This window comes from Bactrocera oleae, chromosome 4, assembly GCF_042242935.1.
Source record: "Bactrocera oleae isolate idBacOlea1 chromosome 4, idBacOlea1, whole genome shotgun sequence".
NCBI classification, from domain to species: Eukaryota; Metazoa; Arthropoda; class Insecta; order Diptera; family Tephritidae; genus Bactrocera; species Bactrocera oleae.
Genome location: NC_091538.1, coordinates 20,370,424 through 20,925,230, shown reverse-complemented (window position 1 = coordinate 20,925,230; position 554,807 = coordinate 20,370,424). Strand labels below are relative to the sequence as shown.

General features: G+C 35.2%; 9 protein-coding genes, 1 long non-coding RNA gene and 1 pseudogene across 14 annotated transcripts; 6 read left to right on the top strand and 5 right to left on the bottom strand.

Annotated features, from left to right (window-relative positions):
* Positions 1-24,060: 24,060 nt before the first annotated feature.
* Positions 24,061-26,300, top strand: LOC138857136 (uncharacterized; annotated as a pseudogene).
* An 86,806-nt stretch (positions 26,301-113,106) lies between these two features.
* On the bottom strand, positions 113,107-346,767 carry Fili (Fish-lips). The gene is made up of 6 exons (XM_014230280.3): positions 345,960-346,767; positions 344,808-345,536; positions 164,537-164,615; positions 140,461-141,527; positions 136,343-136,503; positions 113,107-115,112 (listed from the first exon to the last, which is right to left on the bottom strand). Exons 4-6 carry the CDS (start codon positions 141,412-141,414, stop codon positions 113,963-113,965), a joined length of 2,265 nt encoding a protein of 754 aa, XP_014085755.2. The 5' UTR covers positions 141,415-141,527; positions 164,537-164,615; positions 344,808-345,536; positions 345,960-346,767; the 3' UTR covers positions 113,107-113,962.
* LOC106614514 (uncharacterized) lies at positions 192,028-193,005 on the top strand. The gene is made up of 2 exons (XM_014230296.3): positions 192,028-192,135; positions 192,198-193,005. The coding sequence occupies exons 1-2, from the start codon at positions 192,076-192,078 to the stop codon at positions 192,699-192,701; spliced, it is 564 nt and encodes a 187-aa protein (XP_014085771.1). The 5' UTR covers positions 192,028-192,075; the 3' UTR covers positions 192,702-193,005.
* Positions 193,980-194,772, top strand: LOC106614516 (uncharacterized). Its single transcript, XM_014230298.3, has 2 exons — positions 193,980-194,085; positions 194,152-194,772. Exons 1-2 carry the CDS (start codon positions 194,026-194,028, stop codon positions 194,653-194,655), a joined length of 564 nt encoding a protein of 187 aa, XP_014085773.1. The 5' UTR covers positions 193,980-194,025; the 3' UTR covers positions 194,656-194,772.
* Positions 195,202-196,005, top strand: LOC138855619 (uncharacterized). The gene is made up of 2 exons (XM_014230299.3): positions 195,202-195,335; positions 195,404-196,005. Exons 1-2 carry the CDS (start codon positions 195,276-195,278, stop codon positions 195,905-195,907), a joined length of 564 nt encoding a protein of 187 aa, XP_014085774.2. The 5' UTR covers positions 195,202-195,275; the 3' UTR covers positions 195,908-196,005.
* Positions 277,358-282,325, top strand: LOC118682140 (uncharacterized). 3 transcript variants are annotated; one of them, XR_011395875.1, is made up of 5 exons: positions 277,358-277,923; positions 277,988-278,211; positions 279,058-279,140; positions 279,346-279,574; positions 281,985-282,325. It is a non-coding gene; the product is annotated as an uncharacterized lncRNA (long non-coding RNA). The 3 variants fall into 3 exon arrangements; XR_011395874.1 differs by having other exon boundaries at positions 279,058-279,241; XR_004977815.2 differs by having other exon boundaries at positions 279,058-279,241; positions 279,329-279,574.
* Positions 279,746-281,666, bottom strand: LOC106614503 (cytochrome P450 6a2). Its single transcript, XM_014230286.3, has 2 exons — positions 280,299-281,666; positions 279,746-280,237 (listed from the first exon to the last, which is right to left on the bottom strand). The coding sequence occupies exons 1-2, from the start codon at positions 281,392-281,394 to the stop codon at positions 279,813-279,815; spliced, it is 1,521 nt and encodes a 506-aa protein (XP_014085761.2). The 5' UTR covers positions 281,395-281,666; the 3' UTR covers positions 279,746-279,812.
* A 41,066-nt stretch (positions 346,768-387,833) lies between the features above and the next one.
* LOC138857028 (uncharacterized) lies at positions 387,834-396,721 on the top strand. Of its 3 annotated transcripts, none has more exons than XM_070108399.1 (2): positions 387,834-388,140; positions 395,796-396,721. In XM_070108399.1, exon 2 carries the CDS (start codon positions 395,802-395,804, stop codon positions 396,420-396,422), a length of 621 nt encoding a protein of 206 aa, XP_069964500.1. In that variant the 5' UTR covers positions 387,834-388,140; positions 395,796-395,801; the 3' UTR covers positions 396,423-396,721. The 3 variants fall into 3 exon arrangements, with proteins under 3 accessions (XP_069964500.1, XP_069964501.1, XP_069964499.1); XM_070108400.1 differs by lacking the exon at positions 387,834-388,140 and adding an exon at positions 388,378-388,760; XM_070108398.1 differs by lacking the exon at positions 387,834-388,140 and having other exon boundaries at positions 393,669-396,721.
* A 66,670-nt stretch (positions 396,722-463,391) lies between these two features.
* On the bottom strand, positions 463,392-465,111 carry LOC106614495 (trypsin-1-like). The gene is made up of 2 exons (XM_014230278.3): positions 464,294-465,111; positions 463,392-464,240 (listed from the first exon to the last, which is right to left on the bottom strand). Exons 1-2 carry the CDS (start codon positions 464,969-464,971, stop codon positions 463,779-463,781), a joined length of 1,140 nt encoding a protein of 379 aa, XP_014085753.1. The 5' UTR covers positions 464,972-465,111; the 3' UTR covers positions 463,392-463,778.
* A 333-nt stretch (positions 465,112-465,444) lies between these two features.
* Positions 465,445-467,998, bottom strand: LOC106614507 (trypsin-1). The gene is made up of 2 exons (XM_014230289.3): positions 466,918-467,998; positions 465,445-465,975 (listed from the first exon to the last, which is right to left on the bottom strand). The coding sequence occupies exons 1-2, from the start codon at positions 467,815-467,817 to the stop codon at positions 465,649-465,651; spliced, it is 1,227 nt and encodes a 408-aa protein (XP_014085764.2). The 5' UTR covers positions 467,818-467,998; the 3' UTR covers positions 465,445-465,648.
* Positions 467,999-515,434: 47,436 nt separating this feature from the next.
* On the bottom strand, positions 515,435-517,970 carry Loxl2 (Lysyl oxidase-like 2). The gene is made up of 5 exons (XM_036369201.2): positions 517,867-517,970; positions 517,576-517,792; positions 516,069-517,005; positions 515,856-516,013; positions 515,435-515,789 (listed from the first exon to the last, which is right to left on the bottom strand). Exons 2-5 carry the CDS (start codon positions 517,784-517,786, stop codon positions 515,572-515,574), a joined length of 1,524 nt encoding a protein of 507 aa, XP_036225094.2. The 5' UTR covers positions 517,787-517,792; positions 517,867-517,970; the 3' UTR covers positions 515,435-515,571.
* Between the last annotated feature and the right edge of the window lie 36,837 nt (positions 517,971-554,807).

The window sequence follows — 554,807 nt, the reverse complement described above, 5'->3', positions numbered from 1 at the left end:
AGTGTTCTATTAAATAAGCCTTCACACTACTTGTTAGTGAGTTGATATTTGTTGTTTTTTAAACAGTTTTTTTTTGTTCATGTGCAAAGAGATAGTGGAAGGCGACAATTCTAAGCGAACCTTAGAGTTCCTAAATTGGATATAACAGACTTTCCAGCATTCGCTGAGTTTTTCATATTTTATTCAATAATAAATTTTCATGAAGAAGATATATGTATTGACCACGTAACAAGAAAAAACGCTACCTTCGGATGCAAGGAAGCTTTAATGACCTTCACTGGTTCCTTTCTTATTGCATAAAAGGGTATAAAAACATCTTTTTCTTTATTTTAATCAGTCCGATTGAACGGCAGCTAGATTTAATAGTGGTTCTATATCAGCGGTTCCGGTAAATGAGTAGGTTATTAGGAAGAAAATGAGAACGGTAGTGTGCAAAATTTCAGATCGCTATCGCAAAAATGGAAAGACTATTTCGCGTATATAAAGACGGACAGCCAGACGAACATGGCTAAATCCACTCAGTACGCCACGCTGATCATTTATATATATACTTTATTTGGTCTCCGACGTTTCTTTCTGGCCGTTACAAACTTCGTGACAATTCGTATTGTGAATACTCGTTCCTTATTAACTTAACTGCCATCTCGTTTCATTTGAGATCACAAGCCCTTTTTCAGTCTTGTGTTAATTTAGATTTTGGTGCATATCGAATGAAGAGCTTGACGCTAGAAAATACCCTTTGTATCTTAGTGAATGTATTTTGGATCAGAGAAAGAAGAGTACGTTTCCTTGAACGAATTTTTTGTGAATTTATTGGTCATTTTGTTTATTCGAGATCAAAACTCTATTTTCTCTCTTGTTTGGTGAATATCAATACTAGACATAAATATTAGATCGCGTTAAACACCCAGTCCTTTTTTTCTTCCATCCTGGATCTCTGCGTTCACTAATGTATATCCATATACAAGGATCAAAGAAAGGACGGTATTTTTTAAGTTAACGGTCAGAATTTATTTATTTTGAAGATCATGTCAAAACAATTAATTCTTGAAAGTTTAATGCGATCTTGGTTTTGGGACTGACAGCAAAAAGCATTAAAGTAAAAAGTTTAAGGATTTTACAGAGAGATTGTGGTCGTCAACAAAAATTTCTATGTCGAAGGCAACCAGTTGAATAATTTTCAAATATGCCTGTTCAATTCCATTAATAATTTCTTGCCTGAACGGCATACTACGGCTATAAACTCACAAAAATAATACAGTATTAAATGCTGCTCTTCTTAAGCTCTACAATTTAATTAACACCAAACATTAAACGCAAATGAGAGTGATGGTCTATCAGCTGCAGTTTAATAACTGTCCAATAGCTACGGAGCGCTTGACGATCCATGGGCCATTTAATTGAGGAAAATGCACAAATGTACATACACCCATGTATGCCATTCGAAAATCGAAGGACAACGAAGCTCCGTTGGCTTTCGAATTGAAGTGACAGTGCACATGTGATGAGCTCATTTACCTTTGCGTATATAGTCATTAAGTGTCGGAGCTTTAGCTGCCACGGATGGTTCCGCTGCTGCTGCACTTAGCATTTATGCACTTTGCCAAGCACATATGCTTCCTTGTACTCCTCACCCGTCCTGTTGCTGGCCTTTGAAAAGGTTTTTCATTTGCTCGCTGGTTTTCCCACACGCTTTTCACTATCAATGGCGAGTTAATAAAGCTTTTATTATGATGGTCATTGCCAATACATGGATATACTCATTTGGTAGTAATGGATAGTAAAGAAAAAATGCAAAAAAATCGAAATAAATAAGATATCTAGAGTAGATACGAAAATATATCGAAATAAAAGCGAAAATAAACACATTTCCTTAAAAAACACACAGCAAGGAGGAAAATGAAAATTGGCTCAGCGCACAAAGCAAAAGTGCCGGTGAAGAGCAAAACCAAAAAAAGTAATAAAAGTAAAAATAAAAACATTTTCAATTTTCGAACTCTGCCGATATACCAGCAAGAAAATTTCGAGCGAGGAAGGGAGGAACATCTAAGGAACCGAAAAATGTAAATAAGTCAGGCCTCTGCATATTTGGCTCATTTCAAGGATAAATAAAGGTAGAGATGCTGTAGCACTAGGTAAAATATACTTTAATTCGAAGCGGGAGGCAAAGTACAATACTTGATATTTGCAACTTACCCATATCCCATTAAAGCTTTTGGATAGCTTAAAACGCTTGACTTAAAAGTTACCTTGATTCCTTACTTTAATTGACATCTATGTTATGGATGTTCCCACGCCCATACTTATAATCAGAATTTGTTTTGTTGCACATTCAAACTTTTGTCGGGTTAGGACGTCTCCTTTAATCCCTTATTAATTGCGGATTTCCTGTGTCAAGTGGGAAAAATGAACCCTGTTGAGCTCGAAGCATATGATTTTCGGGCTTCTTGGGGACTAACTTACCTCCGAATTTTCCGATTTCGCTTGATCTTGAAATACATAATTCATTGACTATTTAAGAAAATTGTGGAACGTAGATATGTCTGGGAACATAATCTAGCGGTCGCAAAGATCGTGCTCCAATATTGAAAGCAACCGTACATTCAAATCGATTATCCTGCAAGGTCATGTACTCATATACCACACTTTCATCGTACTTATTCGTATGCTGGGTAATTGTATCTGTGCACTTTTTCATTTGCAGCATCGGGTTTTTCTACGATTTCCCACTATGTGCCTGTGTATACAGGTGTCTCAGTGGTGTGTGCAACCGATTATTATCCTTAACGTAGTTTACGTGTAAATGCACACACCGACAGTTACCTCAGCTCATGACCATTTCATTTACCAGTGAGCTTATTTAAATGCAAATTTAAATGAAATTGTAATCAGTTTAAAGTAGGCGGAGCCGAAAGCATGAGGAGAAGAGTGAAAGTGATGAGCACATCATGGCACTGTGGCTTGTTTACGGTCAACACTGTTGAAATGAAAATCATTTCGTGGTTCCATAGTCAGTTGCACTCTGGGAAGGCTTTATTGAAATTCCTACTTCTGAGAGACCAATCGCTTATTGAGGGACTTATACTTTTCTTAATATAGTATTAAAGCTTCTCGTATTAAACCTTTCCAAGAGTGGTTTCCTAAAGTCTCAATCAAAAAATCGTTAATCTGGATCGATCCCCGTGTTCATTATTGAAGGACACAAGTCTTTTAAGGGGGAATAGGGTTAGTTCGTGTGAGAAAAGGAACATTTTTGTGATTATTTTTTTAATGCAACAGCTAAAATCTATTTATTAAAGCGAGTGATACATGATGGTATGACATTTGAAGAATATTGCGTAACATGTTTGTGGAGAGATATTAAATATGGCAATAATAGCGGCAATTACTCTGATATATCTGAAAAAAAGTTGAATGGCGGTGATACTTAGAACTCGGTGCTGGATCATCCGAAATCAAAAAAACATTATTATATAGTTTGATACTCGCTTTGGTAACATTGGTTGGTTTTTCAAAATTTAAATTTTTCAAATTTTGGGAACCCTTTAAATGGTTATATAAAAGGAAATACTCGTATTTGGTATTTTTTCAGCGTTACGTCGTAAATTATATAAAGAAAAAGTGTTCAAAACTTCAAAATAATCGATGCAGTAGTTGTAAAGTTATGAGTGGCAGCGTCTTTGAAAACGTGAGTTGTGGGAAAAACGCTTTAAAGTTTTGCAATCTGATTTAAAACCTTCAGAAAACAGATATAAAAATAGCCATAACTTCGTCAATTTTGCTCCGATTGACCTGCAATTTAAACACAATATTTGATGTTATGCCTTCATTCAAAATAAAATAAAAATCGGAAAAAAGTTTAAAACCCTATTCCCTCCTAATGAGAGATTAAATTAAGGAAGTATTGCTTATTGGACAAGTCTCTGTTCTAGTTGTTTTTTATGACTCATTTGTTATTTTAGATGTATAAAACATTTTGTAAATCGAATATTGCTAAATTGAAAATCCTTGGCTTACTTTAAAAGTCAAATCATATTTACACCAACCCAATTAGTGTTACAACTTACAGTGTTTGGTCATACGTTTCAGCTTTTGCGATTATTTTGTTATTCATTTGTCAGAGGCAAATCTATTTCTATCACCTTGATCATAAAAATGTGGACTAACTATAGTGGGAACAGCTAGTATGAAGGTTTTCTGCCTTGAGTTTTGGCGACAAGCTTCTCATTTCGGAAATGTAGCTGCTATCAAGATCATTCAATTGTCATAGAAACATTTTTATATTGGTTTCCTGTACGAAATTTGAACGGGATAAGATCCTTTGTTGAATATAAATCTGAATTATTTTAATCACAAAGACCCACTTGCCGTGGGGACTGCTTGGCGAGCATTTATCATTTTGTGAACATGTATTTATAATAGAGAAAAAACTTTCAAGAATATTTTCAAAACAAAACGATATTATAAACTTATTGCTTTTCCTCACCACCTCTGAGCTTGCAATATAGGAGCGTTACCGATCTTTTTTGGGTGTTCGGTTCCCCAGGAGGCCTATATTCATCCATCTGATATATATAATATACAGTTCTAGTAACAAATATAGCTCAAAAGATATAAATATAAAATCTGGTATGTAAATCAGGCTCATGAATATTAATTACATGAACAATATAAGTTGAAATTTTTAACTTGATTGAAACAAAAACGAAAATAATTCTATAAAAATCAGGTACAATTCAATTGTATTCATGAACAAATATAAGTGAAAACAATCTACTTGTATTAATTTTAACAAAAACAAAAATAATAGAATAGAAAATGAGAAACAATTCAGGAAAAACAATAATAATGAGCAAAACAATGTATCAATTAATAAATAATATTTACAAAATATTCTAAATTACCCACAGCGATATACTTATTAAATGTAAATTTAATCTTTAGGAATCTTAGTAATAGAAAACTATTTGAATACGGTATAAAAACATTCTTAAATTTTTAAATTTTAAAACAAAACACGGCAACACCATGTAGCAGATTTGAGTCAATTGGAAGTTTTAATAGTAGAATATTAGTTGGCAACCCGTACCAAGTGTGATTTTGGTAGTACATTTTTTGGGGCAACCCGTACCAAGTGGGCCATTTTTGCGTGTGTATTAGTGAAAATCTTAGGATTGGTTACTTGTAGATTTGTACAATGCTCTGAAGATTCTTTTAGTCCATGGTCCTTGCTCACGGCAATGTCTTCAAAATTGCTATTTTTACTACAGCATATTTACTCCCGTATGCACAAAAGACCCGCTTCACTGTTAATGTTCAATAGAGTTTGCACTACATGTCTTTATCAGCGCGCGCCCGTTAAAGCAAAATCAATGAGCGGTCGCGGTCAGCAAGGCCTTTGACGGCCCACAAAAGGGAAAGGCAGTGGCGCAGCGCAACAATGAATTGCTAGCTGCTTGTCAAATGGAAAATGCAAGGAGTATGCCCCCCCACAGGAGTATGCCCCCACACAATTACCGTAAATACTATACACATATGTATGTACATGTATATAACAGACATAAATCGACAGGACCATAAATGGATACATTTTCACTGCTCTCGTTGAGTCGCTTATTTTAAGCCGAAAATCGAACTGAGTTGATATGCTTTTGTGGCGGTTTAATATAATATGTGACGACAACAACACACGCACATGCACGCATAAACACATTTAGTGCTGGCAGCTGAGCGGCATGCATTTTATGCAGACCAAATAGTTACTGCCGCATATAAACACAATACTAGAGTAAGGATGTGTGTGTGAGTATGTGGCAATATAAGCTAAGTGAAATGAATGTCCTTGGAAGCCGGCATACATACACATACAACGCTCTTAACCTCTGTGCCTCCATATGCAATCGCTGAGGCGGACTGCGCTTCGAAATATACATATGTACGTATGTATGTGTGCTCATAATATCTGCTATAAACGACAGGAAATATAAGAGAAATGCACTTAATTAAACGCACAGCAACAATATTTTAACATGTGTGTGCAAAATATTTACGAAAATTACAAGAGATTGTACAAACAACAGAAAGTGCGCCTTATATGCCCGTCATCTCTTTATCTACTTGCGCTTTATTCTTATGTACATATGTATGTATCTGATATTTAAAGTGAAAATATTGTACAAAAATAAAGTAGCATTTACAATTGTTGCTTCCTCTGCAACTAAAGTTGCACAATTCATTAGCTCTATGTGTATATAGAAATACAGTGGCGGACAGAAAAACATGTACAGCTATTACTTTCTGTCCTAAATGTCTCGATGTCAGAGACGAATACAGTTTTCTCATCAATATGATTGTTTAAACCTCGGATTTATAAAATTTTACTTTAATCAACTACGTTCAGGAGAAGAAACACTTCTAATGAAAGAGGATGGAAACAATAAAAAAAAGAAAACAATGGGGTTTCTATTTCGGTGTATACGTTATATAAAGAAGTATAGTTATGAGCCAGATTAGGTATACAGTTTTTTGAGCTTGGAAATAAAAACATTAAAGTAATACTCGTACGTTAGTGAACGGAAATTTTGCTGAAAATTCAGAGGAGGTTATTTGGAAGAATCTAAAGGAAAAATCTCAAGTTAAAGGTATTCGAAGAAAAAATATTTATTTTCTGATGAATTAAGTAAGATGGAAGCTTATCTCTGACAGTGCTACTGCTGAGCTTATCTTCTCTATACAGCACTAATATAAAAGAAGCGTTGTACCAAATTTCTCAGCAAACTGTATACAACGAAGTTAAAAATATCGATTTAATTAAATACGGTAGACAGCTCTCTAGATGACTTCCACGCATTCGATTGAAAGAGGAATAAAACTATATTATATATTCCCTAGATTTTTTGTGATTTACAAACAAAGCTACCTGTTGTTTAACCAATGGGCTTCAGGAAGTCGGCGATATTATCTCGTGTCTTTAAATTTTTTTCTGCCAAGAAACTCCAGCCCTTATAAACCTTCATGTTTCAATAATTAAGTATATATATTTAATCCATCTGGACTTTTGATATAGTCATGATTTAAATATACGATTTCCTACTATCATTTCATAATTTATCGTACTTATATTAGCGACAAGAGCTGTCCACATTGATCTTTCATCCACAGAAAGTGCTTTTATCTGGCGAAAATTATCTCTTCGGCGGATATTGAAGTAAAGCCCATTACCGTTGCACCACCAGCTCTTTCACTATTGTTTATTTGTTATTTTTATTTTAAATTAATGCCGTTGTAATTTCCAGTTTTTTAACCACTCTTTCCTTTTAGTTTTTACCTTTCTCATATATCTATATATTTATTATTGTAATACTCTTTCTGTTGCTTTTCGGGTGTTTTCGTGGCACTTATATGTAATTGTTCATCATTCAACTTGTGTGCTCTTGTTGGTTCTATAGACTTAAGTATGTAAATTGCTGCACCCTGTGTGTGCCCCTACCTCAACAGCCTTTCATATTGTAGCAGAGAACGTATATCGTTCTCTGGTACAATAGCTTAAGAGGTAGTCGGAATATTCATAATATGAATTGCGTTATTCTCGAAACTATGTATTTTGAACTTAATTTAGCTAAGATATCTTACATATTGACCGATGTATACGATATATAGATATAAGGAGTAAAGTCAATCGCATGTTGGAATATCCTACTATTAGTTATATGGGAGGAGTTTTCACCCGATTTTATCCATTTGAGGCACAAAGATACATATAAAAATTCATTAAGATATCTCACATACTTGTATTGGCCGATATATGCGGTATTAAGTCAGTCGGAAGTACGAAAATTTTTCTACTAGTTATATGGGAACTAAGGGAACTACTGATCCGATTCAATCCGTTTCTGACATACAGACATACTATTATCATAAAAAGATTCTCTCCGAACTTCTTATAGATTGAGCGATATTTTCGATAAAAGTTCGTAATAGGAACTGGGGTTCACATATGCGGTACGCAGAGGCATGAATAAATTTGGTTCGATTTGGACAATTTTTGATGCTTAACTGGCACACTTGAAGGGCACTATTCTATCGAAGTAACATCCCGTTATATTCATTGGTGCTTGATTTGTATATTAGAAATTGAAAGAACATGTTATAACTATAATGTAGGAATGTCAGAATATTGTTACATACTGAACTTGGTTAACAAAACCGTTATATGGGGAGTGGGCGGGGTTATAATCCGAATTCTCTATACTCTGTATATTTCTATTATACTCTGCAGCAACATATTGCAAGACCATACAAAGTTGAAATTTTTTATGTTTCTGACTACACCTATTAATGCAATCTGCTCTGTTTAAAGAATCTATATTTGGAATTAGTGTAAATATAGTTTCAATGATACCTCGTTTTGTTTTTAAAAAGACTCACATAAATGAACTCCAACCTTGAAAAAGGAGATTGTTCATACCAAATGAACACATCCCTGCATTGTTCTCCTAACCAGAGAACGTATATCATAGAGAAGGTTCAATTGCGGACCAGCGTGTGAATTGTCAAAACCTAACAAGATTTTATTAGTGAATTTCACCAAATCTGGCTCGGAAGGAGAAATTTTTCTCATTTAACATTCAAAATGCTCAATTCTGCTATTTTGCGCTCCGCAGGGGTAAAATTCTGGTGAAATCAGCTTATAATTTGCTTGTGGTGAAATCAGAGAACGTATATCATAGAGAAGGTTCAATTGCGGACCAGCGTGTGAATTGTCAAAACCTAACAAGATTTTATTAGTGAATTTCACCAAATCTGGCTCGGAAGGAGACATTTTAACAGTAGAGAGTCAACAGAGCTGAGAATTCAATGAAAATTATTCTCAGAGACTTGCTTTGATATTACAGCTGCATGTTAGCCTTTTGGCTTATATTCTTATACGTTTATATGCAATCATATTTATGGATATGAATATCATTTTGCGAATTTTTATGAATGCATGCAAAACTGATAAGATCTATTAAATTATGGAATTTCGAAATAATATGTATAGTCAATTTGGGCATTTAATAATTTTATTTAGTTTTTACCTAATATACATTCATACTTAATAGTTTATATTATATTATAATAATAGAGATTAAATTTATTACAATATATGTATGTATATACATCTTTTATCATATTAATCTTATATAGTCATATGTATGTACGTATGTATTTGAATGTACGCATTCAGAAATTCAAATCATGATTTTATCACTTATCAATACACTATATGTGCGCGCATTGATTTATATGTACACGCATATATGTATGTATACATAAAATTGCCGAACAAATAATGCATACACAAACCAACATACATACATATGTATATGCGTACACATGTTAATATGTCACCCGCAAAAACTACAAACATTGTTCTACAAAAACAACAATCGTCACGGTCAGCAAGGCCTTTGACGGCCCACAAAAGGGAAAGGCAGTGGCGCAGCGCAACAATGAATTGCTAGCTGCTTGTCAAATGGAAAATGCAAGGAGTATGCCCCCCCACAGGAGTATGCCCCCACACAATTACCGTAAATACTATACACATATGTATGTACATGTATATAACAGACATAAATCGACAGGACCATAAATGGATACATTTTCACTGCTCTCGTTGAGTCGCTTATTTTAAGCCGAAAATCGAACTGAGTTGATATGCTTTTGTGGCGGTTTAATATAATATGTGACGACAACAACACACGCACATGCACGCATAAACACATTTAGTGCTGGCAGCTGAGCGGCATGCATTTTATGCAGACCAAATAGTTACTGCCGCATATAAACACAATACTAGAGTAAGGATGTGTGTGTGAGTATGTGGCAATATAAGCTAAGTGAAATGAATGTCCTTGGAAGCCGGCATACATACACATACAACGCTCTTAACCTCTGTGCCTCCATATGCAATCGCTGAGGCGGACTGCGCTTCGAAATATACATATGTACGTATGTATGTGTGCTCATAATATCTGCTATAAACGACAGGAAATATAAGAGAAATGCACTTAATTAAACGCACAGCAACAATATTTTAACATGTGTGTGCAAAATATTTACGAAAATTACAAGAGATTGTACAAACAACAGAAAGTGCGCCTTATATGCCCGTCATCTCTTTATCTACTTGCGCTTTATTCTTATGTACATATGTATGTATCTGATATTTAAAGTGAAAATATTGTACAAAAATAAAGTAGCATTTACAATTGTTGCTTCCTCTGCAACTAAAGTTGCACAATTCATTAGCTCTATGTGTATATAGAAATACAGTGGCGGACAGAAAAACATGTACAGCTATTACTTTCTGTCCTAAATGTCTCGATGTCAGAGACGAATACAGTTTTCTCATCAATATGATTGTTTAAACCTCGGATTTATAAAATTTTACTTTAATCAACTACGTTCAGGAGAAGAAACACTTCTAATGAAAGAGGATGGAAACAATAAAAAAAAGAAAACAATGGGGTTTCTATTTCGGTGTATACGTTATATAAAGAAGTATAGTTATGAGCCAGATTAGGTATACAGTTTTTTGAGCTTGGAAATAAAAACATTAAAGTAATACTCGTACGTTAGTGAACGGAAATTTTGCTGAAAATTCAGAGGAGGTTATTTGGAAGAATCTAAAGGAAAAATCTCAAGTTAAAGGTATTCGAAGAAAAAATATTTATTTTCTGATGAATTAAGTAAGATGGAAGCTTATCTCTGACAGTGCTACTGCTGAGCTTATCTTCTCTATACAGCACTAATATAAAAGAAGCGTTGTACCAAATTTCTCAGCAAACTGTATACAACGAAGTTAAAAATATCGATTTAATTAAATACGGTAGACAGCTCTCTAGATGACTTCCACGCATTCGATTGAAAGAGGAATAAAACTATATTATATATTCCCTAGATTTTTTGTGATTTACAAACAAAGCTACCTGTTGTTTAACCAATGGGCTTCAGGAAGTCGGCGATATTATCTCGTGTCTTTAAATTTTTTTCTGCCAAGAAACTCCAGCCCTTATAAACCTTCATGTTTCAATAATTAAGTATATATATTTAATCCATCTGGACTTTTGATATAGTCATGATTTAAATATACGATTTCCTACTATCATTTCATAATTTATCGTACTTATATTAGCGACAAGAGCTGTCCACATTGATCTTTCATCCACAGAAAGTGCTTTTATCTGGCGAAAATTATCTCTTCGGCGGATATTGAAGTAAAGCCCATTACCGTTGCACCACCAGCTCTTTCACTATTGTTTATTTGTTATTTTTATTTTAAATTAATGCCGTTGTAATTTCCAGTTTTTTAACCACTCTTTCCTTTTAGTTTTTACCTTTCTCATATATCTATATATTTATTATTGTAATACTCTTTCTGTTGCTTTTCGGGTGTTTTCGTGGCACTTATATGTAATTGTTCATCATTCAACTTGTGTGCTCTTGTTGGTTCTATAGACTTAAGTATGTAAATTGCTGCACCCTGTGTGTGCCCCTACCTCAACAGCCTTTCATATTGTAGCAGAGAACGTATATCGTTCTCTGGTACAATAGCTTAAGAGGTAGTCGGAATATTCATAATATGAATTGCGTTATTCTCGAAACTATGTATTTTGAACTTAATTTAGCTAAGATATCTTACATATTGACCGATGTATACGATATATAGATATAAGGAGTAAAGTCAATCGCATGTTGGAATATCCTACTATTAGTTATATGGGAGGAGTTTTCACCCGATTTTATCCATTTGAGGCACAAAGATACATATAAAAATTCATTAAGATATCTCACATACTTGTATTGGCCGATATATGCGGTATTAAGTCAGTCGGAAGTACGAAAATTTTTCTACTAGTTATATGGGAACTAAGGGAACTACTGATCCGATTCAATCCGTTTCTGACATACAGACATACTATTATCATAAAAAGATTCTCTCCGAACTTCTTACAGATTGAGCGATATTTTCGATAAAAGTTCGTAATAGGAACTGGGGTTCACATATGCGGTACGCAGAGGCATGAATAAATTTGGTTCGATTTGGACAATTTTTGATGCTTAACTGGCACACTTGAAGGGCACTATTCTATCGAAGTAACATCCCGTTATATTCATTGGTGCTTGATTTGTATATTAGAAATTGAAAGAACATGTTATAACTATAATGTAGGAATGTCAGAATATTGTTACATACTGAACTTGGTTAACAAAACCGTTATATGGGGAGTGGGCGGGGTTATAATCCGAATTCTCTATACTCTGTATATTTCTATTATACTCTGCAGCAACATATTGCAAGACCATACAAAGTTGAAATTTTTTATGTTTCTGACTACACCTATTAATGCAATCTGCTCTGTTTAAAGAATCTATATTTGGAATTAGTGTAAATATAGTTTCAATGATACCTCGTTTTGTTTTTAAAAAGACTCACATAAATGAACTCCAACCTTGAAAAAGGAGATTGTTCATACCAAATGAACACATCCCTGCATTGTTCTCCTAACCAGAGAACGTATATCATAGAGAAGGTTCAATTGCGGACCAGCGTGTGAATTGTCAAAACCTAACAAGATTTTATTAGTGAATTTCACCAAATCTGGCTCGGAAGGAGAAATTTTTCTCATTTAACATTCAAAATGCTCAATTCTGCTATTTTGCGCTCCGCAGGGGTAAAATTCTGGTGAAATCAGCTTATAATTTGCTTGTGGTGAAATCAGAGAACGTATATCATAGAGAAGGTTCAATTGCGGACCAGCGTGTGAATTGTCAAAACCTAACAAGATTTTATTAGTGAATTTCACCAAATCTGGCTCGGAAGGAGACATTTTAACAGTAGAGAGTCAACAGAGCTGAGAATTCAATGAAAATTATTCTCAGAGACTTGCTTTGATATTACAGCTGCATGTTAGCCTTTTGGCTTATATTCTTATACGTTTATATGCAATCATATTTATGGATATGAATATCATTTTGCGAATTTTTATGAATGCATGCAAAACTGATAAGATCTATTAAATTATGGAATTTCGAAATAATATGTATAGTCAATTTGGGCATTTAATAATTTTATTTAGTTTTTACCTAATATACATTCATACTTAATAGTTTATATTATATTATAATAATAGAGATTAAATTTATTACAATATATGTATGTATATACATCTTTTATCATATTAATCTTATATAGTCATATGTATGTACGTATGTATTTGAATGTACGCATTCAGAAATTCAAATCATGATTTTATCACTTATCAATACACTATATGTGCGCGCATTGATTTATATGTACACGCATATATGTATGTATACATAAAATTGCCGAACAAATAATGCATACACAAACCAACATACATACATATGTATATGCGTACACATGTTAATATGTCACCCGCAAAAACTACAAACATTGTTCTACAAAAACAACAATCGTCACAAGTTTATAGTAAAATATTCAACAACAACATTTTCATTCATGAACGCAGGCGTACTTTTAACAAGCAACCTCGCTTCATTCATAAAAACAGATACCCTCACATCTCCCCGAGCATGCTTTTGTCTACAAGCGTCTTTTCACGACGATGGCAAAAGCTAAAAATCATAAATTGAACAAATTTCTGATATTCCCTCTGGAAGGGAAAAGTTGCAACCACGCACGCCCACAAAACACAGAAAAAATTGACAAAACTGGCAACAAAGCTTTTGTCGATTTAAAATATTTTACAATTTAAATTTACAATTTGAAAATATTTTTCCGTGTCTCATAAAAATCTGCGTCAATATGTATGCATGCTCATATATAAACATACATATTTACGATGAGTTGTGGGCAAAGCTGTTAGAGCGGCAAGGGAAGCGGTGACAATCGGCGGCCGTTCGTTAATATTTTTTCGGCACAGCTCGGATTTTCTACCAACAACACAATGTTGTGACGCTTTGTCGTCGCGTCAGTCCTTCGACACAGTGACTCTTTGACAAGAAAACAAAAAACGTGAGCTTCGGCCATTGGATGTCCGTGGCAACGGAGATTTCCCATGAAACAATGAATGTACATATTTACACACATACGTTGCATATAGACAAATTAACAATTATAATGGGTACTTTCATATTTGTTTACATGCACACATAATTATACATATACTTACATATATATGTATAAGAATATTTGCGACCGCTTGGTCTTTTCTTATGGGGTTATGTCAAGCAAGAGGAGTACAAAATCAAACCCAGAAATCTGACTGAACTGAAGCAGTCCATTAAATAGATATTTGAGGCAATCCCGACTTGAACCCTCCAGCCCGCATTAATTTGCTAATTAGGTGTCGCATATGCGTGGCCAAGCATGGAGGAATAATTAATTGTATAAAATAAAATTAAAATTTTCTATACAATACAACAAAAATTGATAAAAAAGAAACTTAATACGGTTAATTTTTGTAGCACGATTCGTGAGCCGCCCTGTATATGCAGAATATCTTAAAATTATATGCAAAGTCGTTTGCGCATTGTAAATATACGAATTTGTAAGCGTACATTTCTTAACATTAATTTAGCATTATTTTTCTCATTTAACATTCAAAATGCTCAATTCTGCTATTTTGCGCTCCGCAGGGGTAAAATTCTGGTGAAATCAGCTTATAATTTGCTTGTGGTGAAATGCACTAATGTTGGCGAGTAACCCTCCGTCAAGAGGAACATTTTGACTATCGGCACACCATGAACCAGAGAACTTAAAACAATGAGAAGGTGCAAATTGAATTTTGTATGATGCTCGATTGGTTGGCTGAAAATTTGAGATCAAGGAGTTCACCACTTTCTGTATAGTTTTGCTGTTATTTAACAGAAATGAGAATTTTTAACAACGTTCTCTGACAAAATACGTATCTACCAATATAAAGAGAAAAATGAAATGAAATGAATGAGAAAACAAGAAATACAAATGCCATTTCACATATGCATGATTATTTTTTGCCATATAAACGATTTTTATGATGAAAATTTGATAAATTATTATTTTTTTGCACAAATGCTACATTGAAAAAATGTGAAAGATTATGCAAAAAATGATATTTTACTATTTTCATAATTTTCTAATTTCAATTTTTACAGAATTAATAATTTATGTATGTACATCAATATGTTATATTATATAATATAATAATATATTATCAATTATCAATAAATACATGTGAGCGCACTGCTCTATACGTAAGTTATATGTACAAATATGCATATGACCGCCCAAAATAAGTAATGCATACACAAATCTACATACATTTAAGCGTACAAATGTAAGTACGTCAGCCAATAGGCAAAATACAAACATTGTTGTACAAAAACAACAATTGTCTCAAATAGCATCAGCACCAGAAATCAATATGGCACACCAACAACATTTTCATTCATGAACGCTGGCGCACAAGCAATAAGCTAAGTCGTTTCATTCATAAAAGCAAACGCCTTACACATCTCCCCGAGCATGCGTTTGCCTACAAGCGTCTTTTCGCGACGATGGCAAAAGCTAAAAATCATAAATTGAACAAATTTCTGATATTCCCTCTAGAAGAGAAAAGTGACAACCCTGCAAACACAGAAATCAATGACAAAAGTGGCAACAAAGCTTTTGTCGATTTAAAATATTTCACAATTCTAAAATATTTTTCCGTGGCTCGCAAAAATCTTCGTCAATATGTATGCATGCTCATATAAATACATACATACCTACAATGATTTGTTGGCAAAGCTGTTAGAGCGGCAAGGGAAGCGATGACAATCGGCGAGCGTTCGGTTAGTTTTCGGCACTTCTCGGATTTTCTACCAACAACACAATGTTGTGACGCTTTGTCGTCGCGTCAGTCCTTCGACAGATAGACTCTTTGACATAAAAGCAAAAAATGTGTCAACGGAGATTTCACATGAAGAATTGAGTGTACATATATATATACAAATACATACAAATGTGCAAACGACATAAGATATGTATGTCATAATATATGAAAGTACATATTTACGTACATAATTACTTTTACACATGCATTTGAAAAGAAAAATTGAAGCATGAATGTGAAATGCCGACGGCAAAACACAATTCTGTACTTTTGTGACTTCATAATTGTGTCAAGTAAATGAATGATTTTAAGAAATATATTATATCAAAATATTTTTAAATTATTATTAATAACTCACAATAAAGTAAAAATGAATTAACATAAAATAATTTAAAAAATAATAAATAATAGTTCAATAAAAGGAATATGTTTCAAATAGCATATCAATATTCCCAGTTTGGCATACATATTATATTCTCTTCATTATTCGCCGTTTGGTTATGTTAAGAGAGCGTATGTTTACAGATTCACCGCTGTTATAAAAGCGAAAAATGTTATTTGTTTCTCGTGCATCTGTGGTGAACTCCTTGATAAATTCCTACAAATTGTTCGCTGTCGAACCTGCACCTTCTCATTGTTTTAAGTTCTCTGCATGAACCTTCTCTATGATATACGTTCTCTGGTGAAATGCACTAATGTTGGCGAGTAACCCTCCGTCAAGAGGAACATTTTGACAATCGGCACACCATGAACCTTCTCTATGATATACTTTCTCTGGAGCAAATAACAGCGGACGGACACAAAAAGGCGCGAAAATAAGATCGCCCCAGCAACACAACAACAACAACAGCAGCACCACTTAGGAATCTACGCGGGATTATCAGGTTATAATTAAATATATAATTAAGTTATCTTATTTAAATCTAATCTATAAATAATACATAAATTGGATTGTACATATAACATTTAATTAACCCACACAAATTATCATATTTCTACCCTATATACTAAAAGTAATTAAAGTTACATTTTGTCGAAATTAAATTAACATTTTATTTTATTTGGCACACCGGCAAACTCAACGTCGAGTACCCCGACATTTTGGTCCTTCGAGCCGGATCCGTTCCCGATAAAATAAAACCCACCCAATTAATCAGCGCTTATATATTACACATTCAACCACCCAATCAACCACCGTTTGGATCATCAAAAATAATATATTCGCCCACCCAATCAACCATAAACTTGAATCAGATCAGCAACAAGGATTACATACGTGGAAAAAATTGTGAGTACATAAACCCAAATTTTTAAAAAATATAATATATCAGTGCAATACGGAATAAAAGTGCAAAGTGAAAACAAATATATAATAAAATAAATCTTGTGCTTAACAAATATTAAGTGCAAAGTATTTGCGAATTTATTATTGCCATATTCCGTTTAGCACATTACTCATAATACATACATAAGTACGTACTTACAATATATAATATATATTTTTTGAGAGCCAAGTAGCGTTACTCTTGGTACCAATTCGTATATACACTTAACATATATAATATATATTCAAATTTCTCATAAGTACGTACTTACAATATAATATACAATTTTTGAGAGCCAAGCAGCGTTAGTGCCGTTTCACATTGGGACGCAAAAGAGTCTCATACCAGTTTATTGTGGGTGAGGGGACGACGAGGAAAGACGAAGGGACCGTGCCACTCGTGTTCGGGTGGCACGCTTTGTGTTCTTGTTCGTAACAGCTCGCTGCTACCCTTTTCAGCATTCCTTTTCACTTTCAAATCCTTTGAATGGTTGCAAGAGCGCTCGGTTTCAAATGAATTCGATCGCAAATTTGAGTTCTGTTATCTATATTTTGTAAGTAATTGAGCATTTTGAATGTTAAATGAGAAAAATAATGCTAAATTAATGTTAAGAAATGTACGCTTACAAATTCGTATATTTACAATGCGCAAACGACTTTGCATATAATTTTAAGATATTCTGCATATACAGGGCGGCTCACGAATCGTGCTACAAAAATTAACCGTATTAAGTTTCTTTTTTATCAATTTTTGTTGTATTGTATAGAAAATTTTAATTTTATTTTATACAATTAATTATTCCTCCATGCTTGGCCACGCATATGCGACACCTAATTAGCAAATTAATGCGGGCTGGAGGGTTCAAGTCGGGATTGCCTCAAATATCTATTTAATGGACTGCTTCAGTTCAGTCAGATTTCTGGGTTTGATTTTGTACTCCTCTTGCTTGACATAACCCCATAAGAAAAGACCAAGCGGTCGCAAATATTCTTATACATATATATGTAAGTATATGTATAATTATGTGTGCATGTAAACAAATATGAAAGTACCCATTATAATTGTTAATTTGTCTATATGCAACGTATGTGTGTAAATATGTACATTCATTGTTTCATGGGAAATCTCCGTTGCCACGGACATCCAATGGCCGAAGCTCACGTTTTTTGTTTTCTTGTCAAAGAGTCACTGTGTCGAAGGACTGACGCGACGACAAAGCGTCACAACATTGTGTTGTTGGTAGAAAATCCGAGCTGTGCCGAAAAAATATTAACGAACGGCCGCCGATTGTCACCGCTTCCCTTGCCGCTCTAACAGCTTTGCCCACAACTCATCGTAAATATGTATGTTTATATATGAGCATGCATACATATTGACGCAGATTTTTATGAGACACGGAAAAATATTTTCAAATTGTAAATTTAAATTGTAAAATATTTTAAATCGACAAAAGCTTTGTTGCCAGTTTTGTCAATTTTTTCTGTGTTTTGTGGGCGTGCGTGGTTGCAACTTTTCCCTTCCAGAGGGAATATCAGAAATTTGTTCAATTTATGATTTTTAGCTTTTGCCATCGTCGTGAAAAGACGCTTGTAGACAAAAGCATGCTCGGGGAGATGTGAGGGTATCTGTTTTTATGAATGAAGCGAGGTTGCTTGTTAAAAGTACGCCTGCGTTCATGAATGAAAATGTTGTTGTTGAATATTTTACTATAAACTTGTGACGATTGTTGTTTTTGTAGAACAATGTTTGTAGTTTTTGCGGGTGACATATTAACATGTGTACGCATATACATATGTATGTATGTTGGTTTGTGTATGCATTATTTGTTCGGCAATTTTATGTATACATACATATATGCGTGTACATATAAATCAATGCGCGCACATATAGTGTATTGATAAGTGATAAAATCATGATTTGAATTTCTGAATGCGTACATTCAAATACATACGTACATACATATGACTATATAAGATTAATATGATAAAAGATGTATATACATACATATATTGTAATAAATTTAATCTCTATTATTATAATATAATATAAACTATTAAGTATGAATGTATATTAGGTAAAAACTAAATAAAATTATTAAATGCCCAAATTGACTATACATATTATTTCGAAATTCCATAATTTAACTATATCTTATCAGTTTTGCATGCATTCATAAAAATTCGCAAAATGATATTCATATCCATAAATATGATTGCATATAAACGTATAAGAATATAAGCCAAAAGGCTAACATGCAGCTGTAATATCAAAGCAAGTCTCTGAGAATAATTTTCATTGAATTCTCAGCTCTGTTGACTCTCTACGTTAAAATTTCTCCTTCCGAGCCAGATTTGGTGAAATTCACTAATAAAATCTTGTTAGGTTTTGACAATTCACACGCTGGTCCGCAATTGAACCTTCTCTATGATATACGTTCTCTGGTAATATGCAAATACGTATGCATAGAATAATAGAAATATTATGACAAATTGTAAATAAGGAGAAAATTAAGATATAGATTATGGAGTAAAGAAATTATGAATTTTTAATACGGAGTAAAGAAATTATGAGTTTTTAATACTTAAAGATTAGGAAATTTCTATTATAAATTTGGCCTTGAAAATATTAGTAGCGGATATTCAATACATTCTTGTGGATTAGGGAATTCCCGTCTTTAGTATTTTTTTGAAACTATTTAGCGGGTAGGTACTTGTATTATGCATATTGTTCTACCATATTCATGGTAATTCATTGCAAGCAAAATGTGTGACCATCATCTCAACATACAAATGAAATACGCAGCACGCAGTGTTGCGCGGTGTTGCGCAGTCGAACCGCACAAATATTTACGAAGATTTTGTGAAAAGGAATGCAGAAAAACTAGACTCAAGTTGCTGGACTCTTTTTGACCGTGTGAATGCCCAGAGCTTCAGATGAAAACACATCGCGGGACATAGGATCTTCAATTCATCTACCCCCTTGTGACACGGACATATTTTATGGCGACTTCGTAACCTGGCCCTCATTCAGAGACATGTTTACGGCCATATATGTAAATAATCACAAAATTAGTAACGTGGAGAGACTGTTTCACCTAATTCAAAAAACCCGAGGAGAAGCAATAGTGAAAAACGCACCATTAACAAATGATGGTTTCTTGATGGCATGGAGGGACCTGGTATCGCAATACGAAAACAAACGAGTTCAAGTCAACGCGCAATTAAAAATTTTGTTTAATTTACCCCAAGCAAACCAGGAAAGTGGAAGCGCTATTAAACACCTTCAGAGGACCGTCAACAATTGTCTTACAAATCTTCATAATGTATACATAGACACGACTAGTTGGGACCCAATCTTAATCTTCTTATGTGGATTGAAATTGCCTAAAACTTTACTTCATCAATTTGAGGATACCCTAGAAGACAACTCCGAAATACCATCATGGAAAACTTTCGACGCATTTCTCACCCATAGATACAAATCTTTGGAAGCAGTAGGAAATCTAACTGACCCCGTTCCAGTTACCCAACCCGACAGTGGGCCTTATAGAAAAGGAAAAGACATGAAATTTAATACCTTTCACGCGAACGTCTCTGGAACTTCGAAATTGAGTTTTCCACACGCAAGTGAAAACCCTGTAAGAAACAGCATCATCTCAAGAAAACCCCAAGACATTGAGAGTTGTAAGTTATGTAGAACCCAACATTCCATTCGAGAATGCCCAAAGTTTTTACAAATGAATGTTGAGACCCGAATAAACGTAATAAAAAATAATGGTTACTGTTTTAATTGCCTTGCATTATCGCATAGTTTCAAGGATTGCAAGAGCAAATACTCATGCAGAATATGTAGAAAGAAACATAACACTCTTCTGCATAGGGATGCCCCATATCGCTCCCAAACCCTCCCGCAAGGATCAAGAGCCTCGAACCCGCCTCTTGACTCTACCAATAGTAGTACCTCCCAAACCCATAATCCCAATACAAATCCGCAAGCCTACACAACCCTCTTACAGTCCACTGAAAATAAAACTCAAGACCCACACAACTCAAGTAGGAAGCAGGTTTTGCTAGGTACTGCCATAGTGCAAGTTTCTTACAAAGGGCAATTATATACAGCTCGAGCACTAATCGACTCTGGGTCAGAAGCTACGTTCATTTCCGAGAAGTTCCATAGAAAATTGGACATACCCACATTCAAGAAAAACGCACAAGTGACCGGATTGAACAACACAGTCTCCGCAACAGCTACCAAAACTTGCGAACTCACCCTTCGTTCACCAACAAAAAGGGAATTTAAAATAACAACCCACGCGTTTATCTTAAAAACTTTAACCGATAACTTACCCACTCACTCACTTGATAGAATAATTTCTAATAAAGAATTCGGTTTTAGTTTAGCTGACCCTCACTTCTATAAACCCAGACCTGTCGACATCCTTATCGGAAGTGATCTGTACCCACAAATAATTCTCAGTGGCGTATAGAGAAATGTACTCGGGTCATTACTAGCCCAAGAAACAGAATTCGGTTGGATTCTTTCCGGACCCACACCTGAAAAACCCATCTCACCCTCAATATTGTCATTTTTCAATAAGACGACCCCAGACAAGTTGCTCACACAATTTTGGGAAGTCGAAGAAGTTCCGAAAAAGCCTCTACCCTCAACTTTGGATATACTGTGTGAGCAACATTATCAAAAAACAACCCGAAGACACTCAACTGGGCGCTACGTGGTAACATTACCCTTTAAAACCCCAGAAAAAATAGACTTGGGCAACTCAAGACATATAGCTTTAGCTCAGTTTCTAAGAAATGAAAAATCCCTATCTAGAAAACCTGAAATAAAAACAGAATACGACAAGGCCATCAACGAGTACCTGGAACTCGGTCATATGACAAAAATAGAATATGACCCCGCAGAGAATACGAAAACATATTATCTACCACATCACGCAGTCATCAAACCCGATCGCTTAACGACCCAACTACGAGTGGTATTCAACGCATCATGCCCCACCTCAAATAGAAACAACCTCAACGATGTATTACACACTGGACCTATTCTGCAAGCAGACCTGGTAATCCTAGTGGTAAAATGGCGTATGTTTCGAATCGTATTCAATGCAGATATTCAAAAAATGTATCGTCAAATACTTGTTGAAAGCAAACACACTCCATTTCAAAGAATCTTATTTAGAAGATCGCCTAACGACCCCATAGAAGATTTTGAACTACAAACTGTTACGTTTGGTATTAACTGTGCCCCATATTTAGCTATCCGTACCCTCCTCAAATTAGCGGATGATGTACAAGGAACCCACCCACTGGCAGCAGAGATACTTCGCAACGGAATGTACGTCGATGATGTACTTGCAGGAGCACATGACGTAGCAACTGCGAAGATGGCACGAGATGAACTTACTTCATCTTTGGAGTCCGCAGGATTTGCTCTACGCAAATGGACCTCAAATGACCCAAAAGTCTTATCTGGCATCTCACAAGAACACCTGTTGGATACCAATTTACTCAGTTTACCGGAATCCAATAGCACAAAAACACTGGGGATCAGATGGAATGCAAAAAAAGATACATTCTTTTTTCTCATCAACCCTATTCACGATAAGACATCGTTTACTAAAAGAGAAGTATTATCGATTATAGCAAAATTGTTCGACCCAGCTGGTTGGCTCAGTCCCGTTGTAGTCACAGCCAAAATAATAATGCAACAAATATGGCTCGATAAATCCGATTGGGATGAAAGTTTAAAACCCTTAACTCTCCATCGCTGGAAAACCTTCATAAAGGATTACGAAACCCTAAATCTGATTGAAATTCCTCGGTGGACCCACTTCTCAACATCCGCGATCATCAATTTCCACGGATTCTCTGACGCATCAGAAAAAGCTTACGCAGCAAATCTATACATCAGTGTTTCTACAAATACAAACACCTGGACAACTCTTTTGATATCCAAGACTCGTGTATCCCCAATAAAAAGTATATCTTTACCAAGGCTAGAACTTTGCGGAGCGGTTCTTCTGGCAAATCTAGTGGATGCGACCCTACCCCAATTAAACATTACTCAGTACCGCACTCACCTTTGGACGGATTCTACAATTGTCCTTTCTTGGTTAAGCAAACCCCCATGCTCATGGACAACCTTTGTATCCCATCGAGTTGCCACAATTGCAGAAAAAGTTGGAACCGAAAACTGGCGTCACATCGAAAGCCAGGACAATCCAGCAGATCTGGGTAGTCGCGGATGCACACCTCTGGAGATGGTTACCAATGACCTCTGGTGGCACGGACCCCAATGGTTAAAACTCGACCCGAAACATTGGCCAATTACCCGAAAATCAATCGATACAACACTGGTACTGCGGCCAATCAAGACTTTCGTCAACACAACACAAGAGGATATACTGGATAGATTTTCATCACTACCCAAAGCCATTCGAGTCATAGCATATTTATTCAGATTCTGCTCGAATGCGTCACCCAACAGATCACAACAGCCATCCACAACGTTGGAAATAACTCCAGACGAGTTCAAAACTACCCGTACGAAGACAATGACCTCTGGTGGCACGGACCCCAATGGTTAAAACTCGACCCGAAACATTGGCCAATTACCCGAAAATCAATCGATACAACACTGGAACTGCGGCCAATCAAGACTTTTGTCAACACAACACAAGAGGATATACTGGATAGATTTTCATCACTACCCAAAGCCATTCGAGTCATAGCATATTTATTCAGATTCTGCTCGAATGCGTCACCCAACAGATCACAACAGCCATCCACAACGTTGGAAATAACTCCAGACGAGTTCAAAACTACCCGTACGAAGTTAATTATTTTAACCCAAAGAAAGCACTTCCAGGAGGAGTATGAAGCTTTAACTCAAAAAACCAGCATACACAGAAATAGTACAATTTTGACCCTAAACCCTTTAATCGATCCCAAAGGAATAATGCGAGTCAATGGCCGATTGAGCAATTCAGCCGCACTATCATATAACGAGCGTCATCCGATTATACTACCCTATAGCAGTCGATTAACAAAACTACTCACCCAATTTACCCACTCAATTACCCTACATGGTGGCAACCAGCTAGTTTTACGACTCATGCGTACGGAATTTTGGATACCGAAGCTTAAAACGCTCATCAAGTCCATTATCCATCAGTGCAAAACTTGCGTCTTACACAAGAAGAGAGAAACTACTCAAATCATGGCAGCTCTTCCAGCGGAACGTACCACCCTAACCCGCCCATTCGCAGCAACAGGAATGGACTTCGCCGGTCCCTATGACATAAAAAATTACACCGGCAGAGCGTGCTTGATCACAAAAGGTTATGTATGCGTATTTGTTTGTTTTGCAACCAAAGCAATACACCTGGAGGCAGCAAGCGATCTCACCACCCAAGCATTCATGGCCGCATTCGCACGATTTTTTTCCAGGCGCGGATGTCCCGCCGATCTTTATTCTGACAATGGCACTAATTTCGTGGGAGCCTCTAAACTCTTAATCAAAGATCGACGAGAATTCATAAAATTACTAAAAACACAAGTAACAACAAGTGAAGCACACCAAAACATCAACTGGCACTTTAATCCTCCAGGAGCTCCACACATGGGTGGACTCTGGGAAGCAGGAGTGAAAAGTTTAAAGAGCCACTTAAAAAAGGTGTCTCAGATCCAAAAATTCACTTTCGAAGAATTATCTACCCTTCTAACCCGAATCGAAAGCTGCTTGAATTCTCGACCTTTAAGCCCACTAAGTGAAGACCCCAGGAATATAGAACCTTTAACTCCAGGCCATTTCTTAATAGGTACCCCTTTATTAACCCCAGCAGAACCCAACTTAGAAGATACACAACTAAGCATCGCACATAGATGGCAAAAGTTAAAGATACTCCATCAACACTTCTGCAAACGATGGAAAGAAGAATATCTAAAAGAACTCCACAAACGGTATAAGTGGAAATACCCTCAACGCAATATAGAGATCAATGATATGGTAGTTATACGCCAAGAAACTCTATCCCCAAATGAATGGAAACTTGGTCGCATCGAAAAAACCTATCTCGGTGCAGACAATAAGACCAGAGTAGTTGACATACGTACTTCTCAGGGAACAATTACCCGCCCAATAACCAAAATAGTCACCTTACCAAATAACTAATCTCATTTCTTTATAGTGACATGGCTCCTCAAAATAGCAACAAATCTATCTGCAGCCGACAGAGTAGCCCAGCCTTCACCATACGTTCACTCAGCGTCACCCGAAGCATCACCCACTCTCCGACAATGGGACCCTGGCTAGACGCTTACATCGCTTTAAAGCGACCCTCTCCCCCATTCGAGAAGAAAGAGGAAGTACCCACCGCACGGCCTGACGAACTATCACCCATTCATCAAAACGCATACATAAACACGTCGCCTGTGGATTGTGTAAAAAGGATCACCGATTAGTGACATGTTCAAAATTTACAAAAATGAACATTCACGAAAAGTTTGACGCAGTAACTAAGTATAAGTACTGCGTCAACTGCTTGGCCAGATCGCACTCAACACAAAGATGCACAAGCTCAAAACGATGCAACATGTGTAACGGGGAGCACCATTCAACTCTACATGGACACCCCAGGTTGTTCTGCAAAGAGAAAACCAAACCAACAAAGAGCGACGAACGACTGCACAAAGATCAAGAGATTCCAACACTACTGGCCAAGCCGACCCTTATACCCACTGCCATGATAAAAATAAAACACGATGGCAAATGGAATAAAATACGTGCCATAATTAACCCGACCCTACAATCGTGATATAGGTGGCGAAATCGTTAAGAGATTCGACCACTTAGTCCTAGCCGACCCTATGTTCCACAAGGATGACAAAATCATGATGGAACTGGGAGCAGACATCTACCCAAGGATAATGAAACCCGGAATATTCAACCCAGACAACAGCACCGTGATCGCACAAAACACCGCACTCGGTTGGACTCTAACCGGTGCTTGTGCGATTTAAACCCTAAGTAACCACTCAACCCATCGTAAAACAATATTCATTAACCCAAAGCGAAATAGATCTAATAACTTTTTTATTCGCAGACCATGCAAGGCGGCCGGGATGTTCATACCAAATGAACACATCCCTGCATTGTTCTCCTAACAGAGAACGTATATCCAGAGAACTTAAAACAATGAGAAGGTGCAGGTTCGACAGCGAACAATTTGTAGGAATTTATCAAGGAGTTCACCACAGATGCACGAGAAACAAATAACATTTTTCGCTTTTATAACAGCGGTGAATCTGTAAACATACGCTCTCTTAACATAACCAAACGGCGAATAATGAAGAGAATATAATATGTATGCCAAACTGGGAATATTGATATGCTATTTGAAACATATTCCTTTTATTGAACTATTATTTATTATTTTTTAAATTATTTTATGTTAATTCATTTTTACTTTATTGTGAGTTATTAATAATAATTTAAAAATATTTTGATATAATATATTTCTTAAAATCATTCATTTACTTGACACAATTATGAAGTCACAAAAGTACAGAATTGTGTTTTGCCGTCGGCATTTCACATTCATGCTTCAATTTTTCTTTTCAAATGCATGTGTAAAAGTAATTATGTACGTAAATATGTACTTTCATATATTATGACATACATATCTTATGTCGTTTGCACATTTGTATGTATTTGTATATATATATGTACACTCAATTCTTCATGTGAAATCTCCGTTGACACATTTTTTGCTTTTATGTCAAAGAGTCTATCTGTCGAAGGACTGACGCGACGACAAAGCGTCACAACATTGTGTTGTTGGTAGAAAATCCGAGAAGTGCCGAAAACTAACCGAACGCTCGCCGATTGTCATCGCTTCCCTTGCCGCTCTAACAGCTTTGCCAACAAATCATTGTAGGTATGTATGTATTTATATGAGCATGCATACATATTGACGAAGATTTTTGCGAGCCACGGAAAAATATTTTAGAATTGTGAAATATTTTAAATCGACAAAAGCTTTGTTGCCACTTTTGTCATTGATTTCTGTGTTTGCAGGGTTGTCACTTTTCTCTTCTAGAGGGAATATCAGAAATTTGTTCAATTTATGATTTTTAGCTTTTGCCATCGTCGCGAAAAGACGCTTGTAGGCAAACGCATGCTCGGGGAGATGTGTAAGGCGTTTGCTTTTATGAATGAAACGACTTAGCTTATTGCTTGTGCGCCAGCGTTCATGAATGAAAATGTTGTTGGTGTGCCATATTGATTTCTGGTGCTGATGCTATTTGAGACAATTGTTGTTTTTGTACAACAATGTTTGTATTTTGCCTATTGGCTGACGTACTTACATTTGTACGCTTAAATGTATGTAGATTTGTGTATGCATTACTTATTTTGGGCGGTCATATGCATATTTGTACATATAACTTACGTATAGAGCAGTGCGCTCACATGTATTTATTGATAATTGATAATATATTATTATATTATATAATATAACATATTGATGTACATACATAAATTATTAATTCTGTAAAAATTGAAATTAGAAAATTATGAAAATAGTAAAATATCATTTTTTGCATAATCTTTCACATTTTTTCAATGTAGCATTTGTGCAAAAAAATAATAATTTATCAAATTTTCATCATAAAAATCGTTTATATGGCAAAAAATAATCATGCATATGTGAAATGGCATTTGTATTTCTTGTTTTCTCATTCATTTCATTTCATTTTTCTCTTTATATTGGTAGATACGTATTTTGTCAGAGAACGTTGTTAAAAATTCTCATTTCTGTTAAATAACAGCAAAACTATACAGAAAGTGGTGAACTCCTTGATCTCAAATTTTCAGCCAACCAATCGAGCATCATACAAAATTCAATTTGCACCTTCTCATTGTTTTAAGTTCTCTGGCCAAACATAGCCCAAAACCAGAGAGGCCAGAGAACTTAAAACAATGAGAAGGTGCAGGTTCGACAGCGAACAATTTGTAGGAATTTATCAAGGAGTTCACCACAGATGCACGAGAAACAAATAACATTTTTCGCTTTTATAACAGCGGTGAATCTGTAAACATACGCTCTCTTAACATAACCAAACGGCGAATAATGAAGAGAATATAATATGTATGCCAAACTGGGAATATTGATATGCTATTTGAAACATATTCCTTTTATTGAACTATTATTTATTATTTTTTAAATTATTTTATGTTAATTCATTTTTACTTTATTGTGAGTTATTAATAATAATTTAAAAATATTTTGATATAATATATTTCTTAAAATCATTCATTTACTTGACACAATTATGAAGTCACAAAAGTACAGAATTGTGTTTTGCCGTCGGCATTTCACATTCATGCTTCAATTTTTCTTTTCAAATGCATGTGTAAAAGTAATTATGTACGTAAATATGTACTTTCATATATTATGACATACATATCTTATGTCGTTTGCACATTTGTATGTATTTGTATATATATATGTACACTCAATTCTTCATGTGAAATCTCCGTTGACACATTTTTTGCTTTTATGTCAAAGAGTCTATCTGTCGAAGGACTGACGCGACGACAAAGCGTCACAACATTGTGTTGTTGGTAGAAAATCCGAGAAGTGCCGAAAACTAACCGAACGCTCGCCGATTGTCATCGCTTCCCTTGCCGCTCTAACAGCTTTGCCAACAAATCATTGTAGGTATGTATGTATTTATATGAGCATGCATACATATTGACGAAGATTTTTGCGAGCCACGGAAAAATATTTTAGAATTGTGAAATATTTTAAATCGACAAAAGCTTTGTTGCCACTTTTGTCATTGATTTCTGTGTTTGCAGGGTTGTCACTTTTCTCTTCTAGAGGGAATATCAGAAATTTGTTCAATTTATGATTTTTAGCTTTTGCCATCGTCGCGAAAAGACGCTTGTAGGCAAACGCATGCTCGGGGAGATGTGTAAGGCGTTTGCTTTTATGAATGAAACGACTTAGCTTATTGCTTGTGCGCCAGCGTTCATGAATGAAAATGTTGTTGGTGTGCCATATTGATTTCTGGTGCTGATGCTATTTGAGACAATTGTTGTTTTTGTACAACAATGTTTGTATTTTGCCTATTGGCTGACGTACTTACATTTGTACGCTTAAATGTATGTAGATTTGTGTATGCATTACTTATTTTGGGCGGTCATATGCATATTTGTACATATAACTTACGTATAGAGCAGTGCGCTCACATGTATTTATTGATAATTGATAATATATTATTATATTATATAATATAACATATTGATGTACATACATAAATTATTAATTCTGTAAAAATTGAAATTAGAAAATTATGAAAATAGTAAAATATCATTTTTTGCATAATCTTTCACATTTTTTCAATGTAGCATTTGTGCAAAAAAATAATAATTTATCAAATTTTCATCATAAAAATCGTTTATATGGCAAAAAATAATCATGCATATGTGAAATGGCATTTGTATTTCTTGTTTTCTCATTCATTTCATTTCATTTTTCTCTTTATATTGGTAGATACGTATTTTGTCAGAGAACGTTGTTAAAAATTCTCATTTCTGTTAAATAACAGCAAAACTATACAGAAAGTGGTGAACTCCTTGATCTCAAATTTTCAGCCAACCAATCGAGCATCATACAAAATTCAATTTGCACCTTCTCATTGTTTTAAGTTCTCTGGTATATCATAGAGAAGGTTCAATCAGAGAACTTAAAACAATGAGAAGGTGCAAATTGAATTTTGTATGATGCTCGATTGGTTGGCTGAAAATTTGAGATCAAGGAGTTCACCACTTTCTGTATAGTTTTGCTGTTATTTAACAGAAATGAGAATTTTTAACAACGTTCTCTGACAAAATACGTATCTACCAATATAAAGAGAAAAATGAAATGAAATGAATGAGAAAACAAGAAATACAAATGCCATTTCACATATGCATGATTATTTTTTGCCATATAAACGATTTTTATGATGAAAATTTGATAAATTATTATTTTTTTGCACAAATGCTACATTGAAAAAATGTGAAAGATTATGCAAAAAATGATATTTTACTATTTTCATAATTTTCTAATTTCAATTTTTACAGAATTAATAATTTATGTATGTACATCAATATGTTATATTATATAATATAATAATATATTATCAATTATCAATAAATACATGTGAGCGCACTGCTCTATACGTAAGTTATATGTACAAATATGCATATGACCGCCCAAAATAAGTAATGCATACACAAATCTACATACATTTAAGCGTACAAATGTAAGTACGTCAGCCAATAGGCAAAATACAAACATTGTTGTACAAAAACAACAATTGTCTCAAATAGCATCAGCACCAGAAATCAATATGGCACACCAACAACATTTTCATTCATGAACGCTGGCGCACAAGCAATAAGCTAAGTCGTTTCATTCATAAAAGCAAACGCCTTACACATCTCCCCGAGCATGCGTTTGCCTACAAGCGTCTTTTCGCGACGATGGCAAAAGCTAAAAATCATAAATTGAACAAATTTCTGATATTCCCTCTAGAAGAGAAAAGTGACAACCCTGCAAACACAGAAATCAATGACAAAAGTGGCAACAAAGCTTTTGTCGATTTAAAATATTTCACAATTCTAAAATATTTTTCCGTGGCTCGCAAAAATCTTCGTCAATATGTATGCATGCTCATATAAATACATACATACCTACAATGATTTGTTGGCAAAGCTGTTAGAGCGGCAAGGGAAGCGATGACAATCGGCGAGCGTTCGGTTAGTTTTCGGCACTTCTCGGATTTTCTACCAACAACACAATGTTGTGACGCTTTGTCGTCGCGTCAGTCCTTCGACAGATAGACTCTTTGACATAAAAGCAAAAAATGTGTCAACGGAGATTTCACATGAAGAATTGAGTGTACATATATATATACAAATACATACAAATGTGCAAACGACATAAGATATGTATGTCATAATATATGAAAGTACATATTTACGTACATAATTACTTTTACACATGCATTTGAAAAGAAAAATTGAAGCATGAATGTGAAATGCCGACGGCAAAACACAATTCTGTACTTTTGTGACTTCATAATTGTGTCAAGTAAATGAATGATTTTAAGAAATATATTATATCAAAATATTTTTAAATTATTATTAATAACTCACAATAAAGTAAAAATGAATTAACATAAAATAATTTAAAAAATAATAAATAATAGTTCAATAAAAGGAATATGTTTCAAATAGCATATCAATATTCCCAGTTTGGCATACATATTATATTCTCTTCATTATTCGCCGTTTGGTTATGTTAAGAGAGCGTATGTTTACAGATTCACCGCTGTTATAAAAGCGAAAAATGTTATTTGTTTCTCGTGCATCTGTGGTGAACTCCTTGATAAATTCCTACAAATTGTTCGCTGTCGAACCTGCACCTTCTCATTGTTTTAAGTTCTCTGGTTCAATTGCGGACCAGCGTGTGAATTGTCAAAACCTAACAAGATTTTATTAGTGAATTTCACCAAATCTGGCTCGGAAGGAGAAATTTTAACAGTAGAGAGTCAACAGAGCTGAGAATTCAATGAAAATTATTCTCAGAGACTTGCTTTGATATTACAGCTGCATGTTAGCCTTTTGGCTTATATTCTTATACGTTTATATGCAATCATATTTATGGATATGAATATCATTTTGCGAATTTTTATGAATGCATGCAAAACTGATAAGATCTATTAAATTATGGAATTTCGAAATAATATGTATAGTCAATTTGGGCATTTAATAATTTTATTTAGTTTTTACATAATATACATTCATACTTAATAGTTTATATTATATTATAATAATAGAGATTAAATTTATTACAATATATGTATGTATATACATCTTTTATCATATTAATCTTATATAGTCATATGTATGTACGTATGTATTTGAATGTACGCATTCAGAAATTCAAATCATGATTTTATCACTTATCAATACACTATATGTGCGCGCATTGATTTATATGTACACGCATATATGTATGTATACATAAAATTGCCGAACAAATAATGCATACACAAACCAACATACATACATATGTATATGCGTACACATGTTAATATGTCACCCGCAAAAACTACAAACATTGTTCTACAAAAACAACAATCGTCACAAGTTTATAGTAAAATATTCAACAACAACATTTTCATTCATGAACGCAGGCGTACTTTTAACAAGCAACCTCGCTTCATTCATAAAAACAGATACCCTCACATCTCCCCGAGCATGCTTTTGTCTACAAGCGTCTTTTCACGACGATGGCAAAAGCTAAAAATCATAAATTGAACAAATTTCTGATATTCCCTCTGGAAGGGAAAAGTTGCAACCACGCACGCCCACAAAACACAGAAAAAATTGACAAAACTGGCAACAAAGCTTTTGTCGATTTAAAATATTTTACAATTTAAATTTACAATTTGAAAATATTTTTCCGTGTCTCATAAAAATCTGCGTCAATATGTATGCATGCTCATATATAAACATACATATTTACGATGAGTTGTGGGCAAAGCTGTTAGAGCGGCAAGGGAAGCGGTGACAATCGGCGGCCGTTCGTTAATATTTTTTCGGCACAGCTCGGATTTTCTACCAACAACACAATGTTGTGACGCTTTGTCGTCGCGTCAGTCCTTCGACACAGTGACTCTTTGACAAGAAAACAAAAAACGTGAGCTTCGGCCATTGGATGTCCGTGGCAACGGAGATTTCCCATGAAACAATGAATGTACATATTTACACACATACGTTGCATATAGACAAATTAACAATTATAATGGGTACTTTCATATTTGTTTACATGCACACATAATTATACATATACTTACATATATATGTATAAGAATATTTGCGACCGCTTGGTCTTTTCTTATGGGGTTATGTCAAGCAAGAGGAGTACAAAATCAAACCCAGAAATCTGACTGAACTGAAGCAGTCCATTAAATAGATATTTGAGGCAATCCCGACTTGAACCCTCCAGCCCGCATTAATTTGCTAATTAGGTGTCGCATATGCGTGGCCAAGCATGGAGGAATAATTAATTGTATAAAATAAAATTAAAATTTTCTATACAATACAACAAAAATTGATAAAAAAGAAACTTAATACGGTTAATTTTTGTAGCACGATTCGTGAGCCGCCCTGTATATGCAGAATATCTTAAAATTATATGCAAAGTCGTTTGCGCATTGTAAATATACGAATTTGTAAGCGTACATTTCTTAACATTAATTTAGCATTATTTTTCTCATTTAACATTCAAAATGCTCAATTCTGCTATTTTGCGCTCCGCAGGGGTAAAATTCTGGTGAAATCAGCTTATAATTTGCTTGTGGTGAAATGCACTAATGTTGGCGAGTAACCCTCCGTCAAGAGGAACATTTTGACAATCGGCACACCATGAACCAGAGAACTTAAAACAATGAGAAGGTGCAGGTTCGACAGCGAACAATTTGTAGGAATTTATCAAGGAGTTCACCACAGATGCACGAGAAACAAATAACATTTTTCGCTTTTATAACAGCGGTGAATCTGTAAACATACGCTCTCTTAACATAACCAAACGGCGAATAATGAAGAGAATATAATATGTATGCCAAACTGGGAATATTGATATGCTATTTGAAACATATTCCTTTTATTGAACTATTATTTATTATTTTTTAAATTATTTTATGTTAATTCATTTTTACTTTATTGTGAGTTATTAATAATAATTTAAAAATATTTTGATATAATATATTTCTTAAAATCATTCATTTACTTGACACAATTATGAAGTCACAAAAGTACAGAATTGTGTTTTGCCGTCGGCATTTCACATTCATGCTTCAATTTTTCTTTTCAAATGCATGTGTAAAAGTAATTATGTACGTAAATATGTACTTTCATATATTATGACATACATATCTTATGTCGTTTGCACATTTGTATGTATTTGTATATATATATGTACACTCAATTCTTCATGTGAAATCTCCGTTGACACATTTTTTGCTTTTATGTCAAAGAGTCTATCTGTCGAAGGACTGACGCGACGACAAAGCGTCACAACATTGTGTTGTTGGTAGAAAATCCGAGAAGTGCCGAAAACTAACCGAACGCTCGCCGATTGTCATCGCTTCCCTTGCCGCTCTAACAGCTTTGCCAACAAATCATTGTAGGTATGTATGTATTTATATGAGCATGCATACATATTGACGAAGATTTTTGCGAGCCACGGAAAAATATTTTAGAATTGTGAAATATTTTAAATCGACAAAAGCTTTGTTGCCACTTTTGTCATTGATTTCTGTGTTTGCAGGGTTGTCACTTTTCTCTTCTAGAGGGAATATCAGAAATTTGTTCAATTTATGATTTTTAGCTTTTGCCATCGTCGCGAAAAGACGCTTGTAGGCAAACGCATGCTCGGGGAGATGTGTAAGGCGTTTGCTTTTATGAATGAAACGACTTAGCTTATTGCTTGTGCGCCAGCGTTCATGAATGAAAATGTTGTTGGTGTGCCATATTGATTTCTGGTGCTGATGCTATTTGAGACAATTGTTGTTTTTGTACAACAATGTTTGTATTTTGCCTATTGGCTGACGTACTTACATTTGTACGCTTAAATGTATGTAGATTTGTGTATGCATTACTTATTTTGGGCGGTCATATGCATATTTGTACATATAACTTACGTATAGAGCAGTGCGCTCACATGTATTTATTGATAATTGATAATATATTATTATATTATATAATATAACATATTGATGTACATACATAAATTATTAATTCTGTAAAAATTGAAATTAGAAAATTATGAAAATAGTAAAATATCATTTTTTGCATAATCTTTCACATTTTTTCAATGTAGCATTTGTGCAAAAAAATAATAATTTATCAAATTTTCATCATAAAAATCGTTTATATGGCAAAAAATAATCATGCATATGTGAAATGGCATTTGTATTTCTTGTTTTCTCATTCATTTCATTTCATTTTTCTCTTTATATTGGTAGATACGTATTTTGTCAGAGAACGTTGTTAAAAATTCTCATTTCTGTTAAATAACAGCAAAACTATACAGAAAGTGGTGAACTCCTTGATCTCAAATTTTCAGCCAACCAATCGAGCATCATACAAAATTCAATTTGCACCTTCTCATTGTTTTAAGTTCTCTGACATTACTTAGCGGCACTTTTTACAATGAAAGGATTCATGAAAGCTTAATTGAATTTATTAATGTTTTAATATATCTATATATCACTTAACATTACCTTTATGCTTAAGTGCACATTAACGGCTTTCTCGCTTTGTCACATACTGTGAATACAAACACTTCTAATGCGTTGAGCATTGAAACTGATACTAAATTTGTGACACTAATTTTCAAAAGCTCTAAACGTAAATATTTCAGACTTTCGTTTTTTCAATAGTTTTTTTTACCATCCGGTTGATAGTTGAGAAGTTTTGCAGCTGTCACAATAATTACCAACTTGAGTTTTTGTAATATTCATAACTCATTGTGTAAATATCTGGAGATAATCTGAATTAAAGTCACGTATGTTAAAAGTAAGCGAGGTTAGTAAATGACAAGCCAGATGATAATCGGAATATGAAGTACGTGTATATAAATTTATATATACTTAATTGTACCTACTGCATTAGCAATTTGATATTTTATAAAGCCGCATTTGTTGCATGCACTACATTTGGCTCGTAGTCTCATTTTAACTCATATACATACTTCAAGCCTATTGCGTTTTTCAAAGGATCAAAGTGCTCTCGACCTTGACCATTAGCTTGCCAACTACCATTACTATATGTACTAAAATAATATTTCTTTAAATATTTTGTGAAAATGTAAACGAAAATGTAGGTATATCTTTGGGATATGTACCTATGTAGTCGTATGTTTGTAATATACTCAAACAATTTATCTATATTTGTTGCTTTTACGATAGTTCTGGCATTTGCGGCCTTTTCAAGTTGTTGTGCGCGTCTAAAAGCCACAGCCGCTCTAAAAAGCACTTATGTCGCAAGGATATGCTCGAGCAAAGTCACAAGCATCCACACTTGATTTCCAGTAATGGTTTGATGGCGTGGGTAAAAAAGCGAAACCATTTTGAATGAAAGTTTTTCTGCGGAAAATAAATAAATATGAAATAAAACTTAGTGTAAATAAAATATTTATTATGTCTAAAATAAACATTCGACTAAGTATCAGTCCATATAACGAATAATGTCACAACTTGTCCGAATCTTTCGTAATCGTATATTTTTCGAGTTCTGAAATAAGATTTATCCAATTTTTAAGAAGATTCTTCGAATGACGTAACTGCAGGAAAGAACCCTGTACGCAACGATGAAATGATTATATTATATAATATTGGAGATTTATAATTAAGGATGTTGACGACCCCCATAGGATATAGAAATTAATGAAAAAATCTTCGTCCTCGCGATGAAATTTTAAGGTCTTTAACGACTCATAACGCTTTGCTTTAACAAATGCTATAATAGAGGTGGATTGCTGAGGAGCTTTGGCTAGTGTCGACATAGTATTTTTTTTGGATAGTTATAAAAGTCTTTCAGCTCTGGTCTGTGTATAAAATGTAGGGTGGGCCAAAAAAACTTAAAATCGTACGTATTGATGAAAGAAAATCTTTATTATTGTAGGGAATTTAACGATCTACAAGTATAACAAAAAATGTTTTTGGCTAAGGCTACTCGTTTAAAATTTATTCGAGGTTAAAGTCAAATTATAAATCGAGATAATTAATAAGATTATTTTTACTATTTGTTATATTTTCATAACATAATGCCACAAACTCGTAATATATTCAATATATACATATATCATACTTTGGGTTCCTCGACGAAGAATTTTGGCTATCAAAATATTGGTAAACCTCCGTTAAACACATGACATCTGGTAACTCTACCTATATATGTATTAAGAAGCATGAATATTCTCTATTTGTGCTATACTTTCGACTGTCTATTAGGCAGTAAAAATTAGCTGCTCTCTGGTTGACGCTAGTGGCGCCGACGCTTAGCAACTTTCACGATTTAGTGGCGACAAAACTTTTGCGCCTTTTTATTGCTATTTTACCACTTTTTATGGCCCATTTTTTTCTCAGTTTTATACTCTCGCAACATGTTGCCATAAAGTATAAGCACTTTTTCACCTAATGATTGTTTGTAACACCTAAATCTAATCGAGATATATATATATATACATATATATCTATATAATTGATCAGCAGACAACTGGAAATCCGGATGACTGTCTGTCTGTACAAGCAATATCCTGATTAAAAATTGAGTTATTCTAATAAAACTTGGTACATGTATCCTCGGCATACGAGAGAGGTTGGTATTGCAGGTGGGAGGGATCAGATCACTCCTCATGTAATGCCGTTAAGCGAAAACCTAAAATATAATAATTAAGACATAAATTAAGATACAAAACTGCGATTTCCCACTAAAGTAACTTTCACTTTACAATATACAAATCGAGCACTAATGGAAATATTTGGATAAGACTTTGCCTAAATAAATCCTTTAAGGTGTACCATCTCTTGTATTAAATTTATCCAAATTAGATTATAATTTTAAAAGTTGCCCGATGCCGAGTACGTGGAAGATATCGGTCAACCTGTGAGGTAAATTATTGCAATTATGATACTTTTTATGGTCCAAATCAGGGGAATAAATCCCCTAGCTCTCATATAACGAATATAAGAATTTTAAACTTCCGGTGAGTTTTATACCGTATATTTGAGTCAATATGTAAGGTATCTTAGCAGAATTAAGATTCGTATGGATATACCTAAGTTTAAAGTAAAAAATATGCAAAATCGGTCCCCAAATTACCCGAGCTACCATAAAATACATATAATTATTTTAGTTTTTATAGCATATTTTTTCCGAATATGTTGATCCGTGTATGAGGTATCTTCATATAATTGCATTTAAAAATTGTTCGAGTATACTCGAGTTATGGTGAAAGTTAGCCTGATTTTAAACCGCATAGGCTGGTCAAAACGTATGACATTTTAATTTTAATGAAATTTAGTGGAAGAGTTTTCTTAAAAATAATGTGGTTTAGCCCTTAATCTGAATATAATTAGTCTAGACTTTGGTCTTAATCTCATATCCCTAAAACAACGTTTCGCGTTGTTGTGAATTTTTACGCAACATTATTTAATATACAATCTGGGCAATACCAGAAAGTATTTCCCCGACTTTGATCCTTGCAAATTCGGCGAGTAGAAAAAGTTTGGTTATATCCGAACTTAGCCTATCCTTGCCTGTTTTTTATTTATTTTTTTTAGAAATTTCTCTTATTTCTTTACTTTTTACACGCTCGTTTACGCGCTTGTTTGTTTACTGTCTTGCAATTTTATTGCTTTTTTCATTTCGTCAGCCAGCAGAACGGATCAGCAAAAATGTGGGTAAGCTGGGCTAGCACACAACGCCGAATATAGTTGAGTGGATAGTGCAAAGCATATAAGTACGCAAGGCAGTGTTGTGAGAGTCTGGCGCATTTTCAAGTGTTTTTCTTTCATTTTCCGCCTTGTTTTTTCGAAGGGCAGTAGTGAGCACAATTTTGTATGTATGGCATATTATTTGCAACAAGGCCACACAATCTTAACCATCCCTTACAAACTCGGCCCTGTCTGCTGCCACTTTGCCGAACCACTTCAGCTTGCTTGTAGCCTTCAGTCGATCAACCTGTACCCACTTACAGCCAGCTAGGAGCTTAAAGTAGCCACACAACATTTCCGCCATTTTTTGATGTTTATATTTGCAATTCGGTTCGCTTTATGTTACTTCGCTTCTTTGGTTCTCACTTTCGAATTTGTCAAGTGTTTTCATTTCGTTTTCACCAAAAAAAAAATAAGAAAAATAGAAATGTCAATTTTATCTTTTCAAGTATTTCAACCGGATTGCTGGAAAAAGTGCAGCGCGAAAGTGTAAGGCAAAACATCATCACTAGCCACTTAGGAACGCTTGTTGACAATATTTATTTTTTATCAGTTTGTTGCCACTTTTATCACCACTTTTATTGCGGTTGGTGATTTTATTATTGGTGTTTTTTCTCTCAATATCACCCTCGAACTTTGTGCTTGCCACAGAGCAACTAGGTTTTTGATGCTTTTACTGATTTTTGACTGATGTATGCGCTAATATCTATTTCGTACTTGTCTAAAGATATATTAGAGTCGCCTTAGAATCAATCACATGTTATTGGGAGAAAGCAAGCACATAACTTAAAAATAAAAAATGAAAGTAAACGGCACAATTAAGACTCATTATTATAAAATATATTACTTTCTCTTTCAAAAAAACTATTATCAAACAAAAAGAGACAGAACCATCTAAGCAAGCTGAAATCAAAATGTAAACCATAGCTCAACATATATGAAAAACACTTCACTAAATTTCATTAAGTGTGTTGAAAATTAGAATGTTTGAAGAAGTCGGACAATATTTTATGTTATGCCGAACAGCGAAAATACATATATTTGCCATTAAGAAAATTGTCGGAAAATTTGGTTTTTACTTTTCGTCAAAGTACAACATAGTTAAATTTGTTCGATTAGGCCATAAATTAACAACCACCTGCTTCTATTGTACAATATCATCAAAAGGATAGTTTGAAAAGTCTAGGAGCTATATTTTTGTTCTCTTACATCCTCATTAAGCTTCCAAGAAACTGGGCTAAAGTACAATAAATTATAGTTTAATAACTTTGATGAGAAATCTGAACTGAAAAGAGAGTGAATCCACTTTTTTAAGTTAGGAGCATTGTCTTTGGAACTTTGAGTTGTTCTCAGCTTACTGATTGTAAAACAAAGTGAACTAGGCTTAATTCTAGTTACATAATCTTATTGAATCAATCAATTAGAAACAAAGTAACGAAGAATGATTTAAGCTGAGAATATTAACAAGTTTCCTCCATTTCCAGGTAGAACTAAGAAATTGATAGATGCTTGAGTCAGAAACTTCAAGCAGTGTTCTTTCTTGCCTAACAGCTTTTAAGTTGACTTTAATGCAACAAATAACTGATTACTGTTTGGGTTTAAGGCAGTTCAAAGGAGTAGTTTCAACAACTGTGATATTACTTGTATTTTCGCTTAGAAGAGAACAGCAATCCTTATGTCAAAACATGTTCAGTGTCACCATCGACTGTTTCAATAAAATTGATATATCCTTATCATTTCCATCGAGTAAATGCGGTTGCCAAAAAACAAGCCAATTACTTGGCAATCGCACTTGGCAGAGTTCTCTACTGGAGGTAAGAAATATACGAGTCGGCCGACTGTGCTTATGATCATAATCTGCTTATCGGCGTAGAACGACGAAAGGGTGCAGAAATAATCGAAACACACCAAGCGCAAGTTCAGGGTAAATTCAACGCCATGAAGCAACAAAGCCCGTCGATATATATAAAATATACGCTAGCTCTCCAAACAGCCACAAGTGTTCTAAATGTCTATTAATTTTATAACTGGCCAACAATTAAAAACATTTTCTGTGAATCTAAATAGTTACCCAGAACTAAACCATAAACTACGTAACATTATCTTACGTAACATGGGATCTTATACAGCGAAGGAAGAAAGCGTAAGTTGAATTAATTGCAGCTAGAGCAAGAAATGAAAAAGCGCAGGGGCAGTCTACGAGTATCTGTAGCTCCTTAGATAAGAAAGTCAAAAAAGTAGGCCAAGCAAGCTCCTCGATCCTTACGCGGCGTTCCAAAGTTAAAATATTCAACTCGAATGTTAAGTCTACACATCTATACGGGTGCGAAGCATGGAATCTTACACCCTTTGATATCCAAAAGCTGCAAGTTGTCATAAATCGATGCTTCGCAATATTTGCCACAATTTCTGGCCCGTCGTGTCTTTAACACAGACTTATTGCCGCGCACAAATCAAACACCTCTATATCCCGAAATTCTCAAAAGAAAATGGGGCTGGCTCGGGCATATGCTGAGGCGAGATCAAGACACAATCACCCGTAACGCTATCGACTGAAATGCACAAGGCAGTTGACATAAAGGCTGACCCGCTCTAACCTGTTGAAGGAATTTGGACATCGAAATGTCTAAGGACCAAAACGGTTGGAGTTAAATCAAGAGCCTAGCACAAAACCGAAATAAATGCAAGAGTCTTATTGCGGCCCTTTGCTTCCCCGCGGACGCATAGGATATAATACTTATATATCGGCTGTGTCAGCGCGAAAAATGAGACATTTTCTACAAGACTTTTATTATATATTTATATTACTAAGTAAAATATCAAAAAGTTAACAGCAATAACATTATGAAAATGATTTATTTCCGGTTTAAATTATTTCAACTTCCTCTCTACAACACCCGCGTTCCTTTACAGTCCACCCGCAATTTGTCTAAAAGCTTAGCACACCCACTCACACAAAGCAGCCGTTTGTTCAAGAGAAATTACAATAAAACAGCTTCGTTTGCCCGAATTTCGCTGGCAAACAATAGCTCTAACGACAATTACGCTCGTTATGCGAAGTTGATGATGTCGACTTGCCACCGAAATGAATAAAATGCATTTTTAATAAACACTTCAAGTGCTTGCCGACTGCACCAAGCACTGCAAGCACAAAAGAAAGTTCTTAAGTGTATGTGAGTGTGCGTGCTCACATGTGTGTATTAAGAGTCAACCCTTTATAACAGTAAACCAGTTCTGCAGTGGCAACAACAACAACACTAGCAATTATGGCAGTGACAATGAATCGGCGGCAATATTTGACGTAACATTGTCTTTGTTGTTGTGACTGCTGCATTGCATAAAGTCGTCGCTGTGTGTTGCTATTGTTGTTTTTATCACTTTTGTTAGCAACAAGTCGCGCATAATGAAGACTCTTGTGCTTTGCGAAAAATGCAATGAGTACTTATGAGAAATGATGGGGCGATCTGTCGCATTTCCCGTTATTTTTAGCGTAATGGTGATACATTCTTTTTTACTGATGTTGTTCACGTGTTTGTACTTTAAAAAATTGCATATGCTCATATATACATATAAAACACGCTTGCATTTATAAACATTGAAGTGGGTACAGTCACGCTGAGTTCCTATGATTCACTTGTGAGTTCCAGCAACTCCTCAGTACGGCTTCCGCGTGGTCATTTTGATTGACTTTTACATTGATACTTAAAGCTTTTTCATTCCTTTCAATTGTAAAGGACTCAGCATCGAAACTTCTGTGAACTAGTTAGACACTACCCAGAAAAACAACTAGCGGTTAAATCGTTTGTTAATTACCAGAAAGCGCTTTTTTTGTATCTGAGGGTTTCTTAAGGTCGAATTGAAAAACTACCCGAACCTCTTGAATACGTGTGATCCTTTGTACCTTCCTCACTCATAGCGCTAGTGCATTCATGTATTTTTAATTACCCTATCCTGTTGATGTTCTTTGAAAGCTAGAAAATTGTGTTTAAAAACGTTTTCTTTGTCTAAGCCTCTGCTGCTAACATCCTAAATAATTTTTACGAAATCCCTGCTCAATGCCTGTTTACGTTAGACGGCGGTCGTGTAATTGCATACTTTTAAGGAAATTAACATGTGAGAGTGTCATGTGAAGTGCTTTTGGGCGTAGAATGCTACTGATGTGAAGTGATGTGTTAATGTCATGCTTTGAATACTCGAAAATAAGAATGAAAATGGAGTTTTAAAAGCGCAAGAAAGCTTTACGAATAAAAAATTTAAAATGCACTGCAGAAAATAAATAAAAATTTGCAGTACTCCACTCCGTTGAAGTATTTTGCTGCCACTGCAATGCACGTAGAAGAGCAATAATTCTCTCAACAAAAGCGCCACCACTTTCGCATAACTCACACTCAACCTGATGGTTTTAATTTCACTTTCGAGCTGGTAGTAAAATACAAAAGGAAGGCGGCAAACAATCCTCGTGATGATAACAGCCCCTCACACCATATATGAGAGCAGAGCACATATGAATACATTATATTATAACGACTTGTTTCTGAGTACTTGCATATTACTTACAACAAAGAAGATAAAACACTCGCACAAAATTAATATGTTGCCATTATGAACTCGTTATTGGAAGCGCAACAAAAGCGAAACGCTTCATAGCGGACGCAAAGTGCGGGAGAGAGTGCTGTAACTCATCTACTCAAGTAATTTCTTTTGCGTTCATGCATTTACTCATTTATGAAGCAATTCATAAAACAGGCCACTAACATTGTATATATGTATATATACACCTCTGAACTGCCGCAAAGCACAAATTACTTTATTTCGCTTCGCCCCTAAATGTGTGCAATGAAATCCCATACGCACATTAATTTCAGTCTGGACGAAGACTGTAGCGCACACTAGTGGGGTATTCCACTCATATTAATCTAAATTGTTTTACAAGCCAGCAGAGTAATACAGTTTCTTTAAGGAAAGAGAAAGGTCATAAAATCATCGGTCACATTAGTTGTGGCAAGTGGGTGAAACTGTGTAGAAACTATAATAACAACAAGAACAAGATACAAATTGCAATGCGTTGTCGAGAAATAAAACTCTACAGAAATTGGCACAAAGTAATAAAAGTCCACTTAGACTTTGCTGGCTGCGGCTAAATAAGGATACTCCTATTTTTCACTATTTGGCCAAAGTGATAAAGATAGATGTTTGTTGCTGTGGGACTTGGTAGCAAAAATATTAAATGTATTTTGTTGGTATTCAAAAAAAATAATAAATATATTTGCGCGTGATTGGGAATATCCCTACCATATGCCTCGATTAAATCGCACACTCATGTCACAATTGCACTAACTACTTGAACAATTTATAAACTGTTATGTTATTAGCCTGGTAAACTTTTTGTTTTCAGCAGTATTCAAGTATTGAAAGAAGTCATGAGTTAAGTTGGTTAAAGTAGTTAGCATTGAGGTCGATGGGCAACTTTTTCGCCTGCGTTAATTCTAGAGTTCGTAAATGAATGATATTTTTCCTAGATTTGTTTCAAAAGCAATATTTTACTGCTGTTCTGACTGCTAATATATCCAAAATAGCCTTCTGATTAATAAGTGAAGGAGGCCTATTAATAGCGAAAACTTTTTTTGACTTTCTGAGAACATTATTTTTAAAAAATTATATATTTTTATTTTTTGAATATCTTTAAAAATACGATACAAAATTTTGAATGAATATTTCATATAGTTTTGAATTATAGGCTTATAAAGTGTAGCCATTCAGCTCAATCAGCTGTATTAGCTTATTTTTAACGATTTTTTTTCGAAACAGTATTTTCCGAATTTGTAGCAGTGATTACTTGGAGGCAAATGATCCGAACACTATTAAATTTTTCTGCATATTCGGATACTCGCATATAACTCCGATTTTACGTAAATAATATTACGATAAGATTCTGTAAGAAATATTTTGAAAATATAATACTTACAATATAATTTTGAATGGAGCTGATTAAGGTGCACAGCTCGATAACTTAAGTAAATATCACTTTTTACATAACATCTTGTATGTGTCATACTTGAGGCATTGTTTTATTTAAAAAAAAAAAAGAGTTTTGTTTAATTAAAAAAAAAATGGATTCATCCAAAAAAATCCGAATCTCAGCGAACCTCGCTGTATTTTATAACACGACTTGGACGGTTGGAAAAGTTTATGCGTAAACAAGTAAGGAAGGGCTAAGTTCGGATGTAACCGAACATTTTATACTCTCGCAAAGTCAAATGGTATACTCGTTTGAGATTTCTTTGTGGATTGACTGATATTTTCGGTAGAAGGTCAACTATAGGCACTGGGGTCCATATATTTAGTACTTAGGGGTTTGAACAGTTTTGGTTCGATTTCGACAATTTTTGGCCGCAAGGTGGTACTTTAATTGCATTATTCACGCAAAGTTTTACCCCGATATAATCATTGTTACCTGATTTGCATAGTGGAAAGTAAAAGAATCAGATGGAATTGAAAATGGTGTTACATGGGAAGTAAGCGTGATTGTAGTTCGATTTCACCCATTTTCGCACTATGACATAGAAACATGAAAAGAACGTTATGCACCGAGTTTGGTTGAAATCGGTTTGGCAGATCTCAAGATATGGGTTTTCACCTAAAAGTGGGCTGTGCCACGCCCACTGACTAATTTTGAACGCGGTTCCTATAAAGTCATCTTATACCATCTCAGAGGTAAAATTTAATGTCTCTGGCGTGTTTAATGCTTGATTCATCGCGCTTTTAGTAGTTTTTAACAGTACCGTTATATAGGGAGTGGGCGGAGTTGCCACCCGATTTCAACTATTTTCACACCGTCAATAGAAGTGCTAAAAAAATTTGCTTCCAGTTAATTTTGTTATTATAGCATTAGCGGTTTAGGAGATATGCACATTAAACCTATTAGAGGCGGGACCATGCCCACTTTTTAAAAAAAAATTTTAACTGCAGATGCCCCTCCCTAATGTGATCCTGTGTACCAAATAACAGTCTTGTATCTTATTGCGGAGCTTAGTTATGGCAAGTTATTTGTTTTTGATTAATGGCGTTTTGTGGGCGTGGCAGTGGTCCGATTACGCCCATCTGCAATACCAACCGTCTCACGGTACCAAGAAACATGTCTACCAAGTTTCATAAAGATATCTCAATTTTTACTCAAGTTAGAGCTTGCACGGACGGACGGACGGACAGACGGACGGACGGACAGACAGTCACCCGGATTTCAACTCGTCTCTTCATCCTGATCATTTATATATATATAACCCTATATCTAACTCGATTAGTTTTAGGTGATACAAACAACCGTTAGGTGAACAAAACTATTATACTCTGTAGCAACAGGTTGCGAGAGTATAAAAAGTTTAAAGATTACACAAAAATAATTTTCAATAGGATAAATGAGTCAATAAAATAACAAAATGGAAGAAAAAACGGGAAGCAATTATGAGTCCAAAGTACAAATAAGCTTCGCATATCGCTGAAGTATTGCAGCAAACAATAACAAATAGTAAGTAAACCGTAAATCATAACAAAAGTAGCAACTCAAAGCGGTTATAAATAGCAAAAAATATGTAGTATGAAAAGTCAAAAAATATAGAAATAAATAACACAAAAGTTGCTTTTGCTCCATTAGTACAAAGGACGAAATAGTCCGAGCAAAGTTGAGGAACAGCAAAGAGTTGACGCAATAAAGGAACAGAGGTGTGGTAAAACCAAAGCAAAAAGGTTGATAGATAACGTGGAGATTCGTTTGACACACAATTGAGAATTGCGGCTGGTACTTGTGGATATTGAGTAAAGTTTAGTGAGTGAGTAATAGCAAGGGTGTTCATATGAAATTTTTGCTAGGCAAATTCCCAAGCGTACGTTGTTCTGCTAAATGTGAATATGAAAAAATGTAAATGCTATTTTTGTGTATTACTTGATGTATTGTTAGCAATTTTTCTCATAGCGAGGTAGAGTGAGCGAATGGTGGGGAGCGTGAACTCCATATGAATCTCGAGAGTAATAAAAAGATGGCCAAAAGCAAAGCGATCATACAAAAATACAAAACTTTATATGTGAATGAACGCTGTACACACCACTTTAAGGCATACATTTTGGGCGTAAAAGTAATTAAAACTTAGGCGGGGAAAATAAATACACATTTGGGATCACAAAAAATACCAAATTACCTATAAATATCTCCTAGCACTAGCTTTCTAAAAGTTTTAAATATATCATTACTGCATTTGTTTTTCATTGTTACCACCAGTCGGTTGCAACGCCCACAAAAGTTCGCAATAATGGAGAGTTTTCTATAACAATTCATTGCGGAATTAGCATACATATTATACCTTCTGCGTTGGGGTCACATATGTGGAAATGGCGCTTATAAATTCTATATACTAATAAAAATTTAAATGAAATAAAAGCAATGAGGTTGGAGAAACGCTTCGCCTACTTATAAAAATGCTATGTATTTCGCGTAAGTTAAGCAAATTTAAGTAGTAAGGGTAAAGAAGCCAAAAAAATCCAGTAGACTTTCACTTGTCGCAGTCTGCTAATATCAAGGGTTTTAAGTAACGAAAACAAAATGAAAATAGTCTTCGCTTTCAGCACACTCTCGGTGGCAAAGGTAGTAAGTAGTGTCGGATACGCCAATTGTGTTTTTGACATTTTTATGGGCTGAAAAAGTTTTATTTTCTGAAGGTCTCTGGCACAATGTTTCTCCAGGCTTTTGTTGAGATCCACTCTTTCTGCACACCCTTCATGGACTAGAGAAGGGCAGCTTAAAATACTAAATAAGGTCACTATAAATATTATTAAGACATTTACGCGGAAAGCCTGCAATTTGCATGTGGGTTTGGCTATGAAGTGCCGCTGTGTTAGGTGGTGATTAACTGATATACAGTGCGCCGCAAAAGTTTGCTAATACATAAAAACATTTTGGTATTCGGGAGCTAGTTAGAAGGGTTAGTTAGATATTGTTCGATAGTCTTCGGCATAATGAAGAGGTATTTTGTATAGCCAAGAATTTTCATAATTAATTCCAGAGGTACACATTTGATGCTCCATAGAAGAGTTTGCGTTGGATTTGCGTAATGTAAAATCGCTGACTTAGTGAGTGATATCTGATTTTCCATCGGTCCAGGGGTCACCAAAAAATTTAACTCCGGAGCCATATGACAACAACATCAATATAAATTACAACAACATAGTTCCCATTATGACGAAAATTATATCGAATTAAAACTATAGCTTTGCTGGACTACTGCTTGTTGCGATCATATTTCGTATTGCTCTTAAAAATACTGTGTTTCATGTAAAAGATGTTTCGGAACCAAATAGAGCGACTTGAAGTTGTTGGGAGCCAAACGAAATCAAGTGAGCTATGTCGTCAACACTCTTTATCTAGTTACTAAATAATGCTTTAATGCAATTTCTTATATTTTATGCGGGCTAACATCGAGCTGTCTGAAGTCCAAATGGGTTTGCCAAACTTTGATCAATAATCTACAATCCTAATCTATAATTATATGATGTTACATCGAATTTCCGAAACATAATCGTAATAGTTATAATAAGCAAGATCATAATTTATTATAAAAATCTCATTTTATAATCTATAAAGCCCTGTGTGCTCACCCATAACCCATACTTTGTATTCTACTAGCTTTATAACATACAAGTTGCCTGATTTAATTTTTTAATTAATATATAATCTGTATCCACAATATACAATATTATTTATATTCATGAACCGATAATCCACTACTTATTAACTATAATATGCAAATTATTTATTTTTTATCGATCGTTTCATATCATATCCATAAGCTAATCTATACTCTATCTAAAATCAATAACATTTTGTGTACTGGCTGTTATCAATATAAGTATACGATAATTAAGAACCTACAAGCGATAATACATATATACATACATATTTCTAAATTATAATCTAATATACAATACAAGCCTTATCGATTATATACTCCAGGGTTGCAAATAATGCAGTAAAACAAAATGGAATAATGGCATTTGAATACTCTTGCAATATGTTGCTCCAGAGTATAATAGCTCTGTTCTCCTAACGGTTGTCTGAGTGACTGTCTGTCTGTCCGTCTGTCGAACGCCATTTACTCGAAAACCTATAAATTGCGATAACTAAGTCGAAAATTAAGATATAAAACCGTAATTTGGTACAACGAATCGCAATAACGAGGGGCACCTGTGGTTTGAAAATTTTTAAAAATGAGCGGCCACGCCCTCTAATGGATTTAATGTATATATCTCCCAAGTTATTTAAGCTATATCCCTCAAATTTGCACAGTTCATATCATTTTGACACTTCTTGCGACAGCATCGAATGATAACCACGCTCACTTCCCATATAACGGTTTTGTTAAAAATTACTAAAACTGCGATAAATCAATAAAGAAATGCATCTGAGACATGAAAATTTACATCCGAGACGACAAAAACGGGCTTTAAAGGAGCAATGGGCTTGGCGCCGCTCACATTCGAACCTACTCTACCAGTCTTAACCAAATAGGGTACATAATATTATTTTGACATTCCTATGTCACAGTGCCAAAATTAGCGAAATCGGACAGTAACCACGCCTACTTCCTATCCATCCATGTTTTTTGATAATAATATATCCTTGTGTCGAAAATGGGTTGAATCGCATTAATACTTCCCTTAGCTACCATATACCTAATACAAAGATTTTCGAACTTCCAATTGACTTTATAGCGCATGTATCGGCCAATGTGCTAGTTATTTTAATGAAATTGAAAAAGCGTGATTTTCTAATAACAGTGTGTAGTTGTGCCGATAATGGCTAAAATCGGGCGAAACCTTGCCTTAGCCCCCAAATAACTTACATTCACGATTTTAAAACGTCCGGCTGACTTTACTCCGTTTATATGTTTTTTAAATATTTATAAAATTGCTTGAAAATAAGTTCTCAAGTATACCTGAGCAATGCCTAAAATTAGTGTAATCAGCCCTTCTATTTCCATGCCTCCAATGATTTTCGTATAATTTTCGCTGATGGTAAGCAAAATATAGTATTAAAACTAAGTGAGTTTATGATTTGCAAAATAAGTTCATATGATACCAAATTTAATTATAGTTCAGTCAACATTTCATGGAATAATGAAGCTTAACCTTTTCGGTATATTTTTTTATATAAAGTTTTGCCAACACCTGAAGGTATTTCCCCGGCTTTGATTCTTGCAAGTTGCAAGTTAATTTTTAATTAAAAATTTAAATTTGAATTTCAACATCGAAGTTTCATAATAAAAAAGAATAAAATTTTTTTTAAATTTTTAATCAATGATGTTAAATTTTCACTTTTTTATTCCGATTTTTGAATTAAAAACGCACAGAGTTTCTCGTTTGACCAACATTTAAATTCTCCTTTTCTGTTGAATCTTTCATCAACATCTATTTGTAAGTATCTATTATTTACCCATTAAATTTTATCTATCATCTTCGTGTATATCTCATTTATTGCACTCACTGTTGAATTCAATTATTTGGAAACGCTGTTACGTACAAGGGTTACTGCCACTGGCAATTGTCAATTGCAAACGGAAGTACCAGACAGCGCGTCAGTCACTTCCGGCTGTCGCAGCTGATCTGTCGGGTCGTCCGCCTGCGTCTTATAAGCTGGAAATATTCGACTTCGCCATACAGAGGCCGATCGAGAAGTTGGCGTGGCAGTCTTTTCACGAGTGCCACACCCACAAATTGGCGGGTTTCATATGTAAATCACTTGCTATTTCCACACACATTCACACACAAGAACCTTCCATTACTTCGCTCGCAGCTTTTTAACACAATTTTCGGAAAAATTCGCTGCTGCAGCGAAAGCTCCTTTAAATTGACAATATAGCCAATACATAACTGCGGCGGACAAAGGAGAGCGAGCGAGCATGTAGAGGCATCTGTGTGTGTATGTTCGACTGTGGCGCACGCCTCTCCTTGGCTTATAACTTGTCCCATTATTGTTTTACACATAAGTAGAAATTGTTAAAAATAATGTCAAGTGCTGTACGATTACATTAAATGGCAACATATGCTGCGATTTTATTTTAGCATTTTGTTTTTGTAATATTTACTGCCCTAGACTTGGCTTTACTATTTCCCCCCAAAAACGCTTTGTTGTTGTAAGCGAGCAAAGAGGGGGTGAGTCTCAGCTTTCGGTAGCGAGGCGGATATTTGCATATTGCAGATATTTTCCAGTTGATAGTCGAGACGAGCCAGTAGTTGTTGTTGATGCTATTACTGTTACTGTTGGCGCTGGTTATTTGGGGGCGTTTTATGTGCTGGCACTTACGCTAAGGATACTGCATTGTAACACATGACACACAAATTGATTTACATATGCACTAGTGTGGTGCCCGATGGTTGTTGTGTATGTATGTGTGCAACTGCAAGTTGGACACATTTGTGCTTTCTTTTGCCGAAATTAATTCACAAATATGCGTTACAAATCCTTAAATGACATTTCAACTGCCAAATTGTAGCTTTTAGAAACGAGCGAAAATTGAATTGAAATTTAATTTAAAAAATCTTTTCGAAATTGGCATTTGGTAGCTTTTATTCGGCACTTGTTTATTGCTTTGTTATTTATGTGTCAATAAATTTGTGCACTTTTTATTTATAACATTTAGAGAAAAATAACTAAAAAACCATGCTGCTTTCATTAACGTTTAGGGGTTTCTTCTAATGCTGACAACCCTCTTCAGCCTTAAAGTTTAAAGTCTTCACTTCCACAGCAAAATTATGTTTCCAATTTTTTACGTCTAAGGAAATTATATACCAAATATATAAAAAACTGGATCCTGGATACGTATTTTCGAATTAAATTTTCAACACCGACAGCTCCCATGCGTCATTCGTAGCTGTATTTTATATTTTTAGGATATAAACCTTAAATACCATATACCTATAACTAGCATTTGACTATGGAAGTTTTGTTCATTGGTGATATGAAAGTGCTATGAAAATGACACAAAACGCAAATATATATAAAATTTTGCACAACTCTGTTATATATTCAATGTAGAGACTTTAAACTTACATTGGCTCGAAAGTCCCGGGCCATTTTCAGTTAGTACTAACATTCAAAAAACAGCTGTTTCATTAGTTTGCGAGTTATTGTGCTAAGGACAACGCTACTTTTGTTACTTTAAAAACAATGGATGGTAAACCAATTCTTGTCTTAATTTTACACAGCTTCTTGATGCGAAAAAATGCCGTTCAAGCGAAGCAATGGCTTGAAAAGTGTTATGGGGATTCCACAATAAATCAGAATACTATCAGAAACCACAATAAATTTCGGCTTGCTGACTTCAAGTGTGGTCGTAGAGCCACTAATGATACAAAACACAGTGGGCGTCCAAATGAGGGTGTAACACCAGAAAACATAAAAAAAATCTTTAAAATCGTTTTGAAAGATCGGTAAGTGAAGTTGCGTAATATAACTGACATCGTAAGGATTTAAAAAGAATGTGTTGGATTTATATTGCATGAGCATTTGTCCATGAGAAAGCCCTGTTCAAAGTGGGTGCCATGTTTTCTGACTAATGACCAAACACAGCAACGTGTTAATGATTTTGAGCAGTGTTTGGCCATTTTAAACGTAACAAACCGAAATTTTTGCGTCGATATGTGACAATACATGAAACCTGGATCTATCACTTCACTCCGGAATCAAAACGATCGTCATCTGAGTGGACAGCAGCTGGTGAACTTCGTCCAAAGTGCCCGAAAGCACAACAATCAGCTGGAAAGGTTATGGCCGCGGAATTTTGGGATATGAAAGATGTACAAGGTGCGTTCCAAAGTAAACAGGACTTTATAAAAAAAGGCCGAGCAAATGGTTTTATCGGCAAAATCAATTAATTTTGTTCAAAGTAGTCTCCTTCTGCTTTAATACAGTTTTTTGCAGGGTCCAAAAGCATGTCGAACGAGTGTTTTAGCTCGTTGCCCGGTATGGCCGCCAGTATGCCGGTGCAAGCCTTTTGAATGGCCTCCACGTCTGCATAACGCTTTCCTTTCATCGGCAAATGCATTTTTGCGAAAAGATAGAAGTCGCACGGTGCCATATCGGGTGAATACGGGGAGTGGTTGTTGTCAAAATGTGATTTTTGGTCAAATAATCGGCCACAAGCGTCGATCGATGAGACGGCGCATTATCGTGCAACAAACGCCAACTTCCTTCTTCGCGATATTCGGGCCGAACACGTCGAATACGGCGCATCAAACGCTTCAAAGCTCCAAGGTAGAATACCGCATTAACGTTTTGGCCGGGTGGAACAAATTTTTTCTGAACAATACCCTTGGAATCATAAAAAGAAATCAGCATTGTCTTCAGTTTTGTCTTCTCTAGGCGCGATGTTTATGGTTTCGGCTCATTTTTCATTTATGTCCTCACGACCATTTTGAAGACGTTGAAACCACTCGTGCACTCTGCTACGGGATAGGTAATCATCGCCATAAACTTGTTTCATCAACTAAAACGTTTCGGTAAAAGTTTTACCAATTTTAAAACAAAATTTAATGTTGGCTCTTTGTTCGAAGCTCATTTTCGCACCGATGGCAAAAACATACTAACACTTAAAACGCAATAACTTCACTTCCAATAAATGAAATGTCATGAAATTTTTACTGGAAGTCGATAAAAGATAGCAGATTCTAACGCACTAGTCGACATATAGATGGCGCCACTAGAGTTTACTTTGTTACTGTTTACTTTGGAACGCACCTTGTAGTATTTTTCGACTACCTTGAGAAAGGAAAAGTCATCAATAGTGACGCTATTGGAACGTTTTAAGTTCGAAATTGTAAAAAAGCGACCGCATATGGTAAAGAAAAAAATATTGTTTCATCAAGACAACGCTCCGTGTCTCAAGTCAATCAAAACAATGACAAAAATGCTTGAATTGCACTTTGAATTACTGCCGCATTCATCGTATTTTCCAGATTTGGCTCCCAGCGTCTATTGGTTGTTCGCAGACCTCTCAAATTGTTTATTTATCATCATTTATCTATATTTTTATTTTGGATATGACATAAAATGGAAGCAATTATCAGCGTTTTTGAAAGTTTTTAAACATCATCTGAGTTTTTAGAAGCATATAACTCCTAATTTTCAAACAATGTTTACATTTATTCCCAATAGAGTTGTTTAAATGATAAATTATTTTGACGATTGATGCAACTTCCTTTAATGATGATTGAGCCTGAATATATGCAAGATTAAAACCTTCTCACACAAAGGCGCGAAAATATGCATATAGGTATAGAAGTTCATAAAAAGGAGGAAAGAGCTTCGTAGTCCACGGAACTTCTTTCTCCCGTTATCATGATGTTATTAGTCCGATTCAATGGAATCGTTGAATTTGAGTATACAATTTGTTTATTTAACTTCATCTATTTAAATTTAAATCATTCATATTTTAAAGTTTTTATTTCCATTTTTATACTCTCGCAACCTGTTGCTACAGAGTATATAGTTTTCTTCACCTAACGGTTGTTTGTATCGCCTAAAACTAATCGAGTTAGATATAGGGTTATGTATATATAAATGATCAGGATGAAGAGATGAGTTGAAATCCGGGTGACTGTCTGTTCGTCCGTGCAAGCTCTAACTTGAGTAAAAATTGAGATATCTTTATGAAACTTGGTAGACATGTTTCTTGGTACCGTGAGACGGTTGGTATTGCAGACGGGCGTAATCCGACCACTGCCACGTCCAAAAAACGCTATTATTCAAAAACAAATAAATTGCCACAGCCCACTTTTAGGTGAAAACCCATATCTTGAGATCTGCTTAACCAATTTCAACCAAATTCGGTACGTAACATTCTTCTCATATTTCTTTGTTATAGTGCGAAAATGGGTGAAATCGGACTACAACGACGCCTATTTCCCATATAACACCATTTTCAATTCCATCTGATTCTTTCACTTTCCAGTATGCAAATCAAGCAACAATAATTGTATCGGGATAAAACTTTGCGCGAATAATACGTTTAATGTATGCTACCTTGTGACCAAAAATTGTCTAAATCGAAACAAAAGTGTTCAAGCCCCTAAATACTAAATATATGGACCCCAGTGCCTATAGGTGACCTTCTACCGAAAATATCAGTCAATCCACAAAGAAATCGCAAACGAGTATACCATTTGACTTTGCGAGAGTATAAAATGTTCGGTTATATCCGAACTTAGCCCTTTCTTACTTGTTAAATATTGTATTTACTCACCAATAGCTGACAGTTCTATTTTTGAGCAGAAGACCTGGAAGTATACATTAGAGACCTATGCATGTTTGTTTTACACCGTGTGCGCTTTTGTTTATACAATTTTTTTGTGCTTTTTAATTTCACCACCTTTTTCTAAGAAAGAGACGCAATAGAAGTAAATCCGAGCGGTTATTAAACGCGCCATGAATATTGGCGCTACTTTATTTGTATATATGGTACATGGAAGCTGCTTTTGGTACCAAAGGCATCGAACGATTGAATGCGTCAGCGAATAAATGAAACATATACATTTTCCATTTATTTTCAACCAATTTAACATGGGTATAAAGATTGCTAGTATTGAACGAAAAGGTATTGCGTAGCAGAGGCAGACCGAAAGAAGCAAACTTCTTCTGATTACTCGCTTCTGCCCGCAGGGATCTCGCCCACCCTCTTTTAACGTAGATAATGTATAATTTTTCGGTCTGTTTGCTTTGCCTTCTGACTGATTTTGCAATATTTATGATTAGCAATTTTTATTCGTCAGTAGAGTCAAGCGTAGCGTTTGTTTGCCGTTGATGGCGGCGCATCCACCAGCCAAACGCAAACATATCGGCAGGGGCAGTGAACTTGTAAGCCATTACGATGAGTGTAGCTATTATAGCGCCTAAAAATATACTACGTAAATACGAAGTTATGCGATTAGCATGCACTTAATTTGATTAACGCGCAGGCGTCTATGAAGCATGCCCTGTCAAAAATATATACACACATACTTATCTGCATTGTGTTAACAAGTGCGCTGCTAGCTGTTTTCGGATGCTTTGTAAATAAGCAAGTCGAATCGATCATAAAATTGCTTCAATTTCAGCTTACTCTAGCAGGCAAGCAAAATAAACTGTATTTTCATGAGAAGCGTGAATAGAAAAAAAGCGATAATCTGCTGATACGTAGGATAACAATATCAACAGAGTGCAAAATAAGTCAGTGCACAAAAACAACCAACGTACAGACAACCATAGTTGATCACATAAAACAGCAAGTTGAGCGCAAACATCAATAGCTTGCACAGAAAACAGAGGGGCAAGCGGGAGAAGAACCGAATATGCCTGCAAAAGTGATGAATAAAGAAATCGAGGCAGACAAACAGCTCAGCATTGCAATCATATTGGCATTTAAATGTTGCACATATTCCATAGAGGGTACTTCAAGGCGCTGCAGCTGGCTTACTGTTGATTTTTATTTTTCACATTCGCCAACGCCTTCGCCTTTTTTCACTGTCACTACTTTTGATGCCTTTACTTCTTAATTTCTTTGCTACTGTCTGGTTTATATTCATTGCTTTGCTGCTTTCCTGTGAGTTATAATGAAGAATTGAAAATGAAGCATAGGTAGTGTTGAGCAGGTTTCAGTGGAAACAGTTGTGTTGGCAGATTGAATGAAATTGCTTTATGAACTGTAGGAAATAACAGCGTGAGTTTATTGATGATAATTATGAGCGTATGCTTAAAAAGGGTACGTTCACCTTCGATAGATTGGATAGAATTACGAGCACGATACTTAAATACTTTATTTTTAAACGGATTCGAAAACATTTGAGACTACTTCTAGGTTAGGTTAGAACAGATAAATAGGCTGATTACTCGTGAGACCACGACTAATACCATTTGGACTGCTAGAGACGCTTGTCCGTTACGATACCCTGAACTCTTAGGTATAGCTCAAAAAGACCGTGAGATATCAACAAAACGTTAAGAGCATACCCGAAAATTATTGATGCGACTAATATTAATTCCAGCCAATTCGCCGGGTTTGTAAAATAGTATTGCAACCGAGATTCTTCAACCTTCGTCTGGCGAAAGCTGCATAGGGGATGAGAAAGTGTCTAGATGTTTCCACCTGATCTTCCTATTTGCAACTTTGACAAGTTGCGTCCTCCAAAACCTTTAGCCTCAAAGAGTGAGTGCCAATGAGACAGTGTTCAGTTAGGACACCTATCATTGCGGCGATGTGAGTCTTGCTAAGAGTTAGCAGCTGAATGAACCTTATACATTCCATTCGGGGCCTTTTGCAACCCTAGAAGTGCTGGTTGATGACTAACGCCTTCTGCTTCTCGTTCCTTGCTCGTTCCCATCCTGATGGAATTTGGTTAAAGGTGCCTTACTTTCAAATTCATCGGAAAAGACCATCTGCTGCTATCTCGATGGCTAGCACTTCTCCTTGAAAGAAACCACAATGGTCTGCCAGTCTTAAACAAGAGTTGATTGAGAGCTTCCGACAGATAACTCCACCTCAAACCTCGTGTTTGTTCCGAACCGACAACTCTTGAAGGCAAATCTACAATAGTTCTGATGTACCCATGCACCAGACTTAGCAAGTATTGAAACCACCGCGGACTGTTTGAAGAGGTCATAAATAATATATATTGATTGTTGATAACTTAAATTCATACAATGAAGAATACGTTGAAGGGAAATAGCATCAAATAAGGTTTTTGAGTTCCATATTAGTATTTACTGCACTATTACGTTCTCTGCCTTTTAATGCGATGTGGGCCAAGTGTTTTAAACTTATTTTTTGTGCTGTTTTTTGTCAAATGCCAACCTCAAGAATATCAACTTATTACAGTAATTCCGACTGACCTTCGAATCACCAGAAAAAACCTAATTTATTCAAACTGTTCCTAGCTCTAATATGAATAACCAAACTATTAGTTGTTTAGTTGCTTATGTTAAATGCACGTTTTGTCACGTGATTTATGACATGTGGCGTGTATATGTCATAAATGTTCAGAAGTACTTACGTTACCTAGGCGTCTTAGAGGAAAATATGCCCCAATGGCTATGCTAAAGGAATTGTTCATCCAGAAAGACTTTGATGAAAAAATTCTTGACCGATGGTCATATTCTAACCGTAAAGAAAGCCTAAGTACTACCCCTACTCTTCTTAACTCCTATATAAGAAATCCTTTGAACACATACATGAATACTTACACTCCATAATTAAAAACATAAAATTAGCCGTTAAAGTTGTCAAATGGGAAGTCATCATTTTCAGCTGTAATATAGAGCTAGTTGTGTATATTTAGTGTTACCTTTAACTTCGGTTGGAGCGTAAGGCCAAAATAAAAGTGTTAAAGCCGTTCCCATTTTTTGCGACTTGCGATAGACAACTTCAGTTAGTACGAGAGTCTTTCAATAAAGAGCAGCTCTGCACACCTCATCAGTATTTTTGCATAATGTAGTGTACTGTCTTCACGCTGGAGTTAAAAACACTTGATACGGAAGCAAATCATCTGCTAAACGTAACATACTACAACTTTTATGCGCACTTTGGACTTAAATTTCATACCAATATGATAATACAGATTATAAAATATGTATAGACGAATGAGATTTAATAAAGTTTGTGAAGGCCCTTTAAGACGTTTTTCTTTATGTTGAGGTGTTAAAAAATGTTTGTATCAACTGAAGTTAATCAAGATATATATGGAGTTATATACAATATATATTAATGATCAGGGTGACGACGAGACGAGTTGAAACTGTGACTGTCTGTACGTCTGTCTGTCCGTGCAAGCGATAACTTTAGTAAAAATTGTGATATCTGGATGAAACTTGGTACATATGTATTATCTTTTTTAACCAAGGAGGGTTGGTATTGCAGATTGGTGTAACCGGATCACTGCCACGCCCACATAACGCCATTAAATGAAAACCTATAGAGTGTTATAAATAATAACTAAATTAAGATAGAAAACTGTAATTTGGTATAGGGGATCGCAGTAGTGAAAGGCATTTGTGGACTAAACTATTTTTAATTTTTTTTAAATAAATGGTTAAATGTGAATATATTCCAAACCACTAAAGCTATAATACCAAATTTACTCACGACAAATATTTTTAGCGCCCCTACCAGACAGTGTGAAAATGCGTAAAATCGATAAAAAGGAGGCTGAAATTATTTTATTTTAGGTGGTGTAAAAATTGAACAATGGGCATGGGACCGCCCATTTTTAGGTGAAATCCTATATCTCATTAAAGTTGGTTTGTGAGGTTACCCAATTATTACTATTGTACACTATGAAAATGGGCGAAACTGGTTGAGAATCACACCTACTTCGCATATAACAAACTTTAAAATTTCATCTAATTGTTGTGTTTAATCTTATGCCCAAAAATTGTCGCAATCGGACGATAACATTTCAAGAACCCAAACACCACATATGTGGTGTCCAGTGAACATGGCCGATGTTTTACAGAGGATATCCATCAATCGACGAAAATCTCCCGCCGAACCCCTGCCAGGGTGCCGACTGATAATATACCATAATGTCACGACGGGCTGCCAACAGTCCGCCCCTGATGTAATAGTGTTGTATCTAGCTAACGTCAGACTTCCTTCCTGGTTGGTTGCTCCTCAATAGCCCAGCATCTAGATAGGGAGTCTTACCATGGTTGGGGGTACAAAAAAGGCTGGATCAAGGTGGCATGCGAACCGTGTCGAGGATCACCCTGGCTGCGGGCCCTTAAATAGCCCAGTCTCCCACGGAGCTTACGGATACCTGGCGCCATCCGCAATAAGATATCCTTACTTGCGTGGAGGGGGCTATGCGCAATACTTTCCATTACACTCGTGGATCCAAAGTATGAGCCAAAACAACTAAACAAATATAATAAAAGATTTAAAGGAGTCCGGATATCCTGTAAAATGGACGGAGGGGTAGTTTCTCGAAGAGAGCAGCGTTTTTAACGAGTTCGAGAACAGTCAGCGCACTGACAGGAGCAAATCTTGGTTCAAGCGCAGAAAATAGCACTAGCAAGGGAGCTGAAGCTAGGGATGGCTCCAGGAAAGCAACAGCGCCTAAGGCAGCCGGTACCGAATTCTGTACCCACAGCGTGGCTGCTAAGCAGGGATATACCAAAACTGTTGCTGCTAGCAGGGCGTTTGCCAGAGAATTGGCGAGTTTTAAGGTCAAAGACACAATGAAGGAAAGGTATGCTGAAAGCGACGTGCTGGCTACCTCATGAGAAAGGTGCAGCTGCACGCGCCAACCGAGGAGGAGGTAAAAAGAGCTCCAAGAGTCCATTCACTGTGCGAGAGAGAGGGGGGGTCTGGCAAAATTTTAAACTGGAACCGCCAGCAGTGACAACCAAGCGACAGTGGATTGCTGAAAAGGCTAAGCCGTCAGCCAAAATACCGAGGACTAAGAGCGTGACGACCACAAAATCATTTGCTGATGTGGCCCGGAACCGAATTATCATTGGTATGCTGGATGAAGGAGAGGTTGGGGAGGTTTACCCCGCAACCAAGCTAGGAGTGGTGGATAGGAAGGATATCCCATCTCGGCCAAGGGCAAGAGTATGGATCCAAATAATGCAGCTCATCAGAGCCTGTAACCCGAATATGCCGACTGAGGGATGGAGATTCGTCAAGGCCTTCGAGGACCCTATAGCGGAATCTTAACTAAATAATCTATAGGACCGCTGATGAAATATAGCGGAGAGATTAACTATGGGTTCACTAAGGTGAAGGTCATGACTTACAAGTCGGACGCTGATGCAGTAGACCACTTGTCATCGGAAATGTGATGTGGAAAACACTGAGTAAGGTTAGTGTTCTTCGAAGCCTGAGCTTCCAGATCGATTCTTTAAACTATACAATGAAAGGGAGCTTCTAAGCGACTCTCAAGAAGACGCAGATAAGACATTAGTTAATGCGTATTATTCAAATTAATCTCTACCGCAGCAACTTAGCTTCTCTAGCCCTAATGATCCGCTTGGCGGCAGAACAGCCCGACTGCGTTCTCATTCAGGAACCATGGGTTAATGAAGAGCTCATTTGCGGACTGAGGACTATAATTTATACATTGAAAACTGCGAAGGTAAGGCTAGGACATGTATAAAGGCTAATAAAAAACTTAATGTTTTCATGTTACATATCTATATTAATCAAGACACCACTACAATAATCTGGGAGACGGACAGTAACAAATACCGGCTGGTGTCGTGCTATATGCCGTATGAAGAAGAGGAAGTACCATCGCAGCTGATAAAAGAGCTGCTACGAGACAGCGAAGCATCCATCATTGCTTGACAATACTTGGATATAAATCCAATACACACTGCACACAATGGGGTAGCACGGATATCAACGAAAGGAGTGAGTGGCTCTTAAACTACTTAAAAGGCACTAGGCTTTTGTTATGTAACATAGGTAATATGTAACATATGTAACAAGAAACCGGCAGGAGATATTAGGCATTCCACTTATGTCGTAAGAACTAATAAACTGGTTAACCCAATGGAGAGTTTTTGAAGAAAACTCCTCTCCGGATTACCACGACATTGAATGCAAAATTTAAGATAAAGTAGTCAGAGTAGATAATTTTAGAGCAAGAGCTAAAAAAACGTATTTCCATGATTCCGCCATTCCAACCAGAGAACAAAGAGGGTTTCTTGGACATCCTTTTAAACTCTCAGATTCTAGCCAAAAAGCATTAGAGGTGGTTTGCCCAATAGCACGTAGCAATATAATTCAGCCAAACCATCCCAAGGAGAAGAGGAGATAGCTATTATAAGCTCTTAAGGTCATATAAAAAACAAGGGAGGAAAGCAAAAACAAATTCTTGGAAATCTTTTGGTAATGATATCGAGAATACGGGTGAAGCGTCTCGATAGAGGAAAATAATTGTACAATCGGTGCTTAACATTGGATACCATCAGAAGTCCGAACACAGCTGGACGGTATTCAGGAAGAGTCTTTAGGCCTGCTAATGGATACAACCTTTCAAGGCAGCTCTGAAAACCACACGATTGAGTTACACTAGGCAGTGGAGTAGAGACAGATTCCATCCCTGAAGACATAGTGTCAGATAGTAATGTACATTGGGCGATAGGCAGTTACAGGCTTTTCAAATTACCGGGACCATGCGATTCATTCCCGACTCAGTTACAGCAGTCCCAGAGCAATATTATATCCTGATTAACAACCATTCTAAAAGCCGCATTGTAGTTATACTACAGTCCCTCGTTATGGAGGAAACTCATGGTGATATAGAAGGTGTATATACCAAAAGCGAGCATAAGCTCACATGCTAGCCCGAAGGATTTCAGACCAATTATTCTTTTCTCTTTTTTATTAAAATCGGTACACATAAGAAGCAATCTACCTAAACCCAGAAACAATTGCAGTTTCGCAGCATGCGTTTTCTAAGAAAATATCAAGAGAAACAGCACTAAGCTCAGTGGTAGATTGAAAAAAGTATAGCGTACAAGGAAATGTTTCATTTTCATCAAATAATATATAATTAAGATTTTAATAATTTATATGGTTACCGTTAGCTACCATAATAGCTTATACCTCTTGGCATGGATTCATCCAGTGAGCGAAGGGTGGAATCGGTATTTTTTTCGATTCGGCTTCAATGCACTTTCTGAGTTTTCTCAAGGAATCAAATTGACTACCACTGGAATAATCATGGCGAATGTATCCCCATAGATTTTTTATTGGCTTTAAGTCGGGGCTTATGGCCGGTCAATCCATTAATGGTATATTTCTATCTGAAAAGAAATGCTTTGTTGCAGCTGCATTTTGTATAACTATTATCCATGGTTCCTCAAAAAACATTTCCCAAAAGTCTATTAAAACATTGTCTAATAGATCAATGTAATTCACCGCATTCATGTTATGCATTATAAAACAGGGTTGCTCCATTATACCCAAAGCCCCCCATACCATGAGGGATCCTCCCAGAAAATTTCTTGAATGTCTTGATTCCAGTGGTCGTCGAATATCTTTCCAATATTTGTCGTTACCACCGGGGCCATCTAGATTAAATTTTTTTCGTCACTAAAAACCACTTTTTTCCATTCATAATCACAACAAGTGCCTTTGAGTATATTGCATCCTACAAGCTTTGTGACGAGGTAGCAACTTAGGTTGAGCGGTTTGATTAACATACTGGATGTTGGTATTTTCTTTTAAAAGTTGCTGGACCCGACGGGTGGACACTTCTAAATCTAGTTGGTGCTTAATGTTTACTGGGGAAATATTTTTATTCACTGCCAAACGCTTTATTTGCCGCTTCGACCCTTCATTAACTTTTGGCGGACGTCCACTTCTTTTTATTGTTCCATACTTTTCGGGGTTTTTTAAAAAGGAACACCGTTTTTTTACGATCTAACTAATTTGAGACAGGAAGTCAAACTTGGACACTAGGGCAAAAAAACCAACTACAGCACTTTACACGTGTAAAGGAATGGTGGGACCCAAATCAGGATGAACGCCTCGGGTAGACCATTGGCTCTAATCAGCAGTTGTAAGGCCATACTTACGGTTAATTTGTCTGGTGGCCAATAACTGCAAAGGAATACGCGGTAAGACGGATCGAAAGTATTCAAAGAGCAGCCAGTACTTGCATCAGTAGAGCTCTCAGAACAACGCCAAGCCATGCACTAAACGTAATTATACACTTACTGTCAACACACTTGTTTTGTATGTAAGCAAATGGCAGTGAAGTCAGCTCTTAGACTGAGGAAATCCTCCTTTTAGTCGCCAGTAACAAGAGAAATTCTATGATACTTTCTTCCCATTACTTCTTCTCTTCGAAATTCTATGGAATTGAATTTAAATTCGATCTCTAATATTGTCTTCTCGTTCCGAGAAGAGTGCGAAAGGGATGAGGTAGACAAGGGCACAGGAATAAGCATCGATACGCATGTTTCCAAATTAGATAACCGAGAGGGAGGTGCAAAACTAGTTACTAAGATCGCTTTCCGTGTACCAGACCACTGCCTTGACTTTTAAGTGGAGATCACAGCAATTTAAGAAAGCCTTTCTGTTCTGACAAGGAGTGTACTCACAACAAGGAAGATTTTAATATATACAGATAGTCAGATGGCTTTGATAAGTTAGTGAAAGAATGCCTTGATTTCTTAATGGATCTAGTCACTTAGGTTCCAGGACATTGTAATATCCCTGGTAACTGTGACGCAGGTGAACTCGCCAGAACAGGCACCACTCTACAGTTTGACTCCGGAGACTTTGGTCGACAAATATGTTATGAACATGGCTGAGTATCGGTGGAATTAATCTCCACCGCTCAATGCTCAACAAGCAAGCAAATGTGGCATGAATGGGTTATGGTACAAGTACTAACTGTCTATTTGGCAGACATGCCTATGACTACGAACGCTGTATAACAACTACTGTAGAAACTGTCAGTAGTTAGAAGAGAAGGAGACTAATAAACATCTTCTATCCGACTGTAAGGCTCTATATTGGAAAATAATCGCAACTATCAGTCGAGGGTTTCTTGACGACGTCTCGGAGGTTGCACATATACAACTTTTTGTACTGATAAATTTCATCAGAAGCACGGTGGTATCACAATGGCCTCCTAAAGGCCTAGGAGCGTCGTAAGACAACCATTCTACCTACCTATCTACCTATCTGTTAATCCTTAAGGTCTAGTATTGAAATTCTGGCTGAATATTTTTATGATGACATCCTGATCCTGTTTCAAAAATCGGTAAAATCGGGTAAATATCTTCCTTAGCCTCCATAAACCTAATATAAATGTTTTCGAACTTCCGGTTGACTTTACACTGCATCTATCGGTTAATATGTAAGAAATCTGGAATTCCGAAAAAATCTCTTTCTTATAATAGTGTATTTTTTTGCCTACTATCGTAAATAGTGGAAGGAATATTTCCTTCTTTAACTTAAAATATATACGAAAATCCATATGGGTTCGAAATCACTTTACCTTTCGAGAATATAAAATGTTCGGTTACACCCGAACTAGATTTTCTTCCCTTGTTATACCCTGAACAGGGTATATTAAGCTTGTCACCATGTTTGTAGCTCCTAAGAGGAAACATCGTATATATATGATATCGTATATATAATTGATCGAGCCGAGTCGATTTAGTCATGTCCGTCTGCCTGTATACGGCGATATCGGAAAGCTATAGCATATATCTGCTACACAAACTGAACGATCGGAATCAAGTGCTTCTAAGGAAAACTTTTTTTAACGATCGAAATGAAGTGCTTCTACGGAATGATTTTTCATTATATAAGATATCTTCACGAAATTTGGCATGAAGATAATCTTTTTTTCCTTATAAAGTTTTGCAAGAAAGCAAACCGTTGTTAAATGGAATGCACCTGTGAAGGGTATTATAGCTTCTGTGCAGCCGAAGTTAACGTTTTTTTGTATTTGTTTAATTTTTACTGCATGGCATATAATAATAGAAAATATAAACTTTTGTTGTTATAAAATATTACTCGCTAAGTTTTCGGTTTTATAGCATCAGTATAATATCAGTAAACTCTTTAGAAAACTATTGTGAACCCAAAGAATTTCTCCATTTTAATTTTTATAGCAAAACTTTGAACTTTTCCGTTTCTTTATATGTGTCAATATCCGCCATGGAAATAGTCTTGGGGTCATATGGTTAAGAGGATACATCTAAGCATTTTCGCGAGAAATTTCATTCGCAGAAATTTTGTAATAAAAATAATAGAGCATTTATTTTAACGAGCTTGGAAATATTTATGATGAGATTCATTGGTTTTTTAATAATTGAACATTTGGTTAGATTTCAAAAAAAAACAAATGTATGAAGAGAATTTGTATGTAATATTCTTTTTAGAGAAGTGACTGTAATATGAACTATGTAACTTTTCCATTCGTTGGTCGATGCACTCCTAACGAATAGAAATATAAATTCAGAAACAATTATTTTGCGAAAAAACATTCTTGTTTTTTTGTTTTTTTTGTAATTTTTATAGATATTCTTTTATTGAAACGTAATAAATAAGATAGAGTTTTACATTTCATTAACTTGCGACTATAAATAGAATTATACTATGAAGTAATATTTTCCAAAATGCAAAAGGTAAAACTACAAGCGCTTTTAGGAAGCTTTTTTTCAGAAACTTAATAATACAATATCAGTGGTAACCCAAATTAAACCTTTATGAAGTTTATCTATCTCAGTTTCTTTCTAGCAGCTCTAGTTTTAGTGATACACATACTTTTTGAAATATCGTTTTTCGGCTTACTTCAATTAATTTTTAACGCAAAAATTATAAAATTGCTTAAATAAACCTCTATGTCTACATTAAGAAGAACTTGTGTAAATGATCCGAATAGTTTTTGTGCAGTTTGTGGTGACTATAGGTTTAGAGAATGCCGTTCAAATGTGACTGATTCTAAATTAAGGTAGCCTTGGTTGTGGAAAAACAAAATACAATTTTTCGTTTGGGATAACAAGGAGGATATACCCCTGTTTCACGTGTTTATGGGATAGCCGAGCCAAGACAGAACACTGGACTTAAAAGGTTTGGCCTTTGAGAGTAAATTTAGTACCGGCTAGTATGAATGTGATGAATGTCCCTCAAGTAGTCAGAGACCGCATTATAAAGTTAGGTCTGATAAAGCAGATGTAAAAGCTCTAAACAATATATATAGGGGAACTAATAAAGGACCAAAATTTTACTGATTGTATGACAGATAAGAAAAAATGCATGCATGGGTTAAATTTATTAGGGTTGTATAAAATTCCTTAGAAAATAAAAACCCTCCCGACTACATTCAACACATTGAGTAGCTCATGTTGCACTTCCAGAGACTAGGATGCAACGTGAGCATCAAAATGCACTTCCCCTTGTAGAATGTTGAGATCTAAATCCAAATTGATAAATTGGTATGAGACTCTTTTCTTCAACTATGTTTTCTTTTGATAATGACCGCTGAAGTAGTTTAGAAAAAATAGGCAACGATGAGATCGGACGAGGCTTCATGTCCGCTTTTCCTAGGTTTTTGTATCATAATGGTTTCGGATACCTTCCATGACATTCTGACGTATCCGAGGTTTAGACAAGTGTTCATTATCGATGTAAGCGTTGCTAGTGTTTTGTTTAGAGTAATATAATATAATCGTTTGTAAGGAGCTCATTAAACCACTTACTTCTTTAGTGCTCGTATAGACACGTGAGGAACTGCAACTTTAAATCGTCAACGGAGTTTACAACCATTATCAGCCCTGTTATCGTACATGAGTTTACAATGCCTTTGAAACATTTCGCTCTAATGAACCCCTTGGACAATGACAGACAATTTCAGGGATCTCGCATTGTATACCATAAGTGTAAGAGTTCACGGCAGTATAATATACTCACAACTGTCCTCCTGAGCTGTGAACCATCTATGAAAAAATTCTTTGTCCGCGTGTTCTAGAGGCACTCATATGGCTCTTTCAGGTATGTATCTTACCTCAATGCTGGCCCTTTTTTGCTATGATACGTTTGCCTTGAAAAGCAGACCAAGGCAAATGTTTCTTTTGTCTCTTGATATTATACATAGTAAAAGGAAATCCCATTTTTTCAAATAAATTACTTTGGAAATCTATATCTTTCCTTGTATACGTCTAATTGGTTTATGAAATATGGTGTTAAAATATGATTTCGTACTAAGAAAATCTCTCAGACAGTGCGCCGGGACGCATACATCGACAGTGGCTCGCCAGAAGCTCCAGGAGTGTGCTTCTGTATTTACTTTATTGTTTGGACCTGGCATTAACTGATTAGTACCTGTTACTGTTTACTAGACCTCATACTTTTATGATTTTATCATGGCACCAAATCCTTGTTAGCATACTAATTAATTATTTTGTAAAAATTTGTGAATCGATAAAAGACATATATTTCAAGAAAACACATTTATGAAACTCGAAATTCCGCGAAATTTATCACAGCTTAGCTTTAAAGCATTCACTTTTACAAACAATTTATGTAAATAAATTTTGCCCACTTTTCGCAGCTTTGCGCATTTACAGGGAAGCTCGTTGCAGTACTTCGTGCGTTCGCATCAAATAAACATTATAAATTACCACAATTTTTCAAATCCTCGCTGCTTTACGCCGACAACAAAAAAGTAACAAAATAGAGCAATACAGATTCGCATGTATGTGTATGCTTGCGTGTGCGTCTGTGTTTGTGTGCGTATGCAGTTGTGCGTACACTTGCAGTGAAGTATCGCGCACGTACTTGAGAAACGCGTACGAAACGCTATGAAACTAAAGAAGCAATAAAAAATTGAGTAATACGAAAAGCATAGCATACTTTTGGGAGTAGCGCACAAAAGCACGTGTACAGCAAAAAGCGAAATGCCAAAAAAATCCAAAAACAAGCGAAGACGAAGAAGACCAAAAGTAAAATAGATAATATTATGTAAAATATATACACACGTATTTCAATGCCTATGTGTGTGCGGTACGCAGTCGCGCACGGCGTCGAGGAAACGCGCAAAAAAAAGCCATTTAGATTATATATTGCACATGTGTATTGCCGCCAACAAATGCAGACAGCAGGCAACAGACGACGCACAACAGCAATTTAGGTGCAGCCAATGGTGGGGTGGTGGTGTTGACGGTGTGCTGAGGGGTTGGTGGAGAGCGTTCTATAGTTCGTTGAGATGGTGCAAATGTGTGAGCCAATTGTGCTGCTTTAATCTCAGAGTGAGTACATTTTGTTATATTTTCTTTTATCTTTATTTGATTTTTTAGTTAAGTTAAAATCGGCTGCTTTGCGGCTACCCTTTATTTTTCGTATGTGACGGTTTCATTGCCGCCTTTTGGGTGTTGCTTGCACAGAATATGATACCAAATTTGCTTTCAATATACTTTACATGTATCGTTGAATGTAAGTTATGTCGAATTTCTTATACATACATATATGCAAACTTAAATATAAACACGTGCAAATGCGCTGATAAACAGTAGATGTGTAAACTGTGTGTACATAGAAATTTTAATAGAAATACAAGTATGTATGTAAATAAGATGTTTTTGTTAAAATTACACTTTTGTTCATATAAACATAGTTATTTATAAGGTTTTCTCTGTTTATTAAATAGTTGTAAGTATAAAATACAGAAAAAAGGTAATTCCGTTGGGTTGTTGTTGTGCTAAAATACCGACTTTGGTAAATTTTTATACCATGAATATGGCATATTAAACTTTTCACAATGTTTGTATAACCCAAAAGTGTATATATATAAATAACCAGCGTGACGTCGATTTAGCCATACGCGAACTAGTCTCTCAGTTTTTGAGATATCGGTCTGAAATTTTGTACACGTCCTTTACTCACCAAGATATTGTTGTCGGAACCGATATCAGAACTTATATCGGACCAATACAGCATATAGCTCCCATATACACTGAACGATCGGAATCAAGTGCTTGTATGAAAGCTTTGTCATTGGACGAATTAGTTTGAAGACATTTGGCATGCATTAGACTAGGATGTGTTAGTGTAGTCTCCAAAGAAATTGTTATGAGCGGATATATGGAAATAAAGATATTTTTATACTCTTTTATGCTATAAATAATACACCTGTGAAAGGTATTATAGCTTCCGTGCAACCGCATTTAACGTTGTTTCTTTTTTCTTGTTTCTATTAGCATGTGGTAGCATTAGGGATGACATGTACAAAAATGTATGAAAATTTATTAATATATATCTCCGAATCAAAATCAAAAGCATGTTGCAAAAGCTTCTAAATAAAATAAACCAGTTACCGGTAATCCTACCGACACCAATATTATAGGACTTGGTCCGTCAAAAGTCGAATTTCATTGATTTTCAGAATTGCTTAGTATGTATTTGAACTGGCAGTAAGCGATCGCTGAAACCAGTGTTTTAAAATACTAATTGCGAGCAATCAAGTAACGTGTGACGTTCATGGACCAAATAACATTTTCATCGTCATATTATATTCATATTAAATTTTCGAACTCTTGAATGCATAGGCTTAGTTTTAATACTAGCATAATTGCCGAGATAAAATTTTTTTTAATGTTCTGCATTGCCCCCATAAAAACAACCAATGAGTATTTTGGATACAAATTAGGAACAAATCAATTATATTTCCTTACCACAAAACTACTGTAGCAATTCTTAGCCTACCAGAACAAAGTTTTTAACAAAACTAATCATCCCATAGTAATTTAAAAAAATTTTTAATTCGAAAAGCTGTCTTTTTGTTGGATTTAAAACATCTTTCGAAAATTAGAATTTTTAGAGGAAGTGAAAATCGAAATATGCTCAATTATTATTAAATGTATCCAAGTTGTTCCAATTATTCAAAACCATTATCCCCCTTTCGCAAACATTTCTCTTATTATACTCTTGAAACATATTGCTACAGAGAATACAAATTTTGTGCAATATGTTTTCATTTTCCTGAAATCGATATAATTCTGTTCGCGTACTCCGGAGGTTTTTTGTTATACCGAAACAAGTCTCAAGATTAACTTTTATTGAAAATACTGTTAAAAATGATTTGTTACCAAAACCTTTTGCTTACCAACCAAACTACCAAAGACAAATGAAAGTAACGGTTGTTTTTATCATCTAACGTTTTAGATACAAATATACATTGTTATGAGTACAACACGCTCTCTCGGTTTCACTAAGATAACTCACATACTGGCCGATATACGCGGTATAAAGTAAACCGGCAGTTCGAAAAACTTTGTATTAGGTATATGGCGGCAAAGAGAAGCCTTCATCCGATTCAACCCGTTTTTGACACACAGGCATACTTTTATCATAAAAGGATTTGCTCCGAATGCCAATAACATATCTCACAGATTGACTGATATTTTCGATAAAATGTTCGCTGTAGAAACTGGGGTCCACATATTCGGTACCTGGGGGCTTGAACAGTTTTATTCCAATGTTGACAATTTTCGATCATAAGGTGGTCTAGTTTAGGTGCACTATTCCGGCAAAGTTTTATTCCGATAAATTCATTGGTGCTTGATTTGCATACTGAAAAGTGAAAAAAACAGATGGAATTAAAAATTGGTTTATATGGGAAGTTGGTGTGATTGTAGTCCTATTCCGCTGATTTTCGCACTTAGGAATGTCAATATGATATTACACGCCAATTTTGGTCGATATCGGGTGTAAATATTGATGTCTCTGGCGTGTTTATTTATTATTTGGGAGTGGACAGCGTTGGTAGGGGTGCTTAAGAAATATGTTCCTGGTAATTTTGGTTATTGTATCTTAATTGGCTTAAGAGATAGGTAAATTAAACTTATTAAAAGGCGGGGTCACGTCCAATTTAAACATTTTTTATTCCACAGGTGCCCCTCGCTGCTGCGATCTCTTGTGTCAAATTATAGTTTTATATCTTAAGTAAGTGCTCAGTTATGACACTTTATAGGTTTTTGTTTTATGGCGTTTTGTGCGCGTGGCAGTATTCCGATTACGCTCATCTACGAACTCGTCTTTCCTTTTTTGCGAAGGAACATACGAAAATATCGGTCAATTTGTGAGATATGTTATTAAAATTCAAAATTCCATTGTCAAAAATGGAACTCCCGATTGACTTTATACCACGTATATCGGCCAAAAAAACTAAGTGCGCCTAGACCTTCAAAATAAGTTAATATGATATCAAATTTTATTCTAATTCATTTACGATTTCGTCGAACAATGAAGTGGAACCCTTTCATTAAATTTTTTGGTATAAAGTTGTGACAATACCTGATAGTATCTAGGCGGCTTTGATCCTTGCAAGTTGGAAGAGTTAAAAAAGTTTCGGTTACATCCGAACTAAGCCGTTCCTTACTTCTTATTGACTTGAGTTATTAAAACAGTGGGAAGGCAAATTTGAGATCGGGATTTAAATATTCTCCCTAGTAATGTGATCAACTCATAACCGAAGATTCCACTTTGTTCGTGTGAAAATTATTTCGGAATCATGTGTGTCTAATTTAAATTTTTTTCTTTGTCCGTCCATCTGTATTTTTGAATTTTCTGTTTAGTTCTTTTATATATCAGTCAGTAGTAATATATCCCTCATGAACAGGCTACATTAAGTTAGCCACATTTTTTAATTCCCAAAAGGAAACGTCGGAGACCCTACTACTGTTTTTACACACAATGTATTAAGACTCACTGTAGGTAAACTTTTGAAAAATCCGCCGATAAAACATAGATATTCCTCTATCCTAAGTAGTAATGGGAATAGCGCCTGTGTTGATGGCAACATGTGTCTTGTTGTACTTTTTAGAATATAAATTCACTATTGATAAGTTGTTGCACACACACATGCCTCCCCGACCATGCATAATAAAGGCCGTGAGAAAAAAAGGCGTTACGCTGCTCAAGGCGAAAGGCAAGTAATGCAAAGCGGAAATAAAAGTGTTGGTTGAGGGAAATATGACAAAAAATTTAGAATGCGTATAAAATATGGAAGGATAATATAATAAAACAAAAGCAATAACAAAATATATTCGCCTAAAAAATAAAGATCATTGACGGTTTTATGTACTTCGCTTGTTTCTAAAAACAAGCAAATAATGCAACCTGCTTTTAGAAGGGTTGACTTTTCAAATTCGATTGTAAAATAAATTGCTTGACAAAGAATTAAGTGGATAAGAATGATGACACTAAGCTGAGGTGTATGAGAAATCGAATAAAGTTGGAGTAAGTTGTTGTAAGGAAAGCGAAATATATACAAATGAAAATTATATATAATTTGATCCTATGTAAATAAATGTATGTGTGCGAATATATGTATGTAAATAAATTAGGATGGATAAAAAAATGAATTTGTTTTTTCGCTTGGTACTCTGAAAAATTGGTTGATAGATGCCTCTAAGAAAGTCTATCCAAGTATGAGCTCTTAATTGTGAAGAGAACGTCCTACGCCTCCCAGTTTTATATTTTTGCTATTATGAGATAGAAGAATTCATATCTCGCTTTAAACTATTTGAAAAAGTATTTCGTTCTGTGTATTTTGTAGGAAATTGGGAAATCGAATGCTGTTCAAAAAAGGTCTCAAACGATTTTTTCGTAAATCTAACCGTTGAAACGATGTTAATAATTGAAATTTGATTATTTTAAGGCAATTTTTATTTTTATTTTGAATTTTATGACTCAATGAAAAAAAAAATTTTTAATTGCAAAGCTTGCAAAAGTCTTGAAGGAAAGGAAAAACCAAATTTTTTTAAAATAGTCAAACTTTCACTGTTAATATCTGTTAATAAGAAATAAATGGAAAGGCGGAGAACCTTCCCTTTATGTAATGTGAATGTATGCATATAACGGGTTTTTTTTCGATGTATAGAACTTTAATTACTGTTCAAGATGGCGACCGATTTAACAGCTCTCAAGTGATTTATTCTCAGTTTGGTTTGGCAATTCGTCATAAATAGACTCACGCCTGAACAACGCTTGCAAATAGTACAACATTCGCCGTGTTATTGCCGATATACCGCCACAAATGTTGGAAAAAGTCATCGAAAATTGGACGTCCAGAGACTACATCCGAGCCAGACGTGGCGGTCATATGCCAGAAATCATATTTAAAATGTAATACCACGAGATTGTCTTTCGGATAAATAAAATTCATGTCAATCGAATAATCCATCGTTGTTTTATTGCAATTTAAACTTCTATACCTCTAAAAAACACCCTTTATTATCCAAAAGCCAGCTAAAATCGAGTGCAAATTGTAAATTTCCATAATCTTCGACGTGCATGCAAATAATAACAATAAAACGCATACACATACATACATAAACGTAATAAATAAAATTACCAAAAACAACAAAACACACACTAGAAGTCAAAACAAGTTCTGCAAAATATGAGTTAAGAAAATTGTATCAGATTTCCTTGGGTGCTGGGGATGGTATTACGTATGTGTGCTGGTGAGCCAGTGCATGTTTGCATCTGTGCGTTTGAAATTTTTGAAAATTAAATTTGTTACGCATGAAAATATTATGTTAAATTTTGTGACAAGCAACATGCCATGCAAAATATTAAAGATTTATTCGATTTATAGAATTTATGGCATGCTAGATGATAGATATTGATATATTGAAAAGTGTTGATGAAAATGAATTTATAAAGTATTTGCAATAAAAGTGAATGGGTGTGCCTATAGTATATGCTTGCTTTCATAAAATTGTATAAAATGTTGACAAAAAATGTTGAAAATTAAAAGAATTTTATGTGCACGAATATGTGTCATATGTATGTATATATAAATATGTATATATGGTATATAAAGGGTGATCTAAGTAGAGGTACTTTCTTCAGTAGCCCTTTTTGACCAATACCCTGTTCTGAAGTGAAGGGTATTCCGGTGAGAGCATTCTGCATTGATCTAAACAAGTGGTAATCGGAAGATGCTATGTCTGAGCTATAAGGCGGGTGAGGTAGAACTTCCCACCCACAGTTTTCCAAATAGTTTTTAAATGGCCTCGCAACATGTGGCCGAGCGTTGTCATGATGAAAAATTATTGATTCGTGTCTGGTCGCATATTCTGGTCGTTTTTTCGGGATGGCTTTTTTCAAACGAATCAATTGTTTTCAATAGCTCATAATAGAGCACACCCTTGTGGTCCCACCAAATACATAGCATAACCTTGGCACCATGGGTATTCGGCCGGGCCTCACATACGATATCTTGCGCCTTGGGTTATCATAATGAATCCATTTTTCATCGCCAGTGACAATGCGATGCAAAAATTACTTCTTTTGGTGACGTTGAAGCAACATTTCCGACATGCAAGATCGACGTTCGACGTCTCTTGACTTTAATTCATAACGCACCCAATTTCCAAGCTTCTGGATGAATCCTAATGATTTTAATCGTCTGGAAACGGTTGCTTGATCAACTCCTAATACTTTTGCAAGTTCTTATTGCGTCTGGTATGTATTTGCCTCGAGCAATGTCTCCAATTCTTCGTCTTGAAATTTTTGGGCTGTCCGGGTCGTTCTTCGTCGTCTAAGTCGAAATTGCCACTTTTAAACCGTGCAAATCACTTTTGGCAAGTTCGTTCGGCTAAAGCATGGTCACCATAAACGTCAAATTATTGCATACCAAGTTTTTATAAAAATGTTTTGTCGTAAATTTAATTTATGTATTAAGTCTTCGTAATCAAGCTCCTCATATAATGTCTTAAACATTTTTATGGAGATAATTTTTGCAATATAACCTTTAATTTGATAACCCAGTTCTTTTTAGATTGGATGATATTGCTGTGGTCAATATGTGGTTTCAACAAGACGGTGCAACATGTCATACAGTTCGTGAAACTTTTCAATTACTGCATGAAACATTTCCAGGTCGTTTTGGTGATTAGAATTGGCCCCCTAGATTTTGTGATTTAACGCCATTACATTTCTTTTTACGGGATTCTTTAAATATAAGGAATAAATAAGGTCTATTGCAACATGCCCACAACCTCGCGTGATTGAAAGGATTAGGTTCAAGGTTGCATCAATGAAATTCAACCACATTTAGGCAAAATGGTTATAGAAAATTTCGACAAACGAGTGCGTATGTCTATGGAAAGTCGTAGAGTAAATTTGCCTGATGTGTTATTCCATATACATCTAACATTATTCTATGTACTTTATGATTCAATAAAAAAATTACAATCGAAGGACTTAAAACTGTGTTCTATTTAATTCCAATCTTACGTTATTTTTTGGACACTCTTTATTTTGAAATACATCTAATCCCTTTTTGAACAACATTTTTTTAGCTTTTCAGCTTCGACTTCAGAGCAGTGGTTTCTTATCAAAAATAATAATGACAACTTTGTCCTTACGTTTAGATGTCACGTGCTCCTCCCTCCTTCTGACTTGTCATCTACGTTAACGGTTTCTCGATAATGGTCAGACTACCTCTTCAGAAATGTACGACCCGTATTTAAATAGTTTGCAGTTTTTTAATAGTCTATTTGAGACCTCTAGGATGCTTAGTTAGAAATTCTACTTTAGATCGTTCCTTATATTGAGCACTCATGTTCTTAATTCATGGCGCGACGTGATACATTATATATGTAATTAAAATGTTGTGTAAAAAAATTTTAATATAAAGCTTTTTAAAAAGAGCCACAAGAAAAATTAAAAGAAACAGTATTTGCTCAGCCTTTCACGTTTCGCTTAGGTTTTAAGAGAAATACTGATACTGAGTACTAGCAAGAAAAGAAGCAATCCAAACTAATAACAGTAAATCTTTTACTACTCACTAACTTGCTTTACTCATTTAATAATAGTCGTAAAAAAGCAACAGAAGTGAAAGCATTAGTAAGTAAAGCCGAGATAGAGAACAGCCACAAAAATATGGTGTTGACGAAATATGAAAATTCTTTCAGAAAAATAGCCGAAAAATTAACTACGTGCGTTAGTTTAGCTGTAGTTAATGTACTCAATAGGCTGTTCGTAGAGCATTACACCGAGTCGGGCTGGTATCAGTTATCTGGAAGAAATGGAAGTTAGACTATTCGAACAAAAATATTAAAGCTCGTCTAGACTTTTGCAAAAACTATAAAAATAGGAATTACAAGAAGTTAAAGATTGGTTTGCTTAGCAAAGTTTTCAAATAATAAAATGGTCCGCACGATCCCCCGATCTCAATTCAATTGAGAATTTGTGAGAAATATTGAATAAAAAGCCAGTTAGAAAATTATTAGAGAGCTACTGAGAACAAAGACGAGTGGCACCAAATTCCAAACAATTTTATTCAAAACGCCTAAAGCATGCCTAAACGTATTAGGAGTGTCATTAAATATAAAGGAATCTGGACTAAGTACTAAAAACACACAAACAGCTAGTTTTTGCCTAACATGCAAAACTGAGAAAACGAAGTATATCTTAAGTTTCTTACTTATTATCTTTCTATATTTTAGTTTTAACAAATGAATTAGAAAATAAAAACCTTAAAATTCCATTGAATTTAGTTGCGTTTAGCTTTAAAGTACTCGGTACTGTATAACAAACAGCTGTTGTTTCGTTAATTTTTAATAATTGCAAGGTTATTGTTCGCTTAAATGAAAACGTTCAATGTGCACTGTTGCTGTAAATTGTTTGTTCATCTTATTTATCACATGCAATGTGTTGTTAAGTGTAAACTAAACTAGGGATTGGAGCAACTGCTAAGAATTGTTCAAAATAACGTCAAGGGTCTCTCTTTATAAACACGACTTCACGACTTCGAGAGACTTTAAATTTATATAGAATTCTTGCCTACATTATTGTATCGCGGAATTTGCGCCTGTAAACCAAAGAAAAGTTGTAAAACTAAAAACAAAACTGCAATCAGAGGTAGACTAGACTTGGCTGAATACATAAGTAACCCTCTAATCTAATTTAAAGTTTGAAGTTTTCAATAAAAGAATTCTTATGGCGACTTAATAAAAAGAGGAAATATCCCTAATAAACTTTTTTGAGGAAATTTTATATTGTTATTAAAAATTCACCATAGATATCGACATTGAAATATAATTATTTCATGAGCCAAAAATCATAAAACTTCTCTATTCTTATCGTCTGAGTTACCACTACTAATAAAACTGAGAAGATTTAGTTATTTTGTCATAAGACATCATTCTTTATCATATTATAAGCAAGATTGTTTCAAGATAAAACTCGTATGTTAGATTTTGTAAATCTTTATGTAATGTAGTTTAGAAAATAATTTCAGCCTAATTGTACCCTCCGTTGCATAAGATAATCTATTTACCGATTTCAACTATACGAGAGTTGATTTACTACATCTCCTGTTGAATATTATGCACACGTACAATCCTTTTACCGTTAATATGCTTTCTAAGACCGAAAGTAAGTTACTTGAAAACTATCGAGTCAAAATTATGTAACAAAAAATCCATTACGCTTGCATAGTTGTATGTATACTCTAGCTTTTGCTTTTTTAAGTGTATGCAAATCATGTATGGCAAAAGATGAATATCTGAAATGCAATAAATCTCACATAAGTGCTACTCAAAACTTTTTCCGCATTCCATTTCCTTGCTTTTCCATTTCCGGATATTTCAAATTGCTTAAATTTTTTTTGTTTACCCCTTTACATGTTTGCTTGCTAAATTGTTGTTCGAGAGTTGACTATCAACTGCTGCACGGTGGAACAGCTTTGTTATACATTTTAGCCAATATTTTTGGAACGGTATTTTTTAAATTGTATCATATAATATTTAAATAAAAATAAGTAAACTTTTTAATACAAGTTATTCATGAATTTTTACATGCTTTGCTTAACTAAAATTTTTTTCTCACTTTATCAAGCAGTACATAATTTTTCCATTTCCAAAATCTACAGGAGATGTGTCTCATTATTATATATGAATATCTAAATGGAAACCTACTAATAGCTGCAAACAAAAGTAACAACTACAAATGTAGTAGTTTTAGAGAAAAATGCACTCACTTGAAAGTTTTTTTTGTTCGCTTACTTAGCTACTCTCTTTCTATAAAAACTACAAAAAGTACTTGAAATAGTTACTTCCTTATTTTTATATTATATGAGTGTATATTCGAAAAGAAAATACAAAACTAAATTTCGTAAATTATATGTACATCCTAACAGTTGCACATGTAACATTCATTAATTTGGGAACAGTACTATACAAAATTCTAGTAGATACTATATAAAATTCTAAACGAACTATTTTATTGTTATAGCGAAACAATATTCAAAGACCCTAGTTTTATACTATCGCAACATGTTGCTACAGAGTATAATAGTTTTGTTCACCTAATGGTTGTTGGTATCACCAAAAACTAATCGCGATAGATTGGGGGTTATATATATATATAAATAATCTGGATAACGAAACGAGTTGAAATCTGGTGACTATAAACAACCGTTCAGCCGATATACATAGATTAAAAAATAAGTAAGCTCCAATAACCTGTTTTTTATAGAAGGTCCTCGTTTTAGTTTTTATATGTAAATGTAGATTGAGAGAAAAACCGAGTAACCTTTGCATTTTTTCATTTAATGTGCACTATTTCTTTCATCTTTATTGAGCATGCTATATCTATTGCACTAGCATGGTAATTAGTATTCAAATGACTACTGCATAACTAGTATTTTTTGAAACGGGCCAAATTTTTCTTACCGCTTATTACAGGGCTTAAAGTTCGGAAAGAAAAAGATATATATTTATAAATCCTTGTATATAACTTATCCACACCTCGCATTTGCACTTGCCATATTTTATTGCAGATGCAACGCGCATGCATAGCATACTTTTAGGAATACCTGCATATGTGTACTCCCATACGTGCATGCACTTGTGCGATTACACACCAGCAAAGTCACGAGCAGCAGATAAATGCTTCGTACGATAAATTGCTAGCACAATGAGTAGATGCACTTTCGCCAGCGCATTCTTCTTGCTCTTCCTCGGCGCTTTTAACTTCTTTTGTGGTGTTTTCTTCCAAAAATTTCCGGTTTTCTTGCGCATCATGAAGCAGTTATACTGCCGCTGCAACGTTTCATATTGTCTTTCAACAAAAGTTTATTACTTCTTTATGTGTTTTATTGCGCTACTTAGTGCAGAAGTATTTGTTTTTACTTTTTTAGTTTTTTCTTTTCTCGTTCATTTCCACTTTTCCGGCTGCACTTACAACAGTTTCTATTTTTGTTTTGGCGCGGAAGTTGTTGCTTTCAAGAACTTTTTTTGTCTCTAGTGCTTTCTCAAGCGTATATAATATAATATAATAAAAAACTCTTTCAAAAATAAATAAATGGAAACAAATAAAAAATATTGCTAATCGGTAGCGAGTTCTGTTCCTGGTCGCTTTTCAGCGGTTAATGTCAAACCTCCAAGACCTTTTCTTATTCAAGAATGGAATATATATTATATCTTTTCTGTACATTTCCATACATTTTCTGCCTCCTGCGGGCAGGGGTAAGAATTTGCCTGCGGTAAGGCATGCCTGTCGTAAGGGGCGACTAAAAGCCAAATGCACTATGACTGTTATTATATCTTGCCTAGAAATATCAGCATAGTTATGTTAGAAATAGTGCTATAATACTCAGCTTGAACTGATATTATAGACTTTAAATGAGATTCTAAATATAAAGACATTTTAAGTTCAAGCGACATATGTCACCAGTCATTGAGTAATGGGTAGCTCAACTGGCAGTAGCTTCGGCAACACAGTCTTACCGGAGACTCACCTCTCGTACCACGGGAAGCAGAATGCCCTTGGACTGCGGTCCAATCTGCTCATTGCGTTTGGCCCTTTGGGGAGATTCGTGGTGGCTGTGGTTTAAACCTAAATGCTAGAAGAACTGAATTTTCAGTTCAACAAAAGAAGTTGCACAAGCAACTGGGTTCCGTACCCGAAAACGGAAGAGGTTTTAGGTCGGCCTCGAATCCTACCAAGATGACCATACACACTGCCCGCTGGTAACCAAATAAATACTGGCAAATAGTTCGTATTGTTTGGGGCGCTGATCAACGCATTGTTTTGATACGCTGTGCTTTTGAGCACCGTGACGTTAGGCCGTCGACGGAAGGTACTCACGTAAATCACAACGCAAGTTGTACATTTTCATATTATAAGATAAAGATAAGGATCAAATCATGGTCTCACTTTGATATTAACACCACCAGTGTGTTTGTTGAATTTAAAAACATTTTGCAGTTAGTATGCTCACTCTGTATGAAATATAAAAATACATATAAAATTAGGAGGGTATTTCAAAAAAGTATTACATAATTGGATATTACTATGGCGTTACCACATGGTACAAATTATAATTTATTATTAACAAGTACGGAAGAGCTTAGTACGGATGAAGGACAGGACATTTTACACTCCCGAAATTTTCAAAAGTAAAGCTGTGACATAATTTCATATGTTGAAACAACTTTATATTAATGTCGAATTTGGCATCTTATGCCTTATGTATATTATAAGTCATATACTCACTTCATTTCTACATTTTGCTTCGTGTCCGAGATATTTACATATTTTAAGATCAAGATAACATAATTAAGTCAGATGATATATAAGTATACATATATGATATAAACTCAACCAAAGGTTGAGTAATATTTTAAGTTTATCAGTAAAACTAAAAAGGTTTAGAGCAAGGTCTAGACCAATTTAATTTACATTTAGTGCTCAGCCATAGTATGGTTAAAAAATCCACTTTTTATTAAAATGTCATACATTTTAACCAACTTAAAGGGTTTAAAAGTGGATGGAAAGCCAAATTAAATTTCAATCAATATATCAAATGTATTCGGGGTAGAGGATGAGAGGACTAATTGCAATAACTCTTGCAAATATTCAAGTGTACTCAGGAGCACGTTGCAAAGCAATTTTATGCAGATAACTTATGCACTGATTGAGCCGTATTCGACATTTAAAATGATAGAAAAATTAAAATCATTATATTATACATAGTATATGGAAGTTGGAGTGACATATTTCGTGGACCACATCCACACAATTTCGGAACTTAACCAATATTATACTTTTTCTTTATTTTTTGCTAAAACATTTCACATGTTGACCGATATATACGCTATGAATGAAACATATCGTTTAAAATTATTATATTATATACAATATATGGAATGTAGGTGGAATTGACTCAATTTCAACCATTTAAGGCAAATCGTAACACCGTTATTAGAGATATCTCACATATTACATATAACGGTATAAAGTTAACCAGAAGATGGAAAATCTTCATATTAGATACATCACTAGTCACTACATAGGGGCTAGGGGAAGTATGTTCTTTTATCTATTTTTAATACAAGGGTATATTATTATCAGGAAACGATTGTTTCCGAATTGCAGATTTTACCAATATTTTGGGTAAAAAATCGGCTTTGAAGTTCACAAATTCATTACCCGGGACTTTAAAATTATGGTCAGATTTCGAATATATGTTTTGACGTAAGATTACATACGTTAGTCTTACTATTTGTGAAAGGATTTATTTCAATAACTTTATTGTTGCTTGCTTTATATTATCGAAAGTAAAAGAATTATACGAAATTTAAAATTGTGATATATGGAAAGTAGGCGGAGTTGTTATTCGATTTCCGCCGCAATGTTTACGAATGTCGAGAAAATATTTTACGCACAAAATTACAGCATTTTGTGTACGTGATCCGTTTCCACCCTTCTGTAATACCAACCTTTCATGAGTTCCAAGGAACACGTATACTAGGATTCTTTAAGATATTTCTATTTTTACTAAAGTTATTTTTTGCACGGACTGACGGACGGACATACAGTCACTCGGAATTCAACTCGTTCCGTCACGTTGGTCATTTATATTAATTTAATATCTATCTCGATTAGCTTTAAGTGTTACAAACAATTGTTATGTGAACAAAACTATTTTTCTCTGTGCACCATATTGGGATGTTCAACTAAAATACTATGCATTAAGAAGTTAATCAACTAAGTTGGGCGGCTTTAGCTTTAGTATACTCCATATTCTATATAGTATCTTTAGTTCAGATATTTCACATAAATATTAAATGCTCCTATATGTCTCAATTTTGTTAATTTTCGTTCCTCTATAGAGTTAAATATCCTGCTCTAGAGTCAAACTTCCGCACCAGAACTTTTAAGCCAATTCACATATTATCTTATTTAGTATATACTTATATTTCCAATGCTAAGGAATGTAGTTTCCTGTATAATCTTTTGTCTCTACGTAAATGTAGGTATAAATAAGTGAAGCAGTGAAGTAGTATCCAGTAGAAAATCAGTGCCGGTGTAAAGCATTACGCGATGTTACTTTAATGCAGTCATCACAATTCCGCTTGATAATTACAAATATTTATCGACATAAAACTTAAAAAATTTAGTTTCTGAAATAATAAAAATAATTAAATGAAAGTAGAATATAAAATAATTAAAAAAAGTATGGAATAGCTAAGTTTGGGTGTAACCGAACATTTTTTACTCTTGCAACATGCAAAGGTCAAAGCGGGGAAAATACCTTCATGTGTTAGGAAAACTTTTTATCCAAACATCTAAACAAGCAAAAACGTTTACTTCGATTGGACCGACGCTATAATACACTTCACAAATACAAAGATTCCCTACAAGAACTTAATTCCGATCGTTCAATTTGTATGGCAGCTAAATGCTACAGAATCCGATCTATAATTTTCTTCCGTTCCGACAAATGTGAGGAAAGGACTTCTTAGTGAGGAAAGGACAATTGCAAAATTTCAGATCGATTGCTTAAAAACTAAGCTCATAGCTATTATAGCGTTCATAGCTATACGGACAGACGGAAAGACGCACAGTCAGACGGCTATGGCTAAATCAACTCAGCTCACCATGCTGATGATATAAAAGTATGTATATATTTTATAGGGTCTTCGAAGTTTCCATCTGACAAGATTAATATACCCTGTTCACTCTAAAAATATTGCGAAACAATTCAACATTCATTATTCGATGAAATTGTAAATGGATTATAATCAAATTTGGTATTTTATTAAGTTTTATTATAGGTCATAGACTCACTTAGTTTTATTACTATATTTTACTTACCGTCAGCAAAAAGTTTATTAAAATCATCTTCAAATGAGATATATGTGATATAAACTCAATTGAAGAAGCTAAATATAATATAATGGGATCGTAATTCATTATTTTAGTGATATAAATTTGTACCAATGTCCAAACCAATTTCATTCATATTCCCACAGAATTTTCAAGAAAACTTGTGCATTTAATATTTATTAAAGTATCACACATTTTGTCAAGTAGAAATTCGGAAATTATTACACAGTCTATATTGAGGACAGAGAAAGTGATGGGTTGATTGAGTTAATTTTTACATTGCTGAGGTATACTTGAGAACATATTTTCAAACCATTTTATAAATATATAACTCATCCATTGAAAATAATGATAATCAATATTTGCAGTATTAGGAGTTGGGGTAGTTCATAGACGCCCACCGTCCAATTTTGATACCGGCTATAGCCATCTTGCGCTTAAAATTAATGTCTCTGGAAGGTTGAAAGGTTGTCAAGGAAGGATGAAAATATTTGTTGTGTGTCAATTTGGGTGATATTTTTACTGGTTGGGGGATATTTACATTAAAGTTTTTAGGGGGTGAGGCCACATCCACATATTCAAGATTTTTAAACCCTCCCTAATTATATTAGTTTTGCCAACTTTGAGTTCTGTATCTTAATTTGCGGCTTAGTTGTAGCACTTAAACGTTTTCGATTAATGGCGTGTTGTGGGCGTGACAGTGGTCCGAGTACGCCCACCTACGAACTTTTTCTTTCTTTTTTATCAAGAAACATGTGTACAAAGATTCATTACGAGATCTCAATTTTTACTCAAGTCACAGCTTGCACAGAAAGACAGACGGACGGACAGACAGACATCCGGATTTCAACGCGTATCGTCATCCTGATCAGTTATAGGTATATATAAATAACCCTATATCTATCTCGATTAGTTTTAAGTGATACAAACAACCGTTAGGTGAACATAACTGTTATACTCTGTTGCAACATGTTTCAAGAGCATAAAAATATTTACATATATGTATATAGGTACTATCAATTTCATGGAAGATATTTTGTATTTTCCTAGTGGATACGTGAGTATGGGCAGTAGCCGCCAAAATGCTCTCATCTGTGTATGGAAAATCAACAACTACAGGTTAGTTGAAAAGTTACAGCACTCGAAATGAAAAAATTCTGTTTTTGGTACGAAATAAATTTTTTTGTTCAATATAATCTTTATTAACTTCAATACACTTATCTCAATTATCCTCCAATAATTTTATGCCATCCCTATAATGACTTTCCGGAAGCTCTGCAAAATACCCGTCTACGGCTGTAATAGCTTCTTCATTCGACGAAAAATGCTTTCCACGAAAGAATTGTTTCAGGTTTCTGAAAACGTAGTAGTCGCTGGGAGCCGAATCTGGTGAATACGGTGGATGCTCAAGCAATTCGTACTTTAATTCATTAAATTTTGACATCGGTAAAACACCTTTGCGAGCAGGTGCATTGTCTTGATGAAAAATGATTTTTTTGTGATCCAGCTGATCCCAAAGGCTGCAATAATATTCAGAGTTAATTGTTTTACCTTTCTGGAGATAATCAATCAACAAAATTCCTTTTGTATCCCAAAAAACTGATACCATAACCTTCTTTGCTGATCGTTGTGACTTCACCTGCTTTTCAGCGGAACAACCAGCTTCAGTCCCCTGTAAACGTTCTTTTTTCAATTTAGGATCATGGTGAGCGATCCAAGTCTCATCCATAGTTATAAAACGACGCAAGAAATCGGTTTATTTTGCTTAAAACGCTCCAAATTAAGAGATTTTTTTTGATCCAGTTTCTGCTGAATTGTTAAGGTATGTGGCATTAACTTTCGAAATAGCTTTTTCATATGAATTCTCCATGTTAAATATGAAGTACTCGTTCGTCTGAAATGCCTATGACATAATGACATTAGAAATTTCACGCTTGATCAAACTTGGATCTTCACTAACAATATTATGAACTTACTCAAGGATTTCTGGTATAGTTGCGGTTTTTGGTCGTACTTCGCGTATTCAACGATGCGTTTTGAAGGTGAGGGCTCCTTATACACTTTTAACAATTGTTCATAAATTTCCTTTGCTTTTAAACATTTCAAAAAAAAGAATCTAATCCCTGCGCGATAATCAATTTAGTCCATTTTAAAAAAATACTCTGACGTCAGCTTCAAACAAACAAAGAATTAATTGACAAAATGACTTGTAACATTGCATGTGTTTTTGCGGCAGATTTACCAACTTGAGAAAAAAAAGAAGCTAGAGCGGTAGTTCTCAACCAACCTGTATTCACTGCATGTCGGCATGTAGCTACTGACAATGATTTTGTAGCTTTTGTGTGGCACCGTCGAAATGGCTTGTTACTAAAGAGAAATAAAAACCTAGGAAGATGTACGGAGCAGTATTGAAAATGCAGCTATTTGCGTTGTCACACTTATGTATATTTCCTTATGAATAAATGAAGCATTAAAAAAAAAATGTTTTTGAATTTACAGTTTTATTTTTTGTATGTTATGTATTGGTCGGTGTATTTGTATAAGAATTGCAGATGAAGGTGAATTAATATTTTACATGGTTTTCACCTGGTACGAAATATAAAAATATATAATTTAAAATATTATGATTAAACAATAAAAAATTTGGACGGTATTTCAAAAAAGTATTAAAAAATTTAATATTACTATAGCGTTCCTACATGGTACAAATTATATAAATTTATTATTAACAAGTACGGAAGGAATAAGTACGGGTGTAACATAATATTTTATAATGTAGCAATTTTCAAAAGTAAAGCTGTGGCATAATTTCATATCTCGAAACAACTTTATATTAAACTCACTACTCCATTTCTACATTTTGCTTCGTGTCCGAGATGTTTATGTTAAAATTATTGAAAAAAACTATAAAATCCTCTAAAATTTTATCCGAAATTGTGTTTACAAATTACAAAATATTTATAGTTATTAAATTTTTAATAGTGGACAAAAGAAAACTTATCAAGGTTTTTTAAATTTCCGAATTCCTAGCTAATAAAAATACTAATAAATGTTATATATAATGAATAGATCTCAATTTAATGAATGAAGACTTTATAACTAATGCAACGCGAAAAAAGTTTAAAAAATATAAATAATTTTTTTCCATGAAATTGTCGCATTTAATTAAATTTTTTATCACTTTTCAATTTTTCAATTGGCTATCTATTAACTTTCCTGATGCTTTTTACACATGTCCTTTTCGAAGACAAATGGGCTGTTTGAATGGAATAAAATGTGTTGTTTGGCTTTTACTTCTGTCCAGTCTCGAGCCAAAAAATAAAAAAAAATCCTGACCATCATCAATTATCCGAGGAGTGTTTGCTGCCGCACGAAGTGTCTAGAAATGAGGTCAGTTTGCGGTATGGCTTAAAGCGAGAAACACTTATTTTCTTTTTAACTTAAGCCTATACAAGCTTAGTTACCAGTGCACAGCTTTCATTCTGCTGAATTCCCTCTGAATATGTGCCTCACATAACCTCTAATACAAATATCATTTATATCAATTTAAATAACGACCATTCAATGTATTTATTTCACTTTCTAACAAGTTATCCTTTTTGCTTACTCATACGCCTACCCAGCCTGTGGGCTAGTGGCTGATGAATAGTTCTATTTGCAGCTTCACTAGCATAATTTATAAGAGCTGACAAGTTGCAAGCAGTCGCATATACATCGTTACACATGTACTTGTATATACACATATATATATATCTATATATAAAACATACATATATTTATCGAACATATAACGTAGTTAATGCTATTTGCTGAAATCTAAGTAATACTATTGGAAAATATATTACTTGATCCACCCTCACCCTTTTACTTCACCCTACTCACTGGTCTTCCACTACAAGCACACACATATTATACATATGAAACTACATTCGACCCAGTGGCAGATAAGCAAACACCTCGTCGTCCAAGTGCTGAGATAGCGTTGACAGTCGTAAGCCATAAACTACCGGAAATCGGGTATAATATTAGTTAAGATGCTGTCAAAGTGGCAGTCAATGTTGGAAAACGTAAAAAATTAAAACGGACAGGGTCAGAATAGGAAAATAAATAACACTTGTAGATTATACACACACACATATATATATATTTATTTGAGTATATATGTACAAATTTCGATTGTGACCGCAAAGCCAGCGAATGCTTTCTCAACACAGCATGTTGCTCTAGTTAGCTTGCGCACACACAAACTAAAACTTGCATAAGTGTAAATGTTTGTATTTTTTCCACTAATATAATCTTCATTTGCGCTTATTCTTTGTTGCGCGCATACATAAATACAATTGTGTGCATGTGTGTATTGGTGTGCGAAGTACAAGGTTCGAATGCGAACTTCTTTTAACACAATTTGACAGCTAGCGAGTGAAGACACATCGTGTCCGGCGATAAGGTTGTTAGTAAAAGTAGCTGCTGTAAACCTCTTAAAGAATAGTAGAAATTTGCGTATAAAAGTAAATAAATATTTCAATGGCCTTAGGTTGTGGTGTAATCAAATATTCGCAAATTGTAACCGTATTGAATAGTGCAGTAAGAGAAAATTTATACATCAGGAATTTTTTAATTTAATGGAAAAAATTTATCGTCATTACATCAAAATTAATATAAATTAGTTAGTTAGAAAACACATATACATTACATAAAAGTAAAATACTACAACAAAAATACTAAGTGCTAAGAAGAGCGCAAATTCAACAAAGTACTTGTACTAACCCAAATTGCTTCCATGATGTAATGGTTAGTGATAATGCTAATCGAAGCCTACATTCACTCTTTTAATGATAGCTCCTGAGATTATTGCACATCGCTGTACTTGCGTTACCGATGAATGTACTGATATGAATTGTAATGCTGCAAAATAATTATTATTAAAATTTTTACTATATTATGAATTCCACGAGTCGGAAATATGCAAGACATCAGAGTTTCTTGAACTGTCACTGCGAGGGTTTATTCATCACTTTATTTAATAGCTTGGTGAAATCTGATTAGCTAATGTAGGATTATATTTTATGTTCAAGAATCAAATTATGGTATTTCATCTATTTGTTTGCCCTATGCATGAGATGTCAGAACTATAGGTCTAAATGTAACATATTGGTAGAAATAAGATAGCAAGGGCGAAGCGTCAGCTGTGGTAATGACAAGATTGAGACACTTACAACAGATTAGGAGTAAGTTAGTCCGTACCGTAGAGGAGACTTAAATGTCTTCTTCTCTCCCATGAAGTAATACTTTGTCCAGTGGTTCCGTGGGAGGGATTTGGGTTGGGAGTAGGTTAGGTTTAGCGGATTAAAGTTCCGCACTTCGGCTTTCGATGCTTCCCCCTACTATAAAAAAAAAAAAAAAAATAGCAAGGGCTAATAAAATATTATAAGTCAATAAAAACTGAATGAAAGGAGGATTTTACATATTTCCTGTTATAGGGTATATAGTCTCAAACAATTATTTAACTTTAGCAATTTATTATCGGAAAAAGGAAAAACAAATCGTATTTAGGAGTGTATAATAAATTTATTGTTCACATTTTTATACAAAATGGTGACTACTGGGTCAATCTTCGATATCAGTGGTTTCAAAGAGGGCGTCGTCAGTGATTTTGAGAACTTGTGCTATCTGAAACGATATAAGAAACGGTATCGACATAAGACCTGCTAGTAAAGTAGGTACCTTTTTAACTTTAAAAGTATTAATATTAATACCAGTTTATTTTTTTCAGTGTACTATTTCTCCTTAAAAGTTTCTATCGTTTTTTGACACTAAGCATTTACCAATTGGTTACCCGAAAAACCCGATGTGCTTCAGAAATGTATGCTCACCACAACGACCCAATTTCTTCTCGGAATCTTGAAATGTCCACTTAGTGTGGGTAACCACAAAAACCTTAAACCTATGCAAAGCAGCAAACTACTTAGCAGGCAAATAGACAAAAGTTGAGTGCAAATAGTGACCGGCGGTGCGGCTACAAGCAGTATCTGCATCCTATCAGTTGGTCAAAGGCTGTTAGGCTTTGGCAAACAATGCTATGGATGACCAAATAATGAGCGATGAACTGAAGAAAAGTTTGTGTGCTGTTTCTTTTCAACAGTCCAGTTATAGTCTGTTCTATTTATCTTACTTTTTGGTTTGTACTTTCTTTCCGTTCCTCCTTTTTTTATCCTGCTTAGTTAGTCTTGCTTTATCTTGTTGAACACATTTGGTGTTTTGCTTTAACATCTCGGTCATTATTCAACGGTGTGCCATTGCTTGTTGTGCGTAGTTTGGGTTGTTTGATAACCATTTGCGACCGTTGAAATCTTAGTTTTGTCTGTTTTTTGTGCAATGGAATATTGAAATCTTTTCATCTAAGTAGGTAGATGCCCAAATGTGAATAAAAAACGAATGACAATTTTTTTGTGATCTCGAGAAATGCTTGACCTTACCCTATTTTTTTTCACTACTTATCAATTGTATTCTTTTTTTTTTTGTAATTCGTTTTTGGAAGAGCACTCTTTTGTGCCAAGAGTTTTTCAAAGTATTGTACATTTTCTAATTTCTTTCACTATTCTAAAGCTTTTGAAAGCATAAGTACTGTAAATTTCCTCCGCTGTCTCTTGTTTATTTTTTGCTTGAGCGTATGTGTGCGAAGTTGGTTCATTCTTTTTCATTTCCAATTTCAATTTTTCGTTCACTCTTGTGTCCACGCAATTGCACTGTTATTTTTGCCATTATAACTGTTGAATTTCAGTCATTTTGTTCTATTATTTTTTACTGTCTCATTTGGATTACTTTCTGCTGATTTAAAATTACTTCAATTTTTTGCTTAGTTCTGCATTTTGTAAATTTTTAAAGGCGGACAAAATATGCAAATAGATCCGGCTAGACTGCAGGAAAAGGGAAAGGAAAAAATATCGAGTATAATCTGTGTAATTTCCGACTGTGAAAATGATTGAGTGATGACGCCACGCCCACTCTCCTTATAAAAGTTATGTTATAAAACTACTAAAAGTGTGGTAACTCACTAAATAAATTCTTCAGAGACATGAAAATTTACTTAACGGCTTAATGGGAGACGGTGTAAAAATTGCACTACCGATATGGCATCGCCCTTCTTTGGGTGAGATCCTATATCTCAAGAACTACTCGACCAATTTGAATCAAAGTTTGTGCATAACATTATTTTGAATTTCTTATGTCAGATCGGCGAAATCAGACTACAGCCCCGCCTACTCCCCATATATCAATATTTTGAATTCCGACAGCTATTGACGTTATTAAATAGATTTTTGCAAGCAAAGTATTGTAAAAAATGGACAATAATTTTTAAGTCACCAGATGCCGAATAAATCAATCTATGAGGCACCTTAATGAAAGTCGAATAACATTGTTTCTGGGAGCAAAATGTCGTGATGCCAAAACTGGATAACATCAGATCAATACTTCCCCATGCCCACCTAAACCTAATAGAAATAGTTTCACCTTTCTCTTTGTACCTCTTACCATATATCGATCATTATGTAAGTTATCTTAATGAAATTAATAAATAATTGCGTTCTAATAACACTGTATCTCGACAAAACAAGTTTTCTAGTTTGCTTCTATACTAAGAAGATATAATGTTTATTAGAAGTTTAGTTAAATAGGAATCACTTCCCACTAATCTCTTTATAATGTGCCTGATCGATTACTATAAACGAACTCAAAACATAATTTCAAAATTAACAAAAGGGGTCCCAATTTCAACCGATTTGATTAAAAACTGCTATAGACACTGTTTGAACTTCACACTCCTGTGATTTTCGATATCATAAATAAAAAAACTGTAACTAGTAAATAGGACTTCTGCTAGGTTGTGGTAGAAATTAGATGTAGCCATCATTTAGACAGCAGAGTACCAATTTATCGTTGTTCGTTATGTAGACTAATTAAATTGTATAGATTTTCTGATATTAATTACCGCTTATGTGTAATGGAGACTTGCAGGGTTTCCTTTGGTTTTACTTTTTTCATGTTCCAGAAAGGAGGTGTTCAAAAATTAATAAATTGTTAACATAGTATAACTCCAAAATATTTTTTGCTATTTTAACAAATTGCCACAAAAAATCAAAAAAAAAATAAGGCGAATAAAAAAAGCAAAAATGTTAACTTCGGCTTCACCGAAGCTATAATACGTTTTCACAGGTGAAGTTTTTATACTATAGAAGAATACAAAAAGTTATTATCTCGATATTTCTTACCCTGATTTTCATAGTTCAGCTCAAATGGCAGCTGTATGCTAAAGTGTTCCGATCTGAAAAACATGTTCGGAGATTGTAGCGATGTCAAATACAAAAGTTTTCCATACAAGGACAGCTATACGTAAAAAGTTGTTTGATATCGGCAGTCAAATGGAGGGACTAGTTCGCTTATACCATATACAGACATACGGACAGACATCGACTAAAATCGACTCAGCGCATCACGTTTATTATATATACGTTATAGGGTCCCCGACAATTCCTTTTGGATGTTACAAACATTGTGGCAAACTTAATTAACCCTGTTCAGGGTATAAAAAGATGAGTTTGAGAGGTAAAGGAATTGTCAGTGTTGTCATAACATACCCACCATTCCTACTCGTAAGCGACAATCAACTGCTTATCAGTGTCACATACCATATTTTTCGGTTATGTTTTGTGCGCATCGTCGTCGCTTGCGTGCTTGCTGGCCGTTGGCTATCCGTTGCTTGCTTGTTGGTTGGCGATTACCTAAATAGCCTCCCTCGACAATTAAAAGTGCTAAAGACCCTCATCAAATCGTTTGTAACAAATATTGTTTTTGTAATTCGGCTTCTTGGTGCTGAGACATCGATGAGTTACGATGCGTTTGCGCATTTATGACCTTAATGTCTTCTCTATCTCTGTTGATAGCTCTTTTTATTTGCACCTACATTCTTCTCCTTCTCATCACTCAACTCAAATGCCTACTTGTTGTGGCACACATTTATTTCTTTTTTTGTGACAAGTTGCACATTATTACAGTTATTGGCTTTGTGCTGCTGTTGCTTCCACTAACTCCCTTGAGTGCCAAGTGCCTGATTTTATGCATACTTTTGACAATTTTACGCTTTCAGGAATTACCGTGTTTGCATTTATTACATTACATGCCCATTATACCGGCTTTCCTCTTTTCCCATTCTTCGTTATGTTGGTTCTACTTTTGCTTTTGTAGCCAATAAAAATCATATCTTTATGACCTCGTATTCCCCGCTTTAATCGCCAAATTGAAAACGTCCAATAAATGAAATGGCATTGTTAATTGCTAATTTTCGCGTTAGCAAAAAAATATTTTACGATCCACAAAATACTTGTATAAATGCTGAAATGGCAGGAGAGCTGGTTATAAATGAATTCATTGATGTAGCCGAAAGGCAGGTGGCGAATGAATTATAGCTGATAGGTACTATTTATTTTTATAATTATAAGCTGTTAAAGAAAATAAGTGTCAGTTATGCCTATAAATATTTCGATATTCTTCTTTAAGATATTCTTTACATAAAAGTACCATTTATAAAGACCAGGCCACTTTTTAAAATATTTTCTTAATTGAGTCCGATTTCGACGTACTTTGTCACCAGTATATATTTTCTCACGAGACTTTTAACGAGTCTAAAGGAACCCCGTGACCTTCAAAACTGTAATTCTCCATCCATCCTGATAGTGTCGGTTTGGTTTTGATTTTCGTGCCCTGTTTTGATGAAAACACTATTGTGTCAAAAATGGCGACACAGTGGTCGAAAATTGAAGATTTAAAATTTCACGATCTTTACCTTCAATAGGACGTAACGCTCTCATCAGCAGCCTTAGCCAATCAACCATTAGGTTGTTTGAGTGTAAAGCAATTATTTCGTCGACATCAAATGGTCTCCACCGAACTGCTCTTGTTAGGCTAGTTGATTCTTCCATGAAACATTTTTACGCATCGACGTCAATAATGAGCCAGAATAAAGGATCAAATAGTTTTTGGAATGACACTGAGTGACTTTAACGGCAGTCCTTGTTTAAGTACTTCAGGCAGACCTAAAAGTTGATTACACATAACTTCAAAAATTTCGAACCTAGAAAGTAATATATCTATATATAATATATCTATATATATAATATAGATATATATATAATATATATATAATATAGATATATATACGGTTTAAAAGTGGCAACTTCGACTTAGACGACGGAGAACGACCCGGACAGCCAAACAAACTTCAAGACGAAGAATTGGAGACATTGCTCGACGCAGATGCATGCCAGACGCAAGAAGAACTTGCAAAAGTATTAGGAGTTGATCAAGCAACCGTTTCCAGACGATTAAAATCATTAGGATTCATCCAGAAGCTTGGAAATTGGGTGCCTTATGAATTAAAGCCAAGAGACGTCGAACGTCGATTCTGCATGTCGGAAATGTTGCTTCAACGCCACCAAAAGAAGTCGTTTTTGCATCGGATTGTCACTGGCGATGAAAAATGGATTCATTATGATAACCCAAAGCGCAAGAAATCGTATGTGAAGCCCGGCCAACCATCAACATCCACGGCAAAGTCGAATATCCATGCTACTAAGGTTATGCTATGTTTTTGGTGGGACCACATGGGTGTGCTCTATTATGAGCTATTGAAATCGGGTCAGATGATCAATGGGGACCTCAACCGAAAACAATTGATTTATTTGAAAAAGGCCATCGCGGAAAAACGACCAGAATATGCGACCAGACACGAATCAATAATTTTTCATCATGACAACGCTCGGCCACATGTTGCAAGGCCAGTTAAAAACTATTTGGAAAACTGTGGGTGGGAAGTTATACCTCACCCGCCTTATAGCCCAGACATAGCACTTTCCGATTACCACTTGTTCAGATCAATGCAGAATGCCCTCACCGGAGTACGCTTCTCCTCAGAACAGGGTATCAGAAATTGGATTGATTCTTTCTTCACCTCCAAGCCGGAGAAGTTCTTTTGGGATGGGATTCACAAACTGCCAGAAAGATGGGCAAACATCATAGCTTCCGATGGGCAATACTTTGAACATTAAATGTATAATAATTTTTTCACAATAAAGTCTTAATTTTCGTAAAAAAACCTCACGAATTAATGCATACACCCATATATAACTACAAATCCGAAACCATGCTTTTGAGTAAATGTATATAATATATTATTAATATAAATAATATATATTCTTCAGTGGTATTACACTCTTTCCCTAAGGTATATACCGCGTTTACTTCTAGACTAGACTGTAAATGTAAACAAACCGATAACAAAACACTTTAGGCTTAATTTTGTGTTTCTGTAGTTGAAATGTGTAGTTGAATGATGCTCTTGAAATAAAATTTGAAAAATACTACGTAAAATAGACCTTAGTGATAAAAAGTTAACTATGCACCATATGTCATATCTATGGATCTCTCCAGGTCTTCCCTCTCAACTTTTTAATAATTCACGGGGTTTGGTAAATATATTGAAAATATTGTGTGAACTGCTTTTACATTAGATTTTTGTAGGCTCCACCTCAGGCAATTATTCCGTAATTGATTACACTTTCGAAAAGTCCATAGTATATAGATTTAAAGATTTTTATGTCAACCCATTTACTCAGTTTGAAAAAGAGGAAATCAAAGTATCTGACTTTTTTGGCCAGCTCCTTCACATGAAAATTCCATTTCATATGTGTATCAAAATACATACCCAGATGTTTGCTGTATTCTACTCTTGTGAGTTCTCTGTTGCTTATATTTAGTATATAATTGACAGGTATACTATCACATTAACTGCCAAAAGTGTTGTATGTTGATTTGTCTATGTTAAGAGATAATTGATTACTTCGTAGCTATTTATTTAATATCTCCAACAGAAAAGATGGTTTAGGAATGTTTTAACTTCATTCCAATTTTTACCAGAGCAATGCACTGCAGTATCATCAGCATAGGCTACGAGAGCCATTTCCGGTAGAGTATTGAAGATGTCATTTATATACGGGATTAACAGCAGAGGACCTAATATTGTGCCTTGTGGCACACCAACTTTTACATTAGTTGTTGTACTAATACAATTATTAAATTTTACACATTGTTTCCTTTCGTAAAAGTAGTTTTTAAGTAATTGTTGAGGTATTCCTCTAATCCCAAGCCTTCAGATCTTATCTAATAGTATTTCGTGATTTACAGTATGGAATGCTTTTGCTAGGTCTAGAAAGACTGGGACAGATGGTAAATTTTTATCTATATTTTTATAAATAAAATCTGATGTAAGAGTTAAAGCATCACTGGTACCTCTATTTTTCATAAATCCAAATTGGTTCGGAGAAATTAAGCTATTTTTACTACAGAAATCATAAAATCGGATATATATTAATTTCTCAATATAATTTTTAAAATCTTACTTCTAATGCCGTTTACACCACCCGATTTATCTTTCATTTCTGTTATGATTTTTTCAATTTCAGTATAACTAGTTGGAGTAAGAAATATACTATTAGGGTTATGCTTAACATTTTTGTTTATGTCAATCGGTATTTTATCAATTTTATTAGCTAATTCAACTCCAATATTACTGAAGAAAGTTATAAACTCATCAGCAATAACCTGGTGATCGGATAGGATTTCATCATTACATACTAGATAATCCAGTACTGGCGTTACTTTAGTTTTTTACCTATTTTCGTGTTAACGTATTGCCACATTTTTTTTACTATCTTTGGATTTTTATTTTTTTTTTCTTTTTTTTATCACTCAAACTTGCACTGTTTAATTTAAATGAATCAAGAAATTACGTTAACTTCGGCATAACCCATTTCAAATTTCATGAAAATATCTCGTTAAATGAAAAAGTTCCCCATATAAGAACTTGATTCCGATCGTCCAGTTTGTATGGCAGCTCTATGCTATTATAGCAAATGCTCAGCTTCTTGAGGACAGAGGAACTTGTGAAAATTTCAGATCGATATCTCATAAACTGATTAACTAATTCGCGTATATATGTTACAGGCAGACAGACGGGCATGGCTAAATGTAGTATATATATATTATATAGATCTTTTATAATTATTTTTTATAGGTTCTTTCTGGGCATTACAAACTTCGTGGCAAACTGAATATACCATGTTCAGATTATAAATATCCATTTAATTTGTTTATAATTCAACTATTTTCATTTTATTTTGACAATGTCATTTAAATCAACAAATTTATGTTAAATAATTTATATTTTGACAAAAATGGGTGTCGACGGGGTGGCGAGAATCCAATCACGCGAAACGACTTCCGGGTGCTACCGATCGAATCGGTGACTAATCGAATAAAGTCGTAGGCATTGGATCACTATTTTATCGAGTGAAATGTACGAGCGATGATCCCATATCTTTTTTACTTGCATGTGTGGGTAGTATTGAGTGTGGGGATATGATGCGGGGTCAATTAGCCACTTATAATTCTCATAATTTCATTCCTCTCGTATTTCGACTCATGTCATAAAATATGCAGTGAAGTGTAATCCTTTGCACTTTGTAATTTTTTCAATATTCCTATTGAGATCATAATTTAAAAAAACAGGCTTCTTCTATGTTCAGCTACGTTCAGCTGTTGCGCAATGGGTGTAAATGTGGTCTCTAGTTAAGGACTAAAAACAGTCACAGGCAACAGAAGTATTTTTTGGAGTGAGACCTCACGTAAACTTCAAAATACAAAGTGTTATAATCCCAGCAGAGCTTCCCAAACAAATACAGCGCCACAGCTACGCAAAAAAAAGTAATAAATCTGCATGCTTTCTAAATAATTAACGCGTACAATGGCGGCTTTTGCTCGGACATGTTCAGACTAAGTGAAAAATTGTTGACCATTTACAATGATGACAACATACAGCGGTGTTAGGCCCATAAGAATGCATACACACAAACGGACATAGTTGGAGACAAATGTGAGGGTCTCTGTGCGCCGCACTAGCTTTGCTCTGAGTTTATTTCTCTGAGGCGCCTTTTTGCCTTGCTTGCAAACGCAAAGCGCACTAAGGACATTTTGTTATTTTTGTAATGTTGTTGTTGGTGTTATTACATTAAGCGATCTGCTGCTTTATTACCATCTTTGCAATAGGTTCTCGTTAGCTTTCCGCTTCATTGTTTTGTAATTGTTGTTTTTGTTTGTTGTTGTGTATTTTCACTGTTTATTTGTTATTGTACAAGTAGTCCACTGACCATTGTTGTCATTCTAATCCACAAACCCAGTGTATGAAATGTTGCTAAAGCTGTGCGGCAGTGGCATTGTGTTACCTTTGTTATTTTTTTTTTTCGTTAATCCCTTAATTTTCCGTCCGTGGAATTAGAAAATATGTGTCACAAAAAGAAGATCTTTTTCCCTTAGCTAATAACGGTAAATTGCTCTCTTTCATATAGGATTTGGTTCCCTTTTAGGCTTCAAATGAGTAAAGTGAGTGGCTCTTCTAAGTTATGTGGCATCTCAATTGAGGGAATGGACCTCATTGATTTACTGTCCTTTATAACAATTTTAAGTAATCTGAAATGTATTTTATTTTTGTAGGAAAATGCTTAAGAAATTTTAATATTCTTGGGTTTAATTCGGATTAAAAAAAGCTTGAAATATTCGATTTTTTTCACGAGTTGCTGAACAATGATACCAATTAATTAGAAGAAAAAAATACAGAAATACCATAAAGAAAGTAGTTTTAAAGATGATTTCTTTTCTGCGGCTGCCTCGATCGGTTTAATATGTACGAGATTTCCATTACACTTGGAATCGATTTTTGTTATTATTGTTAGCTGAGGCGGTATTCTCCATAAAAGGTCGTGTCGGGACTATAGGTATTTCATATTGCCAAGATGAATAGATGGACAAATCCAAAATAAAATAATTTTGTTTGGTTGTTTGAAAAGATAGGCGCAGTTGGGCGCCGAACTTAGGCTGTTATTAGGTCCATTGTGCCCAGAGGTGTATCCAATTATACCTGATCTAACAACTCAGTGGCTTTGGAAAGATACCTAATTTTTTTCATCCTCAACCGACAGAGGGCATTCGCAAAGGAAATGTTTCCATGTCTAATCATCTTCCCCTAATGCCCTGCATTCCGCCGAGTTCACTGTACCAATTTTCTGAAGCTGCGTCCCTTGGGGTAGGTGCTGTGGATGGTTCCCTTTCACCTAAAAGGGGAAGCTTTTTTATCTGTTCACTATCAACACTACTCCTGGTAAGCTCTGTATTGGTGGTGTTCCAAGACCTGAGGGCTACCTCTATGGTCCATTAGTTAAAGCAACCCATGAATGGGCTGAATGGTCTAGAGCAGCTTAGGGGAATTGTGTTCCTAGCTGCCCTCAACCGAGTCAACTCGTCTCTTTTTTCATTTCCTCCTACTCCTGTTCCTATATGACTGGAACCAAATAATATTTACCGTGTTTTCCACTGAGAGTCTAGTTATTGCTTCCTTTAACAAAGTATTAAGACTTAGTGTAAGCCCTATAGATTGTATTAATTGACCTTTTGCTTTCCACTACATTCTAGGGTCTAGAAGGTTTATGGACTTGCTGGTTAGAGCTGAAGCCTACTTGGCATCTTCTGTTATACCAACAATATTGGCCTGAAAGACTAAATTGGAATCAATTAATTTGAAGCTATTGTACCTTCTGCGTATAGATTACTACAGAAGAAGCCTGCTTCTGTTCCTATTTCACCCTTTAATCCGTCGTTGGAACTGTCGATCACACAACCAATGATCTAATCTTTTCTACTTTGGAATTAAAATGTTGTGTTTAGGTTCCAACGGTCTTAAATCATATTTCACTTAAATGTCTTTTGGCCGGATATCGAGGATAACCTCCAGAGGTTACCACCGTAGTCTCCAGGAAGCAGGCCTGTTGTTCCTGTTCTAGGGGTTTAGTTCGGAACTTTTTCGATATTGAGATTCGATAGCCAAGAGACCAATCGGGGTCATAAACCACACTTTGGGACAATGGCTCTTCTACAGGAGTTTCAAATTCAAAGGGCTTTGGTTGCCCTGCTTTCAATGTGTTCTCTCCAGCTTAGTTCTTTATCCACGATAACCCCGAGATATTTGACAGAGATTGAAGAGAAATAGTTCTACCCCTTAAAGAGGGGGAATTGGATTGCAAAATTTTTGGCCTTCTTGTAAAAAGACCGATTTCTTGAGACTTTCCAAATTTTTGTGGGGTGTTCTACAAGTCATGTTCTCCAACCCTGACAACAAACTTTAGTCCAATGGATTCACATCTAGACTTCTAGATGACCAATCAACTGCAGCTATGAAACAAGGAAATTGCTTTGAAGCTACTGCTAAGTGGTTTCCGCCTTGTATGCTATCGAAGAGAGTATCGCCTTACTGCTTTATCACGTCGTCTACAACAACAACAGTGTTAACTTCGTTTTTACAGAAGTGAAGAGGTGTAACGTCTTTACAGGATACTCCCCACCAAATCATTGCAGCAGCTGGATGGTGACTGTGTTAAGACCTGAGATTACAGTTTTTAGAAGGTTTTGCGCAGTTTTTGTAATTTGCATCTTGCCTAATTTGCTTCATGCGCGTTGTCAGAAGATGATCAGTTGGCCGTCGGTAAACTTTCATATGGAGATCATTTCGAATAAGCACTAACATTGACCTGGTAGATCGGGTATCTATTTCCTTTGTCATAATTTTCTGGTTTCTAAGGGGTCCTCTGCAAATGCGTTCACGAACCATTTATGGTTGATAGGTTCGAACCACGCGAGGACGTTTACTTTTATTTTTGTCATTAACTGTAGGCGTTTCGGATCGAAATATTAGGTAGGAGAGCTTATACATTTCACCTGCGCGTTTGTAAAGCGATCACCGTAATACGTTTTTCTTTCGCTCCCCACTACATTGCTAATAAGCGAAAGCAAACACTGAACTGATTACTATATATGAGTAGGCACAGCACAAAAATTATGTATAATACAAAATAACGGCACTTTCATCTGCGAATAGATCCTCACTGTATGTATTGCACACTTTGTAATAGAATTTATGGCAAGACTAAGTACATTCTCGATCGTATATGGATTGTTTATTCCGGATGACTTAACTACGCCAGCAGGTTCTGATAAATGGCAAAAGAAGCGTTAATCGATAACAGTGTATCTGTATTAGAGTTGTTGAATTCACCTTCCATGTCAATGAATATCGCCAGGGTTCTGTTTTTCTAAGGAACTTACGATTGACCCAAGTACATCATGTAGAGCTGTATCAACCGATTTACCTTTGACGTACGCGTGCTGCGTGAAGGCCAAAGGGTTGGAATTTTAAACTGATCGGCCTATAAGCTTTTAGCAGGTAGTTATTTTCCTTTACCGGTTGAGGTATTAAGATAACTTTGGCCTCCTGCCTCTCTACTGGCTGCTTCAAAAGGTTTGAAACTATTAAAAGCTTAGGTAATTATTTCTTAGGTGAACACGTGACCGTCATCTTGATTGGAGAGTATGGCAGCTTGAGAGTGTCGCGTATTAGAGTATATAATAATATTACTATTGAATCCCCCAGTTAAGTAGTCATGGTTGTATGGCTATTATTCGATAACATGTTTTTAAATTTTGCCGTTTCACTTACGCTGCCTACTTTATCACAGAACAAATGCCAAGAGTTGCATTTGTTTGTATATAATTACGCTAACAAAAAAGTTGGAAAGGAGAAGACGTGCAGAAGTGCACAACGTTATTTTTCGATATACGTGAACGGGAACACAGTAACACACACTTAACACTGCCGAATACAAAAGTACATTTCGTCGCTGTTCTGTATAAGTTGCAAACACATATATCGGATAGTTGTGTTTCGTTTACGGCGGATTTGTGGTTACGATTTTTTCCATTTTTAATTGTGTTTTGGCTTTGGGTGTTGCAAGACTGAATTCTGATGCAATTAAATTTTTAACGCCGTATAAATTTCAAGTATTGTTTGTGAAAAAGAAACACATTGAAGTGGAAATAACCTTTCGTTCCGTACAATCCATATTTGCTTGGAAAATATAATTGTCTACTTAATGCCGAAGTGTGTAAACCCGTTAAAAGTATTACAAAGTATGGCAAAAGGCGCTCGAGGACTGCCGCGGTAAAGCTATTGCATAGCATGTTTTATCAACATATGCATTTATATGATAATTATTTATTTATTTTATATGCAGTATTTTTTCTTTGATATTAATTCAAGTTTTTTCTTTGATATTAATTCAAGTAACACTTTTTGTGACCGATAATAAAACAATTTTTTTTTTCTTTTATGGAATAAATGAAAAGTTAATACTGTTTAAACTATTTTTATTATCTTACAATACATGTAGGTTATTTAGGAATTTTTATCATTGCAAAAGAATTTGGTATGACGCGAAGAAATGCGAGATTTGTTTCCAAACAATTCTTTATACAATATATTCTTCAGATTGAATGAACTCTTTCGTAATTGAAGTACCTTGTCCCACATGCTTAAACGCAACGTTGACACATCTACTAACTAGCAACCTCATGATTTTAGCAGCGATATATAAAAGGTGTTGTGGGTCAGTAGCACGCCTATCACCGACCGCAGTGGATTGTCGGTAAAGATAGTTCTTCCCCATGTTCATCCATTAAAATACTGACTGGCCTGTTATATTCACCAGGTGCTAGACTCAAAATCAAAATCAAAGTAGATATCCACGTACGATTTTTCTGCATTAAGTTGACGAAATTTCCTTTGACGTTCAGCATTTGATTTTGGTACTGTTTCGTTTTTTTACTTTTTATACTCTCGCAACTTGTTGCTACAGAGTATAATAGTTTTGTTCACCTAACGGTTGTTTGTATCACCTAAAACTAATAAAGTTAGATATAAGGTTATATATATATAAATGATCAGGATGAAGAGACGAGTTGAAATCCGGGAGACTGTCTGTCCGTCCGGCCGTGCAAGCTGTAACTTGATGACACAGGTTTCTTGGTACAGTAACACACGCCCACAAAACGCCATTAATCAAAAACAAATAAATTGCCATAACTAAGCTCCGCAATAAGATACAAGACTGTTATTTGGTAGAAAGGATCACATTAGGGAGGGGCTTCTGCAGTTAAATTTATTTTTAAAAATTGGGCGTGGTCCCGCCCCTAACAAGTTTAATGTGCATATCCTGAACCGCTAATGCTATAATAACCAGATTCACTAAGAGCAAATGCTTTTAGCATCTCTATTGACGGTGTGAAAATGGGTGAAATCGAGTGTCAAGCCCGCCCACTCCCCATATAACGGTACTGTTAAAAAATACTAAAAGCGCGATAAACCAAGCACTAAACACGCCAGAGACATTAAATTTTATATCTGGGATGGTATGAGATGACTTTATAGGAACCGCGTTCAAAATTAGTCAGTGAGCGTGGCACAGGTGAAAACCCATATCTTGGGATCTGCTTAACCAATTTCAACCAAATTCGGTGCATAACGTTCCTTTCATATTTTTATGTTATAGTGCGAAAATGGGCGAAATCGGACTACAACTACGCCTATTTTCAATGTAACACCATTTTCAATTCCATCCGATTCTTTCACTTTCCACTATGCATATCATGCAACAATGACTATATCGGGGTCAAAACTTTGCGTGAATAATACGTTTAAAGTATGCCACCTTGTGACCGAAAATTGTCTAAACTGAACCAAAACTGTTCAAGCCCCTAAGTTCTAAATATGTGTACCCCAGTGCCTATAGATAGATAGATAGTGATTGAGGTATGCACCGCGACCTATGGTCTATTGTGCCCTCCCTTAAGTCACAGCGACTCATCTAGCCCTAGCGTATTGATGAATTCCAATATACTGCTAGGCGCCAATGAGGCGATGCGATCCCTGTTTGGAAACATGGATCCCAGGGCCTTGACTCTACGTCTACTGCTACAGTCCATTAGTAGGTGTTCTGGGGTTTCCGACTCCATGTCGCAGAACCGGCAGTTTGCAGAGGAGACCAAGCCCATGTTAAATAAATGCTTGTTAAGCCTGCAATGTCCGGTGTAGAACGCGACCAGAAGTCGAAATTTGTTCCTCGGGAGATTGATTACGGTTTTAAACCGTCTTGAGAGCTTGGTGCGTGGTCCTGCGACCCCTGTGCCAATCCCCTCCGCCGTTTTCGAGCCGTCGGTGTACCACTTGATAGTACTGTTCTTTAGTAGTAGGTCCAGCGTGGAATCGTTCCATTCTGCCTTGCTACCAAGGGTGACCCTGAACTTCCTAGTGAAGCTTACTGTTTTGGTGATGCTGTCCCTTGGAAGAAGGGCCAGTGGCATTGCGTCACTTAAGGCCTTCATCTGCTGGGACGAGATTACCTTACCTTGGCCAGACCCTTCTGCTGAAATTTGAAGCAAGGTCTGTTTAACCGTCTGCTCGATCACTATATGTAGCGGTGTTAGCTCCAGCATTACTTCCAGTGCTGCAGTCGCACACGTACGCATCGCGCCCGACGCGCAGATACATGCAAGTCGTTGCAGCCTCGATAGTCGAAGTCCTACCGAGGTCTGCACTGCTTTGGAACCCCAGGCTACCGCTCCATATGTTATGATCGGTCTAACAATCATGGTATACAACCATCTGATAATCTTTGGGTTGCAGCCCCATGATTTCCCAGCAAGTCGATTGCACACCATGAGCGTTTTCGTAGCTTTGGCTGCGGTTAGGTCCACATGCTAATTCCACCGTAGAGTGGAGTCCAGCGTGAGGCCCAGGTACTTTACCGTGCTGGCCATCTCCAGCTCCGTTCCACCTAGGGATAGATTTCTGATGCCTGGCAGCACCCTACGTCTGGGAAACGGTATGATTGTAGTTTTGGAGGGGTTGATGTTTAGGCCAACCCCACTACACCATTCCTTTGCCAGCCTTAATCCCCTTTGTACAATATCGCAGAGGGTGTCTGCGAATTTACCCCTAGCTAATATAACAATGTCATCCGCATATCCCTGACAGCGGATTCCGTTGCTCGTTAGCAGCTCGAGAAGATCGTCTACAACTAGGCTCCTGTGGGCAGCCTCTTGTTGTGCCAAGGCGAATCTTCGTGTCGCCTACTGTGGTTTCGGCAATCCTGGTGCTCAGTACTGCTTCAATCCATCTGCGCACCGGCATCGCCACACCCCTTTTCTCCAGGGCCTTTGACACGCTCTCGTGTGACGTATTGTCAAAGGCACCTTCGATGTCAAGGAAGGCGCATAACAGCACCTCACCCCCGTCAAACGAACTTCGGATCTCTGATGTCAGCTGATACAGAGCAGTATTGGTTGATCTGCCTGCTCTGTAAGCATGCTGCGTCGCGTGTAGCGGTGCAGCTTTCAGCACCTTCGATCTAATTTCGTGGTCTATGATCTTTTCCATGCTTTTCAGTAGGAAGGAAGTTAGACTTATTGGTCTGAAGGATTTTGCCAACGAGTAGTCTTTCCTTCCTACTTTGGGTATGACGATCACCTTCGCAGTGCGCCAGGGTTCCGGGATATACGCCAGCGCCAGGCTATCCCTCATCAGCCGAACAAGGTGGGGCAGGAGGACCTGCCCCCCCTGTTGCATGAAGGCTGGAAGGATGCCATCCGCACCCGGAGACTTATATTTTTCGAAAGAGGCCACAGCCCACCTAATGGAGTCCGCCGTGAAGAGCTGTTTTGCGGCTGTCCAATCTAGGCGAGTTGGCTTTCGTTCGACTCTTGGTCGAATTAGGTCCTCTCGAATTGTTTCCGGGAAGTGCGCACGTAGAAGGGTCGTGGCTCTTTCTTCCGCGCTGGACGTATAGGTCCCATCCGGTCTTTTAATTGCTAGAACTGTGCCGGTCTTGCCCCTAGCCAGAGCATTATGCAGCCTTGCAGCCTCTGTCGTTGAGGAGACACTTTCACAGAAATTTCTGAAGCTCTTCTGCTTTGCTGACCTGATCTCCTTGTTGTAAGCAGTTAGGCCGCACCTATAGTTCTCCCAGTCCCCGGTACGCTTAGCCCTGTTAAATAGCTTGCGTACCGTTTTCCTTAGGTCTGAGAGCCTGCTTGACCACCAGGGACAGCTGCGGTTCTTGGTGGTCGTCTTTAGGGGGCAGCTACTGTTGTATGCTTCTATAATGGACTGATTTAGCGCAGACAATCTGCTCTCCAGTCCAGAAGCAGTGGCACTGCCGTCAAGCTGCCCCCTCCTATTGAGATTTATTTCAAGCGTATCCTTAAGGGTAGCCCAGTCCGTGTTTTTGGGGATACGCCTGGGAGGGGGTTGCCTAACCTCTACCCATAGTGCGAACCTTATGATGCGGTGATCCGACATGGAGGGTTCCGATGACACTCTCCATTGCCCGATCAGCCCTGTCATGAGCTCGTTACCAAGGGTGATGTCAAGCACCTCCCTTCTTACGCTGGTTATAAAGGTGGCTTCGCACCCCACGTTTACAATACTTAGATTACTACTTACTATAAATTCAAGTAAAGACTCACCCCGTGCATTGCAGTCCGTGCTGCCCCATTCGGTGTGATGGGCGTTGGCATCACATCCCATGACAAGGGGTAGGTTGTTCCTCCTGCAGTAATCCACGAGGCTCCCGACGGCCTCTGGGGGTGCTGTCATCGTGTCTCCCGGAAAGTAGGCCGCTGCCAGGACGAAGTCCGCTCCTTCGTTACCTTTTGCCTGCACAGCGACCAGGTCTTGTGTTAGGAACTCTGAAATACAGAAGTAATCAATATCGTTCCTAATTACTATACAGGTTCTGGGTCTCTCGCTTGAGAGATCCCAGATTACCTTGCTATTCATCATTTTGAGGCCCCTGACCTCTCCTTTGTAGATCAATGGCTCCTGGATCAGTAGAATGCCCAGACCGTCCGCTGTGAACCTGCTCGCGATGACGGCCGAGGCCGACGCCGCGTGATGCAGGTTCACCTGGGCAATTTCAATATGTGGACCCATTAGAGGATCGGTTCCGTGAGGAGCTCCTCATCTTCACCGTCCTCCGCGTTTCCACCCGCTCCGGTCCCCTGTGCGTTGCTTCCTTTCTGTCGCTTGGTGTTTGGCGGCTCCTGTGGCGTTAATTGCCCACTCTTTCGCTTTGCGGCTTGGGTGGTCGAAGGCGCTGCTCTTTCGCAACCACGCCTTGCGGCCTGAGTTGCGTTAACCGGGCGTTGGCTTCGATTACCGCTGCTCTTTTTACTGCTCGTCGCGGTATTGCCACCCTTCCGCTTCTCCGAGACAGGGGAGGCATTGTTTCCTCTCACCCTGTTGCGCGCCAACTTTTCGGCTTCCTCCGGAGTCTTCCCCTCCTGGAGGTGCCTGAGGTACCATTTAAGGCTGGCACCGCTTATGCTTCTTCTCCTGAGATCGTAATGTCCGCCAGGACTCCCATTTGGTGGTAGAGGGGGTAGTCTGCCTCCCTCTTCCGCTTTCGTTTACGAACCTCCCCGGTTGATGCCCGTTCCGAGTCGCCTGAATCCGAGCAGGTGATCCCGCTCGGGGGAGCCTCTTTGGGGTTCACTTTTTCAGCGCCGGCCGCAGTCAATTTCACCTGCTGAGCGCCGCTGCACGAGGGCATGTCGTCATCGTCCTCCCTTGCATGCTCCTCGAACAGCGCCCGCTCTTCTGGCGAAAGGGCGTCCAGGAAGCTAAACTTTTGTTTAGCCCCTGAAGCTCCCTTACCTGCACTGGCGCTGGTCTTCTTAGCCTTGTCCTTGTCCGTTTGCTGTTGTTGTTGCCCGTTTGTTTCCGTTGTTGAGTTATTTGTTTTTTGTTTTGTTGTCTCCATACTGTTTCTTACGACCTTAGGCTCGACATGGCGAGCCGTCCGGTCTGCGTTTTGTGAGGGGAACGCTAAAGTCCACCGCGCCAGAGCCCCATGACGCGGTAAGGCCACCGCTACTTCCCAATGCGGCCCGGTGTTGGGAAGGCTCCGTTAGAATACAGCCGAATTTACCTCCTGGCTGCAAATCATCCAATGGGCACGGGAGTCGCATAACACCCTGGATTAGGAGGTGGCAGCTCTTCGTTGTCGCACGCATGCGGCTTCTGACAACCCGTGTGAGAGGTGCTGGGCAGCACTTCTCGCATTGGTTGGGAGATGCCGAGAATGCCTTGCGACTTAAACCCCTGCACCACGGCAAGGTGCCTGCCATTCGCAGGAGTGCCTATAGTTGACCTTCTACCGAAAATATCAGTCAATCAAAATAAAAAAAATTAAAAGGGATTTGATACTTAAATAGGAAACATTCTACATAAGTTTCTTGTATAAAATTGTGCCAAATAGTCCCACTTTATGATTATTCAATCAAAAAATTTGAACAAAAAGAACGATATTAAGAGTGTGATCATCGAATTTCGCCTGCATTTGTGATGATAATAAAATGTACGTATGAATATGGAGTACTCACTAATTTTCTTTCACTATTTTTTCATAACTTTCTTCACTAATAATTTCACTTTGTTTATAGATATTTAAAACACTTTATGCAGAAATTTTACGCGGACTCCCCGACCAGGCTTTTCACATTTTGTTGAAATTCTTCAAGAAAATTTAAGTACTTTTGTTGAAAATTTTTATTTTCTATTGGTCAAATTTCGACCACTGGCGACATTAGTTCTATTAAATCGCTAAGCCTTGTTAAGGTTCCATTTCATCCATGGGTTTTTCTGTGGGGATACCCGCTTTTGGCACATACTATTTCAAAAGCACACATAAATAATGCATTGTGTGACTACTACTGAATCTATATCTGACGCAGAACTTATCGGGTTAGCTACTGACAGTGTGCCCATGAAGCGACTCAGTTTGGTCAAATATTTGTTCCAGTTCATTTTGGTCCTGTTCCTATACATCGGTAGCTTTAGTCCTCCGATATTAACTTTGAAGTCGATGTACCCATTTGTGGTCGGAAAGGAACATATTTGGCCCATTTAAGATTCCTGTTTCTAATATGTTTGCCTGAAAAAGATGGTATTCTGATGGAGTCTGAGAGCTATCATTTAGTGATGTGTAAAATCAGAACGTTTCTAATCATCCCTGTAGGCTAATCATTGACATTTTTCTGCATTTTTGGACTTGGAAATAAACGTCAATATATTTTCAGAGTTGTTCCTTTGAAGGAATCTGTATTGTACTTTGCCTAAGTTTACCGAGTTTAATGGCAGATACATGTTCTTATGTTGACAACTTGAATGTTATCTCTCTTCCTCTCTCTGGTTTGATATCCCTCTGTCTGAAGTTCAAACTTTCTTAAAATTAAACCCCAATGAATTACTTTGCTCCTCTGGTTTGATATCGCTCTTTCTTTTCCCCTTTCTCTGGTTTGCAAATTTTCTTAAAATTATACCCTAATTAATTCCTTTGCTCCTTTCCTTGCTTTCTTCCGAAAACGTTGATAACATTTGTTTTGCAGGTCCGATAATAAGTAATATTCAAAAAATATTATAAAATATAACTAATCTGTCATTTAATTGCGGTATGCAGCAACATTTGTGTTCTCTTCTCATCTAACCAAGTTTTAAGAGTGAAATGTAAATGACGATTTTTAATGTCAACTTTTCCTAATGTCAAATCACGAAATTTGGTGTTTAGATGCGTTATAATCTTTATAGGAGCTATGTTATTACAAGTACACTTTGCAATTGGGTATTGAATCCGAAAAATGTTATACCCTGTTGAAAAGAGAGGAAATCGAGAATGGCGTCCAAATTTTTATTCTTTTAGGCTTTACATGCTTTATTTAATAATGACGTTTGATATAAGCTCAATACTTACTATATTTATACCCTGAACAGGGTATATTAAGTTTGCCACGAAGTTTGTAACACCCAGAAGGAAACGTCGTAGACCCTATAAAATATATACATAAATGATCAGCATTATGAGCTGAGTTGATTTACCCATGTCCGTCTGTCTGTCCGTCCGTCTGTATATACACAAACTAGTCCCTCCGTTTTTAAGCTATCGACCTGAAATTTTGCACATGGCCTTTTCTCCCCAAGATGCTGCACATTTGTCGGAACGGTCAATATCGGACCACTATAGCATATAGCTGCCAATCAGAATCAAGTACTTGTATGGGAAACTTTTTTATTTGACGTAATATCTTCACGCAATTGTGCGTGGGTTATTGTCTAAGGCAATAATGCAATCCCCGAAGGAATTGTTCAGATCAGATCACTATATTATATAGCTACCTTGCAAATTAAATGATCCGAATCAAGTTCTGTGAACGGTATTATAGCTTCGGTGCAACCGAAGTTAACGTTTTTTTTTTTTTTTGTAATTTCTATCTCTGATGAGTCCATGTGTGCTCCCTATGGAACTTTTATATATGTATAAAGTGACCAAATATATTTTACCCTTTTTATTGTATTATATATGGTTGTCATATATCTCCCTTCCGCTTTTTTGTCTTTTGAATTTCGCGGCTATGTACAAAGCGCTACAGAGCTCGTATCTGGCAACACTATACATAATTTGAAAGGTCTTGACATAACCTACAAAACAACGCTATGCATGATTAGTTTGGATATTGCGTTCAACAGTTATAGACGTGTAAACATGGAGTTCACTAACGCCGAAATTCGCGCTATTTTAAAGTTTTCCTTCGTTAAAGGCAAATCCGCTAGAGAAACGTTCCGTGAGATTAATGGTGTTTTGGGGGATGGTACTCTATCACTTCGAACCACGGAGGAATGGTTTCGACGATTCAGAGCCGGTGAAAACGACACCATGGATAAGCCAGCCGGCGGAAGACCTGTGACGACAAATACCGATCAAATCATGGAATACATCGAGTTAGACCGGCATATGGCATCTCGTGACATCACCCAGGAGATGGGAGTTAGTCACCAAACCATTTTGAACCATCTGCAGAAGGCTGGATACAAAAAAAGTTTGATGTTTGGGTGCCGTATAATTTGACGCAAAAAAAACCTTCTGGACCGAATCAACGCCTGCGATATGCTGCTGAAACGAAACGAACTCGTCCCATTCTTGAAGCGGATGGTGACTGGCGACGAAAAATGGATCACATACGACAATACCAAGCGAAAACGGTCGTGGTCGAAGGCCGGTGAATCGTCCCAAACAGTGGCCAAGCCGGGATTGACGGCCAGGAAGGTTTTGCTGTGTGTTTGGTTTGGTGGGATTGGAAGGGAATCATCCACTATGAGCTGCTCCCATATGGCCAGACGCTTAATTATACCATCTACTGCGAACAACTGGACCGCTTGAAGCAGGCGATCGACCAGAAGCGTCCAGAATTGGCCAACAGGAAGGGTGTAGTGTTCCACCAGGACAACGCCAGACCACACACTTCGTTGATGACTCGTCAGAAGCTACGGGAGCTCGGATGGGAGGTTTTATCGCATCCACCATATAGCCCGGACGTAGCGCCAAGTGATTACCACCTGTTCCTGTCCATGTCGAATGCCCTTGGTGGTGTGAAGTTGAACTCAAAAGAGGCTTTTGAAAATCCGTGTCCGAATTCTTCGCAAATAAGGAGGGGGGCTTCTACGAGGAAGGTATTATGAAGTTGCCGTCTAGATGGAAACAGATCATCGAACAAAACGGCGCATATTTTAACTAAATCCGATCACTGTAACACTTTTTATGAAGCATTGAATGAAGAGCAAAAAAGCGGAAGGGAGATATATGACAACCTTATATTAATACTCCTCTCCAAATAAGAATCCCACCTTTCAATTTATTTTAATTATAAAAAAATGTATTTTATAAATTCAAAATTTTTACATGGCCAACTTATAAGCAAACTATTTACATTAATTGGAAAAATGCTTTTGACTTAAACTGAAAATCACTTAAACAATAATATATAGTTATGTGTATATAATGTTATTTAGCATTACTTTATATGATTAATTTAATTATTTATTTATATTTTATTCATTTATTTATACATTGCTAAATCGTTACTTAGTTATTATATACAGCATTTTCATTCAACTTAGTAAGCAGTATATTTTTTGGTTTTGTCAAATTTTGTTATATTGTCCATTTCATTTTATGTATGTATGTATGTTTTTTCGTTTACACGCGCACACACAAATATTTTTGCGCAGTTTATTGCCAATTGGTATACGTATTTTTAATTTGTGGTGTAACTTAATGAATACAGAATCTTCACAATTCAATATAAAACTTGTATTATTGAAATAATTTTTAAGGAATTTTTATTCATTTTTCAATGAAACTATATATACGGTAAAATAATAAATCTGATATTATATATGTAATAGTTATAAAAGTATTCATTCATTCAAAATAATTTCAGAAAGTTTGTTTAGTTTTTTGTTAGTGTAGTTTTCACTAGTCGCATTTTGGTCTATTTGTCTTAAATTTATTAAAAACTCATATGTATATTCATTCATATAAAAATAAATTTAGTAAAAAAGGTAACATCAAAGTCACCTACCACCAATGCATACACACACATTTTTTATATATTTTTATATATATATAATTTTACACGCATCTCTTAAAAAATAGTTTTTTTCTTTTGAAAATTTACACAAGGCAGTTCACTTAAAGATTCGCAGATGTTTCTACAATTAACTGAAAATCATTGTTTTCTAAATTAAATTTAAAATAGGCACACAAAATACTCTTAGTTATAAGCAATAAAAAATAATTCTAACAAAATGTGCAAAATTTTAGTTAAGAAAAATTAAATAACCTTAATTTTGGGAAATATTTTTTATTATTTAAACTCTTTTTCCAAAACATTTAAAATTAGGTCCATGGATGTATATTCTATAACTATTACTGAACGTCCTGTAGAAATTAAAAAGTTTACTTCCGCAAAATATACTTTTCCGGAATCTATTTCGTGTAGTAAAAAAATTTACTACCTTCCTCTTTCCAACCAATTATTTTATCTTTAATTTCCAATGGGTTTCATCCTGTTATGATTTTTTTTTGCTCTAAAAAAATTTCTATTCGGGTCTACAGGTTTTATATGAAAAAGTAACATAAACTCAGATGCAAACACCTATGTGGATTCCATTGCTCACTTTCTTTCGGCACACACTTCAGCTTGCCCGAAATCAGTACTGTTAATACCTTTTCTGTAAGTACTGTTTATGCAACGAGACACAATACGTCCTTCAATGAAGCAGTAACTTTAAAATAAGAATAAATTTAAATCACTTGCTCGCATAAACCCAAAATATTCATTTATGGACAAAAACTTAAACTTCTCTGTATTATATTTCTATTTGCTATGGCATGTCTGGACTTCTTAAAATTAGTAAAGAGAAGCATAGCTAAGAAAGGAAATTAACCTATACATAGGACCAGAACAAAATATTTCTAGATTCAGCAATATTAACTCAATTGGGAATAAAAGTGATATTTTAATATATAGTTAACACTTTATATTGGTTTAGGACTAAACTATATAACCAATTAGTTAACAAAGTAGGCAAATTCAATTTATATTTATAAAATAGACTTTATTCTATTCTGAAGTGCTCAAAATATCAAAAATTGAAGGAAATACAAAATTTCTTCAAATGTAGCCTACAAAACGGCGCTATAAAAAAGCACATTTTCGGGATTCACCATAGAGCTACAAAAATAGTAAGTCCATCAAATATAAAATTTTCATCTTAATTTATTTTGTTGTTCACTCATGCTGCGCTTACACCTTTTCTCTTGTCATTTACAATATTTGTGTATATTTTATGAATATCAATTAGTGTTAACATTTCTTTAATATTATTTTGTATTTCTATAATGTGATTGCATTTAATTTAACTGCATAGTTATCGAAGATTTTTATGTTTATAATTTTAGTACTTTGTTCGTGATTTACTTATTGTAATTTAGCTATTATATAATATAACACTATACGTATCCCTTGTTTCATTTAATGTTGTGTCTTGTTACGCTTATGCAAATATATATATTTATATATACTTAAACGCTTAAGGTTAACAGGAAATTAGGTGTTCGAAAATGTCGAGATATTCCGAATAATAATGTCTAATGTTTGCGGTATTGTTTTTAATGGTATATGTACGTATGTATGCTTGTGTTTATAACTTAGATGCTAACAAATGTACCCTTGTTTCGATTCATCGCTGCTATGGTACGAGTTTAGGTTCGTTTATACCATTATTGTTTTTGTTTTTATTTGCCCAATAATCGTCTTACTGCTTACACATATCAGTTTTTGCATTTAATTTAATTTCGTGTCATTAGTAGCAACTCCATTACATTCTTGCGTTTTCGTTTGCAACGCCAACTTTTGAGCCAGGCTCCGCTACTCTTCTTTTCCTCAACCTGCCCCATCACTACTTCGCCAATTTCCACGTTCTAAACTAATTTCATATAACTACTATAGTTGTTGTTGAGGCAATAACGTAGCTCGCCTTCGGCCTCTACGCCCTCGCACTCTTCGCTTGCACTGCCCTTTGTGCCGACGCCGCCGACTTGTCCGCCCGGGAGTCATACGTAGACCACATGCGGCTTAGCCGCTGTGCCACCAGTGCCAGCGCCACTCTTACCCATCAGCACCACACCATTACCGCTGTTGGTATTGCAACCATCACTGTTGGGCATAAGCGTTGCCTGCTTCGATTTGCTCAATGTTTGCATGTCTGGATAGTCGTAGTGGTCGAATTTCTCATACAAGTGCTCCGGTTCATCAGTGTAGGCATTCGCATCCTTTACTGGCGGCAACTCCCACGGCTTCAAGGCACGATACTCATTGGCGATCGCCTGCGCCGCTAGATATCGCTCCAATTCTAGTTTATCCACTTGCGCTGGCAGCGTTTGCTGATACTCATGCGGATGTAGCGGCAACATGGCATGATGTGTACCACCTTGTTGTTGTAGCGTCTGATGTGGATAGGTGAGACTGCCAACGCTCATTCCCAGTACGCCGCCGCTGCTCAGCGGTTGATGTTGCAGTATACGATCGTGCACGTTGACAATTGATTTGCCCGAACGTGTGAGCGAACGATCGTGTAGCAGTTTTCGTCGACGCTTCACGAAGCGCAAATAAAAAACAATGCTGGCGCCGATGGCGAATACAAGCAACAGCGTAAAGATCGCACACACAATGGTGACAATATGCGCGGGGCAAGTGATATCGCCCTCCGACATAGTCACTAGACGGCGGCGCGTGCGCACATTATCCTGCCAAATATCGCAACCAATGCGTTCTATGTCGAGTTGTAGATAGCCGCTACTGCTGCTGCTTACCCGTGAAGGCCTTTGTTGTGCGACATAAGCCTCCGCGGCTGCGGACGCTACATCGGCATCGGCCGTGCCTAGCGCGGCTACAGCAGCTTCCCCTTGACTGTGTGTAACATGCGCACCACTTGCGTTATTGGACTCGCCATCGAAATTTCCGGTAACCAAGCGCCATAACCAGAGTAGCGAGCAATTGCATTGCAGTGGATTATCGCCGAGATAAAGTCGCTCGAGCTGGTCGACGGGGAATTGTGCGGAATAGAGTGTTTGCAGACTGTTGCCTTGCATATATATTTCGAGCACATTGGGGTTGCCTTGGAATAGTCGCATGGGAATGTCATATAGTTGTAGGTTGTTGGTGAGATGGAGTGCTTGCAGATGTGTATTGTCGATAAAGGATCTGAAAAGAGTAAAAAAAAATCAGTAATAGCTTTACAACTTATTTCATCGCACAAATTATTTTTCTCATTTTCTATTATGTTATAATTTATCTAAGTATTATACGTGGATAACCGTTTCAAAAGGGTAAAGGGTATTGAAAAAACATTTTTCTCACACAAACAACATACACATTTATTTACCAGATAATAATTTTTTAAATTAATTATTTAATTCCCAACTAAAGTTTTAAGCACTATTGAACAACTATATCATATATCTGCAATAAAACGTACCGATCGAACGCATTTATTTGACAATATATCTTCACAAAATTTCGCAAAGCTTATTTCCCAAATCAACACTACAATATCTGAAGGGTACAGTCTCCAAAGAAATTGTTTAGATCGGACTACTGTAGCATATAGCTGTCATATAAGCTGATCGATCAAAATCAAGTTCTTGAATATAAACTTGTTTATTTGTGGAAAGTAATCGGTGCAGGGGAATTTAACATGTTTTATTGTTTTTATACTCATATTGCTACAGAGTATAATAATTTTGTTCATACAACGATTGTTTGTATCACCCAAGATTAATTGAGTTAGACATAGGGTTATGTACATAAATAAATGATCGAAATGATAAGAAGATTGGAAATTCTGGTGACTGTCTGTCCGTGCAAGCTTAGCTTGTAAATAAAATATCTTGGCGAAACTAGCTCATGTAGGGCGTAATCGGACCACCGCCATGCCCACAAAACCAATTAAACAAAAATGTATGAAGTGCCATATCACTGAATTATGATATAAAACCTTAATTTTACACAGGGCATTACATAGCAAGAGGTACCTGCGCCCTCTAAAGGTTTAATGTACATATATTCTAAGCCATTTAAGGTACCACAACCAAATTCGTTCACGACAAATCTCTTAAGCACCTCTACCGAAACGATAAAAACGTACTCCCATATAACGTTTCTACTAAATTTTACACATAGGATGATACAAGCGGACTTTATAGAAGCCGCGGTAAAAATTAGACCATGAGCGTGACATCGTCCATATATCGGTGAAAATCTAGATCTCGGGACCTACTGGACTGATATCGACCAAATTTGGGAGGTAGGTTTAGTGGTAAGGTAATAACATCCATTTCAGTGCGAAAATAAGCGAAATCTGAAGACAACCGCGCCTGCTTCCAATATATTTAAATTGCATCTGATTCTATCATTTGCCAGTATACAAATCAAGCACCAACGAATGTATTCGGATGAAACTTTGCACGAATAGTGCCTTTGAGGTAAGCCACCTTATTATAAAAAATTGTCCATATTGGACCAAAACTATTCAAAGCCCCCAACATTTTATCAAAAATATCGGTCAATCTGTGAGATATACTATAGAAATTCGAAGATAATTCCATTTCTGATAACAATATGTCTGTATGTCAAAAAAGGGTTGATATCGATCGAAAATTCCCTTAGTCCCCATATACCTAAGGGAAAGATGTTCGAACTACCGGTTGAATTTATACCGCATATATCGGCAAATAAGTAAGATACCTTAGCAAAATTGACTGAATGCATAATTTCAATGACGAAAATATGTGAAATTAGTCTACAAATTACCCAAACTGCCGTATACTACACATAATGGTTTTCGATATTCTAACAAACCGTTTGAACCTGAAGGTATTTCCCTGGATTTGATCATGGCAAGTTGCAAGAGCATGAAATTTTCTATTACACCCGAACATAACCCTTTCTCACTTGTCATACTCTTGGAACATGTTACTACAGAGATAACAGTTTTGTTCATCTAACTATATAGGCTAAAAAATATATAAATGATCTTAATGACAAGACGAGTTGAATTCCGAATGACTGTATGTCCGTCCGTCTTTCTTCTTCGATATTCCAGTATACAAATAAAGCACCAATTACAATAACAGGATTAAATCTGCGTGCAGCCACTTGTAAAACTCAAATTGCTATGCAAACTAAAGATCTAATAATTAAAACACACAATAATGGAATGAAGATGCATACATAATAAAGGTGTGACACTAAATCTGCTGCACCTTGATTGCCACCAGCAAGTATTTGTTTATATGTGTGTGTACTGTATATGTGCATTCATTGCAAAAACTTTGTTGTTCGTGTTGTTAATGGCACTCTACAAATTTTATAAAATAAAATGAGATTTTTGTAAATTCTTTATTTGCTCTTGTTGTTGCTGCTCAAAGTTTTCTTGCACAATTCGCCTCGTTTTCTTAATAACATGAGAAAATATGTTGGAAATTAATTTCAGTTGCAAGAAATGCTTCACTAGACTAAATTAATTGCCAGTGTGCATATACAGAGCACAAGTAGCGGCAGTAAAGTGTTAACGAAACGAGCAACAACAACGCAAGCAGTCGCAGTAGCAGTGGCAGTGTCAAGTGCAGCAACAGAATCATAGCGCATTGTTTCACGTATTTACAAGCACACGACCTATGTGACATGCACACACACATGCTTAAATGCATGGAATTTTGCTTCTCTGAGAAATCTCACTCTTAACTCTTTAAACTAATAAGGACATAGTAACAAATGACATTGCTGCTGCTACTTTGGCTCTATTGCAGCTAAAATTGTTGTTGCACTCCTACATTTGTTGTGTTTGTTGTTGTCCGTTGTTCGTGTCGTTGTCGTTGGCATGTTAAGATTGACGCATAAGCTAACTTGAAATTTTCTATATTTTCAATGTATTGTGTGTGTGTGTCATGGCTGCTCTGTCCTTGACAACTACAGTACCCATTCTTTGGGCTTCTGCTTATTTTATATTTGTGCGTAAGCTTGCATTTCCCTGTAGTTGTGTTAGCTGCCTGACGACATGGCGTAATGCAACAATTTCGTTGCAGTAAAGCCGAGTGGTAGCAGTTTAAAACGCTGCTGCGGAGCATGCATAGGCGATCTCACATTTATGCAGCTGCACAGTGGGTGCAAATATTGGAAAATTATGAAAAAAAAATAAAAAGGAAATACATACAAGTACATATATCAAAATAAACTCGAAGCAAGAGTAAATATTTACTTCGGCTGCACCGAAGCTATAATAACCTCCTAAGCTGCATTTCTTACAGCATAAAAGGATATAAAAAGATATTAAAAATATGTCAAAATACCGTGCCAATATGCGTGAAGATATCTTGTCAAATAAAAAATATTTCCATACCTACCATAAACACCTTGATTTTGATCCTTCAGTTTGTATGGGAGCTATATGTTAAAGTGATCTGATCTAAACATTTTCCCCAGAAGTTATACTATTGTTTTAAAGAATAATCCGTGCCACATTTCGACTAGTTGTCAAAAAATTTACCATACAAGAATTGGAATTTGAATATAAACCGCAAATAAATAAAAAAATATAATAATAATACAAAATAATAATAATAAAAAATATAATGTAATATAAAATATACAAATAGTCAATCAGAAAAAATTAAATTAAATCAAATAAATTAAACAATTAAAATTTAAATGAAAGGAAATAAATTTACCTTAGCAAAAAAAGTAAAATTAAAATTAATCAAAAATTTAAAAAAAAACTACAATTTCGATTTTTTTAATAAAATAACTAGAATAAAACCAATAAAATTAGTTTTGTTTTTATTATATGTTACTTTTGTTACTAACTATTACAATTTTTCAATTTTACATTATTTTTTAATATTATAAAATTTTGAACAGATCCTTATTGGTTTAGTAAGTAGTTTTCATGTCTATAATTTTCTACACACCGTGCAGCATATCTGTGCATTTTACAGCTAATGCAGTTGACTTGCTGCCGCTTTAAGCAACTACATACATGCACATACAAAGGGCAACTAAAATATACATGCGTAGGTAGTGCTGCTTAAAATGCGACTTTTACGCAAAGCCGCTGAATGCCAACTTTGTCACTCATACGCCACGTTGCACATTTTCATTTGGCTAAAAGAGCGCTAAGGCAATTCATTTGCGGCAGGAATAAAAGGAAAGAGTGTGTATATTTATACCTATACTTTTAATGTAACATAACTGTGCTGCTTTATACCTTTAAGCAAACGCCATACAAGTATATATAAATATATACACATTTCCTCATGGCTTCCTCGTTTACGTGCGGCGAAGCTAAATCATTTCTTGCTTGCTTTTATTACGTTAAAATATACGACTTTAAATAAATCTTCATTCATCTACAACTGTCTTCGGAGACGTTGTCATGCGACATCTCAAGGACCTAAGTGTGTATTTCGAAGTGCTCAAAGTTTAAAGCGCATGTGTTTGCATGTCAGCTCTCTTTGGTTATCCCGGCGTTGTTGGCTCGTATTGCTAAGCAGCATCGTGTGCTGTTATGCGCATATAATATGTTGGTGTGTTTGTAGTAGTATGTAGTTGCTTTTACTCAACTAACTGTCTGACCGGTTGGCTGTCTTGATGTGGCTTTACTGGTTGCCACTGCCACTTAGTTTGATGAATTGCTGCGGCATAGTTCAGGCTAAAAAGCTGTTGGCAGCAACAAGCTGCCACACTGCAGGCGCAGCACTTTTGCTTGTTGCAACATATGTATAAATCTTTATATATATGCATAAATACTTTTATTTCATACATTTCTAACGCTCACCGATGAAGTTGCAAGTTGGTTGCAGCATACGACTGAGATCAGTTGCCGGCTCGAGGGGTTCACGTTGCAAGCAGATTTGCAATTTCCTGTTGCTTAATTAAAGTGTGCAATTTTAATGCGCAGCGTTGAATGAATTGAATAAACTAAATAATAACAAACAACAACAACAAAAGGAAGACGGAAATAAGAAAAATGGTTCCCAACAAAATGCAAATCGAGCATAACGGAGAGCAGAAGAAAGCAGCTGCAAGCAGATTTTGCAAAGCAAGGGTAGGCAAATTAAATAAAAGAAATCTGCAAAGAGGCAGAGGTAATGGAACAAAGTGAGGCAGAAACGAAAATGTAAAAGCATTTGTAACAAACACAAACGTCTGTTTTAAAAAATAAAAAGGAAATAAAATAAGAAACTCATAACAAAACAAATAACAAATTAACACCGCACAATGACTGTGGCAGCCGCAAAATGCAGTACAACAAGCTAAAAAAATCTGCAGCCACAAAGCTCCAGCAACGAAATCCCGCAAAAGCACTTAATAATTGCTTTGGTTAGCAGAAGTATTCACCTTTTCGTTTGCGCTCTTACTGAAGAAACTCCAACACTGCTGTATAACCCACGTTGCATAATTTATGAACAGGTCACTTGTTGCACCCAAAATAAGTGCTAGTGCCATAGTATATAGAAGAATAAATGACTGGATAATTTAAATAATTGAAGCATTTTTAAATATTGCTTTTTTTGGTACAATTTTAAATACGAAATAAATAAATTTTCAAAGACATAATGAGCATTGCTTGACGGTTTGGTTTTCGTCAATTTTAAAATAAATTAATTAAACGAGAAAGATCGTTAACGTCGGCTGCACTGAAGTTGGAACACCCTTAACCAAGTAATTTTTTATAGCAGAATATGATACAAAAAAATCTTTATCTTTATCTTGAGTTTGATCGGTCAGTGTGTACGGCAGTTATATGCTAAGTTGTCCGTTCTAAAAAATTTGTTCGAAAATTGTAGCGACGCGCTGGATACTAATCTGTGCCGAATTTCAAGAAGAAATCTTATCAAATTAAAAAGTTTTCAATACAAGGATTTGAGCATATATCAGTTTGTATGGAAGCTATATGCTGTAAGGATCCGCTCTGAAAAATTCCTTCGAAAGTTATACCGTTGCTTTAAAAAATAATTCGTACCAAATTTCATGAATATTATTGTCAAATTAAAAACTTTTCCATAAAAGGACATGAATTTGGTCGGTCACATCGGTCAGGGTATAAGAATTGTTTTTTAAAAATAAAATAAATAAAAAACATCGAAGATTTCATACTCTTGCAATTAGTAAGGTTATGTTGTGTTAATTTTGTTAAGATATCTTACTCATAGATTAACATGTAGAGTATTAAGCCGTGCGAGATATGGGTACTACTTACCCGATTTTTCATATTTTTGGCATTATTACATGACGTTCTCTGTGTTTAGTTAGGTACTTAACATACCATCACCAATACATAAAAAGTAAAGTCAACCGGATGTTCGAAAATTCAGTTATTATTTATATAGGGCCTAGAGGAAGTCTTCAACCAGTTTAGTCAATTTTAGGCTCAAAGTTTCATCCATATATCTAAATTTTTAGGTTTTAGCTGAGGTCCACATATTCAGTACTTAAGGCTTGAATAGTTTTGGTTCGACTTAGACAATTTTTGGTCACAAGGTGGCATACTTTATACGCATTACTCACTCAAAGTTTTACCCCGATACAAACATTGTTGCTTGATTTGCATGGTGGAAAGTGAAAGAATCAGATGGAATTTAAAATGGTGTTATCGGTTAAGCAAATCCCAAGATAAGAATTTTCACCTAAAAGAAGGCGGTCCCACACCGACTGTCTAATTTTTAACGTGCTTCCTATAAAGTCATCTCATACCAACCCAGAGATAAAATTCAATGTCTCTGATATATATATATATATCACGCTATTAATAGTTTTTAACAGTACCGTTATGTGGTATGGTTGTCGATTTTGCCCGTTTTCACACTGTCGATAGAGATGTTATTATAGCGTTAGCGGTTTAGGAGATATGCACATTAAACATATTAGATGGCGACACCACGCCAACTTTTAAAAAAAAATTTAAACTGTAGATGCCCCTCCCTAATGTGATCCTGTATACCAAATAACAGTGCTGTATCTTGTTGTGGAGCTTAGTTATGACAATTTATTTGTTTTTGAGTAATGGCGTTTTGTGGGCGTGGCATTGGTCGGATTACGCCCATCTACAATACCTACCGTCTTACGGTATCAAGAAACACGTGTACCAAGTTTCATAAAGATATCTCAATTTTTACTCAAGTTACAGCTTGCACAGAAAGACAGACGGACGGACAGACAGTCACCCGAATTTCAACTCATCTCATCATCCCGATCATTTATATGTTCATAACCTTATATCTAACTCGATTAGTTTTAGGTGATACGAACAACCGTTAGGTGAACAAAACTATTATACTCTGAAGCAACATGTTGCAAAAGTAAAAAAAATATATTTCTAGATATAAACATGTGTTCAATATAAAAAAATAATAATTATTACAATTTTCAGTAAAATGTCAAATGGAAAATTCATTATTAGTTCCAATGATAGGTAGGTTAGGATAATTTTATTAAGATGTATGTAAAATGTGTACTTCAAAACAGTCACAAATTTCAAAATAAATAGTTTTAAGTAATATCCGTAAGAAGAAAGTAATGAAGATGTACAAAAAAGTAACATATGTGTTCAGCCGAACTATCCTCTATGAATCTTAATTCAGATATGTATCGTATAGAGTAGCATTGCATTATGAGTGTTTAGACAGTGTACACCATACACATGTCTATAGCCTTCATAGTTTACACTATACTTATGCTATCTTAGAATCTAAACTCAGCGCCATCTACCAGGCGCAACCCAAACTCCAATATACTACAGTTTGCCGGAATTCTATTTAAAACGATCTAACATCAACAACAGTTTATAAATAAATTAATTCATTATTAAAACTTTATCGAATACACACACAAAATTTCATCAGAATTGGTCCAGCCGTTTAGAAAGAGTTCAACTACAAACACTTGTACAGAAGATTTATATTTATAAAGATTGTTTTTACGTATGAGGGACGTTTCCGTGTTTATTTATAAATCATTTTTTTCAGGAATTGAATAGTTTATTATAACACTATTTAATTTATTCCTTACCCAACAACAATATTTGTTGCAAAAAAATAAATTTTCATATTTATTTCCCAAACAACCTGAAAAAAATATTATTAATATAATAATTACAAAGCCTTCCATCGCCTTCTACAAATCTTATATTTCTCAATACAAAAGCAAAAATGAACGATGAATGATAAATTATCAACACTTTCACTTAGTGCAAAAATGGTCAAACCAGCAAAAATACATTTTAGAACCATCGTCTAGTAAGTTATGCCATCTTAAACCAAAAAAAAAACAAATCAACGCCGCTTGTAAGTGTGTAATAGTTAAGCGCGTGTAGTAAACAAAGCAAAGGCAGTGACTACACATAAATATAAATATGCTTCAATGTATGTTTATTCATAAAGGATTTATTATTTAATACCTGCATACACTGCCGTTAGGCGCACAGCCTTTACAACAGCCCTGAACCAACCGCGGCACTTCTGTACCACTGGCCTACTCAACTACAACCGCGTCACACGCTCGCGTCCACACATAGGCACTGTTTCTGCACCGAACACCGCATCACTCATGCAAATATCCGACACGAAAGTTTGCCGTTGCATAACTGTAGGCGGCTTTAACTTTGTGTTGCAAGCACCCACATTTAGGTATACACACATTTTCATAAATATTTGTTTGATCATTTTTTGCGGTTTTACATTTTTCATTTGTTGTTGCTGCTGGGCTAGTAGTGTTGCAGCAGCAGTTTACTGCTAAATGTGGTATGCGCGCAAAGAAAATGAGGTAACAGTAATGTTGGCAAAAGTGAAAAAATATTTTTTGTTGTTGTTGCTTTGCAATATAACTGTAATAGAAATTAATTCAGGGCCAACAAATATGCGTTGGAAACTTTGCTAGCTACTTTACCGCAGTTTACTTTGACGCTTTGTTGTTGCTATTGTTGATTCGGTTGCCTTCAAAGCTTTGTGACTGCAAATTGCTGCCACGCCACTAGCGCCCCGCGTCTCTCACTTAACGCCCCCTGGTTGTTGATTATTTGTGTTTGCGTTTTGCGTTTCGAGTTTTTCGCTTTGTGCCACAAAGTTGCTTAACACCTGGCTGCGCGGCTGGCAGTCGCTCAGCATGTTGCACTTTTGTATTGCGAATTATTTTTCCATTAGTGCATTAGTGTGCTTTTAAAATTAATTACATGGAAAATTGACTTGCAGATTCTCAGTTTGTTTATGCTTGTTGTTGTTGTTTGTTTGTTTTGAATGTGGTAAAAGTTATCGAAATATCAAAAATACTTGAAACTCAAGTGCCACGCGGCGTTTCTCAAAAGTTTATTTCGGTTATAAAGTGGTAATTCGAATGGAGAATAGTCTAGATGCGTGTATGATTTGCTGCAACTATAATTCATACTATTCCCTGCTCTTTGACATTTCAGTCTTTAAATGTTTAGCCGAATAGGAATATAAAAATACGAGATTGAACGTCTCAGCGTCTTCAAATAAAATTTCAAAAATAAGAAACTTCCTGCTAACTCAGCTATTACAGGCTGTGTTTGTCAGTGACGAATAATCCAGAGAGATTTTTTCTCATATATAAATAGGCCTGGGCAGCCCTTTCTAATTAATTAGTGGGGAAATATTTTCTAGCAAACTCAAACAATTTCTGTCAGAAATGTGTAGAAGTTCACAGAAATTAATATAAGTAAATATATTAAGTATATATATAAATAATATATATATAAATACACTACAGTTATTCTTTACTAGAGAATTCTTTCAAAGAAGAGAAAACTCGCGAGTGGAATAACATTTTTGAAGAAGCACATAAAAAATTGCTACAAGGATCTAAACATATAAGAGTTGGTTTTAAATGATAATAACCCGTGTTTATGAAAATAACCATATCATCGGTAAAGCATGAGCTTGAAAAAAAATTTTCTGAAACGAACTGTGATTCAAAAAAATCATGTTCTTGAAGAACTATGCATTGCAATAACCTCACCTTTGATAAAAGGTCGTTCCTTTGAAGAACCGTTTTCCTCATATTATGAGATTATTAATTAAGCAAGTAAGCCTTGAAATCACTGAATTCTCTTAAAATTTCATCAAAGATAGTGAAAGAATGCCTTGATCACTTAGTGGAGCTAACTTCCATTTTGCGATAAACCTGCAATGGGTTCTCGTACACAGTGATATTCCTGGTAACTGTGAGCAGAGCAGGTAGCACCCTACAATTAAACTCTGGAAAAGAGGGAATATATATGCCTCTGGCTTCTTGTAGATATTTAATCGATAAGCATATAGCTAAGCCTTGGTGGGGTCAATCACTGACTTGCTCAATAAGTAGGCGTGGCAGGAATGGAATATGAGCTGCACATGCCGACTATTAAAATTTAGAAGGAATGACTTAAGAACTCTGGTAGATGTGCTAACAGGTCACTGTATAATTGACAGACAAGACAGTAGACTACGAACACTATATAATGACTATTGTAGAAGCTGTCAGTAGAGGTCAGGTAGAAGAAGAGGAGACTATAAATCTTCCATGCGAATGCAAACCTTTGTTTAAGTAAATAGTCGCAAATATCATCTAGTCTTACTTAACGATGTTTCGGAGGTTGCCCTGATAAAACTTTTTGTGCTGTTGAACTTCATCGGAAGCACGGGATATTTCAGAGAGGATATTATTGAGTGAGGACATTGTAGTTTTAAAGGCCAATGTGCGTTGTCAGACAGCCACTCTAACTACTGACCTAAGTAATATAGAAATTATTGCAAGGCAAATATATTCCTGTGAAAAATTGTGTTGTCGTTACTGTTGTAGTTGTGGTTGTAGCGGTAGTAAACATTCCCCAAATAATTTTGGGGAATTCTACCGAGTTGACAGTTGCCTTTTTTTAAAATGTGGTTCTATTAATGTATTTTTTATCGTTTTTATACCCTGAACAGGGTATATTAAGTTTGCCACGAAGTTTGTAACACCCAGAAGGAAACGTCGGAGACCCTATAAAATATATAAATAAATGATCAGCATGATGAGCTGAGTTGATCTAGCCATGTCCGTCTGTCAATATGTATACATACAAACTAGTTCCTCAGTTTTTAAGCTATCGATCTAAAATTTTGCACCTGTCCTTTTCTAATAAAGAAGCTGCTCATTTGTCGGAATGGCCGATATCGGACCACTATAGCATATAGCTGCCATACAAACTGAACAATCGGATTCAAGAGTTTGTATGGAAAACTCTTTCATTTGACGAGGTATCTTCACGAAACTTGGCATGGGTTATTATTTAAGGCAATCATCTAATCGCCAAAGAAATTGTATAGATCGAATAACTATAGACTATATAGCTTCCATATGAACTGAACGATCGGAGTAAAGTGCTTGCATGGAATATTTGTTTATTTGACGAGGTATCTTCACGATATTAGGCACGTGTTATCGCTTAAGGCAACAAATAATTTTCCTCGGAAATTGGTCAGATCAGATCACTATATCATATAGCTACCATACCACTAATTGAACGTTCGGAATCAAGTTCTTGTAAGGGGCTTTTGTATTTATGAAGGGTATTATAGCTTCGGTGCAACCGAAGTTAACGTTTTTTCTTCTTAAAGATAAAGTTTTCACATTTATCTGCCACACTATATGATTGGGGCAGTATAATTAATAATTACTACCGAAAAACGATTCAAGAAACTCCATTGAAGAAGATGTCACATCTCATTACTGCAGCTTTTAAAATCAAATTTGCCAAACTGGTTGATGCATTAAGCGATATTCACAAAGCAATTTCTTCACTTAAACGAAATATGAGCTAAAACTTAACTGAAGTGGCAAGTTAATAGGTGAAATGACGCGTCAGTGCAAATAGTTACGGTATGCAGCTAAATAAGTTCACAAACAACTACAAACACCATAGCAGACTTAAAATAAACAAAATACATAAAAGCAAGCTAAAGCAGAAGTGGAGAGCGATTGTCAAGAAAAAACGCAATTTACGCTGGTAAAAGTCGGTAAGCGAGCGGAAAAGGGTGGAAGCATATTAAAAGTCAGAAGTTGCGCGCAGCTTGGGCGAAGTCAAAGGATATGCGCATACCTGCCTGCCTGCCTGACTCACAAGCAGAAGCGATGAACGTTCAGCTAAGTGCGAGGCATAAATATTTATGCAAATGCGTTAATGGAAATCCGTTGAATGAAATATCTATGCAATTATGTTTGGATGTGTGTGTGTAGGTTAGGCGATGTGTGCTGTGTGATGCTTGTTATGTATTGTACATATACTTGCTTGTTTGATTGGATTTGTTGAGCGAAACAAAACGTGTGGCAGCATTGAAGCACACATTCATCTATGCATATATGTAACGTTGGATATGGATATGTGTATGTGTGTGTCAAGGTATAGGTTGCAAATCCCAATGGAATGGCTTAAGCCCATTACAAATATGACACCTCAAATATGGTGGCGGAGGTCGTTGCTGAGTTAGTGAGCATATCACTGTGTGTGTGTGCGTATATATATATGTAAGACAAACTTAGTATGTTGCAAGCCAGCAGCAAATAGCAGGAGGTGCGTTCATTATTCTGGGTAGTTAGCGACACAGGCATTCAGAGACATTTATTTTTCTGAGTGCCTTTGATATAACGGTTGCCAGACAATGGCGTGAGTAAGTGGCAATATACTAATAGGTGTCTCTGTGCCTGGGAAATATCAAACAGAATATGAAGTTTATTTTTATGACGCGTCAAAATTGCTCTTTGCTTTGTAGTCCGGGCTCGGTGTAGAGAACGGCCTTACGCCATTGATGTTGTTTGAGTGAAATATTCGGCGCAATTCGACGCTTGTTTGACATACCTACATACGTGTGTACATACCTATACATATGTATTATCACACTTTACTTTTTTTGTTGTATTGCCATTAATTTGGTATGGATTTTATGTGGTAATACTCAAGTGAAATGTATGCAGTTGGCTAATTGATACAAGAGATCTCATACAGAAAATATCATTATACAGACTTTCAAATTGAATAAATTAGACTCATTATAATGACTTTCTTGTTGAGTAATGCAGCCCTTTTCATTTTCTTTGTGAATAATTCATTGACACTGCATTAAGTGGTTCTTCAAAAAAAGAGGAACGATACAGAGTTAACAGTTCTTAATTGTGCTTGATTCTGCGAATAAAGTCGAGAATTAATATGTTGGAAGCGCCGTGGAAAGAGATAAAGCTACCTGATTTTGATCACTACACAGCCCTCACTCGACATACGATTTACTACTTCATACAATTTTTAATGGCTTGAAAAAGAACAAAGATTTTCGTACGACTGAAATCATACATATTACAATATATAATTTTACTTTTTCGATCTTAGAGTGTTACTAAAGCGGTATGAATTAAAACTAACTTTGTCGCTTGACAGAGTCCTTTGCAAATTAGTTGCCTCTAAATAAAGTATAGTAACTACCACCTTCTCTTGAACACAGCACCTCCCTTTGAGTATATTTTCGGACAAATTAATTATAGCTTTACCTCGTCAAGTAAATTTTATCACCTAACAGAGCTATATTTGGACACCTGCTAAGTTTATTCATATTTCAATTTAAAATCCCAGAGCGTATTGAGTTTGTTACAAAGTTTGTAACACCCAGGTGGAAACGTCAGAGTGACAATTCGATTTAGCCATGTTCGTCTGCCTGTTCATCTGTATATATGTATATACTTCATCAGTTTTTGAGATATCGATCTCATTTTGCACACGGCCTTTTCTTCCCAAGAAACTGCTTAGCACATATTTTTATTAAAATGATATTTTAATCTAAATAATACGCCTAGGCTTTTAAATCGGTGACCTTTTCGGTTTCCCTGAAACGACAATGAATGTGCACTAAATTTTAAAAGTAGTTCTCACTATATTTACATTAATGATATTTAAGCTACAACGTTCGTTTATGAAAACTTGGCTATGCAGTATAACGCACACATACACCTTAATATGGCAAGTCAGTCACGATTCTTTAAAAGTATCCTCATATACATACTCGTATTATATGGTAATTTTACTTGATGACTATTTAATGATGCCAATAAGGAAAAGATTTGCATAAAACCAGAAACACACATACATTTGAATAGTAGAGGGTTTTAAGTTTGTTAATTTGCCTACGCAAGGATCCAAGAACTTCTTACGTAAATTTATAAGTATGTATATAGTTTTATATATAAATGTGTGCGTCATACTATTGCCACCTTACATCATGTTTAGGCGTTACCCTCTATTCTGCATAAATAAAGCAATTATTTATAGTAAAAATTTGCAATGTTCGTATAAAACTAGCATATATATATTACTTACTTTGGTATGAAGGTATACAAAATTCCGTTATTATATGCACAAGTGTTTACGTAATTTAAGAGCACATTCATTTATTTACGGTGGAAGCGATGTAAATTTCGAATGTTTATTTTACTATATGGGGAGTTCAACAATATTGTCAGGCTTGCTAAAAGAAGAGAAATAGAAATTCTGTGCAATTTGCAATCCCAAATCTCGTAATACCGGAGTCAAACCTAATACAAACATTTCAAATTAAACGATTTAAATGACGATACCCTTTAAAACTATAAAGATTATTAAAAATTGTTTATCAGCCAGTTTAAATTCTAGTATCAGCTTTTGATATTACCAAACATGTTTTCTCTAGCCTTGTTGATGTCTTTCTAACTACTGGTAGAGGTTACTTAGTAATTTTATACAAATAAGTTAATAAATAGAAATAATTATTGGTACATATGTAATTAATAGCGCGTGTACAGTTAATATTCTGTATTTAAATGAAATATTTTTGGTTTCCAAATAAGAAATGCAAAGTAGATATAATTTGCAAAAGTTATCCAAAAATTATTTAATAACCTAAATGGGAAATCTGTTTTATTCCTTGAATCAATCGCCATCTGAAATATTAGTTGTTGTTCTATTTGAGCTACATTCTGTTGACTACTTTTTGGCGTTACGCATTACGTAAGTGATCTCCGCGTGTAGATATGGTATGTGTGAAACATAGGGAACCATTAGTAAGTTCAAAACGATATTAAACAACTTAAACGATGATGAACTATATTCTCTTCAGTAAAAACCATTTAAAATTTTTAGTTTACTAACTTAACAACACGCTAATATATTTTTATTGTTCCCAACAAAAAAAAACTTGAGGATGTTATGTTTTTTATTCTATTTACACAATCCCTATAATACTTTCCTTTGTAATTAAGAATTATATTTAGACTTTATTGTATTCTCAATCGAACTATGTTAGACACTCGTACTTGTATACGTATTGAAAATTTAGTACCTTTATTCATCGAAATTACAAATATTAAATCTATCGAAACTACTACTGCAGTGGAATTGAAAGATATATGCAGGTAACCAGAAGACTGGACAAAGATCACTTCAATATGAAGTAGTAGAAGCAATGAATATATATATAATAAAAATTAGAACAAACTATTTGCACAGGCGCACGGCATATTTTTTGTGGATTAAGTGAATTAGTAAGGAGTTTAGCGTATGTAAATCAAAGCAGAAGTGACTTATTCAATATACTCAGTAACCTATGTTGCAGGCACAAAACTACCACGAGCAAATTGAGCACAGCAGACGACTGCCAGTCCACCGTCGGCTACTGTGAGGAACATCGTGCATTTTGTGCATAACACCGCAAGCAAATTCAATTATCTGTGCAAATATTATGCAAATAGCAAAATCTTTGCCGCGCCCTCATGCATATACACACATACCTTCAAGCCGTGCGTAGGCGAACCAGCAAGCAGATACCTCTATACTCACACACATACTTAGACAAGTCTGCGATTTCTGCTACCGTAGCTTTGAGCACAAAATTGGAATATCAACGCGCAAATCGTCAGGCAATACAGACAACCACAAACGGTTGCGCAAAATCTGCATTACATAACAGTAATAAGAAATATACGAAGTTCTAAGTACGAGTATGTGAGGTAGAAGGTAGATGGAGGACAAAGGAACAAAACTTAGAGGGAAAATAGCGATTTTATGCTATGTGCCTACTTTTCTCAGACAGCTGTGGCCTTAGTGACTTCTAGCATCGGCAGATCGAATGCAGTATGGGGTAACAAGCGCCTAAAAGTATGCTAACAAAAGCAGCAGCAGTGCCCTTTGGTAAATACACATGCCAAGTAGCATGTGCGGCAAAAACTCTGTAGAGTAGCAATCGGATTTTGTGACTGCGTGGCAGACAATGTTGCTTGTGGCTGTTTTTGTTGTTAGATCTTATAGTATAGTGATTTTTTGGCATCCTTTTTGCATGCTACTTTACTGTTACCGATGGCCCTGTTCCTTGAAGATTTTGTGCTTTCGAAAATGGGCTGCGAACCGGAAGCGGAAATAAGCGCGCGAGCGGCATGTTAACTCGTCATGGGCCTGCCACTGCAATTGAACTGTTTTCAGTTGTTTGAGTGCGTGTGTGCGCTTACCATATATTATGTGTATGTTGATTGTGTGGCATTACATGGCGAAATTTCAAAGCATGCTTCTGTGTTTCTGTTTGTGTCTGCATTTTTCTTCGCCACTTATTCAAATTGAACGACAAAATGCTTGAAAATTGAAAATTACATGCAACTTGTAGATTGAATATCGTATATGCCGGTAGGCTATGGAAGAAGGTTAATCAATTGAATGCAGTGGTTAAGAAGTGACTCTAAAGGGAGGGTTGAAATGTAAGTAAAATAAAACAAACACAAAACGGAGATTTAAGAGACTTTAAACAGTGGAGCTTAAAGCTTGATTCATATTATGCACTAGGAAAGTGGAAAATCCTCATTCCGAACGTTAAGTATGTTTTTAATATATACTAAATAATGTAGAAAACTTTTCTTGATGCTTACTAGAATAATCTCTGATCTGATCATGACTTCGAGTCGATGTACTTTAAGACAGATAAGGCTGGTCCACGTAGACAATAAATATACATATGTATATCATTTCTTGCGAAAGTATATTATATTTCTAGATAGTGTATTTCTTCAACTACTACAGATTTGGCAATATTTTGTAGTAACGATTACTAACTTAGCCCAAATCTAGGTACGAGTAACTCAAAAAGAGACAAAGAAACCTTAATTGCAACTGAGTTGTATAAGTTTTAAGAACTTCTTAGTTCCCAGCACGGCATTGTCTTGCCATCCGTTGAGGACTATTTTTATGAGGTTTCAGTTCTTAAAATTAATGCTTTTTGTAAAATAAGGGTAAAAATAAAAATAAAGAACATATATTTTTTTCCCTTCTAGCAGCAATATATATTTGAAAGAAATCATTATTTTTAAAATGGGTTTAACGTGTACAACGCAAAAGATCATAAAAAATAGAGTTATATTCTAAAATGTCATTTATAAACACTATGTGTACAGCTATAGTCTTAAAATTGATACTTTATTTCTAAAATGTCATCAAAATGTTTTATATGTACAAAAAAAAAAAATATTACAATTTTAATACTCATAAAAACAGCCAATATTCACACTTTAAGTATATCTAAAGAAAAATATTTCTTGCATTTTCTGCATGGTTGAATAACTTTAATATTAATTTTCGTAAGCAAGACCAAAGTGTTCGTACTTTCTATCTTATTACACAACAATAAACAAGCACACATTTCAATTACCAGTGATGAAACATACCAAAAATGTCATGTAACCATTTATATGCCCATCAGTTGTTGACAGCTGACTGCAAACAATCGTAATATAACAATATTGCTTGCTGTATGGTGTAATATTACCCAAAGGATATTTAACATATCATCAGGCGCAAAGAAAAATGGAATATTCCAGCGCTAGCTAAATTCATAGACACGGAGCAAAACGCGCTGAGGCGAAAATGAACATTAAGACACATTGAACCGAGTGCGCAGAATGTCAATGTTGGCGTAGGCAAGGGCAAGGCTTTTAATATATGTATGTATTGCAGTACAGTTAGGAATATAAGGACGGTGGCTGATAAACAGCTGGCAGACGTCATGTAGACAAACGAAGAAACGAAGAACCAGCTTACTTGATGGAAGAGAAAGTGGTGGCACACCACTGTTGGTGTAATTTGTCGTGGCAAAGGCAGACAAACAATCATGCACATGACTTAATCGCAAATCAACTTGGGACGCATCAATACGCGCCACAGAAATTAGACGCAATACGATATGGCGGAGCAACGCAGCTCTAGGCGAGCAGTTGAGCGGAGAGAGAGAGATTGGCAGCTGATTGAGCAAACGGCTGATGTATCAAGGCACAGCGTGGCCTTGGTGGCGGCGTGGCAGATATCAAATCAAATGCAGTCAAGCCGCGCTTGTATGTGTGTATTTTAAAGTCGTAAACATACAATAACATTTGAAGACACTCGCCGACTTGCCGCGTCAGTCAACAGATGCATATGCACCACATTATACAGGTTGTTTAAAAAGTTGGTTAGTCTAACCTAAAAATAGCATCACTAGCTCCAAATTTTCTTTTCTCAAGTTCGTATATCTGTCATGCAAAGTTACAAGTCATTCTGTCAATTAATTCTCCGTCAGTGATTATTTGAAAGGTTTAGAAGCAAAGGAAATTTATGAACAATTGTTGGAAATATATACGGAGTCCTCACCTCAAAACGCACCGAATTTTGATCTGGTGAATTTAAACGTGGTCGTACTAGACTTAAAGACGATCTACACGAACGACGAGCAAAAACCGCAACCACAAAAATCTGTTTGGAAAGTTAGTGCCGCATATGTTAACAATTCAACAAAAACTGGATCGAAAACAAATTTCTCAGCATAATTTGGAACGTTTAGACTTGGATCTATCACCATGATCTTAAATTGAAAAAAGAACGTTTACAATGGAGTGAAGCCGGTTGTTCGGCTCTAAAGCAGGTGAATGCACAACGATCAACAAAGAAGGTTATGGTATCAGGTTTTTGCTATGCAAAAGGAATTTTTTTGATTGAATGTCTGCAGATATATAAAACAATCAACTGTAATTATTATGGCAGCCTTTTGGATCAGCTGGACCACAAAAAAATCATTTTTCATCAAGACAATGCACCTGCTGGTCTTTTAACAATTTCAAAATTCAACGAATTAAAGTACGAATTGCTTAAGCATCCACCGTATTCACCAGAAACTTGAAACAGTTCCTCCGTTGAAAGCGTTTTTCATTGTATGAAGAAGCTATTACAGCTGTAGATGGGTATTTTTCAGAGCTTCCGGAAAGTCATTATAGGGATGGCATAAAATTATTGAAGGGTAATTGGAATAAGTTTATTGCAGTTAATGAAGAATATATTGAACAAAAAAATTTATTTCGTACCAAAAACAGTATTTTTTCATTTCGAGCGCTGAAACCTTTCAATTTATTTCGTACCAAAAACACTATTTTTTTCATTCATCAGCACTGAAACATTTCAACCAACCTACAACTATATTGTATATTAAAATCGTCAGCATATGTGTGTGTGTGCTGCATTTATGTTAGTCGGCACTCGTACGATTTTTTTGAATTTTCATATGAAAATTACACCCCAGAGAAATTATTGGATTATTTGCTTGATTTGATTGCTTGATTTGTCGTTTGCAGCTACATACATAAACTAGTTCTGTTTTGTGGATTTATATAAATATATATTTTATAATATATATATAGAAAAAGTATTACTACTTCAATTATTCACTTTCTGCTCCATCCGCATGTGGCTCTGATATGTTCATTGAACAATTGTGAGTGTTTAAATGATGACAGTAACACACTAAAGCTCTGAAGACAATAAAGTGATGGACACTTATGCTCAGCACTGACAAACGACAAATTTACAGATGTCTGTTAAGTCGGTTTATGGATCAAACACAATTACAATGTGGCTCAATTTTTAAGTGCCCTTTTCTCTTTGGCGGAGCCCTATGTTAAAATATATATATTAATTATTCTTAGTTTATGCAAACACACCACATTTTTGGAGTTGATAAAAATATTTACATTTATGTATAAAATGTATGTGTAACACACACAAAGAGGAGTTGGTGTTTGATTTGCTCCGTTCATGTTATTTCTGGTAATTATTAAACCGATTTGTTGTGCAAAATTTCAGAGAAAGCGAGTTCTCTTGAGTAGTCCCATATCTTAAAAAATGTCGCCAGAAAACTGTTGCTCAAGAAATCAATGCATCTGAAATTGATTTTATAAAATGCCCAACATACTTTAAAAGTTAATCTCCCGAAATAAAAATAACCATTTATTGACTGGAGTATCCGGACCCTTTATAAGACATACCTATACTTTGCAAACAAAAAACGTTATATAGGCAGAGTATAAATTGACAAATGGCTGCTAGATACGAGTAAATGCATTCTGACAGATGTAAAATCGCAACTGTCTATTAGATTATATAAGCATTTATACGAAATTTATACACGAGCAGGAAGTACGGTTAACCCGAAAAGAGGTCAATTGAGAGCTGATGATACGGAATCCTTAACTATATAATGATCTAGTACTACTAATATTAGTCGAATGAAGCGCTGAAAGCCAAAACGTTTTTAAGCTAGGTATGGATTTATAAATTGGTTTATTCGATTAACAACGTTCTCGATAACGGGTCGTGGAGACTTATGTTAAATGTTGTAAGAAAATTTAGCTTATTTAGGTTTTAAATATAGTAGTAATGCAAACTCATTTTAACTTCTTTCGAAATCACAAACCAAATTTTAGAAAAGATCAACAAATTATTTCTCTGTTATACATTTTCATATGCGTAGAAGTATATCCAAAAATTGTCTTCAAAATCTCATCTATAGAGATTCTAAAACTATTGTCCTTGTGCGTTGTTTTCAGTGTATTTCATTCATTTGATGCGTATGCTTTTGTGCCTGAAAAAGTGTTCTTCGAGGAGTTCTTCGTCATTGCTTTAATATGAAGATCGAAATTCATCGTATTTTGGTGGAAGTGTGTGGTGAACAAAAGCCATAATTGTGCAAAAGTACGTAGGGTAAGTCAAACAGTCATTTAATTTTAAAAGCAGTCAGATGCATACATTCAAAGGTAAGTAAATTGCCATATGAATTGAAGCCAAGCCGTATATCCCAGACCTTGACCTTCTGACTACCATTTGTTCCGGTCGATGAAGAACGCCCTCACTGAGATGCGATTGACATCAGAACAGGGTATAGCTTGAGTCATTCTTGACCTCCAAGCTGACGCAGCTCCTTTAAGATGGGATCCACAAATTGCCAGAAATAAAAGCTTTGAATAATGCTATAGTACATAGTCATAAATATGGAGTATATACTTTTTATTTATCTTGTTTAAATTTATTTTATTTGGTGACTTACCTTGAATCAATACGATTGAGATGATCCAACCGATTTAAATGCAATTCACGTAAATGAAACAAGTTCATGAAAGCAACCGGGGGTAGCTGTGTAAACCGATTACCGCTCAGCGACAAATAGGTAAGATTCGATAACTTTGAGAGCTGTTGTGTAGGCACCATCTATAAAAGGGAATAAAGAAGAAAAATAATAATAAATATAAGTAGTTGTATTTTAATTTTAGCTTGATTTTACTGGCAATCGCCAGTTTATTTCTTAGAAATATTTTTATTACCACTGAAATTTTAGTGCAAGAGAGTCACATTCTCGCTTAAAATGAGCGAGTAAAAAAAAACATTTCTTCGTAATATTTGAAAATTTATATTTACAACATTTAATCATCGCATATTTCGTTATGCAAGTCTTATAACATATTTGGTGCCGTGAGCGTGCATCATAACTTTTTTTGTGCCAATCGTGATCCCTTTGAGGAATAATGAATTGGCAGAACCACTATAGGAGTCGAATGATTGATTATCACCTCGATTTCCAATAATTATTTTGCACTGCTGAACTCATGCATTCTTCAATTCGCAGTCTTCACACAAGAACTGATTGTGGTCTCGGTTTGGGGGCTGCATATTAAGCGTCAGGGTGAAGCAAAATTCGGAAAGATACACTAATGAGAGTGTAGACTCACGTGTACAAATATATATACGTATATAGAGCCATATACATATCGGTGTATATTTACATCACTGCAAATATATATAAGCAGTACAGCATTCAGCCAGCCAATCATTCTGCATATACGAGTATATACGAGCCACACATTCACACATACAGCTGAAATACTTAGTCTGAACGGCTCCTCGTGCACAGGTAAGCAATATCCCATTATTTGATTGATTGAAATGGAAATTCATGTTTGATTAGTGTGCATTGGAATGCAATAAGTAGAATCTTTGGCAAAATGTTGATGAGTATGATAATGAATGAAATATAGTGAGCGCATTTGCTATGCAAATATACTTATGATTATGCAAATAGAACTTAAAAAGCCAAGAGGTGACTGAGGAAATGCAAAAAGAGAAAATATAATAATAATACAAAAATTTAAATAACAAGATATTGGAGCAGTTGCTGATATGAAGACAGAGTTGCAAATAATGTACCAAAAAATATAAAAAAAAATTGAATTGTATTAAAAATTAAATCCCAAATAAGGGATTAAAAAATTAAGAAAAAAAGCATTGGATTGAAATAAAAAATTTTCCCAAATACGGGATAAAAAGATAACGGATTAAAAAAAAAAGTTTATAGAATTAACATTTTTTCGCGTCTGTGTACTTCGTGTTCTACTATTTTAAACTAGAGCTCGCACAGAGTCATCATTTTCAATATTCGATATAGGTATATATATTTTCGACATATTTTTTATTTTGTTAAAATTTTCACTCAATATTCTTTGAAATTAATCGTATTGGAAATTAGTAAAGTACTACGTTGTTTGAATTTATTCCTCGGTATATCCTTTTTAATAAAAAATAAATAAAATTAAAGCTTTTAAATTATAATGTTATAAAAAAAGATACTTAAAAAATATTTTGACACTTCAGTTTAATATACTTGTATTTCAAATTTATATCTATCGAATTATTCGATAAAGTATTCAAAAACACTTCCATATTTTTAATTTATAAAGCAAATTGATAATTTATAAAACTTCGAATATATATATTTAACTAGCAACTACTCGCATCCCACATCTCAACCGTGATAACGGTTCTTAATGCAATCTTCGAAAATCACTTCAACCAATTCAATTCATTTCACAAGCAAGCATAGGTATGCCACTTTGCTTGTTATTAAGTGCTGCCCATTTGAGCTGACAGGCTTAGCAATGGCATAGCACTCATAGTTGTATTAATAATAGCACGTGTAGCGCCATCGCGATAAAAGCAGTATTGTTAATGTTGTTGCTGTTGTCAGCGCTTTCAGTGGCTTGCGGTTGCATTTGAATGTGCATTTAGAGGTTATGCAATAAATATAATGTGCCCTCGATACGATATTGCTGACATTGCAACGCACTCAAGGTAGTTGTTAAGTGAAAATCGATGGTGGCCGGCAGAGATGCCAAAACTCATTTATTAATAAGGAAAATGAAGCAAATAAGATGTGGCTTGGGGTTTGCATATGGACAATAATTCTGTGGTGTTGTGAGATGAGTGTATATCTTAGAAGAAGGGAGTACAAAATCTGTGTTTGAATCTTTTTAAAAAAATTTTATGTGTAATTTGTACATATTATATTATGGTTGTTCAAAATTTTTTGTAATTGCTAATAATTGTATGAGATTTTAATTTAATTTCAGTTAAATAAGTCAATAAACTTTAAGCATGAATTTCTATAGAAACCAAAAATCTCACTCACATTTAACCGTCATTCGGCGTCTGCACTATTTTATTATTAAGGACATATGCATAATGTAAAAAAATAGGGAATGAAAAAAGAAAGTAAACCTGGTAAGTTCTTTAAGGTTATTGAACAGAAGTGGAGCAAAAAGTACGTTCAGAAATACGGGATGTAACAAAATAGAAATGAAAAAAATAAATGAAAAACGTGGGTAATGAAAAAATAAACAAAACAAATAAATAGTTAAATGAAAAGACAAAGGTGAACATCAAAAGACACGTTGCAAGAAAGGAGATGAGAACTAAAATAAAAGTGTTATTGAAATTAATTACAAACGTCGTAAAATTTGAATGAAAAACAGTAAAAATGTTTAAAAGTAAATAAAGTATATTTTTTTGAAATAAAGTACTTGTATAACATAAAAAAACTATTAAGGAATTTTTGAATAAAATGCAGTTATGCATGAATAAACAAACGAAACCAAGAAAACCTACATACTGTACCACAGCATAACACTACATATCGGAACTAGATTAAATCTGCACATGCCTCAAACAAAAAAATTAGCAAAAGTACTAAGTATTGCAACGAATAAGAGACAAGAGGTTGAAAACGATAAAAAAGTTGATCATTCGTGTAATGTATAGAACATAGAGACGAAGTGGAATGTAATAAATAAAGAAGAGGAGCTAAATAATATCCCTACGAACGTGTACTCGTATTTTCCGCAAAGACAAGGGATCTAGATGTTTCGACCTCATCTTCCTACAAATAGTTTGAGTTATCCAAAATCTTTAACTTCTCCTCGTGAGTACCAATAGAACAGTGACTACTTATAATTCCTATCAATGCGGTGAGATGAACATTGCTAAGAATAAGTAATTCAATGGACCTCTTAGGTTCGTTATGACCAGGCACCTGAACCTGTCGGATTAAGTGATAGGGGCGAATAAATCAGAATTTCGAAGCAGTGCATTTACTGGTACCTTAATTGCAATCATTCCTGCTTGAAAAATACTACAATGGTCTGGTGGCCTGAAGCAAAAAGTTAAAGGAGAGCTCTCGACAAACTTCCTTGTGGGTTTGTATTCGTATACAGAGACGAAACCACACGTAAGAAATTATTCTTTTTATACTCTTGCAACATGCTGCTACAAGGTATAATAGTTTGGTTAACCCAACGGTTGTTTGTATCACCTCAATCTAATCGGGATAGATATGGATATCGATAATTCCCTTGGTCCCCAGATACCTAATAGAAAGGTTTTCGAGCTCCGGTTGGAAATTGGCCTAACGTTCATATAAATAATCAGGATTTTCAAACAACCGAGTATCTTACTTCTTATATATTGATGATGGTCCGCGAGGTACCTTATGGAACTTAGAGAGGCCCACGAAATATCCATTCTCCCATGTACTACATATAATGATTTCCGTTATTCTAACAAACCTTATGCCGAATATGTCGGTCAGTATATGAATTATATATTTATAAAATGGCTTGAAAATATCTTCCCGAGTATAGATGAGTGATGTCAAAAGTTTGTGCAAGAAGCCCAAATCTTTTTTGTCCCCAATATACTCTATTTAGTAATTTCTGTCTTTAAAACGTTTAGCTTAAGTAACAAGTTTTCTTAAAAATGATTTGATTTAGCGCTGAATATGTAAGGAGTTGGTTTGATCCAAACTTCATATCCTTAAAGTAATGAATTTCGTTTACTTACCGTTAAATTATTATCAGCCAAATTGAGATGCTTTAACGCAGTCAGACCCTCAAAGGCGCTGAAATCCAACTCGGATATCACATTACCTCGCATTGTGAGCATCATCAACTCACGCAGTCCTTCGAAACTATCATTGCGTATATATTCCACTAGATTATCGGATAAATCTAGCGATTTGAGCGCATGCAAATGCTGCAAATTATTCGATGGCACATCCAACAGTTGATTATTCTTGAATTTCAAAATCTCGAGCGAGAACATATTGTGAAAGCAATTGTCTTCTAAACTCACAATATTGTTATTAGTCAGATCGAGTTTAATAAGCGAAGTGAGATCACTCATGGCGCTGGCATCCGCCACTTCTATGCGATTAAAACTTAAGTCGAGCACCAGCAAATTGCTTAGTCCCCTGAAGGCGTCTTTTTGTAAAGCGCTCACCGAATTGCGACTCAAATTCAATGTGCGCATATCCTTTTGAAATTCAAAATTTTTCGAACCCAGCGTATCGATGACGTTCTGTGACAAATCGAGCACTTCGAGCTTCATATAAAATGGCAGCGTAAATTCGAGATTTCGTATTTTGTTGCGCGTTAAATTGATATATTTCGTTTCAGGATTCAACTGTATGGGTACATCTTCGAGCGCTGCGTCCACGCAATAGGCTCGACTGTTCGCTTCACCGCTGAGGCACTGACATTTCGAGGGGCAGAAGGCTTGCGCTTGTGCGAGTAAACTCAGCACTGTGAGTGCGCTGAGCAGCAGCACAATTGTTGGTGTGAGCGAATACAACTTCTGTCGCGCCCAACTAGTTGTTAGTGTTATTGCTCTGTTTTGCGGTGGTTGTCTTTTATTTCGTATCTGTTTCGTTTTCGTATTTGTTGTAGGATTTGTGTTCTTTATGACTTTCGTTTTCATCCATCTCACTGGACTTGTGCAAACTGTTGGTGTGGCCATTTTATTTGTTTCTTTGCTTTGAAAGCGTTCGCTTGCCGTGTACAGTGGGCTCAGTTGTGATTTAATATTTTTTTCTATTTTCGGTGGTGCTCAGTTTAAGCGCATGCTAGGTGCTGTAAAAATATAGAGAATACAGAGATTTGAACTTGTCATAATATATAGATAATTTATAAATTTTGGGTAAAAACCAATAAAATATTTTTTTATTTGCATAAAATAATTTTAATAAAAAGTCTCTAAGTTTTGGCAGGCATATATCGTTTTATTTGAAAATATCTAATAATTTTTTTAATTTCATGGGACAGAGTCTAAATAATTAACAGAAAAAATGTATGTATTTAGTTCCCTTTAAATTCCATTTATTCTGAGTCATAAAAATTGTCTGAACAGAGTAAAGCCTGAGGATGTATTTCGTGGCCGTTGCTATAGAAAATATCAGTAAATAACACCTTTTTATGTGTTCCTTATATACTTACATTCTATCTTTAACAAAACTTACTGTTATATATTTGTACACTTATTTCACAACGGCTGTTGTATGAAACGCCACATTCATACACGAAATATCAGTATCATAACTGAACTTGTATGGAAATAGCCTGCGTGTTGAACTGATAACTGACTTCAAAGACTTCATGTTTACCTGAGTCCATATCGGAATAACATAACCAACCACATTAACCTGCCACAACGCATAAGTTACCCGATATTCCTGTAAGATTTAGGAAATTTAAGCTTATGCACTTAGCAACAGTTTTCCTCTAGCTATTTTTGACTTGTCAACTCAAAATAAAGTGATGTACAACTTTTGACTTGCACATTTTTCCCCAAACAATTTAACTCAATCGCTAGCAACAAAACTCGCTCACTTTAGCCACAATTGATTTTCGCTTTTTCGCTGCGGCAAATAAAAGTAAAATTTTGTTCGCAGGTAACAAAAATATAAAAAACGACATTTTGTTGAAGCTTTTTCAAGAGTTACAAAAAATTAAAAAAAATGTGTACATCACCAACAAAACACACGGTAAATTATTTAGCATGTATGCATACCATATTTTGGGCTTGTACTAAAGTTTTGCTCACATACACATGAACAACATACAACATGAATTGCGTATGACGGGGCGTATGAGTAATAAAAAATGGCAAACAATAAAAATGTACTGAAAATGAGCGGCAACCAAAAGTTTTTCTTGCCCTAAGGGTAAGAGGGGGTAGAGTAGTGGCAGACAACAAAAGACAAAGGTTTGAAATTTAAAGAAGGGACGAAAGCAAGGCTTATTTTGGTACTTGCACTTTGAGCAGTCAAAGTGATTAAAACCTCGAAGTTTTCACAAAAAGTTAAATTTTAACACACCAAAAGGGGCCTAGAGGGTTACTAAGTGCCTCTTCATAGGAAAGAGGTGCACGCTTTGATGTTTCTGTAATAATTGTTTAACCGTCTGATTGTGATATTTCTCTTAAGTGGCGTAAAATTTTTAATTAACACCTTTTCTGCGGCTTCTGAGAAGGTATATTTATTCAGCATATCATTTCTTTTTGATTGTGCATAAATTTTTTTTTATTTTGAGCTTTTATATAGTGCTAACTTTGCGAGTTGGGCAAAAACTTTCACTAAAACTTTTTATTGCTATGCTTTGGCATTATCTTGTTTTATTCTTTCGGAGTATTCGCCTCCTTCTCATAAACTTTATTTACTTTTACACATATCGAAAATGATCACAAGTGAATCTGTGATTACCGCTGAGTTTAGTAAAAGCTGCTGTGGGAATTTTCAAGGCAAAGATATAAAGTATAAGATAGAGTAAATATGTGTGTCAATATCGTATACTTTACATATGTGAGGTTAAGTAAAACAGTCAGACGACAAATGATAGTAAAAACTCAGTTTGCTGGCATTTTCTTGAAATTATTTATTAATTAAAAGCAAGAAACTATAAAAAAAAATTTTATTTTTTGGTTTGAAGTATGTAATTTTTTTTCCCAAAAAAGAGTTTTTATTTATTTTTGAAAAAATAATTTCTTTAAAATTAAATCAAAAAAGATTATACTAAAATATTGTTTTAAAATATTCAAATACTAACTATTATTATATATTATATTTTTTGTTGTGTTTCTTAAAAATATTGTTTTCCCTTTCTTACAGAATATGTCACTTCCCTTTAGTTCAAAATATAAAGAAAATATTATATATTTTTATTCTTTGAAATTCTGACGTGATTTATAATTAAATGTAAAAGAAAGTATCTAGTAAATATCTTTTAGTTTCAGTTAAAGAAGATATATATTTTTAAATGAATTTAATTGACTTATATGCTAAATTTCAACATCATTGTGTAAAATTTTAACACAGAGATTGATGGTATTGAACTTTTTGTTAATTAAATAAAATATTTATACACCTTGAAGTGTATGTTGTTAAACATGTTATGCATAAATTATGTTTTTTATTATTATAAAAAAATGAGTTATATTTATGTAATTTATTTTGAATAAATTTTTCTGGAAGTTCATAATGAGCCTTCATTGAGGAAATTGAACGATAAAATGTCGATTACTGCAACAATAATCGTGGTCTTTTTGTATTTAGTTGTCTTCGTAAGTTTATGAATACTTTTAGAGGAGAAATCAATATTTCCATTCGAACGAATTTTCGCAGTTAAGTTCTGTATTAGTAGAGTTGCATGCTTTTAGCCGTTTTAAAGCCACTTAATAAACACACGAACGGTGTAACCTGAACATTCATGAGATGTGAGGCAATTTGCACAAATAGCAACATTTTCACTCACACAGCCAAACACGAAAACAAAAAGTGGTAAGCTGACAGGTGCTAAGTTTAGTAAGGGTAGAGAATGGAAAGCAAAAGAAACAAGTATGGAAGGGCTAACTTCGGATGCAACCAAATATTTAATACTTTTGCAACCTGCAAGGATCAAATCCGGAGAAACCCCTTCAAATAATTAATTTTATAAATATATAACTCATATACTGACCGACATATTCAGCACAGGGTTTGTTAGAATAACGAAAATCATTATATGTGGTATAACATACGAGGGTTTAGGTAATTCGTTAACACTAAACCGTAGTATGCCCAATATTATTCGTTCACTTAATTTCATGAAGGTATTAGATCATATTGACCGATATATACGGTATAAGGCAAATCAAAAGTTTGAAAATCTTATATTTGGTATACGAAAGATAGGGATGTTATTGGACCGCTTTTATCCATTTTTGCTATTACCACAAAAAAAGATGTCTACTGTGTTCCATTAAGGTAGCTCATATACCATCACCAATATATGCGGGATAAAGTCCACCTTAACTAAAACCTTAGTTAAAAATCCTGATATTAGTTATACTACCGCTAGGACAAGTTTTCACTCGATTTTATCCATTTTATGCACTAAGTTGCATTGTTCTAAGAAAAACACGTTTTTTAATTTCATTAAGATAGTTCACATATTGACCGATATTTGCGGTATAAAGTCAGCCAGTCGGTTCGACAATTTTTCTATTAGGTATATGGGGATTAAGCGAATTATTGATCCGATTCAACCCGTTTTTGGCACACGAGTACACTAATATCAGATACAGATTCTCTTTCTATTTCTACAAGTATAATATATCTCACATACTGACCGGTATTTTCGATAATAACTTCGCAATAAGGTCCATATATTCGGTATCTGGGGGACTGAACAGTTTTGGTTCGATTTGAATAATGTTTGGTCATAATATCGCACACTTTCAGAATCAGATCGATTTAAAAATTTTGTTATATTATATGAGAAGTGGTTGTAGTCCGATGTCCTCCATTTTCACACTTCATAGTAAGAATGTCAGAGTAATGAAATTTACCGAATTTAGTAGAGACCGGTCTAGCAGTTCCCGTGATAAGGGGTTTCTCCTAAATGTGGACGGTGCCAAGCCCATAGTTTTATTGATTCCGGATCCTATAAAGCCGTCCCTTGTAAAATTTAATGTCTCTGGCGTATTAATTTCTCGCGCTTTAAGTAGTTTTAAACAGTACCGTTATGTGGGGATTGGGCGGGGTTATCATTCGGTTTTATCCATTTAAATGTGTTTAGTGGTTTAGGAGATATGTAAATTAAACCTCATAGAGAACCCCTGGCCCTTTTTTAGACCACAGGTGCCCCTTGCTACTGCGATCCCCATTGCTAAATTACAGTTATATATCTCAATTAAGGGCTTAGTTATGGCGCTTTATAGGTTTTCGTTTAATGGCGTTTTGTGGACGTGGAAGTGGTCCGATTACGCTCATATGCAAATTTGTCCTTACTTTTTTTGCAGGAAACAAAACGTGTACAAAGTTTCAGATATCTCAATTTTTACTCAAGTTAAAGCTTGCTCGAAAGACGGACGCACAGACAGACATCGGACGGATTTCAACTCGCCTCGCCATCCTGATCATTAATATATACCATATATAACCCCTTATCTATCTCGATTAGTTATAGGTGATACAAGCAACCAATAAGTGAACAAAACTATTATACTCGGTAGCAAAATGTTGCAAGAGTATAATAATAGTAAGCAAAGGGACGGAAAAAGATAAAGTAAAACATGAAAAAAGAGACCAAATGCAATAAGAAAGCAGATGTGTGGTGGAAATGCAATGCCAAGCGCAAGGTCCTTGAAGTGCGCAGAAAACACTGTGAACAAAAACAACAAAGGCATCTAATAGTGACGAAAAACAATTACAAACACACACTCAGACATCACGATTGGCAACTGAATCGAAGTGTTAGCGCAGATGCATGCACTTTTGCATTTCCTAACCACCGCTTCCGCTGTTTTTGTTTTGCGCCTTTATATTTGCCACGTGCCACACGTGCCGCGACACTTTCAATTTTCCACCAAATGTCGTTCTGTGGCGTTTGCATATCTTTCGCTGTTTTTTATTAAAAGTGCAAGCAGCTTAAATATGTAAGAAGCCCTTAAACCCCGGAGCAAACCAAAAAAGAAAGAACACGAAAATCAACAACACCTTGATGCAAGCGGTATAAAATTGCTTCGGAACAATGCCAAAAGAAAATTGCACAGCGCACTTTGATGCAAACACGGAAAATGGTGGCAAAAAGTTTTGAAGTGGCAAAAACTATCGCAGTGCCTGTTGACATTGGCTAAAATGGTGCTGAGCTGGGGGCGTTGCCGCTTAAGCTTAGCGTGATAGTGATCAAAAATTATAGGAAGAGGCAGATCGCCAAGCAGCGAAGTGAATTCGTTGAAAGTAGTATTGGCTCAATATTAGGGACGGCGTTCAATATTAAGGCCGAATGCAAATTCGGTGAGTTTTAGGGCTGTGGCCTCATTTCAATTGCAAATGCAAGCGAACATTTGCAATTTCGTGGAAAATTGGGTTTATAGCTTTCACTTTTAAATGATGACAATTCATTTTTTTTGGCTTGAATATTTTAGTTTAAAAGAAATCTAAGATTAAATTTGTTGACTAAATTGTGGTGTGATTTGCTTGATGATTTTGGAGTAGAATTGGATTGGGCTGTCGGTCGTAGCCAAGCTCCGGATATTAGCTAGCATTTATCACTTTAAGGTTTCTTATATGTTACTGCCCTTGAACTAAAAGGAAACATTTGCAACATGTTAGTTGCATCAATCTGTTGAAAAGTAGTTGAATAAAAAGCGTTAAGTTAATATGTACTTTGCTGCATAACTTAAAATTAGGAAAATGGTACAAAAAAACTCAGCGGCAGCAGTTATCTAAACTTTCTTTCTTGAAAAAAAAAATTGAGTACTGTATAGGCTTGATGTGTGTAATATTGTAAGAAGCCCTATCCGATGTTCGGAATCTGAATAAAACCGCAACATTTGCTTAAAAAACCGTTCATTTCCAGATATAAGACGATGTTCCTGGCTTCAGAGAAACATTTTTTGATAGATAATCCTTTATCTTGAGGACTGATTTTCAACTCAATGCTATTGTTTTTTTATCTTCCCCACTCGATTTGCCTAATACTTTTAGATGACGCTCGCCTATACGGGGATTATGTTTCCGAAGGTTACTACTGACCGCTATATCTACTGTCCTGTTGAAGATACACTAGCTGAACTGAATCTAATTCAAATGGTCGTTTTTTGCAGCAGAGCGGTTTTAGTAAGGATCTAAAACGGTAATCACTTTCCCATATCTTTAAGTTAGCCTTAGATAAATATATACTGGAAGAAATGCCGTGCAAAAGGAAAATAGATATAATAGAGAATATAAAATAGAATCTGTTGCAAGCTAGGTTTAGTAATATTATTGATAACAGTGCTTAAACAGAATTGGTAACGCCCAACAACTAAAATATCTCGCTGTTGTAAGTTTCGTGAAATATTGCTACGTCTTTTGTATTCTGAATATAACCTCATATAAATTTCTTGTAGTTTAAGTTAGGCTGAGTTATATTAATTAGTACTAATATCCTTAAATCTTGAAGTGTAAATATATATAAAGATTTGTGTGATAGACCCATGTCTGTGACCGATTTTCAAAAATTTTAAATCAATATATTGTAATATACAAACTAATATGTATGTATACATATGTTGCAATCTCTTCAAATAGAAAAACCTATTTGATGCTACAAAAAAATGTAAAATTTGTGAGTCTAAAGTAAAAAAATCTGTGAAATATGTACAAATTTTACTCGACACATTAAAATAAGACAAAACTAAAAGATTTGACACTATGCATGAGCTGATTATCGAAAAACTTCGTAGACATTAAAAAATGTTGCCATGGAAAACATTGCCGGAGCGAGATGAGAAGTGTACGCATTAAAAAAATAAACGCCGGGCAAGAAAAGAAAGTAAAATCACGAACCGAGCCGAAATCCACGAAGCAGCAGCCAATAGTGCACGCAGAAGCCAGTGACGGGGAGCCAGACCAAATAATTTGTACAAGCTATTCATAGAGTATGTCTGCGAGTGTGGAATGGTGCAAGGCGAAAAGTGCAACAATGACGATGCTGACAAAATGAATTCGCGCAAGTGGCAGGCAACAAAAACAAAAATATTTGAATTAAATACAATAAAAGAAAGTAAAAAAAAAATAGAAAACAACAACAATGGCAAGATTTTCATATAATAGTTCGCTATTTTCGTCTGCTGATTTGCCAGCTAACAGCAGTTTGGCTGGGTGTATAAGTGTTGCAAGTGCAATGCGTCGGGAACTTGTCGCTTGTCGCGTGAAAAGTCTGGGTAACACAGACGTCTATTGTGTCTAGTCCTTAGTTAGTTTACTACAATACATGCAACCACAAAATTGGAAAAAAAATTATTTGTTTGCATTTCGACTTGCTGTTTTGGCTGCGACCACTTTTGTTGTCATGGACCTGCTTGCAACATAAATTACTTGAATGTCGCACAGTGACAACGGTAATATTGTTGGCTGATGTTTGCCAGTGTGCGCTTATAATTATTATTGCTGTTTTAGTTGTTGCCACCGTTAAACTTGTACGCGCCGCCGTTATTGTTCGCTGATTTTATGGCGCGTGAAGCAAGAATAATAAAAAAACTATTGAACTTTTTAAAATTTGTCAGGAAAATTGCAATCACAAAGCAAGTATGTATGTATGTATGGAGTTTTATGAGTATACACATGTACTTGTAGCATGTAGTAGCTGTACGGAAGTATTTCATATCATTTCAAATGTGGCATGTAGCATGTCGTATGGAAATTGATGGATTAGGCTATTGCAAGGGCTGCAGGGTGGTCTAAAGTTTACTTCTTCATGGTAAAATATATTGCAACAATAAACAATTTCTGTATTCAGTGACTTATTAGAATTGCATAGCAAGTACAACAAACATGTTAGGTCCTTACACGACATTAGATATTATAGATAGATAAGTCTGTTTCTAAAAAGCTAGATTCTCTAAAAAACGAACCTAATATGTTCACTTTAATTTTGCATCGTTTGGATTAAACATGAAGAACACGTGGATTTACCTAGGATTTTTAATAATAATGTACAAATGCCATTTCTGTATACACCGGAGTCATATTAGATAACTTGGCTTTTATTAGTACTTTAGTAGGATTCGTTAAAATCTTTGCTTGAATAGCACCTAATTAACAAAACGGTATGCAATTTAACAAGAAAAAACGTTAACTTCGGTAGCCCCAAAGCTAGAATACCATTAACAAATACAAACGGTATCATACTCGATTTTGATTGACCAGTTTGTATGGCAGCTATATGCTATATTCGTTCGATCTAAGCAATTTCACACCATTGTCTTAGATAATAACCCATACATTATTTGGTGAAGATATCTCGTCAAATGAAAAAGTTTTCTATACAATGACTTAATTCCAGTTTTACCCTATAGTGGTCGGATATCGGCGGTTCCGACAAAATATTTTTAGTGCAAATTCTGTATAACTTAAAAAATTTCTCTACAAGAGCTCTAAGGCTTTCATTTATACAATCAACAAGTTTTGAGCTAACTTTCTGCTCCTAAATGAACATGCAATAAAAATCACTCAAATGCCACTCAGTTCCCTCGCATTCTTTCCAACGACTCATTAAATTGAAAATATTTTTAGCTCGAAAATTATATTGACTAATCATTCATGCATTTCCGTCTCAGCTGTACGTGTGTTCACTACACCGTCACATTTGTATATTTGTGTTTGGCAATTATTTGTATTTTATGACAATTCCTGGCAGCATTCTCATTTTATTAATAAGTGAATTTAAAACTGTTGGCAATTTTACTCGGCCCAGCAAAGTAATGGCCGCGCGTCCAACTCTTAAAGTTGCCACGGCCATGTCGCTTTGCTATTTTAGCGCCCACACGCCACCGCCCACGGTCGCGCGTTCGTGGTAATTTATTATGTCGCTTGCTTTTGGCATTTCTTTGCAATGTTTCCTTTTAAATTATTAACATGTTAATTCGTGCAACTTATTTAAATGGCAATTAATAAATTTTCATGCGCCGTTGCTTGCGTTGTGTGTGGCAGCATTTAATATGCTGCGTATTTATCACCTATTTTTCTCATTTTTTCTCTTGCTTTTTGTTATTCGTTTTTATTGTATTTGAGCTATTCGTTTTGAAATTTCAAATTTTTTTCCTTTTAGATTTATTGAAGTTGGTCATTTGCTCATTGTTCTATCACATTTTTTGAATTTTCAAAATATGTCCTTGATTCTATATGCTGCGTGTACGCTTTTGAAAATTATTGCGTTACAAGCGAATACGGCAGCGGTGGTAGTGACAGTTGTCATTATTTTAGTCGTTGTTGTTGCTTTGGGCTTCAGTTACATATTTTTTGTTAAAAATGTGATTAAAATATGAGAAAAAATGTCAAGCTGTTTTTTTTATTTTATTTTCTTTTGGTGAATACATAGAACTCGATCATCTTTGCATTCATAAAAAGTTTTGCTTTAGTTCTATTAATAAATTAATTTGATTAATACTTTCACATATTCATATTTCGCGTAGTAGATCAGGGTAGATAATTTTTGAAATCATAGCAGGATGTGTAGTGGGGTATTTTGTGCATTTCCTGAGGAAGTTTACCCCAGTAATGTGTATATTTTTTATATCGAAAAATTTGATTTTGAAAATTTACAACATAAAAATAAAACACTCCAAAACTTGGATATTTTAATTTTTCACATAAATTATAGGTTATGTGAAAAAAGGCTTTATACAAAAGTTATAGATTACTTATCACATTGCCACATTACCTTTTTCTATAGGACTAATAGTTTTTTAACCGGTAAACCGGTTTTGACCCGTAAAAATTCAACCACGCCCTCTCTTTCTTTTCCCGCCGATAAATTATTTTTTCTTTAAAGTTTGTTATTTTGTCTTTCGTTTTCGATGAGTTTCAAGTTATTTATCGATTCCATCATTACATCATTTTTTTTAACAAAATGAATCTATATCGATAAATATCTGTCCGCGAAATTGCGAAGGGTAAAAAAATATCTGATATTAACTCGCCAGCCTGATAACCCAGTTTGACCCAGATATTCGTGTTGTATGCTGTTTGGGAATGCAAAGTGTATACTAACAATCTGTGGCCCATAGATGAGCTCTATACCCTCATTCAATGTTTACCTACCGGATGGATCATTGGATGTTTAAAGGCGGTTTGCTAAGGAGTAACTTTCCGTAATAACTGTGCCTTCATAAACTTTTTTTGAATAGTGGCCCAAACTCACAGGTCAAGAAATTTTAATTAGAATTCCAAAACTTACTTAGATCTAGGACCTTTGTAGAAGCTTAACTGAGTCTGAGTCGGTATTGAAAGCCAAAGTGTGATGAATTTATTCCTCAAATTCCTTACCGCTCCAATATTTAACATATATTTTTATCCTTTTCAATAAATCAGCTGTTCCCGACACTGTTACAAATATGAACACCTCGAAGAACAGCAACAGCGTCTGCATCATTGTACATACTAACTTGATTAGACCTCCAAAGTTTTAAATAGTGTTCTAAGGGAATTTCAACGATTGCAAATGTATCAAATAAAGTCTGAAAGTTTACCGTACCGTTATCAATAGCTGATGGCTGGCTGAGTTGTGTTTTTTTTGTTTGGTATGAAAACCGGTAGACAGGATGAGCTTGTGATGATTGGTTTATAAATTCATACCGCTGCATATATGCAAAAAACTTCTGTTGAAGGTGCGCAGCAGATCATGAAAGATGAAACTTGCACCAACTTCAACGTATTGAGAGTATGTGTGTAAGCGATGAAACTTTTAATCGCAGCAAAGTATGCAAAAGAAAGTTAAATGCAAACTTGAGCGGGACTTGAAAGAAAATAAATATGTACCTCGAGGTATGCTTGCTGGAGAGATTAAGCAGAAAACTCAAAACAAACTCAAGTTTACTGGCATAAAGGCAGAGCAGTACAGATATGCAGTTGATAATGTAGAGGAGTTGCAGAAAAGTGGCAGCGTATGGAGCGACTAGGCTGCGAGGAAGTCTGTTAGCGACTGTTGTTGAGAAGGTTGCTTTTTACAATCCTTTAGTTTTAAATATATTTATGAGCAGGTGGTACTTTCTATAAGTTTTTACATACATTTATGTAACTATTTATATGTTAAAAGCAATAGCTTTATTACGAAATGGCGGTTATATTGATAAATATTCTTTCTCTGTGCTTAAAAACTGCTTCAGTTGCTTATCTGCAGCGAGCTTTCATGAAGTTGAAGACTTATTGAGGCTTAACTTTTTCCTACTAGATATGGGTCTTAGAATTTGACTAAACTCCACGATAGCTACATATGCAAAAATTTCGAAAAAATGTGAAGATTGAACGAAGACAATTCTGTTAGACAACTATTGTTTGTTTTAAATTCAACGGAATATAATAATCTTTTTCTTTATTTTCGTAAATCTAATTTCGGTTGAACTTTTCACGTTGAAAGCTTTATTTAAATGTGTGGTTAAATTCTTATTTTAATTATAATGCTGCCTTATAATTATTAGTATTAATTTTTTTTCTAAAATTGAATTAAAAACAAAAAAAGTTTACAGATACTACTCCCTCCGAAAATTTCAGTAATTTTTCTCAAATTTTAAGATTTTGCCAAAAATTGTTGCTTGAAATGTGCGTGCTTATGTTTATGATTTTGAAATATTTTTTACCATATTAGATGGTATTTTTTACTGCTCAAATTTAAATTTAAAACTAGAAAGCTTTTATGTCAAAGTTCATGTTTTTTAAATAATTTCTGCTTCAACTAATGTATTTTGCCACTTTCAAGCTTCCGATTTTTTCCGATAGTACAGCAATTATATATCTTTCATTTTAAAGTTCTGAGATATTTATTTTTGAAAACTTAGTTGGAGATTTAAAAATTTTAAAAATTTGCTTTCCCATCCAATCCACAAACAAACAGAATTAACAGTCTTTCACACAAAAGCTTAAAAGCTCCACAGATCACTACAGAGAGTTTAAGTAATTTAAAAAAGATTATTTGTTCTGTGAACTTCCACATCGCCATTCATACAATTTTTAGAATATTTTTCACATGTTCTATGAACTTGCCACTTAATTTTTTTTCTTTACCAAACAGAATATGTGTTTTTGGTGAGGATATTTAATAGAAAAGCACTGCGGCGCCTGCCGTTATTTTAACTGTAACTTCAGCAATATGCATTTCTTGCGCAGCTTGCTTTGGCAACTAAAATACTTGCTACGGCAAGCATAAATCTACTTAAGTTACGTACTAACAGTGGCACACAAATGTTGAAGCGAAGTGTGTTGCCAACATTTTAAATGGAACTACTGAGTAGTTGGCTGTAAAAGAGAACTCTTAAAAAACATTAAGTTAAAAACTGAGAAATTAAAAAAAAAATCCAAAACAATAACAATGGCAACACATACTTGTATAAAAAAAGCGTGCTTGCCAAGCGCGGTAGTGGAAAAATATGCGGCAAATAAGCGCTGCCACAAGCGTAGCCTGCAGTTACATATATGTTTGGGTGTGTAAAAATCTCCTATTTGCTGCCAGTTCATTTACTGCGGCCAAGATTTTATGCTCCAGGCGCAATGTAGATGTTACACGCTGATTTTACGACGGACCAACATTTATGTATATACTGCGGTTTTTAGATATATGTTTTTCTATAAGCCTGCAGGTCAGCAGTGCCATACATTAAAATGTTGAAGAAATTTATATACAAACTATAAGAAGAATTTATGAAAAATATCTGAATATATATTTAATATATGAATAATTTCTTCAGTTGCATGTTTAGCTTTAAAAGCTCTTCGCTCAAATAATACTTATAAAGTTACTCAATTTAATTTCACTTCAATATTTTTTCTCAACCATTATAAGTCTGTCAGTTCCATAGGCAAGCGTCATTTAACAAAGTAATAATTTCTTTCAAATACAAAAAAAAAATTTTTAAAAACTACACGCTTCAACTGTGCACCTCGAAACACTTCACAAAAGCCGTTGCCTCTCAAATTCATTTTTTGCCGCTCGCCGTTCGCTGTACCGGCCGTAGCTGTCAGCGCACTTGAGCCTTTCCCACCGCCATTTCACCTATTTCTTGCTCACTAGACATTCACCGCCATATTTTAGTGTTCATTCGGCCATTCTTTTTAAGTAGCTTTTACTCGTTCACGTCTCATTGATTGCTGCATTGGCGTAATTTTCCAGGGCGCGTTTTTTATGATTTTCCAATTAAAATGTAATAATTTTATTGCAGACCACGTCAGTTCAGTGCTCCACACCTGTTGGCCTCGCGCGTTTTTCTTATCATTTACTTTAAATTACGGCGCCCCGAAGTGGGTCAATATCGATTTTAGCGGGCTTTGGGTCAAGTGCAGACGGACAACTTCGATGGTGCGTTGCTTGAATGACTCCTGGCCGGTCCGGTGTAGTGGAAACGACACACCTGATTGAGTAAATTTCATTCGCGAAATTTATTGCAATCATCGATGGGATAATTGAAAATTCCGCTTGTATGAAGGCCTTTTCATTTGTTACATTTTCATTATAGAATCGATAAGAGGTATGTCTTCGATGCCAATTTTCAGTTCCGATAGCCGAAATTTCGCTAGAAACGGGGTAGCAGATAATTTAGCAAGTGCCTGGGAAAAAAAGATCAATGTCCGACTTAATTCAGTTGAATGGGTAACTCCAGAACGAAATTGTACATAACTTGCTTTAAACTACTAGTAAAAGCCCAGTTATATTCTTAGAATGTCTCTTAGAAACTCTTAGGACACGTGAACGAGGAGTCGACCACAAATAAACTGTCTGCCGCTTCGAAGAAAGACGATTAACAGTCTTCATTCCCCCAACTTTAATTACAAGAAGAATAACCTGTCAAAAGCCAATGTAGTCCCTGTCACCCTGTCACACTATTCACAATTTTGTTTGTTTCCCAGCAGATCTGAGTGTTTCAATTTAATTAGAAATGGAGCTAAACAGGATCAAACAACGCCTGGCTTGGAACTTGGGTAAAGCGTTTGTGTCTTAATTTTCCGATTTACCGTTCTAAGTAAAATATATTCAACAGCAGAAATTTTTATACCATACACATTTTTAGCCAAAAAACATTCTCTCCTCTTAACATTCCATTATTTTTACCTGTACCACTTTCTCTATTAAAACCTTCATTTAAATTTGTCTGCAAATCAACCCGTCAGTGGCCACAAAGTCGCCAGTGACGACGGCAGTCACTGTAGTTTTTACCCTTTTTTTGAAGGCAGCGCCGGTTTATAATTAGTATCCTTTTTCACATTTACTTGGCACACATTGCCTGCCTTGAAGCTAAGCAAAATTTTTACTCTCTTTGTCGAAAACAAACAAACTGCCTTTGCTCGTGCCGCCACTGCAGATAACAGTTGTGTGAGTGTTGCGGGAAAACGCGGTATCTGCCTCAGTGGGCAGTGAAAAAATACAAAAAATTTACACATTGAAAGCTATAGAATTCGTAAGAGATTGCAAAGCCTGATAACATTGAAAAAAAAGTTCACTTCGCCAGGATTTAAAATTTTTTTTTCAAAACACTGCTCCAACCTTTATAATCGACCGTGCCAAGTTAACTTTTGCCGCGCTTGTGCCTTTTGCGCTGCTTACGTCGGTTATTGGCATTCGTCGGCCAACGATATAGGGTTAAATTTGTGCCGCTCTTTCGTTTTACACTGATCTTTACTGCTTTTTTTGCCAAAAGCGTGTTAAGGCATAACTTTGTTTGGCGAATTGCTTGCAATTCTAGGCGGATTTTTATACACCCAAGCCCGTATGCATACATAATATGTGTATTTCCATATGCTCACATACATACATATATGCTAGGAATTTAATTTAGACCTAGTAACACACTAACGTGGTTAATTACTTGGAAAGTTGGCTGTAAAATTTATATAGGCAGAAGCAGAGTTGCTCTGAGCAAGGAAATCGGTCAGCTTACTGAAGCATTAAATTGTTTGCTGTTAGCGTTGTTGTGTTGCGACGAGTAGTAGACGTATTTTCAAGATGGTATTATTGTCAAGAAATTTAAATTTTATATTCTGTTAGTCTAAATATTCAGAAAAAATTATTTAAAAAGTCCATATAACATATTTTGTAAGTAGCTGTCACTTTGCGAAAAAATTTCTTTTATTGTCCTCACTACTTTGACAACGACAGCGACAAACGACAAACAAACGCAAACACTGAGTTGGTTGAAAGAATTTATCATCTAATAACGTTGACAGATGACTGATGTCCTTTCGGAATGTAGAATTTCAAGGTCCACAGTAGACCAAATATTCTCCCTTAAGCGCCGTGTAAGTTAAGCCAACGATCTAGACAAACATACTAAAGGTGAAAACATAATACGTTTAATAAAAGTACACTGATTTAAATGGCTAGGCCAAGCGTTCAACACTAAAGGTGAAGATGATGGAAGAAGACATGAAAAGGTTTGGTATAAAAATTGGAAAAAACTCGCAAGTGACTGAGATGTCTGGAGGTTATACGTGCCGCAGGCCAAAGCCCACACAGAGCTATAACGCAAAAGATGAAGACTTCGAAAATGGATAACTTTGGGAAAATTTGCTGTTTTCTTTAAATTACTGTAATAAAGATATTCTGGAGATAACTATTTCTTACTGAAAGGTTAATCAAATATTCAAAGCCTGTTTAGTTTCTATCAAATATTATCTTGAATCTCAACTGATAGTGGCTCTGTCTCCTCAATATTAGCAAGACAATTTCTTTTCTTCTACATTTTAATTTAGTAAAAAAATTACATTCATGTTTCGAAGCTCTATGCACATAAAAATCTACTTTAGATCTGCATTTACAAACATCCACTTCAACTTAGATACTTAAGCAAGCTATAGTTGCAAAATAATGGCAGGAACAGAAAGACTCGACGACATTTGAGTTTAGGGAAGGTTTATAGAAGTCTCACATCTTGGACCAGAATGTTGAATTAAAATCGGTATTAACACAGTGCGCGATCAACTCACACAACACGGGAAGTTGATAAAGGTGAGCAATGTAGGGTAAATGTACATACAGTCGGGAGCACAAATGTGTACAAGTTTGTGCATCGTGTATTTCTTTCTGCATAAGAATAGTAGTAGCAACGAAAATTGAAAAATATGTTTGCCCTTTTAGTTCATGTTCAATAAAGGCTTATCTTAAAGAATATCTCGAATTTCAACAGAACAACGACCCAAAACATACCTTCAAAATAGTGAAGTAATAAACTTTGGAAAATATGCCAAACCATGTAAAAAGTGTTTTGTGTAATAAAGGCTTATGGACTTTATATTAGAAATTATCTAAACATTTCTGTAAGTTGCAAAATTGAGTGCATGCGAGTTGTTTCAGTTTTATTTATTTTCTCCTTAGAATTTGTTATTTTCTTTCTTGTATTATTAAAAATTTTGTTTATAATTGAACAGAACAGAAAGAAAAACGATTAAGTTAAAGTTGAAAAAAAATGTATTTAATGCATTCGAGGTCTTATGCATTGGTGGATGGAGACGGTGAACAGTTATAAAAGGCAATCAGAGTTCATAATACAGTTTTTCAACAAGTTCCACATTACCACGAAGCCCAAAATTAAATTCATTAAACGCAGCAGACCTATATACCATAAGCAAAGTATGCGACTAGTAATGGTCCGGATATTTAAACTTGGAGAAAATAGGCTACTGCAAGCAAACTAAAACTGATTGTCCAGGGATATCGATTTCCACATGAAAATAATACTCATATCAAGGATTTTGAAAAAGTAGCGTTTGTTCTCGCTTTAATGTAAAATTTCATAAAGTAAAAAAAATAATTTTGGAGAATTTACGGCAAGTTGTTCAGTAAGAAAATGGTCAGTACAGGGTTAAGTAATGACTAGAACTTAACAGTGACGTGCTTTCTCAAGCATTATGGTATCCCTCAAGTATATGCTCATCAAAAAGGATTAGTTACCATACTCATATATATCAGAATCAGATATCAGAATATTTCATTAAAATATTGAATCGAGAATCATTCTTAGTTTTCGAAATTATGGAGTGTCTTATGTACTGAGCTTGTTTTACTTTCTTTTTGGAAAATATTTGTAGTCCTCAACATTTTAAAAATTCTCAAAATCATATCCAAGTTCAGCATTTCCGAAAATTTCAACAAATTTCCTCTGCTAAATGGATTTTCGAAATAATTTCCCGCACACACTTCCTGTTGACTACACGTAAATTACTCACCTCTAAGACGATTTCTTACTTTGCAGCAAACATTAAAAGGCAATAACCGAAAGTCTTTAAAATGTCATCGTTATGCAGTAAAATATTCACTTAAATTTCGCATCAAACTTTTTGATGGCATTTGGGCCACAACAATAGCAACATCACGCACACACATACACATTTGTCAGTTAACGTGTAAAAAACGACGAGGAAAGTGAACAAGAAAGTCATACTAACAAGCGACAAAATGGCAAGCATACAAAAGAGCAAATTCAGCACAGCGAGAGGAGCATACAGTAGAACACAAAAACAAAAAAAACTTGTAAGGAAGCGCTAAGTTCGGGAGTAACCGAACATTTTATATTGCCTCAAGAATCAAATACCTTCAAAAGTAGGCAAAACTTTATATTAAGGAATGTGACATACCAAAGAGACTTAAATAATATATTGGGTATATGAGAAAAAATCGACCAGTGAAACGGAAATTAGGAATAAGGGGAACCTTGGTCAGATTAACTGTTACTTTCCGTAAAATGGAATTTAAAATTGGGTTATATGGGAAGTAGGCGTGGGTGTGATCCGATTTCGCCCATTGTCCAATTTTGACACTGGCTCTTATTAGGCCCAGTCGTATCATTCTGGGTGTAAAATTTAATGTTTTCTGACGCGTTTATTTAGTGAGACAGGCACACGGACAGACAGTCACTCGGAGTTCAACTCGTCTCGTCGTGTATATAACTCCATATCTACTACAATTAATTTAAGGTGATACAAAGAAGCGTTAGGTGAACAAAATTGTTATACTCTCTGTTGCAACATGTTGCCAATGTATAAAGAAACAAACAATTAAAAAGAAGTAAATGTGCTAACTTAGAAGTGTTTTTGTTCTCTTGTTGTTGTAGCTGGCAGTCACGAAACGGAAATGTGGGTTGTTATGATGACGCAGGCAACTTTTATACGCTCGGACAACAAAAATGCGAGTAATATCAGGTGAAAGTTTAGAGGAATTACTAGTGTGGGGGTGAGAGTTACGGAATAAGCAAGTCCAGCAGCAATGGTGGGATGTATTAAGTAGTGTTAGTTAGTTAGAATGGTGATCTGAATTGTGAAAGTAGGAAAGTTGAGCATGAGTACTTTCGGGTAAACTATGCGAAGGAGAAAAAGAAAGACAGAGAGCATGAGAAAAAAAAGAGACATAGAAGGGAGGGAAAGTAAAATTTTGTTTGCAAAGCTGCGTAAATAATGGTAAGTGCGACTGTTTGAATTTTTGTAGCTTAAGCGTGAACTTTACTCTACTTTAGCACTTAGAGATTAGACGACGAATTCGCTTGACAAAATGGAAATAGCATTTTAAGCTTTTATGGTCTGAAATAGAGATTTATTTGACTTGAAATTTTAATTTTTCCACAGCAGATGAGTTTATAAAAGCGAATGAGGTTAGGAAACACAAAGTAACTTATTTTAACACAGTACACATAACCTTGGGCAAGTTGATGACACTTTCAGCTATATCAAATTCTGCGTGTCTGAAAACATTTTTCAAGCTTCTTCGATACACATAAGATCTTTCAATAAGAGGCATAAGTGGGCCTCACACAGAAGCTGCTCTGGCAGAGAAGAATCCAGCAAAATCGAAATTAATTCACAAGATTAGTAAACCATAAATACTAACGGATTTTGTGCTCTTTAATGTTTATGACCAGGGAGAAGCAGAAACTGTTTCAGAATGTGTCTGCACCGAGCCGCGAAGTTCATTCCGATGATCTAAAGATCAATATTCTTAGAAAATTAGAAAGCTTCAGTATTTTCTAAGCGGCGTATCAATAGACACAAGTTATAGAATATATTACATACCCGAGAAATTGAAGCATTTCGTGACCTTATGATGAAAAATATGGAGCTGGAACAAGTTTAAAGAAGTTTCAATAACATTTAAGCAAAGCGTAATAAAAATGAGATATATGTATGACCTCACTACTGCTAAGTTCTTAATCCAGTTTGCAAAATAATGTAACTTGTAAGGTAAACACGAGTTTACTTTTCAGGTGCAGAAGCCATAGTTCTTGGATTTTCAAAAATTTTGGTAGGAATATGTGGAAATTTGAATTTTCAATAAATAAAAAATTAATTTTTTAATAGAATTTTTGCTCACTTAAACCAAAATCCTCACAATGAGAAATTTTGCGAAGCTTATATTGCCATAATTTCATCAAAATTAAAACATACAAGTGAAAGTTGACTGCTACCCCAGGCGCCTGAGCGTGCAAAGACTCACTAACCCACTTTTAGTTGAAATTCGACAAACACTAGGAAAACACACAAACTAGCGTGGGCAGAGTGGGAACTGATGCAAAATAAATTAACCAATAGCAACAACAATAAAGCAAACTGAAACGAAAGCGACTCGTAAGGTTGCAAACAAATTCAAATGCCACTTGCTAACTCCTGGCACAAGCGCGCGACAAAAGTCATGACAAACAAATTTACAAGCACTTGTGACAATTGAGGTGGTAGCGAACGCTGGTAAAGCCATGAAGGAGTAGGGTGGGTGTGGCAGCTCACCGCTTTTAAGTGAAATACTACAAGAAAATTTAGTTTATTTCGTGTGGAAGAACAACAAAAACAAAAGCAGTAAATTACTGTGTTTCGCCGCTTTCCTATCGTGCGGCGCGCTTGGTGTTTGGCGTGTAGTGTTCGTCGCGCGCGATTTAGAATATATAGCCACAATTGAGTTAACTGTGTAATTATTTTTTTTGGTTTTGTGTTGTTGTTGTTTACCACATCAAGTGGACTGTGCAACCTTACTGCGACGACACTCACTAAAAATTGCATTTCTACATGCAAAAGTTTCAATCCGCTGCGGACATGCCATAAAATATGAACGAAGCAAAAAGCAAAATGAAATAAATTGGAAAAATAGTTTTAAAAAAATTAACAAATACACATGAGCGTTACTTTCTATGCAAGCTTAGCTTTTTCTTTTTAAATTTGGTTTACCACTTTTTGTTGTCGAAAATTTCCGAACTTTTATTCACTTTTCCTTTTTAACATAGAAATTATTAATATTCCTTTTATTTTCAACTTTTTGCCGCAAGCTTGAGAGCAAACAACTCGACTTCCATCACATATATACTTATAAATGTATTTGTGTATGTGGTTAAACCAGCGAAAGCTAACAAACTATTGCACCTCAATTTTTTTCTCAATCAACCTTGACTCAGATTTTATGGTTTGCTCCGTTGTGAAACCCTTTTTGTCGTATTCATTTAAGTAAATGGAAAATTTGTGTTGAATTTTAATGATATTTGCGAATGGTTTATTGAGTTCTAATGGCAATGTGATATCAGTGTGCAAGGTCAGTGGAAGAAGAATAAAAAGAGAACTAAAGCAATTGGAGAGTAAAAAGAGAGTCTTTGTGGAGACTAAAAAGAGGCAGAGGTAAGGACAACCAACTAAAACCAGATTGTCAGTTGAGCTTCTATTGCAAAACAGGTAACCCGTAAACGTGTGCAAAATATCAGATCGATATCTCAAAAACTTAGTATCAGTGGGGAGCCCCTCTCAGTATGATACTGAAAAAATTGTAACAAAAACTAATTTTTAATAAAACTTAAAAAAAAAACATGTAAGGAAGGGCTTAGTTCAGATGTAACCGAACATTTTCTACTCTCGCAAAGTCAAATGGTATACTCGTTTGATATTTCTTTATATATTTCAATATTTAGAAGTAGGAACTGTTGCCTGAATTATTTAGACAATTTTTTATCACAAGGTGGCGTACTTTACATACAATCATTGTTGCTTGATTTGCATAGTGGAAAGTGAAAGAATCAGAAGGAATTTAAAATGGTGTTATAATAGGCGTGGTTGTAATCCGATTTCGCCCATTTTCGCACTATAACATAGAAATATAAGAAGAAAGGCATCGATTATTGAATATTCATTTGCGAAATCGATAGCGTCAAAATCGATTAAGGTGATATCAGTAAGCGACTGCGTTTTTCCGAACACATGCTAACTTAGCGCCACGTTTTTTCTAAAGTTGCCGTGCATACTTTGATCCTTTTGGAATTGGTGAAATAATATTTTAAATTAACGTTTTGCTCCTGGTTTCTTGTGTTTCTACAATATTAAGGTTTGTATTAATAGAAAATAAATGTTTCATGACTCGTGTATTTGTATTGTATTAGTAATTTGTGTTTGTACCTAATAACCTTCTTTTAGCCCATTTGTGAGAAAATTTCATCTTCTGTAGAGAATAACTTTATTAAGTAGGGATTGGGTGGAAAAAAGAGTATAATTGTCTAAAAATATGATTCGTCCTTTATTAAAATTGTCAAAGATTAGCTGCCCTGGATTGCCAATACCATTCATGTTTAATAATATTTAACTATATATCCAAGAAATATTCAGGGTGGAATTGGCATTATTGGTAAACATTCCAACGCAAAGCTCGGGTACTACCAAAAGATGAAATACAGCTCGTCGCTTTTTTGGAAATTATGTTGTATCCGATAGAACTACTGGTGTGAGCCATGAGTTAATAAAACGACGAATTAAATAAACGACATCAAAAGCTTCCGCGAATACGCATTAGGAACCGCAAAAATTTTCATCATAAAATATTCATGGTTCTATAAGGCAAGATCAGTACACAGAATTTCGACACATGATATCATAGAAAGTGTACCACTTCCGATTGGCATGATGTCAGCAGAAGCAGTGGAAGCTAGAAATAAAGATTTGAGAAACTTCCGGCTTAATCGTTACGATAAGTCCATTAAATCGGAACCGTGCGGAGCCACGCCCACTTAAAAAAAATGTTTAACTGCATATGCCCCTCTCTAATGTGACTCTGTGTACCAAATAATAGTATTGTATCTTATTGTGAAGCATAGTTATGGCAATTTATTTGTTTTTGATTAATGGCGTTTTGTGGGCGTGGCAGTGGGCCGATCATGCCCATCTGCAATACCAACCGTCTTACAGTACCAAGAAAATGTGTACAAAGATATCTCAATTTTTACTCAAGTTACAGCTTACACAGACGTACGGACAGACGGTCACCCGGATTTCAACTCGTCTCTTCATCCTGATCATTTATATATATATAATTCGATTAGTTTTAGGTGATACCAACAACCGTTAGGTTGACAAAACTATTATACTTGTATTATGAAGCAACATGTTGCAAGAGTATAAAAAACGTTTCTAATTGCAGATTTCTTCACTAAATGAATAACTTTATGGTTGTTGGGAAAAAAATAAAAACTGAAGAGAAATGTGTACGAGAACCCAAAACAAGAAAGAGAGGGCATCGCTTGGCATGGCCAATCGAAGTTCACGTACAAGTCTTTAAAAATTAGTTATCAGTGACCTTGTACAAATCTATTATCTTTGTAGTACATAAGAAAATCACATTATGTATGAACGTTAATTATGGAAAAATATATGTTGAGATTCGCCCTTAATCCCAATATGACGCTGTACTCCCTCGAGTTTCATCGGTATATACGTTGATCCGCTTTGAAAAGTATTTGGATTGAAGTGAGAAGTGTTAGGAGCTTTCTACTCTGAGAAAAGTAGAGAGCTAATTACTGACATGACACCACTTTGAGGGACGGATTTAAAGCCTATTATTTGAAAAGATCGAAAGTATATTCAAAAAGATAGTTCCGATTAAATTTATTCGTTGCCGTAAATATAAGGAAGCAGCACTTAGGAAACATCGTCATTTTATTATTGTGAACTATTTCTAGTAAAGTTACTAAAAAATAAATTTTCATTGAATTTTCGCAAAAGCAGTCTGATATTTTGTAAGTTGGTTTCATTATTTCAAATATTATTTAGTTACGTTAAAAAAATTGTTTGAAAGGTTGTATTCATATTTTTGTTTTATTTTTCAATTCACATTAAATATAAACTTACCACAAGCTTCAAATATCTCTTGCGAAACTTAACGAATTTGTTATTAGTTTATGTCAATTAAAACTCGATGTTGGAAGTACTGTAATTTGAAAAAATAAGAGATAATTAATATTAATATAAAATTCATGAATTTATTACATAGAAAAATTGGTTAAGAAGCGAAATTTTGATAAATAATTGTAAGTGAAATAAATAAATCAAATAAACAAAAATATTCACGCCAACTGCCTACCACACATTCTAAAACGTGTCACTTACGAAAAAACAATAAAATATAACTCATGACTCCATTCAGCCATCAATAAAATCTACAAGTTTCTCCACCAACAGCTGACAAGCGTTCGTACGCCGCTCGGTGGTTAATGTCAAGCGCGTTGTCATTGCCCCAATTAGGTCGGTCGGTTAGTCAATATCATCGTTTGCCATGCCATTGAATTTAAACTGCCTTTTCCTGACTGCCAACAAATCCACACGCCTAATCATATAAGCGTCTGCAACTCATCTTATTTCCCGCCTAGCTGGACCAACACCACTTCACTGCACAATCCATGTAAGCAATTTCATTATCTCAACTTAATCTCTTTCTAATCTGTGTGTCCGACACGGTCGCGAATTTCATAATTTGATTTCTGCTCTGAGTCGCATTTTGTAAATATTTTTGTATGTACATTAGGGTGGTGCGTAAATATTATTGTTCAACATTTCAAAGAGTGATAGCAAAACGTAAGAGATCAAATATAAATTTTGATACAGATTGCCGATTGAAAAATACAAGGTAATTCAAAAGCTTCGATTAAAGACGTCAGCATTTTTGGAAACTTAATGTTAATACTGTTCTGCCAATTAGATGCCACCCTAACCTACTTATATTCAGGCACCCGTAGTAAAAGAAATATCTCTTACAGCTACGATACGCACACGTAGCAATGCGAGGAAAGCAATTTAACTCGGCAGCTCAATTCCAGTGTGCACGCCTTATCGCGGTTTCATCGGCACTTGCAGACCCATTGAGAGGCAGAGAAAGTCGCAAAAAGCCGCACTAACTTGAAGAAAACCCATAGCAAAAATTAAGTAGACGCAGCAGCAGCACCAGCCCATGGAGACCAACAAGCAGGAAGTCGAGTTCAAGCGAAATAAAGCAGACGTTACACAGTTAAAGTTGACGACCGGACGCTACAGCAAATTGGCTTTTATCGAGCGCACGAGATCAGTCGAACTACACGAAGTGGCAGCCGGTCTTGTATTTGAGATGCGAAGAGAGACGGCGGGCTGCAGCAAATACGCAGTCAGTCGCGTTGATTTTTAATGATGGGTGCGCACGACATGCTGCTCTACCGCGCGTTTTAATTTACCGTTCTCGCTGCAAATGGCTGCTGTACATGCCGGCCGGCTGCCTTGACTTTTAGGGTATGTACGGCAAATGAAATGAAATCATTACACTTTAAATCGTGCAAAAGCAGGAAGAACAAAGATGCCGTTTTGCAAAAGAGTGACGTTAAAATGAGTAAAAGTAATAAAAAAGAAAGGAGATCCGGAAACTTAGGCTGAGAAGGCTACGCAGGCGACGTACCGCGAGAAATTCGTAAGAACAAAAGACTAAAAAAAGGAAAGAGGGATGATGCGAAGCCAGCGTCGGTAGTGAGTCTGAATGAGGGAATGAGTTTTTGTATTGATTAAATTTCTGCCTTCTTGTCCTGCACTTCACTTTGCTTAGTTATTTATGGCGTGGCGCTTGCTGCATTCGTTTGACTAGACGCGCTCTGGTGTTAGCGCATATTACACTTATTTTAATTCGATTACAAGTCACACTTGAACTGATTTCTTGCCGCAACAAGGCGGCATACTTAAGTTGGATTGTTTCTGAAGATAAATCCAATAGTTCGCTGAACTATGCGACAAGAAAAAAAGTTACAAGTAGTACGTACTTTAAAGTATTTGTGGCTTCTCTTCTTATCGTTGTTGTTGGAAGTTTAAACCACAGACCTTCAAGCATCAAGTCCGTAAACTGCCATTGAGTCGTTAGTCCTGTCAGTTTGTTTGACAGCAACGTAAATAGCTTCTACGCGAACTTAAGCGCATGCAACACGCGACAAGGTTATTGCTATAAGCGCACAAATGGCAGCTAGGCTCTCCTCGGCGTAGAAGAGTGCAGCTAACATACATAGTAAATAATAGGTGTAGAAGTGGTAATGCAAGTGAATGTTGCACAATTTTATTTAAGCAGTACATGGCACATGTTCGCCGCGATTCGCGTCAACCAACTGACATTTAGTGTTGCAAGACGACGTAATAACATTGGAGTGTCAGCGAAGGAGTCTAAGTGCAGGCGGTGGACAAGTGGCAGGTGAGATATGGTAAATTTGAGACGGAGTTTAAGAAGTGGGTGGAGAGAAGAGCGTTGTTTATAGTTTGTGGAAAGAAAACAGATGTTTGAGTGGATTTTATAAATGACGTCAGATGCTGGGCTGGAACCTTAAGTGTTTTAATAAAGGTTCGGCAAGTTTTCAGCTCTTTTCACAATAATGATCAGCTTTACTGTAACCTATTTAAAACTTATTCGGAAAAAGAAAATTGTTAGAAGATAAGTAGATAAGGCGATCACCGAACGGCTGCTGCTGTTTTATTTATTAATGCCCAACTGGGCTAAAAGTCTTAACTTGGTAACATAGGTAAAATTTCCGGTTTAAGCTCCCTTTAAAATCAGAGCGTCTAAATTAGAAGACCAAAACCAATGAATAGTGTAAGAGAACAATTTAAAAGTATTTCAATTTAAGCTTTCTTCATACCACCCTGTATCTATGCACAGGCACTTAAAGTAGCGTACTTATTCGAGTGTGCCAAAAATGTGGAAGGTCGTCAGCGGCAGCATTTTGTGCGTATCAAGTCCTCAAGATGAAACACTTAAAATGCTGTCAGCATTGTTATTATACTTGAAATACACTCAACGAAACAACAACAATAACAGTGCATCGTGAAATTCGTGTGGGTTGATGATAGTTCCTGCACAACTATGAAAGCAATTAATGCTTAAGGGCTTAACAGCGAGATTTTTGGCTTAAGGGACTTTCGGTACGACTTTGAAAAGGTACAAAATGTATAAAGTGACTTGTGACAAGTGACTAGTAACTGAAGTGTTGCATAGTTTTATATTTTGGTGAGTCGTTGCGAAACATTTTAAAATTAAACTTTTCAAATCATTGTCTTTAATAATTGCTTCCTTTCTGCCTTTGCAAATCAAAGATAAAAACAAATAAAACGATGCTAGAATGAGCGGAAATGAAAGTTTATTTACTTAATTAAATTGAAACGTTAGCTTTATTTAGTAGCAAGTATAAAGAAACATATATTGTTGATTAAACTGCCTTTTGAATGAAATAATTGTCATTTAAATCAATTGCTTTTCAAGTCAAGGTGCATAATTTTTCAGTACGGTGTAGTTCAGTTCAGCTCTTTAGCTCTGTCAAGTCATACCGTTTTATGTGAGTGACTCGAAATGTCAAATATGTGAATCGTTGCAGGAGATTAGTATATATGTATAACTCGAATAGTTTAAGGGTTATAATAGATATATATGCAGTAGGGTGCTTTTTTTTTGAACTATTATTATTTTTTCGATCCAATGTTAAAATTTGTTGGAAACACCAAAAAAAAATTCCCTGAAAGTTTGAGCTCTTAATATTAATATTAAGTACTAGACCAAGGCCTGAAAAGATTTTTCATCTAAAATACACGTAAAACTTGATTTTTTTTCTTTTTAATTTTATAACCCCGTGGCCTTTGATGCAATTATCTCACCCGTCATTAGGTATTCCTCCAGTCCTAAAAGAAAAATCTTTTCGAATATTGAAGTTAAATTTAATAAAAATCATAGAGGTCTCCAGTAAGACGTTTTTTGGAGCTCTCGTTCTCAAAACGAAACTAAAGCACGTTTCACACATACGTAGTGATAAATACTCAGGGTTTCGAGAGCAGTAGCCAATATTACTAGATGTTGCGTGAATACAACTTCAAATTACACGCCAAAAGCCGGTTTTATCTTTTTCACCCGCAATTATCTATATCAGATTTATTACAGCAATATAGCAAAGGTGGAAGATATGATTATTTTTTTATTTCTATTAGACAAGCTTTCCTCGCTACTTCTTGAATATAATTCTCGTCTACTCGAAGTAGAAAATTATTAAAAACTTAGAGCGTAAATTACCTAGATCATACCAAAGTTGCGAGCCCTTGACTTCCAAAGGTTATGGTCGATAAAAATTTAATAAAATTATGCAGTCTTGCTGACGAAAGAGATAATATATCAGTGGTCGAACCCAAAATGTAAAGATTGTGTTTGCGAGATTTATCTGCAGGAAATGGCGAGTAGATAATGAGAATAAGGGAGAGGAAGGAATTAGGTAATTTAGACTGTTTGCAGCTAACAAGACTGTATATATTTATGCAGCCGGGGTCGTTAAGTCTTATATGAAGAACAAATGGAGTATCTTAACAAGTTTTGGAGATAAAAAATATGTAATATAATGACAACGCAGAGTTTGAAGAAGAAATAAACCACCGATAGAAGGGTGGAATAATATATCTTTGGTTGCTTGAATGTTGCTAGGAGTGATACAAAACACATTTTTTAATTCAATTGGCGCACCCTGTATACACACGCATCCACAACAACGCGCATGTGACCCATTTCAATAAGAAAACGCAACATTAGTTGCGGCAATAAAGTGCAGACACTCCTAACGGTAAGATATTAAATGCATTTCCTGCATTAATTTCGCGTACTCAAAACGCGAGACTTTTATCTGTAAATGTGTGTGTGTATGAACACTGTCATCATAACAAATGTTTTCACGCTGACAAACGTGGCAAGCGGCAATCAGACATTGCAATATTTTCGCTATCAACATGAAATCAGTTTAAATTAACTGTCTGTGGCAAGTTGCGTGTATTGAAAATGCTTGCTACATGTTTAACCAATTCATTGCACAAGCACACACCCACACTTGCAACAATAAGAGCAACAAGATAATGCAACAAAGCGAAATGTTGAAAAAGTGCACGAACAATTCCAATAAATTTGTATGTGAGTGGAGAGATGAATGTGCGAGTTACTTGGAAGTTGCAACATTGTCAACACGGTGGCGTCGTAATGCCACAAAATGCGGCAGTGATGAAAATTACAAAACATAAATGTAAGAAAATAGTCTGGCACCCAAGAAAGTCAATGAAAGTGCTTGCAACGCAGCAAAGAGCGTGTATGAGCACGTGCAACATGGAATCAGCCAAGAACACCAGCAGGCTTGTGTGGAACCGCCAACCGTGGCTAGCTCGCTAGCTAGGTGACTGCGTTGATTATGTGGCAAGCGCACGCTGCCTTAGGTGTGCCTACTAAATACCTCTACAAACATACACGTGTGTGTGACTATGCAACATGTGCAAAAACAGTTCCTGCCACGCACCGTCAATTACACATACAGCAATAAGCAGATATGCATTTAATGGTTTTATCTTCCCCGCTCTCCGGTAGCCGATGATGTTGCAACATTGCTACGTATGGGCCTAAGTGCATGTATAATGTGGCAGAAATAGCGCATTTAAGCGTCTACTACGCATACTTATGTTTACTTGTATATTTTTCTGCCGCTGTCTAACTATTTGTGGCAAATAACTGTACATAAATGCTATAGTGATACCGCGCTGATGGCATTGCACTTTTATAGTTGCACGCGGCGTGTAGCGGCGGCAGCAGCGCCATGCTGCTGCAAAAATGGCAGGCGCAAATAAAAAGAATTCCAGCACATCATCGTTGCATGCACATCGCTTTGGTTACTTTATTTTTCATTCACTCCTTTCCATTTGCTTGTTTTTGCATTTTCCCTTTTTATCTTTTATTTTTTCAGTATAAATGGATCCTTTAGTAGCGCTGTCGCGACTCCGGCCTTAGGGAGCTTTGGGTGTGGTGCATGAGTATGGCAAAGAGTGGATATGAACGTGCGTTGCGCGCGTATGGCAGCCGTGTTGCACATATGCATAAGTAGGGTATGTCCCCAAATGAATAGAAAGTCGTAAATGTGCGACTACAAATGCGATTATGTATAAGTGCCGTTATGTTATAAATTTTATTGTATAGAAATTTGGTTTGTGGCAAGTAGGAATGAAAGAAAAGTAAAGAAAGAAAAGTGGGATGAATTAGATATGAAAAATATTTGAAAGTCTTCGACTAGTATGAATGAAAGTCATGACGAAAAATTCGTAATGGCAGCTACAGGACTTGGAAGGAGTTATAACACAAATTCCCATATTTGAATAATCGGTTCCCGTTAGCAGATCTTGTGTTGCGGACAGACGGTTAAGATAGAGTACTTACCTAACCTTTCATAAAAGTTACTACTTACCTATAAATTTTGTTACATATTAGAGCTAAAAACAATAACTTCCGGAACTACAAATTTTAGACATCCTACGCTTACGCCCATTTATAAAATTTTAGTAACTAAAATCCACAGAATTGAAAGTTAGTACGGATATTTTACAGAAGAAAACTATAGTGAGAAAAATTGCTTTCAGGAGCTCACTAAGCACTCAATAGGGCAATTAGCAAGTTTTTTGGGATTTCCCTTCTTAACAGGATAGTAGCTTATAGTATAGTAGATGAGTGGGAATGTATCCTAAGAGCAATTTTCGTCTGATTTCTTTGACCTCTTTTAATTTCAAATATAATTATTTTTAAGCCTTATCGGAATCATAAATAAAGATCACTCGAGCTTTCTTAAAGCTCTACTTGCTGAATGAAATCAAAATATATGGGCGACATTTGGTCTTTTTAGTACTAGGGAAAGTCAGAAGATAAAGAAGATTTAATAAGAGACGAATATTGGTAATTCAATTCGCTTACCATTTTGAAGCAAAGAAAAATTATGAGCTATGATAAAGTATTGAAGATTAAACCACAATAGTTTGTGAATAAAGATATATAGACTCATAATATTATATACAATACAAATATATCATATCCAAATTTAATACAATTTCGCTAGAGTAAGAAGTATAAAAAACCTTACCTCAAAATGTTTCCATATAAACTGTAAAGCAGAACTAAACAATTTTCTGCAGTATCATGATACTTAAATAAAACTAGCCACCGCTATGTCAGCAGTCAATGGAGAGGCGACACAATCGCACACAACTCAATGATACTTCAAATCACGCAGCTATGGCACGTGTGCTCAAGTTAAAGGGGAAATGGTTATTAGCTAAGCACTGTTGCCTTACACCGCTCACGAACGCCGACAGCTTAACCAAGCTAAGCGACAAAGTGTGGCGGTTATGCTGCGTGAATTATTAGCGCCACGGCGCTGACTTACGGCACCCTAGTTGCTTATATGGCAGCCCCTACTAGCTTTTGCTGTCTTCTTCGGCAGACTTATGACTGGCATCCTCATTGCCAAGAGAATTATCGTTGACAACTTCAAATAACACAATTTACGCTCTAAATTGAAATTGTGTGTGGCATGCTTTAGCACAAGGGTCAGGTGACAATACTGGTGGAATTTATCTTATTTTTATATTGTAATATATTAATAGCATATATTCCGCTATAAACTCAACTGATTGAATCAGACGTTGGTGGAAAGCATACCAAAACATAAATAGTTTTCACCGTAAGAAGCCGGCTTTTAATTTTTTTGTTATTGTAAAATATGTTTAGATCTTTAAAAATATTTATTTTTACTTTTTTTCTTGATAATTTAGTTTTGGTTCTAGCGATAACAAAATTAAAGAAATATTTTTGGAGAATAGTAACGGGTAGACAGTGTTTGTCTATTAGAAATTGAGGTTCGTACAACCGGTTTTGTAGGAATGGCTTTATTTAACGACCACTTCACTTAGTTCAAACTTAGTTACATACTTTTTAAAAAAAGACCTTCAGTTATTCCAATCCTGATTATTTGGTATCATTTTCTTCACTTCAAATCTCTAGCTCTTATTTTCCTTATAATACTGTTGTCTGCTTGCTTGCGTAAGCTGGAGAACATTTTATTCCTTTAATTAAAAATACATCGAGTATGAGCCATGAAGCATATTTGCTGAGGTATTAAGCTCATTTGTAAATCAAAAGTTTTATTGGGTCCACTGACGACCGATTTCGGAAAGTCGAGTCAATAGCGAAAGTCGCCGGTCTTTATTGAACTAACATGCGTTATTCAATAACGTTCGATTCCTTCTATAAGATATTGCGATCGATTATAGACTTTTGGACTGAAATATATGACTATTTGACTTTAAAATCTTCGCTATATCAGCGATAATCACCCCGTATCTATCAATATTCGTAAATAACTAATTTCCATGTTGCTTCCACAATTTTCATGAAAGTTCTTTACTTTAATTACTAACATTGGCGACTTTACATGTAGATTGTTTTAAAGCTCAGTCTTTTACTTTTTTACTCTTTTCTCACATTGCTCCCTTCACGCCTTGCTACTTTGCTGACGAGCACGTTTCGTCTACATTGGAATTCAATTCAATATTTTCATTTGTTAAAACGTTTTTATAGTCTATTTAGAAATCAATTTATAGTATGCCATAAAAATGGTTGCAACTGGTCCCAGCACACCGCTGTGTACACCATGCGCTCTCACTCTCGCCGCTGCTGCCGAAGCTTCTGTGCGTGTCTTTCGATTTCTGTCGTAAATTTACTGCTCCGTCACTGTTGGTTTTATTTTTGTTTGCCTGCACAGCGATTTTATAACATTGTTAAAGTGATTTTCATGACATTTTTGATAGATTTAATTTTTGTTTGTGTGGCGTTTTTTCGGTGTGGCAGCGTGTGGCATGTAGCCTTGGTTAGTTTTTATTTGAATACTTTTTGGCATTTTCGTTTATTTGACTTTGGCACATTTCATTAGAGCCATAACACGAGTAAGCGTCTTTCTAACAGCAAACTTTTTTTTAAGACCCCTCTTTTCTGCCACAGAGCGGCGCGTAAGGTGTAAATAGTGAGAGGCGTGTGTAAAAGGTCTTGATTAGCACAACAATGTTGAGGAGTAGGCGCGCATTTTTTATTTAATGCCTACATTTTTAGCAATTGTGAGTCTGTTTGAGCATAAAAAGTTATTTTTGCTCATATGCTTAAAGAAAAGCACTAAAATTCACAATCAATATAAAACCTGAGAGTAAATGCGCGTGTCACATAAACGAAATTGAAACTGATATACCACTTTATGCGCCAAATCGCCTTTTTAGCATACCCTCTGCCAACACCCTGCTTCTACACGTATTGCCAATGTTGATATAATTGCCTTGGAGCAATAAAAATTGTAAAAAAAAATTTTTCCTTTTTTATTAAAACTGAAAGTGTAGTGAAATTTTGCCTGTAATTTCCTAGTGTCTGTTTTGCAGCATACAATGGACATCTAATATTCGTGGGATAGCAAGCCGGGAAAATGCGAAAATTTCCTTTTACAATCACGAACAAGCGTTATTACAATTGCCATAGAATTGTGCAATTTTGGAATTTTTTTCTGGTTCTCAGACTTGCGTTGACCGCAATAAGCTTGTTACTCTGTTTGGTGCGCCACAGGATTCCAATCACAGTCGAAAACTCCAATAGACATTCAGTGGTCATAGGCAATAGCCGTTTTCGACTGCTTGTAACTTAAAAAGGTTTTTATTGTTTCCCAAATAGATGCGAAGAAGCATATGTGTATGCCCGCTCAGCTTAACAGAATTTTGCTTCGAACCCAGTAATAACAATGAACATGGCTTGAGGATTTGAATAAGAAAAGAAAACCGCTGAATCAGCAGATTTGGCGGAAATGTAAGAAAATCAAGAATCGTATAAGTGTTCTATATTTCATATAAACATTTTGAAAATTTTTAAAAAAATTGTTGCTTACATTAAAGTGCACAACATAAAAACATATAAAATCAGTTTCTCTGTGCAAACTCTACGTAGAAACCAAACAATACAAAATCAGCTCTTTCTTTAGATTTAGCGTCATACTTGAGTTAGAAATGAATCCTTATAAACATTGTAAGATGTGTTGCCTACATTCAGGCGTTTTCCTAAATAAAAAAATTGTGGTATAGACTTAAGAGCGACGGCTGGTGAACAAATTTGCGATGATATTCCACGCGTATTATTAGGTAATTCGTGCTGGGAAATGGAGTTGAAACACTGTTAACGAATATTACAATGCTGTGTTTTTTTTATGAAGGCCTGAAGCTTCCTTTTCAGCGGGATTTTCTTTAGTACGGCATACTTTTTGAGGTAGAATTAGATAACTTTAATGAAGTCCGACATATATTTAAGATTATCGAAGCTCCTTCCTTTTGAAGACTGATTGTAAGTCAACAAAGTTATAGCCTTACATTAATTTATATATCCCTCAAATAATTTCACACCTGTCCTAAATAATGCTGGGTTAAATAATGATCTAACAACTGAAGCATACTACCAGACTTTTCACATATGATAGCTCAAAGTATGGCCACAAGCAATTTTATTATTAGTTCCAAAGTCCGCCTTTTGCATTTCCCAAGGATGCAGCTATACAGACGCGTACAAATGCCGCGCAGACAATAGTCGGAAAAGTTACAGCATCTCGACGATAGTATTGCCATTTGAGCTGTCAATTTTTATTGTTAGATGACCGAACTTTGTGTCTGGTTGATTTCAGCTGCTGTTTTTGCAATTTTTTCTTCCTTATAGAAACTTCTGTTTAATTTTGATTGCCTGACTTTGTAGTGTCGCAACCGCCGCTCGCGGCGGTGATTGGCCGTCGCCGCAGAACACAATTCTTCCGTTTCCGGTGCTCGGGCCACTCGTCTCGGCTGTTTGTCTTCTCTCTTGTTTGTATTGTTGTAAGTTTAAATATTTGTGCTCAGTTTGGCAATTATTTGTGGCTGCTGTTTGGTAGAGTTCGGTCCATTCACATGTGTGTTTTAGAAATGTTTTATTTTCCCATCCCTTTCTATTTGATCGAAACTTTATTAGAATTTCTTTCAGATCGTTTCCTCTGTGGCTGTTTGTTCGTTTGTCTCGCATTCATGCTTTTACCCTTGCATATTGCCGCGCATATTTTTCAAACAAACAGACTCTTCATGAGCTCTTGTTTGATTTGGTTTTGTGGTTTTGATTGGCCTCTAACCCGCCCGATGCGCTAATATTTATAAGTTTTCTTCTGTTTTGTGCTGTGTACTATTTCTAAGCATGTTTTTCAACTCTTTGCCAACCAGCTAACCGAACAGTGTGAGTGAGTACGCCAGCGGGGCCAACAACACGACTCCAGATAATTCTAAGCTTTCAGCTCATTTAATGTCCTACTCACTTTTATTGCGCTTTGGTTTTTCAGGGCGCACATTCCCGCACTATTACGACTTCACATTTTCCATCTAATTTAACGATAACGTCACAGTTGACATTTATAAATCAGCGCCTGAGAAACTCAATGGTAAATCCGATCCGTCTGCAGCGACGTGCCCATGCGGCGAAATGCTTCCTATTTATGTGTTTACAAACAGTTACAGCAATCGGTGTATGTGTGTGCCATATCGGATCGGCAAGCTGATGTTTTCAACTTATTTTTGTTGTTGTAGTTACTCCCGCCTTTATTTCAATATCAGGTTGCACACGACACGCTGAGCTTTGGCTGGAATTATGACTTTCTTCGCTTGTTTTGCGGCTGGCTTGAAAAAGCACCAACGTGTTCGACATTCGGAAGCCGCTTAAGTAACTGCCGAACCAACAACCGCAAATGGGCAACACGACGCTACAAAATTGATTTCAATGATACTAGTTTATTTTTTTATAAGTTTTATTTATTGTCCTTTATTAAGTGATTTTTGGTTTCTCTCCTTCAGTTATGATTCTGATTTACTGTAGTTAATATTGCTAGTGGCAACAGTGACTCATGTCACAATATGTACGCGTATGACACATGATACACTTGGGAATTTTTCATGCGCCTCGGTTGCACATATGTATGTGTGTCCTTATACTTATATAAACCGTTAGTGCGCTAAAGTGATGTATTACAAGAACCGGCTTTCAAGCGATATTGACTTAGTTAACTTTTTTGGTATGTCTCTGTGTAGGCGGTTGAAATGTGAGAATTCCAGGGCGGGTTTATTGAAAATATAACTGCAAATACATAAACTTACATAAGGTTTGTCAACACTCTAAGTAGATCCTGCTGACCTTCAGCTGCGATATTAAAAAATAAATTTATAAAAATCCCAAATACAATAACATGTCAGCATAACTTTCGATACGGCTCCGTTGTAGTACCAATAGCAAGGAAGTAATACAATTTTAGCATTACGCAAGTACTAAAATAGTTTTAAGTTTTTTGCAATAAAATTTTTACTTTCTTAAACTTTTGTACTAAAAAAGTAGTTTTTAATAAACATTTAGAATATTTTATTTTTAGCACTAAATGTTTCGTAAATGTACTACATACATCATATTTTAAACATCTAATACTAGAATACTTTACCTAGATATACCTTTACGGTGGGACGGACGGACGGACAGACGGACATGGCTAAATCAACTCAGCTCGCCACGGTGATCATTTATATGAATTGACAAAAAAGCTTTTCGGTGCTGTAATTGTGATAAACATTTTAAAAATATATTATTGTAGTAAACGATAAATTTTAAGAAAATATTTGGGATTGCAATTATAATTTAACTATAAATATTATACATAATCTATAAAATATGGATATAAATGATCGGTGCGACGAGCTGAGTCGATATATCCTTGTCCGTCTGCTTTTATATACGTGAACTAGTCCCTCAGGGTTTGAGATTTCGCAAACGAAATTTGGCACACGTACTTCTCTCCCAAAAAGCTGCGCATTTGTGAAAATCACCTGAATCGGTGAGATCGGAGTCAAGTTCTTGTATAGAAATTTGTTTATACCACGGACCACTATAGCATATAGCTGTTATACCGATCAAAATAAAGTTTTGATACATAGCAGTTTTTAACGCACTATTTAGAAAAGCATTATTAGATAAAACGGTTTGGTTACCTATTACCTGTTTTATATATTTCGTACTCAAGTTTCAGCAGTCAGTTTTTTTTTTAATGGAAATGCTTATTAGTATATTTTTATGAAAATAATTTCTACTAACATTTAGTAACCACTAAATTATATGATTGATTGAATATTTAGTTTTATTTACCACAAATATCATTTTAAGTTTAACAAACTACAATTTAAGTACTAAATTCCATGCACTATAATTTTAGTATTAAATATCTATTAAAATTTAGTATGTATTAAGGTGTAGACACTACACATTCAATATCATATTTTATATAAAACGCTGAACAAGAGAGGCGGTTTCAAAATTTGTTTTATAATTCACTATTTATTTGTTGATTTAATTTTTGTAAATTTATGTATATTATTATAACTTATAAAAATTTAAAGTTTTACTTAATTTAAAGAAATCTAGATAAAAGAGAGATGCATACTCACATGCCCACACATTACATTTCATCAACATATTTGAAGCATCAGAGAAAAAAAATCAGGAAGGAAGGCAGCGAAATTGAACGAGCCTGCTCAGAAAGCTTTGGAAAAAGTACATATATAAGAATGTATATATTGATACTCGTATATGGTAGGGGATTACGTGAAAGCGCTTGTGGGTGGTGAAAAGAAATTTAATATTTTTTAAGCGCAAAATTGTTGTGCTCATTGCGTTTTTCGACTGAAGCGGCGTAGTGCAAAAACGGAGGAGAGAAGTGTGTTGGGTGTTTGAAGATAGGCATTTTAGAGGAGGAGTTGCTCTTTAGGCGACGCAGACAATTTCGGCAGAAGGGCTACATGCCTTCCATGTACATTAGTGAACTGTGGCACCTGATATATATGTACTTGCATATATATATTTATATATGAATAATATATTGCTAATATGCTGTATGTATAAATGTGGAAGGCGTTGGAAAAGAAAGCTTACAAGCAAGTTTCTTGTGGCCCAATGGAAATTAATTGTCTTGCAGTTAGTCGCGGCCATGATTTTCGGGCGCTTACAGGCTGCGCAATCATCACCGCTCAATCCGATAAGTTGCCAACTGTTTGGCGGTTTGCTTTGTGCGTACTTAATTTGATGGCGCTTTTGCCGCATTGCCACAAATGCTCAAGCGCGCTGTTATTGTGCCATACAAATACCGCTGCTGGGCATTTAAGCCGGCACACACAAATTGCGTTGGCTACAAATGGACTTGCAACACACGCTCACACACAGACAGATGTATGTATACACATAAAAAGATTTTAAAGTTTTGCTCACGATTTTGCAATTTCCATCTGATTTGGCACAGCACACAAACACACACACGCGCGCGCACGCTGTGGCACATGTTAGAAAACGTAATTTGTTTGCAACATGCACCATTCGTGCCGTGAATTGCATGCCACATTGCAGAGGTTGAGAACAGCGAAATAAATGAAAGCCATTGCCACATAAAGTACCAGAACGAACGGAAAAAGAGAACAGTCGGGGCACGCAGGTGGACCAATGACCATTGCAATGAGCGTGCTGTGCCGCCTTGTGTATGTGTGTGGCGGGATGTGGCAGTGGCGGCTAAATGATTACATGCCAAGCAAAAGTGTGTAATTGCGACGCATTTGTTTGCACCACAACAACAAAAATAAAATAGCAACGCGTGCTCATAAACACATTTGTAAGTAACGGCAATGGCAACAAAATAAAAAAGGAAATAACTGAAACACAAACTTTACAATAACAAGTTAAAGAAAAATTGGCAAACATTTTGTGCCCCCAAAATGCATGGGGGAACATACCACAAGCGTACGCGCGCCACCAATTTTGGTGGCATGCATTAGAATTCCGTGGCATGTTTGTGCATATGTATCCTTATACACACAAACACATTTAAGCGTAATCGCCCAAATGCTGTTATTGAGGAAATGGTGCACTTGCTCCTTTGTGGCTCATTTGAAAAGCGACCACGCTGAAATTTAATTGATTGGGGTCGTAACGCAAACAAACGAGTACACAATTGCTAAGTGGGCTTGTGTAGTTGAAGCGCCTGACTGGCAGACTAAATACTGTGCGGTTAGAAAATATGTGGCATCGAACATAGTTACTGAACTCGGTGATGAATGCGCATCATTATGACAGAAAAGATGATGACACCACAAGCATACACATGCATATTAGTATTGGGAAATGTGCATTTAGGGTATTTGGTAGATTTCAAAGCGGGCCAGATAGTGCCGATTTGTAGAAAATTAATGTGGCCTTTTTGTGAATTTTATGAACGCTGGGAAGTTTTGGCAAGCTGAAGTAAGGTCGGCAACTTACTATTTATGAGGTTGTCATATATCTCCCTTCCGCTTTTTTGCTCTTCATTCAATGCTTTATAAAAAGTGTTACAGTGATCGGATTTAGTTAAAATATGCGCCGTTTTGTTCGATGATCTGTTTCCATCTAGACGGCAACTTCATAATACCTTCCTCGTAGAAGCCCCCCTCCTTATTTGCGAAGAATTCGGACAGCCACTTTTCACAAGCCTCTTTTGAGTTCAACTTCACACCACCAAGGGCATTCGGCATGGACAGGAACAGGTGGCAATCACTTGGCGCTACGTCCGGGCTATATGGTGGATGCGATAAAACCTCCTATCCGAGCTCCCGTAGCTTCTGACGAGTCATCAACGAAGTGTGTGGTCTGGCGTTGTCCTGGTGGAACACTACACCCTTCCTGTTGGCCAATTCTGTACGCTTCTGGTCGATCGCCTGCTTCAAGCGGTCCAGTTGTTCGCAGTAGATGGTAGAATTAAGCGTCTGGCCATATGGTAGCAGCTCATAGTGGATGATTCCCTTCCAATCCCACCAAACACACAGCAAAACCTTCCTGGCCGTCAATCCCGGCTTGGCCACTGTTTGGGACGATTCACCGGCCTTCGACCACGACCGTTTTCGCTTGATATTGTCGTATGTGATCCATTTGGCGTTGATTCGGTCTAGAAGGTTTTTTTGCGTCAAATTATGCGGCACCCAAACATCAAACTTTTTTTGTATCCAGCCTTCTGCAGATGGTTCAAAATGGTTTGGTGACTAACTCCCATCTCCTGGGCGATGTCACGAGATGCCATATGCCGGTCTAACTCGATGTATTCCATGATTTGATCGGTATTTGTCGTCACAGGTCTTCCGCCGGCTGGCTTATCCATGGTTTCGTTTTCACCGGCTCTGAATCGTCGAAACCAATCCTCCGCGGTTCGAAGTGATAGAGTACCATCCCCCAAAACACCATTAATCTCACGGAACGTTTCTCTAGCGGATTTGCCTTTAACGAAGGAAAACTTTAAAATAGCGCGAATTTCGGCGTTAGTGAACTCCATGTTTACACGTCTATAACTGTTGAATGCAATATCCAAACTAATCATGCATAGCGTTGTTTTGTAGGTTATGTCAAGACCTTTCAAATTATGTATAGTGTTGCCAGATACGAGCTCTGTAGCGCTTTGTACATAGCCGCGAAATTCAAAAGACAAAAAAGCGGAAGGGAGATATATGACAACCATATATAATGTTTGTAAATTTTCATTGGTTTTCGAATAATTAAACTGTTTTAAGTATGTACTAAAATAATACTATGAGTACTAAAAATTATTGAAAATTTAAGGCAAAAAATTTTTTTTTTAATATTTTTCGAGCAGTTAGACTCCATTAAGTATGTACTAAATGTGTATTAAAAGTTACTGAAAATTTTCCAGCAATGCAAATTTAATTTTCAATTTTTCTCAAACAATTAGACTATTTTAAGTATGTTTTAAAAGTGTACTAAATGAGTAAAAATGTTGCTGAAAATTTTCCGGTTATATAGATTGAATTTTAAATATTTTTCTAATAATAAAACTCATAAAGTATGTACTTAAATTGTACTAAATGAAAGTTACTAAACGCATTCCAGCATTTAAGGTACTTTTGTGGTTACTGATACACCAGAAAAATTTTTTAACATATTGAATAAATATGCCACACTGATAGCACTCACCAAAACATTTTATTATCTTCTTTTTTTATTCACAACCACGTTTTTTAAATTTTAAATTTAAATTAAAAACTTTTTATTTTTTAGGATCGGGTTCACAATTTTTTGTTTGATAAAAATCACTAAGACGATTTTAAAACCAAAGGGTCTTGACGGTTGGTAGCGGAGATGGCGATTTCACGATGACGTTGCGCAAAGAGGCCTTGTGGTCGCTCGTCGTCCCCTTTTTACCTCCTTCGCTGTGGTGTGTAGTGTGTCTTCCTGTGTGGTGTGATCATGGTGGTAGGGTTGGTGTGGAATGTGTGTGGGCGATGTGTTGAGTTACTCATTTAACCACATATTATTACTGAAGATAGTCTTAAATTTTACAGATATCATTGGCATAAAGCAATTTGTTTATATTTAGTACTATTCATAATCATACTATTCATACTATTCATTATATTCGCAATTTGATCTTTTTTTGGCAGATACACGCAACATTAACTGCAAACTGGGATTTCAATTAAGTATTCAGTACTAAAACCTTCTCGTTATTCTCAAAAATAAAATAAATCAATGGTGTTTTAATAACCTTTGCAATTAAATACAATAAACGCTGGCTCAGACAAATTAACGTAAAAATATACAAGAATCTAAAAAAAGGTCTAAAGTTACCAAAATTTGTAAGACAACAATTCGCGTTTTAATTAGTTTTAGTTATTTGGTGATAGTTTAAATTTTTACTTGCAAAATTTTCAAATGTAATAATGAAAGCTGGTTTCGTCAATTTAGTAAAAAAAATTTAATTAGTCACTAAAGTTTTAAAAGTTTACGAATTTTTGAGTAAGTTATCGAATACTCGAATTGCATTTCGAATTATAAAATTTTCAAAATCCGATTCCAAGGACTAAATCCTTAAGTTTATTGCTAAATTTTTACATTTCTCTAACAACACCTCTGAAACGCTGTAAAACTTTGAAAATTTTTAAGTAATTTAAAGATTTATAGCATACATTGAAGAGTTTATGCTGAATAATCAATATGAACCATTAGTAAATTAGCTGTCATTTAGAAAAATTCACTTCACCAACTTTGACACTTCATAAATTCCTTTTTCGCATTTACACACAGTGAAAATAGCTTTGCTGACAAATGGAAAACTGAAACTGCACATGAAAAAAACGCCGAAGGAGCGCTGAGTGAGTAGCGGAATGCAAAATTGCAAAGGGCTTGCAAATTTGAATGAGTTTGCTGGCGCAGCGTTGCACATATACGCCGCACTTGCAGCTGGAAACTTATAATTAAATTTAATTATAAGTTCTTGAGGCATAGGACTGAGGAGCGTAAGCACTACTCAGATCTGATAGAAAGAAACGGCATACGCTTCTTACAAAACCGCGCTGAGATTGCAAAGTGGAGTAAGACAGCAGCGTTTTTATTTAAACTTGTCCCTAGTGCCACTGCTTGCTACACATTTTAATGCAGTTTTAGTATTTTTTCTTTTGGTTTGTGTGGAATTGAAAATCCTGCCGCCAGTTGAAGGCGCCGAAATTTTCAATTTGTATAAAAGCCACACAAAAACCCGTAAATAAAAGAGGGCAAGGAACTAGTTGCAACTCCTTAACAGTTCGGCTGCACTTTTTCTGCACGTTTCGTAAGAAAACGAAAAACTAACGGCGTTAGGCGTGCGTGCCGGTGTTAGGCATATAGGAGTGTATGTGGTGAGCCACTGAAATCGAGCTGCAACCGCCGGAAAAGTGTAAGCAAAAAATGCACAAAATATTATACTTCTTCCCATCACTTACAACTCCTTTCTTCTCAAGCTTTTGCATAACTTTTTACCATTGAACCGAACATTTCCTCCTTTTACTCAGTTTGCAGTCATGCGCTTAATATCTAGCCAGTGAATTCAGAAAGGTTCCATGCACTGCACTTTGCCGCAACGACAATCGAATTGTATGACTTGTGAGCGTCACGGATAAGGGGTGACAAAAGAGGAGCATGCAATAAAAACCAGTCCATTCATATTCACTCACTAACACAGTTACAGCCGAGCACTTTACGCAAATTGCACTGCTCACTGGCATTAAAGGAGCTGCATGGCAGGGCTCGTACAAGAAATGTGTGCACTATAATGGAAACAAGTATAATCTTCAACGTAACCTTGCGAGCTTGTAAGAGCACTGTAAGATTTAGGGTAGCATTAAGGTGGTTGCTTAAAAAAGCTTCTTTTGTATTGAATTATTTGAGGAGGAAATTTTAAAGCTGGAATATTTACAAAAAAAAAAGAATCTGTTTTCCATTTTTACACAAAATTTTGATTTAAGTTAAATATTTATATTGTTTTCAAATAAAAATACAATGTTTTCTTTTCTTGATAAAAATGATGCCACATGATATGTCAACACATTATTAAGATAAGAAAATGCGATAAGATCAACATTTTTTCTAGAGAAGACAGCCTTCATTCAACTTGACATTTAATTTCAATATTTTTTCTTTTAATTTCACATATTTTTTGTAATTTTAAAATATTAATAGAAACTATAATATAGAAATTTACATAAGCTTAAAACATTAGTTAAAAAAATATTAAAAAAAAAAAAATTCGGAAGGTGTTAAAATAAGTTTATAGAAACAAAAATTATTTTTTAAAATAAACTTTAATCCTTTTTTTGAAAACAAAAGTTAATATTTTTCGTTTTTCTAAAATAAATGAAACTTGATTTCTAGTTATTTTTGCAAGTATTTTTGTTTTTGCCAATATTATTATTTTTGTTCTTTGTTAAGTTTTGATTATTTGATACCATTGTACGCTTTTGTTTCATAGTTTTTCAAAATAATTTTTTTTAAATTAATTCATACGTTTTAATTAGGTGGCATATCTTTCAGTAAAGTAAGCAGAAATTATGAAAAAACAAGCAAACACGTTAGTTTAGGTTTCACCAAAACTATATTACCCTTCACATATACAAAAGGTTCCTTAGAAGAACTTGATTTCGATCGTTAAGCTTATATGACAGCTATATACTTTAGTGATTCGAGCTAAACATTTTTCTTTGGAGATTCCATTATTGCCTTAGATAATGATTCGTTCCAAATTTCGTGAAGATATCTCGTCAAATGAAAAAGTATTTCATGCAAGCACATAATTCCGATCGTTCAGTTCGTATGGCAGCTATATGCTATAGTGGCCGATATTGGCCATTCCGACAAATGAGCAGCTTCTTGGTGAGAATAAACAAAGCAAACTTAATATACCCTGTTCAGGGTATAATTATAATTTATATTAAGGCATAAAAAATATTTTATAAATTATATATAAATATATTTTCACCTTATTTTCAAAACAAAAAACGCCGAAAAATAGAGCAAAAAAATATATAAATTTTTCGTTGTAAAAAACCGTTTTTGAGACACCATAAATGTTTATGATATGCTTTGTTGGTATTTTAAATGCCTCTAAAGCCTGCATTTACCAACATCTTTCAACATTTCGTTATTACATATTCCATGCAGCTTATACACACACATACAAACATTATATTTCACATTCAGTTCTGAGAAAAGTAGTACAAGTAAAGCACAGCAAAGCTTTTTGATTGAATTTACATAAATTCTGCGAAACAGTAGAAATCAGTTGACTGCTGCGCACCAACTCACATATACACATACGCCACACCTTTACATCACTGCAGTTCAGAGCTCTGGGTTTCACAACGTTTACCACACAACCCTTTACCACTTCACACGCACTAAGCGAAACCCCTTCTCTAGTATTCAACTCCTTGCTACACTTTCTGACAACCTGCAGCATAACTCTTAACTTTCTCCTCCACACGCTTCTTCAATTTCGTTTCCTCCTCCATTAAAACCAATACAGTGCTGTTCAATTTTCGTTCATCACCCTTATGTTCACTGGCCTTGTACTGTATTTAGCCATCGTTATCCTTGCACTCTTTGGCCACAAGAATGCCGCATTCAACCAGCAGCTAGCAGCGGCAAAACCGTTAACAATACAAAAACCAATGCAATCACCAAACACCTACTTCGTCGCTTTGCGGTTATTTTACATTTATACATCTGCACGCACACATGCATATATTATATATGGTATACATATATGGAATATTAGAAGAAAGTATATATGTATTTACATTAAGGTGTATGTTATTTCCCAAGTTCAATTTTCTTTGCGAACGCAACTTGATATTTCAGTTTTTACTCAAAAGAATCAAAAGAAGCTCCTTATTTTCATTTTAAGCCGAGCCTAAATAATTTGACTTTTTCATATATTTTACAAGTGATTTTCTGATCTTTTGCAATATTTTTTTTAGTACTATAAAAAAAAAAAAACACTTTGACTAACTTTGAAAGAAGATATTCTAATATAAAATTTTAGCGCTCTAAAAAAAGGTTCCGATGATTTTTTTCGTAAAAACATTACTTTAAAAGTTATACGCAGTTAAAATTACGCATCATATTTACAATACATATGCATTCATAAAGTACACCGTGTCGTATGAGCAGCACAAAATGTATAAATCAATTGTATCTTTTTTGTACTGTAGAAATTTTTATATTATAATATCACTTTCTCAAAATTTTACATTTACTTGCTTAATGCAAAATGTCAAAAGGTGTCCCGTTATTTAAATGAGAAAAGAAATATAATTTAGACTTGGTTTAAATTGCAAATAAAGAGCTTGTTTGCGTTGGATCCTTGTTTTAAGGCAAAAACTGAAACTTCAGAGGGAACTAGCAGAAAAAAAAACTACTTGAGAAACAAGAAACACCCTAATATACCCTACCCAATCACAACTTTATATATTTCTACTATGCTTTTTTAACTTTCTTCCCCACCTTCTTTGCAATATTATGCAACGTCTAAGGCTCGCCACACTACCAGCACCTCGAGGAGTTCGATTGCCTTTCTATTTATACAGTGGTTTATAATCTTTGTCTACATAATTTAATCGTCAAAGTTTATTTATTAAATTGATTTTGCTGTTATTCTTAGTGTTTTTTTTTAATTTTTTTGCTTTTTAAACCTTTTCTTTTGAGTGTTTCTCTTGTCAATAATATCGATTGCCTTCGAGAATTATCGTTTCAAAATTTTAATGTGAATGTGAAATTTTAAATTTTTTGTGTAAGACAAGTGGGAGGAAGTTGCATAAGTTAAATGATCGCGTATATTAATGAATAATATTATATAATAAAAACTGTATTAAGTAGATATTGAAATATTAACATTTTTTAATAGAGTAAAATAAATCCTTTTTAGCTGTTTAATTTTATTTTTATATTTATATTTTAATTGAAATAACGTTTTGATAGTAATACAATATATATTTTTAAAGATTTTGTTATGTTAACCTTGTACGATTTTTCAGATCACAAGGGCTGTAAATCTCAAATTTTATAAACTATGCATACTGAGTTTTTGACATTTTAGTATACATTATTTTATTTAAAAAAAAAAATTCTCTGACCAAAGAAATTCTCTGACGAAAGACGAACAGTTGAGTGGAGGCAGTTGAAGACAGCGGCAGCAACCACTAATGGAATTAAGTGTAAAATAAAACAAAGAGTAAATTTGTAAGTGAAATTGTAGTGAAAATAATTACTTAAGAAAACAGTAATGCATTCAACAAACTACATACATACATATATATATATACTTTTTTGGATTTAGTTAACAATATATTTTAATACAGGTTTTAATTGCATTAAGAAAAAAATTTTGTTAAAAACTGTGACAAGGTTTGGCAGTTTATGAAAAAAATGTAAGATTATATATCGGTTTATCGCTAAATTGATTATCAATGATACACTCACATGATATCCATATTGTCTCTACAAGGGAAAGAACGCCAGAATATAATGTATAAATGTATGCGTGTATACATATATATCTTCATTTCTCCAAATCGCTTAGTGAAGATTAATGATCACATCTTATTCACGGCATTCGCATTAACATATCAACTCAGTGTCATCTCAAGCCAATATAGAGCGGGAAGTTACCCGCACAACATGAATACAGATATACATAACTGCTATATATTTAAATATTACGTTGAACTGCGTATCCTGTTACGCCGCCAACCGCCATTATGTGTATAGAAAGACTCATCGCTAACTTTTCAGCCCAACTGACAAATGCTTGCGGAACGCACTTATGTTGTTTAGCAGCGCCAACAATCATCGCTCATTGCGAACGAAGTTTAGCGTCAACACCGGCAACGTTGTGAGGCAGTGCTTCTTAAGAAAATAAGTGCACAACACCATTTATCTGCCTTAATTTGGACGGCAAGTATGCACTGAAGAGAAGAGGTAGAGTGTCAAATAGCGTTTGACTGCAAAAAAAGGGGAGTCCTCGTGAACTCTTTTTGGGTTGTACGCGCGCATTAGCGCAAAATGTCAAATATGATAGCTTCACAGGGGCCAAACAGTTCAGAAAATAGCAAATCACAATATGTTAGTAGAGCCAGCAGACCAGTATAAGCGCATTAAATAACTAGATAAACAAGGCAGCTGAAAGCCAGTACTTAGCCGGTCAATTTAGACATTTGAAGTTACATAAATTCACAACAAGCTGAAAATTGGTTAGATCGTTTAAAATATAAATATAACTAAAATTTAAAAGTTCCCCATCTTTCCCCTGCATGGAAAAAATTCTATTCAGGGTCAAAAGTATGATTATCTATAAAAAAATGTATTAACCCTTTTTTTCTTACGAGCCACTGTTTCGGAAATATAACGATTAAAAAATTTAGAAAAGTTGTAATCGTTAAAATATGCATGAGTACGCCTCATATATACACCTCCAGAACCGTAATACAGTAGAACCTCGATAAGTTAAAGTCCAAGAGAAACACAAAATATTTTAAGTTATAGTGGTTTTAGGTTATCAAGGGTCTATGTTAGGGTTAGTTTTATATAGAAGTAGCCATGTACATATGTATGTATGTTCCCTTGTTCCTATTTTTACTTGAATGCGTCAGAAGGATTGGTTCAATAAAGTTAGTGTTGTTAGTTTTCTTTTTGAAGTAATTTTAAGCCAGTTTTATCACACAGTTGGTAAAGCGATGTTTCCAGGACAATGATAAAAAACGTATGATTATGAACCAAGTAAGTTGTTTCCTTAAAGCTAACCCCCGCAAGGCTTTAAAGAATTTCGAAGAAGCAAACAATAGGTGACATACAAGTATGCACTGTTTACGTTAACAATTTAACTAGTGGACACGTGCAAGCAATAAATACCGAAACCTTTTTTTTGCACACTTCTTCAAAATGACTCATTGACAAACAATTTTATGTTATAGAGGTTGTGGAAACGCTTCTTTAAGTTACTGAGGGCCAGTAGATCTGAGACATTTTTATGATAGAACTTACCGTTTAGCAAAAAATTACAAAAAATCGATCAAAAAATCATATTTGTGACCTTTGACCTTGAATATAATTTTTTCCATACAGGGCAAAAATGGGGAATTTTCAAATTTTATTTATAATTATATTTTAAACAATCTCACCAATTTCCAGCTTGTTGTGAATTCATATAACTTCACTCTCATTTTTTGGTCGAACTTGACCGGACAAACTATCCTCGTGAAAAATACCACACTTAATTATTTCCTGAAGCTAAGAATGCAGAAGAGTTACGCTGTGCCTCTATTTTACTATATATATCTAGTAAACAAGTATAATCGTAATTAAGCGTTAAAGAGAAAGCTATAAAGGATTTAGATCTGAGTTTCGTGTCGGAATCTACATTAGTAAAGGAACCCAAACATCGAACTAGAAACTAATCAAGGCTAATTGCGAAGGTAAGGAAAAGAAAAACCTTAACGTTTTCATGTTACATAGCTATAGCAAGCAAAACATCACAGCGATAAGCAGGAAGGCGGAGGAAAGTACCATCGCAGCTGGTATGAGACAGCGAATCATTCAAGTGGTCGATTATATTTGAATGCCACTCTACCGCACACCATCTACTATAGAGCTGCACAGACATCAACGAAAGGGTTAACTATCCTCTTTATTTATTTACTATTAACTAAGCTTTTGTTGTGCAATTGAGGCAGTATGTCAACATTTATAACAAGCAACCGACAGGAAGCATTAAACATAACACTCATGTCCGAAAAACAGATAAATAAAATGACCCAATGGAGAGTTCTTGACGAACACTCCTTTTCAGATCACTGCTACATTGAATGTATAATTGAAGAAAATGCAGGCAGGGTAAAAAATTTCAGGAATCATAGGAAAAAGAACTGGCAAGTGCACCTGCCAGAGCTAAAGAGGGGTATTCCTATGATTCTCCCATTCCAACCAGAGAACAAAGAGAACTTAAACATCCCCGTTGATCAATTCACGGTATCTTGCCGTCAAGTTTGACCAATAACACATAGTAGGGAAAGAATTAGAACCATATGGTGGTCTCCCGAGCTCAAAAATTTACAGAAGGATTGTAGGAAGCAGTTTATTCTAGCTAAACTACAGCAGTCCCAGAACTAAATAATAGTCTGGTTAGTAACCAATCGTGAAGAGTGGCTGCAATTAAACTATATATTTTGTTACAGAGAAAACTCAAAGTGATATAAATATATATCAAAGGAGGGCAAAAGCTCACATACAAGTCCAAAGGATTTCAGACCAATTAGTCTTTCCTCATTTCTCTTAGAAACGTTGAAAAGACTAATAGAAATACACATAAAAAACAAACCGGCTGTTTCGCGGCATGCGTATTCTGAAGAAAAATCCACAGAAACAGCACGAAGCTCAGAGGTAACAGAGATTGAAAAAGATTTGGATATCTCCGAACCTCTCAGAAAATAGTTGAACAGATTCTCATGAGAGGTCAATTTCAATGCTCGGAGCTTCAACGATGTGATGTGCAGATCTGATCCAAAGAGGCACACCCCAAGTAGGCGTGTTATCTCCACTTTTTTGGATTTTAACAATATAATAATTGTTGTTCTATTTAGAAAAGAAGCGAGTTGGAGCTAAATGGTACCAGGCTAATAGGAGATAAGGCAAGCTCCTTGGGACTAATTTTGGACAGGAAACCAAACTTAGACGCTAGGTTGAAAAAGCAGCTATAGCACTTTACGACTGCAAAAGTATGGTAGGGCCCAAATAGGGATTAACGCCTCGGGTAGTTAAAAGAAATAGGGAGAGTTAGGTATTCAGTGAACACGTCTAATAAAAACCAAGGTTACACTTATGTTAAATTAGGTCAAGAGGTTGATCCCAGAAGGGCTTACACTTGGAATGCTAAGAACGTGTGTCCGTTTTGGTAACATACATAACACTCCTATAAAATAGAACATAAGGGACCCCCAAATCGCTTTGAGCCTATCACAAATTTGTTGAGACGACTAATGTCAATTTCAGTTATGTCTCATAGTTCGCCAAAGTTAAGACAAGAAAAGATTTTGCAATCTCAGTTTTGAAAAGGCTGGTCAATATAGGAGGAAGTGCTTCGATGTTACACTCAGTTAGTATAGCTTAGTTGCAAAGTTTCTGTTCTTACCAAGAAATAGCACCACTACTACCTCACCTTCAAACCGCACTGTTGAATTTTGGGCTGGTGAAATTAAACGTGGTCATATTTCCACACATATTTAAATTGAAACAAGAACGTTTACAGCTGGTTGCTCAGCTCCAATGCAGGTGAAGTACCTTTTCAGAAACGTGAAACAATTCTTTCTTGTAAAGCGTTTTACGTCGAATAAAGAATCTTTTACAGCCAAACAAACTCAATACAGGTATGGCATAAAATTATTGGAGAGTCATTGGAATAAGCGGATTGAAGTTTAGGGCGATTATATTGAATAAAAAAACATGTTTCGTACCAAAAACAGTATTTTTTTCATTTCGAGAGCAGAAACTTTTCAACGAATCTGTATAGTGTTAACTGTTTGTGACAGCGGTAGATGTTTAAGAAACAACAAGCTTTTTTGTTTTTGGAATGGTTACTGAAGATAAATTAGCAAATATACATATATATATATATATATATATATCAATATATGGTGTTATATATACAATTGTATATATACTTTTAAAAACGTATCATATATGCACTAAACATGCCTTGTCGGTATTACAAAGTCATTACCCAATCTGATAACAAACAAAACTCCATGGTTTTATTAAAAAGCGATCAAGTGATTACACACGTAAACTAAAAAATTAAAATATTTTTAGTTTAATTTGATACTTTTTATAATGTTATGACCATCACCCTGCTTTATCCTCTGCTATAAATTGTTTTACATATAATTTAAATTTTTGCAATTCCTACACAGATGACAGATAAATGTAAAAGCTGTAATATAAATTGATGTAACGCAATTACATGTGAGACACGATTTCAAACGTAATTTTCATGTTTTCTGTAATATCTGCGATTCGGTCACTACCATAGAACCTATAAATACTATGTGAGCAATGATCGTATGCATAATTTCATCACAACGAGAACAAAATTCTACCCAGCATGAAGTTCTGCCAGAGCGCAATTTTGATTATAATTTGTGTGTTGAACGGTTTTGTGAAGGTATAAAAATAGTAATAAATGTTTCCAAATTCACTTTTCTTACATACTTCAAATTATTTCAGGCCGAACAACCATACACCGTTAAGAATGAGCGGTTAGAATATTTCAAGGGTTTAAAAGAGACATTCGTTGATATGAGCGATTTGAAAGTTGTCGGACGTCAGCGTTTCATCAATGGCAGTGTGACTTTTGGCGAAGACATGTTTAGTGAGCATTATAAGTTCCAAGTAGAAATTTTCTCCTCACCACAAAGTGATGGTCAATATAAGCAATTGCCAATGGGCGTGCCACGTACGCCTGTTTGTGAGGGCATCAAAGATTTATATACGAAATTGTTGCAACCGTCATTAGTTGAGGGTGAAAATACCAACTTTCCATTTGTACCCGAAGAGGGTTTGTGTCCTTTACCGAAGGGTGATTATTATGTAAAAAATTTGGATATGAACACAGACTCTTGGCCAAACCAAATACCACGTGGGCTGTTGAAAGCGAAATTAACATTTTTCAAAGACGAAATAAATGTTGGAGGCATTTTTGTGATAATAAGAGTCGAAGATCGGGAGTGAGAAATGAGCAAATTAAAAAATATCTCTCTCTCTCTCTGTCTCTACATAAGAAGTAATGTCTAATTTTAAGCAGGTATTTTGTTGTGGTTTTTAAAGTTATTATAATTCATAATAAAATTTTTTCGAACAAGTTAACAATAATTTTTGTTATAATAAATAAATTTTGTTACATCTCATTAGTTAATAGAGAATATATATAGGTGCTTGGCAGCCTTTTTATTGTTCGTTTTCGTCGTAGTTTGTAGACAGAAATGTTTATAATACCGCCGAACAGAGTAAAATACAAGTATTAGCTGATATCGAAGTCTTCAACTATTTTTATTTTCTGGATCTTGTTTTCAACAACTTTTAATAGCACATTTGAAAATATCGATAGATATATAAAAATTATTTAGAAATACATATTCATGCAATAAGACTTTTGATTTATTCAGATCAACTCATACCTGAAGAAATTATTAAGGTACTTGATTGTGAAATATCAGTTTTTCCACCCTAACTGCGGAGTTCTTCCTACAAGCACGGTGGAATCTGAGTACTAATTTCAAAATATCATATTTATTTTGAATTTGTTGTTTTCATTACTTTTTTATGAATAAACCTGTCTCAACATATTGTAGTGTTAATGTGCACTCCATCGACCGTTTATTGGACTCTGTACCAATACCTCAATACAATCTCGTAAGATCTACCTACTTCGACATTATTTGTGAACCTTAGCTCATAGAAGTATATTTATTTCATTGGTCTTCGATGCCAGGTGCAAACTTAATCACAATACGCATTGTGGAACCCAAAGTCTGGGTCGATATAACTCTAAAATTTTTAGGGGCAATATTAAACCTCACATAACTTGACAATCTCATCTAGACGATTGAGCCTTAGCAGATTAATTTTTGGCGCAGAGTGTCGTAGTTTACTAGTTGCGTAAAAGTAACTTGTAATAAACAGCCTTCAGTGTACTTCCTCAGTACACTCTATAAAGTTTTCAATATTGAAAAGAAAGGTTCCTAAGACAGAAAAAAACAAACAAATTTGAAAAAATCTGTCGATGAGTCTTTATATTTCCGCCTTCGGACGAGGGAACACTTCGAGCCGTAGTAACGCACTCTACAACTTGCTTCAGTGTAATTAATTTAGATTTATATCTCTTAATTAAAACAGTATATAAATTTAGCATGTTCCACCTTGTTTAGATATTATCTGAGATTTTTACAACATTTCGAAAATCCTATAAATGAGACGCAACCAATGATAAACTTGAACAATAGTTCTGAAATCACAGATAGGTGTCTCCGCACGACTAAAACGCATACGTTGCAGAATGAAATATTACTTGGGCATCATTATATCGGTATTTTGTGTGTGCAAGAGATTTGCGGAGGTAAATGATAAGTGATTGTATATGGATTATAAAAACCCACTCATAAAATCTCCAACACTATTTCAGGCTGAACAAACTTACATGGTAACAAATGATCGTTTCGAGCATTACGACGGTCTGCAGAAAACTTTATTTTATGCGGATAACATGAAAGTTACCGGTCGTCAACGTAGCATAAATGGCACAATGAAATTTTTGGAAGATATGGGGAACGAACAATTTATGATTAGTGTAGAAATGTTCTCCGCTCAACATGGTGATGATAAGTTGAGGCCTTTACCCATGGGAGTGCCGCGTATTCGTATTTGCGATGGTCTCAAAACCTATTTTGTTCAAATAGTGCAACCGTCTTTAGTACAAGGTGAGAATACAGATTTTCCTAATATACCTGAAGAGGGTTTGTGTCCCCTGCCGAAAGGGGAATATTACTTTAAGAATTTGATATTAAACTCCGACACGTGGCCTACTCAAGTACCACGTGGCATTTTAAAAACGAAAATGACTTTTTTCAAAGACAGAATTAATGTAGGAGCATGGTCACTGCAGATGAAAGTGGAAGATCGTAAGTGAAGCCATTTTGCTTTAAAGAAAAATGTAAAAACTAGAGAATTTGATTGATTTACCATTTACTTTTTAAAAAACCTTGTAATAAAAAAATTAGAGAAAAGAAATATTTAAAATCGAAAATATAGCTCTATACTTTTTAGGGGCAATAATTAGCCTGATAATATCATCCAAGCGATTGAGCCTCAGTAGATTAATTTTTGGTCATTGAGGCTCGCGCAAAGTCTCGTAGTTTACGAGTTGCGTAAAAGTAACTTGTAATTTACAGTCGTTTCGAAATACGGCACTCTCTGTAGATTTGATAAAAGAGTTCCTAAGTCAGAATAAACAAAAAATTTTTTAAAAATCTGTCGATAATCTTTATATATGCGGCTTCGAACGCAGAGCACTTCGAGCTGTGGTAGCGCACTCAACATGTTGCTTCAGTGTTATGAATTCAGATTTATATCTCTTAATTAAAACAGTATATAAATTAAGCATGTTTCACCTTGTTCAGATATTATCTGAGATTTTTACAACATTTGGAAAATCCTATAAATGACACGCAGCCAATGACAAACTTCAACAATAGTTCTAAATTCACAGATACATAGGCATCCTCACGACTAAATCGCATACGTTGCAGAATGAAGTTCAACGTGGGCATCATTTTAACGGTATTTAGTGTGTGCATGAAATTTGCGGAGGTAAATGAAAAGTGATGTTATGTGGATAATACAAACCAATTATCATAAAATCTTCAAAACTATTTAAGGCTGACCAAACTTACACGGTGACAAGTGAGCGTTTCGAGCATTATGATGGCCTGCAGGAAACACTATTTTATGCGGGTAACGCTAAAATTATCGGTCGTCAACGTAGCTTAAATGGAACTTTGAAGTTTTTGGAAGATATGGACAACGAACAATTTATGATTAGTGTAGAAATTTTCTCAGCTCAACAAGGTGATGATAATTTGAAGCTTTTACCTTTAGGCGTGCCGCGTATTCCCATTTGCGATGGTTTCAAAACCTATTTCGCTCGTGTGATACAACCGTCATTTATACATGGTGAGAACACAGATTTCCCTTACATACCTGAAGACGGTTTGTGTCCCGTGCCGAAAGGTGAATATTACTTTAAAAATATATCATTAAACACCGACACGTGGCCAACTCATGTACCACTTGGCACTATAAAAGCGAAAATGAATTTTTTCAAAGATGGTATTAATGTTGGCGGAGGGTCACTGCAGATGAAAGTGGAAGAGCGAAAGTGAAGCTATTTAGTTTTGAAAAAAAATGTAGGAAAGAAAGAACTTGATGATATCCAAATTATTATTGAAAAAACTGGTAATAAACAATACGTGTAAAGCAATATCTAAGTATTTTTTTCTTTTCATATATGTATAGTTATTACCAGATTTTGAAATATGATTGAGAATTCATACACATAACCGATGGAAAATATAAATCTATACAGTAATTAGCCTGATAATATCATCCAAGCGATTGAGCCTCAGCATATTAATTTTTGGTCATTGAGGCTCGCGCAAAGTCTCGTAGCTTACAAATTGAAATTGAAAAGTAACTTGTAATTTACAGCCGTTTCGAAATACGGCACTCCCTGAATATTTGAAAGAAGAGTTCCTAAGTCAAAGTAAAGAAAAAAAAATTGAAAAATCTGTTAATAATCTTAATATTTCCGGCTTCGAACGCAGAACACTTCAAACCGTGGTAGCGCACTCCGCATCTTGCTTCACTGTTATGAATTTAGAATTATACAAGTATCCTTTAATTAAAACGGTATATAAATTAAGCATGTTTCACCTTGTAAATGAAAAGTGATTTTAGATGGATGACTTGCAGAAAACTCTACTGTATGCGAATAACGCTAAAATTATCGGTCGGCGTATTCCCATTTGCGATGGTTTGAGAACCTATTTCGCTCGTGTGATACAACCGTCATTTATTTTCCAAATATACCTGAAGAGGGTTTGTGTCCCCTGCCGAAAGGTGAATATTACTACTGGCCAACTCATGGATCACTTGACACTATAAAAGCGAAAACGAATATTTTCAAGGATGGTATTAATGTTGGGAGTGGGTCACTGATGATGAAAGTGGAAGATCGTAAGTAAAGCTATTTGGTTGGGAAGAATAATGTAAAAAAGAAAGAACTTGAATGATTTACGTTTGATTTTTGAAAGAACTGGTAATCAAACAATGCGAGCAAAGCAATGTTTAAATAAATCATATTTCAGCGTGTTCGGTAAAATGATTCGTTGAGCAGGAAAATTTTCCAATTTCCCGAGGTTTATAAAAAAAGTGATTAAAATTAAAATTATAATTAAGTCTGGCTTCAGAAATGGTCGAAGAGCAAACCTAAATAGTTTAAAATAATTTTTTTTTCATATCTGATGTTTGTACTTCAGGGTGTGAATCTTATACTTGTGCTCACATCGATAATTTTTTAGTTATAGTATCAGCAGATCTATATCAGACTTACAATCTACTCCAATATTGGGTGAGAATAAACGGATTGTAGCTTTAACTTGGACATAGCACTTGTAGAACCCTGAACGAAACTTTAATTCTCATTACCACGAGAGCATTGCTGTTTCCAGCAACACTGAATACATGGATTTCAGTAGTAAGCGGGGGAGCTACCGAAACATTAGCAAATTGGCTAACTTCGGAAACGTAGTACTGCAAATTATCGATACAGTATGACTACAGTATTTATACATCGTTTTTGTGCGACAACAGGCATCATTGCAAAATGATGTGTTGATAATATGACGTACAGAATGCATTACAGAACATTATAATTTGTTCATATACATTGCCCTCAAGGTGATAAGCCGTCAACTTCCAAAGAGCTCAATTCTCCAAAAGCTCTATCTAATAGTAATAATTGTCACACAATTCCATAGGCTCCCCCTATTAACTTAGTAGCATCAGTTAATAATTTGATAGTTATTCCACCTAAAAAGTCTATATTTATTTCTTGACTTTCCAAAGATACCTTGGTGGAGGACATTAAATCTTACATTTCATCACGTTTAAAAATCGATGATATCAATATACGTAAATTTAACTTCAATTATGATAGAAGTATATCATCCTTTAAAATAGACGTATCTCTTGAAACATTCAAAAAGATCTTAGATAGTTCATTCTGGCCACCTGGGGCTTTTGTACGCGAATTTAAACCTAAACTTAGAAGTCAAACTGAGGAAAACATTGTTAAATTACCAAAAGCAACCACCGATATAAAAAACTGATTGGTAGAAATTCGCTAAGCATTTATTATCAAAATGTTAGAGGTCTTAATACAAAATTAACTGACTTGTATTTGAACAGTTCCAATTTTAATTTCCATATAATTGGATTTACAGAAACTTGGTTACAACCTCACATTTTTGATAATGAGATTATAAACAGCGAATTTCAAATTTTTAGATGTGATCGACTGAACAGAATCGGTGGAGGTGTTCTATTTGCCGTGCATTCCTCTATCCCATCTGAAAATATTCTTGTTCCAGGGACCGACTCATTTGAATTTAAATGTATTAGAGTATACGTTAATAGTTGCTTTATTTATTTAACCCTATCTTATATACCACCCCATTCGGACTTATCTGTATACATGCATCATGCTTCTTTAATAAATAGTGCTACCTCGATGGCAAATAATGCAGATTCAATAATTGTATTAGGTGATTTCAATTTACCGTGTGCTTCGTGGAAACCTTTCGATGACTATATCGTGCCGATTTGCAATCGGTCATGTTTTAATGAGTTTTTCGAAAAAATGTCCGAGTTGGGTCTGAACCAAATAAATTTGATTCCAAATAAATTTGGTAAATGCTTAGATTTAGTATACGTTGATACCTCTGCAAAGTGTTCCGTTATTCAGAGTAATCCTCTTGTTCTACCAGAGGACTCATATCATCCTGCTTTGGAAATATCTGTCGAAACCTCAGGCATTGTACGGGATAATAATCATCAAACTTCGTGCTTCTGTACTCGGTTTAACTTTGCAAAAGCTAATTTTAAAAGGTTAAATACAGCACTTTCTACAATAACATGACCAAATTATAATGGTGACATTGAATTGAGTGTCTCTCATTTTAATAACATTATTATGAAATTATTTGAAAAGTATGTTCCAATAGTAATTGTTAATAAAAGCAAAACTATAAGTCCGTGGTTCTCGAAAGAGTTATATAAATTGAAAAACAGAAAATCTCGAGCCTTTAAACATTTTAAAAAAACCGGTTCACTTGTCGACTATTCTAAATATTCTCTATTGCGTCGACAATATTTTGACCTAAACAAAAAATGTTATAATAATTACTTAAATAAAGTAAAAAGAAATATTGTAAGTAATCCAAAATCGTTTTATGATTTCGTCAACTCCAAACGCAGGATTTCCAAATTTCCGTCCGCAATGAAATACAAATCTATCATTTCAAGTGACAATGATATTATGTCCACTATGTTTGCAGAATTTTTCAAGTCAAACTACTGTAATAATTCTTCCAGTACGTGCTGTGTTCGAATACTTTAATTAACGCTCTAATTATTTCTGAAGAAGACGCCCTACTTACTTTAAATAAGTTAAAACCGTCTCTTAGTTATGGCCCAGACATGAAACTCTCATGCTTCCTAAAAAATAGTGCCAAATATATTTACTTGCCTTTGACAAGGATTTTAAATTCCTCTCTTAAACACGGTATATTTTCTTTAATATGGAAACAGTCATTTATAATCCCTTTGCAGAAAAGTGGATTTAGATCCAACATTGAAAACTATAGAGGTATCGCAAAACTATCAGTTATACCTAAACTTTTTGAAGCTATCATCACTGACCATATAACCTTTTCGATTTCTCCGTTAATTTCCTCATCTCAGCATGGATTTCGTAAAGGGAATTCGACTATAACAAACTTACTTGAATTTGTAAGCCATGTATCATTGGGTTTTAGGGAACATAACCATACGGATGTTATATACACAGACTTTAGCAAAGCTTTCGATAAAGTAAATATCTCGATTCTCATACATAAACTTGATCTGCTGGGCTTTCAGCCAAGATTCCTTTAATGGCTGGCTTCCTATCTTTATAATAGAACACAACGAGTGATATTTGAGGATACACCTTCTGTTCTTGTTGTTTATTAACGATATCTCTTCAGTAATAGAATTCTCAAAAATTTTATTATACGCTGACGACGTAAAGCTTTGTAATAAAGTGTATGATTTACACTTCAACTGAGGAAAGGTGTCTGTTGCAAACAGATTTAAACAATTTGGTTGCATGGTGTGATAGAAATGATTTGCCATTGAATCTGAATAAATGTAAGATGATGTGCTTTTCCCGTAGATCTGTGCACCACTCTTCTTATGTAATAAAACACCATATTCTGGAGCAAGTTTTTAACTATGTTGATTTGGGAGTTAATATGGACCCTAAGCTTAATTTCAGTCTTCATATTGATACCATGGTCTTGAAAGCAAAAGCTGTTCTCAGTTTTGTTAAACGTTGGTCTAAAGAATTTAAAGATCCGTATATTACTAAAACACTTTATACAACTTTGGTTAGACCTATATTGGAATATGGCTCTGTGGTATGGAACCCTAGCTACCAAATCCATTCTGACAAGTTAGAGTCGGTTCAAAAACAATTTTTACTTTTCGCCTTAGCGCATTTCCGATGGGATGCTAGGGTAAGTCTACCTCCATACACTAGTCGTTGAAAACTTATTAATCTACCTACACTTTCTAGTCGTAGGGAAAGGCTTGGCATAATATTTTTAGTGAAACTTTTGAATGGAACTGTTTGCAGTTCTTTTCTCCTGTCTGAAATTAAATTTAATATCCCGGTTCGCCTTTCGAGGCAGTTTAGACCTTTACTGTTAAAATCCTGTAGATCTAATTTTGAACTAAACGAGCCATTCTGCCGTATATGTCATGATTTTAATTCTCATTCCAGCACATTTGACTTATCTGACTCACTTTTCAAAATTAAAAAGACTTTATTGTTTTCTCTTAATAAATGAAAATGTAACAATTTATTATATTGTAACTTTAGATCTTAGCTGTTGAAATTTTTGTTTCTGTAGCTGAGCAGTTTTAGATCTCAACACTTAAAAAACTCTCTTGCCTTTTCTGACTCGGCTAATTCCGCACGTATGCGGATTGCGCCCCTCGCGTCGGTTGGAAGGGAGGAGGGTAATCGTTGGGTTATTATTATTATTATTGCAATTGGCGTTTTCGAAGTCAGCCATTGTTTCAACTTATTAGTATGGTCGTTAATTGACTGAGCTTGATACCTGACGTGTTTTATCATCAAGTGTATTATCTATATTAGTGAGAGTGAATATATTTTGTTAAAAATCATAAGTATAAATAAAATAGAAAAGAAGAAACTTAATATTGACTAGCAACATCCCTGAATAGCATTGTAGAATGAATGGATCGGAAGCAGAGTGGCAAAACTTTTCAACAAAATATGAGCATGTGTCAGCGAACGAAACAGAAGTGCTGCTCCAAAGCCACCGCCGTACAATGCACTTAACTCAGAGGCACATTAACCACATGTATACATTGCTTACGAAACCAGCTTAGCAAAAAATAGAAGAGAGTAAAATCAAATAGACCAACAAATCTTCTCTAGCTTAAGTAATGGGTTACCTAAATAAAATTAAAATAACAATGAGATAAATAACAACCCTGATCAGACTTATTCTAATGTAGGTAATGTCAAAAATGAACAAAATGAGAAGAATGAACAAAATACGATGAAAAAAATTGAACAGCTACTAGCAAAACAAATATAATTAACAAACGGACTACTTAACATGATTTCTTTACTTATTAACACGCTGTACAAGTGAACTTAAAATTAGTAATATGAAATGTTAATGGCTTATCCCGTCACATCCGAGAAATTAAAATATTTTTTAATTAAAAATTACATTGACATAATGTTAGTATCAGAAACACACTTCACTAATAAAACATATTTACAAATAAAAAATTATGACAAGTCGCTTCTAATCATCCAATTAACAGAGCTCATGCTGGCTGTGCTGTCTTAATTAAATATTGTATCAAATATCACTTGAACCAATTCAAGCGCCATCAATATAAACCTCCGCAAAGTGGCAGAAATTGCAAATTTGGCGGCGTTTTAGTGAAATCATATATTTTCGAATCCCGCCAAATTTCTTTAATTTTTTTAAATGGATTGTTGGGTTTTCTTTATTTTGTTTTGCTCTCAATATTCGCCCACCTGTGAGCTTTCAAATTTAACATATTTTTCAGCAAGTTCATTTATTATTTTCACGCCTTTTTACAGTATAAAGTTCGTTCCCACAAAATATTTTATTTTTACAATTTTTTATTTGGATTACTGGTTTAATTGTAATTATTAGATCTCGAAACGAACCCTTTTTTTAATTTGGCACAGCACAGGTATTACAATATTGAATCGTTTGCAAGTAGAACATGAATTCCATTTGACGGAAAAGTATTCAATGCCAAAGCAGAATCATCATCACTGGCTTGCGGAATTTGTGGGGCGACTCCAAGATTAATAAACAATTTGAATTTGTTTCGGCTGCGGCAAAAGAAGGACAATTTGTACGAATATGAATTATTAACACTACATGCTTGAATACGGTGTTTCGAGTGCATAATTAATATCGCCTGCAGACTACCAATAAAAAAATGGCAAGTTCGTGGAGAAAGTAAGGACATTGTTGAAGGAACAAAGAAGAAAACTTGAACTGTGAAAAGAAATGGGTATATTGGTGGACATTCCAATGAAGGGTTCAGAGAATACAAACAGCGGAAATACTGCCAGAACTGGTACTTTTTTATATTTTTCATATACATATTTTGTATGTAAAAAAATTTAAGAAAAACAAGAATTTAATGAAATTAATTGATAAAGTCAAGTTAATACTAATAAATTTTATAAATAACATTACACCTAAAATGTATTATTTTGTCCGAAGTTATTAACAAAGCGCCGCCAGTTGGCCATTTCTCCCACTGTGTAAATACGAATATAAATAAAAACTTACAATAATGCTTTACATATTTAAGACATGGCAAATTATAACAAAGCATAATATAACAACTTCTGAAAACGACATTTTTTTAGGTCTATCGGCTCTAGACTTTTTGTGGGAGATGATTACATCGCTAAGTATCCCTGGTGGGGCTCACGTAGTCCAAACCCAAAGGATAAACCTCTTTATAAATGTATTATAAAGTTAGCTCTGAAGATATTATATAAGCTGCACTCGCCAGTTGCAATCAGCTACAACACATTAATTATTTCTGAGCAACGAAAATGTTCGAAACGTATACGAAAAGGCAAGCCAGTAGAAATCAAATTGACAAAATTGCTCTAAATAAAGAAACAAAGGAGTTAAAATAAAATTGTAAAGATTTCATAAATAAATCGAGCTCTGAATATGTTGAGAGTTTTTATAGAAATAATGAAGAACATAAGATATGGAATACTATAAAATATCTAAAACAAAATTTACCTAAAAAAAGAAATGTACTACTTATTAAAGACAGTAATAATGTTTGGAGTAAAACAGACAAAAGAAAAGCAAATGCGTACGGTAAATACCTCGAAGCAACGCCTCTTTTGGTAGCAGCAACCATAATGCTGAAATATTACAACTTCTTGACCCAATGTCAACTGTTTTTGCCAATGAAACTTTTACGCCCGCGGAAATACGTACCGAAATCAAGAAATTTTCTAACAAGAATGACAAAGTGGATGCCAAAATAGCTAATTGCTTACCTCAGAAAGGAATTATACTTCTTACAGTTATCTATAATCATTTCCCTGCTCAGTGGAAGTGTGCTAAAATTGGAAAGATACCCAAAGCAGATATAACCGAAAACGAAATCGCTTCTTATAGACCAATCAGTTTGTTGTATCTATTCTCCAAAATAATTAAAAAAATATTTTTGAGTAGGGGATTACCAATACTAAATGAGAATAGGGTCATACCAAAACATCAATATGGGTTTCGCCGATATCACGGTACACCCGAACAATGCCATCGTGTAGTTGAATACATTGCTGACTCCTCAGAACGTAAAAAAAACTGTTCAGCTGCATTTTTGGATATACACCAATCATTCGATAAAGTTGGGCTACATGTTCTATTATTTAAATTTAAAAATATATTCTTCTCGCAAGTTTATCTAGTCCTATTTAATGGATACGTGATTTTATGTAAAGATAAATGACGAAACGTCTAAAACAAGATACATGAATGCTGGAGTACCGCAGGGCAGAGTGCTTGGTCCTGTATTTTAAATCAGTTTTACATCTGACATACCAGAAATTGAAAATGTGTTGCTTGCTAATTAGGCCGATGACACTGCTCTATTGTTCTCAAGCCAGACTCCAACTGAGACAACTAACTTGATACATAAAAAATTAAAAAAGATACAGACTAGATTGCTGGAAAATGAGGGCAAACGTGAGTAAATCTAAACATGTTTTATTTGAATTAAGCCGAAGCGACAGAACTCCGTTGCTTTAAAGTGGCAATACGATTCCTAAAAGTGAGAGCATTTAATACCTCGACATGTACTTGGACTAACGTTTAGCATGGAAAGAGCACATACAACCCAAGAACTAACAACTTTATTGGCTACTCGGACATAAATCGCCGTTACATCTTAGAAATAAATTGCTACTGTATAAAGCCAAACTAAAACGTATATGGCCCTACGATGTGCAGTTATGTTATTAGATGACAGCAATGCAACTTTTAGACCCACAAGACAACATATTCTAGATCTGCCCTTTAGAAATTGTGTACAAAACTATGTTATTAAATATATTACTACGATATTAAATGTATTTTACAGTTTTGTATATAAACACATGAAATAAGAACATATGGTGTATTGTATATTGTTATTGATCTCACTGGAGATCGAATAATATAAGTCTGATATTTTTTATCTAATTTGCTTATTATTTTTAAAAATAGATTGCAAATAAAACATATTCACAAAAAAAAAAAAAACTTAGTATTGCGTAACTATACTAAGAAGGCATCCACTATGAAGTAAGCTTGTTGAACGTCAAGCGAAGTCTTATTAAACCCTGCTTATTAAACACAGGTTGTCAAATTTCTCCCTTCCGCTTTTTTGTCTTTTGAATTTCGCGGTATGTACAAAGCGCTATAGAGCTCGTATCTGGCAACACTATACATAATTTGAAAGGTCTTGACATAACCTACAAAACAACGCTATGCATGATTAGTTTGGATATTGCGTTCAACAGTTATAGACGTGTAAACATGGAGTTCACTAACGCCGAAATTCGCGCTATTTTAAAGTTTTCCTTCGCTAAAGGCAAATCCGCTAGAGAAACGTTCCGTGAGGTTAATGGTGTTTTGGGGGATGGTACTCTATCACTTCGAACCGCGGAGGAATGGTTTCGACGATTCAGAGCCGGTGAAAACGACACCATGGATAAGCCAGCCGGCGGAAGACCTGTGACGACAAATATCGATCAAATCATGGAATACATCGAGTTAGACCGGCATATGGCATCTCGTGACATCGCCCAAGAGATGGGAGTTAGTCACCAAACCATTTTGAACCATCTGCAGAAGGCTGGAGACAAAAAAAAGTTTGATGTTTGGGTGCCGCATAATTTGACGCAAAAAAACCTTCTGGAACGATTCAACGCCTGCGATATGCTGCTGAAACGGAATGAACTCGTCCCATTCTTGAAGCGGATGGTGACTGTCGACGAAAAATGGATCACATACGACAATATCAAGCGAAAACGGTCGTGGTCGAAGGCCGGTGAATCGTCCCAAACAGTGGCCAAGCCGGGATTGACGGCCAGGAAGGTTTTGCTGTGTGCTTGGTGGGATTGGAAGGGAATCATCCACTATGAGCTGCTCCCATATGGCCAGATGCTTAATTCTACCATCTACTGCGAACAACTGGACCGCTTGAAGCAGGCGATCGACCAGAAGCGTCCAGAATTGGCCAACAGGAAGGGTGTAGTGTTCCACCAGGACAACGCCAGACCACACACTTCGTTGATGACTCGTCAGAAGCTACGGGAGCTCGGATGGGAGGTTTTATCGCATCCACCATATAGCCCGGACGTAGCGCCAAGTGATTACCACCTGTTCCTGTCCATGGCGAATGCCCTTGGTGGTGTGAAGTTGAACTCAAAAGAGGCTTGTGAAAAGTGGCTGTCCGAATTCTTCGCAAATAAGGAGGGGGGCTTCTACGAGGAAGGTATTATGAAGTTGCCGTCTAGATGGAAACAGATCATCGAACAAAACGGCGCATATTTTAACTAAATCCGATCACTGTAACACTTTTTATAAAACATTGAATGAAGAGCAAAAAAAGGGAGGGAAGGGAGATATTTGACAACCTTATATATATATATATATCGCTCATTGCGACACGGGTCCATTAACCTGAGTCGGACAATTTCATTTGCAATCCCTTGCATGTCACATTCTCAAATTCTTGTACGCTTCATATGCGTATCAATTTTAAAGCATGATGCAACCTGAAAACGTCGCACTGAAATTGATCATTTTGAACAGACAGCGCTTATAAATACAAACACGTATAAGTAGAGTATGGAGAAAATAAAAATATTTATACCAATCATAAACCTGATATATACAACATCCATAACAATAATACTGCCAACCACTCAGTTCTGTCACTTCAGCCGCTTAGGAAATGATTTTTAGCGATTTGCTTGTCAAAGTGAAGTGACGCTGAACTCATTGTTAGCGCTTCAATGGGCAGGCAAGTGTATACAGATGAGTTAATTCACATACACACACAATACTAAATATTGGCACTTTGATACATAGAAAACTATTTACTTAGGTGCCAGCTGCTAGAGCTTCTAAGCAAATAGTGGCGAGTGTAAGTGCAATGTGGAAGCTTTTATGTGTATCACAAAAACAGTAAAAGTGCTTTCTATGTTGTGTATCTTATATATACTTGTACATATATAGTTAAATATACCCACACAGCTATATATTTCTTTGAACTCTATTTGCTGTCAGGAAGAGATATATTATATATTGCTTGTAGATCTAAGCAAATAGTTTACATGAATACATAGAAATATGTGTAAGTATTTGCTTGTGTAAGCTCGAAAGTCTGTTTGCATTTGAGCTTTTGCTATTGTTTGCATCACCGAGTGATTTGCTAGTAATCGACAGGCCAACTAAATCGTTGGCACACTATCGTAGCCAAACACAAGTGCATAAATGTACATACTACTATACATACACATATGGACAGAAATATTTACGAGTATATGAAGGAATCTAGAGCACACTATATTCCCTTGAAGAGCTTTAAGCATTAATGCTGGTGGTGCATATATTTTTTATAAAACTGAATAAATTTTTGCAGAATTTTAAACTGCATTAAATGGATGGAGACTCCGGTTACAATACTTGAGATTTACTTAGTTGATGTTAGATAGTTTTGGCATCCTTTGTGAGACAGAATTAGATTGTGTATGCTTCTAATTAACTCTCTCCATTATATGACTGGAGTTGTCAGCTGTCTAGCAGGTAAAAATTAAATCTTCCTTTTGGGGCTTCGACCAATTTTCTGTTAGAAATTAGTGGTTTTGAGTACTCGATGTGGTGCCTGAATGTATCAAAGTTAAATATTACAGTAACATTAGAGGTATGCTCTGCAGTGAGAAACTCAAAATCAACCTTACTATGTGACTTTTTCATTATTACATATATTACAAGTATTATGCAGAAGGAGATCGTCTAAGGCTCCAAGTATTTGAGCACGAGTGGGTAGTTAAAGCATTATTAATATAAATTTTTTCTCTGCTTTGAGAACTTTGAGAGACCTTTTAAAACTACATTTTCATCTGCTTGTTTTAGAAAACTTGAGATACGGAAAACGTCAATGATCGCTTTGCGGAAGTATGATCTTTCTTCGAGGTCCATCTTAACCTTAATATTTTGGATGACTAAATAAATAAGTTAAACGCGGTATTGTCAAGTAAAAAACTATACCGCTTACTCCAGAAATCGAATCTCAAACTTGCTTTTTCCATATTGGTAGTAACAAGATAGAAAAATATAAGAAAAAACGTTAACTTCCATCGATGCTATAATACCCTTCACAAATAAAAAGGATTACATACAAGAACTTGCTTTTGATAGTTCAGTTTGTATGGCAGCAATATGCTATAGTGATCCGATGTCGGGGTCTGACAAATGAGTAACTTCTTGGATAGATATAATACTGCATATCAAATATCTGCCGTTCTACTTTTCTTCTCTAATTTCATCCTCAAATCATCTTTCTATGACTTCCCTATATTCAACGAGTTACTCTAAAATCCTCATCACAATTGGGTACATCGATAGTAGCGATACAATCCTTTTTAAATACAATGTACAGCTTCCATACTTCATCTACATATAAAATACCACATGTTTGCTTATTTCATTCTCAATATTGTTATTACTCTGGCCTATCTGCAGCTTGACTTTGGTGACATGATTAATGTAGGAGAAGATTTACGATTATTGTTGACCATTAACAAATGCATTAAAATTACTCAATTAAGTTGAATTGATTGTATAGTGATACTCATATCCACACACGCGCATACACCGCCTCTCACGAAAATAATTAACCATAATTAGCGAGCTGAAAGTGGCAAATGCTGCTACTACAACTACTACTACTCTACTGTCAAAAGGATGACAAATCACACACACACGGCCATACAGTTATATACCGCTACATTTGTTATACTAAAAACTTGCATTGTTCTACCTAAAACAAAAAACAAAGAGCAAAACATACCATAAAAAAGACGAAGTATTGGCGTATTAATTCAGAATTCGTCAACAACATTTTACTAGTTACGGTTTTTTTATACTATTTGCTCCATCTAATAGGCGAGCATTAAAATGTTAATAATCAAATTGAATACTTTCTGGAGCTTTTGTAGGTCCACATAACGATGAAAAAATTCGGCATTTAATTTTTTATTAGTTCTGTTGCCACATTTTTGTTACGATGGTAGCTGAGCAATAACTGTGGCATTTGGCGGCTTTGTATACGCCGATGTGATATCACTTTTGGCTTTTACAAGCGGACATTAAAATTAAAATTTTGTAAGATAAGTCAGTATACTTTATCTCTTAAGTGGCAAGTGCTCAAGTGCCAAGCATGTTGTCGTAAAATTACGGATACATACATACGTATGTATGTGCATGTGTATAATAATGTGTGTATACATGTATTTATGTGGCGGTTAAGATAGTTCCAAAAATTAAAATGCGCTTTTTTTCTTTCGAAAAAGCAGCTCACTGGCGAACTCTGCTAAAACGCAATCCCGAAATTGAGAGAAAAAATTAAAGCAACGAAAAATATTGTGAACAAAATATTTGCATTAAAAAAATAATTTAACCTAATCCCGAAATTTTATGTATGTATGGTAGAAGAAGATTTTAATATCTAAATGTTATTTTTCTATTTTGAATTTGTATTTTTTAGTATACAAGAAGAGCTTCCAAAGTTCAATGTAAATTTCTTTGAAAACTTCAAAGTTTTAATACTCGTTCTGAATAAGTATTCTTAAAGAGCATGTCTATTTTGAACATGTTTTGAAAAAATTTAAAAGTTAATTTTAAAGTTGTGTGTGAGTTGCAGATATAATAAAATTTTCGGGATTGGTACCGAAGTCAGAAAATTCAGAAAATGTCATATGATATTCAATTGAAACCGAAACTTATTGGTTATACATTAGGTAAAGTAAAAAGTTCGTTCGGTTTTTTATTGATTTTTCAAAAAATGATAACTTTGTGTACATTTGACCCATTTATTTCAAATATTCGCCGTTTTCTTCGTAAACTTGTTGCCAACGAGATACCAACTTCATTATACCCCTCTCGTCCCTATTGCAAAAAAACTCGGAGAGCCAATTTTTACAGGCCTCTCTTGAGGCTAACTTCTCACCATTAAGCGCGTTCGCCATGGACAGGAAAAGATGGTAATCACTTGGTGCCAGGTCCGGACTATAAGGTGGGTGCATTAGAACCTCCCATCCGAGCCCCAGGAGCTTCTGGCGAGTCACCAAAGACGTGTGTGGCCTGGCGTTGTCCTGGTGGAACACAATTCGGCCTCTGTTGATCAAAGATGGCTTCTTCTGGATGAGTGCTGCCTTCAAGCGGTCCAGTTGTTGGCTGTAGAGGGCCGAATTGGGCGTTTGGCCATAGGGGAGCAGCTCACAGTAGATGATTCCTTGCCCATCCCACCAAACACACAGCAAAACCGTCAATCAGGTCTTGGCCACCATCTGGGCCGCTTCCCCGAGCTTTGACCACGACCGTTTGCGCTCGATGTTGTCATAAGTGACCCATTTTTCATCGCCAGTCACAATCCGCTTCAGAAACGGATCGATTTTGTTGCAATTCTGCAGCGATTTGCAGATGGAAATTCGGTCCATCATGTTTTTTGCGTTAGTTCGTGTGACACCCAAACATCGAGCTCCTTTTTGAATCCAAGGTTATGCAAATGGTTCCAAACGGTTTTCTGGCTTATCTTTGGTTCCTCAGCAATTAAATAGGTGCTCACGTGACGGTCTGTTTCCACTATTTCCATGATTTTGTCGCAATTTTCGACGACAGGCCTCCCGACGCGTGGTGCATCTTTGACATCGAAATCACCGGAACGGAACCCAGCAAATCACTTTTGTGCTACACGTTCGTTTAGAGTATCGGGCCATAAACTAAATTAATGTTTTCAGCCGCTTTGGCTGCTTTTTCGCTTTGATCGAAGAAAAATTGTAAAATATAGCGAATTTCTTTGTTGGTGTCCATGTTTGACGAGCGCTCACAACGTACTGAGTCAATCAACCGAAAAACTGTCAAAGACAAACTTTTAGCGCGAATAAACACGTTTTCAGCGCCGTATAGTATGACATGATGCGACACGTAACACTAGTACTATGGACAATAACGCCATCTCTTAGATAAAAACCGAACGTCTATTTAGTTGTCATAATCCTGATTAGTTATGGATTATCAATCACAGAAAATTAAAAAAAGAAAAAACGTCAACTTCACTTGCACCGAAGCTTTAATACCCTGCTCAAATAAAATATCTCCATAGAAGAACTTAATTTTTTTAGATCAGTTTTTATGACAGCTATATGCTATAGTAACCCGAGATTGGCGGTTCTGACAAGTGAGCAGCTTCTTAGTGAGAAATTTCTCAAAAACTGAGGGACTAGTTCGGATACATACAGACAGACGGGTATCATCTACTAATTTCGTCAAGCTGATCATTTACATACATATTTTTTAAGGTCTCCGATATTTCCTTCTGGATGTTATAAAGTTTATGGCAATCTTAATATACCATGTCCAGGGTTAAATATTATATTTTAACGGAACATTATTTGAGGTAAACATAAATTTTCGTAAATTTGTATATTTAAGTAGTTTACTTTCTTTGTGTGCACTACAACACTAGTACCTCAAGATACTTGCAGCTATCAAGTTAAATAACTTTAAATTTAGTTATTACGACCCAATTTGTTTTCATTCGAGCAGCTTTGAGCAACATACATATCTGTAAAAAAAAGAGAAAATATCTTCAGTTGTGCTTTAAAACGGAATTACAGCATATATGAAGAGTAAATATACATATTATACTAGAAGACTCCGGCCACGCCTTGCTGTGGCTAAGGTATAATTAAATTATATTGAGTAAGCTATTTAATTTAATAAAATTTTATTATAAAATTTAATTTTTTAATTTTTTGCTGTCTATATAGCTCGATTACCGAGCCAGTTATGATTTAAGTAATTATTTTGTGCGTCTGGGAAAATACGGCTAATTAATTAATTTTTTTCGTGTACAGTAGTGCTGAGATTGTTTGGCAGTTTAGGACATTTCGTATTTGGTTGCAGTTAATAAATGCTCAAAAATGTCATAAACATTTAAAAACAATTTAATTTTTCCGATCGCCCCCAAACTTTATATATCGTCCGAAAATTTTATTGAAATCGGTCTAGCCGTTTCGGAGTTTATAATATATTGGAATACTCCTGTATATTATTAAATATTTTATTATGTTCATAAATCAACTAAGACCCCATAAGTCAAAATCAAGCTTCAGGTGGCGAGTTGCGTCAATGGGGATAACATAATCGTCTTCTCTATGAAAAAATACATGTACAGCAGACTAATTTTCTTAACAATCGGTTAAACTACACAGAAGTCGGTACATTGCAGCGCCACCTGGTGGCAAGTAACGTCAATGGGATTGCATAAATTCCTTCTGTGTACCTTCTGATCGGTCAAATAGCTTCTGAGTCTATCAATTTCATAATATACACTTCCTTCTTTGTATATATAGATAACAATGCAATAACAAGATTTGACCGAAATATTGTTAGAAAATTATTTTTCTTCTTCGAATCTTTCTTAGTTTTCTTTTGTTTTCGTTTAACGCTTTTGATTGCTTGCTCGCGGCATTAACAGATTTAATGAAGCCGCAGTAAAAGCTCAGATGCCTACACTTAAGTACTTATGGTAATTTTAAGTTGATTAGTTAGAATGAATAGAAACGCTAGCAATGAAGTGCGCCATAAACGAAAGAAAAGGTGAAAATGAATGTATTTTGGAAAAATTTGCTTAATAAATATTGGAAGTTTGTTAAAAAATTAAAAACCGTTTTTAAAGATCAAGTTAACTTGGACATTGAACAAAGACTTTGTCAAACAATTATTTCTATTGAGGTCTATTAAATTGAAAATGGAATCGTTGGTCCGAGTAATATTTTCAGAAGTATTACAGTCAACCAATATAATCGTCTCGCTGCTAAAGTGAGTATAAAAAATTTTAGGTAAGTTGTCATACTTCAAGAAAATGAACAATAACTCACTATTGTAATGAATATTTGGTGACGTCAGTTGGCAATATCCGATAGAATGTCAGGAAGTTCAAATAACTAACATTACGTAGGAAGGAACGGAACGTATATGATAATTTATGTACACTATCTATTTAAAACGGCTTCCAAAACTGCAATGAATTTCTGTAAATTTGAGCACCAAAATTGATGCAACAGTTTGGAATGAGCATGCGAAGAAGTGGAACAGCATATCAATAAGCTGAGCTTTAGTGTTGTTGGTGAGATTATATATAGCGAATGAAACAAAAATCGCAACGTGAGTGTTAAATGGGATTATCCACTTCATATACCTAATGATTCGTAATGTTGACCAAATTTTGAAGCTTTAGACGAGCTAAAAGTTGTAAGTGTAAAAGCTTTCACAGTTCCTGAAGCCTGTCAGCGAGCAATAGTTGCACAGAAAGCGATCTGCGCTAAGGCGACATTGATGCGGGTGGAACTTGGAAGATATTGATATACCTACAAATTGTGGTTCCGTTAAAGATCAGCAATGCCGCATCTTCACTACCTATACTCACGAAATCTCAAGTAAGCCAGAGTTAATTTTTTTTCTAGTTTAAAATTGTGTGAAAAAAACTACACACGAGTCTTACACCTTCCGAACACATGTTTGAACATCGTCAAGTACATGCGTACCCATTTTATGCCACGCGTGCGTTAACAACAAAGTTGTACAACAGATTTAGCTTGATTCGCTAGCTCAAAATTCAAGTGAGTGGCATCAATTGCAACAACAACAAATAACGCTCATTAAATACAACAAAGTCAGTATTAGTACAATAGCAAAATCAACAACAAAAATACAAGTTAAATATCTGTTAATCTTTGCTCAGGAAGTCAACTAGTCACATGACTATCAAATCAGTTGGTGGCTGCTGTTTGACATACACACATACATCGCCGGCATATCTGGTAACAACGACCACGATGAAGCGACCACCTATAGTGTTGCCACAGCAGTGTGTTGCAGCAGCTTAGAAAAGCATGGCATTGAACTCCACACGCGGCACAGCTTAAAATAGCACAGCGGACTTGGCTTCATGTAATGTGGTGATGTCGAAAGTGTTGTTGTTATGGTTTTAATCAATGTTAATACAACAACGAACAACAAATATGACTAGCGGGTCAAATTAAAATGATAGTGATAAGCGTTGAGAGTATACATGTGTGTTACTAGTTGCTGTTGTAGTGCTATTTTTGTTGTTGTTATTTTAATGACACGCTTATCTGGCTTTGTACGTTTTAGGTCCCTTAGCTTTTGTTTTGCTATGCTTTTACGCCTGCTGGGCTGCATTGTAGGCGCGCGATTTTCATTTCAACGCCATTGTTGTTTTTGCTGTTGTAGTTATGGTTTTTGTTGCCGAAACATTGTGTTGCGTGGGTGGTTTAATTATCCGCTAATGTTTGTCAGCTACGCTGTGCGCGTTCGTTGTTTACCGACAACTTTAACCCCGCGCCAACACATATCTACACAGATGCGTATATATTCATATATTTATGTATGTACATATACATATATCGACAATATAAGTATAATCAACTACATGCCACACAGCAAATGTTTGTGCACATGTTTACCACATGTTGTGTCGCAAAACAATACAAATCCAACTCAAACAGCTTCAACAACAAAAAGAAATGTAAAAAGGCAACAGAAAATACGCCTGCCCACAACACACCCTTTTTTTTTCAAAGCGTTGCACCACATTGGATGGTCATGCAACATGCGCGGGCGGGCAGGTCACACGCAGCACTCGCATCTGGCATATCGGACATGCAATGTTGCACAAGCGCCTTCGCACGTATAGGTGGGTATATGTAACTATATATTCCAAATGTGGCAACACTTTGGTTGCCCTGGCTGCTGCAAAAACTCTTGTTAATTTAGTGAGCTTGACGCGCATGGTCCTTATTCAGCGTGCTATTGTTGTTTTTGTTATTGCAAATGCCTTACTTTTTCCATTTGTTGTGGTTTTCGTTTCACTTTCGTTTTTTAATTGCTTTTGTTGTTGTTACATGCGGCTCACACTCATTTGGGTTTCGTTTCCTTGTACACTTCTTTGCTTGTTGTTGTAAAATGTTCGGTTTCAGAGGTTTCATGTCTTTGACATTTAACGCTAAATATTTGTTGTTAATTATCTTTCCCAGCCACTTAGCCGCAACACATAATGATTATTGCGCTTCGGCTCGCCACATCCCCAGTAGGCGTCTGCTAACACTATTTAAAGTGTTCCAAGGTTGCTGTAGTACAGTGGGTTCAAAGTGCTATTTCTTCTCCTCTCAAATATTCTGTTATATTGTCTTCGGAAAATAATTTCTGCGGTTTCAGACTAATTTTGCCACATTCCTAGAGCGATACAGCGTTTTTTTCAGAAGGAAGTTTATCAAAAATAATTGGGAACACTGTAAAATTATGTCTAAAGTAACTAATTTTCTTTTAAAGCAACTCTAAGCCGTCTGACTTACCATTTGTACTAAACGAAAGGCAATGCAATCTGATCTACCATAACCCCAGTGTTAAACATATGGTTAACATACTTTACCCTTGTAGAAGTAGATAAAAAATTTATTGTAGATTTGAAGAGTAATGCTCTTGGTTTGGTTCAAGCACGTCCTTGAAGACAAGGCCGGCTTTACATTCTTGTGCTTTTTCAAGCTCTACCTCTAGCACCTATCCAGTCCTCCAAGGCAATGGAATTTAGTTTCTGGTTTGGTAGAAAATTAATGACAGTCTTCCAAAAATCTGGAACTAGTACAGGAAATAAATGTGCAGGTAAGAACAATTGGAGCAAAAAGAATGTAAGTCAAATTAGCAGACTTGATGCAATGGGTAAAGGAATTAAGCAACTTAGTGGGTGTAGTATCGGAATTAAGTCTCAAAACATGTGAAACTACTAAAATAATCAAACTTTTAGGTTAGTAACTTTGAAACAAGATTCGCTGTAGATATAGAATGTGGCGTCTTACTTATTGACTCTAAATAAATATTAGCTTCAAGTTAGTGGATACATTGTCTTATGGACTTAGTTTCCAAAGTTGTGGCTACTGATTTGTGAAAATTTTTCAAAAATGGCATCAGACGCTGTCTCTACAATTACTATTCCAAAAATTCAAAATTTGTTCAACCAAAATTTAATTAATTTTATTGAATGAACGGTTGCGCCACTGTCATTTAACCACTGAAACCCGTCGATGAGCTTGGTGATGCCGAGCGGTTTGTAAGTGTGGTGGTTTTTCTTTGGATTTAATTAAAATATTGGCAATCATTGCCGAAACCACAGCCACAGTAACATATACATGGAACAGAAATAACAACAATAATTGTTAACGTGATTCAATGGTCGAAATGTAGAGAAGAATAGTGCAATTTCAAAGGGCTTGTCATAAATAAATCGATTTTAATTGTAATTTGGCGCCGGATAGAATTAAAATATGTGTATATATAAATAATATAATACGTGGCAAAACGTAAACTGATTTTAAAGTTTTGGGTAAATTTTGAGGACATTTAAGCTTGAAAAGATTTAAACACTAAACGTTAAAATATAACCCAGACATATAAAAATAATTATTTATGAATAAAGTCGAAACCTTTAAAATGCATATAGGTAAAAGAACTTTTAATATTTCGTTAGGGTCTTAAGGTGTTGTCACCTGTTTTTATATACATACATTATTTAAAAAATGAAAAAAATTTGTTAATTGAAAAACGACTTTTGGAAAAGAACTTTAAATATTCAGTAAGGGATTAAAGGAGTTGCCAACTGATTGATGTACATATGATTCAAAAAATGGAAAATAAAATATAAAATTTTAAAACTTATAAAGGTAGAAAAAGGTTCAAAGATTTGCATTTAGTCCTTATTGGAACAGGGTTGCCAACTGTGTTAAAGTCGTAAATTAGCATTAGATACTTGTAAAGAAGTTAAAAGTGAGTTGTGGGTTTGAAGTGGTTACTATCTTAAAACATGTTGTTATATAGTACTTTATAAGGTTACCAACTGATTTTAAATACATTTATTAATGTGTTTTTGTTTTAATTCAAAACATTCTAGAGGAATTATATATTTATAATATATTTATTTAAATGGTGTATTATATGGAATGATGTTTGAAAATAAAATTCAGTAATTTTATGTATATTTTAATTTGTCTTAAAAAAATAAAAATTCTTGTCTGTATACACTTTTATTTCTGAAAATCTTGTCAAATAGAAAGTATTGTCATTCTGTTTAAATATGAATTACGTAATCTATCGGTAAATATTTAATATTTGTCTTTAAAGCTTAAAAAATAAACTTATATGAAAGCGCTAATTAGGTTCCCACCTTTATATGTATATATACATATATACAATACATATAAAGATGTACACCTACTCTTATTTATGTATGTATATATGTATATTGCGGCATGCTTTATGAGTGTTTAAGCCGAAAAATACCGAAACAATGAATTCATAAATGAGCTTTCAGCTATGAATGCCCGAAAGAAGATAGAGCAAAAAAACCGAAAAAAAAATCATAAATGAAAAGGAATATTAAACCAGCTCACAGATGCAAACAATGGCCAGCAAACGAATGCGGAAAATATAATGATAGCAACAACAACACGTATTTACACTACCAACATATAAAAGGCAATGAGCATAATAGTTGGTAAAATAAAGGAAAAAGATGTAACAACAACAAAGAACACGTCGTTTAGCTTATCGGCTTTGAAAGGAGTGCGGCGTTGGGACTGGGCAGTCGCTGTCGGTAGCAGCAGTAGTCAATATTTTGTTTACTTGCCTCAATAACCTACCGGCTATAATACCATTGAATATTTTTTTCACCAAATTTTTAGATAAAACAAAAAGAAACAACAACAAAAGTCCGCTTGCAATTAAAAGTAGCGGCAAACGCAGCTGGTATGCGGTTATTATTATTTTTTTTTTTTTGGTAAGCCCATTAAGCTAAACGAAAGTCGAAATCTCCAATTGGCGATAACTTGAAGTACGAGCAATCACAACAACAACAACTGACTTACGGTGGAGTTTGCAGCAGCTGCCAATTCGACTCCCCATAGTTTGTGTTCTTATGCTGTGATTCTTTTTGTTGTTGTTGTGGTTTTTTCTCCCCAATAGGGCGAAGCCAACAGCTCTAATCGTTGACTGCTGAGTTGCTTCTAACCAAAAAGCGGCTTGAAAGCGGATGAGGCGAGAGATATTCACTTGATGCTGGTTGTTGTGAAGCAGATGCCTGTGTATGTATGTGCGGTCATTAAATTTTTTTCTTTTCTTAGTATATAACGAATGTCAATAAGCAAAATCCGCATATGAATGCACATACATAGATACTATACATATAGGTATTTATAAATTAATATCCATAGCAAAAATTCTTAAGTCAATTGGTCACATATATAAGTTTATTAGCTGCATTACTTCATTAGTTTTGATCAATTGGATCGTGGTATTGCCTTTTGGCTTGCTTGAAGTAATTAACACGAGATTTTTTTTGCAATATTTAGACTCACATATGAACTGATTGAGAGTGGCACCAAAATTTCTGGAAAAAGGAGTCACCAAGCTATAACTTACAAAATATTGCTTCACTTGGGACTTTCATAGACCCTCTTCTGACCAAACTTCAACACCTTTGAGCACTTGCAATTATATATATTTTTGTAGTTCGGAAAAAAAATAGAAGTTAAATGATTTAGGTCAAATAGGTAAGTCAGCTAATTTGTTTATTTAAAGTTTTGAAGTCTAGAAAATGGACTTGATGATAAAAGGTTTGAGACGAATGAGTGGATCGATACTCGAAAAGGCGTCAAAAATTATCATTGTATCCAAAACTAAAAACGTACTATTTAAATTCTTTAACCGGCTACAGTAAAAAATAAAACTTTTTTCCCACAAAGTCTCCATTTTACGAAGTTTGTTAAGACCTTAGTCCAAACTATTAGACAAGCAAAATTTGCTTACAAATTCCACAAGCAGTTTGGTGGTGAGCCTTAGGATTAATCTTCGCTTTGCTATGTGTCATAGTATTATTGCTGTTAGCAACAACAAAGCACTTAAATTCACTTAAACACATGCGTTCAAAAAGCAAAAAGGTGTATATGACTTTTTGTACGAACCGGGCGATTCAGGGTTCTCCATACATTTACTGAGCCTCGCCTATTAGCGTGCGTTCTACATATTTCGCCCTTTGCCAAAATTCTTCTACTCATTACATAATTAGTGATAAGTTTGCTCAAATTAGGTAATTCAATTTGTGGCTCGAAATCTTGACTATTCATGCGCATGAAGATTTTTGGAGATTCTATGGTCTTGTTGTAGTGCTTAATTAATATTTATAATCAGTGTAGTGGCGGTGAAGGGGCAAGGTTGCAAAAATTTCTGACTTAAGAAATCAACTTGAGCACTTTTTCAAATGTTTCAAACTTAAGGCTTTGAAATCATTTATGCGAACTTTTGGTACAGTACGCGCCAAAACTATATTATATAAATATATATTTATTTAAAAATATATTTTTTTCAACAACTTTTTGTAGCTTAAAAGCATTGTAAACTTCGTTATTATTTATTTGCCTTTTAGTTGGCAAACAACCAATTAGGCATTAAATTTTCATTAAAACATGTGTGTGTTTTTATTAAATTTGTAATTGCATTTATGCAAATGGCAAACAATAAAAGTGTGAAAAATGCACTTTACAGAAAATATTATGTAAATAAATATGTTGGTCTTACACATGTACAGGTTGGTTGTAAAGTTGCTCTCGAAATGAGAAAAATACTGTTTTTGGTACGAAACTTAATAATAAAATACTTTAATGCCATCCCTATAATGACTTTCCGGAATCTCTGCAAAAAACCCATCTACGGCTGTAATAGCTTCTTCGTTAATTCATTGAATTTTGTCATTGCTGAAACACTTTTGTGAGCAGGTGCATTGGTTTGATAATAATCAATCAATATAATAACCAATAATCAGAGTTGATTGTTTTACCTTTCTGCAGATAATCAATTAACATAATTCCTTTTGCATCCCAAAAAACTGATGCCATAACCTTCTTTGCTGATCGTTGTGACTTCACCTGCTTTGGAGCTGAACAACGAGCTTCAGTCCATTGTAAACGTCCAAGAAATCATTTTTATTCTGCTAAAAACGCTCCAAATTATGCTGAGAAATTTGTTTCCGATGCAGTTTTTGTTAAATTGTTAACGTGTGCGGCACTAACTTTTCTAACAGCTTTTCAACATGTAATTCTCCATGTAAAAATGAAGTACTCGTTCGTCTCAGATACTTATGGCATTAGCAATTTTACCCTTAGTCAAACTATATTATATTATTAACTTGCTCAATGATTTCGGGTGTGGTTGTGGTTATGGTTGTTGGTCGCCCTTCGTGTGGATCGTCTTCAAGCCTAGTACGACCACGTTTAAATTCACCAGCCTAAAATTCAACAGTGCGTTTTGAAGGTGAGGACTCCTTATACACTTCTAACAATTGTTCATGAATTTTCTTTGTTTTTAAACCTTTCAATTTATTAAAGATTTTATTATTTTTAGATATTAAAAAGATACTTTGACACTTCAACTTCAAATGGCTTGTAAACAAAGAATTAATTGACAGAATCCCTTGTGACTTTCGGTGTTCTCACGACAAATGTATCAATTTGAGAAAAAAAAAGAATTTGGAGCTAGTAGTGCTAGCTAGTTGGTGAGAGCAGAATTTTTACAACCAACCTGTATAACATGCATTAAACATTTACAACATTAACGGAAATGGCAATTGTCGGCTATTAAATTGGCCAATAAATTATAGCTTTGTAATTAGATCTAATTGGTTTTGGTTTTTTGTTATATCTTCGGGAAAGAAGCAAAAAGTGCATAACTTATGTCAGTACTAATATTTACATAAACATTTATCTATAGTAAGGAAAGGAGGCATCCATTTACTCGTAAAAGAAAAAGTTGCATGGGAGAAATTTTCCAGGCAATAGTAAGTGATATCGGTGGTAAAAGCAGTACTATATATTTTTGGAATTTTTTTTAAAAACGGAGTTTACTAAATTAAGTAAGAACTCCTGTATAAATTAATAATAGTTTCATATAATTTTTAAAAAAGAGTTTGAGCTTTTAGGTAGTAACTGTCCTTGACAACCATTACGCTGTATCAGGAGAATTGATTCGGTTCAGTGTTTATCAGAAGGACAACTATTCGGAGACTGTCTTACTTATTATATATGATAGGAAACAAATAAAGTTCCTCAGAGATCCTTAAAGCAATATCTTGAAGCTTAAATAAGTCTTTGAAGAAAATGTTTCAAATTTCAAGAAGCGATAAAAATAGAATACTTTCTTAAATTTTAGCGGTTGTATTATAAAGTTATAAGTAATTAACCACTTTACCAAATATGTGGTATGTAACTTTGCTAAGGAAGACCTAACTGTAGGCCATCGGCTTTTTAAAGTTTCAATGGCATCATGTTATTGTTGTAGGAGGTGTTAAAATGTTGTTGTCGCTTTATGTTCTAAATTTGATCTATGAAATTTTAATGAGTCATGAATATTTTATATTTTGATTAAAATATGTTTAGAACCACATTATCGAAGAAACCATAGCCACACCCACTACTTCAATAAAAAATAAATAATATTATAATAAACATCTTAATAAATGATCAAAGTAAATCTAAAGCTGACTCATACAAATTTTAGTTTCACAGAGAAGATAAAATAAACATACTACGAACAATGCCTATTAAGAAATATGTATTTATACTTGTACCTACGCCTTAAATTTGTCCCACAAAAAGGTCAAGCGGTTGTAAAAACAAGCAAATGTGTGTCACAAAAATGTAGACAATATGAAAGCGTATGCAAATAATACGAAAAGAATACAAATAATGCTTTAACACAGCCTACAACAATAAAAGTCTACAATAGCAAATTTTGCAAGAACAAGCAAATCATTTTATGTTTATTATTATTAGTATTCACAGATTGCGATTATATAACCTCTGCTATCGCCACATTACACTGTTGGCTAGAAACCATAAAGAAACGGCAAATAATTTTTCTGGCACACTGTTCTTTTATGGAAATATTATTACACAGCAAGAAATGGCGTGTAGAAATAAATAACGGACCAACGCTATAAAAGCGAAGTGAAAGCCATAAGGCGAGATTATGAGAGAGATAAAAAATTAATGTAAAATTAGAAGTGAAGTGAGATTAGTGAAGCAATTTATTTATATTTTATTAAATATTAATAAAAAATATTTGCGAATCACGGTTTCCACAATTTTCTGATAAGCACTTTATTAGTGATATTAATTTCCCGTCAAACTATTTTTCCTTTCCACATTTTTAGCATTTTGTTTGTTGGTTACTATTTAAACGAAAGCTAAATTTATCGTTTTTCTGCCATTTAAACACTGTTTCTCCATTTGTTTGCATCTGTAATTTTTTGTTCATGCTTTTGTGGCTTTACTTTTAATTTGCCTATTTTGCTGTCGCTCAGAGTTGACGGGTCGGTATAATATTTGCATGCTTTGCATATATTATGTTAAATGTGTTACTCTTTCGATGTTGAGCTTGTGGTTGCAAAATATTGAACCTAAATAAACATAATTTAGCAATTTAATGCTTTGCAGGCTTAATATATGTGTGCATATTTAAGGTAAAACCAAATATTTTCTAAAACCAAAATTGCTTAATTTTGAAAAATATGTGGTTTACGGCGGTTCGATGAGGCATAAATGGGTTATTTCGAAAAATAAACAGTACAAATTTAAAAAGAGTTGGAAATATTTAATTTTTAAATATAATATTTGGTAAGAATTATAAATAAAATATATAAAATAATGTAAAATAATAAATCTTTAGCGCCTCTAATTTTTTGGCATATAATTTTAATTTAGCGAACATAGCCTTACCAGCAATTCATCATTATTAAAAATTAAATATCAATATTTCAAATTAAAATAAATATTTTTAATCTCTACAAAACTAGCCAAAGAAGTAATATAGAAGGTTATTGCGTGCATTTAAAAATTTTAATTTTACAAAGAAAGTTCCAAAGATTACCCATTTCTTATATTCTTCCTTTGTCGCAACAAATCAATGTATGTCACGCACCTAGACTTCACTGAAACCTCTCGCTTACTTTCTAAATGTTGGCAAAGTTTTGTTTTTTAATTTTAAGGAGTACATAAATTTCAGCAATTAGAAAAAGCTTTTATCGAATCTTAATAGAAAAAGAAATTTGTGTATATAGAAAATTCAACAAATTACAAAAAGTTCTATTACCACGGCATATTAAGCAACTTGTCAAATAATTTTAATTTCGGTAAACATACAATAACTTAACGATAAACATTTTCTGATCTTTCCTAGATTATCGATAGATAGTATAATTGCCTGGAAATATGGTATACAATGATATCAACTTTCATGAATGAAAAGGTAAATGCGATTTACTCAATAATTGTTTTAATAAATATATAGCACTGGAAACGCTATTTGAAGATAAAGTAGTCAAAACAAATCCCATAACTGTTATTTCCTACTTTCTTTCGCATTTTCTACCCAATTTAAAAACTTGCAAAGTTTCCCAACTCACGCAATTTAAAGTAATAACCGTTTGTTGTCCTTTATTATGTGTGCTTTTATAGCAGGCAATGTAATTCTGGCGTTTTCAATAAAATGGTAGCATATTTTCAGGCTCTTAAGCATCGATTAACGGTTACAACTCCCTATATTTGCTGTAACGTTTATTAATCCACGTTGTATTTGTGCGAATTTTGTTCTTCCCACTTTTCTATAACCATGGCACATAACGTCTAACTGTTAACTTAAGGAAGTTGTAAGCGTAAATTTAAATGTGCAATAGTTTTTTTTTCTTGCTGTTAAAGTCACCAAGCACGGAAAAGATAGGACGAAATGATTGCGATAGTCTGATAAAAACAAATGTGCTTGGGTAGAGATATACATATATTAATATATGGATCAAATGAGTTTGAATATATGGAAGTAAGAGTTGCCCGAAAAGTGAAAAAGAGAGAATTTAAAAGCAGCATTTGTTTAATCATTTAATTTTCTTTAAAATTTTACGAGCTGCTTTAGCTTTTATAAAAATGGACGAAAAACAGAAAAATACAAGGTGCGTTCCAAAGTAAACAGGTCTTTTAAAAAAAAAGACAGAACAAATGGTTTTATTGGCAAAATCAATTAATTTTATTCAAAATCTGCTTTAATACAGCTTTTTGCACGGTCCTAAAGCATGTCGAACGAGTGTTTTAGCTCGTTGCCCGGTATGGCCGCCAGTATGCCGGTGCAAGCCTTTTGAATGGCCTCCATGTCTGCATAACGCTTTCCTTTAATCGGCAAATGCATTTTTCCGAAAAGGTAGAAGTCGCACGATGCCATATCAGGTGAATACGGGGAGTGGTTGTTGTTAAAATGTGATTTTTGGTTAAATAAGCGTCGATCGATGAGACGGCGCATTATCGTGCAACAAACGCCAACTTCCATCTTCGCGATATTCGGGCCGAGCACGTCGAATACGGCGCACCAAACGATTCAAAACTCCAAGTTAGAATACCGCGTTAACGTTTTGGCCGGTTGGAACGAATTCTTTGTGAACAATACCCTTGGAATCATAAAAACAAATCAGCATTGTCTTCATTTTTGACTTCGCCTGGCGCGATTTTTTTGGGTTTCGGCTCATTTCTCATTTATGTCCCTACGACCACATTGAAACCGTTGAAACCACTCGTGCACTCTGCTACGGGATAGGCCGTGATCGCCATAAACTTGTTTCATCAATTAAAACGTTTCGGTAAAAGTTTTACCAATTTTAAAACAAAATTTAATGTTGGCTCTTTGTTCGAAGCTCATTTTCGCACCGATGACAAAAACATACTGACACTTAAAACGCAATAACTTCACTTCCAATAGATGATTTGAAATGAAATGAAATTTTTACTGGAAGACGATAAAGGATAGCAGATTCTAACGCAATAGTCGACATATAGATGACGCCACTAGAGTTTCCTTTGTTACTTTTATACTGTTTACTTTGGAACGCACCTTGTATGTAAATTTCTGCTTTATGAGTATATCTATATATATGTCGATATATTTATATGAGGTGAACCACTTTAAATTGTATTTTTTCTCTTTGGTAAATTCTAAAATAAAGTTTTTCCTGGCATTTATGGTATTCCACCGATCTTTGAACAGCTTTTGGCAACAAATGTACTTAACTTCGGTCAAATAGCTGTTAAAAACTAAACTCACTATGCATTATTTCAAGCTAAAGCCTTAGGTAGATAAGCACTTTCTTTAGAATCAGCAATATGATGCAAATTTTTCTATTAAACTGTAAATGCTGAGGCTTAACCGCACAGCAGGTGATCAATATTTCACATTTTCGTTGTTTTTGTAGGCTTAACTGTTTACAGCTTTAATAGTTATGGGCTGCTGCTTTGTTATTGTTGTTACAACATCAACTTTAATGACCGACAGGTACAAGTTGTTGGCCTTGCCTGACATTAAGTTTAAATGACCGGTGAAAGAGCTGGCTATATAACGGTATATCTGCGTACATAAAACTGCTTTAAGGAAAATAAGCTTTAGTTTATAAGCTGACTTTGAATATTCAGGTTTGTCCCGAAAAAATTGTCAACATTTTTGATTAACGTTTTCATTTTGAAAATAATTAAAAGTATTTTATATTTTTTGTACTTTTTAATTACTACATTTTCTTTGAGATATATTTTTGTAATTTCTAAATTATTATATTTTTAAACTACTAAAATCTTTTAGTTTTTCTACTACATTAGTTATTTCAAAAAAAATTTTTTTTAAGTTTTTAACGTTTTTAGTGAAGTTTATTAACAATTGCAACTTCAAAGTTTTTAAACTAAATTGGTTTGATAAATTATTAGTATAAAAACTGTATAACCATTTTCAATTTTCAAGTTTTGGATTGACAAATATATAACTTTTTCTTTTTAATAAAATAATTTTAAATGCTCTTCTTATTTCCTAACTAAATTTTGTTTTCATCCGTTTTCCAATTTTATTTCTCGAAATTTTGAATTTTTCACTTTCAAAAATATACATATCTTGTCTATGTTTATTGTTATTTTAATTACTATTTTTTGTTTATGTATTTTTCAGTACTAACATTTCCAATAACGGTTGTTTACTTTTATTTATTTTTTACTGTTTTCTTCTTAAAATATTTTACTAAATTTTTTACAGAGTGATTTTTTCAACTGAAAGTTTTGCTATTTCTACGTTTTCTTCTCCTTTGAGCTCTCCACCAAAAATGTTCCACCAATTTTACCGTTTTTCTCTGTTTGCACTTTTCATTTAGCCATTAACGCCGCAATCTTCAACTTTAATCGCCATCTTCGTCGTTCACTTTCCTTTATGCGTTGACACTCTTAACAACTGTAATTCTATTCCAACGAAAGAGATATCCTTATTCGTTTATCCTGTGGAAAACATTATCTTCATATAACTACTTTAGTGAACCAACAACTTGCAAGCAATGCGTGAGAATGAGTGTATACCCTGTAGGAAAAACGCGAACTAGTTTAGAGAGAGGAATAGACATCTAGGTAAATGGAGACGGAGGGGTTTAAAATTTTCACAGATATGCTTGAAATCAATTTTTGTAACTCAAACTATTAAGTTTATACTTATATGAAAAAAAAAATAACCTAATTTTTTTTTGGGAGCAAGTGGCTTACAAGTCATACTGAGCTAAGGTTTAAGGCTTTAGCATACGGCATAATATAAATTTTAAGAACTGCTTACAAGTAGAACAAAACTATGTCTAACGTAATGCTTGACAAATTTTAAAAGCTTTTATAAATCAGTTGAGAATTATATTTTCGCAATTTTATATATTTTTAGATTATTTTCCGTTATTTGACCTAAGGGCTATTTATCTACAAAATGGTTACTGAATGTATATATGTATAATACCTATATATATGTTTTATATTATTGTATATGTCTCACATGCTCATCGTCACTTTGATAAATTCACACATTTACCACTGGCAAAACTTGCGACACTATCGTTTTAATGCACACCTACCCGTTAGCTTTTTCCTTGTGTACTAACTTCCCATCCGGCTATGATTGGACTATAGTTTAACTTATTAGCTTCATTCGTTTAGAGTGTAACTATAATTTTTATTTATTGCAAATTGCATTGTTTATTGATGTGAAAGAAAACATTATCTCTGACAAGACAGAAAGTAGAGGGTTAATGTTCGATGTATTTTGCGAAAATTTTCTTTCGACGTTTTTTGTGTGTAGGCCACCTAGACGAACTATATCATCCTTTTTACATGCCTTCCCGTTTGTTAATTGAAGAGTGAATGAGTTGTTCTTACTTCAAATAAGTAGGTTATTGTAGAGTCCTAAAAGATAAGGTATGCCAATAATCGGAAACCAACAAGGACTTTAAAACTAGTTTAAGTCTCACTAAGCTAAAGTTTCCCATTACTTTGAGAAATATAAACAGAGGGCCCACAAATTTTTGCTTTTTAGAAAAATGTATAAAGATTTGTCTCCCACACTGGATTTTACTTAACTGGATTTAGTGAATTGGAAAAAAGTGAATATTCCGCCAATCAAGTAATACTATGATATAATAGAAAGTAGTTCAATATCCAGTATAATTTCACAATTTCATTAAGTCTATTTTCACCAGAATGCTTTTGCGTAAAATATTATATTCTTGATCTTCGGAGCAGGCAAAAACTAAACTCCAGATAACATATGGGCGGAGCTGATTTATGTTTTGAAAGGTTTTAGACAGCAACTGCACTGCTGACTGAAGATCACAAATTGAAAAATAGTTTATTCTCGGAATGAAAAACCCGAAGGACTCTCCATAAGATAATTTTAGGAGATTATGTTTGGTTTTATTTTAAGTAGTTGTAGTTTTCGAAAATATGGACGGTTGATTCAGAAAATTATATGTTCTTTACGTTTATTGACAGATTAATAGGGATATAAATATTTTGGACCAATTTTTTGTTTTGATTACTAACATTGGGAGCTGGGAGACCTCTTCTGAAGCCAGCGACTATCAGAAAACACATCTCCAACTCAAGCAATGAGTGAACAGAGAGCAATACGCCAAAACATAATGGAACAAATAGCAATTCGCTTAAGGAGCGCAATAACACTACTATTGAATGCGCTATTGAAGGGTGTGTCTATTTCAGGAGAAGTGCTGAAAGGAAATAATGAGATACAAAAGGAAGCGACGAGTCGAAAAATGAAAAAATGAAAAACAATTTAATGGTCTTGTGAGCTTGAACTCGAACTTTAAATCTATTATTGAAATCTACGAAAACCATTATATTTTTTCACTCTGTTCGCTAGCTGGTTGAGACAGTGAACTCACTTTAGGGAGTAGAGCATGTTGATTTCTTCATTGAGTTTTTATTGTTGTTTTCACATTTTTTTTTTTGCCTTTTTGGCTGCAATTCTTGCCATTTTTATCGCAAGCGTGGATATCTTTTGAAGTTCAGCTTTTATTCATTTTTAATATGAAGCATTCAAAGGAATTGCGTTTGCACGAAGATTGCGAAGAAAAGAGGCAGACGCTTGAAGGGTAAGACAAAAAAAATGGTTATTTTAGCAGAGAGATAGTTAGGGTAAATAAGAATGCATTGTGTGCAGCAAATACAGCAAAAAGAACAAGCCTGCTAGTAGCACGCGGACTGCTTAAATTCTCCATGGCTATGTGGCGCGTGGTACTGGTTGTGGGCGCGCTTTTTGGCTGCCATAAAGGTCATATGGCCACCACACTTTTGCTACTACACTCCACTCCTAATACACTTCATTTACTTTTGCGCTCTCAAACCACTCGCCACTGCTAAGAGCTTTCAGTATCTATGCAGTTAAAATTCTGCCGGTCAGCGAATCAAATCGCAACTAGCGAGTTTCTATTCGCAGTATTATGCATCTGATAAAGCAAACAAACACAAATACCTATACACATATTGTAGCAATCAGCTTTTACCATTATACATTTATTTAAGCCATCGCTTTTGCTTGTCCACCCGAAATTCATTCTGCCATGAACCGTAATCGAACGGATGGATCGCCGCTACAATAACTGATGAAAGCGTGCGGCAGCGCAGCGTTTGCATGAATGCTTGGTTGGGCAACTGCTGCAATTCCTGGCAGACTTCTGGCTTTGCAGCCCGGCTGACTCGTTGACTGGTGTTGTTGGTAGCGTAGATTTGTGTGCGCCCGCGTACTTGAGGCGAGGAAATTGATGATGTGGATGAATGAACAGTGCGCAAAGTGATTAAGATGGTCAGTAAGGAGATATGGAGTTGCAGAAAATAGTAGCTATGTGCAGAATAGAAAAAATATAAGGCGAAAGGTGGTTGCATCGTGTGAGAGGAACGTATGTAGACAATGTAATTAATATTGAACATTTGTCTGATTTTCAAAAAAATTTACCTTTATATTAGTAATTATTATTTAAAATTTTAATTAATATTCATGTATCCATCACCATATTTCATGGTTCAATTTTAACAGTTTTTATGTACAGGTTCCTATTTCATGGCATGCTATTTTTCTTGTTATGACGTTTTCGATATTTGACCACTTTTTATATTAAAATATTTTTGTATAACTTTGATTTATAAGTGATTCTTTATTTTAGATTTAAAAAAATTTTCTTTACCAATATAGCAGACACAGTACTTCTTTCAACATCTGTATTGTTTGGGAGTAAATCATAATACATATAGTACATACTGACAAAAAAATGAAGAAGCATATAATATATACATATATAAATAAAATGGCTTATTCAAATTGCTGCATTTGCCATATAATGTATTGAAAGAATTAAAAAAGTGATAGCTTAAAGTTTTATGGATTTAACATTTTTCTACTCGGCACTTTGATTTATGAACTTCAAATTATTAAGGTTCTAGAAATAATGAAAAATTATGGGATCATTAAATAAATAAAATTAAAACTATATTTTTATATATTCTAAGATAATACCTCAAGTCAAAATTTGAATTGTTAAAGATGTAAACAACAACAGCGTTATGTCTTTGGAGATGTTAAGGATAAACGAATATCTCGAGACAAACGGATTTTTTTAACTGTTATCTATTAAGGCAATTCTAATAAATAGATAACTTTAATTACAAATATTTTTCTAAGAACATTTAAAAACTAGAGTTACATAAAAAGCTGGGTTTGTGAAAAAAAATGATTAAGTTATACTTAGAATTAATTAAGCTTTACTAATTCTTTAACCACAAAATTTAGCAATACATCGAAATAATGCCTATAATGGCTAACAGCATACTACATACACTCACTTATAGACAGGTTTAATATTTAGAGACATAAATAAAAACAACAACAATTTAAAATTACTACACATGTACTCGGTTACCAATAATTTAAGCGGCATTGTCGGTGCGGTTTCGCTTGTCTACCACACAATCCAATTAAGTTTAAGTGCTTTTTAAAAGCGTATAATTTAGCAGCGCATGCGCACCAGCGCGCACATCTTGTATGAAATCCACACCCAAGATAAACGAAGAGAAACTAAATAAAAATAGTGACCGATGAACAAAAGGGATGGAGCTAAAGCCAAAAGCCAGCCGTGTTTATCTCAGTCAACAGATCGTTTTTGGGGCGCGCAAGAAAAGAAGGAAATGAAACGCCATACGTATGCGCACAATAAGCTATAATTATAAAGCAAGATAAATAGAAAATCTACTATTTTTATTACCATTTTGTGACTGCGCATATCGCTCTAAGAAAGCCTACAAGGTGCACTCGAGAGTTGATGGCCGCTGTTTTCCACCAATAATTGTTGCAATTTGGAAGTCTGAGTTGCATTTGCGGTTATGTATATCGTTAACAAATGTCGATACACTCGAAGTGTGCAGGTATTAGCGTTTTGAAGTGCTACCACGCAAAACTTATTTGTAAGCGAGTAGCAAAGTGAACTCGCTAGCGCGAAAAACGCTAACTGACAATGCGTAAATGTGTTTGTATGTGGGTGTTGTTGCACTATTGTATGGCAACTGCATTGGTGGCGACTCAGTTTAATTGTATTGTAATGATCTAAAGGATTAAAGGAGCGCAAATTGAAGGCGGCTCCTGTTGAGTGTTCACGTAAAAGGGCATGAGTAATGGTAGCATTTGTTGCACGTGCAACATTGGTAAAGGTATTACAATATAGTGGTTCTGAACCGCTTTTATGGAATATTTGAACTCTTCGTTACTCATTAGTAATAGTTATTCATTATTAAAGTTATTTCACACAGAGTTGCAATTTCATAAGAAATTTGTACGCATTAAAAGCTTATGATGTTGCGCATACATGCTTAGATGGTCGTACATAACTGGGCAATTATCGAGAATTTCACGCTATATTTTCCGATTCCAATGTATAGTACAACGGTGAAAGCTTAATATTTATATGTACCCACAGATTCATAAAATATATAATATATAATATATATAATTTTTTTTATTGAAATTTAATAAATAAGTTATGGTATTGCATTTCATTAAATTACGACCAGTAAAATTCTATTAAAAATCATTTGAAATGAGTTTTAAATTCTGTTAAATTTCATGCTAGAAATTTTTCATGTTAATTCATAATATAATTCATAAATATAAAAGATAGAATAAAATAGAAAAAAAAACATTTTCTTTGGGCTACAAGAAGGTAAGAAAATATTTAGGATAAGATAAAGATATAAACTCAAAAACTTAGATATTTGAATTTTTTAAATACAATTTGAGGTTATGTGAAATTAAATAATTAAATAAAAAAATACTCAAAAGTTATAGATATTTTTATTACCTACAACTTTGCTGTTAAACTTCATTCTATCGGACTTGTAGTTTTGCTGAAAATCGAGGTAAGCCATGTTTGACCCTTAAAAACTCCTCTTTTTCTTCCCGAAATCAAAATGTAAATTATTTTTTATTTAATATTTGTGATTTTATCTCTTATTTCCAATGGATTTCAACCTTTTATGAATTTTTCGTTTTCAAAAAGTATCTAACCTGGTCTAACAATTTTTGGGAGTATTAAAACCATCATAATGTAAATTAATAGAAATTATTTGAGCGAACTATATAAAATAAATATATATTATTTGTTAAGATATATAATATTTTATGTCCAACCACAAAAAGGCAATTTCTTGATTAAAAATTTACCTGATTAAAAGCGGTGGGCAATTGTTGGAAAGAAATATATCTCATAAAATCTCATAACAAAAACAAATATTTTTTCTTACTTATTGTTGTTGTTGCCCTAGTTATATTTGTAATTTATACGCAGAAGTAACTCAATTTGCTTATAGACAATTTAACACTTAGGCCTGGTTATTTAAGAGGAAACTGGGTTATAATGCTTAAGTATAGTAGATGCATATACCTTTTATACCGACCAGCCCACCCACCTCAACGTATGACGCATAGAATTATCACAAAGGCAAAATAACACAACGTAGTGGCGCTAAAAAATGGCAAACCAAACTGGTAATGACATAAAAAACGTGAGCAACACAAAAAACGCCTAGAAAAAGAGTAACAACTCCTGCCGCGTGGGCAACAATATGTTGCAAGCGGCAGGCAGACTTGCTTGGCGCAACACTGAAGTGCTCTACAATGCAGACGCTGGAGCACTTTGGCGGTGAAACATTGCGGCAGCGTTGAGCGATGGGAAGGTAAGCGGGGCAGAAGACTGCTTCAACGCAGACGGCGTTACCGACTCCTAATGAGTTCCTAATTTAAATAAATACAAAGTCATAAATTAAAATGTGAGTTGCTGGGGCATGCGGAGCTATGAGACCATGTATGTAGCAGGACAACAACAAAAGCGCCAACACAAAGTAGAAACCACATAGGCGACATTAGAGGCTTTGGACTTATGTGGAGGCAAAGTATATTAACGGTACACATATACATAGATATATATAGCCGTCTATTTACTTTGCGGCAATTTTCAGAAACATTTTCAACGTTTTGTAAAACGATGGAAAATGCAAAAATCATTTACGCTGGTTACCCCTCTCACTCTTCTGTCTATAGACTGGTTACTCTATATAAAGTGCCAACGCCGCCGCTTTTGTTGTACTAAATTTCTGTTCTAACTTCACTTAGATTTTGTTGTTGTTTCATAAATTTGCATACAACGCACGTACAGTCGAGAGAAAAACTGGTATAAGTTAGTGAGTATGTGCTCGTCGTGCTTTGAGGCAGAAGCGAACAACTCTGGAAGTGGCAAAAGGCACGCGCGAAGTTGAGCAACAATGAAAATATTAGTCTAACTGTTTTGTAACTAAACCAAATACAAAATTTAAGCCACGTACCAAACTGCTTACCTAACTAATGTGGCGGCGATTAGGTTCTTAAAGGACCTGTTTGTGTGGTTGGCTTCGTTAGATCCCAAAGGGACAAAAAAAAAACAAATTTGTCTGTATTGCAGCTATATACCATAGCGGTCTACTTAAAATGAACATACCTACACTATCCAAATCCAATACATTTGCTTTTCCCAAATTTCGTGAATATATTCGTCATTTTTAAAATATACTAAGTGAAGAAAAAATACATAATCTGACACAATCATGTCCCTAATACCATAATACCAACTTACCAAAACTAAACTTGTTGCGAAATGACAATATTATCTCAATATGTTACACAAAACCCGAAATGTCGGTATTGTTGTTTTTAAATCCCGAAATTTCGGGACTAGAAAATTATTTTTAATTAAAATACAGACATTTCTTGCAAACGACAGTTACAATTTAAAGAGCTTTAAGTTGATGCATGCAACAAAATGTAATTCTAGCGACTTGGAATGAGATTTAAAAATGTTTGTACCTTCATTTAGCAGCAAACATTAAATTGAATGTTCCATAATACATTATGCGTACCTTTGAAGTCCAGTCAGTGATTCGAAGTAGAAAAAAGAATTCCAAGGAGCTTAACTTTTTAACTGCAGTGAGAAATATGAGAAAATAAAAAGTTGATGAAAAAAAGCGAAATTTATTAGAATAAGAATGCAATATGAATTTTTCAATAATGACGCACAAGTATTCACAGCTATGTGTGTGTGATTGCATTTTAAGTGGGATTTTATGGCATTTAAAAAGCGAATAAATAAATAATTCATAAATTAGCTGAGCACTGATCGAGACAAAAACAAAAAAAGAAAACAAATGTGAAATGATAACGAAAGACAAAAGCTGGCAGGATATAAATGAACGAACAATGAGCAGGAAAAATTTCTGCTGAATAATTCTGTAGCTTTGTGCGTGTGTGTGTTGGCCAACACGGCATTGATCAAGCCACAAGTTGAATCCAACTGTCAATCAGCCTATATCAACGACGTATTGAAGTGATGGAGTGATATTGATGATCACAGTGCCACTGAGTGACGGCGAGGGGGGCTACTTGCGCTGCAAAGGTGGAGACTCGCCATACATGGTCAATAGCCAGGCAATGGACAGCCAATTGGACACCATGAGAAGCGTAGAAAAGGCGTACAACGCAATGCGCCAACGACGAACAAGAGCTTCGAGCCGAAGAAGCTGCAGCAATTGGAGTCATCGTAGTCATCATTTTCATTGGAACTGTGTGGCAGGCATGTAGACGGTGATTAGACCTTATAATGCTTTTGTTGTTGCTGTCGTTTCTGTAGTTGGTGCAGTTCATTTTGCCATTTAATGCCTAATTTAAGCGTCACATTTGCAACGCACGAAGAGCCAGCCAGCAAATCCGCATTCATTGCGCTTGCGCGCACTCTGCGCCATCGCCGCCTGCTGGCTGCTTTGCTAATTTTGCGCACGTACGCATATAAATTTCATAAAAAAATTCCACAAAATCTTAAATTCAAAAGAAGTTGCAAAGAGCAAATAAAGAAAATGAAGCTCGGCAAACAAATGGCAAAAGCTGTCAGTAAGGTTGAGCTATGTTTGTATGTATGTATGTAAGCATAAAGAGAGACGGCTGTAGATTCAGCAACAGCAGCAGGAGCTGCAGTTACGACTATCAAATTATGAAATTCCTGCGCGCCAAATTTTTCATAAGTTGGTATTCATTTCGACCACAGCCGCCGAGAATGCGACAAGCAAAGCGACGAAGCGCTGGCAATGGAGTGGCTTAAATGCATTCCGAATCGCAAAAAAGAACATCATAAGGAAATATACATCACATAATTGTAAAAAAATGCTAAAAATTGTAGAGAAATGCGAAAAATCATTATACAAATAAATTATGCGCCTTATGGTATGGGCAAATGCACATGTGGCTGTGTAAGCAAAGCCCAAATGCCGGCTGATTAAAAATCTGCGACATGCCACTAAAAAATGAACTCCATATGCAGGGATACACATACGAGCATAATTATAGAAATACAAACAAACAACCATGTTTGGACATACATAATTTTAATTATACAAATATTTAGAATAAAAGTGGTTAACTGCCCAGAATGTGCATAAATACAAAATGCAACGAAAGAATTTAATTATAATTTTAACGTGGATTTTTATGTTGTATTATTTTGCTGTAATTTGAACATTTTTCTGAATTGTGTAAAGTATTATTTTAAATTGTTGTTTATTTTATTTGTATTAATTTTTTCTACATGAATATGTAAGTATTGTAATATAAGTAGTAAGTGGAGAAATTTTGATAAAAAACATCGCCAAAATCATTTTTTATTGAAACATAATTTAAGACCGATTAATTTCAAAATAGTGAGCTTGAAAAAAGTTCGTCAACACCAATTAAATGCATTTGAAAGCTATACATATAATTAATAATAATATATTTGAGGTAAAAAATTAGTAAACATTCGAATTACAATTTCTTTTGCGTAAAAGGCACATAAATGGCACAAGCAATATATAATTAAAAATTATTTTTAATATTTTAAACAATTACTAGAAAAATATGAGCAAAATTATAAATATTTTAAACAATTACTAGAAAAATATGAGCAAAAAAGTTCTAATCATAAAAATATTAGAAATTAAACGATTTAATTTTTGTCAACGTATTTTTAAGATTTTTTTTTTGATACTGGCATAAGAGGAATTTCGAAACTAATTTTTAAGTATTTTAATAAAAATACGTTAAGAATGATTTCAGGAATTTTTTGTTAAAAATAAATATTTTTACAACCATTTGAGCTCAGAAAATTCTTTTGGCAAATTAAAATTTTATTATTGTTCCGAAAAATTTTAAGAATTTGAAAATTATAAACATTTCAGTATAGTTTCAAAATCGAAGTTTTATGGAAAATATGCATTCAAAAAATAAATTGATTTTATTTTATAACTTAGAGCAACTTTAACTCATTTTAGCAAAACAATATACAATTTTCAAAAGTTTTTAAAATAATTGAATCAAATATTCATATATATAAGAACAATGTTATCTATTATGGAAGTCCTACACAGCATATTATTTTTTACATTTTATTCAGCAACAAATCGTTTGATATGCACATTTAAAAAATTAATTAAAATAATCAACAGGTTTTCGTAGAATGATGTTTTAATGCAATACTTTTAATTTTTGCACATTCATATACTGTTTTAAGAAAAGTATATAAATATATTTCTTAATAAAGAAATAAAAACTTAGTTGCAATGAATTTCTCCTGCCAGATTTCGCATGTGGTCAGCTATTCTCAATACTAATGCTCTAATCGGCTATCTTCCAAATGCGCATTAAATTATTTTCTCGGCATTAACAACAAAAAGTAATCTCACCATTAGATACGACTACCAAGTGAAAACTAAATCTACGAAAACTGTGAAAATTCGCGTTGAATAGAAAAAGCGCATCACATACATACCTACGTATACATTTTAACCCGCGCAGCACGTCACTTTGCTAAATGGCTGTTTTATTTGCGGGCTAGCAATGCCTCAACGAATAGACAAAGAGGCTAGAAGAACAGTTACATGTTAAACTATCCATCAAAGTTCGAGTACGTTTGTCCGCCCAAGTGTCGAGGTCTGACGATTTGCATTTTTTATTATCTCCAGTTTTTTCATCCCATTCTTTTTTTTTGGCTAGTGAGGCGCGAATACTTAACGCCCATTCTGCGAGATTCCCATATCAGCCCCTGGCTGGCTCCTTTACTGCGCACCACGCTTCATCTGTCTTAGCGTATGTCAAATGTGCTCTGAAAATAAGTTCCGGTTTTTTGGACTTTGCTGCTCTCGTCTATTTTGTGCGCAATTTTTTCTGTAGTTAGCTCCTTTTTTATGCTGTTCTGACCAACATACATAGCTACAAAGTGCGAGGTTGCCCTGGGGACACTAATCCTCAGTTGTGGCAGCCTCAATTGGAGCTGCTTTGCTTTGAATGACTGAATGCCTGAAGGCTCCTGAATTGCAATATAAACGTTTGATATTTAGTTTTTCTTGCTGTTGTTGTTGTTGAATCTTTTGTTGTCCACTTATTTATTTTCTGCTAAAATCTGCTAAAATTGTGCATATTTTTCACATTCGTCAGCCCACAAGCGTTTGCTGACTGACAAATGTATGTGTACAATATATAATCAGGAGTGCAGAGCTGACCCAGCAGAAAAATCTGGAAAGCCTAATCAATCAAGTTTCTACCATACATTTGCATAATTAAAATTAGAGTTTTATTATTACTATAATTCGAAAAAAGAATCTACCGGCCAATAATTGCTAATTATTTTGACACTATTTCACTCCAATCCGTTTCATACCATATCACTAATTTCCAGACGTAGACAATTTTTTTATTTCTGCTGATAGTTGTATACTTCAAACTATTAAATCTCGTGTACTCCAACACATGATATTTTGAATTTTTGAATTCAACTATACTCGAAATTTAATGGCGCTTTTCTTTGTTTTCTTTTCGTTTTAAAAATCCTGTAGCGGTATAATTTCTCTCAATTAAATTGTCAAAGTGTTTTATTTCGATTTAACATTATTCCTATACATTGTTTCAATTCATATTATAATTTGTGTAACCTTCTTTTAACTGAAATCGGTATACCTATATCTTTGTTTTGCGAAATGTTGACCTTATTCCTCATTTCACATCGTTCCAAAACAATATACTGTTTTGCTTATTTAATTTCAAGTTTTGCAGATTATGTGTATATGCAATTACCACTTCTTTAATTCGAATCTAAATATATTCCTCTTTAACTCTGGTAGTTTTTATGCCGTGGCACTCAGTGAAAAGCCTTGGTCATCGTCATGGTCACTTTTGACGAATGAATTTGCTGCGCATCCGCAACTGATGGATTTGCGCGCAACACCAAGCACGCTAAGAGGCAATCCATTCACTCCTCGCATACACAAGTCACCTATATGCAAGTCTGCATGTGTGTGTGTGTTTCTATAACCACTGGCAATGCGGCACGTTCGTTTGGCATTTGCTCTGCCACATCAATAATTGAGTGGAATAAATCATGGCAAATTGAATGCGAAATGCATTTTTCACTTCTTTTCTTGTTTCGTTCGCAGCAAGCGTTGCTTTGGATTTGGATTTGGCTTTGGCTCTTTTAGAACTAAACACTTTGACGTTTACTTGCCCCAAAATGGCCATACACAGTGCAAATACATTCAAGTAATGCAAAATCTGTAGCAGCATTAGTAAAATGCCTGCGGCGGTGGAAAGCACAAACACACATATATATGTACACTCCAATGCACAAATAAACGCTATGCTTTTGCTGTGGATTTAAGCTGGCAGCCTGCAAAAGGCCTGGCTAATACACTTGAGGAATGAGGAATGGCGGCAATTAGTGACAAAGCGTGTGCTTCATGGTGTATTGGAGTGGTATTGCGCTAGTGGCAAAAGCATTAGTTTACATTGACATGTTGCCACAGGCAACAACAGCGGCTTAATAGCGGTTTAATGAGTTTTCTTTAATGATACACCTTTTTTGATTGTGCTATTACCAATTTGGTTGTCTCTCGTTTTTTGTTTTATGTTTACATTATGTGGAAACACTTGTATTTAATATCTTAACCTATAACACAGTTTCGAATGACTATTTATTTAATTCAGATTTAAATTTTACTCACTATCAGGTATTTTCATTCAATTAATTTTAATTCATATGAACTCCATAAATTATTATGACTTTTGCGTGTTTAAATTCATTTCATTAATTTTAATATAAACTGATTATGTAAATAAATTACTAGATTGCAATCTATTTAATTTGAACTATTTATTTAATGATTGTACCATAACAGGGTACATATATTCAATTTGCCACGAAGTTTGTAACACCCAGAAGGAAACATGGAGACCCTACAAAATATATATACAAATGATCAGCATGAAGGGCTAAGTCGATTTAGTCATGTCTATCTGTATATACGCGAACATTCATTCAGTTTGTGAGATGTTGATCTGAAATTTTGCACACGTTCTTTTCACCCATGAAGCTTATTTGTTCGAACTGCGAATATCGAACCACTATAGCATATTACTGCCATACAATATGAACGATCGGAATCAAGTCTTTGTATGAGAAACTTTTTAATTTGACGAGGTATCTTCACGAAATTTCGCGTGGCTAGATGCTTAAAGCAACGGTATAACCATGAAAGAAATAATTTAGATTGGACAACTAAAGCATATAGCTGCCATAAAAACTGAACGATCGAAATAAACTGCTTGTATGGAAAACTTTGTTTTTTTGATAAGGTACCGGCACGAAATTTAGCACAAATTAGTATTCAAGGCAATAAATAAATTCTTTAGATCGGACCATTACAACATATAGTTCCCATACAAACCGACCGAATAAAATTAATTTCTTGAATATAAACTTTTTCATTTGTGAAGAGTATTCTAGTTTTATTTATTTTGATCACTAAAACTTAATTCAATAATTTCAAAGATATAGTGGTAAATTTTTTAACCCTTTAATCTCATTTGTCAATGAAAAATAAATTTACTTAAGCTATTTTGTAATAATAGCTTTTTAAAATTGAATTAGTAATTAAAAGATTATACCGTTGTCTTAAACAATAAGCCATGTCACATTTCGTTAAGCTATCTCGTCAAATAAAAAGTTTTCCACACAAAAACTTTATGTCGATCGTTCAGTTTGAATTGCACTTATATATAGCAGTGTTCCCATATCGACGGTTTCATCAAATGATCACCTTCTTGAGGAGAAATGAACGTGTGCGAAATTTAAGACCGATATTTCAAAAACTGTAGTACTAGTTCATGTATTTAGAGATAGACGGAAAATTATATTATTATGTATTATAAAAATTAATTCATTAAAAAAATTAACGCTTAGGTATATTCAATTGTAATCAATTTAAATCAATTGGAATAGCTATTTGACTCTAATGTATTTAATGAAATAAAACTAATTATAATGCAATTTAAATCACTAAACTACAATAATTTTTAATTGAATAAATCACATAGAAACCAAAATTGAAAATTTGCCAATTGACTTAATTGCGTTCTGTCTGAAACGCCAACAAGAAAACTAATTGGTTAAATCGAGTTCATGAAATGCAATTGTTATTGATTGAGCTTAATTAAATGTAGCTAGTCTGAACTATACTTTTTAATTTTATTGCTTTAAATTCAATTATAATTTGCATTTCAAGCACTTCTTAGCCGTCACTACATTAGTGCAACAGTTAGGATCGCAAAGCGCAACTAAACTGAGTCAAACCAAATTTGCATGCAAATCGCAACGAATCGTTTGGAAACGCTTTAAAGCACTTGAAATGAAGTTGAAGTGCCTAAGGTCCACTGAAGTGTCTAGTACATACATATATACACGGATATAAATCTACTTCTATAAAAAATTGGAATATTAGACAGCCGCTTAGTATGAGCGGCAGCAGTAGTGTGTGCCCTCACAGCCCTACTTGGCCATTTATGGCAGTGAAGAGCATAACGAATTTGATTTTCTTAACAATTTTGCGATATTAAAATTTCCGTATAGTGTGTGTGAGTGAATTTAATGCGATTGAAATAATTTTTATTGGATTGTGTACCTGATGTGATAACTGAATTGTGGCATGAATGCACAATTAGATCGCGAATTTTTGCATTTTCGAATTTTTGTTGTAGTGCTGGATAAAGTAATGGCCAAAGAAGAAGAAAAATCTGAAAGAAAAGTTCAGTTCAACTTGGTTCACAAATTCAAAAGTATGTAATGACTAATTTCGCATTTAACGAATACCGAGGCTTGAACGGTCTGAAACCCTCCTGCGATTAAGGTAGGCTAATACGCGGATAGGGTCTTCGAAAAATATTTAAAACATGAAATATGAGACTTATTTAAGAGATCTGTTTGTGGAATTGACCGTGGTCGCATCGGCCGCCAAGTTCTCAAACGTCAATGAAATTCATCAGAGATTCTGAAATGAGTGATTAACAGACGTTACGATGTAACTAGGGTCGGAGAAGAAGACTGTTAGGCGTGAGCTTCACTCTTATTTATTAACAATAAGTTGTGCGCGACATTCCACAGTAGCTCTAACTTAGGGCAGTTGGTTATAGTTATATTTTTATGTGAATATTAGGGGACCTGGAAGGCAAAATATTATTTTAATAGTAAAAAATGTACAATACAATTGAAGAAATATTTTTTTTTTAATATTTACTGAAAAGCTTGGAATCAAGCATAAAAATAGCTCTTTCATATTAAGCCGTTGTGATATCTAATAAGCAGGCTTAACTCAAATCTGACTGTCTATAACAACGAGTAAGCTGATTTCGTTGCAATTTGATTTCTTTCAGATTTATGTTTTTATTTTTTTTTTGCCCTTTTGTATTTTTTGGTGGTTGTTGTTATTATTGTTTCTTCCCTTATAACGAAATTATATGAGCTGTGTATCAAAACCCAATCACTTTCAGATCAATGAGGTGCATATTCACATAAATATGTGACGGTTTGTTGTTATTGTGGTGAATGTATATATACTCATTACTCTATATACATTTTTCGCATAACCAACTTACCAATTTAATTTCAATTCAACCGTCGGTCGGTCAGTGCTACCAAATCTCTCGAAGGTCTCGTATACCCAAGTAGTCGTTAGATATGCCAAAATTGATTTCAAGAAAAGGCGTCAGCCTTGCCTTTGTGTCATTGTTAACTGAACGAGTGCCGAGCAGACAGGGCTTACTAATTTTGTGCCTTTTTATACTCTCGCAACCTGTTGCTACAGAGTATAATAGTTTTGTTCACCTAACAGTTGTCTCGCAACCTGTTGCTACAGAGTATAATAGCTTTGGTCACCTAACGGTTGTTTGTATCACCTAAAACTAATCGAGTTAGATGCCACGCCCATAAAGCGCCATTAATCAAAACAAACAAATTGTCATAACTAAGCTCCACAATAAGATACAATACTATTATTTGGTACACAGGATCGTATTGGAGAGGATCATATGCAGTTTAAATTTTTTTTTAAAACGGGGCGCGGTCCCGCCCCTAAAAGGTTTAATATGCATATCTCCGCAACCGCTAAAGCTATAATAACAAAATTCACTTAGAACAAATGTTTTTAGCACCTCTATCGACAGTGTGAAAATGGGTGAATCGGTTGACAACCCCGGTATAACGGTATATATAACGGTACTGTTAAAAACTACTAAAAGCGCGATAAATCAAGCATACACATGCCAGAGACATTATAGGAAGCGCGTGCAAAATTAGACAGTGGGTGCGGCACCGCCCACTTTTAGGTGAAAACCCAGGTCTTGGGAATTGCTTAACTGGTAATTCGATAATTAATACTCTTCTTCATATTTATATTTCTATGTTATAGTGCTAAAATGGGCGAAATCGGATTACAACCACCTACTTCCCATGTAACACAATTTTAAATTCCATCTGATTCTTTCACTCTCCACTAGCAAATCAAGCAACAATGATTATATCGGGGTTAAACTTTGCGTGAATAATGCGTTTAAAGTACGCCACCTTGTGACTAAAAATTGCCTAAGTCGAACCAAAACTGTTCAAGCCAAGAGGTACACCCGATCTTAGAACTTCCTTACTTGTTTGTACCTGTTTTTATCCTGCTTCATTTATTCAGCTATTGTAAGCATTATGTAATCACATGCTCCATGAAAATTACGTTTCAACTGGCATTTGTTGGAAATTACTTGATGGCATCAATTTAAGGATTAAACCATGAATGTACGTGCAATTCGTTGTTGAGCAACCTCAATGTGAGCATTAAGCCTAACCGGCTATAAGTTAACATCATCATAAGTAACATTGATTCTTTAGTACAATCCGTCATCGTAATCAGCAGCATGCATCCTCATCATTATCTACTTCTTGGTCATAATCTGCTTCATCTTCCCTCTTGCTTATCTTATCGTAACATCTTTCTCGTCGCTACTTTCATAATTCATTTCAGTCGCTTTTGTTTGTATGAAACTATTGACGTGACAATCATATCTTATAAACCGACTTAAAAAATGAAAATGTATAAAAAAGGGTGTTGCGATAGGTAAATACGACCCTTTGTTATTCAATTTCTTTTGTTGCAGCCACACAAATACGCAATTACTGTCAATATAGCCGATTTGTAATGGTGATTTACAGATTTTGATTGATTTATGAGTTAAAAGCCAGTAATTTTGAGCAATACTCGGCTCGTTCTACTGTACTGTTATATTTGTATGTCTGCTATTGGTCGGTTAAGGGTAAAATTTTAATAAAAACCTTATTAAGAATGAAATACTATTATCTGCAGAGTTAAATAAACTTAACTATAGTGTCAAAAAATTCCAAAAATGCAGAACTACGAAATTATTCCTTCAAAAAATTTTCTCAAACTTGAAATCGTTCTTAATTAACTCAGTAGCGTGTTTCTAATTTCTATGCTTCTGTATAAGTTTGTGTAGCTCTTTAACAGTTAAGTAATGTCTTGAAGCCTGGTAGCCTGAACGCTTTTAGTTCTGTAGGTATTCAAAATACAGAACAAAAAAGAAATTTTAAATATGCACATTTCATAAATGTGGTGAAAATTATAGCTACAGAATTACGAGGCGAATGAAATTTTGCGCGTATACAGCATAAATTTGATTAAATAGTATGTTATTGTTAAGAAATGCGGATTTTGGAACCAATAAATTCGTAGCTATGGAGTGATGCTTCCGAACTTGTACTCTCGTTAATTCAAATTCTCAAAGAAAGCCTAACGATTACTGAAGTGAGGTATCTTAAGGTATTTTTGACATTAAAAAGGACAATCTTATGAGCAGAAGAATGCATCAATGGAGTAAGTTCTTCTTTTCATCCATAATTATCAAGGTGAACCACTTAAAAGCTTAATACTCCCTTTAATGTCTACTTAATGAGAGTTTAGTGAGAAAGGAGTGAACTTGGCTTCCTGTGTAAACACTAATCTGTTGTTCACTATAACTTAAGAAGCGGAGTGCCGAAATTGGTAAGTTGTGTAGAGTAATCAATTCTTCTTGTACTCTTTATATATCTATTAGTCTTAATAACATTCGATTTAATCGATAGATCTTGCCTTGTTTACTCGCTACTCCTCTTTAATGAAGTTATTGTAACTGACATGCCCAAAGGAATTACACCATCAATTTAGTTTTACTAATTTTTTTCAAATAACAGTTTGTTTAACTTTTATTCATATTGCGTATTAAGCGTTTTTTGCAACGCAGTCGCTTGCTGCTATTAATCACTGAATTTGGTTAACTTCAAATGATCGAGTGGTACTTTTAAACTGCACAGCAAAACCGCAAAAGTCGAGTGACTGACAATAAATCCGATTGGCGCCGATTATTTAGCGGTGTAAATATGTATGTGTATACTAACATGCATATTTATGTATTTGTAAATTTTCGCTGACCAATGTGAGTTGGCAAACTTTTAATCCACGCTTATTGGCAAGACCGCATGACCACAACAACCACAAAATATGAACACCAATTGGCGTGAAGCAAACGCAAAAATTAATTGCGATGGGAAAAATAGCAGAAAATGTTATAAATACATAACCGAAAAATAACCAAAGTTGATTTTAAAAGTTTGCAAAACATAGAAGTTGATAGGAGATATACATATGTATGTATGTGTAACACCTCCAATCACGACAAGTGCCATTTAATAAGCGGTTGGCTGACAGACAGTTAAGATACATACAGGCACAACGAATGTGGTTTTTAGGTACATATAAATTAGGGTGATCTTTCGAAAAAATGCAAATTTTTAAAGAACCAAACAATTTTACTATATTTGAAGATAGCACACTTAAATATTTGTTTAAGATCTCAGAAACCCTTTTTGTGGTCTGAAAAGGTATACTGAGACAGGGAGTTCTATATAATGGAAAGTCCGTACTAGGCGTGAGCCTTAGCTTCACAGATAACATTAGGGAGCATATCGCGAATGACAAAAGAAGCTCGACTAAGCATATAGATGATTTTCGTTTTAATGTATCATCCTAATATCTACATATTCAAACCAGACCACAGCAATCATAAGCGACAGCCCAAAAATACGTGCGCTTCTAATCTGCACTAAGCCGAGCTCTGCGTTGCGGTTGCCGAACTCTGTAAAGTGGAGATGCATTTTGATGCGTTGGTTGGCACATCATCATTAATGCATTGCAGGTGATTATGTCCGTGCAGTCGTGGTGGTGGGCGGATGTACGCCAACAGGCAGGCGAATATGCGCGTGTGTCGGACAGGCTAATCAGTGCTAAGAAATCGCAGATTGAGTATAAGCTTAAGTAAAGTAATAAGCAGTGCGAATGTGGATGCCAACACACAAGCACACACGCTGACATATGTGTATGTATGGATGCGTAACCATGCTTTCAAATACATGCCGCTGCGTAAGCATATATGCCCAATAACAACGTGCCTCTACTCTGTTTGTCCTCAGCGTCAGTGTTCAATAAACTACTGTCATTTCTGGACATTTCACAAGAGGATTTAAATGAAGTGCCTTTTTATGTTCTGAAGTTAGCTTGCCGTAAAAGTTTAAAAGTTGAATTACACAAAAAAATATGCAAAATAAATTAATATTTTAACTTCACGTGATGTGATATCATATATCATACAATTAAAAATTTCATTGCAATTTCTGTTACATTTCATGTGATTCCCTTACTAGTAATGCTTTACAAATTAAATCAACTGTTGTAAAGTCATGTGGTAAATAATCATCTGACTTTAAGATAATTTTTTGCTGATGTATTAGCAGCTGATACAACGTCATATAATGACGCAGTTCTAATAGAATATCGAGTGATAAAAAATTATGGCTGAAGTCATTTTATGTCAGTCAGGTTTAGTAGAAAATGCATTGATATATAATTAAAAGTGCCTAAAAAAGTATGCTCAATAGATTCGCTATATTTGTCGACCCAATTATAACATATGGAAATAAGTGATTTTACATAAGGTGGTGTATTAGCTATTTTAATTATTAAATCATTGTTGAGATAGTATTTTCAGTAATTTAAATTCTTCTATAAAGAGAAGTTAAATCTTAAATGTCGATTCAATTCCATATGTGATGATATAATTTCACATCACACGACGAAAATTATATGGTTTCAGTGTAAAACAGTTTTTTTATTATTATCATTATTTGTTATTTGAACCATAGGAAGGTAAAAACATATCATGTAATGTCACATCATATCACATATCACTTGACATAAATGCTGATGTGAAAGAAAGACCTAATTAGGGAAAATGGGTTAATAAAGTGAAATATGATTTGATTGTCGTTCGGCACTTCATATCATATGATCGTATGACTTGAAATTCAATCACTCAATTAATACTATTTAAAGATATAACATTACTTATTGCTTTAAAAATTAACTTTACAGCGTAAGTTTTAAATTATATTAATTGCAGAATTTTTATTATGAGCTTAAAAAAATCTAAAATAATATTAAAAGATCTATAATGTTATGATGCATTTCCTATTATGTATATTTATATTTTGTCGCAAATACAAAATTTATGTGACCAATAATATTTCATATTAATTAAAAACTAATATAAAAGAAACAAGTAAGGATGTTCTAAGTTCGGGTGTAACCGCACATTTTATACTCTCGCAACGTGTTGGCAAAATTTTATATTAAGCAAAGTATTGATCCGATTCAACCCATTTTTGACACAAAAACATACTATTATCGAGAGTTTCATTTATTTATTTTACTTTATGAATTTCAATTATACAATATATCTTACTTATCAGTCAACTATATGTACTGGGAACCACTTATTCATGACTTAGGGGCTTGAACAGTTTTGGTTCGATTTAGACAATTTGTGGTCACAAGGTGGCATACTTTATATGCGGACGGTGCCACGCCCACTCTCTAATTTTGAACGCGGTTCCTACAAAGTCATCTTATACCATCCCTGAGATAAAATTTAATGTGTCTGGCGTGTGTAGTGCTGGGTTTATCGCGACTTTAGTAAAGTACCATTACATGGGGAGGGGCGGAGTTGTCACTCAATTTCACCCATTGTCAAACTCCCGATAGGAGTGCTAAAAACTTATTCTCTTATTCTTATGTAATATGATTTTCACTTCTATGTGCAAAAAGCACTAAACTATTAAAAGAAATTATGTGCAATTTAATATATATTGTGCAAATAATCACGTAGTATTATATCAAAGGTTAAAAAATTAAATAATTCTGAAATATAATATTTCATATAGTAAATATAAATTTACACTATTCCAAATTTTTCTTTATTTTAGTAACGTGATAAGTATTTCTTAATTTAATTTTAATTGCCTTTCATAAGTATATTTTCACGTAAACTCATTTACTTGAAGCACCTTTTCGCTTTAATTAAAAACTCTTGTTGAAGAGCAGCTTATTTGCCCAAACAACACATCAACTAAAATCCAACACCTTTGCACCGCAGGGCGCACGCAACAGAACAAGCTCCAGTTTGACAGCTAAATGTCAAATGTGTATACAACACAATAACAACAACAAAACGAGTCAATGACTTTGCCATGTCAAATGCATATTTATCAAAATATTGCATGTACGACGGAGATGTGACAGCTAGCAGGCAAGTAATAACATTACTCATTCACTCACACAACAGTAGTGGGGGTCATAAATGATTAAATAACTGTAATTATCACCTTACTGTGTGATATAGTGAGGAAAATTGCTCATGCAAAAGGTAAATAAAAAATATAAAGCCCGAAAAACACCAACAACAACTAATGTACCACAATTGCAATGTTAACATGTTTGTGCGCCTGCACATAGGCAACACCGGCAGCAGCAGAGATATAACATTTTATTACTTTAATTACTTTATTTCCACTACAAGTGTGCAAAGACAGTTATACTCACAGTAGAAAAGAACATAAAAAGCAAATAAAAACAAAGAAATCATCGAAATAAAAATAAAAGTGAAAATAAAAGCGGAAAGACGTGCCGCACGCATAGGTCGTGAGCCGTAGGAGCAGAGTAAATAGAAATTCGCGGTAGCGTCAAAACAGCAAAAACAATAACAATAATAGCAACACCAACATCGACAGCGCTAAGTAATGCGGCGTGGGTGTCCATAAGGAAAATGAGCCAACAAATGAAAGCCTTATGAGATTCGTCAAGCCGTGACGAGGCAACAGCACGAGCACAAAGAAAAATTCATACACAAAAATGATAAGTGGTAATTTCGTTGCAAGAACGGTGAAAAATAAAAATGCCAAAAGGAAAGCAGATAAGAAGCGAGTGCGTGGAGTGTATGTGATATTGCAAAACAGGCGAGGCGCCGTGGCTTCAACGACGCTACATTAACATTGTCATAATTTAATTAAAACTCAAGCCATAACAAGCAGGATGCCACACATATGTACATTAAATAAACGAGTAAAAATATAATAAATTTTGCAAAAAAAAAAAACGAAAAAATACTCCAACAATATGAAATGTATTATTAATGCGGAAAAAAAATAAATGCCTCAAAAAAGACGTATACTTCAAAAAATTAATTTACACGCGCAAACATTTGTGCATGTATGCAACATACATCTGTGTCCGTGTTTGAAATGAGAAGTTTTCAATATCTGCACAATGAGCAATAAAATGAAGTTATAAACAGTGATAAGGTAGATTTTCTGTATTTCAGCGGCTAATGTTGACAGATGTTATGTGTGCGCACCGATGCCTTATAGGCGTTTAAAAGTATGCTACACAAAGGGACTAATGGATGCCAGGTACTATTGTAACAATTTTCTACACAGTAAGGCATGATGAATGCATCAGAACTGTGGGGAACTGTGGGATAGAGATTTTTAAGGCATGAATTAGGATGTATTTCGAATCCAATTCAGCTATTTTAGGTTATATTCTTGAAAACGCGGAAAGATGTCAACGAACATGAAATTGGAACGAAATAAGCCGTTTAACAATATTGACAGAGCTCATGTCTCTAACTATGCACACAGATTTATTGAAAAAACGTTAACTTCGGTTGCATCGATACTACAAGTAGAACACCCTTGACAAGTAAAAAAGTTTTCGAACAAGAACTTGATTTAGATCGGTCAGTTCGGATGGCAGCTACAAGCTATAGTGGTCCAATTTTTGTCGGAGTTTAAGGCAATACTAAAATAATATTCTGTGTCAAATTTTCTGAAAATGTCTCATCAATTAAAAATTCTTCCATACAAAAACTTAAATTTAATCGTTCAGTTTGTATGACAGCTATATGCTATACTAATTCAATATCAGCTGTTCCGACATATGAGCGGCTTCTTTGGGAGGAAAGGATGTGTGCAAAATTTCAGATCGATATCTCAAAAACTGAGGGAATAGTATAGTACAAGTATACAGGCAGACAGACGGACATGGCCAAATCGACTTAACTCGTCACGCTTATCATTCATATATATAATTAACACGATCTCCGATGCTTCAATTTGGGTGTTACATATTATAATGCAATCATTGTCCGGATATATTCTTTCAGTTTAAAAAAGAAACAAGTCGAGTTGGAGAATAAGCCCTACATGTAAGCATTCCTGTAGTCAAAGTATTTTTACATGTTTTGACTATGGACCAAAAAAAATTATTCACCCAACTGAAAATAGGTACATTAGAGTCTGTTTATATACCTTAATATGACCACTAAGTCGAGTAAATGAAAGGTAATGCCCCGCTGAGTCAACGCCGGTGTTTTTAATTTGTTTGAATTAAAACAGCAAATTAAAAAGGGAGCGAAACAGCAACAAATACATACACTCAAAGTATACACATGAGCTGTAAAAACAAAGGAAATTAAAACAAAAGCAAACAAAAATAGCAACAATATCAGCAGAATAAAGAAATTACCGTAAAAAGTCCAACAAGCACTACTACAAATGCAAAAGGCAACAACTACAATATACCATGTATAAAGCAGGAAAAAAAAATACTTATATATCCCTGCAGGAAAATTCACATATATATAAATTTACAAGTAAGTATAAAAGAATTTACATTTGTGTGAGAACATAGCATATTTGTAGGCGCTATACAACGTCGGAGCTCTTAGAAATATGAGAGGAAAGCAGAAAGCAACCGGTAAAAGTTCAAACTTTGTAAGCGCATGTGTATGTATGTAAATAAAACCGCACCTAAAAATGCGAAGTAATTAAGGGCGGTGAGGAGAAAGAAAATTAATAAAAGAAGATGAAGTTGGGAAAATAAAAAGGGAATAACCGCAAAAGAAATGTGAATTGATGCGAGTAAAAGTGGCCGTTGGGTGTGTATATGAGGCGCACCACATACATATATATACACATTGAAGAACCGTTAGTCAACAATGCCAACGCCACTAATAGGCTGCGAAGGAGCGTGAGCGTCAAGTGGTGGGTGTTGCAGACACATGAGTTTGCGCTTTGTGATAAATGGTAGGCACATCCTGTGACAAGCAGGCAATTTGAAAAAGTGTAGGAGAATGCGAAAAATATTTTTCTGCTGGTAACCATTAAGCAAGTATGCGAAGGCATATTGAGTGCAGTTGAAATCTATAGAGCGTCAGTTAAGACGGCTGTAAATGTACAATAACCGTTATTTGGCTTGTTGCTTTGTGAAGGCCATTATGGCTATCATACATTGTCGAATAAGCAATAAGAGAATCAAGTTAACACCTGCTGATTTCGGAGAATGTTAAGGGGTTTATAAAAAAATAAAAAATTGTGGAGACTACGTTTAAAATGAATACGATGATTTTATCATATGCAGAATATGGTCATTGAGTGAACACTGATTATTTTAACCATACAAGATACGATATTTTTCTAAATTTTCTAATTACCGGACGTTTGTAAACGGGAATTTTCGCCTTATATTAGGCTTCAATTTTCACAACATATTCTATAGAATAAAAGCTTTACTTTACTAGTCATAGCTAAAAATGAGTATTATTATTATTTAACTATTATATAATAATTAAAGTTTTATATTTTAAAAATTATTTATTTAAACACATGTGGCAACCTCTTACGTGATTTTTGTCATAAAAGATGCAATCTTCATCTATATAAAACTATAAATATTTAATAAAATAAGTATCAATAAAAATAGCGCCTGAAGATAGATTCAAATTTCTACTTTTAACTCTTCGAAGGTCAACTAAATATCTACCAAAGGTTTAGTAAATTCAAATTCTACATATTTTTGTAATTTATTCCTTTTACCTATCTTGGGAATAGTATTTAATAAAATAAACAAGAAAAAACAATAACTCTCGTTTCACCGAACCTATGATACCCTTCACAAATACAAAGATTCTTTCCAAGAACTGTGATGGGTTAATTCTATATGCTATAGCGACTCGATCTGAACAACTTCTTAAAAAATTGCACCATTGTCTTTAATATTAACCCATGCAAAATTTCGTAGAAATATTTCCTAAACTGAAAAAGTTTTCCATACAAGCATTTGATTTCGATCGTTCAGTTTGTCTAGCAACTATTTGCTATCTACTGGTCCGATATTGGCCATTCCGTCTTGGTGATAAAAGGACCTGTTTATACCAATATTTCAACAATTGAGGGACTAGTTCGTTGCAAACTTAATGTACACTGCTCCGGGTATTAATGTGTGATATTTTAAAATGACATTTCTGTAAATCTGGCATGAACTTTTAATATTCTATAAGGGCTGCTACAAGAAACCTATTTATTACAAATTTTGGCTTGACCATCGAATAATGATATAATGAATCCAAATGTTTTAGTTCTTACTATAACATATTTTAATATAGCGAAAATACAATTAAACCGGAATATTATGAAAAAAAACCCTCAAAATTTCAACTAAAATTGTAGCTAATAGTGCTGCGTTCAATTTTCAAAAATAAATCATGCAATATTTTGTTTAAGTTATGGAATTAATGTTTATAAATGTTAATTACGCCTTTAATGCTAATGTAAATATCGACCGAAGCTTTAGGGAATAAAAATGATTTTAATGCTTCTATGATACATTCTTTTACACATATGGTATTAACGATACATGTATATATGTGTGTATATCCATTTTTACGCCAGCGACTTGAACCTGAACAACATGAATGCCACGAATATTTATTGTGCGCGCATGCAACATACCATACAATAAATAAAAATTTAACGAATGAAGGCTAAAAAGGCTCACGCTAACGCACACGTTGGCAGAGTAATTGTGCATGTATTGTAAATACCAACATATAATACACATGTATGGGTGTATGTTAGTCTAGTCGCATGTGTTAATAGACAATTTCGCCTGCAAATATGTATATGCTAACATGCGACCGCTTGGTCGGCCGGTGGAGCGACTGTTCGTGTTGCGCAGCGCTGACATTCAAACACCGAAATTACTTGATATTTGTTTGTTTGCCTGTGGTAGAGCTATTCACTTTAGTTAAAAATTTTATTTTTATTTTTTCCCTGAGTCTTCACCCAACGCCTCTTTCGTGTTACGCGCATATCTGTACTTGCATTTATGTACAGCATTATGTGCATATGTATGTGTGTTTGTGAGTGTGAGATTCTTGATAAATAAAGTAATTAAATATGAGAAATCAAAATACAAAGAATGTCTGCTGAAATGTACTCTAGTCAAACATGCGGCAGCAACAGTGACGAAAGCATACCCATAATGTGGCATGTCCTGAGTACGAACAAACAAAAAATGTGGCATTTATTATATCAAGTTTCTAATACAAGTAGTATGGCAAGTAGACGACTACATTGTTTTTGAACAAATACAATTAAAGTGATATATTTCCTTATATGCCGATGTGTTGTTAAATATTAGTTTACTTATGATCTAAAAGCCTATTGGACTTGTAAACGGTACTCCATTCTCCCACTAAAGGGAGGAGGCAGGTTTTTAAATGTTTTTTTTTAGAATTTACATTGCGTTCAAAAATAATGTTTTCCCTTGCGCGACCAATTCGCGGAAAACTACAATTAACACATATTCAATTGCCATCACTGATTTAATTTTTATACTTTTGCTACATATTGTTACAGAATAGTTTTGTTCACCTAATGGTCGTTAGTATCGTATATATGTATAAGTATATATAAATCATTAAAATGACGAAACGAGTTTATTCCGAGTGACTATTTGATTGATACCTTTAAAAACTCTAGACAAATTTGACTTTATTTAAATATAGTATGTTAATTGACTTTGACTTATAATATATAATTTAAATAAATTTATGTTAAACTGATTTAATTTAATTTGTTTAATTTATTTTGTTTTACAACATTATATTTGTTTGTCTTTCTTTATGTTTGAATAAATTGGTTCCACCTTAGCAGCACTCACCACTTTTATAGTTATAAGTAATTAAAATGCGCTATTTAGTTTAGTATTCGAATTTTATTGTTAAATTTTACACAATAAAATTTCTTAAATATAAGTTTATATATTACCGGATCGCTAAATCGGTCGGAGCGCGCGGAGCGGTGTTATCCGAAAAGAATGATGTGGCACAGCAGTATCAACGAAAAACAGGAATAGCGCGAGATCGCTTTCTAATTGAATGTGTTGTTCACGCGGCGCAGTGTCCTAACGAATGTTGATCCTATAAGGTGGGGACCATCCTTTTTGTTGCTTGGCGGAGTGGGGTGTCGTCGTGTGGTGACATCTTGCTGAGTGTGATGATGTTCTAAGGTGTGGTGTGTATTAGTAGGGTGCGCCAGTTTTTGCCAAGTAGAGTGGTGTGTTTAGTTACTGAGGCTTAGCTCATTTAAACAATGTTGATTAAATTTTGTTCAATTTACAAATTAAATTTCAAGTTAATTTGATTTAGTTAATTTTGGTATTGTACTTTAATTTAAAAAAAATAGCGAAAACTTAGTTGCGCCCCTAATATTTTACTTTAATTAATTTATTTTAATTTAACTTGCTTCATTTAAATTTGGTTTGATTTAAGTCAATTTATATTAATATTATTTAGTTTACCTTTTTAAATTTAACCTGAGTTAATTCCTTTAATTTGGCACAAGAACGCATGTCAATGCGCCTAAATGCATGCTTATGGCCTTTAAGAATACTAAATTTATTATTAAGTATTGCTATACTAATTGTAATATGGATTGTAAATTTCAAGTAAATTTCTTCAAAATATATTTGATTTAGTATAAGACAATAATTTCGTCCAAATACTGAATTCTGTGAAAATCTATTTTGTTAATAAGATTTTCTAATAGTCCAAATTGTTAATTATATAATTGTTATTTTCTTTTTTTTCATTTTCAATGTGGTATTTGGAAATAAAAATTAGATATAAATTTTAAAATTAAAAATAAATTTTTAATCCGGTTTTTCGGTTAAACCATTTTTTTTATATCGCATTACATGTTCCCTGTTTTTATTTTGGTATTACTGATTACAACAGAAAAAAATTATTACTTTAAATGTTAATTTAATTATTTTCTAATTCATTATTTGCAACCCTGATAAACAGATATATTATTAAAAGCCATAATTTCTCCCACCCTTTTAAATCTAACGTATTATAATTACTATTATTATAACATACTACATTATTAACGACATTTCATTGAATAAAGAATTTGAATTATCATCAATGCCACATTAAATGCAATTATTAATAAATACTTATACGTTTTTAGACTGATTGCATTTTTTGTATAATAAATTCATGTTAATATCAGGATAATAGCATATGCTTACGAGCGTATGAATTCCATACGATTCACATATGTTTATTTAAGTACATATGTGCAAATGTGTTCGCACGTGTGCAGGTGAGCACGTTATATGCTTATTGCAAATTTCAATAATAGCGGAAAATATCTGCGATTGGCGGCTCATTGGTGCCACCAGCAACAAAGGAATTCTCTCCCCCCCAAATGTTTCATTCATGCCTTAGATGTATGTGTGAGTTGGTTGTGCGCAGAGCCGCAAAATCTAATTTTCGCCATCAATAGAATTCAATAATTCACAACACAATCGGTTGCGGTAGCTGCATTGAATTAAGAAATCTACTCTGATTGGGGGTTATTATTACTGAAATCGTATAAGATTTTAAATGTGGTGTATTAATTTAGTGTAATATTATATGAAGCTTAGCATATGCATTTGTAAGCGTGTTATGGGTAAATGTGTGCGTAATTGAATAAGCGTTAGTCAAATGTTGTATTTACATGCCGGAAATTGGATGTTGGATATGAAGCATAAGATTGCTTCTATTACGCATATACATTTGAAGAAGGCAAGAAGACTTATGAATTTTATTTTTTATTCTATCTTATTAAAACACAAATAAACATTCCATTAAAATTTTCAACTTTTAGATGAATGCTTCAAATATAATTTTTATATACACAAAGCAATTTTAAACACAAATATTATATACTATAACTAAATCAAAAAATTTTACTTGCTAAAATGTTCCTTTTTATATGCTTTCGTTTCATCCTATCAATAAATAAGTTAATTCCTGCAATCTAGCGAACGACAGTTGTTTGAGGGTAGCTTGCTATTAAACAAACCCTTTGAAATCTTTTAGCTAGTTCCTCACATATATTTAAAGAACACGCCAACATTCATCTAACGGACGAATAACTAATTTTTAATTAAACTGTCGTAACAGTTTGCTGAATAAAAGTTGGAATTATTTTGCAAAAAAGCTTTACAATTTCTAAAAAACTAATGTTCATATATCAAAATAGAAAAAGAACTTATATTTCTGCCATATCACCTTAGATAAATTTTATCCATATATTTATATTTATCAATATTTTTTACATACTCTTATTTTTGAATATTTTGTTATGTATTTTACCTTGAAATATTGCTATATTTGCTACGAAATCGATATGTATCAGCAAAATATTCCACAGGCTGTCGATTTTTACCCATTAACAGTTCATACAATTTTACCAACATCACTACATTAATTAAAGTTAAATGCATTATGATAAAACATTCATATAAATATTCAAATAGACTAATCAACTGATCTGCAATCGCAAATGTGTCTACCATACACATTTCTAATAGTTAAATTATTAGGGCTTTGTGTAATTAAACGTATGCACTTATGTGTACAACGGACTATCGATTTTAATATTTGATTTCGTCTCAAGTTCAGATATGCACATGTATTTTTGTGCGTGTTTGCGTTTCTATGAGTTATTCACTTTCTACACGCTTTCCAAAGGCTTAAAGAACTTCTCCAAAACGTTCAAGACACGCTGCATAACGTGTATGTTTGTACGTAGGTCAGTAGAGCGTTCGAGGCAGCGAAAGTTAACCGCAACGAGCTTTAATGAACAATAATGACCACAACAAACACAAAACATAAATAGCAACAACAAGTGAGGTAATGAAATGAGAATATATGGAACTGTATTAACCTCTTAGGTTGGTTTCCATCAGCGTCGCCAAAACAATTCATCATTAATCTTGTGCTCAAAGGCGGCTTGAACGACGCCATCAGGCAGCAGGCAGCTGCAGTTAACTATGCGAAACCTTCAAGTGTCAGAATTATGCGACGGCTGCGGTAATTGTGGATTTAATGTGTTCATTCGTATGGCTAGGGATTGTTTGTGTGTGCGTCTCAAGTAGCCTGCCGCACAGGCAGTACGCGTCTCTTCATTGGTTGCCTAACAGAATTTGGCTTTTCGGTGATTAATTGAAGCATTTTGAATATCTGCACACATACACACACACCCAGCAGCCACCGTCACGAACATCATAAGCAGCCATTACCACAAAATATGCCAAGTACATGCCTGCGTCTGATGGTGAATTATGCTCACTGGAGATACCTTTGTTTGGTGGGGATGGTAGCATTGGTGTAGGTGTTTCGTTACAGTTGGAGCTGCACCTTACGGAGCGCTTAGTTACAATATATTAAAACTTTGTACAAAATATTTTTTTGTATTATTACAGGAGGAGATAAGTGCGGCGGGTTTCTTTTTTCGGGCATTTTCCGGTCCTCGAACTGAAAGCAATCTGAATATCTTACCAAAAAGAAGACAGGTGGTAAACCTTATACTCCGTGTACAAACGCTACCTCTTCCCGAGGCACGAGAATTGGTATGTAAAGAACTTCCGTTAAATGAAAGGGTTTAAAATCTTCCTATAGCTGGACCGAAGTGGCAACGGATTTAAGGCAGCTATCTGTCTCGTATTCAATTATTGGAGTTTCTCAGAATTAAACGATTATATAAATAAAACCTTATGCAGTTCTTTTTAAAAATAACTCTCCGTGGTCTACAAAAAAATTGTCGAAATCTGACTCTCTTAGCGCATCGTTATCACTTTAGGCAGCTTTATGAGCCTTTGAGCAGATATTTGTTTTATAAATAGCTTAAACTACTTGTTAAGTTTTCTTCATTGAAGATAACCACATAATATTGTAGAATACTTAAGTACCCAAATATTTAAAAAAATATATATTTTCTGATCAAACTCCATATTTGAGCCAACAAATTTAATATTATGAACTTTAGCCAACACCAAATGACTATTTCCACACCAGTGAGAGCAAGAAATTACATCCGCGAAACGGCATCCAATAACAACCACCAGTTAACTTTATCTAAATAAATTTACATCAGTCCAAAGCGCGTGTAGGCTGTCAAAAATTAATTTAGCTTTCCCAAAAACAAAAAAAAAACGAAAACCGCTCAACATGATTTCAAATCTCGATTTCACGCAGAAATAATTTAATTACCGCGAAATTCGATGCAACACTGTGGCACAGACATGAAAATTTCAACCATTCTACAAATGCTTAGCTGCTGGTTATTGCCAATGGCCTGTTGCATGCGACAAACAATAATTGCCATGGCATAACGATAGTTGTTAAATTGTTTGCCAACATAACACACACACGCACATGCTACAAACGTAAATGAGTGCGTGGAATGACGCATTACAACTTGCCACACGCGCTCCGCCATATAAATCGCAGGCGATTATCATTAAATGAAATTAAACCACACACAAATCGCACAAGTATCGCAGAAAAAAGCCAAATCATACACTTGTTTAAAAGTTTGCGAAAAAATCCGTTTGAACTTTTGCGCGTTGCTTGTGCGGTGCGTGTGTGTGTGTCGCAAATGTAAATACTGCCGTGGCATCGCTATCACAGCCGGCAGCAAACACTCCAAGGGCTGACAAATTACAATTTTAGTCCGCAGCGTGCCTGCGACTCTTATACTGCAATACTTGAATAAATGCTATACTCATGTGTGTATGTGTATATATGTGTGTGTGTGGAGTCGCATAGATACATAAATTAATGAATTCATGGTTAAATGCTTCGGTATTTTATTACTGTTGAGCTGCATTTTATTTGAATTTCATAGACCAGGGGATTATTGCTGGGAAATTTATGTGGTCAATCGTTTAACCCGTATGTGGTCGCATTACATTTTTCTACTTCTCTTGTTTCCCAAGTGAACACTTTCAAAATAATATTTTTTTGACAATCTTAACCGAACCTAACCTAATGCTAGGGAATCACCAACGATATTAAGGACTAACACTACTAACTAATAAAATTCGTTTCTAAGACAGATAAATGATAAAGATCAATTGTTTTTATTTCCTCAGCCTGACTCAAATAATGAGAATTGTGGTTTGATTAACCAAACAGATATTTGGAGTTTGAGTCTAGCTAGCACTAACTGATAAACTCTCGAGTTCGGTCCCGATTTACTTTAGGAAACTTGTAAGTTCTTACTTTCATTCATTGATCGCTGAAAAAAGCATAATAATGAAAATAAGGTTGAATTTTTTACACGATAGTCTGTAATCGCTCATCTTAACTTTTGAAATGGACAAAACCTTTGATTCTATAATGTATATCCTTAAAGCTTAGAGTATCAACGCAAAATAGCTATATAGCATGATCGATGAAGCTCTAGAGCTCCCTTGCTAAAAAGAGTACACGAGTATACACAAGTGATTTAAAAATGTCGTTGGGTCTCTGTTTAAATCATAAGACTTACCCGAACATCGTAAAATCGAGATAGAAAGGTGATAAGTTCATGACGAAAGGAAGCCAGATTTTACTTGGAACAAATAAGTTTAAGAGGAGGTTCGACTAAATAATGAATGCATGTTTTTATGTCAAGGTGGCAAGCACTCTCCTAGAATTAATATTTTTGTGCGAAGTTGTAATTTTCAGTCTCTCCAGCACCACGGCCAATGGGTTAAATAATGCAAAATATCGCCACCAAAATTACGTGCTCGCCATTGCATTGATTGCAACCACAAATCGCGCTGATTGCGGCACTGCAGCAACAAAGCGGCGAAATGGGACGCTTGATGCTGAGCAAAAATGATTATGCATATGAGGGAAAGCAACAATATATGTAAAACAATAACAATGCTATACGAATATGTATAGAACAAAAATATATATATGTATATGTGTACATAGAACTGTATCGAGTAAATACACGCCACTGATTATGACGCAATCACAGCTCGGCTGCCACATGCAGCAACAGCAGCCACAGGGAGTATTGGTAACATACATTCCTTTGTTGCAATTTTTTTTATACTCTCGCAACCTGTTATAGCATAGTGTATATAGTATAATAGTTTTGTTTACCTAACGGTTGTTTAAATCACCTAAAATTAAACGAGTTAGATATAGGGTTATATATATATAAATGATCAGGATGAAGAGACGAGTTGAAATCCGGGTGACTGTCTGTCCGTCCGTCCGTCTGTCCGTCCGTCCGTGCAAGCTCTAACTTGAGTATAAATTGAGATATCTTTATGAAACTTGGTAGACATGTTTCGTGGTACCGTGAGACGGTTGGTATTGCAGATGGGCGCAATCGGACCACTGCCACGCCCACAAAACGCCATTAATCAAAAACAAATAACTTGCCATAACTAAGCTTCGCAATAAGATACAAGACTGTTATTTGGTACACAGGATCACATTAGGGAGGGGCATCTGCAGTTAAAATTTTTTTTTTAAAAGTGGGCGTGGTCCCGCCTCTAATAGGTTTAATGTGCATATCTCCTAAACCGCTAATGCTATAATAACAAAATTCACTGGAAGCAAATGTTTTTAGCACTTCTATTGATGGTGTGAAAATAGTTGAAATTGGGTGGCAACTCCGCCCACTCCCCATATAACGGTACTGTTAAAAACTACTAAAAGCGCGATAAATCAAGCACTAAACACGCCAGAGACATTAAATTTTATCTCTGAGATGGTATAAATTGGCTTTATAGAAACCGCGTTCATAATTAGACAGTGGGCGTGGCACAGCCCACTTTTAGGTGAAAACCCATATCTTGAGATCTGCTTAACCGATTTCAACCAAATTCGGTGCGTAACGTTCTTTTCATGTTTCTATGTCATAGTGCGAAAATGGGCGAAATTGGACTACAACCACGCCTATTTCCCATATAACACCTTTTTCAATTCCATCTGATTCTTTCACTTTCCACTATGCAAATCAGGTAACAATGATTATATCGGGGTAAAACTTTGCGTGAATAATGCAATTAAAGTATGCCACCTTGCGGCCAAAAATTGTCTAAATCGAACCAAAACTGTTCAAACCCCTAAGTACTAAATATGTGGACCCCAGTGCCTATAGTTGACCTTCTACCGAAAATATCAGTCAATCCACAAAGAAATCTCAAACGAGTATACCATTTGACTTTGCGAGAGTTTAAAATGTTCGGTTACATCCGAACTTAGCCCTTCCTTACTTGTTTAAATGAATTTTTTTTTTGAGCGAGGAATAAAGTCATTTAAAATTTATTACGACTGCTTTACGCATAAATAATTGGCAGTAAAGCAAAAAATTATAATAACAAAACAGAAACAGCAAAGAAGGAGCGTCAGACAATTACCGTTGCTTGTATGCAGATGTGGCATGCCACAAGCTGCACTTGCAACATGTAACAGCGCTATAAGGCATTTTTTTATATTTTTTTCCTGAGCTTATTGTTGCTGTTGTTGATAAATTTCAATTAACAATCATTTTGGGCTCAAAGGCACAGCGGCAGTCGCTCCATAAATGCTAAATTAAAAAGCATTGTAATTATGTGCGCTGCCGCGAAGAGTGAATGTACCACTTGCGTGGAATGCGTAAAGTGGGCGTTAAGCGGAAAAGCGATGTTCATTGATTATGCGGACAAAAGTGTGTATGTGTATGCGTCCTTTGACAGTTGAATGTTTGCGCATCCTTAAATTTTATTTACTTGGCCTTTGTATTGGTGCATTTTAAGCATATTCAATTTAATTTCAATCAAATGCCATTTGTGCACCACCAATCATCCATCAATGTAATCAGCGTGAAAACCAACAATTTCAAGCAATTTGCAACATCTGATGGTCAAAAAGGTTCTTTGATATGTGAGTGTTCTTGTGTGTTGGTTTAGTTGCAAACTCTCTTTGAAAGTCGGTTTTATGCTCTTGTGCCTAATTTCATCCAATTCACGTCGAAAAATACAAAAAAAAATATATGTATAATATTTATAATAACTACAATATTATTTAGTGACAAAAAAGCCTGAATGGGTGTATTAAGTTTGCCACGAAGTTTGTAACACACAAAAGGAAACCTTAGAGACCCTACAAAACATATGGGTCATTCCATCCAAAAATTTCATTCAAACATTTTTTGCAAAACTTTTTTTTTGCCTTTGAGGCAAAAAATTTAACTTGTATTATTTCATTTTTATACAATTTGAAGAATTTACGAATTTCAATGCTCTATAAAAGGACTTTTAAACATTTGCGTATAGCAGAAAAGTGTTTCATTAAAAAAATTACTAGCCTAATCTAGGTCTAATGTTTATGATTTTTTCTCTGGTTTCTATTTTTATAAGCCAATAATTTTATTTCAAATTTTAACTATATTTATTTATTTTTTTTAAGATTAATATGACTGTATAAATTTCAGAAATGGCCGTTATTTAAAAAACAAATATTAAAATGAAAAAATATTTCTAATGTTTATAACATATATGTATATATTTATTGTTATTTATAGATTTTATAGTAATATTTTGATCACATATTATCAAGCAAAATAATATATAAGATGTTTCGACAATTATTTCTTAGAAATACATTTTATGTCAAGTAGTTTTTTTATAAATTTTTTCCCAAAAAACAGAAAACAAGGCTTACTTTTTTATTGTATTTTAAAAGAAAAAATCTGAATTTATATTCCGTATATATTATCGCCTTGACTTTCATAATTGAAATTTAATGACAGTCGATAGTGCAGGTACGTATTGACAACCACATACTATACAAAGGCTTGTATGAAAGCATTTAAAGGGTGTTTTTTAGACATATGATTTTCAAAAACAAAAAAAAAAATAGTAAGGAAGGGCTAAGTTCGGATGTAACCGAACATTTTATACCCTCGCAAAGTCAAATGGTATACTCGTTTGAGATTTCTTTGTGGATTGACTGATATTTTCGGTAGAAGGTCAACTATTGCCACTGGGGTCCACATATTTAGTACTTTGGGGCTTGAACAGTTTTGGTTCGATTTAGACAATTTTTGGTCACAAGGTGGCATACTTTAAACGTATTATTCACGCTAGTGGAAAGTGAAAGAATCAGATGGAATTGAAAATGGTGTTATATGGAAAATAGGCGTGGTTGTAGTCCGATTTCGCCCATTTTCACGCTGTGACATAAAAATATGAAAAGAACGTTATGCACCGAATTTGGTTGAAATCGGTTAAGCAGACCTCAAGATATGGGTTTTTACCTAAAAGTGGGCAGTGCCACGCCCACTGTCTAATTTTGAACACGATTCCTTTAAAGTCATCTCATACCATCGCAGAGATAAAATTTAATGTCTCTGGCGTGTTTAGTGCTTGATTTATCGCGCTTTAAGTAGTTTTTAACAGTACCGTTATATGGGGAGTGGGCGGAGTTGCCACCCGATTTCAATTATTTTCACACTGTGGATATAGGTTCTAAAAACATTTGCTTCCAGTGAATTTTGTTTTTATAGCATTAGCGGCTTAGGAGATATGCAAATTAAACCTATTAGGGGCGGGACCACGCCCACTTAAAAAAAAAAATTTAACTGCAGATGCCGCTCTTTAATGTAACTATAAAATAAATAACCGTCTTTTATCTTATTGCGGAGCTTAGTTATGGCAATTTATTTGTTTTTGATTAATGACGTTTTGTGGGCGTGGCAGTGGTCCGATTACGCCCATATGCAATAGCAATCGTCTCACGGTACCAAGAAACATGTCTATCAAGTTTCATAAAGATATCTTAATTTTTACTCAAGTTAGAGCTTGCACGGGCGGACGGACGGACGGACAGACAGTCACCCGGATTTCAACTCGTCTCTTCATCCTGATCATTTATATTTATATAACCCTGTATCTAACTCGATTAGTTTTAGGTGATACAAACAACCGTTAGGTGAACAAAACTAGTATACTCTGTAGCAACAGGTTGCGAGAGTATAATAAAACGCATATAATTTAATGTTATGGCCAAGAATTTAGCTGTATTATAAAGATAAGGGCTTTTGGGCCAGTAGCCGTCATTCCAGCCGAGAGACCCAATTTTTGGCCAATAACTCGCGAATATAATTTTGCAAATCGGCAAATGTCTCCGAATTATCTGCGTAGAGCGACTTCACACAACCCCACAAAAAATAGTAAAGCGTTATTAAATTGCACGATCTGGGAGGCCACGCCACAAGACCACGACCGGACATGTTGGTCCGGAGTAAGTCCGCTCATTATAAAATGGCAAACCACACTGAGTATAAATCAAGCAGTCAAAAAGACCACCTTCGAAGAAAGTGTTGCCCTATTGAAAAAAAAACACCCGTTATATAATTGATTTCATCTCTCTTGCCTGCTTAATTAAGCGGCAAAAATTTTAGCGCTTTATATCTATTTATAACTACCTAACACACAAGTGTCTGTATAATCAGACCTAAAAGTATTTATTACTGAGTTGCCCGGACAACGACAATGTGTATGTGTATCCTTTCTCTTCCTTTTAAGTTAAATGAACGCCACTTTTCTTTCTAAACGTAAAAAGCTAAAATTATTAACCACGTCGAGGTAATTCGATATTGATTTGATAATACATATGGTGCTATAACATTTGGTGGTAATTTTCGTTTAATACAGCCTTCGGCGATATATTTTTCTAGAGAAGATAAATTTGACAATATGTATGCATGTGCAAGTATTGTTATGCCTTCTACCGTTAATGCTCCTTTCACACCTCGTGGCGCCCGAAATAAGAAAATTGTTGTTGCTTAGGGGCTGTGTTTGTTATTGTTTACATAATGTTAATTATAAGTAGATAAAGATGAAAATTAGGAGATGTATTGTAGGTTGAATGAGTTTTAGACCTAATTTATGAGTTATTTAATTGGGAATGATTTATGACGAGGCGATATTGTGGAATACTACAAAAATAATAGTTAATTCGTTGATTATTAAATGAAGAGAGAATTGAACACAATTGTTGACCCAAAATATACACGAAATTTTTCAAGAAGAAAGAGAGAAGACAGCTAACTTCAGCGTTGGAACTGAAAAAGTCTAAACCATTAAAAATCACTGCGAAGAGGTATCTCGGATACTTACATAAAAGGAACGTGTTTTGTGACTGTAGGAATAAAAATCTTGATTTCTTATGTAAGTAAGTAATCCCAATAAATATAATTGATAATGCCTTGGGATCAACAATATGTTATTACCTAAAAGAATGTTGTTTTGAGATCAAAAGTAAAGAAACTATTTCCACTGCATCTCTCTCTCTGTCTATCCGTCTACCAAATTCAGATAGCACCTTCCAAGCGGAAGTACTAGGTATAGAGATTGCTTATGGAGATCTATAGAATAACTACGGGAGGACAATTCCGAGGCGGAGTTAATACCATGCCCGCTTTGAACGTAAGAAGCAGATATAGTCCAAGTATGGCAAAACTAGAACTAAAGAATTATTAAATAAGTCCAGGAATACTATATATACAGACTAACAGCTAGAATGGCTGTCTACTAAAAACATAATGGATGTAAGTAGTTTCATTGAGAAAACCAAATAGTTGGCCCAGCATGGCTGCACGTCTACCTGTATCAATGATATATAAGAAAGGTGATGACAAAATCAGTAGCTGTTTTTTGGCCATTCGAAATGATAGATCCAGTAAGAGGAGGAAAAGTGAGAGAGAATAAAAGAAGGATAGCTAATAAAAGAGAAGAATAGAAGAGAACTACTTATTTTGTGTATTTCCCATCCGACTTCCTTTTCTGAAACATGTTATCTATGAAAAAATAATCTACAGCTTTAAGAATATTAATTGAAATGTAAGCTGGTGGGAACAGATGAGTAGGAAGGTCTTATATTCGATAAAAGCATAACCATATAAATATATTGTAGTTTTGGCTATATTTTTAGTATGTCTGAGGGATTCCTACCGTAGTTAGACTAGACTCCAAAACTTCAACATTCAAATTTGAACTTTCCAAAATATACCAGTGAAAGTAGTTTTTTCACGAGTGGCTTTGGCGAGGAGATAATTAAAAATACTCAACAAGTGTTGCATGCAAAACCTATGCGATATTACAAACCACATGTGAAAATGTGAAAAAGGTAAAAACCCTGACAGACGAAAACAAGCCACAAAACTCGTCACAAAACCAATTTACGAGCCACACTTCAAAGACTTACGGTTTCAGCGTCGAATTGTTATTGGCAAGCTAAAAGCCGCATAGAAAGTTCGCTTGTTAAAAGGCAGCAAGCAATAAATTGAAGTCCAAAAGAGTTAAGCTAAATTCAAAGCAAGTATAATGCTTGATGTAAAACATTCAAAAATGTATGTATTAGATTTTCAATAGTGTGTGTGGCTAACTATTGTGATGTTGCCACAAAAATTTGCTACACTTGTGGCACAAAAGTTCAGGTGAACGTCACAGTACAACTTCTATTGCCCCACAGTCAGCAAAGCTAACGACCGACCGACCAGCCGCACGGCTAATAGGCGGGTGAGGAACCGCCATGGTGCAAGTAAAATTGGACAAATAGCAAGGAAAATAATAGAAAATGCTTGCGGCTGGTGGCATATAGCACACGGTCTGTCTCGTGTTTGTGTTGTTGGCATGTATTAAAGGTGGTATATGTAGCTGCGAGGCGGCATAAAAAGTGGCTACAAAATTGGTATGGGATTATATGAGGCATGTGGCCTGTTGTAACTAGCAGAAACTATATGCTTGCCACATACATAAATTGTACAATTTACAATGTACAATTACTGGCGGATGCTTTGCTGCGCGAAATGAGACCAACCGTGGTAAGCGGTGTAAAAATTGGTGCAACATAAAGCGCTACATTTGTTAGATTAGATAGATTTTACATTAGGAGCTATTTCAATTAATTGGTCTCCTGCTACACAACTAAACAAATACTGAGGAAATTTATTAACTAATGAAGAAGCAATATATTTGTCTCACTCTGTATAAAATATATGCATATGTAAATTATCTCTCCTTCTATCTCTCTCGCTCTTCTTATCTCTTTCTCCATTAAGCACTCTCGTTATGTGAGAGGAATAGCAGTAACTCTAGTTCATCATTCGTACTTAAAAGGTATTTTTAATTCTTAACAGGTTTTAAGAAAGTAATTGCTACATTATGTACACTTTTATTCAGAGAAAAAATATAGTAACAATAATTTGTCAAATCAATTTTAAATTAATAAAGATAGCTTAATATAATCACAATTTTTATTCTAATACGTAGTCGTCCTCGACCGATTGTAGCGCTCCCACAGTACTTTTCTACCCATCTGCACTCTCTTCTGCGTACCCATTGTCGCATTTGCACCTTTTTAGTCGCTTTTTCACCTCCTGTACTTAATCTATCGACAGCCAGCAAGCAGCCTTATTGATGGCCAATAATTTTTCTTCATAATTGCCATTTATTGGTTCTTCAAGTCCCAGTGTCTGGCAATGCTTTTCGCGGCATATGTAGCTTTGGTAATACAACCTATTTTAAATTGCCTGCAAGCAGCAAACGAATAACATACTCGTATTGTTATCTATACATAAGTGCTTTATGTGGCCGAAGTGGTTGGGTGCCTGCGCTGTAAATATCTGTTGGTAGAAATAAAGTCGTTTCATTGTGACAATTCCAGCCATTTAACTGGGCCATTTTTTATTCGATTTCACGATTAGATATCCTGCGTAGAGCGCATAGCATAACGTACTCTTGTACATAGACTAATGTGTTCACGCATTCGTACTCGTACTTGCGCCAGGGTAAAGTGAAGTCATTTACAGTGTTCTTAAGGCACTAAGTTAGCTGTGATTTGTTACAGCAAAGTGGGGCAGGAATTGACGGCATAATTAAACAGTTAATGTATTGAACATTATTTACTTGTGTATTTCGTAATTTCTGTTAGCCATTTGGCGATTCAGAGGCGCGAAGAAAGCACTAAACTTGAATGATTATGATCGGTTTGAAAAATTTGTGGTAATTGCCGTTGTATTTAGTATTTTTAGTATCTGAAAACCAGATTTATACTAATTGCGAAAATTTTATTTCAATCAATATCCCACGATTGAACCGATTTCCACTGTACCAGCGAGGTTGGAATACAGATATCCAAAGTCCACCATGTTTTTCGATTATCCACCATTACATCTTTTAAGTACATCATAAAAATAAGGAGTACACGAATATTCAGTTTTAAGAAATTTAAGTTTAGATTCCAACCGGAGAGTAATTCGAATACTAAAATTATACCATTAATACTGTAAGAACAAACTGAACTCTGGTATTCGTAAATATTAGCGGAAGCTTATAGGTAAAATTTTAATTAAGAAGAATTAGCATGATAAGTCATTTAAATTAATCAATCCTAACATAAATACAAAATTTACATAAATAAGAGGATGACTTTGGACACAACACACACAAAGTCTTTTAGTATAGCATTCGTTTCCAAGAACAGAAGTTGGAGCACCGGAAATGATTCATAAGGTTACTCATTCACTATATTTCGAAATATTGTAGGAAACATTTACAATAACAATAGCATATTCTTTTTTATTTACAACGCAGTGATCGAATGATTTTGGCTTAGTGGACTAAGTGGACCAATATAATTCGAATTGATGCAAAAAGTTTATGTCGAGTACTAGGAATAGCTTCGGACTTTTTAATAATTGTAGTGTTAATGTTATTCAAGAAGGGGACAGTTTTGCAGATACATCTGTTCGGTTGATGCAAAATATGAGTAGATCTTTCCGAACTCTACGACTCTAGGAGGTTTAATATTTCCTGCTGAGGGGTTAGTATTTTTCAGAATATTCTTTTTGTATTATGATTTACATCACGCGCTCGACGACAGTGGCTGCTAATGAGAGATAGAGACCGAGAGAGTAGGTTTTTTTTAATTACGATATACATACATACATGTAAAACTATGTTTTATGTAAATTATTAGATGATGACAATTTCATCGCCTTTCTTTATTCATTTGAATATGAATATTATGTGTGTGTTTGGCTTATCTGGATTATTAAAGAATTTTTATTGTTCCACATCATTAACTCCACAGTGGGCGCATGAAAATTCATTATAACATATGTATAAATATATATGGTATGTATATGTATGGTATGCAAGGTAAGCCAGTGCAACAAAATATGGAGAACAAAAGGGCAAATTGCGCGAAGCTTTTTGAATTACAAAAAGTGGGTGTAAAAACCCTAACTAAAGTATAGTATTATATATTACATGGAACAAAAAAAAATAGGTTTACAAAACAACTAAATAGATATATGTGTATGTATATAAATGTGCAAACATGTGAATACGAGTCGTGGAAGCAATTCGCATACCGCCACGCCGCACTTTGGCAATCGGCCAACTTCATTTACAGCTGTCTTTTGGCAATGCTAGACAATTTATATGCAGCAAAAACAAAAACTGAAACAAGCAACAACAATAAAGACACGCCAAAATAGCCGGTGAGTTCACTTGCATTCGCTGCGTCTTGCGTCGGACGTGTTTGCATGGACCGGCAGACAGCCCGATGGCCAGCCTGCTATTACCACGCAGCCTGTGACTAAATGAGAATATAGTATCCCTAGTTTGGCTGGCAGCCGGCTGTGACCAGCGCCAAATAGCTCTTTCACACCTATAAACACACTAACTTTTGTATGCATGGACTCATAAATAGAATCTGTTTGGCTGCGGTTGTCACAAAGCATCTCGCCGCCAAATCCATGCGTGACATTTCAATCATCATAAAAAATTTTGCCATTTGCGTCCATACAAGTATATTGAATTCAATTCATTGTCAACCGCAATGTAACGCGTCAGTGCAGTGGAAATATAAGCAACGATGTCCGACTCGTGACTGAGCTGTCACTTTGAATGCCACAGATTTCGGCACTTTGCGGGAAATGAAGTGAATTAAGCAAAAAAAAAACAGTTTTCGAAGAAATCGTCGAGGAGTTTGCTTGTGTAATAATCCAAATTTCAACCACCGTATAAAATATTTCGATTGACCTACCTTCTTGCTTGGTAATGTACTGTTATCTATTTTATAACAGGTCAAATATCTTTCAAAGCGTCTTCCTTATTTGAGCTTAAACAGGTACCACGTTGGTTCTACAGTTGTTGAATAAAATGATATTAACTTAAGATATTAGTCCTATATATCCCAGTTGATAATCATTTACCAATGATAACTGGGACATATCATAATATATTGCAGTCAATCTGTAATCTTAAGTCATCAGTCATTGATCAATGATAACTGATTTCTGCAGTCAGTAGTTGGTCTATCATAGGCAGTCTGAAAAATTTAGTCAGTTATTAGATTGATTCTCCTTTAATGTGATTAACCTAATCTCCAACTAATCAATTATAAGGTAAATAATAATTATAATAATATATAACATCTAATATCAATGTTTGGGAAATTTTCAGCTTTCAGTGAGTTGAATGTGCAGGTTTTTGATGTGGTCAATCATAAAATATCAAATTTGAAGATTATAAGATAATAAGAACTTCCATTAGCTTGTCAAAGGTCATTTATCATATATTTTTTAGTAAGATCTTTTCTTCATAGTTACAATAAGTAGTAGTCTTTTTTCTTGTAGATGGCAGCTTTTATCTGCCAGCTGTCAGTTGTTATTTGTCATTAATCATATTATATTTACCCTTGAGTGTAATTTGTATTCACTTTCTTTAAGTAGATCTCTTTGCGTAGCGTACATACCTGTAAATATAAAATAAAGAAATAATAATATTACGATCGCAGTGAAGTAGAGAACAGTAAGCGCAAAATTTGTCGCATTTAAGTTTATAGTTTCGTAAGGAGTTTCAAAAGTTGTATAAGATGTATTGTATATGCTATTACTATATGTATATTACTAACTTTATTTAGTTTTTGTCCAGTTGGCTACTCTATATATGCTGCACCGCTAGATACTCCGAAAAATTGGTTGGTAGACACCTCTAAGAAACGCTCTCTAAGTATCAGCTTTGAATTATAACAAGAAGGTCCTTCGATTTACCCTTATCTATTTTTTTCTTAAGATTGAATGAAAAAGATTGAGATTCATACCTGCTTATAATGCTCGACCAATAATGGTCTCTTTTTTTCCATTTTCTGTTTTTTTTGTTTATTGTGTTTTCCTTTGATAGCTATTAATGTTTGGATTAACTTAAATTATATAGATCAGTTTTGTAGAGCAGCATTGAGTTATAAAATTCCAAAGAAACAAACAAATTTGTATTAAAATAATCAAACTTCAACCGTTAAAATCTTTTAAACGGTTAGGTTTACAAAAAAAAAAAAAAAACGTAGGAGACCATTTTGTGGATCACCAAGCGAAAAGAAAATTTTTTTTTTTTTTACCCACTCTAATGTACATTTAAGTGTTATGTAATTATTGAAAATAATCGACTAGTTGAACTTTCATTTACGAGTACTACACTGCTCTGGCTCTCTGGTCGCTCTACACCCAAAATAGAGTTCTTTAATAAAAATAATAAGTAAGTCAAATGCTTAAGAGTGAAAAGGTATTAATTCACATGAAGTATATATGTTTAAATATAAATGCGTTATTTTTATGACGACATACAGATATGCCTAAATTCACGACGAGTCACTCGTTTGTAATATCCACACACTGTGGTTGCAAATCTTTGCATTGTTCGTTACTGTTGTTGTGATTCCTACAAATTAGTCCACAAATTTAGTTAAAATTAGAACAAATCTTTTGCAAGTCATGTACTTGTATACTGTAATTGAACCAGTAATGAGTCAGTATTCAGCAGCATAGAGAATGAAAATCAGCAATTAAAGCTGAATTTCTATAAAATCAAAATATTTAATGGATTAATAAGAAGCTATAAATATACTGGATTTTTAGTATCCAGATTTAATTCCTTCGGCGCTTGATTACCTAATCCGCGAAAAAGCTTCTTCCTTAAGAAACCCCTCGACTTGGGCCACTATTTACTTGTTAAGATCTAGGAATTTTTAAACTAAATTTTTTGATATTTCCTCCATTTTTTATTGAATGCTGGCTTTTGGTATAATCTTCGTTTTATTTTCGATGTAGTAACTATCGAAGATCTAATCAGCACCTTACAAGCACAATATACTTGTACATGCTAACTTTATAGTCAAATTTGTCAAACCATCACTTGCGAACAGTTCACTTGAGCCTTCGTAGTGACGACGCATAAGATTAGGTAAAAGTTTATAGCAAAAGTCAACAGTCAATAAAATTTGAGTAATCTGGGCCAGTCAGCTGATAACATGTACATTGTTGCATAGCGATAAAATATGCACACCGATACTGGGTTCAGTTTCAGTCACTAACGACTACAAAATAATAATTTTATGTTAGGTAGGGTCACCTGGTAGTCACACCCCTATTGTAGATAAAATACTACTGATCGACAATTGTCTTTTCAAACGCCTACTTTCCAAAGCTATTTTTCAATCGTTAAAAATTGTATAATACAAGTAGTTCGTAGGCATTTAAACAGAAGTAAAGTTTAAAATAAAATCAGTGATAATAATAGATAAAAAGTAAATTATTGGTATTTGATGTTACAATTAGTTTAAATATATATTATTATGTGTTTGAATTGTAGAACTAAAGTTGTAAGTAATAAAAGGCAGCGTGCTAGGTTGATGCGGCTAATGCAAATCCACTGGGATTAAGGGAAACGCATGCGAAACCTAAGAGGGAACCCATAGGACCAGAATTGAATAATCTGGAGCCACCTTTACGAATTTTTCGGATGAAGAAGTGATTAGAAACGCTGCTGAGCAGGAAACTTCCATAAAGTATTTAAGTGAAGTAGTAATGGAAGATGGTGAAATGCAAGAGAACCAGAAGCCTAAAAACCTGAAGCACAATCCATTTGCTTTATAACTTTTGTCGATCAAGATATACGGGAGAAAATTAAAATATAATCGACGCAGTCGACTGGAGTCTATTCTATTGTTAGTTAACATTCGCAATAGAGAGGTAAAAGTATTTCGCCGGACCTATTATTTTCTTCAGCTCATAAAATGCACCACATAACGTAGCAAAAGCTCTACAGAAAACTAGCAGAAATACAAACGAATAAAAAATCGAAAAAATTAATGAAAGTAACCGATTTTGTATCCTAAAGCTGGTGTAATTGAACTTTTATTAATTGACTTAATTAGTTATCAGTCTGGCAAGTTTAGAAATTATCACGAGGCCTAACTCACTTTGAACCATTAACGAAAGGCGGATTTCTTATGACCTGGACCGATTCTTTAATGACCTGGAAGCCGGACCTACGTGTTGTGGATCAAATTGTATCATGATTTGATTTTTAATCGAAGAAAATTTAAATAAATGATATTGAAATCTGATCTTACTGTGTACATTTAAGTGCCCACGGTAATTGTAACAGTTTGAATTTTTTTTCATTTATACTAAATAACGCTGGTCGCTAACATGCCAAATTTGCTAATGAAGAACTGTTCTCTTTGAAGTTCTTTCTGATGATACGCTGAAGATACATATATCATCTCTGACTGATTACTCCCAAATCCAGCTCCGGAATTGAAAGCTCTATGCTTATGTCCGTACACCCTAAGCTCAATTCCAGAAATCAATGGCAACTACTTGCATTGTTATCTCCGCCAACTTCTGTGTGATATGCTACAAATGTCATAATTTATCCCTAGAGCATTTCGGATGTCGGAAAATTACAACTTGTTGTCATTTCGTTGCTGCTTGCTTGCTGCTTTCAACTATGTATACGAGATTTTTGGACCGGCAAGCCGTCCTGACGGTTGAAAACAAATGTGGCACGCAGGCATGAGCTCCCCCAGTAATCTGCTACTTCGCTTACTCTTCCTCCTGCATGTATCACCCGTGCACTTTAGTCGACTTGCACTCAGCATTCAAGTTGTGCTTCAGCACTTATCTGCTTTACAAATGTTCTGTGCTCGGTGAATAGTCATATTTAATTTACTTGGCACTATCTTACATGTCTGCATCCATAAGTACACGACAAGTATGTAAGTACACGACACATACATGCGTGCGTTCGTGCGTGCGTGGAAGTTGGAGCACAAGTGTGTGCTCGGGGGCAATTCGGTGTGTGCTTAACTATTGTGTCAGAATTGTTTAATTGTTGCATTCAACATCAGCATCAGTGCGGAGAGTAAGCTGCTGGGTGGAGGAAGGCATTCAAAAGTGCAACTCATGCAAAACGTTAGCCATCACTTGTAAGGTTGCTCTCTTAAACTACACTACTCTCGCCTGCTTTGCATTCAACGCTTGGGTGTATGCTGGGCCTTAAGCGCTGTTGAAGCTCAGTTCGGCACACAATGCTGGTGTTGATGAGTTCCGCTCTGCTGTCGTATGCAGTCGCCTAGTCCAAAATCTGTTTGGTCATTGTTTGTGTGCGTGCGAAATTTACCAGTTATAAGCTCACCGATTAAGTAGTAGAAGATTGTGCAAACGAAATAAACTTGTTGGCTTCTGCATAATTTAATGTTGCTACCGACACGTGCATGTAATATCGGTAGTGGACAGTGGTATACATATTTATATAAAATTATATTCTTCATAGCAGCTAGCTATTCGATTGAGATAGTCCTAATAAGAACCGCTTTGCTCTAGAACTCTCTTAGCTTTAACTAGGTGGAAGTAATTGTTCATCTGCAGGGGTGCTTTCTAGGTCACCACGCTTTTAACAAGCAGGGAGCAATCCCAAAGCTCCGACTCTATTTGTAAATGGCACGCTTCTCACAAGATTGGACGTCATTGGACACCAGTAGAAAAACTGGTCCAAGCAAACATATATATGCATATATATACTTCAATGCTTTAAACACATTTCTTAGAGTACTCGGAAGTAAAATATCAATTATAAAGTAACACATAGTAGGTTTCTAAGCGCTAAATCCTTATTGGAGATCGAATTTCTAAAGATGCTAAAGAAAGCTCTTATTGATACTATCATCTTTTCCAAGTAGTTTTCACATAAAGGAGAAGACGGTTCTAAAAAATCGATTTGTTTATTTCATAAATGTTTGGTGAAACTATAGAAAAATATGTTACCGAAACTTTGAAATGAAAATTCCGATTTGTACCATTGTTTCACGACATTAAAGTGAGGAACTCTCCTCCGAAGTGAAATATTTTTTCAAACCCCCTTTTAAGGGTGACTTTTTGGAACTTGCGTACACGATAGTTTGAAAAATTTTCAACCAATTGTTTTGGAAATTGGCAGTTATTTTATTCTTAGTACTGCGCTTTGTATGAACCTAAAATCTTTATTTAATATATATGAATGTATATTTTATTTTTTTGCTTGAAAACCACTTACTTGAAAAACTAGAAAAAACTTTTTTTATTTGATTGTATAACTATATAAATATAGTTCTGGAAGGGTTTTCCGTTTTTCACTTTATGCTAAACAAATGCAGATGCCGAACTCCAAACGTGTCAGTAGGCCCTAAAATATAGGCATCGTTGTAACATAATGTGATTTATAGTCAAAACCAATGATTCTCATGCTATGAAGAGTTGCCAGCTTACCACGATTATTAAACTATTATTTATTATTTATGAGTTAGACCCGACACTGATTTAAGGACTATAAATATTACGTTTTCAAACAAATTATTTTTGTTGTTGACTAATTTATTGTTGTTCTAATTTTTCAAAAAAACTGAATGGACCCTGTTTTACATCACTATACTCTTGCAACATATTGCTACAGAGTATAAGAGTTTTGTTCACCTAACGGTTGTTAGTATCACCTACAATTTATTGAGTTAGATATTATATACCCATATATATATATAATATAAATGATCAAGTTAAAGAGAAGAGTTGAAATCCGTCCGCCTGCGCAAGCTGTAACTTAAACAATAATTGAGATACCTTGATGAAACACATGTTTCTTGGCACCGAATAAATTTCTGTAACTAAGCTCCAAAATAAGGTATAAGGCTGCTATTTGGTATAAGAGACCAAATTAAGGTGAGGCATCTGAAGTTTTAAACTTTTTTAAAAATTGGGCGTGGCCCCGCTCTTTAATAAGTTTAATATGCCTATCTCCAAAATTGCTTACGCTATAATAACAAAATTCACTCAAGGCAAATCTTTTTAGTACCTGTGAAATGTATTAAACGGGTGATTACCCCGCCCACTTCCCATATATCGGTTTTGATTAAAACTACTAAAAGTGTGATAACTCATTGAATAATTAAGTCAGAGAGTTTAAGTTTTACACATAAGATGGTACATATAAGTTTTGTGAGAGCCGATACAAAAATTGGACAATGGGCACCCCACCGATCATATTTATACGAAACCCATATCTCGGGATCTTCTTGACCAATTTCAACCGAATTCGGTATATATCTTCTGACGTTTCTATATTATAGTACGAAAATGGGCAAAATCGGACAACAACCATGCCTCCTTTCCATGTAACACAATTTTAAATCCCATCTGATTCATTCACTTTCTAGTATACAAATCAAGAATCAATTAAAATAACGGTATACAACTTTGGACGAATAGGGTTTTTAAGTATACCACCTTATAACCAAAAATTTTCCATATCGAACCAAAGATGGTCAAGCCTAAATGTACCGAATATGTGGACGCCAGTACCTATGTTTCCTTTTAAATGAAAATATCTTATATTAAGTGGACAAGTTTTCTTAAAAATTATGTTGTTTAGCGTTGAATAATGGAATTGGTCTATAACTTGGTCTAAACATCATATCCCTAATATAATGAATTTCGATCTACTGGTTGATGTTTTCCACTTCCACTCAATATATTAAATTTAGCGTCTTTGGTTGAGTTAATATCACATACGCATATCTCATTTGAAGGTGTTGTTATTATAATTTTAGCTGACGCGAAAAAAATCAAGAACATACCAAATTTGATTGTAATTTATTCACGATTTCATCGAATAATGGATGTTTAATGCTTTCGCGACAGTTTCTAATATAAAGTTTTGCCAGCACCTGAGTGAAATTCCCAGGCATTGATTATTGAAGGTGGCAAGAGTATAAAATGTGTGGTTATCCTCGAACTTAGCTCTTCCTTAGTGATTATTTTCTTTGCTATTTTTGCTTCATATTAACCCACTAAGCGCTAGAGTCCCATATCTCATACGTATGGAATACTAATTTATTTGCTTAGATATTTATTATTTACTATTACAATACATTTTTATTTCATTTGGTAATTTATTTAAATATTTAAAACCTTAAAAAAAAGATTTTGATTATCTATTTTAGTTCTTATAATAGTAACTATAAAATTATTGTTGTTTCTTGCATGTCAAGTGTAATTAGGACCATCACTGATTTCCTTTAAATCGTTTTTGTATGAAAATAGTGTGAAAATATTTTCTAAAGCTTCTGTTTCAATTACCAACACAAATACTTATAATATTACTAGTATTGTAAAAAACTGTGTTTTGAATTATGAACAATTAACAACTGATATATCAAACACATAACGCATCTATCTATATGTTCTACAGCGAAAAAATCTGATTCCCACTCAATATTAAAGGCCAATTAATCAAAGATTACAATTTTTGCTTCATAAATACATGACACTGTTAGTGATGTTCCGATACCTGTACTTCGAAGCAAATACTGAAGTCCTTTCACTAAAACCGAGTATTTTTTGTACTTATACAAGTATTTACTCATAGCAAAGTAATGAAACTCGGATATGAAATATCCGCAAAAAATAAGCAAAAACCAGCCAAACTAGTTACGTTTGCTCCTCTTCTCTTATTCTCATTTTGAAGCAAATTCTATGAAAAATACGTATGTATGGCAACATAATTGTTCTTCTCTTCACTCATTTGTATAAATAAGTATGTATTTTGCAATCATCGCAATCGTCATATTTGTAAGAAACATTCGATAAAGAATAAGAAAAAGTGATTTTAAGAAATGTGTGCAGAAAAGGATTACAATTTCTAAGAAACATTTCGAAAATATTAACAAAAAGGATGCTATATGCATTAATTGCAAATGTGAATATGCTATGTGAATGTGATAAAGTTTAGCGGTAATACCTCAAACTTGCATAAGCATGCAAAGCGTTATAACATTGGCATTGAAATTTCAAATACAATTACATCAAGCGAAAATATGTAAGTTTTCCCAGATCATGTTATATTTTATTATTGGTAAATATGATATTTAATTGTTTCATAGCCCGAGCGATAGTTCAAAAACCAGCACACAAAAGACCAGTTTAGTATTTCCACCAAAGCACCCCGCTCCAATCACACCAAAGCAAATTTTTTCTGCATTTTGTGATCTTATTGTGAATTTAATCAAAACTTCAATATATAGAAGGTGGTTCTAAACGCGTTGATATATCCAACAACGTTTTATATTTTTTATGCCGAGACATGAATCCTTCCATGTAGTTTCAGGTATGTGACATCAACGTTTTTACACTGATGGATAAAAAAAAACTGCAAAGTCAAGTTTCCCCCTATATGTTTAGTGTTTATTACTATTTTTTAGGTTTTCTTATTTTGTATAAAAAATATTGTTAATACTAGTGATTTAAAAAAAAACCCAGAATAGAGTTTGTAGCTTATTTAACATGGTTATTATTATTATCGTTGATATTTGACAATTTTTTTGGCGATGGTCTTTCTCATTTTCTTCCATATAAAAACATATTCAAGCATACGTGTAACTTATTACGATATACGTAAAATAAAAGAAGTACAACTTTACAACTAATATACTATTGACAAGACTTACAAAGAATTAAGAAAAATAAAATCGAACAAACATTGAATATAATGGAAAATAATTGGTTCTGTAATTGTTTGGCTCACAACTGTACGATATATACATACATATATTTTACGCAGGTGAAGGTTTTCTTAGACTTATGAAGCAAATTTTCCCACTTTATAAAGTTAAGCGTCCAAAATATTTTAAAAGCTTACTTTGCTCGAAATACGATTCTGTTAAAGCAGCATATAAAAATCGCAATAAAAGTGCAAACGTTGTGTGTTTAACTAGAGACATTTGGACCGATACGATAGCAGAGAGAAGTTACATAGATGTAACATTACATTTTTTAGACGGCGTGAACAAGTAATAGCAAGACATGGTAAATCCTGTAGATTCTTTGGCCATTTCTCATATTTCCGGCCATCTTTCATATTTGGCTCCCACTCTAAACTTAATTGTGAAAACTTGTTTGAAATTAAATGAAGTTAAAGATCTATTTTCTAAAGTAAGGACTATTGTTTTTATAGATAAGAAATAGTGTCATCAATTCGGATGGATTTCGACTCGCACAGATCGAAGCAGGCGTTGCTGCAGATGCAACAAAAAAGCGGTATGTCCGAAGATGATTTTTTAACTAGCAATTACATAAAGCAAAATCCATTCAACAGTAGCCTGCACGAGGCAGTAAAAAATAAATATATACTCACGCATGTATGTATGTTAAATATAAGCATATGTATAAGAATACATTTTTATATTAAAATATTATATAACTATGTATATGTAAATTTTTCATAGTTTTTTTTAATTTAAAGTGAAAACAAGTTTGAAGATTCTGCTGCAGGGCAACGCTTGACCTCACGTTGACAAACAATCAGTTATTGCACCGTCCGATTATTATTTGTTTCGTTCGATGGCACATCTGGTCTGGCTTAGGAGCAATTCCACTCACTAGACGACATAGAAAAATGGGTTGATTCTTGGATGGATGACCAGGATAGGTGAACAGTTTTACCGTAATGGTATTGGATCTTTTCCAGAAAGGTGGGCGATTGGTAGAATAATTCATTTGTAACAATTTTCTTATAAGAAATGGAATTTTGCATTAAAAAAATAGCGACAACTTTGTTGATCCAAGCCATTAACTATAAGTACGAATCAAAGTAAAATCGGTAAGGCAGGAGAAAGAAGAAAGAAAGAAAAAATCAATTTACATAATTTTTAATTATTTATAATTTATTTATTCTATAAAGTTAAAAAAATAAAATACTCGCTTAAAACTTTAAGAGTTAGTGATCGGCTCTATATTCAAATGAATGCCAGCCTTGCTGTTCAACACGAAGCTATCCATTTTGATTTCGAGCGGCACTTTTGTCTGAGGGGCCAATGTAAATTTGAAATTTTTGAGTAATAAAGCCAAACCAACCAATGCTTGCATTTTACCAAAACGTAGGCCAATACAATTGCGTGGACCCTCGCCAAACGGCAGCCAAGTCATGGGATGACGTTTAGCTACGGCTTCGGGTTCAAAACGTGTGGGATCGAAACGTTCTGGATCGGGATAGATTTCGGGATCACGATGAATGGCATCGATAGGTATAACAACGATAAGACCCTTCTCGATGACATGCTTCGTATTCGGCACATGATAATCGTTCATTGTTTTACGCATAGTTATCGAAGCAATTGAGTATTTACGTAGTGTTTCTATACAAAAAACAACAACAACTATAAAAAACAATAATTACATAATGAAATGCACACCTACCGCAAAATATTTGGTACAAATATTGCATATCGCGCACACCCTCATATGTAATTTCGCCACCGTAACGCGCCAACACAGACTCAATCTCATCGCGCGCCTTCGCTTGAATTTCCGGATGCAACGCCAGCTCATAGAGCGCAAAACTCATCGTGCTCGAACTCGTTTCGAAACCAGCGATAAAGAACACAAACGATTGTGCAGCGATTTGATCTAAACTCAGGCCACTCTCTTGCTTTTTTAGTTCCAGCAATAGGTTGAGAAAATCGTTGCGTTGTATGCCAGTCTGCTCGCGATACGAGACCGTATCGTGTACAACTTTGCGGAAAAATGTACTAACATCATTTGGCGTCATTTTAACTCCTAACTTGCGCGCCAAGTTCGGATAGGCCTGTGCGAAAGCGAAGACTAAACGTCCATGCCGACGTTGTGAGAAAATCTTTTTGCCCATAACACGAAACTCCGTATTCGGTTCGTGCAGACTATTGCACTCGAGGCCGAAGGCGCAACCACCTATCACATCGGTGGTGAAACGCGCCAACAGATCTCTTATTTCAATGCCTTGCCTAGACGCATCAGACTTTGCAAGAGTTGTCGTCTCCTGTTGCAATACCTTAACGAACTCCTTCGCGACTGCCACGACCGTTGGGAACATATACTTCATTTTGGACGATGTAAAAGTGGGCGTGAGCTTAGCGCGCATGTGCCGCCAACTCGCGCCGTCTAAGTTGAAAACATGCCCTGAAATCGGATCGTCTTTCACATTATAGTAGTTACCGCGATTAATAAAATTCGCAAAATCTTTTACCAAAACATTCTTGATCAAATCTAGATCGAAGAGGACGACCGCTTTACGCAGCGACAAATAGAAGCCGCCAAATGGCGCAGCATGTTTATATTTCTGATAGAAATTGTGGAAAGGGTCACGTAGTGTCTGTGTACGTCCCACACCGCCCATATTGCCGTAGAGCAGTGAGGGTTTATCGTACACCACACCACGCTCCGCCCAATAGTTGAGCCCCTTGCGCAACCACACAACGAGCAGCGTTGCGACGGCAATGAAGAGATACACTGGTATCCAAAGTGATAAAAACGTCATTTTTATTGTTTATTTTGTTTTTGTATTTTTGCAATCACTTCCTTTATAGTATTCTTCGCACTTTTGCTTTGTGCAAGTTTTCGTTTACTAGCACTTCGCGTGAAAAACACAGGCGCACTCTTCGGCGTACGTTCGAGCACAAACTAACGGAAAACAGCTGTTGTGACGAACGATCGGGTTGATGAGCTAGCAAAGAGCAAATTGACACGGAGCGGTTTTAACAAATGTGACGCCGAGAAACTTGCTTTTTGCACTGTGTTCGCCGTTTGATGCGGCAATTGTTTTTATTAGAACTGATAAGCAATTTCAAGCGCATATATAATTATTTTGAAGGTGTACTACGCTTCGGATACGTTACACAAGTTAATCGTTACTTTTATTTGTATTAATTGAGTGCAATTAAATTTCATTTAAATAATTTCGAAAAAAATTTAATTTTCGAGCGTAAACGAGACGAATTTTGCAAAACAACTATGTTCCCCTATATTTTCTTTTTATTATTTGAATAATATATTATATTACAATTCTTTAATTTATTTGAAATTTTTTTAATGTTTTTTATTAATTCAGGTTCATCCGTTTCATTTCAGCTGTTTCTCTTCACTATGCGCGGCTTTCACTTAATACGCTTGATTTTGTACTTTGCTCTCATCGTAGTTCAGCAACAATACAGCCATTGGCTTTTGTGGTATTTATCGGAGCTTGTATCTGTAGAGAATAACTTAAATACAGGTGTGTATGCATATGATGACGGTGCAAAAATTCCATGTGTTCATTGTGACTTTGCAGTTTATTGCATGATAAAGCGGATATATGTACATATGTTTATCTAGAGAGCGAGATTTATACTGTTGTATGTATGTAACTATCTAATGTTTATGTTTTTGCAATCAAAATAAAAATTTTCCAATAACGCTTCGTGACTATATAATTTTTGTAATTATTTCTCTTTTTAACTAGTCGCTATCAATCTTACCGCATTGGTTTCTGATTAATTTGACCTCAAGACGAATAAAAAAAAATGTTAACAAACTAAAGTACCCTTCACAAATAAAAATGTTTTCATATAAGAACTTGATTTTGTTTGTTTGGTCGGTTTGCATGTTAACTATATGCTATAATAGTCCGATATCGGTGGTCCCGAAAAATTAGCAGCTTCTTAGGAAGAAGCGGATGTATGCAAAATTTCTGAACGATTTCTCAAAAACAAGTACTTGGACTAGTTCACATATATACATATTAACGGACAGACGGGCATGACTAAGTAAACTCAGCTTGTCACGCTGATCATTTATATGTGTATATGCTTTATAGGACCTCCGCCGTTTCCTTCTGGGTGTTATAAACTCCATGACAAACCTAATATAACCCGTTCAGGGTATAAAAAACCGCCTAGAAGTAGATCATGGCATTTAAGAGCTTCATACGCTTCAAACTTCCCTTTATTGAGTTGAGTGTTGTTCAAAATAAACTAAAAAACGAATGGATAAATTAAAAATATAATTATTGGACTTAACAGACTCTCAGGACTAGGAAAATGTAAAAGCAACAGCCTATCTGGTATGCGCAGCCAGTGATCTCCATAATCTTCAGTATTCGTCACTCATATCTTGATCTGATCATTTTCCGACTTTCTGTGGTCTGACAAGTATGATCATTTTAACCAGAGTTTGAGCGTCTGCGAAAAACGGGAGAGTCGAGAGTGATGTGTTGAAGAGAAAGCATTATGTGAAACATTAACCTTTCTTGGCTGTGGAGAATATCGTAAAATCTAAAGTACATATAAGCTAATGCATTTGTATAATCTAGTGGGTTTATTGAGAACTAAGTCCTTATGGTTCAATGAAACAGGATTCAGTCTTTATTAGTGATTTGAAATAAAACCGCAGTAAAATAAAGTATACATATTTATATTCATATAATTATAGAATATATAGTGTATAGATGTCCACATAAAAGTATGTATGTTCCGAATATGTATATAGTTGCTCTCTGCATTCCACCCACTGTTAATTTTTACGCACAAACGCTACCTACTCATGTAATTCGTATGAGAGAGCTGAGTGAATTTGTCATATCTGAACTATTTGTCTACCATATATGTTGCAACTACCTATGTATGTCAAGCTGCAATAGATTAGAGTAGGTGAAGCTGATTCTCTCCCTTTTTCATATGTATTTGTGTGCATTGGGGTGGCACTTAAATGTGAGTAGAGATTTTAGAATGTAGATTTTGGAAACCTCGACAACAAAGTCGATACAATTGTAGCAGAAAAAAAATTTATATCAATTGGAGAACAAAGTCATATTGTATTAGGGTCAAATTTTATATTACTCAATCGACACGTCAGACATTATTATTTTCTTTTGTGACCATCTTTAATAGATACCAAAATTTCATATTTCCAATGAATACTAAAATATTTTCAGTCGTTACTTAAAATTAAAAAATCCATTTTAACTTTTTTTAGAGCCACCCTAAAAGCCATTCATATTTGTCCAATCTCCAATAAAAAGCTCCTGGACTTGTGTTGTCAGGAATTGTCATCTGCCACACAATGCGCCAATACGTCACACTTCCGCTGGCATACAATAAAGAATCCTATACAGACTTAATGTAAAAATACAATAATTTAGTTGTACAATTCTTATCAGACGAACGACAATACAGCTGTGAACGAATGAACCAATAAAGCGACGATGGCATTGAAAGCATACAGGAGCGAGGGGAACTTGAGCAATCTCGTGAGAAAAAAAGATATGTAAGACGTGTATTTCTATTGGCAAAATTAAGTTATTCTCGTTATTTTTTTTTCTATATTCAGTCACCGAGTTCAATGCGTGGCATATACTGACAGACAAGTGACAAATTTGATTTCAAGCTCACACAAATTATCCATTCCGCGGCGTTGTCGATGATTATGGCAGCTAATCACGCAGCAGGCTGTAACGACTTCCTGAGAGAGACTCAGCGGTATGGCACGACTGGCTCTTAAGTTCTTTTTAATAATAGTACAGTTTAGGTGACTAATAAGAGAATATAATGCAAGTAACTCGACGCATTACTGGCTGTCAATTGCGTTCAAGCTAGACTACTTATGCGCCATTGTAACGCAATCGCTATATATACGTTTGCACTTGTTGGGGCTGTTAAATGTGGAGCCACTCGACACATACAACCATCCATTATGAAGATTCATCATGATATAGCAAAGTTGCGGAATGAGTTTGATGAACTGAACGCTGTAGGTGCTGAACGGTACATACCTGTATTAAACAAAACAAAGTACTAATTTTTCGTAATTTAACAAAAAAACAAACTGTGTTCTTAACGGAACCAAAAGTTACTTGTTGCGTTGGCTTTCAACAGTATAAATTTCTAAAATCTTAAATGAGAGCACACGAAAAATAGTTGAAAATTTACCAGGTAATTCCTACACATTCAAATAGTTGAGAACTAACATTTTAAAATTAGTCTTCAATTTTAATTTTGAATTTTGAAAAACTCCCCTTCTTTCAATAGAAATGGCTATACAAATTGTTTTTTTGAAAGTACTCACAAAAAAAGTGGAACTCCCTTGGTGAAAAATTATACAGATATACAAAATATAAAGAGCGGGATAAATTTTGAATATTTCAAAATAAAATTCTTTACACATTAAATAAATAATATGGTTGGTTTGTGATAATCGAATCAGGAGGTATAAACTCCAGATGTCACTACAAATATTTCAAACTGCATAAAAAATTTCTCGAATTTCTTGCATTTGCTCGAATAGAATTTTTTAGCTTTATATCCATATTGTTAAACTTCACCCCTTCAGTCATTGATAAGAACGGAATACAAGCAAGTGGCAGCTCTTTTCATAAAAATATTTCTGGAATATATTTTATATTATATTTACTGGAATATTGAATTTATTTTATCAACCTTAGTGAAATAAATTTATTCAAAGTGGGGGCAAACCATATATAAGTTTTTCGACTAAAAATTTTGTGAAACCTCTTGACTTTATAGCGGGTTTTCTATTTTGCCTATGCGTTTTGACTTAAACAAGCAGCTGGCAAACTTCAAACTTTGCTTTGGTTTTAAACCATTCGAAAGTTCCACTACCTTTGAACTAGTTACCAACAAAGTAGTTGAGTAACTAAAGTATTTAAAATATTTTTTCTGCGACTGACTTTAAGAAGTTACACAGTTAAAGAAAAAACATTTTTTTCTTACAAATCCAAAAAAAATTTTTTATCAATTAATAACATACTCCGAAAATGCCTGGTAACGAAAAGAGCACACGTCACTTTATATATTTTTTTACTAAAATTATACACTCAAAGCTATTTTTTTGTCCCGAAGAATACACCACCTCATTTGCAATATCTATTTGCAGCTAACTAAGCTTGAGTAAACAAAATTGCTCAGCAATTTCAATTAATATATATTCCATGCAGTTTTCTTTATTTGTGCCGAATTCTCTTATTTTTCCCTCACAGCTAACATGTATATTCGTTAGACATTGATTAATTACAATATTTATTTACCAGAAATAGAAAATCTCTCAAATTGCTTGTATGCATAAATGGACTTCCTGCAGGAAACTGTTGTCAATCTTCATGTGCATATTTCTTTTGCGCACGTTTATAGACACATATGTACATACCCCGAAAGAAGTAATGTACGTACGTATTGTACATCAAACGACAGTGATTAATTGCTGGTTGAACATAACTGTAATTATTCAATTAAACTCATTCAAATTAAAAGTAGAAATTTTCATTCACAAGTGGACACATGCAATTTTATGCTCAAGTGAGTTGTGCAAAATAATATTTCTACGGCCGGGAATGAAATGAATGACATTTCCTATCTTTTTTTACGTTTTGTATTTTACTATCAACTTTATTAAAAATATTCTAAAAGATATAGTTCTTAAAGGAATATTGATTGTTAGTATTACAAATGTACTTGTATGTTAAGAGAAACTCAGTGAAAAAACCTGTAAAAATATAATTTCGTACAGCTTTTTAAGCAAGATAATTTCTTTGTACAAATAATTCAAGTCATTTACACCGACCTCTGAGCTACTGTAATAATTTTTATTACAGAGAAAGTAAACGATTCACTTCCAAGTCATTTGTTGTTTATGCAAAAGTGAGAGAAATTTTTAAAAGAGAGCATTGTATTGTATAATTACATCAGTAATGAGAGTGTTGAGTATAGTACTGATGGTGATAAGATCCATACTATATTTTCTTCAATACTTTTATGGTTTCAAAAAAAAATCCGATTCAAATGCTGGAAAGGTTCATGATTTAATTATATAAGGTTGCGTCGATAGCCCAAAAACAACAATTTTTCAAAAATAATTTGATTCATAATGTCAAAATCAGCCGTATTGTTATGTACAGTTTTGATTTTATGATTAGATTTCAACTAATGAAAAATACACCTTTTGAGTGATAACTGAATACGAATAGTTTGTAAATCACTCCAAATCATTGAATTATAAACAGAAAAATTATGAGAAAACGAAAAACTATTTTTTTTGACATTAAAGATTAAACTACTTTTTCGTAAGAGGAAGCACGTTCCGTATCGACACAACCTTATATAATTTAATCATATTCCTATAAATTTATCAAAAGCTTCCAGAAGAGACTTGAAAACTTATTCGCATTCTGTATATTTCGAAACTTGGACTGGCGTTAGGTCAGGCTATGTTTCTATAGCTAAGAAAGCCTGCTTCCTTCTCTTTATAGTTATTAAAGCAATTTTTTGCCGAATCGCTAAGTGCGAACCACTTTCTAAAAAAGAGTGAGGCTAATGCATTCACACCAGCAGAATCATGCAAGAAAGCGCTTATATTTAGGCGCCACAGCTAATAATGTTTGCTTGTCGCAGGCGATTAAACGCTAGCATCAGTTCAAACATACCTCACTGTTGATTTTACACGGCTATTATGCGAAGGAAAACATACTGAAAACTTGCCGAGTAGAAAAAGTGGGGAAAAGTACACCAATAAACGGGCCTAACACATCTTGTTACATATTATAAACGGTGTTTAGTGTATTAAAAGTTGTTCATCTCCAGCATATTATACATTATACTTACATGCGTATACATGTACGTGAGTGTGCGGCACGGCCCTTTTGTTGTGAGGAAGCAACAAAAGCCGGAAACTTCTCATTTCTGGCGGGTAAACAAAGTGTTCCTCTGAGAAAGTTGCAAGTTACACTTTTGCCACTTTCTTTAGCCAGCACGAAGCGTTCGTTGCTTGCGGAAGTTGCCATCAACTTGCGACTAAAAGGTGCCTAAACGTCGTGGCAAACAACTAAGCAACAAACGAACTAAACTAAGAAGATGTGTGGACTTAAGCGACGCCAGTTTTACAGGCAGTAAACGTTAAAGGTGTAAGTGTATAGTTTACTTGTTTGCTTGCCTACTCTTTTTTTATTTTATTTTCCTTTCATCATCGTGTACTTTGCTGCTTCGACGGTGTTGATACATGATTGTGGCAAGTTAAGTAAAGTCAAGCTAAAGTAAAGAGTTTGAACGTGTGACTTATGCTTTCTGTTGGCATTCTGCAGAGTAAAATTCAATGGCGCACATGTGTGTGTACGTTTCGGAAGGTATGTAAGGAAAGCTATTTCAGTGCTCAAGTGTTGGAAGCGGCGCTAAACCACGCTTAAACGACTGCTCAAATAAAAAGTCGAGCACGGAAGTTGGTGGGAAGGGTGCTAATGTAGCCTAGAGTTGGCAGTTTTTGTCGGTAAGTGAGGTTAAGTTAGACTGTTGATTTTGCAACTGCTTTGCACGTGTAAAAGTAAGGTGATACATAAAGTATTAGATGAACTGGTTGAACACAGTTTAAGCTAGTGCCAGTGGTAAAGGTGCATAAAAGCTAATGTAAAGCTTCTTTGTGACTCCATCGTAGATTTAGGCACTTACAACCGCGTGTACAAAGAATTGGAGTTCAGACTTGCATGGGATAGACGCAAGAGAGTGAGTGTTACTATTCAGCGGGGCTTGGTTTGAATCGTAGCTAATAATAGATGGTATAGAAATAGCGATTTTAGATACCGATCGATCAAATAAAACCTGGAAACTTGCGGGTATTTACGTTTGTAGCACATAGTATCCACAGAATTCACGAGATTTTGAGCTCTCCACATTCACAAGAAACAAATTGAGCAACTGATTCTATCAGCTCATTAAAGTTTTTCCTATTTTTATCTAATGACAATGAAAATAGGAACATAAATTCGGTGAATGTTTTAAAAAATAACTCATGTGTACATACATAGTACGATTTAGCAAAGCATTTTGGAGGTTAGAAGTCATGCGACATTTTGACTAAGTTTAAACTTATTACATGGAATCTAACGATTATTTTACATCGGCATTATAGCAATCGAGCCAGGTATTTCCCGATAAAAGTTAATTATTTCCATCGGAATTCCAACAATCACAGCAGCTACCGCTAATCGAGCTGATAACTTGATGTCGGTAAGAGGACGAAAAAAAGTTGTTGCGAGATTGTCTAAGACAAATTTTCGCTGAAAGTATTTGAGATTCGACACAACCTTACGGATTCATGCTGAGGTCCAGGCCAAGCAACAACCTAAACCTTATATCTCGACCTCAGAAAAATAATTTCTGGGCGCGTGGCCCATGAAATGGACAATCGCAATTGAAAAAACAATAAAAACAATATCACTCAACGAGCGACGACAAACTGTAACAGAAGCCAACGGCGTACAGTGAAGAAGCGACATGATGACGACTTGAATAACAAGGGAATTGTGTCTAAAACCTTAGAATGTTTATACAAGTAATGCGCGCAGCATTCAACGGCAGAGCGCATGTACTCGTAGGTATCTACACAAATAAAATATGTTAAAATCATGCCCCGCACTTAACCACTTCGCGACCAGAGGGGACCAAGATAATAAGTGCAGTTAGCGGTTGGGGCAGAGCAGAGAAGGAACGTTTTTGGAGTGTAGCTTGAAAGGCACTTGACATTTTAGATTATGTGTAAACAAACTGCACTTTAGAAATTCACAATGAAGGCGGCTGACAACACCGCAATGCTGAAAGAAGGTGAGACAGCGAGCTGATATACGTAAGACGACAGCGCAAGGCGTTGTTGGACGAAGCTTAGCCGCTGAAGACAACTAATGCAGTCTGTTGCTTACGCGCTGACTGGCAGTGTTGCTTTCAATTCCAAGTCAAATTCGTTTTATTTTTTGTAGTCTTTTATTTGTTTTTGTGGGTTTAAAGGAGAAAATATTATTTGAAAGTTGAAACAATATAAAATTGTTGAAACGTGACGGGATAAATGGCAGTCTTAACGGTAACTGGAGGGTTGACAGGTTGCCGCTGAGCAATGCGCTAGACTTTACAATGCGCTGTTTCTCTTAACCTCACTTTTGCTACTGGCCAAAACCTGACAATTATTTATATTATCTTAAACTTAAGCAGATAAGCATAACAGCAGAAGAGCGTTAACGCAAATACAGAAATGCGCTGAAAGTAATGCAAAAAAAATCCGAAATACAAAAGTAAATGCCGCACAATATGCTGCGCCTGACGTTATGCAACAACATAAACATTTCTATTGTTTGGCGCACTTGGCTTCATCAGATTTGGTTAGGCAGACTTTTTGTGACCCTACTACTTTCTTAGATGGCGTGAAAGACGTATCGCATTATGCAACTTATGCAGCAGCAACACTTTTGTTTTCGAAATTTCTTTGCTTTTTTCGCGGAGCGCCTAAAAAGTTGCGCCAGATATGAACTTAGCTGCGAAACTATTTAGATAGCAGAAGAATAGCATAAGCTTATACAATAATAGTAGTTAATGGAATGAAATAAAATAAAGTAAGTTATATATAAATATAAGAATACCAAATAATGGAGAAAAAATAACTAAGACAAAGGTGCAAACTATTGTGGGAAAGTTTTAAGGTGAATAAATGGAGTTATGTTGTTTTGTTGGTGAGGAACAATAGCAGTTTATAATTCGGGTACCTCACACCCAGGAATATTGAATTAAATTTCTGAAAATAATTATATAACCTAGGCCAAAGATTTGATTTGTTCATTTCAATCTATAAGCAAGTTTTCAGGGATCAGAATCCGGAGAAAAAGAGAGAGCGAGACACTAATTTTTTTCTTCTCCAAACATAATAATACATAAGTTCTCATTACATTTTCTTTCAAAATCCTTCCGGTTTTATAAATTAAAATTACATTACTACTGGGACAATTCTCATACGACAACATTTGGAAGCGCCCGATTGAGAGTATATTTTGTTGAAGATGTGATTCGGTTATCTACTTCGTTCGTTTAGACTAACATAAGACTCTGGAATTCTTAATAAGTTTATAGAATAAGTCATTCTTATAAAGGGCTCATAGATATTTAAGTCAGTGCCTTTGAAATTGGAAAAAAGTATAAAATAAATTTCAGCAGGTATAAAATAACAAAAATGGAAAGGAAAAAAGTTTTCGGTTGTTCTGAATTCCGAAAAGGGACGGAAAAAGGGAAAGGTGTGACTAAATCATTAAACTTTTTAAACGGTCTATATCGATTTATGGCAAAACTACGGTTCCTACAGAGCTACGGTTTCTATAGAATTACGGGTCATCTACCTGTTATTTCGTAGTTGCAGCTTTGAATTTTTGTAGGGTATTTTTTTTGCATTTTCTGAGAAAACTAACCATGGCAATCTATAAATTTTCTATACCATTAGAAAGATTAGATTAGAGATTTCAACAAACAAAATGAGTACTGACTAAAAAATCTGATATTTGGACGCAGAATTTTTGATTGAAAATTAGTGTTTTAAACTAGAAAAAAAATGTTTTGAATTGTAAAATACAGTGAGTTTGGAACATAAAAAGTTACTACTAAACTTTTTTTAAAAAAGTTTTGTAAGAGCTAAAAATAAAAAACCAAAAACTTAGCTAATTAAATTTTTCACACACATTTTGAGGTTATGTAAATATTTTTTTTATATAAAAGTTGTAGATCTTATCATTACCTACAACTTTGTACAAAATATTTTTTTACTATAGAAACCGTGGTTATGCCGTAAATCGAGATCGTTTTTAACCCTTAAAAAATCAACCACGCTCCTCCTCTTCTGGACCCAAGATTGCCTGTAGATTAATTTGTCTCCCATTTTTATTATTTTATCTTTTTTTTTAATGGATTTCATCCTACTATGATTTTTTTGCTTTCAAAAATTTGTATTTCTCGCTAGGTAGTAACGAAGAATACAAATCAATAATAAATAAAAAATAAAAATATTTCCAAACTACATATTTACCCTCATTATATAAAAAAACAAGTAAAATGGAAGAAATAACATGGGCAGCTAAGGATTCATATTATTATAATGGTATTTCCTCAACAAACATAGACTACAATTACTTTAACATCCCAACTTTAGCTCTTTAGCTTTCTTTTCTTTCGCAGCACCACAGCATAATTCGTGGAACAAAAAACATTATTATTTCTTTAACTATTTGCTGCAGCCAAGCGACATTTTCGGCATATTACCAGAATCCTACGTCCTTCCTTCTGATTTTGTGCACATAAAAAGGGGTGACTTTTATGTTGCCTACCTCTTGGCGTTGTACCAGTATGCCATAAGGTGTTATCTCGTGTTTATTCAGGCGTGTTTTGGTCGTAAATTAAAAATGGTTCAATATGTAAATCCTCAGACAATGCTAGGATAAAATGGATACCTTACATGTCTAATACTTTAATGTATGCAAGTCGGCGTGTGCGTAAGCTTACATGTTTGTGTGCGTAGGTGTGAGACTGAAATTTGTATACACTCTACTTAGGTTGTGATTAAAGCCATAAAATATATGTATGTATCTATATTTATATAATACAAGTATGTTTGTGCATGATGTGTGGAAATCTCTTTGGCATATGCGGAAAGGTAATGCTGCAAAGACACATGTTGCAATGATAAATGGTGCTTGACATGTTGAAAGTAGAAATTTTATGGCGCTGAAATAGTTGTGTGTATATACAGTTACTTGAATACCATATTTTGTGGAAAAAAGAGTTAAATAAGTTGAAGCAAATCGAGTGAAATGCATATCAATATATGACCATTTAAGCGCAAAGAAGAATGTTTTATTCAAATGAAAGAAAAATAAATGGAGTACAAAATGCAAAATCAAAATGTTTGTATATATGGTTTTTGCAGTTGACGAAGAAATTTATTCTGGTTTATTTTTTAATTGAAAACATGATTGATATGAAGTATTTATTTAAGGAGAATTAAAAAGAACGAAGTGTGAAAAGTTAAACAAAACTCAATTGCTCTTCTGTTACAGAAAATTATTTTTTGATAAATAAACCAAATTACTGTTTTACTTTTTTAATATTTTGTTTGTAAAAAAATACATTTTTCTAAATTAAAAGATTTTCGAATATTTTTTGCAAATATATAATTTTTTAATCCAGTCGTTCATTTATTTTTATGAGCATATTTTTCAATGTAATTCCACAGAAATAGATATCTTGTTTTTTTAAATCCACAAATGAAATTTCGTAAATTATGTTTTATTTTTATTGAATTCAAAATAATATATAAATTTTTTCAACCAATACCAATTTTTTTTGTACATTTTTTATTAAAAAGCATTTTTTTGTAAAATTGTGTAAATGTCACACGAACTAACGCAAAAAACATGATGGACCGAATTTCCATCTGCGAATCGCTGCTGAATCGCAACAAAATCGACCCGTTTCTGAAGCGGATTGTGACTGGCGAAGAAAAATGGCTCACTTATAACAACATCGAGCGCAAACGGTCGTGGTCAAAGCTCGGGGAAGCTGCCTAGATGGTGGCCAAGACCTGACTGATGGTCAGGAAGGTTTTGCTGTGTGTTTGGTGGGATGGGCAAGGAATCATCTACTGCGAGCTGCTCCCCTATGGCCAAACGCTCAATTCGGCCCTCTACTGCCAACAACTGGACCGGTTGAAGGCAGCACTCATCCAGAAGAGGCCATCTTTGATCAACAGAGGCCGAATTGTGTTCCATCAGAACAACGCCAGGTCACACACGTCTTTTGTGGTTCGCCAGAAGCTCCTGGAGCTCGGATGGGAGGTTGTAATGCACCCACCTTATAGTCCGGACCTAGTACCAAGTGATTACCATCTTTTCCTGTCCATGGCGAAGGCGCTTAATGGTGAGAAGTTGGCCTCAAGAGAGGCCTGTGAAAATTGGCTCCCCGAGTTTTTTGGCAATAGGAACGCAGTCTTCTACGAGAGGGGTATAATGAAGTTGGCATCTCGTTGGCAACAAGTTTACGAACAAAACGGCGCATATTTGACTTAAATCGGAGAAATGTACACAAAGTTATCATCTTTTGAAAAATCAATAAAAATCCGAACGAACTTTTTACTTAACCTAATATTAAAATTTTTTACTATTTTTCCATTTTTCACGAGACTGTAAAATTTAGATGATATATACATAAATCTTACAAAGCTGTCGGCTCATCGGCCTCTCTGCATGCTTGAAATAGCCGGTAAGCTTCTGGAAAGATTGCTGAAATCATGGATAGAGGAAGCATAACTAGGGCAGGCGGCTTACCACTCAGACTACAAGTATATGGTTTCAGAATAGGTAAATCAACGCTTGTGTCAATTGAAAATATTATGAGGAGTGTGGAAGAAGCGCACAGTTTGAGTTGTTTTGCTCACCCCCTTGGAAATACCGAACGCCTGGAAATACCGAACGCCTTCAACAGAGCTCAATGGAAAGACATGGTTGAAGCATTAGAGGAAAATTTTAATATACTCACATACCTCAGCCTAATGGTGAAGAGCTATTTGAAAGACAGAATCTTATCATATAAAACCTCTGAGACACCACGAAACTTAAAAGTCCGTCAAGAGCTGCGCAAGGATCAATTCTCGGCCCAGACCTCTGGAACATCAACTACGCCGGCATATCAAGCCTCGATATTCCCGTTGATACTTATGTTGTTGGCTACGCAGACGTTATCGTCGCCATAATCACTGCGAAAGCCACAGGACGTTAAACCAGGTGATGATCAGAGCACAAATGTGGATTGCCAACCAAGCTGGTATTGTTAACAAAAACGCATCGTTTATAATAGACTTGAGGACAACAACAGAGACTCTAAGGACATAAAAGGTTGTCAACTTCTTGGGTGTAAAACTACACTCCACGCTTACCAACTCGACGCAAATTCAACAATCTGCTCAAAAGGCCTCTGAAATAACTTTCCAACTTATCAGGTTGATGGCCAACATCGTAAAACCGAGACATGAAAAACGGAATCTTTTGATGTCGACCACACTGCATTTCTTGCTCTACATAGCAGAGTTATGGGCAGACTCATTGAGGAAAAATAACCGAGGCAAAGCCCTAGAAAAAGTGTATCGTACAGCTGCTCTAAGGGAACAATCGGCATACCATATAGTTTCAGGCGAAGCTGTATATGTATTGTACTCGTAATAAGCGTAAGCACACCCATCGACTTACTAGCATTTGAACAAAAAACATGGGCGTTGAAGAAACATGAAACCAAAGTCACCACCATAAAATAGGAAATGCAGAGCGATACCTTGGAACAATTGCAAACTCCTGGTCCAACAGGAAGGATGGTGAGGTGGATTTTTATACTACACAGATGTTATCCGGGCACGGATACTTAAGAAGCATCTAAATAAAATAGAAAAAGTCGCGGAGCCGTCTTGCATATACAACGATGCAATCGAGGATGACGTTGAACACACGTGATTCAAAACGAAGCAAAGTGATTGGTTCCAGAAACCGTGTAAAAAAGAAATTGATCATTCCCCTAAGTTTGTGCTATTTACAATTGCTCTGACCAATAAACTTGCTTGTATCCACAAAAAAGGAATTCCTCTTATTTGTGTTATGAACATATTTCGCAAAAATTAAATCTAACAAATATGTAAGCCCAAAAAATTCCTAAATGGAAATATCAGGTTTTTATTAATTTTACCATAGATAAAGTATTTGACTCGAAAAAATGTATGAAGAACATGAAGTGGCCGTCTAAAACCTTTAGTATAAGACATAATTGTTGATATTATTAATATGCCCTTAGTAGTGTAAGAGGAAGCTAAGGAGGAAAGCCATTTACAAATTTAACCCAGTAACACAAATTTTTGCATGAAATTGAGTACAGTTCCATACGAGTGCTATTATTTTATTTTGAAGGCCGTTCGCTATTTCCAAATGCCAACAATTTAACTATTATCAGGATAAGTGCCACTGTGCCAAGTGGAACTGAAATTGCGCTATTAGCAACGAATAAAAGTTTTGCATTAACAAATGCATTTCCAACGATATTTACTTGTATGTCGATATTTGTATATGGAATGTACTTAGATATACCTGCATACGTAAATTTCTCATACGTTTTTTAACAACCACCTTCCATTAGTGACCATTTAAATAAAGCAGAACTCCCCAGAGTTTCGTTATGACAACTGCGAAATGGGTTAGCGGCTTTTGCTATTTTTATACCCTGAACAGGGTATATTAAGTTTGCCACGAAGTTTGTAACACCCAGAAAAAAACGTCTGGGACCCTATAAAAAATATACAAGTTATCGGCATGATGAGCGGAGTTGATTTAGTCATGTCCGTCTGTCTGTATATATGCAAGCTAGTCGCTCCATTTTACAGCTATCGATCTGAAATTTTACACCTGTCCTTTTCTCATTAAGAAACTGCTTATATGGCCGATATCGGACCACTATAGCATATAGCTGCCATACAAATTGAACGTTCGGAATCAAGTTATTGTAAGGGGCCTTTGTATTTGTGAAGGGTATTATAGCTTTGGTGCAACCGAAATTAACGTTTTTGCTTGTTTTGTTTGTTTTTGTAGTTTTTCAGGTTAATTGGCCTTGTCATAATGCGAACGAAAAAAATAAAATTTATAACAGTTACCCTAGATGAAAGGGGTTGCATCAGAAGTTGCTTATTCTTTGAATGAATCTCATGTTGAGTTTTAGTTGTTTATTTTGGTTTTTACTATGTTAGCCATTTCAAAAAGTATATCAATTTTACTCTCTTCTCTCTTTGCACAGCTGTGAAAATATTTCCAACAATTCGCATTATTTATTGGCGCGCTTCACAGCAAGTGAGAATTTTACGAATTATCCAACATTTTTCAAGCATTTAACTCCAAATTTTCCACGCCATGCTAAGTGGGCGTCGAGCAAACCCAAAAAGTAGCCATGAAAATAACAACCCAAGGCCTGCCGGACCTCACTCTTGCTCACCGCTATTGACATTATTGGCTGATGTCGGTTGCTCCAAAACAGCTGTAACTCGCTTTTTATGCTCGCCTTTAATTTAAATTAAACACTCAACTTTTTGAGTGAGTGGATTGTATATTATATACATATATACATGAAATGCAATAAATTATTTATTTTAAATTTGCAATAAATATACACTTGTATTGGTTGTTCATATTTCTCTTATGTTTGTTTTTATTTTGTGTCCTCTGCTTCTTACTTTTACATTTTATTTATTTATTACCGATTCGGAATTGATTGGTTGGCTTTTCGAGTGCACTCATTTTGCCAGCACTTGACTTCTGAACTGGATTAATTTCGTTCCGATTGCGCAAAAAATTTAAATATAAAATCAAAATATGAAAAAAATATAAATGTAAAAATTAACCAAAAATTGTACAATGCGCAGTTAGTGGATATCATCAATTTTTATATACAAACTACTTGTGCGAGGCACGCGTACTGCAGCATTGATTCGCTTGGGTTTTTGCTCGCCAGCAGTTTAATCGGTTGAAGTGCGCTTGAAAGCTCTCGCTGGATTATATTTCAAATCAGATTTGCTACAAAGCAACGAAGAAAAGCGAAATATTGCATTAACGTTAAGCTGATTGCCTTAGCTTAACGCGAATTGAATTACTTATGAACAATATGTATGAATTTACTCATAACATAAAAAATGAACTGATTCTACAAACACCAATACAAAGGGCCTACTGCAGTATAGTATTCTGAGGCGTAACATTTTCTCAACTTACCGTATGATCCAAATCCAAAAGCTCTCATCAATATATCTGAGTAACCAGCAATAAGACTCATCTACCATAAACATTTTTTGATCCTTTGCGAGTCTAAGCCACTAGCAATGCAGTTGTTACAAATACTCTTAAGTAGTTTTTTACTTTCTTTTATTTATAAACCAGAATCTCAAGGATGCAAGTCAGATCATATCATAAATAGTCTACATAGAAAGCAAACAAATATTTACACGAACTCTACTGTAAATCGTTAACTTTTTTAAATTATACGGATTTGTGCTATATAACTCTCTGAGAGTAGATACAATACAACAATGTTAATGGTTCTCTTTATCCTCCGTATACAACTTTTAACTAAAGACTTGCTGATCTGATATTGACAAGGAGCTCATTCTTGAAATCATGTTGTGTGCTTCCACTCATTTAGTAAAAAGGATTAAAAGGAGCCTTACCGACATTATATAATCAACCGGAATAATCTCTCTATATCCAGTACTATAGGGCTTATTTTGAAAATTACAAAATCTTGTCTTATATGACGTAGGTACTATATCTCTGGTCAGTTATATCTACTATATATACTTAATGTGTATCATTTGTAAGTTCATTTACGGCAATTTAATCTTAATAATAATTCCACATGTGCTCTTATATGCATAATATGAGTTTCTCTCATTAGAAGAGTGAAATTAAATAAAAATTTCAAAACCCAGATTTCCATAGTATAATATAGTTATATTATATAGTAGTTCTACAAAAAGAAAACAATTTCGAAAGTGAGAGGGGTACCCATTCCAAGCAATCTATCTCGTTTCATTATGACCGCCAAAAATACACTATATTCAACATATTGCAACATGTTTCTAATATATAGTAAAAAGTTATTGATGTGTCAACAAGCATTCGACGTGACAGCTGTTGACTAGTCATTGCATCAGAACAGTGACGTCCAACAAATTTCAACGAGCCCCTTAACTAATAATGGGAGTGTAATTATATTTACATTTAATATAATATAACCCTGAACCCAACAAGTCTAAAATGAATTTAAATGCACTCCAAAGCCAATGTTGCATGCGTAATGTATTAGAATATTGCAAGAGTGCCTAAGGGGCCCGACAATATTGGGTACCGAGAAGACCATTAAATTAAAAAGCAGTAAAGAGCTGTATTGCCGATTTAATTATATGGCTTTTAATGAATATGTATGTGTGTATGTAAATAAGTATATAGACAAGTATATAAGAGTTGAGTATCATACTAAAAGCATATGGGTGCTGTAATGATTAAATATCGGTCGTTTAAGTACCACAAGGGCGTGAAGGGTGTACGAAGTGTAATGAGCGGTTACATAAAGGCTTATACTATAAAAGCAGATATAACATACAGACAGATAATCATAAGTAACATATGAGTATGCCTAACTATACGTAAATGACAAGGTTGCGGCAATAACGGTCACTGCGTAGGGTGATTGTGGCAACGATGTGTATTTAACAGCCGACAAGCAATGGAAAATTTGTGAAGAGGTGACAAAAAAGAACGTCGCTATGTTCATCATTTCCTTATGGCCGTTGTCTTTTGGGAAAAATGTTAATCTAAAAAAATATGTTTTATTTGTTTTTATTAATACGTATGTATGTATGTGTATTGCATATAACCATTGGCACGAAACTCTGCCCATACACTTGTCAGCCAATCAAGCAGTTGTTGACGCTCTCACATTTGCCATCAAGCAGGCAACAACAATAAAAATAAACACATTTATTAATGTTTTGATGAGAACTTCATCAACTTATGCCAGATGCTGCTCACAATATGTGCAACCTTTAAAATTTAACGTCATTCAATGACATTTAAAGGCATTGATGAAACCAAAAACTACAACAAACAAAACAAAGCAATCTCAGTAGGGTGAATGAATTGAGATAATTAACTCAAAATGGCAAAGAGGCATCGCCGTTCGCCACTTTGGATGCAACACTCATATATTTGCTTTGTTACTGATGTTGTTGATGGTGCATTTTGTTTGTTTAGCAAACATTTTAATGCAATCTAAACAAAGTGCATGAACAAAGTAACAAAAATGTAGTTGCAATCTCAGTAGCAGCAACACTACCCTGCTTCAGCACACACGCACACACAATGTGTGTAAGTATAGAAATCGCTGTTAGTGATGGAGAGGGTGTAAATTTACCGAAATTTTATTTAGATGAGGGTACTCAGTAAATATCAATAAATGATCGGAAGTTCGTTTGTATGTAGGTGTGTGTGTTTGTGAGTAGGATAGTGAATCAATCAATATATAATTAAATGTGTGCGTGTGTGCGTTTACTCGTAACTGCAGCGTACACTTTAATAATAAGTGACAAGCGCAACAGCAACAACAACAGCAATTGTCAAAATAACTGACATTTCCAAAGCAAATAGAAAGTGCTGTAAAAGCAATCGAAAGGGGAAGTTCATAACAACAAATGCATAGCACGTTTAATAGCATGCAAACAAATCTGTAAAGAGTGCACATATGAGCGTGCTGAACTGCCACAGAATGTATTTTCGATGATTACGAGGCTTGCTCGGTGGGTTTGAAGTAAAGATTTTATTAATTTACAAAGTCATATTTTTTAAATACTTTAAATTTTTAGTTATTTTCGATAATTAAAAAAATACTCTTTTCATATTTATAACTTTTCTAGAAAACTAATAATTTTGTTATTTTTTAAATGAAATCAAAAGACTTTGTAAAATAATTCATATTAGATTACCAGCAATGTGGCAACTCCAAGTTGTTGAATACTTTAAGATCTTATAATTTTTATAAATGTAATTATACTTTTACGTTCCATATAAATTTTTCTTATATATTATTATATTTTCGTAAAATAACCCAACTCATGATAGATTCCCAATGATATGTTCACCCCAAATACTTAAATACTAAAAGTCTTAAAATATAATTGACAGCTGTCAGTTCAGAAAGAGTGACAAGTGGAAATATGTGAGATTTCCATACAAAAATAGCATCCCTCGTATATGGCATGTAAATAAGCATGTGAAACTGCGGTAGGTAGGCAAGCCCATACTAAGAACGAACTTGTTTTACAGAGTTACCATGGGGAGGGGTAAGGTACTTATATATTTGACTTGTCTGACGCGTTGAACAAGTATGTAGTGCGTAGCCAAAGGGCAAATTGTCCATTACGTTGATTTGTTTTTGCAAACAATAAATGCATTTAGTGTTGGAGAGTACCAACTGTGTAGATGCGTGTGGATGTGTGTACTCTTTTGACAAGTGACTAGAATGTCTTTGGCAGCCAAGCACATATATACATAGAGTGAGAGTAGTGAAAGGGAGAGAAAATCGTTAAAGTTGCGATTTATATTTATAAATAAATTAAAATAATTACAAACAATTTTGAAATCCTGTCCGACAATTCTCTTACATATTTTGCATGCTTGCTTCTAGAAAAAAAAATATTTATATAAATAAATACTACTAAATTTTTAATACAAAAAATTTAATTTTTAAAACTTATTAAAAAATATTAAAAGGTTGAAAACCCGCTTTTAAAAAATAAATACAATTTTTATATTACAAATGTATTGACGAAAACAAAATATTTTTTGAAGCAATGAATTGCCAAAATGTCAATATTTTTTATAAATTTTCTTAAAATGAATCATTGCGATTTTTTTTTCAATTTGGTGAAAAAAGTAATGTATAAGTTTCGTTTAGAAAAAATGTGTGAGAAATTCGAACAATAACAATGTAGTTAGGAAAGTGCAAGGAAGTTTTGAATGAAAACAAAATAATATTTTACACAAAAATTATAATGTTAAATAATACTTTAACTGTAACAAATATTTTCTAAAAATATATATTGCGAATATATTTTATAATTTTTCTACACCCATATATAATTTTGGAAATATATGGAAAACTATTTTTTAAAATGGTGTCATGAAACTATAGTATAAAAACTTTTTTTGTAGAAATGCAGATCTTTCAAATTAAAAAAAATTAAAGTACATATATACATATTATATATATTACCACGTTTAATTTTCGTAATATAAAAACTAACAATATAATATTTTAGCACATCATTCTATGGTCCTCACCACAGTGCGTCACTATGACTCACGTCACTATTATTTCTCAAGTAGCTGTAAGTGGTTTTCAAAATAATTGAAAATGTATGCTTTGCAAACAGTGCAAAAGCGAAAGCACACACACGTACATATACATGTAAAGCTTTGCACTTAAAGCCAACGATGCTTCAACCACCCACCACTGCCTAGGCACACTTATTTTCAGGCATCAAAGCCACAAGAAAAATCGTTTGCTCTCACATTTTACAAGGCATTTAAATAGTAGCGTTAACACACACCTCGACAACAACTACAAGCCAAATTAAAGCAGTTTATGAGCGTACGTTTGAAAGGGCTTGTAGTGAGTTTTATAAGCTGATCCAAATAACATTTCAAACTTTTTTTAGTGTGTCTGTACAGATATTTTCTAAATGCTGCCATGACTTTAGAGCAGCACTGCTACTTCTTCGAAGAAGTTGCGTACCTTCGTTTCACTTTCTCTCACCATCGAAATCTTCAAAAGTTGACCACTCTTACCATACGTTTTCAGCCATCTAATACATTTACTTCTGTACTCCATCATCTTCTTTCACTCTTCCATTCTTCCATGAAGGGTCGCTGGGTATATGCATACATATATATGTATGTACGCATGTATCTTGTCACGCTGTAGTCCTTAGCACTTTGCATTAATGAGCAACTGTCAATTTCTGAGTAGCTGTCAAAGCTGACAGTTTCAACACAAGCGCACACATACTCGCACATCTACATATATGTAAGTTTGTACGTTTACTAAATGTAAACAGTGTGACCGCCTTCTTCAGCGCCATCAAGAAGTCAAAAACTGTAGTGTTTGCTTGACGTTTGGACGCTGCAGTTGCTCTGCTTTACATACAAACTTACTTATACTCATGCATCTATATTTGAATATGTCTGTATATATGTACTGCCAATACCTTGACCCATTTTAGTCGGAAATCACAATTTGCTTGTCTTTTTCCTTATTTTCCATTTACTATAGCTTCTAATAGAATGCCATTTGATTGATTCTTTAGTTGATATGGTCAACTGAACCAGAGGTGACCAAACAATTTAACTCCGGAGCCACACGACAACAACATCAATAAAAATTACAACAACATTCAATAGTTCTCGAAATGACAAAAAAATACGTCGAATCCAAACTTTATACTTCTAACTTGCTTGCTGTGAGCATTTTGCGAGTTATTTATAAAAAATTCTTTTGTTTGCTGTAAGTGATGTTGTTGTGAGTCAAGCGGAGACACTTTATATTGTCAGTAACCAAACGGAGTCTAATGACCTTTGGCGGGAGTAACCTTGAAAAAGATGGCTGATAAGTTATGTGATGGTAAACCATTCGAGGAGTGTAGAGGATGTATGAGGGATAAAAACAAACAAGATTTTGGCGCCTGAGAACTTTTCTTTTAATGGAAAATGTGAGGTCAGAGCATTGAGCAGTAAAATAGTTGAGTGGTGTTCCATAAAATATTAAATAAATTCTAAGAATTTTCATAATTATTTAATCGTAACCCTAATAAGAACAGCTTTTTGAGGATTAATCCGAAAAATACTGTAATCTTTATAACCAGCATCCCTACATCAGTGCTTAAAATAAATGTATATGTTTAGGGCTACTTCTATTTCGTTTATTCGCCTATTACCATCTTTCATTTCTTCAGTGAAATTTAAGTGAGTTAACGGAAGGTTAAACAGTTAAAAAGTTTCTTACAGTTATAAAAATCAAATAATCAACTAGCTTAAAAGATCCTGAAATATGTTTTGAATCTCTGCAAAACCAAACAGCTAAATTCTCTCCAAAAGTTGAGCATAATGCTGAATAGATCGGAGTTCTAATTGTCGTATAATATAGCCTCAAAATGTTATATTTCTAGTGCATATTACTTTGATTTTTGGACTTACTGCCAGAGAAGTGAACGCGCAAAGTCTGATCTCAATATATTTTTTTTAAAATAAGTACAAAGACACACAAGCTACTCTAGAGAAAAGGTATGTGGGTATTTTTTTTTTTTATATTTTGAAAACAGTTTTTTTTAATTTAATAATGTGAAATAGAAACTGAAACCAGAACGATTTCCATATTTTGGTCTCTTACTGTTAAGACACTCCTTAACGCTTGTATCTATGTGGGAGTCTATTTTATCAAGTGGATCTCCGATTTTTTATCCAAATTCTCTAATAGTAAATATAACCATTTTTTTAAGCCAATCTTCATATATTACAAATTAATCGCCATCAATCTTTTGGTGATTATTGTCACTACCATATTGATATTAAAATCTATTCAAGCGAAATGTGATACTGCACATTCATGTACAACAACGAAATGGCAATTTTTACCAAAGAAAGACAGTAGAGTGTGAAATATGTATAAAAGCACTACTGCAAATAGATATAAATAAACAATCAGTCATTTGCTGCGGCCACACAATGCAAACATATGCCATGCTACGCTATGCCAACAAGCAACGATTAAGGGCTGTCAAATGCATGATTGTTATGCCAATATTGTCGTGATTTATCGTGTGATTGGCTTTTTTAATAATTTTAGGCATATACTCACATATGTATGTATACGTATGTACATAGTAAGAAAGTATTTGTATGCATTGTTAGCAGCTTTTTTGAAGTGTTCGGGTGTTATATGAAGCCCTAATGATTTATGCTGCCTTTTATACTCTGAACAGGGTATATTAAGTTTGCCACGAAGTTTGTAACAGCCAGAAGGAAACGTCGGGATCCTATAAAATATATACACAAATGATCAGAATGACGATGTGAGTTGATTTAGACATGCCCGTCTGTCTGTATATATGCAAACTAGTCGCTCAATTTTACAGCAATCGATTTGAAATAGTGCACCCGTCCTTTTCTCACTTAGAAGTTGCTCACTTGTTGGACCACTATAGCATATAGCTGTCATTCAAACTGAACTTTTTTATTTGACGAGATATCTTCACGAAATTTGACATGAGTTAATTACTAAGGCATATAAATGCCATACAAACTGAATTATCGGAATCAAGTGCTTGCATGGAATCAAGTGCAAAGCAATAATGCAATCGCCGAAGAAATTGTTTAGATCGGGCTACAATAGCACACAACTATAGCGGGCATACAAACTGAGCGATCAAAATTGAGTTCTCATATAAAATCTTTTTTATTTGTGAAGCGTATAACAGCTACGGTGTAACCGTACCGGTTTTTCTTGTTTTTATTAATATTTTCTAACACTCTGTCTGCCTGCTACATTCAAGCGTACCCAATGATTAGCAGATATTAATCGGCAGCTATTGTGCGACGATAAGCCTTATCTGTTATAAAAATTAAACAAAAAGTAGCAGATTGGTTCGTGTGCTTCTCAAACACCGCACAAACAGTTAGTTCGCTGTGCGCTTCATTGGCGATGAATTAGCATTTTCTTAAATTTCATTAGCAGTGCGGTTTCACATCGCTGCACAGAAGGCAAGCATTTGTTTGGGCAACATAAAAAAGATAAAGAAAAGAAAAATTCAACGAAAATACAAAGACAGCAAAATTGAGCGCTATTTATCTTGTATTGTTAGTCAACATCTTGTTTGGATTGCAAACATTTTTTGGACGCGTTTAATAAGGTGAGCAAATACTGTGCTATTGTGTGGCTTGTTACAGATAAGTAAGTAGAAAAAGTTATTATTTATTTACCTTTATCTAGCTTTTGTTTACTACATTTTTTTCGGTATTGTTCGCTTCTTTTTTATAACACCCCTCTAACCCGTGAATGGCTTTTGACAATTAACAAGCATCGAGACGTGTTTGACTAAGAGTTTGTAGTATTGCGTACGGCATTGCACGCTGGCATTTACATATGTTCTTCTGGACATGAACAAACAGCTAAGCAAGACAAACACAAAAATAAATGAAAAATCAACAACAATGTGTGCGTTTTGTGGCGGCCAGCGCAGAGACAAGCACCAAATCAACATGACAAGCATGTAGCACTAATAAATGTGATACTGTTTGTGTGTATATTAATAAAATTATAGCCACACATACACAACAGCTCAATAGAAGTGAACTAAGTCCACTTTTCCGGCCGTCGATGGTGTAATAGTGCAACGGTCGTGAGTGTTTTATTTCCGCTTTGTCATTCTAGCCGGCGGAAAACGCCGTCACATAAGTGCAGACGCGTCGTCAATTGCTTACGGATATTAATTTTCAATTAAATGTCATGTTTTCATTATTATCCAATATTATTCTCTTTATTTTTTTCGTGAGGGCATGGAATGACCTGCACAAGCTGTTATTTCTTATATGAAGTTTTAAGTGTATTTATTACTTTCGTAGGTGGACAGCTCGGCGGGATCAATGACATTGAGTTCGGAGCAAATATTCAAAGGAACGCGCTGCAATTGTTGTTGTACTCGATCCGTAGTCGTAGCTTGGCGATAATTGTTTCTGAAATATTTTAGCATTTCAAAATGTCTATACCTATCTTCACGAAATTTGGCATAGCTAATTGCACAAGGCAATGCTAAAATGTCTGAGCAAATTTTTTAAGTGGACCAACGTAGCATATAGCTGTCATACAAACTGAACGAATAACATCCTTGTATGATAACATTTTTATTTGTTAAGGGTATTCCAGCTTCGTTGTACCCGAAGTTCATGCGTTTATTTGCTCCTTAATTATAAAGGGATTTAGATTTTGCTATCAAAACATAAGCAATTCAGGCCCACTAAAGTTATATACTATATAGACTATATTATATATAACTATATTTATGGTACTGATAATCACGTTTTTACAGTTAAAAGGAGAATATTCTTATATCAGTTTCAGTCTCAAGTTTTTAAAAAAGCATACAATTTGGTTGAAAAATTTCTGCGCTCGAAATCAAAAAGTACTCTTTTTGGTACAAAATATATTTGTTATTCCATATAATCTTCCTTAACTTCAATACACTTATTCCAATGATCCTCCAATAATTTTATTCCATCCCTTTAATGAAAAATACTCGTCTACGGCTGTAATAGCTTCTTCATTCGACGAAAAACACTTTCTACGAAGGAATAATTTTAGGTTTCTGGGAACCTAAACTGGTGAATTCGTACTTTAATTAGTTGAATTTTGTTATTGTTAAAACACCTTTGTTAATAGGTGCATTGTTTTGATAAAAAAAAAAAATATTTTTTGTGCTGCAAACGAGGTTTTCTCTCACGAAGTTGATTGTTTTGCCTTCCTGCAGATAATTAATCAACAAAATTCCTTTTGCATCCAAAAAAACTGTTGTCATAACCTTCTTTGCTGATGTAAAATTTCTTGTCTCAATTTAGGATCATGGTGGTAGATCCATGTCGCAACCATAGTTATAAAACGACGCAAGAAATCGGTTTTATTCTGCTTAGAACACTTCAAATTGTGCTGAGAAATTTGTTTTAGATTCAGGTTTTGTTGAATTGGTAACGTGTACAGTAATAGGAAAGTACTCTATCGTCTGAGATGCCCATGGCATTAGCAATTTCACGCATAGACAAACTTGGATCTAACAATATTATGAACTTGCTGGATCATTTCTGGTGAGGTTGCGGTTTTTAGTCGTCCTTCGCGTGTCACTTCGCGATATTACATTTTTTATATATTAAAAAAATACACTGACACTTCAATGGCTCGTAAACAAATTGACAGAATGACTGGCCACTTAGCATGTGTTCTCACGATAGATGTACCAATTTGAGAAAAAAAAATTTGGAGCATTCGTCCCATTTCTTGGTGAGCAATACTCGCTTTTAAACCTGTTCTTATGAAAAAACTTGAAAGTACAAATCGAATCCAGTTAAGAAAAGGAGAAGTAAAAAAAATAACTATAAGAAACCTTGTAGGTAAAAAAATTCAAGTTAGGCGAAAATAAGGTAGGGAAAAATATGAAAATATTTTACTCAGCAAAGAAAAAGAAACATTCACTGATCAAATGCAGTTGAAATTAAGGAAAGTGAAGAAAATGCTTCAACAAAGAAAAGATTTTAAAGCGGTCAACTCGTGTGGCGAGTTGAACTTTTAAGATTTGTAAATAATCCTAGTTCCAGCGATAGCCATCTATCTACAGATGAAAACGGAATGTGCTTTTTTGATGCCAGGTTAGCCAGTCGCTGGAATCATGGACGCCATTTCTCTCCCTATTTTCAAACGCAATTTACAAAATGTTTTTAATTAAAAACATTTAAAATTACAGCTAAAGGTTTAAATATATATATATATTAAAAATTTAAAAGCTCTGTGTTTTTTCATTTCTCTATAAAAAATATCCGAAAAAAAGATATAAAAACCACACACACGGATGACCGCTCAAGTCTCTTTTTGAAACCCAGAAGGGAAGAATTTGCGTCCTTTTAACCGTAAAACTGTCGACTTGTATACCTGACTTTACAACGATGACAAATCAAATAAACAATTGAATAAGTAATGAAACAAATATTGCCTACATTTTGGCGCATAAAAAATGTTCCTTTCCTATCCTTTTTTTATGTCTGCTGTTAAAATCAGTATAGATGAGCGTTATTGACTATTGTTTTTGTAAACACATGTGAAACCGCTGAAAATGTGTAAAAACTTGTGTGTATGTCTGCATGTGATCTTTAATGACAATCACAAACAAACAATTGTCATTTAACATTTGATTCGATTGGCATTGATTAGATTTTCCAAACATCTATGGTATATTAGGCTAAGTGAACATTACATACATTTGTGTGCCGGTGTTTTACTGTAATCGTCGTTTTTTCGCCTGCCAGACTCACACATACACACCGTATGTCATTATTCTTTTGTTATTGATGACATTATGACATTCCCGTTAATTAACAGTTTCACCGCACTTAACGTCACAAACCAATAATCAACAAATTAGTGCTGTGGGCCGGGCAACGACTATTGACGACATTCGTGATTGCGGCTAAAAATGTAACATTTTGCTATAATTAATTTAAGCTATCTGTTATTGCTTTTGTTGCTCGTCCTATAACGGTTGTCACACATGTAATGATCGTTGCAGACACAATTCAATTATAGCTTTGACATTTCTCGAATTAGTTAAACATTCACATACATACGCATACTTAAATATTTAACCACCGTTAGACGTATTTGTGAAAATTAACGAAAATTTACAAATTTTTTGGGCGTTACACGAAAATTTTGTTATAAATAGGCGCAAATGATGAGTTGATTAACAGGGAAACGGTTAATTTCATAATTAAATCTAAATATCAGCGATTAAGTCGTCATGCCGTTAAAATATGAAATGCATTTTGTGTAGGGAAAAGGTGTTTCCAAGTGACATGTTTCGAAGACATAAATATTGAAGGTGGAATTTTGAACTTTTTAAATTATTTTAAAATATAAATCGCAAAAAGTGTTCGAAGAAATTACTTTAAATTATGGTTCGTAATCATAATCTTACAATAATATTTTCCGAGTAGTTGGTCACATTTTTGATTTCACTTCTGAAAACTAACACACTTCAGCCTGTAAGTTCGGCTCTAGTTTATTGTTGAGCGATTTAACAACTTGCTTTAATAAAATAAAGAACAAGCTATGAGTATTCTCATCCGACAGATTGTTATTAAATTTTTAGAAAATGTGACTAAAAGGTAAGAGCCCACAAATATAAGAAAAGTGTCATATAACTTTGACTCATTCAGACATCGATTCATAATGAGAGTAAGAAGAGGATCCCAATACAAGGATACGTTTCTGAATAAATATATAAAATTAAATCAATATTTTTTAATCATTTTATACTTACTTTGTTTCTAAATGATTATCTTAATAAAGTTTTTATTAGTGAGCCACCTAATTTGTATCACATACCTGAAAGAACCAAAGGAGGGTGGGAATTAGTTTAACTTATCTTGTTGGTAAAGTATTGTTTAGAAAATTTAAATTTACAATATTTTATGTTATATTTTTATCAACAATATGTTAAGCAAACAAATATTTATTTTAATATCAATTTTCAAATATATGGGCCATTAAATCGAAAATTTACCTTCAAACATTTTTTTCGTACAAAACAATTTTTTTTTTTGTATTGTTTGAGGAAAACATTTGACACGTATTTTCTTATTTCGACTCAATATGAAAAATCAAAATTACAATTAAATAAGTTGAATTTTTTAGAAATTTTTTATAAATAAATAAATACATTTTTTTTCAGTTTGGAGCTATTTTATTCAGTTTTTTTTCGATGGAATGAGCCATATAGATTTTAAAAGTAATGATTTATTGTATCTAATTTTCTTTTATAGTGATTTTATTTCCGGTTTTTTAACAACCCAATAGTTTACAAAAATAAGATATTTACCTACAGGTGGTGCTTTCACATATTGCTAAGCAACCAAGATAAATTGTCAAATTTGTAAAAGTAAGGTGTTGGCCGAAAGCATTTTAATGTAACTCCATGAGCATGACTATAAAAAATGCAAGAACACTCAACAATTTGAAATAACTTTAAATGCAGTTTATCTACGAATTGATGCCTTCGAAAGCCACGCTTCACACATACTTACCAAATATCGTCTAAATGCTCACCTACTTAGTGCAATAACAAATTACTCCTGCGATAAAAAGAAAAAAAAGAATACTAGAGAAATATGGTATAGTGGATAAGGAATAAGAGAAAGGCATGAGCATTTCAAGATAAATTTTAATGGACTATTGTGACTGCGTTTGCTAGAAAGAAATAAAAAAATAAAACTTAGCATAAAATTTAACTCACGCATTAGTTTGACAACTAACATATCTAGTTAATCACAATTAGGTGTGAGGTGGCCATAGTTGCCCAGATACATACTTATGAATCTATATATATGGTACATTGCAGCCTCACAGATCATTTATAAGTGCACGTTAGTATGTTTGGTATATATGCCTATACGTCCGCACGAATTTGTACATGCCTTCATTAGCCCACACAAAATGTTTAATTATCAAATTTGAAATGCAGTTGATGCCACATTTATCTGCATTATAAATTATTGTGTACGTTTTTCCTCTACTTTTGTCGTGGTCATACATTAAAATTAGTCACACCCCACAGAAGTGAAGTAATCGATGTTTAAAAATGGGTCATGCTGTGATGTGCAACAAATCGTGGAAATTTTTAGTTAATAGTACATACATTCAACGTTGATGTTGTAAAACGAAGCGTTAAGATATACTCTACACATATAAAAAATACTCATATTTTTTATAAAAAGTTAACATAAAGTCTATTTATTTTCATAAATATTTTATTGTGAAATTAATTACATATAAGGTTGTCAAATATCTCCCTTCCGCTTTTTTGTCTTTTGAATTTCGCGGCTATGTACAAAGCGCTACAGAGCTCGTATCTGGCAACACTATACATAATTTGAAAGGTCTTAACATAAACCTATAAAACAACGCTATGCATGATTAGTTTGGATATTGCGTTCAACAGTTAAAGACGTGCAAACATGGAGTTCACAAACGCCGAAATTCGCGCTATTTTAAAGTTTTCCTTCGTTAAAGGCAAATCCGCTAGAGAAACGTTCCGTAAGATTAATGGTGTTTTGGGGGATGGTACTCTATCACTTCGAACCGCGGAGGAATGGTTTCGACGATTCAGAGCCGGTGAAAACGACACCATGGATAAGCCAGCCGGCGGAAGACCTGTGACGACAAATACCGATCAAATCATGGAATACATCGAGTTAGATCGGCATATGGCATCTCGTGACATCGCCCAGGAGATGGGAGTTAGTCACCAAACCATTTTGAACCATCTGCAGAAGGCTGGATACAAAAAAAAGTTTGTTGTTTGGGATCCGCATAATTTGACGCAAAAAAACCTTTTGGACCGAATCAACGCCTGCGATATGCTGCTGAAACGGAACGAACTCATCCCATTCTTGAAGCGGATGGTGACTGGCGACAAAAAATGGATCACATACGACAATATCAAGCGAAAACGGTCGTTTCGAAGACCGGTGAATCGTCCCAAACAGTGGCCAAGCCGGGATTGACGGCCAGGAAGGTTTTGCTGTGTGTTTGGTGGGATTGGAAGGGAATCATCCACTATGAGCTCCCATATGGCCAGACGCTTAATTCTACCATCTACTGCGAACAACTGGACCGCTTGAAGCAGGCGATCGACCAGAAGCGTCCAGAATTGGCCAACAGGAAGGGTGTAGTGTTCCACCAGGACAACGCCAGACCACACACTTCGTTGATGGGAGGTTTTATCGCATCCACCATATAGCCCGGACGTAGCGCCAAGTCATTACCACCTGTTCCTGTCCATGGCGAATGCCCTTGGTGGTGTGAAGTTGAACTCAAAAGAGGCTTGTGAAAAGTGGCTGTCCGAATTCTTCGCAAATATGGAGGGGGGCTTCTACGAGGAAGGTATGATGAAGTTGCCGTCTAGATGGAAATAGATCATCGAACAAAACGGCGCATATTTTAACTAAATCCGATCACTGTAACACTTTTTATAAAGCATAGAATGAATAGCAAAAAAGCGGAAGGGATATTTGACAACCTTATATAAGTGGAAAATACATCTATCATAATTATTTTCCGTAATCCGCCTAAATGTAGGCAATATTATTATTTTATCAATAAGAGGTAGCGAATAAAGAGTGTTGCCTACATTTAGAAGGCAAAAACAATAGCTGGTTACATCAAATTTAAAATACTGCATATATTTAGGAGCATATCTTATGCATGAATATTTTCGACAATGAAACCAACTGTAAAGCTTTCTCAGCTTTTAGCAGTCCTTTGAATATTGCGGGTGAATATAAATTCTTATGTTAAAAGATTTTATAATGCAAGAAAAAAGCGAGAAAGTGAGGAACGTAACAGATTTTTGCAGATTAAAAGCTCACGAAAAAGTGATTAATTTCATGATTCATTATAGTATTATACAGAGTTATTGCTTCATAAATGTAATACGCCTAAAATTATGCTTTTGCGGAATATGTTGTTGTAAAATTAACAAATAAATTTAGAAAATACTTGTGGTTTGAACTGTCTTAGTTTGATTACTTTCTGTTCAATTGAAGTTAGTTCAAGATGAATAAATATACCTCTCCTATGGCTTTGAGGTTATGGTAATGCTTCTGCAGCCTTTGTAGAGCTCATAACAAAAGCAGCGCATTATTCACTGGTCCATTAGCGAATAATTAATGCATAATTACAATAAATATTTCAACAAAAAAATATGTGAAATTTCTTTCTAAATTTGTTGTAATCGCACCATTTTTTTGGAAAATATTTGTTAATGGAACTTATGAAAATGCCATAAAAGTATTCGACAACAAGAAAATGCAACGAATAACTAAAGGCTACATTGGCGGCAGACAGTGAACAAAATACAACAACTATAAAAACAAAATATTTGACAACAGCAGCATGCTGGTACCAGCAAAACGGAAAAATTTCGAAAAAGTGAAAAGACCACAACAAATAGTAGTGAATAACATAGTGCAACTCAGGTGTGCAGAGTCACTGAAGCTGTATGGCTCTTTTTTGTGCCTAGGAGGACACAACAATACTAGCAGCCACTGTTGTTGGTTGCACCAAAAAAGTGGTGCTTACTTTGCTTGGGAGTGTTGTTTTTGTTGCCTACTTAATGAGTACTACAATGTCGTTTTTGTTGCATACTGTATTCTGTGGTGTTTTTCTTAGCGTTATTGTTGTTGCAATGCACTCAGCAGCAATGTTGTTGCTACTTTACAGCATTTTGTTGAATTAATTCATTATCAGTGGAATTCGCCGCACGCATATTTACTTTTGTTATTTGTCATATTTTACTTTTTGTTTTTCTAAATATTTGCCTGCAGCACGCTCTCTCCATCGCAGCCCTGGGGCGGCTTATCTTAATGACTTGCCATGTTCGTACAAAATACTTGCTCTCGAGCAGCTATTGTTGTTGTTGAGTTTTTTCCCTTTTTGTTGTAATGTAGGCATGCTAATGTATCACCAATATTTATTTTGAATTTTTCTTTTTTATTATTTTTGTTTGCTTCTGTCAAATAAATTTATTAATTTTTGATTACAGTGCTGAAAGGGTTAAGAGGGGTAGAAAAGTGAAAAATCTTGAAAGGGGTACAAATATTGTTGTTTAAGTCCGTCAGTGGTCTTCGCTGGAGCCAAAGTTTATGAATTTTTTCCGGGACTTATTATTGTTGTTATTTAGTGACACCAACATAAACTGGCACACCATTTCTACATCTGCTTCTATTTATGTCGCAGCGCCCACCGACTGTGTTTATTTATTTAATATTTTTTTGTTATCGCATTGTTTTGCTTGTGGGCAACACTGTTGAATAATGTGACGCATAGCAAATTAAAGTGTTTGTTCACATCGTGCCGCCGATTGTCATATGTAATGCAAATGTGTAAAAGCATGTGTTAAAACATTGCATATGATGAAAATATGACAGAAAAAATATTTAAGTAAAAAAATTTTCCATTGCGTGTGGTATCTGGATTTTTTGTAATATTTTTAGAGGAAATGTCACAAAATATATGAGGCAAGCAGACAAAAATTGAAAGAATTTCAACAAAACGGCTAGACGCGACTGTGAAATTATAGACTTGAAATGAATTTTGGACGGGTAAAGGATTGGGAATCGAAGATAAATACTCGTATTATAAAGATAATCAAATTTCTTCTTGTGAACTATAAAATAATTTGAAGGAAGTGCAATGTAGTCATAACCAAAAAAATACGTTTTCTTTTACGTTTAAGCATTTTATAATTTTTATATATTTAGAGCACTTATTTTTTATATAAATTAATGAGTTTTAAATAAAAATATACAAATATTTTGCACTCTTCTAAGTGAAATAAAAAATTATAAGCAAATACGCATCAGGCATAAAAAATTATAATTTGCTTTATATTGGTTTTTTTTTTTTTGGTTTTTATTTGTTTTTTGGTTTATAAATTTTAACAGAAAATTAACATTTTATTTGTAGCCCAGCTCCAACCGCAAATGATCCAATAAAATTTCTGCTGCCATTTTCGTATTTAATAATTGAATATTTTTTAATAGTCTAGGGTGCATACACACATTTATATACGTACATCTGTATGAGAGAGTATAAAATCTGTTCATATGATTGCGTGCATAGAAAAAGTATGCATATTGTCTACCACAATGTGTTAAGCATTCAAAAGCCAATTGGCCAAATGAATTCATATTTTCCCTTTTAATTTATAGTCAATATTTGATGAGTTAATTAAATACAGCATTACGAGGCGAATCGTTGAAAATCAACTGATCGAAATCATTTAATTGTAAAGATATGAATATATAATAATATGTATATATATATATATGGAAGTATGTATATGAATATACATATATAACACCGGTGTTTAACAAAATCGAGACATATTGCATAACCAAAGTGTATGCATATATCAAACAATTTTAATTTAATAAATGAATGCTTTTCACAGCACAGAAGCGTGTAAAATTAACTTAAATAAATTTAAAAAAAATTCACCTTTATTAAACAGTTATTATAAAAATTAAAAAATTTTAAAGAAAATACTACAACAATTATCTAAAGTTCTGTGACGTGAAAATCGTTCGAAAATCATTTGTATCATTTATATCTAAAATTATTAAAAAAAAATTGATGTACAAGACTATTTTTAATTATTAATAAAATTGTTCAAGTGAAATATAAATATTTATATTTTTGATCAAAATTTTACTTTTTTTAATTAAAATTCTAATACAATACAGGCAAAATAATTTAAGAATATATCGGCATTCAAACTTTCAATAAATTTTTTAAATTACAACAAAAAATTAAAAAAAATTAATATATTTTATTTTAAAAAACTTACTAAAGAATGTTCAGACATTTTTTTATTGGTTCCAGTGCGATATCGGGATCCGGGTAGTCATAGTTGATCGTTAGTTATCACATATTGAATTTTTCTTCGTAAAATTAACGCTCAATTCCAATAAAATACAACCCTTAAAATTTTAGCTAAATAACAGCCCAATAACCTGATCTTATTAACCTAACCTAATTTATTCACTTCCAAATAATTAAACTAGAAAGGAGAAAATCATAAAGCAATTATAGCAAAATGTGAATAACATAAAATAAAAGTTCAATATTAATGATTATCATAACATCTGGTCGAGGAAAAACGTGGGATTGATAAATATTGTAAACGCTTTTCTTCAATATTATTCGTTCTATTGTTACCAAATCGTAACTTGCCGATCACTTGAGAATTTTTTCAAGCATTCCCTTTGTTATGGTTGGCAAAAAATGCCATTATATCCGACTATTTTTGACCTCATATAGCAATGAGGTCCTATGCAGATACAGACCGAAGTTCAGACATAAAATTATATAGATTGAAGTTTGTTAAAACCATATTTTAGGCATGTTAAGGAATCATTTCTCCTATTCGTGCAATTTTTTAGTTTTGCAGCTTGTAATTCTGGTTACCCAGTTTCTTTAGTAGGGTTTAATGTCATTATTCATTTGTCAACTAAGGATAATGTACTTTTTTGGAAGGCAAATATCCTTCGAATTCTTTATTGAATCGATGTAATATGTTGACTATATACCGGTTTTGAAAAAAAGCAATATATGACGTGGCCTTCTAAGGAGATATGACAATATCTCGGAAGACATAAAAACACAAATTAAATGTACGAGACTCACAAGAGATTCGTAAGTAGGGGACGTTCAAACTTTTGCTTTCACAGAAATCCAACTTGAACGACATGACTGCTGTTATGCGGTACATATTCACCTGCAAAAACCAATTGTTGCATTAGACAAACAAATCCGATCGCTTCATGGCGCTTATCCTTGCTGCAATGTTAGACGACTTCAGCCTTAAATGCATGAAAAATGCGTTAGATCTGTGTGGCCATTTGTTCGTGTAAGCCAAAGCCGCACATGCATGTGTGTGGAGATTGTGGCCACTTTAGCAAACGATGAGGCAATTTAGAAGAATCAATGCGAACTAACTGGTCGTTAAAGTGGGAATGGTTGTCGCAATGACCAACGAGATAAACGGCCACCATTTGTGGCATGCAATTTTTTTCTTCATTGTATTTACCGCATGTGGCATATTTCTGCATTTTTTATCGCTCACATTACAATGCTATTTAAGAAATAATATTTATTGCAACTGCTAGAGAGCCTGCATCTAGGTTTTTTGTTGTGCTCTGTGCAGAAGACCATCAGCGAATAGGCGAGAGGCAAGAGCGCGCTAACGACTAACAAGTTCTTTGTGGCACATACCATACATATCGAAGTATGTTTGGTGAAACAATAGAGGCTGTTGGCAATTGTTTGTACAGTTAGTACGAAATAACAATACCTAAATTAGGTCTTAAAGAGGTTTCTGTAATCGCGAAATTTCGGGACTATGTTGTCGAGATATCAGAAATTGTTTCCAATTTTGTTATTATAAAAATAAGAAAAAATCCCCAATTTGACGCAGTCCCGAAATATTAATTTTCGGGATCCCGAAATTGGTAAGCAATTGGAAACTATCTCTCTATTATATATAAACGTTTTCTGCTGCTGTCGCGAATCAACTAACATAAGAGCGAGCTAGCTCGCGCTCGGCGGGGGGCGGACGTAGGCGAGCGAGCGAAGCGAGCGTCCCGGAGCGCAGCGGAGGGCGCCTAGTTTTATATATACTAATTGTGTTTACCTAAACTGCATATTTAATGCTGTTGGTCAAATCCTAAAATTTCGGGATTTTTATTCCCAGATACGCCTTAAATTCAGCCAAACGCATTCGCAAACAGATTACTTTTTATTTATTTCTTTAGCTAAAACCAAATACACAAATTCCCCGTCATGTGTGTTAGAGCATTTGTTTTCGTACGTGCCACATAGTGTAGCCGCTGTGCTTTCACTAAGTTTGTGCATTTCTATTGCCTTTTTTATATTACATACATATGTGTATATATGGTATACACATATTTTCTACTTTTTAAGCCTCGCCAATTTCTGTTGCAATTTCGATGTTATGTGGCAGACACATACACATGCCTCTATATGCTTGTTATAGCCACTGTACGCCTGGGAAACACGTTCCACTGCGGCGTCAAACTGCGGAAAGACGACAAACACACGTGCAACATTAGTTGTTTGGCGGCCGCCATGATGCATGGTATAGGAACGAAAAAGATATAAAAGATAGGAGTCTTTCTCAGCTGATTTGCAGGCTATTTTCTCGTATTTGCGGTTATTTTTGGGGCATTTGCAACTACATAGTAGCAGTGTGCTTGTGATGGTACTGTGCCTGGTTGTTGCCACCAATTGCTGTAAACACAGATGTTAAGCTGCTCGAGTAACAGCACAGCGACTTAAGTTGTAAGTAACTGGCGATTGCGTTTGTTGCAGCAAATGTGAAGAAAAATATCTCGTTTGGGGGATTGTAAGACCTCTTATTGTTGTTGTGAAAGCGCAATGTTTGGAGTCGGATGAGGTGTTTGAATAGTGTATGTATTGTTTTCAAAAATGTCAAATTTTTATATAGTTGAGTTTAATATGATCCCCATGTCCCACATCTTGTAATGACTTCCCCACTTCTATTTATATCTTCCTATACCGTTCCTAATACTAACTATGTTTGTTTTTTTTTTCGTTTGTTCCATTTCTTTTCCTTCTTTTTTTCTCCAATTTCTACATTCTTCATGTTACAAATTTTGCTGATTGAGTTGCACGGCACATGCAACTCGCAAGTGTGCAACGCAAATTATTACATGCTGCTGTAATACATTGCGATACGTATTGCAAGCTCCCCAAACTCCGACTTTCGAAATATGTTCAGTACTTTTATTTCGCATTTACGTTCAATCGCCGGCAGTCGGACAGACAAGTTGCAAGCAAAACGATTGTGCGCCGGTGTGCTGCAGAGCATGGTGAAACGACACGTTCTTGTAATTGCATTTGAGCGCAAATATTTGCTAAAGGGCTGCACTCGTGTTAGAGAATACTATATATATAGGAAAATGAAACCTAAAAGACAAGCATTCTTCAGTACACAATAAATAGAAGAAGTAAGGAAGACAACTAAATGCAACCCTGAAACTAGCTTCACGCGATAGAAACTAACATTCGTATGAATCTTCAATCATCTCTGAATATAACGTTACTATATTTTAACAAAGTTTCCGAAAAAGATCATCGCTCTCTAGGATTTTACAAGATTTCCAAAAAGTTAAGACCTACCATTATTCAGCAGCACATAAAAGAGAGCGCTATTGACTTTTCTTAAGACAGCTTGTGAACTCTACTTAGGCTAAGAGATTGAGAAAAGCCCTATATTCCTCAAATACGTAAGTATGTCTTCTACTCACGGTATAATGTAGGTACTAACCAATTCGAACTGGGTTTAAAATTAGACAACATTCATATGACTTATTCTTAACCACGGGTTAATAGTTCTGTAGATGATATCCAGGCCGATATATACGTAAAGATTTAAGTTAACTTTTGGCGTTGGTCTACTCGTCTTATAAAAAGTATCCGCTAAGACTAACGGCAATAAACTTTTATTCAACAACAACAACGCGGCCAAGAGCATGAGAAAATACTATATGAAGGAAAAGCTTGAACACACAATATCTAAGAAAAACTCACACAAGGTTTCAAATAAATTAATATTCATAAAGAGGAATACTTCATTCAAAAGTACATCAGTGTTTCTGTTATATATTTGAATGTCTTGAAATCAACTATTATTAAGTTCGGTTATGCAAAGAAGAAGAGAAAATGATATTTATAGTAATTTTTCAGAAAACCATTTTCGAATTCCTGTCTATCAACTAAAAGTGTTTCTAAGGTCTCTCAACGGGATGGATATCCCAAAGAGGCGACTCTGAAAGAGCTTGTTGCCTATTTTGCCCCAAATCCTCCACCTTTTCTTAGCAGAACTGGGCGTGGGCAAAGTGTAACGAAAATACTTTTAATATATTTAAATTTCAATAAACTAAAGATAATAAAGTAAATTCTTGGGTTTATGCCCACTTCCTTTACTACCCACTTAGCTTGGGCACATACATACAAATGGAGATATACATACATATATATCTTGCAGTTAAGGTGTGAATGCGAATACTCGCGTCGATAATCGTGTTCATTAATTTTTGCATATTTTCAAGTACCCCAATGAATTGCTGTCATTGGAAATTGTTGTCAATATAAGAAATACAAACTAGACGATAAACAACAAGAACAAAGTGTCATTTTCAATAACCATTCATTAATCTTTGGCAAGCAGACAAAATGCCAAAGGCAAACTCAAAAAGTGTGGCAAAACAAAAAACAAAAAAAAAAAATACCGAAGAGGCAACTTGCCACCTGCCATAGAGCCGCTCTAGTATGTATTTGTATGTGTATGTATTGCAGTTGTGGCAAACGTGAGCTATCAGCATCTCGCGCCCGCTGTGTCGCTGTCAGTGTCAAATTGTCACATGGAAAAATAATTTGCAGTGGCTGGGGTAATGGTAGTGTAAGAGGGAAGAAAAAAGAAAGAGTGGGGTCGGAGGAAGAGGTGGTATTATGGCAGATGGGAGGAAGTAAGCAAGATGAGCAGTTGTGTTAAGGGAAATGGCTATGTAGTTGCGTAAGGAAGGTACATATGTAGTGAATATATGTATGTATGTGATGTCCATATATGTCTTGTATGCATGTGTGTGGGTTTATAAGTATATTTGCAGCACGATCGCCGCAGTTGGCTAAGTGGCGGATGCACTGTAATAGTTCGTCGCAGATTTTACAAAAAAATGTTCAAATCAAATTGAAATACAACAGAAACAATAAATCAATACATGTGTGCCATGAAAATGGTTGCTTTCGACAATTTTATATGTTTTTTCCCCTTGTTTTTATAGCAACTTCCTTTTGCTCACAACTGCTTTGCTTGTGCCACGCCACGGCGTTGCACTCTCATGGAAAAGTGTGCGAAAAAATGCAAGCATTTCGTTGCGACTTGTCGGCGTTAATATGCAAAGAATATGTCGCCGCTGCACATGGCCGTGGGCGTGGCTACAATGCATGCATTATTTATTTGTGTGAATTGCAAATCGCTAATCGGCACAATATGTCAGGCAACGCCGCACTGACTTGAAAGACAATGTAATATTTTTTGACAATTTTTGCAATTTAATTGAATTTCTTGGTGCATGCCACTCAATTTTTTTTGTTTTAAATATTTTGTAACGCCTTATTGGATACTTGGACGCATTGTAGTTTGAAACAGTGCGACTAACATATATGTAACCAAACCATTTTAGACTAAAAATACTAATTTAAAACAATTTATAATTTGTAAGAATTTATGATGCTTTTTCATTTTACTATTTAGCAACTAAAAATATATTGGAAAGAAACCCAACTTAAAGTTTACTATGTGTTATTTATCGTATTTATATAAAGTTTTCATTTAAATATACGATTTATCCATATTTAAAAAAAAAAATATTAGCAACTTTTATTGAAAAGATAACAAAACCGTGATAAACAAATGGGTTATAGTTAAATAGCTTTTAAAAAATTTGACTAAGTTATCTGTATAAACAAAAAACAGTTTTTAGGAAGATAAGTTAACTATTACAAATAAATAAGTTTAGTTAAAAAATTCGACGATGAAAATTATCGACTTGTTCTTTATCAATCCTTGATATGATAAAAATATTATTTTTACTTTTATCATAAGAATATATAAAAATATGTAAAACAAAAATATTTTTACTTGGTAAGTTTAAAAAAATATATATATTAACAAAAAGGTCTATAAAAGAAAATTAAAGTCATAATTTAATTTAATATTTTAACATATTATTACAATTTTTTTAAGTAATTTTTCAACTTTTTATTTATACTAAAGAGTGTACTTCTTTAGAAATAAATTACAAATATCGGAATCAATTTTGTATGATCCATACTAATTGCAAACTAATAAAACTAAAATAGAAACCTCAGAAAATAGGTAGAAAAACCAGAAATTTTCAACTCAATTTTTAATTTTCTTTGGCAGATTTTGATATTTTTTAGCATACAAAACGCCTCGCGCTCATTTATCTTTTGCAGCCGTGAATAATTGTTAATTACCACCTCTTTGGATTTTGAATGCATGCGTACCCCTGGTGCTTTAAATGTATGTGTCCGTATTTGTCTGTTACATATTTTGTGCCCACTGCCGTCACCTAAACTATTTAACTTGACAACAATTGCTTGAGGCATAAATGAAAATGTCAGTAAATGCCAATTACTAGCGACAGCGACACCAAATTTGCGATAAAAATGTCAAATTAATGCAGAGCAAAACAATTACAAATAAAACCAACAAAAACCTTAACTTCGGTTGTACTGAAGCTATAATACCCTTCACAGACGTAATGGGTTATAAAAAGATCGTTATCTTGTTTTTAATCGAGCAGTTTATGTGGCAGTTATATACTATAATGGTTCAATCTGAAGAATATGCTTAGATATTATAGCGATGCTTTAGATATTACCATAATATGTGTCAAATTTTGCAATGATGTCTGGTTAGATAAAAAAGTTTTCCATACAAGTACCTTATTCCGTTCGTTCAGTTTGTATGGCAGCTATATAACATAGTTGCCCGAAATCGGCGGTTCCGACATGTGAGCTGCTTTTTATTGAGAAAACGACGTGTGATCATTTATGTATTATATATACTTTATAGGTTCCCCGATGTTTCCCACTGGGTGTTACAAACATCGTGGCAAACTTAATTAACCCTACTCAGGGTATAAAAATATTCAAATGCAATTTTAAAAAATAAAACATGGAAAAAATCAAGTTTTTCCTCAAACTAGGTTTACCAAATATCCTAAGTCCGCTCATATTGCAGAAGCCTTAATTTATCAGAAATTATCAAATTACACTGTGAAATAAATCCAAGTTCAAATGAGTGGGTTAACGTTATAATGTAGCAGAAAAATATATAAGGTACTCATGCATAATTGAAATGACTGAACGGAAACGTTTATGTATGTTTTATAATTCTTAGATAGCATATCCTATACTCACCAACGAATTTTAATGATTTTAGTGTCGCCGAATTAAGATAGCGTTCAAACGAACGAGAAACTGGCGAAAATAAAATAGTTGTTTTGAACTGAGAAATTTTATAAGATTTAACTTGAGGATATCAAGTTTTGAACCCACCTCAATTGTTATGTTATTGTTCATAGAGAGAGAGTAGGTAAAATGTAAAGGATTTGGATACACCAAATTGATGGATTTTCCAATATACCATTTAAGCTGTTCGTGGGGTTAAACATACCTATATCATCGTAGATAATTCTGGGTTTTCATAAAAACAGTAAATTTGTTTAACCCTTTAGTTAAACTCAATAAGAACAAGATAAAACTTTAACTTGGGCCGCACCGAAGCTATAAACCCTTCACAAATACAAAATATTCTACACAAAAACTGGATTTTGATCGATCAGATTGTATGAAACCTATATTTGACAATATCTCAAATACTGAAAGACTAGTTCGCGTATATATAGACAGACGGAGATGGCTAAATCGACTCGTAATGCTGATATTTTATGGTACATATGATGTTTCTTTCTGGGTGTTATAACCTTCGTGGAAAAGTTGATATACCCTGTTCCGGGTAAAAAAATATATCTTACATATAAATATATATCGATCCATTTCAAACAGGTTTTGAATGTATATCAATGAAATATTTATTTAAAAATACTCACAGTACTCTGGAAAACTTACTACAAAGAAAATAGAATATTGCTTTTTTATAGACTCACTCGTATATAATGCTCTACATCCATAAAGACTTCAAAGCACTCCGAAAGTAATTGGGAACACCCAGAAAATGCTTTGTAACGAAAAAAAACCACACCTGAAGTGCAGAAGTTTTATACGAAATATGTTGATGCCTATTTTGTAAGCTCAAACTAACTTGAATTGGATTAAGATGGTTTTAGTTTTTTTTTTAATTTAATATTTTTCTTAATTAAGGTCAGCTAATATAATACTAATCAAAAGTCTCTTCTCGTTTGATAATCAGATCCCGGGAATCTGCAAAATTATAAGTATTTATACAACGATTGTAGTGTCACCCCAGTTACTTTGGGTGATTCGATAAAAGCTAGACGGTCTACACTGTATATTTTGGTTTACCTTGGGTAGAATGTATTTAAATTCTTGAAGTTATATTGAATCATTTTGAAGTAGCAATTTTCTATTGGTTTATAGAAAATTCTCTCTAATAGAGATGTAATTGATATATGGTATTGATATTATTCTCTTATTATGTAGATCTATATGTGATAGTCTAAAATATATAACGTTCAATGTGCTACAGTGATGAAAGAGTTATCGAAATGATTTTGTTTAAGATCAGGCTATAAACGGGAAAGCCTTGAGGTCATTACTAAATTTTTTTCTTTCAATAGACGGTTTGAGTTAAATACAAGTATATATATTTATGGTGGATCTTAAGTGAAGTTGTTACTTGTTGAGAAGTATTGTTTAATGGAAGCCCGATATATTTATTAGTAGTTTTGAAATCTGTGTGAGAAATTTATGATATTTTACGAAGCTTTTAGCAGTCTCAAGCGCATCTATTAAAGAAAGCGTAGTTTCAAGATTATCTTCGCCTAATATTAGTTTGTCCATCAAAAAATCGTTGAAAGTGTTTTGAATGGCACGGTAAAGAGGATATTTTTCTCACTTAGATCAGTGATGGCTACAAGTGGAACTATTGGAGAATGTTATTTAATCCAAAAGTCACTTTATGAGGTCTTTTATTATAAGCAAACCATTTCAAAGTATGTCTTTATGAAAAAGCCGTAAGTTTTAAATAAGAATGTGTTAAACATTGAACTATGCTGGAGACGCCTACACGAGTACCCTTAACCCAAAATATTATGTAATGACTTATTTAAATCGATGTCATTTAGATATTAATATTTTTGTGCTTTAATTTTTCTCCTCTTATTATGACAGAATATGTATGAAACAACAACACAGCCTGATAATTAAATTCCAGAACGCTGCTTAGGACCTCAAACAAATAACATTAACCCTTGCGGCGCAATTGCGACGCAAACATTGTGAAAACTTCGCGAAGACTCTCCACAGAAAGAAGACAACAGACCCTCTGGCACGCGTAATAATTCAATTTAGAAGTTGTAAGCAAAAAATTGATTACGAAAAAGAACTCATTAAAGTCAACATGGGCATGCAACGCCACATTGCCACACACGTACATACTGCATGTAAATGAGGGGAATGAGGGAAAGCGCATAAAAATTTTAACTGAAAATGCAAAAGAACGAATAAAGTATGTAAAGAAAGTTGAAACAGACCAACAACAAAAACCAAAGACACAGCTTGTGACAAGCCGATGCGGGCAAAACAAAGCGACAGCAAGGGGCACAAGCGGGTATAAACGGGTGAAAGCGTGCGAAGTGGGGGCAATGAGTGAGAGTTAATAACAAGTCAATTAAAAGATGTTAAGCATGATTTATGAATTTTTGTGGAAAAATTGAGCGAGGTAGGGGGTTGACTGAGGCATGTTAGTTGAAAAGGGTGCAAAAAACAGCAAAAATAACGGCGAATACCATGCAGCAAAAAAGCGCAAGTAAAAAATATATGAAAATTGTAAAAGTGAGCGGTGAGCGATGAGCGTGGAAGAAGCAATCAAATGATGGTACACGCTTAATGCCTCGTGTATGTGAAAAGGATATGCTTATCAAAACCAGCTGAGCGCACGGAGGTAAAATAAAATAAATAAATGAATAATGTTTAATAAAAGGTAGATGAAGATATGATATGTGTGAGGCGAAAGTAGGAGGTCATAAGTATGCGTGCAACATATGTGGTTAACATTAAATATTTGCCACAACAAAAACAAACAGAAACCATAAACAATTCAACAACAGAGAAGGTGCTTCCAGGGACCAAGGCCACCTTTCGAAGCACCCTCTTTATCTCTCACTCATCCCCAGGCACAAACGGATGGGTTGGTAATGATTAATCAGCAAAAAAATACCCAGGCACAATGCAGCTGAGGGCTCGCACGAGAAATTATTAGACATTTTACAGCATTAAAATATGTTCACAAATACAAACACCCAAGCACAAATGTAGATATCTATAAAAAAAAAAAACAACAAAAGAGCGTAAGATAAATTTAAGCAGGGGTTGATAAGCAAAAGGCACATAAAACAAGGCTTAATTGTGTAAAGGTGTTTGTGGTTGAAAAAGAAATAATAAATAAAAAAGTTGATTGAGATACAAAATGTATGAATTTATTTTAACCAAAATTCAATGCTTAAATGCTAATAAACGCACAATACCCGCTAGTCATACACAGTGACACCATCTCTGGTGAGAACACCAAAAAATAGCAAAGCCAATAGCTTGCAACCCTTCAGAACTAAGGTTCCACCTTTCTGCGATTCAATTTACGGCAAATCACGGTGAATTTTGGCTTCGATGCAGGCACTTATCAACTTGCTATTGCGATGGCGCTACGTCATTTATGTGCGAAAGGAAATATGACTAAGCATTGCCATTGAAATGGCAATAAAAAGTATTTAAAGAGCAAAAAGCAAGTAAAATGTTGCAGTGATGAGGCAAGATTTTTATCAGGTTTCAAAAAATAATTTATTATCTTTCTATTATGTGAATTTAGACAGCTATAAGGTATATGAAAAAAATATATTACAATTTATTTTTGTGATTTTTGAACAGATACATTTTATAGGAGAATCTTTTCTCATGCGCAGAAAGATAGGACGTGCTTACCGTGAAACTGCTATGGAGAAGGAGTGGTTCATAAAAAAAAAAAAGATTTCACTACGAGCCACTTGAAGCGGGTTTTTAAAATTCCACTGAATTATTTGATTGTGTCAACCCTATTACAAAATTTTACTAAACTTTTGGTCACTTTACCAAGGAATTTTAGACTGATTCCATCATTGTCTCACTGCTACAAATTGATTTTGGTGTTTGGTTGCCTCCTACGTATGTACCATAAATGCGAAACAAAGTGGTAAATAAATAGGCTTAACGGCAGATGGCACTTTTGTCATATTTCATATTCCTTATGGAAGTACTATATTATATGGAGAAGTCGAAGAAAAGATTAATATAACGCCACTCGCCATCAAGTTCACAATAACGAAATTAGTCATGTGTTCAAGCGGACCAGGCTTTAAGGATGGCTTTAAAGACAAAAGTTTTCCTTATTTGTTCACTTGCTTACCTTTAAGGATTCTGTCACACAATATGCTATCTACAATAGTTAAGACGCAAAAGCAACACACAAACTAACGGTAAACGAATTCTACAAAAATCTGGAGCAAATTCATACGCTGACAGTCATATGCAAATAGAGCTTCTAAGAAATCTACCACTTCACGATAAAATGTTATGTATTTATTTTTAGTAAGTAGATGTTTGGGTCAGGGCAAATGCTAAGAAACCTCTTACAGAACACTTAAAATTTAAATGAAGACAAGTCACGGTGGGGTCGAGTGCTGAACTTTGGCTGCTAAGCAGCGGAAGACGTCGTCAGCTGAATGGAGGAAAACACATAAGAAGATTTATATATATAAGTAATGTATATAAATATGTGCTATGATATATGTAAATATAGATCGTCCATATGTATGTATTTCCGCCAGCAGTCTGAGTGTTTATCTGTCTGCGGCGGCGTGGAATATGCTAAGCGTTGGCTGTTACTCGGGGTGTTTGGGCTGCTGGTGGGTAGAAGAGTTTACGAAAGGTTGCAGGCTGTTGGTACTCGAGTTAAGAGTAGCCACCTATGTGTTAATACATATGTATGACTGTGAGTATGAGTGTGCGTTTGTAGCACAGTGTTGGGAATGCAAGCGGTCGCCTGAAAGTAGTTCAAGTGTGGTGAAAGTAATTAGTGAACATTTTTTTCCATTGAAGTAGTCGCCGAGAAGGTGTAAATACATAACTATACGCATACATATATGTGTAAGTGTATATGAAAACTAAACAGTAGGCGTAACACTTGTAATGCAGCACATGCACTGTGTTGCATGCCACACATACACACAGAGATACGTATAAGCTGTTTACTTTACTAATTCTTCAATTGCTGTTGCACGTTTTGCTTTGACTCTTCAAGTTGGCGTTTTTGTTGCACGCGTGTGACTTTGCTACCTCTGTTGTTGTTTGTGCTTGCGTTTATTTTACTTTTTTTCAGATTGTTGTGGTTACTTGCCACTTGAACGCTGCTGTGGTGTTTTGCGTTTAAAAGCGCATAATTAGTTGGCTGCCTGTTGGTGGCAACAAAAACAAACAAAAGGCAGCGCCATTTGTGGCACGATTAACGGTCTATTTGTGGCGTAAATAGATCAAAGTGAATCGAATGTTTTTTCGCTGACTTCAAATTGCGGTTAATTCAAAAATTATTTAACTCACTATTTCCACGCTGTAAATAAACAAACTCGTAATGGATATTGAAACTCGATTTGTTTTCGTTTCATGGTATACAAGTAAACAGGATTGACTTTATGGAATTATTTTTCATATATAATATATATTTCATCAGACGAAGCATATTTTCTCAACCCCAACTATGGATGATATCACAACAAAAAAGTACTTGTCACTTGCCAGTTGTCAGCAATAATCACTTTCGAAAGTTATTCTATAGCGTTTAAAAATAATGCTAACTGTCAAATCAACTTTTCTCTCTAATTAACAGTAACTACAAGAGTAGACGGCATTTGGACCCGTTTTTCACTGGGGTCTATTACGAATTGTAATATACAGTGGATCACAGCTTATTTGATACAGCAGTCGATATAAATTTCGAATCCCAATATTTTTTAAACTGAAAGGAATATTGAAAAAATTTAAACGCTATATTTTAGAGTAAAGAATTTCATATATATAATGTACTTCATTTATTTAAAAAATATTTTATTTTCAACTATATGTACATAAAATTAAAATTACTGCTAAATTTCAGGTCACAGCTTATTTGATACAGATATTTTTCCATCACGAGGCGCCAGCTTGTCGCACCGCATAACTGTATTTTATTTTGCCATGCATATTGGCGTCGTTTATGATTAGTTTTAAATATTTTTTAGTGTGTTATAATAAACCATGGAGACAGCAAGTGCGTTTATATAAAAATGGGTCGTCGTACAACAATTGAGCAGCGTGAACTGGTCATAAACAAATTTAAAAACGGTAAATCGGTTCGACAAATTGGTGAAATTGTGAACCTTAGTGCCTCCACTGTACAGCACATCATTGAGCGATATTTACATGAAAATCGAGTGGAAAGTAAAGGCAGAAGTGCGCCAAACAAAATTTTTAGTGCTTCCGAAGAGCGCTATATTGTTCGAAAAATCAAGGTAAACCCCAAACTATCAGCTCCAAAATTGGTTGTGGATGTTCATCAGGAATTAGGAAAATCATGTAGTGCTGAAACTATCCGCCGCGTACTCCGCGAACATGATTTTAATGGTCGAGTTGCTCGTAAGAAACCATTTATTAGTAAAAAAAACCAAATATGTCGACTAAAGTTCGCTCAGGAACATGTTTGTAAGACCCATGATTTTTGGAACACGGTTATATTTTCAGACGAGTCGAAATTCAATATTTTTGGGTCCGACGGCATGTCTTACGTTTGGCGAAAAAAGAATAGAGAGCTAAATAAGGAGAACCTAAGAGCTACAGTGAAACATGGCGGTGGAAGTGTGATGGTTTGGGGTTGTATGTCCTCAGCCGGTGTAGGAAATTTGGAGTTTATTGAAGGGACAATGGACAAAAATATGTACCTTAATATCCTGAGAAGTAATTTGCTGCAAAGTGCCGAGAATCTTGGTATAAAAGAAAAATTCCGCTTTTATCAAGATAACGACCCAAAACACAAAGCAGCAGTCGTTCAATCCTGGCTCATATGGAACTGTCCCCATTTGATGACACCCCCGGCACAGTCACCTGATATGAATGTTATTGAAAATTTGTGGGCTTTATTAGACAAAAACATTCGAAGCCACAAAATTTCGAACAAAGAGGAATTGAAAAGGGCGCTACTAGAGGAATGGCAGAAAATTACCCTAGAAACCACACAAAAGTTGGTCCATTCAATGCCAACCAGGATCCAGGCTCTTGTTAAGGCGAAAGGCTTTCACACAAAATATTAAGAATTTAAGATTGAAAGTGATTTGTTTTTGTTATTTTAGAAAGAATTGAACTGTATCAAATAAGCTGTGACCTGAAATTTAGCAGTAATTTTAATTTTATATACATATATTTGAAAATAAAATATTTTTTAAATAAATGAAGGACATTATATATATGAAATTCTTTACTCTAAAATATAGCGTTTAAATTTTTTCAAAATTCCTTTCAGTTTAGAAAATATTGGGATTCGAAATTTATATCGACTGCTGTATCAAATAAGCTGGGACTCACTGTACTTAGATTATAACGTAATATTTATATTCTGTGCAGCTTTTTATGGGGCCCGGTGGCAAGGCTGTCTTCTTGAATATTTGCCTTTAGTAAATCTCATGAGATAATAATGCTCGCCTATCTAATCTCCATTCAGAATATGTATTTATCCTTGATTTATTGCGCTTTGAAATCGCTCTTTAAATTGATATCGGACCACTATTATATTATAATATATAGCTGCCATAATTGAATGATCGAAACCAAGTTCTTGTATGGAAACTTCTTTACTTGGGTTTCCCAGCTTTGGTACAACCGAAGTTGACGTGCTTTCTTGTGTAAGTATATATTATTTAAACCTACTGCTTATCAACCCCCTGAGATCCGCTTTTTGCGTCCGCACAGTTTTAACATACACATATACCATGTACATCGTATACATATATATACACCATTTGCTTATCAACAAATGTAACTGCCACAAAAATTACGTGTGTTGCATGCAAAGTGCCGTTTCAGACAGGGATGCAAAAGAGTCTGATGTTTTTCAAATTTTCTTTTGGTGTCGCTCTGGGCATTCACACGGTCAAAAAGAGTCCAGCAACTCGAGTCTAGTTTTTCTGCATTCCTTTTCACAAAATGTTCGTAAATATTTGTGCGGTTCGACTGCGCAACACCGCGCAACACTGCATGCTGCGTATTTCATTTGTATGTTGAGATGATGGTCACACATTTTGCTTGCAATGAATTACCATGAATATGGTAGAACAATATGCATAATACAAGTACCTACCCGCTAAATAGTTTCAAAAAAATACTAAAAACGGGAATTCCCTAATCCACAAGAATGTATTGAATATCCGCTATTAATATTTTCAAGGCCAAATTTATAATAGGAATTTCCTAATCTTTAAGTATTAAAAACTCATAATTTCTTTACTCCATATTAAAAATTCATAATTTCTTTACTCCATAATCTATATCTTAATTTTCTCCTTATTTACAATTTGTCATAATATTTCTATTATTCTATGCATACGTATTTGCATATTACATACAAAAATAGATAACAGAACTCAAATTTGCGATCGAATTCATTTGAAACCGAGCGCTCTTGCAACCATTCAAAGGATTTGAAAGTGAAAAGGAATGCTGAAAAGGGTAGCAGCGAGCTGTTACGAAAAAGAACACAAAGCGTGCCACCCGAACACGAGTGGCACGGTCCCTTCGTCTTTCCTCGTCGTCCCCTCGCCCACAATAAACTGGAATGAGACTCTTTTGCGTCCCTGTCTGAAACGGCACATACGAGCGTATATTGTTGCCTTACATATTTACATTAGGGTGGAGTGATAAAAATTTTTTTTTACTTAGCCTGAGGGCAAAATCTGTAGATTATAAAAAAAGAAAATTTTTGGACAAAAAATCATTTAGAGGCGGCCCACTCAGTTTTAAGGTAAATTTCGAGTTAAAATTTTTTTTTTACAAGAAAAAATTATTTTTGGTTTAAACCCTTTACATTATAAAAAAAATTACCGAATGTGACGGTTTTTGACTCAAAATTTATTTTAACGCTTAGGGAAAGACTTTTTTTAAAACTCCAATAATGACCACGAAAAATTTTTTTAAGCTGATAACTTTTAATTGGCCAGAAAAAGGATTCTCCACAGCTTCTAGAACACTTATCAAAAACTTTTTACGAAATAAAAATTTTAGCTAAAAATTTACTTTTAAAAAATTAAAAAACAATTTTTTATTGTCCAAAAATTTTCTTTTTTTAATCTAAAAATTGTACCCTCAGGCTAAACAAAAACAAAAAACTTCACCCTAATTTACATAACTACGTATTTCGGAAACGCTTTGCTATTCTTGTTGCATATTTTTGTTGTTAGATTTTGTTGGCGTGGTAAATTTTATTGTTTTTGTTGTTGTTGTTATTGCTTTTGTATTTATTACTCCCATTATTTGTATTTGTTGTAATTTTATTGTTTGTTGCTGTCGGGTATGTTGTTGTTGCTGTAGCCATGTTGACAGTCATGTCATTTACGGTATGTTATGTGGCGTCAGTTATGCAAATATTTCGATGATTGCAATCAACTTATCATCGTCATCACTATATATACATACAGACATGTAAACATATTTGCAAACATCTGTACGTCTAATGATGTGCTTATAATACAGCATAGAAATGGTTTTTATCACATACATATTATATACAATATGTGCACACACATTCATACATACATATATACATATTTGCTGCATGCTTATAATGCAGCATAGAATGGCATTTATCACATACATATATATGCACACACATACATATGTTGTTGCAAGCAGATAAAGCATATTCACATACGCCAATGAATAGCCCAAAAATATTGAACAAATTGTAAATCAGTGTTGCACTAACATATATACACACAGATATATCCAAAAAATGTCTACCTAACATGTGTTCTTTTCTTTTGTACGTACATAAGTATATCTACACGTTTTAACATACAATATTCACACACTTTTCTCCCAGACTGTTCCATATTTTCCTGTACCTAAAAATATTTACTTACGAAATTTACTACCAATTTGCTAACAGTCAACGCATATTATTCAAGGGGGTTTTTAATCAATGCTGGAATATCAGTTTTCATTACTGAGTTAAAAAATATAGGATTCGGGCGACTTACTAGCTACTCTGTCCTCTGTACTTCAACACGTCGGCATTGCGTATGACGTAGCTTGACCGATTTCGTGTTCTCATATCATTTAAGGCCAATTTATAAAGGGGTAGATATATATATATATATATATACATATTTGCAAACATCTGTATGTCAAATGATGTGCTTATAATGCAGCATAGAATGGCATTTATCACATACATATATATATCACATACAAGTATATATATATATATATATAGACTTGTTATTCGCAAGGAGTGGCTAAATCTAAAAATTCTGCAAAATTGGTTAAGTGGCCTCTATGGTGAAATCTGAATGTAAAATCTGACAAAGCTATGGTTACCGATATTTCATTAGTAATTTCAGGTAGTTGATGTTGAGTCCAAAAGAATTATTTATATAAATATTGTATGTCTAATATATATATAAATGTGAGGTTTGTTCAAAAAGTATCGCGAATTCTGTATATATAAAGGGTTTATTTATTCATAAATAGCTATTTTGCCCTGTTCAAAGTAATCACCCCTAGCACTTATGCCCTCATCATCATAAAAAAATCTTCTCTTTCTATGTAGTATTTATCTCCTCAATCGTAGCTTCATCCTTTCATGGGTCTCTTCAGTTTTGGGAACAAAAAAGAGTCACAGGTGGCCGGTCCATTAATGTGTTGTATTTAGCCAAATACGAGTTTTGTTCAGAAAGTATCGTGAATTTTTAATTTTCGCGGCCTACGTGTATCGCATCTTTACCGATATCTACTCACCTAATAGCGTAAGTGCAATAAAGCTAGTTTTTAAACAAACTTCGTATATGTATTATAGCCAGATAAATCTACCGATTTTAGATTCTTACCTCTACTTCACGAATGCATTTAAAACAAAACGACCTCAAAAATTCTAAAATGGCGGATAATCAAACTCTCTTGCCGCGTGCATGTGTAGTTTAAAGATAAATCGTCCTCAAAAAACTACCTCATTGATAACTAAAAGAAAAATACATAAGATATTTCAAAACGTAACATATGCGGCAATTTTTTACCATCCTTAACCCAGGATATTTCATTAAGGTCCTTATTAAGGAGAATAAAAAAAATCTCAGTAAAATCCTGTAAACTCCATATAATTCTATTAAAAACGGCCAAGCGTTGCCTATAATTAGGCGCACAAGTATCTACAAAGTGATGCATAACTTATTTTTAAATGAAGTGACGCACCTTATAGAGCGATGACCAATGCTATTTATGCATTTTAAATTGTACAATATTTTGGAAATTTAAGAGCTACGCTATACTGAGAACAAGTAAATTACATTTTAAAATTACATATTTAATTTTTTCAAAATTAAATCGATAAAATGATGTGAAACATATTTTAACAAAAATAAATATTTATAGTGGATGGCAATATATACCAAAGATGTGAATTTTTTTTAAATAGTTTCAAAGAGCACTCCCATGCTCTAACATTAAAATAATAAATTTTAATAATTTCATTAAAATAATAAATTTTAATGTATTATTTTTTCGCTTCCCGTTTTTTATTTTCTTTTCAGGGATTTGTTATTGCTTATAACTTAACTTATATTCGATAAACCTCAACATATACCATATTATTAGATAAGCCAAGACGTTATTTATTAAAAAAGTACTTCTTCCGGCTATTAACACCTAGCAACCGAAATTGACATTCCTTTTAATCACTTCCTCACAGCCAGTAACAATGCCATGTAAACGACGATGTCAGAATAAAAAATTAAAAAATAATAAAATCAATTTGGGAAATAGCACTCCTGTGGGTCTTTGAACTGTGCTACTGTCATTTGAAGATTCCGCCTAAAGATATAGCAACATATGCTCGTGTTGTAAGTACAAAGCAAGGTACGCACACCAATACGTGTACGTGTGTATGTATTAATGCATGCTTGCGCGTGTATAATAACTGCTGCCAACTATTTATGTGCTTTGCATACGAAAAATGCGCCTACAACTAACCACTGATAGTTAATAATTTATGGGGGCATTAGTTGTTGGCGTGATTTCCGATACAAATTTAATATTTATGGTTGCTTCAGTAAGTTTAACAACTTTTATGCATATATACTATGTAAAATGGATATATATAAATGAATGTAAGGAGCGAAAAAAATATTTAAAGTAGTGCGTTGTTAAACATATAATGCATATGCAATGTTTGTTATATAAAGATAATTAATTAAATTTTTTTTTTTTATTTTTTAGCCCGTCTTAATTAATTCTATTCATTGATATCAATTTAATTTTAATTTTTTTCAAATTTATATCATAATTGGTTTTTATTTTTAGTTAGCTTATTTTCCTCAAAGCTTTTAACTTATTATAAGCAGTTTTTTTTTGTTCGTAGTTTTTGATGCTGTTTTATATACATACATATATTTATAAATAATTTTTAAATTTTTTTACTTTTTCTGTAAATTATCAACATTTTGTATTTATATATTGTATTTGTTTTTTTCACTTTTACGAAAGTTTTCATTTATTTATTGTTTAATAGTTTATGTTATTGTTTTCTGTTTTATCTCTTTTCATCTTTCCTTAAATTGTATTATTTAATTTTTGTTTATATTTTATAGGTTTTTTTGTGTTTTATTTAAAACTTTTTTTTAATTTTGTTCAGAATTTTTTGATTAGGTTTTTATATATAAGATATAAAATTATTTTAATTTACTTTTTTTTTTAGGATAATGGTTTAATATATTAATTTAAGTTTTGGGATGTGTTATTTTTTTTTGGAATTTGTTGTAATTTTTTTAATTACGTACTTTTAATTTTTTTATTTTCATTTATATTTATTATTGAACTAAAAAATGTAGGATGTTTTTGTGTGATGAAATTGTTTGTGTTTTGTTAGCAAACGAAGCGCACATAAGCAGTCACTCTATATACATAGTTATGCATTTATGTTGTTTAGTATCAAAAAATTTGCTTATGTATTTGTCTAAATGGAGTTGCGAATCAAAATTGGCGAAAGGAAGTTTTTGTAAAAATATATTTATTACTAGAGCACACCGTCCACGCGCTGCTGTAGCTATTTGTGCTTAATTTGGAAGAGATCCGCGGGGTTATTCCTACACCGCAAATAACGTTTTCGTTTCTATTCATAAATAAACTTTTGCTGTATTGAATAGTTTATAATTAATGTATACCTTAGCAACAGCAATGCGTGGACGGGGTCCTCTAGTCTAGATCATTCTTAATATTTAACAATAACTGACAGTATCAAATGTGGCAAAAGGACCATTTCTCCTTTAAATTTTCCAGTCAAATGGTTGCTACGATAATATTTATTGTATTCTTTTTGATTACCAAACGTGTACCGTTGCATAATTGAAGTGAATTGAGATTACTTTTAATAAATTTCAACCGAAGATTATGTGATGTCATTCCAAGTATATCTAGGTCATTTATGTTTTTATTTGCATTCACAGTAGCGAATCATTTAAGATAGACGATTCTAAGCTATCTTTCCCACCAATTTTCAGTCAAATCGATTAAACCGTTTTGAGTTATAAATATTGTAACTAACACGACTCTCTTTTATATACTTATATAATATTACGAATTATTTATATAGGAGTAGGAACCATTCTCGTACTTCAAGCAATATTCTAAAAAAAGAATTAGCGAAATCGGTTCAGCTGTTCTCGAGATTTGCGCTTAGCAACACATTCAGTGATTCATTTTTATATTATACAATAGATTAATTATTAAAGATAATAAAACGATTTATCTTAACGCGGTTTGTTCGACAGATGTAATGACGTGAAAACTGATGCATTTTATGTAGCGTTCCGAAAGTAAAACAAAAGAAATAACATCGCGAAGCCAACCAAATTAAAAATCAGTACTAATTATCTTTAGATCTTAAATTTTTTGACTATTCAATTTGGTTGGTTTTGTTGTGTTTCGGAACGCAACATTAGATCCTCCAAAGCAAACACGCATACTGTTTTGACAGATACATAATTATGATTGAATTTGAACTTTGCAGCGATAATAAAGTGCAACTTGACTCTTTGAAGTTAGGAACACACCTACATTGCTTTGACAACAGTGAGTGCTTGTAATTTAATATGAAATTGTATAAGAGAAAAGGAAAGGGCTGTTTTAGGGTTTACCTGGAATTTATTCGAATTTTTCTCGCCGTAAAAGCCATCCTTGGACTTCAACGAACATTTTAAAAATGAATTGTTAAAATTGGTCCAGGCGTTGTTGAATTATGCCCTTACCAACACATTTTTCGATTAATTTTTGTATTATACAATAAATAATTGTATATCAATTTAATTTAAGATACATTATAGCCTCAGGCATAATATTGCTGGTTGTAAGTTATACATACATAAATATTTGTATGTATATGTGTTCATTCGCCTTTGCGCCGCTGAATCATTGACTTTTTATACAAGTATGTGCTTAAAAACTTTAATAAGCGCCCACAAAGTTGTTAGTAAACAAACGCTCGGAAAAATTATATTCACATACTTTCAGCAGTAGAAAACCGTAAATATTAGATGTATATGTATTTACACACATATGTACATATATTATTTATAAACAAATTTTTATGCAAAGTAAGTATATGAAAAGGAAATAAGCGTTGATAAGAACAGTAATGAAAATAAATAAGAAGCTTTTTTATGTGTATGGCAATCATGGTAGCCCCCTTAACAATTACCGCAGGTAAAATAGTAAAAAAGTAATAAAATGTAACCAACAAGGATATGTATTTTCTGCCGAAATCTTTTTAAAATGTGCACACGTATATGTATTAGTATATTTATTTGTATATAAATTTCATGTATTTACCTATATGAATGTATGCATATTTATATACATATATCTCTTATATATTTACTTATACAGTTAAAATATTTGTAACTGTGAAACTTATTGCAAACAAACTAGTTACCTATATCAGGCTGTATACCTAAATTAAATATACTTTTTTTATATATATTTCTATATCAATATTACATACATACATATTTACATTTTTTATGTATGTTATTCGGTGTGAAAATAAAATTCTAAATTGCTTCGATTTTAATATCAAACATTTCAGCTATCAGTATGCAGTACATGTGTTGTGGTCAACATCAACAATAGTGAATAACTGTAACTGCCAAGGAGCACGCCTGCATAAACTCGAGACTGGGCGGTAGACAAATAGTCGTTTGTCGAAATAAGTACGTTTTAAGAATGCATGAATACCAATGAATTTGTATAAATATGCACAAACATATATACACACACATATGTACTCCCATGTATTGTAGTATGTGCATTACTATTGAAATAGAGTCACAGCTGTTGTTTAATAGAATATTAACAGCAACAAAGTAGACCGCAGCACGTAGAAGACAAATAAATAATAAAAATAAATAAATTTCGTAGCAAAGAAAATGCACAACGACAACAACAAGTAAGCGCTAAAGCAAATTAAATTGTATGAAATTTCAAATGAAATGCCCGGAGAAGCTATTAAATATTTCATATTCTAGCTAAGGTGAGAAATTTGGAAATTTAATGGTTTTTTTGATATGAAGTGTGCTAAATGGGTAGATAAGTGAAATAAATCAATATCAAACATTTCAAGGAAATTCTTTTTTTATGCTTGAAATTGAATAAAAATAAAACAAATTTAAGTAATTAATTAATTAATTAATTTAAGCTTTAAATAAATTTTATCAAACAAAAGTTATTTACTACCAAATATGTATATCTATTTTTGTAGATACTTTATATTGTTTACTTTTAAATTTTTTTCTTGGAAAAACAATTTTAAATAAAATTATTTCATTTGTGCATTTAATTTGTTTTTAGTATTGAAACAATTTACAAAAAAAAAAATAATTAGATAGTAAACGTTTGATTTATATGACTTGACGAATTAGACAATACTAAATTCTGAAGTAAAAACAAATAGATATTGCATAGATGTAAAACATCATACTATAATATAAAATGGTAAAAATTATCAAAAAACATTATATAATATATATCAATAAAGGATGTTGCCTACATTTAGGCGATTTTACTTCCTGAACAAAACTGGCAATCAAGGGCAATTATTGAGCGAAACACTTGAAACAGTTGCTATCGAAATATATGTGCCTTGCATTGTGATTAGCTAGAAATCGTTTTTTTTTAGTAAACAATATATAACACTGGTCTACAGTGGTTTAGTTGCCCTGGTTATACCTGAGATCGATTATGGATATATTTTGGCCCACAGTTCATGAAAATATCAATGGTTTTGTAAGATTTTATCTTGTTTATTTTTAAATTTTTATTTTCATTTTACACCAAATAAATCAGAAAATATGAATCCAAATAACATATTGGTTTATTATGTCAGTTTTGTTTTAAAAAAATGAAGATACATTTAAGTAACCAGAGAGACAAATATCGAAAACATATGTCTCGATTAAATGCCTTTTATGAGCTTTTCCTTTATAATATTCCAGTTGGCATTGTCTTTTTAAGGATCAGCAATAATCTGCCATAATCAACCTTGATGCCATTTTTGCAACACTTTTAGATCGCTCTCTCTGTTTCGCATTATAAATTCCAAAACTATCCGAAAATTTATCCAGACGATTACGGATATAATCTATCAATTGAGTATCAAAAATATACTCTCAGAAGCTTAAAGTTTGCCAGCATATTTTGCACAATTTCTTCATATTTTGGTATTTAATTAGAAATTTTCAACTACGAACACAAAAATTTTCCAGATTCACTTTTTAGAACAGTCATAACTTTGATAAAATCAGTATCTTTCAGTAATTTTTGAATCATATACATATACCACCTTTCAGATTTTCCAACTAAGTTCGTAAATTTTCTACAAATGTCACCTTAACAATATCCTTTCATTAGCTAATTTTCAGAAAATAACTACGGAGTAGATGTTTCACCCTCCTATTTACATATATGGGCATGTGGCGACATCGTTGTTTCTGAGTAGTCCATGCGAATTACTTTTGAAACAAAAGTGAAATTTTCATCGAGTAAGACGGGAGATGTTGTATTTTAGTAAAACCTTAATGCTTTCCGCAAAATTCTTTCGGTGAGGAGCCTGAAGATGGAGATAATCTGATGTTTGTATGCTCGAAAAAGGTACGCAGAACCTTAATCACGAGTATAAAACTATTTACAATTATATATATATATATATATTTTATATACAAAACTTTTTTCACTTCTTAAATTTGCAGCATTTTTGGGTGCTTAAAATATTATATAACGCTTTTTTTTGAAGTTGGTGTTTTTAATTTTTACTCATATATTTATGATTATTATAAGTATGCAACATTTTATATATTTTGTTGAAAGTCATTTAGAACATATAATATTTCGAAAGCGCATTTAAATGGTAGAACTTTTACTTAAATTTAGAGTTAAATAATCATTATATATAATTTTCGGTGGAAATTCCCATTTAAAAAACATAATTTAACATTTAATTTTATAAATAAGTAGATAAAGTAGTAGAAGAGAATACCTAAATAATGAATACAACAAGTAAGAGCGAACGTAAAGAATTTAAAAGTTCGCCTAGGCATATGCAGTATGTTTTTAATATGACTACTACTAAAATTGTAAGCCTTCAGAAGTTATTTAACAACAAAATATGTTTAACCAATACAAATAATAAATGACTTTTAATTTTGATACAAAATAATCATATTAGGTATATTAACGCGTGTGTGCGGATGTTTCATTTGTAAGAATACTATTTATTAATAATTTTTTAAGCCATAAGAAGGCATCTGTATTACTATTAGGCATGTAGTAGCAATGTAATACCAAAAACATAAATAAGTAGATGCTATTTGCAAAAATATCGCTTTTCTCTTGCATTTTTAATAATAGAAAATAGAGCAAATGTAATTACAAGCCAATTACACAGATACACTTAGTGCTCACATGCTGAAGAGCACCATGACGAGGGATAGAAATAAAACGAATTTACCGCAAGCACAACAAAACAATAACAAATATTAGTTTACAACTATAATTTAATAATCAAGCAACATTAAAATTACTGAGCAATAAATATAAGCAGTTGGGAATAACATTAACAAAAATAACAACTAACCACAACCGTCAAGGCGAATGCGATTTGAAAAGACGCCAGCGCCCCAACAAGAGAAAAGGAATCTGCAGCGTACAGTGCGAATAATGAGAAAAGTAAAAACATAATAATAGCAACAACAACAGCAGCAATAATAACATAGGTTATGGCTGCGAATAATGATGCATTTACAAGAAAATCAGTAGAAGAGTAACAACAATAAATAAGGAAAACAGTGAAGGCGCGGTAGACACCGACAACAAAAGCAACAACAACTATAAAGCACGAGCTTTAAACTACTAAATGGCACAGTGGCTGTGCCACACACGCACACATACATACTTTTGCAGTTGCATGGAACATCGCTAATTTGCTGTTGCAGCTGCTTGAAGCGTAGTGCGCTTTTATTTGTATTTTGTGGCTGTAGTTGTTATTGTTGTTGTTGCTTGCAAATTACCCGTTTGGCTGTGCAAACACTCCTCGTCATCGACGCTGTCGTCGTCTGTCTGGCCATCAGCAATCACAAGTGATTTGGTTTCGAAAATTTCTGCTGTTAATGGTGCATTTTGATTGGCTGCTGTTTTTGTTGTTCTTGTTGTTGTAATGCAATTTGTTTTTTTTTGCCGCTGCTAACGCTGCTCATTTGCAGTTTTGCTTTTAATGTTGCTGCCGCTCTTGTGGTGGCATGTGCTTATTGTTGCCACTGTGTTGATAATATTATATTGTTGTTGTGTTGGTATGTTTTTTTTACACTTTGTTGTGTGTGATGCCGCGCGCGCATGCATTTAACATTTAATTAATTTTTCAACATAAAAGCAATAACAATAAAATATTATAATACAATATAACATCTGGAAATAGGCTTTGGAGGTCAGTGTGCCACTCTTTACATTTTTACATGGACTGTATGTCTCTGTAAGTATATTTGTAGTGTAAAAATGTGTTTGCTCGCTAGAGCTCTAACATAACCTGCCTCATAAATCAGCATAGTTAGCAGCTCATATAAAGACATATATAAGCACAAATAAATATTCTAATTTTGCCATGCACACATTTTGTTGTTGTATGCTTAAGATATTTTTGTAGTTGTTGCTGTGTGTTATTACATTATGCATCGCCGCTATTGGCAGCAGTGCAAAGCCGAACGTGTCTAATAGCACGGTGTGAAAATTCACGCCACTTCATTTACGTGGTTCTTTGAGTCTCGATTTTTATTGTTTTCACTTTTCTGCATTTATTTGCTTTAAAATTTAGTACTATAGAAATTTTTATGCTTAACCTCGTTCTTAATGCTCTTACTTATGAGTGAGGTGGCAAACAAATTACATATTGAGACAGGTGATTTATTCTTAGGAACATGTATATACATTAGCGTGGGTAAAAAAAAGCAATATATTTTTTTCGCTCAGAAAAATTGGTTCTTAGACACCTCCAAGAAAGAGTTTGACCCATAAAATTGAGTTAAAATGCATAAGAAAACACAAACTTTGTTTCAAAATAATCAAACTTCAACCGTTATTATTCTTAAAACGGTTAGGTTTACGAAAAAACATTTATATAGAGCATTCAATTTCTTACAAAAACAAGATATATTTTCAAAAAGTTGGAAACGAGATTTGAAGCTCATACTTCGAGAGTATTTTTCAGAGGTGTCTCGAAACTATTTTTGATAGTACCAAGCGAAACAAAAAATTTTCGTTTTTGACTTACCCTAATAAACATATATGCATGAGAGGAGAGGCATGTGCTCTTTTGTTATTTGACATTTTTTTTTCACATACCAAAACTATCATACAAGTATGTTTTTCCATACTCATGGTGTCTTCAATCATTAGTGTTCATTTGCTACTAAACGGCTAATTTACATTCTTAAAACCAATTCTATGGCTTAGCTATATCCAAAAGATGATGAAACAGAGTCGGTAACTAAATTTGAATTGATATATAGAGGTCATTTAATCTTGGAACAAGACATGAACACAATGACACGATATCGGCTTGTACCTCAAATTCGGCTTGGGTTCTACACGTATAGGAGCTTAATATTTTTTGATATACATATAGTACTAAGAATAGTTATAAGAAACCGGAATTTTAAATGCTAAAAAATTAAGTGATAAGGACTTCTGTGGTTCATATAATAACCACTTTAGGGATGTCAATTTTCACAGATCTCCTATGCGGAATGTTTATCGTGACTATAGGTAATGCCGAACCCTTTCAATATATTATCTTAATGTTATCATCACAAAAGCACAGCTGTTAAGATGAGGAGAAATTCAGTTTTCTTAAATTTGTAGAGGTGCTTAACATTGATTTTTATCATTGTTTGTATTTTTTACATTATATATATTTTTTAAAATATTGATAGTTCTCTATGTTTGGGTATGGCTCCTTCGTGGAAGTAGAATAGTTATTGGTTGTTAAATTCTTTGAAAACCAGGATGTTTTGTAGCTACTGCACCGAAAACACTAATGGCTAAAAGATTTTTCAAATTTACTCGACATACATATTGATACATTCTATATATAGAGAACAGTTTAGATGTGGTCTTTGTTATAGGCATCAATTTGGACTACGGCTGTTTGAACCTTCTTAAAATAAAAGTCTAAACTAATAGTTGATAATGTGATCTTATTACCACTTTTGTCAAATTGAATAATATACAAGTACATAGGAGTAAGGGTTACTCAAAAATAACTACTTCAAAGAAGTAGCCAGTTTTCCAAATGTTGACTGATGCGACTTAGTAACATTGTTGACATTAATCTTTTTAGATTTATTCCCAGAAATATGAAGTAATCAGAATCGCCTTCCGACTACCAAATCACAGTAGTATTTTCCAAGCGGAGATCTCAACAATTAAAGAAAGCCTTTCTGTTATGACAAAGAGGGTGCTTACAACAAGAAATATGTAGTCTCTTAGGGGTTCATCGTAGATAGTGAAAGATCTATTGGTGGATTTAACATCCTATTTCACGATAAACCTGCAATAGCTTCTTGGACACAGTGATGTTCCTGGTAACTGTGAAGCAGATGAACTAGCCAGAGCAAGCCCCACCATACAATTTACACCGGTAAAGAATTAATATATATAATCGTCCTTACGCCTCTGTCCGATTGAAGTTATTGTACCGACAAACATGTTATAATATTATATATATGTTAGATATAGCTGAGTTTCGATGGAAACAATCCGTCACTTGTTCAACATGTCCCTGTTTTATTGACAGATATGCCAGCAGACTGGAGATATCATACAACATTTACTGTAGAAGCTTCTAAAAGGTAGATGAAGGAAATACCGTAAAACATGCTCATTCAAATAGAAGCAAGTCTCGGAATAAATCTTTTTGCATTGATGAACTTCAACAAGCGCCCAGCGCATTACTAAATATGTTTTATAACTGTTTTAGTAGCGCTTGTTTGCGCTAGTAAAACGGATAAAACTATACAGGTTATAAGCCAATATATTCAAAAGTGAATATTTCAACTTTTACAACAAATGTATAATGTTGAAAGAAGCTGAGTTGCAGATAGTTTTCACACATGTTGCAACTTGCAACCAAAAATTAGTACGAGTTTTTAAGGCTTAAACTGTTGCAACAATTCTAAGCTCTCTATATCTGTCTGACGAGACTGTTACAAGTATGAAAATCATTTATAACTATGTTTCATAAATCGATATTAAATTAATTTCATTGTACTTATTATTGGTATTAAAATTTTAATATTTACAACTCTCTTTCGAATGTTTAATTATTACAAAATTTCTCTGTGCTCATTTGCAGTTTCAACCGGCATAGTTATTTTTAACCCGCATAAGCAATTATGCTTTTAAATTTACAAAATTATACTACTTTGTAATTAAATCCCACCCTACAAGAGAAAATAAATGGCAAGATAATTACCTTTTAATTTGCGAAATTGATTTGCCACCGTCTGCTGGCTAATGCTTTGTGGTTGATTGGTTGTTTTGTTGTTACACGGCTTTTGCAGTCATTGTTGTTGTTTTAACTTAATGTCTCACTAGATTGGATTTTCCTTACGCCTTTTGGCGCATTTGCCTGGCCTTTTTAATCATTTACGAATTTATAATTTACTTTATTGTTTTTGTTTTCTTATATTCATTATAACTCTGTGTATGCCTTGTAATTAAACAATCCATTTAAGTTGATGCACCTGACATTGACGGGTATTTATGTGTATATTAACCACAATGTATATACATATGTCGGTTTGTAGTTGGCCTGTGTATTTTGGTGTTTTCTTGTATTTGTTTGCTTTTGCAAACGGTAGTCAAGGGAGACAAGTAAATGTGCTAGGGCGCGCGGATCAATTTATGCTTATTTGTTTTTGTTGTAACTTTTTGCTGTGATTGACTAGCAGCTCACTGACTTTGACATTTCAATGACTCTGCTTGATCGGCTTTTTAATTCCATTTATTTTTAACTTATTTTGAGCCTGTCCTTTTTTGCTGTTTTTAATATAACTTGTGGTATTTCTCAAGTTTTCATTGTTGTTTCACATTTTCACTTATTTTTAATTTTTTTATTCTATATTTTTTGCTTCTTTTCCGTGTTGTAATGTTTGGTTTGGTAAGTGGTTTTTATTTAATCACAATAAAGAAATGTTAAAAACTAAAATCAATTCAAGTTAAATAAAACTCACAGTAAATTTATAAATTCATATATAAATTCATTGCTATTTTTTTTTAATTAATAAAAAAAGTGTTTTGTTTCAGCGCTTTATCTTCACACACTTGAGTTTACCATCTCACAACAGATGTGTAAATTTTATATCAATTTTGTTGTATTGTTGTTGTTAGTTTTCCAAAATGTAACAATTAATTAATTAAAACAGAGTCTTGTGCTAAGCAATCATTTTGCTTGCAGTTTTTATATCACTAAAATTTGTATTATAACAAAATCAATAAGTAACTTATAAGCTTAACAGTTACTTTGTCCTTGCCGTACGTGGGTTAGAATGTTTTAATTATTATTAAATTTAAATTTTTCTAACGAACCAAGATTTTAAAACAATTAAAAACTTAAGAAACTCACTTTTTTAGCAACTTGCAGCTTCCACAATCAACATTTTGCATTAACTTGCAACTGCAACTTCTGACAACGCTTATCAGCACCAAAAGCCTCATTCACTATAGCATAAGTTACTGTTATAGTGCAATTAACACTGAGGCACATTCGCGCTGCCGTTGTTAAGTCGTCAATCGCCAGCTGGACGCACTGACGCGCCGCGCCGCCGTCGACTGCAATGAACTTACGCTGAACCACACACACCAGATTGCATCATTTAAGATGTTCTTTAAATAAATATTATTGCTTGCAACCACACTCTCGATAGACGCCACACGCACTTTGACCGTTACTTATCAGCCAGCTCGCTGAACGACATGCACTTTTGGTTTCTTTGCTTTTCTTCTACACTCCACACGCGCTTATCAGTTTGTATTCACATTGGTTTTGTAATTGCCTTTTACCACACTAAATGCCACAATCAATTGCATTCATAGAAATAAATTTCAACTCTTCATTGATTAACTCTCTGCTTTTCGGTTGAGACTTCAATTTCAAACACACTCGGAAAATTCACTTTGTTTGCCCTGCAAAACATTTCACCGAGTCGTTTTCTTTTACTGCTTCATGTAATTTATTCACCTAACAACCGGGACGTACTTCTTTACGTTCACACGATTCGTTTACAACTGCCACATGCCACACATGGTAGCAGCCAAGTGCTGCACTAGCTTGACTCTGGCGACGACGGCAGCAGCAGCTCATCAACAGGAATGGTCGGCTGGTTGGTGTGCTCGTTCGTTGGCTCATCGGAAGTTCCAACGAGAATTCGTATGTTGATGATGTTATCGGCAATACTTTGGAGCTGAGAGAGAGCTGGCGAGAGATTTCATAAGGTAAGACGGTAAATTTGTAGCAGGCGAGAAAAATTTTTGTAGGTAGGTGATATAAAACTTTTACTGATATTTTTCAAACAATAATATTAAAAATAAAAAATATAAAAATTATTTTTGCTTCTTTATTGTATTAATTTGTAAGTTTATTTTAATATTATATTTTTACCTAAAAAAAAATTTTTTATATGTATATTAAATTAAAGAATTACATAATGAAAATAGATCTATTAATTAAAAAATATTTTTATTATTGAATAATAAAATACTTTACTAAAAGCATATAAAGATTTAAGACAATAAAACAAAATATAATGTTAATTTATATTTTTACTTAAAAATATAATTTATATTTTTTGGTTTAAAGTAAATAAAGTACTTAAAATATGGATCGGCTTTAGTATAACATCCTCTATTTTGGGGTTAAAAAGGATATGGTTGGATAGAGGAGATCAAGAATTTTTATAATTATAGACGCCGAAAACTTAAAGTTTTCGAGATATTTGCATTATATGTTGAAAATTTGAAAAATTTTATCTTACAATTTCTTGATTTATAGTAAAATTTTTCTTTTATATTATGCACTTATTATACACTAACACTTCGCGGCATTGTTTTTACATATTTATTTTATATTAATTATTTTAATATTTGCTTTAAATAAGCAAATTATTTTTACACAATTTTCGTTATATGCAGAATAACAGAAGGTTCCATGTTGACAGATAATAAGTGTTGCCATATCTATTTTGTATTGTATATACATACAAGTATATACATATATTTATATTTTGCAAACGAATTAAAATGAATAATAAAAAAAAAACATGAACCATAATTTTTTCGTTCCCTTCTCTTGATTGTCTATTAGATATGTTATTTTCAATTTAGAATTGTTAAAAATATTACTTAAGACTTTTGCATAGATTTTAATGAACCGTCAACTAGCCGTGGTGTGGTGAGAAAAACGAATGTTCTTACAGTGCCCGAAATCTAAGAAATGTGGAATTTCGGTTAAATACTACAAAAATTCCACACTCGCGAGAAATGTGTTTCATTTGCACAACAGGAAAGTTTAATTAAAAAACAAAAAGTTATGCAGTACCCATAGGATAACTATGTTGCTATCGGTATGCGATAATAGCACGGTTGGCGTTTTCCGATGCCGGAAAGGTGCCTGCTGTAAACGAACTGCGGTGTCGAGGCCGAATGAGAACATTAAAACACTTCTGCCTCAAGTGTTTTATTTAATGTATGAGTTCGTATCAAAGTGGACGTATGCGGAGGTCTGTTCAGTTCATCAGGGAGCCAATTTTATCCAGCGCTACCATATGTGACTGGTATAATTACTGCCGAAGCGGTAGTTTTATACCAGGTTGATCATCAGGTAGTGGTAGGTAAAATTGGCGGCCCTCGTAAAATTGTTCAAATAGACGAAAGCAAATTAGGACGGAGAGTGAAACTAGGTGCTAGGGATGGTAGAGGATGGGAGTGACGACCTTCGGCTGGAAGTGTGTCTCCAAAACGTGAGGTCTTCTGAAGTACTAATACCTTTAATACAGAGACACGTGGAACAGGGTACCATAATATGTACTGATTGCTGGAAGACGTACGACTACCTGTCCAGTCACGGGTATAAGCCCCGACGCGTAAATCATAGCGACCTCGATAATCCATTTGTTGCAGAGGATGGAACCCATATGCAGCGAATAGAGTGCCAGTGGCGCGTTATTAAACGTTTTCTTATTTAAGATAATTACAACAATAGTGAAGATATATCAAATTTAATTTACGAATACATATGGAAAAAAAATATTGCATGTCAGCATCAGGATCCATTTGTAAAATTGTTAGATGCAATAAAACATACATATACAAGTAAGCCCTAATACCTTTTTATTTTATTAAAATGGAAAATTTAGTTCATAAAATTTTGTAGAGTATTTGGGTTTTTAATTTATTTGGATTGCTTTCATTCGTTCGGATATGGCAACACTTACAATATTATCTGTCAACATGGAACCCTTTTGTTATTCTGCATATAACGAAAATTGTGTAATAAATAAAATTCATATTTAAAGCAAATATTAAAATAATAAATATAAAATAAATATTTATAAACAATACAGTGAAGTGTTAGTGCATAATATAAAGGAAAAATTAACTATAAATGGAGAAATCGTAAATAAAATTTGTCAAATTTTCAACATATAATGCAAATATCTCGAAAACTATAAGTTTTCGGCGGCTATATTCTTGATCTGTAGAATCTCCTCTATCCAACCATACCTTTTTTAACCCTGAAATCGTGGGATCGTATAATAAAGTTTCCCCTAAAATATATATTAATATATTCATTTTTTATAATAAAATATTTTACTATATGCATGTTAGTAAAACTTTAAGATTTTAATTAAATTGTGTGCAGAAACAAAATTTGACCACAAGCTAATTATATGATGGGTCACCATAGAGTGGGCTGAACCATATGAACCATATATGATAAGCTGCAAGCTAAAAATTTTAAGAAAACGCTTTTATAAGAGGGCTGCCACCTATTTCAAAACTGATTTCATTCCCATTTTTAGATCATAAATTAAAGAAATAATAAAGATATCGGACAACAAACTAGAGAGCTAAGAAAACATACAGCATCAAATACATTTCAGAGGGATGGCCAGAACAATATATTTTTTATTAATTCGAATGGTGGTCTATATAAATAAAACATTAGCATTGACACCCTTTTGAAAGGTTAACTAATATAATTAAAATATTTCAACTTAAAGCGGAATATTTAGTTCTCAGAAACCAATCATATCACTTCTAGAATATCAAAATATAAATAAGATTTAATACAAAGAATTTTTAAGCTTAAACCATTTATTTATTGTTTTTGTGTTCAATCATCAAACCAAAATAACTTAAATATTATTGAGGCTTTCATATATGAAAAATATGGTTCTTCGTTTTCTTATTAGAAATAGTTTTAGGCTTTTAAAGTGTATGCAATAAAATTCTTATATTCAACTTTATTCTTATTTCATTTGACAAAAAAGACTTTTATATTTTTGCTCAAGATATTCTTTATAGCGTGATATATTTAACACTAGAGTTTTACATTTTAATTCTGAGATATCAGAAGTAAAATTTTCTCTCATAAATTACGTTTTCAATTACAAATAGTGTTTCTAAATATGTACTACAAGTAGCTTACATCCCCGAAAACTATATAATAGAAAGTCGTTATTGTTATAAATTGTAATTTTCTCCCATGCATTAATATTAAAATTTTTATTGCTTGAGAGAAATTTATAAAGCTCAACAGTTTTATCGCTAGCACAAGAAGTTTTTTTCTCGCAAGCTAAAGAAAAATAGTTTTTTCACCCACCGCTGTATTCTCTCCAAATGCTCTGCCAGTAAGCATGCTCCGCAAAACTTCCAATAGGAATTTCACTTACTGGAAATAACAGCTGATTGGGTTTGTTTATTTGAGAGCACGTCCGGATGTCGGCTCATATAAAGCGTTGAAACTGTAATTTATATCTCACAGATACCATGCGTATTCGTGCCTTGGCAGTTCGATAGCTAGAAGATAACACCAGTAAATTGGTGTTTGCTGACGCAATGGTTTTACGAATTCTGCAGTGGCGGAAATCTTAAATATGTCCTTATGTTTGTGTGTCTCTGGTGTGAGGTGTTTGATGTAAAGAAAATGATTTTTGATTTTGTAGCAGAAAGGTAGTATTTAAAGTTGGTTGACTGATAGTTGTGCTGGAAAACTTGTGTGAAAGATCTTGAGCAAAATGTAGCTACAGAGTAAAATAGTTTTTTTTACCTAACGGTTGTTTGTATCCCCTAAAACTGATCGAGATAGATAAGGAGATATGTATATATAAATGATCAGGATAACGAGACGAGTAGAGTTCCGAGTGACTGTTTGTCTGCCCGTCCGTCCGTGCAAACGATAACGTGAGTAAAATTGGAGATATCTCGATGAAACTTGGTACACATGTGCCTTGGCACTCACGAGGAGTTGCTATGGCAGATGGGCCGAATCGAACCATTACCACGCCCACAACCGCCATTAATCGAAAACCAATAAATTGCCATAACTAAGCTCCATAGTAAGATACAAGGCATCATACAGGAAATTCTGCTAAGGGCGTCAAAATGTTTTATCTGTGGTAGTTACAATCCTGAAGACATATCGCTGTCCTAAGCGTAAGAGTACGTTCTATTTCTGTAAATTGATGTTGAGAGCATAACAGTCGGTAATAATTTTAAACTTTGATCCCAACATTTACACATGTCACTTTTCAAGCGCTTCAATCTTCGGTACTTCAAATACCTCCAGCTCACAGGAGTGAGAATTCTGTTTAGCGGGTGTTGATTTACGAAGTGGAACGGTTGATGACCTAAATTTTTTTGTAGATGCATAGCTTCATAACCATAAATAGATGCATCTGTATGAATCTCGGTTATTGCTTTGGGATTAAACATTGCGATAACTGGTGCTTAAATAAGAGTTGCCTTCAGCTGCTGAAACGAAATTAAATGTTCGTTGTCTATTCTAAACTCTTCCTCTTTTTTTAACAACTAAGGCATACTTTTTAAAAAGCGACGAACAAAAGACATTAAGCGTAAAAAGCTTTCCAATGCCTTTTTAGTCTTGGATAAGAGAAAAGTTTTTACAACGCTCGTTCTATCAACACTTCTTCCGCTGTCACATTCTCATTAACTGGCATATAACAATTTTTTTTAACTCATGGTGTTGAGAACTAACATGTCAAATGTTTGCAAAATTTAAATACTATTTGACTCTATTTAACTAGCCAAGAGAAGCTTCGCTGTGGACAACCTCTTCCACAACCAGTTTGCCATATGAGTCATTAAGATCATTAAAGTGCGATCAGAACCGCCTTCAAATTGTGTTGTACGAAATTGTCATAAATGTCATAATTTATATGCAAAAAGGGGTTTAATAAAAATATTTATGCATTTCGATTTCTCAGTTTATATAGTGAATTTCGTAATTAAAATGCAAATGGCGCGCAGTGAGCAAGCGTTAAAAAAAAAAAACAAAGATATTACCAAACAAAAAGTCACAAAATCATGCAAAAAAATTATAAATAAGCAAGTAAGGAAATTCTAAGTTCGGCTGTTACCGAACATTTTACACTCTCGCAACTTGCAAGGATCAAAGCCAGGGAAATTACTTCAGGTGTTGGCAAAATTTTGTATTAAAGGAACTATTTATCCGATTCAACCCATTTTTGACACAAAAACGTAATATTATCGAGAGTTTCATTTACTTATTTTACTATATGAACTTCAATTATATATTTTACACATTGACCGATATTTTCGGTAAAAAGTCAACTATAGGCACTGGGGTCCACATATTCAGTACCTAGGGGCTTGAACAATTTTGGTTCAATTTAGATAATTTATGGTCACAAGGTGGCATACTTTAATCGCATTATTCACGCAAAGTTTTATCCCGATACAGTCATTGTTGCCTGATTTGCATACTGGAAAGTGAAAAAATCAGGTGGAATTTAAAATGGTGTTATGTGGGAAATAGGTGTGGTTGTAATCCGATTTCGCCCATTTTCGCACTATAGCATAGAAATATGAGAAGAATGTTATGTACCGAATTCCGTTGAAATCAGTTAAGCAGTTTCCAAGATATGGGGTTTCACCTAAAAGTGGGCGGTGACACGCGCACTGTCTAATTTATAATTCTATAAAGTCATCTCATACCATCCCAGAGATAGTTTTAAAGTAGTTTTTAGTAGTTTTTAACAGTACCGTTATATGGGAGTGGGTGGAGTTGTCACTTAATTTCACCTATTTTCACACTGTCGATTAGGGGGCGGGACCACTTATTAAAAAATTAAAACTGCATATGCCCCTCTCTAATGTGATCCTGTAAGCCTAATAACAGTCTTGTATCTTATTGTGGAGCTTAGTTATGATTACGATTACGCCCATCTGCAATACCAACAGTCTTACGGTAACAAGAAACACGTGTATTGAGTTTCATAAAGGTATCTCAATTTTTATTTAAGTTACAGCTTGCACAGACGAACGGACAGACGGACGGATGGACTGACGGACGGACCGACAGACGGACCCGTATTTCAACTCGTATCTTCATCCTGATCATTTATATATAATATATATAACCCTATATCTAACTCGATTAGTTTAAAGTGATACAAACAACCGTTAGGTGAACAAAACTATTATACTCTGTAGCAACTGGTTGCGAGAGTATAAAAAACACCCAACAGTAAAGCAAATAAAAGCTTATGAAAAAATAGGTTGGTAAAATGAAAAGCCAAAGCAAAAAGAGCAAAATGCAAACAGAAGTTGAGCAGAAAATTTAAAAAAAATCGAAAATTAAAACGCTGTTCGCTGGAACTTTCAGCGAAACACAAAAACAAACCACGAATTCGAATTCAAAACAGAACCAGGAGATTAACAGGAAGCAGCATCGCGCTTGAGAAACAAATCTGAAATATCAATGTAAGGAAAAGGAGCAGCGAAAAAGAAATAAAACAAACCGAAAGTGTTGTAGTTTATGTGTTTGAGGGCAATCGTAAAGTTATGCACAAAATGTGACATTTTTATGACATTATGACGTTTGAAGGCGACGCACACAGAGCCCCGAGTAAACAGTTACAACGACAAGACATGCAGATAAAGTCACAGCTAAGAGCTGATGGCTGAGCGGCTGCGCATAACCGAACCGCGAACGCCGCGCCACTTAAACACGCTGCGCGCAACCACGAAAGCGCTTCTCAAATGTCAGTCACATTTTGTTCACACAATCCCGCTGCGCGATCTACGGTGAATCGGTTTATAGTGATGCGCGGGCTGCATTAAAGAAGCGCTGAGCATGCACAAGAAGCGATGTTTTACGCAAGAGTGTGGGGAGTGAGACGCGCGCATGTATAAGCTGCACTCAGCGCTTGATGTTGCCATCGCACCGCGGACATGAAATATGATAGCTTATAAAAACCAAATTAAAGACGATAAAATCGGATAATAAAGTCAGTGCGCAACGGCGCAATTGTGACGGCAGCGCGAGCTGAGCAATGCTTAACAACAAGAAGAAGAATAACAACAACAATTATAATAACAAAAACAACAGCGCGCTGCAGCTCAGCACGTCAATAACTCCAATTCAAATTTCAAATGACTGCTCACAACGGTACTATGCAATGCTCGCTTTGCCCACAAGCCAGGTATTACGGCAATAAACAGTTGGTTAACCAAAGATCTCCCCTCTAACCCCAACCCAATGTATATAAAAATCTATTGATTGCTTTATATTGTTGTTGCTTACCTGACTAAGTTTGCCGTTTGTTGTAGCAACAGCTCGTTTGGCAATCATGTTTGTTGCTGTTGTTGTTGTATTATCGGTTTGGTATTTAGTGCGCGGTAGGTGTGTTCATATTTGACTTTTTTAGTTGTAATTGATCCCATCAATATTTTCTGTTCACTCTGCTCACCTTTTTCGTGCGCGTTGTCGTCTGCCTTTTCCAATTTGTGTTCGCCATCAAAATTTATCTTGCTTTCATGCAACTTTATATTCCGGATTTTTGTTTTTTCAATTCATTTCCATATCAAAAACTATATTTTTATAGCTTGCAGGCAATCCGCGGCACCGGCGAGTGGCAAAAATTGCTTGGTATCTCGTTTTTTATTACTTTATCAAAGCATGGCTTTCGTAATAAAATGTTTACAGCCAGACAGATCTGTAAGGTGATTAAAAAATATTAAAGAACGTAAATAAATTGAAAAAGTTTATAAAAATAAATAAGCAAAAATAAGTGCGGTTATAAAAGTGGCATTAAAAATTTCATAATCAATTATAGTTGTATTTATTAATCGAAAAATCGATAAATAAAAAGAGTTTAAATGCGTATCGATTTCAAAAAAATTTCTTTCAGTGTTATAAAAGAGTTGTCAAACTAAATTAAATATCGGAGTATTCGTATTGGGGTTTACAAATAACCAGTACAATAAAACTGAGCCTCTGAGTTAAAATTTGTTGACTGATGTTGTGTGTCATCGTGACGATTAAATAAAACTTTATTTTCTAAGGCAGTGATTTAGTCTATTCTAATAACGTTCCTGTTTTTATTAAAATTTTTGTTCATTGACTCATCAAAAACTAGTTTGAAACCAGTGTTGCTGTAGAAACAAAAAAAAATCACTATAACAAGAAAGTGTAGCTAAACGTAAATCACTCACTTCAGTGTCATTGTACATAAAACTCGGCCTGATAAAATTTTTTTTAAAAGCTATGCCTAGGGTCGACAGAGGAGTTGTATATCTGAAAGATAAGTTCCCCAAACTCAACGAGGCAAAAAAGAAGGAATATTTGCAGGGCTATAAATATGGCAACCGGTAAAGGATAAGAGCTTCGAAGCAAAACTGAATAATCAGGATAACCTCGCCCGGAAATGTTTTTTGAACGTCTAGCAAACTATAAATCAGAAAATTAATATAATCATATAATGCTTTGGGGTGGAATATGTCCCTAAAAATACATATGCTGGACTATCATCTCGATTTCTCTCGCGAGAAGTTCCATAAAGGGAAATAGGAAGTATGTAGCGTAGGAATGCTAGCAGATTATTGTTGTAGACTTGAAAAAGTCCTTCCAGAAGTCAAATTTAAAAAAATATTTTTCTATATTAAGCAATAATTTCTTTATATATTGCTGATGTATGTACTTTTTAAGAAAATATATGTTTTGATGTCACAAGAAAAGCTGATGTGTAATTTTTTGTATTCACATATTATTGCTTAGTGTCCCTGGTGCATTCAAAAATTTATACTATTGACAGTTGTAAATGTATTTTTGTTGGATTCTGAAGTACAGAATATTTTTATCGATCACTACGGATCTCCACCTGTGCTATCGGCATGTACATTAAGACGACTCCAATTAGAGGCTCCACAAAACAAAAAATTATTTATGAATGTGCATAGATCTCTTCCACTTTGACGGAAATCATTTTATGCACCCATATTTCCCGCGTTCGTAAGAAGCTTATTAATCGACTAAATATGGTAAATAAAACTCAAATTGTTCTTTGGTAGGTGGCTTTATAACTTACATGACAGTTTCATATTAAGAAGACTTAGTATTAGATAGAAAGGATCAACTATTTAATTCCAATAGTCTTTCTGTAGCCTCTAGGCATGATTTCTAGAGTTTCGTACTTGATACACTAACTAACACTAAAATTGGTCAGTGAGGCTCGTTTTCCTCGGAATTGAATAGTGATTTGCTTCACCTGTTTAAAGCTTTATGAGAAAAGTTTATTCAAGGTGATGTCCTCTGTGTTTTTCTTGTGAATATTTTTAGTGGGCACCATCAAAATCGATTCGAATTACTTAGATAAGCATTACAGGATTAATGTTGGTCGGTTTTCTGCAGTTAAAGTAAAACTTCGCAAGAATTTCAACTTTCTGTAACATCCATCAGCTGTTCCGGAACATTATACAGCTATAAAGACCTTCGATTTGTTGTATAATATTAAAGTGCATACCGAACAAAGGAGAAGAACTTCGGTGAAACTAATATAACACTAGAATAGTTTCTTTTTTCTTCTCTTAACTTTATAGAAAAACATCAGCAGATTGCTGACTCAGTGATTCTTGTTTCCCAAACGGAAACAACCTATTAACGTATAGCTGTTACACAAATTGACCGATCAAAATCAAGAAAAAGATGTTTTAATACCCATTATGCTATTAAAAACGCCTTTGTGAAGGGTATTATAGCTTCGGTGCCGCGGAGTTAATGTTTTTCTTATTTTTCGCTGAATTAATTGTCAAATGTAAAATGTCATCGACATTTCCCAACCAATTGTATCAGCGCCAAAAATTTGCGTGTATTTATATGCTGCCCATATTTCTTGCTAATTAGTTCAAGGGGATTTAAATGTTTGTTATTACGTCAATATAATTAAGTTATTGTGCAGGTATCATTAACAGCCCACCAACCAATCATATGAGTAAATCAGGCCAACGCAAATCTACGGACGCTTGACTGCGTTAAATGAGGCGGCATTTTGAGCCAAATTGCAACAAGAAAAGCAAACAAAAAAAAAACAACATCATTCAAGTCAAAGATTATTAGAAAGTGGCAAAATACGCGGTATTCAAATGAAAAATATGAATTGCGAGGCAATGTGGCAAGTAAGTGGCAGCGCTTAGCTGGAGGCATCAAAGGTTGGCACAGTGCGATGAATATGAGTGTCAGAATAATTGCAAAAGGAAACAAACTGCAAAAAATTTTATATAACGCATGACTGCAACTTCAACAGCACAGCAACAACCATAGCACAACTAATGACAATACACAACAACACCAAAAAAAGTGCAACAAAAAATAAAAATATCGCAAAATCAAATCAACATCAAACCGACAAACAGCAGACATTTAAGTGGCAAGCTACAGCAACAACGCAAATGCATGCACGCAATCTGAGTGAAGCTGGCGCGTTGAGGGCGTGGCACGCATTATGAATTATTGCAATAATTATGTAGTAGCAACGGCGGCAGCATATGAATAAAAGTAAATGTGTCATTTATGTTGTAGTTGCAGGCTGGTCGCAGCGAGGGAGGAGTACATAGTTGCGGATGCCGGTGCTGTTGGCTCACTTATTGTAGCACACCATGTGCTTACATATGGCCGGTGAGCCGTTGTTGGTGACGGCAGCGGGAATCATGCCTCATCTACGCAAAAGTGTATTAATTTGGCTCGTTATTATTATTACCGTGACACGCAGCCTGTTTGTACCCATGCGCGTGGCGCGTACACGCTCTGTTAGCGATGGCGTGGTAATGTGTAGATTTTCTCCTGTTTGCTGCACATATGGTCCGTTAGCCGGGCCGGCCGTGTGGCAGGCACTTTCCAATGCGAGCCCGAATATTTTTCGTATGCCGCTCATTTTGCATAAATATTCTTACACAAGTAGTTGCTCTTGCTGTTGTTGTTGTTGTTGTGATTGCACGCCCAGTGACTTTGATTAATTACCTTTTGCCTTCGATTGCACATAAGCATGCATGCATACCTATCCAAGAGTACAAGGGTCAGTTGAGAACTTCAAGAGCACGGATAGTTAATGGAAAATGTTCGATTGAATAGACTGTAAAAATATTGCATTATTTTCATTTGGTATATAGTATCTATATGAAACGGGGTTATATAATTTTAAGATTCGCTTTTGGTTTGAAAAAATACTTCGAATTCAGTTTTTTACTATCTAATTCCTATATAGCTGATTAAGAGCTTTTGACCGACTTCAAAGCAGTCTGCTCAAGAAATATTTGGAGGCCACCAAGAAACTTCCTGAAAATGATGAATATGATAAAAAAACTTAATTTTGATTGATTCGCTTGAGTGGCTTTACATTCCAGTGGTCCGATTTAAAAATTTGGTTCGGAGATTGTATCATTGCCTTGGTCAATAACCCGTTCCAAATTTGGAGCAGAAATCTTATGAAATATAAAAGTTTTCCATACAAAAATATGACCTTGAACTCTCATTTGTATATATGATATTTGTATATATATCAGGTATATAATGATTCGACAAAGAAGCGGCTTTATAAAGAGGAGAGGACATGTGCCAAATTACAGATTAATATCTATAAAACTGAGGCATTAGTTAGTGTATATGCAGACAAACGGTTGTGGCATGGACGCTGATCATTTACATATATATTGTATAGGATCTCCGACGTTTCCTTCTGACAAACTTAATATACTCTGTTCAGGTATAATATAATACAACTTATTTATATACATTACCCGTTTTATATTGGAGTATGGAGTTGATTAATAGTTAGTTTTCTTCTTATTTTTCTTTGGCACTACAACATTGGGTCGGTTAGGGCTGAAAACACAAAACTTTGCTAGTTGACTCTATCCTTTGCGAGGTCATGCCAGTTGAACCTTCACAGTGCATCCAGGTTCCTATGAATTTGGTCCATCCATTGGATATGTGGGCGCCCTTGCTTTCGTTGTAAATCCCTGGGTTTCGGATCAGAGAAGTTTTTCCCTGGAGCATGATCTTCCATGCGTATTTTTGTGCGCTTAACTATATCCATGTCGCGTAGAGCTCATACAGCTCGTGGTTTCCTCTTCTTCGATAATCATAGCTCACGGCTCCAATAACATGCGGAGAACAGTTCTCTCGAACGCTCCAAGTGCTTTCTCATTCTGATTCGTCATCATCTATGTTTCTGCGCTGAGTGATAGGACGGGAATGATAAGAGACTTATAGAGCGTAATTTTTGACCGTCGAGAGTGGAAACTACTTGTAAATTGTCTACCGGTCCATAAGTAGCACCTGTTGCGAATAATTATTCTGCCCTTCATCTCCAGGCTTAAAAACACGATCAGTCTTTGAGTGTGGTATCCAGGTACTTTGTCTTGTTTGTCCCCCGTTCAACCTCCATGTCCACCAAATCTTCCGCAGTGTTATGAAACGCAAACTACCTTGTTACGCGCAGCGGCGAAATCAACCTGCCTCTCTGCATTGTCGGAGGTGTTGTCGTGAAAGGTCAATTTTCGAAACTGTCGATCCAAAGATTCCTTTTTTGCTCACTTTGACGATGGAGCAGGAACTTGAAATCGTGGGTGGAGAACATTTCGCATACTCTTCCTTCGTAAATTGCACTTTGATAACGTCGTCATTTAATTCTGTCGGGGCATTCGCACAAATTAGACTTTGCTAGAATTTAGCCTTGATGCGGATTGGTTTATCCTTTCACTCATAAGTGAATCTGGAGGAAAGGTGGCAAAATATTTCGTTCAGCCATGTCCATCGGCTTTCCTGGAGTGCGATAATGTCGGTTTTGTATTTTTCAAGGAGAGCCGTTCAACCCCAGGTGGAGAGAAAGTTTCATTGACCACATTTATATAGCGAGCCGCTTGCTCCAAGATAGAGTCCTTAAACCGATTACCTTGGAGTGCGTCATCAAAGCTCCCTCTCTAAAGTAAAGCTGATGATCTGTCGGAATACCACGAATTACTAACATGTTTCGCAAGCTCTATTTATATGTATGGTCATTAGCTTTGAAACTTATCGCCCCACCCTCGTTTAAACAAAATTTGGACTACAGTTCATATTATTTATATTTTCAGGGTTTTGTTCTTGTTCTTCTTTCTGCCTAGTCGGAACGCGAGTTCAGTACTGAAACTTTCTGCTGTTGTTGTTAGTGTGTGCGCCTCTCCGCTGATGAAGTTGTTTGCATTCGTTAAAATTGTCTGTCCGTGTGTCATTATGTGTTGCTGCGCATGTGTCTGGGCGGCAAGCAGATTTTTCATTTGGCAAATGTGGCGAAAATTTGAAATTCATCACGAGGAGCCAACTCCACAGGGTTCGTGCCGTTATGTACGTACGTATGTGTGTGTATTTATTTTGGTTTAATTACACACTCGTATAGGTACACAGGCATATCTTCATGTTAACCGACCCAAAATACTTGTAAACATAATTTTATTTGAAATTTTTGATATTTATCAATGAAAATGTATCGGCTTACATGACATTTATGCTAAGAAAAGAAATGTAGAGGCTGTGAGAAATTTATTAAATTAGCTCTGAAAACACTTTAGTGATAACCTACAAGTTTATATAAAATAAGTGAAAGCTTTCATTCATAATATTCATAATATTTTTATACTCTTGCAACATGCTGCTACAGAGTAGAATAGTTTTGTTCACCTAACGGTTTTTTGTATCACCTAAAACTAATCGAGTTAGATATATATAAATACCCCATATCATAGGATCCGCTTAACTGATTTCAACTGTTTCAGCCCCTAGGTACTGAATATGTGGACCCCAGTTCCTACAGCGAACATTTGATCGAAAATATCGGTCAATCTGTGATATATGTTATAGCAAATCGAAAAGAACCATTTTCTGATAATAATATGCCTGTATGTCAAAAATGGGTTGTATGACTCAATATCGCAAATTTCAGCAAATAAGTAAGATACCTTAGTAAAATTTACTGGAAGTATAATATTGGATATACTATAGTTTAATGCCAAAAATATGTGAAATTGAATCACAAATTACACAAACTGTTATATACATATATTGATATTTAGTTTTAAAGATCTAAATAAATTTTATTTTCTAATCCACATTTTTTAAAATTTATATTATATATTTATTTAGTTCTTGAAAATATATACATAGAAAAATAGCACTTTTAGTTCTTTAAATTTGTAATTTCCCATTATTTATACATTGTTTATATACAATAGTTATTAATTTTTATGTAGCTTTTGTTTTTATATTAGTTTTTCAGTTCAAATGAGTTCTACTAAAATTGTACTATTCTATTTATTACCACATTTATGTTTTTTTGTAATATCTAGATTTTATAAACTATATGGCCTGACAAAACTTTCAAGATTTTAGATAATTAGATTATAATTATTTGAATATAATAATAATCATTTACTTACCCTAACCTATTAAATTAATCTAATTTAAATAAATGTATATCAACAATTTTCATTATATTAATTTTTTCTTTTATTTTAATTTATTTTTTCATTTGCATATTAAATTATGTTAAAATCTTTTCGAAATTTTATTTTCCTTTTTATATGTTAATACTTATAAATAAATATATATTTTTATATAAATACATAATTCGTACTTATATCGAATTATTTTAATTTTAGGCTTTTTCAAATATTCATTCATTTTTTCATTATACACAATTTTTTTACCGCTCAGATATACTTCAAGTTACAATGGCTTCGACTAATTTGAGGATATAATTAAATAGTCATAAGGCACAGTTCACATAACGCATTTATTTGTCATTAACTTTGAAGAGTGACTCACTGCTCAATATTCATCTCAAACGGTGGTGTGCTACCAAAAGCCAGCAGCATTCGGTTTTTTGTTTGATTTTGGGCCATAACCATTAATCACACACCCCAAAACGTGCAGCAATACAGCGCTGTAAACTGTTGCAGTGACCAACTGAAGACAAACCAACCGAATGAGTGACAGACTTTGCCGATTGACTATGGAGAGCACGACAATGCTTGACTGAGTCATTAGTTATGTCGCACAATTGATAATTAAGTATTCGTATTCGTCGAATATAGTGTTTGTATGGGTTACTGTGAAGCACGTAAATTCTTTTAACTATTTTTGATTATTTTTTCTCACTTTATTGTGTAGGCGTTGTTCTGTTAAAACTTTCTTGGAAAAAGACCACTGTCTTCAGCACTACTACTTCATGATATGCTAAGAAAAAAATGACTGTTAATTATTTTTCCGTCATTATTAATGAAAATACAATCTTTGCGATAAATAAAGTTTTCGAATCATTAAGTTATACTGAGCACGTTTGAAACCACTATTTCAACAAAAAATTAGGAATTTATTTCAGCAAACTTTTCTGGTATTATGGCAATTTCAGAACAACGTACAATTTTTAAGTATTTTCCTTTTTCCAAATTCTAACTTTCCTTAAGGTCTTAACAAGTAAGTATGAAAACTGCCTTTTACAGAATATGAAATATTTTTGGGTTTCAACCTGTATTCTAACGAAGAAGATACTCAATAAATGTTTTTTTATCTATTGCATATTTCTGAAAATGTTTGAGTGATTTCAGTTTCTCCGATGTCGTGTGAGCTCTTCATTACTTCGTTATTAAACTACCATTTCGAAAAAAATTACTTCAATAAAATGAGAGAACTTTTCGATTAATGATCTAAAAACTTATAAGAGTGATTTCTGGACATCGAAAATGGTAAAAGAGCACTTTAATGTAAAGGAATTAACTCTAAGGGGAAGCGACTATAAAATTTGGTAACCATAATGAGCTGATATTTCCTTGAATAACTAATTGGTTCAAAGTAGGGACAAACGGGAGAAAGGGAGACCGATTTACGAAATCGTCCAGTTAAGACATAACCATATGCAAAAATTCTTCTTTATAACACATGTAATAAAAAGGTTGCGTATTGTAATTATCGAATAGGAGATGATTCGTGGGTTTTGAGGCTCAAAAGCTCATAATGAACCAATATTTAAATATAATTTTAGACGGCTGCCCACTTGACCCCCAAACTGCCTCTATCAATCGGATTGGGCACAAAATTAGTTAAGTAATAAGCCATTCTAAGTGAAGGATATCCTCGGTAGAATGGGTGTTACCGTTAGCTGTTACAATGCTCTGCTTCTACATTATATTGAATAGTTTTGTTACTTGTGACGAAATTAATATCTTCTCCGTATAACAGAGTGTGATTGGGATATGGAAGACCAAAAAAACAGCAGTAGTGCATAGGAGTTTTAAAACATTAGTGTGAATGGAACTATAACTACAATACTTTTCGTTTTTCTTATTTTTATTTTTGTTTTTTGTATGACAGACAAATTAAAATTTTGACACTCACGTACGCTTGCTGACCACAAAACGAACACTCGAAATGAGCCAGTTGCGGTGGTTGTATGGCATGCGAGCAAGTTAAAGCGAATTGAAGTGGTAGTAAACAGCTGTGTCATAAAACGGTAAAAATAGGCTTTCAAGAGATAAAGTAATGAAATTGTAATATGAAAGCGAATTTATCATGCGACCCCGTCAAACAAAGCCGTGTAAGTGAGTTCCAATTGTCCTTTTTGCCGCTAAATGCTACAAGTCAGCTGTTGAGCATCCACGCGATTCTTTCTTATTGCTTCGCACCCGCCATTGCTTAGCGCCAACACCCCTTAATACTGGCATTTAAGTCGCTCGCTTTCGATCACCTCGTGTGGCAGTTAATGAGTGCCACAAAAAGGCGTTTACACCCACTTTATAACTTGTTCGCTGTTAAAGTATCTGTATGTATTCATGCGCCGAAAGTCCCGTTTTAAGCGCTGCAGACGCTATCCTAGTGGTCTCCTTACCCCAGGCCCCCACCACCCACGCAGGCCCATCGGTACTCCGCTTCCGTTTGGGCCTTTACAATTTTGTAGCATAAAAACGTTGGGTATGACCACTTGACACGCATTACGAGGGAAATGTGCGGTAAGCCTGGGCTCTGTCACATTTTCCTTGCACACCCAAAGGCTCATTGAATGTTTTTCTGCTCTGTTTTTATTTGCTCTTTTTTTCCGTACTTAGTGTTGCAATTTTATTACATTTTCGCAGCTGACAGTTATTAGACTTATGAACGTCTGACCTTTCTGGAGTGAGTGTGCGCTTACCCACTTTCGTTGTGCGAGCACAAGTTCACATCGCCAACGCTCGAAAATAGTTTGAATAAACAATAGCTGTGAAACAAAGCAAAAAAAGCAAATAAACTAAATAAAATTAAAGAAAACATTATTCAATTCATGATCAACGGCCGAGCAGAAATCGAGAATCGCTAGTTACTGAGTATTGTATTGTTTCAAACACTCCTCTCCAACTTCCCCTATTAAAACTTAATTTTCAATTGCTGAAAAAGTTAGAGTGCAGAAACATTGTGCCGTTGAGACATTGACGATCTCAGAAGCTATCGTTATTTTGCGATATAGTGTATCCATAGCACACCCTGATGCGAGGTCACTATCTTGTTCACGATTGCTCGAAACTTCTCCACATTACTTCAATACCTTGCTCATAAAATATTTGTTTAATTTAGGCTTATATGAGCATCAGAACATAGGGCAGATAAACCGGCTGAATATCAGTTTTACGTATGTATATATATATTCATAATATATTGATGCCGGGACTTATCTATTACACTGGCCTACAAAATTTGGTTTGGTGCAGTTCTGTTCATATCTGTATTCGGCAAGGTAGGTAGTATAAACTTTATTGCTTATACTAGATGTCAGCTCTGTTTTATCTACAATTCTCATTTAAATTTTTTCCGTTTACTAGAAATGAGTCAATCTGATAATTTACATTAATAGTAAACATTTATTATGGAAAATAAGTTGAGATGTAGCAATAATGATCCTGATATGTTTGTTGTGGAAGCGGAAACCGATTAATGACACGGTAATTCGCTTATATTCTGCTTACTTTGGTATTGGTAATAAAAAGTAATGTGATATATTAACTTTCCATTTCCTAGTTCCGGATCAAGTAATCCTAATTACTTTATTCGTGGTTCACACGCCCATTTTAAAGCTAGACAAGTTTTGTAAAAAAAATGCGAAAATTTTTTAGTCTTCATTATAATGCAGAAAATATTATTATTTAGTTGTGATAAAATAAAATGAGAAAAGTACTTGCAGAAGTATTCCTTAATTTCTTCTGTAAGGCGGCAACTGCATTTCATCAATTTAATAATGGAAACGTGAATGATTATACTTGTAATGGACGCAAAGACTACAATCAAGCCGCGTCGTGTTATTCGAACATCTCTTATTAATTGTTAACCACTCAAATATTACGACCGGGGGTTTAACCAGTTCGGTAATATTAGCTTTATGCGAAAGTACTCGTATTTCGACTCGTTTCTAATGACTTTCTCAGAGTATAGCACTCTAACAATGTCTGTTGGATTTGGACTTGGAAATAATTAGATGGGTTTATAGGTACACACTTTATGTATATATTACACTTACAATTTTTTTCGAAATATTTTTACATCACAGTGGTATCACATGCGTCCACAGTGCAGCGCGCATTTCTCCTCGCTATATAAATGAAATAAAAATAATCGCCGCAAAACCACTGACTAAAGGGTTGGCGGCGCGTTCTAGGCAGAAATTAATGAACAAAAAAAGTTATTAAAAAATTACAATTACGCACAGCAAGTGATCGCTGCCACCGACGACGGCAACCGACGGAACGACCGAAAAAAGGAGCGTTAGCCACTGCATAGTTCACCGCATGCAATAGAGTCGACACCTTGAGATAAATGCACTAGCAGCAAGGGTAGTCGAGAGCCGACAGTCAACAGCTTGAAATTTATTTATGTGGCAGCCAAGCGATAAGAGTAACGAAAAGAAAAATCGTCACACGCCTTAGCAGTGACAGCAGTTTTGAATATTCTGACAGTTCACAAATTTTAGCTTTGGCAATACACAATTTCTGTAGCAATAAATTGGAATACCGCACGCAAACACATATTTGCCACTTACCACACAAAATACGACATTTGTGTATTGTACTTTAATATATATTTGATGCGGTGTAATAACGAATTCGAATAAAGATCATTTTATTGAAACGTTTTGACGTTTTACCTTCATTCGCCAATTGCCAGTCGCCACCGGTGCACAGCTGGCATATGAATATTCATATGAACTATATGCTAGCTTGCCACGAAGTCATTAGGGGTTTGAGGTAGACTTCGGAACTCATTTTCTAAACGAACGCTTTGACATTTTCGGCAAGATTTTGCGGGCAGATTGGAGTGATAGCATGAAGTAAATGAGAACAAAACTTGGTAACAGACATACTAGCGCTCGTTTGGCGCTCACACACTTGTCAGTCATCAATCATGTTGCATTTGTGTTGTGGCGGCGCTGCAATTTCGGCGCACATGCAGCACTGTGGGTCTGTCATTTGCATTTTTTGCTTGGCGTTGTGCAGATTCATACGTATTTCTGTCAGAATTTCTCTGCTCTTATGCACGGTAGGTGCCAAGCCATTATTTGACTTACATCATTTAAAGTTTCCCAAAATTTCATATTTTACGAACCCCAGCTCCCACAACTTGTTACTCTTTTTTACTAATTTTTATTTCACTTAACATAGTCTCCTTGCCTCTTTTAGCGGATTACGCATGCAAAACGCACATTAATATCGATTGGGAACTGGTGGAGGCGCACGTTTATCGTGTAAAAAGGCAAATGAAAACGAAATCGTCGTTGTGTTCGCTTTACGAAAATTATTCAAAATTATTATAAATGACTTTTCGTGGCATTTTGGTTTGGCTATCTATGAAGTTGCGTCTTATTAGTTAATTTTACCAAAAATTTTACGTAAGAAAATGAAATGCCTCTCAAGCGTGTCGAGTTGATGAGTAATAATTGATTTATGATCAGTTTCGGCTGAAAAGTCCATTTCTTCAGTTAAATTCAGTATTACAAAGCGTGTCTCAATAAGCAATGATAATTATGGTTGTGGCAGTGTAAAAAAAAAAAACAAAGACATTCTGCTGAAGAGACAGTTGTTGGTATATGTATATAGATCTCGCTGCACTTAAGTTCCGTAAGTCCATTTCTTCAGTTAAATTCAGTATTACAAAGCGTGTCTCAATAAGCAATGATAATTATGGTTGTGGCAGTGTAAAAAAAAAACAAAGACATTCTGCTGAAGAGACAGTTGTTGGTATATGTATATAGATCTCGCTGCACTTAAGTTCCGTAATGCTGACGGGTCATCACTAGGCTAATTATTCAGCCCTTGGACATACATACCTACAATACATTAACTTGAAGCATCTTAGGATCTGCCTTTATAAGTGCTAGCTCGCTGATTGGACATAATCGCGTATTGAACCTATTTTCGCACGCTTTCTGCCAGCTTAATTTGGGGCATCAATGGGATCAATGGACCACTATAGAGTGGGAACCAATCTTTTGTATAGTAAAGTATCAACTTCATATATTTTTAGTCCCAATGACAAGAATATCGTGGTGGCAGTGCAATACAGCAGTAATATAAATGAAAATGACACTATCGACATAAAATGTTGTTCTCTTGAAAAAAATTTTTTTTTTTGAAAATAGACTCAGAGTTCTACGAAAAATACCTCAATTTAAAAGGTATATACTAATGTATCATTGGGATTTTATTTTCTTTTTATTTTGTCAATCGTCTTCGATGGAGTCAGTATTACAGGATTTCCCTAAGGCTAAGACTAGAATGTCACTGAAAGGCATGAGATGAACGCAGGACTCTCTAAGAGTAAAAAACAACATTTTTTTGGAGTAGCCATAAAGTAAACCCATGAACTACTTTAGAGAAAAAGTTTTTTTTTTTTGAAAATAGACATGGAACATCGGTGGCAAACTAATTATGAATAAAGAAATTGATGAGTGACAACCTTGCTGTCTTAACAGCGTAGCCAGCATCTCAAATACTCAAATTGTATATGGACATTCTGGTATGAAGTCGAACTTGACTTGAAAGAATAATAATGCGGCAAGGCAAAGACTGAATTTCTGGAGTTTTTTAAATTTGCTTAACTTACAATTGCTTTAATTTTCCAATGACCTCCCCAGTGACTCATGGTAACTCATTTGCATAACTGCAAACACTATTCTCTCACTCCTTCTTCGTCATTCAGTCATTTTCCAGCATTCATATGATTTTCAGTTTAACATGATTAATGATTTTTCTATTTTCGAATGCTTATTGCTTCGTCTACTCTTACAGACACTTTCCACCACTGCCAAATATGCACGCGGTTTCTGCTTCAGTGTGAGACGTCGTCATTTCTTTTTTTTCGAGATCTCGAATTTCTACGAAATTTCATTGGTTAGGTAGACATGTGGTTCATTGCAGTGTAGTGTGTGTTGTTTTTATGATTTTCGATTTGGTTCGCATCATTAATGTGTGATTTTACACTTGTTCGCGGCTTTGTTGTACAGACATAACATACTTAAGCGAGTGCCCTGAGGGCAAAATCGAAGATAATGATTTTCCAAGTTGGAAGAGCTTCGAGAGTAGTTGGCGCGGTAATGTAATATATGTGTACGTATATATACTTAACTACATTAGTTTAATTGCATGTATGTATGTACATACGTATGAGAGATATGTAAATGTATAATTTAAGACCGCAACGCTTCATATCACACACTCTTATGTACATTTATATACTTTTTTGAGGCATCCACCATACCATCCTAACTAATTTGCAGTTAAGTTTTTTTTATTGTTGTTTAGTTTCTATTATATTATCTCTGTCTGAACCTATAATTAAATTTAGTTTAATGCTTGGTCTCGAATTCTGTTAGCAGTTAATAAATTATAAATTTTCGGCATTGCTTTTTAAGTGATTCTTTATAGTTTACTGGTTTTTCTTCATTGTTCTCACATTCTGTTCCGCATTAAATTATAGTTTTTTTGTTTCTTTATGCAAATGTAATTTGTCTAAATTAACGCAATATTTGTACAATTTTATCTAGTAGGTTTCTCGTTTCCAAAGGCACAAAACAAATCTTTCTTCTAGAGGTCAACCAAGGTGAGGGAAATAGTGTGAAGTGTTTGGTGGATTTTGTTACCGTTAATATCCGGTTGGCTATCTATCCGTCCGTCCGTCTGTCCTTGCAAGTTGTAACTAGAGAAAAACTTGAGATATCGTCACGAAACTTGTGTCATTTGTACATACCAAAGATCCCTTTCCAGTTAAATCAAGCACTAAAGAATATATCAAGATAAAAATTTTAACAAATAGTGCCTTTAAAATATTACATCTCAAGTTTTAAAATTGTCCAAATCGGAGCATAACTGTTTAAGCCTATATACCGAAAATATGGACCACGGTGTCTATGGCTGACTTTTATCGAAAATATTGGTCATTGTGTAAGATATATTTTGGGAATTCACAGAGAACCCTTTCCTGATAGCGATATGTCTGTATGTTGAAAATGTGTGGAATCGGGTCAGTACTTCCGTTAAGCCCCATATACCTAATAGAAAGATTCCGATTGAATTTAGACCGGAGATATCGGCCAATTGAGTAAGCGTGTTTTTCTAAAAACAATGCATCTTTTGGCCTAAAATTGTTAAAATCGGGCGAAAAGTTGCCTTAGTCCCCATACCACTAATATCAGGATTTACAAAAATCCGATTGAGTTTACTCCTTGTATATTGTTGGTGGTATATGGGGTAAAAATAGTAAAAAAATCGGTTTAATACTCCTCCTACATACCCAATATAAGATTTTCAAATTTTTGGTTGGCTTCATATCATATATGTCGGGCAATGTGTAGAATATCATAGCAAAATTGACTGAATCTATAACTTTGGATATATAATATATCCAAATATATATATTCCGGTCAAACCTTTTGCCGAATATGTATGCCAGTCGGTACGTGAGTTTTATATTTAAAATTGCTTGAGCAATGCCAGGGGTTAATGCAGCAAGACTCAAGACAAGACAGTTGACTATAAACGTCAAAACGTGTGATATTTAAATTAAATTAAGTTTTCTTAAAATTTATAAAATTTTATTAAGCGCAGAATATGTATAGAGTTGGTCTAGATCTTGATGTAAACTTCATATTCCTAATTTAAATCCGATCTTCTGGTTGACGTTTTCTACATAAACTCAATATATTAAATATAACCTTTTCGGATGAGTTATATCACATACATATGTATATCTCATTTGGAAATGCTTATATTACAATTTTAGCTGCACTTTGCCTTAACACTTTTGAAATCGAATATTTTGAATAAAACCACTTCTCCATTTCATAAAAAACATGATGACGAGCTATAAAAAATTATTCACTTTATTGTAGATGACTCAAGCATCGTGAAGTATATCGGAGTAAATCCTTTTACGTCTAGTATTTCTGATATATTGAAAGGTTTTCCTAAAAATCAAGTAAGTTCATCTATCTATATATATGTATATATCAATTATCTTTAATACCATCCATTACCATCATTAAGTTAATGACAAAACAACGCTGATGCACCGTATATATAGGACAACATGTACATAATAATTAAAAAAACAGCTATATGCTATATCTATGGAGATTGTAGCGACGCCTTTGATAATAAAAATTTCGTGGCGATACCTTGTCAAAAAAAGTTTTCCGTTCAAAAATATGAGTTTGATCGGTCAATTTGCATGGCAGATATGTGCTATAGTTGTCCGACATCAGCGGCACCCACATATGAGCAACTTCTTGGGGAAGAAAATACGTGTCCAAATTTCATATCACTTTCTAAAAAAAGATGGCCTAGTTCGCACATAGATGCAATTGGGTAAATCGACTCAGCTCGACACGCTGATCATTTATACCTATATGTATATAACATACGTTTCATTTTTCGAATTTCAAACATCGTTGCAAACTTAATATACCAAATTCAGGGTATAACAAGTCTATTTTGTCTATTTTGTTAACTATAAAATTTATATCTGAGGCAATTAGTGAGATAGCTACAAATTTATATCACCAGAGGTAAAAATAAACACATGGTAAATAGGCTTAATAACGAGAATGCATTTCTGCGACAAAATATTTCAAGGTACTATATTAAATATATATTAAAAGTTGTTTCTTATCTTTTCTTCTAGTGAGTTTAATCAAGATCCTCAAAATAAAAAATTTTTCTGGTTTTCCTATACTTCTAAATACCTGAATTAACTTATGACCAAGGGATTATTTCTAGAAATGATCTAGAAAATATTTGACGCCTATCTCGATAAATTTATTTACGATTTTGAAATAGAGTGAAATCTCGCATAACCACCCTTTTCCATGAAAAGTTTAAAAGGGTAGCACAATGGTCATGTGAGAAGTCGCAATCTAATTAGACAAAAATCATTCCTATTTAAAAACAATTTAGCAAAATATTTGTGTTCGATAATCAGAAATGTTATCGGTAGAGTTTTCTTTCACTGTACCTAAAAGAATAACTTCAGGAAATACGTTTTTTTACTTACCGCAGTATAAGTTTACCTAAAGCCTATCCCTAGCACTACCCTAAAAGAATATACGACAGAACCTTGAATAACAACTTAACGGCTTCAACGCGGCTATTTTTGTACTTTTGATAATGATGAACTTACATTTATTTGTACAAATATTTAGAGTCCCTTCATTGTTTGATTATTTATTCATGCCAAAGGTTAGTGAAAAACTAAACTAATATTGTTACCAAAATAAAAGGTAGAAGGCTAGATGGTGTGCCTTGTCTTAATGTACACTGTAGCGGACCTTTCTACTTGAGGTAAACTGAGGACAAGAACGAAGACTAAAGTAACATTTCCTTTCAGGCGTGAAAAATTTCGATGGCAAGAAAGTTCAGAATGAATTGGCACCAAGATGTGGAAAATTTGTATAAAATACTCAAATTTATTGCACAATAATTTATATAATGACAAGATTTATGATTTTCTGGAACATTGAAACAAACAACATTTAAGCTCTTCAGACTTGTATTGAATAGCAAGGTTTAACGTTCTCCCGAATAATTGCCGTCTTCAATGATTAATTAAACTGCACACGCCTCACATTTTTTATGCGAAAAATATTCTTCGACATTGGCATATGCCAGCAAAAACCATCCAAAATATTTGAATTAATTTATTTAATTTACATGTTTTTAGTACTAAAATATAACTCGACCGAAAATTCCCGGAAAAGACAACATACTGTATATATTGGAAGGCGCCGCTATAGAAAATGCCAGAGACGTGGCAAATATGAACACCCCTTTAACATACATACATATATATGAATATGAGGATTATCCCTAAAACGGCTAATTGTCGGCTTCTTTCAGTCCGAAATTCTTTATGAACTTTTAAAACGGTTATAGAGTGTACAAAAAGATCCAAAAACCAGACTATGCTTCCAGGACTAAACAATAGTTATATGTATTGGCGCGATGTGTACTATCATAGAAAAAGGCATCAAATATAATGAAAAAAATTATAAGTTGCTCTCATATAAACTTAGACCTGACTTAATCTCCGAATAGGGATTTAGAAAAACCATCACAAAATCCAATTTCCTATACCTAAGTGCAACCCTAATGTATATAACTATGTGGCAAACATGACAATTTGCGGTATTTACGCATTTGACAGAAATACCGCTGTCACTTGGAGACAAACCACGCCCTCTTACTGAAATAAATTTATGTGCAAGCGTACATACTTACATATGTTCATTTAGAAGCAGCCTGCCACCAAATTCTGCCATTTCTGAAATTTCTGTACAGCGTACACACACATATATGCGTACAGGGTGCGTTCCAAAGTAAACAGGACTTTTAAAAAAAAGACAGAACAAATGGTTTTATCGGCAAAATCAATTAATTTTATTCAAAATAGTCTCCTTCTGCTTTAATACAGCTTTTTGCACGGTCCTAAAGCATGTCGAACGAGTGTCTTAGCTCGTTGCCCGGTATGGCCGCCAGTATGCCGGTGCAAGCCTTTGGATGGCCTCCACGTCTGCATAACACTGTCCTTTCATCGGCAAATGCATTTTTCCGAAAAGGTAGAAGTCGCACGGTGCCATATCAGGTGAATACGGGAAGTGGTTGATTGTTAAAATGTGATTTTTGATCAAATAATCGGCCACAAGCGTCGATCGATGAGACGGCGCATTATCGTGCAACAAACGCCAACTTCGTTGAAACCACTCATGCACTCTGCTACGGGATAGGCAATCATCGCCATAAACTTGTTTCATCAATTAAAACGTTTCGGTAAAAGTTTTACTAATTTTAAAAACAAAATTTAATGTTGGCTCTTTGTTCGAAGCTCATTTTCGCACCGACGACAAAAACATACTGACACTTAAAACGCATTAACGTCACTTCCAATAGATGAAATGTCATGAAATTTTTACTGGAAGTCGATAAAGGATAGCAGACTCTACCGCACTAGTCGAAATATAGATGGCGCCACTATAGTTTACTTTTTTACTGTTTACTTTGGAACGCACCTTGTATTTGTATGCGACAGTCGTGCTTCCAAGAGCAAAACACTTTTGCGCATTTTTCGTCAGCGTTTTGACATGCAGGGTCAAAGTCAAAGTCAATACAGAGTTGCATTTTTGTGCATATAAACAAAGAAAGTCGTTGAATGATACACGACTGACAGCATCGGCGGAGATTTATTGATGCTGCTGCAGCGCAGTGTCTTTGTTGCCAGTTGTGACCATTACTATGACTATTGATTGTGCTGCGATGCCGCTGTCTATCAGCGTGACTATCTGTGCGTTTTCCTATATGAGTTGAACTTAATATCTGTCGGTTTGACTTAATGCCACGTCTATTGGAGCTTGGTGTCTGTATGTGAAGCAACTGCAGCTATCAGTCATTGCCGCAGACGACTTTTGGGCTTTCTACTAAAAGTTTGCAGTCAATGACTCAAACGCTTGCGGTTTTTTGGTGCAAACCAACTAATTTTATTTATTAATTTTTGTATCTCCTGCCACCTCAGCCCATCAAGCAGAAATATACTCATCTACCACACTCGTCATTCGTCCCAGCAACCTTTCGATAAGTCAGCCATATGTTGAACCCGCAAATCTGTCTATCTCACCATCCATCCATCCATCTATTTCTCGAAACATTTATCCCGTTGCACCATTTTGTCAATGTTTCGCGGTTGCGGTGACGCGTTGTTGCATATAAATTTAGCAACTAATACTGCTTTCTATCATTGCTCGCATAGTAGCGCTTCAGAAGCCATCGCATCGTATATTCTTTTTTCCATTTTCTTTGCGGATGCCATGGGAAAATTTATTATTGAAAATTTCTATGCGGTTATTATTCACGATGACACAATAGCAATAGCATATGAGGAAAAGCAACACGAAGCTCCAATACTCTATGGAACTCATTTTTGGAATTCATTTGCTGGCTGACTGTCCTTTGACTTATTGTGTTTGTGGCAAGCGTACACGCGTAATAGAGTTGGAATATTTTGGCAAATTAAACGCCGGAGTTTTACTACGATATATATCCGAAATTCAAAAATGTACATGTATTAAAAAATGCATTAAACTTTGCCGAGATGCTGAATAATATACAGCTGTGTTCACAAAAATAGCAGTGCGAGAAATGCAATCAAGTAATGTTATTAACTTCCCGCTAAGAAAATGGAAAATTTTCTAAAAATCGGGAAGATATTGGTTTCACCCCATTTTGCAAAAATCGAGTTCTCAACAGATCTCGTTCTGAGGGTCGAGGAAGCTTCCCCGAACATTTCTACGATGATGTCCGTATGTCTGTATGTATGTGTGGATGTATGTGTGTGTGTGTGGATGTATGTGACCCTCTTATAACTATTAAACTGCTCAACCGATTTGAATAAACTAAACAGCATTCCAAAGGGTTTCATTGCACTTGAATTTCGTGTAAGTTTGGACCCAATCGGACCAGTACTCAAAATATAAATTTTTAAATAAAAATTTTGAAAAATCGTTTGAAACGACTTGACCGATCGACACCAAAAACTAATCAGTTCTAAACCTTGAAGAAACACATCGTTTGCCGCAAACCGGGTCGAAATCGGTTGATTAACTTGCTAGATATCGAAAACGAAAAATTTCGAAGAGCTCAAAAGCAGTGAAAAAAGAGAAATTTGAACGTTAGCGTATGAAATTAGAGGGAAGTTGCAGGGATGGCCCTTGAGGCCAACCGTTTTCCACATTTTTTTTTTCCAGTTCCGTTACGATTATTCCAACGTCTACACATTGTTGTCGTAGAATGGAATGTGTATAAGGAAGAAACGAAAAAATCCCGTTAGATTTGCGAGATTTAAGCACCAGTCATTGGCTGTTCATTAAAATAGCAGTGCGTATCTTGATAAGCCAAAAAAATTTTGTTAAGACGTTTAATTGATAAAAAGTAAGTGGTTTTGTGTTAGTGACTATTATTAACATTAGAAAACACTAAAATAAATTTATATTTTTTAACTTAGTGGGCAGGGGCAAACATTGTACTCCTGAAAAAAGAAATATTATAGTGCAACTAAGAAACCTGGGAAAAACATATAAAGACATCCAAGAAATATGTGGATGTTCTGCTAAAATGATTCATAATGCTTTAAACTTTAAAGAAATTCCCGAAAATCGTGGTATCCAACGTAAAACCATACCTCATGAGGACCGATCTATTGTGCGATATAGCAGGGCGCAGCCTTTTGCATCGTCCAGCAAGATAAAAATTACTTAAGCTTGAATGTTAGTGGCGTTACTATTCGGCGACATCTTAAAGAACAAAATCTCAAAACGTGCCATCCACGAAAAGTTCCACTGTTAGCTACCAGACATGTCAAAGCACGTTTGGAGTTCGCCAAAAGTCACCGTAATTGGCCCATTACAAAGTGCCGAAATATTTTATGGAGTGACGAAAGTAAAATTGTGTTATTTGGTGGAAAGTGCTCCAGACAATATGTCAGACGTCCACCTAACACCGAGTACGATCCTAGGTACACTTTGAAGACAGTTAAACACGGCGGATTGAGTATTATGGTATAGGCATGTTTTTCTTACATTGGAGTGGGCCCTATATTCATGATTGATGGGATCATGCATCGATCTGTATATGCTAACATATTAGAAAATGTTATGTTTCCTTATGATAATTGGGAAATGCCACTAAAATGAACGTTTTAACAAGATAACGACCCCAAGCATACAAGCAAACTGGTCAAAAGCTGGATGGCATCAAAGCGGATCGATCTTATGTCATGGCCTGCGCAGTCTCCGGATTTAAATCCAATTGAAAACCTATGGGGAGATGTTAAACGATATGTTGCAAATGCAAATCCAACATCTCGATCACAGCATTGGGAGGTTGTTCAAAAATCATGGGAGCGGATCCCTTACAAGCGCTGCCAGGACTTGGTGGATTCTATGCCTCGCAGTTGCCAGGCCATAATAAAAAATAATGGGTACACGACTAAGAACTAACCCAAGCAAACAAATTAAAACAGCTTTTTGGAGTACAACAATGTTTTTTTCAACTAATTCCACTGTTTTCATTACTCACTGCTATTTTTATGAACAGCTGTAAACAGCACTTATTTGTTTAAACTAATAATGTAAAAAAGATTAACAACATTTTGAATAATAAATTGATGTGTTTTTGTTTAACATAATCACAAAGTTAAAACAAAATTAAATTTGTGAACATTCATTTATTTTTTGATATATAAAATTAAGTTTAAAGTTGTAGCTCATGAGCACTGCTATTTTTATGAACACAGCTGTATATTAAATTCAGAGCCGAAATTCCAAAACTAAGCTTTGAAAAAGATATCCATTATCATTTACGCATTCTGGTATGTTCGAAGAAGCATCAAGGCTCAACCCTAAAACTATTAAAAATTTATTTGCAGACAGTCATGGGAATCTAACGAAATCGTAATACCTTCTTTCAGACTATTGAATACAGTAAGTTATACGTATCCGAAACAAGCAAAACTTGAAGAGGATCACACTGTGCACACACTTGTAAAATAAAAAAGTTTTACTTACAAGGGCTTGATTTTGACCGATCAATTTGTATGAAAGCTATATGCTATAGTGATCTGGTTCAAACAATATTCAAACGGATTTTACCATTGCTTATTATAGCATTGGACAATAAGCTAAGCCCAATATCATGAAGATATGTCAAATAAAAAGATTTCCATACAAGCTCTTGATAACGATCGATCAGTTTGTATGGCAGCTATAAGCTATATTGGTTCGACATCAGCCGACAAATGATCAGCTTCGTAGAGGGAGAAGGACATGCGCAAAATTTCAGATCCATATCTCAAAATAAGGACTAGTTCGCATATATACAGACAAACGGGCATGGCAGATCATTTATATGTGTTATACCTCTACTTTATAAAATCTCCGTCCTTTTCTTCTGAGTGTTACAAACTTCGTAGCAAACTTAATATACCCTGTTCAGGGTATAAATAGTTTACTACTAAAACTTCAAACTAGCTAATGGCTGGAGTTTGAAGTACTACTATATACAAATTTCTGTCAATTATAATATGTATATCGTTAAGCATTGCATCTCATCATATGTTTTCACAAATTAATCTCTTAAACCTCTCCATCAAAGTAATTCCTTTGTTCTGTAAATGGTTAATATAAAGACAACAGCTTGGATAATTATTAAAATTCCTTAAACGGAGTGTTCGAACTCTAAATTATGGCCATATCAACTTCGTAGACCAAGCCAGGCTATTTTGGAGGTTGCCGGTCATAGCAATAAATATTGTAATACAAGAACTGACGCGCAAACTGAAGTATGCTCTCAGATATAATCTCCTTCCGAAACCTACAGAAATTTTGTAAATGGCAGAACTAGCAATCAACGTGCGCTTTGTGAAGCGTTAAATAAAAGAAGTACTATCTGATAAAAAGCAGATATATTAACTCATTATACGTTTGTAATAAAGTGTGGAAATCATGGATCATCAATCATTGGAGCTATCTGCTTTTAATTCAAAGTGCTTGGCTTGTTGCTGAAGCATTGTTCGGCTTCAAGTTGCAAGAATTAATTTTCTATATACCAAATAACGGTGTTCTGGGTGTTCTTCTCTTTATTCTACGAAGCAAAACAAACAATTTTTTTGGTCCAAATGTTTATTAAGCTTACGGAAGAGACTTGAAATTTGATATTTAACGCGATACTTAGACAAACTTGCATATAGGGATTGGAAAATTGGATTACTCGGACAATTTCTCACTTATTGCTTCCAGCTCTATGAAAGTATTTAAAAATGATTTTCGAAAATGCATCTGCTGCAGTGTAGAGTTCTACATGAAAAATTGCATAACTCTTTAGAAGTTCTCAGTTAACTTATATAAAAAAGGTCGAATATACCTTTTTAGTAAAAAATGGCCTTCTTAAAATAATTTCCAAACATAAATCAAAAATTAACCCTTTGGCTATAAAAAGACTTGAGTGCATTTGAAAGATCATTAAATATTGAAAAACTTAAAAAAAGGAAAATAATCCTCGGGTGCATATTTTCAACGCAGCTGTGAGTGTGTGTGGGCAATTGAATCACTGCGTAATCCATCATTGAAATGTGGCAGTCAAATACGCATAAACGGAATACACGAGAGTGCCACTCAGTGTGCACCACCAGAAAATGATAAACGATAGAAGCAGCAACAACAATAGCAGCACACAGTAGTAAGTAAAACAACAAAATATCAGTAAACGTGCAACACTTGAGTATATAAAGTAATAAAAAAGTAGGAAAAAAATCACAAAGAAAAAAAGAAAAACAACAAGCGATCTAACAAGCAGATAGTGAGCAAATGACAATAAGAAAGCGATACAAAAGCAATATAAACATTGCAAGAGAAGCGGCAAGCTCGCCGGCAGGGTGCTGCGGCATAGAAAAAGGTAAGTAACCATATATTTTTATTTGTTATATGTAGTAAATGTGAAAAGGTAAATGAAAGACAACAACAAAAACTTTTATAGGTAAAGGGGAGCCCCACAATACGGCGAAACTGATACGGAGATACACACACGCACACAAAGAGCACAACAACTGCCGCCACAGTAAAGGGCATCATTATGGCACATTTAACCGCAGTTTAACATCAGGTGCCACATTCGACCTTTACCCATGTCGTATACTTATGTACTGGGTAGTTGGTAGGTTTGTATGTATGTGTGTAGATACCAATACTATCGGCCGTTTCTGTGACCTCAAAGCTGTAGGGTCGCCAGAAAACACGTGGCGCGCGACAAAAACATATTAAATGGAGAAAAGTAAAAAAGAAAGCAAGTAAGGAGGCCCTCGTTCGAGTGGAAAAAAATTTTATTATACGCGAATTTCTAGTCTAGTCTAGATATTTTTGGTACCAACATACTCTATGCAAATATTTATATTTAAGACTTAATGCAACATTTAAACCGATTTCTTTCAGTTTACGTGCCAAATGACATTATAACAGGTATAATTAATCACTCAGTTTTGCTCAGATAACTCTTATACGGACCGATATGTATGGGTAGAAAACCGGCGGCGGCGGCGGCGGTAGAAAAGGGCTAGTGGTACTTATAGTCCGATTTTAGCGAAGAACTTTTATAGAGATCGAAAAATAAGCCGGAAATACGGATATCAACTTGTTAGCTAAATAGAGGCTGGCGAAAGATATTAATTTATTTCAATATAATATATAACGTGTAAATTCAATCAGAGAGATTCTATACCACGTGAATAAGGTGTATCAGCTGTTCTTAGTTTGATTTCAATATCTCTATTGATACCTTAGGTAAACATATATTACAAAGTCAAATATGCTGGAAAATGCCTATATCGGGAGAAGATAGTGTTGTAGACCGATTATATTTATTTTTATACTTCTGAGAGGACTTTTTATGAAACGCAGGTTTTGTTGAAAATGGCAAAATAACGAATAAGATAAGGAAATATAATATAATAAATCAAAAATCCAGAATTGGTTAGTCAACAGAGAAACAACCACGGCTTAATTAACTCGTCACCTACATCTATCTCCTTACTTATACTATTACGTACAACCGTAGGTGCATAAAACCTCTATACTTTGTGCAACATGTTGCGAGGCATAAACAAGGAAAGTTTGTAAAGAACCACACGCTCAGACGCGGTAAAGTCATACCGAGCTGAGAAGATGTAATACTAGCGTTGGTAAGACTCACTGCGTTGACCACCACCCGCCAACCGTTCGACAATGGGATTAACTGCGCCTACCAACTGTGTGCTCCGAATACACCGTTGCGGCTTGAGGCGTCCAGCTGCTTTGCACACCCAGGGGATAAGAGGTTAGGAGCACCACACTGTACATATTGTTATTGAATGGGCGGCAGAATGGTTGTCAATGCACGAACTGTTGCATATGACACGGGCAATTGGTTATTTACGCTTGAATAGAAATGAAGAAAAAACTCACAAAGAAGGTTAATAATAGTGTGATAGACAGAGAATAATACGGAATACACATGGCATGTAAATATTCAAAAGGCATGCAAATATTAGACGCAGAGAGGTGACAATGAAGGTAAAATGGTCAAAAGAACAAGCAAAAGAAAAGTCCCAAAACAACAAAACAAAGAATGAAGCACCGTTAGGGGAGAAAAGGACTTTATTGAAACAAAGTAGGCGATAAAACGTGCAACAACAATAAATACAACAAATACATATTTATCGCCAAGCAACAACAAATTGCGTTTACGTGCGCAAAACCTGTGCAATTGAGCGTGTTGGGTTCGGGGAAACCCCAATTGACTTTCTAGTAACAATTTTGTTTTATTTTGGGCTTAAAACGAAAAAAGTTGTACAGTTTTTTATGAATAAATTTTTAATGAAACTTTGCTACTCCTAAATTCAAACTCTCTCCTTTTTTCCCCCATTTCTATTACTACATGTTTCTCTTATTTTGCGCCCCATATTGTTTTGACATTTCTTATATCACCTTCTTGCCACCTTAGATTTTTCCACATTCTTTTAGTTTTTTTCCTCTGTATTGTTTTCAACTTTTTCACAGCCCTTTCGGTAAATTTGTCTGCTATCAGTGTTATCTTTAACCCCTCTTCGCATGATATTTTTGCCTAACTTTTAGTATGCATATTCCCCATGTACCTATTTGCTTTGTGATTGTTGATGAACAAAATCATTTACGACGACACCCAAATTATACTTCCCACTATTATCATAACCGTTCAAGTTACCCATCAACATCATCATTAGACTGAATATGTATGCACTTTTTGAGGGTACAGTGTGTAGTGATAACAAATTTAAAGAAACAACTAGGAAAAAGGAACTGTTTGTAATAACAAAAGTGGTTTTCTCAGAGCCAGATTCTTGAAATATTCTATGGTGGGACTTACACAGTATCGAATTATGTAATATTTTAGGCTTAAGGAAAATTAATTTCAGAATATAGAATAACAATTGGTTGTTATCAATAATGCATAGGCTTCGACCGACGAAATTGAGGAATTAAATGACTAAGGAATAGCTAAGTTCAGGTGTAAGCGAACATTTCATTTATCTTGCAAGGATCATTCCACGGAAATACCTTTGGGTGTTGAGAAAACCCTATATTGAAGAAGTAAGGAAAGGCTCAGTTCGGGTGTAACTGAACATTTTATATTCTTGCAACTTGCCAGCATTAAAGCCGGGGAAATATAATATTTACAGGTCCATAGGGCTTGTTAATAATATGTAAACTAGGTCTAGTTGACATCCGATTTTATCCATTTTAGGCACTAGGATATACCCTTACTAGAAAAACACGCTCTCTGAATTTTATTAAGATAACTGCCATAGGTATTAGCCGCTTCCGGGTGACTTTATACAGCATATAATAAAGTCACCCGGAAGCTCGAAAATCTTTCTATTAGGAATTATTGATCCGATTCGACCCATTTTTGATACACAGGCATACTATTATTAAGAAAGGATTCTCTCCGAATTTCTATAATATATCTTACATATTCGATATCTGGGGTTTGAATAGTTTTAGCCCGATTTGTACATGTGTTAGCCACAACGTGGCACCTTTTAATGGCACTATTCCTGCAAAGTTTGATCCGGATACATTTAATAGTTCTTAATTTGTGTACAGGAAAGTGAAAGAATCTCATGGATAAAATATGGGAAGTAGGTGTGGTTTTTGCGTGATTTCGTATTGAACCATAAGAATGTCAGGATAATATTATGTACCGAATTTTGGGCTGTGCCACACCCACTGTCTAATTTTGAACGCGGTTCCTATAAAGTCATCTCATGCCATCTCAGAGATAAAATTTAATGCCTCTAGTGTGTTTAGTGCTTCGTTTATCGCGCTTTTAGTATTTTTTAACAGTACCGTTGTATGGGGAGTGGGCGGGCTTGTCACCCGATTTCATTTTTACACTGTAGATTGAGGTTCTAAAAAAATTTACTTCCAGTGAATTTTGTTATTATAGCATTAGCGGTTTAGGAGATATGCACATTAAACCTATTAGGGGCGAGACCATGCTCATTTTAAAAAACAAACTTTAACTGCAGATGCCAGTCTTGTATCTTATTGCGGAGCTTAGTTATGGCAATTTATTTGTTTTTGATTAATGGCGTTTTGTGGGCGTGGCAGTGGTCCGATTACGCCCATCTGCAATACCAAGAAACATGTCTACCAAGTTTCATAAAGATATCTCAATTTTAACTCAAATAAGAGCTTGCACGGACGGACGGACGGACAGACAGTCACCCGCATTTCAACTCGTCTCTTCATCCTGATCATTTATATATATATAACCCTATATCTAACTCGATTAGTTTTAGGTGATCAACCGTCAGGTGAACAAAACTATTATACTCTGTAGCAACAGGTTGCGAGAGTATAAAAATATTATGACAGCTTGACACGACTCAAACGTGATCTGTTAAAAAAAATCTATTGAAAAAAGTACCTCTACTTAGATCACGCGTTACATGTATTGGTTGATCGAAATCTTTTCGAAATATATTATTCCTATAAGAATATAATTATTGAATAAAATGGACTTAAATAAAGGGCAAATAAAAGCATCCAAGGCTTCTGACCCCTGTTTTAAGGATTTTGTACCATTGACGACTTGAATGAGAATAACAAAAGGCCTAGGCTTTCTTTGAAGAACACACAAATATATGTCCACAGTCGTGTTTAATAACTTTCTAATGAAAGAAAGAAAAAGAATCTCCTTAATTTTACACGAGAATACATAACAGATATTGTAAGGTTCATATAACAAAAACTCCTTATGGAAGGTTTCACAAAACAGTGTGTTTTCATCATAATGATGATTGTGGGTGGAAGCAGGAACGGAAAAAGAAATAATTGGTTGTTGTTGCAATTCTTACAAAGGTTACTGGTTTTTATAAGTCAACCCAACTAAAATGTACGACAGAAATTATTCGGAGCTATGTAAGGAGTTTAAACTAGAATCTAGGTAATAGGAATCGAAGAGATTGGAAAAAATATTGAAGCGGTTGGGAAAACTCCATAGTAAATGAGTTAAAAAGTACAAGAAATCATAGTTTGACCCACTGCACTGTCCAGTTCAAACAGTTTATAACAAACAAATGTATCATAAGAGTTTGCACGCTAGACGAAGTCTCTTTTTTTCTTTCCTTATTCGTTATCACCCATGACTGCGGCTGGCAAATCACGTATATGTTTTTGGTCATAAATTTAACGACTACACATTTGTCAGCCAGCTGATACCCTTTCGTCAACGTAACGCCCCTATCTACAACATATACAGAAGGCCCTAAATAACGTACATATGTTTGTATGTATTAGTATACGAATGTATAATTTTTTTTCTGCCGTAATATATACCGTAATATGAATGCTCATTTTTTCATAATTCCCTACCCCTTTTCACTTTTTTTAGCACCCACTTGTCAACACAACATGTTGTAGCATACCGGACTGGAATGGGGCGCTACCACTGCAACATACTGTCGTCCAATGCGGCTAGAGCCACTGCCTACAACTGTTGAGTGGATGGCATTTTTAGTATTGGCATGATTAAAGGATGTAAATTAAATATTCATGTAAATGTCATTTAAAATGCCGTTACACGCGGGCTACTCACACTACAACTCCAGCTCTCTTAATGCTTTTATCTTTTCCGCTGTTGAAGAAATGGAAAGGGATGCAAAAATAAAAACTTCCAAAGGATTGGACTTGAAAGGACTTTAAACAAAAATACTCAAAGTGGGAAAAAGTGCGTTGATTTTGATTTCTTGACAGCTTGGCACGTGCGTCGTAATATCTGTCCGTCATATTCATTGCTTCAGTGCTCAGCGCGTAGGTAAAAACTGCTCTTGGCTATCAGTGCACGAGAGATTACTGATTTGTCAATAACTCAGAATGTTTTGCTTAAAGGTGAGAAATAGTAGATTGGATTTTATAGAGAGATTTAAATCCATCTGGACGAGTTTTGATGTCGTTTACTAATTATGAACAAATTATCGACCAGCAATATTAACGCATGATCCAAAACGACCGTTATTCTATTCTTAACGAACATTATTCTAAGCTCATTGCGAGGTTCTTCTAAGAATATATTTGCACCAAGCTGTACATTTCGTCCTAGATGACTACAAGTATTTCTGATTTTAAAACCTAGAAAAACCATAATAATATGATTTTCAAACCAAATTGAGAGGTTAGATCTGAAAGAAATATTTTTCCTAAGAAACTACCAGGAAGCGCTATTTGAAGAATGAAAAAATGGTGTCAGCGAGGCGAACTAAACCCATTAAGCTCTCAGCAAACCACATTGAAAAATCAGCTGTCAAGTTTTCAGAAATTATATTATTACTATAAATTGTCTACTTCTAAAAACACAGCTTTATCCAACCTCTTCTATACTTCACGCAATCGTTTTTTACCAACTAAAAAAGTGCCGTGCCACGTCACCCCCTAAAAAAGGGTTGTCAAAAATGTACGAATACTTTATACACTTTATAAAGTCCTTTTGTTTTCGTATACATGATTTGTTGTTGTTTGTTTTTGCTGCTTTTTATTATGCTTTGTTGTAGCTGTATTCACCGGTGTCGTTTACATTCCGTCGACGCGATTCACTTGATTTATGACAAACAATAGCAAAAGCACTCAACCAAAATGACAGTTGTGAGAGCACACACTGACAAATATATATATCTGGATACATAAAAACAAAATTTTGTAGTAGACCAACCCATGGCTTGGCTTGCTTTCTTCAGCCGCCCTTTGGAAAGCGTCATGTCATGCAACGCGCGCCGTTGGGCTTTTTCGTTTGTCGGCCTCAGGCAAGCTTGGACATGTTTACATTTTAATTGTCACGCTGCGAAATGATTTTTACAACATGAAATTAATTTTTGTCTTTTTGTTTCGGCCTTTCGTCTGCTACATGCCATCTTGGCAAGGGAATCTGTTGCGCTGGACAGCTGTTAAAATTTGAAGGTTGTAGTAAGCAGGTCGCATGCCGGTGGCATGACGGCAACATATTTTGTTTGGTCGCTATAAATAAGTAACACGGTTTGTCATTCCATCAGTTTTGTGATGTTTCAATGTCGACTTTGAAGTGCACAGGAAGAAATGATTTTAAGTGGAAAAATATCTGAACATTTTGTTTTTTAAGGAGGAGAATTCTACGGTGCTCAGCTTTAAAGATTCCTTCTGAAAAGCATAGCTTTTCAAAAGTGCGTAATCCCAATGTCACTACTTTAAAGAAGATTAGAGGGTTGTTGGATCCACACTATATTATGGAAATTAAGTTAGAATTAAAGCATGTGCCTTTGAACATACAGTTCGCTGTAATGATTTAACTCTAAAAGAGTACTTCAGGAGTTTTGAGTTTTAGGTATTGCTTTAACTCATAGGGCGATACGAACTATGCATTCTTGTTACTACAAGAGTAATTTTGCAAACACATTTAAGTTATATATGTATAGTTTCAATAGAAAAATTATGTGTTAAGTAACAGTACATTTGGTTTGACTATCCCCAGTAGTTATCCTTAGATAAATGATCCCACTGCCAGTTCGGCGTTTGAATACGAGATAGATAGTGATTTCGATCTAGAGATGAAAGTTAACCAAAATACAGATTACTGTTTTAATCGGATCTCTGATAGCTCACGTGTAGGAAGTAAAATTTTAATTACCTATTATTAAACTTAATAGAAGAAGTTTCTGTGGTTTCGTATCTACTTCGAGGGTTTCTCCTGCACAAAAAATATTGCATAAGGAATGAAAGAATTGGTAAGGAAATATAATATTATATATCCGATAAATTCATACAAATGGCTGAAGCTTTTATGTGCATAGTTCTTTGCCTTCTTAATAAACCAAAGAACTGTGTTGTATTTCGCTGCGCCGCAGAAGCTACTCGTGGCGGTGTTTTCTGTAAGGAGTTCTTCACTTTAGGCTACCGGGCCACTGTATTGTTTTTCAGGCAGAAGTGGCTGTTATTAAAGTGGCAGTAAAGGTACAGCTATGAAGTAGTCTTTGTCAAAGAGGTAAGCATTCACTTCGACAGCAGAGGTCGGTAATCGTTTGGGTGCTTGCTCATAGCAGGATCGCTGGCGACTGCACAGCCGATGGCTAGTCAGAGGGGCACCTTTACTCTGCTCGTATCGGAATTAGACTGAGTTGGATCTTCATTAGCGTCTTGCGTTCTAGCACTGGTCGCTCCTGTGCGACTACATAACCCTATTGGCCTAAAATAGAACATAGGAGATTTACTGAAATAAGTACTTGCCCTTAGCAAAGTTCATCAAAGTTGTCAAAGTTTTATGGAAAAGGGTGAGGTGGAAACATCCGGCACTTTCTACTCCATTATTCAGCCTTTACAAGACTGAGGTTGAATCAGTTTACTTTCGGTGAACCAAGAGACATGGCCGAAATGGACATTTGACGTCTCAGAAAATTTGTGTTAGGCTCAAAGCGCTTTGTCGATTTGTAAGGTTTTATAATCTATTATATAGGAGGTTTGGGTACCACAACGGACTGGCGTTCTAAGCTGTCTAACCTAACATATTCCTACGAAAGAGTAAGTTTAAGTTCACAGTTGTGTGATATATTCTACAAAAGTCATAATTTTTCAGGGGGTGAATGAAGAAGACGAAGACGACCGTGAAGTAGATTCTTCACTGGATTTAAGTTTGTTTAATGTTCTTAAATCTGGCCGAAATATGTAGCAGCAATAAAAAAACTTGGAGAGCTACTTCATAAGCAAATTATATCAAATAAATGTGTAAATATAAAAATAACAATGATAAAGTTGATGTAGAAGAGTTGAGACAATCTATTAATTCATTTGACTTCTCCAAAATTTCGACTTCGTAAATAGGTGTAAAGTTAGTAGGCATCTTTTGCTATGAATCCATAGGTTTAGCTTACTCGAACCCTTAAATCTGAAGAAACAACAGATCAAGGTATACTATCTGAGTAGTTATAAGCAACTTTTCTGTTGATGTGAAGAGCAGATGCAACTATGATAACTAGAATTTGTAAAGTTACTTCATCAAATTGAAAACTTAAAAACAAACGATTTTATGTCGACCTCAATGCTCTCAATTTTTTCAGAAATATCAATGGTTTTTGCTAATTAGTCAGTTCATTTCTATAACGGTGGAAATGCGTTTTATATGTATTATGTTTCACTCACTCATTCTCGGGTCTTATTATATGTATAGCTGCATCAACGTGGTAAATAACAATAAGCTGTACCACAATGAGCGCACACGCACACATACAACTGCACAAGATAAAGTACTACAATTACCACAATTTCATATTTATTGGTTAAATGAGCAATTCACATCCACATCACCACACCTGCATTCCACACACACATTCCACACCAACCCTATCATCACGATCACACCACACATGAAGACACACTACACACCACACCGAAGGAGGTAAAAAGGGGACGACGAGCGACCACCGGCGCTCTTGCGCATCGTACTCGTACCAATCGCTATCTCCACTATCAACCGTCACAACCTGTGAATAATTTAAAATATTATTAATTTTGTGCGACAATAAAGTGTGAATTTCTTTAAAAAACATAAAAAAAAAAACAATTTATTAGTGAAAGCAAGATAAAAAGGTGAGTGCTATACAAGGTGGCGCATAAAGAAATACATGGTCCTTCGAGCCTTACGGAAAGGCACTATTAGGAAAAAAAAAAAAATAATAATAATAAATAATTAAATAAAATAAAGTGCGGAGATCAAATACTTACATACAATACATATAACTAAATACATATACCTAAATCAAAAAAAAAAAAACAAACAGTGTACAGTGAAACAAGTGCAGTACAAGTGAATATACATTAAAAAAAAAAAAAAAAAAAAAAGTACCGAAGACAATAATATACATATACAGTGCCGTAAAAATAAAATACATAAAAAAGTGCAACAAACCTTTCACATACTTTCGGTGAACAAACATAAGACATATAAAACACGGGCGCGAAACCTGTACAATAACACAAATTAAACGGGCGCGATTACTAAACATAATATACCTACAATACATACCAACAAAATTAAATAGTAACCGGGCGCGAAATAAAAATAAAACACAAAAATTTTATACAACAACCTAAGGGACAAAGGACAACAAAAGCAAGCTCGGACAGCAGAGAGGAGGAAAGGATTTTTCTGCATTGGCACACGTATATCAACATATAAAACCCCCAAAATACCCTTGAGGCGGTACAAAGTGAGTCGTATCGATTCCTTTTACTTTTTATAATTTATTGGCATATATGTATGTTAGAAGTAACAAAATCGGGTTATATTCAAATATAGCGGTTACGGCCAAACTGTTTTAACGTACGGTTAATTTCGAGAAAACCGAATACAGTTTGGTGCATTATATACATCCATATATACAATATATATATATATATATATATATATATATATACGTATATACATATATGTATATATAAAGCATATTTATTTTAAAGAAACCAAAGCCTATACATGCTTACCTTTGTGTATCCAAACACACAAATTTAATCAACAAAAAAAAAAAAAAATTTTCAAGTACTTACTTGACCACTTTTTCCGGCAATACCCCTTATGTTTAATAAATCATAAGCAGGATTGCGAAAAATAAGTAAGCAAGGCAAATTGGAAAAATAAAATAAAATTCAAACGAAAAAAAAAAAAGAGAGAGAAAAACATACATACATATATGCACGATTACTTGCCAAGTACTTACCAATATATATTATATATATTTCATTTAATATACGTTTATATACGTAACTAACAAAGTTACGAAGAGAATAATTCTTAAAATATATACACGAACGATACGAACTAAAAACTGTGTACCTGCACATTATTTATTTTCTTTTCCCGCGTCATTCTTATAGCCAACCGAACAAGCATATACATACAAACACACGGCTTAAAATTTGCCTATGTCGGTATACCCTACACACATTGGGTACAATATTTAAAATTATTTTCGTTAAAATTATTGCTAATAATAAAAGACTTAAACGTAATAATAACAAAATTTCCTAACACTAAGCGTTGCGGTACATAAGTAGGAATTATTAAATTTTTAGACAGAATTAAAATTTATTACAACAAAAAACAAAGACAAATTTATACTTGGTGGGAATAGCGCATAATTAGTACACACACAGTTGTACATATATTCAAAGACCGTATCGGCACTTTTCTTGCAATACCCCTTGTTCTTGTTAAAACACAAACAAGCAGGATTGCAAACAAAACTTTTAAGCATATTACATATGCACAAAAAAAAAAAAACGCACATAACGTGCACGCTTATGTACAAAGGTTAATAACCTCATTTTTAATGCGGTAATATACACAATTAAAATACATACAAACGAGTACGTAACAATAAATTATAAAATACAAAGAGTAAAGAAAAAAAAAAAAAGCGGAACTAAATAAAACCCGATAGTAAGAAAAACGAAATACGCGTTTGTTATTGGCGAAGTCCGGATACAACAAAAAATAAAATATACTATTTATCTAAAAGGTAATCTCTTCATTTATCCAATATCATCAGTACACACTGAGAGAAAAAATAGATAAAATATATCTAAACAAAAAAAAAAAAATAAATTTTTAATTTTACTTTAATCTTTTTAAATGAACGCTGATTCTAAGGAATCTAAAGCAATTCAACATCTAAAAGTACCAAAAATGATTTCGGACGAAAAGAGTCCATGTACACCTGCAGAAGCTACACGCTCAAAGCAAGGTGCTACAAAACAAAAAAAGATAAAAGATATTTCATACACCAAATTTATCTCAGAGAGTGACAGTCTAATACGATACTGCACTCGATTTTCATCTTCGCCGATTCAGGACAATTCTGAATCGGTATTAGAAATTAAAAAAGACAATCTTGACAATTTTTGGACACGTCTCCAAGCTGCATATGACGCAATCGTAGAATCTGACGACTCAGATCTACCGGAAAATTTCAAATCTTCTGCTTACGCCAAATACGAAAACTGCTTAGACCAGTTCGAAGAAACAAAAGCAATGATTTCTGACCAATTAAAATTAATCAAAGCAATTGCACCTACTCCACAGCTAAGAGTAGAGCTGCCACAAATCCAATGCCAAGAGGCAAGTTCGGGCATCCATCTCAAGGTGCCCGCATGTGACACAGAAATCTTTCATGGTGGTTATGAACAATGGCCGTCCTTCCGAGACATGTTTACTGCCGTTTACATAAACCATCCAAAATTAACAAATGCTCAAAAATTGTATCACCTTCGATACAAAACAAAAGGTCAAGCAGGCGTAATAGTAAAACAGTTCGCACTAAATGACGATAATTTCAATTTGGCGTGGGAAGCTCTTAAATCAAGATTCGAAAACGAAAGAATATTGGTCGATAAACAAATATCGATATTAATGAACTTGCAAAAAATTCAGAAGGAAACAAGTGAAGAATTTATCAAACTTCAATCCACTGTTTCAAATTGTTTGTCGGTTTTATCGACACAAAATATTCCCACAGACAGCTGGGACCCTATACTGGTAAACATATGCACTGCCGCATTACCAGAAAAATCATTACTTCTATGGGAGCAATCGCTCTCATCACGAAGAAAATGCCCCACGTGGCAACAAATGAAAGATTTCCTAACTACCCAGTACGAAATCGCAGAAAGGGTAGATAAAAAAATGGTCAGAACGAAAACTGTTCAACACGACCTAAATAGAAGCTTCCACAGGCCACAAGCCAGTAGCAACAACAATTTAAATAGAAGCTTCTTCAGAAATCAAACGTTCACATCCGAACAGTACAAACAAACGTCGTGCGAACTGTGTACAGGGGGGCATAAGCTCAAATCTTGCGAGAAATTCAAGAAAATGAATATTACCGATCGAAACAATTATGTACGAACAAAAAGGCTTTGTACAAATTGCCTATCACATGCACATACACTTAAAGAGTGCGAAAGCAAATTTAATTGCGTTTATTGTCATAAACGACATCATTCAATGCTGCATTACAGCACATTTTCCAGCTCACCCCCAAACAGCGCAAATATGAAAAGAGCCACGGGTTTAGTTGCAACAGCAAATCCCGAAGTGCGAAATCCCGATAATTGCCAAGAAGCACCATGCTGCTCAAAGGCATTAAAAACCCAAACGCTACACAGCGAAAACCAAAGTAGGGTACTACTACCCACAGCAGTCGTCTCCATCGAACACCGAGGAGAGCTGTTTAAACTTAGGGCCTTAATAGACCAAGGATCACAACGATCCTTCATAGCGTCTAGGGCACAAAATAGGCTACAACTGCCAACAAAACAAGCCAACTTTGAAATTACAGGAATGGGCGGAAGAGTAGTTCAAAACTCTAATAAAATCTGCCCCATTACCTTAATTTCCCCCCAAGCGGATAAGCACATACAAGCAGAAGCTATAGTCTTACCGCAACTTACAAATATGCTTCCAAGCTATCACATACATAGCAAGCATTGGCAAAAGGTTTCACACCTAAAGCTAGCAGATCCCAACTGCAACACTCCCGCTCAAATAGACCTTCTATTAGGAAGCGATCTCATACCACAGATTATACTCGAAGGTATTGAGAAAATATCAAATACACTTCTGGCACAAAATACTATTTTCGGTTGGATCCTAAGTGGACTAGTTCCGGAACCAGTTACAACCATGACTACTCAGGTTGAGGAAATCTCAAACGAATACCTCAATTCACAATTAAAGAAATTTTGGGAGTTAGAAGAGCTCCCCCCTATATCAATTACAACCCCAGAAGATCAGTATTGTGAAGACTTTTACAAAGCCACAACTACTAGATCAGATAATGGTCGGTACGTCGTACGACTACCACTAAAACAACAATTTCCCAACACAATCGCCTTAGGTCACTCTCGCACCTCTGCAATACAGCAGTTTCAAAGTATGGAAAAAAACCTACTTAAAAAAGGCGAACTCAAACCAGTATATGATGGTGTGTTGGAAGAATATCTCCATTTAGACCACATGGAGGAAATAAGCCCATGCGAAAAAATCATCAACGGCAAATACTACTCATTTTATTTGCCGCACCATGCAGTAGTAAAGCCAGACAAAAAAACAACTAAAGTAAGAGTTGTCTTTAATGCATCAAGATCCACTAGCTCGGGGAATTCCCTAAATGATATTCTATTTACGGGACCCACGCTCCAACCAGATTTAATGCTCCTCATATTAAATTGGCGTATATTCAAATACGTATTTAACGGAGACGTCGAAAAAATGTATAGACAAATAGTCGTACATAAAGACGATCAAGATTTTCAGCGAATTATTTTCCGAAAATCTCCCAATAGTCCACTCCGCGACTATAAATTAAAAACAGTTACCTTTGGCGTCAACTGTGCTCCATATTTAGCCATTCGAACACTGCACGAATTGGCAGAAAACACCAAGTCAGAATTTCCTCTGGCAACCCAGGTGTTAAAAACACAAACGTATGTAGACGACATCTTGTCTGGAAGTCACAGTCTTCCACAAGCATACGATTCACTATCACAAGTGATACAAGCCCTCAAAACCGCAGGGTTTCCTTTGAAAAAGATAACGGCGAACCACCCTAATATTCTAAAAAATATACCACATGAAAATTTGTTAGATACTAATTTCCTTAAATTCGAAAAGGAAAGTACAACAAAAACTCTGGGGATCCAATGGAATGCGATATCTGACCAGTTTTCATACACTACAGAGTCAATATCTGCATTATCTGCCATAACAAAGCGGCAAATTCTATCCTCTGTGGCGAAACTTTTCGACCCCGCAGGATGGCTTTCGCCAGTTATGATACAAGCCAAAATTCTAATACAAGAATTATGGTTAGATGGTACCGACTGGGACGAACAAGTAAAACCACTGCGTTTAGAAAAGTGGTCCCAGTTTGCGAGCAATCTACATGATATCTCACAGATACAAATCCCACGATGGGTAAATTATGCCCCAGAGCACAAAGTCGAACTACACGGCTTCTGTGACGCTTCTGAAAAGGCATATTGCGCAACTATATATGTTCGCACACAAAGCGACATTGCGACCACAAGCCACTTACTAGTAGCAAAAGCAAAAGTAGCTCCGTTAAAAACAATAAGTCTGCCACGACTTGAACTGTGTGGAGCGCTACTACTAGCCAAACTCGTGTCCATCGTACAAACGCATTTAAACATGGCACAATACAAACTATATCTGTGGTCCGATTCTGAAATCGTACTCGCCTGGTTAGAAAAACCACCACATGCATGGAAGACGTATATTTCCAATCGAACGTCTCAAATCCTTGACCTAGTAGGATCAGCCACTTGGCGACATGTAGCCAGTGCTGACAATCCTGCTGATCTAGGTACAAGAGGATGCAAGCCCCTGCATCTTGCCACCACCACCCTCTGGTGGAATGGCCCCCGATGGTTAACAGAATCTCCTGATTCGTGGCCACAATCGCCTATGCGCAATATAATTGCCCCAGAAAGTCGAAAAATCGACTCTTTACACACAACAGTGGATGATACTGACATCCTCGAACGATTTTCATCGTATCCCCGAGCACTCAGGGTAATCGCTTACATGCTCAAGTTCATAGAGCGACTCAAAATTAAACTTCAGGGAGTAACTTCATTACACTCCCAATGCGATACAGTGACGCACCTAGACTTACAAAAAGCAAAGGTCGCTCTTATCGCATCTACGCAAGCGCGCTACTTCAGCCGCGATATATCACTTTTGAGAGAATCAAAACCTATTGACAAGAGAAGTCCCCTCTTAGTTCTAAACCCATTCCTCGACACGAAAGGTCTTCTTCGTGTGAATGGTCGGCTTGCCAATTCAAGCCTAACGTATAACGAACGCCATCCCATAATTGTTCCAGAGAAGTCTCGACTTGCCACACTACTCATCAATTATATCCACATATTAATGCTTCATGCCGAACATCGCCTCATGCAACATATGGTCCGCCAGGAATTTTACATTCCCCGACTTAAGCCCCAAATAAAGAAGTGCATTTTCTTGTGCAAAATCTGTACCACGCACAAGCAAAAGATGAGAACACAGATTATGGCAGCACTTCCCCCGGAACGCTGCAACTTCGCTCTGCCTTTCTCCATCACAGGTGTCGACTTTGCTGGGCCTTTTCAAATAAAGGCGTCCATGTTAAAGTCTTCCACTCTGATGAAAGGCTATGTGGCTGTTTTTGTCTGTTTTACGACAAAAGCAGTGCACCTTGAGCTTTGTACTAATCTGACGAAGGAGGCTTTCCTTGCGGCATTTGCCCGCTTCGTCGGTCGACGCGGCTTTCCATCGAAAATCATGAGCGATAATGGTAAAACATTTATCGGTGCTCAAAGAGCCACCGAAAAACAATTTGTGGACTTTATCAAACAAGTCTCACCTGAGATTGTACAAAAGTACGCGCCCCAAGGCATTAATTGGCAATTCATCCCCCCAAGCGCTCCTCATATGGGTGGTTTATGGGAATCAGCTGTAAAAAGCTTCAAATCCCACTTCAAAAAAGTAGCTGGAAATTACAAATTCAGTTACGAAGAATTTACAACATTACTAATCCGTATCGAAGCCGTTCTCAATTCACGGCCACTAACGACACTCTCGCAAGATCCCTCAGATTTGACAGCCCTAACTCCAGGGCATTTTCTCAGAGGAACACCCATTCTGGCCATACCTGAGCCAGGCGTGGAGTCGCTATCCTTATTAAATCGATGGGAAAGAGTCAAAATTCTCCATCATGACTTTAGCCGTCGATGGAAAGAAGAATATTTAAAGGACCTCCACAAGAGGTACCGCTGGAAAACTCCAGAAAAGGCGCCAAAGCTTGGAGATTGCGTCCTAATCCATGATGATTGTCTCCCCCCCACCGAATGGCGGCTTGGCCGCATAGAAAAGCTTCATTCCGGGTCCGACGGTCATATCCGAATTGTAGATCTCCGCACGCAATCGGGAACGCTAACCAGACCGCTCGTAAAACTATGCTTCCTGCCCACCGACCATACTACCGAAACTAAAATGGTATTAAATTCAAATAAATCGAATCAATAAACCCGCAAATAAATAAAAATAAAAAAAACGTTAACAACAATTCCTAACAGAAATGGTCGATCAATATGCCGACCCACGCGTGCCACATCACGTGGCACAACTGCCCATATTCAATTATATGCCACAAACATATACTAAATCTAATCTTTTCATACAGATTAATATGGACGTGGAAATGCCGACAAATCCAACGCCAACCATTCGATCGGCTATCAACGTGCCGCGCACTGGGCCGATTCCAGCGCCTCGAGCCACCGCTGCAACAACTGTCACAGCTGTCGCGCGGAACACAGCACAACCACCGTCAGCGTCGCCATTGGTGCAACCGGAGCCGCACCGCACCCGATGTCCGCTGTGTCGCCGCTCACACCGGCTACAGCACTGTAGCATCTTCAAATCCATGCAACCCAGTCAACGTCAGCGGGTAGCCCAGGCGCATGGACACTGCCTCAATTGCCTGAGTCTCACCCATACGACGCAAGAGTGTGACTCGGAGTGTTCATGTCAATTGTGCGGAAGGCTACACCATACGTTCCTTCACCGCACCTCCAGGCGCGACGTTCGGCGACCACCCGCACCACGCAGTCGCGGCGCTGTCAGGCGACCGCCGCCCCGCCACCCGATACAACATCAACGCCCAGCTGCCGCTCCACAGTATCGTCCAAGGAATGTAGGGAACGAAACACCTGCACGGCACCGACGGCCCAGACTATCATCCCGCCGCCCCACTGGCCTCAGCAGTGTTGTAGCGACGTTGCAACAACTGCAGAATTTGCTAGGCTAAATATTTGCCTAGGTGGGCCGGGATGGTTAAATGAGCAATTCACATCCACATCACCACACCTGCATTCCACACACACATTCCACACCAACCCTATCATCACGATCACACCACACATGAAGACACACTACACACCACACCGAAGGAGGTAAAAAGGGGACGACGAGCGACCACCGGCGCTCTTGCGCATCGTACTCGTACCAATCGCTATCTCCACTATCAACCGTCACAACCTGTGAATAATTTAAAATATTATTAATTTTGTGCGACAATAAAGTGTGAATTTCTTTAAAAAACATAAAAAAAAAACAATTTATTAGTGAAAGCAAGATAAAAAGGTGAGTGCTATACAAGGTGGCGCATAAAGAAATACATTTATAATTAAGATTCTATTATGAGTTTATTATGCTAAGATATAAACAATTATGGAGGCTGTAGGGAAACAAATGTATTTAATTACTTAGGTAAATGAGTGTGTGTGCATGTGTTTGTGGTTTTAGAGAGCGTCTCCGTATATGTGTGTGAGCTCTGTGTACATGTGTATAAATTGTAAGTGTATTTGTGTATGTTTAGCGTTTGTATTCTACTACTTAATTTAGTACAAATATTGTTGCTTACTATTACTAAGCTGCTACTTGATATGACCTCTCGTGCGCCTAGCAGTATGCAACACTCACTTAACGAAGAGCTGCAAAACTGTTGAACGCGCTTATATAAGTCGACTAATTTGCTACTTTTGCACATTATAATGTAGTGCGTATTTTTTGCAATTGCACCCTTAGTTTAGGTTAAATAGTACGCGCTACTTTTGTGCCTAGCTCTCTGCAAACATTTTTATATAATTTCATCGCATTTTTTTCAAACTCAATGCATACAAAGCGAGAATACGTGGCGCCCCAGTCATTTTGAATTTGAATTGCTCTGTGAAAAGAAATGTGCTGAAAGCATTTTTTTACCTCTCTATGCAACTTTTACTGCTACAAGCTTTTTATAATTAAATTATGCTGCTGGGGGTTAGCGGTTACGTGGCGTGACGAGGGTTCTATGTGGCTGTTATTTCTTTTTCACTTTTATATCATTTGTTTTAAAGTTTGCACTAGAAATTATAGTGCTTTTTTACAGTTATGAAAAGTAAAAAAATGTTGTCGCAATAAGTAAAGTAGTCTTTAGTCACACTGTTTAACCCTTACCGCACACTTCATTTGTAGCTTTTACTATGTTACGTAGTTATCCCATCAAAATACTGGTTATAATAATATTTTGATTAGCTGTAAAGTAGATATATTTTCATGACTAACACATACTTATGTATATACTTTCAAATATGTGTATATGCATTCTAAATCAAATATACTCGTATTCATATAATTAATTTAGAGTACATATATGCTCTAATCGAATGTTAAAGTATATATGCTGATAAAATGTTCCAAAGGAGACTAGTAGTGAACTAGTTCTTAAAAAAGGAATAACCAGTCAAAAAAAAATTATTTGTATATACAAGTTAGCTACTCTATTTAGCAGATCTGTAAATTGTCTGAGACGATCTAAGTACGTACAGTTAAAAATATATTAGTAATTCTTATAAAAAGTCGATAATATGCCCTTATAATTGGGAAATATTGACAAGAACAAATGTTCCATTACTACATTTTGTTTTGTTCAAGATATAAGGGAGGTAAATTTAATAGTTTGTGTATTATATTCGGCGAACAGTCAACTAGAATAACGAAAATATTTACATATGTGTGGTATACATATATGAGTTGGGTAAATCGGCGATCGACTTTATACCTTTTCGGCATTAAACATTATTATCCAGCATTATACGAGTATATAATCTTATATTTTCTAAGATATATTTGTTGTACATGTTGACCGATATATACGGTATAAAGTCAAAAATCTTTATATTAGGTATATGGGGTATAATAATAATAATCATATAGTTATGGTCGCCTCCTCAAGATTTAAAAATTTCGAACACTAAAGTTCATTCGGGTAGTGCTTTATTCATATAAAACATTCGCCGCACTTGAAACTTTAGCCTAATCGTGGACCCGTTTAGGCTTCCTCATTGCTCCTGCGCTCAAGTTTCGCTTTTCGCATGCAGTTTTCCAATGACAGCTAGTTCAGTCTCTTCTCCTGTATAAGCCCATTCTTCTTCTTTGGCTGCTTTTTGTAGAAATATGTACTTTCATCTCTGATACTAGCGTAATATTTTATATTAGTACAATTTCGATATTCCCAAGAAATTTCCGGGTAATATCTCTTAAAGGCTACATCACTTGAGAATAATATCAAATTTGGAGTAAAATTATTTAATAAATCACCGTACTTTCTAGAGAAACTAGATACCACGTAGAGGATATGTGGACCACCGAAACGTCGAAGCAAATACACAAGAAAATGAAGCAAGAATAATCATATATAGGTATATGTAAATATATATCTAGATAGAATCGTCTAACTAAATAATAGCGTTTGAGCGAGACATAAAAAGGGTAAATAATGAGATCACAAAAGTGTCTAGTAAATCATATTCTAATGAGGTAGTCACAAACTCAGTACAAAAAGTTATTATGACTAGCTGGCAGCCGCCGGATAAAAAACTAAAGTATGCCTGGGGTCACATGAAAAGAAAGAAGAAACGTAAAATGATTATATTTTACTTAGCTTAGCGCTTTAACGCGGTTTTATGTTTATTTGTGTATAATAATTTAATTAAAATAGTCTACACTGTAACCTGCTGCGCCTAACCCATTCACTGCAGGTCCACAAAGCGGCATTTAATATATAACAATATATTTATAAAAAGCGGCGTAAAAAGTGAATAGGTTCACAAAAAGTATTTATGTTAAGAAGAGCAAAACAACGAATAAAAGAATCTCACACACCAAATTTAAACAAATTATTCATTGTAGAGAGCCCCTGTACTTCGGGTGTCACTGCTGATGTTGTTGTTGCATACAGATTTATAGCTTAAGAGTTGTGTGAAAAAAACAAGCTGTGATAAAACACTAAAGAAAGGGGAAGTGTGTTCTTTATTTGACAAATTTTATTTATTTATCATCTCCCCATTTCTCATTTTTAATCGAACCACAGCCTCCTCTCGTTTCTCTCTCTATGTTTCTTTACCCTTTTCCTTTATTACACCCATACTCATCTTTGACTTTTCACACACACAAAAACCCCGTATTTTAATTAATGACTATTGCTGTGTCAGCTGTCAAACGTCAATAATAATGTCACACAATCTGCTGGCCATTGTCAGTCAATTCAAATGCAGCTCAACGAACTCATCGAAGACTATTAAATGTTTTAATTTTGTGCTTTTGTAGTTTTCCGAATATTAATTTCGGTTATGTTCTTTTATTGTTGTTATTTAAATAATTTTGTTGGAAATTTGTGCAGCTGATTTGAGTATTAAGTGTTATTGGGAGCTTGTACACACATACATATATACCCCGATGGACTCAACAATCTTTTAATGTTTTCATACTCGCGCACCTGTGACACTAACAACGGTGTCAATAGCTTGGTGTGATCTCGAGTGAGAAAGAAAACAAGACATTTATGTGCTTAGAGCCGAGTATAATCTCTAATGATCAAGTATATTGGAGTATCTAATTTTACTTCGGTTTAAAACCGTTAAAATCTCAATTGTCTTCCATTAAGAAGTTTCTTAATGATTTGAGAAAGCTTTGAACTAGATTTAAACTGGTTAAGCGCTTGTAATTGAGACCGTAAATATTTGTTTAAATATGTTATTTGGAAAGAAACTAGAACATAACTCACACTTAAACTTAATTTGCAATTATTTCAAGTTTCATAGTTTTTCAATGAGTTGGTGATTAGTATTTAAGAGATAATGTATAAGCGAACTGAAGAGTGTTTCTCAAAATAAAAGCATTATATCTTTCTATACTGAAGGAAATTTATTTAAATGTGTGCTTGATGTGTTTTTTAGAAAAAATATATACCAAAGGGGACCTTGAAGCCAAGCTTTGTTACATTGAAAAGCTTCCACCTGCATACCGATCTATAAAATCTTTCTTCAAATTTAATTCTAATTACAAAAATTTGTATCTAAATTAATAGCAGTAAATCAGCATCTTTATGAAAGTGCTCAGTACGAATAACCTTTGAATGTTAATTCTTAGGAAAGAAGCAAGAAAAAAGAAATGTAGCAATACAGTACTCAATATGATACTTTGATATGTTTGTAAATTCCTTTCCTTTATTAGGTGGTACAAAAACCTCTCAATTTATTATTTTTCTGCTTTTGTGCAGTTATTTGCAAAAATTTTGAGTTGGAGGTGCTCAGTTCTAAAGTAGGTTTTAATTTGTGTTAGGCTCAAAGCGCTTTGGTTTTAAGTCTATGGGTATGTTTTCACAAGCTTTTTTGCGTTCAAGTCGATATCATCTGATTTCAAGTGTACTAGCTATCTAATAAAACTCAATCGCTCGTAAACCAACCCGTAAGTGGAAATTTTGTTTTCAAGAGCCCCAAAAAGCTCCATACAAATTTGTCCCCATTTTAAAGTTGCACTCCCGATGCCGTAGAACCAAGAGGTTAAAAGGGAATTCTATGCCAAAACTGTGGATTTTAAACTTGATGGTGCTTGATATGATTTCTATAGTACTAGACTGTTAGGCTAATTATAGACTGTTGGTGTAATTATAAAAATCTTTGATAGCAACTTGCAACTTAATACTATATTTTATGTGACGATCACATAAAAACACAAAGCTACTACGAGTAATAGCTTCATATTTAAAGACACACGACGGGGTAGGTGTATGAGGTCTGTCGATCGGTGAGGCCTGCAAATAAAATCCATAATAACTTTTTTAAATTTCTCGTCTTCTGAAATGACGATGGAATTTGACCAGTTTCAAGAAAGGGAGACACAAAAGATGTGTTCTATACAAGATTTTAGGGGGTGGTTGACTTTTTACAGGCATTCTTGCTGTGTATATGGAAAATCAAATAAGCAAGACTTTTGGTTCTAAAAAACGGACTAACAGCTTTCTCAGAAGACGCAAAAGACAGAAGAAATCATAAGTTGCTGGGTATTCAAATGTATATATAGTCTTTTGGACTTAATACTAGGGGAGTTAGTAAATTTATGTTTATGTGTGAGACATAAAATTGTATCTTCACACTTTTAGTGCGAAAACTTTTCTATTTTCGTTTTTACTTCCAGATTCTTCACGCGCATTCACCGATGATTGACTCTTCAATGCAGATGAAGTCTGCTAAATGCCTATAAGTGTTCCCTAAATGATGGTCTCAAGTGTGCTGCTGTTGTTGCTATATTTGCATTTGTTATTGCTTAACATTGGCGTACCGAGTTTTTATAGGCGTTGCTAGCAGGCGTGTTCCGGCGCTGTCTACATTCGTGTACACAAATATTTCAGCTGCACATGTTTCAAGTTCCAATAAGCAGCAGTGGTGCAGCATATATACATATGCATACTTGTCTGCACATATATACAAACAATTCATGTGTTCGTATGTGAGTATGTGAAAGGAAGCGTGCCAGCATTGAGCATTTCAGAAGCATATATTTTTGTGTTTGCGTGCATTTTTTCCACTATTTTTACTATTTCCTCTGTGAACAATCTGTGGCCGAAGTTTAATTCATTTTACACACTTAATTGGTAGAAATTTGAAAATTCTTAACAGTCGAATAAAATGCGTTAATTTATTTGTAAATTATGGGCGTGGTAAGAGGCAATGGCTTTCAACTTTTCCGCCAGAAAGCAAAAGTGGAGGAAGTATATTGGTAAAAAATTGGTAAAAAAAACAAAATAAACGCTTTTGCGGTTAATCATTTGCAAACTGGACATTTGTGGTTAATGAATAAGTTTTTCACCATGAGTAGGAGATACTAGGTATACATGTAAGTACGGGCGGTTTTGTGGACAGTAGCTGCTTGCGTCTATAAATGCAACCATGCATCTCTCTGACATCTGGTTAGTATTAGACGAAACAAAACCCCAAGTCATGAAGTGCACTGGATGCGGTCTAATAAAGTATAACCTCATCTGGAATAATTCTATTCAAAGTTTTAAACGTTTTTTCCGTTTTTCTACTATCAAACAAATAGGGGGTACTTCAAAGTCACTGATAAAATATCTGCAGTAAAATCCACAGAAAGTGAATCTAATTCGTTTACAATACGCCTATAAAAAAGGCCACTAACCTTCAGGTAGCTGGATAATATTTCTCGAAAATGTAATTTTTTTTTTCATTTAATCATCTGCCGAACTAAGGGTTTACTTGGTGTAACTAATCTGATGAGTTATTCCTACATTTTTTTAACATCGATGAAAAAAGAATTTACAAAACATTCCAACAGGGGAAAACGTTTGGAAAACTCCACTAAAAGAATGTCAAGTGAGAAAAACAAATTAAAATATAGTGGCTAAAGAAGATCTAAAAACAATAATAATGAGTTTCCATTGAAAATGTACAGAAACAGCAACAAAAACGATATTAACATACTATTTTATATATTATACTATTCGAGATAGATATAGAGTTATATACTCGTATAAGTAATCAGGAAGGCGAGATAAGTTGAATTCCGGTTGATTTTCTGTCCGTCCGTATGCCTGTTTACCCGTGTAAGCGATAACTTTTGTACAAATTTAGATATCTTCATAAAACTTGGTTCACGTATTCTTTGGCACAAAGAAAAATTTGGTTTTGCAGATGGATGAAATTAGAACATTGCCACTCCCCCAATTGCCCTTAAGCTAAGAACTATATTGGCCTTTAATTTAGCTACAAATTAAGACACACATCTGTAATTTGGTATAGGAGATCAAAGTATGGTCGAACATCAGCAGTTTAGAACTTTTAAAAAACTGGACGCGGCTTCACCCCTGATAAGTTTAATGTACATATCACACAAGCCATGAAATCGAACAACAACTACGCCTACTTCCCATCTATCAATTATCACTTTACAGTGTTTTTTATCTAATAAATCAAGCGCCAATGAAGACATCGAAATACAAATTTGCAAAAATAGTATTTTAAGGTAGTCGCTCTCAAGCCTAAATTTGTCGAAATCGAACCAGATATCAAATATGCGGATCTCAGTGCTCCTAGTCGAATTTTTACCGAAAATATCGATTGATTTGTGAATCAGAGAACTCCTTTTTCGGTTGCATGTGATTATACCAAAAATGAATAAAGTCTCTTTCCCTTTCCTCCATATACCCAATATAATTACAATATATCTAACTTTCGGTTGGCTTTACACCGTGTATATCAGTCAATATATAAGACATCTTAAGATAATTAAGTAAACGTATAATATTGGATATAAGATGCTACAGTTTAATACCGAAAATAAGTGAAAACAATCCACGAATTACTCTTGCTTTCAGATACTACAACTTATGATTTTTTTATTTTGACTTTATGTCAAATGAGTCAGTCACTGTGTGAGTTATCTTCTTAAAATTTCGTCGAAATGTTATCTTGAGTACACTAGTGTAATCTTCAAAGTTAATGCAATCAGTCCAGACTTTCCCCTAGACCCATTATACCTGATATAGCGATTTCTGACCTTACTTTCTATCTTACTTTAAACTAATTATGTTGGTCTACACCGGGGACTAAACTACATAGTTTCTTTTTCATATAATCAATTGTTATATTTAGCCTTTTGGATGAGTTTATAACACATATATTACAGCTGCGGTAACAAGGTTGATTTTAAATTAAATACCTTAGACTTGAAGCAAAATTTAGTAACTAAGTGAGTATATCGTCGAAATTAATTAAATATCAAATGGAATTTCAATCCAATCACAATCGCGTTGAATTATAAATGTTTAAGTCTTACGAAAATTGTAAGAGTATAACCCGAACTTAGCCCTATCTGATTGGTTTCGTTTTTCTTTTATGACGTCACTAACTTATCAATCTACACTCTTATATACGAATATAGCATTAATGCGCCTGCATACATATATGTAAAACCAATTTCCACTAGTTTACTTTGTTTATGCCACAAATTATGCATGCAACCTAATTTGGTAAGCAGCAGACAGCCTACAAGGGACTAAATACAACATGCACTACCCACCCCGCTTACCGTTTATCGTGCCACAGTGATCTTAGGCGATATCTAAGTGCATTTACCTATATACTTGTAGATATGGGCATAGTTGAAGTGAGTGGCATGTTGCAGCAATAGCATAATTGCAATCAATATAGTCTTGGGAGTTCTGCTTGTAGTATGTACAATTAGCGGTTGTGTTGCACGTGTGGCATAGTGCAATTGCAACATAAGGTCTGTGTGCCAAAATCGAATCATTTCAAATGCTCATCATCGTGCAACTTGCTGCCCGCACACACGCGTACACATTTTTACCGCGCAGCATGCCACAAGAACTCAACACAAAGTCAACCAAGCGTCCCAATTGGCGCCCAATTGCACTCCAATGCAACCTTTCAACATATTAATCAGCGGCGTTTGTTGCATGTGTATGCCTGTGTGGCAGGTTTGGCCAATGCTCAGCATGCAATCGAATCACTGGCGAAGTGGAGGCATGCCAAGCGGACATCAGCTGAGAGCCAAGTTGCCGATTGAAAGCAAACTGTGGCAAGTCAACGCCAGTCGAGCGTAACGTGTTCGTGCGTGTAGTTATTCATATTTGTATATGTATGTGTGTGTGCTGAAAAGCAATGCGAAGCGGCGAGTGTGCCGCAGCATGGTGCAAGAATCGTCGATGCTGCCCTGCTGCTTCCTTCGCATGCCAATATAACTACAATAATAGTAATAACAACAACAACAATTACTACAATTACAGCAAACTATTGAATAGCTAACGATGTCGAATGGTAATTAATTAAGCGACATGCAGCAGCAGCCAAGCCGTGCAAGGAGAACGAGTGGGCTGCTGCTTGTATTTGTAATTGGTGTAGTTGTTGTAATAGCTGCTGACTGCCCGCTTGGCCACAAATGCGAAAGTAATTAAAAATTAATGCAATCGCCATTGCAATGGTTCAACGCTGTTGCAACATTAGTATATCTGCTCATACAATTGCTTATCTTGTTGTGGTTATTGCAGCCAATAGAAATTGGCAAACATCAATTGTAACTCGATAGACCCACATTTGCTGTACTACCCATACAGCTTCGCCGCAGTTGTTGTTTGTGTTTCTGACCACCGCTTGGTGGTCGTCTTTCAAGTTTTCAGTTCCTCCGCACCCCCTTTGCCGTTCTTTTCTGCGTGCTCTTCCTTTATCTAGGCAGTTGCCCCGTTTGCATACAATTTTCTAGTTTGGCAGCGTGCCGCAAGTACCGTCGCATGTGTGTGCCTGATTGCTGGCCGGCTTTTTTTTGGCATTGTCAGCAAGTTCATCAATTGCGAACCTCATGATCGGCAGTAATAAAATGGAGAATCGTGTTCAGATAGCCTCATCAGCTCAGGTTCCGCAAAAGCTATACAGATTAGATTATAGAAGATGACCGATAAGAGCCACACATTTACTGACATCGTCGATCGCATCTGAGGTGCCAAGACTACAACCTATCGCCAGAGTCCTAAAGCTATGGAAAAAGACCAGCTCAAAACCATCAGACCAGCTTAAATGAATAAGCCGAAAGGATTTCAAACTTCTATATTTAATTGTGAACTGAACTCCAGTTTCCACAGTCAGGAAAATTATTTATACAACTACCCAGTGGACTGAGATAGCGGTATCTACAAAGAAATCGGTTAAGGACTTTGAGTAAGGTTGAATTTATCAGAAAATCTACATGGTCCCACAATTTATTCAGTCAAAGCTCAAACCGACTAACATATTGTCAAAATTAATGCAATCAACACATAACTTTCTCTATCGTCAATATACCCCATAAAATGATTTCCGTCTTTCCACCTGTGTTTTAACCGTTTAGATTGGTCGAAATATGAAATAAATGGAAACGTTTTTGTTTTTAATTATGTGGCTTAGCGCAGAATTAATAGATTGGAATTGGTCTTTACCTTGATCTAAACCTCAAATCCCTAATATAATGAATTACGATCCTCTGGTTGACGTTTTCCACTTTTCAATTCACTATATTAAATTTAGTCTTGGCGGTCGCGTTAATATTACAAAAATATATCTCATTCGAAGATGTTTTTAATATAATTTTAGCTGACGCGAACTGAATTACTATAACTATAAAACTAAGTCTAAGTTTATGGCCTTCAATATACAAGTATGTAAGTCAAGAAGATACAATATTTGATTGTAATTTATTCATGGTTTCATTGAATAATGAATATTTAATTCTTTCACAATATTTTCACATCTGAAGGAATTTCCCGGGCTTTGATTCTTGCAAGTTGTAAAAGTATCGAATGTTCTTCTTCGACAATTAAGTTCGGAATCCAAGTGATAAATTTTATTTGCTAACTACCCGATAAACTTTACATTAGGTGTAGTAAAAAGAAATCCCTTAATTTTGCATGAAATTGAATTCTTTAATTATGACTTTTCCTCTCCAGACTTATTCAAATGGTTCCAAACTGTTTTTTGTGCAATTTTTAGGTTCTTATCGAAAAAAACTGTAAATTATAGCTATTTTCTCTTTGCTAGTGTCCATCTTTGACGCGCGCTCAAACAAAACCGAATCAACCAATCACAAAACTATCAGAAAAACTTTTTTAGTACAAAATTTCATCTTTCTAACGCCATCTAGCCAAACCCTCATACGTATTCAACGCGAGATATAGATAAATACCACCATTTATTGGAAAAATAATGAATTTCTTTTTACTACACCTAATATTTTTAGTCTTTCTCCAGGCAAATTCAAAAAAGTTATTTTCATTTAGACATCTAGGGTTTTCTTAACCTGAAACCCTGCATTATATCCTCCTCCTCTGCTACGGAGGTAGAGATCCGAATATAACGATCTCAAACAAAATATCAACTCCAGATTAAGTTATTCTGATATAATTTCGTAGAATAATGGTCTGTTAAGCGCACTTAGTTTCTAAAATAATTTTTGAGAAATATAATATAACCTCAAATATTAATTAAGACCGTTTGGTTTGCCACGAAAAATAATTAAGTTATATTAATATGGTATAAATAAATGATCACCATGACGATTTGAGTCGATTTAGTCATGTCAATTTTGCAAACGTCCTTTTCTTCCCAAGAAGCTGCTCATTTATCGGTTCACTATAAAATTTATGTAGCTGCCATACACGCTGAACGATCGGAATTAAGTGCTTGTATGGAATTTTTTGTAATTGTGATTATAATTTATCATTTTAGTACATAATCATAGATTAACTATCTTGACATTTAAAGATTTATGTGCACTGCTACCTACTCCTACAAAAATGCTCTTCAGTAGTGGAACAACGCATTTTTATACTCTCGCAACATATTCCTACAGAGTATTATAGTTTTGTTTACTAAGGAATGTTTGTTACACCTATGCCTATTCCAGATATTAACAATGTTAATTCCATCTTTCACTTTACTGAATATTAATCAAGCATCAATAAAGTTATGGGAATAAAACAATGAGCAATTAGTGCCTCTGACGAATGCAATTTCACGTCTGAAAATAGTTTAAATCAGATCATAGCTATTCAAGTCCCCCGATACCGAGCATATGAAACTCAGTGCCAATAGCTGATTTCTTACCGAAAATATCTGACAATTTTCCTGATAAAAGTGTACCTTTGAGTCAAAACGGGGTAAAATCGGTGAATACATACATTATTTCCCATACTCCTCGTATAAAGATTTTCGAATTTCGGCTCACTCCACAGCGTACACATATATAACGGTCAACAAATGAGATATAATTACTGTTTAGAGGTAGTCAGAATTAAATAAAACGATTTGAAGTATTTTCATAAAGTTTAATATTTTAGAAATATTCTCTGACAATCTCGATTCAATCCGACAAATACTTTTCAAACTATTTAATAATTAGCGCATGTGTAACTGTAAAACTTCAAATACCCTTTTCTCAAAACTATGTTTTTTGAGCTTTTCAGCTTTGCGAATTGTGAGAGTATAAAGTGGTCGTTTACACTCGCATTTAGCCTTTAATACTTTTTATATATACAGCAAATATCAGCATCCTCATCATATTCATCATTATCATCATCATCACTGAGTATTACAGCTGATTTGACGAATTCACTGCTTCTACGCCAGACCGAACACAAATGAGAATGTAAAACAACAAAGCCAACAACTTTTACAAGAAACGTATGCAAACCAGTAATCGCACAGATGTTGCAACAACGATGTTGACTTGATTGCTGGCGGCAACTGATTGAGAAAGTTAGGCAGCGGCAATAACAACGTCGACGACAAAAGTTAAGAGGAAAGAGAAAACAAAAATAAATAAATTATTTGAAAAAGAAGACTAAGTTGTAGAATAAACGCGGAATTAAACAAACACATTGTTAGACTAATGAAATCCTTTAGACGCGCACATAGATCATCAGCTGTTGGGTCTAGCATATAAACAGCAATTTAGATTTTCTTTTGTTGGTTATTAGTGTATGCAACGAGCATTTGGAATGGTGATTTATGCAGCTTTAATACCGCTATACATTAGCTAGGCCATGCCACAACAAAATGCATGCTGACGCTATGTTTCAAAGCAAATCGTGTTGCATGTTTCGTAGCGGTAATGAATATTTCATGATATTCGATATTTGTTGACTCCTTTTGTATCGCTTGTTGGGAAAATGTTCAAGTACGCGCCTCAATACACACACGTAAGAATGGGTAGCGTTGATATTTTAAGCATATGTGCATGTGGCAAGTAGTATAAAATATGGCTCAACTGGCTTACGAGCAGTTGATCGTTGAAAAATCGTTTGTTGCAATAATTAACAACTTACTGGAACACAAAAACAACTACAATTACAACAGCATGCCACAAATGTTTGGAAAATAACTCAGCGAAAGTCACGAGCGGATAAGCGCACTTCAAATGACTTTTAAATGACGAAAAACCAAAACACAGTGTGGTAATATGACAACAACAACGTGTACGAACATTTAAAACCAACTCAAACGCACACGAATTTGTTGCACGCATTAGAAATTGGAGAAATTTCAATTGGTTTTGTGGAATTGTGTGGTGAAAGGCGAGCCGGCGCAATGAGAAAGCCGCATTGTGCTTGTTGTTGTTTTTTGTAGTTTTTGGTGTGCCGGTTTGGCGAGCAGATGTTGGCTGTCACTTACACGATTTGTTGCACGACACTCAATGAGTTGTTGCGCGTTGCACACACATACGTAGCGCGTGAGTTTTCCTATTTGTGGCATCATTTCTACCTAACTGCATATTCACTCAGCCACACCCCCGCACACGTTTAGCCTTTGTTCTATCGCAAATGTAACGCTCAGCTTGCTTCAATTTCCGAAAACTATAAACACAAAACTATTGACTCGCACCTCGCCACTGCCTCTGTGGAGTTTACTCCTTGGTTTTGCTTTTTTTTTTTTGGCTGTCATTGGTAATATTATCTCTTTTACGTTTTGTGTTGATTGTTGATTTTCAAAACATTTTTCAAATTTTCACCGCCAATTTATTACGCCCTTGTGTGTGCGCGTTGCACGGATTGAGCGAGTGTGGCATATATTTCGTGTTGTAAATTTTTCACTTCCAAAAGTATTGAAATACTAATTTCGGTATTAAAGAAATCTCTGCTCATCTCCATTTCACCTCACAGGCGTTCGCAATTTGTCAACGGAAGTCACAATGGTCTACAGTTTTTTGTTTTTGTATTTTGAATTTTTGTTGTTCCCTACCATGTAGTACTACTGTCGTTGACTGACTGACACTTTGACTTGACATACAACGCTCGTGTGAAAGAGTAAATACCTTTGAGTTCAGATACCCTTCCGTACACACAGACATGTGTAGTGCATGTTTTCAAGTTTTTTTACTAACGTCTACTAAGACCGATGCTTTGCAGGCATATGTGAACACAGCTTGTTGTCCAAAAATAGCGAGAGGGAGCGTTGTAATTGACTTTCACTAAGTGTCTTTTAGAAAACACTAAGCATGCGAGTAAAAACAACAAAGTATTTATAATGCAGAAATATTTGATAAAACTACAAAAAAATTACAAAAATGAAAACAACTTCTTAAGTAAAAAACATGGCAAGAAACATACTACCTACCATGTTCACTTTCAAAGTTCTCGTTAACATGTGCCGACTTTAGAAAAGCCTTTTTCTCATACAAAGATAATGATAACAGTCATTTAGTATTAATCCCGATTTTATGCAAGAGCAACACTAGGACAAGGTGTTGTCTACATTAAAGTAGTTAAGAGACATTTCACACGCTGTTATAATAAAATCAAGAGAATTTTCCTTAAGAAAAAATTAGATATATATTATATAAAATATTATTAATAACTTTTTTGTAAATTTATAATAATACGTTGCATATGAAAAAGTTGCTTGAATTAAAAAGTATTGACAAAGTAATGATAAAATAAAAAATGCAAATTCTTTCGAAAATATTGTTAATCATTTTTAGGAAAAGTAGTAAAATTTTCGGCTTGGAAATAAAACGTATGAAATAATAATAATATAGAAAACCCAAGGCATGGCGTACAATTTGGCATTTATTATTTTTTTTTAGCAAAGTCCTACACCAGAAATATCAAATAAATATATTATAAAAAGTGTTGAAGTTTGTTTGCAACTAAATTTTCTGTTGATGTTGAATGTTTACTTGATGTTTTGTCTTTCATTAAGGCTCAATCATTCTCTGTTGGATTGGCGACTCTTTCCATTGAGTACAGAGTCTGCTCTTATGTTTCAGATCATTGTCTTCTTGCCGCAAAGCATTCCAGCTAGCTTTAGTTAACACTTTTTATACAATCTTATCATGATAACGGCGCTCAGATTTTCTGTGAAGCACCTCAAAACCTCAAATCCATGAACAGAGAAGCATCCATAAATATGCATCTTATGGGGTGCTTAACACAGCTTGGAATATATGTTTATTCTTTTCTTAGCCAAACACGTCTCAAGCGGTTGCCTCATCTGCAAATATTACAACGCTCTAATCACGGTTGATGTTTTCCCGCGCAAAATGTAACCATTTTATGCCCCTATGTTAAGTTTACCACGAAGCTTGCAAATCCGGGAACGAATCGTCGGAGACCCTATAAAATGTGTATCCATGTCCGTTTGTCTGTCCATCTGTATATACGCAAACTAGTTTCTCAGATTTTGAGATATCGATCTGAAATTTTGCACGCATTCTTTCCTCCTCAAGAAGCTGCTTATTTATCGGAACCGCCTGTATCGGACGACTAAATGATGCAAAATCTCTGAAGTCTGTCCCGCATTGCATTTAGATATATCTAGTCCCATTTTAAACAAAATTTATTTTTAGCTTCTCTTAGACCTAGCAGTGGTTTCTTCTCAAACAGAACAACAATACCTTTCCCCTCACCTTTAAATGTTATGTGAGTCCTCCCTCTCCCTGGCTTGTCACCCACGTTTTTCCCATAATGGTTAAATCACCTTTTCACGAATGTACAACTTGTTTTTAAATATATTGAAGTTGTTTTAATAATACATTTGGGACTTTTAAGATGCTTCGTTTAAAATGCACTAATTTTTCTTATTTCACAGCACATTAGGAAGATCGAAAAATACTGACCAAATTATACGTGTCAGCGATCGCAACTGAACATGTGCTAATTTGCAAAGAAATACCATAAAAGCAACGAATTGATCGCACAAACCAAAAACTGTATTTTTTGAACGCACCGTATTTAGAAGAAAGCACATCGTACCTTCAAGGCTATGTGTAAAGAAAATATGAGGATCGGTTTGGGCTTCCAAGCTTCGGTATTACTCTTCGTTACTGAGATATCTCGGAAAAGTATATAATTGTGCGGGGTAGAGGACGCATTCACATTACAAAATTACCTTTTCATTGCAAATAGTTTTAAGTTATTATACCTTGAACAGGGTATACTGAGTTTGCCACGAAGCCCAAAGGAAAATATACATATTGTATATCCAAATGATTAGCGTGTATCGGATCACTATAGCATATAGCGGTAATACACACTGATCTCACTCAAGTGCTTGTATTGAAAAATTTTTCATTTGACGAAATATCTTCTCGAAATTTGGCATATGAGACAACAAAGCAATCTCCTAAGAAATTGTTCAAATCTGACAACTATAGCATACAGCTACATGATTTTTATTTGTACTTTATTCCCCTTCATAATCTACGCAATTATGTGCGTTCTGGCAATTTAAATTAGCTACAATTTTTTTTAGAAATCAGCGCAGTAATAATAACACACAAATACTCCAAAAATATACATGTAATTTCCTCGTTGCGTATGCTCCAAAATCAATACGACTGCACTACACAAATATTTACTATGACGAATTGAAGGCACAAAGTGGCGACAGGTTGCGGCAACGATGCGTTGCAACTTGCCACACTTCTTTGGAAGTGCAACTGATTTTTATTTGTTTACTCGTAAAACCTGCAACTCTCCGCGTACTTAGTAGGCACTCCTACTTGCCGCATCATCAGCACATTGGCGGCAGTACCCGCGTAAAGCCTTTGCTGCTTGAAAAGGCGAAGGTGGTGAAGTGTGCGAAGTTCGTCTCAGCGCCCGTACAAAGGAGTCAATGTGCAAAGAAATTTTTACTTGCTGCATTTTGTGGCACGAAATGCTCTGCTAGTGCATCAATTTCTATTATATTTGCATTCGCTTGTTGCATGTTGCTTGCAACATATACTATTATGCTGGTTGGCGCAAACTAAATGCCTCTTTTGTTCTGTTTTATCTTTAGTGCCGCTCTTTTCCAAGGCTTTTATTGCATTAAGTTTATTGCCTGTGGCACACTTGTTGTCGTGGTTTTCTCGGGCTTTGTGAAGTACTAACTGAAAAATACTTGTTGCCACTTTAGTCGCAGGTTGCCTGGTAGCAAAGAAAAGCGCTACTAAAACCTAAAATTTAGCTAGCGCTTTAGCGGTCTTCTCTGTTCAGATGTATCACTTTTTATTGCTATTTTGTTTTTACAGTTTTAGTATTTCCTTTACTTTTAAATCAATTTTTTTCTTTAATTTTCCAATCATATTCCTTCTTTATTTGTTTTTCCTTAAGTGCTTATTACCGCCACTTAGACGCTAATATTTTTACGATCACCATAAAATTGTAGATAATGCAATCAAGCAACATCCTTCTATTCAACATTTTTTTGTGATTTTCTCATAGTATTATCGAAAGCATTTAGATTTATGTGCGTTTCAGCGTTCCATTGGCCTGAAGGAAGATTCGAGTGTTGTTTGTTTGCGCTGGTATGTAAAGTGGTTGAGTTGATTTTATGATGCAAATGATGGATTTGGGCGGCTTGTATACTGGAATCGTGAGAGTATCTTTAAGTGGATCACTACTGGCCGAAATTTTGATTTTATAACTTAGCGCAACGTGTTGCACGAAGGTTATTACGGTATTAGTCATCTAACGGAAGGAGATGAGAACGATGTCGAACTTTTCTGAGTGTGGAGAATGAGTTTTTTTTTTTGAATTGAACAGAGAGTTTAGAGCCAAAGAAGTTAGATTCTGCGAACATTCAGATATCGAGCTCTACGAATTTTAATAATATGTACCTTCCAAAGTCTTGAAAGAACTTGTCCAGCATGCAACTCGATGTCGGAATGTGTTAGTACTCCTATTTAGAAATTTTTAATAAATATATGTCGATCTGCAGCGGTACTGTACCGAGAATGAGTCTCGGAAATTCCTCATTAATTAATGCTCTTGAGTTCCAACATGATAATGTAAGTTCTGGTCGAATCGGCTTGGCACAAGTTGGGGTGAAAAAACACGGTAATCCAAGAGACCCCTAATTAGTCGTTTACATGACTAATTCTGTAACTGATAAAACTGCAGTTTTCCATGTTAAGAATTAGTCACTATGCGACTGGATATAATGAAAAATATCAAATTAATTAAGTTCTGTTAAGAAGGCCTCCGCGAGAATATCTTATCACTATGAGGCGGCGCAGTAAGTGTAATGATCATGAGTATGATCCTGGCGGTACCGCAGCTAAAACAATTGACATAACAGAATATCTCTACAAGGAAGGACGTAGTGAAGATAGTGACAGCTACAGCGGGCATCGTCTTGGAACCGACTTGCGGTATTAACGTGTGGTGCGGGATTAGTGAGCACATGACTACAAGCGGCAAAGAATTCACCTATTTAGGCTACGACAGCCATCACTGCGAATAAGTTGTTTAGTTGATGGATAAACTCGCATCTCGTGCGCTAATAGGATATCATCGCGACTTCCAGTACCAATAAAAAACGGAATGAAATTATATTACTGAGCGATTTTAATGATAGGAGTGGAAGCGTTAATGCTATATGTTGATTTTCAACGGGTCATAGGTAAGCATGGAATCGGTAACATGAACAGAAAACCAAATTGACCATCTGTGCATCAGTAAAACTTGGCGCAGAAGTCTGTTCGAAATTTGAACTTTTAGAAATGTTGTTGTTGGATCTTTCTATTATCTGGCTGTACCAAAAATATGAATGAGGGTTGTGGCTCGGGACTGAATCTGCAAATAGTGCTTTAACATCGGCACGTTAACAAACTCGGCTACCAACATCAAGCTACTTTTTCTCGATACGTGCGAAACAATGATGAAACCTGACCAAAAGACGAAACAATTCTGGATTAGCGAAACTACCATCAATATCATAAACCGCAGACGAAAATCTTTAAAATCAGGCAATACAAATTACTTCATAAGGAAGTTAAGCGAAACTCTTTCAGCAGCAAAGCGTGTGAAGCAGAAACTGCCGCTCGTAAGAACAACTTACGTAAATTATACAAACTGAGCTGCGAGCTCACTGGAAAATATGCCTGTTTGAATCGGCCAATTAAAGACTTGGTTTTAATTACAACGGATCGTGACCAAATTCTTAATCCTCTGGATAGAGAGTTAACCGCCACAAATGTTAAAACTCCAACATTAAAATCTGTCAGCCATTGTTCAAAAATATTATCTTCTCCGCCTAACCTGGAAGAAATAGAGAAACGAAAAAGGAAAAACGTTAGGTAGTGACATAAGCCCTCCCGGACTCCTTAAAGCTGACCCTGCAGGCTCCGTTCGCTATTTCGCTTCTCTTTTTGAAACAATTTGGCTCATCTTAAAGTTTCGCTGAGGAAGAAATACACTCCGCCTTATACTGGACCAAATCAACGAGAGCCAAGCGAATTTCCACAACGTACTGTCTCATGTCACCGATGCCCTTTCTCATTGTTTTGGACGATGTACTGAACAAGGCGTTAATGGACAAAGACGGTGTGCTTTGATACTTTCTGGAACATCTCAAAGAAGTGACTTACGCAGATTATATTTTTCTCTTGGCAGTAAAAACATCAGACTTGCAGAGGAATTTAAATAATCTTAGCGAGTGTGGCCTAAAAATTATTGTGGATAAAACCAAATTTATCTCTATCAACAAAACAAAACTATCTCAGTCAGTACAAAACTACGTATTTTTAATACTCGTGTTAAAACAATCATCTTATACGGTTGTGAATCCTAGTTATTAACAAAAATGTTAATACGCAAACTGCAGTCTTTTCCAAACTCGTGTTTACGAAAAATCTTAAGGATCTGGTGGTTTTGTATCATCTCCACTCAAAAACTACTGGAAAAAAAACAATGAACTACCTATATAGATTTGGGTGGCTAGAACATATACTACGCAAAAATATGGATGGGATTTGTAGAGCTGCTCTTTATTGCCTCTAACAAGAGTCCAGAAATTTTATTTCGTTCGAAAACTTTCTATTGTAGATGCCGACTTTATATACTATCATACCAAATGACAGCCTATACTCCTTCACTCCACATACGACCACGATTATTGTCAAAGTACAGAGTCTGCATGTAGTGAAACGTAGACGCATAAGATTCAGATGTGTCAGATACTGCAATCCGTACAATAACATGAAACCGCTTCATGCCTCCGGTTAATGAACATAATGAATTCCTCTTTAAGCAGTTTCTAGGATGTCGTAGAAATCATCTCAGCAGTCGACTGCTTGAAGCGGAACCCTTTCCTAGGAGCATTAAGAGGCCATTCCTCTAACTATCCGACCCCGTCGAAACAGCACGTTTATCACGAGCCTACGGTTAGATGACTTCGATAACAATCAACTGGAACTTTACCACCGAAGCGGGGATTAGAAAACCGCTGCACCATGTACAACAACAGATCTCATACTAATTAGAATAGTCTCTACCAACTCGCAAAGTATCGGAACGATTTTTAAGCTTTTATTTTGACCATAGGCTCCAATCGGAGTTAAAACAAAAACTATGTAGACCCTCTATGTAAGATGGCCGAGAGAAGAGCATAAAGTTTAAGTTTGAGGTCGTCGTCGATGAAATAATTAATTTATGTAGGAGCCACCGAACAGGTCGAGTGAGTGCTTGTCTAGTGTTTTATTGACTTTAAGACTCATCCTTAAACAAACATTGGAAAGCCCATATACCAAAATTTTGGAGCACTGTATGTTTAAATACTTGTTTACTTCTTTCAGCTCCTTTGGAATTTATCGCTTTTAGATGTGTAATCAATTTCCGAAAAGTTCAGAGAGCCTATAGGTTTTTAAGGAGTGCGATAATTTTCCAGAATTGTACTTATGGTCGATTTCTGCTGGAAAATGTAGAGTGGTTGACATTAATGAACGAAGAGAACGAAGAAGCCACTGATATTATAGTCGATATATATATACCTATATATTTATCGCTTTATATATGTAAATATATTTATATATATATCAACAGAACTGTTCGAATTTTATACCAATATCAGTTAATTTGAAACCTACTCCGTAAGTGAAGCGAGGTTACTCTCGACCTTCTTCCTATAAAACCTATTTGTTCGTGCCCTTAATATTTAATTACGTACAATGGTAAAGCGGCAGCAGCCATGTATGAGGGCGGACAGTTGAATTCAATTTATGTTAATTTCTGGACATGCGCATAAATATTTGGCGGAGGTGTTGTTGTTTGTTAATTTGACGCAGCATTCAATGACAATAAATGTGCAGATGGTAGTTTAGGATCTGCCTCTACGAAGCCTTTCGTCTCTAGCTCCGTTTATTTTGCTTTACCAGCCAGTTAGCGCGGCAGTGGTACTCCAATGGCTGGCTGGATGCATGCAAGTAAGCAGCCAAGCGAGCGTCTGCGCAGTGGGTTTCTGTTTCGCAATAAGGAGGCGCACAAGAACCCGATGCTCGCCGCTGAGTTAGTACACGCTCGAATGATCAATGTGCGCGTAGCATGAAAATGTAAATTTGTCCATCAAAATTGTGACTGGCCAGAAAGCGCTACGGTAGTATACATATGCACATGATCACAACAACAATAACTGCCATCAACAATTGCTGCGCATGCGGCTCCGTGCCCGACATTTTGCATGCTGCGTTCGACTGCTCCACTTGAGCGCGTTCTACTTAATTTATGCAACAAACTTTGGGTTTTTGTTTTTGTTATTGTTATCGCCTGACTTAACCGGCGCGCAACTGTGCCACCACACTGGTGCTCTGTCTGTTGTTCAACTAGTCACTGCTATGCCGCAGTCAGGTTGTCATTGTTTGCTTGGTGGCCACTTGCTGTTTGGTTGTTGTTGTTATTACGACTAAACGTTGAAATTTGTTTATTGTGTGGCGCGCACGCGTTGAAGGCAACACAACAGCGTCGTCAGACAATTTGTTCTTTTGAAATTTCTTGAACGGTGTTAAGCGGTTGATTAAAATTCTTGTACTTGCAACACTTCACATTTTGGTCGACTGGCTGTGTAAAGATTGCCAATCGTGGAGGGAGTTTTTTCTGGATGTCATTGCATCTTATTGTTATCTTTTATCTTTTATTTTCATTTTCGAGTTTTATTTAATTGAATTGATTTGCATTTTTCACGCAGGCGGCAAAACATGCTCGCAATAAATATTTAGCGTGCCACTATGTGGCGTGCCTGCGGACTTCTATAATAGAGCGCATACCTGACGGCGCTTCCTGCGTTATTCAGTTTGAACATTTTTTGCAAAATTTTAATCTAAATATCGACAAGACTTTGAAAACTCATAAAAAATCTGATAAAGTGATTAATTTTAATACCACAAACCTACTCAGGAATAGAGAAATTGTAATCAATGTGCTCCAACTATAGTCTCACAGATACTGTGAAGATAAGAATAGGAAGAGAAGGCTGAGGTGATTCTATTTCCCATCAGGTCAAACTCCTGGGCTTACAGGATCGGGTCAAAAACATTTTATCTCCTCTATTAATAGAGAAAGTTGTGTCTTACTGACCGCAAGAAACTCTCTACACTCCTTATGATTGGCCCCTGGAAAACATAGAAGAATATTGCGACCGCACAAGAAGAGTCGCTTGCACATAGCTCGATGAGCTTATGTGAGGTCCATCTGTTTACTTATAGTTGAAAATTGGCCTAGTACGGATTCTTCTTCTAACTCTTATTCTGGTAATAATTAAATTCGGGTGTCTTTTTTTCTCCAAGTTTTCAGTTACCACTATGACCTCACACTCAAATCAGCTCAAGGCTTCTCCAGAAAGTGTAAGTGTTTAAAAAACGATATTTTGTGGTCACGTAAGTATTTTCTAAAGTGATTTTCAAAAATAAAAATTACTTTGAAAAATATGGGTTTCTTGCATTCATAGGACGTTTTAGAAATAGATATGGATTTCTTCATTCAAATAAATTCCTTAGTAAGTGTCAAGAAGTGGATGCTGCAATTGAGAAATTGTAAAGTAGTGCCACGGGGGCATCTGTCTGTCCTGTCTAGGATCTTGACGTACATGAAACACATTCATATTACATACCTTACATATTGAAAGCGCAGCTTATTGCATTTCCGCACCTATTTAGGCAATCATGCAACACAGCATGTTGCAACAATGGAGTGGTATGAGTATTTTCCGAAAGCACATGCAACAACTGTGTGCTTGAGTGGCAGAAAGGCAGCAACGATTGCTCTGTTGCATGTTCGCTATTTTTAACAGTTATTTGAATAGCGTGTGACAAGGATTTTTAAATGTTTTAAAGTTTTTGAAGAAATTGAAAATTTGCGATTGTTCCCACTGTGAAGGTCAACTAGGCGTCAGCACCTTAACTTATGTAAGTGGGTAAGCAGTGTTACTAGCCACATTTGGTTTTTTGGTTTTGCAATAAGCAAAAAATTTAATTTCTGCAGTTGCTGTTGCTGTTGCTCATAATTGTTTGTAGTTCATAACGATGAATTGTTTTTAAATTTTGATATTGTTGTACTTGTTTCATAGCATGTTGCACGCATATGGATCGCCCTCTTACAAGACTTGGGCATGTCCTGCTGGGCGAAACATGCTCGCTATTGTTGCATGCAACCGATAAACGCATTGCTTATTGCAATTGCTATTGCTGCTGCTATATATATAGGCATATATGTTGCATGCAACACACGATTTTGCTGTTCTCGCATAATTTGCATGCAATCTAAGGCGCATTGTGCAACATTACCTGCAATTTAACGCCTATGTTGCACGTGTTTTTGCTTTCACAATATTACATTTACTGTTGTTAATGTTGTTGTTGTTGGCTGCTGCTACTAACATGTTTCGCTTTTTAATCGCAGCCATTTCACGCTTAACCGCCTCTTTTATGCCTACACAGCACTTCCCTCGCACGTTTCAACATTCTTTTTGTTTCCATTCGCCTGTTTCTTCTTCTCCCCCTTTCCCTCGTTTTCTTCTCAAGTTTTAGCTTTTAACCGCAATTAAAGTTTAAAGTCTTCATTAGCCCCGTTTAGTTTCCACTTTTGCAATTTTTCGATAAATTCGTCGCCGCGGCGTGATAAGCCACAACGGACGTGCAACACTCGGAGGCGACAAGTGGCAGCAACACCTATGCATACATACATGTATGCATGTGTAATCGGGCCGAGGCATATGCGTTGCATACATCGCACGCACTTACATGTGTCACTTTATTCGGTTTTTTGTCGACAAATTGTTGTTGTTGTTATTATTTCTGTTGCTAAAGTCAAGCATTTGGTTTTTTGCTCATTTTGCCTTAGCAGCTCAAGTAGATAAGCGCTCACTGTTCACTTTTGCGGCGGCGTGGGCACAAGCGATTTTTATATATTTGTTTATTTTTTGTTTGTGCAAGCTCTTCACGAATTGTCAACTTGTTTGCGCACTGTTGATATGAACAGTTTTACCGTACGCATGTATCTCGGCCATGCAGCACTTGTGTCCGATACTTGTGGTTTGCGCGCTTATCGTGCGTGTCGCCGACACTTTAGGCGTTCCTTGCCACAACGGCTATTTAACACGTTGCAACACTTTTGAATTGAACGATCAACCAATGCGGCTGATTATGAAATCCTGGCAATTGACGCGCGATAGCGTTGTGTCTGAAGTTTCTACGTTTATGACTTGTGGTTTCCCAGCCTAACGCGCTCCGCCGCCTTTTCGAGTCATATTGTGGACAGTTTGACATTTTCAACGTTTGCTGTTCTTTTAAGTTTATTGCGTTGCTGTGAAAGTATCCAAAGTAATAAAATTATAGAAAATTTATGAAAGGAAATATTAAAATTTAGATAAGCGGCCCAGATTATTTTACGATTTCGAGTTGAAGCAATCGAAGCGTTGAGTGATAGAGAGATACGCTGATTTTTATATACATAAGTATCATACATACATTCCATATATACATTAATAAAGTAGAAATAATTTACATCACTTTTCAATAATGACAATAAGTAACAAAATAATATTTTATAATCAGTTGTTCGAAACAAACGATTTTGGAAAGACGATCACATTCCAAACTTCTATTATCGGTTCACATCTTCGATCCCTGATCAAAATAGTAGTTTTCGGATATATAATTGGCACGGTAATCTAGATATACGTTTTCTGACTCAGCTATTTCTCAAACTTTGTGGAAAGGCAGTCCTCTATAACAAATTACTATAACTGCTCCCTACCGTCAATTCGGTTATTTATTCACATATTAGTCGACATGACGAACAAGCACATGATTCATTTTGACTTTCTTTGTGACAAATTCAAGCTGAAGAGTTCTGCGCTTGGATTATTTATGTTCTTCTTAACATTATGTTGAATTCCTGTTTGGCAGCACTTAAGAAGCATACGCTGGTTCGAAGTTCAACCAAGCCATATTTTTCGTTTATTTTTAAAGTAGAGATTCGTATTCCCTGTACGTACTTTCGATTACCGAACTGCCTAAATACTCACATAGAATTTAGTAACCAGTAGTGAGAGTTTTAAGCGTTTTGAGTTCTTGAATTTCGCAGTATTAAAATAAATAAAATGAGAACCATATTATGAAAGCTTGTCGTCTCGAAACTTGCTGTTGATATTAAATGTAAAGAGAAACATTTTATGTACTTGTATTGATTAGGCTCATAAAAATGTGACTTCATACCGGCTACTTCCGGCTTAAATAGGAGGTCAACATGGTTAAGTCGATAAATGCAGATGAATAATTTATGTAAAAACTTATAAATAATTAATGAAGTATGCATTCACAGTACGCGAATATTACCTTCCAGTCTGCTTTGCTTCTAAGAAATAATTGCAAAATGGCAGCGCGAATAAAAATGATGATGCATGGTCGCCATCAGCGCATGTACACGCTCATGAATTTTAAACTATTTAAAATACTAGATTTATGAAAAGAACCCAACGCAAATGCCAATGAGGAAAAAGGAGCTGCAGCACATTCGCATTGTCCGGCGGTCAGTGGATATGTCAGTCGCGAGCAAAATGAATGATCTGCAAAATAAGCTTCATTGGTGGCCTTGACAAAACAACTGAAAGCGCGAGCACAAAAACACACGGCGACCACCACAATGCGAGGTCTCGGCCATGACAATGACACTGATGGCAAGAAGTGAGCGAAAAGTAAAAAAGATGGTGTAAGAAAACCAAAAAAAGGAATAAAAGAAAAAAATGTGAAAGGCAACACTAGCAATAACAATAGGAATAGCAAATGCCTTGCTAGCGCTACGCTGAGGAGCCCTGACTTTGAAAAACGACCGGTGTGTGACCAGCGAATGATAAATGTCAACACGTCTGACATAAAGAATTAAAGAATTCTTTTACGTAAGGGATAATAAATAAAAAATGCTTGGAATAGGGAAAACGGGCGGCTGTCATTGAAGTAGCAAGTAAGGGGGCGAAAAGAAGATAGCAGTTACAGTTGAGCTGAAAGGAGAGCACTCAGCGCTGACACGTAATCCTTTAACGATTTGGAAGCGCTTAAAATGTGAGCACAAGCGAAATTGACATGCCGCGCAAAAGAAGAGTCACAAAGAGACACATACCTACATAAGAGTAGGCAAGTATGCTCGTTCATAGCGTTGGCTATTCACCCGAGTTTTGGCGCGAATCATCAATGACACTCGTTTCCAAAGCGCACAAGTCCAAAGGGACCTAGCTAATGTAGGCTGCTGACGCTTCACTCAAATCGAAATACGTTTACCCATCGCCGCCACCGTCTTCTTCAGCGCCTTTAACCCATTTAGCATAATGACAGCCAAAGCAATTATTGATAGATTATTTACTGTCAGCATGTCCATTATGACAATGAGATATGGAATTGCACAAAATGACTGGCTGGCTGCCAAGTCTGGCAACTAGTTGCGGCGGCTGCTGCCTTGGCAGGGAAGTAGGCGTTTATAACCGAGAGAAAGGCATTAGCCATTGTATTCTTGTTAGCGTTGATTATAAGCCGGAAGGCAAGAGGGCTCCATGCGATTATATAGTAAGATTATAGCATGAAGCTCATGCGTCCGATAACTATTAATCATAATGCAAAGCAATGAACTTAGTATGGCCGCAGCTACGAATAACTACTAGTGGTTATTGACCGGCTTGTAAAGCAATTAGAATGAGCCAACAGCTATCTATTTGTGCCTAATGTAAAATTTTAAGTTGTGTGCCACGAGTAAGTTCACTGCGTAACATAAGACCTTCGTTGTAATTGGTTATAAAACGATAAAACTATTTCTTTATCTTATTTTTAGCTATAAGGATATAGACTCATATGTTCTGTAGTTCATTTCAGAGTTTGCTCTCAAAGAGAGCCAATCTGAGCCTAAGGTATGAAGATTTTTCGTAAAGGTAAGAGAAAGAAGGTCAATCAATCAAATTCAAAGATTATAGTAAATATCATAAAAACTTAATGAATATCATCCAGTGGAAACTAGGAAAGTTTATTTCATCTCGGTCAAAAGCTTTTGTGCTGAATTTAAACAGGGTATATTAAGTTTACCACGATGTTTGCAACACCTAAAAGAAAACGTCGAAGACCCTTAAAGTATAATATATACATATAATTATGATGTCTGTCTATCTGTATATACGTAAATTAGTCTGTTATTTTTAGAGAAGCAAAAAAAATTTGCACACGTACTTTTCTCACCAAGAAGCTACTAATTTGTTGGAACTGCCGATATTAGACAACTACTAGCTTGGCTTATTATCCAAGGCAACAGTATAATCTTTGAAGAAATGGCTGAGATCAAACCACTATAAAATATAGCTGCCATTCAACTGACCGATCAAGCTCAACCCTTTGTATGAAAATTATTTTTCAAGATCATTCAAGATCGCTACAGTCTTCGAAGAAATTGTTCGGATCGGACCACTATCACATAAACTAACTCATCAAAATCGGAATAAAGATCTTTTTATACCCCCCTTATGCTATAAATTCACCTGTGAAAGGTATTAAAGCTTCGGTGCTGCCGAAGTTAACGTTTTTTCTTGTTTTAAGTCAATGAAAGGTTTTTTCATTAAAAGTTGACATCAAAGCTTCCACAAAAGGGTAGAAGAATAATTTAGTAACAATTCAAAAATGGTGACAGTCAACAATGGTTTTACCGGCAAGTTTCATCTGTAGACCCTAGTCAGCGGGAAGGACTTCAATGTGGCCGTCCTGGGGATGTCAGGTTGATTTAAAATAAATAGTATCTTAGCCATTTCCAGCGGTTTAGACTGACAAAATGTAGAATCTGAGTTACGATATTTACTAATTTTTAAGCCTTGGCTTTTATTATGGTAGATCCTTAAGACAGCCTCCTATCTTTCTTAACTAATTTCTTTCTCTTTGAGATAGCTGGTAGTTTGGCTAACTTTTCCTAACCCGTTAATTGCGATTTGCTGAAAAATTTTATATATCTGCAACATCATAGTGATCTTCATTTCCTAAATCAGCGCTAAAAATATGTTTACAGCTATAATAAGAAATTATTATCCATAAAACAAGCGATTATATGTAAAGTGCGCACACAAGAAGACTCATTAGTATTCAATAATCGTACGCAGCATAGTAATTGAGCATAATAACTCGTAAAATTGAAATTTACCAACACTAAGCCCCACCACCTAACACATGTCTCAAAACTGAAAAAAAAATTAAAAGCAATTAGAAATTATGAACACGAAACCGACAAGTGGTGCGTCGACAATGACAAATCATTAGGCGGAAATTTTAAAACAACAAAAACAAAACAAAAACCAACATCAATGACTTTGTGACATGAGCAGCGAGAAAACACACGGCGTTCGTCCGCCGGTCCGCCAAAGGTATTAACAAGTGATTTGCATAAAACGAGTGTTCGAGACCAGAAAAAAACAGAAATAGCGGACATATTGACTTAATAATGCAAATTTTGATGCGTAGATGTGTGTATGTGATAGGTATTGGCTTGTGTACTCAGCTCCATCAATAGTAATTAAGCGAAGGTATTACAAGCGGAACAGTGTTTAAGGTGGATGAAATAACATAATGCTGGCACTCAGCTGCAGAAGCCCTGCAAAAGAGCTATACAGCAACCGTTGTTCTACTGGTTTCAAACTTATGATTTGCTTCGAGATATATTTCTGCGAGAACCATAGTGAAACGACTTCCTTATTAATTTTGGTTAGTATTTACATTAAGTCCAACCACCAAAGCCCGATATAACCGTGGCCGTTTCTGTGGGTGTATCATTCTTACATGCTTTGTAAAGCTCCACCTTTTCTCAAAGAGTAAACAAAGAATGTAATCTGAATTCGGATGAAATACGAAATGTAACCAATTTCATTTTAGATCCATTTTCTTAAATCTCCCTCTAGCCCCTGTAGCATCCATTAGGGAACCGTAATTATGCTTAACAAGGATTATCAAGTATTCTTCTTCTTTATGACATAAATATCTCCATAATCAACCATGTAGTCCTCAATAAATACCTCCACAATGTTTTACAAAAGATTTTTGTCGAGGCTGCAATGAACGTAGAGGAAAGACACGTCATAGTAATGCGGTAATGCTTTAGTTTAGTAAGGAGAAGTGAAGATTGTTTGATCCAAACGTTAACGTCTCTTTCACTTAGGAAAAATAAAGCGAAATATGAAGTTTATCAAAACAAAACTTCATATCTTAAGAATAAGTGTAATACAGACTTTTCAATCGAGGTTTGAAGTTTTACCTAACCGGAGTGATGGGTTTTCTTTGAGAGTATTAGTATAAAATACAAAGTCACAACCCCCGTTTAGATAGTTGACTATGTACTAAGCACAATATCAACAACAAGCATTTAGTATTGAAGAGCCAAATTAGTAAACCAGCTTCCAGGCATTTAATCGTCACCATGACGTTCCGCCACTTTAAATCCAAGCCACCCAAAACACTAGCCGTACTACAACCTCCGGCAGTCAATCAAGCGGTACCACAATGTCATGTGAATATACAACACATAATATACATAGGTGGATGTATGCAAGTCTGTGTGTGTGGTCAGTAAATCACTTAGTCAAGCCAATGAGTCGCCAATGAGCCAACCAGTCAAATTGCCAGGTAGCGAGGCATCTGAAGCACGGCGCAAAAGCCCATATTTGACCACCAACGGTGTGCCACTTGAAAGCAGTAGCAGAAAAACTACTGCAACAGCAATAACGTAATAGAATTAAATTAATATTAAATAAGCAGCAAAACAATATTTGTTGGGCATAAAAGAATGACAAGCAATCGAGGAGCAGTAGTAGTAGCCATGCAGTGGCACTTCAAGTGGCAGTTGAAGTCAAAGCAAAGGCAATGAGTGGTTGGTTGCTCGTGCCGCAAGCCATGTGTAGCAAGCGCGTTCTAAGCGCGCGTAATTATGTCCAACAAAAACAACAGCAGTGGCACTTATGATAGCGCACATAATAACAACAACAACAGCAGCAAGAACAACGCAACATACCCACATTAACCATTTATTGGACGCCGCGTAATTGCGAAGTGAGCTAAATGCGCATATTAGTGACAAACTATAAGTCTGTTTGTGCCTCGATGTCCTTAGTAACAGCCAAGCGCATAAATGCACGCACTTCATTCTCGGTATTGTCGTCGATCCGTAAAAGTGCAGGGCTCGTGTGTATTTATGTTGTTGTCATTAGCAATTGCTCATAGTTCCGGGGTTTGCTTGTGGACATTTGTTGTTACCACTTTCATAATTCTTTAATGTGTTTTTATTGAATTGTCATTAGTTCTTCGATGACTAACAAGAGCTTCAAGTGAATCAAAGCGGTTTGTCGTTTTGTCAATGACACTAGTGAGCATGTTGCATGTTTTGTTGCAGGTTGTGTGTTGTTTATATCGTATGCTACTTAATACTGATCATTCTGGCTAAACATTTATAGGAAATTATAATATTTATATTTGAATAGTTTATAAATCTTCTATAAAATATTGCTCTTAGCTTCTATGCTTCTTCTTCTTCAATATAACTTTTACTCAATTGCATTTGCTTTTATTTACTTGTTAGTATGTTCTCTGATTTTCTACCTCGAATACTTTTCTCTTGTTATGAACCAGACACCTTGCTTAAGTTATAAGCTTGAGCTCGTAGCTTTCAAGGTTAAAAATATATGTTAAATGAGTTCATATCCAGAATCTTCGGTGTACTTCAAATTCAGTTTGTCAATTTATTTGAAAATTGTACTTCTCGAAAACGATTTTTTCATCGAGGTGCTCTAAGATTCTATCTCCTATAAGTAGATGGTCTCAATATTAATTTATGTATGTAATTCATAAAAGCTACATGTTTTTGAAGTTTGGCCGAGTTTCCTCTCCGATTTGTGAAATTGTTGAATGTTTTTATACACTTGATACATGTTGCTACAGAGTATGATAGTTTTGTTCACCTAATGGTCATATAGATATAAGGTTATATTGAATATGTATATATAAATGATCAGGATGATGAGACAAGTTGAGTTCCGAGTGACTGTATGTCTGTACGTCCGTCTGTGCATGCGATAACTTGATGAAATTTGTTACATGTATTCCTCGGCACCCAAGAGAGGTTGGTACCGCTTAACTCTTTAACGATTAAATCTAGAGCTACAAAACTATCGATAGTTTGATAGTTTGAAAAAATACTATCGATAGTTTTCGCCCTTGAAATCTTCTTACTTTTTGCTGGTTTAAATTGCGATACCTTAGCTTTGTACACTTCATTTTTATAAAATAAGCTTTGGTATAAATAAACAAAACATGAACGACACAAAAAAATTATTAAATTTACTAACAATACAATTTTTCACGTTGCTATATAAATTGCTCTGAGATCTGACCTAAAAAGCTAAATTTTTTATACATTTACTAATGCAATATGAGATCAACCAAGGAAAAACGTTAACTTCGGTTGCGCCGAAGCTATAATATCCTTCACAAAAACAAAGGCCCCTTACAAGAACTTGATTCCGAACGTTCAATTTGTATGGCAGCTATATGATATAGTGATCTGATTTGACCAATTTCTGTGGAGAATAATTTTTGTTGCCTTAAGCAATAACTCGTGCCTAATTTCGTAAAGATACCTCGTCAAATAAAAAAATGTTCCATGCAAGCACTTTACTCCGATCGTTCAGTTAATATGGCAGCTATATACTATAGTCATCCGATCCATACAATTTCTTCGGAGATTAGATTAATGCTTTAAATAATAATACATGCCAAATTTCGTGAAGATACCTCGTCAAATGAAAGAGTTTTCCATACAAACACTTGATTCCGATTGTTCAGTTTGTATGGCAGCTATATGCTATAGTGGTCCGATATCGGCCGTTCCGAAGTTAACGTTTTTTCTTGTTTTTCTTTAAAAATAGTAATTTGTTGGCGTTTTTAGCCTTTAGTGCTGTTCTCCTACCAGATATTAGCAATCCAGCCTAGCGAAACGTTCTCTCCGACTTTGTAAAATTAAAATTAATTAACGTGATATTCGTGTATACGCACTGTAGGCAGACTAATGCCTCTGGGTGTATGTGTGAGTATGTATACATGGTATGTATATTGTGAAATTCAATCACAATTAAGTAAAATGGATGTTTCTTTACAATTGTGGCTTGAAAACTTCTGAATTGCGGCTACATGTATGGTTAACTGAGGTTATGTGCAGCCGCCATTTCAGAACTTTACAAATGCTTACCTAATTGTAAATATTTTCGCAACATTCCTTCTAACGCACCCAGCTCCTAATCAAAGTGTAAAAAATAGTTGAGTTTTATAATTTGTATATTATTTAAAAACTTTTCTTTTTAAAAATATTATTTTGAGCCTACCATCCCTGCAAGCCTGATAAATAGTCGGTTAATTACCTAACAGAGCTATCAGAGATTTTTGTTAAAGGTTCTATTAATTTTTTAAGACCCAATGGGCAATTCTAACTGAAACTCTTGTGTACTCTTGCACGGTGTGTTTGAGATAGCTTTATTAAATGAATTTTTTTTGTTTTTAAACTAGTGTGAAGATAATAAAACTGGCGATCACGGTCATGGTGAATATTTTATCTATCTTATAGTTTACAGCATTAATACTACTGAATTTGGCATATGGTCTCTACATAAAACTTGTCTCGTCAGTATGCGAAATCCGATAAAAAATACGTATTCATCTTGTCTGAAAGATCTGAACCGAATAGTGAGAAGAGGTTCTTAGGCTTAGAGTTTTAAGCAAGTGCGTCAGAAGATTATAGAGCCACTATTTTATAGTATAGGTATTTATAAATTTCGATTTTCACTTTACTTAGTTTTCAAATATCTGCAGAGCTGTTTTTTTTAGCTCGAAAAACACAAATCAAGTAGTGAGACCTTGGTAAAATTATAGTCCGAAGTAAATATAGAGTTTGGTTATTGTTTTCTAGTTATTTTTAATATAATTTTTCTTGCTCTATTTAAGGAAGATACTAGATAACAGATCTAGAGAACCGTACTTTTCAAATCATTTGAGAAGATTTTACCAATCGTGGAAAACGGATTGACATAAGGGCTACTAATGCAAAGCTCTAGAATGCTCTTTGATTTCAAATAAAGTAACTATAAAAGAGAGAGAATATATACGAGATCTTCGTAGCTAATACAAATAAGCTTTTCTTAAGTAACCGAAAGCTCAGCGACCAAGTACTCCGCTCTCAGCGTACAAAAGTTCAGTTATTTAATAAAAGAATATTCAAAGAATGAGGAGCTTCTTCTCGAAGCATCTAACTTTCAGTAGAAAAATAAACTTGGTTCTGCTGGAGAATTAGACCTTATGGGCGGGAACGATGCGAAATCGCTATAAGGACATAGTCGTTAGATATGTGAATTAATGTAAGTTCCAAAAAACCAAAAGGTGCTATGCATATAAGTATATATATACATACTTACTTACTACAAGTATATATACTTAAGTATATTCTTACAGTTTCGACGCTTCATTGTGTATTTCAACGCATATTAATATATTAATTTTGAAGCGATTTGAAGGGAAAACATCTGTAATAAATTGTTCTGCGTATGAAGTGAAGCGGCAGCAGCTCATAAAAACCTGCCGACACACACATTAATACACACATGCTAATTTACGCAGCAAATGAAATCTCTTTCATCTTTGTAGATTGTTGAAATTCTATGCGCTATACGTGTAAGCCGCAAAAAATATAGTCTGCTGAAAGTGTGCGTATGAGTGTGTGCCAGCTCTGTTTGTCTTGTGCATTGGTCTTTGGTTTGTCTCATCAAGTTAGCTGTCGCGACGGACGCAGCCACTAAAAGTGGCAATAAATCACAACAAATTAACATAAATCTCTAAGGAATTGTCGCAACACCACTTCTGTTAATAAGCTTTTTGTTGTTATTATTGCAGACTCTCATAAACATATAGTTGGCATTGCTTGGATGTTGCAAGCGCATTCAATATACATACATTTATGTGTGTGTGCTTGAAAGCCATATTGTTGCATTGATGGGTGGGATATGAGCATATGGAAAAATTATGGAATTCCGTGCTATAATATTTAATTACTTCAGAGAAGTATATAAATTTTCATAATTGCTTGGGATGTGTGTTTGTGTTGGTAATAATGAAAAACTACAAAAGAATTGACTTAATTTTAGTATTTTTTGCCTTGAAAATCTAGCAGTTGGAAACCATAAAAATATTTACTTTGGATCCATAATTGACATTACAAACAGTGTATCTTCTTATTTTTTCTTCGCGTTACGTTTTTTATAGACTAGTTACACCTGCTATTCATATATGAAATATATTCAGATAATTAAGGAAAACTTAAATTCATTTCATTGACACTTTAGGATGAGAATCGATTATTCACGCTTTTAATAAGTTATAATGTAGGCCAGTTGAGCTTCTTTAAGAGTTGCTTGAAGCGAAGGAGGTAGGGAATATCTAAGATTGTGGAACCTGCAGCACAGGGCATACCACAGAAGTATTTTAAGGTAGTGTTGATAGTGGATACAACAAAAAGCTGCACCTTTAAGTGAAGAGGGAACTAATTAACATTGTACTAGTAGGTGTCATCACATGTCATCACATGGTACCTACCTCTAAGATTCCACCTTCAGAAACTTGGTAAAGGGAAGTGGGCAGAATGCAGAGCATGTGCAGAGGATGATGAGACACTGGAACATTACCTTTGGAACATTTTTACACTAAGTTTCTTGATGAGGCTTACTTAGTTATTTGGCAGCACAATGGGCGTAATGATGGCCGAAGTACGGCCGTCTGCGGTCTAACACCGTTGCGCCTTCTTTTTCAACCAAATAAACTATATGACTGGTTAGCTGTGGAACAATAATAGATCATGCTCCATCAGCACTTAGGTGAAGCTTAATAGCGCATGTGCTGTGTATTTTGAGGTGTCTTTCATTTTTCTATGCTGTAATTTATCCAAATACTTTTATGGGTTTCAAAATTTTTTCGCCTTACTACTGGGACTATCCACGCTGATTTTGATTTCTTTAGATAAAGAGGGGTTGTTTTATGCTACCGTCCACACGCCAGTTGGCTTTCGGAGTCAGATTTATATCCTATCAGGGGCTGTCAATTCAATATCTTCGAAAACTATTCGACTAACTCATGTTGGGCTCTTCATAATATTGCATAGCCCCAGAAACAAATATATTTTTGCTTGCATTCATGATGTTTCTGTGTAATTGTTATTGTCATGTTTCTTAATCTAATCAAGCTATCATTATCATTCTATCCCCCATGTAAAGAGTATGAAAAACATAGATCGTAAGAATCAATCTACAACGTTTTTAAATTTATCAAATTAATCGACTTTCCTCTCCATTTTCTAGCCTTTGCAAGACTAAGTTTGCCGAAACTGAAATAAGTCGCCTTAACAAATTTGTAATAGTCTGAAAGCTCTTTGTCATTTTATGAAGATCTTATGATCTATTATATAGGTTTAGGTACAACAACAGACTGGCGTTAATAGCCGTTCAAGTGAGATCCCTTAGGACTGTCCTTTAACTTAACCTAACCTTGCGTTATTTAGGGTTCGGAGACTTCCTTGGAATTTCACAAACTTCAACAAGAATTCGAAATTCGAGCTGAGGCTCGATTTTATTCATTTTTAAAATCAAGAACCAACTCGTGGTGTAGAGACAGGGCGGCGAAAGACAGCCTAAGATATCCCATTTTCTCTGCGGAAAATTGAGAAGTTATACAACTTCAGTTCAAGTCGAACAATACAAATATTTCTAACAGTTAAATGTTTCTATACATCTTGTGTTTGTATTGTAGGCGTGGATCAACGACTGACGTATCTAACTTTAAAAAATATAGACCGGTTTTTTGTTAAATTATTTATAAAATCAGTCGATATGTCAAGCAGGTTTCTGGAATGATAAAATGAGAATATAAAACTTAGTTAAGACTCAACAACTTTTTACTGCTTTTCTTGTTCCTACATCTTTATACCTTTCTAATTAAGTAATGAAAAACATATTTCGTCTTTACTTTGGGGTTTAAAACATTAAATTTTTTATTGGAAATTTGCGCCACATGAAACTAAAATTGAGCGACAAAGTCGAAATCGTTTTAATGACACTTTAAAAAGCCTCTTAAGTAGTTTGTCAGCCCCCAAACTGAAAACGAAAAACAAATAAAAAACAGTGAAATAAACTCTGTGTTCAGAACAAATGCAACCATATGTGGCATGTCGCCCGCATGCTTACCAGCTTATGAGCAGATACAGTTATCCATATACACACCAGTCTACTTGGCGGCACTCGTCGCTCGATGCTAGCCGCTCACCACTCCGGCGTTTGTGGTGGCGCACACGTCAAGCAATTAGCGTTTGCGGGTGTTAATCATTTGTTGGCGACATAAATTTTATATTATCCCTGAGGCGCGGCAGCAACACCTACATACTACCCTCCTTTAGAGAGTGTCGCACTGGTGGCAGTCCATCCATAATGCATTGGATATCTTTGTATGGCTTTGGGGCTTAGTGGCGGCTATATGCCACATTTCAAGGTTTACATACACACGCACAGCTCGCATTCCATCTGTGTTTGTGCACTTAAATGAGATTTAATTATTTTTTTCACTGAGAATTACTATTTCCTTTTATATTCAAATACGTGCCATTTAGATGTGCACTAACAGCCATGCTTGCGTTACAACAACAATAGTGAGTAAATCGGAGCCAAATTTGTCAAATTTTTTGTTGATTTATGAATGGGGTTGTGTGTCTTAAAGGCCTTTATGTTTATCCAAGTTTTCAATTTTATGACATTTAGTTTATTTGGTGTCGAAATAAAATTAATTTAGTGTTTTTGTACTAAATATAAGCATAGCCATGTTTGGAATCTACCGGGCATTGAGTAACTGAGTGCTGGAGGGGTAAGGTTAGAAGTTTGGTATTGTCATCGAAATTATCTAAAAGTGGGTTGAAGGTAACCTCTTCAACATGATCAAAGAGCAAATCTCCTCCTTGTTTGTTCTTACGGACTCACTTTTATACAGAGCATATACATACGTGTATATAGTATATCTAAGACACTTCTAAATTTGTATATGCTTTACTTGTGAATTTCGTGCTTTTGCAAGCAGTATGGTCTCTTCGTCTAAAAATGGTGCCTTAACTCTCAAACCATATTTTACCCAATTGAAATAGAAATATTGAAACCAAAGGTCTAAGTCATTAAAAAATGGCAAAAGAAATATAAAAGAAGCGAAGTTATCGAAAAATAATGAACAGGGCTAAACTCGTATACATTCAGATTGAACATCAAAGGGCGGATGTTCTATTGTTCGCTATATAAGAAAAAAAAACCAACTACTGTGAAATATGAAACAGGCATTTATTTCTTTTCCACACCAATGTAAAGCACCTGAGTGCGGCTTAACTCGATTTATTAGATCCGAAATAATCTGAAGCAAAAAACTTTATTAAGAAACAAAAACTAACTGAAGACCGCGCTATAACCGATTCTTTAAACGTTATGATTATGCTTTGGATTGAAAAGTCTCTGGAAATACATATGTATTTATCAATTGATGTCTAAAACTTTTCCAGGGATCTGCAATAGAGTTAAAAGGTAAGTTCGGCTACCATTCTCATTCATGTAAAGTTTACTCTGAATCCTCGTTAAGGTACCGTCAGAAGAGACCATATATGTTACAGATGTTCAGTAAGTTCTGAGAATTGAGGTTCGACAACGAAATTCTCTCTAAAGGCCTTCCTGCTTACGAATCTACATGCGCTGTGTTTTTATGAGAGAAAAAATTGTTGCCCTGCTAAAACTAACGCCAAAGTTTCACATTAAATTCTCATTATGGTTTAAAGTTTTGAACTATAGTAAACAATTTGGTCGTTCGTTTTATTTGCTCACTTGGCTTCCTCTTCACATTTTATTACTATTGCTTAAGCGCCTACGGTATTACACAGCAATTATGGCTCAAACTAAACTAAACAAGTTTAAAAAATTAAGAAAAACAAAAACAAAGGTTGAAATGTTAAAAAAAATTAAAGGAAAAATAAATTCAATGCCTACAATTTAATTTAGTGCATTTTAAAAACTTTTTAATGCAAAATTGCGAATGCAAAACATAAAAATGAGACATTTGTGCCAGAGGGTAATGTGCTTGAAGAAAACAGAAGTCAAGTGAGTAGAAATACACCCCACAATTGCTAGAAGCTTTCGCTTTTATACGACGGAACATATAAACATTTTTTTCTGTTGCTTGCACCCTGTACCGTTGCACACGGACAGTATTCAATGTGATACAAAAGTGTCTGTTTCTTTCCTGCCTTCCCCGCTCGCTGTGACTCACTCCCTTTCCAGATGGAACAAAAAGGTCAACTTAAAGTAAGCATGAAATTAAAGTCGGGACCGATTTACATATTTATACGCAATGATATCTTGCTTAGCATACATTCATTGTTGTTTTTGTTTTTGTATTCAACACGCAGCTTTAATGTCGGCAATAAGGATAAGCCGGCAAATTGTAATGCAAACTTTTGGTTACAACAAACGACAAAAATAAAAAATTAAGCAACAACAAATATTTTGCAACAACACAAAAAGTTCTAAAAAGAATTGTATAACTTTATTTCACTTTTGGCCATTTTTTTTCTTCTTAAAAGTGGAATAAACGGCGCCAAATGCCCTGCAACATTGATATCCGTATTTGGATGACACTTGCAACCGACATACACACACACAAACCAATACACAATATAAATCGAAGAGAAAAACGTTTTCTTTTAAAAAACCTTATTTTTGAATACAAAGAGATTTTTCTGATTTTGCCTTACATTAGAGTAATTTGCTTTATTGTTGTTGTTTCATTTAGCTCAAAATCCCTTACTTACCGATATTACCACATTTCATTTGTATTGATGGTATGCATTATTGATCGTAAGGTCCAGCAGGTTTTCCTCTTCTGCTTTTGACATTTTGTTGGACACTGGCACTAATAACTGTAGCATGACAATTTACAATTGAGTTGGATATAGCATGTACAACTATAATGACGAAAAACTCTTCAATGTATTGATATTTTTTGGTTTAGTATAGAAAACCAATGACCTTGACTCTGTACACAAAATTTATAGAATTTCGGCAACCTTTTGTGGAAGTACTTCTCCTGATATATTACTTATAGCTTAAGCTATCCTAAGGACCTATAAGCTACAAATTTCTGTTAAAAAGGTTATGGATTTGCACAAAAAAAATTTATCTGTATCACTGCCCTTAACTTAATTCTTAGCTTTTGACTTTGTAGTGTCAAGGGGGTCATTCTAAGTGATGGTCTCAAAATTTATTTTTTTCCATAAATTGCGGAACGGTTGTAAAATGATTTTTAAGAAATCGTACTCGTTTTAATGATATAACGGTTAGAAGAAGGACATGTTCGGCTGTTGTTTAAGCGGGCCTGGAACTTTAAATGTTTTCTCAAACTGTGTTTTCAAACTTTTCTCCCTCGTATCGCAAAAACGGCTTGACCGAATACCTTGAACTTTGTAGGGTACACTCAGCACATGTAAACGCTTATCAGTCAAAAATTCCCAATTCTTTATAGCAAAAAAATCAAAAAAAAAACTCAATATTCATAAATTTATACTGTAGAAATATATGTTAATAAATGATGATAAACTTAAAGCCCTATCTATTTACTGGTAGAAAAAAGTCCCTAAAAACAAGTCGTCACATAATCACTTAATCACTGCAAGGGAACGCTCCAGAAGATATCTTATTGGGTCGGGCTGCATTCATCCATCAATTTTCAAATGTGCGGTTTTAATTATTTGTTTGCTGAGCTCTTGTAATTCATTACCTTGAATGTATAATCTGTACTTCTTCGAAGTACTTTTATCTTCTATTCGTAGTAAAATTTCAGAATAGAACTCAATAGTAACATCTACTTAGGAAAAGGTTTGACCGTTCACTTCAATAGTTTGCGGGCTTCCTGGTTAGTTGATCTATATACTATATTTTATGATTTTATGTGGGCTTCAACATCAGCATTTACATGGCCTTTTTTATAATTTTATAGTTTTTGGGTTAAAATTATCGTAATATCATAATGAATTGAAAGCCGATTGGTATTTGGCATAGGATTGTACCACGCAAAGGCCGCGGCCACGCAATGATTGGCTAAGCGGCATGTGGCTTTTAATGAGCGGCATTTCTAAACGGTTTATTGTTAAAATGTCGTTGTCCAGGGCAGTTCGTTCAATGTTTTTATTATATATACATTGTAGTGAATTTAGCTATTTACATAAAAATCTACGCAATTTTCCAAACAGATTCTTGCAATACAATTAAAAACTCTATTTGAATTTTTCGAAAGCTGTCAGAGAAGGGAACATGTGCTTTACTCTGACATCTAATTGGATCCGGCTAGTTCATCACCTTTATGCTTTAATATTACTGTGTCCAGAAAATCCTCAAGTGAGTAAATCATATCCATCGGTTTAAGGGTAATTCATTTAAACGTTATCTACTTTTTTTGAACACGATTGGTATGGTAAGTACTCTTTAAAAGATCATTTCATAAACAAGATAACTTCATATTAATTTGGTATTCACTGCAAACTGGCGAGTTGTCGTATCTACAACGGTTCTAACTATTATTATTATGATTGGTTTTAATTTAATGGAGATTTTAAAAAGTTAAAATACGTAATTCGGTTTCGAAGTTTTCCGAAAGTATTAATTGATTGCTTAAGCCTTTTGGAGCTAATGATTAGCATCGGAAATAATATTTTACAATTTACTCCAAATGCTTTTAATTTGCGCTTTTGAAACACCCACTAATTAACATTGTTAAGCATTGTTTTGTTAAGGTTCGAGACTAGTAAAAAAACAAACCGAATCGTCGTTAGCTCGCAAGACTTAATTAATATGTAATTGTTATGAACTGTAGACACGCCAAAATTCAACAAATTAATAAACCAAATTCCAAAGAGAAAAGTCAATTAATTTAAAAAAGTAAAACCAGAAATTAAAAGTGACAGTTTAGCTGTCAAAGGCAATAATTCAAGCGAGACAGACATGGAGAGCAAACCAAGTGAAAGTAAAAACGACATAAATCAAAAATTTTAAATACAAAAACAACAGACCTAGTAATAAAAGTGACATAAACAACAATAACAAATATTAATTGGGAGTACCCACACAATCATAAATAATAATTAGCTTCAAGAATAATTTCGAATTTAAAGTACCACGTAGTTGCAAGAAGACGGTAGAAAGCGGGTTAATCCCGCTAAGCGGGAGCATCAAACTTTCCAAAATATCGCAATGATAATATGAGCATTTTGAAGAAAATATTTAATTTTCCTTGGACGTCAAAACTGTAGATATAATTCCGTGAACAAATGAATATAACGAAATATTATAAGAAAATAAACACCAGAAAAAGATATTCGGAAGGAATATATTTTGTCTCTAGCTAAATAATAAAAAAAGATAATATTTTAATGATTGAAATACCATTTTAACCGAGAGCTCTATAACTAAAACCATTTCTCTTATACTTTCACATAGAACTTTTCTTTAAATTATTTGAACTCATTTACACTTTAGGAGTCTGTTCTTCTGTGAAACAAAAGGTTTAAGGAGAATGTGTTGTGATTTTAAGTAGCTCTCAAACAAGACTAGTTTACAGTCCGTCTCATAAAACTACCTCAGTCAATTACAATTATAATCGGCTTTCTCTAGTGAGAAACCTATATTAATGTCACCTTGGAGTGAAAGTTGCGTGGACTTTCTGATATGTAAATGGTGGCCTAGTTTTTCACATTAATCGTATAAAATAAGTGTTATATACTCCATAGAAAATATAATAATTAAATTTTCAAAACGAGGTTAGTTTCAAGAAGATTAATATACAAGTATATACCAAAAAACTACTAACTCGTCACATGATTTTTTCAATTTTCATACAAAGTTCAAGATAGTTGAGGACTTGGGCTGAAAAAACAATTGGTCCATTGGCAGTAACTTTGATGTTTAGTCCATAGAGACTTGCACATAATCTTTCTCTAACAGAAATTAGTTTGTTTTATAATGAAATATGTATGTATGGTATATAGCCTCCCGTGACTTAATCTAATAAATATTTTCGAAAAGAAATTTGGGTCAACAGAGGGTTAGTAAAAAGTAAATCAAACACTGATCAATAAAGCTGGACAAAGAGGGTACGTACAATCCAACCAAGAATTCCAAACTGTTAAAATTATATTTTCATAAATTTATGCAATTGGTAGTGATACACACACGAATGCAACTCTGAGTATTTGAGGCACAAGAAGGAAGTGCGCGCAGTAATTAGACACTTGCAAATGATTGCGTATGGTGAATGGAAAGAGCCAAAAGCTAATATGAAATTCAAATTTACAATACACACTTACCATATTCACAAACACATGCACCAACACAAACTTATATTCATATATACTCGTACCACACATAATTTCATGTTTGCGAAGAGTCACTGTCTCATATCAACACGCCTGCCGCGCAGTGGAAACAAATACCATTTAATTCAATTATCCAATATGGGCAGCAACAACAACAATACAAATAATAGGAACCACACAGAAAAAGACCGCGCAAGCAAACAACTGTGGCGGCAGCGTCAATGAAGTGTAGCAAATGCCTATTGCTACTTACTACCCCGCGCCCAATGCACTGCTTGAGCAACAACAACAATAACAATTAAGCATAACAACGCTTGCTCTACGGTTTTCGGCCTTTCTCATGTCTCATTAAGCTTGCCCAGTGCAACGTTGGCATCGGCGGCGAAACAAAGCCAGCGCAACCCACAAACTATTAATATTAAAATGCACAGCAGAGCGCATGACTATGTGGCGCGATTTTTCATTAGAATTTGTTAGTAATTTGTATGCAACAATGCAAGCTTTGGCAGTAAGGCGAGCAAGCGAATGAGTTGGTGCCGCACCCGCCGCATGCATGCGTGGCTCAAAGTGTTGCATTGATACAGAAAAAGCGCCAAAGCTGAACTGAATTTAGCGCACCCACCGTGCATGAAAAAAACTAGTGCTAATATAGTGTGTAGGGGTTGCATGCATCATTGAATTCAAAAGACAGGCGGTGAAAAGAGTTAAATTAGAAAAAGCGAAATAATTAATTCATGACATTTGGGGTGTGGGGTCTTCAGGTGGAAAGTGTTAATGTGCCGGTCTGCTGGGCGTGTTGAAGTGCGCTACGTATATGCCATTGATCATGAAACACGTGTAATCAACGCTGAAGTCGTGCTGAATGCTGAAGCGGTTTAATGGAGCGTTTTCTTGAGTATCAGCACGAGTCGTTAGTTATACCTATATAGAAGCTCTTAAAATGATATGCTGGCTGTTTAAAATGGATTGGTCAGCGACTTTACTGTGCCGGAAACTAGTTATTTAGCTCAGAAATATTGTATTTTCTCAAATGGAGAAATTATTAGTTTTCGCCAGACTTAAAAGCTCTTGTTTGATAAATTTTTGAACATCATCAGTTACCTTGAGTTTACCAACAGTTCCTAGAAAGCTTAGAATACGTACAGGGTGGCTCACGAATCGTGCTACAAAACCAAACCGTAATAACTTTTTTTTTAGTCAATGCATTACATTTTTTTTTTGTTTTTTGTTTGTATAAAATATTGTGTTTTATTTTATATAATTAATTATTTTTAGAAATTGTGAAACGTAAATGATCTCCATGCTCAGCCACGCATATGCGACACCTATTAGAAAATTATTCATTGCGGCTTGAAGGCGGGATTGCCTCAATTATCGATATACTTGTAACGGACTGCTTCAGTTCAGTTACCCCTGCGGGCAGGGGATAGAATATGCCCGCGGCAAGGCATGCCTGTCGTAAAAGGCGACTAAAAGCCAATATGCACTATGACTGTTATTATATTCTTTGCCCAGTAATATCAGCATAGTATATGGAGTGATAGTGCTATAATACTCAGCTTGAACTGATATTAGAAACACTTTAAATGAAAAAAGCTAATAAAAAGACATTTGAAGTTCAAGCGACAAATGTCACCAGTCATTTGAGTAATGGGTAGCTCAACTGGCAGTAGTTTAGGCTACGCAGTCTGACCGGAGACTTTCCGGTACCACGGGGAGCAGAAAGCCCTTGGACTTCTGTTCAATCTGCTCATTGGGTTCGGTCCTTTGGGGAGTATCGTGGTGGCTGTGGTTTAAACCTAAATGCTGGAAGAACTGAATTTTCAGTTCGAAAAAAGAAGTTACACAAGTAACTGGGTGCCGTACCCGAAAACGGAAGAGGTTTTAGGTCGGCCTCGAATCATACCAAGATGGTAGTGTGGACCCAGACACACTGCCACTGGTATCCAAATAAATACTTGCATAAGCTCGTATTGTTTGGGGCGCTGATCAACGCATTGTATTGATCCGTTGTGTTTTGAACACCGTGAGGTAAGGCCGTCGCCGGCAGGTACTCACGTAAATCTACAACGAAAGTTGCTTCAGTTCAGTCAGATTTCTAGGTCTTGGTTTGTACGCCTCTTGTTTGACATTACCCCATAAAAGAGTCTGGTGCAATCAGTCAGATAACCTTAGGGTTCAGCGGAAAGTGGAGTTTCTTAATATTAATTTGTTTTAAAATTCTCGTTGGAGCTCGGCAATAACCGGTCTGGCTATGTGCCATCTTGCTGCAATTAAACGCTATTGAACACCTTAAAGTAACGGTGGCCATTGACAGTTACTGTTTCACCGTTTTCTTCAAAGACGTATTGCCCAATTATTTCATAATCATTTTGGTTTGTTTACATTTCCGTTTATGTAAAATAGGCGTCATCAGCCATAATTTTTTCAATAATTTTTTGGCAAAATTCCAGGCGAATAGGCAAATCAAGAGGATTTAACCGGCTTGTTATTTGAACTTTGTACGGTATCATGAGTTATCCATTGTACATACTGACCGTTTGCTTACTCCAAGTTGCGATTGGAAACTCTTGGATTTGCCTGAATTGACATGTTTACCAACCTCATATTGGTCCATCTACTCATGGAAGTGCCGCCAAAATCCCGTCTGAATTCCCTTTGGACGGAATGACGAACTGCAAAGCTGGTTCTGCTGCCCTATCCAAACCCAATTTAAATAATGACCTGCCAAATAAAAAATAGTAGGTCAGTTACTCACACAGAATAAAAGTTATTACGGTTTGTTGTGTTGATTCGTGAGCAACGCTGTATTTTGTTATTTAAGAAGCTTTCAGAAGAAGATTTTTTACCAAAAGTACAACCGCCGAAAGTACTTAGGAACTTTACGTACACCGGAAATAATCAGATAGATTAAATCCATGTCCAAATTTACTTTCCTGTCATGGAACAGGTTATTAATTTTCATTTATCAAATTTCATAAGTGCAAAAAAACGCGAACTCAAAGCATTCACAATCACTTATAATGTTTATTAATAATACTGTTTTAATTATTAATTACAAGTGTTGTGCTGTTTTGTTAAACTTTGTAGCTATTAGTTAAAGTTTTAAGTTGTCCCTTCAACTTTGAAGCTACCGTTAAAGCTTTCATTTGTACAGGTAAACTTTCACTTATACTTTTTAGTTTCATATTTAGCTTTGCAACTTTTCTTCTAAAACATAAAGAGTTAACAGCAACTTTACTTTACATTTCTAAATTATGCAGAAAATTGTTAACTTCTTTGTGATGTTTATAAAGCATTTTCTTTCTTACAAAGAAACACTAAGTGCTTCTCTCGTAGGCTTGACATTGTTAAATGAATCAATGCAATTAACTTATCCGCAATGATGTTAACATTTCATTTAAAATGGTTTTTTTCGTAAAGCCACATGCCACATGGATGTAGGCTGCAACCCTGCCCTCTCGAGTGAAAACTTGCATTGCAGTTGGGAAAATGCGTAAAGAGCTTTTACAATGATAGAGCCATACAAACGGAATAAATATACCCGCAGTAGAATGCGGCATGCGAACGCAGTTGCCACACGTACAATACAGCCTGCACATATGCGTTGATGAATAAACAATTGTCTGTCGAGATAAGAGTAAATTGTGTCAGCGATGCTACCGCCATTACCGATGCAGCTGCTCCTGCTGTTGGGAAGGCAGCCAAATGAATCCGCTTCATTTGTGGCATACATTGTGGCGCTGAATGACTGCCACACGCATATTTACATTTGTACAGTGCTGCCACACTGTGTCGTGGTCACTCACTGTTGATCGATGCAAAGGAAGTAAATTTCATGCGCACTAAATAATCATTTCCTCCCCCAGCTCTTCACTACTTGCAACCGCTCCACTTCCACAATCGCAGATTTTTGCTTCGCCGTGCCGCCTCACATATGACGGCAATTTATTTTCAATTCACAATGCGCTGACAGCTATCAAAATTAATTTTTGCATAAAATACGCGGGATTGTTCAGGGAATGTAAATGGAACACTATAAATGTACTATTTTAATTAAACTATGTATGCGTAGACGTACGTGTAATTTCTCGGACTGCACTAGAAAATAGGATCGGGCGTCTCTGGATTGAGAGTATGTACGCTTAAGTAATGTTTGAAGTATAGGTACTTATGTCTTTATATGATTGGTCGCTTAATTGCTTATGGGCATATTTACCGCAACGCAGTCACTCTTAGGATTCTCAAAAACTTTATTCTTAAAGTCTTACTTAAAAAAATATTAACATTTTTCCTTATAGACTCAGTACTTTTCTACATGTTTCCGACTTATTCACTTGTAGCATCGTTTATTATTGAATGTTCACATACAATTTCCATTAATTAATTTGTAATTGTTTACTTTCAGAAAAAGAAATTTGTTTATGCATATGTTATTTATTCTTTATTGCTTTATTTTCGTTTTTCTCGCTGACGGTGTTTACTCTGTTCGTGTATTTCGAATGCACAAATTTAATTATGATTTCACATTGAGTTGAAAAACAGGCAGAACTGGTATATGATTAATTTATAATAAGGTTGCAAGGTATAATTTAGTATGGATAGATAAGGATTAAGAGATGACATTTATGAGGTTTCTACGGAACTACTCATTCAAAACCCTTTCTTTGTTTCTTATGCCTTCGAATAAAAATTAATTCCCTGTATGAAAAATTTCATTGTGGAACCTCAAATTATGGATTCTAATGACATCGTCAATGTCAGAGAAGAGAGACAGAGAGAGAGAAACATTTCAAAATCCTAGTAGAAAAAAGTTGTCATTTAATATTTTGAGAATTCAACATTCATCGTTCGACGAAATCGTGAAAGGATTACAATCATATTTGGTATATTGTTAACATATATTATTTAGAAAGGCACCCTACTCAACTCCCAATAGGTTCACCTATCTTTGCGCGTTCTGGATTCATGGGCCTCGCGCGAACTCAGTAAGCGTTGGTCAGCAACCAGCACATATGCAGTTGCGAAATTTTACTGGCTCAGAGTGGAACGTAAGAGGTCTTTTGAACTATTTGCTCTTAACAAGGTTCACATCGCCGTAATATAGGGGTTCTAACTGGACACTGTTCTATTGGCACTCACACGGTGGTATTAAATATTTTTGACTACACAACCTGTCAAAGTTGCGTGGAGTAAGATGAGGTGGAAACATCTAGACACTTTCTCCTTCACTATCCAGCTTTTTCCTGACTAAGTGATCAAGTTTCAATGCAATTTGAAGAAGATAACTCACGCTCTGACCGACATATTCGGCATAAAGTATTCTGGAATAATGAAAACTATGATATGTAGTATATGAGAGCTGGGTTAACTTGTGTACCGATTTATTACATTTTTGGCATTAAACTATATTATATCCAATATTACACTTACACCTAATTTTGCTAAAATATTTAACATATTGACCGATATCTAAGGTATAAAGCCAAAGTTTAAGTTCTTATTATCTATTTTACAAAATTTTAATTACCAGCACATGATCGCTCTGATTCGGAACTGATTTTGAACCGGATATTCAAAAACCTTAATAGTAGGTACATGTTTTATATGGAGACTAGAGGAAGTATTTACCTAATTTTTACCATTTTTGAAACAAAGGCATGTTGTGATCATAAAGAGATATCCTCTGATATTCAATATTACATCCCACAGCATAACCGACATTTTCGGTGAAAAATCAACCATAGGCACTGGGGTCCACATATTCGGCATCGGGGGGCTTGAAAAGTTATGGTCCGATTTCGACAATTTTTAGGTTTGCGATGGAATACCTTTCGATAAAATCATTGATACTGGATTTGCGTGTCTCTGCTGTGTAAAGAATCAGAGGGATTTTAAAATTTTGATAGTAGGTGAGGTTGTGGTCTGATTTCAAAAATCATTACACTGTTGAATAATAATGTCGGCCTAATGCAATGCATAAAATTTGGTTGAATTTGGTAGAGCTACTCCTGAAATGTGGGATTACACCTAGCGGTGAGTGGCACCACGCCTATTGTCCAAATCTATAATAGGTTCCTATAAGCCCTTCTATACAATATAGCATGTATTTATGAAATTCAAAGTCTCTGACGTAGTAATGTAGTGGGTTATCGCAAATTAAGTATTTTTTTGGGTTATCATTATATTTCAACTAATTTCACATTGTTGGAGGAGGAGCCGAAAAGATTTGACCTTAGCAAAATTGTTAGCTTTAGTGGTTTGTGAAATATGTACATTAAACTTTTTAGGGTGCGAGGCCACACCCACTTTTTAAAAATACTCAGAACACAGAGGGTTCTCCTTAATGCGATAACGGCTTTTTGTGTGAATGGCAGTAGGCCGAAACAAGTTGGAAGCAATTTTGTGAATAATGTATGAACAATGATTTCTACTTTGAGGCATAAAAAACTAAAAAAAATTAAAGAAAAAGATGATTAAGATTTTTTCAAAATTCTTTAACTACCAAATATTTTTAAAAGTATCTATGCCTAAACCAATGGTTGCACACCTTACCACCAAAGAACTTCCGAAATTTACGATATCCTCTCCTATACAACTTCTAAAAGCAATGAAGCTCTGGATTTAACGGGAACACGCGTGAGCAGTTACTGAAATTGATACTTCGAGCTGATATTTCCCAATCAGTTCCAATGAGTCATATCAGAAGTATCTCAAGGACATTACAAGCAATGAGCCTGCTACAGCTGCTGCTAAAATCTGCGCTCCACACAAGTGAAACTCCATCGAAATATAGCACTTACTATTTCCAACAACAGCACAAAACGACCAACCATGAATAGCAAGATAACAAGCGTCAGACCACTGCGAAACGCGATTGAGCGACGATAAATTCAATCATAGGAAGGATGACTGCTGCACACACATAGGCATATGCATGCGTATAGCTGCCTTGCCTGTGGCATCGTTTCACGCCACACGTCCAGGACGGACATATTGCATGCATGCCACGAAAATCGCACGTAAGTGAAGTGAATTGAACTGAGTGAGAATGAAAAAGAACACACACATACTCTCACTAAACCATGCTTGTGGCCATGAGGCACATACATACACGCAAATGCACGCACGATATGCGCGCCTCGTAAGTTGTTCGAATTGCGGCAAAAATCAACGCGCCACCAAAAGTACGTGTTAAAAGCCGTTTCGCATTTTAATCAGGCACAAACAGCGACAGCAACAACAATAGCTCTAACAGAATTTTGGCATACAACTCATTGCTGTTACTAGTGGCACAATAAGGCAACTGTTGTGGCGGCAATGATTTGCAGTTGAAAATAGCCTTAGATAACAGTAATCAACGGCTGCTGGGAAAACTATGTAACTATATGGAGATTGAGGCATTATTGCTTTAGCATTGATGGCCAACGAAAATATACTATGGTTGGATTTGCTTTGGCCTGATGATATTGCACGTTTACTAGGAAGGGCGATTGAAAATTTACGCAAATGCGAAAGGAAGGAATTTAATTAATGACAGTGTGAATCTTCAGAAGAAAATAAAAGAGAATGCGCAAATTATGTGGATGAAGTGCCGAAAAAGGTAGCAGAAACTAAAAATTGGAAAATGCAGTCTTTGCTATTCAAGGCTAGGTTAGGTTAAAAGGTCGATCCTAACAGGGATCTCTCTTCAGCAGCTTATAGCCGCTCCGTTGTGGAACCGAGAACTTCTATTTTTGGCTATGTCTCCTGGACAAGGGAATGGAATATTGCCTGGATGTTTCCACCCAACCTTCGTCCTTTCAACTTAGGCAGTTCGCGTCCAACTGGGTTTTTAGCCTTACAGCATAAATGCATCTTGGACAATGTCTAGTAAGAGCTTATAAGATTGCGGGAAGATCAACTTTCTAAGAACAAGTAGTTTAGTATATATCCTACGTTCTTCTCTAGATCAAAAGGATCTCGCAGTCGCGCAGAGGCTGGTCGTTAACCAATGTCTGCTAAGCACAAGCGAGGTCCATGGCCCAGTACTAAAATCAATATGATAAAGTAGAACCGACTTCTTTCTATTCCGATCTGAGCGAGGTGAGGCTGCCCATTCTCGCTAGCTCATCGGCTATGCAGTTTCCAGCGATTCCGCTATGACCAGGCACCCAAACTATTCTGATAATGAAGTAAGTTAAGATATACAGAATTAAGACACTTGTCACTAACTTTGAGCGCACAGTTTGTGAGCTCAACGCTAGTGTTGCTGTTATGCTGTCAAAGCTCACCTCTCTAAAAAAAGCTGCACTTCAAAATAGTAAGTCTACTACCTGGACTGTAGTAAAAAGTATAAAAAAATAGTAGTACTAAGCTTTACCATATCGCCTACAGCAAATAGTAGCTAAAAAATTAACTTTTGTAGATGCGAAAAACAAATATTATATAGCGGTTGTAAATAGTAGTAGAAAGGTGTAACGAAAAGTAATTTTTCAGAACAATAATTATATTTATGCATATTTTATGAAAACGAGAAAACTTCTTTTCTTATTAAAGAAGTAATTTATAAAAGTCGAAAACATTTTAAGAAATTAATTATTTTATTTCTCAAAAAGAGAAGGATATATGACTAGGTGTTACCATATTTTTTAAAGAATGCTCAACAATAAGTAGTAGTGATTTCGAAAAATTAAGCTTCTAATGAAAAAACAACAAATAATTAGAAACCTGTAATATACGAATGGTAGTAAAAAAAAGTACAAAATGAATATTATCATCCCAATAAAAAGTGATTTAACGAGACCTACGTTTGAATTAAAAACAGGAGTAACGAATTTCTAAGGAAAAGTAACATTTTTCTTAAAAAGAATTAAAAGAGCGGTGTTGTACGTAAGAGTAGTAGAAAAATGTAGTCTAAAATGTAAAAAACTCTTGCAAGGAAGCTTTTCCTGAAAATTAAAATATATTTCAGATTTTTTATCTTATTAAAACGAAACATGTCATATAACATTAAAATTAGGCGAATTAAAGACATAAAAATAGTAGCAAAAAGAGTACGAAATACATTTTTTGTAAAAATTATAATAATTTTTGCGAAAAAACCAAAGAAATTACATATGATATAATTAAAAATGTAATAATAAACGACTAGAAGAAAACTGAAGTTTTTTTAGTAAAACTAATTCATTTGGAAATATAGGAGTATGTATATAAGTAGTGTTAAAAAAATATGAAAGTTACACTTTTTCTGTGATAATTAAAATCATTTCTAAATAGCAGTTTATAGGGGAATAAATAAATTATTGAAGCCAAAACTCTCGATTTCGTCAAAAAAATTGTCAAAGCTTCTTTTTTTTTCTATGAAACGTTCGGCAGCCAATTTCCACACCCATCACAATGTTTTTCCTTTAATTTTTGGTTATTCCTAGTTGTTATGCAACAAATATTTTTAATACCCGGAGCTTAACTGCCTCCAAGCACGTCTGTCGTATACCTACTTAAAGCGAAATTCAATCAGTTAGTTAGCATCCTTGCCCCAAGTGACCGCACCTTTCGAATCAGTTGAAAACTTTGATTAATTTTATTTTATTTCTTTTCATACGCTTGTCATGCGATTCGTTGCGATATCCGTAATTTCGCGTCTCGACATTTCGGTGGCACAGCGGGTGGTAAGAAATCAATTTAGTCTACACAGTGCAGTGTTACAAAGTTTTTACACGCGACTGGTTGTTGTGATTTTTATACCCTGAACAGGGTATATTAAGTTCGCCACGAAGTTTTTGACTACCAGAAGGTAACGTTGATGGCCCTATAAAATATATATATAAAGTCAACTTAGCCACATCCGTCTGTCTGTATATATGCGAACTAGTTCCTCAGTTTTTGGGAAATCGATCTGATCGAAAGATATATGAAAATACGTAATTTTCTCCTTCAGAAGCTGCTTATTTGCAGAATCGCCGACATCGGACTACTATAGCATATAACTGTCATACAAACTAAACGATAAAATACATGTCCTAGTATCGAAAACTTCTTTATTTGACGACGGTACAATCCTCAAATAAACTTTTAGATCTAAAGCATCGTATGACAGCTATACATACGAAGTAACCGTTCAAAGGCAAGAAAAATATCTTTTTATACCCTTTTATGCTATAAGAAATTTACCTGTGAAGTGATTATAGCTTCGGTGCAACCGAAGGTAACATTTTTTTGTTTTTTTATGTGTTCTCAATAATTATTGTACCCCTTTGACAGCACTTGCCTCTTTTTGGCCGCGTATGGCTGTACCACACCGCTTCACATATTTCGCGTTCCTTTCCGATGATGTTTGATTATTTTTCCCCAGGTTCTACATACATGAGCTACGAGCGTTTCGCTGGCCCTTCATACTTTTTTTGTTTGTTCCTATACAGTTGCCTCTAGTATGTTCGATCTAGATTAGTTAATTAAGCAATTTAAAGTTTAAACTGATTTTGCAACGCCATGTGGCAAGCCACAAACCTGCTGGCAGCAACCGAGTCTGCTGCACTAAAATCATCTGTACAATCAATGAACATCAGAATGTGTTGTACACGAGTGTTGAATGCTGATTGGCATTGATATATGTAACATATTTATCTTTGGCGTTCATCTTCATGGCATATCCTTTTCATTCCGTTTTCGGTGGGATGTATTTGCTGCTGTTGTTTAACAAAAATTCGTTGCAAAACTAGTGGAACGTATTGTGTACGTGTGTGCATAGAGGTAAGTTCAGTTCAATAGCAGATATAAATGCATTATGATAAATAATCTTTTGAAGGCAGTTGTCTCTTAAATAAATACGATTTTATTTCTATGCCTGGATAAATATGTAGAAGTTGTATCAGACTTATTCAGAACTGCTTCTGCATCCTCCTATATCCTTAAAATAAGCTTAAGACCCCTTTAATGCGAATATACGAAAGATTTGAGTGTATAAATAAATTTTAAGGTAGCATTTAAACTGAGGGAAGAAGAAGGACTTCATATTTAATCATTAATCAAGTCCATCACGGAAGAAAGTTCAAAATTTGAAAATAATGTAGTTAATAGCGCATTAGTCCATCACTAAAACTAAATCAGGACTTGAGCATCTGGATATTTTAATTTAATGCCGAGAACTTAATAGGGAACGGTTTCGTCGAACTATCTCTACATTATCAGCTAAACTTTCTTCGATTATCTATAATTTTAAGACCTAATAAAGCAGAAGCATCTGTCGATATTCGAAACAAAATTCTTTGGCATTTATTTTTTGAAGATTATCTCTTTCAAATGTTGGCCGCGGCTACGTCTCAAATGAGAACAATTTTGGATGACTCGTTCGAGCATTTCGACTGGTAACTGGCGAATAACACGCGTAATGTTTTGCTCGAAGGCCTGAATCATCGAAGCGGGATTGTTCGTTTAGACTTTATACTTTACAAATCCCCACAGGAAGAAGTCTAACGGTGTGATATCACACGATCTTGGTGGCCAATCGACCGGCCCAAAACGTGAAATTATCTGCTCATCGAAGTGTTCTGTGGGAAATGGCGCCATGTTGTTGAAACCAGATGTCGCCGAGCTAACGAGCTTCAACTTCAGGTATCAAGTAGTCGGATATCATGGCGCGATAACGGCCGCCATTGACGGTTACGTTCTGACCGGCATCATTTTTAAAGAAATATGGACTCATGATTCCACCAGCCCACAAACCACATCAAACCGTTGTTGTTTCTGGATGAAATGTCAGCTCTTGAATCTATTCAGGTTGCTCTTCATCCTACATGTAGCAATTTTGCTTGTTTACATATCCGTTGAGCCAGAAATGAACCTAATCGCTAAATAAAGTGACAAATACACTTAGTTCTGCCATAAGTTCTGTTACAATTTCAGACCATTATACAAATTAAACTATAATAAATTACTTAATAAGTTTAATTTTATTTATTAACACATATTTTAGGTGAACGTTAAACAAAATTTTATTCTAAATGGTCACTTTTTACTTTCGCACAAGTCTTCAAACCACTCGGCCATTTATCAATAGCAGCACGTACAGTTTATATTGGTATTGACGACCGTGTTCTTGGTGGTTTTTGCTTTGTGTTGTTTCAGAATCTTGCAGAAACATTCAATGCGCTACATCGAAGAGAGTATAAAAGTTTCGGATATGTATCTTTATTAATTATTACTATTCGCTATGAAACTCAAAAATATCGGCCGACCAAAACTTTTAGCTCCCATAAAACTAATATTTCATTGGATTCATACGATGGTTTTTGCACCACCAAAATCACATATGAAATAGAAACTGAGCACATAAACTCAATTTTGCATAAACAACTCCTCAGCGACTGCAAATGAATTGCATTGCATAAAATATTCTAAATCACTTTGCACCAAAGAGCACACAATTTCCATTTCCAGCACTCCACATCGAAACTTAACCGATGAGTCGAGCCACTGACCCATAAAAAAGCTTGACTTCTTTCTACACCTCAGCATATTGCATGCTCGACATTACCGTAAAAGTCGAAAACGAAAAAAAAAACGCGATGAAAGAGTACAAGCAGTGAGTGAATGAAGTAAAGGGTCGAACGGTGGAGGAATAAGTTGCAACAAAAAAGGATGCAGTTAAAATAAAAATATTTGAAATGCATTAATGATTATGAAAACTGCAAATGAGTTTGCTATACTTGAGAACATGCGAAATGCTTGTTCTGCTCAAAATTAATTCCTCGACCGACATATTAAAATCATTCGTGCAACAAATACATCTACACTCATCGCAGTACAAGTATATCTACATGTGATTTCATTTACCGATCTCCCGCTGAGCTTCATAAATGCAGAATTGTATTACGGATGAAATATCGAAATCGTTTAACATGTTGCGGACTAATGAGATACTTGTGCGGCGAGCGAAATAGAAGCGCGGAGTTTCTCTTTTATTATTTTGCTTTGGAGTACTAGGAAAGTGACGTGGCGCGTTACTAAGATGGTGTCGGGCAGTGCTGTTGCTACAGGAACTTAGCACAAATCAAGAAACATATGCGATCATATACATTTATATAATATATTCAGTTATTCATAATCAATGCAAAACTTCACCCAAAAGAAATAATTACAATTTAAGCCTCAAAAGTTGTACGAAAGAAGCAAATTTTAAAATTTTATTAACGTTTTACTGTAATATTGTGGTTTCAAGAAAGCATTTCTCAAAATTTACCTCTACCCAATTAATATTGCTGTCCAACTTTATTATAAATCTCGGCGATATAGGTATATTGTAATACGCCAAAATGTAGGCAACAATTTACTATTAGACATGTACAAGTAGACACTTCCGACTAATAGATTCATTTGAAGCCCTACAGTAAATGAGGTTTTGTGCAGGAAAGAGCTCAAGTTATTAATTACTATTTACCAATTTGGCTCTAATATGATAATAACAAAGTAAGTAAATATACATATGCATAATCTTTTTTATTTAAAATAAATATAAAATATATGGTAAAAATGTCGAGCAGTTTTCTGTGACACTTACAACTAATCGAAATAGATATAGTAGTTATGTATAGATAAATGCTCAGGATGACAAGAGGAGTTGAATTCCGAGTGACTGTCTATCCGTCCGTCTTTCCGTCTGTGCAAGTGTTATCGAAATCGGACCAATCGAAAACCAATTAAGTGCCATATCTAATCCACAAATTAAGATCCAATAGAAGGATTTTTTAAGCTCCTGTTGACTGTAAATCGTATTTACCGGTCAATGTGTGAGATACCTTAAAGTAAATAATATAAGGATTTAGCCCTTTTGGTTTAATTTATTACACATTCATATATCTCATTTGTGTCAATTGATTTGTTGATTTTAAAATAAATATTTGGGAAACGAAGTAAATTATAATAATTGTTTTAATATACATATTTAAAAATATATATAAATAATAAATTAATTTGTTTTCGTTCCTCACATCTTGTACAGTTTTAAACCTATGTAACATGCTTAGATGCTTCAAGATACGATCCTCCTAGTAGCTTGTATTTTTTTTACCCACTGCCAGGGTTTTGCTTAAGAGTCCCAGTTTTTTCAAAACCTTTTAAATAGTCTGTTACCGAAGATTCACTAAAATTAAACGGTTATAACACGGATACTTAGTTTTTTCGACCGCAAAGCCAAGGGGCCAACCAGCACTTTTGTCCGCTTCAGTAGTTTTTGACATGTTTCACTCATTCATTTGTGTACCCTGAACAGGGTTTAGGTATTACACACAGAAGGACATGTCGGAGACCCTATAAAATATATACATAAATGATTAGCTTGACGAGCTGAGTTGATTTAGCCATGTCCGTCTGTCTGTATTGGCACCTAGAAGAACCGGAAAACGTTTTTGCTTATTATTAATATCCGTTAGACAAAAACCAAAAGGTAGCAATTACAATGTCTCACAAGAGAGCTATAGAAACTTCTAACCGGGCCATTCAAGACTTACGAGATAGTACAGATACAATGGGAAGAATGGTATTTTATTTTATTATAAATCATCAAGCTTTTGATCAAAAGTCGAAAAATTCAGCTTAAAAACGTGGGTTCATCTTTATAATGACGTAGATTCCTTACTCTATGTTGAAATGTATTTTCACTTTGAAGAAAATTTTGTAAGTTAGTAGAAAACGATGCTGAACTCTTTTCTAATGTTTTTTCGGAAATGCAGCAAAATTTGATGAGTGGTCAGTGGTTGTGCGCCAGAGCAATATTGGCACCAGAAAATAAAGTGCTTAATAGAATAAATGCCGACACTTTGATGGAATTGCAAGAAAGAAAGAAGCAGTATTTGTCAATGGATACAATCATGGAAAGAGAACTAAGTACTTTATATACTGTAAAGTTTTTAAATTATCTTGAACTAACGGGTGTATCGTCACATAAACTTCAACTGAAATTAAATGTACCAATAATGTTTATGCTACGGGTTACAAATTGGGACAAAATGTCCTTAAGGCCACTATATTAACAGATGTCGGTAAAAGAGAATATGTTATCGTTCCTCGGAAGCCAGTTATTTTCTCTGAGCTTCCATTTCAATTCAAAAGGATTCAGTTTCCCGCAAAGCTCAGCTTACTGTTACTATAAACAAAACACAAGGACAAGCATTACAGGTAGCTGTAAAGCTGCATACATACAAAAATATCCTGGAATAATACTCTCTTGTAGAAAGATATTTCAATATATCAAGTTTTAGTTAAATGCAGATATGTTTCAGCGATAAGTCACATAAATAATTTTTCAAGAACCTTAAAAAACGAACCACTTACAAATGCGCTTATTTGGACTTCTACTCAATTTCCCACCATATGATTTGAGGCATGGTACATATGTACATGGCCCAGGTGATACTTACATATGACTACTCTCTCCTGACCTATACTTCTTTTTAATGTCCTGTTAATAATGCGTTTGAGTGTGGTTCGTGCAACGAGTACCACCAAAGTGGTTCGAACAATAACAACTGGTGTGTGTATGAGATTATTTAAACTTGTAGCACACACGCACATACATACATCACTTTTGTTTAAGACATATGTATGAAGTATATTTATCATAATATGTGCATATATTTACTCAAATACCAGCATATGTATGAAGTATATTTATCATAATATGTGCATATATTTACTCAAATACCAGCATATAAATTAGGGATTTACAAGTGTTTGCATATGCATGTGTGTGTTTGTGTGTGTATTTGATCGCTACGCAGATATGTCAAGTGAATTGTTATATGTGATCGGCTTAATTTTCAGCTCATTACGTCACATTGCAGGAAAATCCTCAAATTTATTGTTAAATACAACGTTACACGACAACAACAACACTAAACTATGCGTAAAAGCCCTGACTGCGTGGTTAGTCGTTTTCCCTGCCACAAATGCTGGAAACATTTGGTTTGATCGGCTGGTCGTCTCGACGGTTGGATGCTTCGGTTTGGCTGATTGGCTTAAGCTGCTCTCCCCACCAAAGCACCACAGTTAACCGAATTTCTAATTTTTCTATAGTATATGCATACTGTACAAGTGTGTATGTCACTATAACAGCAACCCTGCCAAACAACTTGTCGCTGCTAAGCTGCGATTATTAATTGTGGAAACAGCAGCAACAACAACATATATGAGTGTCTCTAATGCGGTCTAAGCGTTTTAGTTGCGGAATTTTTACATATAGTACTTACATACATATATGTATGTATATACATATGTATTCATATATACGCATATGTATGTGCATGTGTATGCATAAGTATATGAATATGACTCTGTTGCCACTCTAGTTGCAGCTTAAAACTAGTGGGTGTCTAATGACTTTTTATGCTCCAAATCACATTTTTCCACACACATATTGTACAAGTATTTGTATCTAACTACTGACACACTAATAACGTGCATGAGTGGCTGTCATTAGCGCAGCCTCCGACTAACGTTTGGTGTATTCATTATCACTTTTAATGCTCTTAATTAGTTAAACTAGTAAATGTTGCCAACTTTCGTGGTCGCTTTGTAGACAATGTAGATGTTGGTTAGTGTGCGGGTATTTATTGAAAATAAAATTTCAGTTAACTACCGCAATTTATTATGAATTTGTTGGTAAAAATTAGAGACAATTAGTTTTAGGGACAGAAGAGGCTAAAATGTTCAATGATATTTAGAAAATGTGTTAAGAAAACTGTGTATGAATTCAATAAAACTTTGAAAACCATAAGCTGACTTCAAATATGACACGCCCTTTGTCTCCAAATCTGATAACTAGGATCATAGATAAACGAGCGAGTCTCAAGTATTTCAAAAGGATGAATGAAAGAGAATCTACTTTTGTTTAAACACAGTTTCGCTTCTGTTTTTTTTTTTTTTTGGAGAAGGGCTGAGGCAACTTCGGTTAAAAGCGCTCAACCATGTCTATCTCCTGTTTCTTTCCCGAGCTTCGCACTTTATCTCTGCAAATTCGGCGGCTCAAAAATGTAGTTTGACACAAAGATGGTCACAAAGATGAACCGCCGTTAAGTGCAACGAAGACCTTCTTTAGCTCAACTTTGTCGACTTCCTTTCAAGATATGCGATATCTTTTAAATTTTCATTATTCCTCCATATCCAGCCCGACGTTTTCTCTTAAAACTGTCTAGAAGCAATTTCTAGGCCTGTCATTTCTTTAAAAAAATATGAGAATATGACGCGCAGGCCTGATGTAACTGTTGGATTAAGTTTTTGTTTCTATTGAACTTGCAGAATTCAAGTTTGAGGTGATGTCATTGTTGAACTCACCGAGATGAGGCTTTGGATGACTAAAATACCCGATAGATATGTAGACAGAAAACATATTACTGGCTTTCTTATTACAAAGAAGCAATTCACTTTTACCATATGTAAGCACAAGTGATCTATATCGACTTTGATGTCAGTCAATTTTGTTTATAGCTCTACATTGTCAACATAGAATAAGTTATAACTGTCAGTAGCGGCGTAAGGTTCCAGAAATAAATAAATAACTAAAATAAAAGGTTAATCCGCATGTAATTCATTTGGGCAAAATTTCACTTTTTTGTACCCCATTTAGTTCTCCTGAAAGAACTCTCTCTTATGAGGGGTCTTGGTTAGCTTTCGAATAACAAGGCAGTCGTCAGTAGATCGTCTTCTTTAGCAAGCTTTTTAGTTCATGATAGAAAGTAAAGAATGATCACGTTTCACTTGAAAATAAACCCGTTCAAAGTTTACTCATGAAATTCTGAAGATGCTTAGCAAAGCCATGAAACCGAACTGTTTAAGTTTGCACCCTTGAAAGTGCTAATGAGCCATGTATGTTATATACTCGTATAGGACCATATTTTCAATCGCCAACGATCCAAGTGTTAGAGAGCTCTGACATAATCCCAATCTTTCTGATTAACAAGGAAAGTGAAGCAGTCGAAGAGCAGATTGCTGAATTCTGTGACGCAGATCGGCTCCATATGGACGTATTGCCTCAACGGGACACGAAGTCTCCTTAGTCAATCAATTTCAGAAGGTATGTTTTGTGAAAGCCATAGGAAGTAGCCATAAGTAAATAAAATTTAGACCTCACTACTTAGAAAAGCGTAAAGTCAATGCGGTTTTAGTGAAAATAATAAGTCAAATCACTATCGCACATTCTATTCATAAGCCAGCCAATTACGGGAAAGCACTCAAAAACAGCTGAAACTCAAACAAAAGGCATCGCAAGATGGCACAATCAGTCAGCATGGAGCTTATGTACGAACAGCTCCAGTTGCGCCCACGCGTCGTCAATAATCTCCGGCAATCAAGTGTCAGCAATCAAATATTATATTATTGGTGTGTGTGATCATGTGTGGGGATCCGCTCAATGATGTTACGGTGGCAAGTTGCACGGACAGTGCATTAAGTTGCAAGAACGTTGACAGACAACAGCTGTGTGTGTGTGTGTGCCAGTGTGACGGAGCGTAGTGCATACAACACGAAGGCGGGACAAACGCACGCATTAACACAAGGAGGGAGTTGACAATGCGTTGCAGGCAGACGGACAAACAAACTGGCAGAAATACAGAACTATTTACGATATTTTATGATGGCAACGGACTCATGAAGGTAGAAGGCAATTGACAATTCGACAGTTGTGCCAATAACATAAACAACGGTTAAGTGCTGAAGTATACTACAGCAACAGTAGCAGAGGCAACAACAGGATTTGTCAACTGTTGGCGATGTTGCTATTGCTGTTGTTTTTGTGCCGTTTTAGTAATCTGCGTTGTGCTCGGTCGTCAGTCGTTTGGATAATTGGACATTTTTATTGTTTATTTTTTGCTTTAGTTCCAATTTTTTTAAGTATTTTATTGCTGCTCTTGCAGCATTGTTGTTGTGTGGCGTGTAATGGCATGCAACCTTAAGGTAGTAGTCCCTTATATAAAATAGACCACTTAACAAACAAAATTACGCCCTAATTTTTTCGTCAGAGCGGAACACATAAAACATGTCTATGGTTAGAACAGAATGACTCTTAACGAGTAAGAGTAGGAAAAAGTGAGAGAGAAGAGAGTAAACAAGTGAATAGTATATAGTTATATCTCTTGCATTCCTTTCGAAAATATATATTTTATCTTTCAGAGATATAAATGGTATGGGTCCAAAACAATTTGAGAATACGGAGTCTTTTGTTTCGGCGTCGATTGAGATAAGTATATAGTATATATAAGAGAGTATAAACATAGGCCGAACTTCAGTTAAAAATGCGGAATCTGGAAGCGGTGTTCAGAAGCTTTTATTCCTGTAACGCTCTTCTTTTCTAATACTTTACCTATCTTTTCGCGTTTTTTATTTCCCTTTTCTTTGTAAACGATTTGGTTTAAACACTTTGTGGTTCATGCAATTGTCAAATTGTTTTTGATTGCTTTTTAAATTGTTGTAATTTATTGAAAATGCCTTTGGCCAATAGTGGCGTTCGGCGCTCCTACTCATTCCAACATTGCCCCAGCAGCTGCTTCCTCACGCGTACTTACTTCGTTGCGTATTTATCGCATTTTTTATGACCGTTGCCTCACTGAAGGCGGCTAAAATAGCAGCTCGACCAGCCTGCCCGAACTTGTTTATACTTCAAATGCATACATACATATGTACGGAGCGTGTGGGCTTCTGCCTTTAAGCTCATTCCATTTCATTTGGTATTTAAGTGCATAGTTTAGTGGACAGCAAATCGTCTTTTTGATTGGAATTTATAGGCTTCTGTTTTGGAAAAAAATTTCTACCATAACCTCTCTTTGGTGTGCGTGTGTTGGTGCGTGGTTATGCCAACAAAAATTACTCTGTACATAATTGCGGCTTGTGGCCGCTACATGCGCGACAGTTGGTGAAATTGCTCACCGTTTATCGCTTCTATTTGGTTTGCGGGAAGAGCGCTGGCTGGCAGTTGTTCATCGACTTCGTCAGCGGAATTTATGTAGCCGATTTTATCAAAATTACTCTTAGACAGTTGTGTTAAGTGAAGTGGAAAGAAATTAGTTCTTATTGAGAATTTCTACTTTGATGTAAACATTGGCAATTACTGACGAAATGAGAATTTAGACAAAGCTGGAAAATTGCTCCAAATTAAAATTAATTTTTATTGACTTCGGGCTGCAAGGAATACGGTACATAATCTCACCATAATGTCACCAGATTTAAAGACCTCTGGAAATTCTTTTATATTCTCAAAGTAAATGGACGGCTAAGCTGAAATACAGAATGAATGACGAGTCAGCTGAAGAACAAAAGACCCAATCGACGGAAAATTGATCAATAATCATATGATCTGATGGACAGAGAGTCTGGACTTCGGATGAAAGACAAGGGCTAACCAAAGAGAAAGTCTAAACGACATTTACTTTGTTTGAACTATCTAACTAAAAGACAAACGATTCATAAGGTAAAACATCACTTCCATAGATAAATGAACTAAAAGAACTGGATGAAAAGCTGAACTAAAAGACAGAAGTAGCAACGAACTCTTGAATGCGCTAAAGAAGAAACAAACCCACATACGGCAAAAAAAAATTTAAAATATATTGAAAGAAAAATCACTAAAGGATTGATTAATTGAGAAACCGACCTCTGGTGAAAGAACTATAATAAAGACAAGGCGATAAAATAAGATTTAAATATTACAATAATAACTAGCATAATTTGATCAGCAGCTAGGATCAATTATATCTTATAAAATCCGACTCCGACCATAACTCAAACTTATCTGCTTAAACTAAGAGGATTTATTTCAGTACACCCACATAAGTATTCTGATTTGCAGGTTTCACTGAGTACGGTTCAATAAACGCCTTAAAGCTCAGGCATTTTTTCTTTTTGAATTTTAGTTCAAATTTTATTTTATACCTATAACTATAAATATTATATTTGTCTAACATGACTCACTTCATTTGCGTAACTTCAACAAATCCTCTATTTCTAAAATCGATTTAATAACAAAAGAAACCAGCTAAGCTATGGGCTTCTAAGCACATTTGGTACTTATGTTAACTACATATGCTCTCTTCTAACCTTCACCCGCCTTCATTCCTTGATGCTTTAAACCCTCATCATAAGCATAGCTGATCACACCTTCACAGCGGTCGATTAATATACGCGCTCGTCGCCAAGGTGACGATCGATTTATGGCAGCTGTCAATCGACACCGACTGCAATGCACCGCTGCATAACCGAACTCACGCACGTACACGAACATAAGAGTAATCATCTTCTAAAGCCGATTAGTTATGGCTTAAATTTTCGATTTGATTTTTTCAATTATACGGTGAGGAAATTACATTTCAGATTACAAATACTAGACGTTAGAATTTATTTTTCTATTTTTGGTCGCTCATTCGCTGTTGGCATTATCAGCTGTCAAATCGATTTCGTTTGGTAAGCGTGGGTGGGCGTAGGTATATGAAAATCATATAAACTTAGGTGGAAATAATAAAGCAGTGGCAACATTAGATGAAGCAAATGAAGCATGAAGAAGCGCAGCACTGCCTGAACGACTGTCAGTCAACAGCTTGTCGAACACTTGAACTTCAACGCGATCAGCAATATCGTAAATTGAATATATAAGCACTTTTTAAAGTGCTGGAATATTGTGGGTGGCAGGTTTATGTAGCGTTATGGCGTTTATATTTATATAGTTTTGAAATACTTCCTCTGAATGTTTACATTTTAATAAATTTGTATTCCCATGCGGAGCAAATGAATACCTTAAAAGAAAGCAAAATATCTGTTTAATCAGCCGAAAATAGCCTGCAGCAGAATTAATTTCGTCTTCTGTTTTAATTATTGTATATTGCTCAATCTTTCTTTTATTTGGTCTTTTGATCAGCCAACTCTTCGGAAATCATGCAACATTCTATAAGGAAAGCTGAAAACGTTGATATCGATCATTTCATCTAGAAGAACTTAAGGGTACAAAAGTATGCAGGTTACCGTTATATGATTATCGTTTCTTTCACAATTGTTTGGTTTAATAGCGATAATGGCTCAGAACTCAGAGGCAAATTACAGAACTGTGAAGAAGCCTGGTTTTTTTATACACCGAAATTGATTTTAAGTCGTTGTCCACTATAACGGAAACTTTGAGTCGAGGTTTTTAAATTAAAAAATATTTCAAAGGGTTCTTTTCTAAAATATGATGTTCCTTGCTATCTAAGTCAGAAACTTAAGGGGCAGAGCTGTGTTGACTCACTTGTGAATAAATAAATTATGAGGATGACGAGACGAGTTGAAAACCGAGTGGCTGTCTGTCTGCCCGTCCGTGTGTACAAGCGAAAATTTGAGTAAAAATTAAGATATCTTCGAGATTCGAGTTCTTAGATGAACATAATCGGACCACTACCACGCCTATAAAACGCCATCGAAAACGTATAAAATGACATAACCAAGCACTTAATTAAGATATAAACCAATAATTTAGTACTAGGGATTGAAGTAGCAAGGGGCAGCTGTGAGCTTAAAATGAAAACAAAAAAGGGTTTGACCCCGCCCTCTCGTAGATTTAATGTACATGTGTTCTAAACCATTAAAGCTACAATAACCAAATTCGTAAAAAACAAATCTTATTAGAACTCTATCGATAGTGTGAAAATGGATGAAATCGGATTATAACCCCGTCTTCTTCCCATGTAATAGTTTTGTTAAAAATAACTAAAAGCTAAATAAATCAATATCCCAATGCCCCAGAGACATTAAATTTTATACGTAAGATGATCCAAGAAGGCTTTAGAAGAGCCAATGCCATGTTAGAGAAATGGGCGTGGCCCCACCCATATTTAGGTCGAAACCTATTTCTCGGATACTAACAACCCGATTTCAACCAAATTCGACAGGTAGTATAATCTTGATCTTTCCACATTAAATTACGAAAATGGGATAAATGAGACAAAAACCACGCCTGCGTCTCATATAACACAATTTTAAATTCAATCTCATTATTTCATTTACCGGCATATATATCAAGAATTGATTCGGATCCGGATTAAACTTTTCACAAGTACTGCTTTTGAGGTGCGTCATCTTATGACTAAAAATTGTCAAAATCAGGTTAAAACTGTTAAAGCCCCCATAAAATGATGGTAAATCTGTGAAGTACATTACTGGAATTCGGAAAAAGTCTTTTTATGACAATATAAGGTGATCCATTTTGAGGTTCCCTACTTTTTTAAAGAAAGTTCAGTCCATCAGTTGAGTCCAACCTTCGATAATTCGTTCGATCATTTCGACTGGGGAATTGTCCGTATCGGATTTCGACTTTACCTATCCCCACAGGAAAAAGTCTAACGGTTTGATATCATACGATCTTGGTGACCAATCGATCGGCCAAAAAAGTGAAACTATCTGCTCACCGAAGTGTACTCTCAATAAATCCATTGATTGGTGCGATTTGTGAGGAGTGGCGTCGTCTTGTTGAAACCAAATGTCGCCGAGATCATGAGCTTCAATTTCAGGCGCCGGTTATCATGACGCGATAACGGTCGCCATTGACGGGTACGTTCTCGCCGGCATCAAATTTGAAGAAATATGGACCGATGATTCCACCGGCCCACAATCCACACCAAACCGTTGTTTTTTCTGAATGAAATGGCAGCTCTTAAGTCTCTTCAGGTTGCTCTTCATCCCAAATGAGGCAATTTTGCTTGCTCAATAGGTATGTATTGAGGCAGAAATGGGCCTCATCGCTGAACAAAATTTGGCTTGAAAACGTTGGATCTTCTTGGAACTTTGGAACAAGAGTCCATAGAGCGAAGCGATGTCGCTTTGGAAGCACGAGCGGCCTCAGTTCTTGCACAAGCTGTATTTTATACGCTTTTTTGTCATTCGCCAGTTACCAGTCGAAATGCTCAAACGAGTTATCGAAAATTGGACTCAACGAATGGACCATCGGGGACGTAGCTGCGGCCATTATTTGAAAGAGATAATCTTCAAAAGAAAAGTGCCAAAGACTGTTCTTTCGAATAATAATAAACATTTCCCATTAAATTTGAATTTTCTGTATTCCTTTCTTTAAAAGAATAGAAATCCTCGAAATGGGTCACCCTTTATTTTTTAATTAACTACCGAAAAACTCAAGTGACTATATCATTAAACGTATGGTGAAAACCTAGTGAAACCATCACATTGAAATTTTCAAAAATTTATTTTTATAGACAAATATTTGAATTTTTAACGAATAAATACATAAATAAATAAATATATAAGTATATAAAAAACTCTTACAATTGTTTGCAGTTTTTATTAACATTCATTTTAGTCCATTACTCAGTTTAAAAACCAATAGCTTAGAGAGAATTAAATACAGATCCTCACCAATTTAATGCTCTATGTACCTCCCCTTTCCTCACTTAATCCATTATCCGTTCGCATACGCAACCAAAAATAAAAATCTCTAGCTTAAGCCCTTCTACATTGCTTTCTTATTTTACTCACTTTTTAATTAGGTCTTGTTTATATATCATCGCAAAATCTTTCTCAAAATTCTTAAATTATCTTCATAATTACATTAACTTACACTGCTGATGCTTCGGGAATATTACCGCTCTCACTTGCTGGCGTGGTTGCCGTGGTTGACGTGGTATCTACAACACTTTGAGTACTTGACTCACTACTTGCTATTTCTGCAGCTTGTGTTGTGCTACTACTCTCACCTACAGCACCACCACCCCCACCAGCAAGACATTTGCATGAATCACTAGTACGCTCTTCAATCCAATCCAAATACTGAGTAACACGCGTATAAACACCCGGTGCGTTGGGACGTGCACAACCCTCTCCCCAAGACACGACGCCAGCCAACTGATAGGACTTCGTCGCATTATTGGGTATATGTAAGGGACCACCGCTGTCACCCTGACATGAGTCCTTACCGCCTTCAACATAACCAGCGCAAAGCATATTATCTGTAATGCGGTCAGAGCCATATTTACTCTTGCGGCAGGTCTCCAGTGACATAACGGGTACTTGCACTTCCTACAGGAGTAAATATGAGTAAAAAATAAAGCTAGCAAGTTGTGTCTACTCACCTGCAGGCGATCAGCTATGAAGCCACCCTCCTTTATGGCACCCCAGCCAGTGACCACAGCCAACTCACCATCATAGGTCTTACCTGCCTCCGCAAGACAAACGGGTCGCAAAGGATCACGTAACTCTACAGGTTCGGTGAAACGTAATAATGCAATATCATTATCTAAATTGCGAATACTGTAACCATCATGTACTATAATCTTATCGAGCTGGCGATCGATCGTACTCACACGGCCGTCCGTGCGATTGTGCGACAGTAGACGCACAGAGACCTGACGCTTATTGAAACCTCGCACACAATGTGCTGCCGTCAGCACGTACTGATCGTTGATCAGTGCGCCACCGCAATAGAAGTCGCCGCGACGCATCAGCATTGCCATCCAAGGATACTCATTTACCTCTGTGTCCATGCCGCCGACAATGCGATGAAAGGTGTTGATGTTGCCGCAGTTACAGGACGGACAATTGCGCATTGGTGTGGATGGCGTTGCAGAGCTGGACGTTGGCGGTGAGGCGGTTGTATTTGGGCGGAAAATCGCTGTAATCCAACCGATAATGTTATCCTGCCGTAGAGCCGTTGGTGTTGCCGCGGTGGCGGGTACAACTGAGGTGACACCATAGTGCAAGGATACATGCACCAGGATGAATGCAGTTAACCAGTGATATCTATAAGCCATATTATTCTCGGTATACTTCGTCGGTATGAACCGCTTAGATGCAGCAAAGTGCAGCAACTGTTTGCTGGAAAAACGCACTTTGAGCCTAGAAGTCAACGCTGTCGAAAGCGTTTCACAATTAAGCTACTTAGCCGGTTTATAGTGGAGAGCAGACTAGTTGTCCAATTATTTGCGGCTTAGAAATATCCTCTGTGTATGCCAATGACTACTTTTCAAACAACTTTCCCAATTGAAACCGGCTGCGATTGGGATTAATTGATATGCAAGTTGGGTGCAGTGGGCTAATTCACGAAATCGCAATGGTCAAGATGCACCAACAACAATAAATTTAACGGTCGCTGCTATAAAAAATAGCACGTACTCTATGCAATAACAGAAACTGCTGTGAAAAACGACAAACAAATGAAAGGAAAGTTCCCAAACTGGCTGGAACTCGAAACCGTCTAACGAAATCGCACTAGAAAGTCGGAGTCTTAGTGGCAATTTGTTTTTATTTTTTTAAATGTAATAAATAAATAAATAAAGCAACTAAGCGGTAATTGCAATAAAACTTAACTAACCCAATCAACAAACTTCTCTCTCAAGTGACCCAAATAAATATGAAAGTTCACGTCTGACAACCTCTGTAGCGCCTTGCGTTCTCATCATTGTTCTTTTACGTTACTCTCCCCGAAATATTAAAATTTCTTTATCTTCTTGGTTTCCGAATGACAAAGGCAAGCATTTCTTGTGACCGTCTTAATCCATGTGCCATAGCGATTGACGCGCGCATAGACTCCAGGGAATCCAGCCTTGGCACAACCTTCACCCCACGATACTACTCCAGCAATTTGATGTTCTCTAGTACCGGACGCGACTACATGCAGCGGCCCGCCGCTATCACCTTGACAGGAGTCTTTTTTGCCTTCATCAAAACCGGCACACAGCATGTTGTCTGTGATGCGCGTTGCCCCATAGCGAGACTTTCGGCAATCCTCCTGCGACATGATGGGCACTTGTACTTCCTGTTTGGTTAATATAAATTGGAGAATAAAATAAAGGCTTAATATATTATAAAATTTGTCGGAAATTAGGAGAGATATTAAGCAAAGGTGAAAACTGTCCGAAGTGTTGAAAAACTAGACGATTAACCAAGGGATTGGCTTAGCTAATTTTCGGACTGGGTGCTGGTTTTGAGGTTTCTTTATTAAACAAATTATTCTGTCTTTGTTAAACCCTGAACTATGAACCATGACTTAGAGTATAGCAAGTGTCTGCCCATAATGGATAAGGTGTCTTTCAAAGGAGACAGATGTACTTGCACTGGCAAATTCAAAAACTTTGAAAAACTGTTCGAGACGAGCGACCGAAAAGTGGGAAATTGTTAAATAAAAATATGCATTGAATGGAACAAGGTTTCAAATGAAAAACAATCTAAAATAATTTCAATGGTGTCACATCTTTTAAATATGCTTTACAAGATATGTGATTTATTAGGTAAAGTCATTTATAAGTATAAAATAGACCTTAAAGACTTTATGAGGATCTGAGAAGAAATTCCTTTATATAATATGTTAAATAAGTCTGTTGAGCCGTGTGAGCTTATTTCTTGCTACCAGACAAAAGGTTTTAAGGAATTCAGAAAAAATGGATCTATCTTTCTTACAATATCATATTTAATTGGATTATTTTACTATAAAAATGTCGGTTATTGCGAACAACAAACTAAAAATAAGCCAAGGTGTAAACGAGTCTCTAGCGAGACTATCGGAGAGCAAATAACGAAATACGCAAATACGATAAAAGGCTTTGGTTATACCTTGAAAGACTATAAAACTTGTTCCTATTTTAGGACTATGGATTTGCCCAACGAATATGCAGAAATTATTATATTACTATTAATTAAAATATTCAGCATAGTTTGAAACAACGCGATAAGGACACCTCTATTTTAAAATTTTGCTTACCTGCAGTGTATCAGCAGTGGGTCCACCCACTTTAATAGCACCCCATCCAGTCACCACAGCAGTCTCACCCTTGAAAGACTTGCCCGGCGTGGGCATGCAAACCGGGTGCAAAAGTTCGGTCATCTCCACCGGTTTATCCAACTGTATGATGGCGATATCATTATCATATGTACGTGCATTATATTTGGGATGGGTGGTAATATTGACGACATTGCGATCGATCTTCAGGAAATTCGACATCTTACGATCATGCTCCAGCAGCCGAACACTAATGCGCTCCTTGCGGAAGCCATACACACAATGCGAAGCAGTAATAAGAAATTGATCGTTGATGAGCGAAGCGGCGCAGTAGAAGCGACCACCATACAACAGCATAGCCATCCAAGGATACTGATGCACCTCAGTCTCTTGACCGCCGACAATACGCTTCTGTGTATTGGCTATGCCGCAAACGCATTCCGTGCAATTCCGTGGTGGTTTGAGTACGACCGGAGGTAGTGCGGGCGTTGTGCTGGGCGCTGCAGTACTGCTGGTAGTCGGTACTGCCGTCGTGCTCGGTGGCGCTGGTGTTGTGGGCTCCAACGTAGTGCTGGTGCTTGGCACTGTTGCTGTTGTAGCGGTTGCTGGTTGCGGTGCTGGCGCAAATTCTGTGGTGCTGGTCAAACCATCAGGCGATGTTGTAGTTGTGCTACCCGGCACACCGAATATATTTGGGCGATTGGGCAGGAGCGAGAGCACCCATTGTATGAAGGTATTCTGTGATTGACGCAATAGCGCGGCAGGTTCACTACGCAAACGTAATAGATTCACTTCATAAGTGGCCTGTGTGGCGGTAGGACATGTGACGGCGATTATGGCACCTGCTAATAGCAGGCTGCAAATTATACTTTTCTTAAACATTGTTAAATATATTAATTTTTATTTTGCGGAACTTATTTTTCACACTTTTTCGCTACAAACACTTCAAGTACTTTTACTGTTGTGCCGGACACTCGCGCATTTCTCCACAGCCGAACACTAACTGACCGTGGCGCACCACATTAGCGCACCCGCTAGCTGATTTTTTGTAAAGTGGGCCAACACGACTGGACTGGATCGACGCATCACGCGGCTTATTTGCAAATTACTGCGCTAATTTAATCGTAGTAAGCGGCAGCGGCGTCTAGTTGAAGCGCGAGAAGCTACAAGCTGCAGAAATTGTTGTGGGCTCAGCGTTATAAACAGCTTAAGGCGTTGAGTGGATACGAGGTATGCCTACATAGCCGTTAGCCAAAAATAGCACATGTGGTTGGAAGCGTAACGCGCGTGATTGGGCGCTTTAAGTGGCGAAAGTTTGCGCGTCTCCAAAGTCACGGCAGCGGCTGCAATAAATTTGCTTTTATTTATTTCTTTGTTTTGCTTTGCTGCCAGATTTTTCTGTGTCAAGCTTTGCTTGGGCGAATATATGTACATACACATATTTTGGTTTTAATTTTTTTCGTAGACTCAATTCAGTCGCTTATATATATTCAAATTTTATTTTTGGTACTTTTGTCTATAAATATTTAGCTATCGTCTCTCGTAACGCATGATTATTATTTTTTTTTTATGTGTGCTTTCAATTTGTTAGATAATCGATAATGGTGGCACTACAGTTGGCATTTCAATGAACACTTGACGCCCAGATTTCATATTTGGCCAGTTTATTACAACATTTGTAATTGCCTTATTTGAAGTTAATGTTAAGTGCTATGTAACAAACTAAAAATGTCAGCAACATCGACACTTAGAGACCTTATTTCTATTAGTTCAGGATGTTTTATAAACATTTTCCGTATTCTCGGCTATCGGTTCATGTATCGCAAAGCAGAGAAATGGTTTTTCTGAAAGTAATCCTCAGTCAATTGCCCATACTTTAAATATGAAATCATCGATTCTATGGTATTTTGATACCGTTAATTTTCCCAAATGCCGGACAACAACAAGACCTATCTTAATAAATTATACCAGACACTGAGCACGGTTGTACTACCATACTATAGAAATGTGAAGTCATTGTTCTAAGATTTCAATAAAAAATATGTGTTTAAAGAGTTAAAAACATAATACTGGTCAAGGAGAATGCATTTATTGCTTGTTCCGAAAATGGCTTAGGCCTTTTTTTAAAGCGAGTCTGATATATCCCAGAATATCAACTCTAAGTTCTAAGTCTTCATTTTTTTATCGATAGTTAGATAAAGTTTTTTCCAGATGGAAATCTAAAACCAAATGAAGGATAGTGAAGTAGATATGGCCAAAATATGACAAGACAAGAACTACGAACTTATTACATATGTTCAGGAGGTATATAAAGACTAACATTTTGAGAACATGCTTTAAAAATGGGAATGTCCTATAACAATACTTGCCGCAAACTCAAAGTGAGTATGGAAACGTTTATAAACTTCCTCTGTGAGTGCCCAGCTCTATTACGCGACATCTAACTCTTGGAATACATCTAGTACCAAACCTCGAATGTCAATCTGCCAAAAGCATTATGGAGATAAATAGTTTAATTGAGGGCACTAAATGGTTTAAACACAACGATGAAACGTGATATCAAGATTACCTATCTAGATAAAGTTTATTTTTTAGGATAATAAAACATAGAATTTCATTTAGAAATAATTATACTTTCTGGTTGTTCTTTCAGTAATTTCTGTGTTAAAATTGTTTCGAGTCTATCGAAATTTGACTATGAGTATGAAGTTGTTATACGGTTGCCTATTTTATTCAAAACTGGAATGGAAAGTATGCAAAAAAGGCTTGACACGTCTCGACATTTTTATATATCGTCATTTCAGTGTACCCAGCCTAATACCTACTAACTGTCTTAAGAAGAAATTGTGGCTATTTTTTTAAGGTATAGGCTCATGGACATTATATGTTAAACAACATGAGAAAATACGGGACTTACAAAGCGTATTGCTCCAGAAAAGCAAGTACTGTGAATCAAACGTACTGAGAACGTTACTATGAGTAATCATCTCTAGACAATACATCCAGCAAATTTGAGGAATAAAAGAAAATCTTGAAGAAAAGCAAAAAAAACTGTCCTCTGCTTCACAGATCGAAGATAAAAAGTCACAGAAAAGCCGGAAGCGAAAAACAATAAAATAAAAGTCAAACAAGATCTCTACATGGATTAATGTGAGACCAATTTGGACAACATGAACTGCACAAAACCAAAAACCACAAAAACAAAAAAGAACATATTGATTTCATGCAGTTAGTTGTTGTTAGTGTGGCATATGGCTGCCCATGGCTGTCAACGCGCTTGCTGCACATACTCACACCACGTATTTGTGCCACAAATAGGTAACACTGCCAACACCTACGTGCCACAGCCAAACACCTGGCTGCGGCTTCAGCGCACCCAAAAGTAGCAGTGGGAATGAAAATCTACGCTGCACAGAAAAGTAGATTAAGAAAATAGTGAGGGAAGAGAAGCCCTGCAGCGTGAAATTTGTAAGCGGCAGGGTGAGTGGCAAGAGAGCGAGCGCGAACTGCATGCTCACTGCAGCAAAGCAGGTTGCGCCTTGCCGGGCTTTTTGGCAAGCAATACGGAGTTGCGCTAGTTCAGGTTTCAACTACTCACCTGACAGCCAAAGAAGGAAAAAAAGTGAGTTCCTTTTTCCCCGCCTATTGCTTAAAGTGCACCACTAAATCAAAAAATTCAATAGCACTACGTTGCAAGTAGATTACCGTTGGTGTGGCTGCTTACCGAGCTTTTCTTTTCTTTTCATTTAATTTTTTCTTTTTGGTTATACACTTTTGATGAAGAACTATATAATAGAATAAGTGATAAACTTTCAGCGGACGAGCTGAACGCCGACAATGTGGTTGCTGCCACTTAATCGCTAAAGGCGAGCAAAACTTACAATGCTGCGCAAATGCCGCTCTTTGTTGTTTATTGCAAGTGATTTTTTGGCTTCGTAGCGCTAATTTTTTATCTTTTCCTATTCGGTTCTGAGCGCTCGTTGGTACTTTCTTTATTTTCTTTAGTTTCTGGAAGCAATCAGTTGGAGTATAGCCACAGGTTGTAAAATTATTAGTGCGCGAAATTTCCTGATTGAAATAGCTAAGAAAATTTACACCTCACGTAATTGGGAGTGATAATGTATTTAGAAACCAGGAAAGTAATGGTAGTTAATGCTACTAGCATTTGGAAGAGAAATGGCAAATAAATGAGAAATTATTTCATAAACTAACAGTAGGAGTATTTAAAATTTATCCTAATTAGAATTTTGTAATCATACTGGTAATAGCATTCCTCATTGTAATGGTAATTGTAATGTTAGCGAATTGCATTTTCGTAAACATACTGATAATGGTAATTATAATAGCGACGAAATTTTAATTCATTATGATTTGTAACTTTACTTGTAATGGTAATTATAATCGAAATCTTAATAAGTTACAATACCAATAGAAATGGTATTAATTTGAAAGGTTATTGTATTAATGATCTAACAGAAACACTGTGTTAGTATTATTACTGGTATTTAATAATAACAGTTATGCTATTAGTAAACCTGAAATTTTTTGTTCCTATTCTGATAGTTCTGAGCATATAAGGATGGTGAAAATACAATATCGGTTACTGCATTATTACACTACAAGTGTAGAATATGTGTCTTCGAACACTTTCGTAGGTAAAGAGGGATATTGGTAGTGAATGCTTTCTTTATTCCGATAGGTTAGAGCTCAACACATTCATCTTCAAAAATGCTAGAGCTGGTCACAAAATGATTTAAATGTTAGGGCTATTCGAAATTTATATAGAAGTAGTATAAATTTAGTTTAGAGAATCTTCTTATCGGCAACGATTAAATTCGAAATGAAATAAATATGTTTTCTTTCCTTTGCTGACCGTGAAATAAATTGAATTAAATGGTTACCACAACAACAACAACCCATATCTGTCATGTGATGACCTAATTAACACTGTATATCACAAACATGAGCACCAACCCGATTAGGATGGTTAATCATCAACGAAAACAACATTTTCTTTATAAGCATCTGCGGTGGATACGCTGTCACTGTGACAACCACAAAAACATAGCAGCCATGTTGCAAATAAATTAGCTAAATTGTGATAAGCAAATTGTGGCAATATATATATACGAGTATATATATACATATATATGTATATATGGTTTCATGGCTCATATGGTATGTTAGAGATTATATATTTAGTATATATGTACGTATATATACATATAAATTAATCACATATCTATGTGCTTATATGCGGTTAGATAAATCATTTATGCTGCATGTGTGTAGCGCTTCCTAGGCAGTTGATCACTTTACATGCGCAGCGTTATACACACACTCAGATATACGCAGATATACATGTTTAAGCGCTAGAGCAATATGTTTGCGTTTGATAAAAGTGCGTGTATCCTTGTAAATATAGGGATAAGTAGGTTAACATGCAATGATTTAGCCGCAGAAGCTCACATATACCCACCAACGCAAGTAACGATATCTCCTTTGCTAGCTTTCTATGTGACTGACTCTTCTTTACTCGCTCTCCAACTATTCCACAGCATTTCGTTAAATAGCTGGACAGTATTGATCAAAGTTTGCGTTTGTTGTTGTTGTTTTCGTTCTGAATATCGCTCGATTTAACTTAATATAATTGCTCTTTTGGTTGCTGTTGCTAAGTGACACTCATAAGACTCCTAGCATGCCAGTATTCATGGCAAAGACTTTACCACTTAATAAAATTCAACAAAATCTCCATCAAAACTTCTCATTCACACTTGGGAAGCGATAAGAATGCCGCTAGGGAAACTTGAGATGACTGAATTTGAAGTTGCAGCTAAATATATTACCTGAAAACAAATATTATGTAATATATTAATTACTACCACTACTTTGAACACTATGTCCGTATCAAACTTCGTAACGATATCTCGTCAAAGCAAAAAGTTTTCCATACAAAGACTTGCTTCCGATTGTTCAGTTTGTATGGCAGCTATATGCTATAGTGGTCCGATATCGACCGTTCCAACAAATGAACAGCTTCTTAGTGAGAAAAAGACAGGTGCAAAATTTAAGATCGATATCTCAAAAACTGTGGCACAAGTTCGCATATATACAGACAGCCGGACGGACAGACAGGCTCATGCACATGGCTCTGCTAGTTGTGTGTTATAATTTAAAGGGTCTCCGACGCTTCCTTCTGAGTACTACAAGGTTCGTAGTAAACTTAATATACCCTGTTCAGGGTATATTTATCTTGACATTTTGATACAAAAGGGCGGTTACTAGGTAAATTTTCGAAATCACTTTTTTTAAGTGGCCACTATGAGCAACGGTGATTTCAAGAACTCATGCTAACCGAATACAAATAAAAACAGAATTTTAATCTACATAAAACTCGCTTGTCAACTACGATTGATTTCGCAATTTTTGATAGACTCGCAGCAAAAATTATGAATGACCTGAACGTATCGAGCACTACTGCGTATTGGAGAAGGAAAAACAAGATGGCCATGTCGTGTATTACTGACCTTGGTTAACAAAAGCTCAACAACTAACCAAATAAGATAATTTTAAACCAACAAACATCCAGCGACTTACTATCAAATCTAATATAACAACAACAAAAATGTATTGTGGAATGTCTTTGTACAAGTGACCACAACAGTTTATATAACGACATGCTCAAATTCGCACACAAATACATACATATGTATGTATATACCATTTGCAACCAATGTTGAAACTCTGCGTGAAGGCTTGAAAATGTTGATCATTAAAGTGAATCAAATGGTATTTGTAAGTGAAAATAGTATGATAAATGAAATGAATGTCAGCAGAAGGATTCTTCGGAATTCAAACTAGGATATTTATAGAGCTTCATACATACATTTATACTTGTAGTCGTTATGGAATACCGACCTATTTGTCTCACACATTCTTATATATTTGATTCACATGCGCATACTTTATGAATTGTCTAATGAAGAAACGCTTGTGGTAGCGCTCTTGTCAAAAGGGACTGGTTTTAGTAAACAATGTTGTACAAGGCATATATTGTAACAATCAAGGAAATTGTATTAAAAGTACATACGAATACACTTTGTAGAAAATAATACTAAGTTCTTTAAATTTTGAGGACATTTTATTAATGGGTCCACTTCGTAACCCGATACAATAAGTGTACCAAGTCATCTTTCAATCAAGTTATAGCTTACGATGACAAACCATCGAACAGACATCATACATTCGGAAATCCATTAATCTCGTCATTCTGATCATATTTATATACATAACTTTATCTCTTTCTATACATAGATAGATCTACCTCTACGAAGATAGGCAAGCCAATGAGGGCAATTCCATATCCATGTTTGACTGAATATACACGATAGTTTTTTCCAGCAACATGAAATTTTCTCTATGAAATTGTTATACAAACTGAGACCTGCTACATCTGACCTCTCATACGATCTACTAGAGTTATATCTGGCACCTCTCTCCACTGAGAATGAACAATGAATAATGTATTATCGATACTTACAATAGTAGCATTAGTAGTAAGTATACCTTCGACTACATTTATTAAGTGCTTCTGATTCTAACAAATTGTGTATGGAGGCATTATGTTAACTGAATATGGGACTAATCAGTAAAAGAAGGAGCTGAAAATCTTCTGAAATTTTATGCGTGCAAAAGTCAAGGTTCCAAAAGTTGACTTATTTGGGAATTTGTTTTTATTGTTTCACTATACGAATTCAAATTCTTGGTCGGATATAATTTGGCTAAATTTCGTCTCAATAGACTACACTATCAGACTATTGGCTGATCTTTTAACGACTTTAAGAACACAATCGCGATATAATAATGATTTGAAATAGCTAAATCTATTCGGCCTGCTTTTTTGTTCAATTTTGTTCGAAATAGTTGCGTTGCTGTATTTTCAGAATATTCATTCCAAAACTTCGACTAACTTTATGCATTCTTGAAAGAGACAAAAAGAAAAAGATTAATTTATTAATACCACTGAAGTCTATCATTTCCCATCAAATTTTTAGGGCATATGATCTGGGTACACAAACCTTGTTGGTTATTTGCGGGTCTTAGGTTTGGCATTTACGTTAACGTTAAAAACATATGATCTGTCGTAAGCTCCCTTTGCAATCCAATAATTTATTCAAAAAAGCGAAAATGTATTGTATTGTCAACGATTTATTGAATATTTTGGCTTTCCCACATAGAAAGGTTGGATGTGGTCACAAGCATGTAAACAATGGAGAACAACAACAGAAAATAAACGGTAAATACAAATTCACTTTTCGCTACAGCTGCGGCTCAAAATTCGCTGACAGCAATTTACGTTTTTGGAATTTTAATTAGAAATATTCCGCAGCGACAACAATGAAAGGCATGAAACTACAACAACAATCATATTGACAACCAACTGACCAACGAAACGGATAGCATGGTGTGGCCATTTTTCCAATACCAATAAAAACAGCAACAATATATTGAGCATAAGCAAACAAACGCACATGTCACAGCAACTGCGGCACGACATATGTTTGTATGTGTTTACTTGCGCGTATTGATTTTTCATGCTCATCATAATTCGAGGCGGCAATTGATTAGCGAATATATTTTTTACAACCTTGTTGTTGTGCTGGTGTTGTATTTAACTAGCTGCTTGAATGCGCAGTTGGGTGGTCAGCCCGCTAGGTAACTGCCGCTGCTATACCTGTCGTACGGAGATATGCATTTTTACTGTAATAATTTTCTACATGACAACACAGCGCCGTGAATTTGTGGCCAAACATGTTTAGCAGTGCATTTCCAATGTAATTTCTTATTTTAGAAATGCTTGCAAAGAGAAAAAATTAATGAAATATTCAGTACAAATTACGGAGAATGATGCCTTTTCCTATTTGCCATTCCAAGCTGAGTCAGTGTTATTAAAATTGCATGCATCTCATGCCGAAGAGAAGCTCTTTAAAGTACCGTCAACACATTTCCAAATGCATCGTATAAATGAGACAGTACTTGTTTCCAGTGCTTACAAAACAAACTAAAAATGTTGCCACTTGTTTTGAAAATTTGAATAAAACAGCTAATAAATTAAAATTAAATATAAATCACGAATTTAAGAAATTAAAAAAAGGCGATTTAAATAACAAAATATAATTTAAAAATCATCACACACATACTTTATTTAGCTAACAGTGTATATTTTTCTGAAGAAAAATTTGCTTGAATTTGGTAGCCATCTATCAGTGGATTTTAGAAATAAAGTAAATCACTTGACTCTCGTACAAAAGCGGTAACTTCTTGATTTTCGCCAAGATTTCTTATAAGGGTATCGAACGGACATACTATATAAGTGTGCAATGAAATGTATAACACCCAAAAGAAAATTTCGAAGAGCCTGTCAGTATATTTACATATGGTATATGTACACAAATGATCAGCTTGAATAGCTGAATCGATTTAGCCGTATGCGTCTGTCTGTCCAACTGTCTGCACATACGCGAACTAGTCCCTCAGTTTATGAGAAATCGATCTGCAATTTTGCACATGTCCTTTTCTCCCTAAGAAGCTGTTGAAACCGTCGATATCGGGTCACGATAGCATATAGCTGCCATACAAAATGACTGATCAAAATCAAGTTCTTGTTTGGAAAACTTGTTCAAGGCATCTCCGAATAAATTGTTCATATCGAGTTTTATATCTTCCATATGTTTCAATTGTTGAACTATTTAATTTGATTGCTAGGGGACAGATATAATAATATTAACCCAACGAAACAATTTTTACTTTTTGCTTTAGGGCATTTGCTGAGTCGAATTTCGAAGTAAACGAATCTCTCCGCCGGATATGTCACCACTTGAATTCACATTCCTGCACATTTGATTTATCTTGCTCACTTTTCAACATTAAAAATAAAATAAAATCGTAAACATTTATTATAACGTAAATTAAAATATTGGTTATTGAAATTTTTGTTTCTATAGCTGAGCAGTTTTAGATCTCGATGCTTAAAATCTCCTTCATGACTCGGTTAATTCCTTAAGCTTTTGGTTATTATTTAAAAATATTTATAAAGAAATGTACATATCTTCTAACCCGGTTAAGATATATCAGCCAAACCTGCGGAGAAGAATTGATTACCTCTTCTAACTCTGTGAAAATGGGTAAAATCGGATAATAACCACACCCACTCACAATATAACGGTTATGATGAAAACTACTAAAAGTACGATAACTCAATGAATAAATGAGCCACAAGCATTAATTTTCACAACCTGGATTATAGGAAAAGACTTTGTATGATCTGATATAGAAATTGGACAATGGGCGTGGCACCGCTTACCTTTAGGTGAAATCCTATATCCCAGGAACTACTCGACCGATTTCAACTAAATTTGGTGTGTGAGGTTTCATAAATAAGCAAAAATATATATATAATAGTAAATTTTTAAACTCCATTTGATTCTTTCACTTTCCAGTATACAAATCAAACATCAATGAAATTATCGAAATCGCACTATAACTTGTGTGGGTAAAAGCAGGTCAACACTTCCATTAGCCCGTTTATACCTAACATAGATATTTTCGAACCTACGGGTTCCTTCATACCACATCTATCGGTCAATATGTAAGAAATCTTAATAAAACTCAGAAATAAAATATTTCTAATAACAGTCTATCCTCCTTTCTTAGTTTGATATAAAGTTTTGTCAAAGCCTGAAGTTGTTCCTCCACCTTTGATCCTTGTAAGTTCGTTCAAGAGTATAAAATGTTCGGTTACACACGAACTTAGCCTTTCTTTACACGCGTGTCTACTTTTCGATGTGTTTTCACTTTCGCGCTTTATTTATTCATTTGTTCGAAAAGGTGCTTCCTGTTCAAATAGCAATCATCATAAAGTTATTTACCCGCAGGTTGATAAATTGGAAATGGCACATCTGACTGTTAACAATTTGAAAAAAATCCGCCAGGTGGAAGTCTAACAAATGCACCATTTGGGAGACAATAATTCCCTCAACATAACAGTTTATCCATCTTATACTTGTGCCTGTTTGGCTTTGGACTGCATGATAAGCTCGCGTTCAATCATAAGAGCTTTGTATATTCAGACGTATGACTATCTTTTTCCTTATTTGCTTTCATATCACCCACCTATTTAAAGACGTATGCACATCCACACATCCCATTATTTTTCAGTCCATAAATCTTCGCTTTTATACAGTGCTTAGCGCGTTGAGATATTTTCATTTATATTTGAAAAGGAAATTGGCTTTTGTTTGTTGGCATTTGGTTGCTTGATTAGCTGCAATACCCGACTATTTGTGCTTGTAAGTCTGTACATGTGAGAGTAGGTCTGTTATTTGTTTTTATGTGCGCTTTACTTGATCTTTTGGCCTTTTCTCCTTGTGCTTTCGTGGCTTTTCGAGTTCAGCTTAGCCCGTTGCTTGCTTGGTGTTCACCTTTGCAGCGCATCCTCTTATATAGGCAATTAATTATAACTTTTTCTTTGATTTTGTTTTACCGATTTTGATTTATGGTTTGTGATTTGTGAGCTGGCAGGCGTTAATGATGTGCGCCTCTCTTTGCATTTTGTCAGTTGTGTACATTTGACGGTATCGCCCAAAGCTAATTATTTGCGTGCTCTTTTCAATTTCGCTCACATTTGGAAATGGAATTTGAATTACTTACGAATTGAAAAAATAAACGAAGAAAGATTTGTGCTTGAGACACTTGAAAATAAATAAAGTAGCTGCGGGAATTTATATGTACCTCGAGAGCTTAAAACAATTTTTGCTGGAAATTAGAATATAGCTTCCAAGAGGGGAACTCACCTCAGGCTAGGACATATCTATCATTAATAACAGATATCACTAGTTTCTGAGATGATATCAGCCAAAGTTCAAATTCACTTTCGTCTCATCTTCGATATTAGTCTCCGTGAAATAGTTACATATGAAGTAGTTGATTACCTGATTAATCATGAAGAAGAAAGTACCATGAGAATGCGTCAGAATAACAAACTTACCAATTTCTCATACTAAAGCACTACATTGTATACGTTTTATTCTGGTTAACATAATAAAAATTAACGGCCAAGTTGGTCTTTCGAAACATTAGTAGGTTAAGGGATACCCCTACCAATCACTATATAAATATCTTGCGTTCTTTTTGTTGAAGCTACAACCGAAATAAGGCAATTAAGTAACGAGAAGTTTTACTGTAGTTGATAGCCTTTCAGCTGCTAATGGGCTTAGTTACATGTTTTGCCACGAACTACAATAGTTCCATGTTAAGGTTTAGAAACTCATAGTTTATTGTTTTGCTTTCAATCAACCTTCTGGTTTTCGTCTGAATAATAAATATTGGTTTCCCTTTTCTATTTCTAATGGAAAAAATTCTTTCCCTTTAATAACCTTTCCAGCCGAAAAATAATTACTTTGAAATATTTCGCTTCCACAACTTTCTTCGAGATCCAACATCTATATTAGCGCAGGCTATCTGAGAAAATAACTGTTTTTCTGTATTTTTTTAAGTAGTATCTTTCCTAACTTTATATGAAGCGCTCTGAAAGTGATCTCAGCTGTGTTTTTTTCGTTTTTGCTTCTTACTCGAAAGTTTTATCGAGTTCGGGTTTCTTGGACACACTAAACTAGTTCTTCCATCAATAGTGACGTGAAAGTCCTAATAACCTCTTGCTGCAAACGTGATAGAACAGTCCATATTTTATAACTGATTTTCAGTAAGTCTACATCAGAATTTTTGTAGAGTTAATGAGATATTTGCAAAGGTTGTTTGCACTAAAGTCTTGCCATATTTTTTCTCTCTTATGAAGGAAAACAATCATATAATTAAAAAATAATGCTTCTTATTTGTAAAATAGAAAGGGAAACACATTATTTACCTCAGTGAAAAATTTCTTAGAAATTATAGTAAAAATAAGTTTATGAACCGAGAAGCCCGTTTTAAATTGCATTCTGGACACGAGTATTCAACAAACAAACTCTTTTCAAAAAACATCTAATTCATGGGCTTTTCCAGGTAGCTCCGAAATTTAGTAACTGAAATAAAACTTCACTTTATTAAGTTTTACACTCACATGTGATTACTTATTGCAAATTCATATAACGGCTTTTAATTACCTTTTTTATTGTGCCACCACAATTTCGGCAGCAAAATTTGCGGCACACTAATGAGCGGTTGGAAAATGCGTGGTAGTTAAAATTTTCCGTGGCGTGTTGTTTGAGTATGGAATTTTCATTGTTTGCACGCCTAAAAATATGCAAACAATGATGTGATTTTTCAGTCAAAATATGAAGTGAAAAATTTTCTGATTTGTTTAACAAACTTATACATAGGGCGAGCCGAGCTCTAAGAGGAAATGCAAAATGTTGCACAGCAGCAGCAACGACAAAGAAGTGGCAAGTCGCAAAAGAACACGAGTAAAAGCTGGGCGGTTAAAATTTGTGAAATGAACACAAAACATCGAGTAGTTTAACCTGCTGAAAGTTCAGGTGATATATGGGAGGTGAAATGCCGCTAATATACGGCATACTAGTATGTGACGGGTGTGAGTATTTGAGTTCGATGTGCCAACACCATCGCTGTCGTCGCGTGAAGGATGTGCCCAAAAAGATCTATCTAGTTTATATGTGTATACATTTTGGTATATTGAGTTAGGTAAGTGCGCTTATGTACTTACGGCCCTTCTATATGCATATGCATGTACGTAGGTGTGTGTTTGTATTTTGTTTGCACATGCATATGTTTGCTTTTGTCATGCATTTTAGCGCCTTCTGGGCCTTTTGGGCTAATTTAAAATTCAATTAGCAGCTTTGTTGACAGCCAACCAACCAATGAGGCTGGCAGCAGCCAGTAAGCTCAGCCGTCAAGCAACCAACGAATCTAACTTAGTGGAGGGGAGAAATTGTTGGCTTGCCTCATGACAGCCGCACACCCAAATAAGCGTCCTATGATGCTGCCGCTCACCTAGCAAAATCGATAAAAGCATATTTGTATTCGCTGACAAAATATTTAAACGTAACAGAATTTCACCACCCACATGACCGGAGCCTTTACCACACATACACTAACAAGCTTTTAAGGCTGCATCAGCATATGTAGTACAGGACTATTATGTAGGCACACTTACTATGCTGCTGCCGCATCGGCTCTGTTGAAATTTTATCACTCCTGAGAGTGAGTGATTGTATTTTGTAGTGGCCGCCAGCAATAAAGCTATGTCTAGACGCTTGAAAATATAGATTTTAGATGTTAATTGTATTATGTAACTGTATGCTGTGTTATAGTTTTATGCGTGAGTGCATGAGTTACGATTAATTTTCAAAAATGATGTAATCGATTGCAATTAGATGAGTTTAGCTGCTATTAGAGTTTGAACATTTGTTTTGTGCGCTAGAAGTCTAAAGAATGAAATTTTCCGATAGATTTTAGAGCTATAACATCTAAGCCTAAAACAAAATCCGTAACATTATTCTCCTCGTGGCGGAAGACTGACGTTGACTCTCAAAGATTCCAAGTCCTAAAGAGAGCTACACAGTAACATACATTCATAGTTCAGTAGACCCAAAATAAAAAAAATATAAATAGCATATTTAAAACACCGTTTTTTAAAATTACCGAAAACTTGCAAATTTGGTTCCCCCTATTATTAATTTCTACGCTAAAGAAGAACTAAAGTAAACTGATAATCAGTAAATATATACTAAACTTTTTATTTAAACTTTTACAGCTGTCATAATTTAATTTAAAATTTAATATTACTAGAAGACCCAGGCCACGCCTTGCTGTGGTTAAAGTATAATTAAATTGTATTTGAGTAAGCTGTTTAATTTAGTAAAAATATTATTATCGAAATTAATTTCCGATTACACAGCCAGTTTTTTAAAGAATTAATATATTTTGGGAAATTACAGCCAATTAATTTTTTTTTGCGTAGAATAGTGCTGAAATTATCTGGCAATTAGCCCAATCCGATTGTAAATTGTATATTGTTCATATTAGTAATAGGTAGGTAGGTAGATAGGTAAAGTGGCTGTCATTCGACACACTTAGGCCTTTAGGAGGTCCATTGTGATACCACTGGGACTATGATCCCCTCACTCTATTGGCTCCTCTCTGAACCACCCCGTACTTCTAATGAACTTCATCAGTGAGACAAGTTTTATCTGTGCAACCTCCGAGACGTCGTCAAGAAACCCACGCCCGATGGTCGCGATTCTTTTCCTATATAGTGCTGCGCAATCGCATAGAAGATGTTTAATGGTCTCCTCCTCTTCTACTTCCTGACAGCTTCTACAATAGTCGTTATATGGCGCGTCAAGTCTACTTGCATGTCTGCCTATTAGACAGTGGCCTGTTAGTACTCCTACGAGAGTTCTTAAATCATTCCTCTTGAATTTTAACAGTCGGCATGTGCGGCTCATATTCCATTCTTGCCACGTTTGCCTGCTGGTTGCGCAGGTCAGGGATTGATTCCACTGACACCCGGCTATATTAATGACATGTTTGTCGATTAGGTATCTACACGTAGCCAGAGGCATATTTATGTCCAACTTACCAGGATCTAGTTGTAGCGTGGTGCCTGTTCTGGCTAGTTCATCTGCTACGCAGTTCCCAGAGATGTCACTGTGTCCTGGAACCCATTGCAGATTTACCGTGAAATAGGATGACAGATCCGCTAGAAGATCATGGCAATTCTTCACTGTCTTCGACGAAATCCTATGAGACATCAGAGATTTCAAAGCCGCCTGGCTGTCTGTATATATAAATACACTTCTTGTTGTGATTACGCTTTTTGTTAGTACAAGAAGGCTTTCTTTAATTGCAGTGACTTCTGCTTGGAAGACACTGCAGTGGTCAGGTAACCGGAAGGCGATTTTGGTATCTAGTTTAGCCGAGAAGACACCGCCGCCTACTTGGTTATCCAGCTAACAACCATCCGTATAGAAGCTTATCCCTGCTTCCTTGTCCACTACATCCCTTTCCCACTCCTCTCTGGAGGGGAAGGCAATATTGAGGACCGGATTTAGGTTCAGCTCCCTAGGATTGCGAAAATCCGTAGTTATGGGAAGAAACGGGAACTTCCTAAGTATCATAGAATGCCCCTCTTTGCTGGCGACTAATAGGGAGGATTCCCTCAGTCTCAGAGCTGACTTCGCTGCCATTTGCTTGCAATACAAATCTGTTGGCAGCAAGTGTAAAATTATGTTGAGTGCCTGGCTTAGCGTAGTTCTGAGAGCTCCACTGATGCAAATACTAGCTGCTCTTTGTATACTTTCCATGCTTCTAATCGCATATTTCTTTTCTGTAATTGGCCACCATACTACTATCCCGTAGGTCATGATCGGCCTTACAATTGCTGTGTACAGCCAGTGAGCCACCCGAGGTGTCAGTCCCCACCTGGGCCCCACCATTCTTTTACATGTGTAAAGCGCTGTAGCAGCTTTCTTTACCCTCGCTTCCAAGTTTTGTTTCCAAGAAAGCTTCCTGTCCAAAATTAGTCCCAAGTAGCTTGCTTTATCTCCTATCGTTAGCCTGGTGCTATTTAAAAATGGCGGCGTGATTTCGGGAGTACTGTGTTTCTTAGTGAACAATACTAGTTCTGTCTTGCTAGCATTTAAATTCAGTCCGCATGATACGGCCCATCGATTAATCTCGTTTAATATTGTCTGCATAAGACTAGGGAGGGTGTTCGGGAACTTGCCCCTAACCAAGACTGCCACATCATCAGCGTAGGCCACAACATGTACCCCCTTCTTTTCTAGATCCAGAAGCATTTTATTCATTGTCAGGACCCAGAGAAGTGGGGATAACACGCCTCCTTGGGGTGTACCCCTTCGGACAGATCTGTGCATCGTTGAAGCTCCCAGCGTTGAAATAATTGACCTGCCCAAGAGCATCTGTTCAATTAACTTCCGGAGAGGCTCAGATATGCCCAGATCTTTAAGCGCGCTCAATACGGCCTTCGGCTGGATGTTTTGAAGGCACCTTCTATGTCTAGGAAGGCTACGAGGGTATATTCTTTTATTTTCAGAGACTTTTCAATCTCTGCTACCACTGAGCTTAATGCCGTTTCTGTGGATCTACCCTTCGAGTACGCATGCTGCGAAACTGCCATTTTTCTTGGGTTTATTATGTCCTTTATATGTATTTCTATTAGTCTTTCCAGCGTTTTTAAAAGAAATGATGAAAGACTAATTGGTCTAAAATCCTTTGGATTAATATGTGAGCTTTTGCCAGCTTTTGGGATATATATCACCTTAACTTCCCTCCATATCGAGGGAATATAGTTCAATTTCAGTGCCCCTCTAGATATGGTTGTTATCCAGTTTGTTGTGTAGCTCAGGGACTGCTGTAACTGACCGGGAATAAACCGTCTGGTGCCGGCGTTTTATAAGGCTTGAAGCTGCCTATTGCCCAATAAACATTGTCATCTGACACTATGTCTTGCGGAGGGGACTCTGAGCCTACTTCCCTCTCCATTATATGCTCCCCTATGAGGTTCTCGGAACTGTCTGGGAAGTGAGTATCCATTAGTAGGCCCAGAGTCCCTTTACTGGATTCCGTCCAGCTGTGATCTGGCTTCTGAAGGTATCCGATGCTATGTTTCGACTGTGTCATTATATTTCTCAGTCGGGACACTTCTGCCGTATTTTCGATGTCATTACAAAAAGATTTCTACGAATTTCTCTTTGCTTTTCTTACCTCCTTTTTGTATGCCCGAAGGTGGTTATGATAGTTATCCCACTCTATATCTTCTTGGGATAGTTTGGCAAAATTGAATTGCTTCCTGCAATTTTTCTGCATGTTCTTAAGTATTGGGGACCACCAAAGAGGTCTAATTCTTCCCCTACTGTACGTTAATGGACAAGCTACCTCTAGTGCTTGACGACAAGAATCTGTGAATCGTTTAACGAGGATGTCTAGGTCCTCTTTCTTTTCCGGTTGGAATGGTGGAATCATAGGAATACGCTTTTTTAGCTCCTGCATGTGCATCTGTCAGTTCGTTTTCCTATGTTTCCTAAATTTCTCTTCCCTAACTATATTTTCTTCAATTATACACTCAATGTAGCGGTGATCTGAGAAGGAATTTTCCTCCAATACCCTCCAATGTGTTACTTTATCCACCAGTTCTTCCGATACCAGTGTTATATCTAATACTTCCTGTCGGTTTCTGGTTATAAATGTTGGCGTACTACCTTTGTTACATAACAAAAGCTTACTTCCTATTAAATAATTAAAGAGCAACTCACCCCTTTCATTAATATCCTTGCTTCCCCATAGAGTATGGTGCGCATTGGAGTCGCACCCAAGTATAATCGAACACTTGGATGCTTCGGCGTCTCGCAACAGCTCTTTGAACAGCTGCGATGGTACTTCTACCTCGTCGTACGGCATGTAGCATGATGCCAGCCGATATTTCTTCTTGCCCGTCTCCCAGCTTACCACCGTAGTGTCGTTACTACTATAACTGTGTAATAAAAAGACATTAAGCTTTTTGCTGGCCAATATACATTTCCTAGGCTTACCTACACAACCATTCGCGTATAGATTATATCCTAGTGTCCTCAGACCGCAAATACGCCCTCCGTTAACCCATGGCTCCTGAATGAGGATAAAGTCAGGCCGTTCTTCTGCCATGCGGTTAACAAGGGCTAGAGACGCTAGTTTGCTATGGTGTAGATTAATTTTGCGAAGACGCATTTATTGTCTTCTCTGCATCATCATGAGAGTCGCTTAAAAGCTCACTCTCAGTGTAAAGTTTAGATAGTCTGTCCGCAAGCTCAGACCCCGAAGTACACTCACCTTGATTTGTGATCTCTGCGTCGCTCGAGGACTCCACTGGATCTTCCTCGACTTCGCACTCCGATTCCGATGCCAAGTTTTATGGCTCGTTTCGTCTCCACACCAGATTCCGCTGCGGGGTCGTCAAAGGCCTTGACGAATCTCCATCCCCCAGTTGGCAGATTTGGGTTGCAGGCTCTTATGAGCTGCATTATTTGGTCCGGCTGCGATGGTGTAGCCGGGATCCATACCCTTGTCCTCGGTCGGGATGGGATATCTTTCCTGTCTACCGCCACTAATTTGGCTCCGGGGTAGACCTCTCCTACCTTAGCTATAGCTGCTTTATATGGCTGGACCGATCTCTCGCCGTCACACGCTATCATCTTTATCTGCCCTTGATACCATCTGGCATCCGCACATGACGGGGGTGGACCTGGATTGCTTAGTAGCACTGCCAAAGCCACATTCGTCAGTGCGGCTTGCACCCATTTCCATTGGGCTCTGGGAGTTTTTCCATCGGGGTCACCTTCATCCAGTACCCCAATGACAATGCGGTTCCGGGCCACATCAGCAAAAGATCTTACGGGCCTCACGCCCTTAGCTTTTGGTTTCTTAGCTGACGGCTTAGCCTCTTCAGCGGACCTTTGTTTTTTTATTGCCACTACCGGCGCTTCTTGCCAACTATATTTTATACCAAATAAATAATACTAACCTTAAATGACTAAAATGAGACACATCAAATTTATTACCACATTTACATTGTGTTGTTGCTGTGCCTACAACGAAAGCAATAATTAAATTATTTAGAAATGTTGAGCTCACAAATTGTTAAGATTTTATAAAACGGTTATATTCAAGCAATTATTAATTTGCTAGTTTGCAAGTATTCATGTGGTTAAAAATAATTTTTATTGCAATGAACAAAAGTTATTCCAAATTATCACTGCAACTGGAATTTCATTTAAATATTTTTACTCATAGTATTTACTGTTGCATATTCTAGGCGGGAAAGCTACCTAATAAAGTGCTTCCAAAAAAAAAAAAACTTTTATACGTTTTATGGCTTCCAAACAAAATATATTGTCATCCCAAATGTATGCAACAAAATATTTTTCATGTGCTGCAATTCATTTAATTTACCGCAAAACTAACGGAAAACAATTTTCAATGTATAGAAGCGTTTGAGAATGCGCGAGCTACCCAGTAAGAAATATAACTTACAGCCCTTTAAAGACATTGATAAACAATGTTTAGTTGAACCCGCAGGCATAAAGTAAATTCGGGTCAAGGCTCAGCTTTTCAAGCATAAAATGAAACGTGGGCGTTAAAAACTATCTTTAATAACTTTAAATTTTACTAACAATGAGACAGTTATCTTCGTTTCTGATCGGATTATCTGGCGGCACCAGTTGGAAGTTTTGGTCCCAAAATAAGAGAAATGTTTAGTGAATCCGCTCAGACATACTCGGCTCAATAACTTATTAGAGAGGGTATATTTTATGCTGCGAATATTCGGTTTTCAGATATTAGTTTATCTCTTTTTCTCAATAGAAATGTTAAATAACCCCGATTAAAAGTGAGAAGTTAGTTAGCTGGTATAAGAATGTAGTTAGATTCCTTAGTTCACTGTGTTAATGTTTCCTTAAAAGACTGGAATATTTGAACTCTAACGATCAGAGTATCTTTGAATAAATGTGAATAACCCTCGAATTCAGAATTAAGAGTAATCGCGCGCCAGTATAATTTCCATTTAAAGGCTTTAAAGTACAAATCTTTAGACCGGTTTATAATCTATGGAAGGGTTAACGCTCTTTGTATTTGAAATCTGCAACCGTTAGATGTATTTCAATAGAAATTTCCAAAAAAGGTTTTTCGGATATGATGATGACGAGATTATACAGACTGCTCATAATATTCAAACCTAGAAGACTTGAACTGAAGACATATTTTACAAAGTCTTACAAGTTAGTAAAAATGTCGATGAATAATTTTGCCCTTCAAAACCAATTCTAAAACAAGAAAGTCATACCTTCACCTCTGGCCTCAAAAAATACTTTGAGGTTTGACATGTAGTGGAGAAAACTCAAGATTAAAGAGAGAGAGGGAACATGCAGCATATGTTTCAAGATTTTCATGACTTTCTTGTCAATTTGAGTAAATGCAATTTGAATTCTAGTATGATGTAGCTGAGAGATCAACATATAATGAGTTCCCTATTAGCGCGAAATCTGTTCAACCTTCAATGGGACATAAATATGCATACAGAAGATAATGTGAGTATAGTTTGTTCAAAATAAGAAAGTGAATATTTATTCATGAATATCTATTTTGTCCACTTCGAAGTAATCACCTCTAGTGCATTATATCTAAGGGTGATTGCTTTGAAGAGGACAAAATAGATATTCATGTATAAATAAATACTATCTTAAGAAATAAAAAATTCGCGATATTTTTTGAATGAACCTCCCAATATCTTTTGGTTATAGTGAAGCATAAAACTTAGCGATTTCCTATTGCAAACTGGGAAATCAATCTTCTCGGCTTGCAGTTTAGTTAGAAAAACAAAGCAAATAAGTAAAGAAGTGCTAAAATCGAGTGAAACCGTTCAAGACTCATTTAATTTGAATGCTATATTTTAATTCAGGACAGATAAAATTATATTAAAATGATCTTCAAATGAGATATATTTTCGAAATCCATTTATGTATCTCACACTTTGACTGATATTTTCGGGGGGCTTAAACAGTTATGATCCAATTTCGAAAATTTTAGACTTCAGATTGCATATTTTAAAGGCAAAGTTTTATCCGGATATATTCATTGGGCTTAATTTGTACAGAGAGAATTGGTTATGTATTGAATGTGAAAGACTGAGATGGAATTAAAAGTTGTGCTAAATGCGAAGTAGGCGTGATTTTAGTTTAATTTCGAATATTTTGCACCCACTGTAACACGGGAATGTTAAGATAGTACCTGCCGAATTTCGTTGGTATTGGTGAATAATGTCCCCTAATACGTGATTTCACCTAAATGTGGGCGATGCCGTCCCTCTCGCCAATCTTGACCCCAGCTTCTATAAAACTTTCTTTTACCCTCCCGGATGTTAATTTTAATGTCTCTGATGCATTCAGTTATTGATTTATAGCACTTTTAGTAGTTTTTAACAAAACCGGTAAGTGTGGACAATTTTTTTTTCGGTTTCATCTATTTTCACACTGCCGTAAGAAATGGCAAGTCTTATAGAAATATGAGTGGTATAACTTAAACTCAAGGACCTACTAGGGGGCAGGTTCAGGCACACTTTATAAGGATTTTCAATTCACAGGTGCTGTTCTTACTGCGATTCTTTGTACCAAATTACAGTTCCGTAACTTTATTTTCGGCTTAGGTTTGGCAATTTATATGTTTTCGAATAATGGCTTTTTGTGGGCATGGCAGTGGTCCGATTACACTCATCTAGTAACAATATCAAACTTCGAATGGTGAGATGGTGGGTAAGATATATTCCTTTTTACTCAAGTTACAGCTTGCAGTTACAGACGGACGGACGGCTGAACAGTCACTCGGAATTCAAATCGTCTTGTCATCCGAATATATATCTCATTCGATATCTATCTCGATTAGTTTTAGGTGATACAAATAACCGTTGGGTAAAAAAACTATTATGCTCTGAATTAAAATGGACCAGGCTGAGTTATATTCTTTGACTATTTTACAAAAAAAGCTTAAAAAAACAATAAATAATTAATAACAATATATGACCTCTAGAATAAATATCCTTAATTTAAACGAGCGTCGGGATGTGTACCTATATAAGGTGCTCTGTTATTTTCCATTGAAGCCCGACAACTGACACAAGCACATAACCTCTAAAACTTTAGTGTACCAAAATTTCGGGAACGAAAGAGAAAAAATGGATACGCTTGAAAAGGCACAAAGTGCCGCAAAAAGACACACGTGAAGCTTTTGAGTGCGAAACACGTTTGAAAAATGTTTTCCTGACCATTACCGCTGACACTCGCACAATGAGTAAACACTCGCGCATCGACAGTGAAGCACCAAACAATCCACCGACTGCCACCCATTGGTTTGAAAGCAAAAACACAAACAAATTCAATTCAGTTCAGTGCTTTCGGCGTGTTTGTGCGCGTTTGCATTTTTGAATGGACGAGCGCTTCAATAGCGCAGGGCCAAAGGGCGCGAAAAAAGAACTCACTTTCCATGCTCACCTTGCTTTGCTTTGGCAGCAGGACCTTCCACATTTTGCACTCCTAACTGTCTATAGCATAGACATACCATCGCTCATTTTACTAGCCATTCTTTTTGTGAATTCTGTTTTAAACTACTCGCTCGTGGGCCAAAATGATGCGTTCGTATATAGTTGCAGTTGTTGTTGTTGTTGGAGAAAATAATTTTGTTTTTGGAAAAGAGGAAAGCTTGTTGCACTGTGTGACATTTGTAACATTACAGCATATTCGTCTTGATTTAAGACAGACGTCTTGTGCTGCTGTGGGATATTCAGAAAAATATCATTTTTCTCTTAGGAATAGAGTAATAACATTGCTGATCCAATAATCTGACATATAAATATATTAAATATATATATGATATTTCACAATTAATAAAAGAATTCAAAGTTGTTCAAACTGTTTATAAAACTCGAGCATAGATCTATTTTGCTTTGATTTGCAACTACGTCCCGATTAATTGAACTCTAAGAGTGAGTTCTAATCCATTTCGGCTTCTTTCTTTGTTTGACAAGCGTTGTTTCAGTTGTATTGGACATGTAAATAAATACTCATATCGTACGATCAACTTGAAACAAGCTTATCTAAAACACTACTTTGTTCAATGGCTATGGAAGATTCACACATATGCTCATTACCATGACAGTCTGACCTACGTAATCGGAACGGACCCCAATTTTTATCCGAACAACGACTATCAACTCGGCAGCATTACACGGAATTACTTCAGTGATGTTGTCTGCCGCTACAACATCAACAAAATCCCGATATATCAGATGGTTGGATTTAAATTAAAGTTCCACAGTCAGTGGTAGCAGCAAGGCGTCGAATTATATTACTGTAAATTCGGTCTATAAAGAAAAAAGTTTTCTGGAAATACCAGAATAAGCTTTTTCAAAGCATCTTTAAAAATTTAAAAAGTCCTGCATCACACACCATCATTCCAATCATCATTAGTAACATTCTTCGATGAACAAAAAAAAACTCTTAGTTCCAGCAAGTAGTCAAGACTTCAGAAGACTTGGATAACCCAATTATTCGAAATTTTCCTGAATTGATATCGAACAGAAGAATATATTAAGCATTACAGTTTAAGTAATCGTAACCCTATTTACCATATATCCTGTTCCTGTCATTTGTCGGAACTGTGCACATACAGTTTCAGATTGGGTGATTATAAGAGTTGTGATTTCCTTATGATAGAGCTTGGCTTAGCTAAACAATTTTTTTTTTCGGCTGTGATAAATTCGGAATGCTGTCTGATTTCGCTACAGGAAGGTTGAGAAACTGAGGTTGAGAAACTGAGCATATGAAAATAATTAAATTCGCTTACCCATAGAATTATCTTAGACCGACGGAAACGGTAATCCCTAAGAAAATGTTTCCAGGGTCCAGGATTCCAGGTTTTAGCCACCAACAATTTTCTTTTTTTAAATATAGTAAAAAATATCATCGGCGTCTCGTCCTAAAAATATTCTTCTTAGCCAATATATGAATATGACTTTTGTTGAAATCATAGCACTTTCCACGTTTCAAAAGTTGTAGCATGTAAATGCTTCCATATTTTTAAAATAAGCTTCGATGTACTTTTTGAACTCAGCTGAATCTTCAAAAAACGTTTTTCCACCACAAGTGCGAGTATGTAAGGAGAAGGATGGAAGAAGAACCCACTGTGCCTTACGGAAAAAGACTAACTTATAAAATTACTTGATATACGAGCGCTGCGTCCACCTGTTAGTACTCGGTAACCGCACAACTATTTCATTGAAAGGGCTTGCATAACAAAAGGCTATAAAATGAATTAGTATGGCAAAGGATGATAGGGAAAAACCAATAAAGGCTATGAAATGAATGTAAAAAAAAACGAAACTAATAAAATCGACAATTAACGAGAAAACGAAGAACTACCGAACAAACTATGGACCAACAAAAACTATTAACTTGCGTGTAGATATCATTACAAATGTGAGTAAGTTTGTGTATAAAACTACAAATAGATATACCAGCTTGAATGCCGATATAAATAAAATGCAATAAATTTTGTGGAAACTAATTGGACTATATGTGGACTTTATATTATATATACTGAAATATACAAGTATATTTACATAAATCTTTATTGCTGGACAGTTATGGACACGCGGGTTATTAAATAGCGATTTAACTGTTGGAGAGTGCTAAAACAGTTGGAGTAAAGAAAATTATTAAAAACCTTTTAATATATAAACCACGGAGCGCGACTAGTACCGGTACTTATATAACCCCTGCTCTACCTATGACCAACTCCATCATTTTCTCAACTAGGCGGTCAGATACTTGGATGACAATAAAATTCGAAATGAAATTGTGCAATGAAAAAATTATGACGCAACGGACTGCGAAAGATTCCACGTCGCATGAGTGCTTAAGAAAGGTTGAAAACGTACAATTGCATCTTGAAATGTCTAAGGGCAAATTGAATGTGTAAACGTGTGAATGAGACTAAAAGTCGTAAAAATGCTTAGCAAAATACCGTAAAGTACTAAACACAGTGTGCAGGAAGTTTATTCACCAACACAGGCGCAAATATTTATCACACCAATTTGTTCTTCTTCTTTTCGCACAACTGTTCGAAGAGAAACGGTAATTTGGCGAGCAATAAACACCTCCATAATGTCCTTTCGGTGAAAAGATATGTTGGTTTATTACATATTACCTCAACTGTCATTTACAAATATGCTCGCATGTAATTTGTTTTCCATGTGACAAGTATGTGTGCATTGAATGTGCAATTACGCGGAGAAACTCATAATTGAAGGTTATTCAAAGAATGCAAAGGAAACAAGACCGCGACTAATTTCCTGCACATAGTACCCAGAAAAAAAATTAATGATTAATTCCCGTAAATTATTAAAAACCAAATTTTTCATGGATGATACTGTAGATAAGGAAACGCTTTAGTTAGTTCATACTCACTCACAAATCATCTTCGTTTAATCCCTTATCTTTTGGTTGAACAGTTAGCTTAAGGCTCTTGCAACCTTTTCCATGTTCACTGTTTAATAATAAAAAAATCTTTAACGCGATCTTTGATTTTTTGTGGACGAAACTTGATGCCTATGGTACACAGTATACAAAATTGTCTACCTACTTAGCTCTGTAAATATGCTTGTTTGAAATACGGCATTCCACAAAAAGGTTATCAATCATCAAACTTCTTGCATTTCTATACGATCACTTGATTTATCAAGTATTTGTCAACTTCAGAAATTAATTAATTGATTGGATCTTTTCTCACGTGCTTTCGACTAATCAACTAATCTGCTTTCAATCAGAAATACAACATAAGGTCAAAAATGCAAAACCATATGTAATCTCTATTTTACTACTTCTGTAATTTTTGTGGAAGCTGTGAACTCTATGGATCCAGGTGCATAATCGAATACATCCTATATGAACGCTTACACCCTCGACTACTGACTTTCAATATTTATTTAAAAAATGTTGCGAAAGAATTCGACATTCATTGTTCAACGAAATCGAATGGTTAACAATCAGATTTGTATCTTATTATCTATTAATTTATATTATACACCATAGACTCAATTAGTTATATAACTATATTTTACTTCTCGTCAGCGTAAGTTATATTAAAATTATTTTCAACTGACATAAACTCAACCCAAAAGGTTAAGCTTAATATATTGAGTTGATGTTCAAAACGCCACCCAAAAGATCAGAACTCAACTCATTTGGGATATGTTGTATGCACCAAGGTCTAACCAAATTTTATTCATATTAAGCGCTATACCACATAATTAAAAAAAAGGTCTGTGCTAATTGCACTAAGCTTTTACATTCCTCGATACAGTCGAGAACATATTATCAAGCAATATATTAAAACATAATTCATACACTGACCAACCTATTCGCCTTATGGTTTGTTAAAATAACGAAAATCATTATAATTGGTATATGGGTGTTGGGGTAATTCGTAGATCAGTTTCACATATTTTCATTTAACTAGAGTATGTCCAATATTATACGCTCATGTAATTTTTTAAGATAACTCACATATTGGCCTTAAGAAAAGAGCAACCTCCTTGGAAAAATGTCATTTTCTTAAAGAGCCATGTGCGACTTGCCACAAATGGTACACCAATGATGATTCTCTGTTCAAGATTATACAAGTCTACAGAATCTTATTTATTTATTTTTGTTCCTCTTATACGTCAGAATAAGAATAAAAAATAGTACTGAATTTTTTCTTATGTATAAAAGATGGAAAAGTTCAACTCAATAAAAACAAGAAAAAACGTTAACTTCGGTTGCACAGACAATATAATACCCCTCACAGATACAAAGGTTTCTTACAATAACTTGATTCCGATCTAATTTTGTGAAGATGCCTCGTCAAATAAAAATGTTTTCCATGCAGGCACTTTACTCCGATCGTTCAGTCAATATGGCAGCTATATGTTAAAGTCATTCGATCTGTACAATTTCTTCGGATATTACACTATTGCCTTATAATAAACTGTGCCAAATTTCGTGAAGATACCTCGTCAAATGAAAGAGTTTTCCGTACAAGCACTTCATTCCGATCGGTCAGTTTGTATGGCAGCTACATACTATAGTGATCCGATCTAAACAATTTCTGCGGCAATTACATTTTTGCCTTAGAAAAAAACTCATGCCAAACTTCGTGAAGATATTACATCAAATAAAAAAGTTACAAAGACTTGCTTCCGATTGTTCAGTTTGTATGGCAGCTATATATAATAGTGGTCCGATATCGGCCGTTCCGACAAATGAACAGCTTTTTAGTGAGAAAAGAACAGGTACAAAATTTCAGATCGATAGCTGAGGGACCAGTTTGCATATATACAGACGGACGGACAAACAGACAGACGGACATGGCTAAATCAACTCAGCTCATCATGCTGATCATTTATATATATATTTTACAGGGTCTTCGACGTTTCCTTCTTGGTGTTACAAACTTCGTGGCTTAATATACCCTGTTCAGGGTATAATTAACAAAATGTTTACATATAACTAATTTATTGAAAGATACCGATTATCGATTTAACATTTATTCTTCCAATAGACATTTAAAAATAGACTGCGAATGTTTAGTTTTACTTTTCGTGTCATGTTCCGTAGAAGTTTATCTTATTAACTCCCAAATATGGTCCGCCATCATGCTTTCAGTATACTGACCTTGGTAACGTCACTCAAATTCCATTGGATCTCCTTGTTCTTCCGAATAAGCACGCACATAATCTTTAAGTTTATCTAAATGACAATGTAAAATATGCATCTTTAGAGATTTTCTCAACCGGTGAGGGAGAATTTCGTAATCATGTCAGTGATCAGCTCGTCATAATCGTGAGCCTTATGGTTTCAGAAAATCATGTACTACTACCTTAAAACTGTTCTAGACTGTTTTCTCCTTATTGCTTAGTTACATCGGGAAATGATCACAATCTACATATTTTTTATTTGAGGGCCTAAAGCTGAAATCTTCTTTGCGCTTCTGAAGGATTTTGAAAAAAATGCTTCAGATAGTTGAAAGCTTCGGACTCATCATTAAGAGTTTATATATTGTTTAATAAGACCCAATTTAATATGCAATGGCGGGAGTAATATAGTTTTAGGATCGACATTTGCTTCCCAATTAATATTTCATTTCCTCATTTTCTAATCGGTACGTACCGGTAAACATTTTTGGTGGTAGTGAGCAGCATCGTTCCTACTATCTCACAGGCTAAGATAACGTTAGTATTTACACCCACATTGTATTCCAATCAAAAAACACGCCATCTTAAAGGCTCCAATAACTTCCCTATTGCATTTCATGTATTTAATTGGTGTTAATAGCATTTTAATACTGTCGTAATTTTTATTGATATATACAGAATTTTCCAATGGAATATATGGAAATTTGTTCCCATTGTGTACTAAAATAACTTTTAGACTTTTTGTTGAGCTATCAATAAAAGGGCGCCATTTAGTTGTATGACAAGGAATACCACTTTCTTCAAATAAAAACACAGTCCATCTTCCTTACAAGTAAATTTTACAAGTCGTTTTCTTTTATGGGATTTTCTAACATTAGAATTCAGTAAACTCCACTTTTTTAACCGAGATTTCAATAGCTCTGTAGTATCAACTAATCGTTAGATATAGAGCTATGTATACAAAAACGATCAGAATGAAGAGACAAGAGTAAATATTGAGATATCCTAACTAACCTTGATATACGGGTTTCTTGGCAAAAAAGGGATTAAACGCCCACAAAATGCCATTAAACGAAAATCAATAAATTGTTTAAAATTTATAAAAAAAGAGCGTGGCCCCGCCCTCTAATAAGTTTAATGTGCATATCTGTTAAGCCACTAAGGGTATAATAACCAAATTCACTCTGGATAAATCTTTAGCACCCCTACCGACAGTATGCAAATGGGTGAAATCGGGTGATAACCCCGCCTACTCTCCATATAACGGTTTTGATTAAAACTACTAAAAGTCCGATAACTCATTAAATTCACAAGTCAGAAACTTTAAATTTTAAGCTTTTTCGGGAAATTTGGATAATGGATGTGGCACCGCTCACCTTAAGGTGAAAACCCATTTCTTAGGACCTACTCAACCGATTTCAACCAAATTCGGTTAGTAATGTTATCCTGACATTCTTTCATTAGAGTGTGAAAATGATCGAAATCTAACAAAAACCACGCCTACCTTCTGATACTTTCACTTTCCATTACACAAATCAAGAACCAATCAATGTATCTGGACCAAAACTATTAAAGCCCCAAATATCGAATATGTGGACGCCAGTTCCTGTTGTGAACTTTCTACCGAAAATATCGGTCAACCTGTCAGATTTATTATTAAAATTCGAAAAGAACTTTCCCCTTGCAAGTTGCGAGAGTTTAGAATGTTCGGTTACACACGAATTTCCCCATCCTTGCTTTTTTTGTTGAGAAATGTAAGTCTCTTTTAAAATCATTAAAATGTTTTCGGAATGTATGGTAACCACGCGAAGACATTGTTGTAAGTGCCTACTTTTCATTAGTAGTAGTCAGTAACCATCGGCTTCAGAAATTAATCGATTTTTTTGGCGTATGGCACACGATGTTTCCAGCTTTACACCTCCTTAAAAACTTTAAAGCATATTCCTTCCGCAAGTACAAACCTTTAAACCAGCAGCGCCGACGTGAAGCGGTGCTGACGGGCACATCCCAGCTGACGGGTGCCACAACAATGCCTCCAAGGAATGCTCGCCACTGATGGCGTTATACATATGTGCAAATGTGCACTACCTCTTTGTTTGCTACACAGTAAAAGACTAAAAAAAAAAAAACACTGCCGGCAAGGAATGTTGCAAAAGCAGCAGCTGTTGCAACCGTAAGTGTTGCATTAAGCAGCCAGGCGATGTCCCACAGTGCCAAATGTCATTTCATTTCAATTCATTTCATTTATGCGCTGCTTGCAACACCAACACACACACGCACATTTAGCGGCCGACGGTTCATGCTACATCATCGTCAACATGCGACACAGCACTTGTTGCTGTTGTATGTACAATATATTTGTATGTAGTATTTATGTAAAATTATTACACACGAATACTTATAGAAGCGTTTAAATATAAATTTGCATGTATACATGTGTGTGTGTTTGTTTGTAGCTGTGAGATATATTCGTGTCCTCTTGCCCTGCCGCATGCTGCAGCAGCCTTTAGCAAGTATGTGCGCTTATAGAAGTTTATGTAAGTCTCCAAGTATTTGAGTGTGTGTGTGCATTTGTGTCCTTGTGTTGGTGTTAATGTGCAAAAATATATTTGCTGAATTCGTTTAATTCAAAAGAGGAAATTAAAAGAACTCGAGCGTCAAATTTAATTTTCAGTTGAGCGCATCTTCAGTTGTAAATTAAAAATTACAATAACAACAGCAATGAAAATGTTGCAAAAACAAACAATAATGGCTATATAAATAATAACGCCTGGACAGCGCCAGTCACATGCAGCTACAACATAATGCACACACGCCAGGTCTACTAGTGCCAGCCATTGCTACGGTGGCACAACAAGCAGCTGCAACATCCTTTGGCAACATTGTCGGTATACGCATAAAAAATATGTGGGAAAAATATGAAAAATATTCGCAAAGAAAAGCAGACAAATTTAAATTACATTTGCAAAATTTCCGCTCGATTTTAAGGCTCATGTGTCCTTTTATTTCAATTTTTTTAATTTTTCATTTTAATTATGGTATTCACTTTCTGCTCTCACGTGCGTTAACTCCGCATTGGTTCAAATAAAGAGAATATGTCAATAGTAGCTTTCTTTTGTAAGAGACAAATTAATGACATATGTAATACTATTTACAAATACAAAAGAATTATTACAATAACTTGATTCCGATCATTCAGTTTTATGGTAGCCATATGTTATAGTCGTCCGATCTATACTATTTCTTCGGAGATTAGATTTTTGCCAAATTTCGTGCAGATATCTGGTCAAATGAAAGAGTTTTCTATACGAGCACTTGATTCCGATCATTCAGTTTGTATGATAGCTATATGCTATAGTGACTCGGTCTTAACAATTTCTAATTCCTTTGGAAATTGCACTATTACCATAGGGAATAATCTATGCCAAATTTCTTGAAGATATCTCCTCTAATGGAAAAAGCTTTCCATACAACCACTTGATTCCGATCGTCCGATATCGACAGTTCCGACAAATGCACAGCTTCTTGGAAAGAAAAGAACGTGTGCAAACTTCAGATCGATATCCCAAAACCTGTGGGATTTTCGCGTATATATAGACAGACGTACAAATAGATGGGGATGGCTAAATCGACTCAGACCGTCATGCTGATCAGTTATATATACATTTTATAGGGTCTTCTACAAGTCATTACTTTTCCTATTTTCTGTTAAAATATTTTATGGAGAAAGCACTGAAATAGCTTGAAGCTCTAGATCAGTATAACTGCTGGACTCTTATTCACTACAAATAAGAAGGCACCTTTATTCGTTTCGCCTTTTTAGAGAGAACAATATATCCCATAATAACGCATAAAGTGTTCAAAGAGTATTTTTTCTTTCGATGCGGTCCAATAAATTCCACAGAAATATAATTATCACGACTTTTAAGGACCACAAGGTTCGAAGACAGCTTGGACAACCTGATTTGGCATTGTTAGTTTTGAGCTAAGAATTTAATTATGTTTCTCTTTTTTTCGGCAACATACTGCATTGAACCAGATATCACTCCTCTAAGTGAATGATAAATTGTAATTCACGTTAGTAAGTTACACTTCTAATGAGTACTTTAAAATTACATAAATTTTAATTCATTATATCAGTTATCGTAATTACATCCTAACATGTCAGAGTAAAACACTCAAGAAGCTAAGCTACACATCCAAACAAGCATGTTCATTTGCGAAATGTAATAAGCCACAGCTCACTTCACTTGACATTTGACAGACTTAAGGAAATTTATTGTTGTTGGATGGTTTTGTTTGCATCTTTGGGAAAATCAAAATACACCCAACATTCAACTTAGCATTAAGGTATGATATAAGGTACTCCAGTTTGGATGGCTCAATAGTCAGTGTGATGGCGCCGTGTAGGAGAGTTAGTGTAACTCAATGCCGATGAGGCGTAAACTTTTACGATGTCAACTATATAAACATAGTGAACATAGATAATTTCTTTTCAAATTGAATAGAAGAGGACTGTATTTATGTTGAAATTCTCCAGTATCTCTAGAATCACTGATATCACCAATAGTAATATCCTTTGGGTTTTAATTAAAAAAAATCTATGAATTTCCTAGATACAGAGTGTTTCTCTTCGAGAGCATCGATTTCGTTTTAGTTTAGTCTTCGTTGTTCTATCGAAAAATTAACTACATAAGATCTTTTGTTCAATAAAGAGTAAACAGTATATTTATTGTTAATATGAACGTCTCCCACCGAAACTATTTATAGAAATTCGATCCAAGCTGATAGTTTTTAGTGAGCTTTACATCAAAATAACAAATATTAGCTGCTTAATTTGTGTAGGTTTACCCGATCTTTGACCGTCTGATTATAATAATTATACCTACTTCAAAGTGAATGAATAAAGGATCTGAGGGCAATTTAAGCATTCAAGGAGCAATGCTACATTCCGCTCGTAAAGCGATAGAAGCCGAGTATTATTGTAGTATAAGATCTTAGATTTGAGTCGTACTTATGGGGAAACCCTTTCATATTTAAAGTTATAATTGTATACAACTTCTGCACAGAAATTTGCGTGTATGACAAATGGTGATAGTAATCAAGCATGAAAACAGCTTTAAAGCACAAGATTAGGTGCGAACATGTGTAGCAAGTTGTAGCGAAAAAAAAACTTAAATTAGCAACAAACAATGTGAGTATACAACAGTAATAATAGTACATAAAAACAACAACAAATGTTGCGGAAGCCGACTCAGACTCAATTTCGCACAAAATTTTTGTCTTGGCCGTCAGACAAACTTGGCGGAGTGCCAACTTTTTACAACAAACAGCCTTAGCAAAAAAATATAGAGTGGTATAAATAAATATAGCAACAGAAGTAACAAAAACAAACAATGAAATCACATAACCTCAACCTTTCTAGGGACTACAATCTGCAGTGGCATTGCTGCAAAGGCCAAAACAACAAGAGCAAACGCATACAAAGAGCAAGTAGAACTACAACCATCATCGAGCGAGCAATGTGTAACGGTAAACAAGTTGTGGCGGAAAAAATCGCAAGAAACGCAAAAAAATGCCAAGCAGTTAAGTTGAAATTTATTAACTGTGTAAGCCGACAAACGCCGATGCCGTCATAAATGGCGCGTGGTCGCCGGAAGGAAGTGGGGTGCGGTACAAGAAAAATGTGAACACGTGAGTAGGGGAAGGAGAGCTTGGTTTGAGAAACAAATAAAACTCAAGAATTTCGGCGTTCAACGAAAAAGACACAAAATTCTATTGACATGCTGGAAGAAGAGTTTGAAGAAAAAGAAAATGCTCATATAAAATTGTCTTACGCCTGTGTGCGTAGAAAATTTCATCAAAAATCGCAAATGTAAATATTTGCAGGCGTGTAGTGCAAACATATAAAAATACAAACCTAGAAACAACTGTAAAATAAACAAGTATGGAAAGCAAAAATTCGAGTGTAACCAAACATCTTATACTCTGGCAGTTTATAAGGATAAAAGATGGAGAAATATTATCAATCAGATTTAGTATTTTATTAAGTTATATTATTGGTCATAGTTTTATAGCTATATTTTACTTCTTGTCCGGAAAATTTATTTTAAACTCAACCTCAAAGGTATATGTGGTATAAGCTAAACTAAAAGTTTTGAAATAATAAATAGGGAATTAGAGAAAAAAGTAACCAAATGATCGGGAATCATTTTGTTAGAGGTTTAAAGTTAAGACCAAGGTCCAGAAAAATTTTATTCAGATTGTGCACTTGTTCATTTAATTTTATTACAACCAACCAATCGTTTATGTTTAACGTCAGGTTGAGAACTTTTTTTCATGTAATTTATGAGTATATTTCATAAAGTGATCAGTATATTCGATAAAATATACTATAATAATGAAAAAGTTTAGATGTATTATATGGGAGCTGCGGTAAGTAATAGACCATTATACCCATTTACTGGATTAAATTTTAGTATATCCAATACTAAACTAAATTTTGTTAAGATGTCTTACATATTGACTCATATGTGAGGTATAAAAGTGAAAGTTTGAAATTTTTTTGTTCGCCACATGGGAGCTGGGAGATGTATTCACTTGATTTTATCCATTTTATACACAAGGTCACATTGATATTAGAAAGAAAAGCTCCCTGGATTTCCATTATATATATCCCAGATTGACCGATATTGTCGATAAAAAGTCAACCAATTGCATTGGGGTTCACATATTCGGTATGTGAAAGCTTGAAAATATATTATCTGATTTTGTCAATTTTTAGACTAGAGATGGAATATCTTAGTTGCATGATTTTTATATTGTATAGTGAAAGAACCCTATGGAATTTATGTGGGCATGGTTGTATTCCGATTAGGCTCATTTTCACACTAGAATGTTACAGGTGAAATATGAGTCAAAAAGATTTATTCTGAGCAAGTTTGGTTGATTTAGTTTTAGTGGTTTGTAAGATATGTACTTTACACCTATCAAGAGGCGAGACTACATCCATTTTTTATCAATTTTTAATCGCAGATGTTCCTTTATACTTCAAGTGCCAAATTACAAAGCGTTGTATATACTTCTACGATGTATTATATATACCACCTGAGATATTTGTAATGTCGAAAAGAGCTCATATGACTTCAGCAGACGTCTTCTAAAGTATCGTTTTATTGAGCGATATCATTAATAACGTACCCAAGGTCATTTATTTTCCATCCATTTTCATCAAAGAATCCCTGAATTAACATACGAGTTATTGTTTAAACGAAAACAGTGCGAGTTCTCGTGCGTTCCCTTATTCAAACATCGAATTCAGAGCTTGTTTCTCGTGACCAGGGATGGGCAAAACCTTAGAATTGGCAAAACGAGCGTAAGTGATCGTAGACGTATACACGGATTGTCACTAAAATGCACAAACGAAGAGCGTAAAATGAGCACTTACGATGGGACAATGCGACACAAATGCACTTACGATGGGACAATCAGCAGTTGACTGAGTGGGTTGGTGTAGACGGGGTCCGTATTTCCCGTATAAAATAAAACCAATTCTTACACGATAAAATATTATATACTCCCTTTTTTTAAATTCCAAATTACCCAACTATAATAAATAGTATTAGTTCTCATTTTCACGTGCACATATTCAGTCAGGCATAGACCCGCTGATTCGCTTCGTCGCAAAATGTCACACACTAACATAATATCATTTTGTGAGAGTCGTTTGGTTGCGGTCGTGCCCATCCTTGCTCATGATACACGGAAAGCCTGAGCAAGTTGAATATATTTGAATAAATATCTTCAAGAAAGAACACTCTACACTTTACCATATAAGAAACCCAGCAATAAATATGAACAAATTATTAATAAAAAAGTTAAAACTCATAAAAACTTCGCAAGTTCAATAAGCACAGAACTCCACACACCAACAATACACATGCATCAGACGAAGTGGTAGAAAAATAAATCCAAGAATATTGCAATTATTCCTTGGGGATCACATCAAAATGCACACAACACACCGAGCACTCGAGCAGAAAGTATTCGTTTCTGTTTGTTGGTAAGTGAGTAAGCATCTGTGTTTGTGTATATCACAATTCACTCACGCTCATTGCTCATTGCTCAATGCTCAGTCCTCATCATAGTATCTTCCTGCTTGCGATGTTGCTTCCCCACACAACTTTGTCAGTCGCAGCGACTTTACTCAGCACTCAACTACTAACGTTTAGCGGTTGCTGCTTGGGGAATACTTGTACGCGAAGATGTTCTTAGGTGTCTGGTATTGAGTAAATGTGTGGTGTAAAATGTCTGTTGATGAATGTTTCGAGGTTTTAAACTTAAAAAATCTATATTTTTAAGAAGATTTAAGATTTTTTTATTCATTTTAATAACGGCGGATTGAATGTTCAGACTTCTTATCGATATGTCCTGAGGACGGTGAAATTAAGAGAGTCAAATAGCTTGGTGTAGTCGTTAGACCTTTTTCTAAATTAAACCAAGTGGAGGGATTGGAGACTAAGTTTTGATATAGAAAAAATTTTAAAATTTATTTTTTCAGGCACTCCAATGCAATAATGATTTCCAGAAGGATTCTGGCGTTTTAGTCCTCTATATTAACGCGTTTTACATCTAGAAATAATATTTTAGACGAAATGTATTCATAACATAATGATGTAAATTAAAGAATTTGTTGCTGGAAGATGGTTCATCATTACACAATTAGGCCACACTCAAAAGTATTTATCAGCTAACTTCTGGTATTGACCTCTGGTGTTTTTTAGTTTCTTTGTTATAAAGGAAAGTCAGTGATATGTAAAAGTCAATTGCTAATTTTATCACATTTGTTTTGATTTACGAAGGATATACTATTTAAGGTATATAATTTAGCTTTTCCAACTAAATTAGTAAATTAAACTGCTAAGCTAAATAAACTTGCCGATATTTACTTATTTAATGCATATTGTAGCATATCCGTAGGCGTTAAGGCTCTACTTAATTAATAAGAAATGCGAAATAAAACAAATAAATATTTATACAGAACTTTTATACATATATATATAACTAAATTACAGCAAAAGCAAGCTCAATTTATGAATAATGACAGGAAAATTAAATTTCTCATGAGCGGCAACTTCACGCACAAGTGGCCACTTAATCCTGCCAATCAGCCGGAATGACAAATAATTAGTAAAACGAGAGTGCCTTGAAATGAAGTTAGCAAAATGTGATATTTTCCAAAATTTATAGAAGCATATACTGGGCGAATAACAATAATATGAGCAAAACAATATGACTAACATAATATTTAGAATAATTATGCAATAACTTACAACAAACATATGCTGTCTGACTAAGTGGCAAGACAATAACGGTTGCCAGTTGAAAATGCATTCGCATTTGTTTTGCTCACAACCAAAAACAATGGCGTTTTTGTTATTTGTGTCTCTGTGTGTGTGCGGGCCTAATTGATGCGATTTATTTGTGTGGAAGTCTGTTTAATGCACATAAATTAAAACGCTTATGAATATTTAATTAAAAGTTAAGCAAAACGCATATTGAAATGTTGAATTAGACGTTATTTACCGCTTTTGTTGCAAGGACCCATTGTGGGATGCACTACAAGTAGATGTCGAACAGGGACGAACACACAGCTACTGATGCAGAAAATAAAATTCTGATGGAATTCAGTAGGAACTCAATGTAGTATTCTAAATTAATTGAAAAATGGTTTGCATATAGTATGCATTTAGGCGTTATGAAGTAAATCAATATATTGTATAAAGTATTTAGCATACATTTAATCGAGATACCTCAAATGTACATTTACCACTCTTTATATACAAAAATAATATTACCTCGCGCTCAACTGCAAAATACCCTTCCTTACATATATTTGAGTTAGGTTAGGTTACGTCGGGTAACAGTACAAACTTTATCCACAGAATATATTTATTATTACTGATTATGACAGAGAAAAGTAAGGCTTAAAAATTAAGCAAACCGATGATAAAGTTTAACTTAGCGGCTGGCAACCAAGGCGGAAACTTCGAATGAAGGTATACCGTTAAATAAGAGCCAATAACTAGAAAAAGAGAAGAAGAAAAGAAAAGAAGAAGAGAAATATCGCTACAGTTGGGTTTTGTCACCGGAGAGTACTAAATTTAAGTCATGTCGAGAGCTATCAACTCAACAGTATTTCACACACTTTTAGCGGAGTATAAGTTTGATGAATAAACAATATTTTTATAAGGGTCTGGAAATAATTGAAATTAGCTCGAGCTTCAGTCAACGAAATTATAACTAAATTTCGTTCAGGCAATCTGCCAGGAGCTGTTTTTATGTATATACATATATTAATAAAAACAATTTGCTCCGAGGTCGGAATGAAAAGGATCTATATCATTGCCTAAGAACTCTTAAAAATATTCAACTTTTGCCTTCGGATCAACTTACGCTAATTCGGATTTAGAATGGAGGCCCTTTGAAACTCACAATTATGTTTGGCGTAATAGCACATCGACTGTAAACCTATTTGAGATCTTGAAATATTTTTAACGAAACAGGAGAAGTTACGCTTTGAATATCTTCAAAGTCCCAGATATTCGCTAAGACAAATATAGAGAACCGATATTCTTAACATCAAAGAAATCGTAGAACTTAGTGGAATGGAGCACAGTACTTGTGGTACACCTGATGCAACTTCATCAAAAGGAAGAAACCTTGAACACGCTTAATGTAATATATCACTGAAAAGAATTTAAACTAGATAAAACCTTGACATCGTTTGCAACGAAGCTATAATACCCTTCACAAATAAAGAGTTTTTTTTAGACAAGTGGTTTTCAACAAGAAATAAAACTCATGTATAGATAGGAAGGTAAGTGACTCCTCTCACCAAGAAATAGTACTACTAGCTACAAATTTTTTTTTTTGCATGTTGGTACATCTGTCGTTTGAACATATGTAAAGTTACAAATCATTCTGTCAATTAATTCTTTGCTTAAAAGACATTTGAAGTTGACGTGTCAAAGTATCACGCAGTGATTAGATAAACAGTAAAAAAGTAAATTCTAGTGGCGCTATCTATATGTCGAATAGTGCGTTTGAATCTGCTATCCTTTATCGACTTTCAGTAAAAATTTCATGACATTTCATCTATTGGAAGTGAAGTTATTGCGTTTTAAGTGTCAGTATGTTTTTGTCATCAGTGCGAAAATGAGCTTCGCACAAAGAGCCCACATTTGTTTTAAAATTGGTAAAACTTTTACCGAAACGTTTCAATTGAATAAACAAGTTTTTGGCGATGATTGCCTATCCCGTAGCAGAGTGCACGTGTGGTTTCAACGGTTTCAAAGTGGTCGTGAGGACATAAATGACGATAAACATGTGAGCCAACCAAAATTCGTGATCACCGAAAATTCCATCGAAACTGCTGATTTGTCTTTATTATTCCAAGGGTATTGTCCTCAAAGAATTGGTTCCACCTGGCCAAAACGTTAATGCGGTATTCTACCTTGGAGTTTTGAAGCGTTTGGTGCGCCGTTTTCGACGTGTTCGGCCCGAATATCGCGAAGATGGAAGTTGGCGTTTGTTGCACGATAATGCGCCGTCTCATCGATCGACGCTTGTGGCCGATTATTTGACCAAAAATCACATTTTAACAATCAACCACTCCCCGTATTCACTTGATATGGCAACGTGCGACTTCTACCTTTTCGGAAAAATGTATTTGCCGATGAAAGGAAAGCGTTATACAGACGTGGAAGCCATTCAAAAAGCAGAAGGAGACTATTTTGAATAAAATTAATTGATTTTGCCGATAAAACCATTTGCTCTGTCTTGTTTTATAAAGTCCTGTTTGCTTTGGAACGCACCTTGTATGAACAATTGTTAGAAATGTATAAGGAGTCCTAACCTTCAAAACGCAACGTTGAATTTTGGGATGGATCGAAAATAAATTTCTCAGCATAGTTTATAGCAGAATAAAACCGATTTCTTGCGTCGTTTTATAACCATAGATGAGACGTGGATCTACCGTGGATCTACCGTGGATCTACCACCATTATCCTTAATTGAAACAAGAACGTTTACAGTGAAGTCACAACGATCAGCAAAGAAGGTTATGGCATCAGTTGCAAAAGGAATTTTGTTGATTGAATAGAAAGAAAGGTAAAACAGTCAACTCTGAATATTATTGCAGCCTTTTGGATCAGCTGGATGAAAAAATTCGTGAGAGAATCCTGGTTGCAGTAGCAAAAATTATATTTTATCAAGACAATGCACCTGCTCACAAAGGTGTTTTGACAATGACAAAATGCAACGAATTAAAGTACGAAATGCCTGAACATCCATCGTATTCACCAGATTTGACTCCCAGCGACTACTACCTCTTCAGAAACCTGAAACAATTAATTCGTGGAAAGCGATTTTCGTCGAATGAAGAAGCTGTTACAGCCGTAGGCGGGTATTTTGCAGAGCTTCTGGAAAGTCGTTATAGGGATGGCAGAAAATTAGTGGAGGCTCATTCGAATAAATGTATTAAAGTTAAGGGAGATTATATTGAATAAAAAAATATAATTGGTACCAAAAACAGTTCTTTTTTCATTTAGAGCGCAGAAACTTTTCAACCAACCTGTAATTTAATGTTATGGCGAAGATTTTAACTTTATTTTAAAAGAAAGGGTTTGCCATTAAATTTTAAAATTATCTTCGGTCAAGTTGCCGCCGCGGCTGGCTCGAATAAATTACAGCCAAGCGGCCCAACTTTTGCAGCAATAACACTACGAATATTCCCTTCCAAGGCGTTAAAGACTACACATAAACCCCATCTGCAATGTTAAATTACACGATCTTGGAGTTCATGACGCTAGATAAATTTTGTTCAACGATGAAGCTCACTTTTGGTTAAATGGAACTTCCAAAAACCAAATCGTCACATTTCTAGTGATGATAATCCAAAAGCTATTGTTAAGACTCCGTTAAATGAAGCCGGTCATAATGTTACAGTCAATAGGGAACGCTACAGAACCATAATTCAATACTTTTTCGTGTCTGAATTGGAGGATGTTGATGTGCACGATCTTTGATTCAAACAAGATGGTATAGTATTTAGCGCCTAGATTTGGTTTTTGGAAGGTCCATTTAATCAAAAGTGAGCTTCATCGTTGAACAAAATTTTCTTGTGAAAATCAGGAAAGGTGGCTATCTCATTTTGGGCCCATTCACCGAATGTGCGATTCGCTCGATGGTCCATTCGAATCTTCTTCTATACTCAGCTGTACAGTTGCATTAGAGTCTTCGGTGCGCACTAAGCGGCCTCTCTGAGGATACCCATTATCCACAAAAGGAAACGTGTAGAGAACGCGCGCTATGAGTCACGCGAACCGAACCATTATTTTAGTAATAACGATTTGCCGGGGTAAATCTGTTCATTTTGAAATGGCAACCCAAACTGAGAATAAATCAGGTCAAAGCTGTTAAAAGGCTAGCTCTGAAAAAAGTATTGTCTTATTGAAAACCACACGTCTAAGAGTAAACATCCCTTATATGTTTGAAAAGCTGATATAATGAGGCTTGTTTGTTAAAAATTTTCCTCAATGTTTTGGAATAGTTTTTGTTAGGTGCCCTATCAAAGATGGAGGACCGAAAACAGCATTTTTGGCATATTCTACTGTTTTACTACAAAAGGGTAAACTTATTTCGTTCTGGCAATTTCGATCTTGAAGAGGCACCACGTCCGGAAAGGACTCTTGAAGCCGACGTAAATAAAATTAAGTCGTTGGTCGATGCAAATCGTCGAACAACAACTCAAGAAGTAACTGAAAGATTAAATTTGTCTAACGCGACCGTTCGCAAGCACTTGAAACGTCTAGGATTAATTTCGAAGCTTGACATATGGGTCCCTCTGGTTAACTTTTACAGCTTGAATGGGATATGCTACCACACCCAACATGTTCTCCAGATTTGGCACCTTCTGACTGTTACTTGTTCCGTTCTCTGCAATAAAATAATCTTCTTTAAATTGCACTAAAAAAACGAAATTTCTTAATGAATGACCCAACTAGAGTTTCCGATATCGGCGGTTCGATATACGAGCAGCTTCTTGGGACGAAAAGAATGCGTGCAAAATTGCAGATCTATATCTCAAAAATTAAGAGATTAGTTCGCGTATATACAGACAAACAGACGGACATGACTAAATCGACTCAGCTCGTCACGCTGATCATTTATAAATATTAACTATTTGATGGGTCTCCTGCGCTTCCTTCTGGGTGTTACAAACTTCGTGGCAAACTTAATACGTATACCCTGTTGAGGGTATAATATAGCGATTTACTGCCAAAACTCGCAAATGCACCAACGAATGTGGCATAGCAAAACATGCAACGAAGGGAAGTGATATATACTTATACAAAGGCATACATATGAACCAACTCTCAATTCCCAAATATGTACATATAGACCGCAAAATCAAGTTGCACATATTTATGCACAGTTATCCATTTAAGAATTCAATTTCAAATACATATGTAGGTATATACGATGTCGATATAAGTATGGATAGATATGTGAATTTGTTGCATGTTACTGTCGAACAACAAATAAACAGTGACTAGACAAACAATAACATGGTTTTATTTTGTAGACCCTGCCGCCAGAGTGGAGGCTTTGCAACTCATCAAATTCAAATTATCAGCCTTTCAAACTGCTGTTGCCGAACCGGCTAGTTTTTGGTAATAATTCATTTAACAACAAAAACAACAAGTGAAATCGGTAATAGAAATTGTGAATTCGATTATGCCATTGACTATAATAAAATGGAACGCATTCATGACAATAGAATTTACATGTGGACTACGCGTAACGGTATGCGCACACTCATATGCAGGTAAAATAACTGTACATCTAAATATATTTGTATATTTTACATGAATACGCGACTCAGACTCTAAAATACTATTTTGTCTCATCATAAAGGGTGTTCCAAAGGTTTAGCGATTTAACACCGCTTAAAATGAGGTAGATGGATGAGTTTGTGCCTAGTACCTTGCTATAAAATTCGATCGATAATTGCCTAACGATAAGCGATCTCAAACATAAACTAGACGTCATTGAAGCCTAAGTCCAACACTACATCGAATCTGGAATGATAATAATATTAGGTAGTCAGACCAAACACAATTGCTTGGATTCACGAAGAACCTTCTCAGCAGCGTGTCAAAGAAGCTCAATTCTATTTAAAAATTTGCTATTTTCACCTTAAGTTCATCTAATGCTCCGTGATCACGCTTGGACAGATATTAACAAGCTGAAATACAACTTCTTGTTAAAGAGATGAGCTCAAAGTACTAAATTCAACTGATGTGGATATCTTCAATTCAATAATGCGTCGTAATCAGCGTTCCTCTTCTAAGGCTCAAAAATTCATTCACTGAACCAAAATGATTTAAAATCTCAAAACAAAAATACAAGAGATCTTATACTATTAATGATGCCATATTCACAAATTAAAAAACGTTTCTATAAATCTTCTTAACAAGGTTCAACAAGACCGTGCTGATATCGGTTTCAGAGATCCGGCCTCTTGAACAATGTTACATTCTTCATAACGGAAAGAATTTTTCAGCAAACAAGACATATGGTGACAATTTCTAAATTAATTAACACTCCGTCGTTCTGTTCTACGAATTTGTTTCCCCACGCTGTATTTAATTGCGTTATAAGCCATATTATGTGTGTACGAGTTCCATTGTATAAATGCAAATTAAATTTTGCAATCAATATTTTATATTCTCGTTTAGCCGCCCGCCGTTGAGGCATTTGCTTTCAAACAAACGCATTCATGGTCAATGGAATTGATTTCTTGTTGTTTACATTTCATTATTTGCACGTAAATTTTTTGCGACGTTTTGCTTGTTATGACTAGATCCCTAGCAGGGAGCGTTTGCATTATTTGCTATTCGGAGAAGGATGGCGAATAAATCCAATTAATGTTTCGGTTTTGCGGCTACATGAACATTTATCGGTTTAAAAAAACGAGCGCGGGGAATAGGGAGAGGTTCCAATAGGCATAAGGAGTACCAATAAGAACAGGTGAAAAACAGTATGAAGTAATAAAAGTCGTTGAGAATCAGTGCAAATAACTGAGAACAGCTAAGATCGGAAGCGAGCCAGAGATAGCCAACAAGACCGGGTAAGGACTGTGAAAAGGTAACAAAAAGGAAGAGAGCAACCGAGAAACAAGGAGAGCTTGGGGGAACTGGGATAGCTAAGATATAAGCTAATAAGAACCAACAAGAGATGGTGAAAACCACTCAGAGGCGATGGAAATAAAATAGGACCACTGAGGAGAGTGTAGTGACACAAAAGCTCACTCAGGGGAGCTACTAAGAGGCCGTAAGGATCAGGAAAACGAGTGAGAAGCGGTGAGAAGTAGGGCAATTTAAAGCTCTTGAGATCCCTTAGATGCCCGTAAAAAACGGTGTGAGCAGTTAGAACTGGTTGAATACGGGGGAAACTGAAGGAAACTATTGATCAGTAGTGAGAATCGCGCAGAGCCAGTGAAAACTTGGCAGTGCCAATGAAAACCATTCAAAGCCACTGAGAACCGAAGAAAGGAAGGCGAGAACCAGTTATAATCGGTGAAAGTATTTAGAGTGGATGAAAGACATAGAAAATTCAGAAGAGTCAATGAAAACTTGACCGAAGCTGTAAATCCACTGATAACCGTTGAAAACCGGGAGCGCCAATGTGAGTCAGTGAGAATCAGCGAAAATAAATGCCCGATCTGACGATTTTATTTGTCACAACGAAGTTAGGAGTACCGAAACTTTCCATGAGAAAGATTTAATGAGTTTTTTTTCTCAAGTTAGAGTCAATTGGTTAATTTTCATACGAAAATATACCCTTTGTATATTATTTTTTTTCAAATAGTATTTCCCATAAAGTTTGCATGTTTTTAATGAATTTTATTGCTATAAAAGCTACAAAAAAGGAAAAAGCAGCATTGTATATTTTCAATGTCATTTCGCATATATTTTAGCGCTCAGTTCAGCATGTACATACATACATATATATCACATAGCAACAATTTGGCTAACTGAGCGTGCCGCTACCTTCTCTTCTTAGACTAGCAGTCAATTAAATCGTGATGGTTTAGTGGCAGTTCTACGTCACTGTTGTTACCCTGGTGTGGCATAATATTCACGACACAAAGAAAAACCATAAAATAACGTCAACAAATTCAACAACAGTAGCAACAATACGGAAAATTGCTGTTTTATGAGCAAACTAACTCAAAACACAAAATCAAAAACAACAGTAACCGAACAACCGAAATTGAGAGCAAATTGTTTATTGCTGTCACTGCTATTATGCATTGGCATTATTGTTGTTGTTGTTGTTATTGTTGCAAGCGCAAATTTTGTCTCTGAAACTGTTGTGCGAGCACGCCGAGTTAAGCTTTGATGCGCGCATGCCACGCACCACTGATTTTCAAGTTTAACGACAACAACCCAAAAGCTTGTAATCAACAGCTGCAACAACAATAAGCAACAAATGAACAAATTATTAGCAACAATGCTGGAGCTAAACGTCAGTTGACGATAGAACAAAGCAAACATTTGATCGTGCGGCAGCTGACGTAGCAACAGTTGCAACAACAATAGCAAAAAATCGAGTAACAACAAAAACAATACGCAGTAATGCGAAAAATGGGTGATGGCAATGGCAGCTGGTCGATTTGGTGATGTTGGCTTTGTCAGTTGTCTGTGAGTCAAGCACAAAGGCGGAGAAAATTTAATGAAAAGACAGTAAAATATAGAAGTAATGCCGAGAAAACGAGCGATATTGTAACAAGCAGTTGGTGTTATATTAAATATGTGCTCTCAATTTTTTAAAGGGAAATTTTGAGCTCGATTTTAGTAAAAGCATGGACTGGTTGACTAATTTTCGCGGTATATTTACTTAGAGGCAGTCTCTATCTATTAATATTTAATCTCATATCTTTTTTGATACTCAAATTATCTATTATAAACTCAAATATGATATGAGATTTATTTTTGTTATTTGTGACGAGCTTAATTGTCAAAACAAAGGGAGAGAAAGAGAAGACGAAAGTGGTAGTGTTTTTAGGTTTCAAAACAAGTATAGAAGTTGTTTCTCTCTTATAATATTTATTTGTAAAAATAAACTTCAGTTTATGGTGATTATATTATAACTAAAAAATTGAGACTAATTAAAAAATTCAAATCTGGATAGGATAGAGCTATATAGAGAAATTTCGATTGATTCAAAACTCTTTTTTATGGCCAGTTCATTACGAAATTATTGACTATAAATTTAATTTTTCTGTTCAGACGCTTCTGTTCTATTGGTATATCTCGAAAAAAAATGTGGAAAACGGTTGGCCTCAAGGGCCATCCCTGCAACTTCCCGCTAATTTCATACGCTAACGTTCAAATTTCGCTTTTTTCACTGCTTTTGAGCTCTTCCAAATTTTTCGTTTTCGATATCTCGCAAGTAAATCTACTGATTTTGACCCGGTTTGCGGCAAACGATGTGTTTTTTCAAGGTTTAGAACTGATTAGTTTTTGGTGTCGATCGGTCAAGTTGTTTGGAAGAAATTCGATTTTTCAAAATTTTTATTTTTGAGATTCTACTGGTCCGATTGGGTCCAAACTTACACGAAACTCAAGTGCAATGAAACCCTTTGGAATGCCATTTAGTTTATTCAAATCGGTTAAACCGTTTAAAAGTTATAAGAGGGTCACATACATCCACACACACACACATACATCCACACATACATACAGACATACGGACATCATCGTAGAAATGTTCGGGGAAGCTTCCTCGACCCTCAGAACGTCGAGATCTGTTGAGAACTCGATTTTTGCAAAATGGGGTGAAACCAATATCTTCCCGGCTTTTAGAAAATTTTCAATTTTCTTAGCGGGAAGTTAAAAATTTATGAATATACATATGATTATATAATTAAAGAATAATATAATATTATAAAATTGTTCTCGTATCGATTTTTAAACTATTGTTCCTTTCTGACACCATTTTTGTATAAATACAAGTATGCTTTGAAATTATTATATACATGTGTCCCTAGTAGTAAGTAGACCATGTTTTGTATTGAAATATGGTTATTTTGTATAGAGCACTAAAGGTGTTGCCTACATTTTAGGATGAATCAAAAACAGAATAATTTCAATACCACAAAATATAAACAAACCAAATGAGCGATATGTGTAAGTATGAAATTCTCGATAAGTATAGTGACATTTCGAAAAACTGCCTAATATCAATATTTCAGCCTTTTTGAGGCAACTCACCTTTCTAATATAGGAGATACACGACGGTTTGCAAATATTTCAGCAATTACATCGCCAAATACTCAAAAGGCAAGCTATAAGTTAATTAATAAAATAAACACTACTGATCTAATACCCCTTTTATATATAACGGGTGATCCAGGTAGGGGTACTTTTTTCAATAACCTTTTTTGGACCTATCACGCATGAGTCGTGCCAAGCTGTCATGTTATTTTTGTTCAGTATTGTTTGGCATTTTATCGTGGAAAGACTTACGCCTAACTTTTACAAATCGCTCAACATTATTACGAAAATTCACGTTCTGTAAAGAATGTGTTTCGCGCGCTTCGCTCAACTTATGGGCAACATAATCGGCCTACTGAGCGTACTATTTGCAATACCATTACCCATATTGAGACCCACTATTCATTATTGGATAATATTCGACTGAATAGAAAACGTCTAGCACGCAGTGAAGAAAATATAACGGTCGTAGGTGAGACTCTACAAGAAGACCGTGGAGAGTCGATTCGGTCTGACGTATAGAACGACTTGGCGCATTTTACTTCGAGATCTTAAATTGAAAGCGTACAAAATACAGCTTTTGCAAGGACTGAAGGTGCTCGATCTTCCCAAGCGACATCGCTTCGATCTATGGGCTCTTAAAAAGTTCAAAGCAGATTCCACGTTTTCAAGCTAAATTTTGTTCAGCGATGAGGCCTATTTCTGGCTCCAGGGGTATGTTTTTATTAAATTAAATAGTTTTGAAAAAATTTTATTAAGAGTTTTTATGATATATTGTGAATCTCAATTTTCCGATTTTATTACTCCTGGATATTTTTACTCAAATAAATAATTAATTTTACTAACAAAAAGACATTCATTTTCCTACTTTTTAAAATAAAATTATTCTTTATTGTGTTTGGCTTTACATATTCCATCAGTTACATGTTATTTGGCACTATTGTAGAGGTGATGGAATTCTAGTAGGAAATATAGTATGAATGCTTAGAAAATAACTTAAGGCCTGGCCAGTCGACAGCCATCCACGCGAGCATATGTGTCGGTATACAAAAGATTGCAGACCGCGGCATTGTTGTCGAAACTCATTTCAGCCACTTTAAACTCCGGATTAACGGAGATTTTCAAAATGTAACTACCAGTGTCCAATTCGGAAATATCTACCCACTGACAGTCCAAGTTGTAGAGATAAATGTCAGAGCAATTCACGGAAATACCTGGAAGTAGTAAAAATTTAAGAAAGATTGAACGATTTCATGGAATAAAAGGCAAGTAGTAAGTACCCTGATCGCCAAAATTTGCACAGTTATATTTCTTGGGTACACCCGACAGACATTGATTGTCCTCCAAACAGAAAGAAGCTTTATGACCCTGAGCCACTTTGCTGCCCAATAGATCGTAGACGTCGAATGTGGCAAAGACCTCCATGCTGTGATAATGCCTAGGAATAGAAGGAATAAGTAACATACAGTTTTTACTTTAAAGCTTTGTCGTACATATGACACATGTGCCACTCCCAGAGATGTTTTTCCTTAAACGGCCTAAAATCCGTGTTTCCCGCATTCAGCGTACTAGCTGTGAACTTAAGCAGCCGCCGTGTTGCATAACGCCAATTCGGATCGTCGCGCTGTATGTCATAGGCTTCATTCGCCACACAATTTTCTTCCATTGCGCACTGCATTAGCGCCATCGGACGATCCTCCAGGTGCGCGGTACGTTCAAGCTCATAGAAATCCACCACTAAATCGGGCGCTAGGTGATCACACATGACTACCGCTACATGATTACGTTCGCCATGGCACTCTGCTGGCGGTCGTAAGTGATCGTGATGGAGACATTGAGCCAACGTGGTCTCATTGCCATAACACTCGGTACCACTCAACACCGCTGGTGCCATATCCAAACCACCAAAGTAGTCCGTCTGCAATGCATCGCGTGCAAAACCCAACGACAACTGACGGCATACCACATTTGCTTCCAGCAGCGACCAGCCATCCGAACATATGGTACCCCAACGACCACTATCGATACGCACCTCCACACGTCCTTCGTTTGCATGTCGCCCACCACGTAGCCGCAAGTCGATGCGATAAGCATGCGGTAATGTAAACTTGAATAGTAGTGCTGGTAAAGGCGCCTCCGTAATACGTTCGGTGTCTGGGCTCTCACATATCACACCAGCCGCTTCATTGGCCTCGCAATCGTTTGTACCCCATCCTTCGAAATGACAGTCGGTGAGTTCGTGTTCATTACCCTCGCAATACATATTATCCATCCAGAAACGGCGTCGAGCTAAGCCAAAGTAGCCATCGTGTGTTACACGTTTCAAACCAGGATATCCCAATTGTCGGCAGACCACACGTCCCTCCAGCACATCCCACTCGTCATCACAGATGGCGCCCCATTTGCTATTGTGTAGAACCTCGATGTTGCCTGGAGAAAAAATAGAGATATGATTTTGACCACTCAGATATTAGAAGTATGTTCCAATTTCGCCAAATGATGTATAGTTTGGTTTTCGGAAAAAGTAATGTGTGTTTGTTTTTAGGGTAAAACTTCACTATTTCATAACTAGAGTTTATTAATCTCCGTGTATTCTGTAACTTAGCTATCTTCTAAGATACAAAATATAAGCGTTATTCTAGTATTTTTAAAAGATAGCAGACTCACTACGACACATTTTAGAAGGAACTTTCATGGACTTACGGACCCTCATATTTCGCTTCCATTTTAATTATGTTTAATCAGTCCTCGAAACTCCGCAAACTCTCAATAAACTGCTGAATAAGAATAACTATATTGGCTGTGAAGACCCTGAAATCTTGGGACTCCAGAGTGCTATACAAATACTGTATATGTGGTCGACTTGTGGGACAATCCTGATTCTTGCCAAAATAGCTTGAGCAATATTTTGCTAAATTAAACAAATCTCAGTCAGCTTCGTCGAATAAAAAGTAACTAGTCAGATCTTTTCCTCATTCACTTGCCTTTTCATTCCCTTACCTTCATACTCAGTTTCGCCGCCTACCAACCGTATGGCGCCCTCCTCCTTATTCAGTGTTTTAATATATTTTTGTACTAGGCGTTGCCGCTCCTGACGAGCCTCCTCTAGTGTCCGCTGCACGGCGCCCATCACAAATCCATGCAAGATAAGTGTAATGAAAACAAGAAGCGGCAACCGACGTTGAAACAGTGTATGGAATAGTAAGGACATTTCACTCTAGAAATATTTTAGGATATCAATAAATTCCAAGCTAAAGCAAGGAACTTTTTTGTAATGAAACTTGCGCGTACAAATGTTAGAAACACGCTGATGCGCCGAAAAAAGAACTTTTGCTTTGAGCGGCAAACAAACCGCGACTATTTGCCAAACGCCACTAAACGGCGAACAAAAGTTTAATTATGCTCGAGACGAAAAATGTATAGCTAGCTTAGAGCGCACAACAGCAAACGAATGGGATGTATACGTAACGTTAGGCAACAACAAATGTTCGATAAAATGATAAAAACCAAATTTCGAAAATTCTATGAATAAAGGCAACCGTGAGGGGCGAAAAGTTATATTTAGAAAATTATATGATATATTTATTTATTTATTATTATGCGCTAAACATATTTTTAATGAACAAAAAGGGATCGGCAAATGCGGAACTTGGCAGCGGTCGCGGTAGTTCGGTACAAATGACACAATAGCACTTTTTTAACTGTTTCCCAGCCGCCAAAACTACAAAAAAGAATACATACAAGCATACGCGCATACGTAAAAGCCACATGGGGGTGTCCGTCCACCCAAAGTCGACGTCATTGTGTCACCAAAGTAGCCGAAATGTCAAGCAACATTTGGATCATTAGCTTCAGGAAGCGGCAGCAGCGGCGCGCAACTGAGAGGAGAGCACAAATCGAATGCGCAGAGGCATGATGAGAAACAATTAAGTTACCGATCGCGCAATAAGCATACAAAGCTTTTCATTTCATTGCAAAGCTGATGAAAATGCGACTTTGGAATAACAGCGTGCGCGACAAATGGACAAACATTATGGAGGAAAATAGCAAATACAAGCAAGTGAAAAAAAATAAAAATGCACAAAATACTGCAAAAGCAACATGCTTTATTAAATCAAACAAAAACACCAAAGCTCCAGCATATAATGACCCATAAATGTAGTTACCTCAAATGCGAGCGAAATTGCTATGCGCACGCGATCACTATCGCTTGGCTGCGTTGAACAAAACGACGGACATGTTTTTCTCATTGCGACCGCTTGAGACCCCCTAAAACGCTGCGCCACTGTGTGGCAGCGAACAATTTTATTCGATAGCAACAACAAGCGTTGTTATTAACAATTGCCAATTGCCACACGCCATGCTGCTGCTGTTATGACTGTTATAATCGCTGCTATGATCACTGCTGATCATCGATTAAATTTTTAAATTGTTATGCGCGCGCAAATCGTATGATCAACGCGTTGTGGCAACATAAGTATTGCGACCCTCTTTGTCCGCCTTCACATATGGTTTGCAAACCACAGCGCTTTTGAAACAGAGATGAGTGTGTGTCATTTGCCGCCAGCAACATAACAGTTATGCAATAGATATTCTCATGTACTTAGTTCAATTATCATATTTGGTATACCCTACGCATCAGGCCTGGGTTTCTCTTCGTCATACAAGTGTTTCTCTTGTGTGTGGGAACTTTTGAAACGTAATGTTCAACGACAATGATAACATACTTAAATCCATAACATATTTTCATAAAAGTTAATGAACAGTATTCAACGTTCCCACTAGAATCGCCTGAAGATTATACGGTATAAGTGGAGATGAATAGTCAGCTAAACGTCAGTGAGTCATTTAGAATTGCTCTAGAATGTTTGAAATTTATTGCCGATATTTCGACAAGTTATATAACAATTGATTCTGAAATCGTTTGTCTTGCAGTCATTTGTCCGAACCGAGCGCTACCAGATTGGGCGAAGTTATTGAAGTAAATTTATTTGGCTTTCAAGAGACCATATCCTATGGCACTAAACAATTCCTATGATGTTTAGATACAGTAAATGAGTGTCCTAGGGACATGTTAAATAAGTATATTGTCTCAGGAATATGTTTTGGGAAAGTTTTAAAAAAATACATGCAAAATTGGGGTATATTCATCAGGCCTATATTCATCAGGCGTCCTATTCTTTATCATATTCAATGTCTTTCTGATAAGAAGACAATACGTAGTCAAAAGAATTTCAAAATGTTTTCAAGAGGAGGGAATGGTTTCCAGTATTGGACTTACGCAACGCTTTATGCTCTACTACATTATTGGACACCTTTTTCTTTTAATTTATTTGTGTTGTTTATTTCAAAATTTTGACTCAAAAGCTTACACATTAAAACTTTCATATCAGAAATTGTCGTAGACAATCTTTCCAATCCAACATCGGTTCAAATATCTTCCATGAGCAATCAGAAAAGTCAGTCTAGCGCAATACGAACCTCAACGGGCGTTGTTTAAGATTATATTTCTGTTATGTTCATCTTTCACAAAAGGAATGAGAATTAGTCGAGCAAATCAACTTATTGGACCCTAAACGATACTGCTTACATATATTTTCGAAACTTCTTTGAAAAAATTCAGACCTCGCAAAATCGTTAAATATTACAGGTTTATAAGACAATATATTTAAATGAGGTAGCTCTTACATAAGGTTCACCTTAAAAGGTTTCTCAACATTTAAATTTATGTTAACCAATAATTTTTTAGAAGGGTATAAGAATACTTTATGACAACTATGCATGCATCCCATTCAAGCCATGTCAGCCAGATATGTAGCACACCACAGATGTTGTCGATTGAAACATTTGAACTTGACACTCAAATGTCCCTCATTAATTGTGACAGTTATAAATAAGAAGAGTGCAAAATTGACAAAAACAAAAGCCATACGAAATGAAAACAAAAAAAATCAATAAATGGCATTACGCTTTGAAATAAACATAGTAATTAAAATAAGCGAAAAAACAGTAAAACCAAAAACAACAGCAACAGCAATAAAGTACTAGTAAAAGCGAACGCTTTTGCTAAATCTGTTGACGATCAATTCCATGTTATGAGCAATTGTGGCAAGTTGGGGTGTTGCAACATGAGCATATGTAGCGTATATATAATATATATGTGTGTCTATATATTTTACATATTAATACACATGCGAGCACTTCTATTATGCGGGCCAAGTCATCTTGTTGTTTTCTCCTCTCTCTCTCTCTCTCTCTTACTCTTCCGACGCGAGCTCTTTTTACTTTATTTTACTAAATGGATTCGGTTTTTTTTTTAAGATAAATGTACAATACATAACATTTGGTCACATTACTTGCTAGTGTATTTTTGTCACCACTTTGCACAGAAATCATCCGCCGATCAAGCGCTCGTTGCTATCGATGCTTGGTTTTTGTCGATGTCAATTTGCGGTATTGCGGGTCTTTTAATTTCGTTTCCATTTCCATCGTTTGCATCCATTTGATATTATGTCTCAAGTTTGTTTGCAGAGCTAAGTAATTAAGATTGAAAATTACACAATTGTGACTCTATACATATACCGGTACAGTTAGACGAAATTACAGGTGCATATTATTATAAGATGATATTGCGACTATAAAGATGGACTGCGAAGATAAAGGCCAACTATTAAAAAGTAGATAGACGGAGTAAGAAAGTTGTTTGGGAGAGGAAGAAAGATTAGATCGTTACAGGATCCAGCGTTCAGCTGGCGATGTGTTCGTTTTTGATTAAAAAAATAGTCGTTTTGATAAGTAGCAACTTAAATATAAAACAAGGGCTAAGTTCACAACTTGCAAGGTCCAAAGCCGGGGAGATATCTTCAGGTGTTTCCAAAACTTTATATTAAAATATTTGGGTATCTTAATAGCTTAGGTATATTATAAGTCGTAGCCTCAGTTAAGAACTACATTTTGCATGGCCGATATATTAATATTAAGATAAACCTAATAAGCCTCAACACATGTGATACAAGCTCAATCAAAACTACTTGTAATTTAATATATGAGGTATAAGGCAAAAATGCCAACCAAAGGATGGAAATCCTATTTTCGTTTCTGACTAATGAAAGTCCTTATATATAGTATATGCAGGCTGGGGTAATTCGTGGATTGACATTAAACAAAAGTATATCCAATATTAGAAGCTCAGTTAATTTGGTGAGATATCTTAACATACATTTTGAAAAACTCTTATATATGATAATTTTTATCAGTTTTCTTATATAAGGTATATGGGGGCTATATAATATTTTGACCCGATTCTATCTAGTTTTGGTATTACGACATATTATGACCAGAGTTTGAGGCCCTCTGAACTTCATTACCTCACAGATTGACCAATATATAAGGTATGAAGGCAAGCGGATGTTTGAAGATTAGTATTTATGTATACAAGTATGAGGCCTAAGGGAAATTTGCCCTGATTGATCCATTTAGGTCATAAGATACACTGTTATTCGAGAAAGAATATTATCGCATGCACGGACAGTTGGAAATTGAAGCGTTACCTTGAACTTTAATCTTTGCTACATATCTGGAAAATACTTTTCCAAACAATATTCCATATAGGAACCTGAGTTTGATCGTTAAGTTCGTATGACAGCTATATTGCTATAGTAGTCAGACATCGGCGCTTCCGAAAAAGCAGCTCCTTGAGAGGACGTTTGCCAAATTTCAGATTGATATCTCAAAAACTGAGGAACTAGTTCGCGTATATACTGGCACACGGACAGACGGACATGGCTAAACCGACTCAGCTTGTTACGCTGCTCATTTATATAAATATTTTATAGAGTCTCCGAAATAAAATTCGATAATTATTTGATAAATGGACAGAGGGGACTGAGTTTTAAAAAATATTACAAGATACAAAACCAAGCTATTAAAGTTTTTCTTGATGGAAAAAACCATGCCGTATGTATTTCTAAAAATGATTTGTTTAAGAAATTTGATTTTGAATTGGAATAAAAAATAGCTATTTAAAATGATGTATGTGAATATATAGACCCTTCCAATTCGCCAATTTAAACTTAAATCGCTGGAAAATTTTTCAACATATTTTTAGGCATCCGCAGTTCTTAAGTTAATAATAAATAATTTTACTTCTGCTCGTCTATTTTCGATCTCGACCTCTTATCTTACCTAGTCTTAAATGACTGCTTACTGCCAGGATATAATTTCCATCTTTTCCCAACATCGTCGATTAAGTTAAGATTACCACTGAAAACTTTTATAGAAAGGCTTTGGCCTGGAATGTTTTTTCTATCTGTCAAGGTACGAATGATTTCCGAATAGCAAATATATTATTAGGTCTCATAACATAATTTATTTTTCCTCAGTATGTATTTGAAAAATTTACTGCAGCAATGAACTATGTTATAATAATTTGTTATTCTTAAAATTGCTCGAAAGCACGCACAGCATATCTGTATTAGTAGAGCGCTTCTACTCATTATGTACGACTTTATTACGACTATGAAATTCAAGTAAAGATTTCAGCTGAATAGTTCCGATGATTTTTCAAACTATCGACTTACAAAAATACACACGCCTTTAAAACTCAGCTTAAAAAAGCTTTGAATTCTTATTTGAAGAGGTTGAGACATCCAGCAGTGCTGAGGGTTACAAAGACATAGAACTGGTGCACTTTTCGAGCCACTACCGATAGAGTTAATTCATATTATTTAAAGGTAGACTACTCAAATCAGTTGTGAACCAGTATGTTATATATTATCAGAATCTTGTAATCACAAAGCGTTAACTAACATTACTTTAAATGTCGGGGATATGGCTGTCGACTAAATCAGAGCTTTAGATGTTCTCGCCTTTGCAATAGATACACTTAAATTGTGTTCCTTCCTTTTTAACAATTTATAAATTAATCAAAATAACTCTTAAAGTGTGGAATTAAGCTTCCTTATCAACCAAAACCAAAATTCATTGGCACACCGCTTCATATTCACTCGACTTCTGATTACCTCAATCGATGCAATCTTATCTTATGAAACCGGTACCATCTTTACTGTGCACAAATAATTCCTCTCAAGTAATTGTGGAGCTATTTTTCCACCTGATTACGTGGTTGATCAAAATCTCAAAAATAAATATTTGATTGCTAACGATGGACGGCCAGGGCATGCTCGAGTGTTCACGTGACTGCTGCAATATCCATCTCTGCACATAATATCGCAAATAATATGTGAGTATATACACCTGTTTATAGTCCAGTGAGTGGCGATTGGCATGAATATATGAATAAACCTTGCTGCTCACTCATATGAAGATTTAAAGTGAAGACCTGCATTTAGGTGATATGAATGCGTGTCTGGATTTAGGGGTATAAAGCTTCACCAGTTTTATAGAGCACAATTACGGTACATTTAAGAAACATATTCTGAAGAGAATATGACTGTAACTGGGTTAGGTTAGGCGTAATATTTTCAAAGCATAGGCTAGAACCGAACATTTTTCCCTCGATCACCGACTTAAGTTAGACCAATTGCCAATTCTCTTCTTCGGTCTTTTGTTATTGAATTGATATGAGATAACTGGAAGTCACTAACAGAAAAAGTCTACAAATAAAAAGTTAACCAAAATTGATGAAATAAAGATTATAATTCAACGGAATAGTCAAACAAATAACGGTACATAATCTAGGAACGATTTCGGCTCCAGCGTAAATATTAATGCGTCGAACATTAATCGCTTAAGATAAACCAATTATTCAGTTAACCTGAATTCCTACCTTTCCATATCTAAACATGTTTTTCAAACAACTGATGAATGTAGGTCTCTGGAAGTTCGTACGGAGAGTACAGAGATACAACGAATACTTTCTAGAAGAGCTATAGGTTATATACAATGCAATTAAAGAAATAATTTTATGAAAATAACTGAAATAAAGGGCAAAGAAAGCGATGCTCTATTTACAAGTCCCGACTAATAAGTTGTCACAATTAGGAGATTTGATAAAAGCATTCACGAGAGCATCAACAATTAAGAAATTTATCACGTATCAGCTATAACCTCAGACACAGCATTTTGGTGCACCCTAATGTAGTAAATCTGTGCCTGCTGAGATTGCGACAACTTTTAGCTAATATTATTTATATACGAGTATATAACATACATATGTATGTGTGCAAAGAGGTGAGTTGTTGCAAGAACACTTTCTCACGTTTATAAACGCTTCATTGCTCACAGTTATCAATTTCTCGCTTTGACAAATTTACTGACAGTTCACTGGGCAATGACAATTTGGCACATTTGACCAAATCGTCCAGACTGTGGTCAGTAACGGAAAAGCGGATGAATGATTATAAATATAAAAGGTTATAAAATAAATGCGAGTAGGACACCACCAAGTGAGGAATATACTGGTAAAACATTCACCTTGAACTGCTAAAATTGTTGAGGTTAAGATTTAAACAATTAATATAAAACAAATTTTTCACTTCTTACATAGGAATTTATGAACTCTTCTAGCGACTTGCGAACTCAAGCAAACCCTCCTTTGTCGCCAACTTTTCGTGACTTACCTTATTCTTTTCTCTTTTTAATCGCTTTTGAATTAATTCGAAATCTCCAAGCGCTTATGTTAATTAAGTTTACGCGCTTAAAGAACATAAACACACACACACAATGAATATTCTAAGCGCTTTCATCAATCTTGCCTAAGTTAAACAAAATAATCAATCACGCTAAACAGCTTTGTGTACCTAAAAATAAACTACACTTAGGGTATATAAATATATACTTCTCAAAAGTAGCTTAACAATTTGCGCTTTCACACAAAAGCAATCCTTTGAAGGTAAACCAAAGTTGTTAGCTAAAGAAAGTTCTCCAAATCTATACATAAACTAATGCGACCCGTATAATGGAATTTTTGGCGCACATTCAATTAACAATGTGAAATTTGTCACACAAAAGGTTTAAATACAACAGCATAGATGCAATCTGTTGCTCTCGGTAAAGTGCTATTTTTATTTGGCGCCGAAAATTAGACTATGTTATAGAAATGAGTTACAGCTAAGGTGTAAGGTAGACAGACAACTAAATAGCCGTATATATTGAAAGACTGTCATGGTCCTGTCTTGCCGTTTAAATGTTTATCAAAGCAGAGTTTATTTGCAGGAGGAATGGGGAAATAAATTTTAAAATATTTCGGGATTATATTGTATTATATATCTCTCGTTATCCAAATCATCTATAAATATAATTTCATATCTATTAGGAATGATTTTAGGGGGTATAATATAAAAAGTGTGCTTCTAGCATTAACTAAAAAATAATTTTTAAGAGTTTTCTGCTTATATAATAGTGGCATAACTTTTTACACGATTACACGTTAATTATATAAAATTTAAAACTTATGTATTTTCTCTGTCGCAAGTAAATGGGAAAAATTGTGCAATATAAATACACACTAAGCGTTGATACCTCAAGATATTACAAACAAATTATAATTTCAACAAACCCACTGGAAAGTAGCTACCAACAATGAATTGAAGCACTTTTCTGACAACATACTTATATGTATGGTATGTATACATATGTGGCTTTAATGCACGTGCGAAGTTTATTGCTCATACGCACCGGCCAACGGACGGCTGGGACAAAACACAGAGTTAACAGCAAAAAGTAGTCATATTGAAAGTAGTAGCAGTTAAATTGTTATTTTGGCAAATGTTTGTTAATTTTTTGACAACCAAGTTTATTCCACAACAAAATAGTTGCATTTGTGAGACAGAAAAGGCGATTATAACTTCGGAGTGTAAGAAATGCCGATGCTCTCTGAGAACCATGGCTTTTGCAATAACTGATACGTACATATATATACGTATTGTATATGTGAATTCAAACTTATTTTCTGCGTCACTTTTTCTATCGGCATGTAATAACTTAAGTTTTCTCGCGTTTCTCCCCAAGTAGCTTCTCAATTCCTGGTACCGATATCGAACCAACTGACCGCTCAAAATCAAGTTCTTGTATGGAAACATTTATTAGAGAAGAGTGTTCTGTCTTCGATGCCGCCAAGGTTAAAGTTTTTTCTTGTTTTTATTTCGAATTATTCAAAAAAATACATTTAGTTTCTTTGTTTTTTTGCACGATAGAGACAACATTTGTAGAAAGAGTTTATGATGTAATCAAAGGCTTTAAAAACTGAACATTGTTTTTAAATTTTTTTCGTAGATCCTTACTTACATATGTGGCTTATATTCGTAATAAGAAAAACCATCCTGTTCTGGACGCTATTTAATGTGATCGCTATCTATAATATGTTCCACTCTACAGCGCATATCAATAACAATCCACACTGTAATAAAGACTATGTCATAAAAAAATAAGCTAATGAAAATTTTTAAGAGGTATACCCGATGAGGCAGATCAAATAATAATATTGCTGTAATTCGCTTTTCAGGGTCTTCAAAGCCATTGCCTATGAAATTGGTATCAGTAAATATGGCAATCAAAATCCCTGACACAATCTCTAGTCTTCTATGACAAGGATCCATGTAACCCTACAGAAAGTGGTGTGACATTAATAGTTCTACATCTATAGACTCTGTCCATAAAGAACATAAAATAGAATTATGTCCCAAGGAAAAACATTTCCCCTGTTGTGTTAAGCCTTTATTTATACTAAAATATTATTCTAGTTATCTCGGTGAAACGAACGATTTGGATGTTCCTATTTGAAACAGTATGTGTTATATCACATGTAACAACATATTTTAATTGGCGTGGTTTCGAAACCTTTTCACTGATTCATTGGAGACACATTCGACAATCACAGACTATGTGATTCTTCTTTTAATACTCATGCAATATGCTGCTACGAAGTACTTGTATAATAGTTTTGTTCACCTTACAGATGCTTGTATCATCCAAAACTAATCAAGTTAGATATAGAGTTATATAATATATATAAATATAAATGATCAGGATGAAGAGGAGAGTTGAAATTCAGATGACTGTGCAAGCAGTAACGTCTTACTGGGTAAGAGTGTTGGTTGTTGTTGTTGTAACTGTTACCTAGTCCACGCTTGGGTAATAAGTTATAGTTTGGTTGTCGTCGAGGTCATCTAACGGGAGGCCCAAGGAACGAGCTTTTTCGACGGGGTCGGACCATAGAGAAAAGGGTGTTAGATGAGTTGAGTTCGTTGGGAATGCAAAGAGAGGTTAGTAGCATGCGAAGACTCATTGCACGCAGGATATATGTTTGAAATGTCGGAGTCTATTCTGGATAAGTAGGAGTTTAACCTGCTACAATAGCCAGAACGAAGTTGCGACAGGGTCACTCTGGTTTCGCGAGGCAACTCGAGCTCTACGCCTACTTTAGTGGTGATTTGAGTCCTAGTTCATTGCGTCTGAAGTCCGGTCAGCGTACTGTCTGATGTTGACGACATAATCAAGGAAGGACCTCCTTCTGCAAAAACATCCCAGCAGAAACTGCTTGGAGAGGAGCTCGTTATGTTAACCGGAAGCATACGGGCCTCACTGTGCATGTGTTTTATTGGGGACATCAAGAGGCATCCCGTGATAGTTCGGAGTGCAGTGTTCTGACAAGTCTGAAGCTTCTTTGTTTGCGTTGCACTATATCCAGTCGACCATATTGGTGAAGTATAGTTCAGGACCGACCAGCCGATTGCCTTGTATGTTGCCAAAAACGTTTTTTGTCTTTTCGCCAAGAGCTGCCGGCAAGGGACTTGAGGACTTCGTTGCGACTCTGTACTTTGGCAATTATCGCGGTCATGTGAGGAGTGAAGGAGCACAGACTGTCTAATATAACGCCTAAAATTTTAGGGTTGTTGAATATCGGAATTTTTATGCCATCGACTGAAGTGTTCAGATCCAGTCTGTACTCCTTCGTCCAGTTAGTGAAAATGGTCGCTGTGGGTTTATTGGGGGAGAGTGTCAGACTCCTTACAGAAAAGAAGCAACAAAGGTCGGAGAGATAGCCGTTTACTTTCGAGCACATGCTGTCGATTCCATTGCCCGACGTCGGTATCGTGCAGTCATCAGCGTACGAGGTCACGGAAATTCCAGCTGGTGGTTGGGGGAGTTTCGAGATGTTTAAATCAAACAATAATGGGGAGAAACATTACGGGTGAATATCGACCACTCAGGTAGTTCATAGTTTACCGGTTCAGCCGTTTAGGAAGCGTGGATTGTTCTAGGCCCTTAAGTAGCGTTGTGTGATTGACTGTGTCAAAAGCTTTTGACAAGTCCAACGCTACGAGGATCGTCCTCTCGCAGGGTGGCTTCTGGTTTAGGCCATGAACTACCTGAGTTTTATGACGCTAAATGCTGTAGTGGCCTCAAGTGCCTTTACTACTGGGGAAAGGAGAGTTATCGGACGATAAGACTCCCCTTTGTTGGCGGGTCTCCCAGGTTTTAGTAGTGGGACAACTCTTCCGACATTCCACACATCGGGTATTTGAAGAGTGGACATCAACAAGTTGAGAACATTGGTGAGGTAGCTTACTCCCGTCGAGCCTAGATGTTCTAGCATCAGCTGCTTATTCCGTCAAGGCCAATGGACTAAGACGGCCTTTTTGATGGCACTCTGAACCTTCCCATCGGTGAAAGTAAGTGGTGCGCAGTCTTTTGAGGCATGGCCATCGAATTGAATTTCAACTCGGTCGTCATGTTTTCTCGGATTAGACAAGGCCTTGACAGTAGTCCAAAGCTTACTCACACCGGTGGAGAGATCGCAGGACTTCAGGTGCTCTATCCATTTTGTCTGCTTATGTTGATTTACCATTCGCCGAATCTCCAAATTGAGATCCCTTATTCGGGGATCACAGGGATCGGCATGGCGTAAAGTGTCGCGCTCGTTTGCTAAAACACCTGCTTCGGCTGGGAAATCAGGGCGAAGTTCCGCGATCTTCCAGCCTTGTGGAATTAACGCTCGCCAACCATGACGTCCGTAGGAATGGGTAGTGCGTTGAAGGTGTTCCCAAAAAATTCTGTGAAGCCGACCCAGTTAGCTTTGTTAAAGTTAATAAAGGTGCGGTTGTCCAATAAAGTCGGGAGGTTTCTCGATTGAGATAATTATGAGCTGATGGTCTGATGCGAGATTTAGCATAGGTGTTCAGACTGCAAGTCATGCTGCCTTGAGCTTCTTAGGGCCGTGGAGATCCTTGGAATGGAACATAGTGCAGATTGCACAGGCGTTTAAGCAGGCGTCGCAGTAGTGCGTTGGCAGCTTGGGGCCATGTAACTCGTGGTCCACTACCTGTGGGTCTGAAGGCCTGAGAAGGTCTTAAGATTGCTCCAACCATTGCATATGTTGCACCTAACCGAGGTGGAGTTTGAATGGAGCCTTTTAGCGCTAATGCAGCAGAAGAATTTCTCGGGGCCCGGGTTGGACTCGATGCCAGCACGGGTCAAGAGGATACAAAGCAACCCTGCTACTAGGCGTTGCTCTAATAAAGACAAACTTAAACTAACATTTACCGATCCAAACTGGGTTAGATCGCCGAAATAACAGACCTTGGCCGGATAAAATCCGGGTCAATTTCGATAATGTAGAACCGGCTGTTGTGGGAATTGGTAAGAAGGGTGGTATTGTAGATGAGCGTAATCAGACCACTGCCACGCCCAAAAAACGCTATTAATCGAAAACCAATAAATTGCCATAACTAACTCCACAATAAGATACAATTTGGTATAGCAAATCGCATTAAGGAAAATCATTAGCAGTTTAAAATAAGTTTAAAATGGCTTTAATGTACATGTCTCCTAAACCACTAAAGCTATAATAAAAAATTCATTCAGGACAAGTCTTTTTAGTACTCCTACCGACCGTGTGAAAATGGGTGAAATCGGATGATAACCCCCCACACTCCATATAACGGTTTCTATTAAAACTACCAAAAATGCTGATAACTTAGATCCACGCCTACTTCTCATATAACACAAATTTAAGTTCATCTGATTTTGTGACTTTCCAGTATACAAATCAAGCACCAATGAATATACTGACTTTACAAAAAGAGTGTCTTTAAAATGTGCCATCTCAATTCAACGGGCAGTAGTTGTTTAACACCCCATTTACCGAAGATGTGGACCCCTGTGTCGATATTTGACTTTTTACCGAAATTAGCGTTCAGTCTATAAGATATATAATTATAATTCGGAGCGAATCCGTTCCTAATAATTTTATTTCTGTATGTCAAAAATGAGTTGAATCGAGCCAATACTTCTCTTTGCCTTTATATAGATTTTCGAACTTCCGGCTGATAGGTGAAACCAGGTCAATACTACCCCTATTTCCGATATGCCTAATATAAGAGTTTCCAACTTTCGGCTGGTTTTATTCCGCATATATCGGCTCATAGGTACGATATCGTTATAAAACTGAACTAAAAGTATAATATAATATTGGAGTTACTGTAGTCTGCCGCAAAAAAAATGTGAATATAGTATACGAAATACCTAATTTCCATATACTACATATGTACATAAAATGATTTTTGGTATTTTTACAAACCTTATGCTTCAACTCTTTTCAAGTTAGTAAGATTGGGCGTGTGGTAAAGTATGTGTATATTTCCGCGGAAGTGGGTTTTAGAGATTTCAAACCATTGCTTACCACCTTTTGGTTTACAATCAGTACTATCTCGTAGTCAGTTTTCGGGAGAGATTACAATGCACTACCTCAACTATTAGGATCCAGCGTTAGTAATATATGTACAACAAATAGCTCACGATTTAATAGTTTAATAAAAAATACTAAGCCTCAAAATGTTTACAAAACTCACGATTGTAGCACGCGCCAGTGCAGAAAGATATGGTATCTGGTACTAGAAATGTATCTGGTACTAGAAATGAAAGGCCCGAGTGATCTATGATATGAAACTCAACCTCGCTACTAAACCAACAAAGTTGCAAAATTTTTTAATTCATATTTGAAAAACTTCGCACCTTACTTTTTATTATTCCTCAGCTAGCCATAAACCTAATTTGGTATAACAGTAATTTATGGCTTTCATAAGTGATTAAAAGCACTCCGAAGTGCCATTCAACGACGCAGCTCCTTTATTTGAGTACACGCCGCAAAGATCAATGCATTAAACGAATTTCTGAAATTAATCTGTGCTTCACGTGGCTTCTTTTGCGGCTTGATTACTTTTTGCTGCCACTAACCTATATAACTTATATACCCGAGTGTCACATAATTCATGCGAAAGTTTCAAAGTTGGTACACGTTCGGGGCACATACCTTCTTCCAGCCACTGCCACTACTAAGATCTGTTTGTGGTGGAAACTTTATCGTTGACACGCATTAAGTCAATGGAGCAAATCTGAGATTGTAAGGAAGCTTTGTTGTCTTAATTCTCTGTTTTTTTGAGAGGAAGAGATCTGAACTGCTCCAAGTACGAACAATTCATAATTCATATTCCAACTGGGCACAATAATAAATAAATGCCTACTCAAGAAAAGTAAACGAACAAAAAACGAAAGCGAAGTGCGGCAAAAGTAAATGGCAAAGAAATTGTGTGATTAAAACTTTTCCAATTTGAAATGCCTCAGAATGCCAAACAGAAATGCCTCAAGTATAACGGTGAATATAAAATTTACGACAGATTAACAAGCTATTAACTGTGGAACTGATGCCGATGGCCAAATACGTAAGCGGCGCAATCAAAAATCAACAACAGGCAAAGATGACTAAATTACAAAAACAACAGCAACAAGATCGACAATACAGCAAAAGAAAGTAAAGCAGCAGCAGAAACAACCGTAAACAAGCGGTGCCTACAGATAAGGATTTCTTTATCAGCCAGCAGGTAAAACATACCAGCTAAGAAAGAAGTTAGAAACAAACACCGTGTGGCAAGTGCCATTATACGCCAAACACTCAATCAGCCGCCAGCAATCCAGCAGAGGCGCGTCACGTGCCAAAAGTCAAGGCAACACACTGAATAACTGTGTCACTGTGCGCTGTGTGTGTATATGAGTCAATGTGCGTAGCACCGCGAAATCAATGGCAGCTGTTGTGTTGCTCAAAGGCGCGCCTGTAAGCGTTGTAAGCCAAAAGGCTGTCAGCTATAGGCTGAAAACTCAACGACTCACTTACACACTAACACACTCACACTTTACCACACACACTTTACCACATCACACTTTACCACACACACACGCGAGCGCTCACAAAGTTAAAAAAAGTTGCTCGCTTACAAGCTGCCGGTGTCTTAGGTACCCGCCCTGCTCGCCGCGTGTCAAATCTGTTTCGGATTTGCGACGCTTTGGTGTCATTCCCACTGTATTACAGATGTCGCATTTATTTTTTTCTCCTCCACTAAGGCGTTCATTCCCCAGTTGCGCGGAAGTGCTCGAACGTGTTGCAATTTACATTTTACAGGTGATTTGGCGGGGCGCCACCTTACTTTGCAAATTGTAATTGTATTTGTGTGTACGCGTGTGTGCATCGAATATTATCACCAGCTGCTTTATTCGACAGCGCAACTCAAATAAAAGTACACGCAAAGCATCTTAGCGGCTAACAAGCGTGTTGTGTATGCAAAATGGTGAAGTGAAAAGTGTTTGATGAATCGGATGGCTGAAATGAGGACAACTGTCAGAATAACAGGATAAAAAGGAGTATTGCCCTATAAAATTTAGAGAACTTAAGTATTTCGATTAAGATAGATGAGTTTATTAAATAGGTTTTTGGAAATCGATTATACAGCTTGGGGCTGGTGGAGACGTAGAAGGATGATTCAAAGCCATCATCGTCTAAGTTTCTAAACATAATGTATTAGCGGGTATAATGAATTAGTACTGGGTATAGAGAAGGCATGAGGAGTTCTATTGAATTGTGCGGGATGATACAGGTATTTGGTTACTTTTTTACCTGGATAGCCAGGCGGCATTGTTGGCCTTGTCGACGCTACTGATTAACTCCAGCGAAGTCAATAACTGCAGGAAGTATTTATGCTCACTGGCAGGTCAACTCCATATGTCCATAATTGGGTTCCCGACCACGGGCACATTTTCAGTAAAGAAAAAGCAGACGCCAACTTAGGAGCGGAGTTAATACCATGCCCGCTGGAAACGGTCAAAAGCGAGCTTTATATTCATTTCGAACAAATAACTCAGAGCAAATGGCAAAGATAACGAAGCAGATACAGCCCAAGTATGCCAAGATTATAACTAATGATTTATTAAGTAGGTCCAGAAATAGTATACACAAACTTATGACTGATAGGACGGGGCACTGGCCATTTGTGCTAAGCCCCTGCCTTATAAGGAAACTGTTTTCCACTATCTCTGTGAATACTTAACTCTATCATAAATCAGTCACAATATATGTATTTGAAACCCAGCAACCCACCAAACCTTGAATGGCTGTCTACAAAAAATATAACGAATATAAGTACACTTAATTCTGTTTTTACACGGTTTTAAAGCAAAACAATTTTTATTATTTTACGCATTTTATTCCATTTAACACGTCCATTTCGCACGATTAACATTTCTTTGGCTTACATTATATTTTTCAGATTTCATTCATGGTGTGATAAAGGTCTTACGATAGTGCATCAAACTGGTGCATTCAGCGCTAATTGAGCTGAGAATGGCTGCACGCATACATACCTACCTACCTATTAAGCCTAATAGAGGGCGTAACGCTGGCCTTGTGTCGATAACCTCAGGCAATGGTAGGTTTATTTTACTGTTACCAGAGTGTATTTGTTTTAGGCGCCCAGTCCAAATTTGGGTGTTCGTATTTAACTGTTTTCTACCTAACCATACGCGATATTGTAACTATACGTAAATAATAAATATAGGGATTTGAAATATAATGTGTACGTGCATCTGTTAAAGTTATTCGTCTTAAGCCATATTTTGCCAACTTTGAACTTACATCTGCCATGAAATCGCACTAACAATTCATCGATACAAGCATTAGTGCCTATTTAGTAACTCTTTCTATAATTCTTAATTATGTTATTAAAAAGCTCTGATATTGTTGGTAATGGGTCCTTTCGATCAGCAGAATTATCAAACTGTAAACCCGTACTAAGAAATCGAGGCTTAGAGATGTTAGCTCTAACTATATATCTGCCTGTTCTATCAATTGCAAACAGAAGATTTGCGGGTTCTCGTTTAGATTTTAAAACGGATGAATAAAGTAATAGTCTCAATAATTCAGGCAATTCAATTTTATCCAAAGGTTTCGATTCACTGAAATTTGTCTGCTAATTTCCTGTTTATGTGATCAATGATCAGTATAGATATACATATTATACTTGTATTTTCTGGCTTGTCTTGACTGCGTGTGAACCCAGTGAAGTTGGTAATCTTATAATATTTCTACTAAAACGTTGTGGTTGTTCTACTGACCACTTTAAGCGATTTCTTCAGTAGTAATAAGTACTTTAAGAAACACCAATATTATTTGTTTCAACCTCGTTAGTTTTAAAACTTTCCACTACTAAAGAAATTTTGTGCTTATTCCCTCTTTATTATCTCTTTCGGATATATCAGAGACACAGTCACTGCAAGTTTCAGTGAAAATATTAGGATCAAAGACTTCGTCATCATACAATACGCTTATATCTTAATAAATTTCGTCTTCTTCCAATATTCTACTAATATCTTGTGTGTTTAAAACTTTTTGAATATCCCATATTTCTTTATGTAATTAAAAGTTTACATTGAAAATACTAAAATGTAAGACTATATTTCCGATTTGTAAAACATTATCCACGCAATACTCTCACAAAAAACGACGTGTGGTAAATTTTTCAAGACTAATCTAATTTCTATGCCTTACCCTTCAGTGCCTAAAGCAAAACAATACTTATCATGCAAGAGTAATAAAATACGAAAATACTTAAAACACAAAATCATTAGAGTAAAATAGTGAGAAGTAATAAGAGAATAAAAATAGAGAGTGTAAAATTTACTACCACGTCGCAAGTTAAACCTTAGCCCCAAATTGAGCATATTCAAATCCGTTTGTCGAAGTTAGCCTCAAAACACGAAGTATTTGTCTTTTGACAAAATGGAGCATTCGGAAATAAAATTTTCGAAGATAGTTTCCAAAGTCGAAATATTTGACTTCGGATTTCGAAACAGCATATTGAAATCGGCATATTTCCTTTACTTCAGTAGTGTATAATATTTTTCAATTAATTTTTTATTATTGTACATTATACAATATTTTGAAATATTAAATTTACTTGTTTCTTCGAAAATCCGAATGTTTGCAACTGATGGAATTGACAATTCGATACTAGTAGGTTTAACTAACTTGAGATAGTAAACTTCAACTTCTTTGTTGTATTTTTACGATTTACATTATAATTTTAGACAAATTTTTTGATGTCCACAACCGGAGCTCGAATAGTTGCGCATCATTCATTCATACAAAACAACTTTAATATGTTTGTAGAAAAGTACTGACAAATTCCTGAAATAAGCCCTGCATTTGTTTTTAAAACATCTTAGATCAAATTCGTTATATTTTTTCACAGTTTCTTATGCACCTTCCACGGCACAAACGCATAGGAAAAAAAATTAGATTTCAAATTTGTAACACGCAGCGCTGTCAACTCGTGGACCACGAAACAGCACCGCTGGGAGTCATAGATCAAATTAACTGCGGTCAAATCAGTGTGAAAATCTTAATTTCAAAAACCAGAAAACGTATTTAAAAATTTTGTGCAAGAGGCAAAGGTACAAAGAGAAATTTGTCTGTTGGCGACACGAAAGAAAGTGACAAGATAAGAAACTCAAAGCAGGTTAAAAGGGAAAACTGGGAATTAGAAAAGTATGGTGAAAGCAAAAAACAATGTGCGAAACTTTTTAAAATATGGCAAGGTAAAACATTAACAAAAAATAGAGGAAGAACTCGAAATTAAATTATGCTCACCCAAGAGTATGCATTTCTAATTAAAAAACGTTTGAATAAAAAAGTTATTTTTTAATTTTTGTTTTAAGAAACAAAAGGAATGTTTTTTGTAAAAGGTCACCTCGCTTGTGTGTGACATATTTTGCCCGCAGTGCGAAATCCCCCACCTTGAATAAGAACGATGCGGCTAGAGCAAGTGACGTTATCACTGCGACAAATCTGCGTGAGACACGCCAAAAATTACGTGCGAAACAAACGAGAAACGCGTAAAAAATGACAATAATAGAGAAAAGCGCGTTGAAGCGCCTAAAAGACGATAACGCTGTGGCGTGTATAAATCTCCGGGTTTATTGCGCTCACGAGGTATTGTCAGCTATGAAGCGCACGCGGCAAAGAAATTGTAACAGTGTGGATGAAAGACATTTAGAAGAATTCAAAATCAAAACCCGCAGTCACGATTTTCTAGCGTTTAAAAACCACAAGAGAAAAAAATTACAAGCACATGTGTGTACGCAGACATGTTTGATAGGTAAAACAATCAAGTATGATAAAATGTTTATAAAAAACCCAAGGAATATGTGAATCAAAAAGTTAATATAAACAAGAAAATAATAAGGCATACTGCAATTCTTGGCATACTGAACCTTGGCTAAGTACATCATATATTTAAGGTCTTAAGCTTACTTTTACCAAAATTGGACTAGCATTGAAACCATAGTGGGCCAATTTAGGACTTCTATATGAGAAGCCCACTAAGTAGGCTGCAGTGCTTTGTAAAACTTAAAAAATAAAAAAAAAACTCTTCACTTTCAATTGACCTTAAAGCCCTACAATCCGCAGTTCGACCTGGCTATGATTAGACTATATCTGATTTAGGACAACACTATGTTAAGATTAACAATTTATGATACTTTGACAAACATAATTATATATTCCGATTTATTAATAACTGTATGTGACTTGTTTAATAATTAAAGTCTATCTAAGAACACGGAAACTATGATATGACAGAAATTATTATCAAGTTCAAGTTTGTGTTTAGGCGTGAAACGGAGATTCTAATGAATCGCCGCTACGATGAGAACAACCATGAAGAAGTAAGAAACGAGAGAGTTCGGGTGTAATCGAATATATTATATTGTCGCAGTTTGCAAAGATCAAAGGCGCTGAGCGGATATACTTTCAGGTCTTGAAAACATTTTTAATTATGTTGCAAAGTATTGCGTAAAAACTCAACATTCATTATTCGACGAAACCGTGTATGAATAACAATCACTAGTGTAGTGTAGTTTCAATACTACATTTTGCTTCGTATCCGATATATTTAAAAACAAATCAACATAGTTAGTTCAAACGAGATGTACAGATTAGTTGAAAAGTTTCTGCGCTCGAAATGAAAAAATACTGTTTTAACTGTAACTTTAATACACTTATTCGAATGAGCCTCCAATAATTTTCTGCCATCCCTATAATAACTTTCCGGAAGCTCTGCAAAATACCCGTTTACGACTGTAACAGCTTCTTCATTCGACGAAAATCGCTTTCTTTGAAGGAATTGTTTCAGGTTTCTGAAGAGGTAGTAGTCGCTGGGAGTCAAATCTGGTGAATACGATGGATGTTCAGGCATTTCGTACTTTAATTCGCTGCATTTTGTCATTGTTAAAACACCTTTGTGAGCAGGTGCATTGTCTTGATAAAATATAATTTTTGCTACTGCAACCAGGATTCTCTCACGAATTTTTTCATCCAGCTGATCCAAAAGGCTGCAATAATATTCAGAGTTGATTGCTTTACCTTTCTTTCTATTCAATCAACAAAATTCCTTTTGCAACTGATGCCATAACCTTCTTTGCTGATCGTTGTGACTTCACTATAAACGTTCTTGTTTTAATTTAGGATCATGGTGGTAGATCCAAGTCTCATCTATGGTTATAAAACGATGCAAGAAATCGGTTTTATTCTGCTTAGAACGCTCTAAGTTGTGATGAGAAATTTGTTTTCGACCCAGTTTTTGTTGATATATGTAATTCTCCATGTAAAGTGAGTAGTACTCGTTCGTCTAAGATGCCTATGGCATTGCAGTTTCACGTGTAGTCAAACTAGTGCAACCACGTTTAAATTCACCAGCCAAAAATTCAACGTTGCGTTTAAATGAGGACTCCTTACACACTTCTACCAATTGTTCATAAATTTATTTTGCTTTTAAAACTTTCAAAATAAAGATTCTAGTCACTGCGCGGTATTCAATTTTTTCAATATTAAAAAAATATCTTGACACATAAATTTCAAATGGCTTCTAAACAAAAAATTGGTTGACAGAATGACTTGTAACTTTACATGTGTTCTTACGACAGACGTACTTGGAGACTTGAGGGGATAAAAATTCATAGCCAGTAGTGCAATTTCTTGGTGGAACAAAGCAACTTTTCAACCACCCTGTATGTGTTATAAGCTCAACCAAAAAGCTAAAATTAATATAAGTAAAACACGAACCAGAGGAAGGTCGAACTGGTTGCATTAACTTTTAGCATTACTTAAATATCATATACTCGTGTACATGTTTGCACAAATTCGGCATCAAGTTGAGCTGTTTCCTACAGTGTAATATTAAGGCTTAGTTAAAGTATTTTACGGAGTTTCATTAAACAGCATTTTGTAGGCGTGGCAGTGGCCCTATTCCACCCATCTACAATACCGATTTTCTTATGGTGCTAAGGTACATACAGTCACAGACAATCATGTTATAACTCGTTTCAGCATTCTGATAATTTTCAAGTAGCAAGGTGCACCTGTGGGCTAAAAATTTTTAATGCATAGGCGTGGCTGCGCCATCAAAGAAGTTGGTTCTACATAACATCCAAACGATTCAAGCTATAATAACCAAATTCGTTCAGTACAAATCTCTTAAGCTGTAAAATGGATGAAATTGGATGATAAGCCCAGCCACTCCCCATACTTGTATAACGGTTCTGTTAAAAACTACTAAAAGCGCGATAAATCAATAAATAAATACACCAGAAGCATTATATTTTACACCTGAGATCGTAGAAGAGATAGACAATAAGTTTTCAAGGACGTAGGCATTAAATATGTGGACACCAGTGCATATGGTTGATTTTTTACCGAACATATCAGTCAGTCTGTGAATTATTGGCGTATTAAAATTCGTGTAGAATATTTTTGTGATAACAGCATGCCCTTGTGCCCCCATATACCTAACATAAATATTTTTGAACTTCCGATTAACTTTATACCGTATCTATCGGTCAATATGTACATTAAGGAATCTTAATGAAATTCTGAAAGAATCTCTTTTTAATAATAGTGTATATTCTAGTAGTGGCTATGACTTTCAAAATAAGTTAATGATACCAAATTTTTATTATAATCCATTGACGATTTCATCGAACAATAAAGTTTAACCCCTTTGCAACATTTTTAATATTAGCAACACCTGAAGGTATTTAGCGGGCCTTGACCCTTGCAATTTGCAACAGTATAAAATGATCGGTTACATCCGATTTTATTCTTCTCGTTTTGTGAGCGTGGCAGTGCTGCGATTACATATGTACAAGGATTCATGACGACATCTCAATTTTTGCTCAAGTTACAGCTTGTACAGACAGACGTACGGACTGACTTTGACTGGATTTAAACTCGTCTCGTCATCTTGTTCATTTATATGCATATAACTCGATACTAGTTGCAAGAGTACAAAAACTTAAAAGCTCTGATTTTATTTACCACAAGCAAACCCAAAAACATTTAAAGAAAATGCAAAAATGAAAGAACTTCTTACTAACCACCGCCCTTAACTGAAATTTTAAAGAGAAGGAGACGTTGTAATGATTGATAGCTGGCGGCAAGTTATTAGGATATTTCGCCACCCGAAAGAAAAACTACACAAACAGTGTAAACTATCAATGAAAGAAATAACAATAAATCAATCGGTAGTGGTGGTACGAATACTACTAGATGTAAGAACTGCTACCTCTCCTTTCTTCTTCTCCTTTCCTCTATATTCATAATATTTAAAGCGACGGCGAAAAGTGAAAAAAAAGTTCTACATAAATTTTTATGAGCCGTAAAAGCAATACCCAAAAGAATACAAAAAATCGGAAATACATTGTGTGGAAATATGGAAATCCTTTCCGGCTGTCGCGAGCTTTTGTGTAAACTACACAAATGATGTAAAGCCAAAATGGCAAATTATAGATGTGGATGGATGGAATTTGTGGATTTGCTGTCTCATATATATATGTATATATATATTATGTATGTTTAGAGTAGGTCGAATCTGACGTCAATCCCTACAACGATTTCATAATTTTATAAATGATTGTGAAGAAATATCCATTCTTCCTAAATCCGATACCGAACCTCGTCATAAAGCTTCAGGTAACCATGTAGAATTTTAATCAGTTAAGCCTTTGGCTAAACAACCCTAGTTAAATGCCTTTGTACACACCTATTCTCCGGAGTCTATATATTTATAAATTTGTGTTCAAGAAAAATTTTAAAACTTCCTTTGCAATTTCTTAAACAATGATTGATTGGGGGTAAAAACAGCGCGATAAAACCAAACAATATTTCCTTCTTTCGTGATTTAATTAATTTAAAGTGGGTGTTAAGTTCTTTTCTTAAATATTGGTTCTCTTCTTCGGGAGCACTAAACTGGATCTAAGATAAATTATATACTTTTTGAAGTTTAGCAAGTTTAACTCAATTTGTTGACCTTGGAGTCAGCTGAACATGCCGCTGGAGCAGAGGATTGAAGAAGTTTTTGGGTTTTGAAAACAAAATGTATTTTTTTTCTTCACAGTGAGAGAACTAAAAGTTTTAAAAGATATGAGAGAGGTGGGTTTAACTGGAATTTAGTTCATTTTTTCGGGGCTAATATGGACCTTGAAAAGCGTAGAATCATTTCTCTGTAATTTGAACACCTTCGAAACCTATGAAGTAATGCAACGGTGGTCTTAAACAATAAGTTTTTGCGCCTCAGAATACTTCTTTAATAGAGTTCAGTTTGAATTATGTATAACTTAGATTTCCGCTTCACTATTCACTAAGCAACGCAGACTCTGTTGTTTTCTTCCTAAATCTTCACTGCTTTTCTTTTAGTGCACTCACTTCCTTGCCGGACAACAACTATTTATGCTTAGCTTTTGTATCTATCAAAGCATTGTGCCAAGTGTTGACTTTATATCCTATATTTAGTGCGCATAAAAGGGATGTTATTAAAAGCTTAGAGTGGAATATGGTCAACACTGTGTACGAGCACGAATATTTATGAGTGTTGTATACACTTTTTTATTTCCTTCTGCGCACAAACACTTGTAAAAGTGTGTAATACAAACAAAATTGCTAAAAGATAATGATGAAAAAATGTTAAACATGCGAGAAAATATGAGAAAATAGAAATAAGCATAAAAAAATAGCGGTTGACTGACAAACTAAGAAAACTTGAAGAAACCATTGAACGCAAAAGTATGTCGCCCTGTAACTAATAAAGCCTCATGAGTGTGTTGGCTGAATTGATAGATATGTTCTTATGTTCTTATTTTAAATGAAAAAACAATAAAAATATTTTTGTGAAGAAATATAGGACTCTTCTAACTCAAAACAAATATTTATTGTTTGTTTAGTGTTTTTCCCTCTGGAAAAACAACTTAGTGACTTGAAAAATTAAACCAGATATACCAACAACAAAAAAACATTAATTTCCAAATAGAATAAGTAATACTTGTATGCCAACCCTATCAACAAGTAACATTTTACCTTAACTAATTTAATTTTATATTTTTGCAGGTAGCATTCCTATTCACAAACATTAAAAATAATCGACGTGGGCTGTGAAGATTCCGCGAGATGAGGAGGGATGAGTGACTTCTTTTCAACAAAAAGAAGAGAGAAGCAGAAGGGTGTGAGTGCGAAGAATTTGAGATACTGGCTGGCAGAAGTTCGGCCCGAATGTTTTATAAGAAGTAAAGGCAGCAAACAAACGATTTTAAGCTCGAGGCCGGCTTCCGTAAAGACCAGAATGGTAACTAGATAACAGAAATACAGAGTACACAATGTGTAAGGTTTTTTCGACAGTATTGTGTGAAAGACTTAAGCCCATTGTAAATAAATCGCCATAGATCAGGTTTTCACAATACTAGAGAAGACGCTTGACAAACAGATCGACGCTCATCACCTTTTTGTCGGTTTCAAAGCCGCTTTCGACAACACTCACAGGAGCAACCTATTCAACGATATATCTACATAAATTATAAGGACTTCGTAAATTTCGGAATGAGCATAAATTCCACCAATAATCTAAGCCTGGAGATCAAGCGCAGAATAACTCTTGCCAACGGGTGCTATTTTGGGATCGGTAAGCAATTGTGCTCTCTCTCTCGACGAACAAAAATTCCGCTCTATAAGTCTCTCATTATTCCCATCCATTATACGGAGCGGCCAAAGTACTTAGAGTATTGAGTTGAGGAAGTAAGGGCGTACATAGAGTCATATCTGCACTTGGAATTTACAATTGGCAAGACCTCGAAAAGGATAAAGGCAACTGGCTAAGTTTTCTATTGTCGATTGTGGCGTCAAAGGAGATGTCTATAATGTAAAGCCATTAATTTTTGAAAACTGAAAACCCTCTTTGATAATTTACTTAATATGTTTAATTATTTTTTTATATATGTTTGGCAACCATGCCCTAATATATTTCTTTGTTAGCTATTTTAAAATAACAAAAATTGCAATTTTGATTCCGTTTATTAGAAAAGTTTTTAAGGCGGCTTTGCTCTGTTTCCACTAGAAAGTGTGTTAATAAATACACATCTGTTAAAGTTTATTTATTAGTTTGAACTTTTAGTACAAACGGCAACCAAAAGTAAGCATTTATTGCTTTAGCTTGAGATTGGATAATATATGTTTATTTAATTGAAATGCTCGTTGCACTTTCTAAAGCACTTAATTATGAGTGTTGAAGACACCCTAATCAAAACTTCTTGATTATGTTAAAATTAAACTCGGTTTCATAACTGTCTAACTACATTTCATTTACTAATTTCGTTTATATTTATGCAGTCTTCGTATATTGCAGAGTCTTCTTATAATGTAAATGTAGTTATAACCCTGTTAAAAGAAGGGGATCCATGTTTATAAATAAGCAAGTAAAATTATATTACTTTCAAAAACTTATATATTTCAGAGGATCTTTGTTGGCAACCCTGCCATGCAAAATATGCCAATTAATAATTTTCAATCTACTTGCGTATGTAAGGACACGTGTGTTTCCTACTTTAGTAATTTAATTTTTATATTTATATACTTTTATTTTAAAAATAAATAATAAAATATGGAAACTCTACTTTCATGTTATCGTTTTTGAAAAGTTTGGTATATTATTTTCCATATTTACTTTAAGAAAAATAGTCGCGCAAGCGTTTGCAACCCTTCATTTAAAAAACGTGTTTCGAAGGATATGAAAACTTTAATATAAATATTCAAAGCATAGCATAGCCCACATAAACAACGCACATTTGATACAAAAATCATCAATGCCACCGAAACACTCGCAATATTATTGCCATGTGATTTTTATTTTATGACGTTAGTCGTTAAATTACCATAGATGCTTCTTGAAGAACCTCAATCTCAGTCCACTGACTGACTGATTATGAAATCATACGCGGCGAAAATAGCAGAGGAATGAAAATGAAAGTTAACAAAAGCGTCATAAAATATTCAAAATCTACTGTTATCTGTACTGTAGCGCCAGTTGCGCTTCATTTGTCTTTTATGATACGATTGTTTTCCGCAACGCAAACAAAAGCGAAAGCCAATACTCATAAAAAGGGCACCCAAAAGAGACAACAACGGACCGTTGAAGTAGTGGCAGCCCTAAAGTGTTGTTCGTGAGCAAATGAAGAGCAAGAAAAAACGTTAACTTCGGCTGTATTTAAGGTATAATACCCTTCACAGTAGCATTTTTTATAGCATTTTTTTTATACCTACCAACTAAACATGGAAATGTGATCGGTCAGCGGTTTATATCCACTCTGCTAGTAGAATTAAAGTTACTTCATTATAAAAAATGTAGATTTTATGAAGACATAAACTGGACAATAATCCATGCGAAATTTAAGATATCTTGTGAAATAAAAAGTTTTCGATACACGTTTTTTTTTTTTTTTGATCGAAGTAGATACCTTTTTATGGAAGTAGATACCAACATATGGTATATGTATAGAAGTCCGATATAGAATGTTCTTATAAGTGAGTAGCTTGTTGTGGAGAAAAGAACGTTTGCCAAATACCTGACCGATATCTCAAAAACTGAGGGATAGGTTCGCATGTATAAAGACAGACGAATAGACAGATGCTCGTCATGCTGATCATTTATAAATATATTTTATAGAACATCCAACGTTTCCTTCTGAGTGTTACATACTTTTTAGCAAACTTAATATAATTTGTTCAAGGTATAAATATAGCCAAACCAAAAAAAAATATGCAAAAGTTGAAGGAAATGGCAAGAAAACAAAAAAGGATAATGAAATAGGCAAGAACTTGCTAAAATATTTTTGATTTCCTTCTATTTTTATGTTCTTTTTTATATTGGCAACTAGCTTTTCTTTTGTTGTCCGAAAGTATTTTTTCCCCAAAATTCATTATAATTATAAATGAGTTACTTTCCACTTTATTTGAACTTCGTCTAAAAGGATTCTCGCTGCCTTCAGCTTATGGATAAATGGTTGCCATTGAGCTTTCACTTGCAGCACTTGTCCCAAGAAAATCCTATTATGTTATATGTTCTTTTTTCTTACTAAGTTATTAAGTAAATAGCATTACATGTGGTAGCAAGTGATTTTAATGATTGTTTTCAAAGTATATTTGCCCCAAGTTATTCTAGTTCGGCATTAAGAGTAAGCTCTTAATTTTACTTTTTTATGTCGAGTAATAATATTTTTTTATTTGCAGAGGAAAGCTGTAAAGCAGCACGTGGTTAGACGCTTAGTGAGTCGAAAACCGATTGCTTTTATAGATGATTATGAATAATTTGTTGCCTTAAGCTATAACTCGTGCCTAATTTCGTGAAGATACCTCGTCAAATAAAGAAATTTTCCATGCAAGCACTTTACTCCGATCGTTCGGTTAATATGGCAGCTATATGCTATAGTCATCCGATCTATACAATTTCTTCGAAGATTAGATTATTACCTTAAATAATAATCCATGCCAAGTTTCGTGAAGATACCTCGTCAAATGAAAGAGTTTTCCATACAAGCACTTCATTCCGATTGTTTAGTTTGTATGGCAGCTATATGCTATAGTCACCCGATCTGAATAATTTCTTCGGAGATTAAATTGTTTGACTAGTTTGTATATATACAAACAGACGGACATGGCTAAATCAAATCAGCTCATCATGCTGATCATTTATATATACATTTTATAGGGTCTGCGACGTTTCTTTCTGGGTGTTACAAGCTTTGTGGCAAACTTAATATACCCTGTTCAGAGTATAATAAAGGCAACGAAGTAGTTATGAAAGTTGAAAGCCATTAAAGCAGATTTGTAAGTTTTAAATTTGTTACGCAATAAGCTTTTACCCATTGAAATAAAAGTCTCGAAATAGTTTCAATTGGTCTAACTAATAAAATTTGTTAGATAGGGTTGCCATATAGCAAAGTTCAATTTCAGAATTCAATTCGTCAAGCTCTGACTTAGAGCCGTGGAAATATTTAAAATTTCTCCATTAACCAAATTGAAAATTTCTTAATTTATCGCCACATTAATGGCAACACATCTCAAGCGTGCAACACGAGCATTAAGTACAGCAGTTGCTAGCGAAACGATATCTAGTGGCGAGGGGGGTTGAAAGAAAGATGATAACGGAGATGTTATGCCCCCGAATAACCTGTACCAGAACTAATGTCGCCAGCAGCCACAGCCAAGAGTGCAACAACAAAATGACTTTGAGTATATAAGAGGCAGGCAGCGACCAGACTGGCAGGTTGGTAGGTAGGCAGACAGGCAGTGTTTATTGTTGCCAGCGTTGACTAATTGCAATGTATGACGCGGTGGTCGCATGGCTCGTCGCCCAGGTTGCAGGCAGCCACTGCAACAGCTGCCGCAGCAAACATTTCGTCGCTTGCAACGAACCACAGAAGATGCTTTTGCTGCATCACAGTGAGGTGACAGTGTTGATTATGTTGAGGATGATGCGAAAAGAATACTATTTAAAGGGGAAAATATTGCTTTGACGCTGTTTACATGCGAAGGTAAGCAGACGCAGCACGATGACCCAGGCGTCCGACTGGAAACAGAAATAGACAAGCAGGTGAAAGAACTTGTATTTTGATTTTAGTCAGATTAGTTTACTAAAATGGGAAAGAAAAGTCTGATGGACTAAAATTCTTACACATATATATGCTGACATAACTGGATAACAGGTCAAAGTGATACACTGGTAGGTTGTGTAGGCAACCCACTGGAAACCTTTTTTTAAATATAGACTGGAGATGCGGAAAGCGCGCTAGCAACACTGGGAGTTCGAAAGCTGAGAGGTGCTCTTAATCAATAGTAGGGAATTTGGCTTTATAATTACTACTAAAAGTAGAGATTTTTATGAATAATTCGACATTTCTTGGATAACTTATAATAAAAACTGACGCTTAAAGTTTCTTTTGTCGATCCCAGTCAGCTGAACTATTATTATTCTTACTAAAAAGTAGGAAGCGACAAACCAGCTTTTTCTCGTGAAGGTGAGCATTTTTAATCTCAATCGAGTCTGACAAGAAGAGCGATACTTAATTAATTCAATTGAAATTTTATGTTTTTTAAAGTTATGGTGTTAAAGCTTAAACATAGTTATTAGCGGAGTTTAGTACAGAAGCTTTGAATAAAAAATATACCAAAATGTGATGCAGTGAGGAATTAAGACTTAAAGATGAATGAGGTAAGCAGAAAAGCTAAGAAGTGTAATAACTAAGAGCTGTGCTTTCTTTAACTCGAGCAACTATCGAAAACTTTTTATATTAAAACTGAATTAAACTACTATGGTAACCCTGTAAATTGTTTTGTTGCTCTTATAGCTCTAAAGTCTTTCCTTTTTCAGGGAAAACCACGTATGGTCTCCTGAAACATTTTCTTCCGAAAGGCTGGTATTTTATAACCGCAATTAGATAGACATAGCCGAAATTCCACACTATCTGATAAAATACAAGTATAAACGATCAGTTCAATCCGGTTAATATAGGTTCGAGTGAATCTGCCTAGCTTACATTTTGAGAAGCTTATTTCAAAGTTATTGTATCTACTCCATACCTTCGAACCACTGTTTCATTATTCATGTCATAGCACTTAATTTATTCAACTCCATACAGCAAGTCGAAATGGCAATCGGGTATTTCTTAAGGTTCTCTTTGGCGATAGGTTTCCAACGGAACTTTGACCCAAAGTTATGACGAAAGAGCTGATGCTGAGCTTAACATAAAGCAGGAGAGAGAGATTAGTCAGAAAATCTTTATTTTTTTTTTGACATATCGGTGAGATTTCTATTGTAATTACGTTAAACAAAAGAAGTTTTGGAAGAATTTGTTAATAGTATTGAATATTTGCTTTAATTCGCTGGAATTTTTATTTATTCCTAGACTTTTAATATTTTCAACCCCCATTTTGGTTTTCCGCGGCCGCGACAAAAGCTACAAAACCACCAAAAAATATTTTAAATAACTGAAACTTAAAAAACAAATGGAGTTTATACCAAAAACCGTTAGGCAAATTGCCAATCAACAATTCATCATAGTACAAATATGCCGCTGGCTACGTCTGGCATATGAAACGAAGTCAGGATTTAATAGAAATCAGGCCACAACTGTGCCGAACAATACAAAAGCATTCTTATAAACACACATACAAGTACAACAACAACTGTGTAATGTATGCATTGTAATATGTTTGTATGTATATGTAAATTGGCATGTTCAGCATTGCCAGCGCGATTTAAATCAGCGACCTTTAAACACTTTTCAACGCAATTTGCATTTTTTATTAACAACAAACAAATCGGCAGACTGCGGAACAAACACACACTTACACCTACGTATACACAGACCCGTTTTTGGTAATTGTATGATATATTACACACACATACATATATTGTTTTGCCGCCATATGGGCTCCTTTTTGGTGGCAAGTTGAGAATTTTGCAAATTTTCATTATCAAAAGGTTTTCACTTTTCGGTTCGGAGTGGAGAAAAGGTTCACTTGTCAGGCCAACAAATGCGTAAATAATTGAACAGACAATACGGAAGTGGCGGTTGCAGCAAGTCAACAACTCGCAATAACTTTCTTGCACGCCTCCTCTCTCTGTCGAACCCCGCTTTCTCCCACTTAACGGCAGTTCACGCACACATTTTCTATCGCTCAAACACCCACTACCCTTAGTTTTGCTGCGCCTTGTTGTCATTGCCGCTTTATTATGACTTAGGCCTGCGGCCAGTGGAAATTTGTGAAACAATATTACCCGCCCAGCTCTAAAATAACGGACTGCGAGAAAAAAGTGGCTGAGAAATATTGAAAACGCTATTGTTTCCCTTTCTTTTGATCCTCTTTCTGATTTTTAATGAAGTAGCTTTGGCTTTGTTTCATTGATTGAAATTGCATTTTTGAGTAGTTATTTATTTTTGCCGAAAGTGAGAGAAAGAAACGTTATAGAAAGCAGTTTGATTACCTTCAAATGCATAACCCCGCATAGCTAATGAAAACAATTGGCAAACTTAACCAAAGTGAGAGCGTGCATAATAAGGAACTATGTACATACGACTTCCTTTCAATATAAACTTAGTTGGAGAATATCAGAGTCAAACGTTTCTTAAAAATGTCTGCTTTCATTTCATATCAAAAAAATATGGTGCGACCCTGTATAAGGCAGAGCTTTAAGATATTAGGTCAAGTAAAAAGTTCATTCGGTTTTTATCTAAGAGATGGCGTTATTGTCCATTGTACTAGTGTTACGTGTCGCATCATGTCATACTATACGGCGCTGAAAACGTGTTTATTCGCGCTAAAAGTTTGTCTTTGACAGTTTTTCGATTGATTTACTCAGTTCGTTGTGAGCGCTCGTCAAAGATGGACACCAACAAAGAGAAAATTCGCTATATTTTATAATTTTTCTTCGATCAAAGCGAATAAGCAGCCAAAGCGGCTGAAAACATTATTTTAGTTTATGGGCCCGATACTCTAAACGAACGTGTAGCACAAAAGTGATTTGCTAGGTTCCGTTCCGGTAATTTCGATGTCAAAGATACACCACGCGTCGGGAGGCCTGTCGTCGAAAATTGCGACAAAATCATGGAAATAGTGGAAACAGACCGTCATGTGAGCACTTATTTAATTGCTGAGGAAATAAAGATAAGCCAGAAAACCGTTTAGAACCATTTGCATAACCTTGGATTCAAAAAGAAGCTCGATGTTTGGGTGCCGCACGAACTAACGCAAAAAACATAATGGACCGAATTTCCATCTGCGAATCGCTGCTGAATCGCAACAAACTCGACCCGTTTCTGCAGCGGATTGTGACTGGCGATGAAAAATGGGTCCCTTACGACAACATCGAGCGCAAACGGTCGTGGTCAAAGCTCGGGGAAGCGGCCCAGTTGGTGGCCAAGACCGGATTGACTGCCAAGAAGGTTTTGCTGTGTGTTTGATGGAATTGGAATCATCTAGGAATCATCTACTACGAGCTGCTCCCCTATGGCCAAATGCTCAATTCGGCCCTCTACTGCCAACAACTGGATCGCTTGAAGGCAGCACTCATCCAGAAGAAGCCATCTTTGATCAACAGAGGCCGAATTGTGTTCCATCAGGACAACGCCAGGCCACACACGTCTTTGGTGACTCGCCAGAAGCTCCTGGAGCTCGTACGGGAGGTTCTAATGCACCCACCTTTTAGTCCGGACCTGGCACCAAGTGATTACTATCTTTTCCTGTCCATGGCAAACGCGCTTAATGGTGAGAAGTTAGCCTCAAGAGAGGCTTGTGAAAATTGGCTCTCCGAGTTTTTTGACAATAGGGACGTAGTCTTTTACGAGAGGGGTATAATGAAGTTGGCATCTGGTTGGCAACAAGTTTACGAACAAAACGGTGCATATTTGACTTAAATCGGACAAATGTACACAAAGTTATCATCTTTTGAAAAATCAATAAAACACCGAACGAACTTTTTACTTTACCTAATATTATGGGCTTTCAGTATTTAAAGTTAACCGTGTTTCCCAAGTTCATAACGGGGTTATTTAATGCAATAGTATATTCCAGTTTCCCTCACAAACTACATTCTTTAGCAAATTCCAACTTCACATCTGGATTCAAACTAGCCTGTTTTTTAACTACCCGCGCTAACTGATTATAATTAGAACAGAAAAGTGTTTTAATTGTGAAGCCCATTAATCCCCGGTCGGAAATAGTGGTCCTTCTTCTACATAACTTCTAAAATTTTTTTATTATTCTATTCTCATGTTTGTAATCGTTGAAAAGTTCTTCTACGATTTTAATCTGAAAACTTTAAATATATTTGTCTGCCACAACTTCTGGTTCGTTTTATTTCTATTAGACAGTATTGATTCCTGTTCGTTCTATGTGAGATATCATTAGCTAGGTTAATGCATACAGCACGAAGGGGTGCTGAAATCTGGTAAAACGTTGAAGTTGGATACTATAAAAGCGTTCAATATAAAAAGTGGTCATTTGCGGTAATATGCAGAACCTCGGTTGGCTTAGTGAAATTCTCTAGAACCCTCACGTTTATTTGTGTATCAAGTTATAAAACGTACATTTTAAATTAAAGTAAGTCCATTTACCAACAATACCGTTTAAATCGCTGCAATGACTTTTAAATTCAGCAGAGATAGAGGGCGAAGAATTCACTCTGCCACGCAAATTGAAGTCTAAAAACAAAGTGATATTTTAAATTCATAGTCCACTAAGGAGTGCATATATTTCAGCATAGCAGTCAGTTTGGACGACGCCGAGTCACTACTTTCTGACTTCTCATGCATGACCTGTCATAGAAAGCAGCAACCTGGCGCACATCCTGTCTATTATGGCATAAACTTATGTGTTTTCATATGTATGTATGCATTCACTTATACACTCACGTATGTGACGGTGAGCAGCAGGACATCAACAGCAAGCAACAACACCTTTACAACAATGCAATCTCACTTGCACATCCTGCTGGAGCACTTCTACTATACAAGTATATACCTATGCAACGTCTGACACAGAGAATTCTAACTGTGAGTGTATGAGCAATATGTTTTGCTCTATCATTTACTCAATTCTATTTCACTTCCGCACTATGCTCAATTGCCATTTGTTGCCGTTTAGTGTTAACGGATATTGATGAAGAATAAACTGTAGTTTTGCCAAGTGTCTAACGGTTGTCGACTGCATTGACAAATGGTATCAGTTATCCGAGTATTAGTCTAGCTGTTTGCTTCATATAGTCCATGGTCAAATTGAAGTCAGAAGTGACAATCAGTTTACAAGTCACCTATCGAAGACTTACCGAAAAGATTCCATATTGTCAAGGTTAAGTAATTGATTCAAATGTTGAGATATTTTTATATCTAGTATTGGAGTGTAAAGTGTTGAGCGATAATATGGAGATATAGTACATCAAAATATCAGTTAATCTCTCATTCTGAACGGGTTAAGATTTAAAAATCTTCAATTTTTACGTTCCCTACTCAGAATACATGTTTAGAGATTGTTTATTACCTAAAAACCTTTCATTTTAGACAGTGCCGACTCTAACTGCTACTTTAACTCGTGGAGTAAAGAACTTAGTGCTTGAAATCTAAAAACGTTTTCTTAAGAAGCTGCATACGTTTTTGGACTGATCATGAATCTAGTACACTGGGCTTGAAATGTAACTCAATAATACTAAAAGTTAATGGAAGAAGTGTTGCTCCAATTCAAATGTAGCCGTTAACTTTAAACCTATCTACAAATCTAAAGGTCTGCCAAAGATCTCTGTGAGCGAGATTTCTTAACCTTCATACACCGACTATGTTAGTACGTAACCTGGTGTTCAGTAGTAATTAGTAATCAGTGTAAGTGATTTCCAAATAGTTAGTACGCTGACAAACGGTTTTGACCTAGCTTAACTCTGATTTAAATTGACTAGCGCTTTATTTTTTACCAAAGAAATATATTCATAGAATATTATTCATTCATAAAAGCACTGTGGGTTAGCTTAGAATCGACTCTGAGTTTTTTATGCTATCACGGTAGTTTAGGTGTCAGTCACTGTTCTAACAGGCCTTTACAATAGCAAATAAAGGTGTATTTTGACTAGTTTTTTGGAAACATGGTTGAAGTTATCCTATAAGGAACATAAACGCCAATAAATCTGTTTGGCCTTACCCAACTTAAGCTCTATTTTAGTTAGGCGGATATATAGATCCGCAAACATTTCAATGGGACGCGAACAACATAATTCGCTAAAATATTTGGGTATAAAAGACATGAATAAAGACCATACTCTTTCAGATATTTTCCTAAGGAGCTCGTTTTGTTGGCTAACAATATTAGGCGTGTTATTGACTTCAAAAGATCTTGTTTTATTGATAATACGTTAATAAGTAAGTAAGGGCGAAAGAATTCAACACTCATTATTAGACGAAATCGTCAATAGATTAAAATTAAATTTAGTATTTTATTAAGTTATATTATAGGTCATAGGCACACTTAGTTTGATTGCTATATTTTACTTCGGGTAAAATATTAGGTATATCTGATATAAACTCAACCGAAGGGCTAAATTTAATATCTTGTGTTAATGTGGAAAATGGTATTAAACTATCGCATATGCAATATTGTAAGTCAGTTAATTTTACTAAGATATCTTACATATTTACTGATGTATACGGTCAGTACGATATAAAGCCAACCAGAAATTTGAAAATCTTATATGAGGTATATGTGAGAGAAGGTAGTATTGCCCCGCTTTTATCAATTTTTGGCAATACTATATATTATATTATTAAGATAAAAAGATGCTCTCTGAGTTCATTAAGGTACTTCACTCTGAATTTCAATTAAATATCTCACACATTGATCAATATTTTCGGTAAAAAGTTAGCAATAAGCGCTGGCGTCCCAGTATTCGGTATCTGGGGGCTTGAGCAGTTATCAACCGATTTTTACAATTTATTGACTTGAGATGGCATATTTTAAAAACACTATTTGTGCAAAATTTTATCCCGATATATGCTTTGGTGTTCGATTTGTATACAAGGAAAGTACAAGTATCAGATGGAATTTTAAGTTGTTTTATATGGGAAGATATTTCTCCCTGCATTATAGTAATGTCAGGATAATGTTAGTTACCAAATGTGGTCCAGTAGGTCTGAAGATATGTAATTCACCTAAAAGGATCGGTGCCATGCCTCTCAAATTTGCATCGTGTAAGAAAATTACTTTGCCGTGTCTTCTGGCCCATTCCTGTCGTTTTTCAATCAATGCAGTGTTCAAATTGATCATCTGTTGTCTGTAGCGATTAGTATTAACAGTTTCACGAGATTTTGAAAGCTCATCATATACCACACCCTTCTAATTTCACCAAACACAGACTGCGTTTTTACCGAATCGATCTGTATTTGCAGTCAATGTTAATGGTTGTCCCGGATTAACTCATAATTTTTTCAGTTTAGGATTCTTGAAATAAATCCATTTTTCATCGCTAGTGACAATTCGTTGAAAAACGGATTTTCTTTCGTGTCTTCGAAGCAAAATTTCAAAAGTGTTTTTTCGGTTTTCCATTTATCTTTCATTCAATTCATGTGGCAGCCATTTCCCATACTTTTGAATCAGCCGATATTTAACATGGCTGCCATTTGCTTTTGATTTCTTCATCCAATATTACTTACAATTCGGCGTCTTCAAACTTTTTTGGTTTTCTTTCACGTTTTTCATTTCTCACATCAAAATCGTTGAAACCACCTTTTACATGTTGCTTCTGCTATACCATGATCATCATATGCCTCGACAAGCATTCGATCCGACTCTGCAGCTTTTTTCTTCAAATGTGCAAGAATATAAAAAGGTTATTCAAAATTTGGATCAACTGGTCTCATTCCTGTGGTCCAAGCTGGGAGAATGTTGTAAATGCTTCAAAGCAAAATAATAGATTGAAATCCATCTTCTAACATTATGAAATTAGCTTAGTTATGTACAAATATATGTACATATGTGTGTTCGTGTATATGAATGCACTTAAATCCCATTTTCAATTCATCACCCTTAGACAACA

What these genes read in the sequence shown, in the direction of transcription:
- LOC138855619 (XM_014230299.3), top strand. Translation starts at nt 195,276, where the DNA reads ATGAAGTTCAACGTGGGCATCATTTTAACGGTATTTAGTGTGTGCATG. An exon ending in TGTGCATGAAATTTGCGGAG is followed by an intron (nt 195,336 to 195,403) that starts GTAAATGAAAAG and finishes AAACTATTTAAG; the next exon opens with GCTGACCAAACTTACACGGT.
- LOC106614514 (XM_014230296.3), top strand. Translation starts at nt 192,076, where the DNA reads ATGAAGTTCTGCCAGAGCGCAATTTTGATTATAATTTGTGTGTTGAAC. An exon ending in TGTTGAACGGTTTTGTGAAG is followed by an intron (nt 192,136 to 192,197) that starts GTATAAAAATAG and finishes AAATTATTTCAG; the next exon opens with GCCGAACAACCATACACCGT.
- Fili (XM_014230280.3), bottom strand. Translation starts at nt 141,414, where the DNA reads ATGGCCACACCAACAGTTTGCACAAGTCCAGTGAGATGGATGAAAACG. An exon ending in TGGCTGATAATAATTTAACG is followed by an intron (nt 136,504 to 140,460) that starts GTAAGTAAACGA and finishes TCCCTTTTATAG; the next exon opens with ATGGTGCCTACACAACAGCT. An exon ending in CTCAATCGTATTGATTCAAG is followed by an intron (nt 115,113 to 136,342) that starts GTAAGTCACCAA and finishes TACTCTTTTCAG; the next exon opens with ATCCTTTATCGACAATACAC.
- Loxl2 (XM_036369201.2), bottom strand. Translation starts at nt 517,786, where the DNA reads ATGTCCTTACTATTCCATACACTGTTTCAACGTCGGTTGCCGCTTCTT. An exon ending in GAGTGGCACATGTGTCATAT is followed by an intron (nt 516,014 to 516,068) that starts GTACGACAAAGC and finishes TTCTATTCCTAG; the next exon opens with GCATTATCACAGCATGGAGG. An exon ending in TGCAAATTTTGGCGATCAGG is followed by an intron (nt 515,790 to 515,855) that starts GTACTTACTACT and finishes TACTACTTCCAG; the next exon opens with GTATTTCCGTGAATTGCTCT.
- LOC138857028 (XM_070108398.1), top strand. Translation starts at nt 395,691, where the DNA reads ATGGTCGATCAATATGCCGACCCACGCGTGCCACATCACGTGGCACAA.
- LOC106614516 (XM_014230298.3), top strand. Translation starts at nt 194,026, where the DNA reads ATGAAATATTACTTGGGCATCATTATATCGGTATTTTGTGTGTGCAAG. An exon ending in TGTGCAAGAGATTTGCGGAG is followed by an intron (nt 194,086 to 194,151) that starts GTAAATGATAAG and finishes ACACTATTTCAG; the next exon opens with GCTGAACAAACTTACATGGT.
- LOC106614503 (XM_014230286.3), bottom strand. Translation starts at nt 281,394, where the DNA reads ATGACGTTTTTATCACTTTGGATACCAGTGTATCTCTTCATTGCCGTC. An exon ending in TTTGTACCAAATATTTTGCG is followed by an intron (nt 280,238 to 280,298) that starts GTAGGTGTGCAT and finishes TTTTTTGTATAG; the next exon opens with AAACACTACGTAAATACTCA.
- LOC106614507 (XM_014230289.3), bottom strand. Translation starts at nt 467,817, where the DNA reads ATGTTTAAGAAAAGTATAATTTGCAGCCTGCTATTAGCAGGTGCCATA. An exon ending in CCACTGCTGATACACTGCAG is followed by an intron (nt 465,976 to 466,917) that starts GTAAGCAAAATT and finishes TTAACCAAACAG; the next exon opens with GAAGTACAAGTGCCCATCAT.
- LOC106614495 (XM_014230278.3), bottom strand. Translation starts at nt 464,971, where the DNA reads ATGGCTTATAGATATCACTGGTTAACTGCATTCATCCTGGTGCATGTA. An exon ending in TCATAGCTGATCGCCTGCAG is followed by an intron (nt 464,241 to 464,293) that starts GTGAGTAGACAC and finishes TTACTCCTGTAG; the next exon opens with GAAGTGCAAGTACCCGTTAT.